Source organism: Harpia harpyja, chromosome Z, assembly GCF_026419915.1.
Source record: "Harpia harpyja isolate bHarHar1 chromosome Z, bHarHar1 primary haplotype, whole genome shotgun sequence".
Lineage (NCBI taxonomy): Eukaryota > Metazoa > Chordata > Aves > Accipitriformes > Accipitridae > Harpia > Harpia harpyja.
Window position 1 is genome coordinate 15,780,919 of NC_068969.1, and position 500,445 is coordinate 16,281,363.

Here is a 500,445-nt window from a genome sequence, read left to right on the forward strand (position 1 = left end):
GGAAGGCTATGGTTGGCTTTTAGCTTAAATTAAAATAGAAAAGAAATTAGAAAATCAGTACAGCATAAGAAGAGCTTGTTGGCATTGCCTTTTAAGGGTAATGGTAAAATAATCTATGAAAGTGATGCTTAGAGTACAGACAATGTGAATTTCAACTTAGTTTGGGTAAATATAGAACTCTATGATAGCAATTTTTGAGGAACCACCTCATCTTGCAATTCTTTTCTGTGAGTGCCAGGAAAGGAAATCTCAAAAGTAGAAACCTAATATTTTAATCTGATTACTGTCAGAGAGCAGATGATTCAAATCATGACAAAGCCTAAGCAATGGAAATGGAAGGGGGTGGGGGGGTGGAATTTTAAGAAAAGTGTAGAGCAGACAATGCTTCAGTCTGATGGCATCAGAAGAAAGCTCCTGGTTTCTCAGAAGTGCAGGCAAATTTGATTTTTGCTCTTCTGAAGAAAACAGCTGGGACTGAGGAGCAGGGAGAGATTTGTGGATAGTAAGGCAGCACCTTCTGCTGTCATGGGAAGAGCAGGGAGGATGGTGCTGCTCCCTCGCCCCACGTCCTGCCTGCCCTGGCCTCTCCTGTGGCATCAGAAGGATCTGTCAGTACGGCTCTGGGGTAAGCAAAATAGAGTGATGTCCCACAGCCAAGCCCTGGCAATTTTGACACTAATGACTGTCTGCCACTCTAGGTACCTGCTTTTTTTTGCCCAAGCTCAATCTGGATGACTCTGTGGGCACCACTGGATACTACAGTAAAACAGAGGCAACTGAAAAGCTAGAGCTGTGGACAAAAATAGATGGCCAAAGATCGAAGACACAAAAGAAAATTCAGGTCTTTGAGAGGGGAAGCAGTAGTCTCTGAACAGGAACTTAGCAAGTCAGACAGACACATTTGGAAAGCAGTGGAAGAGATGCAAGTACAAAAACAGACACCAGAATACAAATCCAGTGTGAGATAATTCTGCATCACATCAAGGTGTAAGAACATAGACAAATACAGAATAATGTACTCAGTAGAGGCATTTGGGGGAGAATTATAGAAATTATCAAGGGATGCTGAGGCTAGTCTAAAGAAAAACATTAAAACAAAGAAAGCTGCTTTCATACAGCTGCAGTTCCAGCACTGACTTCCAGTAGGCACACTTTGATCAATCATGTGAGAATCATTGTCATGGTTTAACCCAGCCAGCAACTAAGCACCACGCAGCCGCTTGCTCACTCCCCCACAGTGGGATGGGGGAGAGAGTCGGAAGAGTAAAGCTGAGAAAACTCGTAGCTTGAGATAAAGGCAGTTTAATAGGTAAAGCAAAAGACACACACACAAGCAAAGCAGAACAAGGAATTCATTCACCACTTCCCATGGGCAGGCAGGTGTTCATCCATCTCCAGGAAAGCAGGGCTCCATCACACATAACGGTGAACTTGGGAACACAAACACCATGGTTCTGAATGTCCCCCCTTCCTTCTTCTTCCCCCAGCTTTACATGCTGAGCATGACACCATATGGTCTGGAATATCCCTTGGGTCAGTTGGGATCAGCTGTCCCGGCTGTGTCCCCTCCCAACTCCTTGTGCACCCCCAGCCTCCTCGCTGGTGGGGTGGTGAGAGAAGCAGAAAAGTCCTTGACTCTGGGTGAGCACTGCTCAGCAGTAACAAAAACATCCCTGAATTATCAACACTTTTCAGCACAAATCCAAAGCATAGCCCCATATTAGCTGCTATGAGGAAAATTAACTCTGTCCCAGCCAAAGCCAGCACAATCAATTAAAAATTATAATTAAATGGGGGAAGGTTCAGGATTGCCCAGATGTCAAAGTAACAGAGCAGAGACAGGAGTAAACTGTAAAATGCCTACATCTCTCATAAGCAAAGGAAGTTCTCACTGATATCAAGGGCAGTGGCTTGCACATATCTAAGGGCAGAATATGCCCAGGAGTCATCCTCTGAGACTGTCAGCTAAGCACCTTTCAAAAGCATTAAATACACATGCTGAGACGTATCCCTAGCTGCATGAAGCCACTTAGCAAGAACCAAGTGACAAACCTTGGGAATGCTTTGCAAGATCAAAATCTAGGCTATTGCGCCTACATTTTTTTCCCATTTGGAGATGAATCCAAGAGTGAAAATCACTTCCAAAATACTTAAATAGGGAGAGCTGAATTCTCAGGTCCATGTTCATAACAAGTAGTTCCCTGAGCAGCCTGAAACAACATTGCCTGTTTTTCTGTGGATTACACTCAGATTGCCTCTGTGTAGTTCCCAATATCTAGTAAGGTGTGAAATGTGACTGAAGTTTTTTCCCCTTAGCAGAAGCATTAGGATCAACTCTCCTCTCATTGACTACTACTGTGTATGAAAGCTGTAAGAATTAGAGACCTCCATCCCTGTGCCCATCCCCACAATTGCATGACCCCAAGAAACCAGTCTGAAACATTGCTTGAGCATGTTATCAAGCATCACAGTCCTGTCTGCTGGCCTACGGCTTTCCAGTGGACTTTTTTCAGTGATCCTATGTAAAGCCATCACATGTCCAGAGCTGCTGATATTTTAAGAGTTAAAGCACTAAATGTTTAAAAATCAAATTTTCAGTGTGATGACATAGGAATCATTCTAGGATACCAAGAAAAAGATACTAATTCAGAGAAATCTGCCATCTCACTACAGAATCTACAGGGCTGTTTCTTCTTTTTGCTTTTTGATATGTCCATCTCTTTCTCTCTATTTTCTTTTTCTAAGTCTTTTCATTGATTTCTTTTTCATTTTATGCACAAACTGAACACAGTTAATCAGTAGATACAAAATGCGTCCTGCAACATTGCCAGTAGCCTAACATAAGGGGATTCAATTGCTGAATTGTCCTAAGATTAGGCCTAAGCCACAGTATAAGCTTCATTGATCCAAGCTCAGTGAGATATCCATTCAATAATATGTGTTTTAGCAAGGTTTTCCACTTGTAAAGACTTCCTGCAAATTAGGGTTCATCCAATATGTGCTATAAACACGGTGGATCAAATATTGCATCAGTTTAAAAAACCATCTCACTCCTTAGGAAAGAAACAGTGTAACTGGGTGTATTGTGTAAGCAGACACACATGTAATGAAGTTAGCTATCAAGTGGGCCATAGCTGTTGAGCTGCATGTTTAATAGACACTGTGCTTCCTGACAAGCTGCCTCTAAAAAGCCAAGGGATGAAAGAACAGATGACGTGCTAGTGTTCATAAAACCATAGGTTCAGTAAAGCTGCTGTTGTTACCAGCTGAGAAGTTCTTAGATATAAGCACTTGCAGTGGAGAGGTTACAAAAAGGTGCCCAGCTCTGGTCATCATGCAGTCCCATCCCTGTAGTATCTGAAAGTCTCACAGTGCAGTATGTCCGCTCACGCTGCCCTGCAGTGGGGCAATGCTGCTGCCCCACTGTGAGGAGGGGAGCTCTGGTAGGCAGGAGCAAAGGACTGTTCCAGCCCTCACAGCCTTCTCTGTGATCCTGGCTGTCTCTCCTCTCAGCCTCGGTCCCCATCTGTTGAGAACAATATGAGATTTCAGTGGCAAACAGGGTGTAATACCACAAGAGAGAAATAACGTGGGATTCCAGATTGTGCTGGGGGAAAACAGGGTTCTGGGGCATCAAGCAGTGCTGCTAGCCAATATCACTGACAACTCTCTGTGAATACTAAGGGCCCACATAGCCTTCAGCATGGGGACTGGAGGATTAGTTTTGGTCTGGAGCAGATACAGGTGCCAATACATGATTAATTTGGAACAGACCACTGGTGGCGTTTTAAGTTAGGAATTGTTGAGTTCCTCCACACAGGGATCTCTCTGTCAGCAAGATAGGCAAAAACCCAAATGGCAGAGGTGTTCTAAATGCATCCGAGGGTTGTGTGGCTGCTTACAATGTCCATCACCCAGCACAAGGTATGCAATAACCTGGTTGTAATTAGACCTCAGATTCAAGCCATGACAAATTAAGTGGGCATGCTGATGCCAAAGAAGCTGAATGGTATATAGAGTTTCAAAATTAAATACCTCTACCAGGAAGATAACGATTTTATAGCACCTAAGGCTGCTTTTTCTTTAGAAGGTTTTCTTTAGAAGGTTTTCTTTCTTTGGATTTTGCCCAAATCACAACTCTTATTTGGTTCTAAATACCTAGATGTAGAAATTTTTTTCAGTCCTTCATCCTAAAATCTTAAATGCACAGCATGCAGACTTTGGCATCAGAAAGGACTGACAGCATAATGATTTTACAAATATGTGAGGCTTAAAATTACCACCACTATGGTCTTACTCACTGGATGCTGCTCTTGAGAATAAACTTGAGTACTGGTAAACATATTTCTGAATACAATCTCAGCTGGTACAAATACCTTATCATCTTTACACGCAGATTAAGAAAGCCCTTTATTATATAAATGTCCCCATTTTTTCCAATTGGGAACTGATAGCTTATGTATACTTAATTGTTGGTGTTGCTTGAGGAATGAGTCATCCTTATTTCCACTGAGAATTTCCCCGAACTACTTTAGTTCCATGTAGGGAGCTGTATTATTTTGCTTAATTATATAAAGATTTCAGATCACTAAGATTTTATATTATTAACACAAACGTCAAATGATTTAAGCAAGTTCCTAGAATACCTAAGTGGCAAAATCAAAGCAAGTGCCTTAGAGGAACTGCTTCTTAAGTTTTGAAAGGGTGGGCAAATGAAAAAAATGAGTCAGTCAAGTATTTTGCTCACAGGAAAACTAATAAACAGAAAGGCACGGATATCTTCCTTTGAAGGTGAAACCTCCTATGGCTAATGTTTCACCTTCTTTTATTTAGCCTAAAACCCCACCCTGCAAAAACATAAACAGATCTTTAAATTTATGAGCTTGAGAAGTCTACCCACATGAGCTTTTGCAGGATCAAGACCTGAGAGAATGATTTCTGTTCATAAAGCACTTTCAAAGTTTTATGTGCCAAATTTTGAGAACAATCTATTTTCACCCACCCACTCTGACCTTATTTGCTCAGCAGGCACTATTTCTAGAACTGCCAGAAACTTCCAATGTGGCCATACATTTTGCTGTCGACTCTTGAGGAGATAAGGCTAGTGTTTTCATATGCTTTATGCACTTAGTCAGCTGGTTGAATGGTTCCTCATAGACATGCTGGGTATGGGATTTTTCAGTGAATGCAGATTCAGGGAGGCCCTGCATAGGTCTGTTTATGCCATGATTACAGTCCTGGGGCAAACTTCCTTTGAAAGCGAAGCATGACTTGCACAGAGTCAAAATAGCAAAAAATGGCCTTAGATAATCTTTAGTAGAGCAGAAACAGATAAAGAGCTCAGTTAAGAGGGAGTCTGGTTCCTCCTCCCTGTCATCTCTCCAGGAGAACCAGCTGGCTTTTGTCACAGCAAAAATCAATCATACTGTTCCCTGCTCCCATCTAGTCACTGTGTGTGAAATAAACCCTTTTTCTAGGGTTTAAGTGGGATGCTAGGGGGAAACCGTAGTTTGCTTCAGCCTATAGATAATACACAAGGTAATAAGCTAGTGCCAGATCTGGATTTAAGGAAAAGATCCTAAATATGTGTTTGCCCAAAACTTCCTCTTTTTCTAGGAGTTCCAAGTGTGTGAGACAAGACACTGGCTTCACACCTGCTTAAGCTCTACTAAAAGAATTGAAAGGTATCAGTTGCGTTTTACTATTCAATATCTTTGAGTTTCATACCAGAAATGTTTCTTAAATATTACCTTACACTTCATGATTGAAATGAATAAGAGGTGAGTAACTCCATAAATGGTAACGGAGCTTACAGGAATGTACCTTCCTCCATGATTTTTTTCTTCTCTTCCTCTCCTGAAATATCCACTCACTGCACAAACTGGTAGATGAATGGACAGCTTTGTTGAATAAGACTCACAGTATCTGGTTGGAAATTTAGACTAGCGGCTAGTTATTAAAGATAATAGCTTGTCTGAGCTTCTTAAGAAAAGAAAAACTTCCTAAAAACCAACTCTGATAAGCATAATAGTCTCCCTCACCTTTTACAGCCAGGGCCCCTAGGTTGTCTTCTGTAGTAATTACACTTTCAATAGGTTTATTTACTCTTTCTAAAATTCTCAGAGATTTCAACTGTTGCTTTGGTTATTCCCTGATGAACAGCCTGCAGAATCATTTCAATCCATCCGAAATCCTCCATGGACATTACCCAAGCCTGTGGTAAAATGAAACATCACACTAATAAGTAATAACATTCAGCTCTTGAAGTTTCCTTTATGTGTATCATCTCAGATGCCAAATGAAAACTGAAGTTTGAGCATGCAGTCTGTGGGATTATTCCTGCAAGTAGTCACTGTAGGACTCAGCACATTTCTGGGACATACTGGCAATTGCCATGACATATCTATGATACATAATATTTTGGAAATATCCTTTGTAGGCCCTGATGTAGTCACTGGACACAGTATGGAAAGGGATATCTTCTGAGAATTCACTGAATCCTTTTGTTGCTGAAGCAGAGTTTAGGAAATACAGGGAGTGCTGCATGGGGCACAGCACATAGCATGACTACAGCATATATCACAGCAGGTTCCCATTTTACAGATGAATCCCAGTTGTAACTGAAATTTTATAAGGCTCAGGCAGATCCTCTGGGGTGGCCACCCATCCAAATTCATACTTTGACAGCCTGGATACTCCAAGGGGACCCAGTTAGCCCAGTTTCAGTTAGCTGAAATAATTGCAAGAAAACACAAAACATTGCTAACTGAATCAAACCATTCATATGTTACAAGTAAAATTATGTCCCATTGGTTTATCTTACAGAAAGTGGGAGAATCTGGGCTACAGTTAAAAGCTGAAAAAAGCAGCACAGAGGATTAGACAGGCTCAGTTTCAAATTCCTGGCTATCTAATTCACCAGCCCCAATTAATTTAAATATTTTAAAAACTGATTTTAAAGTACTATCAAATATTTATAGACTGTAATTACAAATGACAGTGAAAAGCAGAGTTGGTTAGTTCAGACAAAAGTATCAACAGACTGAACTGGGGAGCAAACACCTCCTCTGCAGTTGTATAGCTTTCTAAAATATTTGTATTGAAAACCCAAGAGCCTTTCCCTTGTAACTCCTGGGAACAGACTTTTTCCCAGGTGTATCCTACTATAGGGATTGGGCATTACTTTAATATGTAAGTAGCTCACCAGATGGTGCTGTGCTAGAAATCTAAATATGGTTACAATCTCTCTGCAGGGCATGACAAAATAAGAGGTTCTAGGAGGACTTGGAGCTATCGCCTTCTGCCAGTCTAATCACTAAGACAGCTTGTGGTTCTCATGTGCATGCTTAGCCATCAGCACTAAGCTATTGTCACAGGGCTGACAGCAGAGACAAAATGGGTAGCGATTGCTGGCCTGATGTCACAGTGCGCTTCTCTGAGCCTCAGCATGGATAGGATTGGAAGGATCTTTCTTAGTTAAGGTGAAGATACATCAGGGAAGAAAAGGAAGGCAATATTGTTCTCTTTGTCCCTCAGCTGTGGAATACAGATATTTTTAAACAGAGAGTTAATATGTAGGAATCACTGCTTACACCTTGTCTAAAGAGAATCTACATCCCTCTTGGTGTAATTGAGCAAGAAAAATACGGTGTAGGCGCTCTCTTTCATGTCTTGCTGGATGGGACTTACAAAATCATGGTGGCTTAGTGTCCTGGCTATGGATAGGATAGAGTTAATTTTCTTTCTAGTAGCTGGTATAGCGTTATGTTTTGGATTTAGTATGAGAAGAATGTTGATAACACACTGATGTTTTCTGTCGTTGCTAAGTAGTGTTTAGACTAAGTCAAGGATTTTTCAGCTTCTCATGCCCAGCCAGCAAGAAGGCTGGAGGGGCACAAGAAGTTGGCACAGGACACAGCCAGGACAGCTGACCCAAACTGGCCAAAGGGATATTCCATACCATGTGATGTCATGCCCAGTATATAAACTGGGGGGAGTTGGCCACGGGCGGGTGCGGATCACTGCTCGGGGATCAGCTGGGCATTGGTCAGTGAGTGGTGAGCAATTGCATTGTGCATCACTTGTTTTGTATATTCCAATTCTTTTATTATTAGTATTTTCCATTTATTATTATTATCATCATAATCATTATCAGAATTATTATCATTATTGTCATTATTATTTTCTTCCTTTCTGTCCTATTAAACTGTCTTTATCTGAACCCACGAGTTTTAATTTTTCTCAGTTCTCTCCCCCATCCCACTAGGTCAAGCAGGCGGCTGCGTGGTGCTTAGTTGCTGGCTGAGGTTAAACCACGACACTTAGAAGTAAACATCAACACCATGAGTTTTCAAAATGAAAAAGCGTCATTCAGAAAAGCTGAGATCAAACCCCAAACATCACCAGATACCTCTGGTAACTCATTTGTGAAATGGACATCTGCTGCTGTTGCATGAAGTTGAGGTAGTGCTACTGAGAATCTGCTGGAGGGCCAACAATTCAAAACTGTGTGCCGAAAGCTCGTACCATAAAGGTGGGAGCGGTGGACAAAGTCTGATTAGCAACAGGTAGCTGTCCAAATATTGCATGATAGGCACCATCACAAGAACATGGAAAAGAGGAATGTCTTTAGTGGAGATATAAATAATGCAGACAGGCACAAACACATAGGCTGTGTGAGCTGAGATAGACTGCCTTTCAGGGCAAAATAGAAGTTATTTGCAAAAGGGCAGAGGACTATGGATTATAAACTAAGTGTTGAAAAGCTGGTACTCCATAAATAAGGTGAGAGTAGTTTATCTGCAAGAGGATTCAAAGACCAAAGAGAATTTCACATGCTTAGACGAATGTATTCCTGAAATTCTGCAACTCATCTGTGGCTTCCCTCAGTGTGCAAATGGAAAACAGAGACTTGATTTATTTATCAATAAATCCACAGCATAATTGAACATACAGAAAAAAGTAGTGCCTGAGGATAGTTGAAGCAATATTAAACTACCCCCCAATGTTTGCTGAATCTGCCACTTTTGTCCCTTCAAATTGCACTGTGGTAGGACACCACTGTGTGGGGAATGGGTTCTCTCAGTGCGGGGGAGGAATCTGCTTAAGACACTCTCTTGCTTTCCTCTGTTGCTACCTTTACATAGCCTCTGAGCTCCTTTCTGGGGATCGTCTGTCTCGAACCATAGACTGTGTGGTCCTGGAGAAGAACATGGAAATGCTGGCCATGATGTTCAGAGAGACCCCTTTGTGTGCTCCTTTCAGCTCCAACCAAGTTCTTGCTCATGCATCTCACAGATTCCCTTCCTGGATGCTCCCTGGACTCTCTGCAAAAGCAGAGACAAGAAAAAATGGAACAAGAGCTTCCCAGCTATTCTAGGAGATAAAGATACAGGGAAGGCTCTTAGAGGGTGGGTAGCAGAATAGATATTGCTTATTCCCCAATTCTGCCTTCCCCACCTTCAGCATCTGTGCTCCTTCTTTGTCTAAGTCCTACACCTCTGTTAAAACACAGCTGAATATGGAATCATCAGTCCGCATGAAGATACTGACTTGTTTTACTTACCTCTGATCTTTGAAATGCTAGGATCCACATTTTCAAGTTTCTTTGGGGTTTTTTTTGTTTGTTTTTAATTAAAATTGGGGTGTATATGCAACTACAAAACTATGCAACTACAGCATTTCAGGAGCTGAGGAAGGTAGGGCTGGCAAGGAGCTTAAAGGATGTTTGGTGTTAAGTCCACCTCTGCTGAGGTATGTGGATCAAGTATACCCAACAACGTTGACAGCTGTTTTATCTCATCTGTTCTTTAAAACCCCAAGTAATGGAGATTCTACAGACACTCTAGCAGCCTGTTCCAGTGCTTACCTAGGTTTATAGTTAGAAAGATAACCTAAATCTTCTTTGTTGGAAATTAAAGCAATTTTTCCTGCCCTAACCTCAGTGAGTAATGGATTACTGTCTTCTTTCAGTAGCTTCTTACACATTGGAAGTCTGGTATCATACTCCCCTCAGTTGTGTAAATGAAACAAACTCGGTTTCTCCAAACTTTTCCCATAGCTTATGTGTTTATAGATTTCTATTTATTCCTGTTCCTGTCCAGTGGGACTGAACCTTTTATTTAAAAATATGGTACTTAAGCCAGATTCAGTGTAAACTGGTAAGCCTCCAATAGTTCTGAGCACAGCAGAGTAATGATCTTTGGCATGTTACAAGCAGTGCTACTGTTAGTACATTTTACAAGATTTGCTTTCTTACAAGTGCATCTCACTTCTCATTTACTGTGGATGTTATCACCTTCAGATCTTCCAGGCTTCTGCCTTTTTGGTATGTGGAGTTTTGGCTTCTCCTGCCTATATGCAGTTGTTTTTATTTCACTTGAATGAATGTGACCTTGCTCAATTGGGATCATTTCCCTGGTTTACCAAGACCACTAGTTCTAATTGTGGTGCTATAGTATTTCCAGTCCCTATCAAAACGGTGTCATTCACAAATGTTATAATCTCTAATTTATTCTTTCCACTTATAGCTTGTCTAAATTTAGGCTGAGAAATCCATGGTTTCTTGAGAGTTCCTCTTTCCATTTTCTTGAAAGCAGATACTGTATTTGCCCTCTTCCTGTTTTCTGGGACTTGACCTATCCTCAACAGGTTCTGAGAGATGGTAACTAATAATTATTAAATTGCACTGGTTAATTCTTTAGCTGCATAGGGGAACAGGTCTTGCTGTCTAGAATATATGCAACCTAGCTAAATCTTCTCTAATTCTTTCTCCATTCTAGTTCATACTCCATCACCCTGTTAGAACAAATTGTGGTAAGGATCAAGTTACAATTAACCTTTTTTGAGGTAAGAACCTTAGATAGCATTTCAAGAGTGAGCAAAATTGCTACTGCATCCTCTTGGCTCCCTTCCCCCTCCAAAGAAAATCCCACAAAGCTTGTGAAAGGAAGAATTAGCAAAAAGTAGAGTGAGAGAATAGCAAAAGCTGTTATGGCAACTTGAACTCTTCCTTATTTATCTCTTTGTGTTGTCTGCTAGAGTTCCCTCTTTGTTCTAATTAATTGGCAAACTACTGCTAAAGTCATTCATTTCTCAAAACTTATTTATTTTGCCTCACAACGTTTATTTGCACAGCACTACTGTTGTGTACAAAGATTACTCTTTAATGGAGTTCAGAACACCCTTTCACAGCATGCATTTCTCTTCAGTCCAAAGAATACAATACACTATATATGTGAGTCTCTGACTTAAATTAATCTTATTTAGTATTACCCTGCTTGATTACTCTTTATGTGCTTTCTTAAAATCATGTGATTTTTACTCATTATTTTGACCATTTTAATTACTTGTTTTCACAATATATTTACAAGGATATTCCACAGCTCTTTTCAAAACAGTTTGTATTACCTAACTGAGATAGATTTATTTTTACAAGAACGAATTTAAAAGAACACAGTCTTCTTAGATCTCAGGTGTATATTTAAGTAAAAGTGACTCAAAACCAGTAACTCCACACTGAACTCTTTAAAATTTGGGACACTGGAGAAAATGTTGGCACTGTTTCAGCATATCTGGATGTGAACATACCCCATGTGAAGGTCTGTTTTAAAGGCTATCTTGGCTGCAGACATGCAAAGCACAGCAGGAGGACACATCTGCAAGAGGGTGTATGTTTCTGGATATCAAATAAAGCTGTCTATTGGCAGTGGTGATCTGAACCTCTGCCCAGGTTTGATCTTCAGTGCTAGTTTACAGACACAACAGGAAAAAAACCTACATGTGAAAGAAAGGGCTTTAAGATGAGCAAGAATCACCTGCAGTAAGGCTGAAATCTCTGACCTTGGCAGAGGTGGAGGACATCAATACTGAGCCACTCAGATCTGGTGCAGCCAGTCTTGGGAACTCATGGAGGCAGCACCCAGACCCATCTGTCTTGGTCAGGGTGAAATAACAATGAAGATGGCCCCATGCTGGCTTAAGCAGACTGTAGAGCCTCCAGCAGATCCTGGCATTCATACAAGCAGTCGAAGGCAGCTGCTATGCTATCAATACTCAAACTAGCTGGAATAAGCTTTGGTAACGTGTCTGCTCACAGGGCAGGCCCATTTCAAGATAGCAGTCTCAGGCTAGGTCTGTACTGCAGCCCACACAGCCACATACCGTAAGCACTGACCTGGCAAACTGCAACAGTGCAAAGCCCAGCACAGGCTGCAGACTCCACTTGAGAAGCTGCCCCAGCCCTTCAGCAGTTGCTTTGACCTCCAACTGTGCTGATAACAGCACCAACACCAAGGAGTCTGAAGGGAGTGCGGGTGCTGGGAATGTTCTATGGACTCTTGCCAGCCAAGGGGAATGCACCTTCTACACTCTGACTGTGCTGGTTGTTTCCCTGAGGACAGTGAAATGGGCCAGGGCAGAGGAATGCCTGCAAAGAACAGTCACAAGCGGGAAGAAAGATGGAGCTGTTTTGTATCTTATCACTGTTATTTAAGTGACCAGTCAAGCCAAAGTCTGTAAGTGATAGACAGGAATAACACCTACCTGATCTGAAAACGGGACCCTCAGTGACTTTCACATATACTGCAGATAAGCAGTATCTTGCTTGCTCATAGATGCACGTATTAACACTGCTATTACTGCGAGTGACTAAGAGGGCAGCTGCCCCTATCTGCACATCCAACAGATGCACAGATGCTACTGGTACCTCTGCTTGGTAGATAAAGCCAGCCAGTAATATCAGCAGACGCCAAGCTAGCTTTATCTAACTAGCATGGATACTCGTGACGTGTGAGGGGCATGCAGGTCTCAGGAGCTGCCCTCACAGATACTGGCAGTAACACTGTCAAATGCTCAGTTAAGGGTGGAGATGGCTGCTGCCAAACATTTTAAATACAGAAAGAAAGCCAAGTTATTTATCTCATTTTATTTACAGTAATAGGGGACTGTTGAACAGCATGTAAGTGAGCTACAATAAAATCAATAGAGAATATTAAAAGCAGAAATAAAGATCAGCCAAAGTGAGGAAACCCTAACTTGAATGAAAGGATCTAACAGGAGGGCAAACCGAACAGCTCGGGAAAAGCAACCCACCAAAACAAAAGGGGACAATTCCCGGGTTTGATTAGATAAATCCTGAGCCTTTCACTGAAACAAGCTGCCCTTGACATGATGGTTTCTCTGAAGCCTTTAAAGGCAATATTGCTCAGCAAGTACTTGAAAAAGTTTCATAATCAAGGACCTGAAAATGCATAAACTCCACTTGGTCTGATCTCAGGTGAATATAATTCCAGAAGCTGATTCACCTACACTGTGACTGCAGGATTGGAAGCCAAAGAGAGCATCTAACAAGTCAGCCTGTCCCTTCTGAAGTCAACATGAGTTTTGCCATTGGCTTTAAAATAGTGGCAGAAATTCTCACCCCATGTAGAGGGATGTTGGATTTCTGAGTATAGACTAATGCTCTCCTTTCAGATGTAAGCAACAGATGGCTGGTACTCTAAGTTAGCATGACCGAAAGGTTTCTCTGTGGTAAAGATGTGCCGGAGGTAATAGGCAAACGGGCAAAGCTCAAGTCTGACTAGAAAAGCTGTTATCTGGATCACTGACCCGGGTTAGTCCAGTTTGTGAACAATTTATATAATAATGTACCAAGAAATCTGGTTTTAAAAAGCCAAAAATGTGTTTCCTGTCAGGCTGATTTCTGTCTGGTTTAACTGGACTGTAAATGAGCGATCAAAGATAGCTACCCATTAGTGGAGGTTACGGCAAAAGCCACCACTATACTTTGCTGAATATCCTCTCAGCAATTGCCTGATCTCCTCAGGTTGTTTGTAAGGAAGGGCTGCGTTAAACCAGCTACCTCAGCTCTGCAGTATTTCAGACTGCTGTCATTGCAACAATGGCTTAGAGACGTCACCTGGCTTCTTTCTAACCAAAGACTGTATAAAATAGGGAGGACAAGATGGAAACTTGTAAGCAGGTTGAAATCTTTAACCTGAAACTTTAAAAAATTATATTTGATCCAAAACAATTATTTTGTGTGAAAATCAGACCCCTTAAAAGTTTCTGAACTTTTCTCAAAGTTAGAAATTTTGAATTATCATTGTTCAGTGGTGACTGGTTTTTAACTGTCCTTTCCTTCATCTTTCCTTCTTAAAATGAATGATCTGAGGGTTCCATTCTTTACTTTTCAATTTTGCTGTTTCTCTATTATTAATTTTTCTTGTTCTGCTGCTTTTCAAAACTTTTATGTCTCTGATAAAGAACAGAAAGAAATTTTACAAAGAACTCTGTTGGTCTCTTGGCTGGTAACCGGAGGGTTCCAAAAACTTTTCAGCTGCACATTCCAGTTCCACTGATCCCAAATAATTGTCCAGGTAATTGAATTGGAAGTAGTTCACATTCCTATTCATAACTGCTAGGCCCAAAGAAAATAGCGAGTAATAAAAAAGAACTGCGGTCATTGCTCATACTGAGAGTGGCCTGTGCAGTAGAGAAAGAGAGGTAGGAGGGGGAAAGGTCCAATGGGGAAAAATGAAGTGTCAGCTTCAAAGAGTTTCTATTAAGACTGTAAATTAATATTTGCATAAAAGAGAGAAAGTTTTAAAATATGAACACGCACGCACACTTGTGCATTTAAAGGGGATGCTTATTCCCTATCATAGTTCAGCTAAAAATTTGATGCCACAGAAACCAGTAATTATCCCAGCCTTGCATATTGTAAACCTGGTCACTGTCATTCTTCCTTTGCCTCCACATGCCTCAATGCCACATTTTCTACAATTGTGGGGAGATTGCCTTGGCTCTCTTTCAGCTGGCTCAGCTAATGCAATTCACAGGCCTTCAAATGTAAGCTTGTAAACTATTTAGTTCTTTTTCTCTATAACAGCTTGTCTATTAACAGCTCATTCAATGGAGGAGGGAGAAGAAGCTAGTGAGACCTCTTTTGGTATTGTTCAGCAGTGACCCTGGCTTTCTCAGATTGGTAGCCAATACTCACTAAACAGTGTTTGTCAGTACATGTTGTTTTGCTGGATAATAGTATATTGTACTAGCAGCGGTCTGTATTAGTAGCCCGTAACAATGAGCTGGCAAAGTAAGTCTCCTGTGTGGCATGGTAAGGTCGTAAGAATGATGTATAAAAATCCAGGAGAAAGCTCATTTAGGATGGTCTGATGCAGTGCTAGAAAACCTGTGCCATCTTGAGAGATCTTTGTCAGCACTTCCCTTTGTGCATTGTTCAGGACCCTCATCACTGCTCTGTCCTCTGTGTTGAGATGGACTTGGGGAATGAGGATGGTTCACCCCTCAAGATATGCTGCATGTTTTTCAGGCCATATGTCCACTGCTCATGGCCTGTACTTCACGAAAGGCGTGTTTTGTCAAGATACCAGGCTCGTTAAATCCCAGGACAGGTGTACCCAGAGACTGCCCACACGGTGGACCATGACCATTATTCCTGTAGCTATAGGTAGAAGGCTATGCTCTACATTACAATGAAAAATGTGATACTGAAATTGCTGAATCCCGCTCCAGTACTGTTGTTCCATTTTTGCTGTGCTGAGGTAAGGTGTTGCCATGCCATGCAATGAACATGCCCCATCCTCTGCTTTCCTAAATGATTAAATAAAATCTGCAGTATTTTATTACCTGATGGCTGAGATTTCTTGGACTTTTCTTAGTGTTCTATATGGAAATACCAGGCAAGTTAGTGGCTTAAACATTGTTTAATAAAGAGAATCGGGCTTGACACCTATTTCCCCACCAACAAAATCCTATCCCCCTCACTCATAAGCAATTCATTTATAGAAGCATCATGGTTTAGGCTTTGCTTTTTGCCCTGCCAAGTGTTGCAGATCTTACGTTTTCTCTCAGACAAACCGACAAAGCTGCAGTACAGAGAAATCAGGTTTCAAAGCGAGTGATTTATGAAACATGAACTTTTCCGTGCATGCAGAGAGACTCCCCCGTGTGGTACGACTGCTTTGGCCGATGCCACTGATGGCGGCTCAACTAGCAGGGCTGCCGGAGCTGGGCAGGCTGACATGTCGGCAGTTAACATAATTAAATGTAGCCCAGTGAAGACTCCCATGTTCAGAAGTGGCCATCAGTTTGCAATTAATGTTGACCGCTAGAGAATAATGTTGTTCTGTTGTGTTTCTGCTGTAGAAAAAAAAGTGTAATATTTTACTAACTGTGATGCTTTGGGAAGAATTATGAAGTCTCATATTTCTTTACCATGAATTAGTCTTACAACTTTATTCTCGGTTTCCTTTTTCCCCAACAATGTGTCTTAAGATGATACCTTTAATAGATGCTAAAATCTATTTGGGCATCATTAGTTATTTTAAAACCTGGAATTATAAGTTCATGTTGATTAACAGAACAGTTCAAGGTTCTAAACACATTTTAATTGTACTCCTCTTTAGGTCATTTATGATAAACATTCCCCTTTTTGGCTCAGTTCTGAAAACCTCGTTTTCAGTCCGGAATGGAATGCTTTTACCCAATACTCCCATAAAAACCTGTTAATTAAAATTTCTTCTACTATATATTGTATATCTTAAATATATTTTCTTGGACATGGGCCAGAGGAAGCAATTGTGTTCTTCCAAATTAAAGGGCTTGACTCTGCCCTATATTATACTGGCTCAAATCTACCTGTCAGCTGGATGAAGAGACGTTAGATTTACACCAGCATAGACGAAGGGAGGATTTGGCCCGAAGTGTTTATTGTTCTCTGGAACTTGGCATCCTCTTCTCCCATTCTCCTCCTGAAATCAACATAAAACAGATGCTGAAATTCTAAAATGTTTTAAACCCTTCAATACCGTAGCTGTGAGCACAGTGCATTGGAACCACCAGACCTTGATGGCACAAAGATATGCATCATGAACCTGAAATCTGGGTAGAAAAGATAAGGGCACAGTCTTGCAACACTTCCAAAGTAGCAAAACACTGTAGAAAGTAACAACTGCATTTTTGTGGTATTTGGTCACATCCCTCCCTGCATTGGCAAAACTTTGACTTGGATCCAAGTAGGTGTAGTTCCAAGAAAGTGAATGCCCAGTCATTTACGTCAGTGGAGTTGTGCTCAGCTACAGTGGATCTATATTTGATGACAATTGAAAAGATGAATGAAAATCATTTCACTTGCATTAGGGATGTAAGCTGGCAGGGGTTTGGATTACTGCTTGTTCAACTTTTTGGGCAGCATCTTTACGCTTCCAAGAAACCCTTTTTAGACCAGGCATCAAGAGGAGACAGGATGAACTCCAGCAAGAAACTGCAGACAAATAGCTCATGCTCATGACGCTGATCTTTGGCTGGAGAGTAAGGGAATGGAAAGAGAAACTAGAGGAAACAAAGGATACTTTGTGGGTGTGCTGTACTGCCAAATCTCAGAGGCCTAGATGTGGTGTTGTTGCTTAGCTATTTCCACCAGTGCTTACGGGTATGTATTAATCTGACTAGCACTGATGTCTGTGGGGTCACTGTGGGTATCTGATTTTATCCCTTTCTTTGGAAGGTTTATTAATATTAACGCTTCTTCATTTAATTGGGTCACTGGCTATGGAATCCCTTTTTAATGGAATCATATTAGCTAATGTACTGCCTGTCCACACTCAAATCCAGAGTGCTTCACACAAGCCCATATCTGAGTAACTGATAATGTTATAAGAAAAAAATACCCCAACAACAGAAACACAGATCTGTGAAACCAGAAAGGAATGGCAAAGACAGAACTATGCTGCAATCTGCAACCTGCATTTCTCTGTTGCAACACACGGGGCCCAAAATAAAGTAAGAAAGAGCTACTCGTCCCTGTAACATACAAATCTTATTTCTTTCTTGGTTCTGTCAAGGCCTTCCCACCCCACACCCACCAGGGGCTGCATTAATTCTGGAATGTAATTATTCACATCTGTACAAGATGTTGTAAGATATTACCAACTAAAAAAGGTAGCCAGAACGTACAAGTTTGCACATCATCTTATACCTGCACTCAGAAAGAGTGTATCTCCAAAAGAATAAGGGTTTGGCAAATGTTGCTCTTTAACTTTCTCTTCTTTCCTTAAACAGATTTGGAGACTGGTTCTACCATTTATAGAACAGATTTTTTTTTCCTTGAAGTGCTCTTCTGGGATTGGCTAGGAAAGTGTTTTTTGCAGTCTGCTTGATTGGTTTTCATTGTGGAGCAATTTCAGAGGCCTGGCTTTTGGACACCATTTGCAATGGGTTTATATTAGAAGGTCATGTCTTGTTACAGAGCCATTATTGCCTCTCCCCCTTGGGACCATTGCACACCTGTGACTTTACCCTTCACAAGCTGGTTCTGACACATCTTTTTGACATCCATGCAGGAAGGCCTGAGCATGTTGCACTAACTCCTTTGACAGAAAGCAGCAGTGAAATGGAAGAAGGGGAAAGGAACAGCAGAAATTCCACCTTCAATAAATTTATTCGTTCTCACCGATTTACTTACAGGGGAAAAGATGGAGTCTGATGTTTTGGTTGTAACGCATGAGGCCTTTAAAACAGCAGATATCCCATTGTGATACTGGCTTTCTGTAGTCCTCTGGAAGACAAGGGGTCTGGAAGTTGAGGTTATCAGAGACAAGAAGATTGCTCATATTAACTGTGTCTATAATATGTCTAGGTCCAGCACACCACACCCATGCTGTTCCTTACAGCAGCTTATATTCAGCCTGAGTTCATGCTGCCTGCACACCCTGCTTGTCCTTGAGTCAACTTTACTGTGTAGAAAAAACCTGACAGTTGCAGTTATCTCACTGGCAAGCTGCATGATAGCCTTAAAAACACTGAGGCTGGATAGAGCCTTCCCACTCAAAAGGATTTTTGCTTTTCTGCAACTGATGTTCCCAAGACTCACATTGAACTCAAATATTATTGAAACCTATAAACAATTTTTTCACCAACAATGAAAGTTCATAAGTCTGTTGTCTCATTAGTTTCTGCCTTAAATTCTGCAAAGAGAGTAATATTCCTGGTGAGCTACTTACATGGTAACAGACAAGCAGGACAAGTAAGCTGGGTCTTCCATGCTCATCCCTCAGCTCCAGTCATTAACATGCTTGCTCTGCTCACTGCTACACTGATAACAGATTTTTTTCTTCTTTTCTTTTAACAAGAGAGGATTTGTGAATTAAACACACACTTACAGCCCTAGCAAGGTCATACCACAGGACTCTGAACTACAGTTGCTTTTGAAAGAAAGAAACTCATTGCTGATCAGTCTGACCTTCCACCGCGCTGGTTACTAACACACACTTCTACAGAACGCAGTCATTTTGAGGCCATTTCGGGAGACAAAAGAGCTGTATGGCTTCAAGATTAAGATGAAGCTTTCAAGTAGGTATTTCAGCATGTGACCAAGTGTCTGTTCTGAATGATTTAGCCTAAGGGTACCCTAAGGTGGAGGTTCCTTTTATAGACCACAAGAAAATAAATGTATTGGTCTTCCAAAAGAACCTCATGCAAAACCCTGTGGGACACTGTCCAGCCAGGACATCTTGGAGTATCACTCAAGTAAGCGCTCAGCCGCCCTCATTCATATAATGCTGGTAGTGCTACAGATGTGCAGCCTAAGAATACTTGCAGTAATATCTGACCTACAGCCTATGTCTTTACCTAGAGTTTGCATCACCCATCAACATTTTTCATACATTTTGCTTTACCTGCCTCTCTGGGTTAATCTATTTTTATGTCTTCATAAATCAAACAACACAGCTCATTGCTATGATCATATTGAAATAAAGCCCTCTTTTTTTATCACAGCTACTTTGCTTGCCCTCCACCTCTGTTTCTCAGCAGGTTCTCAGATGCCTGGTTAAGACTTCCAGAGCCTCACAGCATACTCTGAGAAGAATGCATCTGTCCTGAGGCTACGAGAAAGTAAGTCTGCCATAATATAATTTATGAAACTCCAAGTTCAGCATCCTTTTCTTCCTTTCTATGCAAAGCTAGAGAGGAACTAGGGCTACTGAATTAACCTGGAAGTTTATACCTCACATCACTTATAATCTGAACTGTAGCTGCTTCTCAGTACTTCATGCTGATTTATTCTTTCAGGGCTAGATCCTCACCTGGTATTTTCCCCACAGGTTAACCACTCCAGTGAGGCTGGCTGGATGTAAATCAGTGAAAACTCATCCCTTCCTTTCTGAACACAAAAAAGTGTAACTTTCTATATCCGATTTTTTTCTTTTATTTTTATTTCCCCAATCCTTTATATAGTCATTATAGATGTTAAGAAGCCTGTTTTGGAAATGATTAATGCTATTAATATTTTTCTAATTCAATAAGCACTCTCATCTTTGAACTCCTTGCAATATTTTTCTGCTTTCTTCAGCTTTCCACTAATTCAAACATATGACAAATATGAGTCTTCGTTTCAGTTTTCTATTATTTCTCATGTCTGATCAAATAAATTAACAGACTTTCATTTCTTTCCCAGGAGTGATGCCCATATGTTGGTGAAGGCAGCATAAAAATATTACCTGTTCAAACAGGAGGAAAAAAAAAAGATGAAAGTTTTCTTTTATTCACTGTTCTATGCAAACCAGAGAAGCTGATCCTATTCCTTTCACCCTGACAGCGCCCACTATGTTCAATATGTAAATATTGCAAGACTTGCAGACCACCCATCAATCTGGTTTAACTGCACTGTATTATATATCATGTCCCTTTACAATCTCTTCCTACAGTAGCAGTTATTTTAATCACCCCACAGTACTTCAGTCATTGGGAAAGAATCGGCAGTCCTATCTAATGTACACGCTCCCCAGTCACATGGCACCGGTCCGGCAGAGCAGCATGCTGCTAATGCAGTTTTCTCTGTTTGGATAGTTCAAGATACATCTCCAGGCCAATTTGTACCTGTGTATTGTTGGTAGACAGCGTGCCGCAGGCAAAGAGATACTGCAGGAAATGGATTCTCATTTAACCGTGTTTAATTTTGTTCTCTGGATCTCCATCATGTATCTTTCCATTTCTCTGCCCACCCAAATTGCTAATGTGAAACAAAGCTACTTCCGCCACTACAGCTCCTAAACTGATGTGTGACGATGCAATGATTGATTTGCCACTCCAGGAAAAGTGGGTCATTGTACATGTACCACAGCATGCTGAACCAAGCCGTCCGTGCCGACATTGGGGTTTTACAGATTTGTTTTTAAAAGTTCAGACCTGAGGGGACTACTGTGAATATCCAGCCTGAACACTTCTGGTTTTTGATGGGAGCACTGCTGTTCTAAAATCTTCCTTAGCAGCTTATAGAGGTCTGAAGTAATTTGTGCTCCTTAGGAGACAGTATTCTGCTTATGTATTTTATATCTTACTTGCATGTTTGCTCCGAGGATGGAAAATGTAGAATTCCTCCAATTCCAAGGTATGGGGGCAGTTTCAGATGTGTCATTTTCCAGGATAGGAAACCCTAAACTAACATAAAAATGTATTTTAAATATAAAATGGTGTAATTAAGAGCTTTTGCAAAGGATTTTGAATCAGTGAGAAAAACACTGATGCAAACTGCTCTTTGAAAAAAAATCCATTTATTCTTCTTTTGTGAGATTGCAATAGTTTTTAATAACTTTTCTCATGTAATTAGACATGTTCAAACTCACTTTAAGATTGCCTTTTACGGTGCCAGGGAGCCATCATTTGAAGAGGTAAGTCTCAATACTGGAGGAGAACCTGCCTACCTATCTGTTGCATTAGGTCAGTAAAGTTAGGAATCAGTTGCTGAAAGGGGAATACATTGCAGGTTTTTCTTGAGCAGTCCAATAAGTAACTGAGCCCAGATGTCACTGCAGAATCCAAAAGGTCAAGGCAGGTGGGGATTTGTTTTTTGGTTTTCATAGGAACGAAAAGTTCAGGGAAATTTAGCTCTTAAAATTTTATCTTTGTTTTTATGAGACTTGAGACTGACCTCCAAACCCCACCTGTTTTGGGAAATGACTTAATGAACAATAAGTTGGATAAGAACTTTCTTCAGGGCCTATAAATTTTTTGCTTTGTTTTAGATAAACCCTTATGCAAGCGCCTTCTCCACTCTTTGCATGCCCCAAAGGGTCGTGCCCTCAAGGGCAGAGAACATCTAATCAGGTCCTTAAATCCTTACACTGGTAAAAACACTATTGGGATACACAGTTTCGCCCAGTAAGGACTGCACTTTTAACTTCCCACTGTAATTTTTGGCAGGCACAACCTGGGATGTGGAGAGAAAGTCAAAGGAAAGCCTATGAATGCCTCCTAATTAGGGGCCCTTTGGCTGCAGTGTAATCCACTGATTTGGCACCCTGTGCTGTGTGGGGTAAACCTGGATGGACACAAAGCCACAGCCTGTTCCAGAAAAGTCAGAGTGCAGCAGTGGTAAGTACCCAAGCCCTGAGGGCTCTGCTCTAGTGATCCCTAAGCTGAGGCAGGGGGAGAGAAAATCACTGCCATTCCACTGAATAAATATGACTTCTGAATTTTCCTACTCTCTTCCTCCTCCTGCCACCCATCTCCTCTCCTCTGGAAACACCACAGATGTGGAAGGTTTGCAGGTAAGCAAAGACAAGATGGTCACAGCAAATGACAGAGCCAGACCCCAGCACAGCATGCACTGATAAACCCCTGCCAAACCCTTTACCTTCTGAAACAGAATCCCTGTAATGGAAATAATTACTAAAGAAACAGACAAAAACTACTCCTGAATGAAATTTAAGCTTCAGCAGACCACAGCACCGCCAGGAAATGCCAAGTACAAGCAACCATCCCTTCATCCTGAATTCACACCATTTTCTGTTTCTGTTTCCTGTGCAAAGTTATCAATCACTCAGAAACTGCTGCGGGGGGGGTGGGGGTGGGGGGTGGGGGAGGCTGTGGATCAAGATTTGGATGCAGAGTGCCTTGGGACAGTCTTCACCTGACTCTGCAAAAATATCAGTCAACTATCTCATTTTGAGGGGGCTTTCTGGAAATATGTAGTATAATGCACAATACTGGGGGAAAAATCAGCAGTTTTGTGGGGGACCTCTGACAATACCCAGAATGATGCATATTATTTGGGGAGAAAAAACCTATGCGATTTGGGGGGGGGGCAGAGGGGGGCTCTGGCAATACCCAGTGTGGTATTGGGGGGCAAAAAAGCTGTACGATTTTGTGGGGGACCTCTAGCAATACCCAGAATGATGCACAGTACTGGGGGAGGAAAAAAGCTGTATGGCTGTGGTGAGCATTTCTGGCAATACCCAGCACAGCATTAAGCTGTATGATTTTGTGGGGGACCTCTGGCAATACGCAGTGTGATACACAGCGCTGAAGGGGACAGAGGAGAACTATATGATTTCGGGGGGGGGGGGCAGACACCCCAGGTAATACACAGAATGATGCACACGACTGGGGGGGACACGGACACCCAACACCAAGCCCCGACCCCCTGCAGCATGCACGGAGGGCGGCAAAACGACACAAGTAACTTCAAACAGATACCGCTTGGATAAGAGCGCAAAATGCGAAATTACAAACGGCAAATTACCTCGGCTCAATTACACACTTTCTCCCACACCCGCCGCTGCCGGCAGCGTGTGTCGTGTGTCGTCGTCCCCCCCCCCCAACAACATACACTCCGCAGGCAAAGGGGCGGGCGCCGCCTCTCCGCGGAGAGTACGCCGGGCGCGGAGAGTACGCGGGGCGCGGTGGGGCGCAGGGCAGCGGTGCAGGGCGCGTGCACAACGAGCGGGGTCCGTCGTCCCCCCCCCACCTCCGCGGCGCGCGGGCGCGCGCTCCCGCCCCACCGCCGCGGCCGCTTTAAGGGCGGCGGGGGCGCGCCGCCGGGGCGCCCGGCGCGCCGCCGCTTCGCCTCGCCTCGCCGCCGCGCCGCGCTCCCTCCTCTCCCTCTCCCTCGCCCCGCTTTAAAGTCTCCGCCAGGATCCGGGCTTCGCCCGCCACTTCCTGTACGGCAGGATGGAGCGCGCCGGGGCCCCGGCTGACCGCCGTCCGCCCGCCCGTGCGCGGAGGCGGCTCTAAGCGCCCCGTCCGCGGCATGCCGCGCTCCCCGCCGCCGCTGCCCGCCTGAGCCGCGCCGCCCCGCGCCCCGTGCCGCGCCGCGCCGTGCCGTGCCGCGCGGGGGGTCCCCGCGCCGCGCCGGCGCGCCGTCTCTGTCCTCCCCCTGCCCCACGGCTGTGGGATTTTTTTTTTTTGCCCCCCCCCCCCCCCCCCCGTTGAGGAGGCGAGGAGGAGCCCCCCGCTTTCTCCCGCAGGAAGAGGGGTGCGGGGAGAAACTTATTTTCAACAAGTTTGCTTCCCCCCCCCCCTTTTTTTTTTTACCCCCCCCGTGCGTTAATTATTTTAGCCCCTCTCCCCTTTCGATGTGCGGCTTTGGACATGCGGAGGCTACTGCAACCGTGTTGGTGGATCTTTTTCTTGAAAATCACCAGCTCCGTGCTCCATGATGTGGTGTGCTTCCCCGGTGAGTGAGCAAGGCGGTTGGGAGGGTTCCCGGTGCCTTCGCCACACGTGTCCGCGACCCCCGTGGGGTGCCGGCGGGGCACGCCGCGAGTGCGGAGGATGCGCCAGGGACCGCGGGGGCCCCTTTGCCCGGGTGGCCCCGACGTTGGCTTTCCCCCGGCTCCGCAGCACCCTCCCGGCTGCGGGAAGCGCTGCCCGCGAGTGGGGCCGTGCGCGGTGCGTGCGCTGGGCTCCGCGCTCCCGGCGCCGTACACCCTCTCTCCGGTGCATTGCAGCCCCCGACGGCGTGGGGCGGGCGGAGGGGGTCCTTCTGCGGTGCCCCTCTTTCGCGGGGCTGCTTGGGGGCTCCCTTTGTGCTGCGGGACCGCCGCCCCGAAAGGGAGCGTGACTCTCCGCTCCCATCCCTTGTCGCAACCCTCGTCCTCCGCCAAAAACTTAGTTGGGCGCGGGTCTCTGCTCTGCCCTCCCCACCCCACTCGTGTCCGCGGTGGGTGTCTCGCCGTGCCGGCACGCTGACCTTGGCAGGGCGGGGGGGGGGGGGCGCGGGGCTGCGCGCCCGCTCTGCACCCGGGGCTGGCTCTGTGCAACACCCCCCCCCCCCACCCCACGTACGTGGGAGAGGGGTTACGCGGGCGGGGAGCACCCAGCGCCCACCGTGCTCCCCCCCCCCCCTTCGCACCCCATGGCTTGTATCTATGCATCGCTCCTCGCCCCCCACCGAAATACAGGGGCCGCGTATAACGGTGGTCCCTCGCCGCGCCCCGCGGTCGGACCCCGTGTCCCCCCCGTCCCGTCGTGTCCCCCCCGGGGAGCGCCCCCGGCCCGGGGGAACTTGCAGCGCCCGCGCGGGGCTCCGGCTCCCGCCGCCTCCGCCGTGCCCCCGGCCGGCCGCCAGGGGCGCTGTCGCCCTGCCGGCGCCCCCGCGGGGCCGCGCGCAGCCCCCCCCCCCCGCCCCGCGCCCCTCCTGCTGGCAGCCCCTCTGAGGCAGCTCTGAAGCACAGCGGGCTCGGGGGGGGGCTATGTTGTCGTGCCCTCCGCCTCATCTGCGGCTGAAAGGATCTTCCTGAAAACTGCTTAGGTACCCCCACTCCCCCCGCACGCCCCCAAAGTGGTTTATTTATTTAGTTTTTCCTGGGCTTCCCCCTTCCTGGCAGTGATGGGGCGGGGGGGGGGGGGGGGTCCGCGGTGGGGTGTGACCTAGGTGGGGTGGGTGTGATGTGAGGGGCCTTGGGCAGGGCGAGCCCCACCTTCCCCCCCCGCCCCCCCCGTGAGGCTCACACCCCGCGACTCCCCCGGTCCTTTCTGTGGGCTCCTGATGCAGCCCGAGTCGTTGGCTGCACCCAGGTGCGCAAGTGTGAAAAGAAAGAATTAAATTCTGGAAGCTTTGTAGGAACTTCCACTTCTCTTTCTTTTTTTTTTTTTTCTTTTTTTTCCTAAAATACACTTTCTTTCTAACCCCAAACATGGAGATAAGCAGATAGACCCGTCATATCCCAGTCCTTCCAGCAGTTTCTCACATGGTAAAATGATTTGAAGCAAAAAGAAAGTAAGTTGGAGAGAGGGTTAATACCTCTGCAGCTCTTGAAGAAACATTTATCTTCTTTGTATTGATTTCTTCTCAATTTCAGCCCTCAGAGTGAAGCCTTTCTCTCTGGTTCTGATATATATTGTACAGTAATTACATCTGGAAGGCAGGCTCCAGGAATGCTTCAGGAAAACAAGCTATGATGTAGGTTTAATATGACAGTATTGTACGACTTGCTGATTTAGATCAGTGATGTTTGAACCAGATAATATTTGCATTATGGTTTGAATATAAAGATGAATGCAAGCAGAGAGTGGTAGGTCTATGGACATTTGCTGTGTCTAGGTAAACTCTTTAACGCTAGAAGCCATCAAACAGCTGTGTAATACTTCAAAATGTTTCAGGGCTGTTCACTGCTAAAGGTTTGCTTGGAAAGCAAACTATTTTCTAGAAGGGCTTTTATGCGTTTGGTTTTCGTGCAGAGCTACTGTGTCAGACCTCAGTGACTTGCTTACTCTTTTATGCTTTCTTCTGAAAAGCCGTAATATCTGGGGTGTGGATGTGTGTGTGCGTGCGTGCGTGCAAGGGGGTGGTAAGTGAAACCTCGTGATAAACGGGGACGCTCCAGACTCTGATCCGGTACATCAGAGATGCCCGAGGCAGGAAAGCTGCGGGGAGGATCTCGGTGGACTGTAACAGGACATTGGTGCCGACAATATCCAATGGCAAATCATCGGAATTTGTGTTGGCGGGGAATCCCGGCCAGATATTAACCATTTAGTATCTACCACAACTGTTTCAGTACCTTTTCATAGCATTTTCTAGAGAGAGCATTAGAGAATTAAGGTATTTGTTATTTTGTGTGTTAATTTACAAACACCTTCCTTCCTTCCACTTCGTATCTATCTCTCTTTAGATGAAAGAGAGGTCACTATTTATTTTCTCCCCTGCAAATCACTTCACTTTGTGAAGAGACATAAAGGCTATTTTTTTCTTTGTTCAGCAATGATAAATGAACCATGTAGAAAATAAGTCTTTGCAGTGTTCCTTTGTTAGGAGGATTGTAATAGGTTTTCACTGTTTAAGTTGGTGTTTTTGTTGCTGTTCCTTTGGTTGCAATAAGAGGAAAGAGTCATTCTTGTATAAAAAAAATATGTGGGTAAGGTTTTGCTCTTTCTGAAGTGTTAAGTTTAGTGCATCTCTCTGTGGGCTTGTCACTGGCAATTGCATTGCTTAATAAATCAAACTAAGACAAGGTAAGAGAGGTTGTTTCCATGGGGTCTGTTTGCTCATTAATCTAAATTCACAGTACCAAAAATCAGTAAGACACAAATATGAACATTACTGTGATATTCTTACTATGTAGTTTCTCAGTGCTTTGCCAAGAGAGGTTAAATATTTTTTGTAAAGGAAAAAGTACACATTTGTGCAGTTCTTAGCTGTTGCTGTGACAATCCTGTCATCTAAGGAGTTACAATAGTTAGCATTTTCTTAGGCTGGATGCGTAAATGAAAGTCATTTTCTTAAATCTAGATTAGCTCTTTGGTAATGGATCAAATTGTTGCTGACCTGGTAACTGCCTGTAAATTGGTTTTGGATTTTGAGTCTTCATAGTTCTGAGTTGAGAGTTAATTTTGCATGTAACTGTCTTCTGCTTGGAGGAAAAAATATATTAGGAACTTCTCCCTATGAACTAGTCAAATGCTACTTCAGATATTTTTAAAGGTACAGAGAAGACTGGCTTTGTTTATTAAAAGATTTTACAGAGCAAGGTGGGTTGTGCACGTAGAGAAATACAGAACGTACAGGAGAGGGCCCTCCAAGACTTTATTTAGTCCTGTGGCTTTTATGAAGATGACACTTCTTACATTTTAATTACCCCTTATTTTCAGTGCCTTTTTAAAATACGCTTTATGTTACGGTAAGTTGCTAATGGAGTCCTTGCAGATAAAGAATGTCAAGTGAGCCCTTCCCAGGCTGTAAGAGCTGAGCTTGCTGGTACGCTTCTGTGGGAAAACTCAAGGGAGAGCTTTGCTATCTGTTAGCAGGTTTACAGGAGCTGGTTTGTGGTTAACAGAGCCTGGACACAGCTTTCAAAAAGTCTTCAAGTAGTCACAGGAGCTGTCGGCACTAGCAGCCAGAGTAAGAGGCTTCCTAAGTTGAGGAGGGAGGAACAGGCATCATGGAAGGAAGGGATTTCAGTGTCTTCAAAAAAGATAGGAACACAATTTGAGGGTTACTGGAATTCCCTCAGTCATATTGGGGTGTTTGCAATGTCTACAAAGCCTCTGTTCAGGCTGGGGACGTTGCTCTGCTTGGAAGAGCGAGAAGGATTTTTGCCTGTGTGTATGAGTTAGGGTTTCTATTACTGCACTCTCATCCCCTATCTCCTCTCCTTTTTGTCTAGGAAATGGGGATGAAAGGGGTTTTGATCCTGTTCAGAAAATGGATGTCTTGGTCAGAGCAGCGAGGAACTTCTGTGAGTCTAGCACAGAGATGTCATGTCATTCACCTGTCCCTCCAGCATCCCCGCTGGGAACCTCTGCGGAACAAATAGGTCCTGCTTGGTACCATAAAAATCACAGAAAAACACCTATTGATTTCAGTAGGGTGATGGTTTTCTCCCAGTTTCTGGGTTTTTGCAGGGACAAGCGTTGTCTGAAGTTATGTACATGGACTCGGTTAAAGCTGTACTGTTACGAAGTTGTGCAAGTTTAATAGTTGGGGTTTGTTTCCAGTTACAGAAAAGACAGATAACAATGAGGACTCTATCCATCTCATGATCAGTGCTTAAGGACTAACGTAGAGTTTTCTGAAATAAGATGTTATTAACATTGACTCTAATTCCAGTGTTCAAGTTTCATGGTTAAATTAAAGAAATTACTTCAAACTATTAATCTCAACTGTTCTTGGAAAAAATGCTAATCATTTGGTTGCTGCTTTTTAGCAGCCAAATGAACATGTGACATGATGTGCTCTGAAGCCTAAGGGTATAGTAATAACACTGTACTTTAGCTAATATATAACTTTAATCTGAGAAATTATGAAAAAATGAGACTAATTTCTGTTTGCCTAAGTTACTGTGCTTCCATTTTTAAAGATCAGAGATGCTCCTGTGTGTTGACAATTGTAATTATTTATATTTACATGCCATGCTACTTAAAGTTTAATTCAAAACCAACAATTTTTAAGTATTTTAGGAAGTGGAATCTCATCAGACAAATGTTCTTAAAAGATGCAGAGTCATCTGAGGATGCAGATATGCACCAAACAGGTTAATTTGTGGTTTTGTATATCCCTCCTGGGGACTGCTTGCTGCTTTAGGTGCCTAAACGTATTTACAGATTTTCCCTTCTTCATGAGGTAAACTCCTGTCAGTGTTTCGTCCAAGTGAAAATTGTGGACCTGCATCTTCTTGCACCAGGTTGACAGGAATGTGACTTCATTGATTGCCAGAGTTACTCCCAGGAAGAATTGGCCTGTATCAGCTTTGTAGAGACATGCAGGGGTTGGAAGGAAAGCAGAGAAGTAAGATGTAAATTAATGCACACTTTCATACTAAGCAGAGGAACCTGGGGTGTGGCCAACTGGAAATGCTCAACTAGAGAATAACTTCTGATGGAAGCAACTAGCTTTTACATTTGTGTGTCAGTAAACCTTTAGAGGGGGAAAAAAAAAACCCCACAGAAAAATGATCCTTGGTTGCTGTTAATTTTTCCATTACTCAGTATCTCGTGGTAGTGCTGATGATTGTTATCCATGTAGGTTACAGATACCCGTCCACGTTACTTGCCCTGGGGCAAGTCAAACTGGTTTCTTTCTTTTAATGCTGCTAACACATGGTACAGATCTCCAAAGTGATCTTGCCCCACTTCAGTGAGGACAGGTGTACTCTTGGATGAATCAGGGCTACGTTGGTCATGTCTTCAAACGCTTGCCTTTCAATGTACAGTCGTCTTGTTGAGGCACAGCTGCCAGGACACAGGGGATTCCTGGTTTATGCCTTGAGCTGTCACATATTTGTAGCCTAAGCAGAGGCTCTTCCCACCCAGAAAGTGAACAGATGAATGAGGGTGTAAATTGCAAGCACAGCAGTGAAGATACTGCAATACTGCATGGGTTGGGTATTCTTGTTTCATTGTTCTTTTTCTCTGATTGCTAGCAGTATTAATGGGAAGCTGAAGGAAGCAGTGGTGGGGAATAAACTCCCGATCTGACTGGAGGAGGAGGAAGGACAGAGGGCAGTAAGGAAACCAAGTTTGTGCAATCACTGTAAGATACCTTTTTATTACACTGAATGGGCTCACCTTATGGCAATTTGAATTAGTCTTCAAGTGAACTATGGTTAAAGTAAAATCAGTTAGTGCATGGCCTTTTTTTTTTTTTTTTTAATGTGGTTTTATTATGCATCTCTAAGTTTGCTTGGGAGTTGAAGTACTAGCGTTCTTAATTATCAAGTCATTTGAATAACAATGAACCGTTTTCTAGAACTTAAAACTTGACCGCATCGTGCACCTGCCAGCAGTACTGACACATAAAATCTCAATTGATGTGGGTGTTGCAGTTTTTCTATGCATACATGCTGCAGTGATGCCTGAATGTGTTTATCCTGTGCCAGTGCTAGCTTTGAGGGACTTTGCATTCATAGCATGGAGGCCTTTCTAAAGAAAATCTAGGTGTTTTGAGACTTGGACGCTTAGCTTAGGAAAGCTGCTTTGAAAAATCCTTTTCTCTGCTTGCAGATATGTAATGAACGAGACCTCGAGCCCTGAAGAGCTGCATTGGTATTTAGGAGCAAAATGTGGGATGTTATTTGGTCTTGTGGCAGCTGTTCTGTTCTCTTTTTTTGAAATAAAATGTGCCTGTCTCCCTGACAGAGTGCTGTTAAAGTTCTTCTGTTGGGAGTTGGTTTATTCTGCTGACAGTAAAGGAAAGCTATCTGGTAACTCCTCGCAGGCAAAGCGGACAGTTGTTCAGTTTTCCCACACTTCACTCTTTCCATCTTCTGTCCTTGCAGGAGGCTTGTAAGAGACATATAAATTGCTATAGTACTTGCTTTAATCAAAGCAGTGCCTTGCCCTTTCCTTACTCCTATAAAAGCACCTACAATTTGGATTATTGTTTTTTAGAAGTCTGAAGTCTTAGACTTGGAGTTCTTGGTCAGTTAGGCTGGTTGAAAAGCAGCGTTAGTAGTCCCAGAGTGGAAGAGGACTTCACTGTAACAAGTAGTGAGCACTGAATAAGCAGAATATGAAGGTAGAATCACTTGTGCCAATGCACTGGATAAGCCGTTTTTCTACTGCAGAGGTAAATAGAAACAGTTCTGTCCTGACCCTTGCTGATCCTAAACAGAAGCAAGTTATTTTCTTTGGGCCTCATTCCATTTCTTTAAAACAAGGATGTCAGTGAAGTAACCCCTGCACCACTGAGGACCAGTGCTTGCCTTTGTGTCAATTTGGTGTGCTTAGAAATGCTCTCCTATTAAATTGCTCTCCCTTTTTTTTTTTTTTTTTCCCCCCTCCCCTCTCCCCTTCTGGATTTTAAAATAACTCATTTTATATCTTAGGAGGTAATGAAGTTAGTGGTACACATGTCAAAATAAATAAGTCTTGGCTAAGAGTTTCTTAGAGCAAGTTTAGTGATTTTTTTTTTTTTGATGGATGTATATTTATATAAGCCTCAGTTTAGTGGGCCTTAGCATGAGACTGTTGTGTCCATTTGTCTGTCCCCTACCCCCACCCCCTGGAAACTCCAAGTTGAGGCAATAAAGGTTCCTAGTAGCTTTCAAGTAATTAAGTACAGATCTACATTGCTGTCACAAGTGAGTTTACGGATTAAATTTTCGATAGACTTCCATTGGTATTTAGATTCCTATGGTGCCTTCAGACTTTTGGAGATTATGGTATAGATTTACCGCAGTCAAAGTAGAAATGAGGGTTTGCGCAGCAATGATGGCCTCTTAAACATTGCATCCATTTAGTAGGTAGGCAAAGAGAACCAGTCGAACGTTTCTTCTTGGCCTCCATACTACTTATAACTAGTTTACTTATTATTCTTATAGTGCAGTAGCTTGTGTATTTTGTATTTAAATCCATGTTTAAAATACAACTAAAATTTGCCTGTTGACAGCAGTTGCATCATATTTTAATTGGTGAGAATTGCTAATGGAGTGTTCAGGTTCTAAAATTAGTTGTTTATTTTTCCTTTCTTCTCTGCCCAAGGGTTTTGCATCAGATTATATGGCTTCTGTATAACTGCTTGTGTTCCAAAGCAACACCTTTGTGCAGTTTTAGCTATTTAAGTAAGTGTTAAAAGTATGGGCTCAGTGACAGCAGTTTCAGAAACTGACTTTTTAAATTGTTTCTTACTACATTGTTTATGCATTGTAAAGTGCTTCTCTTTTGTTTACTGTGAATTAATTCATTGTTATCTTTGTAAACCTGGGGCGCAAAATGTGCAAGTTTATAATGTTTTATCTTGGTATAATGGCAAGTCCTCAGCTGCTGCAAATTGTCATAGCACGACTGATGCTACTGTTTTTGTGGCAGCTTTCATCAGGTGAGGATTTGCGCCATAACCCTCATCACGACATTATTCTGAAAAACGACTATGCATTTTCTTTTCAATATTTCCATAGGCTGGCTTTGTGTCAAAGGTGCACAGTTTTGATACCATGTTTATTTATGCTTCTTGGAGGGTTTTTCTTTTACTGTGTGGTGAAATGCAAAACTACCTCTTTGTATGATTTTGCTTGCTGCGAAGTAGAGGTGTCCAGTCCTTCCATTAAAATTCTGGCTTTTTGGAGGACACTTGTTGTGTGTATCAGTCCTTGGAATTCTTCTGTTGCATTGTACCTACTTTTTTGACTAAAGCTGTGGCTGTTGCAAAGGTATTTATGACATTTTCTGTCAACAGCTTTCGGATGTTTTTTAAAAATTATTTGTTTGATGCTCATTTTGAAGAGATACTCAGTTTCTTTTCCTTGAATAAAGTAGTTACCAAAATAAATAAGCCACCAAAAAGTGGTTGTTTGAATTATTCACTGTAGCTGTGAAGCTCGAACTACAAATATACAGTGACCTAACAACTGTCTTGTATCTGTTTCACTTTTCTCCACTAGTTTAGAGTATTCTGGTATTTCGTTACTGTGAAAGTACTTAAAAATTACAATAAAACCGTGTCACAATGTCCGGATTAACTCAGTGACCCGAACTCCACAAGCCCATTAGCTATCAGATTTTTATCCAGTCCTTGAATAATTTTTGTAGCAATCTTTTTTGCCTTTTCTCCAATTTTTTTCAAATTATTTTTAGAAAGGTGCACATGAGAACCGAACACTAGTCTTATATGATATATGCGCGATGCTATTGCACTTTCTGTTTGTCCAAGGATTTTCAGTGGCCTATTTTTCTGCCACAGCAAGAAAGTTCATGTTGATTGTTTGCCTAGTATGACTTCTAGATGGTTATTGGAGTGAGTGCTGAACAAAATAGTCTGCTGTTCAGTGGATGTGGCCTGGATCACTAAAATCCTTAGGGGTTTTAACTTTATTAAAATAAACTCTTTGAATGTATCTCCTTTTTTTTTATGCGACTTGAATACTGCTATAATGGCAATTTTAGCAATAGAAAGAAAGGCAGGCCTCTTTGACTGAAGTCCTCTGTACTCTTAGTGTCTTAGATGCGTGATTTGTTCTGGTTTTGTTTGTTTCCTTTTGTGGCCCAACAGTTTTTAAGGGAGTAGCAGTCAGTGCATCCCATAGTAGTCCAGGTGCCTGTTGTAGAGTTATCTAAAATTGGTATCTTAGGTTTTGACTTCTGCTAAGCATTGTAAACTGAAAGCTTCACACAGCTCCAGAACATGACTGTGACCTTGTGGTCCCAGTTACCACCGTTGTGTGATAACACTGATGTGACTAACACTTGAGCTTCATCAGAAACTTGGAGTGGGGATTACGGTTTGGATGTAACCCCAAGAAGGCAATAGATTTCTTAGGAATGTGGTTTTTTTCCCCATCCATTCCCTCACCCCGTTACTATTACTCATGCTGCTGGTTTTGGTAGAAAGCGCTTCTTGTAGTGTCCTCATTTTCTTCTGCTACTGCATGCAGGTGGGAGGACTGGTTATTGAGCTAGTTGCAAGAATTTAGAAGATTTGCTCTGTTACTGTGGCCCTGTTTCCATTAGGGTGGCCTCCCTTGGATGTTTTTAGCTTTCCACCTTGGTTGTGTTTGTCTTGGGCAAACTTGCACCGTGCATCAAATGAGGAAAAACAATCCCTTCTCCCCCAGCTAATATTATCCTGTCTGGGAAGAGGCTGGTGTCTGTGAAGGTAGATGAGCAGGTGGAGGAGATCCTTATGACTAAAGTAGAGAGGGAGTTCAATCTTCCAAATATGAGAGCCTTCACCAAAAATCACTGAGAAGACCTCATCCATACCTTTCGATTAATATTGGATCAGGTTCTTGGCATGCTGAAAGGATCATAAACTTAATCGTGCTTGATCGATATTGATACTTCTCGTGTGCTTCAGGAGGACAGAGTGTAGTATGAGCCAGGCAGGCCCTGGCAGTGCATGCTGCCCGAAGAGCAGAAGGGAGTGACCAGGCAGTCTGCCAGGAAGGTTTTAACTAGCCTTTAAAGTGATGGACTAGATGGCCATCACCAAAAGTCCCTTCCAGCATTCTTCTGTGCTGCACATACTCTTACTGCGCACCCTAAGCCCCTGGTTGCCCCTGCTCTGTGTCGGTGCTGGCCTTGGATTCTGGAGGAGGAAAGCATATCACAGCTGCTGCAGCCTAGGGGAGACTCATGGTCAAAAAGCCTCTGCTGTGCACTGAAGGGGAGCGTGATGCCCAATGTTATTACTTGCTAGAGCGTGAAGCCTGCAAGTAATGGTAATACAAATGTATTTCAATTTGTAACCTGGCCTTCTGTATCAAGATTGGACTACTTCTATTCTGTTGCACATGTGCATCACTTGGGGAAACATGCTGATAGTACTTAACATTTAATTGCTTCTCTTGATTTTATTTGTAAATTAGAATCTAGAGGATCTGTAAGAAAAAAAACCACAGTAGAGCTTAATTGGACAACATTTTAGAGTAACTAAAAAAAAAGAGACATGTAGCTTTCCAGTTTTTGGAGCTGAGACAAATGCAAACTTACTTATTGATCCATATATATGATATCATATTTTAACTACTGTCTAAACCGGAGGTCGTGTCTATACTAGATTGCTTAAGAATCTGTCTATCTTATCACATCTTGTACTCATTTATAGTTGTTTCCATTTCTGGCTTTGTTGGAGAGACAGCTAGTGTTTCAACCTAAATTAAAATCAATAAGAAGCAATTTCGTTTGTTTTTTAACTACTAGAGCAGGCTTTTTTTTTTTTTTAGTAAACCTCTGTACATTCAACTAAGTCACTTGGTTCTTTCCATCAAGATGATTGCCAGACCTCATTAATTCCTAATTTTTGCATATGTAGGAATGGGTTTATTTTCTAGTGTACCTAACAAAATGTCAAATATGATTTAAAAATAAACATGTATTTTAAATCATCACTGAAAAATAAATGCAGTAAAGAATACTTGGCAGTTAGAAGTAGTTTAAAAACATCTTGAGGGGAAGCATATGCTTGGGGCCTGTGGTGAATGCCATTGACTCAGGAGTCCTGCACTGGCAGGGTAGCACAGGCTTCCCCTGGTACATTTGGGCAATGTTCTGCAGGGATGACTTGAGTGGAAAAAGCAGAGTCTGGGTCTCTGTACCTTCAGTCCTTGGCTTGGATATTTCTGCATCACACCAATTCACGTAAGCAGCTGTTGTCATGTTGTCAGCTGGCTTTTACCACACAGCCAGCAGATTGCCAGCAATAACAATTAACCTGGGTCAAATTCAGCATGGAATTCAGGCTGAAGCAATGTTGCTACTTCCTAGATAAGGCAACGGTGAACCATAATATAATATTAGAGTAAATATCTGAAGGTAATGCTCTGATGAAGTGTCCAAAATACGATGTGTTGCTGCTCTGGTGAGTTGATCACAGGGTGCAGGAAATCATCCTCTTTAGTTTGCAGTACAGGCTGCCCAAATGGAGAGAGTTGGACATGTGACTGCGTAAGGGTTGCCCTCTGTGTTCATGAAGTTTACGAAGGCTCAGTTTTCACTGGCAAGGCTTCCTGTCACTGATGTAGGTATCCAGTTGGAAGAAACAGTTTGTGTCTTAAGAAACAGCATTTCCAGAAAGGGTAGACCAGCTGCTGTGGTGGAGAACCTGGCTTTTGCCTGGAAGCTTTTGGTAAGGTGTTTGTTCCACCTCTTCTGGGTGAAGTGAAGTTCAGCATCTAGCAATGTTAGGCCAGTGTCTATATGAGCATTTATATTCTTCTGCATCTTGTTTTAAATTGTGCAAGGTGAAACTTGAGTCCCTGGAAAAATGAATGCCAATATTTTTATCAGGTGGCTCTTTGGGTTGCTGTGATCTTGCCCAATGCTTCTCATAATTTCAGAAATTTTTAAGAATTCCTGGATTTCTTCATTCAAATACAAGAACATTTTGGATGGTCTAAATCTCATTTCCTGTTTAACTTTCCTTTCAAGTTCCTGAGTATTATAAGCTAGCTACCTGTTACTTTTAATCTCTTGGGTTCAGTTTTCTCTCTCTCGCCTTTTTCTTTTGCTTCTACTTGATTTGATTCAGATATGTTCATGAATCAAGGAAGAGGGCAAACCAAGGGCAAAAAGAGGCAGATCTGGCTACCCTGGTAATCAAGGCAAGAGTCTGTTCCCTTAAGTAAACTGCTAAAGCAGTGTTTTGTAGGAACAAAAATAATTAGTAACTAGATGACACTGATGAAGAGCATATTTCCTTCATCCTTGAAGGCAACTTAAGAGTTGTGTGTGAATTTGTTGTATTTGATATCAAAACAGCAAACCATTTCTGTTTAACTGATCACTTAAAACCACACAGGAATTTTATGTTTATGTGCCAAGAAGCCAGCTGTGCTTAAAAATATATGAGCAGACCTGGTACACAGTGATCCAGGAATATAACGTAAAAGTGACTTGTCCGCACACTAGTGACGCTTATCATAAGTGAATCCCAAGCCATAGTTCAATGCAAGGAGTAATACATTACAGCACAAACAGATTCTCTGTCAAAAAGGTAATTAATACCTCATGTCAAACACTGTCTGCATGTATTGCTTTGTCTATTTCATGTTATTAAGCAGTGTGAGCTTTTCTCTTTCAACAATTAGCTTTCAAGGTGAAAACCAACTTAGGAAGAAAATTAACTTTTTTTCCTTTTTTCATTGGATCTGAGGAGTCTTATAGTTTTGCAGTAGTCTTGATTACACCTTCACGCTTTACAGTTTTGATTGCTATCTTGATCAATGACTCTTCATGTCTGCAGTTTGAGATTGCATTCCCCTATTTGCTTCTGTATTTGGGAGACATCATCAGGCATTTTGGGTGCAGACTGTGTCTGCAGAGCCAGATGAGGCTTGTAAAATGCACGCTGTCAACTGGTAACAACTCTAGCTTGTCTCATTTGTACTCTATTAGTAACAAATTCACTTGCTAAATAATTCTGTTCTGATCTTCAGTTTTTAATTTACCTGACAGTTGTGCTTTCTGTTGAACTGAGACTGTGAGCACCCACTGTAATAAAGCAGTGCTCTCTTTCTTTGCAAAACCAGATGTTTCTAAACTACATATGCTGAGTATGAGACAGGGCGTGCAGTTTGTGTTGCTTTTTTGCTTCTATTTGTGAAATAGAGGCCATCCTGGAGTTTGCTATATTTGGTTGTATTCCTTGGAAATAATGGTGAAGCACATGGGTCTTACTGAGAGTATTCTTTGTTGATGAGCTGGAAATAAAATACATCATTTTGGTGAACACCACTTCTGTTCTCACTGACTGTCTGGGCCATACGATACTGAGCAAAATAAAGGATCAAAGCCAGTAGCACTGTTCTGTCTGTCCTGGAAAGCTGATGAATTGTTCAGTGCTTCCCTTGGTGCCTTTCGGTGACTTCTGCTGTGATCGATACAAGCAGCATCAACAAAAATTGAACCCTTCTGCTAGCTCTCATGCTTACAAGTAAAGTGGAGAAAGCTTGATTTGTTTTGCTGCTTGAGCCCTTGCTGTCCTCACACACATGCTATATGACAGACCTGCTTACCTATTTGCATTTTATTATGTTACTCTGCTGTTCTACCTTCCAGTATGACACTTCAGTAGTGCCAAGCTGGTTGTGAAGGAGCCAATGCTGTGGTTTTATGTATATACGTGTGTATATATAAAGAAAAAAAAAAGTTTCAGACATCTTTCAGCTGAACTGTAAGGATAATACATTGTTAGAGTGTCTTTAATATTTGCAGCCTCTCTCAAAAAGAGCTTAGGCTGAAGGAACGTATGTTATTCAGAACTATCAATACCTTTAGAAAGCTGCTTTGCCATTCCTTTGCTCTTTCGTCTTTACTGTCTTCCACTAATGAATTGTTCTGATGGTCACTGTCCTTTGTGGTTATTCTGGTAGTCTTTGCCATGTCAGTTACTGAGCTGTCCTCCTTGCTGCAAAACCAAAATCCAGCAAGAGCTGCAGTGCTGCCTTCCTGAGCACTGTGTTGTCTTTGCTGTAGGCGTTTGCCTCTCATCTGCACGAACGCTCCCATTTGGACTGGGGCCTCCTTTCTTTGCGCCATCCCTCTCTGATGTAGCTGGGCCCTTATGCTTATGCAGTGTTTGCTATCCAGGCCTTATGTGGGCTTCAAGCAGGAATCGCCAGTGCCTGAATGCATAAGCTGAGGCTAGCTGTGTTGTTCATCCCCTTGTTGCTGAGCAGTTGGAGCAGTATTCTGGACATCGGGACCTGATGTCTCTGGTATTTTGTATCTCACCCTTACTGGTAAGGAGGATGCTCTGATGCTCTAGGATCAGTCTTCTCTCTATGGTCTGTTGAACACTTCTGAGGTGCTATTTTGCATTCAAGTTGTTATGTGTTACTATATATATATTTATGTATGAATACTACTGCTTTTAAAACCTGGCATAATAATAATTAAGCTTAGAATTATATACCTGAATAGGTTTCTTTCATTAGTAAAGCAGTTAGTAGGTGGATTAGAATGAATATTCACCAGATGTTGTCGTAGTAGAGTAGAACTGACTTCACTTTGGGGATTTATAATGTGTGTCTGATTCCATGCTTATAGACAAAATTGCAAAATGAGATTTTTTAGAAGAGTAGTTTTGTCCAAAGAACAGATGAGGCTACTTTATAGGGTAGGAAACTTCTTTGGTAGGTGATACTGAAGTCAGATGGCCTTGTGATTCCTTCAGCTGAAGTGTGTTCAGCTAATGCTTTTTTGTCAACTTTGTAGCCAGAGTTGTATGTATGCATATAAAAACTGATAGCGCCTGTTAATTTTGCACCACGGTTGAAGTGGTATGGAGAAAGGCTATATTGTATAGTAGCAGGTTATTAGTTATACAAGACTATTTATTGGTTTTGGTCTGGAAAAAATCCTCCCTGTTCAGTTCGGTGGAGTTTTCCACCTTGAGTGTGATGGTGCAACCTCAGATGAAATCTGACTAGTGAGTGATTTATTGCAATGTTGACAAGAAGAAACTATCTACTGCAGGATACATTGATAGAGGACAGTGATACTTCATTGCAGTTTCTTCCCTGAAAAGTTACAGTGGCATTGATATTTTATTGTTTACATGTTGCTTTATCAGTTTGGGCAGTTTGTGTCATGGAGGGGGAATGTGTGGAGATTGCTTGTTTTAAAACACTAATGCCTGTAGACACATTTTTTTTAAATGAGTAAAACCAGTGAAGAAGCAAACTATCTGTACAATCATGTTCGCAGTCAGATTGCTCTCTTTTCCTGTCTATGCTATGTTTTACCAACTATATATTTTCTTTAGTGTTTCAAGAAAAAGACTGAAAAAGCCATAGAAACTGTGGCAACAGAGTCTGTGTAAAATACATATTGGTGTTCTAAAAATCAGTTTAATTTTGGCACGTATTTTAACATAAACTTCAGCTATATTTTTCTTTACCACATCTTGCCCAGTTCTGCTGTTTTCCATTCCATGCCAGGAGCGTTTGTGAAGCCCAGAATTCTCACTGTGCAGCACGTGAGAATTCTGCAAGTGACAATTATATGGAAATTGCACGGTATAATATACCAGATCATAGGTGACTTGCCCAAGGCGTAAAATAATGGAGGAGATCTGATGACAATTTTGAGGAAAAAAACCCCAACTGATTCTGGGGGACCGTGTATTGTAGAACCTTAAACTTGATCGTTTCTAGTATCCTGGTTTGAACCTTACTTTGAAGAACCGTAGGCCTTTAAGAGCTATGGGGTGTATTGCCCCGAAAGATCTCAATGTTTCCTGATGTTCCAGTATCCCTGAGAAGGGCACCAATGGACTGGGCCGTAGCTATTTTTGAAATGACGAAGCTGGACAAACATGCTAAAAATACCTTCTTAAGTTGGCTTGTGTGTAACGAGCCCTTCTTAGATGACAGTCTGCATTTTCATCACTTCCAGGATGTTGAACCAGGTTGAATTGCTCTAGCTTTTGTTACTAGAGTTGGATCCGACAGCTACAGAAAAGCTGAATCTGATACCCTGTCTTCCTTGCAATGAATGCCAGTGTGACTGGCAAACTGAACTCCTTTGTTCTCCTTAGACCAAAGTCACTCCTGATTGAGAAGCATTTAAATTTAATTAGACTTGAACAGTTTGGACCATGTTCATTACAGTATACCCATACACACAGTCTGTCCTGGCTCTTATGTTCTGTATTTTGTGTGATGCTTAAAACGTTGCAGTGAAAGGAGACACTAAGGAAGGCATCCAGTTGTTTCCTTGCGTTCAGTGACATGGGTTGTTTTGGTCAGAGAAGCATTGTGAGATTCCCCGTTGCATTCTCCCAGCTGTGCAAGTGTGGCTTGAGGATTCTGGTTTGGTTAATGTGGGAGCTTGGGTAACTGAAGATGTATGTTTGGATGAGAAGCTCTGAGGAGGTGGCTGTGCTTTCTCCCTCCTAGACTCTGGCTCAGCAGGGTGCTTTCAAGACTTGCTGTGTGAGGATAAGCAGTTGCATGCCCAGACATATGCAATCAAGGCTGACTGAACCAGCTTGCTGAAGCCAGGATGGCTTCTCTCACCGTTGTGGCAAAGGAGAAGGTGAGCTCCTGTGCTGCAGTTTGTTGGGCTCAGCTGAATTTAGGTATCAAATGGCAAGGCTTTCTCCAGCTTTAATGCCTGTGGAGACAAAGAGCGAGAGAGCAGTCAGGGTACTGTGGAGCTCTTTGCATCTTGGGAGAGAGGAGCACCTTTCTGGTGGGGAATTCAGGATCTTGGTGCATTGCCATGCCATCAGTGAAGTTAGGCTGCCAGACATGCAAGTATCAGCCTAGCTGATTTCTCTCCTTGGGAATGAAGACAAGGAGAAGTGTGTGTTGCACAACAAAAGATTGATCTGAGTGGATCCGAGATGCTTGTGAGGACTCTGTGGTATCTGTGTGGGCACTGTTTATTAGGCTAGGAGACACCTTTAAGGGTCCTAATGTCTGACAGTGCTGAGTATGAGTACCTTGAAGATGAGGAAGAGATGGTGTATATTCCCCAGAGAAATTGTTTTTGCCTTTAATGGCTTGAATTCCTTTTGGATGCACCTGCCTATCAGACCACCCTACACTTCAGAAGAAAGAAGCCTTTCCTCAGTGTTATCTGAGTTCCTCTGACCTGGAGGATGTTACAGCTACACCTTCACCCTTTGAGCTTCTGTAAGGCTGGCCTCAGGATAAATCTGGTTTGCTCTTGAGCTTCATAATCATGAAGTCAGCATTGATACTGAGCTGGTAGAATTTTTCAAAGAGGACAAATAGCAGTCGTCTTTCCATTTCTCTTTAATCAGATAGCTCTTTTCTGAGAGAGGCTAGGAGCTGGTAAACTGATGTGCAGTGGCTGAGAGATCAAAAATGATACATCCACTAATTACCAAATAGTTTCTGAAAAAGCAGGTTTTTTGGTGTGTAAAATAAATTGTCTCTGGGTGATGGCATTGGTATGCTGTTGATCATGCAACAGCCATCTTTGCAAGCCTGAGTTTTCATTTAAAAAGGCATCACTGTCTGTTAAATATTTGGGCATTCATACTCCCCCTGGGTTGATCAACTATTTGAAATGAATTATCTCACAGTGCTGTCACAATTAAAGAGTGGCATGCTTAGGTGAAAAGGTTTGTCTGTTTCATAGATTGGAGAGATATGCTCAGTGAAAATGAACATCCTCCCAAGGTTAAGTTATCTATTTAAAGCTCCTCCAATTACAATGTTGGATAGAAGAAATTTTTTTTTTTTAATATGGATAAGAGTTAGCAGAGGACAAATGACATAATTGGAGGGGGAGACAGAGACTTCATACGTGCTTGCTTCTAAAAGAGTGAGAGGGATAAGGAGAAGACAATGCCAGGGAACTGCCTTCAGACATCTTAGTCCTTTCTGGTTGCCTTAATCTCAAGCAGTCTTTGCAGGTTGGGAAAGAAATTAAAAAAAAAAAAAAAAAAAAAGACAGTATTTGTGTAAAAGCTTCCCATGACTTCTCCCAGGTGTGTTATGTGGGTCTTGATGCCATCTGGCCTTTTTGTAAGAAAAAGTAAAAAAAGCAACCCTCATATTGCGATGTATAAGTAGTCTACTTTTTGCTCTCGTATAGCACAGAAGAACATATTAGCTGTGTGTTGAATTGACGTTCCTTTGTGCACAAGTTATAGCAACTTAAATGAAAATTACTTTCATAGCAAGAGAATGCACTGTTTAAATTAGATAAGGAGATTATGACAGAAAAAGATCATTGAATAAAGGGTTTTTTAAACTAGCCAGTGAAATAAATGTATGACTTCAAACTTTGTCTTGCCAGAATTTATTAATAAAACACAATGAGGTTTTTGGAATACAATGAAGACCTCTTCCTTTGAAGGTTACAGTGTAATTTGTGTAATTGTGTTTGTGTAATTTGACTTCAAGATATGTCCTTGTAATTTGGTAAACTGCAGATCTTGCTCTGATCTATTGCATTTTTCTTGCGCCTCGTATTGACGCATCTAATTGCCTCATAAGTATATACTCAGTTTAAAGCCATTGCACTGCCCTCTAGACCTTGAGAAATTCACCTTGCGGTCTGTAATGATAATCTCTGTATGGATCTTATCTGTGAAGCAGCTGGCCACCTTTGCTTGCTTCCTTACCAAGTATTACACAGCTAATTGCTGTTCTGAATAACCTCATTTTGCTATCATACAGCTGAAGAAAACTTACTGTATGATGCTTTAATTTTTCCCAGCTGCAGGATGCCCTCTTTTGGCAGGGAAGCCAGAACACAGCAGTCTCAGGCATCCTCTTGTCAGGAGCTGGCTGATCCTCACTGAGAAAATCCTCTAGCTTTGTATGTGTACGGCACTGTTTCAGCTGGTCCTTTACCGAAAGGGTGTTTCCTGCTGGAATGGGGCAGAAGAGTAGCTTTGGGCAAGGCAGTGATCAGTGTTGGTAAGCTGTGTATGTAATTATGAATATATTATTCTAAGGACACTCTCTTATTCAATGGGTTTTAAACTCTTGAGTTTTCTCAGTACAAAATGGGTGCTGAAACAGCTGGACAGACTTGGAAAAAAGTTACCATTTTAGTGCTACTTTGCTGCTGAACTCCTTTGAAATCAACAGAAAATGTGGGCAAACCATTTGTCTTCTAAGGCATTAATACTAAGTGATGAGTTTGTTCACCTGGAGAACCTGAGATGAGACTGTTCTTGACTGAAGCAGGTGGAAATTTTAAATCTGGGATGAAAGCTCAAAACACTGCAGAGGGAGGTAAAACCAAATTGGGTAAGAGGTGCCTATGGGGGGGTTGAGGGCAGAGAGTCATGTTGAGGAGTCGAGTCATTGGAATTCTAGGTTGGACAAAGCTGATTTAAAGGTGGGTTTTTACTGTGTTGCAGTAATTTCTCCATTGGCTTTACACAGCAGGGCCTGAAGAAATGGCTGTTGTTAAAACGATTGGAAATGTAAAGTATCTTTAAATCTTAAAATTGCACAGATTTTTAAAAAAAAAATATTTAGGAAAGATACCTCTTCACATATGTATTGATTCTTAAATGAATGTGTGAGACTTGAAAAGAAATTGCACCATTTACAATTTATTTCTACATCCTTGGATTGAAATATTATGTATAGAGTTCAATCCAGAAGACGTTGGGTGAAGTTATACAAGCTTCATAAAAATAAACCTACACATGACTTTGCGTAAAGGGGGGGAAAAAAAATCAAAGGACTAACAAATTTGCATAGATAACATTTGAATTGTTAATTCATATAGCACTTCATTGCAAGGATGTCATTTTTAATTAAGAATAAAATGTGGTAGATATTTTAAATGAGAAATGATTATAATTGCAGATGGAAATTGAGGTAATGAGAACTAGTTTAATTGTTAAAATTTAACATTTTTTTTTGTTTTTTTGTTTAGAAGCTTGTAGTCTGTGGACACTGACATTTGTTTTGTAGATGTGTATATTTAAACATATAATGATTAAGGCATGAAATGCTGGCAGCAAACACAGTTTGTCTGAGTTGTATCAGTTACTTGAAAGGGTCTGTTTGTATGGATGGACTTTTGAGCATCTTTGGTAGACAGACTTTGCTGTTTGCAGGATTGGTGTGAAATTGTGGTGTAAAAACTCTGTTCCCAAAATGTCCTTTTTAAACCATATTTGTCTTTTGCTGTGGGTTTCACAGATGGTGGAGATACTTCACTGGAGAAAAATAAGGCGCTTTTTGTACCAACCGACTGTTGCCTTTAAAGTTCTCCATTGATGAATATGACAATACTGTATTGACCTGAATTAAACTCTGCAAGATTTTTTGATCTGTTGTGCTCTGTCTGTGGTTAACCGATGTGGCCCTTCAGGAAGCTGTGGGCAGCTCTTCATACAGCTGAGCAGATCCATGCTTGCGGAGGAGGGAAGGAGAAACTGGGGTGGGCAGCTCCTATCACCAAAACCCCTGTGGTATGTCTGGGAGGGTTCCTATAGCTCCGCAGCGCAGCACGTCCAGCAAAGGTCTGCTAGGGAAGAAGATGGTAATACTGGAGGGAAAGAAACTCCAGGTCTGTGCAGAAGCAGCCCTGCTATTTTGCTGTGCCCCGATGGTATTTTGGACACAGCCTGTTCTGAGCAGCGTTGGATGCTGTCTCTCTTGGAGAAGGTCCCTTTGGCCCTTTGTAAAGCACCAGAGTATAGGCACCTATGGGGGCTGTGTATGGGGTTTGAGGGTGGGGAGCTGTGGGGTGGCACATAACTTCTCAGTATGCACTTTATTATTTTGTCTTGTTAAAAATTTGTCAAGGTCTCTTAAGATTTACAACCTTGTGTTTAGGGAAATGCAGCATGAAAACCTACAAAACAACCCTTTCCTAGTCGAATAGCTTTGACATGTGAGGTAAAAATATTTATGTAGAATTCTTAGAAACAGAGGGTACTTCTGCCACTTGAAAGCTTGATAAACCTATTTACCAAGCTTAGAGCTTTGCATCCAGAAAGGATTTTGAAATGAACAAAATTATTGTTGCCACTTATGTTAAGAAGCATGTATGAAGTCTCTGTCATCTCTGGCTGCAGAGGGACTTGGAGAGAACTACAATTAGCACTAATTGGAGTTGTGTCTGAATCTTCTGTGTGTTGGTGTGAGAATGGACCCTTGAAGTGATTGGCAGGAACTACCTGTCTGCTCTAATTCCCTAAAGAGCTGCTCTGTTGCATTGCAGCACATCAAAAATGAAATGAGTGTTTACCAGAAGCAACCAACTAGCATGCCCAAATTATCTGTGCAGCACGGATGCTGAAATTTAATGCAAGCTACGCAGTGTGGTGCGTACTCATAGATGTAATAAAGATGTACTACAATTTTTCTCTGAGAAGTCTAGAGTTTTGATTCCTGCAGATTTCATTGCTTTGTGATGCTCCACGGAATGGGTGGAAAAGAAGGTTTGGCATACCAAGGAGTTGTGTAACTTTTTCAATATGTGTGGGGTTTTTTTTCGTTTTGTTTTGGGGTTTTGTCTTGTTGCTTGGAAAACAGCACTTCAGCTGAAATCTAGCTTGTTACCCATGTTGGTCATGGGAAAAAATTTTGCCAAAGTAGATAAAAACTATATATGCAGAAAGGCACATCTCTGCTTGGTTTTGTTGCCCCTGGGTAAATAAAATAGAAACCTAAGTAGTAAACTAATATTCAGTGAAATGATAAAAGAATTTACCTGAATGACAACGTAGTGGTTTTTTTTCCTCTGAAGTACACAACCAGAGATATGAAGTATGGTAATGTCACTAGGGTAACATACAGCTGATAGCAGTGCATTCATTTGCATTTCTTCCCTTACCTTGTGTTTCTTTTTTTCCCTGAAGCACATGTGTTGGGAATTGAAAATGCAGTTTGCCTATTATACACTGGCAGTAATCTTTCAATTTTTTTTTTATGTAAAAAATGAGGCCACAAACAAGAGCAGCCACTGATGTATGGGGCTATTGATGGGAATTGATTTTGCAAAGGGAAAATGGGATTTGGTTGTAGTCTGAAATGATAATGATGTAGCCCAAATGGATTTGTAATGGTCATTCATTCATTTTTTTCCTGCGATTTTGTGGTTTGACAAAACATATTTATGCAGGTGACTATGAAAGTAGCATAGGTTCACTCTGAGTGGGAGTTAATAGCTAATGGCAAATAATAAGTATGCAAAGTCTGAGCTTGAGCCTGTTCCTACAGACTTCATTAGGTGAAGGAAGGGATGCTGTGATTTGTTTTCCTAAGAGGGGAAAAAATGGTCGGGGTAGTGCTGCTTTGTGAGATTTTAGAAATAATAAAAAGAAAATGTACCTTGACATGAATTGTTTAAAATGTATGGATTTGTAGTTTCAACCTAGTGAGTGCTTTACACAGCACAACAAATGTACGAGACACTTTGCAGAGTGTCTAGATAAACAAAGACTTTGCCCTGAAGAGTTTCCAGTCTAACTATGATCAAACTAATGTGCATTACATGGAGGTGCTGTGTTAGATACTTGTGGTCCTGTAAGCTGCAGCTGTACCTGTGTGACAATCCCCCCCAGCCTGTAGTCTGAATTTGTAATTTGGGCTGCCAGGGGACTGCAGAATTTTCTCTACATCCTGGGTGCAGTTTTCTGTGCTTTATGGTAACTTTCACGTTGGTCTGATTTCAGTGGACCCCTCTCTTCTCTCCTGTGAAAGTGAGGGGGGAATGACATGCCAGCGTTCATATGGCCAGAACAAACTGGTGGTGACAGGATAATGATAATTTAATGGTGTGGATGGATTTTTGGCTTTGTTTTCCTCTTGTTTCTATTTTTTTTTCCTTCTTTTTTTGGACCAGTGAACGTCATACTTGTAAACTGCCTTCCATTTTAACTGGAGTATAGTCCTTGTTAAATGCCATATAATTTAAAAGTATGAATAGAAGTAATTATGGAGTATAGGAAAAGTGCTTTTGGTTTTATAAATATATTCCTTATTATAAATTTTTCCATTTCAAATCAATACAGCCAGTGGTTCAGATGCAAAGGCTGAAACATGTGCCCATGTCAAGGAATCTGCTCTCAAGCTGTAGAAGATTAAAAGGGAGCGTGTGGGGAAAACCGGTGCTGATTTACCTGTAGTTAATACTGCCCCTGTTTTCCTCTTGCCACTGATTAAAGCCTGAGCTTTCTGAAAAAGAGCTTGGCTTAATGCTCTGAAGCCAAGCTGTGATGCAATCCTTGTGGGGCCTTCCTGGGGGAGAGCAGGCAGCAAGAGGATCGCTGGTGAGCTGCAGGAAACTGCCTATTGTGAGCAGACTCTCTTAAGTATTTCCTGCAATGTAACTTCAGCTATTTTGGCTACAAGCCTTACTGCTTTTGTACTTTTTTTTTTGTAAGCATTCCATGAATGGTCCTGTTGCAGAAAGGCTGTGAGCATCATAAGTCTGTTTATTTTAATTGGCTTTGCTAGCCTCATAAGCTAAAGGCAGACCGAGCCAGGCGGCTCGGAGGGCTGCGGGTGGGGTTTCGTTTGTTTAAATATCAGCATTTGGAAAGTGTCGGTTTGTTTTATAACCGAGCGAGACTAATGTGTGCTGGGTTAGTCTGGCGTCCCGTTTGTGTGAACCGTTTGGGGCAGAGACTGTTTCCCTGTCTGTACAGTGTTCAACACACTGCAGGCCTCCTTCAGAACTTTGGAGTGCTGCAGCAGTATAAATAGCATTAAAGGACGGTACTTTTCTCTGTCTCCTTCCTTAGTGAAGGATGGCAGTTTCCTCTCCTAGGCCATTGTTTTGGTCCGTTTTGCAAAACGATAAAGAAAAAGCTGCAAATACCAAGATGTGCCTGTCACTCTTTAATAGTCACCTTTGAATCCAGGAAACCTCTGCTGGGTCTGATCTTTTAAGAGTGCTTAAAGGATAAGTGCTGAAAGAATCGAAGAATTTTGTTTTGACTATGAAATTGCTAAACATTTCCCGTCTGAATTTTCAAATGTTGAAGTAAAACAAGATTTGCCAGTGACTACTTTAAAAAAACTATTGTACCTTTTTAATCTCTTGTATTGGTCCTAATGGAGTATATTTTCTGTGAGAGTTTTAATCTTATTTTTTGTCTGTTTAGGACTGGCTGCTAAACAAGCAGATTCCTTCTCATTATGTAGTAATTCACTTTTGTGAAGCAGTGGTCTAGAAGTATCTGGACTGTCATGTAATTTGCACTTTTAACGAACATAATCTTGGGGGCAAGTGGACCCCTAAAAAATTATTTTGCAGTTTCACCCCAGTGCAGTTAGTGTTGTGAAAGGTCAGATGCCAGCAGTTGTAAAGCTTAGCTAACACAGGCTTTGTGGGTGTCTCTTCAGGAGTAGCATAGTTGCAGGCGTTGATGGAAGCTATGGTGAGAGTTCACTGATAACACAAGCCTACAGATAGCCTATGTGACATTTTGACTTTGTGCTCAAGGCACAGCCAAATAAAGGTGGATGGAACCATTATGTTGTTGACTGTTGGAGCAGAAGCTCTTAGCTAATGTAGGAGATACTCATACTTCATGATATTAAGTTTCATACTCTGTGCGTGCCCAGCTAGGTGTGTTATGTGGCAACCATCAGTACCTTTGGTTTAATGCTGTGTTCCTTTACATTGGCTCAACAGCTCATTTTCACCTCTTGGCTCTAACGCAGGAACATACTTAAACATGAACTTAACTCTTGAATTCTTTAAGTGTGTTATTGAATTGAAGCCAGAATGGTGAAAGTGAGAAGTTCCTCACTGAACATATAGATTATTGTTAATTTTTTTTTACAAAAACTCTAAGTAACTTCTTTCTGAAGCCCTGTAGGTAACTGTACTGCTTGGTGTTTCCATTCTCTTTTGGCAAAATGAATATTTGTTGCTCTAATAATTGCTGCATGTGCACCTCAAATGCCCTTTCACGCACTGCAAAGGGAAGAAAATTGATGTGCCATTACAACCAAATTTGCTTGGAGAGAACTCTTGTGAAGTCTCTGTTTTTTTTCTGAGGTGGGTTGTCTTCTGTCTCCTGCAATTCAGTAGAGGTTCACACTGCTACAGCTCTATTATGAAGTGTTTTGGTGATACTGTATTAATAAGATGGAATTGTCAAGTGTAACCCAGTAATGTTCAGGTTGATCAGTGAAAGTATTTTTATAGTGTATCTATGTATGTGCAGACATTTTTTCTGAATACTTTTATTCAATGGCTCAGGGTTCAGTTGTTTTACTGGAAGTAGCAAGTATTTTTTGTCTTTTCCTTACTTAGCACCCGCATAAAACATTATGCTCATGAAACATTTATGGTAGCAATCCATTAACAGGAAGACGAAGGTTTTCCTCTAAAGAGAATCGCCAAAATGTCTTGCTGAAATGAAACCTGTTCTCCAGCTGGTTTGTATGCATTATTGCTGCCTCTTACTGAAAGTTTAAAAGGTCTGTGTGATGTAATGCAATGATACCTTTGTGTGCAAAGCTGCTTGGAAGCAATCTGAGTCAACAGGAAAGCAATATCTTCTTAAAGCTTGTGACTTATATTAGTTTTGTGATCTCAGGTATGAAGGAGATAAAAAGGGCAAGGGTTTACTGTAGATTCTCTTGAAGGCATGTAGAGTTCCTGAAGTAGTAATAAATGGCAGATTAAAATTGATCTCAGTGAGACTTCCAATGTTAACCAGTGTTATAGAAGTAAATGACTTGAGCTTTTTGGCCGCTTCATCAAACGGATCATGTTGTATTGTGCTGTCAAGAAACTGCTTTACCTGAAAATTTCAGCTATGGAAAGAGCCTTTCCGGAGTATCTCTAGAATAGTGAGCTTAAAACTATAATGAATGATTGAATGACTATTTGTGTGTATATACACACACATCATTTTAATGGAAGAGGTAATGTTCTTGAAGACAAGACTAAGGATTCAGAGGAGCATTAAAAGCAGAAATATTATTTCTAAGTGAAGGGGAGATGAGAATTTATTATTAAAATGTTAAAATAATAATTAATACTGCTAGGAAATGGTAGAAGAAAAACTGTCTGGTTCAGCTGGTATAGATGAGCAGTTTTAAAACCACAATATGCCATGAATCACTTCCTCAAAGTGACAGGATTGCTTGGTGTGTTACGAGTGATGATTCTGTTGGCTTGGGTGCTTTTCAGTGGAGGAAAGGGAGAAATGTTCTTTTACAGTGGAGGGCAACTGCTTTCGCAACTGCTAGATGAACATGGCGATAGGCCTAACATAAGCAGCTGTTTGAATACAGAGCCCGCACACAGAGCCTTGATCAAATTTAGCATCAGCCAAAATAAGCACATTTTGGCTGAAGTCAGTGGAGTTGTGCCTATTTTCACTACTTAAGAAACTGACAGGTGGTTTGCTTTTGATGTTCAGGTATGAACTGTACAAAGTGTCTGGTGCTGTATGGGGGGGGGGGGGGGCGATGTTATTGGTGTTCTCTACTGCTGAAATACCACTTAATTGCGCCATGTGCTTCCATGAACCCATACACACTAAAATAGTTACCTGGAGACAGGAGGCTTTTAAGAAATAAACATGAAGGATTTTTATAAACAGTTTTTTCAGTTTGTTTTGTTTTTAATTTCTTATGGATGTGTGGACCATAGGAGATGGTCTAATAGCCATGCCTGGCACTATTATTGCCTCGAGGTCTGTTTCCAGCACTTCTATCCTTCACAGGAACGCTCAAAGGTTTAATCTTCTTGTCCTGGCAATTGCTCAGGGAGCCCTGAATGAAAGTTTTCTATAAAAAGTATGATGTACTAAGTAGGTTATGTGTTTTGCTAGGCTCTATAGTTTCCAGAGGAAAGAATCACAATTTTGTGAGTTCCCAAGCTTTTAAAATATCCAAAATCTGATAGAGAAGTGATTGGTTTTCTAGCGAAGGCTAGAACTTAGTGTATTATCTTCCATGGACAAATAAAGCTATTCTATTTTTTGTTCTGCCACACTAGTGTTAAATTCATGAAATGCAAATCTGAAGCGTACGTATTGTGCATATTTGCCTTAACCCTGGAAAGGAATAGAAGTTTGTTACTAAGCACAGAACAATTTTTCAAGGTCTCAGTTTACATTCCTTTTGCTTACTAATGAACTATGGAAATTGCTTACTAATGAGCTATAGAAATGGAGATTCTGCCTGCTCCCAGGTATGAAAGTGTTCTCTACACAGCAAGTAAAATGACTTGTTATAGCTCATGGAGAATACGGCTGTTCAGCGTATTGCTTTTATGTTCTGTGGGGCCAAAGCTTCACCAGCTCGCAACTTTGCTATTGCTGCCTGCAGTTTTCTTCTAATAGTTCTGAAAATAAAAGTTTGTTTGTCATCAATGCATAAATCTGCATCACTCTAGTAAGTAGATTCTTGCATATAGAAATAATAAGCTAAGAGATACTGAATCAGAACTGAACTTGAGTGATTTAGGTTTGCTTGGAAATGCTGCATTTCGAAACATTGAGTGCCGTATATTGATCCTTGTGTGCTGTATGGTGCTCGAGAACAGCAGAGGTACTCTAATGTCCAAGTTTCTTTTTTTTAGTGCTTGATCACAAAAACTAGGGAGACAGGGTCTGTGAAATCTGTAGAAGGAGGTAGAATGCAGGCATTCCAGCCATTTGCAAATCTGGTGGAGATACAGAAGACCTTTCAAAAGAAATTAGGTAAGAGCACCTCCGGTTCTGTATATGAATTTCAAGTCTCGTGAGCTTGAAGCCAGAAGTTTATGTGCAAATAAAATGTTAACCCAAGTTAGAGATGTTGAGTGTGTGTTTGTAGACACACATGCATATACTAATATGCAAAGACTTTAGAAGGGTTGTTATTTCTATACTTAAAAAGTCCTGAAGAATTTACTGATTGGGAAGAAAATAAATGTAAACAGAAATAGCTGGAAACCATTTGAAATGCTTTGTTATACACCCTTCAAAACAAAATGTCCTTTTCAGAGAAACAATAATTTAGGTTTTCAAAATAAAAGTCCTGGTTAGAGGAACTAGAAAGTATAAATAATAAAGGGAAACTTACAGGTAAAAGATATAAACAAGGCAGTAGCAGTAAAAGCAGCTGATGAAGGAAGGTAAGCGTCAATGAAGAATTACTGGTCAATTGATTTATGTTTAATGAGAAGAAATATTTTGAATGAAGTGAGACAAACCAAATATGAAATGTTATGAATGAGGATGGTAAATTTGCCAATATCCACTCGTCTATATCATATTAAATGAATGTCTCTTTTGTAGTAAGAGGGGAACCAGGTGCTATGTTTCCATACTGCAAGAATAATAATGTAACTTTTCTCCAGTAAGTAAAGAGAATGTTAAACAATCACTGTTAACGATAAACACTTTTGGATAGCAGTTTACACCCACAAAATATTAAAGACTTCCAGTACATTTTAGGACACTTAGAAGCATGAGGAGATTAGAGAACAACCGTTATTTTCAGGTGGCTAAAATATGGACGAACCAGGGACAGTGTGTTGGCCTGAGATCCATTCCAGGCAAAATAAGGAAAAGCGCATGTGGGAAGCAATGAGTAGTGTGAATAAAAAACAGTAACATAATTCATGCTGACCATCACTGTTTTATGGGAGCCAGTCAGGCTTTCTGCAGTGGAGCTTCAAGTTTGACTAAAACGCAGTGATATGATATATTTTGATTTCTGTAAGACAGTTGATTTAGTTCCGCGTGACAGCTTAACTTGAAAAAGAGGGTGGGGTGGAAGGGGAGCAATATCTAAAACTGGGCAAATTCAGTTTTGAAATAAAGCAAAAACGCTTAGTCCGTGTATCCCCACTGGGTTGTGACCGAGTTTGGGTGCTGGCCCAACAGCACTCTGTTGTAGTATTCCTGTGATAGTAGCATCACATTCTTTCTCTAGAAAAGGCAATTAACAGATGCTTTTTTTCCCCTTACATGAGTAGAAAGAGCTAGTGCAACAGGAAGCTATGTCCGATGCGAATACCATTGGTTTGTTTGTTTTGCCAGTGTAATACTGTCAAAGCTTTATTGAATGAGCTGACTCCAAGCTGTTGATATAGTTCAGACCTTGGCAGCTCTCTAATCTCCTTGAAGCTTTAGTGTTTGATTGCATTAGTTTGCCCTGCAAATAGTCAACTGTGTAAGTTATCTCAAAGTGAGAATATATCTAAAGCCTGTATTTATAATGGACAAGGTTCACAGGAGTGCAGAGACCTTGTAAAACACACATGAGCTCTTTTTTGAATATGCAGTGAAATATTGAGTTCTGCTTCCTGAAACCTGTCAAACGGCGTGGTTACAAGAATCCTTTGGACATTTAGCTTTAATTATTTAATGGTATGTGAAATCACTGTCTGCCTGTTGTTGGCAGGTCACTGCTTAGTTTCATGTTGATATTACATGGTGGTGCCCTACCTGCTGTATGTATGTAAAACAACATTTTTTTTTTGTCATTATTGGAGGGGAGAGAGTGATGAGATAGATATATGAAGTGATTTTTTTTTTTTAATTATTATTAGATGGTTGAATTTTGTTGTGATTTTCATGTTTTGTCATCTGTATCTGACAAGCATTCCTTTGCAGGTTTTGGTAGGGTAGCGAGTTTGGGGAAACTAATGCATGTAGTCTGTTCCTCACTGATAAACTGTTTGCTTTCAAATACACGATAGCCCAGGTACAACACGACTACTGCAGTTGAGGCTCTGTAAATAGTTTCATTCTAAATGGCCCCTTCTAGGGCATTATATCTTCTTTTGGGTGCCAATGTGCTTAGCGCAGAATAACATTGCTGAGAGTTTGAGTAAAATTATATTGGCTGCTTTTTGAGATTATAGAAAAAGAGAGTGTATGTCTTAACAAGTGCAAACTTTTTTCCACCCTTTTTTCATGAATATGTAAACTTCTTAATGGGTTGGGGGTTTTTTTGTTTTTGTTTTTTAAAAAAAAAAAAGCTTCTTTGCAGGGGAGAGGAAATGATAGGAAGGACTCTTTTCTACTTCATGGGAAAGTATTCAAGCAAGGGTGTTTGTCCTCCTTTTCCTACCCAGAGTTTCTTTTGTGGGGGTTGTTTTTTTTAACTGTTGTCATTCTGGAGGTAGTGGGTAAACACTGCACATTTGGAAGCTTTCTGTTCTTGAACCAGTGACAGGTAACAGCGGTCTATGAAAGGAGAGCTTAATGGGTGCATTATTTTCTGCTTATGCCTTCTTAGGACTATCAGGAAACAAGAAAACAATTAAAAGCAACCACCCAAAACCCTGTGGATGTTGACTGTCCAGGTGCCTTGATTACCCTGTATCTGATCAACACAGACTCCAGTAGTTATTACTGCAAATTTATTGTTTTGTGTCTTGAAGGAGAGGAGTGGATGGACGGTCTTTCTGTAGTGTCTGTCAGCCTATAGTTCTGTGCAGTTTTTGCTGGAGGCTTTGCTGCTCTGACTAGGGCTGGCTATTCAGTCTTAGCTCTGTGTGGAGTCTTCCATGCTGTGTTGGCACAAGTATTCTCCATGTCAGGACAGTGATCAGATTTTGGGAGGAAACACCAAAACCTCTAGAAATGCATTGTTTTCCAGATGGATCTGTTTCTATCTGGTGCATTGCACAGCTGTTCAAACTGCTGTGCTAAAACAGTGGGGGAATTAACTACTGGAAAGGCGTGGGAGGATGTCTGCTTCCAAAAGTCTAAATGTAGCGTGCTGTTAAATTTCTGTGGTTGTTTCTCATTCAGCTGTAGTAGGTTGTAAAAGCTGCTGATCAATAGTACAAGCAGGTGATTAGCAGTTTGAGTTCTGAACACTTCTTTTAATTTGGTTGATGCAGTGTGCTGAAAATTGAAGGATGCAGTAAATGGCTAGTGGTAGAATGAATGAGGGAAGGAAAGCAGAATTTGGGGTGTTTTTGTGAACCAAAGGTAATGCCAAGGGCTTGTAAGTTGTCAAATCAGAACTTGTTGCATGTTTTAGAACCGAAAGAAAATCAGTTGGTTACTTGGGATTGTTGGATTTGCCAAGGTACTCGATGTGCCATTGAAGGAAATATTCAGTGTTTGAAGAGAGTGGTTCACTGCATCGGATTGTTTTCCATTGATGACATTTTCATCAAACACTGAGGATTTAAGTTCTTCCTTCATGCCTCCTGATAGTGCCTTTAGAAATTTCTTCTTTTCAAGCAATATGTAAGTATGTCAAAATTCAGCTGATAAGGTCATAAACTAATTGAAAAGAAGCAGAAACATGAGGTCTGTCAAGAATGATCTTTCTAAAATGGAGCACAACTTGAAACAGCATTGGAGTGCTGTGCTGGAATATTTTGTTTATACAGGTATAAAACTCGTAGGTAGTTTAGGGTGTGGTGGTGTGTTCTTCAGTGCTCCCATTCCACTTGAGCATTGACTGTGGCATGAATCTTTTGAAAATATATCATTTGATAATTCATCTAAAGGCTTACAGTATCATGCAAATATAGCAGGCTAAAAAGTCCCTTTTGTCCAAATTGCTTTAATGTCACCACTTGGACATTTCAATCTGCAGCCTTAAAATAGCTTTCAAATATAGCTTTCTGAATGGAATATATAAATAAATGCAGTCTTCCTTTCCCAGAGAGGCAGGAAGGGTGTGTATGAGTTTAACTATTTCATAATTCTTTCTCAGATGAGTTTCTAACACAAAACAATGCTTCCCCCCACCCCCCTGCCCTGTACCAGCTTTGAAAGAAACACTTATTTCTTGATGGAACATGTGGTTGTATCCTGATGTGATTAAAGACTTACTTCAAAATTCATGTTTTCCCCCCAAGCAAGTAGAAGTTTAAATTAACGCTGAAAGTTTGAAATGGCAGGTATAGAAATGCAGAAAGCCCTCAGGAGAGTTGTTATATGTATTAACCTAGTTCAGAATTGCAGTCCTTGCCTTACCTCTAAGAGACCCTTCAGTCAGCAGCTTGTGAGGCATACATGCAGGCCCTTACACTGCATGACTTCTTTCTCATTGCATTTTCAATACTTAAGTCTGTGGAAGTAAATTGGCTTTGGAACATGTGAATTTCCACTGCTGAAAAATAAACTGAGCAAACATGAAACCTTCATTTTAGTTTTGCAACCCCAATTTATCTGGTAACTTTCTCCTTTCTTCCTTTCTTTTTTCTTCCTGAATGTTCAAGGTTTGTTATTACAGACAATTTAAATTCCTTTCCCTTCTAATAATCTCTTGCTTGCACATACAAGATAAGTCACATATATGGTTTTGCTGGATTACTAAATTGACAAAGGACCAGAATAAACAGCAATGTGTTGCGAGTAGAATTAGCTGATGCTTAACCTCCTCTTTAATTTATTCAGGTTCTATAATTCTGCTTGGCTTTAGTAAAAGCAGCCCAGTTGCTTGCTTCAGATCATTCTGTGGCATGCAAACCGATTACACTAACCTATCAAGATGAATGCTGGGTGTAACCGGGAGAGCCTAGAGCCAGAATATTTGCAGGATTTTTTGGCAGGCGTCCAGGAAGAACCTCCTCAGTAATCTGTAAATGTGTAATCCTTTTAATGCATCAACTTTGTTAGAACACATTAGTGTCAAATGTTAAGTGTAATATTTTAGTCAGTGAAGCTTATTGTTGAAACAAAATTAAACTGGAAATGTAATGTGGTGATTGTGGGGGAAAAAAACCCCGTGAAATCTTTTGGAGATGAATCTGGATTGGCTTCATTAGGTGTTCTCCATCGGCCTCCAAATGCTGGTGGCATTACATTTGCATGTGCCTGGCTTGAAGGTGTTTGACCTTGAACCTAATGGTGGCCACAGGAGACCTCATCTGGTTTGAACTAACAGAAGATGAGCCTATGTGTTGCCATCTAAGTTATTGTATTGTATTTTCTTGTTAATCTATTAATCCATATTTGCAGTGTATCCTGATATATTTTTTAGTGGAAATTTAACTAGTTTATGGAGGTGCTTGGTTGCTAAAGGCTTCAGTTAAAGGAATGTCTCTTTCCAGTGGGGTGCAAGGAAGCTTGTGGGATTCAAACTGTCACGAAACTTCTGAACTGCATGGTTTAAGCTTTGTGTGTTTTTGGAAATGGGAAAAAATGGTTCTTCTTGGTCTGCAGACCTTTCCTTCCTCTGTAATTTTAAACCCATTTCCTCCTCTTTTCTCCATGAACAATCCAAAGTGCAGAACTTTTTTTTTTCTTTTTTTTTTTTTTCCTAGTTACGGGGCGGGGGTGGGGAAAGCCTGTGGTAAGCATCAGGGCAAGACTGGTGCAGAGCACCTGGGTAATCATTGTTCTGTGCTTCTGTTGTACTCATTTCTTTCTGCCTGTCATGGTTTAACCCCAGCCAGCAACTAAACACCACGCAGCCGCTCACTCACTCCCCCCCACCCAGTGGGATGGGGGAGAAAATCGGGAAAAGAAGCAAAACCCGTGGGTTGAGATAAGAACGGTTTAATAGAACAGAAAAGAAGAAACTAATAATGATAATGATAACACTAATAAAATGACAACAGCAATAATGAAAGGATTGGAATGTACAAATGATGCGCAGTGCAATTGCTCACCACCCGCCGACCGACACCCCGCCAGTCCCCGAGCGGCGAATCCCTGCCCCCACTTCCCCGTTCCTATACTAGATGGGACGTCCCATGGTATGGAATACACCGTTGGCCAGTTTGGGTCAGGTGCCCTGGCTGTGTCCTGTGCCAACTTCTTGTGCCCCTCCAGCTTTCTCACTGGCTGGGCATGAGAAGCTGAAAAATCCTTGACATTAGTCTAAACCCTACTGAGCAACAACTGAAAACATCAGTGTTATCAACATTCTTCGCTCTGAACTCAAAACATAGCACTGTACCAGCTACTAGGAAGACAGTTAACTCTATCCCAGCTGAAACCAGGACACTGCCCCTTCATTGATTTACTTGATAGTACCCAACCTGTATTTGGGCTGGATTATTGGCAGGTTTCCTAAGCTTTCTATAGGTTGAGGATAACTGTTCCCACCATGACATCCTTGCAGCTTTTAGTGTCTCCCTGGTGAGTTAGGCAGTTAGTGTACTGACAGGTATTAGATGGGCACAGAATCTTTAAAATCAGAAGGAATTAATATAAATCAAAGCTTGCTTGGATTTAAGCAGCATGTTGGATTGAGCCTCTTTATCCTTAATGCTACATCCCCCAGCTATGGCCAGACTGTAAATCTGCAGCTTGCTCCAACTGCTTTATGCAGATACTGAAACATCCCAACCTTTTCTCTTAAATTTATCAGTGCCTTGACATTAAATATTTCAAGTGGGTTTTGTTGAACAGAGCGTAGCTTTTCTTGTGTGTTCTTAAAGGTTACTTCTTGTTGGAATGAAATCGAAGGTTGGGAGTTCTTAGCAGATGTTATGATTAAATCTGACTGGTTGTAGGCTCCTTCCTCCCTCAGCTCCCAAATGTAACATTTGGGATGATGAATAGCAGAATTTATAAGTGATGTTGGTAGCTCTAATTGTTCGGGGTTTTGTGTATGTGTGTGCGCGCATGAATAAACTCTTTTCTGTGAGCAAAAGCTGTGCTGCAAAACTGACGGTTCTTATCTGGCTTGTAACTGTATTTAATATGTCAGTAAGTCCCCTTCATATGGGAGCATCCTGATAATTGTGAATGAATGGTTTGATACATGACTTCAGTAGCCTCAGCTGAAGATAAATCACATAAAGGACTTGATGTGTGTTAAGTCTCTTCTATATGTCTGGTGGACAAATTTTATGTGCTTACACATTTCAGATAGATTTTGTTCTTTTTAAGTGCAGGAACTAGATGTTACTAAATCTTACCTCCAAAACAGTTCTTCTTTCTTTTTCTTCTTACAGTGAAATTGCCCGCTATCAGGCTAGTGTTGACCCAGTCGTCTAATACGTGCATTTTTTTGCCTCCGGCTCTTCAGCCTTCAATTTGTAAAAGCATTGTTAAATTGAGCTCACGCTGTTCATTCAGTTTCTCTCATTGTGCAGTTTGTCAGTTCTGTGCTCGCTGCCCTTGTGTAAGGACCTTTCTCAGCTCACCCCAAGGGAGGCTGTATGTTTTCCACAGATGCATTTTGGGGATCGTGTTGGGATAGTGTAGCAGTGAAAGGCCAGGCAGAGGAGTCTCTCTCAATCAGTGCACCAGAATTCAGAGTGCTGTTGTGGAGCACCTTGAGTACAAAGCCCTTGTTTTTCACAGAGGCTTGTTGTTCAGTAGCTGAATAGCAGCTCTTCTGCCAGCAGCAGAGGGATGCACCTTTAGCATCTGAGCTGACAGAGAAACTGCCTTACCAGAGTTAGCCTCCTGCATGAGCGGGCTAAAATAAACCACGCACAGTATTTAGAACATTTCTGTTGGCTACTAATTACTTAATATCTTTTCTTCAGTGTTGTTATTCCCCAATAAAAACACTGTAGTGGATTCAAACAGTTGCTTTTTCCAGAGCAAAGAGTGCTACCTGGGAACTGAGCAAAGTCCCTTCCCACTTGACTTTTTCTTTCCCCACTCAAACAGTATCAGTATCATGCCAGCACTGGGACAAAGGCAATGGAAGTGGATTGTTGTGATAGTGCTGGTATGGAGGAGTCTGCATTTAACACACTCTGGATGTTAAACTAGGATTTAGCTACTGGAAATGTGAATACTGGAGATGTACTGAGGAAGAATAACTGAGAACAGCCCAAGAGCCCAGCTGTTTCCTCAGCTTGCTGCTTACAATATTTCAGGTTTCTGCTAGATGATTAACAGTTAAGAAGTGGGTATCTGAGGAGCTGACTTACTGTTTCTTTGCACCGTATTTCCTAGATGTTTCATGAAAGCCTGAGTAGTCCACCAACTGCTAAAAATTTCATCATCTCCCATATATATAAATATGTCTAAAGTCTGCAGGATATTGTGGAAAAATACGTTTTTTTTCCTTCTCTGATGTAATATTATAACTTTAGGTTTTAGTGGCAGTGCTGTGTAATGAAAATGAAATCAATGCCCTCTGTCTGAGCCCTAGAAATAAACATTATTAATGTACTTAAAAACAAGACTTCATGCACTTACGCATGTGTGTATAAAAGCTTATACATTCAGCTCAGATTAAACTGGGCTCATCTCCCAAGGAAAGCCCAGAACTTCCAAATCCAAATTCTCAAAATTGAGTCAGATTCTATCCTGTGCATTCATAACATCTAAGCATATATAGGTTTATTTGCCTTGGCTATTTTCTGCTTTTTTTAGTTCTTAGACTTTTAAGATTTGTTTTCAATGATAATTGCACCTCTTTATGTGATATGAGATCCTACCAGTATTACCCATGTGAGTGTAGTGTTCTGAGTGATACAAAGCAATCACAGAAGATAGTGAGCAAAGTGTTTCTTCCTTCATGAGGTCCCTGACCTTCTCCTGCCATACACGTCAGGGAGGTGAGCAGGGCAACAAGTATAATTATTGTACCTCATCACATTTTTTACTGGTTTTGTTTTATGTAGAACCAGCCGAGCTGTTTGCAGCTGCTGCAGTGGGTTTCTAGTGCCAGCAGAGATTTCTTGGGTGATCTCTGTGGAGCAGAAACCTTTAGTTATGTTATAAATACAATTCTATACCCTTGCAATGGAAGGAATGATTTGGGGCAAAAGTCTATTATTTCTAGACCAGCTTCATTTAAAGTTACTAGTTCACCTTTGAACTGCTGTTCATTGTCTGGTGGCTTTACAAAGGAGCAGCTAAGGCTTATTGAAACTTAAAAATCAATTAAAGAAAAAAATCCTGCATCTCTATATATCCATTTGTGACCTCAAAGTGGAGAAGGCACATGGATGCCAGATTGATTCCGTTTTCATCTTGGATAAATATTGATAGTGAAGTATGTTTTACAAAGATTTGCTGAAATTCCTAGAAATAATATCTACCTACAAGAGATTGTTAGTGCCCTGACCTAGCTGAAGATGAAGTATATTAAAATATAATTATCATAGAAAAAAAAATTAACTGCCTGAGTGCAGTGGCTTCCAATGTCAGCTCTTTGTCTGGAGAAGCACTGAGAAGGCTGCTAATGCAACTTAAATACTGCTGCTGATATGGTTCTGGGTCTGACAGTCCGAACTGAGTAGGATGTTTTCAGTTGTCAGAATGACAGTAGACTCAACATTTCATTGTCTCTGTTTATACAGCAACAGTCTATATTTAGTAATCTTGGATCCTATCTAACAAGCAATACTGTTTAAAAGGGGGAAAAAAAAAGGGGGGGGGGGGGAAGCTCTTGTGTTTGACAAATCTGACAAGCCATAGTCTACTAGTACCTTAGTGAACGCTAGGAAGAGGCAGGTACAGCTGGAGCAGGGTCAGACCTGGTAATCGGTGTACTGTTTCAGGTAGAGATGAAATAGCACACAAAAGACCCTGAATTATAAAGCAGGATTCCCAGCTAGGATTGATCATACTGTTACTTTTACTTATCACTCAAGTATTTGTCTAGCTTCTAATTGTAATGATTCTAGGGAAGTAATATATTACTTTTAGTCATAAAGCATTTATTAGATGGAAAATATAATATAAAAGGGAGGTTTTGTTATTGCATTCAATGAATCCAGGGTTTCATTTGTTTCTTGGTGCTTTGTTAAAAAGCTGTAAAGAAAAGAGAATAGTCTCTACTGATAGACATGAATCTCTCTTGTACTGCTGCACATGCAGCCTCAAAGCAACCTGCCATTTTAGTGAGACAAAACCATTTGATTCTTGGTAAAAGTATGGCCAGAACCCTTCTATGTTAATGCTTCAGTGGGTGCTGTATAAAATGGTTCTGTTCTTTAGGATGCAAAGGACATGTGCTTCTGGGAACATCTGGCTGGCCATTTAGAAGATGCCAGTGATCTAAGAGTTTGAATGAGATGTCCTTTTGGGTAAATCTGTACTCATTATTTCTTTAATATTAATAGAATGAGACAATGCATGAAATCCTGGCTCCAGCAAACTGGATGGCAGAACTCCCACTGATTTTAATATGCCTGGGCTTTTTCCTTCTGTGTCTTGGTTGCTATGACTTTTTTTCCTCCTATCAATGTTGCAATGAACTGTTCAAGGAAAGGAGAAGAGCAAGCAAACTCCACGTAATTTAAACTGTCACTCAGCAATCGTCCTGCGTAGCAGCTGAAGGAATGTGACACTCTGGTGGTCATATGCCTTGACGGTGAACTCGGACCCATAGAGACCTCTCCAAGAGTACACTTAATCAGTGTTCCTCCAGAGAGTTTCGTCATTCTCGCTTGCCTCTTGCTTATGCCACTGTAAATTAGAAGTTGTTCTGCTGAAGTTGAAGTAACTAAATCAGCATTAAGTGAGAAGAGAATGAGACTTCTGCCTCTTGATTTTAAACAAAAATAACAAAACCTTGGGTTTTTTTAACACAGTTCTTTGCAAAATAACAGGTCTGGTAATTTGCAACTGAGAATAGACATTTACCTGTTAAACTGAATGACAGGCATAACTTTACCTCCCTCAGACTATGAAGTATTGTCAAAATGGAAGGTCAAAGACAAGTGACATTTACTGACATGGGGTTTTGGGGGTTGGTTTGGGGTTTTTTTTTGTTGTTGCTCTGCACTTCCTGGTGAAACTGCTCAAAAAAATCTGGGTTCAGTCAGGACAGGGTCATTTTCATGAAGAGACCTTTTTCGTGAGCGTTTTTACTCCACCGGTGGCCTCGTTAAACACCCTGCAAGTGGATGTCGACTTGCCATCTCCTTTAGACCTCACCTTCCTTACTTCTGGGGAACCTAAAAAGAGTTTTCCAATATGTGGCAATAGAGAGTACACAGGGGCTGTATTAATGACAAAATACGCTCAGTGTTTGGGTTTTTTTTTTTCTGGTGGCCACATGTGAAGTATCTGGCCACACTTGAGAATTACTGCTGTGGATACAAAGCTGAATAGTTTGAGGTCTTCGGTTTCATCTGTTGTGCCATTGAGTTAATGTACTCTTGGCTAGACCTGCTGGGCTTTCTACTGTTGTGCGATTTTTGGACGTGCTTATTGCTGCAAGTAAATGTAAGCTGGCTGGGGGGGGGGGGGGGGAATCTTATATTAACTTAGCACTGTTGAAAATAATGCAAGGTGCAAGGATAATTTGACCTCTAATTTCCCTTGGAGCATAAATTCAGGAACCTGTACTGTCTGCTGCTTTGCTCTTTGTGTTTGTTTAGGAACTTTGCACATCTAAGCTCCTAATCTTTGCTGTAAACTCTATTAAAATACCAGTACAAACGTTTTTAAAACTCATTCACATATTAGCAGTGATTCAGCAGCCTAAAGTTTCTTTTTGTGTGTGTGAGAGGAACATGGTGGCAGTCACTCAATGGTAACACTTACTCTAATGATGCAGATAAATAGTGCTTGCTCTTCTCTCTGTATATACATTTATATTTCTTCCCTGCTGTGCACAATTTTAGCGCCTGATTTATCAACCTCAATTACAGGGGTAGAGCTTGATCTCTTTTCCTACATCACTTCTATATGCAGCCAGATGGGTGCATTGGCTGCCATGTTTTTTAAAAACCAAAAACACTCAGCAGCCCATCTGGAATCTCGGTTGGTGTTGGCTAAAGCCAGCATCGAGCAGAGATTCCAGATAAGTGCCAGCAGCAACACATTTCTCACTTTAAAAAAAAAAAAAAAATAAAAAAAGTAATTTTCTTTTAGTTCTTGAGTTGAAACTTAAGATGGAATCAAAAACTATGTTAGTTCCAAAAATACAAAAGCATTGCAATGTTAATACAGATGCTTTCTGAAACATTCAGGGACTTTTCTGCAAACGTGCTGAGAATCCTGCAGCTACTTAAAGAGCCTGTGGTTATGCTGCACTTGAAAACTGGATTGCAGTACATGCAGGCATTTATTTACACTGTAGCTCCAATGTAGCTAGCGCATGTACCACTAAGCATGAACTTTGGTAGTACAGGCTTCCACATGGAATACATTAGCCCAGTGGGGAATCTGATTACAGCTTTGGGTAGCTTTCCCAAAGTAAAAATTATTATTTTCAAGTGAGGTGGAGTGTGTTTGAAAAAACTGACCTTCCCGCTTAGCTATATAAGTAGTTGTTCAATGTGGAGCTAGAAATCTCTTTCTGCTCCCCAAGTTACTGATAGCATATGCACAAGTTTTTAAGTTGTTATAATAAGCAGTGTGTGCATGGGAAGTGAGAATGTAGGGGAGAAACAAAAACAAAAAATGCCTCCCCATTATCTTGCATTTAAAGTAGATATCATATGTATATCTTGGACTCTGCCTGTGTGGATAAAAAAAAAAAAAACCATGCCTAGATTTTTGAATTTTTTTAAAGGAATACTGTATGATTATAGTTAATTGCTGCAAAAAGACATGTGGCAATAGTAGGAAACACTCCAGGATCCAGCTTTGAATTTTTTTCTGCAGGTTTTACTCTTATTTTTTAATGTGAGGTAAAATGGGAAGCTTTATTTTGTGACGCAGTGGAGCAAAACTGACCCATTTGAGAAGGAACTCTGTCGAGCAGTAGAGGGAATGCAAGGAAATTCTGCCCCCTCCAAAGTGTAATTGCTGCTGTAATTAGTGTTGTTACCGTAATTCTGCTTTTAGATCTCAACAGAGTAACCCAGTGTGATTTTGGGGGGAAAGAGATAGTAGAGCAATTTAGATTAGTAAATAGCTGTATTAATATGAATTCAGATTCTTAGTATAGTTCTACCTTTAAAGAAAAACCCAAACAAGAATGATGGTTTTCTTTCCTCCTTAAAACTTGATGCCTAATTCTAAGTTGTTCCAGCTTTATATCCAATTTTTCAACAAGGAGTTTAAATCTGTGAATATGTATGCTCTGAGTACGTTGCAAAGCCTTATTATCATGTGCATGGGATTTTTAAGTTGTTTCCATTTTCATCCATGATGAAGTATTCAGAGACTGTATGCTAACACAAGAGCCATAATAAAGTTAGCTTTATTTACATGCAAGTTACAGGGTATAAAATTCAAGTTAATTCATACTGTTTTGCTGCATTAACTTCTCTCCATCCACTTTAGGATGCGAGAGTATTTTTGTTTCTTTAGACTGGAAATTTACTTCTGTCTTTCAGGTGGTAGAGAATAGATGGAACTGGAGACAAACACTTTGCTTCATCTGTGCCTATGGAACAATGCTGAAACCAGTGCTATACACCTCTGATTATGTTAACAATTTGGAATTTTTTTTGAGCAAAGGCTTCCAGTATCAACTCTGAATTCTCCCCAGGCTGTCCTCTTACTTACTTTTCATCGGAAATGCAATGAAATTGCAATAGGTGAAATCCAATAGCAAATACTGTGTAACTTGGTTCTGTAGACTAGACTGCTGTATTTAGTGGAGTGGCTGGTGGAAGTGAACTGAGGAAGCCCTGCTCTGTTATAGGACTCATTGGCCTCATACCAGGAAGCAGTGGGTGTCCTTGGCAGGTCAAGGAATATGCCTCTCGAGTGCTTTCTCACCTACGTTCTTTCTCTTTTTCCTTTCCCATGTCTGTGTAACGAGGGCACAACACTTAATGAGTACTTAAGGGAGGCATTGGTTAAGGGCGGAGGGGCTCGATTTTTGTATGGAAAGGGGGATTTGATACATGGGAAGTTTAGATGTTGTGGACAGACTTGGGTCTTGCTGTCTTCAGTCACTCCTTTTGAAAGTGCTGTGTTTTGTCAGACTGATGGGAGGCATGATACTGAAAAGTTCTGGTGTCCTGTGATCTGTGAAATAGGCTGGGCTGGTGGGTCAATTTGTAGTACAAGTGGTTGCTGCCTGGTTATTGCAAACAAAGTAAAGCTCAGAGGATTATGGGCTGAGCTTTTGAAACCTGTCTGGCTTGCTACCAAAAGGGTGCCACTGACATTAGATGGTTCCTTAGCCACAGAAAGTTTTATTGTAATCTTCAGTATTATAGTTTAAAACAGTACTACAAAATGCAAAAGTCTGATATCTGTTTACAGTTTAAGTACTCTGTTTTATTTAATGTTCTTTGCAGTCTGTCCGTTTAAAGTGGTATTTGTGTCTTGTACAGCAGTGGAGAAAGACATTTGAAATTAGAGTGACATAACTATGAAACACAGAATCATAGAATTGTTTAGGTTGGGGAAGACCTTTAAGATCATCAAGTCCAACCGTTAACTGAACACTGCCCAGTCCACCACTAAACCCTGTCCCCAAGCACGACAATTACACATCTTTTAAATACCTCCAGGGATGGGGAGTCAACCACTTCCCTGGGCAGCCTGTTCCAGTGCTTGACAACCCTGTTCGTGAAGAAATTTTTCCTAATATCCAATCTAAACCTCCCCTGCTGCAACTTGAGGTGATTTCCTCTTGTCCTATCACTTGTTACTTGGGACAAGAGACCGACTCCCACCTCGCTATAATCTCCTTTCAGGTAGTTATAGAGAGCGATAAGGCCTCCCTTTAGCCTCCTTTTCTCCAGACTAAACAACCCCAGTTCCCTCAGCCGCTGTTTGTAAGACTTGTGCTCTAGACCCTTCACCAGCTTCATTGCCCTTCTGTGGACATGCTCCAGCACCTCAATGTCTTTCTTGCAGTGAGGGGCCCAAAACTGAACACAGTGGTCAAGGTGCAGCCTCACCAGTGCTGAGTACGAGGGGAACAATCACTTCCCTGCTCCTGCTGGCCACATTATTTCTGATACAAGCCAGGATGCTGTTGGCCGCCTTGGCCACCTGGGCACACTGCTGGCTCATATTCAGCCGGCTGTTGACCAACACCCCCAGGTCCTTTTGGATGAGGCAGCTTTCCAGCCACTCTTCCCCAAGCCTGTAGTGTTGCATGGGGTTGTTGTGGCCCAAGTGTAGGACCTGGCACTTGGCCTTGTTGAACCTCATACAACTGGCCTTGGCCCATCGATCCAGCCTGTCCAGATCCTTCTGTAGAGTCTTCCTACACTCAGGCAGATTCAACACTCCTGCCCAACTTGGTGTTGTCTGCACACTTACTGAGGGTGCACTCAATCCCCTTGTCCAAATCATTGACAAAGATATTAAACAGAACTGGCCCCAATACTGAGCCCTGGGGAACACCACTTGTGACTGACTGCCAACTGGATTTAACTCCATTCACCACAACCCTCTGGGCTTGTCCATCCAGCCAGTTTTTTACCCAGCAAAGAGTATACCCGTCTAAGCCATGAGCAGACAGTTCCTCCAGGAGAATGCTGGGAGAAATGGTATCAAAGGCTTTACTAAAGTCTAGGTAGACAACATACACAGCCTCTCCCTCATCCACTAAGAGGGTCACCTTGTTACAGAAGGAGATCAGGTTAGTCAAGCAGGTCCTGCCTTTCATAAACCCACGCTGACTGGGCCTGATCACCTGGTTGTCCTGTACGTGCCACGTGATGGCAATCAAGATGATCTGCTCCATAACCTTCCCCGGCACTGAGGTCAGACTGACAGGCCTGTAGTTCCTCGGATCCTCCTTCCAGACCTTCTTGTAGATGGGTGTCACATTTGCTAACTTGCAGTCAACTGTGACCTCCCCAGTTAGCCAGGACTGCTGGTAAATGACAGAAAGTGGCTTGGTGAGTACTTCTGCCAGCTCCCTCAGTACCCTTGGGTGGATCCCATCTGGCCCCAGAGACTTGTGTGTGTCTAAGTGGTGTAGCAGGTCACTAACCACTTCCCCTTGGATTGTGGGGGCTTCATTCTGCTCCCTGTCCCTGTCTTCCAGCTCAGGGTGCTGGGTACCTGGAGAACAACTGGTCTTACTATTAAAGACTTGAGGCAAAGAAGACATTAAGTACCTCAGCCTTTTCCTCATCCTTTGTCACTATGTTTCCCCCTGCATCCAATAAAGGATGGAGAGTCTCCTTAGCCCTCCTTTTGTTGCTAATCTATTTATAGAAACATTTTTTATTGTCTTTTATGGCTGTAGCCAGATAAGGTTCTACTTGGGCTTTGGCCTATCTAACTTTCTCCCTGCATAACCTCATGACATCCTTGTAGTCCTCCTGAGTTGCCTGCCCCTTCTTCCAAAGGTCATAAACTCTCCTTTTTTTCCTGAGTTCCAGCCAAAGCTCTCTGTTTAGCCAGGCCAGTGGTCTTCCCCGCCAACTCATCTTTTGGCACAAGGGAACTGGCTGGGGCTGCAGGAGCACAAATAGGGCCAGAATCTTCTGACTTCTGTTTTGAATTTTCCAGGTTGTGTTTCTTTAAAACTGGAATGACTTTGAGCAGCCAGAAAATGCTAAAGCTTTAGCATAATGATGTGTGGGTGTGGTGCCAGGAACTGTTATTTCCCTTGAGAATATTTGTCATCCTTTGAATAAGATCAGAAATAGATTTGAGCACTCGCTACTATGAGTTTTTCTTCTTGGTATTTATTTTATTCTTTTGTTAGATGCTGTTCACCTTATTGTTTCCTCCTCCTCCCAATACCTCTTACCCCTTCTGCATGTTTAGTCTCCAGCTTGTCCTGTCTGCCTTGTGGGTTATGACCTGTCTTGGCCAGGAACCTGTGAATTCCTGGAAGGGAAGTGGTGTCGTTTGTTCTTCCTGCACCTTGCGCACCAGGGCTCTGAGCTTGTGAGTGCACTCCGAGGCACTGCTCCAATGCATTGCTCCAATGCAATGGTAAATACTCCTGCCTACTCTTCTGGTGTATTTCTCATCTAAAGATGATTCTAGCTTAAAAGAAAACCAAACAAAAGAAAGTGCCTACCCAGAAACAGTTCCATACACTGAAAGTAGGATATACCCCCCTGCCACCATCCTTGTTGAACACTGATCAAGCCAGTTCAGTTGAGAAGCGTCCTGAAGAATGATGCTGTAGTTAATGCTGACTCTCAGCTGGGAGTCTGTGTTGTAACCTCTGAAACCTTCTCATCACCTGGACTTTCTTAGGTGGTGTTGCCAGAAGGGGAATTTGGCTCCCAACTTCTTTTGGCTGGAAGGAAAAAGGAGAGGGGCTGCTCTTAAATTTATTTTAACCCGTTCTGGAAAGCTAGTCTTAAACCATGTGTACCCTGTTTATCAGTAGTCTGGGCACAATTCTGCTGCATAAGCATAGATAGGCATATAGTACCTTCCAAAATGCTGTAGGGTATTTGAGACGACGCCTCAGGGTCAGCAAATCTGACACAGGACCTATGGGATATCCAGGTCCTTCTGAAGCAGCCTCTAGAGCCCTGGTGAGTTATCTGAGAGCATCTTGGATGGCATGTGAATGAGAAACTGTATAGTTTCATGTGTCTTCTGCCCACATTAGACATGCAGTTCCTGGATTGTGTGCTGATGGAGAGAGGAAATATCTTCATCTGTCTATTAGAATGAACATGGGACAGCTTGGGTACCACGTAAGCAAAATTGGATCTCATCATCCATAGCTCATTTTTATTAACTTTGATACCAATATCAGCATTTCATAAATGAGAACAGCATCTTATATCAAGCCAGCTTTCTTTTCTGCTGCTCAGTTGATGGGATCTGGGTGGCAACGGGCCACTAACTAAAGGCATAATTTTTGTTAGTACTCCAGCTTTATTTTTTCTTATTCAGGAAGTACTGTCAATATATACATGTTTTTACTGGCCCTTTCTGTTTACACTGGTGCTTGTTTCTCGCCCATGGCAGGTTGCTCTAAGGACTTTCTCAAGTATCTGTACTTTCAGTGTCTCTTGCAACTTTTTTTTTTGTTTATTTGCTTTTTATTACAGGGAAAGAATATTCTTTGTGCTTTATTTCTGGCAGGATTGTTAAAATGGGGCTGTGAGCTTAATTTTTTGCTGGTAGGGAGCTTCTTGCTCTCCACCAAAGTAGAATTCCTTGTTCTTATATATATATATCTCGTTGGTTTTTTTTCAGTGTCCCCAAGGAATTTAGAATATGCAGCAGTTAATCATGTCCTATTTTTCTATGCAATTGCAACTTCACAACTTGTCGATTTTTTGTGCATGTAGACTCCCAATACACTTTTGTGTCGGTATTTGGAGAGAGGAAGTGTGTGTGTGTTTGTATTTGGCACTAGGAATTTACAAGACCTGTAATAGGCTATTTTGCATATCTGGAATTGAATTGATTCCTTGCATTAGTATGATTCTTAGCCTGTAGAAAACCTGGAGTGCTAGTGACAACTGCTGTCCTGTGTGGACAGGATAATGTACCTTTGTTTAGAGTTGTTCTCTGTTGTCTGCTCAATAAATTCGTAGATGGAAGAACAGTTCTAAACTGTGTTTGTTTAATTGTAAAAACTTGCAACAATCGATAGACATGCTTTAGCACAGAAGTCAGATCTGCAGTACACAGCAGATGTAGCCATCTCCCAAGTAGCATAAGGATGCCTAATAAATAAGCTCATATCCCTGAGAAAATTATGCTGTGTTTTGAGGGGATACATATTATCTCCTTTTATCGGCTTCTGAGCTGCTGTTGTCATGCTCTCTACATGGGATTAGTAATAGTGGGATTAGTAATAACATACTATAACTAGGCAAAGGGAAGGGAGACAACACATTATAAAGCTGCATAGTGCCTCCGGGAGAAAGGGTGTTTTGAGTATTTAGAGGTCAGCTGTTTATGCTATGTTTGGTGTGGGGATTTTTTTGAGGGCAGAGAGGACAGCTGTAGTTGTATGTTCTGTTGCTGTTGACAGTACTAGGCATCTAATTTTGCTGGTTAAATGTGTTGTAATAAAAATCATAATAGGCTTTTTTTTTTTTTTTTGAATGGCCATGTGTTTGGTCCTTGACACTTTTCCCTTCTGTAGGATGCTGCCATTTTCAGTTGCTACTTTCCCCAATGATTTTGGGAGGGAAGGGGTTGTTCCTTAAGGCTTTGCTCTTGGCCCCTTTGCTCTTCACCTTGATCTTCAGGTAATTTCTTCAATCCATAGCTGAATCAATGATAGCTGAGGCTATCATATCTCTGTGCAGATGATTTGTAAAAGTGTCCCTCTGTCCTCTGCTAAGCTTCTGCTTTTCAATCTTGCGTATTGGCTTGTCTCTGTAAAATGCCTTACAAATGTCTTCGTGGAGCAAATAGTGTTATAGGAGCCTCAATATCTCCTTTGGCTCAGGACCGCACCAGGCAGGTTATTCTGAATTTCCTCCATTTCTCCAGGGTATTTTCTTGTTCAAGCATTTCTCTGCTAACCTGTTCTGATTAATATATATTAAGTAAATCTGTCTTCTCAGTCATACTCATTACTCCTGTTGGTCCAGCTGTGAAACACTTTTACTAACCTACTTGTCCATGAAATTCCCTTCTTAGAAATCCCCTGTAAACTTCTCATCCAGTTATTGTATCTGATGGATACTTTTTGTCACTCTTGAAAGCTATACGTAACTGTGACCCTCTCCATTTAGCTTCACTTGCCAGGCTTTTCAAGGTCTCCTGTCACTTCTGCTCTGCTGCTTGCTTGTCAGATGCTTCACAATCCATCTTTGTGCCACCTTCTCTGTACCTCCCTATATGTTAATTTGTGACGTCCCTGCATTTGTCTGCACAGGTCCCCATCCTGTCTGCTTTGTAAGTCCCTCTTGAAGACCTGTGTGTACCATGCTGCTCAGTGAACCGAGCTGACAGATGTACAAATTGCTGACTGTTCCCTGAATCAAGGTTCAGAAAAGTGTTTGGAAAATGCCTCACATCTATATTTGCTGGCAGCACCCACAAAGCAATAATACTTGAAGTGGAAATCAGTCTGACTTCTTGGTACAACTTCTCCACTTGTAACTCCTGGCATGGATGGCTGAATCATCTTCGTCTAAACAGACAGTACTGTGAACAGATGGTAAATAATTTACGAAAAGTGAAGCTATGAGCAGGCCTAAGATTGAACTTCGTGTCATATCTTTCTTAGTGTCATAGATGTAGACTTGCAGCTCTGAATCACAGCAGACTATACTCCATTTATAAGATGAATTTTAAATCATTTAAAAGTAAATGAGACAAAGCTGAATTTCTTGAATTAAGCTAATAACAGGCAATGATCCCCCAGAACAAAGGGCTGTGAAGGGACTGAAAAGCATTGCCAGAAATTCATCTTCTGCCTCTACCCAGAAGCCCTGGTCCAAAGTAATGCCAAAGCCACTTGTCATTTTCACTTCAGCTGTTCCACTGACACATTCAAACGCAGCACGAGATGCTGTGTCAGAAAGTTTCTTGATGTTTGAAGAAACAGCATTAACTCTGAATTCGGGAAGGTACTGCAGGAAGAATAAATTCAATATTTTAGAAGAGGCCATACTGCTAACCGTGTGCTTTAGGAATGTTTACCAACAGTGCTACCTCTGTAAACTTGGGTTGACTTTGATAATGGTCCCCACTGTCCAAGATCACAGCATCTGCTAGCATTCAAGAGAGAAATGCAAGGGTCTGCAGCCCCTGGGTAAGTTACAAACCTGTTCCTGGTTGTAATAAGAGACTGAAGGTACTAAATGATGTTATTCCACAGTTTATTATAGTTACCCTTGTAGGCGTGTTTAGGTTTTTTGTTGGTTCCCCCCACACACACTAGTTTACAGAACCGTGATTCTCTCTAAAGTGTTTTTAGGGGAAACACAGAGTATTAGTACTCATTGATGTCATACTCCAATATGTAGAGCACTATATTATCTTTCAGTCCTCATGTGATTGCTTTGAAAGCAGAACCAAGATAAAAATGAAGGGATGCTTTGACAGTCAGCAACACATGTTTACAAATAACCAATTGAAGGCTGCATTATCTCAGTGCTGTATTTTCAACATGCAAAACTGGTACTAGCTCTTGCAGGGAGAACGTGATCTGGGATAGCATAACAGATCTTGGAGAAAAATAAAGGGAAACAAAGAGGTACAGTATGTTTTCTCCTGTCTTTTTGATCAGTCAAGTCTGTCCAGATGTTTTGCATCTCCCACAGCAGTTAAGGTATTGGCTGGGAATAGCTGCCCAGTTGCTCCCTGCAGCAGCTGTCTGTCACAGGCTGTGTTGGCTGAGGACTGCCTGATCCGTTTTCATGTAAAAATGAGTGTATCTTTGCTGAAGTCAGCAGGCTTAATATTGACTTTTCTGGCTTGAAGTAGTCACAGTTCTTTTGAATAATTCTCTCTTCTAGAAGAGACCATTATTGACCTTTGGAGGATTCTGCCACTGCTTTTCTCCCAATATAGACACTTTTTCCAACTAAGATCTCATTTTTGGCAATGCCTATGGATCTGTTGACAAGACTTAGTGGAACCATTGCTTAACTAGTGGCTTGTAGCACAGCCTGCCCAGACTAGCCATGCTGTGCATCAATACCTGCAGTTGCCCTAAGTAATTGCAGTTTTGCTGACCTTTGGGTATGTGTACAATAGGGACTGTGTAACCCCTTGACCAAGTGCTTTCTTATTTACAGAGCCAGAACACTCCAGAGAAAAAATAGTTGGTAATGTTTGCTGGAAGAAAACTTACTCCAAATGGTATCTGACATACTACAGTCAGTGTTTAGCTCTAAGATGTAATACAGAAGGGAGTTTAATGGTGATTGATATGGGAAAAGTCTTAGATTCAGTTGTTGATTATACACTAGTTTTTTTTTTTTTTTTTAAGATTCATTCTAAAGTATTCTTTGAACTTGCACCCTTTAATCAAAAAAGTGAGTGGTAAGGCTGTTCTGCAGTAGTAAGTAACAACAGTATTCCTCATTAGTCATGAAGACAGATTTCAGTCAAACTGATGACTAGAAATTTTGTTTGGAATATCAAAGTAGTGATAATGTAGAAGTTTTATCACAGTAATGGGTGATTTCTTTTTTTTCTCTTTAGTCAGCCTTGTCGCTAATGGTACAACTTAGATGATGGTTCCTGCACAACGAGAAAAAGGGCATAATTCTGCCAAATGAGAAGTTACATGATTCATTACAAGGACCCTTAATTTGCCTTATTAATTTTTTAGGAGTAATTTGTGAAATCTATTAAGCATGGTAGTCTTGCTGGAAACATAGTGTGATCTCAAAATTGCAAAAATCCTCAGAATTATTTTTGAGATGAGTGCTATCCTGTGCTAAAAATATGTTGCACTACTGCAATCATTTCGTAGCTGGATTCACTCCATCACACAAGCTTTTTATCTGAAATTGCTATAAGCCATAACATAAAGCTTTTTACTTGCACACATCTAATTGAGGGAATATTTATTTGGTGCATATTAAATTCAACTGGCCTACTTCTGAAGGAATATTTATTACTTTAAATTTCAGTACTTTGAAGAGAGAAGTTTTAGAACAACTCTTATTCATATGACAAATATAATTAGAAACTTGTATTTTAGTTCCCGTAATATTTGAAAGGGAGTAGTGTAGTGTTTGACAGATAGGTATAGTAAATCATGATTTGTTGACAAAATTAAACTGTAAATGAAAATTTAACTTTTATTGGGCACATTTTGAAACAGTTTACAGGATACGCATGGAATTTCACAGACAAATCTGATGTGTTATAGCTTAGAGCTTATAATGCAGCAAAGTCTACTCTGGCTTTTACAGCTTTATCATGCATTGTGGATACATTGTTCCCTACTGTTGGCTTGGGGAAGCAGTGTGGCTAACAATCCCGACCTCTTCTTATAAACTCTTGGATTTTTTTATGCATATAGAGCAATGTCAAGAACCAAACTGCTAACAACCAAAGCTATGTCTCAGATACTTACTGAATACAGTCTGACCTCTTAGCTCTCACTATGGCCATAAAGCTGTGTGTATTGGGTTTGCGTGGCAAGGTTTTGGTAGCGGGGGCGGGGGGGTTTACAGGGGTGGCTTCTGTGAGAAGCTGCTAGAAGCTTCCCCCATGTCCAATGGAGCCAATCCCAGCTGGTTCCAAGACGGACCCACCACTGGCCAAGGCCGAGCACATCAGCAACGGTGGTAGTGCCTCCGGGATAACATATTTTAAAAGGGGAAAAATGTTGCGGTGGGCACAGAAACTGCAGCCAGAGAGAAGAGTGAGAACATGTAAGAGAAACAACCCTGCAGACCTCCAGGTCAGTGAAGAAGGAAGGGGAGGAGGTGCTCCAGGTGCCAGAGCAGAGATTCACCTGCAGCCCGTGAGGAAGACCATGGCGAGGCAGGCTGTCCCCAGCAGCCCAGGGAGGTCCACGGTGGAGCAGATATCCACCTGCAGCCCGGGGAGGACCCCACGCCAGAGCAGGGGGATGCCCGAAGGAGGCTGTGACCCCATGGGAAGCCTGTGCTGGAGCAGGCTCCTTGCAGGACCTGTGGACCCGAGGAGACAGGAGCCCACGCTGGAGCAGGTTTTCTGGCTGGACTTGTGACCCTGTGGGGGACCCACGCTGGAGCAGTGTGCTCCTGGAGAGACACGGAAGGGACCTACATTGGAGCTGTTTGTGAAGAACTGCAGCCCGTGGGAAGGACCCACATTGGAGAAGTTCATGGAGGACTGTCTCCTGTGGGAGGGACCCCACACTGGAGCAGGGGAAGAGTGTGACGAGTCCTGCCCCTGAAGAGGATGAAGCGGCAGAGATAACGTGTGATGGACTGACCATAAACCCCATTCCCCGTCCCCCTGCGCTGCTGCGGGGGGGTTAGGTAGAGAATCCGGCAGTGAAGCTGTGCCTGGGAAGAAGGGATGGGTGGAGGGAAGGTGTTTTGAGATTTGGTTTTATTTCTCATTACCCTACTCTGGTTGATTGGCAATAAATTAAGTTAATATTCCCCAAGTTGAGTCTATTTTGCCTGTGACGGTAATTGGTGAGTGATCTCTCCCGTCCTTATCTCGACCCACAAGCCCTTTGTTAGATTTTCTCTCCCTTGTCCAGCTGAGGCGGGTGGAGTGATAGAACGGCTTTGGTGGGCACCTGGCGTCCAGCCAGGGTCAACCCACCACACTGTGCTTGTGATTTTTTGAGTAGATCCTGTAGCACAACATCCATCTCCTTCCACTGGGGACTTACCAGCTTACTGCAATCACAACTGCTTGTCTCCTCCTCATAAAGCCCTCTGAAGCAGTACTGTGTGTGTATTTTGAGAGGAAGCCATCTTCCAGTAAACTGTGCTCTCTTGCTGATGATAAAGATCAAACTTATGTGCTAGAAATCAGCAGTAATGAACAGCAATTATTGGGCTGAGGCAGTTGTGCAGCACATGTTTAAAAATAGGTGAGAAGTAATTCATTGATCGTTATGTAAAACGGCAGAAAGTTTGATGTTGCACATCTTATGCATCTGCGTAGTTGTGTTGTAGTGATCTATTTGTGCCTTAGATAGAGTTATGCTTAGGAATTACGCTGCTTGCTCTATGATTACAGCTCCCCTCCCTCCCCTCCTAAAAAAGAGCTTTTATCCTGAAGTGTACTAAATCCCAGACAGTGTACTCAGGATGTTACACATTCATGGCAGGATGGGCCTGGATGAAGGTTTGGTGCAGCTCATGTGAGGAGTTGTGTTTCAGATAGATCACTTGTTAATATTTTCCCTAATTTATTTATTTATTTTGCTTGTGATGTCCCTAAAATTGGCTGAAGTCTAAAATACATTCTTTGATTCTCCTGGAGTTCCTAAAGAAAAAATTTTTTCATTTTTCTGGAGAGAGCTCAGGCTTCAGTGCGAACGCTGGAAGGATTCTACTTTATCTAGGCAGGTATAGGCATATGTGTGCAACTATGTGTTTTTTCAAGAAGACTGTCTGTACTTTGCATTTCTGTGAGGTGTGCATAATGTCTGAGGTGTTGTGTAAAGTCCAAGCAAGTTACAGATACACGGTATCAGCTAACAATGTGAAATTGGATGTTACTCTTTGAGTCTGCCCAGGTGCAGCTGAGAAAATAGCAATACTCTCAGCTCCTTTTGTTCAAAATTATATGAAAGCTACTTCATGTTATTTAAAAGTACAAAAGCAAAGACAAATCTTGACCCACTTATGAACTAACAGAGGCCAAGGAAAAGAAGACATTGAGACAGTATCTGCTTAGACCATCAAAAGTCTGACCTTCTGTCAGAGTTCTGGAGTATCTGGTAGAGGCACACCTCATGCTCTGAATGCCTCCTGAATTATTAAGAGGTCATTAATATATGTTGGAAGTATTTGAGACTGATTTTAAATATAAATGCAACAATTCAAAATGTAATGGGAAATAGGACGTGAAGCCAAAGTGAAGGTCATAGTATATGAAAGGCAGTTTGGGGAAGAAGAGGTGCAACAAAAACACTAAGAAAACTGGGTGTGTGTGACAGTCTGTAGTAGTTTTTGTGCCAGGCTGGTTAGACTTTTTGTTCCCAGGATTTCTTGCATATTGTTTTTCCTCTGGCTTGGTATTCTTAAATTGCACAGTGTAGTAGTGCAGCTTATAGGCTACCAAAGCATAGATTCCCATCTTGTGACATACCATCAAGAATAATTTTCTGAAATGGTAAAAAACATATGCGTAGGGAAATAACCTATCACAAAGTAACTGTGGAAAGTGAATGCCATACAACATGTTCTGCACCTTTAACTGCCGAATCGTAGCAGAAATCGATCTGCTGGTGAAATGGATAATCCAATCACAAATTCAAAGTGCCATTGGTTTTTGGCTGTCTATCATAATGTCATGGTTGAATTCAACCTCAGAGTATTATGGAAAAGGAGCAGTAATATGGCTTGGTGATCTCTGCAGGTAGAGAGAATAACTGAAGTTAGCCAGAGAAATGCTAGTGAATCAGCCTAAGCTGATGAGTAAGTGAATCAAGAATCACTCTCTAAATGTTGCTAATATCAGTATTAGATTTTTGGTACAGGTTTTTACATCGTTTGCCAGAACAGGGGATGGATATCTCTTCTCTGAGTAAATGTTGGCCATTAGCTAGATGGGAAGCAAACATAGGAACAGTAGACCTACTGTGTAAGTATAGAAATAACATCTGGTTGCCAGGCTTAAGCAAAAAACCCCACTGATATTCCTGGGAAAGTTAGAAACTTAAGATGCTGAATGCATGGAGTTCACTGACCTTGTACTTTAACTACTTACTATCTTTAGCCCTATCAGTAGTTACAACCTACTGCCCTCCAGGTGCTTATTTTTCCAAGTAAGAAATTGTCCTCAGCTCTTGTTGCATCCTGTCTGTTAAGGAACCTTGTTTTCCCTTTGTTGGAACATGACCAGCTTTTTGTACGACTGGGTCCTTAGAGTTAACTGTGAAATCAAATGTTTCATTAAAAAATATATATATAGTGAAAACACTTCTCTTGATTCCAAAAAAACATCTGCCACTGCTAGAGACAGTATGGGACTTAAAAAATGTGAATGTGTTCTGGGAGCATCATGAAACGTAATGTGATTGGGGATATGAAGTCATGCAAGTGGGAACTGTTGATTATTCTGCTAACAGTGGCTTGTTGGGTTTGGGTTTTTTTTTGGGGGGGGGGTTAGGAGGGTTTTTTTGGTTGGTTGGTTGGTTTTTTTGTTTTTTTTAACGTAGTGCCACTTACACAGAAGTTTCTACTAAGTAACAGAAGGTATTTGAGGTGAAGGGAACGTTAGAATGGATGTTATACCAATTCTATAACACATTATGATTTTAACTTTTTTTTTTTGTTCAATTTACTCACTAGCAGATCTGCTCAGGCCATGGTTCAGACAGCCCGTTGAGAAAATTGGGAGATTAAAAAAAAACCTCAGTACAATGGCTTGCTTCTCATGGAATGGCTCTGTTCCTCAAAATTACTTCAGTCAGGGACTGAGAGTATGTTTGCAGGCAGATGTGAATTCATGCTCTGCTTTAAACAGATGTGGCTACATTCCAAGCTCTAACAGGTAGTTCTGATCATGTGGTTAACACAGTGGATTATGGGCCGAAGTGAGTAAATCCAGTTTGGCCAACGTGGCTGCACAGACTCTGGTCCAGGCAAGCTTGTGTCTGCCTGCAAAAGGCTATGTGGACAACCTGTTGGGAAGAGTAGATTTCCCTGCTGCTGCTTCATTTCGCTTTCTGAGAATTACTGCCTGTACTGAGCATTGCATGTCAAAACCCAGCGACAACACGGCAGGTCTCTTCCCAGGACTGCACACTTGTTTGCACAAAGAGAAAAAGAGCTCGGAAGGCTGCGTACTGGTACCTCTTAAGGTTCAGAGGCAGTCTGCACTAGTAACAAGCAGGTTGTGAGATCTTGACTCTCCTAGGAGTATATGGTACTCCAGAAATCTTGCTGTTTTCAGTGGGATTATTTGTGATGTAAGGTAGCATGTAACACAAGTAAGGGACATCACAATCTGTCTCTCTAAATTAGCAATCTGTTACAAAGATCAAATTAAAATTAAGGTCAGATTTCCATTCTCCCATGCACGTATTTGGCTGACATGCAAGTCAACCAGAGTTCTGTGTGCGACTCAAGATGGAATTTGGCCCTAAATTAATTTCATTAGTAAAACTGAAACTCAAACATGGTGTGAATGAGACATCTGTTAGTCTGCTGATTCATGTCTAAAGAGAAATGTCATAAGGATTTTTAGAATGCAATGCTGCATATGAGGCAGCTGCACTGACGTTGCAGATCAGTCTGTTTCAAATGAAGTCTTAAACAATAAACCCTTCTGTGATTCTTTTTGTTGTGAATCTGTGTCTTTGAAAATGCAGAGAAATTAATGTGTAACAGTGAAAATGAGATAGGAATGTAATGAAAGAAGCATGGAAGCTTCCTGCTAGTGCTGACCCATCAAGCTTAGGTAAATTGTCACTGTCCTCGTAACTTAACTCCCCTTAAATCCTCTTGGTGCTTTCCTTCCCCGCCCCTCCCACCAAGAGTAGGACTTTAGTTAGGTGTGGCAGCACACAATAGTAACAAAATCATGTACCTGGGAAATACTAGCTTTAAACCACAGTCTGTTACGCTCTTGTCTGAGCTGGCATTTCATCTGCCTTTTCCGTTTAATTTCATTGGATGTATCTTGCATTGGTGCTTTTTTCTTGTTGGAAATGTATTTGCTCCTATTGAATACTCACATAATCACAAACCTTCGCTAATGGTGACAAAATGTTATTTATTTATGTTTATTTGTTTTCTATTGGTTTTTATAGCATCTGTTTCCCTTGGCATGTGAGCTTCCCTGCTACTAAACCCGGGATTTCAGGAACATGAGCTGAAACTGCAGTGCAATTGCACTTAAAACTCCCTTTAATTTTTCTTTTGGTGGGAGCCTGGGTATGCAGGGATGGCAGGGTAGGTAGCATGCCTCTTCCAGTGAGGATAAGCACTAGGAACACTAGAGTGTCAGAGCAATAACAATCCTGGTTTTATGCAAATTTCCCAGGAATAAGAGAGGCATATTGCAGATGACACATTAACAGGCTTGTCTTTAAATAGAATGTTTTTTCAAAGTCTTCCTTGGGGCACCAGTGACTGTTCAATGCAACATTAATGGATGCATTCTCCTGATAGAATAACAAGAATTTGGAGAGATAGTAAACTTGTCTCCTGCCAGATTTTGCATACCTTTTGTTTTTCCTCTAAATATGTACCTGGACTGAGGGCTTGCTGTCTCACAGCAAGGGAAAATCCACCCTCATGTCTGCAGTGCCAGTGACCTCTTTTAGAAGAAAGTCTTCTACTGTGTAATTTTGAGAGGTTGTGAGTAACCAGAGCAGTAAGTGCAGCTGCTCACGGTAATCTGAATACAGGAGATGTACGCTCCAGGAGCTGGAGTGCTGTGGGGATGTGGAGTGTCTTCTGAACATGGCTCTGGTGATGGAAAGATAATAAAGAGCCTGTACATTAATGCAGTTCCTAGTACCCACAGGTACTGTCCGTTGGATAAGTCCTGCTTCATCATGCAGAAGCCTCATAGCTGCCTGAGAGTTCATGGGGCAGTGAACAGCTGTACCACAAGTGGTGACAGAAATGAAAAGTGAATGCAAAATATAATCCGGCCTTACTTTGAAGAGTGAACTGTATTTCCTTTCCTCCTGGGCCCCAAAGGAAGTTGCCCTCCTTCCCCATACGATTTGGTAAGTCAAATAATTTAGCTCTGTTTTTCAAAATATTTTACTACTTGACTAGTCATCTTTCTTGTCCTCTTTGTCCTTGCTCTCTTTTTGTGTTGTCAAAATCAGGAGCTTTGAAGGATGTCTTTTCTTATTCAAAAGGGCACTGCAAATCAGTTTGGGCACTAAAACTCACCCTTTCGCTCATCTCTTATTCCTTCTGCGTTGTCATTGCAGCACCCCGTTATAAGTATGGTCTCTGATCAGATTGTGGAAAGGCTCTATAGAATAGCATTTTAGCATCAGCAGATTTCACTGGCTGTAATGATGTGGCACAACTTCCATCTGGGTTATGCATGATTTCCAGGTCTCTTTATGTCAGAGGAACAAGAAATGCTTTGTATTTTGACAGGTGTCTGTTGTTTGTTTTTTTAATTTACTTATTGGGATGAAGTCATCAACTTGGCTGGATGAAGGTGGCACCTCCATAGAAAACCTAGATTGCTACAATAGTGTTCCAGGGACATGGAGTATTTCAAGCCTACCAAATGTGTCTTCTGCTCTTCCAGGTCAGGTCTTTTGTTAGTTACTTTCCACTGAAGCTGTTCCACTCTGCTTAATTTAAAATACTTATTTTAACAAAACCTGGAACTTGAGTTCTTTCGTCTTCTCCTTTTTCTGCCCCTGGCAAATTCTCCAAGTACCAGGCAATTGAGCCTTGTTCTGATCCAATGAATATTTAAATATTTTATACAAATATTTGCTATATATTAATTGAGAACAAGTAAGCAAACAAGAATAACTCCATATGCTGATGCTTACTATAGTTTACTGGTAGTGGGGAAACAGGATGACACTAGAGCTCTAGCACATGCTTTTGGAAATACTTGTTAGGCAGAATGAGTAGCTTTGATGTGATGATCTGCCCTTAGAATATTCTGTAGCACAACAGTTTAAGGGCATTAAGTGAGTAGGAGATCCAGATCTGCCAGAAAGGAGGCTTAAACCTGCTATTCTCCTGGTGAATGTTATAATTGCTTATTTAAATTTAAGTTCATGCACAGTTTTTGTTCCTTAAAACTGCTTTTTTTTGTCTTTTTAATTCTTGGAGGGAGGAAGAGTGACTTTAGTACTGAAAAGGACCGTTTTGGACCTTATCAGCTTATGCTACAGGAGTCACCTGTACTTCTATGGCCTTCCTTACTTCTACATAAGCTTGGAAGAACAAGGAAGTGCTGACACAAAACCCCCTAAGATTGAAATGCTCCAATATACTCCAAGCACTTCTTTTTAAGAACATGAAAATTAGAATGCACCATATATGATAATTTACATTATATTGCTTAATTCATGACTTGGCATATCAAATATGCTGGAAGAACTTGTACAGAGTCAAATGCCATTATAGCCATTAATTTCTTTGCCATAACCCCTTTCTTTCTGAAGTAGTAAGAGGGAAATAAAAGAAACTAGATTGAAAAGGAGTGGCTAATCTTTTTCTATTGTTTTATATTCTTAGCTGATACAAAAGGAATAATTAATTAATGTTACTGCTTTATGTTCCAGTATGTAGGTGTGTTTAAATGTCAGTTTCTTGTCAAGCAACCACTCCTGGCTAGTACTGAACTGTTAACTTAAAGAGTGAACAAAAAAACTTCTGAGGAAAAAGTAACGGAGTAAAGTTCTCATTTGTGTGGGATTTTGTTTTATTCGGTTCTTTTATAAAACCCCAAGATATCTCATGAGAGAGAGCGCATGGCAGAGCACACTGCAATAGGCCACGGGGCTTTTTGTCTTGGAGAATATCTTGGTTATATAAGAAAATTGTTTGGTTTTGTTGCCAATCATAATTATTCTTCATTGGATGATAGGGTAGAGTCTTCTATTTTTCACTCTAGTTTTGGACTTTCAGGATTGAAACCTGTTATCTTACTGTCTATTAATTATTCCTGTTAATGGTGATGAATATAGACGTTTCTCAGCAAATAAGCATGTACCTCCATGAACGAGCAAGTCTGGCAATCATCTTGCTAGCAATGCTGCAGGAAGCAATAAAACATACCGGTAAGCATATTACTCTTTCTGCATACCCTTGAATTGAAATCAGTGGTTCAGACTCATCAGTCACTGAAAGAAGGTGCTGATACAATGTGTATATCTTCTCTTAAATCAAAAAGACTTGAAGAAAACTTTTTCTTCTGAACACCATCTATTTACCTCGGCTGAAACTAACAGTAATACTGAATTGTTTTGCCAAGGTGGGGGTAGGAAACAATGGACACAACAAAAACCCTTCCCAAAACAAATCTTTAATTCAGTAGAATTGGTTAAGCTGGAAGAGACATCAGAGCTGGCAAGTTTTGAAACATTGTCTTTTGAAGCTTAACTAAGCATTTTGTTTTAAAGCTAACTGTTCCCCAATCCCAGGTTAAACCTTGCCTTCAGCCAAACCCAGAATTCCAATAACACACTTGTACAGAGCTGAAGCAGCTGCTGTGGTAAAGGAGTGGACTTTGTCCTTTTTTTTTTTTTTTTTGTCCTCTGAGCATCCTCCAGAAAAGTAACCCAGAACATTCATCGTGTCTTACCACTTTAGCTCACCCATTAAGAACCAAAGCTACCCAATAAGTAGTCAATTGTGTGTTGATAAACCATGGTAGTTCTTCAGAGAATAATCAGCAGGGCTCCCCCATGGAAGCAGGAAGCATTGGATTTCTGTTCTCAGCTCTTTTTCTGGATCCTTGCTAGAGTTGCTTGCCCTTAATGAGTTTATTAAAGGGAGCTTAGTCAAGAACTTTTGAGCATCTGTAAAGGTGGAGCTACTTACATTCAGGTGGTAGAGCTTCTTCATTTGAATAAAAAATAATGAAAAACTGTTGATTTTTTTTAAATTAGATTAACAAAAGTCTGAAGAATTTTTAGGTTAATGCTTGTAGGAAAACTTGTTTGGCATAGAGTACTAGTAAGTGTTAAGAACAGTTCACTGAAGGCTGCTTTTGAATGCCTTTACCGCTCTTATACAACAGATGAGAGTATTACAAAACAGTTTTGCGGTATTATATTAATATTCAGCATTCCATATATGATGTAATCTCACAAATCAATTGATAAAATGGCTCTGCAAATAAGAAAGCTTAACTTTCTCATCTCTGGTAAAAGCTTTGAAGCTGTTGGCTCAAATCCATGTCAATGTGGGAATTGGGCTATGAAGGTCTAGTGATACAGAGCAAGAATGGGATATTTCACACTGCAGTTCAGTTTTGTCCTGGTTTTTTATTAACATTTGATAGTCTTGTGTATCAGAAACAGCCTTCTAGAGCCATCAGTGAGTTCTGATGCTCCCAGGTTTGCTTCATTGGTTTTTCAATTCATGCCTTACTATTTTGAGAGATCTCCGTCGGACAGCAGAACGCATATGTTTTTGTGCATTGTTTTGATGCTTTGGAGGTTCGTATGCTTAAACTAATGGGAAAGCTAGTTGCCAGGAAGCTCGGATCATGGGGAAGGTGAGGATTCAGCTTTGCTCAGGATCTTGCCTGCTGCCCAAACTTGGTGCTTTAGACCAAAGGCTTTGCACGTCTTGTGGCACAGCCAGCTCGGAGTGCAGGGCTGCTTCCAGTTGCTAATTTGTCCCTGAGCCAGCAGCTTCAGCGGGTTTGCACCGCTGGTTGCTAGTGCTCTGTGCTGCTAGTTAGAATTAGCCCAGAAAACCATGACGCTGAGGGGGCTTTTTGAAAGGAATTTAAACATAATTTTGAGTTTGACTAAGCCAAGCGTTCGCTGGAGCAAATTACATAGCATACGCTCAGCAGATAGTCTTTGTACAGCTTATGGCTGATCCTCTCGCCAAACTGGGGGAAGAAAGCAGCAGCGCCTTTGTACAGCGGAAGAGCATAGTTTATTACCCAGTAGGTGCAATTTAAAAAGATCTGAGGCAGAGATGACAGATGTGAGGAGAACTTATGTCCAAGTAGGGTCAGTTATATTTAGATGCCCTGGTATATTTGTGTTTTGAAATGGCTTTTTGAGAAATAGCAGTCTTAAAAGGAAGACCAAAGCCTAGCCAAACAACATGCTGTTTGATTTTACATCAAACCTTTAAGACAAGATAATATTCACTCCAGGGAGAAAGAATGGCTGAATAAACATGTAGAAACTTAAAGGTATTGAGGTTTTGAGTAATGAGTGTGCAGTGTCCAGTGATGTCTACTGAAATTTTACGGAACAGCTCTGTAAATTTAGTCAGACTGGAATTTAACCTGCACTGTAATTATGGAGCTGGGGTTTTTGCAGAGGCAGTCACCTCTGACAGGTTTGTACCAAAGTTTGTTGAGCCTGGTTTGGGTTTTTTTGTTGGTTGTCTTTTTAGTGACCCATGACACTGCCCTTTCTAATTCATCAGCTGTTGAATCTTAGCCACCAGCCAATATTGCCAAATGTTTTTAGCAAGTCCCTACCTTCTCCCCTGCTTTGGTGACTTAAATTGAGCTCTTATATAACTGCACGATGTGGTCTTCTGTTCCTACACCCTTCTGGCATCCTTGCCTATTACGTTTCTTTTTAAAGTAGAGTAATAGCTCCTTGGGAGGGTACCCGAGTGTCTCTGCAGCCATGCAAAACCGAGCCTGGTGGGTTTCTGGTCATGGGCAGAGCCTGCGAGCTTTGATTTTTAAGAATGTGTTTTATTCACGAATGAATTAACTAGTAGGAAAAAAACTGATGGAACAAAAACAGGTGGCAAAGTATTAGGAAAATACTACTAGGAGAGAAAACAGATGATCCTTCTGTGTTTTTCCTTGCCAGTTTAGTATTTCAGTATAGACAGTTTTGGGTTTTTTCCCCATAATGAGGAATTCTTGGAAGTTGTATAATGAAGTGTTAGTTTTTAATGGTGGTTTTTTGGTTTTTTTTCATTTTAATGTAGGGTTAGCCTGTTTGTGGGGTTTTTGGTTTTTTTTTTCTTTTTTTTTTTTTTCTCTCTCCCCTTTTTAATTCATATGTGACCTAAGTTAAGCTGCGTGGAACTCTCAAATTTAAAGAACCTTCCCCTCCCCTCTCACCACTGTGGATATCCTCATTTGCTGTCTTAGGTCTCTGCCTCAGTAAAAGCTATTACTATTGGTTTTGCTTCCTTCCTTTTGTCCATCCGATCGGTACTCCCACGGCTGCCTCTCTGCCATTTTTAGAAAAGCCCTGGTGTGCAAGCAGCCAGTTCTGTGTAGCACTAAGTGAAGCTTTTCATCTTTACTAGTATAAGCTACCAGTAGGGATTCGACACATTTCTATTCTCCCTGCACACCCTTACGTCCAACTAATTTTCTGCTGGTTCTGTGTTCAGTTTTATTTGCCACGTGTTGCTGCTGCTGCTGCTTCTTTCTAAGTCATGAAGACAAGTTTGGGCCACCCTTGGTACCAAAATTGTTGCATGTTCTCCTGGGAAGTCCTCGCTGTGGTGTTTATGATGCTACAGAGTGCTTTCCCATGTGTTAGTGCAGAAGGATTCATCGTAGATGAACAGGACAGAGGGATGTGCAGGAAGCTGTTCCAGGGTTTAATGAGTTACTATGGTGTGACTCCTTTGTATTGGTTGTGCCAATTCTTGTGATATTTAATCCGAAACCTACAGTACTGCTTCCCTGAAAGCCCTAGTTCCTGGAGAAATGGGATTATAAGACACTTGTCTGGGTTTTTTGTATTTGTGTGCAAGTTGTTTGCCTTTTAGTAGAAATAGATCCCTTGGTCCTTAGAGCTTTAGAGAAAAGCTTAAAAAATGTCACCCAGTAAGGTTCAAAACTTGAAAGGGAAATTAAAAAAATAATGTATTATTTCTGTATAAAAACACACAAGAAGAAAAAATCCTCTTGTGACTGTTTTAAGCTGTGTTTGTGAAAGGTCTGGGCTGTAGTGTACACTGGGAGGCAAGCGTGGAGCAGACCCTGCAGATTTGTATCTTCTTGTATTGCTTTACCCCTTTTCCAAAAAGAAAAAGGAGGGGGGATAAATAATAAAGAAACCTTTGAGGTGAAGTGTTGTCGAGGGGGGTATTGTGTACATCTTAAAAAAAACCCATTCCTCTGCAGACAGCTGCTGCTCTTCTTTTTAAGTAGCTCTAAAATCATGAGCTAGATAGTGAGGAGGGTGGAATCTTTGCCGGCTTCTAGCTCCGAAATGAATATTTAGTCATGTAGAAAGGGTTTATGAAAGCAGATTCCCTTTTCAAAGATGATTGTCACAGTAGCTTAAATTGTCTGCCAAGCATCATAATAGAGTTTTACTACTGTAGGAAAACAAAAGCAAAAGATAAGCTTAACTCACTGAAACAAAAAGAGAACAAAGGGGTAAGAATAGCAAAGAGTCTCACTAATGACAACAGAGCACAGTGATTTCCATGCAAGTAACAACTTGAAAGGGGCTCCTAAAATAAGGTTAATAGCTGAACAGATTCAGAGGTGTTTCCCTTCTGCAACAGGGCTCAGATGCTGTGGTAACCAAGCATGGGGGAATGCGTTAGGGGGCTCTGAGCACAAGCCCCTGCTGTTCTCCAAGGAGGGGCTCTGAAGGCAGCATCTGGGGCCACAAGGCCATCCAACAGTCTTGTTGGGCAGAGAAAGAAAGAGATTCCTAAGTGGGAGGAATCACTAAGTGATGCAGACATGGCCCAAACCAATTTTTGACCACTTCATTTCTTGCCATCTTTGCTACTCTGCTGGAAAATGGATCAATTGGCTAATCTTGCTCTTTCCTTGTTTTCAGTAGGTACTAAAGGCATGGCTTAGGCCAAAAGATGACACAAGAGAGGGCGTCTAGGTAAAGCGATGGTATTAGAAACTATTTTCCTTTCAAGAAGGAAGGAGATGTTTGCCTTTGAAATAAGCAGTTAGGAGGCACGAGCACTGTCAGGAAACCAGAGCTCACTACTAGTCTTAAAATGTCACATATAGTTTCTGTCTAGCCCTTGCAGTCTCTAAGGCTTCCTGTTTTGTTTTCATTTCTTAAATTGTTTATAAATACTCATTATTGTATAGGAAATGAATGAGAGAATATCAACCAGGTGAATAGTTCCTAGGACTGTAAGACATACTGTCTGTTGGGACATAGCAAGCTATCTCAATTTCCAGAAATTCAGCCATGATCCTGCATACACTTAGACATTTAGGCTTCCTGTAGTAAATATTTGTGTGTCTAGACTTGAACATAGGACATGCATCTGCATGTTACAGTATTATGCTGAAGTATGGAAAGACTTGCCAGGACCTCACTGCAGTGCTCCATGAAACATCCTGTGAGCTCCACTTTCCCTATAAAAATGGGGAAGAATATATTTTGCAAAGCCTTAGAAGTAGCTTGACCACACTACTTTTCCTCTTTAAATGTTGTATTTGTGGTGGGTTTGCTTGTTGCTTTATTTTTAATTTTGCAAACTACATATAGAAAGAAATGACAAGCAGGATGGCAAATGTGTGACTGAGGCTCATGCCAAGCTTTTTTGCCTGCACTGCCCCTTGGAGTCAGTGGTGATGCTGTAGGTAGGGGGATTGGATGGTTGAACCTCATGTTTAGACTTGTATAATTAATTAATCACTTGTATAATTAATTAATCTCTTTCCTTGAAAAGGTATCCCCAACATATACTCCAGAGCAGTGATAGTAAGCCTGCTTATACTGCCCTTCTCCATTGGCTGCGTGAAGGACAGAGGTAAAAGGGGTGATGAGGTGGTACCTCCATACAGTGAGGCAGCAGGGTGAGCTGGAGTGCCTGTGTGCCCCAGGCTGCTTGTGGGAGACTTCTGTGAGCTGCCTTACTTTGGCCATTTGTCTTTCACCTAAATTTTCAGTGTTACTTCATAACCAATTTATATCTGTACTACAGTCATCGTGGCTTGCTAGCACAGATGTACAGAATGTCAAGCCAATCTAATTTTTTCTACAGTAGGATTCCTTTGTGGATAAAGGAGAAGCAGCTTTTACACATCTTGATTTCAGTGTCTTGCTGTGGAACTACTGGTGGGTGTTAGATGCAAACTTGGCTAGGTAATAGTAATGAGAGTTTACTTAACCGGTGTTTTATTTTCAGAAACGTATGGGATAACGTACTGAGTATGGCTTGGAAAAGGTCTGTCCTGGCACCAGTTCTGTTCAGGATTTCTGTTTTCGTAATGATTTGGATGACGCAGAAGGCAGTGTACTTATTAAGCTTGCAGATGACGTGAAGCTGGGATGGGCTATAAATACATCACATAAATAATCTTCAATGAATCGCATCCAAGTTTTTTTAAGACAAATGTAGGAACAGTCACTTGGATTTGTGCAGAAGGCTTGCAAAAAAAGATCTGGAGCTGTGGTGTGTCACAAGCTGAACGTGAGTCAGCAATGCCATTGCTGTGAGAACACTTTTCACAGAAATCAAAACTCCTTGCTTTGAGAAACACAGCAGTCATGTTGGCTGTGCTGCCTGCAGGTCACCTGTTGTCATCCTTCTGCTTCTGCTGTTCCTGAGACCTGTGTTAAGTTCTTGTGGCTGGCTTGGGGCACTGAGCTTCAAGGGAAAAGGTGAGTTGAGTTGACTTGACTTGAGGCTGCTTGTCCTAAAGGTTGCCAGGAGGTGCGATAATAGGCTTAAAGAGAGAAGTCTGTTCTCTGTATTCCTGGTGCAAGAAGCTTAAATTTCATCATGTGTCAGGTACAAGGAAAAGCCAGATAGTAAGGCTGGGAAGATTTGCGGTAGATAGTTTGAGAGGCCATGGGGTCTGTTTGACAGCCTTTAACAACAGGCAGGTGAGGTGTGTTAGGTTTATGGTAAGCTTGGTGCCTTTCAACTGTTCGCTGTGAACTACAGTTGATGTTACAGGCCTGCTGAATCACTGCCTTTCTATAATAAAAGCCACCCATTAACAGTGCTTGGTGTGTCACATGCCTCCTAGACAAGCACTCACTAAGCCTACTCCCTTGGGAGCTCAAGGAGCGATGCTGTGAACGGTGGGCAAACTGAAATGAGGGAGTACATGTTTTATTTATCTACATCCTTACTTTTGTCCAATCTCAATGCAAACAGTTGTGTTGAAAGACTTTATAAAATCCATGTGTCAGCTTCTGCTGTTGCGTGTATCCGAGGTCATCACGGTGAGTGTACCTACATGCTGGAGCACTGAGAAGGGTGTGCTTGTGTCTGTGCTGTTTCTGTGAGGGCCGGCTCTTGTCTTGGGAACTTGCCATGGCTGGGGTTGGTGCTATGAAGTAATGGGAGGGAACTCTTGTCTGCTCCAAGAAAGCATGCCAAGGGGAAACACAGGAGTCAGTAACCTACTTGCCTGATTTGCTGCCTCTCTGATACGGTGGCAGTGCATGTTCACTTCTACCGCTGCCTCCTCTTCAGTTGTGTTGGCATCACTTTAGGCACTACGTGAGGTTTATAGGCACACATGGTGTCCTGAGTCAATGAAGTGAGCTAAACTAGACTTAACCATTAAAGAAAACTGTTATTTTGCTGAAGGCTTTTTTTGCCTTAAGTGTGGTTCCCCACTTGAACCCACAGACAGCTGTACCAGACCAAGTGGGGTTTTTGAGCAGGGAGAGGAATGAATGGAATGGGAGGGCTTGGAGGATGCCTAAACTTCTACTTGTGCCGGAAAAAGCATGCCTCGCTACAGCCCAAAGGCTCCTGCACCCAGAGCAAACAGCTCAAATACAACAGCTTTGGAAGCTGTTGACTTCAGGTGTGCCACACAGGCTGTGTGTAGCATGCAGGTATATTGTCTGTCAAGAAGCAAACATGTAATTTGTATTCTGTTGCCTATGAAAGCATTAAATTACATGCTGTTATAGTTTTGAAGGAAGATATTTAAAGCCATCTAAACTTTAATAGAAACAAGATTTCAATTATTCTTGTAATGATAAGGATGAAAGTTTTCTAGTTTATCTAGAAAAAGCCCTGTTCTTTAATGAACCTCAGTAATTAGAAATGCACTAGTCTATAACTGAATTTCTAATGAATAATCTATAGATTTAGCATCTTATTTCCCCTTGTCCTTTATAAAAAGTTCTCAGTAAGCTACATATTTCCCACTGTGCACTGATAGAGCACGCTACTGTCTTGCCATATGGTTGCCTTCCTCTAGCAATTAATGGGTTTGTATGCAAAGGCCCTTGAATCTTTGGGGACTATATATTTGCTTGTGGTCTTGTCAGAACATGCAGCTTTTCGATAGGCAATTTCTCACGTTTATGTCCACTGAATAACAAGTTGCCCAAAAGACAGCATAGTAACATAATAGTGCAGAACTTAGAGCAATTTGGTTTATACAACTTAAAAATAAATTAGAGTGGATATATCTTTTCAAGCTTCTTGGGTCATTTTCCAGAACTAGTTTTTATGGCTGGATGCATGTTTCATGGATGCATGTAATCAGTTTCTTGGCAAATGTATTTACAAGGACATTATTTACAGTCATTTCCCCCCTGCATTATTTAAAAATTAATATGACCCCAAATAAGTAAACTTGAAGGACTTGACTAACATTGATAGAGGTGTAGTAAGAGAAGGAGGAGAAAGATTATGGAAACAATAGTCAAAGGCCTCTCTTTAAAGGGAAAAAGCGATTAAATAGCAGTGTATTGATGTTGCTAAGCAGTGCACCTTTACCCCATTTACACAAGCACTGAAGCATTTGAAGAGTATTTTAGATAATTTCCACACAGGTTATTCTTCAGAGATGAAAACTGTAGATACCTTTTTGGAACAAATTTTGTCTGAATTATCTCTTCTTTGTGCTGATGGAGCCTACTTGCATGACATTTGAAAGTGGCTATGCATGATTTCCCCTTCCTCGTAGCTCTCATTATGCATCATGGCAGAAGCAGCTTGAACTGAGAGACCCACATGTTCATAGGTTTGAGCTGCTCTGTGTTGCAGCATCACCTCTGTGGTGTCTGTGCCACTGCAGTACCCGTTTTACTGGGATTTTACTTTTTGAAGGAGTATCCAGGGAGTGACTGACGGGTGAATCTGACCTAGGCTCAGTGAGAAAAGTGTTGTGTTCTTGTGCCTATGGAGCATGAGCTGCTCTTGAGGAAGGAGGAGTTTCAAGGGTGAAAATATGGCTCAATTGCTTTAATGGAAATCGAAGAATCTGGGCCAGTTCCTGGGTTTTGGGCAACTTTGAACAAGCCTCTTGCTTTAGAATTATTCAGACTGTAAACTTGGGGAAGGTGGAGCATGTCCCCTTCTGTATATACTACAGTATCTAGTAAAAAAAGGACCTTTTTCTGCATGTCTCTGAGATAATATTAAGGAAATGTTCTTGGGCGGAGTTTAGTCCTGCCAAAAGAAACGGGGTGTGAAAAAGATACATTGCATCTTCTGCACAGAAATCTTAACAGCTTTGGGGACGTAGCAGGTTAACAAAGCTGATGCTCTGAGGAAGTCAGTAGGTATTTAGTGCAGCACTATTACGGTGACTTGAGGGCTTGGTTACCTGCCGAGGAATTCAGGAGGTTGTTCAAACCTTATTTTCTTTCAGTATATCAGGAAGGGGAGGCAGAGAGAGGATGATGGCAACTAATCCTCTTGTGATGCTGGAGATGATGATTTTACTGAGTCTGTTAAGTTTCTGTGGGTTTGCCTGGAAACTGGCTTAGGGCAAGGGATTACAGAGCTTGTAACAAATATCAGATGCAGAGTTGCAATGGACTGCCACTGGGTCCTCGCCTTAGCTTCTTCTAAGGTCATGTCAGCACATCTGCTTTATGTGCATACCTTGATTCCAGGATACTTCCTAAGCATCTTGGGAAAAAGTACTCCCCACACCTTCAGCTTAACTCTGAAAGGTCAGTATCTGTATTTTTTTCTCTTCTTCCCTCCCGCCCCAGTCCATTTTACCCTGGAATGGAAATATGTCACCCTCAACTATGCCCTGTGAACATCACATAGTTTTGAGCAGATACAAAGGATGCCAGGTTCATTTCTGTCTACAAATCTGTTGAATCTACATCAGAAAAATTGGCCAGGGGTTTTAATACAGAAAATGCAGCTGTCACTCTGTTATTGCTGTTAAAGATGCTTATATGATCTGACAGTGTTAATGAGTGGGTAACATCAGCTAAGTCTAAAAAGCTATTGCACAGGAAGAATCCCTTAAATGTCATGGCCATGGACACATTTTGCCTTTTTAGCTACCCTGATGAGGAAAGAAACTTATTTATTGTGAAGTAACCCAAACAAATTTGGAACAATTGATCAGGTTGTGTCCCTTTCCCATTGGATTAAGTGTCTTTAGGTAAAATGAACAGTGACCTTACCTGGACTGGAAGTAACTGGAATGCTGTGGTGCTCCAAGAAAGGTTGATATGTTTATAAATATATCTAGTACAGGAATATAAAACAGCAAAGGAGTGAATAGGAGCTGTACTAATAAATTTGGGGCTTTTCTGTTTGGCATGTGAGTAGGTGGGGAGGTGTCGGCCCCCCTTCTATAGTGGTTAATTACATTTCCCACATGACATTTCTCTCTCCTTGACATATCCCATCATTCGCATCAGTGATGATTGTCACCAGCCCCCCCGGCATCTCCTGTGCTTGTTTGAAAGATGAAGCCATTTGTTTAGGGAAAAAAGTCCCAGTGTTTTTTTTTTTTTTTCCACTGTCCTAATTTTCTTGCCAACTTAGTTGAGATACTCTGTGAGGTTTTTATTCTCATAAACAAGCTTATTCTCCAGACAGGCTTTTCCCAGATGTCCCAGCCCTATTAGATACCTTGGTTTCCATGTGTTTGTTACCTGCAAGAGGAGTGTGTTTGACATGGTATTTTCCTAACTAGAAAAACATATTTATATTCCATACTTAGTACACAGAACAGCTGTATTCTATTGAGTTTGAGCTGGTGAAGCTTTTTTCAAGTAGGCATTCTCTACATGTCTAAGTGTCCAAACAGAAATATTCTGTGTACGTAATGTATTAAAAAATGACACCAGCTTCTTGTCTTCTGGAGGACAAGAAGGCTTTTATCATTTTAAAGGCCTCTCAAGGAAATAAAACAATACAATTGTACTGGTTTATTTATGTTGCTGCTGTTGTACCAGTATCCCATTTAAATGGTTTTATTCCAGAATAAGAATCCGCATGGAGGTAACAGCAGTCCTAGTAGCTGTTCCAACAGAAGTGAATCCAGTGCAGCTTCCTGGGAAGATGCTGACCTTTTGGTCTGGTACAGGGTAGCCCTTCTGCTTAGTCCTCCTCCGTGTGAAGTCTTGTAGGAATGGGATCAATACTGTGACTTACAGGAGAGTGCTGCCTACTTTCTGTGACTTCAACGTGAACATTGCTGAAAGCTGCCCAGATAAAGAGTCTCTGACTTTGTTTTTATTAATGAAAATAATTTTCCCTATGATGTTGCCAAACTATGTTGAAAAGTTGTTTCACCTTTGCTTAGGCACTGCTGTGCCGGCAGATGTCCAGCTTCTGCCTCTCTAATCACCTTTTAAACTCTTCCCCAATAACTGACTCCCACCTTATTAAATATTCCAGGAGATTTGAAGCTTCATGATGTTTTTACCTCCAGCTCAGGACTGAAACCTGGCCAAGCATTGGAAAATTAGATTTAGATCTGGGAAAAGGCTAATAGCGGGGATCCCTGTGCTCCTTATGACAATGCATTCAATTTTTATGTGTGAGCTGAAAAAGGGGACAGGAAGTGATGCAGAATTATTTAGGCTGAGATTGAGAAGCAGTGGAAGGAGTGTCAGGGAGACTTGGGAGAGAGGACAGTGGGGTGGTGGGTACAGTATGGTTCACTTGGCGGAGGAGGAATTAGACCTACGGCTGAACCTGGCTGACTTCTGAATTAGCAGTAGTTTCCTGGGGACAGGAGACTTAGGCATTAAAGTGAGCTGCTCAGTGCGACATGGTGGTGAATGCTTGATGGCAATTATTGATTCAGGTCTCAGAAACTGGCGTATATATTGGATTTCAGAGGTGATGTGTTGGGCTGTCGGAGAGGAGCAGACAGTTTCGGCTCTCCCCCTGACAAGTGGATTCAGTCATAAGACCGGCAATTGCAAGGCATTAAGCTTGAATGGATCTAACTGCCTGGGGCAATTAGGGTGGTGCTCTGCTGGAGAGTTTGTTTGTCTGAGTAGGGAAAAACTCTTCTGAGGTGAAAAAAAGCAAAACAAAGCAGAACTTGAAACCATTCAAGTCTTTGTCCTTTGCCAAAGGCACTGCTGAAAAGTACAGTAAAGGAAGATGAGGGAATGTCATATATGTATGTGTATATATATGTATATGTATGTATAAAATATATGAAAATATATAAATATATTTATGTGGGGGATAGCAGAGGGGAATTTGAAAAGGTTGCTACTTTTGGAAGCTGGTAACAGATCCCATCTCTTGGGTAGGTAAACTGGTATCAGGCAAGCTTCCAGCATATCACTGAAGAACATGCTCTTGAAAAAGTCTGTCAACCTTCTCTTGTACTTAAGTCTAAGATACATGAGATGTTGCATATCCATCTTAATCTTTTTTATTCTTAGTTAAACAGAAATGTTCCAAGAGTGCTTTAACTCTGACCTTGGGCTCAGGTTCCCAAAGGATCTGTGCAGCTAGTCAAAACCACGTTGGGCCTACATGGTCGTAAGTGGCTGATACTATATCAGGGCAGTATACTTTGAACATGTTCTAAAAATGAGTTACAGTTAACCTGGAACTTTGCAAGCAGGTACCAGGATAGCAGCATTGTCCCTGGCTGTAATATATCGGTGGCCTCAAGGACTCAAGATTTAGTTAATGAAAAAGTCTGATGCTGCCCTCCCCTGTTTCCTCAACTGGCATTGAATGCAAAATTCTCCAAGATTTTTGAAAAGAAGACTGCAAAGTCTGGTAGATGCAAAGGTAGAGGGGCTGGAGGTATGAAAGGAACTCGCAGCTGCCCTTGCAATCTATGACATTTTACATAATAAGAAGGCACAGCAGTGAAATACCATTCAGCTGTAATGCAATAAACTTTAACTGAGGTATAACAATGGTTTGGGGAATTCTACTCTTATTGGTATAAATCTGTAGATTCAGTGGGATTATTCTGATTCAAAATTGTGCAGTCTAGAAAAGCTATGGTCCTCTATTTCTTTAGAGCTCTGCTTATCAGAGCACTTAGGATGAAATCACATCCTTGTTGAAGTCAATGGCAAAGCTCCCACTTATTTTGATGGTGTCAGATTTCATCCGTTGCAAATTGCTGAACAGTATAGAATTCAGTCAGATGTAATCAAAATATAAATGCAAATTGATATAATCTCATAATGTAGCAAATACAGGGGGAGTATCTTGCTAGTGGTGGTGTCAAAGACACATCTGTGCATAATTTTAATGCACCTATGCTATGATGAACAGATTTAGATACTATGTCATTATGATCACAGGGGAGATCCATTTGCACTGTCATTGACTGATTGCTTCAGCTTCTTCCTTGTTCTTTCATAGTAAGAAATCTCGAGATTATGACGGACAAGGCAGAAAAAATAATCTAGCTGTTTGTGCTGTGGTTTCAGGTGGTGGTGACCTTCTCTCCACCGCTTAGATGTGAGGTGCACTACTGAATGGTGAGAGGCAGTGGAGTTTCATTCTTTGAGAAACTGAGAGAGGGGAGAAGAAGTACCTATCCATTATCAGGGAGTTACTGCAATGCTAAAATTACTGAGTGCTGATTAAGTACTGGCTGCTTCAGAGCCTTGTGTAGATCTTCTCAAATCAGTGTTATATTGGATAGTGTTTTGAGGTAATTTCTTAAAATACAGGAAATACTTCCCAGAAGCTTTTGAAAACTCATTCTGATTTTCACAACGCTTTCCAGAGAAAAAATTCTCAGGACAGTGAGAGTGCTGATGATGGGATTTAGGTGATTTACTTGGTACATTCAGTCCATTCACTGATTAGACTGTTCTTGAACCTTTAAGATAATCATAAGTTAAAAACCAGAACTTCTATTTTAAAACTCAGCCTTTAAAAACATTGAGAGGGAAGACTACCTCTTCCAAGTTATCTGAGTCAGCCTGGGAACCTTTGTTATCGAACGTGATTCATTTTAGGGAATGCAGCTTGTGAATCAGAATGGGGCTAGGGTGTTGAAGAGGGGGAAGAGTATCCTAATTTATCTTCCAAGCAATTTTAACTTGAAAGCTAGTTCTTTCCTCTCCTTCCCTGCTAATATAATGGGACATAGCAGTGGATGAAAAGTGTGAATAAGCTAGTTGGCAGAGTTGGAGACAAGTTGGACAGTGATGAGAGAGTTTTGGAAATGGTTGTGTGGAGTTGCATAACTGTCAAGTATTGTAAGAAAATGGGATCAGCATGTTTCTTCGGTGTGAACCAGTATGGGTTATGAGGAGGAGCACAGGTGGAGTTTGCAGGCAGTTCTCGATAAAATGAGCTATATATTTGTGGTCTGTTATTTAGGAAGCTTTGATTAACAGCTCTCCGTGAGGTTTCGGAGTCTCTTCAGCATTTCTGTCACCAAGTATTGTAGGAATGAGGAGGATGTTCCTGCTGTTAGGGCAGCCATAAAAGCATAGGTAAGGTAAGTGTTTCTGGCAGCATGGTGAGTCTCCTCACCTAGGGTTTTGAATTAAGATTTCTCCATGAATGTGTACTGCAGTCAAAGGAGAAAAGTCTGTAAGATTTTTGAGAAAGAGCTAATACATCATGCTGATCCCTGTTACAGTGTGACATGAGATTCCTTTTATGCTGTATCACTGTGACTAGAGGTGTTCCCTTCCTTTGTAGTGGTGGTTGGAAGCTAACTGGGAAATACGAGCTTATGTCTCATTTCTGTAATGTAAATCCTAAGTGCTACTGTGGGGCTTTTAATAGTTAACTGCTTCGATGTCAACATATTAACCTGCAGGGTGTCCCCTAGGTATTGTAATTTATCCTAATAATAAATTTAAAAATATTTCATAGGAGTGTACCTACACCAGCAGGATGGAGAGTAGGGAGGAGGAGGAGGAAAAAGCAGGCAGTGGGTTTTTGCCTAGGCTTGTAATAAAATTTGTATAATTGAGTATGTACTAAATGAGAGCAGCCTCTAATGAGAGTAGATGAGCAGAATGACAATTGAGGCTATGCACTTCAAGTTTAAAACCAGGAACGAGGGCAGTAAACATACCTGGTATTAGGTGGCCAGATAAGAGAAAGTTTAAGACTTAATAAAAATGAGCAATGTTCTTTCTTCAGGAACACAAAAAAGAATGGTCTCAGTTCCTGTAGCATTGTATCATGTCCTTTCTTTGTCCTTAATCAGCTGCAGCAGAGGCTTGGAGTCCAATACATATTGACTTAGAGCATATGCTGAAGTCTGAACTACTTGGGTTTCAAAAATTCAGTTGTCAGGAGCAGCATACAAATCTGGGTTAAGCTATCTGTTCTTTTAAAGTTGCTTCTGCAGTGTAGTCACACTTTTAATTCTAACATATTAAACTTCGAGGTGTTTAAAAATCCATGCATCCCTACCACTGAGCAGCTTGTTAGAAGAGCAAGCGTATAACTTATTACAGAGCTCTGATTGCCTTTAGGATGGCATTGCCTACATTCATTAATCTCAGTAACATTATATACAGATAATATATTGATAAAATGTTAATGACCTAACTTAATGCCAATAAAAGCAGGAAATGAGGGTGTAGGAGTTCAAAGTGCAGCACTCTAGCCTTCAGTCTTTCTGGTTGGTTTATTTGTTTGCTTATTGATTTATTTTTTTTTAAACAACACCCCCACCCCCCCCCATTGCACCAGACTACGCAAAAGCACACATTGTGCCCAGATTCTAAACTAGCTATTCACACATCAGAGGATGAGAAATGTCCTCAGACTGGCCAGTGCACAAATGTTTTGATATTCTGATCTCCTTTGCCAATTTGTGCTGTTCTTTGGGCACCTTCTGTGCACATTGCTTGTTGCACCACTGCTTCAGCCAACAGTCAGTGCCTGCCCTGCCCCTGTTGGCAATCAGCAATTGAGTTGTCTCGTAGCGTGCCAATCACTTTTTTATTCAAAAGGCAGCTGGTAGCTTAACATGTTTTCCACTGGGAGTAAGAGCACACCAAGTCGAATGGTCTTATTTGGACCCTCTCAGAATATCTATACTTATGATCAGTAAAAACAACAGCAAACACTTTTAAATTGCCGCAGAGCCAAACTTCGCTGCTGGTACCTATACAGCGCTGTGAAACCCGATGGATTTCTATGGCCAGAACTCAGAGAAAAATGCAGCCTGGTAAGGTATTAAGGCTTCCAAGTATTTCAATTAAAACTTAAATCTGAACTCTGCAACACATGAAATGGACGGAGGAGAAACAGAGCAAAAAAATCAATATAAAAAATAGTTCATGCTAATGGCATTTAACAGTCCTGCCCTGTGGTGTGTCCTCATTCGGGGAGGAGGCAAGTGTATTGGCTATTGAAATATTACATAAAGTGTGAAATGAAGAATGTGTGCTGGAGGGCATCAATATAAATCTTGTAATATATTTTAAAATTTTCTTCTCCTAATTAAACCAAACGAAGCTTATGGTGATCCTCATGGGATTTTTCTTGAGAAGAGGGGAAAAATGAACTGAATCTAGATGCTGTATACTGAAGGTTAATTCTAATAAATCAGAAAGCAAAGATCTTCTAATAGGAAAGTATTTTCTGCACTCACCCAATTAAATGTTAGAAGCTGGATAATGGAATAATTGTAGTTAGTCAATTGCTACAAAGTCATAATAGCTTGAGTACAACTAAGACTCCGAGGCAGTAAAATGCTGGTGGTAAAATAATAAAACCATTATTTCAATAATAATCTCAAGTTAATTAGAATAAGACAGTGCAGCGTATTTTTAGTGCTAGACAAAAACAATTAGCATAGTACTTAGTAACAACAATATCCTTATTATCTGAAAGACAAAATAGGATTAATACAGCAGTAAAGCATTGAAACCATATGTCAACAAAAGAACACACAGGAGAAATAATTTTGTCAGTAGCTCAAGCCCCAGCACAAGTGATGGAAACTTCCACCTCCAAGGAAAGGAAAACTTGGTTGTAGCAGATGTATGGTTGAGTTTCTTAATATTAATGTGGTCTTTTCCCTGTGCCAAATGTTTATTTGTGTGGATTCATTCTTCACAAAATGTCTTGAGTCTGTTCTGATTATTCCTCCCTCTTTTTTTTTTTTTTTTTTTTTCTTTCTTGGCAAGATTGGGGGATGATATATCCCCACATGCCTGCCTGAGTACAAAATAGCTAAAAGTTGAGGCTGAAGGGATTATTTAAATTATGGTCTGACCTCCTGCAAAGCACAGACCTGAGAATTCTGCCCCGTTACTCCCGTATTATCAGGCTGACATTTGAAGCAGATATGTGTTGTAGATGCTTCAAGTTTCAGGACTGCTTTACAGCATGCGGCAGTCAGTATTCTGACCCCATCACTTCTTAATGATAGGGCGAAAAACTGCAGTATATTTTGTTGCAGTTGCCCTGATAGAGATCTGGAAGGCTGAGGATACATTTAGCATTCGAACCAAGCCTCATCCTACAGCTACAGCAAGCTTTCCATGGGGACGTGTGAACACGGTCTTTTTACTTGCAGAGAACAGTCAAGAACAAAATGTTGATTTTTGTTCTAAAAATCTTTATAGTTGTTTTCAAGATGATCCACTGAATGTTATGGCATTTTCACTTTGGTGCTTTTGTCCCCTGTGGGCTCGCAGGTAGTTGTTACATTTTCAGGGTTTGAGGTGGAGCAAACAATCTCCTGCTCACCCTTACCTGCACTGTTACTCATGCGGAAAATGAGGTACTCCTTCTCCATGAGGGAAAACAGTGACTAGCAGTAGTTTTTGTATTAGTTCAAGCCCTCCAGGCTTCCCTGTCTCACTGCCTCTGGCTTGCATTTAGTTTCAGGCTAATCTCAGATCAAGAGGCTGGTCAGCCTGTCTTCTCACCATCCTTTTGAAATTTTAGGAAGGATCCAAGGTGTGTGCTTAATTATGTCCAGGCCCTATTCTTGCAGGATAGGAGAACTGGCAATGCACTTTCTTCTTTGTTTTTGTGCTGAAATCTGTTACTTGGTTATTCTGGAATAGCACAGGGGAGAGGCTTTCTGCTTGTGCTGCCTGACCGTGCACTCAGCAAAGGCAACAGTGAAGGTCCTGTTGGCACAAAGGGGTTGAAGGTGCACTTGGCTTTCCTGCTGGGACACCCAACAAATGCTAATCAACACTGTTCGTTACCAAATGTTGTAATTCAGCCATCTCATAGTAAAGGCTGTCAGCTGGGTGGCCTGGGCTGAGTCAGAAATGGTGCCCTAAATGGGAAAAGCCTTCAAGAACTGTGGTGTAGAGAAGGGATGGGGAAGCAGCATAGGGAAGCTGAGAACATGTAGATCTTGTAACGTGCAAGCTGCTGCTCATCGTGGTGTAAATCAGGAGTGTTGGATGTTTGTGGGCTAGCTACAATTCTTTTGAAAATTAGCTCTTCCTTGAAAATCTTGGTCTATTTGCTTTCTGTATATGTTTTACAGAGAAATACACATGCTTGCATTCTGGCAGATTTGCTCATTAATATTGGTAAAAGGCAGGCAGTGGTTTTGGAGAAACTTGGCTGTTCAGAGAAATACCAAGCATTCCTGCATAGCTACCGATATCTGGATTATAATATCTGCCACGTTGCAATAATATTTTGCAATTTAAGCACGAAGACATAAATTCAGGAACTGCAGCATAGTCAATAAACTAAAAAATTGCTTGGTGTGGATAATTATGGCACTGATCTTGCATTACATTTTAACCTACATGAGACCCTGCTGACTTGACAATGTTAGTTACTTCCTTTTCTTGTAATGCATGTTACACTTCTTTGGTCTACATACTGGCCAAAAAAAAAGGGCCATGGATCTGTTCCACTATGTCTATTCCTATTTTACAGTACAGCTATTTGATAACCACTAACTAGTTTGTATTCTGAAAAATCTAGGAGATGCACTGTAGGAGGAAATGCTCTAAAAGCATAACTTCAGTTTATTAGAAAGGGATCTTAGCATTTTACTCCTTTTTATTATCATTTATGATTTTGCTGTCAGTTGTGCGTTCCTCTTGGGTTCTATCAGTGGGAGTAATGGCTGACATTTGGTTGGGGAGCGTGGGGTAGTGGAGAAGGTTAGGAAACTTCCCCATTCTCTGTCATGACAGTTTCCTATTTAATTTAGATAAAATAAGAATCCTAATGAGATGTGTCCTATGATTAATTTGTAGCATTTTGCCTCCTGTTAATTATAACCTACTGTCTGGGGAATTGGTAAGAGAGAGCAAAGTCTTGCATACAATCAAGCATTTGAAAGAATCAAAATACATAAGCTAATTCCCACAAACCTATCTTCAAGAGAGAGGCATCTCCCAAAGGCCCTTTACACGATGGGAAAGCTCTTATTTTCAGCAACATCCTAATGTCTGTGTGTTGCTTGAGATTTTCATGATGCTGTCAGCTGCTGCAGACATATGGCTCCAATTGATTTGTCCTGACAATAACAGTTACCAGCACTCATTTCTCCGCACTCAGAATGAGGCACATCTGTTATAAATTTGTTGACCGTCAAGGACCAGTAAAGACCTATCTGGAAAACATCCTTTTTTTTGTCTTGTACTTCACCCACCCTCGCCACCCCCTCTTAAGCATGGTTCTGGCCTGCTGTCCAAGACTGTGGCTATTTAAAGGTCATTTACATGGTATGGTGTATATCATGGGCATTGATTTTTTTTTTTTTTCTTTTTTTTTAAATCAAGAACATATTGCTGTGACTAAATAATTCCTGAGCACACTTGTTAATTTTATTCTGGGAATTCTCAGTTGTTCAGAAGGGGGTTGGGGGGCTGCTTTGGTTTCTACTTGGAGACAATAATTCTGTCCCTTAGTCCTATTTCAGGCTATAGGTGATTATTTAATGTGTACTTTTGCCCTTAAATGGCTAACAGAGGTTTATTTTGTTTGAGTCTGGGCTAGAAGATTCCTGCAAACTATAGTGGGACCTTATAGAATGAAAAAAAGGCATCATCTTTTACAGTATGGCAAATATATATAGAAATGCTTCTCCTGCTTATAGGCAAGAGTTACACAAGCACATGCAGCATAAAGTTATCCCTCTGCTGCCCAAACCCGCTTTGTTTCATGTACATCTTCGCTCAGTTTCTTCTGCGGTTGAATACCTGGATGCGCTTTCTGAACTAGTGCAGTCTTTGAACTTCTGTCATCACCCTGTGTTTAACTTTTGAAGGACAAATCAGTACAACTGCCTGGATGGAATATTCCACTGGCATTCAGGTCTGATCCTGCATTTTAATCCTGATTTGGCTGATAGCCATCAGATGATACTGAGTAATGATTTCTCTTCACTGCACCTCTGTTTTTCTAATGCTGACCACCTTTGCAAACTGCTATGGTATCTAACGTTGTACAGGACTATGTAAGAGCAGTTTTATCTAGCTGTGATAGAAGATCTCCGTGACCTGGTGGGAGCAAGGGAATGAGACTTTCCACTTTGTGGGAGGTGTGAGCTGTGTGGAATAGGGCGATGCTTAATCATTTCAGCAGAAGTGTGGGCCAGGTCTTGGGAGTGCTGCATGGGACTGCTTTTTGGGTTCTGCTTTGCTTACCAAGCAGTAGAGTAAAACAAACTCCATGGCCTTCTGCTACTTGTTCCCAGTCTGTAAGCTTCAATGTGTTCCCATTGCTCTTGTCCACCAGAGTCAGAAAATGCAAATACCTAACAGATACGGGAAGTTTACCTCTGTTGACACTGCAGGCAAGACATGCCTGCCTTGAGGTGGAAGAGGGAGTAGGATGGACAGGCACTGCAGGCATTTTGCTTCTCCTTTGACTGGCTTGACTCATTTGAGGATGACTTCTGTTCCCTTGCTCTGCACTTCACTTGGCATAAGGATGGCTATAATAATACAGAGCAATAGACTCTACCTGTTATCCTCTACTTCAGCAGGAGGAACATGCATCTTGGCTTAGGACCTTTGCCCTTAGACTTGCAAAGATGCAAGTTTGGGCTTTCTGGTATCTGTGAGGCTTAATGAAGTTTAGTTTTGCATTTTCTTTGAGTTTGCATAAAAATGGTAAAGTTTCGTGCTTCTCATTCAACAGCTGAAGCTGGGATTCATAACACTGCAAGGGAAATATTAATTTAAAAGAAAAATCCTTTTCCTCCACTTTAAATTAAATTTAAAATGAAGGAAGACATCTCTATTCCTCCCATGGTAGTCTTTCTTTTGTTTTTAATACAATGTATTATAACATCATAAATAGAATTGTAATCTTATTAAAAGACATGCAGCAAGTGCTACTTTATTAGAAACTTTTTTAAAAGAATAATTTGCCAAGGTGAAATATTAATGCAGCTGGCTGGAAATTGTGGATTTTTACTAGGGCATAGTCATTTTTTTAAAAAGCAAATTAGATACATTTTAAACAGGTCAAATTTCTGGTAGCGCCAAGCTTTTACTAGCATATTCTGGCACCACTATATATTTTTAATTTTTTTTTTTTAAAAAGCTCTTTAAAATTTATTCAAATGTAAATAAAAAAAATTTAAAAAGATTATTTTCTGCCTCCTTTCTCCCCCCGTAATTGTAAACTGCACTGTTTTTAAGTGTGGAGTAGGAACAAAATTGCCTTAAAAAGTCTCAATTTGACTGTCACTTGACTTTTATATAGTACAAATAAACTTACACCAACCCAAGGCCCTTGCCTGTGAATGATACCTTCTCACTTATCTAATTCTAAGGGGCATGAATGAAGAGTGTGCTGAATATCTTACCTGTGTTAGACCTCAGTGGCAATTAAGAACTTGCAGCTCCTTCAAGGATTTCTTTCCTTCTGACTTGACATATTCCTTACTGTGACTGAGAAGCACCTTCTTCTTTTTTCCTTTCCTTACCCATACAGAAAATAACGAACAGTTATTGATTACATGTTGCTTAATGGGCTCTAATAAATTTACACTTACAATAAAATTTTCAAATTAAGTGTTTCCAGATTAATCAGGGCTTGGTTCATTTGCAGTTAACACCGCTCTGCTGCAGTGGAGTGGCTAAAAATTGCAAAAGCAGCCTCCTGCTCTGTGTCTTTTTTTTTTTTGTTACTATAGTATTTAGACTTACATGAGTGGGTTACTGATAAGAAAGTAATCAGCGCCATCACAAATTCATGAAGGGTACTCAGCAATAACTTTGGCAGACCCTGGCCCTAAATGGAATACCAGTCTATGCGACATTTCTGTCACTATTTGATTTGTCCTGTGTTTGGGCTCTCTCCTCTTTGCCCTGTCTTCAATCTGCTCTGGCAGCGCTTCTCTGCAGTCTTCGCTTCATGTTGCCCACCCTTCTGCTCCAGCTACCTGGGGCCAGAAGAGGCTGTTGTGTTCCTGTCCCAAAACATTTTATTTTTTTGACTGTTGTGAGCAACGCTTTTGTCCTGCTGACCTGCCAGACCTCTGACCTGGATGTGTTCTTCAAGGCAGACCTTTCTCAGCATAGCTGTGCTGTGTCTGAGCATTTCAGGTTCTTTCTCCACAGCATCTCTAAGAGGTAGTTCTCCATCCACCGAGCTACACACCTCCCCAGGGTTTTGTCCCTGAGCAGTTTGAATGCTCTTCGCTGGTCTTGTGTCTATTTAGAAAGCTGCCGGGAAGACTGGTTTTCAAGCCTGTCTGTTTGAGTCTGGGACCTTTTCCTCTATTGCACCAACCTCCTTCACATTCCCTGTGCCTCAGTCTTGTCCCACACGTCCTGATTCCAGCTGAGGCTGACTCTGGCCTGTTGCTGCTGTTCAGTTTTGAAGCCTCAGCCTCTGTGCCCCTTTTCTGTGCATTCTGTGGTTATTGGGGGTGCAAGTGAGGATTGTTTGCTGGGATTTCTGTGGGTGTTGGGTGGTTGTGTTTTGGACTTTCAAAATCCTGGCAAGTCCTAGTATCCATCTTAATAGGATAACGGGTAGAGCCAGCTCTGCCGGAAGCTAAGCTTCTTGCAGTTTCTTGGAATTTCAGCAGATCTGCTTAAACTAACTTCTTATCTCATGTTTGTATCTTTTAGTTCCTTTCAGAGCAGTGCAGTAATGAGGGATATACTCCATGTGGGCAAAGATGGTCTTTGTATACGCTGTGTTAACATGGATAATATCAATTGCCAAATGTGCTCTACATCAGTCTTTATCTTCCTGCAGGTTTAAGTCTAATCACATACAGTAGATGATATTTTACTAATAACGGTTAACTTTTTTATAGCTATTTAAAGTCCTGTGTTCAAATCGGATTTGGTTGTCAGTTAGCAAGTAGCTTGAGTATATAGATGCCTCTTTGTAATACATCAGTTTGTTCATCAGAGAAAACTACAATGTCAAGAGTTCTCTTCCCACCCCTCCCTGAAATTTTGATGCATGTTTTTTGAAGAAGTCATGAAAGGATTTAAATCCAAAGCTGAAAAGCCTGACTGGAACTGATTGCTTTGAGCTTCTTGTTTACAAAATGCGAATTGGGGGTTAAAAAAAGAAAGACAACACGAGCTTTTCTTATGAATAGTCTTACTTTTGATTTCTCTAGCAAAGACTGTGGTGTATATGGAGAATGTAAAAAAAAATAACAATAAAAGCATATTTAATGGTGAACAACTTTTTTGAGAAAAAGTAATTTTTGATAGTCTGTGCAGTATTGAGAGAAGCTCTTTATAGTAGTAAGATGCAGCTTTGCAGATCCCTGTCATGGATAGGACAAATGCTGTCACAGAACAAGCACTGATATGCTGTCAATGTTTAATGCATTTGTTATTTAAAAAGTCATTTCCTTATTATAATGTATTTTTAAGTTGTTTAGAGCAAGAGAGAATATCTGTTGTGATTATTAATATCTCCTTTTTGTGGACAAACTAGAACATAGAATATTGCCATGAAGAAATCCTTTTAAGCATTGCATGAAAGGAGGAATCTGTTTTTTAAGACTGACACCGGCTATACGGGAGATGGAATATTGTTACAGTTCACAGTGAAAGCATAAAAGAGGAGGCATAAAATATGGAAATAGCAACTGTGAAACACATGCATACGCTTTGGAATTAACTCGCCTGGGGGGAGTTATTTTCTTGAGTAATTAAACTTTCTGTGGGTATTGAGGACCATTCTGGGGCTTTCTGAGTCAAGTGGGGACTAAGTACAAAGCTGTATTGTAATTAAATAGCCAAGCCAATCTTCTTGGGAAGTGAGAAACCTGCAGCGGTCAACAACCTTGCTTTCTGCAGGTGGGCTGAAGTCTTCATGAGGATTCTTATGATCCTTAAGAAAACAATTACGTTTGTCAGGCTGCAAGCTGTACACTAGACCCATCTTCCATGGCACAGTGCTTTTGTTGTGTAGTAATTTAAGTGCTTGTAATAATTGTAGGATTAGTAACACTGGAAACTGGGGAATGTTGCCGAGTGGTTGAGACTGGAATAGGAAGAGCGTGAGCTTCTGTGCCCGAGCCTTCCTAAAAAGAGGTGCTCTGGGGGAAGTGAAAGCTTGGGCATTGAGTGTGCAGCTCTCCAGCTTTCTTCTACCCTTGACTTCTCTCTTGTTGGCCGGGCAATGTGGGACCTGTGCAAATTGGTCGGGAAGGCTGTATGCCTCTCTGCTGATGATCACTTATGTGCTGTGGTCTCTATCTTCAGCCAGAGCTGATCTGCAGCGGCACTCAAGCAAACCATGTGCTGCTGCCAGCACTTTTGTGCACTGAGGGTCTCCTCTCAAACCTGGCCCTTGCTTAAAAAGGTGGTGTGCGTTTGAGCTCCCACTGTGCCCGCCACAAGGTGAAAGCATCCCTTTGTTCCTTACGGAGCTCTTCATCTCCTCCTCTTTCACTCTTGTGCTGTGAGAGCACTTCTTGCCTGAAGATCAACACTTCTGGGTGCTCTAAAATCTAACTCTTTATGAGGCTTGTTATGAAAATTGATGTATGAAACAAGAAGGTAGAGAGTGGAGTGGAGTGTTTGAGACTTGAGAGGATATGAGCATGAGTGCACCAGGCAAGGCCAGACAGGGCTCAGCAGCCTGTGGCTGGGCTGTCCAGGCCAGCACAGCGTAGGGCACAAGGTTGGTGCTAAAGATGCTTTGATTCATTCCACATGTCGCGTGTCATCCCCTGTTGTCCCTCCCTGCCCCGCCCCAGGTCTTAGATTTTTGGTTGAAAACAGGTTTTTTTGGTTTGTTTTTTTTTTTTCTTTTTTTTGAGTAATGGGCCTCAAACAGCATGTGGCACTGCAGTGACAGTCTTGCCAAAGACTGTCTAAAACTGAGTTATTGCTTCCAGTATCTCTGTGCATGTGCCCCAGGATAGCAATTGCCTTTTTCTGCAGTGGTATTGCAGCGTGAACTTTCATCTAATTCATTATCCACCCTAATGCTCAAGTCTTTCTGCATTACTGCTTTCTAAACAGCAGTCTCTCACTTCATTCCTGCACTGATTATTATTTCTCCCCAACTGCATTGCCTTACATCTATCTTCAGTGGAATGTCTCACTTGCATCAGTCCATTTCGCTGAGCTTGCCAGACAGCTGAATATTTTTGAGGCATTCTTGCTTGCTTCCTGCTCTTGGTATAGCATCATTTACATTTACTGAGTGTGGTGTTAGCTTTGTCCTCCAGATGGTTAAATTGGTTGTATAGGAAAGAACAGTGACCCCTTGCCTTTTCAGACTGTGCTGCATATCATCACCGTATGATTACAAACTGGGTACCATTGCTGACAATTTTTATCTATTTACTTCATCTGAGCTCTATTACTGCTTTTTTCTTCTTGCTGCCAAAGGCCTTAGTGCTCTAGCTCTTAGTAGTATGAGGTTTTATGTCAAGATCTTTATTGCATTCTCTGGAGACAAATGACCAAGGAACGAAGTATCATTTGGACCCTAAACAGCACCAGACCCTCCTGCTGGGAAATTTCCAGAAAAATTCTTGCCTGGATGAAGAACTAATGCTGAACTGCAAAGCAAAGATGGAAGTTTAATTCATTTTACAGATCAGCTCTGTAGTATTTATAGCGCCTTTTCCCTTTGAACAATGCAACTTACTTGGAAGGAAAGGAAAAAGTTTTCAAAATGGTAGATCATGTTTTTGGGGCATATATCCCTGACTAACAACTTGTTCGGTCAGCACAAAAAAATCTCTGTTTATCTTGGTTTCCACTTTAGATTTATATTTTAGGAAATAAATGTGGATGAAACTCTTTGCTACAAAATCTGTATGTAATGCAAACTGTCAGCATAAAAAAAGATGAGCCCCCCCCCCCCCCCCCCCCGTTTTGTAGATCATAAGCCAAATTAAATACATTTTTACACAAATAAAAATGAATGCTGGTTTGCTTGGTTCTACTCAGCTTTTAAGTTTGATCCTAAAATAATTTTTTTTGGATCTGGATGGAATTGCTGTCACATGCTGGAGGCATTAAATCTGGCTACCTGAGCGCTACTGATCTGTTTCAGTGCAGAGTGATACAAATCTCAAGTTATTTCTGCTTGATCTGGGGGAGCGTGCTGGTTTATGCCCTTCCATCTTTCCTCCAGGAGATTGTGCAGCTATAGATGGCGAGACCTGACTGCAAACTGAGAGGAAGATATCTCACAGTAGGACTAGAGCATTTCTCCTTTCTTTTCTTAAATAGTTCTTTATTGAGTTCTTTCTACCTTCTGCATTAATTTGAGAGCCTGAACCAAATAACCAGGAAGAGATTGATGTGGCCGCACTTTATTTCCCACAGTCAATAAATTGTTAAATGGGCCAAAGGACACGGGTTAAAAAAATCATTTTGTATAAAGAATGAGGGATTTTTATTAGCTGACAGAGCCCCTGTCTCTGAAGACTTTATAATGGGGCAAGTTTGATCTCATGCCATGCAGCGGGAGCAGCTCTGTTGGCTTCATAAAGTGCCTTGCCGTTCTCCATCTGAATGAAATGAGCACTGTGGCCTGCATTTTCTGCTGAATGAATGCTGGGCTTGCTGCTTCTTTGGTGTTGGAGGCAGGTGAGTTTGAAGGGATGCCATGGAGTGAGGACTCCATGCAGCGTCAATGCTGAACTCTTCTCCAGAAGAGATCTGGCATGCTCTTAACGCAAGAACAGAGTCTCCCTCTGGGGACTCTGCATAAGTTTACCAGAGAAGGCCCTGGTTTGTACATATATGCTTGTCTTTACTGATACAACGCAAAGGTGGCTTTAATGGGGTGATGACATGAGTAAATGAAATTGTAGGCTACCTACAAGGAAGCATGAATGCGTCTGGCAAGATGGCAGCCTGGGTGGACAGAAGTCATGCACAGAGCAGGTCTGCATCACAAGGTCCTTGCTATGGTTATTTGGATGAATCTAGTAAATATTTTTTTTTTTACCAAGATACTTCTTGTTATGTAATTTGGGGGAACCTGTTTTGAAAATGTAGTAAGGCTGTACTATGGCAAATCCTGGCAGTGGATATAAGCAAATTATTTCCAGAGCAGAGAGGTGAAACTGGTGATTTTGCATGAGTTTGTGTGTTTTTGTGAGTATTACTGGGTTTAATGAAATGAAAATGGTATGATTCTGCATTAAATAAGGAATTGAAGGTACAAAATACTCCACTAAGGTCATATTTATTTGCTATTCTGAGGCTGCTCTTCTAATGCTGTGCATGCTGCAGCACCTGATTATGTGAGAATGAGAGTGAGACAGGTGGTTCCAGCCATGGTTTTCTGTTGTAAAACCCTTGAGGTTTAGGTACTTGTAATAAGGCAAGAAGTGAAATAAAGCCCCCTTTTGCCATTTTTAATTCATTGTACAAGCAAGTCTCCATTATACATGCATGGTTTATACATTTCCCAGATAAACCATGCCATGAATGAAGAGACCAAGATGGCCCCTTCTCAGTGTGTCTGTGCTGATGGATTCAAGTCCCTTCTGCGCAAATACGCTGTGCTGCCTCTGGATTCCAGCTAGTTCCAAGCTTGACTTGAAGCTTGGCCTTGGGGAAATAGGGCAAAGACATTGGAGCTGGTTGTGTGAACAGCCATTTTGCACTGATACCTGGGTTTTCATTGCCTTGGTTCACTCTGAACAGGCTACCCTAGATATCAGAGAATTGAGTATATCTGTTTATCTGCTGTGATTCAGTGAGCACTGGCTGAGAGAGCATCAGCTTTCCTGTGGAGGTCAGCCTTGCTTATGAACCTCTGCTCTGAAGTTTTATTTCTGTGTTTGCATCAGGCATTGTTATGAATAAAATTCAGAGGTGATGTGACCCTTGTGAAGTACAGCATGGAGAGGTGATGAACCAAGGATGAGGATTCCTCCTTTTAAGAAATGCAGATAATGATGGTTAACAGAAGTCTGAGGGACTGTGAAGAATGCACAGACGAAGAGTTTTCAAGGTTACAGAGTTTTCAGGTGCTCCCAATTATTTTTCTGTCTGACTACTCAAATCAGAAATGTCTGAAAGGAGTCTGATTTTTAGGATGTAATGTGCATTAGTCTTTTTTAAGGTACCTCAACTTAGATGCCTAGAATACCAGTCTGTTTGAAAACTTCATCTTAAAGGTAGATGGAGTGTATTTCTGCATGCAGGGAAGTGTCAGGGAAGAGTTCAGTGGGATAAAGGTTTTACTCTGGGTTTGGATCAAACATGGCTGGTTTTGATGTGTTTGCAGTTCTCAGTGATGGGGGATGAGTGTTTCTGAAGCTGGGGTCCTCAAACTTCGTTTCTGTGGCTATCGTCATTGCACGCTGTTTGCAACGTGACACAAACAGCAGCCCCTCCATCCTGGAGGAGGAGTGCAGTTGTCTGGGCTATTTTTTTCTGCTCAGCATTTCTCCATTTTCTCAGGGGAAAAGATAACAGACTGGGTTTTTTTAATGATATGTTGCTCACACACGGGTAGATTTGAGCTCATGTACCACAATCTGAGAACACTTAGTCTAAGGGTATTCCCCACATTATCTGGCAGAAGCTGTGCTGTGGGGCATTGTCCTCCTGGAAGGTGTGATGTTGCAGTTGGTTTAATTTGTGTGTTTTTATCTTGGGATGGAAATTGTTGGCACTGTTGGTTATCTGGCTGACTTTGCTTATTCCTAGCAGAAGTGCTGCAGGTGATGCCAGTTGACATCAGTGGTCCAAATTCACCAGCTATGTTGTATCTTGCACAGCTGATGCCAACAGAGCATAAGCCATGATAATCACCCAGCAGCATCTGTCTCTTCTTGGCCTCCCAAGGTTCTCTTTCTGAGTCCCCTTAATGGGGCATCATTAATGCAACTTGAAGTTGCCTAACTGTCTTGCTAATGAGCTTTGCTCATCTTGCTTATAAAGCCAGGCAGGCTGAGAGAAGGATCCCTGGGAACTTGTGACAGAGGAGAGTGGTTTGCTTTTCCTTGGGAGGACATCTGCTCTGCTGGAGAGTGGCTGATAGCACTGGGCATTGTGGTACACTTGTGTGTCCTTGTTCTGATTTGGCATGAGGCTTTCCCTGAAGTAGGAAATGTTCCTGTTACCCTTAAGCTCCATCCCTTGTAACGTAAGGAAAAGACTGCACTGAAAATCTGTTTTCTGTTGCTTGTCTACATCAGCTTTAACGCTCTGGGACTTGCATTGTGTTGATACACTGGAGTAATATGAAATTGCATTACACTTGACTTGCTGGCCTTGAACTCAACAGGTTACTAAGGGTTAATGCACCTAGTGACTGGTGTATTCATGTTTGGGATAAGGGCTTGTAATTCTGCTAGTTAATTTAATCCCCACAGTTTGACAGCATGTTCCCTGGACTATTTTTCATCTTCAAATTGCAGTCTGCTGGTTAGTTCCTGTAAAGGCCTGCTGTGCTCTGCATTTATGTTCTTGTTCTTAGGATTTGTGCTGTTACCACATCATCCATCAGACACGTGAACAACGGAGAACGAATAGTGTGAAAAGTCCCCATGTCATTCTTAGGAATAGACCTGTGGATTGTGCTCATACAGGAACTAAGGGGCTGCCTGGGTGATTGCCATCTGGGAAAGGGATATACGTCTCTTAACAGACGCCCGGATGCTACATCTGCCGTTCCACTTAGTCGCAAGAAACTTGTGATTTGTAACTCCCATATTTCGTTAATGGAAAGCTGTGAAAATTGCATGTGCGCTTATAGGAGAATAGATTTTGTCTTTTATCTGATAATCAGAAGAAATCTCTGCAGCATAATCAAAGGAAGAAGTCTCATTCAGAATAAATTTTGTTGATGCTGTCTGACCACCATATGTTGTTTTAACTTTCATCCTTCTTTGGCAAGATATAAAATAATCTGCAAAATATGGGAATCCATGGCTGAAGAGTCCGTTTAAAAGTAATGCACTATCAAAATGGATTAGCTGTGCCTGAAATAATTCTAGATTTATTTGGTGTCAAAGGGTGGTAAGATATTTAAGACAAATAGCCTAGTTTTGTTTATGAAGTTGTCTGTGAAAGAGCCTAGAGAGATGAATTTAACCATTATTTATTGTAATTGTACAAAAATATTTTAATTGTTTAATATTATAAATTTATTTCCTATCAGTTTGGTTTTTTCTCCTCTCTTTTTCCCTTCTGGCCCATTTGACAACATTTATTCTAAGAAATTGCCCGGAAGCCTAAACTCTTTTCAGCAGAGCGTGTGTTAACAGTGCATAGCATTGCAGTGTCTTCAGCTTACCTGCTTCTCTTTAGCACAGTCCAATTAAAAATACAGTAAACACACCTAGATAAAGATGCTGCTTTTTTCGGTGAGGCTTGCTTGAAGCTTTAGGCTTGTAGATGGCTAAGTGTCTTGGTTCACTGATCTCTTAAACTCCATTTAAGAGATGATACAAAAGCCCTTCAGGTAATGTTTCTGTGCCCCCTCCCCCTTTTAAAATGTGGTGTTGTGCAGTCTTCAAGAAAATAATGGTTTCCTTGGTTTTGAAAAGTTTCTTTTCTACAGGCATTGTTTTGATACAGAACTAATTGCTAGCATTCCTTATGATTTAGTGCTTTTTTGCTACACACTAACAAGATTTTATTTTTAACCCCCCTGCTTTAAGTGTTTTCATAGTGTGACACTACTCCAGATTCTAATAGTCAAGTCTCTTGTCTCTAAAGGCTGGCTTGTTTTCCAGCAGTAGCACCAGGTTGAACTATATCTGTTAAGAATTGTGTCCACATATAGGGACTAGGACTAAAACTGATTTAACTGCTTGTACAGTCCACAGTGGTAAGTCACAGAATGATCATGAGCTGGGCAATGTGTGTACCTTTGACTTTGTACCGTTTTAATCAGAACAGCTGAAAACAGATTTGTGTGCAACCCTCGTTTTCAAAGAAGGCTTAAAAGAATCCGAGTTTGGCACACAATCTAGTTAATCTACCATCATAACTAATGATTTCACCATTCAGACATAAAGTATCGACCTTAAAGGATTTTTCTTACATAGCTGATGGCTTGATACCTTTTAAACACTAATGCCGAGGGTATAATCTCTCTGAATAGTGTAATAGCTTTATATTTAAGGTAGATTGGGGATAAAATTTTGTGTTTTCATGTGAACTATGAATACCAGTAAGGTATTCAGGCAGGAATTACCTTATCGTACCTTTGAGGGCACTTATCAAATAATTTTTATTGGAAAGTTAATACATTGAGACAGAGTGAATGGAAAGCTGATCAGAATGCTAAGGCATATCCCAGCATTGCATTGCTTTTGCTGTCCGCAGATATGAGGCATGGGTTGATTCATTTAGCACATCATCTAAAATCATGTAGCGTTCAGTACCGATTAAAATTATATGAAATTGCGTGTAAGAGATTTCTCCATGTTAGCTTTGAAGGATCCTCTATTCCTTGCAGAAGTAGTTGTGATAGGCACAGCACAACTCCACTGACTGCAGGTGTTACGCTTCATAGGCACCAATACTGCACCAGCAGCCAGAGCAGTTGCTCAGGATTTAATTTCACGCTTGTGTATCTGAATGTAAGGTTGGTCCCCTTCTCTTTTAATCGTGTATCTGCAAGTCTCAGACCATATATTATGGTGTTCATTAGTCCTCTGCCATCAGCACTGGCATGATGTATCAAATGAAACCTTGCAGGGCAAGGGCTTCTGCTGTCCCTTCTTTTCTTCTCTGCCTCCTGCTCTGTGTGTGCCTGTATTCAATCCCACCCCTCTATTTTGGCTGCTCCATTTTGAGCCTTCCTGGAGCATGTTCCTGCCTCTCCTATTGTCTGGATTTCCACTTCCCCCACTTTTCCAGGGTTCCCAGAAGAGAGGAGCCTCCCCGTATTTGCTCCGTGCCGGACCAGCCCGTCTAATTGCTGGCTTTTCTCCAGCATCCAATTCAGCAGGAGTGGAGCAGGAAACCACTTGGCTGCTCTCTGTTCTTGAACTGTTAACTGTCTCCCAGCTGAAAAAGACTTGTGGAAACCTGTAGCGATTGGTATTAATACAACAACTTTCTTAAATATTTTCTCCAAAACTTCTTTGGGCATTAGAAACACGGGCAGATGTCAGTTGAGTTTGAGTCACGTATTTGCATGTATAGCTTCTGAAACCATGGAATTGGAGCATTTCACAAAAATGAATAAATGTACTCTAATGGCTGCAGCTAAACAAAATGTTTTAGCTGTATATATTTTCAGATATAAGAAGCAGATTCAGCAACACTGAAATAGATGCCTGTTAAATTTTCATTGGTGGTGTCAAGTTGTTTTGGTTGGAAGGTACGTGCCCAGCCCACCCCAAAATCTAGAAAAAGTAACGATTCTGCCTGAAACATAAGATCGTTTTGGTATATGAAGCACTTTCTTCTTTGAAATAACTTGACTTGAATGCTTTGGTTCTTCCAAACTTTTATCTGAAAAGCAACTGTATGCTCTGTTCTGTACCTTCCACCTCTTCAGTAGGAGAGAGTCCATTGACCCCAGTTGACAGCACAGAACAAAAGCACCATGAGATTGAGTCTGTGGTTTCCTGATGACTTTACCAGTATGAGATACTGCCAACAATAGCTATTTGTTCCCACAGTGTTTTCTTGGAGTGTTTGTGTGGCCCCATGCAGAAATTGGCCATACAGTGAACGGGCTGGGGAACTGTGCCAGTTTGATAGAGACAGACCATTACCTTTCCAGTTCACAGCGTGGCCAAAGATCTTGACCTATCATCCTTTTCCCAGAGTTTCCGCAGCTATCCAGTAAAAGTGTATCTTCTCTAAACTGCTAATGACTACTGAACTACTGCATGTTTGTAAGGGGACTATTGACATTAATGTTGGGCTGCCTAACAGTGATGTAGGATTTTATTTAGAACAGGATGTTCCAATTTGTTTCTTTTTCAGTCCTACAGAAGATATTTAGCAGTATAACCAGCAAGTTCCTCCCCACAGTTCTCTTGACAAATACTTGAACTCCCCTCTTGGTTAGTAACATCCGTTTTGGTGGAAATAAATCTGCGTACAGCATGGCTTTTCACCATTTATAAGTATAAATAAATGTACAAATCCATTAAGTGACTATGCAGAAAACTAAAACTGCATATTTTCACAAGAATGTCAGGTTTTTAATTGCATAAATAAGATCCTGACTAAAGCAAATGTTCAATTTCACATTAAAGTTAGGCATTCATAAAGGCTTGGATTTGCATAATTTAATTTTCTGTGCAGAGGATACTGAAAATCAATGGTATGATTCATAGCCATACCATGGTTGCCATGTGGCTTTTTGACGGTTCCAGCTAGGAGTACAAAGGGGTTTACAACTTCAGATGTTTTGCACTGAGTCGGAGCCTTTTTACCTTCAACAAATATAGGTTATTTAGACATAGTTTCTTTCTTCTGATGGTAAGGCACACAGAAGGCCTTACTAAGCAGATACCTGCAGGAGTACCTTACTCCTTGGAGGAGGCAGGGTGAAATCTTCCTTCTGCTTGCAAGAATCAATTTTTCTGGGTGACAAAACCCCCGCAACTATTTGCCTCCTCTATGTAGAGGATGCTTGGAAGAAAACTGCTTTTGTCTTTCATTTCGTAATAAGGAGGGGCTTCAGGTGTATTTCTCAGCACATGTGCTAAGTGAATAATCAGGCCATTTTTTTCTGATAACCTTTCTGGCCATCCATCTAGGTTGTTTCTATGTTCTCTTCTTTGGGATTTTCATGGTCTCTGATCTTTGCTCAGTTTTTTTGGTTGTTTTGTTTGGGGGTTTTGGGGGGTTTGGGTTTTTTTTTTTTGTTTGGTTTGGTTTTTTTCCCCAAGAGGGTTTGGGTCTCCACATCCCTTACCTGTTCTTTCCTGTTGAAATGACTGCCTGTTGCCTCCCAACCAGGTAGACCTATTAGGGTAAATCAGAGAAGGAAAATAAGGTATGTGATACAGTGTTGCCTACAAATCCTGGTAGCATGGTGTGTTCCAGGGTTTCTAGTTCACAGCCTGGAGTGAAATAGCATTTAGAAATTTGCCAAGAAATCTGCAAAACTCATTCAAATTGGGGGCTCATAATAAATTCCACAATTAGTACCTTTGCTCGCACAAGAAAAAATTTGGCAGGGCCAAACCTGTAATGCCTTTCCTGAGATAGCATGACTTTTCCTACCCCTTCAGGATTCCAAATTCTACAGAAATCCATGATCCACGTTGCAGAGTGAAGGTTGTCTATAGAGCTGTTTAGCATACCTGGATAGGCCTTGGGCATAGCATGCTCTCTGCTACTGTGGTACAAAGGGGGTGTCACCCAGAAGCTTTTCTAAAGGGAAAGGAAGCCAAATTCTGACTTACTGGTGCTTAATGTTCAATAAAGTCCTGTTACAAGCTTTGTTTCAGCCCAGCTGTAACTGGCCTGGGAACAGAAGGGAATGCAGCGCTTGGTGACTGCATACGGGTAGCAGTGCTTTACATGGTTTGATGAAGTTTTAATTTGAATTATTCAGCTGGTTTCTTACTGATCAAATAAGTGGTTTGGGTTCAGTAGGACTTAAAATTCCATGGAGCCAGTTGGTGCATACTTGGTCTTTACATTCTGTGTCTGTGGAGCTAAAGGGTCTTTGTTTGCATTTATTATAGCACAAAAGTTTTTGGCTGTGGTGCTCTGAGAAGGGTAGTTGACTTATCACTGACATTTGTGAATTCACACACCTCCAGTTTGGTTTGGTCAGATACATAGAAACAATAAGCAAAATTTGCACATAAAACCCCTAAACAACCCATGTCCTTGTGGAAGCTATGCATTGCTTTACAAGAAAAAAAAAAATGCTGTTTGAGGTATAAAAGAAAAATCCTGAGATGCAACGTAGGATGCATTCTGTTCTGTTTTGGTTGATGAATTTAATTCCTTCTAGCTTGTGAAGTTTTACAAAGATTTTTTTCATTACTGGCCTCTCCCTTTCATGTCATAAGGCATTGGTATTGCACGCTGAGTATTTTGTCTGACATACGCAACCTTCCTCTGGCTAGAAGGCAGTGCTACGTGTCTGCCTTGCTTGAGTGAATCATATGAGGTGATGTTACTTGAGTCTTGCTTGTGTTGAGACTGTTACCCAATGCACTGTGGGCTCAGGTCTGCAGGCTGTACATGGAAGAGATTCATTCGGTCCTGAGTGAAACTGTCCTACATGGGATTTTCAGAGGTGGTTTAAAATAGGTGCAATTGTGATAACCTGGATAACACTGGACTGGCATGTTCCACGCGCTTGCATCTGTATTCTTTTAAGTAAGTATCTTGATAATTTTTGTGTTGAATTACAATTAGTAGTTTTGTAGTCACTAGCAAAGTAAGCTGTCTTTTGGGTCTAGACAGAGAACGTTTGGTTATATGTCATGGCTCATACTTGTTTGCTTGTGTATATCAGAATTTCCTTATGGAAATTACTGGAGTTACGCAGGCATGTGCCAGATCAGAATAATGTCATCAGTGAGTCCTGGCTTCTGTGAATCATCTTTTGGATGGTGGGTTTTCATGGGTGAAGAACATGCTTGTTAAATTTTTTTTTTTTTTTTAAGCGATGCCAAGTTTGTAGTCTCTGCTCAGCAATGATTTAAGCTTCACAGTGTAAACTCCAGGGAGTAAACACCACTATCCTAATGATTCTTGCTTCTTCTCTTCCCAGCTCTGACTGAAGGTTATGTTGGCTCTCTGCATGAAAACAGACATGGTAGTTCTGTGCAGATACGGAGGCGAAAGGCTTCAGGGGATCCTTACTGGGCATACTCGGGTGAGTTGACGACTTTGAAGGACTGGAACATGAAAGACCTCCAACACCAAATTGTTTACTTGCTTTTTGTTACTACTATGCTCAGAAGTAGTTTAAATTAGTTGTACATTGTATTCTCTTCTGCTGACTTCCTTGCAAACTCCCTCTGCACACATTCTCTCCTTTCTTGCATTCCTGCCATTTACCTGCAGGATTTGCCTTATTACTCTGCTCCTTCTCTCAGTCTTCTTTTAGTTTTTTAACACACCCTTAAAAAGGCATACTTCTACAAACATTTCTTTACTCTCCCTGTTCAAGCCCAAGCTCACCATTTGCTTACCCTGTCGAGCCTTCTAGGAATACTGTAAGCATCCATGTATACATCCAGATAAAAAAACAAACCCTAGAAATTTTACAATTATTTCTTTCTGTGCATGTGGTAGTGTACAATGACGACAAATGAGACCTGTCAGTGCAGCATCACACCAGGTTGTGTGATGCTGGGAAGGTAGGATATTGGGAGGGTATTTTATTTTGTCCCACTGCGCTTATAAGTCTTACAGAAAACCTGATGTGTCTGCACAGTTCTGAAATGCCACAAATCAAAATATACTTCAGAATTATGTCTTTGACGTATGGTTTGATGGTTGGTTCAGGTCTAGAAAATTGCAGATCTGTATTTGAATTTGTTTAAAAACCTAACAACTTGAAATCATGTTAACAGCTATGTTGACTCTATGGAAAAATGTCTAATATCTAAAAAGTTTTATAATGAACTTGTGCGTGCTTTTTTGGAAGATCTGAGATGCATTTCAAACATTTGGTGCTCGTCCAAGACGAATGTTGTGCAGGCCTAGTTTTAGCTAAAGGAAAAATGTTACTTTCTAAGAAGTCTGAATACTGATACCAGATAAACAGGCAAATGTTAATTCTTTGACTGCCAACTCCTCTCTTTTATACAGACCATAAATTTCATTGGAAATGAATGATTATAGGTAAGCTTAGAGTTTTTTCCATTAATACACAAAGTACCACGTCAGAAGTTTTCTCTGTTAGATCTCAAAATACAAGCTATCTCATTTGCAAATGAGGTCATGCAAGTAAAATAAATCTAAACATTTTAGTAATGTAGGACAAACGATCATTCTTCTTTAAACTTTGAGATTATCAGATGGACAAATATTGCCACAAGATATATTTCCATATTGCAGCTTAAAATAACTTTTTTAGTTTTTAACCCCCCAAACTTACGAAGAGTAGAAATAAGCAAATAAAGGAAAAAATTATATGTTGGAATGAATGGCCTGTTCCTATGTGCTGTCTTGTGTAAAATATTACAAGTTAAGTGCCACTTGGCAGGTTTATTTTGTTTCTGTTACTGAAAAATATATTTGGAATATTCATTGCAGATGGTTAAATGAAAATGTTTTAAAAAAGGTAAAACACTAGTGGAATTATTCTGTTGTCATATGTGTCAAAACTCTTTGCTTGAGTTACTGGACTTTTTTTTTTTTTTTTTTTTAACCTGTCCTGGTTTAAAAAAAAAGGGGGGGGGCATGAGGGGGAAGGACACCACCCGCCACCCCCCAAAAAACCCATCCCAAAACCCAACCAAACCCAGAAAATCCCCAAACAAACAAAGCAACAAAAAATCACAAACCCACCACACACCAGTTTATGCATAGACAGTTTTCCTAATTCTATTTTTGTGATGGTGGTGTTCTTCCTTTATGAGTAATATCACTTGTTCACCCCTCCAAAAAAGCTTTTACCACCCACGAATCCTTTTAGATTTATGTCAAAATAAAATGTATGGTCCTGATGTGTAATTATACCTTACCTTTTGGGGCCTTGCATCCTTTTGTCTGTTGATAAATCTCCTGCTTTTATGAGGAAAATAGCCAATCTGTTTTCAGAGAACAGATAGTGACTTCTCAGGTGTCAATCACATACCATCCTACCTGATTAGTGCTATCTAATTAGAACCTTTTTGTCACTATTGCTGATAAAAGGAGTAAATTAGGAGATGGAAAAGGTGGGAATGATATATTTACAAGCACTTGTCAAGAAACCAGAAGAGAGGATATAATATCGTTTTCTCAGGATGCTTTGTCAGGCTACTGTTTGAACAGTGACTTGAAATGCCATTCCAGGAGTATGTGGATTGGGACTAAGTGTTCCAGCTGCAAAAACGTGGGTCTTCGCCAAAGGTTTAGTGACACGAAATACAGGTGTGAGCAAACGACCGAGGTACTGCGTGCCCTGGCTGGACGTGTTGCGCGTATACTGCATCTGAGCAAGCCCATCCTGGATGTGGATGGAGATCCGCTGTCCTCCTGACCCACGTTGCGGTCTCTACCTGTGAGGAGGAGCGACTCTGCCCTGCCGAACCAGCCCCACATCGAGTGCCTGGGAGCAGGAGGAGCAGGGCGAATGCTGAGTTGCAGACAATGATTTGGGTTGTGTCTGAGAGGGGAAAATGCAAAAGCATGTAGAGACTTGGGAAAGACATGGTTATTTCTAAAGCAATTTTCCAGGGTTGATGCTATGTCCTGCAGGAGTCCCAGTATTGCCAGCATCTCCCTGAGAAAGGGAGGAAGTTAAGATGAGCAGTTAGGTGGGGAAAGTTAGCAATTGGGTGTTTCTACAGGCTGCTGCTTTGTCATGGCTTTTTATATGTAGGAGTTTCTCTCTCTTTCCTCCCCTCATTCGGTTCCTTCCAGCTCCGTGCAGGATTTTCAGGCAGTTCAGCCTCTCTTATCTGATGTCTTTTGTCCATATTTGCTCACCGAGGGGACCGGAGGTAATGAAAATGCCCAGCTTCTGTGTTTAGGTTGAAGATGGGAATAAATGGTGGGTGGCAGAGCCCAGATGCCAGACAGATGTTTGTTTCTAGCTGAGCACAGTGAGGAGGATGATCATGTTACCTGTTTCTTTCTCCTTGCTTCCTCATTCCCCAGAATATTTCCCAGGAACCCTGAGCAGGGCTTGGCTAAGCAGTTTATGTACTGACAACGTTTGTCCCGCTGCTAGGGTTTTGGACATGACTAGGAAGTTTACATCAAATGAGCCTACAGAGGGTGGAAACTTTACTCTGCAGTAAGCAATTAGCCTGTGTCAGTGGTTTCCAAGCTCTTTTACAGACATTATCCGGTAGGCTGCTTCCCTTCCCTATCCTCAAATGGTTAGGCCAGCTCCCCTACGGTTAGTTGTACAACATCTGCTGGGCCAGCCCCAGCAATTATGGGCAGGGAAGAAAGTTATGCTAGACTGTGCGCTGGTGAATCTGAAGTTTATTCTAAGGGAATTTGCCAACTAGAGTAAAAAAGGTGAGGACAACTTCTGCCAGCCATCAGTGGACAGCCAGCTGTTGAACCCCGATATTGACCAGAGCACCCATGTCTCTGCTGGGCCTACATTAGGCTTTGTATTGATTTCAGTTGAGCTGTACTGATTTATAGCAGCAGAGGCCTCTCTATGTTTATGGCTGTGCCTGCCTGCTTGCAGAGCTTTTGTATTTTGGGGCTTAAGTGTTCTGTAATAAATCCTGAGGTGGGGGTGGAGAGCTCTGAAAGCAGCCAGCCAGTTGTGGTTTTCCTCCCTGGGGGCAGAAAAAGGGCACAGGCGTTTTGCAGAAAGCCCTCAAGTCTTTATCTTCCACAGGATGCATCTGTCCTATACTGTGCTTTTAGAGTAATTCCTCTGTACCCTGTAGCAAACCCTTCTGCTGCTCCATGCTCTTGTGGAGGGTGAACTGTCCAGGAGCTGGTTTAAACTCTGGAGATCTGGAATTTTCCTGGTTTTATGAGCGATCTATAGCATTACCATGTCCTGCCTGGTAATATTGCTCCTCTCAGGCACAAGAGTTTAGAGATGATAAACTTGAATTATTGATCAGGAGTCAGACAGCCCTCGGGTCTGTAACATTTATGTAAGGCACCTACGCACCTAAATGTCCCTGCGACAGGACCCTGTGGACGTCCATGCCCTGTGCTCGTACTGCATGTGCCCTGGACAAAGCCGCGGAGCCTGTACCACAGAGCTCTCGCTTCACTGATTGTAAAGGAAAGGATTTTTAAGCCTTATGAAATAAGCCTGTTGTCTACAGGCACAATTCGGACTATAACATTTATTCCAGTTCAGAAATAAAACTTGCAAAAATAAAGACTAGATAATTAAATGAAGAAGGCCCATTTTAAATGGGTTCTGTCAACAAGACAGAAGGAAACACAATCAGCCTTTCAGAAGAAACTTCGTTAAGTCTATGCTAGCAGCTCTTTAAACCAAATTCAGAAGTGAGCAAACACTGAAAACAGAAGACTAACTTGTCTTTAAATAGGAACTGCAAAACTGAACAGAGACTGTGATCTCCTAGATGTTCTTTTTAGGATTTTTCAGGAAGCTCAAACTACATTTCTAGGGAGATTTCTCCGTGCGTGTGTATTTGTGTATGTTTTGGCAAAGTATTTATTCCATGATCGTGTCTTACGGTTTGCCAAAGACTTCCTAAACTGCGACTGGCCACATTATTTGCAGTGTAACAGGAATGTGGAATAGGCACAGCACAGTCAAGGCAAGAAGTAGGTGTGGATCCTGAATGTATGTGCTTCAGTGCAGTCTTTTCTTTCCATAATAATCTTTTCTCTTAGGCTAATGACTGAACGGTCAAGTTTGAAATGATTTTCAGCACATCCTTATAATTGCCACAGAACTCAGTATGTTAATAATACCCATAATAGTGACAGATAGTAGTTCAGGTGCCTTGTCATCAGTGTGGAAATATTTTGGTAAATATATAAGCTGCTTTTAAAAAAAAAAAAACAAACAAATAAAACTTGAAAAGAAATCCTACAGAAATATGCAACTGAAACGTCTACCAGATCCAGGGCTTTCTGACTGGCCCTCCCTTGTGTAATGTATGCTACTTCACAAAGCATAATATTCCAGACATTTAAAGATGCCTCTCAGTGTCAAGTGTTGCATTTGTGGGTGCTGAGAACATTTTGTTGGTGACCTGAGCAGACCCTGTTTTGCCTTGCAGTAGCCCCAAAAATGGGTAGTGAGAGGGTAGGGGCTTTAGGAGGAGATTATGGTATGAGATGCTGATGCAGATGCTTATATCTGAAGTGATAGTAGCTCTGAAGGGCCTATACCTACCCATATCTGTTTTTCTGAAAAACTACTATGTAAAGTTAATGTGGCAATCATTGCATGAGACTGTGGAAAACCAGCAGTAGCTGTGGGGAAACATTGCTCCTTACTCTGTTAACTCAAATTGGGGAAAATCCTCTTGGAGTCTTCAGATGTGCTGTCTAATTATTCCCAGTATTAACAGGTGTGATCAATGGGTATGGAATGGGAGGCTGTGCTGTCCTGGGGCAGGATGTGGTAGGCGATGGTGCTTTTGTCACTGGAGTTTCCCAGTTGAGCCGTGGTGCTGGCACTGGCAGGGCTGGTGTACCCTGCTCTTTTGACGGCTGTTCTGCTGATCAGCCTTGGTGTTGCAAGCTGACTAATTCAAGGAATACTCTCTTTTAAGTAATCAAAACCACTTGGGCATCTCAGAGAACAAAAAAGCAGACACTGGCCAAGGATGTATACGTGTTCTTTTTACTTGTTTATTTAGCTGTGGCTTTGTAAAGAGAACCCTATGTAGAAAATGCATACAGTTGTTTTTTCTCTTTAATCTTATGGTGTATTCAAGGCACCCCTTTTCTCTTTGTACCTTTGATATCTCATTTTCTGTGTGAAATTATTAGCACTACTTATTTCGTTCTTTATGCATGCCCTTACTGATGTTTTTTCTGCCTAAAATGTTGGATCCTTTCTCTCTGAGATTCTGTGCAACTACCATGAACATTAGTAGGAGTTAATAGGAGAAAAATAGGCTTCACAAGAGTAGGGATGACCCTGTGAGTGGGGAAAAGTGTCCATTAAGAATAGGAACCGTGGCCGTGCTGTCATGCTAGTGGACACTATCAGTGTGTGAATGCTTTGTCCTACAACACTTAGGCAGTTACTGCTGTCCTTTAAGATGCTATTATTTAAGATATAACTAGTGGTGAATATAAGAATTGAGTGTTCTTCTCAAAAGCAATTGCTGGCATTAAAACAGGAAAGATCAGTAAAGGTTATTTCCTGAAAGAATAGCAAATGGTGTTAACTGTCATGAAATGTAACTTGGTGATGTCCTTTGTAAATGTGTGAATTTTTCTCTCTTTGCTTAGATTGTTCTCATTAAATAAGCTGCTAATGTGAATTGGACAGGAAATAATCAGCACATAGTAAGGAAAGCATCAAGACTTATTGAACTGAGAGGTAACTAATGGCCTATTTGCCATGGTCAGTATTTCACTCTTTCGGTCCCTCAGAATAATAAATCTTGATATTGACCAAAACTCTGGCATACCTCATGCACAGTTATCGTTCCGCTGTAATCACCTCTGCTAAATGCAGGTTGGTCAAAATGAGCAGGTTCCGGTGCTCTCCCTTCCTCACCCTTTTAAGCAGACTTTCTAAAGAGGAACTAAGCTGAGAGAACTAGGAAAAATATTCCTATTAATATCTGATCTGATCAGTAAACTAAGCTTTGAATATTTTAATCTGCATTCATCAGAGGTGAATGGTAGTCTTCACTGAACCCTGCTGAAACCAGCTGTGATGCATTCGTTTCTATGTGCAATCTTATTAGAGTAACAGTTGTTCCAGAAATCAATGCTACGCTTTTTCATAAGAGAAACATGGAAAACCATAGCTTGAGAGTTTGCTGTTACAGTCTAAGCATGAACCCTGATTTTTAATGTGCACAGCTAACGCAAGTGGTATACTGCTTTGTGTTTCCTCAAATAAAAGGGAAATACCATCTGTATATTTTGATTGTTTGTATTCTGACGGTACTGGGTCATGAGTCTTCATGTCCATGAGCTAGGCACTGTACAAATGTGCACTAGACACGTACTTGTCTGCAGAATCTGTATCAAAATGTGTGCTTACTGGGTGGAGAATGCTTTTTATCTTGCTTTAGCTATTCCGCATTGTGAAGTAACAAATAAAAAATACTATCTTTTCTTTTTATGAGGATGAAGAAATAAGTTTTCGAGTTCCTATCCCTGAGAACAGGATATATCTTCCTAACCATAAGCTAGCGTGAATAAGGAATTCACAATCACATGTTTGTGTTGAGTATTTAACATTAGCAGTCCTCTAAGGAGAGCCACAATTGCCAGAAGCAGTCCAAGTAGTCTGTATCATTTTTACTAAGCCATTTTGCTGGGGAACACAGCTCTGATTGAGAGTCTTGTCATTTACTTTGTTTGTCTATTGGCAAGTTTCTAAATAATCTGCTAAGAAAACCTCAGATAGTAATTTAGTTTCTACTTAGACACAGACACGATTTCCTTATTGAATACCATTAATACTGTTTACTTCTTCTTGCCACCTTTTCTTGTGTGCCACGCTTACAGTTTATTCCAAGTACTGTCATAGTCAATCCTGGTATCCAGTCTATAATGAAATGGTTGACTGAATTTTTAAGCGTTGGACACGTTTATGGTGAATTGCCTTTCTTCTTTTTTTTGGCAAGGTTCTTTCTGGAAGTTGATTGTTTTTCATGACTTAAATACATTAAAGCAAAGCTCTGATTTTTGAATGCACTGAATTTTTTTTTTTTTTTACTCTTTTTGAGTAGATAGACCGTTGGCAGATGAACAGCTTTCAGAAGCTTAAATATAAGAGGTGCAAAGAACCAGACGTTCCCTCAACTTTTATTCTTTCATGAAGCTTTTCCCTACCACAGCACAAACATATGAAATAACTACAAAAAACATAAAATAACTACAACATATGCTAGATGAAATCTTCAGAGCTTCAGATACAGTTGTTCCAATACTACATCAACAGTATTTTTACTTTGCACTGCTGCAAGCACAGCTCTGACTATCTATGTTGAAATGAGGAAGCACAAAGAGCTGCTTTTGCTGGGGAGGGGGGACCTCTCACTTCTTTAAACGTACTGTGGTTTTTGTTGCATTTTCTTTCAGTGTGAACACTGGGACATTTGTAGAAAACCTCTGGAATGACAACAACCAGTGCACTGTTTCATAAAACTGAAAGTGTGCTGAAGTGCAGCAAAAAGTTGTCAATTTAGCTGATTTCTAGGCATTGAAATAGGCAACAGTATACAATATTTCAAGCTCTTTAGACATAAAAATATGTGGAACGCCTATATTTTAAGCATACAAAAGAAAGATGGAGTATTTGGGTAGCAGCTGTGATACAAGCTCAGCAAATGGACTGGAGGATACACAGAAGGTTGGAGTCTGTGGCCTTGAGGTTCTTGAACGATTGCAGTAATACATTGAACTTCCAGTCTTGATTTCATATGTAACTGAACACATATAGGAGAAAAACAATGGGGAAAAAAGTATGTGAACAGCAAGGATACTGCAGTGAGAAACAAAGCAAGCAGGGAAGCTCTGAATAGCCTTGTAGTGTGGAGTTAGAAAAAAAAAAAAGTAGCTTGGCACAAACATTATTGCAATAGTCCAAGCATGAAATAATCAAGGAATGAATCAGAATTCTAGTCGCAGGATATAAGCGGAGTCTTTGTATGAAAGGGCTGAGCAAGGCCAGTCCTGCAGTAGATGTAGAATTATTTCTATTATTTTTGCGATGTTAGATGGCTGCTTTGTGTCATTCCAGTCGCTCTTCAGAAGATAATCTTCTTTTCAGTATCTCTGCCCCAGGAATTGCCCCATCTCTCCCCTTTCCCAGAAAGCGTCTCCATCTTGCAGAACGTGGCGTCGAAGACTTGCAGTTTTTAATCAGTACGATCCTTGAAAAAGCAGCCCCTGCCTGCAAGAGGAATGCATCTGCCTGGCTGGGTTCCTTTGCAAAGGGAAGGGTGAGCAGAAGCAGTGCTGCGGTGGACTGCTGGCAGGGCATTGCCACCCAGCACCTTCTCAGCTGCCGGTGGGGCAGTGTCTGCCGTAGGTGGGTAGAGGTGCTATGGGTTGTTTCTGTGCTGAATGTCATATGCCTATTACAGAAAGGTAGAATTAAAGAGTCTCTCATCTATGTACATTCTGAGGTGTCCTTTGGTACTGCAGTGTGAGTGCTTAGCCATTGAGGGTGTCCGAATTCTTGTAATATCTCTGAGGTAGATGTGTTTACATGGTGGGAACTGAAGGACAGGGTGGTTTAAGTAACTTCTTTGATACATCCCATACGGCATACAGCAGAGTTGGAAATTCAGCCCGAGTCTCAGTGCTGTGCACGGTTCCTTAGGCCACATATCCAACCTTATCAAATGCTAACTGAAGAGATCTTGGTTGCCTTGGAGACTGCCTCTTCTTGGGGGAGACCATGTCAGTAGCACAGGTGTTGTGAAGCTCCTGAGCTAACAGGAGGCCTTCCTGGAGGTGATCCAGTTATGGAGTTTAATTCTTCCTTCAGCAGCAGACTGAACTTCTTCCTGTGCTGGCTGCTTTGTTGAAGCTCTCAGTCTGTTTGGTGCTCTCGGTTTTTCCAGTGGGGTTGGGACAATGTTGGGCCTGAGTAAGAAGGCATTCTTTTCCTATTCAATACACTGAACATTTGGCTCTAAAGTACAAAGTTTTTTATTAAAGACTGCGTGTGCCCAAAGAGTTGGATGGGCACACTTTTAACCATCAAATTAAATAAATATGAAATCCTGCAATGGAGTGCAGAGCTGTGCATATAAATTACATCTTTAAACAGCACTTGAATGATTTTCTGGAAATGTTTTTAACTCTCCTCTGAACTCTTAAGGGTCATCTCTGTAGCCTTCCTATCTGAGGGAGGCTATTGGCACTGGAATGATTTGTTAAAGAGGTATGTTGTTCTGTGATATAAAGGTAATGTCAAGCCTTACTGAGAACCTGAGTATCAAGCTTCTGTTTTTGTAGAGCTGGGAAAGCGAGTGGGTTTAATTCAGTTGAACCCTGAATGAATGTTTCCTAAGTATGTGTTCCCACCCACTCACATCTCTTAACACTGCCCAGTTGTGAGGTGAGTGGGACTGTTGATAATGTTTTTGGGACAGTTAGTGAGATGACTGATTTAATTTGTGAAGAATTAGGAGCCCTATGTCCCTGTTGCAGACATATGAAGATTGCAACTTGAGCTGACATAGAAAAGACTGGTGGGCATTGCTGACTCACGGAGTCCTTTACGGTTGAACCCTCAGTAGGGTGAGATGCCTTTGAGACATGCTTTAAAAATGCTTAAGTGGACTGCCTTGACCAGCAAGCAACTCTTCCACTAAAGGAGTCTTTGCTGCCATGAGTATTAGGCCTTTGTCTTTCTCCATCTCAAAGAAAATCCTGCCTATTGTCTTCCAAACAGTACTGCTGAGTTTAACCTAAGCCAGTCTGTTCTACCTGTGGCTGAAGTAAACTCTCCCCTACATTTCTCTTTGAATGCAGTCTTACTTCATGCATGTTTGCTCCACGCTGCTATAGGATTACAGCCTTGCAGGCATGTACGCAGATACACATCTATCCTAGCATAGCTGCTATAAGGTAAGGTCATGTTGTGACCACAGCTGTAAAGACCAGGAGGGCACAGAGAGTCTGGGTGCCATGTCTCAGATTACCCAAGTGTGGCTGAGCAGAGGGCTGAACTGAGGTCTCTGAAGCTGGCCTGTACTCTTTTTTTTTTTTTTTTTTTTTTTTTTTTTTCTGTAATTAGAGCATTCAGGCCAACATCTAAGTTGTCCACATGCCAGAGAGCTCAGGAGGAGCTGTTTCACGTGGGGTTCTTAATTTCCGACTCACTTCTGAGACTTACTCAACTGTCTTGCTGTATAAATTTCCTCAGAAACGAACAAAAGAGGAAACCTCCCTGCAATTGAATGCCAAAAGGTGATGAGTACTGGCATGTGGACTGTAGTTTCTGTTGCTTTTCCTATGTGGTGTAGTGAAACAACTATCTCTTGTCTCCTTCCCAACTCGCCTGTAATATACTCACAGCTAGAGCTGAGGTGACGAAGGTCCCTTAAATGCTCATCACGTGCTTTTGCACCGTGCTGGATCAGGACCTCACAGGACTCCTTTACTGTATTTCACATCATCTGGTTCTTGGGCACTGGGGTCAATCCCACGTGCTAAGCTCCTGTACGAACAAACCGGTAAGTGGACGCACTCAGAATGAAGAATTGAATGTTATGTGATTTGCTTTGCATTTGTGTGAATATATTTCTCAAGTACAAAAATAAGATTTACCCTGAGGTAATGACGGCAGTGAAGTCACGGAGAGTTTAGATCACGTTCAGTTATACACGCTGTCTTTTGCTCCCGAGGTGTGGTGGTGTGTCTCAGGCTGCTGGGCTCAGGCTGCTGCTGAAGCCTTCTGGCCCCTTGGGGTATGAAAAGCCATTTTACATGCCAGATGCTAGTCTGCTCCTAACCAGAGGTGACATGAACTTTTCAGATAGATTCCAACTTGGAAGCTTCTGTGGCACTTCAGATCATGTTTTTAATTTATATTTCTGTCGCTGGAGACTTGAAATTGAGACACTTATCTGCATGATATGGTATTATCATATGCTGATCTCTGAGGAAGGGGATTTGCTATGTGAAGATAAGTTTGCAGAGAGAATTGGATGTGACTTTTGTAAAGAAGGATTCGGTGTATGTAGTTCAGTTACTGTTTATATTGCACAAGAGCTCCCCAGATGTCTGCAGGACTTAATTGCTCTCAGTGCAAACACAGAAAAGTTACCTCTACCTTAAATTTGTACAAGCCATCTGAGAGATGGCTTGGTGTTAAATGCATGAATAGCTGAAGCAGGGTGTAATGAGGTGAGGACTACGAGCTGGAGAAGGTTCTAAGAGCTCCCCCTCTCTCTGCTGTTAAAAAAAAAAGGAACTGTGTAGCTCTATGAGCAACTAAGTGCTTCATATTCCTGTGAAGAGTCTCCAATGCCTAAGAAGTTTTGAGCTTCTTTCATGGCCTTCAGTAGTGCTCCCTGCCACTGTTCCTGTGTTGACGCTTACACTTCACAAAACCGGTGGCTATGCTGTATCATCTGTAAGATCACCCACTTAACTCAGATTTGGTCAGTTAGCCAGCATGTTCAAAAGTGGTGGTGGAGGGGAGGGGAATTCGTAGACCAGATGCAATAGAAGGCCCAAGTGCATAAGCCTGTTTCCTTAGGAAACCAGGCTAATCCATTTTGGGCCCCTATTCAAAATTGCAAGTTCTCATGAGTAGCTTGTCAGACAACATGCCAGTTAAGTCCCGCTTCTGTGAGGGAGTCCCTGCAATTTCAGCAGATGGGTTCTTAAGACTGGAGAACGTCTGGGTAGTTCAAGTGATCAAAATACTAGTCACAATTCTGTCCTGTTGTGCTAAGTGAAGTATAACTGTTCAGGGAAAACAGTCCAAGTCCCTGCAACCTTTCTGTTTGAGGCCATCCATGGTCTTGATCATATGTGCCAGTGAAGGAGGTCTGCACAGAAGCCCTTGGAAGAGTGCATGGTAGACAACCATCTGTTTGGCATTAACAGAAGATCTTTAAATTAGGGAAGGTGGTTGTGGTGTGGTGCCTGGACAGGTCATTCAACATTGCATCTTATGATTTCTGTATGAATTGGAGTGCAGAGTATGGTAAACATTTTCAGCTTTTTTCCCCAAAGTACTATTGGAAACTGTACTAAAAAGTAACTGCTGGGAAAGTAGTTTTGCTGAGTTGTGCTATTTTTGAAAATGCATAATACTCCATAGGCTTTTAAGTGATACTGGGCATATTTAACATTCTTTGATGTTAATTTCCTGGCATATGGACATCTCGACTTATTAAAATAAATAAGTACTTTCAAATTTAATGAAATGATGGAGGAAATGGCCTTTTTTCACATTCACGTCCGCTTCGCTGGATAATTTAATGTTTTAAAATGTAAGTTCATATTAAAGTTTAAAATTCAAGTATTGGTTTTTTAAATTCTGTAATAAAAAGGTTTTGCTGTAGGAGAGATGTATGAATTAGTGAGCATGATAACACAATTAACAAAGGCTAGCTGGTGATTTCTTCTGTACAAAATGCTAGCTGTAAATCTTCCCGCTAGGACCTACAGCGACGGTCTGGTGGTAGTATCTTCTGGTACTAGTAACTGTTCTTTCCTGGGGCATTACTCTGTAGCCTGTCAGACTTGCCAATTGCTTGTATCCCAGAGTGAAGGGTACGTCTGTGGAAAAGGTCTCGTACATCGTTCACCTCTTCTTTTTTTCCCCGCATTACTGTCTCTTGGAGCTTACACTGTAAGCTCCTTGGGGCAGAGACGGTCATTTGTGTTGGCTAGCAACAAGATCTTTATATCTTCTTTTATACTAGATTTGTATGTTTGCTTCCAAGGTCTTTGCATCTAGTGGGAAGGATTTATTTATAGCCTTAGGTGTTACTGTGTTATTAGTAAGTATAGAAAATGCACTTTGGTCCTCTCTTCTGTGCTGAGGGAGGGTAAGAATTCCCTGGAGGATAAGTAATGCTCAATTTAATTGACTGTATATAAATATTTGAGTCCTAAATATTTAATAGAAATCATTGTGTTTGAATGTAGGGATGTGCAGATGATGGAAGTTTGCTCTGTGTCTTGCATTTCTTGAGAGACTGCTTATGTGGTATGTTGAAGCCAAGGATGGCTTTATTTCATTTCAAGGCAGACTAGAAACTGAAGAACTTATTTTCAGGGAGAAAAATGGCAAGGGACCTGAATGAAAAACCTACTCAGCTGAAGCAGAGGTGACAAAGTTCACTGTGATTATATTGATTTTAAATTACTGTGTAGAGCTGGGACTAGCCTATGTCTAGTCCTGCTCATGATGAGAAGAAGAAAGGAAGAAGGCATGAATACACCTCTCTCTTCTGCTTCCAAATATTTTGTTACCAGTATGATAACCAAGAGCAGTCTCATTCTCCTGATGTTCCTGATGTGTAAAGGCGAGGGCGTTCTGGCATCCTCAGTGGAGCTGAAAGGGGATAAGAGGCACAGTGAGACTGAAATGTGGGTTGTTTTTCTTTTTCCCTCAGCAGCCTTCCCCCGCGCACTGGCTGCCTGAACCTGAGAAGCATGCAGTGCCCTGTTCAGTGTGTAACAGATGCCTCCAGTCTGTGTGTGCCCCCAGCTCTACAAGAGATGACATTAATAGGAAACAGAGCATGTCTGAGTTTGATGCATTTTTGGTGAAAAGTACTACAACTGCCTATACCACAAATTATAACTAAGCTAGAATTAATAGCAATTAACAGCACCAGTATTCATTTACTAGAAGTTTTACAGAAAAGTCATTACTGTTTAACTTTATGTAGTTTGCATTTGTTTCACTGTCAATGAGAAAATTATTCAGTCAGTAAGAGTTAATGTTTTATTTTAGACCAGTCTTATCTATTTTAGTATCTAGTGTGCCTTTTGGGAACGAGAACTAAGAGCAAATAAAGCTAATTGTGATAGAAATTTGATACGTTATTGTAATGAAACTCTTAGTTGCCGCATGACTGAAAAAGCACAGAAAAATGTCTTGTACCTGCACTAAATCCAGCAAAGTTGTGACGGGAGATGTTGTGTCTCCTTGTTTGGTGTGATGGAGAGAATGCCTGAGGCACTTGGGTAGGGAAGATGACTATTTCTGTTTCTTCCCCATGGTTTTTCAGCGATCTGACATAGTGTGCATGCCTGGGCCTATACCAGGCAGAGATGCAGCCTCCAAGTGAGACTTTATTACTACAGTCCTAGATGATTAATTCTGTACCAAATTGTATGGGCCTGATTAACCCAGAACACAGCAATAATGCTGTTTTAAAGATCTTTAGTGCATCCATTACTTCTGTTTCCAGTGTGGTGCTTCACAAGGAAAATATTTGTTTCTTACCATCAAATCTTCAGGTACCGTCTGGGCCATAAAAATCACACTGAGTGCACAGTGGCTTGTGCATTTGTTATGTTTAACTTTGACTTCATTGAGGGAATGTCTAAGATACCCTTACTTGTTGTAGCACTTGTGTAAGGCCAGAGATCATTGGCTCACCCCCCATTGTAAGGGGGGAAAGAAAGCCATTATCTGTCTTGAGCCATCCAGAAGACTGAGAAAGCTGAGACTAGAATTGAAATCAGGGTTTGTAGATGTGCTTCATCCCTCTAAAGACGCAGGCTGCTTCTGTATGTGGTAGTGCACTTGTCTGACCACCCAGGGCGGCAGGTACTTCGTGTATTTTCTCATCAGTGAGGCTCTAGCTAGCTGGAGCAGGAACCGTTACTCTCGCAGCGCAGTATTTATTGAAGCTGCAGAGCAGGCAGGAGGATGCTACCTGCCTGTTAGTATTGGATCTGTGGAATTGGGAAGAGTTGGGGTGGTTCTGCAGGCAGGCCAGGACTGCTTTTGCATTTGCAACTCTTAGCTTTTTTTATAAGATGTTGCAATAGCTTTGGGGTGTGTTTGTTGGGTTGTTTTGGTTTTAATTTTAAGCTCCAAAATACTTTGTAGCTCCCTTGTAGAAGTGCAGGTTAGAATAATCTATCCCTATTTTGAAAATCACTGACCTTTTAATATCTTTATCTAAAAGCATTTTTTGGGCACTGCTTGGCTCTTCGAAACACTGTTTGTTAAATCACTCTTGAGGTTTTGCATAGTTCAGGTCTTTAAAGAATAAAATTAAACCCCCCAATTTTCCTATTGTCCCTGCAGAAGCCTTGTACCCTTATCAATATCCTCAGGCTTGTCTGGGGAAAGCAAATATACCCCTTCATGCCAATGGCTCTATACGGGCACAGTCTTGTATTGTTTCTGTAGGATCATGGCTTCTGTGACCCCTTGCAGTGGAGTGTTTGCATGAATAAATCAATAGGATAATGTGCTGCTGGCTGAACTTACCCATACTGGGAGAGCAGTGTTGGTGTGAAGCAGGGAGCACCCATTCAGACACTTCCACTTGTGGAAAGAAGCATTTTTGCCAAGTCTGGAAGAAGAAAAAACGGGTGTGGGAATCCTTTCTCCGAACAACATGTGCTGTCCAAGCGTCACCTGCGTAGCCCATCAGAAGGCTCCTGTCCTAATCGGAGGTTTCGTGTCCGGCGGAGAGGCAGGTCAGACTTTTCTGGGCCTCCTGGGCCTTGTTGGTGTATTTTGAGATGAGGGTGCTTAGCAGAATCAGCTGAGGTGACCTCTGTTTCCCAGCACATCGCAGTTCGGCTTTCTGCTTCTTTCAGCCTAGGTCAGGCTTCAGGTAGAGGTGATAGGCTTGGGTCTCATTATCTGTTCTCATCAATCCTCAATTTCCTTGCCTCCACACATCTTTCTTCCTTGAATATCTGTAACAAGGCAGAGATCTCCAGCCAGTTACACTGTTCAGTCTTTCCTGCAAACACTTTTTTGAATAATTGTGCCCTTTCTCCCCAAGACTCACTTTCGCAAAAGGATATATTGCTGACTTTTTAGACACTACATCCCATTATCTTGATGCAAAGACATTGTCTCCCTAAATGAAGGGAAAATTATTTTTAATCAATGAAAATATAAATGCCATTCCTGTATGGTTTTAAACCTAAAGTACTGGAAACAATCTGACAGTGTCCTGCCAGCCAGTGCCTCTGAGAGGTGTTTCTCAAGCGAGCTATGTTCCTGGAGGCTGACAGGGAAAGCTTACTTCTTAAAACAAAATTAGTTCCAAAAAGTCAGGTTTTGGCTCCCTGGAAGCCTATATTTTTTGCAGCCACCTGTCCTGACTGCTTCCTGGTGTGATTTAAACCTGTGTAGTCTGCCAATGTATGCTGATAGAGATTGTTTTACGGTAGGCTGGGCTGTGGGACCGTGTCAAGATGTGCTCGAGGAGTAGTTGACTCCCTCTGCTATGTGGAGGTGGGCAAAAACCCAAGACCCTGAGTTGAAACTCCGCGTGGTTCGTATGAAACTGTTAGACTGTAGACTTAAATGGCACATAGATTGAATTGTCAGAAACTGGGTCCAACTTCACTTATAAGAAGGACAGATAAAGGAAGAAGCATCTCCCACAGGCAACTTCTATGAGCAGAATTTTATTACATACAGACCTCCAGGACAATCAGACAGGGATTTTGATTTATGAGATAATGGTTACCTTTAAAATACTGAAGGAGGATTTGGGAGAAGGTTACTGATAGATTAATTAGTGTTGATAGAACTGACACAGGTATAATGTAACTTTGCCACGGTGGATGGAAGGCACCAGATAGACAGCCGGTGAAAGGATGTTTGTTTAGTGTTGTGCTCACCTTATCTCGTTTCTTGTTGTACAGGTGATTCGTGAACAAACCTGTATGAATGTGAAATGGGTTTTCTGTGTTTAATGCTCTAGTAAAGAACTAAATATTGAAGTTTTTATATAGGAAATGCATTATAAATTAATTTAAATGAAGTTCCTTCTTTGGTAATCAGTTTCTCTCCTAATATTCATTGATCCCTATTGTTTTTTTTACTGAATATGGATATTGAAGCAAAGCAAATTGATGGAAGAGAGGAATATGTATTCCACAGCACTAAAATAGATTGAGAGTTTTGTCTTCAGTGGCTTAAGAAGGTGCTTTCAAGACCTTACAGTTTGAATAAATTCTGCAGACTTAAAGATTTTTTGCTTGTTTAATCCAAAATGATACCAGTATCTCCTACAGAAACTGATAATACAGAGAAAGTGTAGGACTTCATTTTCAGGGAGATGAATTTGGATGAATAAATGCTGCTAGAAGGGAGAATTTAGGAGAAATCTTAATAGAAATCTCCAATTAGTTGAATGGCTGGTTATCTGTGACAAGACATAATATTTACTAGACACTGGAAGCTGCATGAGTACTTGCAAAGAAAAAGGTAAAATAAGATTAAAGTTTGTGTACTGTGTGTTGTAAAACGTGGGCAATCTTTGCAAGGCTTTATGGCTTAAATAAGTTTTTGAGAAAATATTGGAAGAAAGGTATTAGTGGAGCATAATATTATGAAAATGATAACACTTGGGTACCTTGTTAAAAATCTTTGTCCAACAGCCATTTTATTACACTTGGCTCTAATTTGATAAGCAAGGCCGGCAGAAATGGAATCTGTTTTTTTTTTTTAGTAAAGGCAGCTCTATGAAAATAAGGAGGAAGAAAATATATCCCTTTCAGTGCATAAATAAAAACAAATTGAAACAAACTGAAAGCTACATGGTAAATGGTATCAAGTGTGACCCCTAAGCACCTTTCATCAGATACTTAAAGTTTAAAAAAAAAAAAAGAAGAAGAAAAAAAAGAAATCCCACAGGAAATAATTTTATAAAAATTACAAATTCTATTTTTTAGTTCCAGAGATGGCTTGAATCTTGTGTTGATTAGTCATAGGTGTGAGGATCAGATGAAGTGGCACTAGCTCATTTGTAATTGCAGAGGGAATTTTATAATGTAATATGGCCTAAAATGTAAAAAAAAAAACAAGATAGCTCTTGAAACCTAGTGCTATATGTGAAATATGGTTCTTTATCCATCACTGCTAGTTTTCCAGGTAATCTGCAAAACATCTGTCAGTCCTCAAGCAGTAACATTTCCTCCTGCTCGTATTGTAGTGCAAGGTTAATTTGGGGTTTCATCATGTCTTCTGAAGCCAGTTAGTATCAGATAGAAGCACATACCTGGGTGTAGCATGTACCCCTGCTTTTGCATCTTGGGTTTTGTTTTTCAAGAGGAGGTGGAGACCTGTGGTGACTTATATTCTACAGTCTTGATGATAATATTTTCACCTGATGAAAATAGAGGACATCCAGACTTTTGAAGTACTCTGGCATGGCTGGGAACTGAAGCAGCAAAGGAGTGTTTAACACAAGTAAATGAAATGCTGTAAGGCTAGAGGCACGAGATAAAGGGCTACTGGAACAAAACTGGGGGATGGAAGTAAACCAGAGCTGCATCTTCTTTTACTGTATTTGGCTTGTTTCACTACTAAATTGTGCGTGTCCCTACTTCACATAGCAGTTGGGAAGTAAGTGTCCGGGGGGTGGTCCTCCAAAGGCCTCAAGTGCATGCTGTCTTTATCAGTGCATCTGCTGTACAACCCCAGAGAGGGAGGGGAAAGGGATGACATTTTTTTTTTTTTTTTTCCTTGTCTGAAAGTCAGAGAGGAAAATAAGAGGCTGTTGACTTGGTGGCCAATGACTAATCATCACCTGGTGCTCCCACAAGAGCTGAACAGGGGATTAGCATTCCCTGTGCTCCCCCTGCTACTCCTGCCCTCAATCTGAATTTTTTTCAAACCCTATTTGAAATGAAAATGCAACAGTCTGGCATGAATGAACACTGATATAGATCTGTCTAAGCTTCTTTCTCACTTCAAACTCAGTGATAGTTAAGACAGGATTATAAAGAAGCAAGAAAATTCAGCTCAGAAGTCTTGAAATCAAAGTAGTTCAGTAAAACTAAGGTATTCTCAAACCTTTGTGCCAATTAACACTGGGCTGTGACAGCAGAGTCTTTCACCTCATAAAAATTCTAACTTGTGCTTATTCCGGTGGGTGGATTTAAGTAGGGGGAACCTATAAGACTTCCTTTTGATTAGCTTTCCCCAGGCATTACGTCAGATCAAGCAATGCTTGACAGTTAGATTTTTATCACTTCAAAGAAGAAAATATTTAGCATGATACAGAGATTAGATGCCCGTGCTGATGCTGTTAACTGTGCTGAGGACACCTTTTTTTTCAGCCAAATACGTGTCTCGGGAGGTGTTTCTTGCTACAGAAGAGAAGCATTTAAATTTAGAAAAATTTCTACAGATTTTGGTTCAAATCCTACATACATGGAATAAATTTGTGAGCTCAAATTTTGCAGTCACTTAAGCAATCATGAAATTTAATTCTTATCAATAATTCTGTAAAACTATTAATGTGAATGCGTATATGTTTTTAATAATGTCAGGGCACTGGCATCTAACTGTGCATGAAATAAATAAGAATACTGTTGTAATCCTCTTCAAGCTTGTTTAAAAATTATTGATTCAACCCTACTAACATCATTACCAATACAGTAGATGTTTTTACAGTGGAGCTTTTCCATTTTAAAATTCAATTAAACATGGCATGATGTAATTAATTTTTTTATTGTATTCCTTCCAGGGAGAGAAATAATTGGCTGCTTTTACAAAATGTAGTTGCTTTAAAGAAAAAAACAAAATCAAATTACAATATTTTCCAACTACCTAGGATCCTCTGAGAGTAATGATGCTACAATATACAGGCTTCACTCCATGCACAGCTGAAATTTGGTCAGCCAACTCCACAGTGAAATGAAACAACCATTTAACAACACTTAAGAACAGCACAAAACAGATCAGTATGTGAAGTGAAGAGTATTAAACTTCTCTAAAAGTTTTAGGGGGACAGAATGTCATTACTGAAATTGAAATTGTCAGGCTCCTGGGATTAATATCCCTGTACTTAGAAAAATTGCTGTAATGTCAATGACCACAAGTAGTCACGACCTCGGTTCTATTTGGAGAGCTTTTAAAGGTCTCCTACTGACCTTAAAAACCCAATTTCCAACGTTTTAGATAAGCCCATTATTGCAAGGATAGGAACACAGAAGGATCCATACTGGAGCAACGATTAGGTGCCTTAGTTCAAGGTTACATCTGCAGCCGTGGTCAGTGGTTTGTGCTTGTGCATTTTTTATTAAATAAAAGTAATGCTACCTGATTACAGGCTTCAAATTGCCTCTGTATGCCGCTACTTTGTGCAGCGTTAAGGCTGCCAGTGGAGTCAGAGTTTGCAGAGAGAAGGAGCTGTTGCCATGGGAATTTTGAAAGCTGTCGTTGTTTCACCGTTTGCTAGCAATTGTGGAGAAACGTGACTCACTGGAACAAATTCTTCCTGGGGTGTAACTCTGCTTGGCCATGCTGAGATGCCTAGCAGATGTGGAGACCAGGATAGCTGAAGAGGTGGACAAGAAGGGGGAGGCTTGCTTTTCCCCTGCCCAAATCACTAACAGAGTTCGCAAGTAACTGGGCTGATTTGGAAATTCAGGACTACTAGGGTTTCCAGGGCTTGTGCTTCTCCAGCAGTCTCCAGGAGGAGCTTTTCAAAGGAGTTCTCTATTCCTATGGAAAATGGTTGTGAAAATGAAAAACTCTTTTGTAAAGGTCAGCTTGAGCTGTGTGCTGAATTGACATTTATGCCTTTCAGAAGTTTCTCCGAGTTGTTGCTTTGTTATGCGTGATGGAGAAACTTATTTACAGGGCACTAAGTAATTCTGTTTTATTGTTTTGTTTACTTGTCTTTTTTTTGGTTATAGCACCTGTTTGATACCTCTCTGGGCAATACTGTTATAGCCAGCTGCTCTTGTGGTTCAAACCCAGATTTTCCTGGCAAAATTCTCCTTCAGTCTGACACTTCACAAGCTTTTCCCAAGCCAGAGATGAATGAATACTCTTCGAAAGTCTGCTAAGATTCTTTAGCCTGCTATTTTCTATGCTGTCTAAGAATTTAATCCAATAACCATTTCTAGCGGCCGTGTCAAGCTTTTGGATCAGACCCAAAGCATGCCAAAAAAAAAAAAAAAAAAGTTTAGATGTTTATGAGAAACATCCTTCCTTGGCAGCAGAATGTTGCAGATAAGTTTGGGTCTATCCCCCTAATTTCTGTGTGCCCCTGTGCTCAGAAGAGGTAGAAAGAGAATACTACTTTTTTTTCCCTTGCCTGTCACCTCTAATCTCCTAAGAAAGTAATGGTTTGACTTCATATTGTTCCTTCCTCTGTGCTCCCACTTCTTTCGTTTCCCAATTTGCTCAATGGCATTGAATGCATAATGTAGTGACGCATGGAGGTGACTCCCCAGTTATTTTTATTTAAACCCTGAAAACCTCTTACAAATCTTTATGAGCCTATGTCATCAGACTGCAAATGGACATCATCACAAGGCTGTTTGCTAGCTGGCTCTTGTCCCATTTTGTGTGACTTTGTGGCCTGATGGAAGTTTTGGGCTTGCTGTCAACACATCCTACATCTGAATACAGAAACCAAAAGAAATCTGAATCTGTATTTCCTCATTCTGCTGCCTCTTTCTTGATCTACAGAGTATTTTGGGGCAATGAAATAAAGCAGGTGAAGAGCCTTATCTTACAATAATCCGTGAGAAAAGGTAGAGCTCTGCTTGTGGAAACATCTGCTGGGATATCCACCTTCATACCACACGCATGTTGGTGAAGAAATCAGTGCCCGATCCGCTAATTTTATTCATGTACTTCTTACTTGCCCATTTACTTTCCCCCAAGCAAAGGATGACTTCTTCATTGAGGGCTGTTTTTCCTCAGTTATCAGAGCACAAAATAAAGCAGCTGTTTATACCAATTTCTTTTGTACTGTAAGGATCATTTAGTATGCAGGAGACCAAAAACTTCACATGCACCACAAGAAATCATGTGAGTCTAATGATGCCATTTAACAGACAGTGTTTTTCTTGGCATAAATTAAGACCCTTTAGAAAAAGGTTATAAAAATTGGAAGAAGCTGTGTTGTTTGAAGAAGATGCTGAAAAAAGAGAGGAGTGGATTGAGGAAGACAGTTTTGTAGTTTTAAGAGCTGATAAATCTTCAGCTGAGCAAGAAATTTATGTTGCCGTACACTGAAGTTCAAGAATAGCTATTGTTTTCTGAGCTGAGATGAAGTTCCTGTGCTTATGGAAGGGCATTAAGTAGAAGAGTTTATTTTTTAGCCTAGATTCCTGTAGTTCTAGGGCATTGACTTTTGACTCTTGAGAGAAGACGTTGCAGAGGAGACAATGTCTCAACTAAAAGAGCTTTTCAGAAAGCAGTTAGGAAGAATTCATGTTTCTAATATAGACATGCAAAATACATGCTAAACAGGTTGATTAAAATGGCCACCCACCTAAACCTGACAACTAGAGCTCTGTTGTGCCCAGAGCCTGAATTCTTAAAGGGAAATCCCTCTCTTGAGTTCATGTACTCTATTATTAAAGTAGACTTACATTTCCTATTGGTTTTGGTTCCCTTTTTCACTGGGCTGTCTAGGATTTCATAACGTTTCCCATTGCTATCGTATATGGTACCTTCCTTACAAGGCAATCCTGAAAATCTTTTTTTCTTCTGCTGTTATTCAGAACAAAGTTAGACTGATTGACTGAGTTGTTTATAATAGTAACATCCTAGAATCCCATTGCCTATCTTTCTTCTATCAATTAGCTCTCTGTTAACCAGGGGGTGCTATTACTTTCAGTATGTCTTCAGAACTTGTAAAAAGATAATTGTTAACCTAGATGCCAATAGGACTTTAGTGAAGACTTGTTTAGAGCTCAAAGGTTTCAGCAGTAATCGATTTGATAAAATAATGGCTTCTGTTCCCATGTGGATATATTTGTCTTTTCAGACACTGTTTGTTGAATGGAGGGAAATGGTCACTGGATCTATGGCCCTTAGTAGAAGGCTGCTGAAAGCAGTTGTGGCTTGTTCCCTGTAACTTGCACCTTTGAGTCCTTTTGCTTCTGGAAGTGAAACAGAAGCAAAAATTTTGTGTGATTCTGTCAGTACTGTTCTGATGCTTGTCAGAGGGTTTTATGCCACACCTTCCTACCCAAGCCCTTGCATTTTGCATACTTTTTTTTTTTTTTTAATAGGCTTTCAGTGTTTAAACTTTTGATGGATGTAGGTGCTGGCTGGTTTAAGCATGTTTAAAAACCTGGCAAAAAAATCTCTCTAATTGATATCTAAATGTTCATGCGAATCTCCTGCATAGCCTTTTAGGGATGTCTGCATACTGCTGTGGCAGCCTGCTGTTATTAAACAATTAGCTTCAGTGGCCTGCACAGGTAGGAGGGCTTGAGAAGCCAAGGGGATGTGTAGCTGTATTTAAGTGCTATATTGGCAGATCCCCCTGTATTAAGTGGTGATGCTGCTGCTCCTTTTTAACTCTTACGTTGCTGACGACTGAGTTGAATGCTTCCCTGCCACTTGTTTGCAAGCAGTTGGTGTTGTTCTGAGGGAGCTCTTACAATGGTTTGGCTTTTTCTTTTTAAATTCATGCATTGTAGTTCAGAAAGATAAAATAGCCACTTCTAGTTAAATGCCAGAAGAGTGTATTGGTTTCTGTAGGAAATAACTCCTCTGCCAAAATTTTAATTTTTCCTAGGGGAAAAGTGAGAACGTTGAGACACATTACCAGGTTGGGAGGAAGAAGGCTTTTCTCAGCTCCCTGATCCTCCCTCTGTTTGCCAGTAATGTGCTGGGAAAAAGTTCCGTTTAACCTTTTCCCTTTGCCCTCTTTTTAATCTAGTTTGTTCTTTGGTTTGGGACTCGCTCCTGAGCACAGGGCATATCCGCACATTAGAGATTTTTCGGTGAGGAGTACGGAATGGTAATGGAGCCCAGATTTCTGCCTTTGGCAGAACAGCTGAGCTTTCTTTTCTGATCCACAATCAGATGTGGGGTAGCAAGAACAGGAACCAATCACACACCTGACACTTCTCTCTGCTTGACTACTGAGGGTCAAACTGTGACCACAGGCTCAAGAGTCCTTCCAGATTTTTAATAGCACAAACATACTCTTACAAATTCTACTAATATATCATAGTTTGTTTTGACCTAAACATTGTCAGGAAAACTTACCATCATAGTGTCGATTTCTGTGATGTGATAGAGAAGAGTTTAATAGTTTGAAAATGAATGAATTTAAAATTGGATAGTTGAAGGTCAGAACCCTATAGTGATAACTCAGCTAATGTAATATTCATACCTTGGTCTAAAGTAGTGCTGTATATCAATATGTTGTCCCTGTCTGCCATGAGTATATAGGGTAGAAATGCGTGTGTGCACTGACAGATATCTAAGGGATGTATAGGAAAATTCAGGAGTGAGGCACCTGAAAGAATTCATAGGCCATGAACCATTATTCTCTTCTGACTAAAGCAAACTATATTCCTTAAGCATTAACCACTGCCAATACTTGCCACAGTAGAATTGTCTGGACCATCCTTCAGCTGATTCTGTGCACCAGAGTAATGCCTTATTTTTTTAAAAAGCACTGAACTAGGAGGGGGGGAAAATACCTGATTTGTTTCTAGTGGGCTTAGTTCTCAAATCAAAAATGTGTCCTAAGGATTGAAAATTATTGCTGCCTCATCCATAAATACAGATGGACCAAATCAGACATGATGCGTGAGAGATGGATACGCTAACACCAAATCCTAGCCTAATACAGGTCAGCGTTCAATCTATTCCAGGTCTGAGAAGCAAAAATTCGTGCATGGATGTTTTATAAGTCACAGGTCTGGTTTGTGCTGGCAAGGATTTCTTGGACACTAGTTCATTGGCTGCTATCTCTCCCTGTCTTCTCTGAGCTATGTTGCCTGGCTAGGGAAGTTTTCAAGTGACAGTGTTCAAATTCTGGATTATCCTTTGTCATCCTAAAAGAAAAGATGTGATAAATTCCATGAATTGTTATCCATCAGTTAAATGAAAATTGTCTGCCCCCTTGGTTTTAAGAAAGGAGCATGCCTTGCCCTAAAGAGCTCTAAGATGAGACAGTAGGACAGGGTCAGTTTGGATCCCATGATTACCAGATAAAGGATGAGGAGGGACTGCCATTGTATTTGCAAACATTTACTTGGGGAAAAACATACCAAACTTAGCATTTATCTACAAACTCCAGTGAATTGCTTACCAAGTAGATTTAGCACCTGAATTAACGATAAACACTCAACCTGTAGCTGGCTAGATGAACCTTCTGTATGCGTTTATACTATCCTGCTCCAAAAAGAGCAGTCCTTTACTCTGTATCACAAGCAAAGGCCTGAACTGTAGAGTTGAAATCTTTTGAGAGAGGAGCTGTAGTGGTTAGCGGAGTTGGATGTGGTGTGATCAGGATTTGGTATCCCCTTCTTGGTATGCTTCTAAACATTCAGGGCAAAACTTGAACTTATGTTGAGGGTCTTTTTGTTGGTGTTTTGTTTTGGGGGTTTTTTGGTTGTTCTTGTTTTTTAAATATTTGGGAATTTGGCACTGAACTTGGGAGGTCTTGAGGTTCCTTTAAAATTCCATCTCTATGTACCATTCCCATAGATACATTGCAAACCACATTAATGTGGTCATTGCCAGGCTAGAAACATGACACCTCTGCTATCTTGGCAAAAAAGGGTAGTCTGTAAGAGCTAATCCACTGCCTGAATAGGAGACGGTTTATTTTTTCTGGCTTTCAAAAGAGCACCTTTTACAAGAACATATGGCAGAGGATCTTCTGCAAAGGAGGAGAAGCATTTATATGCAAAATGAGAGCTGAGAAAAAGAAAATCTTCAAACCTGTTAGACAAACCAATTTATAAATACAAGTGTTCTTCCTCTGTTCCTGTTACCAGATTTCTCAAGAGTCAAGAAAATTAATCAAAAGTAAGCTTCCTTAAGAGGATATCTAAATAGATATTGATTTTTTTTTTAATGCACTTTGTATTTTGCACAGTTTTGTAGTTTATAAGCCGTTTTAACTCATGAAATAGGGGCAAGCTCATTGTGATATTTGACAGGTGGTTGCAATAATGATCAAATGCCTGTCACTTGTAATTGTGCAGCAGTAAGGGGAGGGGGAGTTTTTATGCTTTCATGCCATTACTGAGACTAGTATGGAATTGCATTATTTGTATGAATATGTTGAAAAAAATTATTTGTATGTCCTATATTTTGTGTACAACTAGAGGAAGATGGTGTTTTATTTTCAAATAGGATATAGTCAGCTACTTTAAAAACAGCATTTGAAATTATTATCATCTCTGGGGGTTTATCTTCTGGATTTATATAAACAGACCTCTGTCTCTTAAGCTGTTTTCTTATACAGCAAAGACAGAATTCAAATAAAAAACAAGAACAACAGATTTGTTAAAATGTCCTTTTCAGATTCTGGTGACCAGTAGAGAAGGAAGAAATGAGAAGCTTCGCCCCAGGCTCCCTGGTTTGCCAGCTTAGCCTGTGCATCACATACATGCTTTTGCTCCAAGCCATGGGAAGGCTGTGTACATGATTTTGGGCAGACTGATGTTTTGGTTGCCCTGGTGGAGGCTCAGACGTAAGGGGTCGTCATCTTACTGTTTGTTCATTTGGTCTTAAATGGTTAACAGATGTCTGTCCAGGGCTTAGGCAAGTTGCATAAATAACTAAACATGTGAGGTTCATCATACCGATGGCATAGAGGAAAGGTGGGCCTCAGTAGGTGGTAGATGTATGCCCTGTGACAACAGGAGATGCTAATTCCAGCCCAACAGGGAAAAGTTCACTGAAAGTAAGAAACCCTTAGAATAAGGAAACTCCACTTACTGTGAGGAATGAGAATTCAAGGTCCAGCCCCCAGTGGGATCTGTCTGATGTGGCCATGTTGGATAGAGGTCAATAGTGTCCTCTCTTTGACTTCTCCATTCTCACTTTGTCTGTAAACAAAACTAATGTGTAATCACAGCACAGGGAGAAAACTGATGTGCAGTCAGGAGCCGAGCCTTTGGTGTGACCAGCCTGGTGGCACTCTCCCAGTGCCTCTCTGGTGGTCCAGTGGTGGAGATTTATTGTCTTGGTGGTAGCAGATCATGTCCCGCCCATCATGCCAATCTTCACATCCCAGACACCAGTCTAATCCCTGTAGCGGGGGCTGAGTGTACCACCTCTGTAAATGGGCTGTCTGTACCTGCTGGGGCAGCTGTGAACTCCTGCAGGCTGACATTGTGTATGAGACATTAAAAACAAGTATGGCTGATGGTTTTTGTCTGTGTCATCAACACAGGAAAAAATAAACAAACAACCCAAAAAGCAATCTTGTGAATTTCTTGTTGGCAGTTTCAATAGGGAGAGTGTAGCAAAGTGGTAATAATACTTTAAGTTCCTAATGGATTTTTTTAAAAGGGGTTGGGTTTGGGGGTTTTTTTGTTTGGTTGGTTTTTGTTGTGTTTTTTTTAACCGCAAGCTGAAGAGTCACTGCTGTAAATGTATTTGAGAGCCATAAGATATAACAGATAATTTTCTTTCACATAAAGCTTTAATGTTTTCTTTTTCTTTAAGTAAATTATACTTTGCTGAGCTGTATTTAAGTGTGGCCATTTCTCTCTGGTAAGAACACTACGAAGGTGTTAATTACAATGAGCAAACTAGTTATTAATGGTATTTTTACATTCTTGTCATCTATTGGTGGCTAGAGGAGAATGGGGGGAAGGAATGCTTCATTTGTAATACAGGTGCCTTTCTACCAGCAGAAAAAGGAGAGCAAGAACAGGGAGGATTTAAAACTTTTCTGTAAGGGTTAAAGGAGCTGGCATTCATGCATGGATGGCTGGTTGATAGAAGTTCTGAAGAGTTGCCTTTACTGCCTTTCACTTAAGCGATCCGTGAACTAAAGTGTCCCCAAGTAGGATATGACACAACAACCTGTGACTTGCTCATTAAAGGCTCGTATTAAGGCCTGTCTGGGAACTCTCTAATGCCAGATCACTGAGACCATGGACCGGAACAGCGCCTTTAGAGCTCCTATGATCCTTAATGGTAATGCCTCAATATCTGGCTCATGGGCAGAATATACAGCATTGCTGTCCTGTGGGACTGTTAAAGACTGTTCTCGGAGACCCCTTAAGATGAAGATGATTGATACAATGGGCTTAAAGTGGTTACTGTTCTTTGTGCCAGTAATCTTCATCAGGTGGCCGTACAGCCATGAGTCGATAGACATTATTGTAGCATAGTAGTGCTATATACATAATTATAATCTCCTGACAGTGAAGTATAGCTAGCCTGGGAGGTCTCTGAAAGACTTATCTGTATGTTTATTTTATCTTGCTGCTACATAAAACCTTGATGTGTCTGTATCTTGAGTGCTCTGTGCAGTTCTGGTCTTTGCACCTCAAGAAAGGTGTAGCACAAAGAAGGGTAACTAAAAGAAGCAGACCTGTGAACAAGAGCTAATGGGAATTGTCAGAGATTCACCTTTTACCACTCCTGATCCAACATACTTTCGTACACTTCCTAAATAGCTCCTTCAGTTGCTACTGCTGGAGAGATAACAGTGGGCTGGCTGGGCATCGCTCTGACCCACCAGGACATCTCTTCTGCCTGTACAGCCCATTAAAGAGTGTCGTGCTGGAACCCAGTCACAGTAAAATTTGACCAAAGCCAAATGAGAAGAAACAGCAGGGAGTAACTTATGTTTGAACATTAGGCTGCTTTGATCATCTATTTCATCTCAGTATTTTTGAAGATACAGTTGTATGGTCAGCAAATGTGTCTGGTAATGTCATTTCATGCTGATAGAGCATAGAATACAGGCTGATTTTACTGATAGGCCTTTTTCTGTGAAGAGATGTGACACAACTTGGGTACAATCAGTTATTCAGCTCAGAACAAAGATATATGGCACTGTCTTAATAGAAAAAGATTTTGTGTACACGTGTGTTTTAAGGAATTCTGTTGTATTACAGAGAGATTAAATGTGAGTAGAGTAGAGAGAGTGTTTTGGGGGGTTTTGAAAGGAGTTATTTGGGGTTTGGGGGGGTGTTTTTTACAGGATAACAGCATCAATTTGTAGCATTTATGTGTTAGCAGGAGCAAGGACAATCATTTACATGCAAGTGTAAAACTGCATTCGTATCATATCTGTGCTGTTGGTGTACGTAATACTGGCCTGTGTATGTATAAGGAAAAACTCTCCAAATTGCTTCATATTCAACAACTCTTGAAGGCCACAGTTAGGCGCTAGTAGTGAAGTAATAGCTAAGGTAAAAGCTGTTGTTGCAAAGTGAGTAGTGGGATTCTTGAACCTGGCTTGGACAGTCCTGAGCATTGCCATGGACTGGGTGAACCCCTGACGGAATAAGCTGTGTTTGGCACAGTGGTAGACACAGGCAGTGATGCCATTTAGGCTAAAGCCCTAAAAGGATATGGACATGTCTGTAAACTGTGAGGGCTGATGCTCATCCTGGCAGAAAGTTTGATAGATGTAAAGTAATTTGGGGATTTGAAATATGTATCAAAAGGGATTTGAAGGCTGTGGTCCTTAGTCTTGATTTCCTGGTTTGAATGAGAAACATAATGAAGATGTATGTTGTACTTCGGTATTAGATGAAATCGTGTTGGTTCAGGATCAGTGTTAGCCATTTGCTTCTCTTCAGCTCCTCCCCTGCCAGTCCCTCAGAGTTTTCTGATGTTTTCTCAGCATACTGTATTTTCTTCCCACTTTGAGCTTTTTCTGGTTTGGGTCTGTCTGTATGGGTTAGGCGTGTGTATTGTTTATTCCTGTGCTGCTGTTATTGCATGGTCATTGTTTTTGATCCCTCTTATTTTCTTAAAGATAGTTATTGCTTCAATAGTTATTGTTTGGTTTTAGTTAGTTAGGGGTTGTTTAGCTCTAGCTCTTCCTCAGAGACTGTGGGTCAAACCTTTAGCTGGGTAAAATCAATGTAATCAATAGAGCACTGCTGATACACATCAGCACAGATGAGCCCTTGTGTAACATCAGCTCAGCAGAATCCTACTCGAATCTTTGCTTTATTTCCCAGTTCAGCTTTTGGAAGGCATTTATGGTCACAAAACACTTGTTTTCTTTCTGCAAACCCTGTGGTTTTCAAAGGATAGAGCAAACAGAACTCAATTAAGAATGATAGCTTCCCATTAGGCATGTCAGAAATGTACCCTTTTTTTCTGTACAAATAAATTGAAGCTTGGAATATTTTAGAGGAAGAATTGTGATCTTTTCCCCGATGACTGAATATATTAGTTCACAAGTCCCATATTCCAGGCGTTAGCCATTTGCCGTTTCATGACAGTCTTTCAAACAACAATAGTAACTGTTTATGTGGAGTATAATTAGGAAAATATCTGATGCCTTTTTGCCTTTGCCTTGGCAATAAATCCCACATACATGTGTGGGAACAAGGAGAGCCAGCAGTACTTGGCCAGCCAATTTCTCAGAACATCAACCAGCAAATGTTCCTTCTGCAATTGGTGTTCCACCGACCACAATTTAAAACCACTGTTTTAAATACCTGACCCAGCTACCACTAAAGAGGCAGCAAGAAAGCTACCGGTGGAGCCCTGCAGTGGTGACTTTCAGTCTCCTTCTCTAACCTTTATATATGCTGCCTCTGTGTGTCGGAAGACAGTAATACATCTTCCTAAAATAGATGGCTGCAGGATGTGCTGGTAAATTGGTTGACTGACAACATGAGCAAAATCATCAAGAGATACATGGTAGCAAGCAGTATCGTGCACCCTATCCTGGAGCATCTGCACGGGCAGTTAGGACTGGCAATTTTCAATGAATTTGAGAGATGTATCTTCTTTTTTAAATGTCCATTGTCTGCAAAGGAAGCTGTTAGGGTGGAAAGGGAGGATCTTTCAAAATATGACAGTAATTACGATTTGTTCTTGATGAAAAGCCTCTTCACTAATGGGTGGATACCCTGCATGGTTCCTATGTGTAGCACACCCACTACCTGTCCCCATTTCAAATAGGAAAGGCTTAAAACAAAGAAGGGAAGAGCACTGATTACCAGGAAATTGCAACACAAAATGAAGGGACAGCAGAAGAGAGTTATGTTACAAACAGGCCTCTCTTTCTGACCTGAGCTGCAATGACTTACGGGTCACAACGCAGAATCGAGTCCTCCATCCACAGATGCTGCTGGGGTAGACTGGAGGGGAGTTTAGCAGGTTTGTTCTGGTGGAGGTCATATGCCAGATGAGGTGAACTTTGCATGAAAGAAGCAAAAAAAGCCAAGTTTGACAGATGTGAAAGATGGAGACAACATCATATGAAATATTTGTTTTGCCTCAGTAAACTCTGAGTTTCCCCCCTTGCAGTATCCTCCAAAGTCCTTCCAAGAAGCAGGGCCATTATTTTCCCAAAATACTTGTGTGTTTTTGAGCACCTCTTGATACGCTTTTCACATGCAGATGGAAATCAGAGCAGGAAAGTTGCATCTCCTTTACATGACCTCCCCTTCTGTCTCAAACTGGCCTGTTGTCAAGTTTCCACAACATTTTTTAGAAATCCTGCATTTTCTCTTGTTTTTTTTCATGACCAGTAGTCAAGGCTATGTTGTCACCAGTGAAGGAGCATGGTTACACCACTTACTTGATAGCTTAAGAAATAAGCATATGTAAATGATTTAGGATTTATAAAAAGCAGCCCATTCTAATGCATAGCTGTACAAAACTCAATGCAACATTTTCTTGAATGTTTATAAAAGTGTTGTATTCGTTGGAGGCTGCTGTAGCCCTTTCCCAGCTGGTCCCTGAAATCTAAATCCTTTGTGTATTTCAGCAACTAATGTGTAAATAAGAATTAGGTGTTTAAATACCTTCATGGATGTAAGCCTGGTGTTCCTCCTGTTTTGGAACATTTTTCTTTTTCTTGGTTCAACTCTTACCTTTGGTTTTAAGTGGTGCCACACATTAAAGACATTTTTCAGCTTCAGAGAAACCATGTCTTTCAATCTGAAAAACAGTATCCGAGCTTGTATCTCAGACCGATCTTTGAAGATACCCTTGATTTAATTCATCAATACCTTTAAGGAAATAGAAAGGAGACTGGTCTCAGTAAATTCCAGGGAAAAAAAATATCATTACCTAGCCATACACACATAGGAAAATTTCAGAACACTCAGGGTGATTAATGGTATAATGTATAATACTTGGCAATTAGCATAGATGTGAGGGCCTGATTTTAAGTGTTCTTATGTCACAATTTTTAGGCGCAAAAAAAAAAGGAATAAAAATTCTATTATTTTTTAAAAAATCTTAAAGAGAAATAGATTTGTTTACATATTTTAAAATACTCTTTAGAGCTCTTTTTAGTGCCTGAGTGCGCATTACAGACCTGCCAAGGTTCTTCCTGCAGTTACACATTCACTTGTTAATGACTTTGTCTTAATCGATACTTTCTCAAATGGAGAAGCTCAGATATTCCAAGAGTCACCTTAAAAGACCTCTGGCAGATAAATAATTAAATGACTCGCTGGCTGCCTTCCTGTGTGCAAAGGACTTCTGGTAGAAACCTAATTGTTTGATTTCAAAAATCAAAACCTGCCAACCTCTTGAAAAAAGGCAGTTTTAGCTGTTTGAAGAATCTCATTGCTTATAACAGGTCATTGTAGTGATGGGCTTTTGAGTGAAAGAAGAGATACTTTTAAATATTATAGCTTACAGCAGAGAAGTGGAATGGAGGGGAGAAATGTTGAAAACTAGTACATAAAATCTCATCTTGTCAGGTTGCTAACAAGGAGCTTGGTCCTGGAATTGCTCAAGTGTTTGTACAACTTTGCTAGTGTGAGTTGTATTGACTGCATCGTGCATGTGCATACCTGTTTGAAAGATGAGACACGTGAAATCTGAATCTTTTTCCTTTATTGCCCTGACATTAACTTCTGTGGTAACAGGGGAGTCTGAGTGTTGGGGCTAACTGTCTCTCTCCTGTATGTCCTTCTGACCAGTGGATCCTCTGCTCTGACTATTTTGAACTTGCCAGAGATAGCTTGGACGTGGTGATAGGTTGTGTGTTAAGCTTCACAAATGTGCATATTAATTTGGTAATGAAACAAGTTAGTATTTGTCACTGTTCCTTATTAGATTGATGTATTGTCTATCTAGACAGGAGGCTGCATCTTTTGGAGGCAGTGCTTGAGGATGACAGCTGCCAGCACCGAGAAGGGATGGAAACTGGGGTCTCAAACTCCTTATCTTCAGGAAGAAATGTTTGCCAGAACTGGTCTGTTAGTAGCGTTTCCACATTTGGTATGTCCTGTAGTTTGTAAATCATTGCAGGCTTTAGTAGATAAGCTTAGTCACCCCAGAGAGTAGATTGGGAATTTAATTATGTTACGTATATTGGTTTGAATATTAAGGTGGACTGTCAGATCATTTGGAAAATGTGGTGGCTGGTTCCTCGAGGAAGCAAGATGTGCAAGTCCAGATTATTAGATTTTAGGCAAGACCTGACACAACATTTGATTTGAGAATTATGTGAATACGGTTTCCTGCTGCTTTGAGACTGTTCTGAATGCCAAAGGGCTCTGCTGTCACAGTCTGGATTTCAGGTACCTGTGTAAGCTGGTGGGATGTCTTAACTGTGTGTAACTCATATGGGTGATGGTCAGATCTTCAGCACCATGCTGGTAACCTCTTTCCCATGAATGGTGCTTGTAGGGAGTCAGGTAATCAGCCTTGCTAGGTTGAAAATAAGCCATGTTTAGGATTCACTGGCAATGGTGGCAAAGTGTTGCGTTGCTGTGGAGTGCAGTGGGATCAGCACAGCTAGGCTTAGCACAGAATCTTGTTGAATGGGGGTGGTTCAGTGGATATTAGTAAGTATGCGTTAGAGAGCAGAGCTGAGGTTCTTTGCTCCCTTTGTGTGGATTAGTTTTTAATTTTGGTTACCTGTTTTTAGCTTCTTCATTCGTGTGTGTGTATCGTGTAAAGTCGTAGAAACACTGTCTTTGCTTTACATTGAAGATCAAAATAAAAGTGTCTCAGATTCCTCAAGGAATTAAAATAATAATTTAGCATAATATCTGGAAATAAAAGAATTGACAATCAGTTAAGGAAAAAAAAAGTAATACCTGAGAGTGAATAAAGGATTATATCACTGAGAGTTTTGAGGGTAAATGGAGTTGATGAGCAAATTCTTCTAAAGTTCATCAGCATCCTAGGACTGGGAAGAATTCAACTCTTGTACTTTTTGTATTTTTGAATCATGGTTCATGTATTATAAGGCAGTGTGTGGTCCTCTTCCCTCTGACCTATCCTCTTTCCTATCCACCTCATAAAAGGGATGTGAGGTTGCTTTCTCTGTTCAGCTGCCAAGTACCAAGTTTCTCAGATAAACTGTAATTTTATTTAACTAGTCTAGGCCTTGATGTGTTTAGTTCCCTGCAGTTATCAGATGAGTATCTTGGTTATATCAGCTCAATATGTAATTTGATATTTATAAACTTAAGGAGGTTGGAGAAACCTGAAGTCCAGCCATGCTCAGTATCTTCTGCAAAGCTCTCTGTTCAATTATTTCCATCGTTACCAAGAAAGCAGTTGCATCAGACCTTTCCTTCCTCCCTAGCCAAGAAGATTCTACTTTAGATAGAGCTGAGACTTGAAAAGGGAGAAATGCTTTTGAAGTCTCCTGTCCACTTGTCTGCAGCAGTTTTATTCTGTGGAAAAGCTCCCAGATCCTACAGTGATGAGCTGCAGTAGCAAAGCTCGTGACAGGGGTAGGTAAATAAATGTTACTTTATTCTGCTGCTTTTAACAAAGAGGAATGGCATTTAATGTTTAAATCACAAAGGTTCACTTTGTATGAGCTTGGTCTTGAATCCTGCCGTCTATGTTATGCAGAAGTGTAGTTGCTGTTCAGTGAGAACACTCCTGTGGGTACAAGTTGCATTCGATGCACCCTCTAAAGCTTCCCAGAGCAGTACTTTGGTTCAAAATTCAGCAAATAATGCTCAAAAGATCCCCCAGAACATGCCTTAGGGAACTTCATACTTAAAGCTGATGTCAGGTTTGTTTCACACCCTTTGAATCTGACATTTGATCCTCATGAGCATATTTGTCACTTGGTGACTGCTTGTCATTTCCTGTAGGAGCAAATATTCTCTGCCAGGACATGGCTGAAGCACGAGACTTTGTCCCATTCCCCTCTCTGATGACCCTGCAGATGAGTATTTTTCCCTAAACCCTGCAGTTCTGTCTTCAAAAGATGCTCACTTTGAGGCTGCAGTGTAGTCCGGTGCAATTAGTGCTTCGTCTTCTAGCGGACCTGTAGTAGCAGAGGCACGGGTGTGAGCCCTCACTCTGCTTCCTTAAGTGACCTTCACTGCTGCTTTAGGACTAGGTATCTTATGTTCTCCTCTTCTGAAACATTTTATAGGTAGCACAGGATTCTCCTGCCCTGTCCTTAGCTCGTCTGTTCCCTTAGGTGCTCATGGAAGTAGAGGGATCTTTGCAGACCTGATAATCCCATAATAAAGGTGAAAGATGCCTGAAAACTTTCCCTCCTCCTTCTGGTATCTTGCCCATCTCTCCAGTGAGGCTGAAAGTATTCAGATTCTGGCAGTTCTTTCAGCCCTAATCCTTGAAAAGACCAATCTATCAGGAGACTGGTATTAAAAATTGCACTATTGAGAGGAAGGAAAAAAAAATAATCCTCTGATTTTTCTTTTGAGTTTTTCTCTAATTCTTTTTGGGTGGTATTTCTTTAGCTTTTCTGTGAAACCTGAAAGAATTGACTTTTATTTCCTCCACCTCATTTTCTGGCTGGAAGTTGATAAGATCCTCCCATAACCACAAGATCCCAGAAGTTGGCCTATATACGTGAATTGCATTTCCAAAATGTGGTACGAAATACCTTCTGTCAGTTTTGTTTGACTCTTCACAAGCTTGAAGAGGAGTTACTGAAGTCCTCATCTCTTCTAGGGTGGTCAGCTCATAGCCATGACCGCTGTCTGTCATGCGTTTGGGCAAATGGTGGCCCTCAGACCCCATCGCATTGGGAAGCTCCACTACGCAATACTCTTGGTGGACTCTTCCATGGATGCATCCCCAGGAGGGAGAGTGTCGGTGTTTTGTGAGCCGAGGGCCAGGGTGAGCTGGCAGTCTGCTCTACTTCTCCCTCCATAGCTGTGAGGGGTCTGGGTGGACCTGCTCTTGTTGCATGTGCTCTGCAGGTTAAGATCATCTGCCTTTGTCCAGTGATGTTCTCATAAAAATAGTCAGAGAAGCATAATTTGTAGCGTGGAAGGAGAGCTTAGGTCTAGCAGGCTCCGGTTATGTGGTTTTTCTGGTGGTTGCCCCCCTCATGGTACGTTCAGGGCATTTTGCCTCTTCCTAAGCAGATTTTCCTCTTTCTTTGGAAGCCTTCCAGGAAAAAATGCAAATAGAGCAGTGTGATGGAACGCATGGTAACACTGATTAGTTTTATTCTGGAAATGCCATACACACAATCTCGGCTAATCATGCTATATATATGTATTTTTAAAAAATTACACTGCTTGCCTGTAAGGAGAAGGGGTTCTTCCTTTAGCAAATTAATTTTTAATTCCTTATTCTTACTGAAAAAGGTGGCATACAGTCACAGATTTAATTAAAGGTATAGCAGGCTTTGTCAATCAAGGGAGGCAGAATTATACTCTGGCTACCTTCCAAAATGGCAGAGGCTTAAAATGAAAAACAAAAAGCCTTCCCCAAACTGTGTTAACACACCTTGACCATTATTACAGCTCATATTTGTTTGTTTGTTTGTGTTTTTTTCTTGTGCCAATAAGAGAATAGCATTATACTGAAAATAAGATCTAACAGTTTCTAGTCACCACTGGCTTGGAGCTTTAGATCTTTCTCTGCTGCTCTGTGTAGCTTTAATTAAGCATTACGTCAATCTTGGAGGGGGAAAGCCTTTCATAAAGTAATAAGTAGGGAACAGTATTATAATATTTCTTTAATTTCAGTAGAGATTTTATTTGTTGTCAGGGCAAGAGGTGCATAAAAATAATGGCAAGTCTGCAAGGAAGTATGTATCTTGTTGCTATGATAATGGCGCTTTGTTTACCTGACCTTCCAATTAGTCAAATGTGGATTCTTGTTTGTATCCTGATTACCTGATCTCTGTGGGTTGGCTGGTTCAGGTAGAGATGCAGTTTAAAAAAAGAAAAGCAACCCCCTCAAAGCTGATTTCCTACACCCCCACCCCCCCAGCTTGTAAAAGCAAATAAGATTTCAGCATGATATTAATGAATAGTAACAGAGAGTCAGTGTAATTGGTACCTTCCTAGTTGTGATTAGGATTCAGAGGAGTTACTTAACAACCACTGTTTTTTAAATATGAATTCTGATTAATAAGAGACCTTTTTCTCTCATCTACTGTGTCTGTTACTAACACACTTTGTAGTTGCAGTACTTTGAAATTAGATATTTCTTTTTATGCACTATTATGTCTTGAACTGTAATAATCTCAGTAGGAAGTTTTGAGCAGTACATGTCAATGTGACCCTTGATTTTTAATGTTTTTATTATTTGCATTTATTTATTTGCCTTTGCCTTTATGATTGTGGATTACACTGGTACTGTTTAAAGCTGCTGCCTCTTGTTGTAAGAGATACTGAGATAGAGGTTCTTGGTTACCTCTGGCAATTAACATGCTTTCCAGAGTGTTATGTAGACACATGGATGCTATAAGTGATTTCATTGTGCCCAGTGAGTCATTATATATAAATTGCTAATGTCACAAAAGTAACTTAGGAAATAAACTTTATTGTGGGGGTTTTTTTTGGTTGTTTGTTTTAGTTTTATGGAGGTCATGTAGCTCAGGAAAAGTGTTGGAGCTTTGACAGCAGTCCTGGACATGTGCGATGCATTAATCCCAAGCTAACTGCCATATTCACTGCTCTCCTTGCTGTTACAGTTTGGTGCATGTCAGTCTTCATTAACTGACTATTTTAGGAATCTCCAGCCATTCCCAGGCTGCAGCTAATTAAGAGTATTCTAGTAGTAGGAGTGCAGCAGGTCAGATGCTATTTTATGAAGTGCAGTTGTGTCCAGCAACCCTCCAGCTGCTGCTCAAATGTGTTGTGCTGTTCTGGAAATCCGCATGAAGTGAGGGGAATGAAAGACTCTGTCAGTGCATTTCATCTGCTGTTTTATTCCTGGGACACCATGGTGTGTTGGACAGAGCAAGGAGTGCCGACAGATTTGGCTGTTCATCAGATTTGTTGGTGGTCTGGAGGGCCAGAACCGTTTCTGTGTCTTGGGTTTTTAGAATCAGGTTTGTGGGTGTTTGAGAAAAAGTGCAGCATGGAAAATGGATGTTTCAGGGGTTTGCATCAATATAGTAAAATTTGCTGTAAAAAGAGCGAAGCGGCAGATTTTTCATACCTTTTGAACTTGCTAACAGGTTTTCATATAAATTTTAAAATTTCCCCACTGATGTCAGCAACAGATATTTCAGAACTTACTAGGTCAGTTACAAGCAAGAAGCACTTACTTAATAATAAAGTATTAATATTTATGAGAATTGCATATTTATTCAGGGATCTCAAATCATATTACAGATTAAATGAATTACTGCATACACCACAGGCTGAGGTACAGAGAAGTTAAATCAAATGCAAGTCATCCAGGCTTGGAGCCGGTGAGGTTCTTTAGGGAGTGCGATAATTTTATCCACATCCTGAGCGTTTGCAAGCGCTTTGTGGAATCGGGTTTAGTGAGTCATTGGCAAGGCTGGGAATTGAGCATTGCAGACCTGTCTCCCAGGCCTGTGCTTTAACCAGTAGACCATACTTCTGCACCTTACTTCAGCTTCTTTCAGTGCTAATTTGAACTTTGAGTTACCCCAAGCAGAAAGTCAATTTGCCATTGTCAGACCTCCCTATTCTACATCTCTAGTTGATCAAACAGCAAATTCCACTGCAGATGTAACCATGTTCCATTAGGGAGTTTTTATTTCTAAAAAGGACTGGAAATGAAAGACTTACCCAAATCATGTAGAGATGACTCAAATAGCAAACTTTAAATCTTCAGGCTTTTTAAAAAAAAAAAAAAAAAAAAAGAAATCTGTGAACAAACTCCCAAAGGAGTATCAAGAGACTTGGACTGAAAGGAAAGTGTGGGAGCCATTCAGACTACCATTAAAAGCTGGTGGTATGCCAGCTCGTGGTCAGGCACTGTTCTTCACAGTGTAATTTATTTTATTCCTAAAACAAACCACCCCCACCAATGGCAAACAAAAAAGCTTCTTTCTTCCAGATTTTGATTGTTGAATGAAAGGATTTCGGAATAAGCAAACCTAACCCACTTAAATGTCATGGCATGCACCTTCGTTGGAGAAAATCGTTTTCTGTTTTTGGATGGCCCAGGATTTTTTTGTGTCTCTGTTAGCTTTTCCACTATACCCTTGTGTTGTTGTAACTGTGCCATTCAGATCAGAGTAATAGCCCAGAACCTAATTCCAGTGTATTATCTGTGCCTCACCTGGGCATTCTGGCCCTGGCTTTTGAAGTGGGTAAATTGACTAATCCTCAACAGTGTGAATAAACAGTATTTGTCGTGATCATAAATCCCTTTGAAATAAGGGGGCTGCTCATACACTTACAGTCAAAGCACATACTTAGAAGGATTTCTCTGAATTGGGGGCCAGAGGAATCAGTCCTCTCAGCTTTGCCCATCTTGTGAACTAAAAACTGAGTTAACAGAATAAATTTAATTTAATTAGGATTCATGTTTAACAGTTTATTTTAAAGCAGAGCATGACTGAGATGTTCAAGCTCTTGAACATACAGATTTGTAAAACAAGTGCAAAAGCTTGGAAACTTTGCAAGACTTGAGTATGTAGAAATTGGGTATGAAATTAGTATTTTGGAGTCTATAAACGTGCCTCTGGCTGTATTGCCCAGCAATATCCTGAAAGGCAATTGATCCGAAGTTTTCTAGAACAGTGTTGTTTTGATCCAGAGAACCATCAAACTTTGTACGGATGTTTCAGCTCCCCTGTTTTAGCAAAGATTTGAAAACTAAGCGAATACACTCAATAAATAAGGGTTTGTGCAGAAGTATGTCTACAGTTCCTTTGAAAGAAAGACGCCTCTTAGGAGGAATTTTAAGCGAGGTACAGATTAAAGTAATTTCAAATTCTGAATAAGAAGTGTGTCGCTTTCTATGCATGGTGTTGGCATTGTTTTCATCCTTCATACACGTGTAATTTACTCCCACATAGAAGCCATTTATGCTGCTCTTTGCCCTTTGGGAGTGGTTTAAAATGATCTTAATGTAAATGAGAGCTCTACCCCAAGGTCCACACTTTGTCAGCCTGCTCCCTGCATCTTACTGCCTGAGGCTTACTGCAATCAATGTGATTGCAAAGTGTGTATCAGGGCTGCAGTTCTGACCCCTAAAACTGTACCTCTTAAGAGTTTTCCAAAAAGAAACTCTCAGAACAGCATCTCATTACTTCTGCAAATAATTTTTTTTTAAGCAAATGAAAGGAGGATCCTTTGTAGTGTCCAGGAAATCTTCCCATGGACCAACCAGGCAAGAAATATAAATCAGGTGTTTACAAGAAAGGAGGTAGTTCAGGTGAGAGATCCTGAAAGGTATTCTACATTGTATGAGTGCCGTTAGAGCTAGTGGTCTAGAGATTCATTACTCTTACATTATGTGGAAGAGTATTTTCCAAACCTTGTAAGTTTTTTTGGTTTGGTTTGGTTTAACTTGCCTGTAGCTTTCAGGTGTCAAAGAGATTTGATGGCCTTTTTTGGAGTTCTCAAATCTGCTGACAGGTAAAACTTTCTGGCTGACCTGCCGCATGAAAGATAATTTAGCTCTTGCACTTGTTGCTTTTCCCCTGATATTTTTACAGCTTGGTTTAAGAAAAGGAGAGGGGGGGAAGCATTTCTAGAACAAGAAATAATTTGTGCTTTTACTGCAGTAATACGTATGTCCTAGAAAATGCCATGTTTTGGCTTTACTTAACAGTGCACGCGGAGCTGGGTTTCTCAGCTGAGGATCTGAACTAGGCTGAGCAACATCCTTCTATAAGTGCCTGGATCAGTGAGGCAGTTGGATCTTGTTGTCTGGAAAAACAAAGCTTCCTGAAGTGTAGTTCTTATTGAAGGAATCAGAGTTTCAACTGGCAAATTTTCAATGTACCTCCCCCCCCCCCCCCCCCCGCGCCTACAGGATGGCAGGGTTGGTTTTGGGTAGAAGCTAATGAGATTGTGACGGTGACCCCTCCCATGTCCAATCACTGGAGCCACTCTTGGCTTCTTCACTTTTGCCAGTACGATTTGACCCTTGAAAAAGGATGGCTGCATTGGCAACAGCTTCAGTTGTAGCTGGATCCAGCCTTTTCCTTCTGACTTTCAGTTTATCTGACCAGATGCTCTACAGTAAGGGCCACATGCTTCTTACTGACAAGCAAATAAATATATTGGGGCTAAGGTGTCAGGTAAGAGGTACCAACCCACTGCGATAACTAGGTGGTTTTTGCCTTTTGACTCTGCTGCAGGCATTGTAGGCAGTGAGCTGTGAAAAGTGTCGAGAGAATCGGAGCTGTTGCCCGGCCTGTGTAGCTGCAACAGCTTCTGTTGCTGATGCAGCTGTCCCTTTTTGCAGGACAATTCTTACTGGAAATGGACACTCAGACTCCTGAAGTTCTGGTGCTTTAAAGTTGGGTGCTGTGATACCTTCCTTCTCGGCAGTAAGGCCAGGCTTTGGAGGTTGAATATGGAGCTGGAAGTCTCCATATTTTGGGCAAATGTTCCTGTTCCTTTGAACCTCCTCTTACAGCACCATTTGCAGAGAGGTGCAGGAGGGAACCTAGGAGAAAAATTTCTTTAAAGCCTTTCCATCAGTTACACATGAAAAACATGTGCTTTGCTTTAAAAAAAAAAAAAAAAAAAAAAAAAAAAAGACTTATGAGAATAAGCCAGTTGTATACACTTCTGTGCATATACACACTAATGCAGGGATGCTATATGCATACAGTATATCTAACATGTATAAACTGTATATAGATATAAAACATTATATGTAGCTATCAAAATTTTGTAACTGAACATTGTTTTTCAAGTTTTTGTACCATTTCCAAGAAAACTAGAAAAATATATACCTAACAAAGTAAGCAGCTCTAGCTTTCTTTGTGTTAGGATTTTTTTTTTTATAGAGCTTGCTTTGCCTTTAGCTGTAAAGCCTAAAATTTAAATTGCTGCAGGCTTCCTTGATTTCCACGGTTGGAATAAATGCTCTGTATCGTTTTGCTATTCATGTCATTACTCCCAGTAATCACCACACTCATCCTAGCACACTGTGTGGTATGCTCAGTTGAATATCTCTGACTTTCAGGAGGCTTCGTTGCTGGCTGTTGTTTGTTTCTGAAGCTGCACAATGACATACTCTATTGGGCTAATTTGATAGCTTGCACTCCAGTTGCTGTGAGTTACGACCTGTGTTTTCTGTTTGCCATGTAAATGAAGAATTGAAATTTACAGGGAATCATTTGCTTCTCTGGTCTCTTCATCTGAATTTACAGATTGCGATTAATGGTACAAGTTTGGTGAAAGTTCAAAACTTTCACCCTTTTCTCCTCCCTCCCCATCTCTGTAAAAGTTAATTGCTACTGCTGCATATTCAGCAGAGACCTGGGATGGAAATGCAGGAGAGTTAATTTCCCGCTGAATATTGGAGCACGTTGCTGGTTGGACTGTCTTCCTGTGATCAGATTCATGCACTCAAGCGTTCATGTCCTTGCATTCACGCGGTGACCAGTTAATTTCCCTTGCACGCGTGTGGCTGGAGGTGCTCCTCATGAGCAGGGCGAATCGTCCTCGTCCGAAAACAAACAAGTGCAGGAGTGGAAGCCAGCAGAGACTGCAAGATTATACTTAATGCTGCTTTAAGTACAAGTGGTATTGTGAGATCAAACACGTGCGACTAGGTATGTTGTGAGAGAAAACAATTTGATCCCAAACACTTCTAAAATCCTTCCAAATTTTTAATATGGTTTGAAAAAAGTTAGATGCCCATCTACCCTGTACTCCTGCATTGCCACAAAAGGCTCAAATTGTGGCATAGATAGCAGAAGCCCAGCAAAGTGGGGTGTTCAGGGGGTCGGTACAGCTAGCAGATTTGTAAATGAAATTGATGTAATTACAGGGGACTTTCCCTCTTTGTGCCCCCAGAGGCAGCAGGCACTGCAGACACTTCTTACTTAATGCTGGGCAAAGGTAGATAAGTAGAAAATATGTTTTAGTATATTAACTTTCTGTGGCACTGATTACTTCACAAAAAGGTCTCGCATAAACCCTTTATTTTACTAGAACACTTAGGAAGTACAATGTTTCTCAGTGTGATGAGACATCTTAGGCTATGGCTTTTGCAGTTGCTCATATTGTGAGAGTTAAGACGATCCGTCCGTTCTCAGTGTCAGAATGACTCTCTGCGCCTGCTGTGCGTACCAGGTTTGAACTAATATTAAAGGCTTTCATACTCCTAAGAAATGATGTTTTATTTAGAAGATTGACCAGCAAGTGAAAACTGTGCTGGTATAACCTGCCCTTCTGGTCGTGGTGGCAGGGAAAGAAAACCTTGTTGTGGAGGTGGTTTGCTTGCTTGATATGATTTTTAAAGCAACCACTGAGAACTGACATCTTAGGAGTTTCCTGACCAGAGGCTGGCTTACTAATTACTGTTTCTATTACGATCCTGAGATCCACATCATGACTGATGAGGGAAGTGAAAATAAAGGCAAATATGCCACTTGTATCCTGTTTATTTTGTAGTAGATGAGACAAATGACTTTGTGCCCTGCTTACTATAACCAAACAAATGGTTTTAAAAATATATATGTGTGTAGATACATACATACACACACACACACACATTTATACTTAGGTTTATGAGTTTAATCCATAGAGGTATGAGGGTCTTCATCAAGGAAGCCAATTTTAAATAATTATATTTAAAGAGTAATACAGGGGAAGTTGTGCGCAGCTATGGAGCAGAAAGCCTCAGTGTGTTTTGTAGCTCTGTAATAGCTATTATTTATCACAAATGTGCCGTCTGTTTGTTCACACTGAGTAATGAATGACCTTTCTGTTTCCACAGCTAGACCTGTGCAGATTTCAGCTGATGGGGGTGTAGTGCAGTAGCTATTTATCATGCTTCACTTACACTGATCACTGGTTTAAGCTGCACCACCAGGGAAATATCTTGGACTTATGTTATGGTTCAAAAAAGGAGCTTTTATGGGGTTAACAGCTAAGAAAAGCAGCTATTTTCTGTCCCTGGCTGCTATAATTCAAAATTGACTTTGCTGGAATTTGAATCAAATTACTGCCAATATTGTCATAAGCAAATTTATCAGCCAAGGGCTTGTTTACTGTGCCTTAGCAATGCAGAGCCTGTTTTGTTGTCTTTTTTTTTTTTATTGGTGATTCCTTTGTAAAGCTTCAATTTCTTACATTGATAAATGGGATAGAATATATGAATGACAACGAGGTAGCTCAGAAGAGGTAATGCATATACTTTTTAGCACAGAAAAGGTATGTGAAGAAGTTACATTTTTAGCTCCTCATACTCTCCAGAAATGAATAATGTAAAGAACAAAAAAGATTGTATTTGGGAGGGCAGGGGAGAGGTTAGGATGGGGTGGGAGTGTGAAGTAACTGAACTGTTCTTAGAACAATCAAGGTCTCCTATTTTGTTCTTGCAGATTGCACCAATTAGTTATGTTTAACTGATGCAATGCCTGGATGTCAGAAGTTGGTCTTTTCCCCTATGGCATGTTAAAAAGCAAAATGCGTTATTAATGCTTGAGGTGGGACCTCTGGAACTGTGGTATAAAGCGTTAAATGACATTAATTTAGACAATAATACTATCATCACACTGTTTTACAAGCCAATAACCCAGCTCTTGTTCCCCCTAGTAGTTTATCTCAAGGAGAGAAGTGGATTATTGCCTTGTAAAACAGGCACAATGGTGTTGGTGCCGTTATGCTGCTATTATTACAAATGTTTCAGCAATACTAAACAAGAGAGGTAGCTGAACAAAAGTAGAGAGAGATGGAAGACTGCAACAGAGCAGCATTCACCCTGTGTCATGTAAGTGAACTGAAAACTACAGAAAACATTTCACGTGTGTAAAGATGTGGACAGGAATGTCTTCTCCGCTGTAAGATCATGACCCAGGAGGCACTCACGCTTCTTTCAACACAGACCATTGGATTGGAAAGATTACCGAGAGAATTTTGGTCTCGAGGCCATGCTTGCAGTTGCAGCAGCATGCATGGTCCAGGCTGAATTTGTGCAGAATTAGAGCAGATACTGAGGTAATTTTTTACTACCAGTCTGTTGCCAAAGCTGTATCACCCAGCTTGTTCCTGGAAAGCTTTCGTTGTTCTAAATAACATTTACAGGCTTGGATCAGCAAATTCCAGATTCTGCAGGGTGTTTCTGAAGGACACCATGAGGCTGAGACCAGCAAATTCAGCACTTCAGGTGACACAGGGAGGCTTGGTTTTGGAGATGAAAAAGAAAGCTGGTAGGCTCTTACCCTCGGACCTTGTGCTGGGACTCGGGGAGCTGGGTGGGTGCTGCTGTGGCTCCTGCAGCTGAAGGGATGAGGTGCATGGTAAATTCTTCAAAGGGAGGAATTCACTTTTCAAGGTACAAACCACTTTCCTGTTGTCTGGCAGACGAGCAGTATGTGGTTTGGCACAAAATAACTTGTAGCAGTGCTTTTCGCATATGAAATTAATGGTCTCTCTTCTCATTTGATCTTGAACTCCTTTTCAGTAAAAGCTTTTCGATAAAAACCTTTGCAGTATTCAGTAAGGTAAGTGGTAAGACAGCAGCATTCGATTATCTAACCTTCCCTGTTATTTGGAACACGGTCATGTCCCCTGACATTAGTTAATTACTCTGAAAATTACCTCGGTTATCCAAAACCTCAACTCTCCACACACATCCTGTGTCTCTGTGACATTCAGATACCCAAGGTTGTTCTGTATTAGCATAAATATCTGACCATCTCCCAGGAACTAAACAGACAGATTTTGGCGCTCATTACATCTATGTGTATTTCTGCCAACCTCAACAAGTCTCCTGCTTTATATTCATTGGTTTAAACTGGTGATTTTTGTATTATACTTATGGCCTCTCTGTGCTACATATTGCAGAAAACCATAGTATTATACTGTCTTCGCCTGAATTTTGTACCATCTACTAGAGCCCTTTTTCCTTCATTTGTCAAAAAAAAAAAAAAAAATCATCTTTTTCTTTGACCACATGTAAAGTTAAATTGTATTGCTGCTAGTATGCAAAAACATCCAGCAGAGCTTGTTCAGGAAAGAGAAACTTAGAAGTATTTGGTATTCTAAGTGTATTTTTAAATGTTTTACTTTTAAATGTTTCACTTTTTCTTTTAGTAACTGTTATTTGGAAGTAGTTTTTGCCTGTTTTTCAGTAAAAACATTGGGTAATGTTACTAGTGTCTATTTTCAACATTTTATGTGTTTGTGTATTCAAAAACACTGTAAAAAAGTTAAATGACATTACGAGTTGATGTCTAGGAAGTCCTTCTCTTACCACACCATTCCGTCTACCTCTGAGTCAGAAGAAATGGGGAATTAAAAAGGAGCAGGGGTATTTTCTATTACTAGGTTTTGTCTCAGAAGAGTTGTGCATGTTGCATTTACCCAAATGTTACTCAGGTTATGTGAGGTAGTTTCCACGAAGCAAAATACTCTGTATGTTTTTTAGGTTTAATCATAAATTACGCAAGAGAAGGTAACATGCAAGATTTGTGGGAGAACACAAAGCATCATATTGATATATCTGGGGTTGTGAGGGGACGGAGAGATGATTTGGAGAGATAAAGATTAAATATGTATTTTCAAACCTCAGTATGATTTGAGTGAATGTTTTCTTTCTTTCCTCATAAGTGATTGTAACACAAAAAATACTTATTTTCTAGAGGGGAGTCATGCTGCTGGTGGTTTGGCTTATTGGGATGTTTTGGTTTTATTTATTCTGTTCCCTGCTCACACTCAAACCACTTGGAGTTAGAGGTGCCTCTTATTGTGAAGGTCACACCCTATGTGTGCAATTAGGCTTTGAATAAATGTATCTTGATTGTTAAATGCATCTTGATTGTTATTTTTCTCTTACTGGAATAAATAATGAACTGGTAATCTATAAATCTGTTGACTTAGCAGCATTTAATAAGTGTTTCATGTGGATGAACTGGGTTGTCTTAAAAGTTATGCTTAAATATGTAACTCTGGAAGTGGTTTTGTTTCAAATGAATGAGAGAAAGTGGGGCTGCCATGTCCCTGCTCGTTTTGATTCTTTGTAATGTCTCAGTAAAAGAGCTGAATCCTCTGGAAAGACATACGTGTTGAAAGCAGGGCAAGCATCTAATTAGGTTCAGAAATGCACTTTGACATTCTTCATCATAGTTATTTTAAAAATTGTTTGAAATCGAGGGAGCTTGTAAATAAGGGAATGTGCTGATACTTGTATTGTAATTTGGGAAGCAGGGTGGTGTTACCATCCTTGTCAGAATACAGAGAATGTATGTACCACTGGATCTCCAGAAAATTGTTCCCTGCCAATGTGCTGCTCACTGCTGTGTACCTCTGTCTCCTTTCTCACAGCCAGGTTTGAAGAGCATGGAAACCACAGCTCTTGCTGTTCAAGCTTGTGGGCTATTGCACAGATATCCTCCCTAAATGTGGAGATGGAGATGAAGGTGTGGTTGGTTGTCCCTTCTGCTCTCCTGGAGACCATCAGTGGTGTCCCAGAGCTGGTAAAAGGCAGTAGAACTGGTCCTTGGCCGCTCTGTAGTGCGTGGGCTTTGACTGGCAGCAATAGTGCATATTTGTATTAACAAGCCAAGTCACGAACCAGAGTACTGAGGCCTGGGCTTCTGTCCCATCTTGCCATTTCTTCCTACATACAGCTGAGGGACAGTGCGATAACATCTTAAACCTTGCAGAACGATAACAGTCAGAGCACAGCTCTGATTTTTTGCATTGTGGTGATTGATAGCAAGGATGTTTTAATCCCTGCCTGCTGCAGAGCAAAGAACCTTCTCCTTGGTCATTCCTGAGCTGACCTCATAAGTTCAGTTATTCATTGCTGAACAGTAGGACAGTGGACATTAAACGTGTCATGTTTTCTGCTATTCCCACTTGGTCTGTACAGTGAAAGGTGAGAAGGTGGTAGGGATTAGAAGTTATTTCACGGAGCCATCAGAATAGATGAGAAACAAAGTCAATTCTTGCTGTGGTTCTCTGTGGGAAATATTAGCTATAAGCAGCTTAATCTTGGTCATAAGCACCATAGAATGGGGTCTGTTACCATAGTAGAACCAGAAAGGATGCCCTTACCAAAAGCAATGAAAAAACCAGTACCTTTTTTTGTATCTGAGAGCAATGGGACAAAGCTGCCGTGTAAGAATTCAAGTAACAAAATATGATGGTTTCTACCACCTGGCAAAAACACCGTGGAAAAAAGGTACTCTTTCAAGATAAGTGATGTATTAAGTTTTGGGTTTCTGTTTTTTCCCCAAAAGCAACTACAATTTTTTGAAACTCTTTATCTTTCTGGGTAGGTGGTATCTATTAATATCTTAATTGGGGTGAGTTTTTAATGCTGACCAGCAATGTTGTTGTTAGCTAAAACATGCGTGACTGAGTAAGTAAGGTCCAGGAAGACGAGTTATATTCCCTTAGCCTCCGTGCTTTGCTTTACATTGACTTCAGGACACCCACACACAAGCTTGCAGATGAGAAGCCATTAGATGGGCTAATGGGGCATTGAACTAACCTGAGGCAATGTATGTAGGGAACTGCTTCTCTCTTAACATCTTATTAGAACTCTCTCAAGTATAACAGGAGGCTAGAGGTAATTAAGCTAAAAATGCAAATAAACATGGTGTGATCATTTTTATGCCAAGTGACCAGCTAAAAATAAGTATCTGGTTGGCATACGTCGTTTCCATGGAGCAGGGTAAATACAAGCTTGCTGCTTGTGGCAGGGTCATGGTCTCCTGCTGTGGCCCAGCTTGAAAGGTGAAGATTCACAATATTTATCCTTTCAGCAAGTGTCTGGGGTCCTGTTACAGGAAAGAGAAAAAGATGGACGATTTGGTAGGTTGTTCAAGTAGTCTCCTCACGTTGGGCCACTAGCTTACCTGCAGCAGAAGGGGGACAGCCGTTACCAGCGCTGGCTCTGTGGGGACAGTAAAAATGAATTGATGGCTCTACTCCAGCTCTTAATAGAGCAACTTGCGCTAATTGTGCCTTTTTGTAGACTATAGAGGATAAATGTTTGGCAGAATGCAGAGGATTAACTATTCTTCTGCCACTGGAAGTCAGTGACTGAGGAGAGCATGAGATGGGTGGAGGAAAGACTGCCACGCAACAGCTTGTGTTCCAAGCTCAGCACCAGTTGAGAGTGAAATCAACCCATCAGTTTTCACAAGCAACATAGCATTTTCTTTAAAGGCTTTTCTCATGGCCCCTGGTCCTCTGTACACCAGTGGAAGCTTTGCCACTGCCATCCATGGATCTGGAATTCAAGGTCTTTCATTTTAGTCATCAAACAGCTATTGATGGAGCTGAATGATGCTTACCTTGTGAGCTCCTTTTGACGGTGGTTTCATGTACTGCACACGTTCACGAGACCCGTGCCTTCTCATTGGGTCTCTAAGGATTACAGTGCAAAGCTAATGGTGTGCTAGTTTCTTACTGCCTCAGTTTTGAAGTGGAGCAGTCTTCCTGGTAGCTCAGACCTTTCCTAAGCATTTGAAAGATCTGTGCAACTTTTCTTGAACGTAAGGTTTTTCTCAAGTATGCAAACTTGTGATTTGGGCAAGTTGTGTTTACGTTAATTTTTATTCTCTCAGAAGGTTTTTCATTCAGCAACTGTCTAGCACAAGTTCACAGTAGAAATTTGCTTGATGCCGAGTGCCCTTTCCTCCTGTTGGCTTTAAAACGACTTATGGATACTAAGCTTCTTGCAGGATCATGCACCATCATTTATTTTACACAACAGTCTGTTTTACGTAATAAGATTTACAACATCAAAGACAGCAAGAATGTTCTTTTTAAGAAAGAGAGTGTGAACCCTTTACACGCTTGGAAAAAACATTCATGTCCTGTATGTATTTTTCACATGCTGGAATGCCTGCTATTTAACAGCATCTAGGGATTTAAACGAAAGCTGACAACAGAAATATCCCAGACATACCTCTTTTGTAAATACCTTTAACTTCTTTCAGCTGCCTGTCTTCTGGCTTTGCTTTGTCACAATAAAAGCCAAAATGTTAGAACTACTTTGTTTACAGGATTTCCAGAATACTCCAAATCATTTCTGTGCGTGGTGGAAACCCAATAAAGATGTATGAGAGCACTGTCAAAAATGCGCTGAGGAGAAGATACCTGGCATTGTGTTTTTTCCCTTTCAGTGAAGCAGTTGCATTCCTGTTGACTCAAATTCAGGCAGGACCTGGCCGTTTCCTTTACAGCTTTTGCCTAAGGAAGGAGCTGTGGAGTACAAACCATGTTTCATTAATCTCATGGGTCCTGCCGAAAGGGCAGGGGCACCCCAGAGAAGTATTTGGAGAGCAAGGTGGGGACATGTGCTGTGCATTGCCCTAGTGAACAAAGACCTTTTCCAATCCATTTGTTAGATAATGTTTTCTTGCATAGCAATGCAGGGTATGTTGAAACTATACAAAGAAGATGAGTAAGATGTTTACAGGTGAAGTGATTAAATACACATAGTATTAGATCCTTGTCTTGTTCCCAGAAAGAAGACAGTGACGTACAAAGGGTAGAAGAGGGGGACTTGTAACTTCTGTGGACCAGGAGGTCAGGAAGGGCCACTACACAACGCAGGGATTTTTATAGGTTGTTTAAAGAGTTTTTTAGTGAGTAGAATACATACTAGGAGTAATGGGTTGAAGTTAGGTGCAGAAGTCTGACCGGTTGATTAAAACAAATAATTTTCAATATATTGCTCTCTGAAAATTTTAGACTCCCCATTCACTGGAGTCCTTTAAAGTCCTTTGCTGTTTCAGTGTCCTCTGTCATGCTTCTCATAACCTTGTGAAATGGGCTGGCTCTGCAACCTGAACAGACTTTCTGGCAGCTGCGGTATCTCAGAATTGTGCATTTTGGGATTTCATAGCAAAAAGAGATCCATGGCAAGAAAGTTCTTTACTTTTTTTTTTTTTTCCCTTAACGTTAAGACCATTTCTGTGCAAGAAACCACTTATTCTTGCTATGTTGCACATAGTTGTAGGGTTAACTAATTTTATTAAGATCAAGAATGTGCTTTTAAATATACTCCGGAGAAAAATTTTGCTGTGGCAGGAAATGAAGGAGATGAACTAATCGGTTGTCTTTGTCACCGGTTTTACGATTCAGTTTTATGGTGCTGTGTCTTTATGAAATCATATGAAATGTATGAGATTGTCCTTGTTTGCAAGACTCTCTTTAAATGTTTTGGAATTCTTATTTGCAAGCCATGTTTCAGCTATAAATACATCAGCAGATTAGAATTTCATTGCTGCACTTTTTCATAACTGCTTCGAGAACAATCTTCCTGCAAATGGAGTAATCCCTTTGCTTTGCAGTCTCTAGGTCAAAACTGGAAGAATGTTTGCAGGGACCTGACTGCCTTTTTTAGCTGGCTCCTATAGAATAACAGACAGACAGTATTGGAACAGCTCGTGACATATGTTTGGCAGCAAAAGTACCCCTGATTTCAAGTTCCATATTATACTTCTCAGCTATGGCTGGCCCTCTTCCTGGGCACTCGTTAGCTTTTCTTTTAGCCATTTTACACCCTACAGAGGTAGTCTCCTTCTGCTGAGATTTTCCTGTTATTTTTTTGTTGCAGAAGTCCCGATCTCTCCTATGTAGTTGTATAAATGCTTTGGGATTTCCTTTGGGTGAAAAGGTGGCTGGCAGAAAACGTGTCCATTTTTTCTTAATGAAGAGGGAAGTGTGCACTGGGGAGAACAGTTCAGGAGAAATCTGGAGTGCATCATGAGTCTTATCTTGTACCATGTAGCCCTCACGTCTCGGACATCTATATACATGGACTGATTCTTTTGTGCTTGAGCAGCAGACTTCTCTAGGACCATATGTGTGGTGGCCAGTTTTCAGACTTTGGGTCATCTTTCATTCCTGGCTGCAGCATCCTATGTTTGTGAAGAGCAGCATCAGAATGATGAAAACCACCTACAGCATTTAAAACAAGAGAACGAATAGCAACAAGAGAAACCTCAGAATGCAGAGAGGTGACTGGCTGGGGTAATTTAAAATAAAAAATGGCTCTTGTCTAGCAGCTCCTTTATAACACATAGTTACTGTCCAGAATATCTCAGGAAATCATTTTGTATTCTGCTAGTGTAAACCTAGATAGCAGTTTTATCTTTAAAGATTAGGAGTTATTTGGGAAAGTTTCATTTCATTGTTGTAATACGTTCCTGCTGCTTTGTCATCTAACTGTGCTATATATTAAACTAATTACTTTAGTGAAGCTGAGTTAAACAAATATTAGTCAGACAGCGTATTTAAGTCTACTTATGGCATCAAGATAAAAATCCAGTCATCCCATGTTATTAGCGCTTCCCTTCTCTTCCCTTGACTCCCCCCAGAAAGGTTTAAGATTTTTGGTTGGTTGTATTCTTTGAAGAATATGAAGGTTTTGCACTTCAGACAAGCCCATTTCCTTTTTTAATGGGAAAAGCTCCAAGCATTTCTTTTCAAACAGAACTAGAAAAATTATTTTTGCAGACTTCTGTTGAACAGTTTTGGACAACACCCTATAACAGGAAACCATGGCTTCTAAATTTCTTCAAGATGAAAATAGATAACGTTCCTGTTTTAAATTTCTAGCCATAATTAATGATTTGAGATTATGATAGTAATTTATAAGTTGTTTTACCTTTTACCCTTCTTATATGAATGAAATTAGCCCATTGTCTAACTTCAAGTTTGTTATTGAACATACGGTATTTGAACTTGCAAATTTTTTTGTTACAAAGAACAGCTAAGACAACCAACTCCTTATGTAAAAACAACATTCCTAAGATATGTGTTTGGGAGTAGACCTAGTGCTTAGTCAGTGTTGAGAATAATGGGTTTAAGCACAGGTTAGAAAGAAGGCAAGATCTTCAGTTAGAGATGATAGTATGGGCCCTTAAGGAAAGTGATGGAATTAAAGGAACAAATATTTACAGTCGTGTTGCACAAAAACATTTTGAACCTTCTCCTGAATCTTTTTATTTTGTGTCTGCTGATGAGTGTAAGTTATAAAAATATTTCAGGAATGCAAACTAAACATAACCACAACTTAACAAACTAAATATAACCACAACGTTACAAAATATCAAAGCATTTTTGTACATGGAACCATGCAGTGTGGTCTGAGAAAGGATATAAATGCCTGTCTAATTTCTAAAATCTTTAGTTTGTATCTGAGGAGTAATAAGTACTGAGCACATGTAATGCACAGATACACGCGGACATCCAAGTGGTATTGCACGGGCAGAGAACCTCATATTCCTTCTTGCTGTTCTGCGTGTTGAGGACCGTGGGTAACTAGACAGGGACCAAGACTGAAACTTCCATCTTTGCTCAATAGGATGACAAATAATTTTGTGACACCTTTTTTCTTAGCCCATACAGTAGAATAACATGATTCAGCACTTGAGCCAAATTCCTAGTATCTGCCCAGTTTGGACTAGCAATTTTAGTCAAAGTGAATGCCCTTGATGATGAAGTGTGAGGTCAAGATTGCAGGACGTGCAGTGAATGATTTGAAGATAAAAGTGCTATTATTGAAAATCTTCAGGATTGCAGAGTTAGGAGAAATTGTACTGTTTTATTAAAAAGAGACTGTTAGCTATATCAAACGGGCCCAAGACAGCCAGAAACTTCTTACTAAAAACCAGTTCTGGGGGAAGTGGAATGTAATTTTTTGAACTTTGTCTCCAGTGAGTTCTTGGTTCGTCGTATTCCATGGAAGACTCATCAAGGAGAGTTCCTGCTTTCTGTTAGTTTAAAAAAGAAAAGAAAAGAAACACCCCCAAGCACTAAAATGTATTATATGGTGTTTAGATAAGCATGTTTTAAAAAATAGCATATCATTTTTTTGCTGGTTTCTGGACGTCCAGAACCTTATGCTAACCTCATTTTCCTTTTCTTTTCTTCTTCTCTTGTTTATTTGAACCATGAGTACAAAGCAGAAAATAGCTTTCCGGCAGTAAATGCTCTCTGGCATTGGAAAGTATTTGATGGTTAAGTTAAGAATGAAAAATATGGGGTTGGAATATGTGGTGGTTGAGCTGCTGTGCTGGCCAAGCTCCTTCCCGGATGGCCAGACATGTGTCTTGCTGCCATAGGTCCATACTATGGCACTTTTGCAGAAGGGGGAAGAAAAGACTATTTATAAATGGGGAAGGGAAAGACTTTGAAACAGAGGAACTGTTTTTACTTTGGTTTTTAGATGCTTTCTGAAGTCGTCATTCATTTCTTGCCTTCTAAAAGACAACACCAGTGAATAAAGGAGTAATACCCTACAGATTACCTGACACTTGCACTTCCTTCTGCAGAGATCATTGCTGTACCAGAGTTTTCCTCTTGCATGTTTGTAGAGCATCTAGTCCACGGAAGCCCAGTGCTAATGGAGGCATATAGGCCACAGTATATTAATAATATTAATGCCATGCTACCACATCTATGTTATGTTTTCTGTACTGTGGAATGACCCTCTTAGCCAGATAAGTGACTTAAGTGCCTGCTTTCCTCTTTCCATTCCCTGCCAAAGTATGAGTCGTTTCACTGCTCACTAGCTCAGGAAGAGGGCTTTGAACATGAATTTCTTTTGCAATTGCCACAGTGGGACAGCGCTCGCGTACTAGCGTAATTTGCATTGCTGTCTGAGGACACTTCCATGGTTTAAGCACTTCAGGAGCCACCAAAGCAATTTATGCACTGGGCAGCCAAACGCATTCTTTCCTGCACCCTGCTGCGTAGCAGATCTCCCAGCAAAACAGAAATCCTGTGGATTGCCCCACCTTCCTCCCACAATCTTCTCCCCAGCTACACTTGTTTATGAAATCAGCTTTCAAGCCAGAGACGTCTGCAGAAGTGACCTTTGTTGCTGAAGGAATCTCCGTCTCCTGCTGCTCCTGTCGCTGAGGTTAGCAGCGCTCTGTGCTGCACCTGCAGCAGCTGGGTAGCGCGGTGCCGTGGGGCGCAAAGTGAGCGGGGAGGGATTCGGTTCCCTCTCTGTTGTGATTAATTTAGTGTGTGTTGGAGCTATAAAATGGTGATGGTGATGATCTTGCACTCCCGTACAGGCAGCCTGACCAAGAGTACGTCCCACGGAACAAACTCGTACTTAATTGCAAGTGTCAACTTAGAAAAACACTTCTGTTTATTTGTTACTAAATACATAGTTTAATTGCCATGGTAAACGGCTTATGTGTTCTGGTAGTAAAGTGCAGCATATTTTTAAACTGAAGCTGACTTTTGTGAATAATACCCTTCCTACAGCCTCTTTGCAGTGCTGTGGCTGAGCAGCTGGAGAAAAAAGAACGTGCTGTTTCCCGTAAATAACTGCTGTGCCAACAGGAGTGCTACTAAGAACCAAGATACAGTGGGGCAAATGATAGTATGGGTGCTTATACGTTGATTTTTTTGTTTGATAGGAGGAAAGCAATGATGGCGTTAGAAGATACAGCAAAAGGAAAATAAATATAAAGGTAGCAATTGGTTTACATGGGAATAGTGTCGTTTTATCACATGGATATTTGATATTTTATAACAATAGATGCTAAGCTAGTACTTAAAGCACGTACAGCATGATTTATATTCAGGGCCCTCGTGACTGGTACTGTTTTAGGAAGAAAAGGCATATGGTTTTAATATGTTAAAATTTGTCTTCAGCAGCAGAATCGTTTTTAAATACTATTGCCTTTCCCTCTCTGTACGCTTCTCCCATTTCTCGTTTCCCAAATTCCACGAGATCCAGCCATCTGGCTTTCTCATTATCTGGCCCATTGTATATTGTTAGTCTACCTTTCTCTAAAGAAGGAGAGACAAAGAAATTCCATATTTAATTTTGCGTAGTTACTCATTCCCTATTTGGTGTCAGATTTTAGTTTAATTTGTATTTCTTTACGTGTTTCTTGGTCCTTCCTGGTTGTACTCTGTGTTAGCGCCTGCTGATGCCTGCTAGCTCAGTGTGGAGGAAACAGTGGCTGCATGGGGTGTTTTTTTTTGCTTACTGGCTAAATGTTGTTGTTTTTTTTAACCCTTCGTGCAGCGGGGAGACATAGGCTTTTTCTGTGGCTTGAGCACAGGTTCAACAGCTGCAGCCTGTAGAGTGGCCAGCCTTGGGGTAGGTCTTTATGTGTTCGTTTTCAGGAGCTGTGGTCCCAGAAACTCTCCAGACTGAGAGGTTTCCTTGTGCCTCCCCTCTGCAGGGACAAGGCAATGACAGCAATTGCCCATGCTGAAGGCTGCGTTAACCTCCTTTAGTCCCCTGGAGTACAGGGAAAAGGAGAGCGACGGCTGCTGCAGTATAAACCCCTCGGAGCAGAGGGTGTTGTGTGAAGGTGGTCAGGAGGACGTGGGATGCGTTGAGCCCCTCCGGGTGCACTGGGAGGAGTGATATGGCACAGCAGGGTGATCCAGGTAACGAGGGCTTGTAAAGAAATCCAGAAGTCTCCTCTGCGTTATTCCACCTGAATGTCTTGAAAATTCAGGTACTACTTAGAGGCTGCTTAGAAGGACTAAGTGGGTCGGGTTGGACGAGAGCATTACGGCATGTAGTAGGGGCAGAGGCATTTCTGTCTCCGCGTGTGTGGGCTCTGTTCCACGTGAACTGGAAAGGCCTCTATGGCCTCGAGGAAGTACAGGAGTCAAGGACTGGGAGAAGTTAGCAAAATCCATTGACATTAATCCAAATTAACCTTTGAACACCTCACATTTTCTGAATGCAGTTTTTTAAATGGCAGCAGACAGCGGTAAATGATCTTGTTTAATATCTCTGGGCTTCAGTGAATGTGAAACATTAGTATGAAATCTCCTTATTGTTATAATAAATATCTGGTTTAGCCTGATAAGAGGTGAGATGGTTCATAAAATGCTGGATGAGTAAGCCTAAAGAATCTGTTTAATTGAATCTTCTTTCTTACAACGTCAGAGTAGTCGAAAATAGAGGTCTGGGGAATTGTGGTAAAATGCTGCTTTGGCATTTTCTCATTGGCAGGCTGGGCTGGTGATGATCCTGCTTCGGGTCCCCATGAAACCAATTGTAGGGAAGTCACTCTTAACAGCAAACGAGGCATTTTCATATAAACCTTGACTGTATGAAAATGTGCGTGTGTGGGTTGGGAGGCACAAAGCTTAATTTCATAGGTCAAGTAAGGAAGCGAGGTTGAATTTAACCATAGTGTTTAAAGTAGCAGGAAATGTGTTTCTTAATGTCACTATTTTTCCTTTTCTTTTAGAAACTCTATGTGTTATATTGCATAGGGAACACTTAATAGTTGTGTCTCTGAGTCCCTGTTTACTGATGTGACCTTTTATATAGCTCTCAAATGTAGTGGGTTTTTTTTCCTCATGTAAAATGAAGCTTAAATTTAAATTTCCTGTACTGCTCACATTGGCATGGCTTGGTCTTACACAAGCTGAACAAGTGTCCCTGCCTCGAGTGAGTAATCTGCTGGAGCTAGTTATATGAGAAAATGCTCTAAGAAAGGTTAGTACATGCTACTTTAAAACATCCATATTGCATATATAAGACCTTTGTTTTAGGCAACAAGAAAAGAAGATAGAAGCACAAAAAAAGTGATTAGCTATCACGTCATTTATAAAACCTAAGCACTTCAAAGCAAGTTAACGAGTAGTTAAAGGGATCATAAATCTTATGCCTAGGTAGTAAATACCTACATTATACTTGCCAAATACAAAGAAGTGCTTATTTCTTCACACGTAGGTCTGAGCTCTGACCTATAGATTTCTGAGACTTATTAGAAGTTACTTCTTATTTTGTGTCATGATCTTACTGTTTCCTGCCATGCTGCAGCCTTCTCATCATCTGGGAAGAATCATGTCAAGTTGTCAAACAGACTAATTGGTTTAATATTTTGCAATTCTTTCACTTGAAAACTGATTCTTAGCCAGTGATAAAATCACTTTTGTTTTAAATGTTAGTGTCTCTGGCGGATAGAAGTATTAGATACTTTGATAGGATTTTGAGAATAGCCCATGGGTTTTGGACGTTTAATTCCCATTAATTTCTGAGAGGTTCTTTGCTTCCCTCAGGACACTTTGAAAATCTCAGCCTTTGTAAACCTTCTGATAATGTCTGGTTTTAAAATCTTTCCAGTTGCAACTTAATGGCAAATCTGTTTCTCACCCAGTTTCTACAACTATAAAAGGAACTTAGGACTTCTCCTTGGAGTATTGGGCAAGGGAGGCAGCCAAAGCAAGCACAAATAGGATCACAGTGACAACCTCGCTGAGATCTGATGCCTCTTTGGGAGGGAGCTCTGTTTGCTTTTGCAGCACTGTGGGCAGAGTGCACATCCTCTCCTCGAAATGAACTGCTTCCTACTGGGACTGAGAGGAGGGAGAGGGCTTGCAGGTACAGAAGTAACCAAGTGCCCGTGAACCAGCAAGGACCGCTGGGGCTCCCACTGGTGTGCTGCACCTTCACGTCTCCCCTTGCAGGGACCCATGGAGAAATTCCTGGTAGCGTTGCTAAAATATGGTGGTGGAAGGACTGGGGTAGATCTCATCTCCTTTTAACTTGTTATATTTTATATCTCAGAGCACAAGCCTATAATAGAAGGACGCTCAGCTGGAAGGCTGCATTTCTGAAGAGATCAGAGAAAGGCTGCTATTAGCTGCAAAGCCTTTCTTGTGGTTTTGTTCCGAAACATACAGCTTGAGGAGCTTAGTAAATTCTGGGTTAAAACTAGTAAGTGAATTCAGAGGCAGACGATATGGCCTGCGAAATCTGGGCTGATGACTGTGAGAAAGCAGAATGTGTAAAACAATGGGGCTGGAAGCAGGCTGGGAATGCGTGGAGCCAGCTGCGCAGCCTTAGGCTAGCCTGAGAGTTGTGATACATGTGATGAAAGCAGCCTGGTCCAGTAGGGAAATTCTGCCTGAAAACTTCACTTCTGCCCTGAAATCATCAGCCTTCATCTCTGTATTGCCGACATTTCTTGGCTCGACAATTTGACTTGTCAGTAGCAAAAGACAACGTGAGAAAAAACATTTTGCAATTCATGTTGTTCCTTTGCATTCGTTCAAAATGGCTGCTGGGCAAGGGAGGGAAAGTCTTTTTCCAAAGTTTTAAGAAAGGGAAACACAGCAGAGTGGCCCTGGGTCATGCTGTGTAGTCTGGCTGTGTGAAGCCTTAGCAGTAATCCTCCAGGAGTTACTCTGGAATGCCTGCAGCTCCTGAATGGTTTCCTGAACGGGCCTTTTGCTCGTCGCAAGGAAGGGTGGGGAGACAAAAGTGACCTTGGAAGTGATCTTGTCAAACCAGGGGTTGCAAAAAAATGCATCGCTGTTGATCAGAGACACCACTGTAAAAATAAAGGGCATCCAGTATGCCATCTTAATTTTTCTGACTTGCGTTTGATGTTAGTAAAGTCTTGTCCTTTGTCTTCAAAAGCACTGGAGAGATGTGCAACATAAAAGGAACGATCATGGGGCCACCAAAGAGTCCCGTCTTTGTTGTTGTTTATACCAAAGTATTATGTTATGCTATTGGCAAAGTAATTTTCAGCTCCAAGTGAGACAAGATCAGTCACAGTGGTTTTCACAAGATTGATGTGAAGAGCTAGAGTGGTGCTAATTAATCAGAGATGGGGAGAGCGTGTGCCTGCATACTCAATTAGTGTAACATTTCCTAAATTGGAAAGGAGCTCTGCCGTACAGTAATACTACAGCAAAGCCTGAAGGGTGCAGAGATACAATTCATAATGAACTACCTTAACTCATTACTTGAACACTTGCACCCCAAGACGCTATTGAATGGTGAGCCCAGAGTGATTTTCTATTGTAGGTACTGCAGTGCTTGGAATCGCCAAAAATGCTCAAAAGGTATCGTTTCCTTTTAGTTAGAAGATGTTATATAACTAGGTTCCTTAATTATATTTTTACTTAAACAGAAAGAGGAATGGGTGTTCGTTACAGTAAATCATCTTTGACATAAACAGCACTTAGTTACAGCTGCTTTTCACTGTTCTTTGAAATCCAGTCTCTTTTAAGAAAAACTGCAGGTTATGATGGCTGCTACAACACTATAAATAATAATAAAATGGTAGTTCCAGCTTTGTTCCAATACTGCACATGGAAGCTTAAAAATGAAAACTGATCTCCAACCTAAAAAAAGGCATGGATGGTAGGAGAGAATACTTTTTGTGCTTGACACCTAAATTAATTTCATTCTTAAACTCTAGTATTTGTTCTTGTTTGTTCTTATGTTACAGCAAAGATACTTTTTTTTGCCTATAGGTAGAATAACCTGTAAGCCATTGTGATCCGAAGTAGCAGAAGATTTTTGTTAAGTCTTTGAAAATAAAGTGATTTAGTGGTATAGCAGCTTTAATTTTATCCAGATTTGTAGTTTACATCAGGCACAGCTGTTGAGTAAACCTGCAGAATGAATTAGAAATGGATTAATGAAGCTCTAAGACAAATACATTAGAATATTTTAAACAGCTCTCAAGGAAACAGTTTTATTTAATTTTAGTCATGTAATGGCTTTATACTCTGAGCAAAATAAAGTAAAACAATAGACTCAAATTCTAAATTGACAGCCAACGTATAATTTTTTCCACAGGCTTTTGAAGTATGCAAACCCATATAATTATTTTCTGACTAGTGAAATTGGTTCATATGGTTTATGAGGGAAAGAAGCCCTCCCTAACAAATATGGGCTGTGGCAGCTGGCCCGATACCTGCTATGCCACTCCAATGGCTATAAAACCAGAGATAACGGTCCAATTTCATTTGTAGTTATGCTGCTATAAATCTGGAGTAAGTTCATTGGTCTGATTCCAGCATTAGAAACCTAAGTTACTTTTCCTCTCCCAATCTCTGTCCTTTCAAGCCATGTTCTATGGAATACAGTGTGGATGAAACGTGTCTAGTATCTTTTATATCTTAAGTCAGAAATAGGTCACTGATGTTTGATTCTCCAAGGGAAAAATACTCAGTTCAGCAGCCAGACAAGGGGAGAGGAGGGATGATAGCTTCTGACAGACTTACTCAACTTAAGAAATCCTCAAGCTGATTGTGTGCCTTATTCAAGTTTCTGCCTTGTTTCTGCTGAAACAGTCCTTGAAAACACAGATTTCTGATACTCCTAGGTTTGCTGGAGGAACCTGGGAACTAGATGCTGTCTTAGCCTTTGAGGTATTGTCGTCATCCTCTGAGCATGTGTTACTCCTGTAGCATGGGTAACACAACAGGAGCTGCCTAGCAAATTTAAGAAAGTGCCAGCAGGTTTTGTCTTAATCATACTGCTGTAGTTAAACTGCTGCAAATCTCATATAATTCAGAATATCCTCCTTTTTGCAGTTTAGCTGAAGTGTTACTACCCGAGAATTTAATTTGGCAGGAGGAAGATTGTACCTGTATGGAATGAGTGGTGGACTCCCACTGACAGACGCACTCTTGCTGGGTTGCTCTGTAGCTGCTTGCTTGAAGTATGACTGTTGAAGCTGGCTAGAGATGGATTTATTCTTTGTTTTGCTTATTTGTGGTGTGCGCTTGCTTTACAATTGAACCTATTCCTGTAAGAAGTTCAGAGGATTCAGGAATGCTTAACAAAAGCGCAGGTACTTGGGCATCTGGATAGAACAGTGTTTGTAAGAAATAATTATCCTTGCCTCACACTCAAGACATACAAGGTACGCTCTTCACCTAACCAAACATAGGTCAAAAAACTGAGCTTAGCTCACTCTTGAGAGATTTGAAAAGCCTGCGCATGTAGTTAAATTCTAGTGCAGTGGAACAAATCCTATAGTTGACTTCTAGGGTAGATTGTTATTCTAAAAATGCTACTGAAATTAGAGAGCATACATAGGAGTTTGTCTTAGCCCATTCTTTCTTGCATTGTTTGGAATTTCATATCCTTTGGCCACTGAGAATGGCTGATCTACCCCAGAGTTACCTGCTCTACACTGTGCAGAATCACCTGGAGCAGCATATATATTTATTTTTTTCTCACTGCAATGACTTGACTGTGCTTTAAAGTCTGTGTGAGTAAAAATAAATAAAATTCAAGTCAATAAAATATAATTAATAGCATCCCTGTTACAGGTACAAGATGATACTGCTCTACCTCAGTCATGCAGTTGTACAGCAGAAAATGCTTTAGACAAAAACATGGTCTTTCACAATCCAGAATGTATTTTTCCCACTTTTGTGTGACTTCATGGTTTAGTCAGAAAAAGCTCCCATTTTTTCTCAAAGACTGTAATTTGTCTGTCTTTGTTCCTACTTTGTTGAGTCCTATAATCAATCCCAATTATCTCCACAGCTCTGCATCTGATTTCAAAGGATGATATCATGCCATACCTAAAACCATTGGCGTTACCAATTAAATAAAATATTGCAGAGTGGGTTAACATATTAGCAACCTTTGTTCAGAATATTTTTGCAAAGATAATCTGAGTTATTAACTAGATGAACAAGGACACAAGTTTTGTCATTAAATGCAGCTGACTGAAAATTGAGTTAAGTCTTCTAATTATATGGACAAACAGCCCTGGAAGCTGTTTCTGTTCAAGCCATTGTTCTCTGATCAAAAGGAGTTTGTGATAGAGTTGTCTTTTTTTATGAGATGGGAAATGTGGGTTGTATGAAATGTTCTACCTTAACATCATCTGTTACGCATTGATGTTTTCAAACTTCTCAGAATGAAACATGATCCTATAGTAGGCTATAATGATAGGGGTTTGGGGTTTTTTTGCTTTATATGGAAATCACGTATTTCTTGCCTTCTTGTCGCTGACTTAATTTTAGCCTTGATGTTAGCTGGGCCATTCTGATGTTTTCAGTGAATTGTGTGACATGGGGTGATGTTTTAGCCCCCTTTCCAAAAGAGCAGACAATAACTTTCCATGAACGCAGCTCTTCAGAGAGGAAATGCTGCAGGCCTTTTAATCTGTGAGAGAGGGAGTGAAAACTAGCACTCAAGCTGAAGTCTCACAAATACAAAAGATACACAGTCATGGACCATTGGTCTGAGCATTTCTCATGTTCCCAAGTTCTTATGTCATCTCTCCAGGAGCAGCTGTGTCGGGTTCTGCATGCACTTTTTGCTGATGGATGCACCGAAGGAAGACTGTGTGCCAACAGTACCGTGTACTTGGCATGGAAGAACTGGGGAACAGTTTGCAAAGTTACCTCAGCTAATTCAATGCAGAACAGAGCTGGGTATCTCTTCCCAGCTCTTTTCAGTCTTAGGGAGCAAGCTCCTGTTTAGGACCATTTGTTTGTGAAGTCCTTGAACTAATAAGCCTCCTTATTAACCGGTAGCTCTGGGTTATCTAATCTGGACACACGAGCTGGCTGCCTGGTGGGACTGCTTAGGTCCTGACCCAACGGTAGCATCTGGGATTTTGTCTGTTTGCCAGCTGGTGAGAAGCTTGACTGAAAGGCAAAAATTAAAATCTAAAGAGCCTTAATGGAAGGGCCAAGCAGATGGAGATCAGCGTGGAGACTGGTAAACGGGACAGTAAGACATAAGACGCAACTTGTACTGTTGCCTTCAGGCTGCATCTGCTGCTGGAAATAAAACTTGGTGTTGTCATTATTTTAACTTACCAAATATATATGAGCTGACAAAAAGCAATTCTCATGTCTCTAAGCATTTTCATGATAATGCATCTTACGTTTCTGCATTAGGACACAACCCTATTGCTGCAACTTCACCTCATGATGCAGACACTGAACACATGAAGCAATTGTGTGTATTCGCACCCATATTCAACATCATGCATTTGCTGTTAATCATCGATAAATTGTATGCCAGGCCAGCTGTACAGTTTAATTTCTGCCCTCTGTCTGTTTGCAAATAACATGACTATGCATATTGAGTCATATTCCAGATACTTTATTGACAGTAACTTTTTATAACCTTATACCCATGGCTATGTTTAAGTGGTTTATCATTGGCTGTATATCTACGAAATAAATGAAACACAGTTATTTATAACGAAATGACTCTAAGTAAAGCTGTGAAGTGATTATGGTACTTTTAATAAGCAAAGGATAGGGAAACCAGTATGGTTTCTGTTTTTTGCAAGTGAGTTAGTATAATTATGTGTTTTAGTGACCAAAATAAAAAACAAATAGCAAAGCATGTTTTTATTCTATTAATAAACTCGGCTAAAATGCTGATTCTTCAAATGCATCCTACTAGGTAGGAAAGGATAAGGTTAACAATAAGATAGCAGCCTTTCATCACCTCTGTAGTTTGAAAGCCTTGTTGATTTTAACTTTTTTGATGGGTTTCCTTTTTATGTTTTGCTTTGTTAGGGTTTTTAGGTTTTTTTTTTTTTAAGTTTTTGGAATAGAAAAGTGAAGATTATGTTGAGAAGGTACCACGCAGCTGTAACCATGCAAGTATAGTCCTGTTTTGAACTGAGTAAAAGTTTCTAAATGGAATGCTTCAAGTTACACGTTATTCCCGTTCGTTCCTTGTAGTACAAAGTACAAATCACGTATATAACACTTTAAACTTTCAACTTTAGGAGCTGTGATTTGAAAATATTTTGCCCGTCTGTTTAAATGAATATTTTTGCTCATGCTTTTTAATTTGGAAAAGTATGATAGAGGAGCGTTTAACATGGGTCAAGTATGTCAAGTATGATGCTTTAGTGCCCTGTATAAAGGTGTGTTTCAAGGGAGGCATACTTGCTAGTAGGTATAAAGTCCCTTCCTGCACTGGGACCTTGACCTCGAGTCTCGTCTCTGCTCCCTCTCCTGGTTCTCACATGGGTAAAATGGATTATTGCTTATCTCTGTGAAGTCCTCTGAGCTTGTCGGGGGAAAGTGGTGGACATTTTATGAGTGAAGTATGTAAGGATAAGATGCATGGGAAGTGGTATAGTGTCCACTGAAATTGATGGATGTCTTTCCTTTTAAACAGAGGTTGAATCAGGAGCTAAGACAGACACACAGCAGTCCTTGGGTAGGAGTTCTGCACGGTACAGCATGTGTGTGTGCATGTATACTGATGACCTAATTGTGAATGTGTTAAAAAAAAATAATTGGCTTTTTATATGAGCTGTGGTTTACAAAAAGTTTCTAATGATTAAGTTTTTATAACATAAATTCTCTTCTGCTTTTGATTAGTGTCTGGGTGTAAAGACTTTTATTTTATATGTCCTTTTATAATTTTATATAGGAATGGTCAAAACCTGAAGGGATTCTGCACTGTTTGTATATTAAATCAGTCCTGATGCTCTTGATCTTATCAGTAATTAAAAACAAAGTTAACTTGGTACTTGACTGAGATGTAAGGATGTTGGTAATTCAATGTTTCCCTCTCTAGAACAGTAAAGTTTTGGAGGTTTGGTTTACGTCAGCATTTCACAGTCATTCCAAGAAGTTGAATCTTATATCCTTGGGGGTTTTTTTAAAGTTTTTTTTTTTTTTCTTTGGCTAAACTGATTTTGACTCGAGCATACAGGTGGCAAGATCCACATAGGTCTGACTATGTTTACTCTGTGCTATGTAGTAAGCTGTGTAACTTTTTTTCAAGCTTTTTTGGGGGGGGAGGGTAGCATCCTGAAGTAGATGGTTGCAAGTGGTTGTGTAGTGAACTCTACAGAACTGTGTTGTTGCATAAGGGACTGGATGCCAATATCTTCCTATTCATATAAATTCTAGGGATACTGGAAGTATTGTATAGTCTGAGTCCCTGTGTAGGATAGGCATAAAAGCCTATCCAATACTTTCAAAGCCAAGAAGTCCTTGCTGGTGTTTGTCCTTTGCATAAACACAGTTTTTATCTACCGACTGACTTTTCAATAGCTTGGTTAATTGCCCTTGCTGCTAGGTTAAGCTGATTTCTGCCCCAGCCACTCTGACTAGGTTAAAACTAGATGTCTTCTAGGAGCTCTTAGAGCCCACCGGTCAGCTATTGCTCAAGGAGCCTGTATGGCTGACAAATTAATTTCTGCCCTATTGAAATTAAAAACAAATAAATAATTGCTACAGGGTGACGGTGCATCGTAATATAAGTAATAAATTCATGGTAAATTATATTTATACTGAAACAGGGAGGCACCATGTATCTTTGGTGATTTATACACACAATCTGCCAAGTTACTGAGCTAATATTAATTTGTGGGAGGCATCAACCTTGGTCTGCAAGATAATTTAGCTTATTCCTTGTACGATTCCAATGCATTCACATGAAGCTGTGGAAACAATAAAAATATTAATAAAGGACTTAAAAATTTGAATGCTTGTGGGAAAGGAAAAGCCCCATACATCCCTGAATAAATCTTGTTCCTTACGTGCCGATTTATTTCTTAATTCTCATTCTATTCTAGTATATTTTCTATAGTTTTCTAGCCTGTGTTCATCACCATGGTATTTGAATACTTTCAGGTAGTCCATTAAGTAGCATGTTCATCAGATCATTATACCCTGTCACTGAGGAGAGGATTAAATAGTGATATTGTATCTATTAATCTGGGAAACTGTGCTTCAATTACAGCACTGGAAAATGGATGAAGAGATGAGTTTTATTGGCGTGTGGCTTTGATAGAATATGGGTATTTTACTTAATTTGGTATTTTTTCTAATGTATTTGTCTTTTTAAAAAAATAAAATTATTTGAAAATCCACAAACTGATAGAGGAGAATTACCTATCTCTTACTAGGTAATTATCAAATGACATATAATAGTCGTATAAAGAAAAGAATGTTAGAACCTGTCTGTCTATCCAAGGAGAAAAAATAAAAAATTATTATTTAAAAACTACCATGCAAGTAAGCAGTCAGTCTCCAAGGAAGAGGTGGGGAATAGAAAAATTACTAAAATATATTTAGATAAGAGTACATCTCCTGTAAAGGAAAACAAACCAGTAAATTCCATTTCCTGGTCATTAAAAAGGAAAAAATTCCATCTGCCAACACCTGAGATAGGAGAGGACACAAATGAACATCAACTGAAGTTATAATAAAATATTCCCATGCAGCATTCACACTTCACTGCAAGTATGCGCACAGGGACATACAAGACTACGTAGTTAGATTATATTAGCTTGCTGGAGCTAGGTGGAAAAATTCAGAAGTTATGTAAAGGTTTTCAACCACAGATATTGCGTCCCAGCAGGAGAAAAAACTGTTGGGAATGGTGACATGTAAGAGTTCTATAAATTTGTAATTAACCAAATTCATTCCTTTTTTGAAATCTCTTGACTAAATAATTGAGAGGAAAGTTTTCCAGAGTGGTGGTGTTCTGCAATCTTTGCCTTTTTTAAATGTAACAAAGTTTTTATGAAACTAACCTGTTAAAATACTTGTCTTCATCAAGTTACACATTTTTCATTTATCTTTATTTGTAAAGCAATCATTTAAAACCTTGGAGGGGAGAAACTAGCAAAACTTGTATATTCAGCTGAGACAGCTTTGTGGCCAGAGTTTTCCAGGTGGTATTAATAAGATCATGATTATAACAGCAGCCAAAGGGACTGAAATGTGTATTCTGAGAAGGCTGTTGGCAGAGCAGAAAGGGCATTGACAGTGGCTCTGCACCCACTTGGACACAGCTCTTGCAGAATTGAAAAGGTACAGGTTTAAAGTAGGAGATTGTCCCACAATGTAGTAAGCTTAATGCTGCTTCGGTAATTAGCGATTCCCTTGTAATGGAGCCCGAGACTGGAATGGGAAACGGTATCACACTCAGGGTCGTACTACTTGGGTTCAGTTGTCCCTGCTCTGTTCCCAGTACCTTGTGTCGTCAGAAATATGGGAACCAGGGGGTTAGCAGGAGGTGATGTGAGGGAAAGCAAAAGTAAATGTGAAATGTCCTTTGGGTTAACATACCAGTGTAGGGAAAATGCAGAGCGCGCTGCCTGAATGCTTCTCAGTGTGAATATTTCTCATAAATGGATTGAAGTGTAGTGGGTGCGTAATATGTGCGTGCTTCGCAATAGAAAGAAAACTATATAAAGAACAGAGCAAAGCAAGCTTAGAAAATGCATTCATTCAGTGTATTGCTGCACTATCTGTTCTTGCCACTTGTAATTTGTTTATCTTCTGTTTTTACTGAAACAATTAGCTCACCCCCACTATTCTCTCCAGAAGTGTTGGTGATGAGCAGTTAATTATGAAATGATTTTATCACAGTTCCTTAAATGCAGTTTGTTGATTGACCAATGACAACATACTAATAATTACCTGTAACTCTTTTTGATTTATCTTGTTTTACAGTAAGCTACATCTAATAATAGCAACCTTGCTTTGCCTCCAACCCTCTAGAGACTTGCTTAAGTAATAATTACTTGCAGATGCAGCTCATTTGTGCCCTGATTCACACCCATTCAGCCCCAGTAAGGTCAGGCCTTTCACATTTGTGTTTTCCATCTTTAAGCAAAACAATATGTTGATAGAGAACGGAATATGAAAAACAAATACTGCAGGATTTGTGTATAAAGGCTGCCCATGGGGACAGGGGCTTTGCCTCAACTTCTGGAGAGGCTTCCTCAAGGGATCTCTGCTGGCTCAAGGTAATAGGGACTGCCTTCCTTCTGCTAGGTGATCAGTTTTGGCTGAAAACTTGAAAAATTGCTTTTGACTATTTCACAACCTGAAGCGCAGATCAGGTGGCTCAATGTCTCCGGCTGATGCTACTGTCCACCTGTCTGTCCTTCCAAAAATCTTTGTATCTGCTGGCAAGGCTTCTGAATGTGATGGGACAGGAAAAGCGGGGTTAAGAGTTGAATACATTGCAGTTTGACAAGATTCATGAAAACAGAAGCCGGGATAGAGAAACACAGCTCTGTTAATGCCTCTCCCAGAAAAGAATGGTGCTGCAGTGACCGTGCTTTCATTAGGCATCAGCGAATTCCCTGGGGAAACAGCTGTTGCGAATGCCTTGACTCTGGGACGGAGGGAACCTTAAATCAGATTACACACACTATTAGACACTGGGGAAGCTAACCACAAGACACAAAATCCATTGCAAATCCAAGTTCCATTAGTTTTGCTACCCAGCTTCCCGTTGTGCGTGCAAGGGTCTGTTCCTATGAGATGCTGAACGCCTTTAGCTGAAGTAGAGTCTGATCATTGCTGTTCACTTGCCTTTAGCCCGTCCTGGCTCTTATTGGGATTTAAAGGGTTTTATGTTGCATAATCGAACCTCTTCTGAGTAGGCATTAGTGGAGAGCACATGGGAAATCATTCTATGACAGGTTTTAGTCATGAAATTTCAAAAGTGCTTTTGCCTGCGTGTGCCAAGTAAGGAAAGCTCCATATATTTGCATGCATTGTCTTTGGGTAGCAATGAAAAAGATAACTGACCACTTGGTTTTCTGGGAAAGAAAGGGGCATTATCAGAGAAGATACTGGAAAAGTTAATTAGAATACTAAATGAGCAAATATTTTACTGTCATTACTTCAGCTTTCCTAGGAAAAGAGATAATTTAACATTAATTGCCTATCAGAGAAATGGTGGAGGATTGTGACAAATGAGTATGTGGGATACAGGATGAACATTCAGATACAGGAGAAATAGGGCAAAACAAATAATATTAATAATAATAATTTGTGAATGTAGATGGGTCGGAAATAGTTGAAAAATGTTTTAAAAATTTAATTAATCTTGTATGTGTGTGCGTGTGCATGCAATTTTTTTATTGGATTAGCAGGGACATCTTTCAGAATTATGAAATACAAGCTGTATTCTTCAATACTGAGAGCTCTTATAATTGCCAGAAGTACAGTAAATGTCCCTATCATTCTCTGGGTTTAATCTCAGCATAATTAGCTCCTTGCACAATAGAGTGTTTAATTTGAATGGCTGCCAAGGCTCATTAAGTTAGAGAAGTAGTTCCTGAGATCTCTGTTGTTAAAATTGGGACTCTTATATGAGAGAATTTTGACTGGAGGTGTCACAGGGTTCTTTCTGATATTCCGGTATTAATTTTAGGCAGGAAACTAAATATTTCAAGAGCTGCTGATGCATCTTTCTACCAGATGCTAGAAGTTGGACTTCACACCTTGCTCAGAAATGTATCTGCAATCTAGCAGATCTTTCAGAGCAAACTGGGACAAAAACAGTGTGCAAGTAGTACTGCCTTGAGCAGTGAAAGAGAATATTTTTCTAAGGAGGGGTGTGTATCCATTTTTGCTGGTGATAGTTGCAAAATAATTACTCATTTTTAAGTTGGAGAATAGGAACCCTTACAGTGACTATTATTGTGATTTATTTGTAATAATGAAATCCTTTCATCAAATATCTTCACTCATATTAAACATCAGTTTAATATGAATTCTTGACTCTGATTATCTCTGTTCTGCTTCTCTGAGTTGTTTTCCTACTGCAGAAGACTATTTCCGATGCGTGTAGCTGGCAGTGGGACTACAGTGCTGACTGAAAGTAATTGGGTTCCTTGTGTTACGTGGCAATTACCTGTGACTCATTCATATTGTCACCTAAATTAAAGCAATGCTAGACTGCATCACCTTGATGGATCTCATATTTCTGTTTTTTCAGATTGGAATACTAATAGCGCTACCTCATGTCACTTCTAGACTGTTTGAAACTAGATGTCAAAGGCTGTACCAAAAACGTTTGAAAAATATCAAAAGCCAGCCAGTGTGTTTGCAGAGTTTGAGGCTGATTCTGTGCAGAATCGCATGATTCTTTACGCCTTTGGGACCTTGTCTGTGTTGCCTGTTGCTTAAGGTGTAAGATAGCTAAGCAAATACAAGCTGATGTGAAGCAAAAAAGCCCCTCAGAAAACAACTGACACGTCTACAGACCCTGTTCTTTTTCTCTGAGTTTGGATGTTTTGTTCCTCTCTGAAGCCTCATCTTTTTTGGTTTATAGAGCAAGCGGTGCCTGTTCCTTTGCCACGTGCTTTGTGATGGTCTCGGGACAATAGAAATTATATGATAAAAAAAACAGTGAAGAATCAGACCCCTCAAGAAAAGAAACTTACGGTGTTCATTGCTGACAGTGCTGAAGTCTGAAATTTGAGAAAGCTGTACCAGATGTCTTTACATATACATCTTGTACTTCTTCGTACTGACTTGTGTTTCCTATGTCTTGAGATTTCACAGCTCTAGCCCAAGACTAATGAACATGGTTTCCATTTAAATTGCCTGAAACACACGGGAGGGTTACTGTTGGGGTCCATCATGGTTTATGCATATGTGAAATAAATAAAAATGTTTCTGTGGATCACATTTCTTCAGATGTGGCACATTATCTGCATGAGATTCTCAAATGCTTCTCCATGGTAGTTAGTATGCCCATGTGGAAAAATCCCGTCTGATCTCTTTTTGAGACAGTCTGGGAGAATTGTACAGGCATCAACTTAAAAAACCTCAGTTCTGTTCCTGACGCTCTGGTTTGAAGGAGGAAGAGCTGCGTCATCGCTGTTTCTATTCTCCCTATGATCCCTCTACTGTACTTTTTTAAATATGACTTGCTGGCTCGGTGAGGCAAGAACTGTCTCTTCTTCTGTTTGCACAGGACACAATGGGACCCTGGGCTCAGCTGGGCCTCTAACTTCTACCAGAATATCAACATAATTAGTACTAGCTTCAGACTGCAGAAGGATGTGGAGGATGAATTATTTGTTTATTTAAGAAAAGCCTAAAGAGCTTAGATGGCAAAATTTGCATGAATTATACATTGCCTCAGAGTGGCTCGTTACATTTTCTGCTTATTCCAGTGCAGGTGATGGAGCTGTGGATATCACTATTTTTAGTGTGAGATCCTATTGCACCACAATTAACTGTGTCTCAGCTTCATCTTTAGAAAAATACTAAAACGGCCATAGAGGTCAAACTAGAGGTCTGTTTAGCCCAGTATTTTGTGTCTTTTGGTAACTCAGTAAGATGGGCTACTGATTAGGGAAGAGCGTAAGAAGGCGGTGATGCGTCTGCAGCCTGCCTTGCCATCGCTTGCCACAGCGATGGTCTGTGGTTGAGGGGCTTCTTCAGCCAGAGCTTGTATCTGCATAATTGTTTTTAAGAGCCCTTGACTGGATTTTCTCCCAAGCACTTGTCTAATTGACTTTTTGCACCATTTTAATATTTCTGGCCTCTGCAGCGTCCTGTGGCAATGTGTGCGTTAGGCAAAAGGAAGAAGCACTTTTTTATTGTAAACCTGCTGCCTCGTAATTCCACCCGATGCTCTGGAGCTCTTGTGTTGGCACAAAGGGTGAACAGTAGCTCTGTGTTCATCTTCTCCATGCAATTTCTGATTTTTAAAGACTGCTAGTATATTCCTCTCTTTCCACCCTCAATCATGTCTTTTTGAGGCCCAGCCTTTTTTTTTTTTTCCTTTTGGAAACAGAAGCCATTGCATCCCAGTGCTCATCCTTCATGCCTTTCCCATTAACTCTTTTCTATCCTTTTTGAGAGGAGCGAGCAGAACTGCTCCCAGAGTTCAGGACATGGGTTTGTAAGATGGTTGCGATGGTGTTTCGCTCCTCTCCAGTTCGTTCATAGTAATTCTTTGGGTTCTGTTTGCCTTCAGGCTGCTGTGGAGCATGGAGGTGACACATAGAGAACTGCCGGCCTAAGTGATTACTCTGAAGTCTTCCCTGAATATTAACAGCTACTTTCAAGTCCATCATTGTATATATAATTAGGGTTGATTCTGCATTGATTGTCATTGAATTTCATCTGCTATTTATTGTGCAGTGTTGCAAGATCCTTGTAGAACTCTTTGCAGTCATTTTTGATGCAAGGCAGGTGGCGAGATATACTGATCACCAGACTTGTTTATTTTTAAATTATCCACAGATTACTTTTAAACTCCTTTTCCCAGTTAAATTAAGATTTGAGCATCTGTCTTGAGTGGGGATCCCTTCAGCGTCAACTTCCTTCCGTGGAAAAACCTGTCCATTTGTTACCACTGTTTGTTTCCTATTTTTAAACAGGGTTGCATCAACTTAACATGCCATGTGAGCATATATTTATTTTGATACCCTAGATGGGGCGGCAATAATGTATGCTTATTTTAGGTGAAAGTAGGTTGTATTGTTGCAAATTAAGTTAAGTGGGAACATGTTTAAGATCATTCGCCTTCATACTTTCCCCACCAGGATTTGTACCAGTTGAATGCAAATGGATTAGAATTTAATTTGATACCATAGTATGTGAGAAACCTTTACAGAGATGAGCATATGTGGAGCTGACAGTAACATTTAATTCCAAAATGTGCAAAAAAAAAAATTCAATAAAATTTATTTTTAAATAAATTGGGGCCTTAAGGCAGCTGTTTAATATATAAAGTTACTGCTCTGAATTTATATTCTCTAGATCTGAGTCACTGAATTCAGCTAAATATTTCACCATTTAATAAAACCCTACCATATATTATTTTTTAAGGATCTCAGAAGCTGTCATTTAGAGATCTCTTTCTCTTCATCAGATAATTAAGAGCAATGAACTGCAGCAGCCAATTTTAAAGTCAGGACAATGCTGGTCATTCTATATTGTTATTTTAAAAACAAAACCAAATAAAAATGACCAATGACACATGGATACTTAGAATCTTCAGCCCTCCCTGCTTACAGGCTCTGATTAAGCCAGTGAAAGCAGATTGGTTCTAAAAAGGTTGGGGAGGGAAATGAAAGTTCCTCAGAGAAATCACAGAAGAAAATTGCAAAGTTAGAAGTCTCTGTGAGTTGAGGAGCTGTGAAGAAGATACGGCTTTCATCCTAAGTGGGTGTTTAAAACCAAGTATCATCTTGCAGTTTGTAGAAATGTAAAACTGAGTTTCCTTACCTTGGTCCTGCTCAGTACGCGTAGTTCACTTAGCAGTCCTTAGAAGAAGTGATGTCCAAGGCTGAGGGGCAAAGAGCGTATGAATGCAAGAAGTGATTGTCTCGTCGCACTTTCCACCTCCAGTGGACATCCTGGCAAGGAAGGCCCATTTAAGTGGGGAAGGAAATACTTTTGTAGTAGCTTGCATTTAGACATATTTTTAATGACCACCTGAAAGTTGTTGTAAAACATGAAAAGGTAAATGTAGTTCCAGGAGGAAATCAATGAAGGTGGGTTTGCAGGCCTTTTGCTTCACACGTCAAGCGTGGGAACAGCTGTGGAAACAGCTCCTTGCGGGGAACATGTAGGTCTGGCTGCCTGCAGGCAAGTAAAAAATTGCGGGATCATGTGATAAATTGTACTTGTGCCACAAATGTCATTATATTATATTGCAATAGAGCTTATTTGGGGTTATAGTATTTTATGTTTGACGTTTTTCACGTTTAGGTACAAGAAGCTGCCTGCAGCATTGCAGAGGTGTGAAGATCCCAAGGTGTAGGCAGAGCTGTTCTTACCAGCACAATTTTTTTTTAATGTATTTTATGCTCTTTTTGGATTTTTGTAGAGAGAAGACAGAGTTTAATGTGACCAAGGGATTCTAGCAGCAAAACAGAAGTGGGATGAGGTTTGCGACTACTGATAGTCTACAAGGCGAATCTTGTCTTTGCCTTTTGCTAGAACTGTTCTTCAAACCATGCTGCGGCTGTTCTTCCATTAGCCCAGTGAGACAACTGCAAAATATAATATTGATTAGACATAAAAGGGAGAGCATGGCCCGTAGTCCTGCAGTTCTGGGTAGACGAATCCTGCCGTTCCTAGTGCTAATGGCTAAATTATGACCTCAGCCCTGTCAGCCTGAATCTGGCCCTGCTGGAATCAATAATGCAGTTGGAACTGAGCTATATTTTGCCTTTCATCTCCATTAGGTCTGGGGGTTGACAGTAGAGAGTAGGAATTGGCGGTTTGCCTCGGACTACAGAGATGGCCAAAAGTATGAAAATACAATCTTGTTGTTCGCTCAAACAAATGTCTGCCACAGGCTACTGAATCTTATCACGCTTGTTTTGCTTGTGAAATATTGTTTGAACTGCAGTGATTACTCAGCCACTCTTTTATTTCCATTCATATTTTATCTATATCCTTCCCAGAGGAGGAGGGGAGTTATTTTATGCTCAATTACGTGTAAATAAGTGATTGCCTGTTTGGTTGGGTTTTTTTTTCTTTTTTTAATTTTCTGGGCTTTTTTTGAGTTTTCTTTATTTACATGCCTGCTTTTGGTCTGTGCTAGAAAACTGATCTATGGAGGGACTGGCCTCTTTAAATAAGTGAAAGCTTGATCAAAGCACCAATCGATACATGGACGCAGTTCCTGGGTGCTAAGTAAACTAATGAAGTGCTGTACTTACCCTGCCAATAAAAGGTGAAATATGGTTCCTATTTTCCTAATATTACTCTTGGAGCTTTGCAGCTGGAACTAAACTGCCACTTTTCTTGTAAATTGAGTTGTAAAGTTCTTGTGCCAAAATGACAAGGAGTTGCTTGAGAAGTTGGATGAATGCAAGCCTTCCTTTGGCCAAATTACTGGGAGCCCAAGTTTAAGTGTATTGTGAGGGTGAAGAATGTATCTGTTGTGTTTGCTGGGTAATGTGGACTGTGTTGGCCATGAGCCACTGAACTCCGAAAGGGATTACGTAGGGTTGAGATTTATACAGGAATTTGAGTCTGCAGAGAGGTTGACAGAGAAGGTACAGCAGAAATTGGAGACCTCTTCGCTGCTCTTTTCTGACACTTTTTAATCATTTTGTTTCCAGCAAAGAGATTGTGAATTCTTAAGGTTGCAGTCTTAGACAAACATGGAAAGCAGCCACAGACTGCTTGGATATAGATGAGTCCTGTAACAACTAATATGGTATTAAATACAAAGCCTTTTTATCTTCTTACTGATTATCCCAGATAGTATTAAAATGGAAAAAAAAACCCCAACATTTACAAATTCCTTTAACTTTTTATGCTCTGCCTAGTTATTCCCGAATTCTTCACAGTAATTTTTTTTTGTTGTTGTTCGGTATCTGGAAGTCCAGAAGATGACCCCCTCTTGCTCCTGTCTAGATTTAGTGGATAAACATGTTCATCTCTTTCACTAGAATTAGTTCACTTATATAAAGATTTTGATCCTTGTTTTTTGCAACCTCTCACTTCTGTATAGTCAAGTGACTGTACAGGGATGTTAGCTTTGATTTTTAATATAAAAGTAGTTTCCTGGCCTTCCAATTAGAAATATAACTGCAGTGCACTTTTAAATTATGTCCTTTGATAATCTTACGGTAATATTCCTTCTTATTTTAGCTTTGATGAAGAGTCTGTATAGTTCTATGGGCATTAGATTATTGCTGTAGGTAGTGGTGGCAATTTAACAGTAATGCTCAAACATTTAAAAATGTTCATTTCTGCTGTTGAGAGTTTTTGGAGAAGTAATTGAAGGCTAACAAAAATGGCTTTCATATTTTTTTGCATTACTAACAAAAGCTGGTACATATATATATTTATATATATTCAAAATATTTCATACTCCTAATGCTACGGCTTTTCTTGCTGCACAGCTCATGGCAGATCCTTTGGGCTGTTGTGGGCTCTGCATTCCCTGCAGCGTAGCAATCCTTTCAGCGGCTTTTGCGGGAGGTGATTACTTTGTGCATTCCCTGGCTGGCACATGGTAATGGTGGAATGTGGCTGTTGTTTCTTGTGAAATCACTGGGGGATTAGGTGATTGGAGTAAGTTTTGGAAATTGCAGTGTACTGTGTTTTTTGTCAAGCAGCAAGGAGCTATCAATAGAATTGCTGTGTATGGAGAGGAGGTTAGTAACAATATTATCTCCACTTTTTAAAAAAAAAGATGATTAATGTTATTATCAATGAAGTCAATTTTTACCTCCATTCTTCATATGCATCCGTGGGCTTAAGACAGATGAAAGTTAAATCTGTCCAATGTAAGGTCTTGGGCATATCAGAGTTTCAAATAGCCAACTACAGTAACTGGAGCTGATTGCATTTTGATTGAGTGTTACCATAAAAGCAGAAAATGATGGACACATCTTTTTTTCCTAAGGTAATGTAGATTTAGATAGCCTTTCTAGGTTCCTCTTTCTCTCCGTTGGCTTGGGAAGAAGCCTAGATGACTGATGGGTTGTTTCTCTTGCGTAACTTGGGTGAGGCTGGACCCCAATTTGCTATCTGTGAAACGAGTCTGAGGCAATACAGTTGCATTTGGCTGTGGGGCACACTCACTGCTTGGGCTCTAGAAAAGCGTAGATGTGGTCTCTCTCGGTGAGCAGCTCCCCACTGAACAGAACAGAGTAACTGCTGCCTAATTACTACAGCACTAATGTGACTGCAGATAGCTGGCAGTTCGACATGGAAAATGCTATATTTGTGTGAAGTATTTGTTGTAATTTTTTTTCTTGAACATTTTTATCCCTTAAATCTAAACATGTCTCGTGTCTATATATGTATTTGTTTCAAAAAGGCTATTGCATATGTTGATGTGATGGAGAAATGTTGTACTATACCGTCTTCTGAGACCAGCATGTGTGTTCTGGGTAACAGCAAGCCCAAGTCATGAGTCTTTGATAAAAGTCACCTTGTTTGAGACATGTGACAATAGGGTTGAACAGAGTGGTAGAAGAGAGACCCTAGGGAATGGTTCTGTCCTGGTGGGCGTGTGCACCAAATGGCATAGCAAATCTTTTTCTTAAACTACTATAAGACATTGCAGTGTTGAAATACACATTTGCGTTTTAAAAGTTATTTTTTAAGGCATTGCATTTTCCTGACCTTTTTGTGAAACTTTACTCTGTGCAAGCAGGTGTTGGAAAGAGAAGTGTTTTGTGTAGTTATCTATCTGTTATCACTGTAATTATGAATGGAGAATTCAGCCCAATTAAAAAGAAAGGGAATAACATGGCTGTGATTGTAACATATGTCACCACTTAATTTGTGTACTTAGGTGTTTAGTTTCCTGCTTGCTGAGTATGTTTCCAAAATGTGTCTTTATTATTAAAGAAAACTACAAAAAGTTATCCTGTGCTATTTAAGTTACTGGGATGTGCTGCTACTTAAACGATGTCAATCAAAATTTAGTACAATGTTTTTGTCCAATTGTTTTTAGCTGTTTTACCTAAGGTAGCACAATTTACTTTTGTCCAATGCAAAAGCAGAAGTCATAACTTTATTCAAAAACTACAAAATAGATAACATTGCTTTTATGTTAAAATTTCTCTGTTTTGTTCATAGAAACATTATAGGACTTAGTTTTAAAGTTCTTAATGTGTTAAATGGCCTTATGGGTTAATGCTGGTTAATAACTGAACAGAAGGTGTAGGAGGGTAATTAAAAGTCAAATTTTATGTGTTCAAAAACTATGTTACCAGTTTCCTGACAAAGGAATGTAACAGATGTTTTTAATTCAGACTTTTATCTTGATAGGTGACACATCATTATCAACAACTATTGATTAAGAGCATTTAATACCCTAGGGACATGATATTGTAGAGGTGAAGAAGCCTTCACTGGAACATGCTTACATCTCTGTGTGTTTAAAATTTAAAAGCTGTTATCTGAGTTATTAGGACACTTTTTTTTCTTTCTTTTTTCTTCTTATCTTTTTTTTCTCCGCAGAAAAAGTATATGTATTCATTTGCATGAAATACCAGAACTGGAAAATGTTACATAAAGTCAGCTGATCTTGGCAAGTTTGGTAAAATTGAATGTCCCATTTAATTTTCCATGCTATCTCCAAGTCTTTTATGTTTGCAAGTTATCATGAACTTGGAAAATAATCAAAAGCTTGTTTTATATTTTATTCCTTTTTGTTGTCATGGTTTAACCCCAGCTGGCAACTAAGCACCACGCAGCCGCTCACCTACTCCCCCTCGGTGGGATGGCGGAGAGAATCGGAAGAGTAAAATTGAGAAAACTTGTGGATTGAGATAAAGACAGTTTAATAGGTAAAGCAAAAGCCATGTGTGCAAGCAAAGCAGAACAAGGAATTCATTCACCGCTTCCCATCAGCAGGCAGGTGTTCATCCATCTCCAGGAAAGCAGGGCTCCATCCCACATAACGGTGACTTGGGAAGACAAACAAAATCGCTCCCAACGTCCCCCCCTTCCTCCTTCTTCCCCCAGCTTTACATGCTGAGCATGACGCCATATGGTCTGGAATATCCCTTGGGTCAGTTGGGGTCAGCTGTCCCGGCTGTGTCCCCTCCCAGCTTCTTGTGCCCCCCCCAGCCTCTTTCTGGTGGGGTGAGAAGCAGAAAAGTCCTTGGCTCTGGGTAAGCACTGCTCAGCACTAACAAAAACATCCCTGTATTATCAACACTGTTTACAGCACAAATCCAAAGCATAGCCCCAAAAACTAGCTGCTATGAAGAAAATTAAGTCTATCCCAGCCAAAATCAGCACATTTGTAGATGATAAATTCAAGGTATTTTCTATGGCTTTTTCTTGCTTTCAGATGCATGGATGTGAGTCATCACATATTTTCTTAATTTTGATAGGGTGCAAATAAATAATGATCAGTAGCTAATTTTATAAACTGAACCACAGTGCACGACCTTGCGTTTTCTCAATGAAAGCCTTAAGCCTAGAAAATGCAGAATGTATTTCAGGAGCTGACTTCACTTTGGTAAAGGGTTAGCATGTTGCCTTGTTGACAGAAAATCACACACAGCAATTTGTTGCAATTTAAGTTCTGGACTCTGTGACACTTTCAGTTCTTTCTAATGGCAGGTCCATAATGGGTGTTGGGATATACAGCAAGGTAGAGGGGATAGCCAAACAGTGCTTTGTGAGAAATACTGTAGCTTGGGGAATTCATTAAGTTGGTTTTGATCATTATCAGTTATTGAAGGAAAAAAAAGTGCATTTTATTTTAAAGGCTTCTTTTTTAAAACATGCTTTATAAAATTACTGCTTTTTATGAAGCATTGGTTTGCTATTATGCTGAACTCCTTATGTCTCAGTTATGCGGTTTTGCTTATATAAGGCATTTAAGAAAGCAATATATGACTTGGTTGCTGCCTATAAATTCAAATAAATCCTCAACTGAACTATTTAGGGGCAATAGACACAGACTTTTGGGGGAAGCGGGACTTCATTACATACCTGAATGCATTTAGATACATTCAAACAATGCTAAAAGTTTTGTTTAAACTGACAAATGCTGGAATATCTCTGAGTCAAGGCAGCAATTAGGGCAAATAGACTGTGCAGATAGAGATGTGAATCCCTGCAGATTCAGATAAAATCCAGTTTTATGACCCCATATTCTGGTATACAACTTTCTGACCTCATGCAGATGCAAAATGATGCTGGAAGATGAGTTCTGGCACTAGTTCCCACCCCCACTGGATATGGGACGTGGGAAACTTCAAATATAGCCTGCGAAAAGCCAGGCAAGCACTGAGCTCTGCCTGGGGATGGGCGCGTGCGGGTGACATGCCGTGAGACATCTCTGATGTGCTGCTTGTCTCTGGCTGCAAAGGCGCTTTCTCAGGCAGGGACCGTTCTGAACAGCATCGGACCCAGGGGGTGGGAATGGTTTTATGCAATGGATGCAAGTTCTTTGTTGGGGTGACTTTGCTGGGGTAAGTAATGGAAGGTAATTAGCTCTACAGTGATGAGAGAGGGAAGTGGAAGGAATTGCCCAAACTATTGGTGGCTTTTCTCTCCTTTTTCGTTTGATGCTGGAGTACGGAGTGCCTTACATGCTTATCTACCGAAGAAATCAGGGGGGAAAAAAAATCACAGTAATAACAGTATTGAATTATTTGCGGGTGTGGTTTAAGAAGCTGGCAGGAAATACTTTTCCTGAAGGGCAAGAGCTGATGAGCAGTGAGGAGATATTTCTTTTTTCACTTGCCTAACTTGCCTAGAATTTCTAACCCCTTATAACCTTTGAGGTTGCCTTTCATAACACCACCTCTCTCTTCAGACTGCAGACTTTCAAGTAAAATGGTAAAATCCATGTTTCAGTTGTTAAGAGCAAAGTGTACATGCAGATGTGTAGTACATTCTCGCATAGTTCATGCAGCTGTCTGAATCTGTAGTATATGAATGTGGGTACTTGTGCCTCTCTCACGTGTGACAGTAATTCAGCATCCAAACTGAAGTGAGCACTCTCCACCCTGTAGCCCTAACGCCTTATAGCAGCTCTGACTACCGCAACAAAAGGGCGCTGTGGATAGCTGTTTCTCATTCATAAAGAGCCATCGTGCTATAAAAGCAAATGTTAAATTCATAGTTTTCTTCTTCTGATGTCTAGAGGCATCAACCTGATCTTCATATCCTGCTAGAATAACGCTAACTTCCCAATTTAGGAGAGTGTATCCTGCCCAGGCTTTTCACGATAGCAGGGTTTGTTGCTAATTCCCTGCCCGTAGCCCTTGTGAAATGCAGTGCAGGTTTGCTGAGGGAGTGTGCAGGCATCGTTGTGGTTGGAGTGGACCGACTGACTCTAGACTCTGCCCAGGCTCCCCACTTGAAAAGCTGTTGGCCAGCTGTGTCTACTTATTTGTGCCTTGGTTGCCAAGTTATTCCATTGAGGCTGACTGGGTGATTGGCATGCCAGATTCACCCAGAAAAAACCCAGATCTTTCATCTTGACCTAAGGGGCCGCCAGAGTCCCTAATCAAAGGAAATTGCTTCTGCCTTAGTGGAGAGGAAAGTAAAAGCTTTTGGGTCTAGCATCATCTCACAGCAAGGATTCTTCAGAAATCCTGCTTCAGCATCCCTTAATTGTGCCTTTAAACTTTCCTCCTGAAGTGCTTATCTGGAAGAGTTAAATTAATCACCAGGTCCCGATGTCCTAGCTGTTTTCCTGTTGTTTTTCTTGTGCTGTGAGGTGATTAGCTGACTGGACAAGCTTGGCATCTTGAAATCTGAAACTGTCTCTTGGTATTTTTTTATTGCTTTGAAATGTTGGTTAACATTTAGTACGTAGTATTAAATATTACTATACCCTGGGTGTTCTAAAAATTGATAAACCCATTAAGAGAAATGCAGGGCAGGTGAGCCTTCAAATAATGGTTTCTCAGAAACATTAAATATATTTTATATGTATTGGAGACTGGTTTTTCACACGGTAAAACTGACTGAGAATGATTTGGTTGACATACCTGTTTAACTGCAAGTCTTCGTTAGCAATACATCTTCATGTAAGTTTAAGTTAAAAATTATTTCAGATTTGAATTAAGTGGGTTTTAACTGACCCAAAGGGCAAACCTTCAGTCGAAATGTTTGTACAAGAAATACACATCTTCCTCTCTTTCCATAATTGAGAAACTAAAGAAAGTAACAGTTGGAAATACAATTCTGAAATTTTCCTTTTGTATATCTTTTTGTTCATTTTGTTCCCGTCTGTTACACTGAAATTCTATGCAACAAGTGGTAAATTAGCTGGCTCCACTAAATATTATTTCTTCCTAAAAATATTGAATAAGCTTCTTTCATAGTTAAATATGAATGTTAAGAACTTGGCTATGAAATATTTACCCACTATTAAGAGCATTATACTAACATCTTTGTGTTTTTTTTAAAAAGTTGTTTTTCATCTCAAACTTGCGTTCGTTTTTGAAGAGGTGAGCTGAATATCCAATTAGCTTCAGTGATGTGAAGTTAATGTCTTGTTTCTTAGAGGTGAAATATTTTTGGAAGGTTCTACTTACACCAGATTGCATTAATATACATTACAATTATCTTATTTACTAATAGTTACTGAAGTGCTGGATTATGTACGTGGTCTTGAATAATTGAGGAATCAAAGGGATGTGCCATTGTTGTATTCTTTCAGGAAAGGCACATAAATTTTATACATGTTTCCGTATGTCTTTTTTTGACAGATCAAAGTAAGTCTGAGATCCCAGTAATGCAAATAATATCTTTCAGCCTTGCCTGAATCAGAGTAGTTTTTCAGCTCTACCAGCTCCTACATTGCTCATCTTTCGACACTGAGTTGATTTCCCAGAATCTAAACATCTGTCAGAAAAATCCAAGTGTGGAAGGAAGGACTTCAGTAATGCAGTCTGTGTGAATCTCGTCCCACAGTTCGTTCATTCACGTGACCCTTCCCGTTGCTTTTCAATGCGGGTCCATGCATTGAAGGTCCATGTAAGGCAGTGGTCGCTGTTCTTTTATTCATAAATAAAATTTGGAGCTTTTCAGTTACTGAGAAGGCAGCAGTCTGTAGCAAGGGGCATGGCACCATAGGATGAAACAGCTACCTTCCTCTCCCTTTCCCGTCTCGCATTTTGTGACATATTCTGAAGACTGAAAGGTCGTAACTACTTTTAGACCAATCTTTCAAAGCACTGGGGAAAATGTGAGCCAAGGAAGGGAGCTCTTTAAGCTGAATATTGTACTAGTAATCCTTTTAATTATTTAGCATAGGAAGTCCAGTTTTAGTGCTCGTGAAATGCAAGCTAGTAAAAAATAAAGATTTATAAATTTTTATTTTTTTATACATTTCTTGGATGTGATTTTTGAGTTACTAAAGCATCAGTATTAATTTCTGTGTTCCCCATAAGTGCATAGACATACATTTATGCAGACAATCAGAACTACATGGGATATCAACCATGCTATTTATCCTACAGAGAGATGGCCCTTTTCTGCCTTGTCTTTTTTACTAACACAGTTCAGCAATGAGCCCTAAGCATTGATCAGATAGAGCAAATAGGAATCAATTATGTTTTATGAGGTTAAATGGACCATAATGAAAAGTCTGTTGATACAGCACATATTTATTATAATTAATCTACCTAAAAATGAATGATACTGATATAAAAATAATGTTAGCAATATCAGTGTGACCTGAATACTAAACTCCTTTTGAGGTCATACCATTGTATCTGCTCATCTTAGGCAGGGAGGGAATAGTTGTATGGTGTATTTATAAGGCCTGATTAGGATTTTTGTATTAATGTGGTTATTCGTCAGAGAACTCAGCAGGAACTGCCCCAAATTTTTGTAGCAAGGGTTTTGTGAATTCTACAACATTTCTGTCCACAAGATAATATGCAAAGAAAGCTCATCAGGAAATGTGCCAGATAATTTCATTGCTCTGGTAAGAGATGCTCATTCTGTAAGAGTTCCGATGCTTTGAATCTGTTTCTTTTTTCATCCAGCAGCACCAAGTAACTTTACGGTTCCAGGTTTCTTGGGTAGCGGTAGCTTAATTTTAAATTATCTTTAGCTATTCTCCCTTTCACTCTTTGCAATCAGATTAATAGGCGATAGGAGCCTCTGGGAATAAGACACGTGTTTGCCAAATTCCAGGTTCTTCCTGACCTGTAAGTCACACTAATGGCCACCAGGAACCGTGCACTTAGCAGAAGAGCAAACTAATTTCATTTCATATGCTGTAAAAATGCAAACCAAGCATAGCTATAACGATAATAATGCAAAGTGTAACAGTAATATTGTATTACACTAACCCTTTGACCCAGTGGCATTTAAATCTTAAATATTTATGTATTAATGTTCTTCGAGAGGTTTCCTTCAGTATTGGAAAGTGATGTGTTCAGGGGAGGAATTTGGGGATGTTTTCATCTTAAGTGACTAGAAGCATTTACTGCAGAATTTCATGCTGCTCCTAACTACCTACCAACTAGTGATTTTATTTAAATGTTGTTGCTGCTGCACTACTGAGAAAATAAATGTTTAATTTTGTGGTTTTTTTTTTTAAAAAACAATATTTGTCTGTAAAGCAAAGTGATACTTTATAGATTTTTTTTCTTGCTTCCATTTTTTAATTAAAATTTAATTACAGATTCACATTCCAGAGTTTTTCATCTTTTAGCATTAGTTTTTCCTTATTAAACTGTAATCACAAATTTCACGTAAGGACAAAACAATTGCCCTTTAATTTCAGATTACAGATTTTTGTCATGATGATTGACTTGAATATGCTAAAAACCAGTGAGATTTGTAGACACTTTGATGTTTGTATTTTCTCTTAGAATGGTGCATAAAACAATAAAGACAATTTTCATTCTTTTGTTCATATCCTTAACATTAAATCAAGACTAGAAGTTTTAAAGACAAATAAACATTTGTAGTAATTCTTTTTTTCTATTTAACAAATCATCGTAGATCTGTAAAGTTCTGAATCATTACAAAGTTGGCAGAGTATACAGTCAGAATGACTTCTGCATTGCAGAACATAATGGAGATTCTTAAGCAAAATGCATAAAGATGTGGGAGTCTGACATTGATCTGATTTTTCTTAGAATTATGTTTAGCTAAGCTCTCGGTCACTTTATCATTTGTTCAATAAACACTGTTCATTAGCATTGGTTTTTCAGTTACTCTACCTCTGTATACTGTTACAGTTTATCTTGGTTAAATTTTTCGTAGTATCTGCATAATCATCTTGATAAAAGATATCCTTAGCACATTTGTTCCCCACCAGTATGTAACAAAAGGGCTTCTTGGGAGTTCAGGGCACGAATGCACAAGGAAACTCCCAGGTAAAGTCATCTGCTTTATGGTTTTATTATATTTACAGCCCTTACAGTAACCATAAGGCGTGTTTAGGAAGCAGCGAAGGAGGACCTGTTTGCTTCGCACTTGGCCTTTGAAAACATTGTAAGCACTGGCAGCTGATGTTTTCCAAGTTCACGCCCTCACTCAGCTTTTATTAGCGTGTGTCCCTGCCTGAGATTTACTTTGGGTGGACTACTGTCTGACCTGTTGCTGCCTGTATGCTCTTCTGTTTTATGGCCTGTTCCCTAAAGCAAGTCTTCGGTTCTGCCATAGCTAGTTTGGGCAAATACTGCAGAGTAATCGCCCGCTTGACGCGCTGCTCATGTTTTGCTAGATGCTTTTGCTGGTGCCTGGTGAACACGCTTTCTTTTGGAGACTTAGCAAATGAATAAACAAATGAAAAACCCTTGTAGCATACAGGGAAGAGGACTGAGTGGAAGGGCCCGGTGCAGCTTCTAGCCAACAGCTCTGTGTTATTACCTGCTGAATGTGTGGTTGGAATGGAACCTGTTATGTGCAAAAAATTGACTCTCCTATAAATAGTCTGATAATAAGCAGACTCTTAAGAGGTAGCTTATTCATATATGTAATAAGTTAATCTTGTTAGTGTAAGTTTTATCTAGCTTCATAATTATGGAATTCGGTAATTTCCTCCTGGATGCTCCTCTTTCTCCTGTTCTGTGCGTGGTCTGCAATAACTTTCCCTGGGCTTGAGGGAGAGCTGGAAGATACTGAACAGTCATAGCCTCTTTCTGTACAAATCAGAGCTGCAAAAGTCTGTAGGGGGAGTTCAGGACTCTAGTCCTGAAGTGGGCTGTGCCCTGTCACCTTTTAATGACATGCAAGATAAGTAATGAATTTTTTGTGGTATAGAGGTGTCTAGTCCTTATGGCTGAATTCATGGTGGTACATTGCGACTGTCCTGGGATGCTGTGTGCAGAGAGCCCCTGTGGTGCTCCTCCAGAGGAAGGGGCTCAGCCTGACACAGGGCAGGGAGGTTTGGTGCCTTCCCTTCTGTTTGGGCTGCAGTGCTTTCAAACCCCAATCTTTGACTTTTTTTTTTTTTTTTTTTTTTTTTTTAAGTAAAAAGCAGCAATGAAATTTTATTGAAAGCATTAGCTTTCTTTGCACTACTGCAGTGGAAAATAACTACCAAGAAGATCAGACCGAGCAGCCAGGCCATGATTCTCAATTGCAATGCCTGGCTTTTCATCTTCATTTTAAAAAGCTAGATTGATCCGTTAAAATGTATATTTTAATTTTATCAAGAGTGCTAGTCGCAATTAAAGAGCCATTGAAGGTCAGTAGTAAAAGGCTTGGAAGGGTGGGAGCCTATACCCGAGAACGTCAAGATTATAGCTTCCTGCAGTAAAACTGTGGACATTTGAAATGAGTGTAAATAAAAACTTATTCTTGGTGGACCTTTTTCAGGCTGGGATGTTCAATTCCTCCCTGGGGAACTCATTATCTCTTGAGTGTGCTCATCTTTACATGGGCTTCTTTTTGACATTGGGGATGTATCTTGGGCCGTTCGCAGCTGCCTTGCAGTGCTCAGCCAGCGTGTGAAGGATTGTATGTATGGTGTGCTGTACACAGTTTTGGCAGCATCTTTTCCTATTCCTGCTAATCTGATAGGAACCTGTGGCTGTGACTCTCTTCAGAAGGCGGTGAAGAGTGAGCTTCCAGCTGGGAGCTATAATAACTGTTGTCGGGAGCATCCCAGCAGAGGGAAGATAGATGAATTTTGTTTGTTTTGTATCTTTATTTCTGTGGGGAGGGGCAAGCAGTGAAAGCCTTTTTTAATCTCATTATTTCCTGCTTTAATTTTTCCCCAGCATTCGAAACGAGCAAACAGAAATGAGTAAGAGATGGCTGGCTGCCCTCAGGGGTGTTGTGGTCACGTCCCTCTTCAGGATACTGCAGCTATAGAGGAGCTTTGTTTGGGAAGATAATTGGTATTTTCGGTTGTGGTTACATCTACAGCAGTGAGGACCTATAATATCTGTTCAATCCCTGTGCTGTCCCACGCAGCTTGTTCCTTGGAGAAGAGGCTTTTGTGTGATAAACAGCAATAATATCGATCTGCAGATAATCTACCCCCCCCAAAGAAAAAAAAAAGTAGAGCAGCAGTAGCAGTGTGTTATCCACATTTCTTTTAAAAGACAAAACAATGGTCTTGAACAAACACAGCAGAAAAGGAGAGGCTGCTTCTGCTTGGTTTTTGTTGCCCTCAGCGTTTCCAAAGAGCGAGAGAATTTCTTGATGATTGGTTTGAGAACCTGGAGAATTGTGTTGAAATCCTGATTAACGCACAAGTTTTCAAGCCTAGTTCTAGTGCTTTCAGTGTGAAAGGAATAGGCATTTGCAAGAGAAAGAATCATTGTTTAAATAGCAATGTGAAATATCTTATTTGTCTTATCATTTTCACTGCCTTCATGATTAAGGTGAATGCTTGAAGCTTGCAGTCTTCGTTCCACAGTGCACTCTGAGCTTTATATGAAAAATGAACAGCTGAGGCATTCTTTCCTTTTCAAATTCTGGTGATGGAAGAAGTGGTCTTAATTCTATGGTTGATTTTAGGTAAAAGGAAATTAATTTTCCAGCAAGAAAACCGAACCTACTGGGAACCCATTAGAAAGTGCATAGGATGACACTGTCACAATTCTGATTTAGCATTACATACCATAACATCTGCATCGAAGGGAACAATAGAGCAAATCTTAGGCAATGACATTGAACTGCAGCCAATTCTGTTTGCATTTACTGCCCCTAGCTGAATAGCAAAAAATAATTGCAGCCAATTCCTGAATTAATGTTCCTGTGCCTCTGTGGATTAGAAAATATGTGGGAAAATAAAATACAGTAAACTGCTCATCTACTGGAGTTAATTCTAATAAATCCAGAAGCCAAGAAGCAAAGTCAAGTTAGGGCAGAAATTTTTAATAAATACTTCTGTTCAATAAAACAGATGATGTATTCATATTAGATGTTGGTGATTAACTACATACCATCACACTGACAAGTAGGCATGATATTGGACAGAAGGTATTAAAATCCATCATTTTTATACCAGTAGGGACAGATAACTTGTATCCAAGAGTTCTTGCAGAGCTGAGGAGTTGATTTCCACTAAGGATGAGTGCTGCTAAATTGTTTTGAAGGAGATGCATACCCAGCTAAGAGGCACAATGTAAGACTACTCTTTCCTGTTCCGAGGCTCTTGTCTCTCCAGCTCTGTGGGATTGGAGGTCCAGTGTTTCAGGTTCAGAGTTCAGTGACCAGAAATTAGGTGTAAAACTCCATACTTTGTAAGTGCAACGATGTAGGCATTGTTGTATGAGTCTGGACTTTAATTGCAACTAACCTCAAGTCCTGTAAAACTCTCAAGTCTCAGGGGAATTCAGGATGGTCTCCTGTGGTGGTTTTGCAGGAGAATGATAGTGTTGTTTTAAATCTGGGGATATGATTCATGGATTGCTTGTTTTTTTCTTTTCTTTCCATTTTGTGAATCATTGCTATAATCTGAAATTGTAAATCAGGAGAACCCTATAGTTTACTTTTTCTTCCTTGCTTACAGAACAACAGAATTTTAATACATTTTACAGTGAAACTATATGCCAAAACCCACTTTACACATAATTACTAAAAATAATTGTCTTTTGAACTGTGCGTTAGGCACAGGACTAAGCAATAGCACAGGAGTCCTTCATTTGCATTTATAATTCGAGTTGCTGTAATTGCACCAGAATAAAATCTAAGGCTTTAAATGTCTGTCGCTTCCTGTCCCTTAAATCTTGGTGAATAAATGTGACATTCTTACCCTGACGGCGAAGGTACAGGCTCAGTTGGTTAAATATTTTAAAGCTTGTGGTTAGATCAATATTTCACAGCCCTGTGTAGTGCACATAGGATGTCACAGGTGCTTAGTCTCTTTGAAAGCCAGCAATTAGAGTGATACAGACTTTAAAGGTGTGTTCAGAAAAATCATCTTCTAATCAGGTGTGCTGGCTGACAGTGGTTGTGTTCTAGGTCAAAGCATTAGTTAATGCTTAGTGGGCACGCTGCAGCTGTTGAAACAATATGAATTTGGGTGGTGGAGGCATGCCAAGTAAGACTTGCATCTCCTTATTATGCTTCAGGAACTGTAGCTTTCAACAAGCCTCCTGCCCTGCAGTGGCTCAGATCATTGCATTGCTATGTCATGCTGAATGATTCGCAGCATTTAGCACTTAAATTGGCTCATTGCAGACAATCCAATTAGAATAAAGTCTATTATCATTTTGGAACCTTGGGATGAAATAGTGTTTAAGCGATGAGCGTGCCGTACAGCCGCCTGCGCTTCCTGTAGCTTCCCCCTAGTCTTGCAGGTCTCGTGTGCTGTGCTGAAATGGTGCCTGGTGCTTACAGGGGGAGGCTCTCGCTCAGCCCTTGCTTGCAAGTTGCGTTTTCATCTGAAGATGTATGGGAAACCCACAGTCTCGAGAGAGACCTGAGGTGCTTCATCTTCTTGTCTGTTCATACGTAAAACTTTAAGCATTTTTCTTTTTGTCGAGGCAGACACATGAAAATAGCTGGTGCTGTGATGTGAGCGCTAGGGCTGGTGAAATTTGGTGTGGTTCTGCTGGCTTGGGCTAAGCTGGGCTGTTTCCCATCCCGGGCTTAGGAAGCCACACATTCTGCTGTGACTTTTGCTGTTGACCTTTTGCTCAGACTTTGAAAGTCAACAGGGGCCAGGTTTGAAAGAGATGCGGTAAGGTGTGTAGAGGAATTCACAGACCGCCTGAATGATTTAGGCATTTAAATCCCATGGACTAGTTGGAAACAGTGCCTGAGCTACAGAGGTGCACTTGAAATCCCAACTAGATGTGTGTCTGTACCGTTGGGCATCTGTGCTGGGCCTTTAGCTTCTCTCTGCTTTAGGACACGGGTTTTTTGGTTGTATTTATTGGTGACAAATTGGGTACGAGTGGTTTTTACCCCTCCTTCCCCAGCTTGTACCCAGCCATGTGCATTCCTCTTGTGCCAATTCTTGAGCTATGCAATGAACTGATTTGGGAACTGTCCCAGGTTAAAAATAACTCTTTTCTTCATTAGACTTTGGCAGATGACGTAGCTAACGCATTCAGATATTTTTGCTCATATTCAGTAGAAAAACTGTAATGAGGTACATAGAAAACCATATATGAGCAAACACCTATGTTGGAAGTGTTGTATGTAAGCTAAAACACTGACGAGACAATAATACATAAATATTACATTATACTAATATTGATTCCTAATGCTTAGATAAGTCTCTTGGCACTCAGGATGCTTTAGCAAGAGGAGATAAGGGCCAAATCCATTAGCTCTGGTGAGATTTGGATCTGCTTACCTTTGGATTTCATGAAGTCAGGCGCTTGCATCCTGAGCAGCCGTTGTGCTGGGTTAAATACTGCTGTGCAGAGCAGGGGGAGCAGGGACATGAGAAGCTCGTAACAAACAGAGAAGGGAGTTCGTCAGTGAGAGCATTTTTCAAGCAGGGAGATCAGATGTGTGTTCTGTATATCGTTCATCTTGTTGAAAGGCTTTGCTTTACGTACCTTAGATCTGACTGTGTATCTAAACATACATGCACATAATAACATTTTCTCAGCCCTGAAAAATGTAGACTGGGATAGATTTTTGTGGTGCTTTGTATTTAAGTATTTGCCTTATTCCTCAGTGACATTAAAGGAATTGTCCACTGAATAACAGTAAGCACATTAATCTTCCTATCCAAGAAGGTATTTCATGCACAGTGTTTGGCATGCAATAGCTGCGTATTACCGAAACCACTTTGATAATAAAATCCTTTTTCTATTTAAAAAAAAAAAGGAAAGCCAAGTGTAAGTATTTATTGCGTGACACTTATACACTGCGACATATTGAAAAGTAGTATTTTAATACACTAATTAAAAAGATGCCAAGTCTACATGTTAGAGTACCCCTGGATCTTGTAATTTAAGCAGCTCAAGATTTGTGGATGGAGATAGCTGTTTAGTATGGACAAACTAATTTTGCTGCAGAAGTTAGGCTAGTTTCCTTGCCCAGTGTCATGGTATATGTGGTACATGAGATGAAGTGCTTTAGCTTTTAAGCCTTAAACACCTAAGTGTAGCTGAAACATGCCTCCTATTCTCTGTTGGTCCATCAGTTGGAGTGTTCCATTACATGCAAAAGCTTTTTTGTTCAGCAGGAAGATTTTGAAATATTACCTTAGAGTCACAGTTTGATGGTGCACCTGAGCCAATTCAAGCTTGTGCCACTGCTGGAAAGCACACTTCTGTCCTCTGCCCCAGCCACGAGCTGCTGCCGCTCCCTGGGCTCTGGTGGCTCCACTCATCTGACCCCCTTGTCGTCTCTTTAGGAAGAATTCACCTTAGGAAAAAAAGAAGGGAATAGTTTCAGGCCCCTGTGGGATCAGCCCAGCAGCCAGAGCAATGGAGAGGGTGGTAGGTACATAGGAGAGGAGGGTCTGGTCCTTTTAGCAGCAGTCCCTGGGTAGGATGGCTCAGCCGTATGGTTGGGTCTCACCCTTAGGTACTGCTGCCCATACTGTCTCGGTATTTTGTTACGGCTGGTATTTTGTGACTGTGCTAGGAACCCCGTGGAGTTGAAAGAAAGTGGAGTTTTGATGGTGTAAATACCTGCTTTGCGTCTGAGTCAGAATAATGCTTGGAGAGGATTGGGTAGGACCAAGGAATAGTGTTTCTGTAGCACAGCCTTTTCTTCTCTACTGCTGTAGGAAAGGTGGTAAAAGGATTGCCAGATTGAATGAACGCTGGTTTGAAAATGAACTTAGCACCTGCTGCTTTCTTCCCTGCTCATCAGCGTGCTGGCCAAGCGGAGTCTTGCTTGATGCGGTACTGGTTACATCATGTGTATGCTGGGGGATGCATGAGTCTTCTGCTGAGGTGGTATTTTGCAGTTGCTTTTAATACACCTGTTGGTGAGAACTGGGGAAAACACTACATGTCTTCTGGGTATACGTTGCTGTAAAATGCAGGAAACAAGTGAGGTTTATGTCGATGAAAAAGCCTCTTTGTTTATTCAACGGTGATTAGCTTCAGAGCAGTGATTGGGTTTTGTTTTTAATTTGTACGTTCGGAGTCTCTCATAGAATAGCCAATTAAAGAAAACACACATAACGAACACTTACTTTTAACTGTCCTAAAAATAGAAGTTTAGATTGGAAGTCTTATCTCAACTTTAACTACACAGTAGCATAAGCTATAATAATGTGGTAATAGCTGGAGTTGACGCAGCAGGTAATGAATCTTCAGTTGGATATGAACTTTATTATCCAATGTATGGTTTCAGCTTGAGTCTGTCTCTTGTTGTCACAAGAGTAGCATTTGCATAATTAAATAAATGATCCTAAAACTGTCTGCTCCTGTGTGGCTGTGAAATACAACGCTTCTTTCTGTCAGTGCTCAAGCTCATACTCATGGATTATTGGAAAATGCATCACAGAAAATTAACATCAAACCTTTGGTCTTTATGAAATATACAGTAAGCAGAGGACTTACTGAACCAACAGCCTGGGTTTTGTTTCTCATCTCAGTTAATTGATCTTACCAGCAATTCTTCATTGAAGAGAAGAATTGAAAAGGGTATTTTGAGGGCCTTTTCACACTGGCTAAAATTAAAAAAAACAAACAGGCAATAGTAAGGAAGGCTGAAGGCATTAGGTATTCTTGAAAGGTGGGGGGAGATAAGCTCGTGTTCCTGGTTTTTATTTACTTTCAGTATTTCATGAAGCAGATTACGCTAAGACTCATTGCAGTGTGTTAACATCAAAAGGCATTTCAAGGGTGTAGTTTCCACTCTCTTCCTGTGTGTTTTTTTCTATTATTTATTTTCATCCTGTGTCTGTTGTTGCTAAGGGCTACGTTTTCTGTTTTTAATTGAAAAATTGTGCAACCCGTGCACTGGTGCATTCCCATTGCCATGCCCCTGGAGAACGTTGGGCTGCCATAGCTGTGCTCCAGAAGTGTTAGGTCTTCAGCTCAGGATATACACCTATAATCATTTTAGTTCTGGAAGTCACCAGTTCAGTCCCTTGTTTTGGCCAAAATAGTGTTAGAAGCAAAAGAGCATGATAGCATTGTTTATTTTTCCAGTTTCTTTTTTGTTGTAAGGGTGACTGTGTGCAGTTGCAACAAGGTGTAATCCCAGGGCCTTCACCTTTAGCACATGCTCCTTGCTTGGGAGGTCCTTGGGTCTGTCTCCTACAGCTGGTGGAGAGAGCTGTGCTCAGGAGCTTTAATTGCTAATGAAGCTGGCAAAGCACAGGGCATGGTGACTAAGAGCACACGTATTACGAAGAAGAGAGAGGCTACGTGACCCAGAACATCTTTATGATATAATGGTAGACTTCACCACTTTGAGATGCCTCTAAGGCTGGGAAGGAGACCAGGATTAAATTTTGTACCTCACTTTGAGGTACAAAATGAATAAATGAATTCATGCTGAATTTTACAAATGAGTTTTCCTGATGGCTATACACAAGCATTCAGGGCATTGAACACAGGAAAATAAATAGCCAGTGAAGGAATGTCAGTGGCATTGATATTCTCCTTCTGTCTTCATCCAGCATCCACTAAAGCCCCTGGGAGAAGATCAACAGGACGTGTATCGGGGGCTTGTGTCACTTGTGAGTTGTTACACAGGCATTGGCACTTCTCAGGGAGAAAAAAAGAGAAAGAAACACTGCTAAAATGCCATATGTTTCCAAGCTTTGTGTTTCCGTAAAGGTGTCAAATGTACCATGATATTTTCCAGACATAATAGAATGTCATAGTTGTACCAAAAATCTGTGATTGATTGCCACTATAATGAAAGCCGGTGTACATTGATGTACACATTTTAAACTATTTTTGCCTTTATGCTTTTCTTGTTTAACCTGACATTTCTGATTACTGTATCTAGGTGCCTAAATATGTCAAATGTTTATAGTGTGTAAAGAGCTTTTTTCTTTTTTTTTTTTTTTTTAAATAGCACCGAACCTTTTTGAACCTCCAGTTTCTTGAAGGTTTTTCTCCATTGTTGGACATGATGTTCTGTTAAAAAAAGAATATAAAATACTGCTAATATGGCTTGTGAAAGGAGGACAAATGATTTATAACAGTAGTCCAATCCTCTTTTTTAATGCATTGACTGAATTCAGCTTGTTCATCCTAAATTTATTTCCCAAGACATAGAGCAAACATTTAGTTGAAAAGTGAATAGCTTATTCCATTTCCATATGTTTTTAATTGTCCAGTTCCTCTGAGAAAAGACCATTAACTGAACCAAATTACAGTTTGGATGTGAATTTTTCAGCATGGATCTCTGCCCAAAAGGTGATAAATTAGATGCTAAACTGTCTTTGATAGTGACCTGAGAGATTAACAGAAAACTATTTTGAAAACAGAAGGAAAGATTTGTTAGCCAGTCAGTGACTGTCAGGTTTGGGCATCGTGAATTCCTGCAGTGCTTGCCTTATTTGAAGCGAATGACGATAAATAGGAAAATTTGAAGCAAAGTTAACCCTTTGGCATCCCCATAAATCTTGGAATTAAATTTGAGCAGCAGTAATGTTGAAATTGTAAGGAAACTAGAAACCTTCTGTGGACTACTGTTTGCTGTTTTAGATTTTTGGTAGCTTTGATTGGTGCAGGAGCATGCAGAGGGCTGGTGGGAATCCATAAAGAGTACGATAGCTGTAATCCTGGGGGGGCTTCAAGTTACAAATAAAGCAATAAGAAAATACAACTGAACAATTAAATCTCAAGTCCTCTGTGGCTTTGGTTCTTGTGTTTTGATTTTATGCAACAACACAAGTAATAGAGAGGTATGTTTTTCCTCTGCCACTTTTAACAGCCCTCAAGTTAAATGAGAAGAGTTTAGAGTGTTTTGTGCAGCTGCGTTTGATACATTAAATGCACAGACATGCTGGCTGTATTGACCTGAAAAAGGAGAAGATACGCATTCCTGTAATTTTAGCTGCTTTGTGGTCATTAGGAAAATGTCATCATTTTCATGCTTACATCTGCTATTTGATAATGACCTTTGGTGAACGCTCCCAGTACCTCTCAGCCTGTTAATGCGTGCTGCTGTGTAATGCGGTGTTTTACTGCAGCGTGGCCCAGGCACGGTCCATCATCTTGTTGTTGGTGGAGTCTTGATGTAGTCAGTGTAGGACTCTAATTCCTACTTCTCCTAACCATGCTTTAAGAGGTGCTTGCTTAAAAGGTATCTGTAGCTGGATCTTGCTTCCAGGATGAAACTGGGAAGAAACTCATTTTTGAAGGACACTTGTTCTCCTCTGTTAAACATTTTCCCCTTTAGAGAAAATGTCTCCTCCTTCAAGGGATTTGAAGAGAGCCTGGGCACGACGTTGGAGTGGATAATCTTTGCAGCTGCCTTTTTCAGCAAACCTCTGGGGAGAGGGGGGTGAAGCAAGCGTCTGGGAAGCCAGAAGACAGGATGTTTCTTCAGACAAGTTGAGAAATAATCAGGGGCTATGGGAGGCTTCTCGGGAAGAGAATGAAAAGGAACAGATGGATTCGGGAGATTACCCAGCGGGATTTAGTGACCACGTCAACATGTAGGGTGAGGGGAGGATATTCAGTTTTAAGAAGTGCTCTGATTGATTTTATTTTAAGGCAGCCCTAAAACTAGTGACAAGGCTAGTGCTGTGTGGTACTTGGGTGCTGCCAATAGTTTACAAGGTTTTGACTAGGTCAGTCTCAAATAAATGTGAAAGTAGTAAAGAGAGGGGAGGTGCTGGCAAGGAAATAGTACCTCTTACTTTTAAGAAAAACATTGGACTTGAAATTATCGTGGGGCAGCTGGGAACTCACATTTGTTGAATTAAAGAAGAATTATCTTTTGTTTCCATTGGGAGATCATGGGGATTCAAGGCTTGCCACTTTCTTCCAAGTCCCCTTTTTCTGGGCTTACGTTGTTAAAATCCCTGTCTTTGTATTTCAGTGTCTCGGTCAGGTGTGAGAGCAGCAGGGCTGGGGCAGTGCTCCTCTCAACAGACAGGTTAATTGAAGTCCAATGCCAGCTTATCTGCTGAAATGAAGCAAAGAGATCACAGTTTTCTGATACCTGAACAGGGCAAAATTTTAATACTTTTCTGTGTGAGGCACTTCTTGTAATGCATGTTTTTGTTCTTTTTTTCTTAAGAGAAATAGTTAAATCTGCTTCTGGAACAGAAGGATGATAAAAAGCACCAACTAGCCAGATTATTTCTGGTTTCCCAAGAAGCATTGAAAACACTGAATTTTAAGATAGATTTTTTTATTATTTTTTTAAATAAGTTTAAGCTGTAATATAGAGCCGTACCTATCAAACATTGAACAGCACTATTTTGGGGCTGTCAGCAAAGCCATGAAGGACATGGGGAGACGCATTTATCCCCTGCTCTCTTTCTGATGACCCTATTCAGTATAGTTGTGGGATTCCTACATTTTTTTCCTACCTATTTTTAGACATGGTTATTCTTTTGTTTCTTGTTGCTTGGCAAAGCCACTTGAATGAAGAAAATCTCTGCAGAAAAATGATTATAATTACATAGAAGCAAGTGCCTACGGGGTGATGCTGAGAAATGACTTGAAATGCTTGCAAAATAGTTTGAATTGATTGTCTGGATTGGTAAGTTACTCTCAAAGCATAATGAAGAGCAAATGTAAATAAGAGAGGAAACACTATTCTCAGAAGACAGGTAGCACTGATGTCCATTCTGCTCAAAATGGACTGTAAAAGGCTCTTTGTATAAATCATGCTCCCTTCAGCTTTGTGAAAGCTTTCAGTGGAGCTTTTGAATCTTAAACGGGCAAAGCAGTCATATCGGATGTAGACGACTTTCTTTCTCCTCCATAGGGCATATAACAGTAACCAGATGTAGTAGCAGAGGCTGAGCAGACAGCTGTAATCCCCACTGCCTGTGTCACCGCTGTTGATCCATTTTATTATGTAGCTCATTCTTGTACTTTTTGCACTTCTAACGACCCATCTTCTATGTTGCTGAATGTCATATTTAATCTGCAAGAGCCTCCTTTTGGGTTTTCTGCATGTATTTCCACTTTCGGCTTTGATGAGAATGTCACACAATAGATAGAACTCATAAAGCGTGAATTACAGCTCCTCTCGAGACTACAGCTGGATTTAGTGCTGAATGTGTTTATCAGGTTGGCTTTTGTAGCGGTATCGGCCAAAATTTTGTGCAGCTGTAATGTAGGAACAATGAAATGTTTAGATTTGAGGCTGAAATCCCATCTTGACACTAGACATTCTTGCCTTGCAAGTCTCCATTTGTAGCTGGATTTTTTAAAAATTTCAACAGATAGCATTTTCTGTATAATAATTGATTTGGGACAAATCTGTTCGGTCATATGGCTGACAACTATGTATGGAATTGACTTTTGTAGCTCTAGTGGCTTTAAAGGAGTGAGCGTTCCTCTTCCAAACTTCCTTATGTATTTAATAGCAGTTCCTCTACCCATTGCAATTACCAATTAAACACGTTTTTTCATCTTCACAAACTGCTGGTCTTGCGAAGAAGCTTTCAGGCAGTGTAATGAAAGAAAAAGGAATCCTTGATCTTAATTTTAAGGAAGAACAGATTCTTTGCAGCAAGTACTTAATGATAACCTGGAGGACACTACCATTTCATCCTATTTGCTATCCCATGTTGGTTTCCTGTTTAAATCAAGATTAATTTTGATGCGATGCCTGTTACAGTGTTCTGTTTCTTTCTCTAGACAGTTAAGTTTATGTGAACTGCTTATCTATGTCCTTATAGGTACTGTTAGTTTCTCACGTTGTAGATTTGACTGGATTTTTATGGCAGATTTGGAAACAACTATGAGTTTCACTGGAAGTGTCACCAGAATTCTTATTTTGCAAATATTGAGAAGACACGAGCACCACTCTGGTGCACAGATTGTGGAAACTTTGATTTGGACTGGAATGTTTGGGACAAACTAAACCTTCCTGCTTCAGTTTTGCGTTATAATTTTCTTATGCTTTTGTAATTGACATATAATTTTGACCTGAAATGTTGATACACCTTGATTTGAAATGTTAACATCAACTGATTCTACTTGTGGGGAAAGGGAAAAGCTTTATTCCACTCCAGCCTCCCCTTGACTGCTTCCAGTCAAGATATCTGCCAAATTCATCTCAAATTGTACACCCTTAGCCCCCAGACATGATGGCTGGGCAGAAGTGCAGAAGGCAGCTGTTTGCAGCTGTACAGAGCCTGTCCTGGCAGTGCTGCGGAGACCAGCCTGGCTTCCCATCATCTCTAGGGACAAGTCATGGTACTGATACTGATCTGTGGTGGTCTTTGTAGTTTGGGGCCTGGCTGGAGAGGCTGTTTCTGGGGCCAAGAGCTGTCAGGACAGAGGAGATCAACAAGGGGCCCGTTTGTTATATGTCAGGAGGAGGGTCCGTTCACTCAAGCAGCCTTAGCTTGGAATTACCTTCCCCTGGTGACTTGTCAGTAGGTATCTGCTGGCATTCGGGAGACTGTGGCAGGCTCATCTATCACCTGTGCTTTTGCTCACTGGGCTGATTGCAGAGATTGTGTTAAACTTAATCTAGGGTGGGAAGTCCATTTTCCCTGACATTAGTCCATAAGCCATATATATTCTTGTACACAGGCCTACAGATCACGTGGGATGATGCATTAACAAAACCCTAAACAGATGGCTTGCCTTAAACTTAATGAACACTTTTTATATACATGGAGGATGTAGCCACAGACCTCTTTCAATATAGTCAGCTTCTGCTTTTTTTTCCATAAAGCCTACATCACTTGATGCATTTCTCACACCTGCTCTGGGATGGTACATTCAGAAGTATGTAGCCCAAAAATACATTCACTCAAAGCATGCCTCTGTCCTGCTTTAGTGCTTCCCCCTCTGATTCCTGCAGTTGTGAGGACTGACTTGCTGACCCCTCCATGTGTGGATGTCAGCTTCATCAGAGAGACAGATCTCTAGCAGCAGCCCAGGAGCCAGGGTGCTATCAGCTGGGGAGACTCAACCTGTGGTCACATCTGCTGGCACTGCCCCTCCTGGGATCCAGCCACCCAGGAGGGCTGGAGAAAGGCTGCAAAGGTTTCCCATATCTTGTCTTGTTGGAGAAAACTCGGCGGTGTTGAATTCCTGCCTCTGTAGAAACGATGGTGGCAGCAGAGGAGGTGGTGACAGTATTTTGTAGGGAGAGACAGAACAGGTTGACTGCAGCTCATAGGGGCAGAGCATGCCAGGGAAAAGGGACGAGTTACCGTAATGTATTTGTATATTGAGGAATTGCCTTAATATGTAAGCTGTCTGCCATGTTGCTGACTTTGCTTCAGAAGCTTCTCATTTCACTGGCTGCTTTGTAAATGCATAAAACAGGAATGTTTGCAAACCAAGTGCTTGCAGTTTGTGCAGATCCATATCACACATTAAGCATTCGCCAGGACCACTGACACATGGCTCTCCAAGCAGCCAGCTGGCCACTGCCATATATAAAAGTTTTGGCAAAATTGTAGAAACAGATTTCACTCGGGAGAAAAAGATGCGCTGGCTTGAATGTGTCTGATGAACAGGGTAGAGTCACAGAAACAAAACCCAGCATTCCTGTCCCCATCTCTCCCTCCTCTCCTGCATCTTGAGCACTTTTTGAAAGGTGATATAGTTGCTTTAGTAACTCCTCCAAGCATATAAATACATACGTGTACAAACTTGGAGTGTATCTGCTTGCTAGCACTAAGGCTATGAGGTTTTTTGAAGGTCTGAGCCTTACTACTACATGATGTGTGCACCCTTTTGGTCTCATAAGACCTTAAAAGTATGTCAGAAATGACCTTCAATGAGAAAAAACCTAGCTCTCAAAGGGACTGCTGGTGTGAATTTTTGTGGATGTTTTATGTGAGCCTTTGAACCTCTGAAATATGAAGTGCTGTCCTGACATATTTTACCATGTGCTTTTCTTCTGCTGTGAACCTGGCTGTGGTGGAGGTAGCTGTTGTTCATACCAGTATGTACTGGTATTGCTGGCATGAGCAGTTATTACTTGGAAAATTGAGAGCCAAAAATAGATATCGCTTGTGTCTGGATGGGCATTTCTCTCCCTTTTCTACCAACATGTGCAAACACAAGCTGCATTGCTGTCAGGTAACCTTTTTTCTTTGGACCATGGAGAGAGAATTCATCTCAGAAGCTTCTCAGGGAGATTTCCTCATGGCATTTATGTTGTGAAAAAGGGCCTTATCTCCCATCTTTAAAGCCAAACTTGACGGTATTGTGGCACCTATGTGAGACTGAAAAATATAAGCACTAATATAAGTAAGATTATCATCTTTGGGGAATAAGCAGGAAGAGAAGATTGGAAAGCTCACATGATAACGCAGCTCCCAAAGGAATGACAAACAGTGAACGTCACCTCCTTGGCTCCTTCTCTGGGGCAGATGTATTTGGGGGTAAAGTAGGGAGGCAGAAGCAGCACTGGGTGTGTTGTGTTTGACCCTGTGTAACTTGAAGAGCAAAGAAGAATCCCCTTAGGGTCACAGATTCATTCCACGTGAGCATCAGCATCCTCCCCCATTCTTGGTGGTGCCTCTTCCTCACCAAAACAAACATCATCCCATCAGACCTCTCTTCTGGAATTATCCGTCATCTTCTGCATGCTAGTGTCACGTTTTCAGGTGCTCCTTCCCAGCTATAAAAGGTTCCGTTCCTGCCACAGTGTTCTGGCTCTCTTCCTAGTTGTCTACCAGCTATGCAGGCTGCCATTGCTGCTCCTGCACCTCAGACTTTTTTGCTCTTTTCCCTTTCGCGAGGAGGACAACAACATCATAGCTGCCCCAAGAGCAACACTGCTCTTGCAGCCTCTCACTGTATGGGGGAATCTTAAATAGGAGTCTTCAGCCAGGCTGGAGACCTTGGCTTGACCGCTGGTGGGAAGCTTGGTTGTGTTCTGCTGGGCCGGCTGTGATGGCAAACTGCCACATGAAGTACCTGGGCTTAAAATGTCAAGGAAATTTATTCAGTTTCAATTAATCTGTGAAAATACCTTAGGAGCTTATGTCAGAATCAGAAACTGATGTTGTAAAAGGATTTCACATGATGAGACTCTCGATGCAATAGAATGTCAGAAATCTTCCCTATTACTAGGGAATGTAGATGCCTCTGTGAAATTGGAAGGGCAGGAGACATGTACAGGTTTTGTGTCATTGCAGGAGCAAATGTCCAGGGACTGGGAGGAGGGAGAAATGGGGCCACTTTTTCTGACCGTACCCAGATGTCAGATGAGCTCTGCTAGGTCATTTAACTGCCCTCTGAGTATATTTCTGAGAATTCAGAGTCCTGATTTGGGTGTAACAGTGTTTAGGATTGTTTAAGAACAGGAAGCTTTACTGGGAGTGGGGTCAGTTTCATCTTGTTTCCCCAACAGTGTGTTAATATTTTCCTCTAGTTAATATTTAAATAGCCTGGTGACTATTTCTAAGGAAATGAGATTAAACTATTGGTGATGTTGCTGAGGAACAGCAGTGCACCAAAATAACTTCTTTTAGGTTGTTTTTTACTGGAAACCATGGTTTAAGTTTCAGCAGAAAGCCAACATACAGGGAACTTTGCAGCTAGTGGCAGTTTTGCAATCGTTAATTACTGTAGATCTGGTATATCTGTTTGTTGCTTGATACCCCCATCTGCTATGGAGTTGCCATAGTAGAAACCTGTATGGTTTTGGCACTGGAACTCATGTATTGGGATGAGGGGGGAAGGCTCTGGCTCTCGTGTAACTGGTAGGAGAAGGCTGCGGTCCGGTCGATGGGAAGGAAGAGTGCCACCCACAAGGACAGGACCGTGTCAGCTGTGTCCTCAGAGTGCAGCAAAGGTGTGCTCTCCTACTCCGCTTTCCCTCCATAATCCTTGACTTTAAAGGATGTTTTCCCTATGATTTTTTTTTCCTTTTTTTGAACATTAAGGCTGTTTAAAATGAATCCGTTGTGATCCATGTAGCAAAGTTGCGCGAGTTCCTCATAATGCCTGTTGGGTTGTTTCTTTGAATGAATATCCTTAATCTTTTATCTGGTTATGTCTTTTGACTAAATTTTTACAGCTGGGATTAGCTCTTCTCTGGGTAGCTGTGTCAGTAGTTAATTTCTTGAGACAATGACCAAATAGAAAAATAAGGGAGAGGAGGTGGGAGATGGGAAATGTATTGGATTGATACTAAAAGAAGAATACTGTTTATTCATGCTGAAATGTAAAACAAACCAATAACTTTCTAGCAGAACAAAATATTCCTTTAAAGGGTGTTCTTAATCCTTTTCCAAAATGTAGCTCCACTGCAAAAATAAGTATTTCTTCAAAACAAAAAATAAAACATTTAAGGCTGGTCAAAGTGAGCATGTTAGCTTTTCAAATTTTTTTTTTTTTTTTTAGCTGAAAATAATCAGTAGATTAGACTGGTTTGAATAGGATTTGTTGGAGTCCAGTTCAAACTGGCCTTTTTAAGCAAATAAACTCTGTATGTGAACAAACCCCACAGACTAACTTGTGTACATCCTTGGCAAATCCTGCTACTTTTGTCGTCTTCTGAGATAAAGTAACATTTAAAAAGGAAGAAAGAAGTTCCAAGTGAGCAGTATACAGTGTGGGATAGAGGTATATTCAGCAATCCCATGTTTCTACTTGCATTTCAGGTGGAGGTGGCTTTGGTAGCAGGGTGGAAATAGTCTAGTTAAAGGGAACCATCTGTTCCCCTATTAGAAGGAGGGTTGCAAGAAATGCCTGAAATAAGTCGTCAGTCACTGTCTGCCAGTGGCCTAACGGAGGCAGTGGACAGCGATGAGATCCAGCCATGGCAAAGAAGCCCCGCAGAATTTGTTGGCATTATCTTCCACTTCTGAATCTGCCTGTTCACACCGAGGTTAGGGAATAACAGCACCGTGTTGAGGAAAGGCTCGTGTAGGGGAGGAAATTGTTCTATTAATTGCCATTGAGGTTTTAAAAAACTTGTATCACCTTGATCCAGGAAACTGAGTGGTATTCAATAATCTTAGACTATGCCCTGGAGAGATGTCTCCAAGAACAGAAGCCAGGAATAATTAAATTTATGGATGAGTTTTTTTCTTTCTTTTTGGTTATGCTACAAGCACAGTAAAAGTTTTATAGGGTTCGTAGACCTGACTGGCACATACCTTTCTTCAAACCTGAAGGACCACTATATATTACAAGTGCTGGGCAGTGATCAGTTGTACAATAACAGCAGTTATGAAAGGCGTAAGACCCGAAAGATGCACTAATGAGAAAGCACATTTGCATCTTAAATGTGAATTACGCTCCTGCAGCCTGAGTGCTGGTGAAGGGGAATTTTTTTCTATTCGGTATCATGTCTGCATCATGTCAGACAGTGGAATTGAAGACTGAGGCTAAGACCTTCAGTGAAAGACTGCTGAAAAACTGGTTTTGAGGGTGTTTTGAGTGTTGTGGGATTGCACAGTGAGTTGAGTGGATTGTGGTCAGGCCATGTTCAGTACCCAGTTTAAGTATTTGGCAATGCTTTCACAAGCTGACTTTCCAAGAAATCCCTTCACTGTAGATACTTGAAGGTATGAACCTTCATCCCTCATCATTTAACAGAGCTGTCCAGGTGGCTAGATCCCAGCGCTCAGTGTGTACAAATAGTGAAAACCCTTTCAATAGGACTTGCACCTCTTCTGAACAATATGCATATGGAATGACATTGGTTGAATTTCAGGAAATTTCTTCCAAGACATCAAGTTATGTGCGAGGAGTAGCCCAACCCCTGGGAATGGCACACTAACTAATGTAATAGTCAAGTTGTCAATACTGTCTTGTGCTGAAATGTTTATTTGCAACTTTAATAGAAGATTCTTACCAGAAAGATAATATTTAAGAATTGAAATGCTATGAAAATGTTTTTGTAATTGTCAAGACAAGGATTTGATTTGTTGCAAGCAAACTATTTTGTAAAACATGTTAAAAAAAGATTTGGAAAACCTTAGCTAGCAGGTTGTTTAAACCTTATCTTATTCCATACCAGGAGGGACAGTTTCACAGACATCTTGTTGGTGGTGTTTTGTTTTGATTTGTTTGTTTTAATTGAAATGCTACATTCTGCCTCTTTTTTTTCCTTGCTGAAAAATATTAAACTGAATGATAAGAATAACACCCAAGCTGCTCATTTCACAAAACTCTGTGGCTGAAAAAGATTCTGAAAAGTGAGCTTATTTCTATTCATGGATAATACCAATTTTCCTTTGGTATTTGAATATAAAATCTGAAAGAAGCTTAGGCTTGCTTTCAGCATATTGCTGTCTTCTGGGCAGCAAACTGTTATCAGGATAGGTATTTCCTTGTTAGATCTTGTGGTCTTGTGTGTACTGCGCAGTCCTTAGCAAAATGAGGAGTTAGCAGAAAGTTATGTGCTGCCTCTACCAGCTGCTATCACTTTCACTTTTCTGCTTCTTTTCTTTTGTTTTTTCCTTTTTGTTTTTCTTTAATATTTGGGTTTTAAAACTTCAACCAAGGAAATACTTAATGGGTAGTTCCGAACATACTGAGATTTCTCCCGGCTGCTAGCTGTGGAGTGTGTATGGGACAGACTTCCATGTATCATCTCTCCCCAGTTTTGTCCTTCATGGATTTCGCTGTTGAACTGCGCATCGTCTTCACTTTGCTGGTGAACTATTTCTTGTAAAGCTATTCACTTAGATTAACAGGCCAACTCATCCTGATGTTCACAGGTGATATTTTGCAGATTTTACGGCAGTTGAAGATGGGTTGGCTGCTAAAAAGGTAGATGTAGAGTGGCTTTCTGTGTCGCTCTACTTTTCATCTATTTCGAGAAGCACTGTTAATACGGATAGCATACAAGAAATACATATGTGAATACTAACAGGCCGGATGGATATCTAAGATTTAAACAATTTTCTAAACATGTGCTAGGAAAGAAAGTGAAAACACCAAATTTGCTTGGATCCTTCACAGAGCTGTTAAGAAAACACTTTATCTCTGAAACTGAGAATTAAATGGGTTTGCTGTCTTCTTAGCCCTATTTGGCTTATGTGATATACAGATGGGTATAGATGTAAAATAGGCCTATATAATGCATGCATACATGCACAATAGATACACATACACATAAACGTTTACAATGTGCATTAAACTTCTGATTGATTTAGGCTTCAGAGAGAAGCCTGGGATATGGATTTTTCAGTGCTTTTCACAGTAGTATTTCTCCTTTTGTGTGGAAGCAAATAGCCACTGTAAAAGCAGACTCCACTGGAATAATTAAAAGCAATTAGGTCAGTATGTTTATAAGTAGTCTAACAAAGTGTCTACTGAAAAATAATCAGTGAAATCATGGTAGTCCTGCAGGGGAACCTGTAAAGAGAATGAATACACAGGGGAGCACCAGTCAGCGAGCTGTGCAGTCCTCTAGTGCTTAACAAATCAGCTGACAAAGGGAGCTCTGAAAAGAAAATCAATTTAGGTGAAAAGAATGCATTTATCAGAGTTTGATTAAATGATGCAAATATATCACAGGGAAAACAAAGGTTTTCACACAGCTCTTTAAAAGTTGTGGTCGTCATAAGGACAGTTGTGCGTGCTGGTGTCTGTGTTACGGATGCTCTGCGATACTGGACATGCACAGATGTATACCTGCCATAACCTGTCCCAGGTCTGGGTTTGTGGACCCTCAAGGATCCATGGGGTTTTTATAAGGGGACCGTGAATGGTATCTAAGAAAAGAAAACTGATTATCAATGGGCTTAAATCCATAATTACTGGGATCTGCACCCCCCGGTAGGTGTTTTGCAGTATACAAATCAAAAAGGTTGAAAACCCCGGGCCTTACAGCATTTGCAGCAGTAGGAAAATTAGTAGCTGCAGGAATTAGGCACATAGCCCATATAAGAGCTCCTGTGTATATTTACATCCTTTCTTCAGTACCTCATTAGTCTTCAAAAGTGCGGGTTTTTTTTTTTAAACCTGGTTCTCATGAGTTTTGTGACCCCAAGAGTTTGTTGTTGTAGCAAGGAAATGATGCTCTTTTTTGTTTTATGAGAAGTAAATGTTAAATAAATTGAATTTTAATGTTTACTATGGTCCCAAAGGAAGATAAAACCATTAGCTAATGACCATAATGATGAACAGATTTTATTTAAATTTGGAATAATATTTGATCTGCTATGCTATTAATGGTGATTCTGTTAAAAAATCTCTATAAATATAAAGGAGTAAGTGTGATTGATGCACGCAATATAAAGTTGAAAGCAGTATAAAGAATCTGTTTGGACTGGAATTTATTTATATGCAAGTTTGGATGCTGAATATAGCTAGAAAAGCTTCCTACTTTGTAAAAACAGTATTGCAAATTACCCTGCAGTACCTATTCTTTTGGAATATTCTTCCCTTAAGTTTACCTGAGCAATAGAAAGGGATTAGTAATTATCACAGAATGATCTTCCAGGAATTAAAATTCATAGTTCTGCACATCAGAGCTTTGATTATTTATTTTTTTTATTGGAGGGATTGCAAAAGCTACATTAAAAATATTTTAATGATGTTTAATGTGTATAATATTTATGCATTTCCATATATCGTCACAGAGGAAATGGCAGCATTTCTTTTTTCTTGAACATTGTTTTCAATTGATAAAAATATGTGCGAGGTTTAAAAAAAGAAAAACCAAGTACCTGTGTGGTGTCAGTTACCAAAAGCTGCTCAGAGACATATTGTTCGCATGAGTTCCAGACTTTCAAAAAACGTATTTATGTATTTCCATGTAGGGCAAAGCCTTGGGGCCACATCTGTGGGGTTATTCTGGTTACACTTGCTGAAGAAAAACAGAGTGCTGTAGATCTGGGCTTGGTGCTCCAGCATTTGGAAGACCCTGCCCAAGTCCCTTGGGTTCAGAATGCCAGAACTCTGCTAATCTCATCTGCTCGCACCGAACAAAGATTTTCAAAAGACCCTCTGTGCTGCTAAAATCTCATTTAAGTCTTTGGTGTGGTGCTTGGGGCTTTATGCAGTCATCACTGTTGTAGGCTTCCCCTGTGCTGTTGAGGGAGCGAGAACAAGGAACCTGGGTCGTAGGGGCCTTTCAGGGTCCCAGTTAACATCTGGACTTGCACATGGAAGGAAATTGCAAGCCCGTAGAGGCCCTGGAGAGCAGATGGAGCATGTTTCCCATAGTTAAATGGGTATCATTATCTTGAAATACAATCAAATTAAATAAAAACTGGCCTAAAAGTCTTTTATTGTTTCTAACCTTGGCTGTTCTGCCAATATTTGTAAAGAAAAAAAAAAAAGATTTATGAGAGAATGAGGTGATATGTATTTTACCAAATTGGTTGTACCTCATCTTGGTTCTACTGATCCCAGCCAAATACTGATTATAAATCCAAAGACATTTTCCTTTTATCTTTTTTAGCATTAGTAAACTTGGATGCTGTTTGGTACAGGAGTGGATAGGGGCATGCTTTTTAAGCTTTATGTCCTTGTAACATCTGTGAAGGAAGCTTCCAGCTTCTAATGAAGAGTGCTGCAGGCCTGAAAGAGATTGAGTTTGTAGCGCTCACGGAAATCTTTGCAAGTGTGCAGAGGAAGGCGGACCTATGCCTTTCTTGTTAAGTGCAGCCCCTTGCCTACTCCGAAGCACTAGGTTATTCATGACTGGAAGACATGTTGTGCCAGGTGAATCTGGCATAAAAGCCCCGTTAGCATGGGAACGATGGACCCCTTCATCCTGAGCTTTGGTGGAGCTGCTCTTGGGAGCATTTCAGGGTGAAGCCTTTCCTGGCTCAGCACTTGCATGCAGATTTAATTTGTGTATCAATTAAGCAGGTACCTTTTAAGTGACTCTTCAAATACCCCTGTAAAGAATTACTGACTGCTTGTAGGGGTTGAAAATGTTGCAGTTGCTGATATCCTCTAGAATGTCACCAAAATGTCCTAGAACATCAGCTCTCCCCCAGGAGCTGGTGAACCGCAGCAGGGATCCCTGCGTGATCCTCTGAGCTGTGTCAGATAAGCAGCCACATGAGCAGAGATACCGCTTTTCTGTAAATGTTTGCATGCGTAACCTGGCAAAGAAAGCTCAGGACGTTCAGCTATAAGGACTCGCGTGTTAAAACCGAATTAAAATATTGTCAGACAGATTAGAATGGAAAAACACACAGCCAGATCTCTAATGTCTTCTTTTTACTGTGCACATTGAATAGTAATTATTTTATGAAGATAGTGCATGGTAAATATTTATAAATAAAACAGGCAAACAGTGAGACCGCAGTGAATAAATAACTATAAATGTATCGAAGTCCTGTTTCAGAATAAACTACAGTTACATTCCTTGCTATAATCAATACTTCTTTTTTCCTTTCACAGAGAGTTATACAGTTGTTAGTGTTCAGTTCCAATAGGATGACACTGGATGGGTTTTGGCTAAGTTTTGGTTTAATATCAAAGTAGTATTTTTGTTCCATGCATAAAAACAAATAATCTTTAAATATAGATCTTTTTTGGTATAGTAATTACTGCTTCTTCACCAACTATAAGAGCAATTAAGCCCCAACTAATGAGCAGTTTTCTGCATTATAGTTATTCTGCTCTATCTTAATAACACTTATCTCATTAAATAGCTTTCTTCCTTTGGAAAAGAAATGTCTAAATTCATTACACGTTTTACAGCTACTGGTCAGAAGAGCTTAATTCTTTTATCTTTTAAGGCAATTCTAGTTTCTTTCTTTTCTCAGGTGCATCTGGTTCTGTTTACATTTTTTACCTATTTTAATTTGGCTTCTCCAGCCAGCTTAGAATATAAACTTGCTTTACCTGCAGGGCTAGGGCAGGGGCTTTCATCTGAAACAATGGGACTTAACACCGGGCAAGGGAGGCATTCTGCTCTCAGAGCGGGTACCTGTAAAGTGTGAATTTCATTCTTTGCCTTTTTATCTAACAAATTTAGAGCGCTGGCTTTTTAGAAAGTTGTGCTTTTGGCAGCCTTCCCCCCCCCCCCCCCCCCCAACATACCTTCTAATAATTTAAACCACCATATTTTGAAACATCTGAAAGCAGTAGCTACCAAACTAGTAAGGGGCCCTGCATTGTGTGGTTCAGTGGGGAGCTGCTCGGAATGGAAATGGCCCAAAGGGGTAAGGCAGCACTGCCAGGTCTGGTAGTTTTATTGTTAGTCTCACAGTATCTGGTGTTTTTCTTAAAGCCGCAGCTGCTGGAGTCTTCTAATGAAAGGAAAATTCATCAGTTTCCATGTAAAAATGCAGCAGTGGTTATGCTTGAAAGTCTGTCTCAAGTATTTCTTTCTGAGTGGGGAAAAAAAAAAGTCATATGAAAGACCCCCCGTACACTCTGGTCATATTTTTGTAATCAAATATCATTATTTGGAGACTGAAATGCATGGTGGGACTGGCCATACCATAAATCGAGAGGCAAGGTCTCCAATGAGGCCCGTTCTTCTTCCTGATGTAGCACTGGCTGCACCCCCTGTGCAAGAGTGTGACTTGTGGGCAATGGGAAAAGCCTCTGCAGATGTACTTTCAACACAGGATAATTTTTTTTTTAGTAGTATTTTTTTAGTTTAAGGAGCACACACATCTCCTAAAATGGGTGGAGAAAAAGTAATCCTGATGCTTTATTGAACCATGTTGCCACAGTTGTACTCAGTGCTAAATCAAGGTACAGATATGAAAGAAATTGCAGTAAATGCTATGGTTATTTATTTTTCCTTTTTACAATGCTTGACAGTTTAGAACCCGAATTTGTAGAAGCGTTATTAAATAAACTCTGACTGTGGCGTATTTGCTTTAGGACCATGTTTAGCAAAGCACTTAAGTAAACGTGTAATGTGAAGGCCATGAATAATATAATATCTGTGCAATGAATAGAGCACATAAGTGAGCACTCAGTGTCCAAGATATGGGGAGCCCTTGAACTGGAACTATACACAATTAAAGTTAAACATTTGCTGAAAAGACATTGGATTATTCCGCTATTTAAAGTAAAGCATGTGCTTAAGTACTTTGCTGAATCAGAGCCTATAAAAAGAAATGTTCACAAAAACATGTGAATGCTGAAAATGGAAACTAATCACTAGCTAACTGATATTGTGTCGCAAATGCAAGCGAACTAAAGCTGGGTACGAGACCGTTGTCAGCTGAGTTAGTGCCATGCATCTTACAGCAAAGCTCCAGACTGTGAGCTTTGCTCTTGAGTGTTTGTGCTGGCTGCCCTGGGTGAGTAAAACTGGAGTCTCTTCTAGGGCGATAAATCCACTGCTTAGTTTGCAAGTCATCATACCAGGAGCATTATGCTACATGATGTGCATACTATAAAATGCAAGGCTTCTCTGAACCACTTAATCAAGGCATAAACTGGAGCTGTGAGGTAAACTCTAGAGGCTGAGTGTGAGTAAAGAAGATCAATAAGATGTGTCTCAGTAACTACTAAATTAATAAACTTCTATTACTGATTTATTAGCTTCTCTGTGTTAGTGGAGTTATAAGTGGTTACATCCAGAATTTACTTCAGAATAAGCCCTGCTTGCTTTTTTGCTGCTGTGAAAACCTGACAAGACCAGTGAGACCAGAAGGTATATTACGTGCGTAAAAGTCAGCTAGCATCAGTCGCTGGTAGTTAGAGAGACATAAAAAAAATTGGTGCAGCCACTCTCACAAAATTTTACTATTTGCATGAGCCTCCGTCCCTCAGAAAATGATCCTCTCCACCCAAAGGGCGGTGCACCGGATTGTGTTTCTGAGAGCAGGCGCCGGCACAGGACACATCGCAACCAAAGAAGAAACAGGGGTGCTGTATGTGCTTCTAAAATATTCATTAAAAAAAGATCTGGGAAAGACCTAAATAAACCCAATTTTACCAAAAAACCCCTACCTCTTTTCTTGCTAGATAGTATGAAGTATATAGGTGTCACCTAGAATAAAGGCATCCTGGAGTAAACAGAAGTCTGTGGGTTTTCACCCTTTTGCTTACAAAGGCAACAGAAGTAGCTCTGAGACGAGCACTGAATGGTGGTTGGCTTTTGGGCACCTGTATGGATCATGTGTATTAGCCCAGTTCTTGGTATTGATGGTTTTGGTTTCTTTTGTTATTTCCCCTGGCATTAGATTCTGTTTGGTATTTGTCAACAAACTAAGGTACACTGGAGTACTGCCAGGATCAGGAGCTCAAAAGTAATGAGATCGACTAAAACAAATCAGGGGAGATTGAAAAAAGATAGTAATTTTAAGGTTCTTGTTTGCCTTCTGGCTCCTGGACCTTTCTTCTTTTGTGTTTTCAAATTTTCTCTGAAGCCGTGGAGCCTGGAAACTTTCTAGTTTAAAAAGCTGGACATAATTCATTCTCATGAGACCAAGACTGCAGTCCCTCAAGTTCACCAACTATGGTTTTAATAAAGGCATTAAATTACCCAAGACATGCTCTATAATCAGGAAGGTTGTGTTTAATTACTTATTTTGGTCCATGTTCCCAAACACTGCTTCTGCAATTACCTTATACTACTCAGAATACTCTTAACTCATTCCTATAGGTTTTTACTGGCAAGAAATTCCAGTCATGGATTTAAATCTATTTTGTATTTTATTCTGATCAAAACAAAACCAGAAAGTCAGTCTGCTCCTCAAAAAGCTCTTGGCTTCAATGTAAGATAATAGATAACACAGGAATACAGACAAGTGCAATGGTGCAGCGGGACAGCATTGCGTAGCGTAGGAGGAAGGGATATCGCCCCCACAGTAAGGTTAACTGGCATCCGGATTTTTATGGGTGAAACTATTGAGGGTTGACCTAAAGGAAAAAAGAACTTTTGTGAATATTTGTAAGTGGTACTTAGTCTGGATCTGTTCATCTGTTTCCCCCCTCTGTTGCCTTTTGGCTGCTGCAAGTCCATTGGCAAGTTCCATCAGAGCCAAAAGAAGAAATCTAGGCTTTTGGAGGCTATCTGTGATTTAGGAGGGACAAGATTCCTTTACTCATCTTTGATCCAAGGAACATCCTCTAACTAAGGTAGTGGAGGGCTCTGCTTAGATCTGTGCAGTGTTTTCACTGTATTTCCAGCCTGGCTGACTTCCTCACTGGACGATAGTTCTGGGCAGTGTACGACCTTCCCCCAGGAAGAAAGTCGTCCAGCCCCAACTGCATTTACTAATCAAGACTCTCTGCAAATGTATGGATAAGTCCCTTGAGAAGTGTGCATCTGCATAAAGGGGAAATACTGTCTCCTGAAGACCTCTTGCAATCTGCCTCTAGAAGGCAAATAAAGACTGGGCTGGAAACCTGAGAAGCTGGCATTAGAAGCAAGCTGCAGATTGAAACTTGGAGAGCAATTAAACGCTGAAACAATCTTCAAAAAATAAAACAAAAGAAAAACAAAAAACCTCATGCAGTGAACTTCTCAAGTCTTGATTTCTTCAACGCTGAATACCTTTCTGAATGAGGTGAAAACTGTTTTTAAGGCTCTGTAGAGAGGTAACTTTATGAAGTGTAATGACTCATACTCATCATGTCAGTATGTGTTATCCAACTGTTTCTTCTGGCATGAAAATCTGTTACTTTTTACTGATACTGTAAGAGTGGAAAACCAAACAAAACCTGAGATTCCTTCCCCTGGAACACAGCAAGTTTCAACAGCCTGTTGGAGATATAACAAGGTTTTCCTTGATGTAGTGAACTGTTTACAGACCTGAGTAACTGTCAAGGATGCTGGTGGTTATTAAGTGAAGTAGTTTATTTTTGATGAAAATTAGAAATAACAAAAACTGGTTTCTATTCTGTGCATTAATTTGCCTGTCAAGCAAATGGAAATACTGTTTAAGGAACATCTAGTTTGTAAATTAATAAGGATTTCAGGCCTGGAGTAGAGAATCTGTGTTAACTATGCAGCCAAGGCAAAGACTGCTCTGTTGGAGGTGGAGTGTGTGGTTCTGCATAACAGGTGAACTGAAAATTATGGGTATGACAGGAGCTATATTTAAATGAGCCGAGTTGAAAGCAGTGCAAGAATAGAGGAAAACGATATACACAAATCATGGTGAATTCTGTCCTCTGCAGATCTATTTCTTTTGTCACAAGCAAAAATTGCTGTGGTGGAACACGAGGAACTAAGTTCTGTGACCGAATGAGTCAAAAAAACAGTCTGAATTTGGCAAAGGCACATGCCTTGTGGCATGTGAAGGGGAAAGGAACAAATGCCTTCTGGACGAAACTGAGCAAAAGAAAAGTTTCATTTTCCAGGACTTCAGAAGGATTTTTCCTTGTGTAGAAGGAAACTTCAAGATCACAATTTCCAGTGTCTTAAGTCAATGCAGTCATAGAACGTTTAAGCAGGATTTTGTCATGAAAGGTCAAAGTTGGGATAAATAATACTGTGAATGGGTCTTTATCCTAGCCAAGTTCCCGCTTTTTTTCCCAAGTATTTTTACGTACATTTTGGAGTTTCATCTGCTTTTGGTTTAAAGGAAGGACCAAGACAGTGTAGAGCAAGTGACGTTGTTTTGTACCACATCAGCCAGACTACACCAACGTGGCAAGAAGATCACATGCCTCCCAGTCTCTGGTACCGAGAAAATATTAAGGTAATTAAAGTCATAGTTTAGAGTGTGTTCAGATTAGAGGAGCACCCCACAAAGGTTGTAGTGTCTTTATATTCTGAAGGGAAAGTCCTGGTGTTACAAAGTCAGTGTCAGTCCCGTCACTTCAGGCAAAGACAGCCTTTCATGTTTGAACTCACCAGTCTGCCCTGGGGTCAGCCAGGTATCCCTGCACTGCTTCTGCGCTGAGAAAGTCACCATCTATTTGTACCGTAACCTTTCATGCTACAGATAGATAAGTACAGGAGTAACTTTACTCCAGTTTTACCTCTTGACATTACTGAGATGACTTGCGTGTTTCAAGTCATGTTCCTGGGTGGAGTCTTTCAGGTGGGGTGTATAATCAATTGCATGTTTTTATTTAGGGAGTTAACAGTGTTATCAAACTCTAAGCTTAAAAGCACTCTATGCTTAAAATAGCAAATTACCTTTTTTTATTTGTTATAAAAGTTGAAATGCACTGTTCTTCTGTACTTCCAGACACCAGTAATCCTAGTAATGCTGCACTGAAGTGAATCTCCTCTTTGCTTTGGGTTTTTTTTCCCCTTTTTTCTTCTATACCATATAGATCTTGTGCCTGTCCTTGTTACGTCAGACTTTCACAAGGGCCACTCAGGTTGACCTCCGTGCTCATCCTTTCAGTGAACATCTTTACTGCTTGCAAGTTTTTCCCCCTACAGAAACTTCCTACATATTGAGCAAAGGTGATAAAAATGATGTATTTTTTTCTTACCACTTGGGAAGCTCCCGTTGGTATGGGCAGTATGGTGCATGTTAGCGTTGTATCAGAAACAGCCGCATTTTTTCCTAAGTAGTGCTTTGTTATGAAGTTCATTTGACTGAAAATATTTTGCATGCTTAACTACCTGCTGGTGAATTTTTCTATGCCAAGTAATGTGTCAGGAGCTAGCGGAGCATAGTAAGTTAATTACTTGTGTGCATACTGTGAAGGAAAAGCAAACAGCAAGGCACCAGTGATACGAAGAATGAGACTTCATTTCAGTCGCCAGAGATTGTGTTGTTAATGAATCCGCTCAATCAGCAGGGAATTGGTAATGTAGATAAGACCAGGTATGGCTGTGTACTGATACGAAGATTAGTCCCTCAACCAAAACATTGTTTTTAGTGAGGGTTTGCTAATATTAAATAGTTTTTCAAAAGCACCGGTGAGATAGAATAACAGCCTGAATAATTATGGCTGTCTTGAAAAGACATGATGATGATGATCTTCTAATGTGCTCTGCAGACACCATATAAATCCAATATCTTACAGATTTTGCCGTTAAGCGATAAACTCCAGATTCCATTTTATGGTATATGTCACCATGGGCTGCCCAAACACTGCTGTGACTAAACACCACAGGGAAGCATGTTCAAAGTGGGCTGCTGCCTTCCTCGCATCGGGCCAAGAGGGGAGGCGAGTGCTGTGTGAAATCACCTGCCTTGCTCCCGAGCATCCTTGGTGGCAATGCGTGAAGATGCTCCCATCCGAGGGAGCGGGCAACTGTGGGAGCTGCAGGCAGGGTGGTGAAGGGACAGGTGATGCTCTTACCTTGCCCTGGGGAAAATTCATCCCAGTGACAAGCTGTGGCCCGAAGCATGCAAGCTGCATTCTGGGCTGACCGTCCCTAAACGAAATGTTCATGCAGTGCTGGAGGAAAGAACATTTATTCCAGCTTTTTTTTTTTTTTTCTTCTTTTTATTTAACTCAGTGTTTGAATGTGCACCACTGGTACTGTGGGAGTGAAATCTCCTGCAATGCTCACCCCGACTCCATCCATCACAGCAGTCGCTTTGCTGCCAGCTCTCTGCAGCAGCTGTTTTTTCCCCACAGCAGCTGCTCAGCCGTTTGCGTGCAGGTTACCTGCCGCAGGGCAGCGCCGGCGGGAGGAAAGAGGCTCTGCCTGTCCTGGCCGGGCAAGACTGCGGGGCCAAGGGACAGCGGGGCAGGAGGGGGGCTGCTGCCAGTGCTCTCCTCCAACACTAACACACTGCTGCCTAAAACTCATCCAGGCAAGAGGGATGCGATGGAATAAGATCCACCCTAGGAATATTAGGTCCTTTTCATGACTTTGGTTTGTTGGGGTTTGGTTGGTTTGGGGGGCTTATTTTGTAGTGGTTTGTTTGTTTTTTTTTTTTTTTTTTAAACTCTAGACTTTCCTAATTGGAAAACTAAAGCTGGTTTTGAATAGTTTAAGCCGTTGAGTGTAACATACTGGAAATGGCAGATATGGAACAAAAATGAGAAAAACGGTTATAAGTGTTCTCTGTTAGCTACAGAAGCAGCGCTGTCTGCTAGAGTACCTTAGGCTGGACGCTATGGCTGCTTATTGTCTTCCTATTTATTCCTACCAATGCTCTTAAATTAATGGTAGAAACATAGACTGAATGTTAATGGAAGTTGAGGCCAAGGTTCATGATGTGTCGTTAAGTAAAAGCTGGCAATCTCCCAGAAACTCTCCTGGGAGCTATTTTACTGGTGCATATTAGTGAAAGGGACAGCTGGATCGAGAAGGCTGTTGTAACAGGGATGCCATTAACAACTTAGTCGGGCAAAAGTTGATTTTCACCTAAAATGGAAATATCATAGCAAAGCCAGTGTTTGTCAAGGTTCAATGACTGATTTTGGGGACTGCAGTGTTGTCTGTGATATAATTAAACAATAAGGTCCTAGTATGGTGGCTGTCTTCTGGTCAGGTTAGGATCAACAAGAGGTATTGGAAAGCTGAAGGTGACATGTTTCAGCAACAGATAATTTTATCTTCCTGATTTTATTTTTTAAGCCACCCTCTGCTTCGGACACTTCTGTGTTTTGTAAATTTTAAACCTGAGCCAAAGCAACAAGTGAAAATCCTTTTTGTAGCAGGTTTCTTTTGAAATCATGAGTGCTTTCACTCCACCAGTGCCTCTGGATAAGCTTTATTGATATCAGCCCTCCCTCCCTTTATTCCCTTTCTATATTGCTCTGTGCTCTCTGTGGGTGTTTTATTAACCTGCATCCTGCAAAAATTCAATAAAAATATACAATTTTTTCCTTTCTTTCCTCCTCCTCCTCTTTTTTTTCATGCTGTCTTTCAGAGACAGAGCTCTGGGGAAGGCTCCTTTGGTTAGTTATGAGGAACAGATGGGAATCAAGAAAAGGTACTTTCTGTTCCTGTACCCACCTAAATTGGAGGTAATTAAGTTACAGTGAGGCATCATTTACGTTAGCAGTTTCTTTGGTGAGATCAAGGCTATTAAGGGTGCATGTGAGAAGTAGTAGGATTGAAGTCTGTGGTGCTTTGAGAAATAACTGGAACTGTGTTTTTCCTAAATGTGTTTGCAGGCAGCCTGGCACCCAGGTCCGTAGTAGGACAGTTGAGTCTTGCACACTTACTGCGCTTTTTATCTCTGCGGCTCTCCTCAAGTTTTGAGCAATCCTTGCAGATGCTCTGATGAGACAGGTGAACTTCTGCCTTTATAAAGGAAGGGAGTGAAATGGAGCGTGTAGCTCCTGGTGGTAGGAAGGAGACAGAGAAGCAAGATGGGAATTTGAGATTTCCTGACTTAAATGTCACAGCTTATTACTGTCACTGTCATTCAGCGTTCATCTCTGAGCCGCTGGGCAGGTTCAGCGGCACGGGAGCTTTGATACTTCAGCAGGGTCTCAGTCAAACCCTCAAACAAGCCAAGATCTCTGGTTTAAAGACAAAACGCCCCCATAAAAAGGGTTCTTTAGCCCACCATGTCTGTTCTTGCAGGTTTTCAGCTTGCCTCGCTCATCCTGCAGCCTGAGGTCTCTCTACCACAGTTGCGGCTCAGCAGCCCCTCCCGGGCTGCTGCCCGGTTTCAGGTTGGGCTGGGTCCTACGGGGACCATCACCCGCAACCCGGTGGTAAGGTCACAGGCACAGAGCAGCAAGCTGTCTGCTCGCCCTCCTCGCTTTTGCCTGAGCTGGGTGTTGGCAAGGGATGCTGTAATTAGCACCAAGCCAAATTCAGATCCTCTTCCTTTCTCTTCTTTCAACAAAGTCTTCTTGAAGCCCCCCAGGGCTCCATCTGCATCTAACAACTCTTGGGTGGGAAAGTTTCCTGCCCAGTTTCTTCCTCTTGTTTCCTCTGTTTTATTTTCTCAGAGCTTTATTCACGCTGTGCTTTCTCCTTGGAGTAGCCCAGATGGAACCACGGTTTACATCAGCATTATATGTGCTTGTGCTCCTTCTTTGTCTGTTTAATTCCATGAAACACCAGATTCATTTCTTCTTTTATCTTTGCTCTTTGGAGGAATTGGCGTTTCTTTGCTCTTCTGTCCCGTGGGAAGGTTGATCGCCTTTCTGTTGTGCTAGTGGGTTATGCAGCTCAGGGAGATGGCTTTGGAGAAGAAAGCATGAAGCAAAGTTGTTATAAAATATGGAAGGTTAGCCCAGGAGGGCTCCATGTTTTCAGATTTGGGGTGCTTCGTGTTGGGTTGCTTGCAACTGTGTCTTACGTTGTTCAGCTGTAAGCTTTTCAAGGCAGGAGCTCTTTGCTGTTCTGTACATGGAAGAACGGACCCCTTCTTCCTTCTGCAGTATTTGGGCACTACAGCAATATAAGTATTTCTGCTGTCAAGGTCCATCATTATACAGCCATTACCCTGTAAAGGAAAAAAGGATAGTGAGAGAGAGAGAGAGACCCTTCCACAGAGAAAGTTGTCCTGGACATGACCTGTCTGAGGCACTCGTGCCCTGTCCGAGGCACCCATTACTGAAATGTGTGTCTTCCAGCAACGCAAAGTGCTGTCGTTGAGCTACTGCATTGATTCATAATACATCTTCATTCAGTAATTTCCATTAGGATTTATACTTTTTAAAATTATATTTAGGAAAAAAATCTATTTTTATGTCTGTCCCTAGCCTTCGTGGAGCTTTGCTCAACTATTATAGGAATAGAAGAAGGTTAATTTACAATGTCTTCACATAAATTAATCTCCTGTTTTCTCCTTATATTGTAAGTTATCACCTCGTTTATTATATGCAGCTCGGGGTGAGCAGTTCTAAAAAGGCCTCAGACAGTTATGAAATGAATGGTGTGAGATGTCAGATACATTTATTAAAAATGCAGAAAATTATAAAAAACAGAGGATGGAGATGTGTATTGTCTCAGTCACTTGCCACCAGCAGGCACCTTCGATACTACAATTTATCCTCCCACTCAGTGAGTTCTGCATAGTAATTTCATTGATATTGTTGTGCTCTCTGCTCAATATAAATATTTTTGAAATATTAGAGTTACAAAACTCAACAGCTCATTAGTTGTATCTATCAAGAGTTTATTGTGTGAGACACCCCTTGAAAACCCCCGAACTATTTTGCCAGCACAGCTAAACTTAGTACCATTTTTACTTTTCTGTGGTGGTAAATTATTCAGCTCACAAATGCTAAAACTTGAAATGTTTATGGAAAAAGCTTGTTTTAGTAATTACAGTTACTCCACTTTGTTGGGAGCTTCCTGCAACATTTGTCTTAAGGTCCTGGTGTTTCCTGATGTGGGATATTTATCATACATTTGTGCCGCTGGCAGGTTGATAGGTACAGTGGGAGCTTCATACAAGATTCATGGCAGCTTCATACTTTTTTGAGGAACAAAATTAGGATGCAGAAAGTATGTATATGTATGAGGGAGATAGAGACATACATATATAAAAAAACCCAAATGTGTTTGTGACTATGTAATACAGATGTTCACATACATACTAAGGAATGCAAAGGTTTTGAAAACATATACATAAAAAATTTTGCCAAAGATAATTGAAGGTTAGAAGGTTTAATTAAAGAACCCAGCAATAATTGTAGCATCTGTAGATATGAAAATTAAGGAGAACATGCACCTCACTCTGTCTTCAGGTTTAAAAGCTGCAGACATTATAGGATAGTTTATATTTAGGAGCATGGTTTAAAGCCTTTCTTTCTCTCTTTGTATCTGCCACATTTTGGCAGTGAGACAGTATCGCTGACAAAATCAGTTTTGAAGATTAGCTTTGCTTTTACAGCCTCATGGCTGGGCATTTCTGTAGGTGTGGTGGCATTGGTGCAGAAAGGAGTTGTTGGTGCTTCTGATGTTGCTGCTAGCAGTTGCTCAAAGGTTATCTAAATCCAAACCCTTTTTGTTCCGTCTTCCTGTGTTTGTGTTTGTTCCAACAACTGCCGGTTAAGATATCCCTTATCAGAGATTGTTCTTCAGGGAAATTTTCTTTCAGCTTCTTTCAGTTCTCCAAAAAACTGTCTTTGGCCGTTTATGACTCTCACATGTCTTACGCACACTTTTCTGTACGGAGCTTGCAGACTGGATAATGCTTAGACCTGTTTGGGGCTCAGCAAGCTCTTCAGGATCTTGCTCTTGGTATTCAGTCTCATTTTTCAAGCAGTAATTGGAATTTTCTGCAAGCATGAGTGTCTCACGTTAAATAGAGTGATGGCAGAGAATAATAAAATGAAAAGCCCTTTTCCCTCAGGGTAGGAAATCTTGAGATCTTTGTTCAAAACAGCACTGTGAACTCTAACTATGGGTTCTCCTTCTCCATCTCTTTGATTTTGGTATGCCATCATTTTAGACAGTATAATTTCAGCAACTTTTCCTCCTAATATAATGATTCAACAACTTGATTGCTTTCTCTGCTATGGGAAGGCCCCTGAAAGATGCCACTGTTTTTTATCAAGGCTTTCAGGGATTTTTATGCCCTTACCCCTGCAGCCTCATGCTAAATCACTCAGCAAGAGATACGTCATTCAAATAATTCTTTTCTGCCTTACATCTAAATGCAGTCTTTAGGCTTCATCCTATGGGGTTCACTTTATTTCTTCTTTGTAGGAGGCAACTGGAGGTGAGAGGAGAGGGTGAAGGGAGGCTGATTTTTCAGCTGATTTGGGTCTGCAGTACGTGCCTTGCCTCCTGTCATAACTCACATGGCATAAGCACCTTCCTTTGGTGCCTTCCTGGACTTACTGATAAGTTGCTTTTAAATGGCAAAAAGTGATGGTGAAGGTGTAGTTTATGGCATCGAGTAACAGTTTCAGTCTTTTTGTCCCAGGTAATAGAGAGGACCCTCACACTGAGATTTCTGAAGGATCTTAAAATGCATTCAGTTCCATAGTGAATTTCACTGATATTTGATTGTTTTAAATGATTTTTTCCTGTTTGAAAATTTAGCATGCTATTGAAGTTCATTGCTTCGCAGCTGAGCAAGGACACCACTTTCTTGCTCTTTCTCAGTGTGAAAAAAGGAATGTTTTTTGTTTACTGGTGGTGACATTTCTTTTCAGTGTTTCTTGAGATTTGGCTTGTGATGGAGCAGTTCAAGTATGACAGGGACTCAGAGGCAGAGATTCACAGCTTCAGTGTTCTCAGCTAAATGCTGAGATGGTTGGGCAGGTCATAGCTGCCAGTCTGTGCTAAGTAAAGCATCCCTATTTATCCAGAGTCTGTAAAACTTGCAGAGGTTCTTACCTGCTGTGGTCCTTTAAGTTACCCATCCAGAGCTGTGCAAGCAAAGGTTGGGAGGTTTTTGTGTGAAGAGGAAATGCTATTTCATTCCATCCATCCTTAAAAACTGGTTGGATTTTGCCTTAAGAGAAGCCTGGAATTTTCCCTTTTATACCCACTGGCGCTGAATGGCACAATACTGTAACATATCTGAAATAGCGAAACACTTTTGGAAATTCCGTGTCAGAGGCTGTCCCCATTGACTTTCAAGTGAGACTGGCTTTTAAGCACTTGAATCCTCTCTCATTTTGTTTCTTGTGCTTTAAGCAGCAAGGCAGCTTGTGTTTGATGCTAGAGGCAACCAGCTTGGTTGGCATCACTAACATACTCAGCCAAATACCACTGCCATCCAAGAAGATACTGAACCACTGCTTAGCAGGACTTTTTCCCTATTTTGGATGATCCTTCCAACCCAGCAAGAAAAGAGCCTTTGCTACTTTACAGGAGCGATGGGCATGCTGCCTCTAGTATAGATCAGGTCTTTGTATGAAGATAGGTTCTGTTGGTGTTACAAAACTGACTGTGCAAGTGAGCAGCAAGAGCCATCTGCATGTGGGGCGGTGAGGCCAAAGTAGGGCTAGAAAGGGGTGAGGGATATAAGCCTTTTTGCAGTGCCCTTTTTCTTACGGCTCTGTAAATATCTGCCTTGCACATAATCCTGGACAAATGATCTCCCATATTAAGATGGTGGGATAGGATGTCCCCACGAAGTGACCAAGTTAATTTGCTTTAATTGCAGAAGGTGAGGGGTTTTGGTTCCTTTGCAGTCATTACTACGATTTTCGTTCAAAAAGTTAAGAGGCATCAGAGACAAAGATTTGTCTGAGATAATTTTGTTAAAAAAAACAACAAGAACAAATAATAAAAAACCTCCAAAATTAAACCCCCTAAACTAGTTCGTTGCATGCCAGGCCTGGGATTTAAAGTCAGATTTTTGTGAAAATGTTAAAAACAAGTGAAATTAAAAAAACCCAACTGTCAGTATTTCTACCTTTTTCCCAACTTGTAAATGAATGATCAAAATCACATTACTTAAAAAATGCTCATGTCTGTTAAACTGTATCTGGATGTTGAGTAAAGGCATATGTGTTACACACCAGTCTGTATCAGAGTAGCTGATCCATTTATTGGAAAATGATTTAAAATCAAGGAAATGCCAGTGGTTTTAATAAGAGATGTTTTAAACAAAAGATTGTGGAAGAAAAATAAACATATATGATTTTTTTTTTAAGTGAAAGTTTTTATACAAGCTTTAATTAGATTTTGGCAGAATACATTATTTTAATGGGTTTTCATTAATGAAATTGCTCATTGTTTTGGCTGTACAGTAAAATGAAGAAAAAAGTAATCTTGAATTCTCTTTAAAGAGCAGCCTGTGTATTAAAAAAACTATTAAAGATACTGCAGTCATTGACAGAAAGATTTTGCATGAGAAAAGAATGCAGAATACATCTAGGAAGCATCAAGTAACTTCAGACGAGGATGGGTGATAACATCTCTGGCGTTACATCTTGTTTGAAATGTCACGTGTAAGAAGCCGCGGTGTTGCTGGGGTGTCTGACCCCAGCTCTGCTTTCGTGCCTTGGAAGCCAGCAGCCCTTTTGCCCCCGATTTCAGCAGAGATAAGGTCAAGTCCCCAGAGACCCGGCTGCAATCCAAAATGAGCTTGCGGGGTTGCCAGCCCCGGGAGATGGATGGGCTCTGCAGCTCCCTGAGCTGCAAGTGGATGTGGGGCAGGATTTCGGTGGAGCTGGAGTTACTGAGGCCGCGGTGGAGAGGTGCTCTGTCTTTTGTACCAGTCCAAGCCGGGGAACAGAGCAAGTGTCTGTGTAGCTCTGCGTGGTGGGACTGGGCGAGAAAACGCCCTGCGGCAGCTGGGAGAGGGTGGCCTCGTCCCTGCAGTGCTCAGGGGATCGCTGCGGCCAAATTCCCTTTCCTCACTGCTTTCCTTAGCGCCCAGCCCCATCCCATCAGTCAGGCGTTCTCCAGTTGCCATGTCATCTTGCTGCCATGCATTTGGTTGACCTGGGCTGTGAATAACCGCCCTCCTTCCCCAGCGTGTGCGCTTACTTGTTGGACCCGAGTGCATGATTTCCTGAGGCAGGACACTGACTTCAGTATCTGAAGATGCCAAATGTTATCAGTCCGTTCTGGTTTTGTGCTGCTTTTGCATCAAATACTCCAGCTCCAGGATGGGGCTATCTGATGCTTACCTTTGCTTGCATCTTCAGTGGAAATGTGTATTATTTATTAACACAGGTGAGGGCTCTTAGCTTGTTTGTTTTTGAAAACCGAATTATTTGTCAGCCCTTAAAAGGCCAATTCAGATTCATTCCAAATTTTATTTGATTAAAGCCACAATGTTTACTGTTGGAAAAATGAAATACAAATAGCTTTAAGTTACTCTGTTTCAGATGGGTAAATGTCACACACAGAATGAAGGGATTTTTTTTTACTAGGTTTAAGTGTAACGGAGTCTTTATTTAGTGTCATGTTTTTATTTAAAAGCATTTATTTAAAGTTCTAAAAAACAAAGAATTCAATAAAGCAAGACAGGTGTAACTGCAAATGATTAATGATATAATTCTCGGTACTTTATTAAGTGTCTAACGCTGAAGAGATTTATACAGTGCGGAATGGCAATTGTGCTTTGATGGAAGGAATAGGTAATCAATACCTGCAAGCTTAGAAAAAGTGTTCTATTTCCTCCTCTAATGATATAGGGTTTTTTGCAAGGCAAGGATGTCTGGAGCATGAGACACTTGGAAGAAGAATTAATTTGAAATCTGTAGTGGAAGATCAGTTTCAATTAAAACTGCACTTGAATGTCCATGGAAAAACAGGCAGTTAGGCCTAAGCCTTCTGATGGCTACCAGTGAATAAATGAATCCCACTGCACTGTTCTTGATTACATTTTATAGGTTGTTGAGCTTATTTTTTCTGGGTAGGGGATAGAATTTATTTACTTTGGTCTCAAGCTCAAAAATAAAAATTTTCTCCTCACGCCCCTAGCCCGCCTTTGCGTTTTCAGGCTAATTGTTAAAGCTGGGATGGCCCCAATCCTGCGCTGCTGGGAATGGAGATGTTGGGGTCGTGGCCTCTATTTCTGTCTAGAAATGCTGCCATAATGGCATAGGTCATATTGCATGTAATAATTTGCATATCAAAAACTTCTGAAAGAAATTAATGGAAAACCTAGCCGTTTATAAAATCCTGTGCTGATTTTAACTAGCAGGTCTTGAACCTCTAAATCAGAGCTTAGCCTTATGACTGTAATTTAGGATGTCAGGACTCTGAGTCACAGCACCAGCACTAAGTTGGGGTTTTGAATTGCTGAGAGAGTTTCATTGCATTAGATTTTTCTTTAATAATTCAGCACCAGTACGGAAACATTTTATGCATGAAAACTAATACTATCGCCGGAAGAGAGCAGATACTGCTAGGCTTTTTTTTTTTTTAAATTATAGATTTAGAAGCAAGTGAAGCTACTGCATTTATAGAAAGAGCTGTATTGCTCTTAAATTAATCCAAACAAGTTAAATTAATTTTTTAAAAAAAGCAGACTTGATTAGTGTTTTTTAAAATGATACAAAGCTATACAAGCCTTTAAAGGTCTGTGAAAAACTACATTTCAGTGAGAGTCAGTCCCAGTACCTAAGTCACTTGAGGTTTTAATTCAACATGGTGGTTTGTTTGTTTGTTTACCCTTATGGTTTATTTTATCCATTTTGACAAGACCGTTTTCAGTGCAAATTGGTTGAGAGCTGGCTATACTTTAAAAAAAAGACTTTGTGACAAGATGCATGGAAGGAACCCTACAGCCCCTGTTAAAATAAATCCACCTACTCCAAAAAAAAAAAACAACCCCTCCCCATTGACACCAAAATACTTAAAAAAGAAAAATTTCAGTGCACAGCTCCTTTTGAATGCACAGCTGAAACCACTGCGATAGCCTCTGTGAGCAGAGTGCTTTTGAAAGGCTCACCCCATGTTTATAACAAAGCCAAAAAACGAGAGCTGGCAGGTTTGATGATTATGTGTAGTACTAAACATTTTAAAGCAAATTCCCAAATTTCATGGAGTAAATGCAAGGTTATATGAAAAGTAAATCTGAATTGCCAATTAATTCACTGCAAACCAATTACTAAGAGCATCCTGATTCAGAAAAAATATCTGTGTTTGAGGGAACACATTTGGTTTTCCCCATATAGGTTTTTTAATAATTCTATTCTCCTTTGTTGTGGTACAGTGGGAAATTAACTGGAATTGGCTTTCACTGACAATACAAGTTGAACCATGGGGTAAACGAAACTGATTTTTAACCTGGGCAGATGATGTAAATGATTTTTAAAGGATGTTGCTATTTTGCCTAATTGTAGTTGAAAGTAAAACACTTTCTTGTTGTTTTGGTTACGATACAGCATTTGTGTGTGATGAGTATAGCACAAAATCTTGCTATTGATTAAGTGTCCTGCATTAGCAGGAAGAATGCGTTTTGCAACTACACAGATTAAAACCCAGGGGCCAAAGAAACTGGCCTTCACAACTGCCGGGTTTGGATGGCACTAATTGAATTTACATACTCTTCTCAGATGCAAGGGTAATAAATGCATACTGGTGCATCATTTACTGCTGTCTGCCTATCGAACAGACATGCTGACTGTGTAGTTCAGAGGTACGATACAGGTATGACATCAGGAGTCTCAGGAGAGCAGAGTTCAACTCTGGGTTGTAACTTGGTTTTGGTAGATGAGCTTGGGCAAATTGTTTCCCTTCTCAGGCCATCAATTTCCCTGTCTTTACATGAGAATAATGTTGCTGATCCCTGCTGTAAAGCATTTCAAGAACTGTGAGCGAAAAGCACTTTACAAGAACTCTGTGCTGTTATTTCAGGAGCTTAAACTGCTGTTTGCATTCACAGGAAGATAGAATCATAGAATCATTTCGGTTGGAAAAGACCTTCAAGATCATCAAGTCCAGCCATTAACCATGCCCCCTAAACCATGCCCTAATCTCTTAGTCTCTGTTAATACAATTTAAGAGTTGGAGAGGGAGGTTGTAAGAAAAATTGAAATTCACTGGAGATCCTCCTGCATGTGCTGCTGAGGGTCGCAGGTTAGAGCTGGTGGGGATGACAAGGTCTTTGCCTGAAACCTTTTATTTTCACGTATTATTTTTATTGACTCTTCATGCTGGAGAACCTTGCAGAATGGGCAGGGTGAGTTAGGGCTGTGGCAGACAACCTCTGGCAGATTTAGTGGTGGTTTGCGATACTACCTTTTGCAGCCCCACTGCCACACCATAAGACACTGCTGTTTTTCTTCTCCCAGCAGCAGTGCTTGTGCAATCTTGTCACGAAATTTAGTTAAACAATTTGGGGGTTGAGGACTCATTAATACACCAAAAAGTAATCTGAAGCTGGTGAAAGCTCCAGAACAGGAGCAGGACGCGCTCTTTCTCCTGTGCCTTGTGGGTTGGGTGGACAGCTGCGATAACACTGAGTATCTTAAACTACTAAAAAATACTTTCAAGCATTTTGCTAAGCCTGTGAGGACCCTGATGTGCTGGGGCGAGAAGCTGCTGGTGCCATTTCTCTTCACAGCTGTAGCATGCTCATCTCTTACCGACCTTGAACAGTGGCTAGTGATGTGCTCACAAAATACAGAAGCTTATATTGCTTTCTAGAACTTAAACTACTCCCTGCAATTTTTTTAAATAAATAAAAAAAGAGAGTAGAGGGGTGTGGAGAGGAGGAGAGGTGACAGTATTTGGCTCTGTGTCTGCTTTTGGCTAGCTGTCATGTAATACGGATGGCTCTGATGCGCCCAGGTACAGCCACATATGCAAGACACTGCCCATCAGTCCTTGGAGCTTCTCATTTACTGCTAATGTTTGACTTGACTTGTTTTGAGAGAGTAGTTTACATCAGGTGAGAACAGACTGTGGAGCAGCAAAAGAAAGTTATGGTATTTTTTTGACAGGTCATTGTCCTCTTTACTTCATCCACCCAGAGTAATTTATTTTTTTCCCTTTGTTGTCTTCTTTAAATTTAATAGTATATATGTAGCTTAATACTTTCTTTTTATCTTTTCTGGCTTCAAAACCTCTAAAAGAAATGAGATCGTTAATAAAGATCCTATTATCTAAGCAGAGTATTGCACAAACACAAGTTAATGGGTAGCTGTTACATTATTTGTTTCATGAAAAGGTAAACTGTATAGTAATATATTAAGGTTGAAGCTTTAGGAAAGTTCCTGTAACACCATGCTAATTGATAACATATGCACAAGGGGAACTTGGGAATTGCAGATAGTTTTATAGAATAGTAATTAAAAAAAAAAGGCCATTGTTCATTACTGCTAGAGGCAAAGTTGGAGTACTGCGCAAAGCTAATGGATTTCAATCTCCTCATAAGTTTACAAGTCTTAACCTCTTTCAAATGTGAGAAGTGTAACTGTGGTGGAGTTACCTGGGGAGCTTAAGTGCTTCATCCTCTTAAGAGTTATCCAGAAGTATTGAGCCACTGGAATGTTAATTGGCATTGGTATTTTTTAACAGGTACCTATGGTCCCGAGCACTGGGTTACTTCCAGCGAGAAGTGCGGAGGGTCTCACCAGTCTCCCATAGACATCGTAGACCATCAGGCCCGTGTTGGAGATGAGTATCAAGAACTGCAGCTTGATGGTTTTGACAATGAATCTTCAAACAAGACTTGGATGAAAAACACAGGAAAAACGGGTATGTTCTTTTCTGTTTGTATCCATAGTCTGCCTGCAGTCAATTAAAAATTCAAGCCATGTTCCACCCTCCTCCTTTTCCATTGTTCTGTTGTTTGGGTTTTGCTGCCCCCCTTTTTTTTTTTTTTTTTTTTTTAAATATAATTTTCCAGCAGCAGCCACCTATCTCTGCCTCTGCATTCTGTGCAAAGCTAGTTCTGCAGATTGATTTTAAGGGGTTTTTTTAAGGTTTTCTTTTTTTTTTTTTTTTAGGTTCTCAATATAAAATAATTCTCTTGGTAGTCAGTTGTTCCTCAGCATAAAAGGCTGTATAAGAGTTTCAAGGTGTAACCTTGAATTATCAGCTTTGGGAGACTGTAACATCTAATCCAAAAGAATGCTGAGATGCAAGGCTCGGGGGAAGGAAAGGGGAAGTCTTAGAAATTGGAAGGTTTTAGAGAAGAAAGAGCAATAACTGCTCAGAGTAGTGGGGGCTTATTAATGTGTTTCTGATATGATTATAGCACTGTGTTCTTCACTTAACTGAATCCTCTTCTGCTCTGTCTGTTCTGGCTTTTAGAGAAAAGAACAGTCAGAGCACTGCTTATTTTTACCAAAACAGTTCACCGAAAGGTCAAGGTTGATTTATATGCAAAGCTGCATGCATTTGATTACTCTTTAATTCTAAAAATGTAAAAAGCAGAAATTATAAGGCCACCCTCTTCATTTGGCAAGGTCAAATATTTTTAGGGAATTGGATTAAACCACTAATTAATTCAATTTTATTTATTGGAAGTATTTTTTTATCTTTATTAACACTCGACGTGCATCTCTATAGTGCTTTATGTAACGTGTCTCTAGTCAGAGGTCTGCTAGCAAAACCCAGGGCATGTACCTGCTCCAGGAGTTTGCAGCACAGCTGTGCATGCAGCGTGACCTCAGATACACCCATTGCTTCCAGGGGACTTTGGATCTGAGCCACAACCTGGAGTCCAGCAAACGCTTCAGATCCAGTTCCAGCAATTCAGGATCTTAGCAGGAGTTGAGAGTTATTGCCCCTCAGATGAAATGGAGTGACAGGCTGTGATCCTGTTTTCTTTCACCGCAAAGCAAATCCAGTTAACATAAACCACCACCAAGCATAGCTTGGGTTTTTGCTGCATTACTGAGGGTTTTTTTCCAGCTTCACTAAGAAATGCTCCTCTTTGCTTTGAAAGCCTGACTTTGTTGCCCTTTGTAGCAACACGAGGTTCAGGCAAGGTTGAATGCTATGGAAATTTGGTGTTTAATTAATCCATTCATGTTATGCACCCTGCCCTTTTGGTCACAGAGGGGTGTTTGTAGTAACCAGCAATAAATGTAATTAGAAACACCACAAAAAAGTGATACACTATTCTTCTAAGAAAGATGCTAATGCTATACTATATGTGTAATAGGAATGTATTGCTGCACATAAAATAGGAAACCATGTTGAACTGAAACGTGCCAGCAAATTTTCCAGTCTCCATGCAGTTGGCAATGAAAGCTGTATCTTCAGTCTTCTCTGCTGGGTGATTTTAGCACTGCTGCTATATTTGATTTCCTCACCCATTGGGGTATGGATTTTTGCTGACAAGTTATTGCTTCGCAGAGCAACAGTAACTGTCACTTTTCTTGGTAACTTACGGCCTTTTACTGGTAACGTGAAGACTCTTTTTGCCTTGCTGTCATCCCTGATTTCTTCTGCTGAGCTCTTAACTCCTCCCTTATTTTATCAAGTCCCATTCCTTTTCTTGGTTTTCTGACCTTTTGAAGAAACTTGCCTGGGATTAGTTTTTAAGGTGGTAAGTGGTAGAGCAGCAAACCAAGTAGGATGTTTTGGCTTGTGGGTAGAACATAGAGGCAGGCTGTGCCATAAATTGCGATGCATTTTGGCAGCAGAGTCTTGGAGCAGATGGCCGCATGAGACCTTCATATTGCAGACTGACAGAGACAGTAAACTAAATATCTGTTTAAGCAATGGTGATGGATGTGGAGGGCATTTCTCAGCAATTAATGACTGGTTAAAAGAGACAGGAGTCCGAGGGAAAGCCAAAGGCCCTTACCCTTGACGCTCATTAACTGGCAGGAAATGTGTTACTTGGGTTATTGTTATTGCTATTGGACCTAATAATTTTTTTTAGGATAGAACAATTAGTTATTTTTATGCTCTGAAATGTTAAAAGGTAAAGAGATTATTGCTCTTTAGATTTGTTGTGCTCTTTCTTGTTTTCCCCCCCATATAAGGTAAAGGACACACAATGTACAGAAAACAGTGTTTCATTCAGAAAATGGAAATGGATCCATTAAGCCCCTGTCTTGACTAGAAATGCCTTTGTGCACGATTACACTGGCAGAGGCACTAATGTGGGTTCGATTTCATCACCATAGTAGCTGGTTCCCAAGTGGTAAAGATCACTTGGAGAGTATAAGCACATTTCATAGTTGTATTTGCATTAGCTGTTTTCATTTGTGCCACCTTGTAATCAAGCATTAGCTGGTGTCAGCCGGGCCTGAGGCTGACGAGGCTTCTTCGAGTCCGACCTGCCCCGTGGGAAGAGCGCACGTGGGAGCATCCTTGCCAGCATTACACAGACATTGCCACTTTACACCTTTTTAGGTCACTGAGAACTTCTAAAAACTCATTCGACTTAGAGAAACCTACTAAAATTTCTGCCAGAGATGTGTTTTTGTTAAGTACTTTTCCTACGTGATGTGCATCACTCTGGCTGGTCATGACCATCAGAGCCTCTCTGCTAAGGCAGGGGAAGAGCTGCTTTGTATCCAGGTTTATTTTTGCTCTCACAAGGGTGATAGGGATACAGCTCCAGCCCTGACCCTGCAAATGGCATCACACAATTGTGATCCTGGTGGCTGTGCACCACCTCCTTTGGTTTTGTAATCTCAATTACATAGTATTTTCAGTTAGTGGGCTTTGGGGGTTGATTCCTTGCTGTGCACTCTACAGAAATCATTGTGTAAAAGCAGTGGCTCCCAAAGCCCGGTAAGGTGATGTTTGGTTATTCCAGTCCTGAATACTAGAGATTACATGGAAGGGAGGGAAGACCCCAAATCACTGGCAATAAGAGGATGCTGCTAAGATAGGAAGGTGATGGGAACATGTGTCGTACAGCTCAGCAGTGTAAGATATACTGTAAAATTAACAATTAGATGAACATTTCAGGTTGTACATCCTCCTAATTATCCTTTTAATTATTCATCTAAAACAAGTAAAATGACCCCTGACAGAGCCATAAATGATTTAGGAACTATCAAATATTTATTAGATGCAACTGAATCCCCACAGAGGTTTTTAACAGATGCACACGAATCTGCTTTCCTGTATTCCTCATCTCCTACAATTTTATCTATGGAATTTATAACCAACTGAGTGAGATTTTCAGTATTTAAAATACTGCTGAGCTTATTGGGAATCTTTTAAGGGAGGAAGAGAGCAGTGGTGCTTTCGGTCACCCGTGTTTCACAGATCTGGTGTAAGAAGACAGTGACCACCAGCAGTACCCTGGCTGACGCAGGCAGTATCCTCTAGCCAGTCCTGCACCTCCCGTCTTCCTGCACAAACACTTGGATGCAAAGGGAGTGCCGAAGGAACCAGAAATCACGGAAGGAAATACCCCCGGGATGTCGCTGGCACAATTTAGAAACATCTGAACGTCTCGTGCAAGTTAACACTTAGATGGTTTTAACATAAACAATTTAAAGTTGAGATGTGTCTGAATTGTACAATTGCACCTGAGATGAGGCTGCTGTAGCGAACTGCGTGTACTCACGGGAGGGCAGCCCTGGTGCGGCCAAAAGCCTAGCCTTCAGCGAAGCCTGCTACTGATTCACCAACAGAGGAATAACTTTTATTTCGCAACTAGTTTTTTTTTGTTTTTTTCAGCAGTGAATAAAATCCTCCCTCTTACATAATAAAATTGGATTTGTATTACTATTCCCATTGCGATGACACAGTTGGCTTGAGAACACAGAGAAATCCTTGTGGGTTATGCTATTCCCATTAAAAAAAAAAATCAAAAAAACCAACCCAAAAACTTTAATCATAGGATTCTGGGCACAGCAAGCAGTGGTCTGCAATGGCTTTTACAAGAACAAAATTCTAATTTTAGTTCTGTTTTTAAGCAACAGTTTTGTAAGGGATGAGCAGAAAGGATTTTGTAGGGAGTAATTTTTAGGAATCGTGCATATTAAAAATGGGAGATGCTAGAAAGGCAGGTGATCTTGTAGTGAGAGCAGCAGACAGGAATTCTTTGAAAGCTGGATTCAGCTCTTGGTTGGACCATAGACCTCCCCTGTAACATGTACCAGCTTCCACCATATGATTTTGCCCTCTATTTGGACCTACAGCTTTTATTGTTACATAAAATACAAAGGCTTTTGGAAATGAAAAGGAAATACAAAGAAGATCCTTTTGACCCTTATTGAATCACATAATAATAATGTCAGAGTTACTGTAATAAAACCCAGTTCTTATGGAGGACGTCTCATGAGTGGGTCTCAGAAATGTTATTGTTACTCTCCCCATTTTATAGAAAGGAGGAGCGGGAAGGCTAAGGAAAGTACCTGCCATGTCCAGCAGTAGAGGTGGGACAGGGCACAGGGGTTCCCCTCCCACCCCCCAACAAAATAGAGGAAATCCCACAAACAGAGGATCCCTTCTTTTCCTAACTTGTGATCTACAGACCTTCAGTAGTTTGTAAGGCCAAGGAACGTGATCAGCCATTAGTCTCTGGAACCACATTAAACAAATTTTGATGGAGTTTGCCATTTAAATTCTAATCAAAGTCCAATAAGGAGGGCAAAAAGTCCTTGAGAAATTTGGACGGGATTTTCTATAGTCTGTGTAACTTCATCACTTCCATAATTAGCCAGCATTACTTGTAGACTTTTTTTTTTTACACCAATCCCTGTAAAGAGGAAAATGATGACCCGACATTTTACTTGCATTAGAAAAAGTATTCTAATATAATGAGCAAAACCTGTAAATGCTTCAGAAAAACCGTGCTAAGAATGTCTTTCTCCTTGTTCTGTGTGTGCAGTTGCTATCCTGCTGAAGGACGATTATTTTGTCAGTGGTGCCGGGTTGCCGGGCAGATTCAAGGCAGAGAAAGTGGAGTTTCACTGGGGTCAAAGCAACGGATCAGCTGGCTCTGAGCACAGTATCAATGGCAAGAGGTTCCCCGTTGAGGTGAGTGGAAAGACATGCGCTTATGTTCTCGAAAAAAATGAAGTCAGAATGTATTGCTGTAGTTTGAGACGACTGTGAAATAGGGCAATGTTTCCTTCAGTGAACATATCACTTTCAAGGCCCTTCTGGCCCTCGCAGCACTCTATCTATCATCTCTTATGTGCTTTTGCAATGTCAGCTCTGAGCTCTGCTTTGCTAGCATTGCCAGCTTTCATGTCCCATGGGTTAGGTTGCAAACAGCCACGTTTCTCCCATAAGCTTTTCATGTGTGGGAAGATCTCCTTGCGAATATCCACAAAGTGACCTCGTTGTCCTCCAAATCTTTCCTTTCCCCTGATGCTTACAAACAAATAGCAGCGGTGTGGGAGCCGTCGTGCTGAGACCGCTGTCTTTCATCAGTATAGCTTCCTTGCACACGTACGGCCCTTTCTCTACCTGTATTCAGCTGCGGTCCCTTGCCTTGTACTAACGGGACGTCTACATAGATCTGTGCAAACAGCCATGCGTTTGCTCTGCCTGTGCAGGAGCCAGCTGGACCCGAGCCAGCCCCGGTCTGACAGCCGCCCAGCTTTCGTAGCAGAGCACTGTGCCGCAGCGGGAGCAAGGTATCGGCTTGGGCACGGCACCCTGCAAACGCGGCCGTGTTCAGAGCACGGGGCTGGGCGACTGTCTGCAGCTGACCGTGAGGATGGCCTTGAGATGGCAGCGAGGGTCCCGGCGCCGTGGGCTGCTGTGGAGCCTGGGGTGCGGTTGGGTCTTGGCTTGTCGCTGATAGTCCTAGGTCGCTCTGTCATCAGTGCAATGTTTTCCCTGTCAATAGAGTTTGTTGATGCTTTTTACCCTATATTCAAGGTCTTGCATGGTGAGATAAAACAGATGTTATCTGGACTTACCTTTGCCTGTCGGTAAGCCGATAAGCACTTTCAGAGCATGGCATGTGGACCTGAACAGTTTGCGGGGAGTTGCGCTTGCCCGGAAAGTTCACGTTTGGGCAGAAATGGGTGTCTTGTGAGCTGGGTCTTGCAAGAACTTGATTCAGCCCCCAGCTTGCCATAACTTGTCACATGTGGCTTTAGCCAAGTCACATTTTTCAGGAGGTGGGAAGGGGCTTCCAAAGCACAAAGGGAGGTTGTAATAGACTCTGGTGCATGACTAAAACCTCCGATTTTCACCTCCCTGCTCCAACTGCCCCATAACACAAGAATTGGAAGCCATTTTTTGTCTCCCAATTCTGAACCTGTACGTTGGATGTTCTGTGAGGTAGAGATTTTTATCTTCTTTTTAACAAGCTTTTTCAACAGTTTCTGGCATGATGTATAGCTGTGATTTCTAACAATGGGCCACCCCTGAACAACATGGAGCAAAGGCCCAAACATTGTCATGCTGCCGTGTCTGCCTCAGTTGGCAATACTGGTATTTGTAAATCTATTTCTGCGTAGTGGAAGGAGCACTCAGGAAGTCTACAGAGCCAGTCAACTCCTCTGTTGAAATTTCAGGGAGTGGAGATGGTAAAGGAGCCCGGGCCTTCTTGTTTGTGTCAGAAATAGTATTTCCACTTCACAAACACTTTTTTATGATGCTAAGCTTGATGCTTATGATGCTGGCTTGATGAATGGAAGCTATTTTGCTTTGGAAAAAAGCAAATTCCTAAAAAATAATTTTTCTTTGGTTTAAATAGTCTTCATTTTCTTTTCAATTGGTTGGAATATTAATTTTTTCTACTTTAAAATTGGAAAAAAAAAAAAAAGGAAGGAGACTGCCTTTCAGAATTTAGGTTACTTGTTTATGACTGCCATGCAAAATAAATTGCTCTATCAGATAGGTTTAGTGTTAATCCTAATAATGAAAATGTAATTTCCCAAGTAACTTGTATTCACTGCAATGACATGAACGTCTGTTCTCTGGCCTTCCTAGGTATGATGGCATTAGCAGAATTCCCACAGCCTTTTCTTTACTATTTTGTAAAGGACGAGCAGTTTCCAAACCAAACCTTTCCCTGTTATGATGCTATCTATTTCCTACCCAAGAATTCCAAATTTCAATCATGTACTGAAAAGGATTTTCATGGGTGGATTTTGAAGGGTCCAGTAGGTCTAAGGTGATGAAACTGAGTCCTTTTTCCCAATACATGCAAAACCAGTCCTCACAGTTGGGATTAGACCTCTCAAATAGTAACTGTACATGCATGCATGGTGGAGCTTTTAATTTGTAATGCTAATTGTAGTTCAGCTTGCAACTGTCTGATGCAACCCTAATTGCCTGGTGCTGGGAGGTCTGTGCCAGAAATACTGTACTTCATTTGAGAAGTGGCATTTCTAGGAAGGCTCTGGAAAGGAAAACCCAAACTCCTATCCTACAGAAAGGAAAGCCCAAATCATTCTGATTATTCTGAGCCCATGGATGTAGGTAAAGCTTTTAAGGAGCGTACAGGTATAGGCATTCCAGGTCTGCGGCAGTTACAGTGGCGATACAGCTGAAAGGAAACATTTTCTGAGTCTAATTGTGCAACCAGATGTGGACTATGCAAAACCCATTAGTTCCAAAGCACATCCCAAGGGAATGCAGATAGATCAGCTTCATCCATAGACTCTGCTCTGTGCGCATGAAGTTTAGATGTTTTTTCCTCTGGGAAACAAAGTGCTTGTTGGTAGTCTTTTTTTCTTGAAGAGGATGCAGAAACTAATTAGAAATGTCAGATATAATACAAAGCATTATTGTTTGACCATGTTGTTTGGTTTTTATTATTACAACTAATGTGTCAGATGGTGAGGCTGTCTACGTTAATTGGTTTCCTTCATTGAAGCCCATCTGGATCATATTTTTTTGTGATTTATATGTTAAATTAGTTTGTAAGATATATGAGAACATCCTTTTGTTTCCTGCTTTAAAGGCATGTTGGATCAAAGGCGTATTATCTTGCAGTATTTTTATGCATATGTAGCATATTGTGATTCCTTTTCAAACCATGGCATATGTAATGGTATTCTTTCATTATGTGGTCTTGATTTCTTATTTATTGATTAGATTTTCCTTGGTGATACTTGAGCCTTAGGAAGCAATTATGAGCTTGGCTGTCTCTGAAGTAGCATTAATGAATGGAGATGTCCACGTGCTTCAAACTTTCATCCACAGCCAGGTTCCAGTTTGATACCAGGCCTGGTCAGCACTGGCCTGAAGTTTCTTTTTCCCTCCTTTTTGCCATTTTAGCACCATCATTTGGGTGAGGCCAGGAACTAGCGCTGTGCTGCTGAAGATTAAAGTGATACCATTAGCATATTGCTGTGCAAGTGGAGCGCGAATCCTAATAAGTATGTGGGCTCTGTGCCAGCTTAGAAAAAGTCTCTCCTTTTTTCTTCAAGTTAAGAAAAGTTTTTAACATTGCATTCTCTAAATTTTAATGAATTGCTGACTCCTTTGTATTTTGTTATTGTTTTTCTCCACTATAATTATTCAGGTTTTTCTTCTTCTTTCTGAAGTCGAAACGATATAAATGAACATGCAAACCCTAGAAACCATTTAAATGGTGAAGTGACAAAATTAAAGAAGATGAGCTTCCCTTAGGCCAGGAGAGAACCCAGGTTCCCCTCATTAGAGCCAAGAGGAGTAATTGCAGCACTTTAATCTCCAGTGTCACTGCACCGGCTAGCAACCCTGCCTGCGCAGAGCTTGCGGCGGGCAGGGCATGCTGTGCGGGCTGCCTGCTAGGAGGGAAACCCAGCACTTAATATTTCATAGGCAAGCGAACAGCTGATGTGGCAGTGCTGTGCTGGCAGAGTTCGGTACCACCGTCCCAGCGTAACTCTGATTTTTGAGCTGCTTCGTACTCATTTTTATGCAAAATGCTGATTATTTCTGTGAAGAGCAGAAATCAGAAGAGTGATTTTAATCATGGCTGTGTTAATTTGATGTGAGCTTTGGCTGTTTATGAGCTTTCTCTTTAATGGTGCTAATTGTCAGTTATAATATGAACATCATTATACAGTAATATACAGTAATTTATTTAGTAAATGAGAATCTTATTCCAAGGACCATACTGCAATATGCCATAGAGACCTCATCCCTTTAATCTTACATGAACAAACTTGCACTGTTTAGGCCAAATTGGTAATAGGAACATCAACTGGGCTTCTGAAATAGCAATATGATTTCGTACCCACAAGTACCAGCATGCGTGGGTTTGGAGATCTTGAGTTTTTCTCTATTTAAAAAAAAAAAAAAAACAAACCAAAAACCCAACAAAACCCCACAAACCATTCCAGCAGAAAATGAAGAGCTAACACCCTTTCATGGCGATTAACGAGCTTTTGCATTATATTGATAGATTCATTTTACTAAATTATTATTACAAAACAATCATTTGCATTCACAATTCTTGCTCTTATTTAAGTGTGTTTCTTAGAACACTTTCCAGGTTCTAATGGTGTCTTTGTTCTTGCTACTTCTTTGATTTTCTTCCTTTTCCCTTTGAATATACATACTAGCTTCAGCGTGGTCTAGTTCTACAGCTAGTTGCTCTAATTTGAATGCTCAGATCTCCTTGCCAAAGTTTATCACTGTGTGCCATCCTACTACTCATTATATTGCTTAAATTCTGATGTTTTATATTATCACAGGCAGAAGACAATCATGTCATTAATGTGGAAGAAATGTGTGGTATTCAGTGCACAAAAACCTTTACTACAGGGAATAAACTGAGACTAGTTAATGTTTTTTTTGTTTTATCCTGAATATCAAGTTTTCCTATTCACACCTGGAGTCATCTACAGTATATGTCCAGCCTTTTGTCCACCTGTGGATGGCAGGGGTTATTTACTTTTTAATGTTAGAATCGGAGCTTTCTCTGTTCTTTAGTTTTACTCTTGGTGCATTTGTAAGTCTGTTTAGATTTGTGCATGCTTTTTGATGTTAAGATGAACATATCACAGTATGTTTTCTTGATATACAGGAGAGAACGAACACCTTGTGTTGCTGTGTTGTAGCTGGGTTTGTTATTTCTGGCATCCAGCATATATGGTAATTGTAATTTTGCAAAGATCTCTGGCATTGACTTCAAGCACAAGTAAAGACTAATTGTGAAACAGGGAGCCAGTGTTGGTTTTATTTCCTTTTATTTCATTTACTAGTTGCTCTTCAACTTTCCTTGCCTCCATCTGGCAAGATGTAGCAAAGCAGAAGTCAATAGATGATGGAGGGACCTAAAGAGGACCACTGGGAATATATCACAGTGAGAGACTTTGACTGTCTGAAGTAATTTTACTGTAATATTCTCTCCAAGGACCAAATCCACACTTACAGGGTGATACTTCGAGCTCCTAGTGACTTTGATGGGAGATGTGCTGGTGAAACTCTGAGTAAGGATTTGGCTCCATACTCATGCTGTCTGTGCTGTAGAGTGTCCAGGGAATTTAGCATGCACTGCTTATTCTATCTACATCTCTTACAGCACCCCTGACTTAATCATTCAGACAAGGAGATGGCTTGGGGATTTTCACATTTAATTATTTCCCCCCCCCCTTTTTTTTTTCCAAACTGATTCTTAGCATGGTTTTTTCAGTCTGTTTTCTTGCAGTCTTCTGTCTCCCCTTTCCCCACAGTCTGCAGGGGTCCAGATAGCCGTAAAATACTCTAAAAATACAAGGTGCTAAAAAGCCAAAACTGCTGCTCTGTCTTATCTCCAGTGAAGTAAGATTTTACTCCAGGAGTCTCCAGACTTTACTCCTCTTTGCTCTTCACTGCTTTTAAAACTTGTTCACATTTCCTCATCATCAGGATATTGGTGTGTCATAATTTTAAAACATAGAATGGATGGATATTTCAAGCACATGGCTGAGTTTCCATCATGTTGCACTGTAAAGACCGTGAGCAGTGCAAGTTAAACATCATCTTATAACTCTCTGGTTTACCATTTTATTTTCCTTAGTGTAGCTGATACACTGTTTCCTCACAGTTGTCTTTAGTGCCTCCCATATACTGACAGGAGAATCAGTTGAGACTTTAATTAATGACTTTATTGCAGTCAAGGTTCCATTTTAGTGCAGAATGCTTCATCTTGTAGTAGTGAAATATTTAGTCTCCATCTGGCTGATCTTTTCTGTGAATGCCCCGTGATAATTAAGAAGAAACATGAGAGGATGGTCTGAAATTAAAATATGTTTAGTGGAGGGGTTAGTGTATCTTGGGACTGTTCTTGTAGAGACCCAGACAAAATTTAGGGACGTAACAGCAGTTTGGTTTTATGGCAGCATCTTCTCGCTGCCTGCCAGGCCCCAGTAATTTCTAGAGTGAGTTGCAAATGTTACAACACATCCAGAGTTTTATTTTGAAATAACTATCCAGTAACACGAACCAGATATAACTCTTTTTATGTTGGCTGGGAATGTCCTGCTTTCCCCGAAGGATTTCCACTGTCATGTTGAAAAGGTCGGAGGCAGTAGCACTACACTGCAATTACGGTATGTTAATGATGAGCTAAGAGTTGTACATTCCTCTTAACATAAAGCCCTTATTTTCTACATGATTAATTGGAATCTGGAAAGACTGACAAGGAAAAGGAGGATCAGATGGGGTGAAAATAAGAGATAAGAGGCTGACAGCCAGCTCTTGTTGTAAAGGAGAGTTATTTTGAATAGGAGAAAAAAATCAATACAAAGGTTGGAGAATTTGACAGAGTTATAAGAGCTACTTTAATGAAAGGTAGCAGATTCAATAGGATTGTTACTTGAAATGTGGGATTGTCTGAGTTAGAAAAATGTGACTGTCTCTCCCCAGCTGTAAAGGTGAGCTTACGTGCTGAGCTTACTGGGTACTTAGGCCGCTGGATTTACTGGTATTCACTCTGGGCACTCAATGTGGCAAGAAAAGGGAAAAAATGTATGGGAGCTTGCTAAATTCTGTTCTTCTAGAACAGTTACTTGATTATGGGAGGAGAAGGAAGAGGACAGCAGGTGATAGCTATTTCTGCTGCTTCACCATGTTAGGTAGCTACCATGTTAGATTATCTGGCAGGCTTCTGTAAGGTAAAGTGTTTCCTTATGAGAAGGTAACTTCATTTGGCCCTGGCTGTAAGGAGCGAGCTAGGACTTTGATAGACTCAAAGGGACATTTAGCAGGAGCTCTTCTCTGACATATCCATGTCAGCCTCCTTCCCCCAGCAGTGATGGTGAGAGGTGAGTGCAGGTAGGGAGGCTGGGTGTGGAGGCTTTGTAACCCAGGTTGGAGCTGAGGCGAGGAGTCAACTGAACCTTAGCATCCCTGCAAGCAAGTACCTCTTGGACAGAAGCACCGCTTCATTTAGTATGGCTAGGTACGGGGGCTTCAGTAATGCTGTGAAAAGAAATTTGCTCCTGCAGCTATTAGAGGGCTATTTCATTTCTCTCAGTGGAAATGGCCACCTCAGTCTTAAACAGGAAGCCAAGTTTTCCAAAATCGCTCATAGCTTTTTAAGTTTGGGAGCTTAGACACAGGAAGGCAATTTTTTCAGAGCCAAATGCACAGCCATGAAGTGCGTGAGGTGAAGAGAGGTGAGCTGCAGGTCAGTTAAGTGTCCCTGGGCTGCGGGCTCTAAGCATGTGTACACGTGCACCAAGTGCGCAGGTCGGCTGTGCACAAGGGTCCTGGGACATTGGTTAAAAACACGTGAAGTTTGATAAGGGCTCAGCACTGCCTCTTTCCGTCAGGCAAGTCTAACAGTCCTGGGGCTTTGGGACGTCTTTCCCTGGAGATGTATGACCCTTCGTAGTTATTCCAATAGGCCCTCTGGAAATAACAAAGAAAGATAACATTTGGCAAAAAAATAAAGAAACATTGCACAAATGTGTTAAGAAGTGATAATGTTTCCTTGGCACACAAAAAATCAAAACAAAACCTTAATGTGGTTAATGGGCTTCTTGGTAGCTTGTTGCCCAGTAGTTCCCATGGAAGTCATTTCACTGGGTCCCAAACAGTGGGAATAGATTTCACCAATGTTAATCATGATTTAAGGCAGCAAGCAGGAAATTATTTAAATTGTCTATTATACTGGTGCTTTACTGATTGCATTTTTGTTTTTTTGGTTTGTTTTTCTTTTTTCCTGAAGGATTCTAAACAGTTGCTGTAATTTCATGCCAAGAGAATAAATTACGTCAGCCATGTTTTTCGCAGTTAGAAAACTCAGTACATTTATTCAGGTTTTACTTTTTTTTTTTCTGTTTTATCACATGTTAAAGAACTGTTTTATAAGGGATGATGACCAAAAGCTTGTATAAACCAGAAAGGAAGATGCATCTTGCTGTCTGGTTATTCGTGTGTCCAAAAAGGTTTTCACTAAAATGGGTTTTATAATGCGGGTCACCGAAAGGCTTTTTAATTCTAGGAGGAGACAGGCTGTGAAATGCATTCACTGTGGACTGTTCTGATCAGTACTATCATATTTACATTGTTGCCCTCCCACCTGAATCCCTCTGCTGTCTCTTACACAGAGTTTAAAAGCTTTTGGGGACAAAGAGCGTCTCTCTGCTGGGTTTGTGCAGCACCTGCCCCAGTGGAATTCCTGCTCTGGGATACAGCAGTGCTGCTGCTGCTATAACCCCAGGCTTTGCAGGAATGAATTGCTTTGTTTTTTCTATGATAAAGCTTCACATGATGTAAGAGATCAGGCAGCAGTATGAGTGTAGTCCCTGTTATTTCCCCAGTTCACAGGCACTGTATTTCCAGACAGGATGGGAAGGTAAACTAAAGTTGAAAAAGGATCTAAAACACAGCAAGAGTTTACTGTCTGGTAGAAATGAAATAACAATCAAGTGGTTGAAAATGAGGAAAAAAAGGTATGTGTTTGCTCATGCTTTGAGACACACAGCACTCATCTTTCTGTAAATAAAAAACAATTTGGGGAAAATAGTCGTATCCCTGAATACGTGTGTCCTCCTACTCCCTATTTTTCTACCCAGCTCAATAAGCAAAATTCTGTATTCTCTAATTAGTTGGGCTTTTCAGCACATGCCTCAAAAGGCTAATAATGTCCTTTTCTATCACCATCCCATCTAGGCTGGCTGTCCTCAGAGGGGGGCTTTCCTTTATCCTCTGGCTTCAGAGAGGAGGCAAAGCGGGCTCATATTTCCAGGAAATCGCAGCCCCTTCTGCTTCCTGCCTGCAGCTGCCTCCAGCGCGCTCACTGCCTGGGCAGGAAAGCCTTTGTTATTGTATCCCTCAAAGAGGGCTTGGGTATCGCTGTCCATTGACCATTCAGGAGGGTTTTTTTTATAAAACGTAGCTCCTGATCTACACGCATGTAAGAAATACAAATTTTGGCTTCCTACCAGAATTAGAAATAGCATTACCGGGTGGGAAAGAGCTTTTCCCCCTGCAGTGGGGTAACAGTTTGTTAATAGTTTGTTCAAGCACAGAAAATGGCACCTGGTCTGCCAAAAGAGCATTAGTTTCTCCAGAGGGAACTGTTAATTGTCTAGGAAAAGAAGATTGAAAGTGTCTCCCTAATAAGTTAAGGATGAATCATTCTTCTCTGGGACTGGGGGCAAATCTGATTTTTGAACAGACTCTCAGACACCAAATAAAGAATGGAGAGACAACCTTGCTCACCCCGGGTGGTGAATGTAACTTGAGAATTAAAAACATGCGTTAGCACAAGATCTATCACACATTTGTTATGGAAGGGAGAGAGATCTTTGGGATTTGATCATGCCAGGGATGGATTACATTTCTTGAATTTTGTCATTTTTGTCTTTATAGAGCTTTTAACTACATGCTGTGTTTTGAAGTTCATGCCTGCAACACCGCTTGTGTTTGCTCTTTACCTTAACCAGCTTGCTGTAAGGGTGATTTTAGTTGATTTTTATTCCTACATCAAGGCCTTCCATTCCTTCAGGGTGGTGGTGCCTACAACTAAGATAACAAATTCAGTGCTCAATGCCTGCATGCAGCGCTCAAGGGTTTTCAAAGAGTAGCAGATTTAACTTTTTAGAATGCAAAACTACCCACAGATGAGTAGCCAAAATTACAAAATTCATTTGAAAAGAAGGGGAAACCTTTTTTCTTTAGTTTCTCATCACCCTTGGTTAGGCAGGAAATTCTGTTCTCCTTTCTCTGAGGTCTAGATCCTCTTAGGGCAGCCTTGAGGAGAAGGTGGCTTGCTGAGAGTTGAGTGACACATTTAATCTTGTGGAGGCACATACCAGGCAGGACCATAATATCCCTTAAGAAAAAGAAATGTCATTACATTCAGTTCAAAATAGGAGATTGGAGATAACGGGAAGGTTTTAAAAAAGATTCATTTGAAATTCTTTGCTTGAGAGGTCTCATTCTGTTTGGGAGGCAGGAATGTGAGCGCTCACTTAATGAGCTGCATTCAAAAGATGAAATTTCAAGAGAGTAAAAGTAAAACCCATTATTTCCTGAACATAGAGTCACCTGTCCTCCAATCCATAGTTGTGTCTTTCTCCTCAACCTCATCTAATATTCCCCTTGCTCCCCATTTAAGTAGGAAAAATTTTAGGGGCCTTTGCCTCCAGGAAATACCCAAAGTAGATACCTTCAATCATATCAGTCACTGATCTTAAACCACATGCTGTTTGCTAAGTAATGCTGAAAGCTTCATGCTGTTGTTGCTGGCATACCATTTATGAAAGGCCTGTTAGCCCTCCCACTGAACCATATGGTGATTTATCAGATCGTTTAGTAGTAGCAAGACCAAGACCCAACTTGGTCAAAACTAAAAATGGATATTCCTTATGTTGTCTCTGATAAAATGTTCCTGTTCCTATTCCCTTTGTAGTATAGGGGATGTGCGTGCTGAGCTGCGTGCCCCCTTCCCAGGCATAGCCTGTAAGGGAGTTGCTGTATTTCCAGGGTACAGGATTACAATCTTACAAGTTCGTCTTTCACGAAACTGAAAACAGCAATTTCTGGATGCTTGCAGCTCAAACAGCTGTTGTGTTGGTCCATTTTAAAGAAAAGAAATATGAAATATATATGAAACACATGAAAGCTCAAGTGCGGGGCTCAGCTCTGAGGACTCTGAAGGTGAGACCATGTAAGAGGAAATGAATGTTTTCTGTAGAAGAAAAGCAAGCTCTCATTTGAAAGAAAGCTTCCTAGGAAACCATTTTGGCCTGCTTAACACTTGAGGTAGCAAAACATCCACATGTGATCTCTGACATAATATTGCTGCATTATTAGCAGAGTTAGTTCAGATGTTTTTCCATCATGATCAAGTAAGGTAGAAGTGGAAAACATTTTGGTAAGTCTGCAAGGAATAATTTGGCAGCAATCAGAATTTGGAACTGGAAAAGGGCAGTAGGAGAGAAATAATTAGCAAGGATAATTTTCAGGCCTTGACAACCTGGCATGTCTTTTTAGCAGTGAATGGATTCACCTGACACCCAGAGATAGCCATCTGATAATAGCACTCATAAGATCAATACATCGATACTTTATCCTTGAAACAGTATTTAAAGTCTGTTCTTAGGTTCATTTCTTTACTTCTGTAAAGTTATAGCAATCTGGGATTTGAGATAATGCATTCATTGCAGTCTTATCAGCCGTTCTTCATTTACTGTATTTTAATGCATCTACCGTGATTGCTGAAGAAGGATGCTCAGGGAGATTAATCTGCTTATGCTTTAAAAAGAAAGGATGCTCAAAAGATTAAAATGGGGCCTCATACAGAACAGGTTTGAGAGTTTGGATTGCTTACAATGGCAGGGTGTTTTGTGCAAGAGGTATTTCAAATGTAAAGCTTCTGTGGTGCTGGCTCTGCAGACCTCATGGCAAGGAGAGGAGGGGGAGCTGGGCACAGCTGAGATTTTGCTTTTGTAGATTGAGATTCTGCCGAGGCTCTCACACTGCTAATAATGCCAAAATGTCGCTGGGTTAAACCTAATGCTGCTTCTTTCTGTTAATGTATCTTGCTGGTCCACATCTCTTCACATTGTGGGGAATTATTTGTGGGATCGTGATGCTCACCTCAGGACACAGAAATAGCGTGTGCATGCTTGAAATAATGTTCATGCAGATAAGTGCCCTGTATGTAAGTATGGTGAGAGATTCAGATCTGTTTCCTCTGTACAGACTCACCAGATTCCCCCAAATGCATGCGTTTTGAAAGAATTTAAATGGGACTGGAAATTTTATTTTTAATGAGCGCTGCTGTGAAGGACAGGAGACATACAGCAGGGCAGTATTGTTTCCACGATTGCACCACGTGTATGTTCTGTTTCTTGCAAGGGAGAAGCTCATGTTGAAAAAGACCTATTTATCTAACACCACTACCAACAAAGAAATCCTATTTCTGATAAAGACCGGAAAGATCAGTGGCTGCCCTCTGAGCGCCCGGGAGGAATTATTTGTACCTTCGTCTCTTGGTGTTGATGGGTGCTTTACTGCGGCAGCCTGAGGGGCCAGTGCCATCCCCACCGTGCCACCGGCAGCCTCGCCAGCGGGTGGAAAGTTCAGCACTTTTAAAACTGGTGGGTTTTGTTCGGTTTAAGCAGATTATGGCGTGAAAGATGGAAGAGGAGATCAGAACTGGCAGGAAGCTGTGATTTGAATAGGACCTTCAATTTGACACATGTTATGTCCTTAAGAGAGGAGTCGGCACCTGGTTTTTGTTGACAGGTGTGGCGACGGCCTTGAGGGATGATGGGCACTTCAGTGAATAGCTAAATTGATTTGATAATCAGTAAGTGAATTTGCTAAGAGCAGGTACTACGTGCCTTCTTTGGGGCTTGGTTAACCTAGTGACAGCTTGTTTTAAATGTACTAGGAGGCTTTAGTTTATTTTTCCTTCTCCTTTCCCGGCGAGAGCTCTACACAGAGTTACTGCCAAATAAAAGAAGCCGTTTCTCCTCTTCGGCTGTAAAACTAACCTGAAGACAACCAGACTTCACTTTTACAAAGGAGCTGCTGTCCCAGGTTAAACTCTCTCAATTTTTTCCAGATATGCCCAGAGAGCGGTGATCGTCATCGTCGGGTCTCTAATGTTTATGTCCCCTCGATGGGGCTATAGTATTTCATCACTGTTGCCCTCTCTAGGTGGAGAGCGTCGGTGTCGCAGGCAGCCTTTGACTCACTAGGAGCCTTTTATAACAGCCTTGCTCTGGTTTCCAGCTGCTCTTTCCCAGCTGGTCCTGTAACCCATGGACTTTCCCTCCCCTTGGAGCCCAGAGCGGAGGTTTTTCCTTTGCCCGGTGGCCCAGAAGACCGGCGCTGCAGCCCAAGCCCTGAGGCGGCAGGGCGGGAAAGGCGGGCAGGCGCCGCGGCCTGGGCTGGCAGGCGGCTGGGGCGGGAGGTGATTTCCCTCAGGTGCGTTCCTGTGTAACCTTTAGGCCGTTCCTGTGTAACCTTTAGGCTGTCCCTGTGTAACCTTCAGGCCATTCGTGCAGCTCCTGGTTGGATTTGCAGTTACCTCTCCAGTAGCTCTGCTATTTACTGTGGAAACTTGACACAGGGCAAGTCTGTCAAATTAAAACGCACTGCCTCCAGCATCACGCATACTTATTATGCTGGTTTATGTGGAGTTATTCAGAAGGGGGATTTTGCCTCAGACATTTCTGAAAGGTGATACAATTTGTAAAAGTTTAATACGTATTTATTTTCTGGTTCCCCAGCAATGTCTGTAATGTTTGCTTGGGTTCAGATTAGAAACATTTGCGTTCTAGGTAACTCACTTGCCCAACTATTACAAATAAGAGATTTTTTTTTTCTTATGTGCATTCATAATTGTCCTCTCTTCTTAAGACATAAATTGAAATTGTGTCCTTCATACCGTGATGCTCAAATGATTTCCTTTTCAACAAAGAGTACATAATAAAGGTTAAAAATGATTTTTGCAATCCATGCATTTAAGTATACATTACTATCTGTTTTAAGGATGGATAATCAATGTAAAAAATGATACTTCTGTGTATTCCTAATAGGTCACTGTGTAAATATCCATAATGGAATCGATCTCTTAGGTTATGGCAACCATTAGTACAGAAAGGGCTTTCACAATTAATGTATCAGACATTTGCCTTTCATACTTACACGCAAAATGATTATTTATTGATTATTTTCAATCTAGGCTAATGATGTTGAAGAGGGTTCGGTATCTCAATTTAAAGTACTTAGCATGCGGTTCAAACAGAAATATCATATCCCTTTCGAGAAGTTGTGACTAATATCTGATAAGTGATTTTGCTCCACATTGTCTCTCATTTATATATGCATACATATATATTATATATAAATTAAGGATGTTTGTGTACCTAGAAAGTCTTGGTGATTCATTCAGTGTCAGCCTGGGGTGGTAAGTTTTACTGTTTCTATAGTTTTGTGTTTCTGTACAGCACTAGGATATTGCTATAACCAAACACTCAGGGGTTCACCCTCCTCAAAGCATGTGTGACTCTCATTGGGGTTAATGGGAGTCATGCATTTGCCACAACAGGGAGGAGGATTTTCTTGCTGAATGTATTTTTTTTTTTTTTTTAAACTGCAAATGTTTCCACAAGTTGACTAATGGATTCAGTTGTTTCCGTTAGAAATAGCTACATGAACTTGGGCATTATTATCGCAGGTGACCAGCTGAGGGAGCAGGAGCAGAGATGCGGCTTCTGAAAGCAAGCCGATTCCCCCATATCTGCCAAGCACCTTTTCTTACAGAGCTCTGCTGAATGCGGGAGGCCAGCATGCAGGAGAGGAGGGCAGCATTGTGCCCACCAAGGCTGGCACCGCTGCATATGCCAAATTCTGAAATGTGTAGCCCAAACAGAAACCCCCTGGGGGTCTTCAGGGTCTCCACTGACAGAGGGGCAAGTAAGACAATTGAGCATGGTTGCTTAGTGCTGCAAGGTGAAGATACAACATTTACTTACGCTGATGCTGTTTGGGTAGTGATTTACCACCACGCTATGAAACTGCATTGAGCTAATGGGGGTGAAAGGCTGGCCAGGCTCGACGGTTGCGCCCCTGGGTGTAAGTATATAATGGTAGCTGGGGTTAGGCCATGATTGAAAGAGCACTTAGCTGTGGAAGTGTAATTGCAAGGAAGGAAAACTATTGCATTTCATCCCAGTTCAGCAGAAAAGGTTCCCAAGCTTGTCAGCTGAACTGGTTTTCTTTAGTGATCAGCTTTTGGGTCAGGAAAAATTATTATATTTTTACTGTTACCTACTGTTTTATCTTTAACAAACTAATTGCTGCCTGGAGCTGTTTAACACTGTATGAGCATGAAAAGCACGTATAAAACCAAACTGTATGCTAAGAGACTTGCATGATTATCATAAAACATTTTGCATTTGTAGAACTTTCCAATTGAATATCATAGAGCTCTTTGGTAATACTAATGAGCAGTGGGAAAAACTTAAAGTGTGTAAGTGACTTAGGATCCTGTGTCCCATTTGCAAAGTGATTTGGCACGTGGCTCTGAATACTTTCAGATCAATACATGGTGGCTTCCTCAGTTCCTGAAAGTCAAGCCCACAAGCATCACCACAACTGTTAGTCCAGAAAGAGCTTGATCTCAACTTCTGGCACTGTGTCCCCCTTTGGTACGCATTTGTGTTCATAGCCTAGTGCTCTTGTGCAAAGAAGTATCTAAAAAGAGAAAGATCTCTCCCAGGCAGCCTATCCCACCACAGTCCAAAGGGACAAAGGATGGGTGAGATGAGACAAGGACAGAATCTGGTTTTTATTAGAAGTGGAGGACGTTTTCTTCCTCTGATATGCAACTCCAAAGAAACTGAGATCCAGAAAGTAACTCCATTTCAATTCAAAAGGGAGTTAAGCTGACATGTTTACCTCCGCTCGATCGTATATACAAGCAGGAGGTGGGGTGCTCTGTGACAGCTTCGTGAAATGGTGACCTTGGCAGTGGAGGAGTGGGTATGGTGCAAATTCGCCAGTCCTTTCAGAGACAGAGCTGGCATTTGAAGGCTCCTGGCACGTGCTGCTGCAACTGCTGCATATAAGCTCTGAGCCTATAAGACTGACATCTGCTTTTGAATAAAACTCTCTATACTGGAAGCTGACTTCAACCCTCTACGCTGCTTTAAATTCGTATTCTCCTTGGAAAAAAATCATCTAGTATTTCAGTGCAGGTTTGAACTTTTTTTTATTTGCGAGTCTCCTAAACATTTTCCTGCTGAAGTGTAGGCCCTTTTTCGGTGAGTTTAAGCCTACTGACAGTAGACCGACTTTTCTTAATTATCTTCTCCAGACCCCTTTAAATTAGTTCCCCAGGGGTCTGTGAACCTCATATTGAAAATGACAGCTTTAATATTTCTTTACTAAATACTTACAGAGAGTTGTCCAGGTATGCTGACTCACATAACATTGCTAATTCCCACTGAAAAACAAAATATTCTGATTTTAAGCGGTAATATATCTGAGGTGATGGGGCACAGTATGGAGGAAGAGGAGAATGGCCATCAAATGTGACCATGGCTTTGTACATACTGAAAACAGGAGAGTGTGGGAGGCAAAAAAATCATTTGAAACCATTGAACTCATGCATAAATGCATAGCTTTCAAATAGCTAATTTTTTAATGTCATAAAAGAAAACTGGCTAGGGCTGGTTCCTTTTTTATAGCCCTGTCATAAACTCTGAAAAATGAGGTTTATAATTTATGGTCTAAAACCACCTTAACTATTGCAATACAAACAGCATCACTGTACTGCAGTTTATTTCTAAAATGCCTCCGGTGACAATATTGCAGTGCCATAATTAACTAATACCAAGATCCTGTTTGTGGTGCTTTGTGCTGCTTTCTCCAGAAATATGCAGTTAGTACAAATCCTCAAAGCTCAGAAGATGGTGGTGCTTCAGAATAATCTCACATCACCATGTCTGTTAAGACAATCACCAGTACTGTTTCTGTGGCTCACAGAATCTGCCCAATCACTTGTTGGATTTATAAGGAGGGGGTTATATCTTTTCTCTATATATATGTGTGTGTGTGTGTGCACGTCTGTGTATGTAAAAAAAGTACAGAGGAGAACAGTGTGCATGCTGTCTCCTAATTACTTTGTTTTCTGATATCTCAGCAACATTGATCTTTCAAAATGATCTCTTGCTGGTGGCATCAGTTTTATGTTGGAAAATATTCCTGCAATTCTGGCAATGATAAACTAATTACAGACTATACATTTTTAATGATTTAATCTCTTGTCATATTCCTAGAGAGAAGTGATCCTGATTCCAAACAAATCTCCCATGCATGACCAAACACTCATCATGAAATGTATGGTTTTCATTAAACCCTGTTGTTAATACAGGCTTAGGATTGTTTTGTTAAAATGGGGAGAGGTTGGGGAGTAAAAGCATGCTGAAAGATTACTGTAATAATGCTGCAGTAAGCGTTCTGAATCACACAGAGCTCCCAGCAACATTCCACTGACATGTGCCTCCCATTACGGAGGGCTCTTGACAAGCCATATGTAACACCAGAGCCACATGTGTCAAAAGGGTTTTCGACGGGTGGCAATTAGACAGATGTATTCATGTTCCTTATTCTGTGCTAGAAATCCAGGTTTGTGTCACCTACCCCATCTATGTTAGTCTTTAGGTTTAATAATAATGATGATTAGGCAAGCGGTGGGTCAAAAAACCAGCTTCAAGTGATGTCCCTTTTTTTTATATGCTGAGATTTCTGCTCTGTGAACTTCGGTTGCACGAGTGCAGTTTATACCCTCGCTGCCACCCCTGTCTCATTGCTGTGTGCCTTGGCGGGGGTCTGCTTTTTAATCTTGCATAAAGACTAAAGCAACGTGCCTTGGCCTCTGACTGGAGTCTGAGGGTGGTGCTGCAATGGGGAAACATAAAATGATCATCTCCTTTGCATTTACTGGAAGGGACTGGATCTGTAATCTTCATCGGTAGCAGCTCCTATAATTGTGCATCAGATCCAGAAATGGAAGAGGGACTTGATTCTCTTGAGAGTGCAGATGTAAGAGGTGTTGGAAAGATGACAGGGAAAAACAATTGTTAGAAATTTCTTTTACCTAGGGGAGAAATTTCAAGTAATTTCAGCACACTGTAAACATTCCTGCCATTTTCCTTGCTTTCAGGTGCCTTTGCCCCTTTCCCAGAAAGCTGTTTTGTTGGTTTTAATGCCTCCAATCTTCAGAAAGTCTGAAGATAAGAACAGCATTTAGAGGAGACATTTAAAGCAAATCTTAGTATATCTGGACTGACTGTGTGCATGCTGATACACTCGTAAGAATTTGAGTCAGATGCATGCGCGTTCACATAGCTAATAAAAATCAGGGCCTATAATTGCTTAACCTAGAGAAGTGAGTATGTGGAGGGTGAATTAAGGTTCCTGTGAACTTCTTGTGGTTTTCCTGGCACAGTGAGGATGAAACTATTATTATGAACTAGAACTCCAATTTTATTAATGTTCTGAAGTATGGAAGGAAGCAACAAATCTGATTTAAGTGAAGACATTTGTCTTGGCAGTGTGATTTACTCCAGGGTTGTAAATTTGACATGATGGAGACTAAAATGTACTGAAACTTAAATTTCTCCCATATCTCACTCAAAGTCAAATGATTTAAATAGCAGTATATGAGAAATGACATGTATCCTTGGATGCAAATATATTTTTGGTGCTTAAGATTTTAATTTCACGACTGAGGAAATTTATCAATTTGAGGACTAAATTTTTAAGAAAACAAGGGTCAGAGTTTCAGGGCATGGTGTGGGGATGCAGCTATAACGAGTGCGTCACCATATGCTGCAGTGAAGGTTTCCTGCATGGTAGTCTCCTATCTAGGGTCCAGTAATGATAAAACAGGTATTATCAAAGGTGAAATCTGCTTTGCTGACACAGATCCTGATAATGCTTCTGTCCTGCAGTGCTCACCACACTCCTCTCTGGCACTGTGCCTCCTGTGTCTCCTGCACTTTAAAAATCTGTTCAGGACAAAACATTGAAACATGTTAAAAGTACAAAAGTGTTAACAAACCAAAACAGAGCTGGGGCGGGGGACTGAGTTATCATTGCAGGCAGAAGGCCCCCAACACGATGTAACACTGAGCATCCTGCCTGCTTTCGATTTGGGGGAGAATTTGTTGCTGTTTTTTTGTCCTTTTAGGACAAGCTCAGGTAGGTGGACCAAACCAAGGTCCCTAACTTTGGGACTTGCACCTTCCCAAGGGTCACCGAGCCCTTGGGATCATTTGCCCTATGAAGGGGTCCTCTCCTTCCACTGAGGATTAAGGGAATTTATGGGAACTTAACTCCTTGCTTTCACACATGTTGAAGGTGCCTGAAGCTAATTTTCAGGCTTCGACTTTTTGGTAATCAGCAGGGAGACTTTTTTTTTCTGGTGAACGTGAATTTAACCCAATGGCTATATGGTTGATTTGGCATAGCTCTAATTCTCCTACTCATTTCCTGAGTAGTGTCTTTAAAAAATCCCCATATTCTGGAAGTAAAAATCAGAGTTTGAGTTTAATTTTTTTTTTTATTATTTCTTAAGATAAACCAGTAACTTTTACAGCCTTGCTCTGTGATTCCATGAAATGGGATTAATTTCTTAGCAGCACTGGACCTGCTCTGTCAATTCAGTAAAAGTAATGTGGACAATATCAGTCTATTACTTTTAAATTAACTCAGCGCATATGACTCTTCCTAATACACTGCCACCTTGTGAAAAACAGGGTTGCGTTTTATTGATTCATGCGATAGATGAGAATATTAAGTGTTTCCTGGCAAACAGCACCCCAAACAACATGAGGCTTTTAGGCATGCCCGGACTGGGGAACTAATTATGCTGAGACAGAAGAGGTTATTTTATTCATATGTTGTAAAATGGAAAAAATATTAAAGTAACTTTATAGCTTAAAAAAAACCACACCACCTCTCCTCCATCCCCCCACAGCCTGGCTAATACATTTTGTCTTGCCATATTTTAAGCTGGTTTCTGCAAATGCAGATTTTAAGGAGGTCATTGGGGAGTGAATAAGAAAGAAACCAAAGCAGGGAAAAGCTCAAGCCAGTGGAAATACAAGGAAATGAGAAGTGGCCCTTGTAACATAACACACCTGATACTTCAGTGCATGTAGTAGCCCTGTTTCCCACAAAGGGAGAGGGATGAACAGGTATTGCCCCTTCGGAGATCAAAACTTTACACAGAAGTTGCTTGTTAAAATTTCACTCAGTGAAAAATGAAGTCTGAAAAAGCTGGTGTGATGATCCTTTGAGGACATTTTAGAGTAATTGTAACAATAATGCATTAAAATGTCACTAGGGGAAATGATTAATTGGAATTGCCTTCATTTTTCTCCTCCATTTGCTTGCATTCCTGTCCGTAGTTCCTCATATAAAAAATAAAAATAGTAACATCCAGTCCTAGGACTATATATGAAGTCTTTTATTACTGCAAAGTGACATATGTGAAACCTTGCTACTGACATTCATGGACTTATATGCCTACTACTTCAATTGCTTTGTTAATGTTTTGGCTTTCAGCATAAAAGCTAAAACACTGAAAACCACTGAAAAATTCTGACCATAGCAGTGACATTTATCATTCTGTAACAGAAAGTGTGGTAAGTTGTTTCCTGGCTGTTGGTTTGCTCTTTCCAAGGCAGGGAACCTAATTTTCAGCTATTTTTCTCTCAACTCTTGTCCTCATTTAACAAGGACTAATCCAAGCCAGCACACTGTACAAAACAAAGATCAGCGGTAGAGGTGACTTTTGTTCTTGAGGCTCTAAAACACAAGCAAAGTGGGAGTAAATGGCAGACAGATGTAATAGGAGCAAGAGAAATAGGGAGCAAGAAGTTTATTTTCATGAACTCTTGCCCATGCTTGCTGGTTAACTCCTCCAGATGATGAGCTTTAAAATAGGCTGCTGGGCCAGTATCCGAAACCTAACCTTGTGTGGGTGCATCTTCCCTTTGTGCATTTTCCTTTATAAAATCTATATGGCATTCAGGATTGAAAACTCATCCCAGTATTTAAAAAAATATGTGGTTCTGTATTTCATCAGAAGAACCAGAGGAGAGGAAAAAAAGAAAGCAACATCACAAATAAGTAAAATAAGTAATCTGCTTGTTGCTTTAGGCATGTTTCTGCTCATTTTAGTTTGTTGTCATTCAGTTTGATTCACTGAACTGATTCAATTTTAATGGTTCACTTATGCATGCAACTACCTGGAAAAAAAGATAAAAAAATGCCCCTAAAGCAAATCTTATTGAGATTTTGGTCAAAAAAGGATCATAAATAAGCAGAAGTAAGAGCAAAAGCTAAAACAATATGGCACACATCAAGTAAAAAGAAAGTACAATATGTGAACTGAAGAGCAGAAAACAAACATGAGCTACAAAATAGAAGTTAAAAAATAGTACCTAAGGTAAAAAATCAAATTCAATATGTTTTACAATTACACAGGGGAATGAGTTTCTTCAACCTTTAGAGTCTTTCTTTATTCGGTTAATTTAAAGACAAGGCTGGAAGAGTATCTCTTCCAAGGCACCAGCAGTTTCTTAGGGCCCGTGCTGAACGCCGGCAAATTTAGCAAGGGGGAAAATTGCATATACTAAGAATATAACATGATGAATATGTTGTGTCACATACATACCATCTGTGAGTTATTCTGATAGACAGAACAGCTTGTCTGCCAAATCCTAAAGCATGGCTTTGATTAGTGCATATGTTGTAAAATAATCATCTTGGGGACTTTGGGTGAATTAAAGTATGACCTTGAACTTGTACTTTAAAGGTTGTGCCATCTAGGTCTGGGAGGGTGACTCCCTACTTCTGTAATGAGGTCTTTCTGTAATGAGTGCTATAGAACAGAAGTTTTCACAAATGAGGCTGCTGGCAGTTACCAAGGAGAGGAGAACAACATCAGGACATAACTCCTAGAGAACAGGGATGGTGGAGCTTTGTTTCCTGTGGACTTCATAATGGTTGTAAAACAAGATGTGTTGTATCCAGTGCTTGATACTGGGGGAGAGTAATGAGGAGGGGAGTTTTGGACTTGCCAGGGTTGCAGCCACTCAGGGAGAGGTGTCCCGTGCACAGTAGTTTGTTAATCGTCTTTGCACAGCTCTGTAAATCATCTGCTTTTGTGGTAGTCACAATCTTCGCTACTTCTTGGCCCCGTTGCAGGCACTTACACAACGGGAGGATGATCAGCATCACAGATTTGGTCCTTGCTATTCTGGTTTTTAGTACTGTTGGAAGTTAATTTCATATGTTATCATTTACTTAAAGTTGTTAAATATTAGCCTGAGTTTAAAAAAAAAACCCTCATTTTTGTGCTATAACATGATTCAGCTGCGATGGCTGCTGCAGTAAATGTCTTATAAAAGAGGTCCCTTCCTGAGCTATAGTGCCCATAAATATTAGCTTTATTTTTATAAGTAGTTGCTTTTTCAGCAGCAGAGTAGCTGTAACCATAAAAATGCTTAATAAGAAATGCATTCTCAGTCACTGTTTATATGGTTAAACATTTAAAAATAACATTTTGCATTTCCTGAATAGCCCTTAACATTAAATGTAAGTTCTAAGCAATTGTTTTTCTCTGGTTTGAGGTTTTTCTGCAAAATGACTCCTGAGCATGGAAGGCTTTCTTTTTTTTTTTTTTTTTTTTTTGAACTGCTGAGCAGCTATGGGTGTTGAAGATTTAGATTTTGAGAATGAAGAAACTTAAAAGAAGCTCCACACACATCCTCTCTCAGCAAGCTGTTTTAATACAGACATTGCCAAATGGAATTGAGGCAGTTTCAAAACATGAACTTGCTGTTTCTAATTGGTACCTGTTCTGAGTCACCCTAACTCACTGTTGTGGTTTGGAAATCACATTTTCTTGTCTTTCCTCCTTTCCCATGTTGCATGAAAATAATAGAGAGAATTAATTAATTCAGGCTGCCTTTTGCTAACTACATGGAGTGACATGTGAAAGGTTCAGGTGTTCAGGTGCCTTTCTCCATGGGCTTCAATGGGAGCAAGCAACCAAAAATCCTGGCGTGTCAAATCCCTGTTGCCTTTCTTAGTCCTTCCATGGGTAGAGAATCTCAGCACCTTTTTGATGCTCTTTGATAGGTATAAAAAGCTGCCAGCTTTGCTTGTGACTTTCTGGAAGCAGAGCAGAATCCTGTTAAATGATTTGTGACTCATCTAGTAGCACTTCTCCGTATTCAAAGTTTAAGAGCTACCCAAGCCTGGAGAAACCTTTTAAGCGTAGCAGACTTCAGAGTAGGTAAGGGCAGACTTAGTATACTAACTCTACCATTTGAGTCCAGTCTGAGGGTATCTTGTGCTTTGCTGTATGAAAAGGAAACAATCTGAATCCTCTACAAAAATTATATCCTACCCTGTTCTGAAAGTGCGATCACTTGTAAGCTTTTGCAGAGAGAGAAGAAAATCTATTTTTTCAAGTTTCACTCTGTGTGTTGGAATTGTTTATTTTGGAGTCTGCATTAAAAGAGAAAAAAAAATGGTCATCAGCTAGGAACTTATCACTTGATAACCAGAAGGCATAGTGAAACTGCAAAACTAATTTCCATTGTCTGTTTGATTTGATCCTATAAAAATCGTGACAATGAACACAAGGAAGCGTAATATATTCTTTCATTATGCTTCCATATTTATTTTGTATAATAGGCAGAAAAAAATAAGTATGTCTCTAGCAGTTTCCCTCTTTAAGAATATTATTGTTCATTTAAATATATATATACACTTAAAGTTATGGACAGATAGTATATTTTCACTTCAGAGGGTTTTGTTTCATACATTCATGTTTTAAATCAACACTATTTTCATCAGAGGTTGTGATCTTTCCTGAATAAGAACTTTAAAGAAAAACTTTACTTTTAGTGGCTTGCACAAATGTCTAAGTTTCCTTCAGGCACACAGGGAAAGTCAGTAGCTGTCCTGAATAAGAGATGTGATCAGAACAAAATCATTTGTGATGTGCTATTAGGTTTCATTTGCAGAACACCCGGAAGATCACCACATAGAAGCTGTGGTTGCTTATGTTCTCCATGGTGAATTTTATAGCATCAAATCAAATAGCGTAAATGACTTTCTTGATTTCACTGCTTTCATCTTGTCCCCATCCGTCTGTCCCCGTCCCCTCCCCTGTGTTTTTTGTGTAGGGTGCAGTAATTGCCACAAATTCTGCAGAGAATTTGCAATCAGACATATTTTCTGTTACAACAAGGGGGCCCACCTTGAGTGCCTTTGGCAGCAATAGATCTTGGCAGCAAGTCCTTACGGGAAAAGTTGTTCCTGAAGCAGGAGACCAACTCTTAAAATGAATAAGCAGTAAGTGCAGATGCAAAGTATTAGGGTCATACACCATAATCAAATATGAAAAATGCTACAGCTTTATCTCCAAATGTCTTTTAGATGCTGCCTTGGCCACAGCATGGTGTAAATGAAAAAAGAAGAAAAGGTTTTACATATTCCAGTTGGGACAGCATGGGAAATGTGAATTTCCATAGATAGATCAAGGTGTTAAAGTTACAGCAGAGACCAGTTCTGTGGAAGACCATGTGTTAGGAGAAAGTGTTCTAGTCCAGAATCAAAAAAACTTTCTAAAACTATGTCTTAAAATATGCACTCAACTCCAGAACAGCAGATGCTCTCCACTCCAGATGCAGTGTATTGGAAGAAGTCTGCATTTTTTTAGCTGCTGCTAAAATAATGTGTATTGCATTTCAGATTGGAGACACTTTGCAGTTCAGGAAGAAGTTCCCCAGATGGAAGGATGTGAATTATTTATGCAATGTTTATCTCAGGGTTTACTTCCAATCACAACTAATTAAGGCTATTTCATTTCATTAAAACCAACGTTTTCACATTGGGGAAATCATCTATCTAAGGAAAACGTTATAGTATCCTCTACTTAAAAGCTTGGAAGCTTCCATCAATCATATAATCTCACATTCTTCTGAACACTTACAAGATGGGAAAGTAAAGACATTTTTCTGTATTAGGTCTTGCCAAACTGAATTATAATTAATTGGAATTTAACAAATTAAGATATTCATTATTTTCTTCCTACTTAGTAGGAAACAATGGGGTGCAGAAGTGGTGCCCTGTCACCTCAGTCTTGCAGTCCCTGGACAAGCCTCAACTGTTTTTTAGCTGTATACGTAGAGCAGAAAAAGAGCCTTTGCTCCCACTGAATTGTCTAAAGACTTTTTGGCATGAGCAAAGACTGAGATCAAGCCTCACAGAATGTATTGTGAAATAAAATTGGCTGCTTGATATGTAAGTCTGCATTTAAAGCGGCTGTGTTTGCATGGCAGCAAGGCATCTACTGTAATTCCTGTCTTTGTTCCTCTCCTGCTGCCAGCATCTGAGTGTGACTTGTGCAAAGTGCACCATTAGGTATCTGTGATAGCCAAGGCATTAAACTGAAAGGGTCGTCTTATTATTAATTTTAGAACTCTTTTCCAGTTGAGATACTGCCAGGCCTCACTGAGGTTTCGGCAGATCAGATTAGATGATCTTGTGTATAGACCTGCTCTAAATGAATAGCATCAGTCTTGGGGGAGAGGTGAAGGGAGAAAGCAAGCCCATTACTGTCACTTGACAACTTCATTTCAGTTCTTGCCCCCAATAATTATAACTCCTAAAAAAGCTAGATTTTGGAATCTGAGGAGTTAAGGTCTGGTCAAACAAATCACTGCCTGTCACTGCTTTTTTAAAAGCCTAGACTGACAAATATACTAGGAAAACACAGGCAAAAATAACCAAAATAACAGGTATACAGCTTTATCTTGGTCTGTGATGGGTTTAAAATTACAGAATATGCTGTAGCTAACTTTCCTGGTGGTTCTTTGTGAGGTCTGGATTAACAGTATTGTGGTAAGAATGTTAAAATATCGATTTGTTCTCATGGCGGGCAGGATTGTCTCCATCCTCTCTGGGGATAGGCATTAACAAAGGCCTTCAGAAGTTGTTCAAAACTAGTTTGCAAACAGCTAAAATTTCTCAGAGTATTATAAGTAGACTGTAGTGGTCTGACAATCAGTTATTGTGATTTCACGCATTTAAGGGGAAATAAACATTGTTTTTCACAGCACCCTGCTGAAAAAGAATCTATTGTTTCCCTAAGCTTGTGGGTGTATGTGTGTGTTTATTTATGTGGAAGCTCTGAATCTTTTAAAATCATATGCATATAACTACTATTTCTTGGTGAGGTACGACAAAATTCTGCATGTGATAAAGAGGATCTAACAGTGGGTAAAATTTCTTAATATCACAAATTTAGTAAAATGCCTGACATTATTACTGTTGAGGGAAGCTCATCCTTATTTATGCCTTGCTGCTGTTAACATGGAAAAGAGCAAGATGATAGTGATTACAAACTCAGATTTGTATGTGACTGTAATCAGGTTGTGATATGGAAGGAAGGAGGAGGAAATCTCACCTAAGTCGGCTCCAGTAGTTTGTTATGTTATGCATTAGGTCTTCTTTAAACCATCTTCCCCCAGAAATGCTGGCATGTCTAGTTAGGCCAGAGAAAATCCAACTAATTCTTGCCTCTTTTTTAAGATTCTTTTATCTAAGCTGAAAATACCGTACAGAAGTCCTGTGGTTTGCTAGCTTCTGCGGTTGTAGCGTCTTTTGAACCCGGCTCCACGTCTGTCAGGCTGGATCCTGACGAACACCAAGCAAAGAGGCTGCCCCAGGTCTGAGTAGTTTACAAACGGGTGGCTTCAGACTGAGCCTCCTGCAATGAGCCCACACTCTCACTGACTGTTGATTTCATTCTCAGCATCCAAATTCTAAGATTTAATCCCTGTCTAGCATAGCACTGTTTCAACTTGTTTTATCTTTGTGGAGGTAAAAAAGGAATATCTAAGTGATACAATTAAGACAGTGTACCTAAACCTATCGATTGTGCTGCGTTACTTTGCTTGTAACTTATTGCATTCATCTGGCACTTGTCAGGTTGCACTGGTCAAATGCTTTACATTCTGAAAAGGTAATTTAATAGAGGCAGGACTCAGTACATGTGTCCATGAACACTCTTGCATTTGTCTAGAAGATTAAATTTGATATCGCATAGTATAACCAGCATGATTTTTTTGGTGTGGAGGCTATTAGATGTTCAAAAGCTGGTAACGCTACAGATGGGAATGTGGCTTTCTGAGGAATGACCTCTAGTTGCAGAAATACCAGGTCTGAAACCTCACAGGGTGGGTCCAGACATCAGAATAATAAAGTCACTGTATTAAGGATGTAGTCTTCCTGCATATCCTCTCTTACTGAACCATCATTAACTGAAATCATAAGATAGCATTCAAAGGAGACTATATCTGTACATACTTACATCTGAATACACCGGAGCTTTGTTCCAGCAGGTCTCAGCACAACAGCCCTAGAAGCCTCTTCCATGTGAGGCTCTGAAAATTACCTTATGCATTTATTAAATCTCAGTTTATTTCAGGATGGGGAGACACAAGGATTTGCTGCTTCTGTTTCTCCTGATGACTTACTGACCCACAGAAACTGATGCTAGGTATAATATAGCTGTTTGGAGGGAAACCCTTCACAGGTCAAGGTGAAAGCCACATTTAGGTCCAGGACACATGATTACATCATGCAGTGAGAGAGTGCTCTTGGGTGGCCATATCCCTCCAGTTCCATTCCTGTAGTGGCCACAGAAGAAGTGTTTGTGATTGAACCTCATACACAGACTATTTTTCCTATGTTTTTCAGACTTTCATTCTTTTCCACAACAGGGCTCAGGAGAACAGCCATGTGGCTTTATTTAGTATTCAGCCGGGCTTCAATTGTCAGTGAGACACTAATGGAAATTTATCACACGCTGAACCCAAAGTGGCATATATATATGTTAAAATGCTGTGTTTTATTGCATACCTAAAAATACTTCACTGTCCTTACTTTTTGAGCTTTTTTATGTAAAGTCCTCAATCATTGCTTAAAATCTGGCACTTCTGTATTAATCTTTCTCTTTTTTTTAATGTAACTTTTTCTAACGAGGAAGAAAGTTCAATGGAAATTTTTGATCACCAAGTTATCAGATCATTCATCTTATTTTCATTCGTCATTCAAAGGAGAATTAAGTACAGGAGCATTTCATGACGCACTGTCAAATGATGATGAAACTACTTGATGCTAGGGGTCAGATAGTCAGCTGCTACAAATTGGCAGTAAATTTAACTTCTGCTTTCTCCATATAAGGAGGTGGCCTCTTCTGTGTATTATTGATGGCTGCTTTTGAAATGAAGCTGGGACATTGAGTGAACTGGTGTGAAGGTAAACACAATCTGACATGGTTTGCTTTGGAGGGCTTGTCATCTCTAAAGAGTTCTGAATGCCCCTGAGAGGTAAAATGGTGTCAGGATGAGGAGACAAGTATTTTTATGCCTTTTGCTTCCATCTTTTTGCTCTTGACTGTGAAAAGGCAAACTTCTCTATGGCACGACATGCTGAATCACTCTATTCACAGACCTCTGGTGACCAGAGAATGCAAACTTCTTTCCCTATGCTCATTTAATTAGCAGTAAGTAATATGCAAGCAGCCGGAGTTTTAGGAAAAACATCTTTAGGGAACATGAATAAAGGCCAGCATTTTATATGAACAAGAAGTCTTCATTTTCCTGATATTCTAGAGCTTTGTGTGTTACAAAAAAAGCAGGTTCATCTGAAAACTCTCTCCCCAGTCATGCCTCGATTCACTGGTGTGAGTTTGGATTGAATACTCTTTCTGTTCCCTGTATTTTTATGCTCAGCAATTCTTCTGTGGAATGACAGAGGGGTGTTCTGGAGGGGCAGACCAATTATTCCTCGCCAGTTAATCCCTAAGGATTATGGCATTTTCAGGAGTTCCCACCCAGCTATCCCACCCAGTTATTCTTCCTCTGATATGTTTTGCTAAGACAGCTTTTCTTGTGAGTCTGAGTACTGATTTTGCTCGTAAGGGACCTTTGCTGATGTCTTGAAGAACAAATTTGCATACGCTGCCTTATTGGAGCAAGTAGGAGGGGCTACCACCTAATTTTCTAAGGAGTTGTCTTTGAAGTCCAGCTAACAGGTGAGAAAAAAATGGCCTATTCCTCATCCACACGAGGACTAAAATGGAGTGTACGGTATTTATCACCATCTTTGTTACATTTCTGAGAGATTTAATAGTCCCCAGAATTGTTCATTTCTTAAGAGCTATGTGCTATTAAACTGAGGCATTATTTAGCAATTGGTGCTGTCTCAAGAGGATAATTACTCAGAAGTATCTATTTGAAAATACATCTACTGCTAGTTGTATAAATGTCTACAGTGCCTGAAGTATTTAAATACTGAGAGGCTTTATGATTAAAGTTACCCTATTACAGTATTTAACAGAATGGTGGATTTCCATTAATATTGTGTGTGCTTAGATCCAAATGCTGGTATTTTCTCAGTGACTCATGAGAATCTGCACCTACTGATGTCAATCCCACTGAGTAAAAGAAAGTAGGTACGTTGTGTGACCTGGTACATCCCCGGGTGCAGAAATGAATGCAGTACGGCTCTCAAGTCAAAAAAGCCCTAGCTAGTTTGGAGGTAACACAACAGTGGCTGAAGCGGCTGCTGCCCATGCTAGGCATCATGATGAAGTGCTTTGTGAAGGAGGACAGGGAGACTCTTCAATATTTGATCCACACTTGTAAAACTAATTGGGTCTCTCTTTAACTTTGCCACTTAATTGCAAAGGAACTTGCATGGGTGTAAAGTCTTTGAGAATCCAAGTGAGCAGTCAGGTTTTCATGAAGTTGGTCAACGTGCTCTAAAGTTATTACAAGAGACTGACATGTCATATGCAGACACACACAAAGCAGGATCATATAAATCTCATTTTCTAATTTAACTCGGTTAAAAAGAAGACTCCAAGTTTGCACATATAGTAATGAAAATTAAATTAGTTATTGCCACTCAAGGAAGTGTTCCTGGTGTCCTTACACAGAGCTGTCTGAACATGTGAGCTCAGTGCTCAGCAGTAGCAAAAAGGCAAATAGGAAGATTAGAGCTTATTAGGAAATATGAGTACGGTCAACAGGAAAAATCTTTGTCCATGGTACATATGACTTGGGCAGTTGTGGTTGCCCAACCTCAAAAATGCTTTGTATGTCCCAAAAATGTGGAGAACCTTCAGTGATACGAAACACCTTCCACAAGACAAGCAGCTAAACAGTTGCTGTGACATCTCAGCTTGGAAAAGGTGACTCAGGGCACATGATTGCAAAGGTCCATGAAATCTCAAAGAAGTTAAATAGATGTTACTTGTTATGCTTCATGATATAACTAAAGGTCTGAGCCCAGAAAGACAGAAGGTGCACATTCAACAGAACGGAATACTTCTCATGCAGTGTATGAAGGTGCATGAATTGTGGAACCCCTTGTGAAATCTTCTAGCAGTCAGCAGTAAATACAGGTTGGAAAGAGGATTTAACAGAGTTTTGGACAAACCAGTCAAACGATGGTGCTTGTGCAGCTTCCAGCTCAGAAAGGCCTCTGAGGCTTGCTGGAAGCTGCAGGGGTGTAGCTAAGGGGACAGTTGCTGTTTGTCCGTGTAAACACACATGCCTTGGTTTTATTTTCTGTTAGTGCTTGGTACTTGAGACAGGATACAAAGCTAGGTGCACCTGTAGCGTGAACCAAGTGTTTTTATGAGGCCTCTCCAGAGCTACATTAATGCATTCTTGAGTATTATCAGACAACATCCATGGCAACGCTGCTCTAGACGAGATCAGTGTGTGGCATTGTTCAGAAACTCTACAGGAAGAGGGCAGGTTGAAATAATCTAAAAAACATCGATATACCTTCCGAGGTATGTGCTTAAATGAGAAGGGAATGGAGCTGGAAACTAGCAGATCAAAACTAGTGTTTTGTAAATCATTGGTGGACGTAATTAATGGATACACTCATGCCATCCATAGCCCTTGGCTGGCAGTCTGTGTAAAGGAAGCTCTTGAGAGTGAAAGGACCAGTTGATGTATTGATGAGGGGAAGGAGATAAAATGCAGTGCTTACAATTTCACAATCTCCTGGGATCTCGGGACCCTGTAATAACGACACACCAACCACCATGTGACTGGGTGTTCTGGGAAGGCAGTCATGATCCCGAATGTGTTTTGACCTGCTCAGAGCAGCACTGTGGGAAGCTACCAGAGCTGCCGCTGATTTCAGCTGAATCTTCAACAGCCGTTTGGCGTGAGAGATACGGAAGCTGTCTCTTCTTTGTTTGTCCTTTTCTTCCCCCATCCCAGTTCTTTTCCTTCCTATCTCTTTCTTCCTTCTGTTTAATATGAGCCTGGCACAGCGAGCGCAGATGCACTCCCTTTCACAGCGCTGCTGTGATCCCATGACCGGCGAGGCAGGGAAAAGCTGTGCCCTGTGCCACCTGACAGGAGTTACCAGGTGTTGGAGGGGCTGATAACAGCCACTTGCATTGCCTGTTTTCCACTGTAATGAAGTTGCAAGTATCAGTCACAGAAGCTGCATTATCTGTCTATGCACTTCTTTTCTTTTTGCTTTTGCGGTTTTTTTCTGCAGAAATTAGGACTGGACTCCAGAACTAGCTCTGGGCTATCTTACCTGTTTTTCTGAAGAAGAGTATGTGTCACCACATTTAATACCAACCAAAGATTGTCCTTGTAAGAAAAACCCATTTGCTGAAAGAGACAGGAATAAGGCATATGGTGAAGCTCAAAACTTAATTGTTTATATTTGAAATTCTTTATTTTCCTGTACTGTTCTTAACTTTTATCCTGTACCTTTAATAAAAGGTTATAAAGATGTTTAAATCATTAGTGTTGCCATGGAGCTGAGCAACCTGGGTCTGTGCTCTCAACTCGAACCAAGTTTGACTGTTCAGTATTACAGACAGGGTCATGTTAACACCTTAGCCTATGACTCTTTGTACACTTTTTTATTAACGTGAGTGAGCCAAGATGTTGGGTGCTTTTTCCCCTGGAGTCACAGGCTCTGCTGCTGGAGGGCAGAATGAGGCTCTGGGTCACTGGTGAATACTGTTACATGAACAGGGGAGTTCAACTCCCTCAAGATCAAGCAGATGACATTACAGCTCTTGGATTCAGGTCACATTCACCACCTTTTCTCTACAGCTATGAGAGCAAGATGCATGCTTTTATTAAGTGAATATGAGGATCATTGAGTAAACACAAGACTTTCTTATCTAGGGCTCTAATTACAAACCTCCAATATTTCTGTCATAAATTGACCTGGAAGACTTCTCTTAGTGAAGCATTAGCATTAAATGCTGACAGCCTTTGGAGCGTGTGTTTGACAGGGGATGCTGTGGAAGGAAACCAGGCACGCTGGATTAAAAAAGGAAGCTAGCTAGGGTGGAAGAGGAAAGCTAGGAAGAAACTGAAATAGGACATGAACCATCTATGAGAGACAACAGACCCTCACCCTCTGCAGTAAGCACTGCTGCTTCTGAGGTGTCGACACATGAGTTGGGAGGTGGTGCCTGGACCTAGTTTCAGAGAGAAGATACTGCGATATGAGTATGACTTCTAAAACATTCTGGGTCATGATTATTTTGTGCACCTGGTGAGAAGGACCCTGTTGTTCTTTTTCTGGAATGCCCCCAGTAACAAACACTAGCATATTAGTGACATTCACTAGTTGAGTGAGGAAATCATTATTTTCTTGAAACTGGACATTTTGGAATATCCTCTGGCTATGCACTCAGGTGGTTGCTTATGATCAAGACTGTATGGTTAGAGCACCATTTGCACCATGTCTTGTTACTATGTAGTAAGTTAACTTTAAAATTTTCTTTGAGATACCATTCTGGGTTTAATCGCCTTTCAATATTTGAATGCAGCATATGCTCACCTTTTTCTAAACCTTTATTACAATAATAGGAAAGTTTAAAATTTAATCAAGGCTTTAACTTTAATTCTGTTCCTTGAGCCCAGGTGTATTTTAAATAGGTGGTGGTATATTTGAACAATCTGTTTGGCAATACCTTGCTGACCACGACTGAGATTTATGCAAGTAGTTTTGTCTCAAATTTGTGATTCATAATATATCTTGTTATAAAAAGGTTAAATAAAAGAAATGTAACTTTTATAAAACATAGGCTGTAAACAGACTCTTAAATGAATCGGTGATTTCTAGGTTAATATTTGAATTTTTAACTTCAGTGCCACACTTCTAATATATTTCAAGTTTCTTGATCCAAAGCTTACTTTATATTCTGAAGGTGTGCAATTGTTTGCTGTAATCTCAAGAGAAGATAAGCATGACATCTGGTTCACACCTGTGGTTTTAGGGATAAGAGCATAGCTGCTTTATGTATTATTCAGGGCACTCTGTTGAAACTGCAAGGAATTTGACTCTTTGAGGCCCTTTGTCCCTAGGTTTTTATACTTGCTTAAAGTAAACATGAAATATAGGAGTCTTCTCTCAGAAGGTATTGAATAGACTATTTATTCCAACCTATGCCTGCTGCCAGAAGGGAAATTAGTTATGCAGGTTAATTATCAGATTTATGATAAAGACTTTACTTATGCAACTTCCATATTTCAAAAGTTCCATTGAGGCATTTCGTGCTGTGACAGAACAACGCCAGGAGAGGTGAATGTACTGGTAACACGTACAACGATGTGGTTTTGTATTGCAGGTGATACCCTCCCTGCCCACCGCAGCCCCAGCCCTGGCCCCAGGCAGCGTGCGGCATGCTGTCCGTGTTATATGACAGGGAGAGGCTGCATACTTTGCAACATTTCCAGTTTCCATTCATGGTTGCAGGCACAAACCAAGTGTCTGGGCTGGTGGAGACAGCAGTGGCATGAGCAAGAATTAATTTGGTCGAGCGCTTCTAGAGCCAAAAACACCCAGAGTCTGGAGAAAAGCCAGCAGCTGTCATACTAAAAACCAGAACTTACGTGGTGTCCATTACCCAGGTGAATTGTTCAAATGTGAGATGCTGAGGCAGAAGAGGTGCTTTCAGAAATACACGGGTGTAAGCCAGGGTGGAAATGTGACTCTCTGGCTTGAGACTCGTTTCTATTATTAAAATGCGGAGTAGAGGGAAGGGATGAAGCTGGCACAGAGCCTGGCTGCACAGGGACACAACTGTGCCTGCTTCCCACAAAGAGCGTATACTGAAAACTGTACTGAACCAAGCCTGTAAAATTTGGACTCAAATGCCTATCTGGTAGCACTGTTGCGTTCATCAGGAGTCCAAAGAAGTTCAACATGCTTTTCTTTCAACATAATGAGCCTTTAAAAAATTGGAAGCATTAAAGCTGAGAGGTTGTTTTATTCACGTTATATAAGGTGATGCCATGAGTGAGCAGCAGAGTCAGGTGCACCAGGGGAGTCTTGACATGGCATCTGCAGACAGGTACCAATGTGTGAGCGTGGAAGGGGGTGAGAGTTAGATTTGTGTTTCTGCTTCAGAGGTGTGGAAGAATAACTGACATTTAGCAAAGGACTATTACAGAATGTGTTTGCAAATGGGTTTGCAGATGTGACAGTGGACAAGGTTTTAACTTTAAAAGGCTACACAATTTCTAGCACTTTAACCTTTCCATCAGTTTTGCTGCTTACTTGAATATTTTGCTTCTTGCTGTGCTGAAGTCCAGTTCTTTTTGATTTGCTAGTGTTAATACAGAATCACGTCCTTAACAAGCTGGTGCCATTAAGGTGGTGTATTCAGCTACTCTGTGTGTGTCTGTACACAAAGTCGCTAAGACAAGAAGTTTACAAATTTCTTAACACTGCACTTCGGATGTGTGCAGACTTCACTTTGTACTCCGGTAAAACAGTCAGAGGATAAGGGCAAAGAAAGCTAGAAAATTAGAGACAGAATACAGAGATATTACGTGCAAGGTTTTCCAAGAGACCGGGGAATTTGGGTAGGCACCCCATGGTGGGGAAGGATTTCAGTTTAAGGTATTTCCTGAGTTTTAGAAAGGATATATATAGTGTACTCACTCATTGCATATTAAGCCCTTTTGAGAAACTTGAAGGGAAACACCCGTATTAAGCAGTTGCATTGGAAAAATCCCTCTTGTGTTCAAAGGGGATGTCTGTGGCAGAGCTAGTGCTGTCCCCACAGTGCAGGGCTGTCCCCCTTCCTCCAGTAATCTGCAAGTAGCTACTGAGACCTCTGATGCTGAGCACCCTGCTTGGTCTGTCTTTGGGATTATGATGCTGCCCTAGATAGATGCATAGTCTGCAAAATATGGGAAAGCCCATATTACTTTTACCCTCTGTTATGAAGCCCTCCAAGTAAGCTCTTCTCATGGACTGGTTCTGCTGTAATTGCCCATGTACTTCACAGTTCATAAATAAAAATAGCTCTGCAAGTGTACAGCCCGGAGGATTTCACATCCCCTCAGAGATAGGAATGGCCTTTCGCCCAGCAAAATGCTTTTGAAAACGTGCCCCATCTGCTGCACGGCTTTGAATCCAGAGATGCAACAAAACTATAAATATCTCAAAATTTGTTCTGAGGCATTCTGAAGATCATTAAACCTCCTGGAAGAACTCGCCTTCTCCCATTTAAAAAAAAAAAAAAAAACAACACAAAAACCCAAATAAACCACACAGGATGTTCTGAATTCCACAGTACAAAAAGAATAATTTGCACTAAGATGTGAGCTCTCAGAGGAATGAATACTTGTGCTAGTGCATCTTTAAAGTGAATGGTATATGAAATTGTATTAATCACACATGCTAGGAAAAGTGTGCTTTTGTAGGGTTTATTTTTAAAGTGCAGCTCCTTTCTTTTCCCTGAAGAGCGCTGAAGTGTTTTTTGCTAGGAAATCCCAGCAGTTCTCTCCATTCTGGCAGCACTTCTTGATGTTTAAGAAAGTAAAAGGATTCTTGAAACATGAGCTGAAGTATGGACAGTTTGAGTATTGTGAAGTTTAAAACTCTTTCTTCAGTAGTTTAGTTCTCCTTGTAGGAAGACCATGGGAAAGAGATGAAGACGACATCTGAAACAGTCACTTTTGGGTTGAGTTTAGAGCTATTCTGTTCATATAGTCAGTCCATCCGGCTTGTTTTTAGTTGCTGTGGCATTTGGTGCTTAGCCACTTCCTAAATTGCCTGTTTCGGTTTTTCACCCCCGCCAGCAGCTAAGTATTGCTTCTAATTTTTCTGTTTGGACAGTTTTAGAAAGCAAAGTTTGTCTCTCGCTGAAATGGGAGTCTCAGCATTGCATGTTCCCGCATGCATGCGCTTGCTATCTCATTTGGAATGTGCCACGATTAGACAAACCCACTGTGGGTGAGACTCAGAACTGCTCGGTAAATAAACCAAAAAGTCTCTGGCAGAGTCAGAGTCTGGTAGCGGAGCTAAAGACCAGTGAAAGACCCCAGCTGACCTCCAGGAGCCTGGGAAGACGCCTTTGGGTATGTGGATGCAGCACCCTGCAATAAGTGTCTGCACTGAACTCCTGCGACTTCAGCGCTATGTCAGATACGAGCTGTTTTGAAATTTGTACCAGTATTAAGAGGCAATGTCCTATCTCCATGAGGTACTTGTGTGCCTCTTCCTTATTGCAATATCAAGCAAATAAACAGCAACCCCAAAGTTTTTTTCTCCAACACCCCTCCAAATGGTATTTCATTTCACGTGTTTTTCAACTGCTTGTCATTCTTCCCATTTATTTCCAATCTTTCATATTTTTCTTCATAAAACATCCAGTTAAAGGAGGGATGGGCAATGACCATGGTTTACACATGAGGAAACGAGGCCCAGAAATAGGGAGTGATTTATGCAAGATAGCAGAAACTCTCTAGTAGTATGGGAAGATGAGCCTTTGCAATCCAAGGACTAGGAGGCTGCTGCTGCTTCTCAGGTTACCAAAAGACCTCATTCCTAAGACATACTCCTACTTCTACCCAAATCAAAATACTGAGCTCTTTGTCTCTCATTCGGTTTTATGGGCTTCTTAATCTTTTCAGGAGGGAAGGAACTTTGCATTTTCAAAGTTTTTTCTCATAGGCATGAAGGCAACAGCCACAGTGATTTTTAAATTGCAGTGAAGGGCCTCCTGGAATCACTTTATTCCAGATCCTGGGACTTTAAGTGAAATACCGTATGTCAGGAACTCTCTGATGGAGGGGTACGAATGAGCAATATTGTGTGGTGTGATCTTTTATCCTTTTTTTATTTTTACCTCCGCCTCTCCTTGGATCTCTTCCATCCCTTGGACATGTGGTTCACATCCTTTTTACGAGCTGACTGAGCACCCTATTGTACACTTACCACCCACGTTTCCAGAAAAAGAGCCTCCTAAATTTGTGAGTCTAACAAGATGCTGTGATGTATCTGGATACACAGGTATAATTAGCACAGGGTGAAGATATTTAAACATTTTTAGAAGATGAGAAAAGGAGGAAAGGTTCAAAAAAGCCTCCTGCTCATTATGCTTCAATTCTTGTTTACATCTTAGTGTTAAAGTGTTAGTATTATTATTTCCTGTGTTTGGAAGGAGATCAGATACAAAACAACACTTGTAACAAGGAAGAGGATCAGAAATGAGAGGCACTACATAGGGAGGTAATAACCACAGCTCTGTAATTCAGGGGTCTTGTGTGTTGTGAAAGAGAAGACTTACTGCTGATTTTTTGTTGGTTTTGAATGATTTATAACATTTTACTTGTGGCGGAGTGTTGCAATCTATGTTGTCATGGAAATTCTATTGAATTTATAGTTCCATTTATCCAAAACGATTTTCCAGACTTCATTTCATGGTGAATCATGTGGCTGTTACTCGGAGTACAAAGCAATTGCAAAAAAGTTTCATGTTATGGAAAGCATAAACACTGAAACCGTTATTTTCCTATTACGGAAATACAAATGAATGCAACATACAGCTTTTTAGCATCAAATATGCCTTCATTGTGTAATGACTCAGTGTATACACATGAGATGGATTTTCTTGTTTGGGATGGGAGTGGGCCTAAGGGGTATTTATTTCTGGCAGTAGAAATCAGGGAAGTTTCTGGCTTGCCAAGGTACTTCTCTCTTAACATTCAGGACTTTAACGCTCAAGATACTGAGTGATATGGCCATCATCCAACAAGGCACTGAAGCCCAGGGCAATCCTACGAGCATTGTGTTGCCTCGCTGTTTCTACTGGGCTGCTACCAGACTACTCACAGGTTTAAACGCCATTCGGAGTTAGGGGCGGAAAGTGCAACAACTACCAACTTTCAGGTTGAAAACAACTATGAAATCACTTAGTCTCGACTTATAACATAGATACACCTACTGCGTTGTTTGTAGACAACAAAGCAATAATTAATGCTTACTATTAAAAAAGATTAAAGGGAAATTTACCATGCTTCTAAGGCATGTGAATGTCTAAATTGAGTTAAATTCTGTTGTTTCACTTGTATGATCTTTGCTCTTCCTGTTGTTTCAACTCCTTTCATTTTTTTCAGCCTAGCATTGTATTCATTATCAAGCTGCAATTACATTAGGGCAAAGACCCTGTCTGACTCTTTGTTCTGCAATTTACCCAGCACACTTTTAGGCACTGTAAAATACTAAGTTATGACATTCAAAATACATCTCTGTACCTGCCTAACTATAGTTAAAAATTCACTGATGAATAATAGACTAAGCAGGAAAAACATGCCATTATCTGCTCCTGTTCAACTTTATCTTTTCAAAAGAATGCAGTATACTCTATGTTATTACATCAAGCTCTAGTAGGAGAACTGGAAAACATCACGATTTGCTCTTCCCCCCCACCTTTTCTAAGCAGATTTTGAATATGTTATAAATGGTAAGTTTCATGGGTTTTTTAAAGATCATATAATGAGAAGTCAAACATCAGATTTTATTGCCCCAGTGTACATCTCACACTCCAGTAAACACACAGACTGCAGGACAGTTATTCTGAATTTTCAGTGCTGCGGTGAAGATTACATTATGTGTGTAAAAAATTTTTATTCCAGCCAAATGGATCACATCATCCAGTTCACTAGAAATCTATGCACATATTTAAAGCAGAAGTAAGTTACATACAAGCTTTCAATTAAGAAAAATCATGTATGATTCATAATCTTAGCACAGAATTTGTTTTGTGTGAGAGGTTTTAAATCCAGTTGTAAAAGTGGCTGAGAATAATTTATTCTTATAATATAAGCAGTAAAGGTACTAATTAAGAATTAGTATATTCAGTGATTAACTCCATCGTTTAAAGCAAACATTTCAAAATTTTTGTTTCGCCACTCTGCAAAGTGAGTGGCGAAATCTACCTGTGATGCCTGTGTGTTTTGCTCTTCTGAAAATAGTCTCCAAAGCAGTACGTAATAAACCACATAGCTGTTGCCTCTGTGTCTTGCTGCCTGATTCATCAAAAAATTGGCTGGCCTATAAACACCCCACCCCTTTTTTTTTTTAAGCTTTAAATTGCATGGTAGTCTTTGGATTGCTGGAAGGAAATGAGCGGAAAGCTAATTCTGATGATCTTTTTCCCTTCTACCAGAATTCCTGATACTATTGAATATTCTGTACTCCACATCTGTGACAGTACAATGAGCCTTTGTTCATTTTTTAATCTAAAGAGAAATCTGCTGTAGGAGGTTGCACAGGGTGATAGCAGCCCAATTTAAAAGTCTCAATTATTTATTTTTAAAATACTTGGCATCTGTCTATGGAAAATTTACTTGCTTGGTTTCCAGTCTCTTAGAATTGCTTTGAACTCGCTCACATCTTCTGGGATCTATCAAATGCTCATTGTGGCTTTTCTCTCATAAGTGCTGAATGAGTTTAGCCATGATTGTATTGGATGTAAACTTTCTGTCTTTGTAGTGGGATAATAAGAGCAAAAAGATGTCATGCACAGGAATGGTGATTTCTGTCTGGATGCGGTCTTGCCAAGCAGAGGAGGAGCATCTGAGCAGAGAGCTGGAGCCTTTTATTTGTGGATGGGTGGTGGGGAGAAGTCATTCATTTGAAGCAGGCTCAGTTTTTGCAAGCCAGTGGCATTTCATAAAGAGGGTTTAGTCATTCAGAGGCAATTGTAGTTAATAAGATCAGAACTGATCTCTGGTGGGCAGTATTTCTCAGTAATACACATGCACATTTTGGACAGCCTGTCCTCCCAAGATCAGTGTGCTGTCAGCCCAGTTTTGAGTCAAAATCTTTTAAGCGCAGAGCAGGGCCTGATATTTTGCCAGGTCTGGGGAACACCAGATTTCTGTAGAGGTTGGAAGAACGTGATTGCAGAAAGGTGTTTCTGCAGAGAGTAGATTGACCCCAAGGAGGAGGGGATTGCCTGCCCCAGGGCATGGCGGAGGGGTGTTGTAGCTGGTAGGAGCATGGAGGCAAAGATGCTCCAGGCTGGGGAATTAGTCAGGTGTTGGATGTATGTGGTGTATTCATTTGTGTAAGTGTTGTCAGCTGGAAAAAGGCCTGGAGTGCTTGGAAACTGTAATGGTTGGGCACTGGATCTTCCTGGAGAGAAGAGACTAGAAAACATTACATGGTTTTATAGGGTGACTGGCAATTATCTCCTGGGTTATGGCAGAGTGAGTGTTTTCTCTCTAATCCTCTGTTTTAAGGCACTTGTAACATTCTGAAGGTTTTCCCCTTCAGTGAGATTTTTTCAGGCTTAATCTGTGCTGTACAGCAAATCTCTCTCAAGTTTGAGTGAAAACAATTCTACTCTTTTAGAGTGTGAAGAATGTCAAAGCATGAAGTTTTTCCATTAAAAGCAAACTCTTGCCCTCTCCCTGCCTTGGTAAAGCTCTGTAGCTGCAGTAGTTGTTGGTAGCATTTTAGGATGGAGAGAGTCTTCCTGCAAGAAAAGTGCCTTTGCATCGCTAGGGATGGCTTGTTTCAGCTTAGCCTTATCAAAATACTGAAAATTTCAAGTTGCTTGGACACTACATGTTTTTTATAATAGGTCTTTACAAGGTACATGCAAGCATACTGCTGTGTTGCACATCTGAGACTAAGGAAGTCTGTGTAAGCCTTTCCCAGCCTTGTTAGTTGTAATGGGGCTAGATGTGGAAGACTTATAGATCTAGTATATTGTGCCACAGAGAACAGGACTCTTATGCCCTCCGGGACCTATACCACCGGGAAGGCTATTTGGAGCACTATCAGCAGGGATGTGTGGAACAGAGCATTCTGACTGCAGACAGTTAGTGTCATGCTATAGAAACTACAAAGGGTATTTCAGGCTTTCCCATTGCTAAGGGATTCAGAGCCTTTAAAAAAGTATTTTTATTATTTTATTTTGGAAAATAGAAGCCATTGTGAAATCACATGCAAAAATGTACAAGAAAATGATGGTTTATGGTGCTGAAATCAGGCAGTGCCACAATTCAGATTGGATGTACAAGCTTAGATGATGCTCCTTTCTGCATTTCAGAAATAGCATATTATAATAAGATCCAAATTTTCTTTAGCTTAAATGCCCCTTTGTTGCATTCTGTACTACTGCTTTGTATGTACCAGCCAGAGACAGTAGAAGTCATTTATATGCAAAATGCACCATATATTGTATATACTAATTATATAATAAAGAGTAATAATGAACATTTTCTAGCATGTTTAGGTCACTTAAGTATGTGGTGAAATTAATTTTATTGTTAACTGTCTTATTCCCGATTTGTATATAAAGCATATTATGCCATCCATAGAAAATACTAAATTAAATATCTACTGATAAATGCATTCAATATTACGTATATTATGTATAAAAGAACAAAAAACGTTAGATACGTTCACATTTTATTGTAAATTGGGGAAAACAGGTGAGACTGTATTATGGAAGAGAACAATATGTGATCACATAATTAGAAAATTGTGATAATACTAATGCTCAGTGGTGTCCAGGTGTGGTTTTATAAGCAGCCTGAACCATGCAGCTTTGAGGATGTAACTTTACCATCTTCTTAACATTGTTTTTGCAGTGTATGCGTGTGTAAATTATATAATAGCAATTCCTGGGAGATTCTACTCCTAAAATGTTCCTTCTAGCTGTATGAACGCATAAGGAAGCTACTGTATGACAGATGACGATAATTTTTCATACAAGACAGTTCCCTTTGACTTGATGGATGCAGAGAGAGGAACCACGCTCTCTGGAAAAACACCAGGGAGCAGTGGTAAAATGTTTCAATGTGTACGGTAATCAAGGCAGAGTGTGGTTCTTGATTAGTCTGTGAAACTGCACTGCTGAGACGAGGGATCTGAATTAAGCACTTTTTTACCAAAGCCCTTTGCACTGCTATCCAAAAGTGTATTGTAAAAATTAATTTCCTTAAAATGCCGTGAGCAAAATTGATCCAAAATGATTTTGGCATATGCTGAACTCACTCAGTGATACTTTTCTTCATAAACTCCTATGAGGACTATATAGCGAAGTGTTTTATATAAGGTATACCTAATTTTAGACTTTATTTTAAAGGGGAGTAAAATGTAATTTGTGAGTGTTTTGTGAGCTTTTGTCTGTGCTGGCTAAATTGAAGTTTAAGCAATTCTACCTGAAACAAACTGTTTCTAATTTCTAAATCAATGAATGGCTGTACCTCGGTCTACATTTGTTGGAAGGATGAGTTGTCAGAACCTGGAGGCACCACCAACTTTGTGAGGTATCACCAGCATCTCTTCGTGTGCTGTGAATACACTGGGAATAAGAAGGCCAAAATAGGGGAAGAAAATTGCTTTCAAATTTTATGAAGCTCGAGTGAGTGCCAGACAATTTTTTCTTTTTTTTATGAGTCATTTGGAGTGTGGTCTTATTTTATCCTCCTGCTGAAAAAAGTACCGCTACCTCTGAAGAGACTGATCTTCATCTTGGCCTTTTCTCTATAAGGTGATGTTTTAGTGGATGTATAGGTACTTTACCAATATTATACATTACAGCTAATGTGTACAGTCAGAAGCCTGGGAATCAGTAAATATGAGTAGGAACATACCTGAGCAAGATAAAAGGGTATCATCTCATCTGGCAATATACAAAATTTCAGAATATGGGAAAAATACTTGCATTTGTGAAAACAGTAGGATTTGTCATGCAGCACAATCTTGGAAAAACCCAAACAGCCCCAAACAAATCACTGGTGCCAGCAGAGCATTTGCTTGCAGGCAGACTTGCAGACAGGAGCAATGGTCAGACAGCAGTGTGTCGGGAGGCATGGACAGTCTCAGCTAGACTTTACATCTCCATTTAACTATGTACTATGTGGCTATTTCTTATCACCTAGTAATGCTGTGAAAAGCCTGAATAGGTCAGATAATGGGTGATGGGCAGCAGAGAAGCAGGAGTGAATGTGCAGGTTCAGGCAAGAGGCCAGGGGCTGAGAAGCCTGATGGGTCCATTCCTGTCTCATAGCCAGGAACAGATTTTTTTGCTGGAGTCAATGTGCACGAGTGAGCGTATGCGTTGGCCAACCATCCTGCAGTAATGTTGCCCCCACGCATGTGCCAGCACTGGTTTGGATTGTGAAATCTGTCGCGGAAGATCCCTGAACAGCCCCAAGAGCAACCGCTGCAAAGTCCAGTTCTTGTGTTTGGCTGTTACCGTCAGGCACATGTTTTTACTTTGTAACATGTAGAGCGCACATACAACAAATGTTACCAATACTGAATTTATTCTGTGAAAATGTACATACCTGCATGGTGTCATGTTGAGAAGGGAGCATTGCATGTTTTGGATGTAAACCTGATCCTTTGGAGCAAATCATGGCTGATGCAGATGGACTAGCACTAGGGGCTTCTTTGGGAATGGAGGGGTTGAACAACTGCTGGAGAAGCAGCAGTGTGTTAGGATGGCTGGCAGAAGTGGGAGCTCAGCTAATGTGGTAAATGGAACAAGAGCCATCCAGGAAATTAAGAGCAGTAGCGCCCACGGGCCTGTGAGTTGCCCTTATGCATGGCATGTGTGTGTAGTGAAGTGGAATTGTTCAACAGTGGAGTGTATGAAGGAAGCTATTTCTCGGTCCTCCTGTATTTGTGTAACTCAGACATTTGCTATTTTGGGGTAATCATTGTTCTTGCCTGCTTTCGCTTTGGATTTGCCTAATTATTAATATTTATCATCCTAAAATACCATCAAAATGTCTGGTTTTGTCTCATACTTTTTGCTGAGTAGTAACGCGTTGGAAATAAAAGTCATGAAATTTAACTGAAGTCAGAGAAGTCTGACCCTAACTGATAGTCCTGAATATCAGAGGCTCATAAAAATGCATTGCTACAGAGACAGACTTTTATCTTACAAATTGCTTTAGGAGTAAAGGAATAACTCTAAATGTTGAAATTCTTTTCAAAAATTCTCTATGGTTTTTGAGATAAATATGTTTAGCACATTTAACAGAGCAGGAGCTGAGCCTGCAATGAGCAAAGAAATGAAGAGATCCTAGCAGAAAGCACAAAGTTTACCATCTAAACAGACTGACCATACTGTTTATCCTTGGGTTTGGTATTAAAATGCATTGCATTGACTCTGTTCCCTGGTTACTGTCCCAGTAGGGCAGTCATGCTATTAATCAAGATGCTAGTTAAACAATATTGTTCAGCAGAATTCCTTTATCTGAGGTTCATAGCACTGGGTTTACATATGACGTGTATGCATTACCTCATTTGAAAGCTATATGAATCAACACTAATGCGATTTTGTTGTTGTTTTTAATTTTTACAGATGCAGATTTACTTCTACAATCCTGATGACTTTGACAGTTTTGGAACAGCAGTTCTAGAAAACAGGGTAGTAGGAGCCATGGCCGTGTTTTTTCAAGTAAGTTTAAACAAGGGCTATATCCATAAACCAAAGCATTCACCAAGTACTATTTAATTCATTGAATTGTTTCAAGCTTAATGGATGCATCTGTTTTCTTGTTCCCACCTGTCTAAGTGAAAGATATTTTATATTGTCTATGTGTGATTTAAAATGTAAATAAGTATATTTAAAAACGTAATGAAAAATTTTGCATGAATTGTTCTGATTTTATAGCTACTTTACAGATGCAGATTGGAGAACACATTTATCACGAAACTTCCTTCGCTACTGAAGCACATTGCTGTGGTCCCTGGAATACTAACAAATGAACATGAACTGGTTCTGTTTAGAGAAAACTTAAAATTCAAACATAGCTTGAGAGAAAATTAATCAATAAGTTTCATCAATCTTATCTGTAGCAGCTTCTTCTAAATTGTCATAGTAACAAGTTCTTAAACAGACCAAGTTTCCGAATGAGTGAATTTGTGCATCCCCTTTTTTAAAATGCATCCTCAAGAGCGTGACTGCTCAGTTAGCTCATTTGTTGGTTCGACACGCTCGAGAACTGGCGTGGGGTAGAGACTGCTGCTCACGATGGCTGGCAGGTCAAGCCACATGGCAGTGGTGCTCAGCAATGTGGGCTTTTTGTCACGTTGCTTCAGAAACGGAGTTTTTCCTTTCTGACTCGAGGGTGAATTGAATGGAGGGCTGTGGAGAGCAGCTCCATAACACCAGGCTGTCACAGGCAGAGAAGCAGCTAATGAAGATTTGAAATATCTCAAGGTGTTGCTTTTTCAAAAGGGAGGAGAGAGGGAAGAGCAAGAGAAAATGCTGGTCCTCTGTGAGGTTTCACACTAGTTTTTACTGTGGAAGAAAATGATCTTACTGTTATCTTTATGAAGCTGGATAAAAAAGAATAGGCAAGTACCCATATGTAAATACCTCCCTTTTTCTTATGATGTTCAAGTGACAAGCCTAACTCTCCTGCTCAAATTAAGTAAGGTTGTCTTTTTCCATGTCACTGATTTTGATCAAATGCTTTGATAAGGAGAAAAGGACAGATCCTTGTATTGCATAAATTGCTGTAACTCTGCTGACATCAGGCTAGTGGAAGTAGGCATGTTGAATTCATCACTGTTGAATTCTGAGCACTTCTGTGGTGTTTCATGTTAGGGTAAAGTTGATGGAGCTGCGATAATTTACAGTGGCATAGCAGGATGATTCCCCAGACTGCTTAATCTTGATGTGCTGTGGGAAGCATTGGGCAAATTGAATTTGGCCTTACAAGACAGAAGTTTAGAAACAGAACAACCAAAGGCACTGTAACTTGATTTATACCACAGTGAAGAGCTGCACATTATGTGCATGTGCCGTGTCAGAAGGAGCATGTGTTATGCCATGGTGTGCAATACATGTTGTGGCATCGTCTGTCTGGAATTGATTTAATTGCTAAATTACCCTGATGTGCTTCACATAAGCCATGAGAAGCACTGCCCCATGTTGCAGTATTTTCTAGTCTGTATGTGACATTTATTCCATAAACCCTGTTTTTAGAGGATCTTAAAATTGTAGTGGGACTGTGTTTTGTATTCCCCACCTGCAAAGCCAGGTGCTGCACTTACTGCAAGTCCCACTTTGCACGATTCCAAGGGACCATTAAACTCACTAAAAATAACCTAAAATAGTCTGTAATGCTGTTAAAAAACCCATCTTTGATTGTAAGAGACCTCAGGCTCTTTAAGACCACAATCGAGTGTCACGGTCCCCTCAGGGAAGCAGAAATCTATACTTTTCATCATTTCTAGCCCTGCAGGCCACAGGACATTAGGCTGTAAAGTCTGGATGATGGTGCAGCTGGGCTCCTCTGCTCCAGGAGCCATGAAATCTGAAGCCATTACTAATAAACAGTCTCTGATCTCTTCCAGAGAGTGGGGGTAAGGTAGTTCTTTGGCAAAGTGACCCAGGGACAACCTGTTTTGCAGCTGCAAGGAAATGGTTTTCTTTTTTTTTGATATTTTTTTTCTTTGCCTTTGGGTTGAAATGATAAATCAGCGGCATGCTGTTAAACTTCTGAGCGTATCAGGTCTTCCTTCTGGGTGGCTCTGCTCCGAGGCAGAAAGCTGCCAAGGAAGATTTGTAAAGCCCGAAGTCCCTATTCTGGAAGGGCATGTGCTAAATTCTGGCCTGTAGAAGTAACCTCTAAGGACTTCAGTGTGGCAAGCTCTATTTTGGCCATTATGAGAGTTTTCTAGAGTTTGTCCCATAGAGCTTGAGCTTTGGTACATAGGGTTATTAATTGATGGTGATAAGCCTTTGCAGATCTGTACTGTGTTTGACCAAGGCGCCGTTTTAGTTCCCTAAGCTGTGTATGGTGTGCTGGAGCTGGTGAACCATGACTTGGAAAACAGTTTTGTTCAGAAATACTTGCTGTTCCTTTAGCCTTGCTCCCCAGGGCACCATTTGGATAAGCTTACCATGGCTAGTATTTCATGCAACTGATTTAAAAGCTGTCTTTTAAAACTTAGTAACTTTTGAATGAAATGGCCCCAAGATGTCCATGGCCACATTTTGATTGGCAGCTTTGACTATTCAAGTACCAATTTTGTAGCATGCTATTTTCCAGAGCTGTTGTCCCATCTCTAACTCATTTATCTAGAACACAGCTTTAAAAAATTGTAGCAATACAGGTCATACTGTTTTTTACAAATACGTTAGAAAACTGAATTGTGCGTGCTTTTCTGTGTAAATATTTTAACACAGAAATTATTACTTGGATTTTTGCTAATGTGTTAATGCTGTGTTGGAATGAATGTGTACTGCACTGAGTGAGTTTATAGTCTGGCAGGTGTTTTTTGTTTGACTGATGTTCACAAATGTTCCTTTGAAAATCAGGTTCTCCAGTGAGTGAATATTATACTGAACTATATAATTATTGGTGAAACATTAAATAATTAAGAACCCTCTTTCCTCCTTTTAAATAATTTAACTTGGACTATATAAGAATTTTCCTTATTGAATTCACTGTTTCAGGGGCAATTTCCAGGTAAAGTACATTGGTTCTGAACTTGGATAATTGAAGCACTTGGAACTTTGCTGTAATTGCTAATTAAATCTATGCTTTTCTCATTGCTTTCATTGTAAACTCTGTTGATAAATTCTGTTTGCATGCTGCAGGTCAGTTGACCTGACAAATAAAAAAAAATTACTAGTTAAAATCAGGAAATAATTCTTGCATATACAAACTGCTATAATTGCTCATCTCTGTATTTCATTGTGGATAGACACTTAGAGGGTCTCGCATAAAATAGCACTGTGGGGACTCTATAACAGGTATTCTCAATTTGCAAATGAGATGAGCTGGCCTGAAATCTCTAACTGGGCTCTGAAAGCTGTTTTTTGCTTTGGAGTACAAGTTGTACAGTGAACAGGTATGTTGAGGAAAAGGGTCCCATGATACTTGGTCCCTTTTCTGACCGTAGCATCACTTCAGGCATCATGCTGGGGACTATTGTACATACTGGGGAGTGCAGCAAATAACAAAGCGACAGATGATTTGGTTCTGCTGAAAACTGCTGCAGACTTTTGTTCTGTAGCTGTGTATTTGGGGCAGAATGAGGTGCTTCACTGTGCAAAAACCAAACAGCAAACAAACAAAACCTTGCATCATGCTGTGATGTTTCCTTCAAGATCCTCTCTCATCCTCACTGAGGCTCAGTGAGTTTAATAGAGGAGCAAAGTGACTTAGGAACCTCTGATCTTTTTAGTTCAAATTATTTTAAAAGCTATTCACCTGGAATGAGCTGAAAAGGGGACAAGGGAACTCCAGCCTGCTGGTGTCAGGTATAATGGTTATTAAAGCCCATTGAGGGTGGGGGAATCAGTGGGAAAACCGGCTTTTTTTCTTAAAGTGGGAATGTCTGTGGAAAAAAGTCGGTATGTTTCAAGAGGGAGAGGGGATCAGAGTATTAAGCAGCAGTGTAAGTCAAAAAGCTCTTGGATTTTTGTTGTTAAAGAGAACTCACTTGTTATTTTAGCAAAAATCCAAATCTGGAGACAAATGAGATAATGCCAATGATGTCTCGTTGCCTCCTGACAAGTTTTTCAGGAGAAAAAATAGGACCATTTTTGCCAGTATTGGAGTTACTTGGTGTTTCTCAAAGTGAAACTAGCGCTAGTGAAAGATGTTTAACTTCACATATCCATTACCTCCCACCAACAGTATCCTCCTGGTCTGCAGTAAAGGCTTCTGGATTTGCAGAAACGGTAACACTGCAGTGACGGGACCCGTCTGCAGGGGTTCACTGTTTTGTGGACCTCTTAAAAGTTGCCTGTGGCTGCGCATTGAGACCCACCGATCTGCTGAAACACGGAGGAGGTCCCAGGCCAGCAGGGCACTTGAGTCTCGATTTAAATGATCCTAACTTGGAACAGTTGGTGCACGTGCTTAATTTCAGCCCGCATAAGGTTCAACTTGTGCTTAATGATATTCTGGCTCCGGGCCTTGGTTAATTGTCAGGCTGAGCCGGTTTTGAAGCAAGCCAGGAGTGGAAGGGAAGGCCCAGATCTCTCACTGGTTCCTGAGTCATCTGTTCATATATATACTTGTAATACATATTTACAAGTTGCATTTAAAATGAGTAGTTACTTGGATTAAATGCATTCAGACATGTTGCATGGCTCTGTTTTAACCATCTAACAATATAATTCATTGCACACTTCACTACTTGCTTTATTAAAGCCAAACTTAAATGTGTTCAAAACAAACGTATTGCTTTTGCATTTGAAATATTCATCTTTTGGGCCTGCGGTAGATTCATTACAGCAGAGAATACTTCATTCCTTGATTACTGCTGTGAAAAGACACAATACCGATTCCCTAAGCACGCATCAAATATTCGATAGCTCAGAAATTCAGGAGGAGGTGATGGAATTCTTGTTCCTACAGGGAGGGCATATAAATCTATTTTATTATTTGCAAAGAAAACCATCAGTGATTAGTTACTGTATCTCAGGTACTCAGACAAATCATCTCTAAAGAAGTTAAAGTAAAAATGAATTTTAAAATAACTTTAAGCAATGCTTTCATCATTCAAATTATCTTTGTAATGATGAGTGATGTTGATACCTCGATCGCTCAAGAGCTTTAGCAGTGCAGGACTAGATTTTTAAAGGTAATTATGTACCTGGCAGCAAATACGCAACTAATGGTATTTTCAAAAGTATGTGAGAGAAAAATCAAGGGTTCTACAGCTCTTTTTCTGGGATGCCATTCTTAATTCTCTTTTCCAACACTTAACATTTTTTTAAGGTTGTTGGAAAAAAAAACAACTGTGGAGAACTTTTAACTTTTAGGTCTATGTGTGTGTTACTTGTGTGTAAATGTCTTTATATTTACTAATAACTCATGTATGCAGAGATTTGTTCTTCATGAAAGCAGATAATAATTGTGGCCTTGCTTTTTGTAAGATTTTTTGGTAGTAGCTCTTGGTGTGCTTCCTGAAGGTGATCAACAGCTCACTTTTCACAGTGACCTAAATGAGCTAAACACAGAACAAATCAGTGGAACGCCATCAAAGCCATTGAATATTTGGCACAAATATGCTTTTTTTTAATGTATATTTCTCAAATAACAGAATTCAGCTTTTAACTTCCCTAGAAGCCTTTTTTCCACCTTCTTCCCTTTCATTAACTGTTCCCTGTGTTTTCTGTCATAACCAAATAAATTCAGTGAATAAGTTCTTTAAATGAAGTAGCTATTGCGAAAACCATATCTGGTAGGAAACCAGGTTCCCATGTCCCCATCTCGATTCCTGGCAATTCTCTAATTCCACCTCTCCATTACTACAATGCTTTTTAAAGGTCTGAGGAAAACTAGCTTAATTTTGAAAATGAGAATGGAGAGGGAGGTGTGCACTTTTCCTGAAACATTATATCCACCTACACGAAGCATAATCAGTGCTTCAGTGTTTAGGCAATATCTTAAAGGTGATTTGCAGTAGTTCAAATAACATGTAACATCATTAAGATGCAGGACATCATCCAGAGTCATTGAGAGGCTTTTCATTTATTTTAATAGACTTCAGATACATGTAAAGACCTTAAAATTAAATTACAGTATTAATTCTTTTAATGGTTACATTAGAGCCCATGGTGTTTTATTAATAGTAGCTTATGAATAATAAAACTATTGTTATTGATTAGCAGTATTATTTAGTAATTAGTATAGGTATTTTTTTATCTTCATAACATGAAAATGTGTGCAGGCTAAAGCTACATATTCAACGCCTTTGGAAAGTATAATTTACATTTGTCAAAGTGTATGCGTATTCACCAGTAACTCTCCATGCAATAGAAGACAAGCAAAACAATTTTAACTGTGTTCTTACTCACTGAAGTCCAGTTTCCTAGCATTTTGAAATTGTTGCAGCTATTTAAAACTATTAGTTGGTACTAATAAAAGCAGTACTAGGGCCTTTAAATAGTTGAAGAATAATAGAGATATAAAGTAGCTACTCTGACACATAAAGGATGAGCAAATCAGAATAGGTAGATACGTTAAGTAGAGTCCTGAGAGTACCCTTTTCTGAAAAACAACATGTACAATACATGTAACAATGTATAGTAATATGAAACATCTCTGGAGCAGAAGAGGATTCTCCTGATTTTCCAGTAAATAAATGGAGATAAAATTATCAAAAGACAAAAGTGATCTTGAGTCATGGAGAATTTAAATACAAACTGATGAGAGCTTCTTAAACTCTGTTAGATTTGGGTTGAGTTCAGTATGTGAATGGCACTGAATGGCCTCCAAAGGTGGTCTCTGTAGCCAAAAGATGCAAGTTTGGGTGCCTAACAAGTATTCATGCTAATCAAAAAACTTGCACTGAAACCCTTTTGACTGGAACCTGAGTTTGGGTAGAAGACAAAAATTCATGGAAAGTGTCTGTTTCTAAAAAATACATTCTACCTTTCCATTAAAGAAAACAAAAAGAATTTTTTAAACTAAGCCCAAAATTCAGATTTTTATTCCAACTTCTGTTGAAAGTTTCTTTGGGAATATGAATATTTTTGAATATTTTATGTAAAAGAAGAAAGAAAGGGGAGAACAGATGGGGAATAGCTCTGTGAGTAAAAAAAAAAAAAAATATATATATATATAGTTTTAATTTTGGTGCTTAACGATGAGGCTTTAACTTTATTCTGATCCATACCTTTGTCCAGATTTGTCATGTTTCAGATGTTGTTTAAAAGTAAAATTGCTGCTTACAGCAGAGATTTTTTTAAAAACAAAGGTTTCTGTAATAAGGTTCTTCATCCTTTGTTTTAGTACATAAATGGGTAGGCTGACTCTCGAGAGTACTAAGGAAACAATTCCTAATGAAGTCTTGAGTTTAATAGAGAGGCTTCCAAAGGTTTTTAGCTGTGGAGTGAGATGCTGTTGTGAGACGGCCAGAGCTGCATCCCTTTCTTGAAGATCATTGCTTGAAGCAGAGCAGAAAAGCAGGTAAGGAAGTGGCAGACTGCTGGGGTGTGAGCCCTGGGACTTCACCGAGCAAAAGCCACGAGTGCTTTGTGGAGCACAGGGGTCGGGGCTGTGAGCCCAGTGCTGCTAGGCTTAAGGAACAAGGACTTTGTTAGTGAGCTGAATTGCATTGAAGAAACACTGGCCCTTTTACCTGTGGATTTTTTTTTTCCCATGTGGGTTTTTTTTTCCAGCATTGAGTAGTCTTCAGTACTACAAATTTTCTGTCCATTGACAACAGCACTGATACACACCTTTGCTGCTGGGGTTGCTGTGCAGAGCCTGGGCTCCTGGTAATCCCTCATTTCAAATCCCATACAAGCATGAGCAAAGTTTCTCGTGATTTGCAGGGTACCGAGGGTTTGGGCTTTCTCATTCACGTGGTTGTACGTTTGTCATGGCTTATCCATGAGAAGGAGCCCACGTGGCTAAATCTAGGACTGCTAAGAGCAGAGGTGTTCACACAGCAGCCTGAACATCCTGAGCAAGCGTGCTTGGAGGAATGAGGTACAAAAGCGTGAGCGAAAGGGGGGCTGGATTTGGAGGCAGACACACTGACAGGGCGGCTGAAACAGATCGTTCTTGGAAGCAAACACATCGTTCTGCTTCTGCTTGCCTGTGTTCTGCCAAGAGGCATTTGCAGTCTCTAGATCATGATGGCTGCAACCTGCTGTGTTGAAACTTTTCTATCCACAGGCTGACTGTGCAGCGTAGAAAGATAATCTACCTTATGCGCACTTATCTTCTTCAGTGCCCAAGCAATCATCTTCCTTTCCCTTCTTCTCTTCAACTCTATGAACTTGTTCATGGTAGTTTCCAATACGGCAGAAGAGCAGGAAGCGAGATTTTTTTTGTCAGATGACCTCCAAAATGCAATACTTTCAATTAAAGCCTTTTTGTTAGGTTGAGTTTTAAAGAATATGGGCTGTACAGAAAGCGGTGTCATGCAGTTATTTTTACAGTACAGAATGAAATACCAGAATGCACAGAGAGTCTTTGACTTTTGTTTTGTTTTTAATCTCAGATATATCTAGAGAAATGCAACTTCCAAAGTGTTTGAAAAAACTCAAATTGAAGGTAAAAATTAGATGATTTTTTTTTCCCCCAAATGCACTGCAAATGCTTTCTTAACTGCGAAGTCTGAGATCGTAACTTGTGGTGTCGATTCTCTGGTTTGGATGCAGTAGCAAGGAGAGTGGCTAACAATGGTGATGGGTTATCGAGTGACTTTTGCTTTTTGTGATAAATCACGGTCCATTGCTCCGATTTATTTAATGGAAGCATCGCAATTATTGATGCTAGGAAGGAACTGTAAACTTTCTTGCTGTTGAGAGGACTTGGACTCCAAAGTTGTGCGACGCTACAAATTTGAAAAATACTCTCTGCATATTTTATGAGGTCTCTCCTCAATATCTTGAGCTATCTGTCATAACCATTAATGAGAGCTGGTTCTGTGCATTGCATGGGGAATAGATCTCTGTGCTCTTCTAGTTTAATGTTCATTTGAATGTCAGGATCACTATCTTCCAGTTTACAGCATTGTAAATGTTTTTGACTTGCAGCTTTTTTGCTTTCCCAATGCTTCTTAATTGATTGATGTATTACGATTAATCCCAAGTGGGATGCCATTATTAACTTGCTTCATTAAATTACATACCAATTTGTTAGCCTTAATTCTCATAATTGTCCCCTTATATTTTAGTGGTTTTGTTTGAATAACTTGCCCTAAGAACTTGATCAGCATGCATTTGTGTATTCTTTTGCCTCCCTTTCCTTCCTCTCACCCTTGATGTTCAAAAGTGGAGTCAGTTTAGGAATATTTATAGTGTCTAATGTCAGCATCTTAAACACAGTAATTTACTTCTCTGTGATTTAAAAGTATCCTGTCTTAAAAAAAATGAATAATCACTGTTGTAGCCATACCATAAAAATCTTTAAATTGATAGAAAAATATCTTGTGGAGTTTTCATTACCAGACTCCTGAAAATGACACTTAGATGTCTAATATGTAAAAATTACAGTCGTCAGTCTATAATCTCACTCCCTCTGTGGTTCAGGAAGATTGATACTCAGGAAGTCTGTTGATTATAACCATCAGACTAAAAAACAAATTAGTTCCCTAACTACAGTAATGCTTTTTGCATTTTACTCTGGTGTGCTTTGTTGATGCATCACTTTGTCATTTTATCAAACATCACAAAGCAGACCAAGAGCTGGATGCCATGAGAGCTGGGTCAAAGTGGAGGGACCCCCAGCCTTCACGCAGGCTCTCATCATTCACCCGTTGTCTGCTTTAGGGGAAGGGACAACAGCTCCTTGTAGAGTCTCTCTTTGTGTCTTTGAGCATTGAGAAGCCATTGAACATGGCTTGTTTTCTTTGCTGCAAATACCTTTTCTCCTTTCAGCGCTAGCAACGATTGCTTCACCCCCTTCCTTCTTACAAGTTCCAAATCTGGTGCATTTTGACTTGACCTTTTTTGTTTAAGAAAAAGAGAGATAGAGAAACTGGAAATAAAGCATCTATTTTTTGCTATCCAAGTCTTTGGAGAGTTTTGCTAGAATTGGTCTTAGTTACAGAATCAAAGGAGATGTAAAGCTGTATGTTCATCTCCTCTCCATTCTCTTCTCTCCCAAACGCAGCAGCTGCCTCTGACAAGTCCCTGTTTTCTCCCCATTGTTAAACATCCAGCCTGGATTCCAGGAAGACAATTTTTTATGCCTGTCTGCCTACCTCTTTTTTTAAATTTAATTCAATTTCTTGTTCTGCAAAAAACATCCTCTGTAGCCATCCAGGACTCGTACCCCATTTGTCTCTCAGAGGACTAGTCAAGTATATTACATGTGGTTTACATTAATGGGACGTAGATAGAGAAATCTAACATTTCAAGCAGGAAACTCCAGCTCTCCAGTCTGCATGTTGCCCAGTTCTGCAGCTTTTTGCACACTATTTGTGTACTCCTTAGAAAAATTACACTTGTTTTCATCCTCTGTATCTTCCATGAAACTGTAGAGTCTTCATATGTCTCTGGTTACCAGTTAGTGTTATGGCACATTTTAAGTGAAGGTGAGCACAGGATCTATTCATAAATGATTGCCTAGTTTAACTTTGTGCCATAAAAGAGAGATTGGTTGTAAAGTCTGAATATATAAAATAGATGGGTAAAATTGGGGCTTCCTTTGCCTTTAGATCTTCTGGCTCAGATGAAAAAGTTATTCTTATTAAATTTAAGCTGTTCTGCCTGAAGAATTATTACTGTAGTTCTCGGATATAACAGTGCCAAGTTTCTCCTAGTAGTGGCAATAATAAACAATGCAAGCTTCAGACAGAATTTCCTGGGTAGCATACCAAATGTTCTAGAAAACCTTCTTGGACAGCAGCTAATACATTTTTAATACAAATAAAACATAATTCTTTAGTCTCATTTCAGTTTGATCCCTAAGGTAGAAAAAGTATACCGAGTATGCATAATTTATGTATTTGTTTGAAGTATTTACCCAGATACTCCATTCACAAAGTCTCTTTTTGTTAATAGGCTGCTGTGAGATGTGAGAATCACTTAGGGCTCGCGTTGTACAAATAAATGTAATGTGTCATTTTTGTACAATCAGTGAGGTGGTTAGGTAGTCATCCTAATTCTGCTTTCGTCTGCGCTGCCCACCCCATCCATCCTTAGCCAAGTCGCAGAACAGGTCCAACTGAAACGTCAGTATGTTTTTCCCAGATCGTGTGTGATGTGAAAGCGTGGAAGCATGCAAGGGAGGGAAGAGGAGCGGTTGGGAGCAGAGTGCTGTGCATCCGTTATGGGGACAGCAAGGATGTGTGTTAGGTTGGCATGTCCATGTAAGCACTACCCCATTTATTACCAATGATATGTGTGGTTTCCTGTATAATTCCTAAGCATTACACATGATGCAGAGCAAGCATGCAGGAAAATATCCCTCAGTAATTTAATTATAATCTGTCCTAAACTACTGTAAATCCAGTGTTACAGGTTACTGCCGGAGGGTTGAGTTGTTGCTGGTTTTTGTCATCCATAGTTTCTGTGCTGCAGGACAAGTGTGGGAGAGATGATTATCGAGGGTTTTCTGAGCCAGTGGTTTTCTTTCCAGGGGTCAAAGAAAGGCAATGAAAGTAAATCAGAGTCTAGTCCGGTCCCTTTCTTTATGTCTTTGTACAGAGGTAGACATTTGTGTGTATGGCTGATGGCTTAACTGATAATGCTGATGGCATATCACCCCCAAAATAATTCTGCAGCCGAGATGGCGGCTTGCCCAGAGCAATCCTTGTATCTGATGTTTTACCTCCTGTGAATCTAAATCAGAAATCTTCAAGTTCATAGGGTGGAGATGGGGGTGTGTAAACCTGGGAACCCTTTTACAGCATAATTTTAGTAGCTTTCAGACGTATCTTCTACAGCTGATATTCACTAAAAAGCACACTAATCCGACTGAGGTGATGAGTCTGAAATGAGCTAAATGGTCCCAGTTTGAGTAATATTAAACCTCCCTTTGTTTTAAGTTCAGGTGTGCTTGTATCAGAGTTCCCAGAACAAAACCTGCAAAGAAGCTGGGATGTACTTTTACGCACGTTAAGCTGTACTGGAGATAGATGAGAGTCAAGAATGCCAATCACCATCTTATTCTATGCTGAAAATTGAAATATGTGTTAAATAAAGATTGCTTAAATCTGTTCACAGCACTCTTGAACAGTGAGTTTTCAGAGGCTTGCAAGATGGAGCAGGATTTTTCCTGTGAGCTTACGGTGTTTGCAACTGTTTCACAGCTCTGGGAGCACTGAGAAGCCAAAGAAAAGCTGCCTGGCTGATACCGTCAGAAAAGTATTTAGTTGCTGATTGTAACTGTACCATTTCTGCGCATCAAAAATGCATTGTAATGTAGTCATTACCAAGAGTAAAGAGACTTTCTGAAAGAAGGTATTGGTTTTGCAACATCTGTACTGTATCAAATGAAGCCGAACTGGAGATTTGGCAAACTGTTCTTTATGAGTAAAGTAAAATGATGTACCACATTAGAAAGTAGCCTGGTTATTAGAAAGCTCAGTCTTGCTCCTGATAAAATGGATTTTTTCAGCATAAAATTCATTTTTACTTGCTGCAAGAATATTGCTAAAAGAGATTAACTTTGGATCTCAGTGTATTTTATAGTGTGTCTCGTTATTTTAAGGCTGTAAATATATTAACTGATCTGTAAGCTTCACTTAAGTTACTGCTTTCTGGGTTTTTGAAGAAATAGGATCATGTTATGCAAGAATCAGGATTATTGAATTAAATCACCCCTTTTGATATTTATTTTCCCCTAGGATCATGCTACCAGATCAATATTTAAAAACAGCTATATGGGTAAGCGTTGATTAGAAAGCAAAGCTCCATGACCCTAACAGCTAAGCTAGTAATTTTTTTGTGTGTATTTTATCTGTGGTTCGTATGGCATTATGCACATGCCTGTGTATGGGAAGCAGTCAACATAAAATTATTTTCTTACTCCTTCCTCCCCCCTGCCTACCTTGCCACCTGGCAAACCTCCTTTGTCGTATCTAGATCCTATAAAAACATCTAACATAATTTGAAATGCTCCTGTGTGAAACATGATTAGACTACATCCATCACTTTTCCAAGATTTTTTTTTTTTATGCATTTTGTATTTTAAACTGCTAAAACCACGTGCTTTTATATCCTGCTGCATTTCGTGGAAGACATGAGCAGACAGATAGTTCCACATCTTGGGTGAACCAGTCTTGTTAGGTACTCTCCCAAAGTGCATACCAGTCAAATTAAGCCTTAGGTTAACGTTTTGGAATGCTCTCCTCTTGCCAACTCATTACCAGTGATATGGCTAAGCAAACTGTTGCCTTCTGCTATTCCAGATATCTACAGAGATTTATTATATTTCAGCTAATAAGCTTACCTTCTCTAATAGCATGCGGCCCACCCTGCCTTATGGCTAGATTTGTCTCTTCTCATAACTTGGGCAGAGAATTAAAGGCCAGAAGTAAAGCTCACTTTTAAGCCTGTCTAGGTAGAGCTGTTTGGTAGTCCCTGTGTTGTGGATGGAAACACCCGTCCTTTTTGAGTCTGAACTCGCTCGTTATCTAGACTTGTTCTGCACTACCCCTCAGGTGGATACCGATACCTCTCTGTGGACAGATGGCGGTGGGAGAGGGGGGTGATGCCCAGGCAGGTGGCACCACCTCGGTGTGCTGCAGGGCCATATGGGCACTCGGGTTTTAGAGAAACTTGGTCTGTGCATGCAGTACAGCTGGCTGCTACCACACCTGTCTAATAGAGTTGCTGAAAGGCTATATAAATTCATGCTGAGCTATGGAGATTATCTCTGTCAGCTGTTCTTGTGTCAGAAGCAATTTTTTTTAATGCTGCTTTTATGTCTTAAGTGCCCAGCCTATGCCTACCTTTTAGGAAGTATCTTCTTTCTTCCTTCATTACCGCTTGCATTGCATCTGAGGCATATAACTAGTGTCTTACCCCTAAAAAGAGAAGATTTTTTAGTGCCTTCCTTGTCATGCCATATATTAAAATGTTTGCTGCCCCCCTTAAATCTGAGTGTACACAGAGCTGCAAATGCAGGTGCGTCCTACCAGTGTGTTGGGGTTACAGGCCAGTCTGCAGAGAACATGGGATGCTACGGCATCAAGCTTTCAAGCACTGGTGCTTGCTGCCATTAGCTCTGGAAAACCTGTCATCCTCACAGCAGCCGTCAGTGCAGTGCTCCTTGTATGCATGTTATAGCTTGGCTGGAATTCAAAGTGTGTTGGGTCTCGGGCATTTTGGGGAGAATTGCCTGTGCAACCTGGCAGTGAACATGTCCTTCTGTGCCAACCCTCTGAGGACTGCCCTTACAGAGCATTGGCTTTTTAGGTCACTCCACACCAGCTCAAGCTGTTGGCAGGGAAAAGCCTAATGCAGGTTGTGGTGTCAGTCGCAGGTGGCCATATGAGGGTGGTGACATCGAAGGACCATGCAGCCTGCCAGGTTTTGAGAAGAGAGATAAGAAACTCTTCTAGAGGTGGATACCAAAACTGGGGTCATGGCAAAGCATGTGCCAGGAGCCTGGATGGTCCAGCTGATGGGCCACAGCGTTGGTGATAGGATCATAACCAGCATACGTGATCTGTGGACACCTAGGAGTTAAAGCGCTGGGGTGTGAAAAGAAGTTAAAAAAAAAAAGGAAGTAAACACCTCAAATGAATAGGCAGGTACTCTGACAAGCAGATTCGGAGAGTGTATGAGAGGAGAGGAGATGGAAGACTCTTCCTGAGAGCATTCCTGTGTACACCCACCTGCAGGAAGCATCTTCACTGCTCTGGGTCAGACTAGACTTGTTCAAAGAGCACCTTTTGTTCTAACCATGTTTTAAGTTTTGTTTTAAATCATATTCAATTGCATTTTATTTCTTCTCTTGTACCTTTCCCTGAGTTTTTGAGATTCTGGCAATTTTGAAGTTATATCCTGAGTAGGAGGAGAGCTTCCTGACCAGAGACAGAGCTTGAAAACCTCCTCCATAGATGGGTCATGCTCCACAGGAGCACCGGAAAGCTGTAAGAAGCCCGTGGAGCGGAGGCATGAAGGCTAGAGCATCCTGAGGAGTTCTCTGGCTTTAAGACTATCACCTACTCACAGTGATTGAATAGCATTCACTTTGCCACTGCTGAAATGTAGAACATCCTGAAACAAGCGTACATGTCATGTTAGTTTTTGTATTTCTTTGTATTTCAAGAGGAAGAAACTGCTGCCACAAACTGAATGTTTCCCAGGCTTTTAATGCACTTGTGTTCTAAGTGCTTTTTTTCTGCACAATAATTTCCCCATTTCTTCTAAACACAAGCCTTGATACTTGTTGAAATGTTTTTTTAAGGAACGGAGTGAGTTGTTGGGTCATTCTAACCAAGTGAAAAATAAACAGCTTGACGTATGATCCTCCCTGTTGTGTGTAGTGTTACACCAGGTGAAATGGGGGGGGGGGTTGAGCTGTACTTTTGTTGCTGCAGGAACTTGAGTAGCCTACTAAGAGCTGAGAAGAAAATTGCAGGCCACATCCTGCCACTCTTAATTCAGTGGCTTGAAGGAGATTGAGATGAGGACTGCCTCATCTCACCTGCTTCTCAGAGCTCTACTACTGTGACTGCCCTGCTGCTGGTACCCACCCTGGCTCAAGGATGTGGCTTTTGGTGCACCTGCCCTTCATGCCCACTAGCTCTGGAGTCCTTGGCAGTCCTGCAGCTGGTGTCCTTGGCACCCTGTCTGCTGGCATCCAAGTTTCCCCTGGACAAACCCACTCGCCACCCCCAGTAGCCGAGGCTACTTCTTTTTCCTGTCTCCAGGAAGAACATCCAGGTGGGGATGGAAGGGCACAAGGACTTCCTTGGTGATGCAGGAGGCAGGGGGTGGAGAGGAGGAGGTGGCAGAGTGGTGCAAGGGTGCGCAAGGGGGTACGTGGAATGGGTTGGGAAGAGAGGATGCTGTAGCGTTGGAGGAGACAGAAACAGCTCACTGGGTGGGAAAAGAGAGCGAGGAGGATGTGGCAGGTGGGCGATGGAAGAGGGAGGCAACTCAGAAATGAGAGAGGAGGCAGAAGTGAGGAAACTCTGAGGATTAGCTGGTGCTTTCTGCCTTAGGTACCACGAGCACTGAACTGTGCAAGTTTGTGGCATTTTGCAAAGCTGCATACATCTGCAAGAACTTAAATGACACTGAAAGTTTACAAAAGATAAGTAAAAATGGAAGAACTTGCTTGAAAGAGAATTACAAATAAAAAATGTATCATAGTTGACAGACTTGTCCTCTTGTGCCAGAGAGCTATTAATGAACACCACTGGTCTAACGTTGGGTTCTTGTACCACAAAGATGCCTGGAAGCCTGAGAGCCCTCCCAGCCCGTGGTTGCTACGTTAGACATGGGGAATTTGCTGTAGCAAAAATTCCTGCAGCAGTTTCAGTAAATCGGTTCACACCAACCTCCTTAAAAATGAGGTAAAAGGAATGGCAAGTAAACTACATAGGAGTTTGAGGTTTTAAAGCAGGAGATTAAAAAAATCTGCCCTACAACAACTTGTTTTCACTGGATTTCTAATTTAATTGTGAACTGAGGTGTGGTTGTCATTAGGGAAGTGGCTGTGTAACTTAATTGACATTTCTGCATCCTTTGTGTTTGTGACTCATAGATGCTGGCTTGAGTCATCTTGTACTGGCGGGCTGGAGGGAGCTGCTACTGTTGTGGGGAAGTGAGCCGAGGGCAATGCTGGGAGAGAAAAAAAGAGGACTTTTCATGTAGAATGAATGAAATCTGTTGGGAAGCTGAGATGACTTCTTTTCTTCATTTTAAAGCGGTGATTATTGTGACCTTTTTCACCAAAACCCTTTGTGTTGGCTGGAAGAGAGGGAAAAGGCTGGAAATCTCTGCTGCATCCTAGGCAAGCTTAGCTGGAGCAATTAAATTACAAACCCCTGCAAAATGCTGGGGTTCCCGATGCCCATCTGAGCGGTTCCCTTCCACCCTTTGCATTTTGCCCAGCACATTTTCTTGTTTAGCCACCAGATTTCATTGTTTTATTTTCAAAAAAAAAAAAAGCTGAAGGTATTTTTTTCTCAATTGTACACGTTTGTACCAAATTCAAGCCAGGAGCAGAAGAAAATGAAAGCTAACTTCCATTCTTGGTTTCACAGTTTTGAGTTTAGCCTCTCCAAATGTGTGAAGCTGTATATCAAAGAGTGGGTGCTGTAGGATGATCTGGCTGTAGTGCTCGTTATATTTTTTTCATTACACCATTTCATTTTCCTCCATACTTAGGTCAAAATGGTTATTTTTACCTAAAAACTCCCATAAATTGCGCAGATTATGGAAACTCTAGAAGAGACCAAAATCCTTTTTTTTTCTTTTTTAAACTCAGATGGTGAGAACAGTTTATAACTGATGGCAGTTTTTATAAAATAGCCTCCATCCTGATAAAATGTTACCCCCTGGTGTGTCATTTTTCCAGCTGAACTGCTGGTAGGATTGAGAGATCTTGCACACTGCTGCTTAAATAAGTAGACTACATGCTCTATGAAGAAATCATATTATTTTCTCAAAGGAGAACAAGTAGGCTCAGTGCACCAAAATTGCTTTAAATAAACTTGCAGCTACTCTAGACTTTTTTGCGCAGCTGCAGATGGTACAGTCTATCAATCAAGCTTTCCCAGCTTTGAGAATCTGGCACTGAAGCTGTCTCTCCTCTGTGTTGCAATTACATTTTTGTCTTTCACAGAGCTTTGTATCTTAGATATTCTATTGCTACTAATCAGACTGTGCTTCTGGGCTGCAGGTATGTTCTGTTTTTCCTCAGATACATGCGTATTAAGATCTTTCAATAACTTGCTAATTGAATGTGCTGTTCACTTGCAGTAAATTAGCTGCATCATGCTTTCGAAGTGCAAGAATACATTGGGGAAACTAATGCCTACCTTATCAATGGAGTGAGTCAAAGTCTGGGCAAACGAGTGGCTTACAAAAAGAAAGGAAAATACATTGCTGGCTGTTCCTTACCATCCTGGTGGTTGCAAATCTTGTGATAGTGAATGGAGGTAATGCTACAGGGAGGGGAGGCTGCAAAGTCTTCCTCAACCCGGTGAGCTTATCAGTCAGCTGCCAGCATGTGTACAATGCACGATCAATGTTTCTATCCGCTAACAAAGAAACTCAGTGTGCACAAACACAACGTACTCTGAGCTGAGTTATTAAGTAGTACTTACCTCTACCTCTGAGTTTCATGCTCTTGCTTTTTTTGAGACAGTCTCTTGTATTAGCATGTTGCCTTGCAACGTGCTGCTGCAAATTCTGTTGTCTGTTCTTCTGAGGTAGCCTGTGCTGTCCCTTTGCTCTTTTTATGACACTGATATTTCAGCTAACCTTTGGCGTAAAAGTGACTATGCTTCTTGTATTTTTAAGCATCCCTACTGGACATAATGAAAGTGGAAGTTGCTGATCTAGGACTGTCGTGGTTTAACCCCAGCCAGCAACTAAACACCACGCAGCCGCTCGCTCACTCCCCCCCACCCAGTGGGATGGGGGAGAAAATCAGGAAAAGAAGCAAAACCCGTGGGTTGAGATAAGAACGGTTTAATAGAACAGAAAAGAAGAAACTAATAATGATAATGATAACACTAATAAAATGACAACAGCAATAATGAAAGGATTGGAATGTACAAATGATGCGCAGTGCAATTGCTCACCACCCGCCGACCGACACCCCGCCAGTCCCCGAGCGGCGAATCCCTGCCCCCACTTCCCTGTTCCTATACTGGATGGGACGTCACATGGTATGGAATACCCCGTTGGCCAGTTTGGGTCAGGTGCCCTGGCTGTGTCCTGTGCCAACTTCTTGTGCCCTCCAGCTTTCTCACTGGCTGGGCATGAGAAGCTGAAAAATCCTTGACATTAGTCTAAACACTACTGAGCAACAACTGAAAACATCAGTGTTATCAACATTCTTCACTCAAAACACAGCACTGTACCAGCTACTAGGAAGACAGTTAACTCTATCCCAGCTGAAACCAGGACAATGACATAGTTTGTCCCATCCTTGTCCCAGGATGTCTGTAACTAACTCGGGTCCAGAGGCAGCAGGTACAAAGCGACAGAGGGGATGAGCTAAGGCTGAGAGGAGCTGTGGTTGCAAGCAGTTGCCTTGCACTTAACCAAAGATGAGGGACAGCCAGAACACCTGACCCCAAAGTCAGTTCAATAGCTTTTAAAACCATTTTGGACTTTTAAAAAAAAAAAAAAAAAAAAAAAAGAGAAAGTGCAGCTTCCTCTTTGGCACTGCTAGTTAATATCTTACTGTAGATACCCTCTAAAGCTGTGATGAAATATGAAGTTAATACATCACTAGCAAGCTTTCAGTCAGAATGATGTATTATTCAAAGTGGAATTAGCTAGAAGGATCAATGCACACCCATTACTCTATTTAAAATAATCATTGGAAGACTCATTAACTTCTTTTTCCTTTCTTCAAACAACATAGTGAATGCGACATACAGGAACACCCTCTCCAACAGCATATGCACCTCTGTGACTTCAGTATATTTTCATTCGTAGCAGGATTATTAACACCTGAAGGCCAAAACCCAGATTTAACTCAACAGAATTTGCCTTCAAATCACTGAACCTGAAACCAGTTGCCATAGGCAAAGGTGAACTCAGCTCTAATGCACATTTTTAAAAAATCAAAGTTCAGTTCATGGCAGCATCTGTGTGAAGTAGTGCGTGTGCCAGCATAAGGTTCAGTGTCACATCTTGCCTGGGTACCTGTTATTCTCTCTGATTTTACACATGAGCAGCAACTTGAAGTATTAAGGGGGCTGTTTCCATTTCTTGTTTTCCCTTACAAATATATTCTGCAGGATACTTACTTTGGGCAGTCCATTCATTACACAGCAAATGCTTTCCATCTCCTAGCTCACCTCTGTCAGGCTGCAGGCTCTTGGCCAGATTTGTCCTTTTGCATCGACTCGTGCAGGAGATGTGCAATTATAGCATATATGGGGGAGATGGAAGAAAATATCATCTGTGGAGGAGCAGGAATATATCATTCTTGGATCATTTAGTGCTTGTGAAGGTGAAAAACTTAGAGGACCAAATCTAGCTTATCATTGTGTTGGGAGCTCTGTAGGCATTTTCTTGCCTTCACAGATAGCTCAGCGTGCTATAGTGTCAACCAGTATCCCTTCTCACCCGTCAATTCTCCTGAAAAGGTCCAAATAAATATTTTCTACTGTATTTCAAAGCAAAGCACATGTAAACTTTTCATATCTGTTCATCCACATTCTAGATCTGGCTGAAATCTTTCACTTCCTTTTATTCAGAAATGTTTAAGAAATGAGATATTTATCCACAACCAGATTTCACAATGTGGACTTCAAAAAGGAGACAAGAGAAGGGTGAGACAGTGGACTTTGTGCAGAGCAAAAGGGTGCATACCACAAAGCCAGGATGCATATCCTTTCTCAATGCTGCAAGGTTAAAGCATCATCATTCAGAAGGTTTAGGAGCAGGACCTACACAAGCTGTTAGCTAGCTCTGAAATAATTTGGCCCCAAAGACATGAATTTGAAGAGTTTCACAAGCAATATGCCAAGTACTTTCCATGAGAAAGGTATGTTTCTTTTGACTGTGATTATCTTGGATTCTTTGAAATCCCATTGCTGTGATGTTAAAATACATATTGTGTGGCATAATGTTCACATTAATGGGATTCTTCTCATTTCTGTTCTAAAACAGTGAAAATCAGGTCCTTTCCCCTTGAGACTGAGGACTGGCATCTGTCCAACACTACTGAGCTGATAAGAGAATAAATTGTTTAACCATGTTGATTGTCCTGAAACCCTACAGGACAATTTAATCTCTGCAACCTAGTTAATTTATAATAGTTTTCTTTTTCTTCTTAGTTGTTTGTACAGAGTGTTTGGAGACTTGAGTATTTGGCTGGTGAGCTGTAGATCTTAACTGCAAGCTGAACAGGAGCTGAAGGCGCGCGGTTGGGGGAATATTACCCCTGACTTTCACCGTTGTAATTGAAAGTAGAATTTGACACATTGGCATCTCTCTGTGTCAGCCATTGTCACTGGCTTCAGCTGCCACAGTTAAGTATGCAGTCATTCATCCTTGGCAGACACCGTCCTTTACAGCACAAGAGGATGGTCTTTGGATGTTAATGCCACAGCACTCTGGGAGCAGCTGGCTATATCGAATTCAAGGCATGCAGATTGTCTTGGCCATTTTACTTAGCAGATGGGTAAGGCTTGATAGATTGAAGATTTAGTTTCCAAGTCAAGGGCCAAATGTTGCAGTGGGAGAGAAAAGTAAATTATATCACTATTCGGAGGGGAAAGGCTCAGGTACTGTATCACAAAATTGTTGCCATTCATTTTCCTCTGACTTGCACAAAATGCATGTCATTTTGCCTTTCAATATAGCCGACTATGGCATTCTCCTTCGTTTTGAGATGCTTTGCAATACTGTCTGTGAGCCCATTTAATGAGCTTGAAAGCAGTTGCTGCAAATTTATGACAGTTTAGTAAGTCTAAATGCCAGGTTTTTTTTAAGGTGGAAATGAAAGAGAAATTTGTATTTCATATCACCCTGAATAGGTGGGTTTTCTTCTGTTCTTTTTTTCCCCACACCCTTTTCTTCAATAGAACAGATCTATTTAAACGTATTTTTAAAAAGAAAGTGTATTCCTTACTCCTGAGCTGTTCGAGCTATTAATATTCACGTACTTTTCACAAGGTGGCTGGTACCAGTGACCATTAGAGAGCTTTGTGGTGCTTCCCCCAGCCCTTCTCATGTCGGTGGGAAGATAACCTGGCTTTCGGAGAGGCTGCCCAGAGCAATGGGAAATGGGGGGAGTCTGGCCCTTTGGGCAGGGGTCTTGGAGGTGAGATCTAGTGTTGCTGTGTGGCCTCTCTAACTGCCTCAATGTGTTTTGGGGGATTCCCCTGGTTTTATTTGTTATTGTTCCTAGAATAAGCATTGTAAGCTCAAAATTTTCGCCTGAGACTTTTTTTTTTTCTGCTTTATAGAACTCTTTCCAGCAGAAAGGCAGGTCATGGATTCTTAAATGACTTTAGCATATGGTTTAAATTATATAGCATGTGGTATAAATTTTAACACTTTACAACTTTGCTGATTTTTGTAAAATCAGAGACTTCAGGAGGTTCCAAGTTTGTCCTGTAAAATAATCAGATGAACAGAGAGCTTCGGCTACTTAATGTACAATGAACGATGGAGAATGAGAACTAGCTGGGGTTTTTTAACTCATTAGAACATGCTGAGCTTAGTACTGCTGTAACACAGGGGCTTTCTACAGAGTAGTAGCTTGCCCAGTAAAGTCTATTTTTACATGCTGTGGCTTGGTGCCCGTACTAGCGTGATCAGCCTGGCTGTGGTGCTGTCTGTCCTTTCATCACACTCCTGCTCCGCTCCTTCGCTGGAACTTTCCTTGTTGGAGTATTAATAATTTTATCCTGAGAAGGTGCTTAGCTCCCTGGCCTGCCTCCTACCCTATCGACTCTGAGGGTAAGGCACTTTCCTCAGTAGGAACAGCACTTTCAAGCAAGGGGACAACAGGTTGTGCTGCTGAAAGGTGTTAACGCTGTTGTCAATAGAGTTCATGACTGATCAACCTTGTTGTTCGCTGAGGAATGAATCATTTCTCAGTCCCCACATTAGATGTGGGAGCTGTAAGTAAATGCAACCTGTCTAGGGTAATGATTTCCACCATGACTTCACTTGAAGAACATATCTGTTTTATGACTGCAGAATGGGGTCACTTGTGTATTACCTTTTCCTACATTGCGAAGGCTTGTTTCATTCATTGCATTAACATCAAGCCATTCATTCTACTCAGAATGGCATGTGCACCAGATATTGAAGTCACCCAAAGGCTATGATAAACAAAGAGATTTTGCTTCCTCATGTCATGTTCATCCCATATTTACCCTATGGTGAGAGGTCTGTTAGCACAGGAAACTGCTTAATGATATCTCTATGTTTATTTTTCCCTTGCGCTTAGCATGATAGTTACCTATTTATTTCTGCTGAAGCGGATTACAGGCATTTTTCAATTATAAATGATGCACACAAGCATTATTTATCCTGTTTACTGCAGACCTATAGAGTGTTCGTCAGTCTTGAGCAAAAGCATCTTGTTCAGGAAACAACATTTGTGGTAGTGGTACTGCGGGTATTTTAGGGCAATTTCAGGATGGTTTTTCGTCTGACCATTAATACTTGCTGTGCAGCAGCATAGCAGGTTTGTGTTTGCGCATGAAATTCCTGTGCTTGGGAGATTTTCATTTGTGACGTTTTTCCTCTGTTAGCCTCTTGAGGGAGGAGGGGGAAACTCATTGTTCTTCTCTCACAAAGAAAAGCTTTGTGCAGCTCTGGCAGGTGTGTGTTGGGTGAAGCCTAAGTGCTGAGACCCAGTTACAGCTGTATGGTCTTTCTCTAACTCTGCAGCCAAGGCATCCTGAGAAATGTGGCATATAAAGTCAATCTGAAGAATTCATTGCCGTTTTCCTTCAGGATATTTTCATAAGATAATAAAAAATACACTCCTGCAATACAGATTATATAACAGTGAAAGATAAAAACAGTTTGTAGAAGGATATAAGCTGAAGCTTCATGACATGGAATCATAAAGGAGGTCAGAAGGACACTTCTTATTCTAGAGATTTTTGTCCTTTTTTTCCCCTCTGCTTTTTTTGCCCTTCCTTTCCTTTAAGTATCAGCTGTTTCAGAGACAGGATTCTTGTATGGCTGAATCTCTGATCTCAGCCAGCATGGTAGCTCCAGGCCAGTTAAACCAGAGATGTGCAGCAATGGGGATAGAACTTGACATTTTGGGTTTCAGAAACTTTTTCTCTATGAACACAGGCAGAAAAAGGATACAGAGAAGTGCAAAAAAATAGAGAGGAAATTCAAGGTGGTTTTTTTTTTCTTAAGAACTTGAAGAAAAAAAGATGTAAGAAAAGGTTTGCTCTGAAGCCTGAACGATTCCACAAAATAAGAAAACTTTTGGGCAGTTTTCTAATGGTCTTGCTAAGATCCTGAAACTGTTGTAGTGAGGTGTGGGCGAACAGTGTGTGAGTATAAGGAAAAAGGGGAAAAGCATCTGGAAGGAAAATAAGACTATATCCCATACAGGTCTGAACTGACATCTCTGCAAGTGGTACTTGTTTGCATGTGATTTTTAAAGAAACATGAGATCCCACTCCCCATACCCTTGGAGAAAACATGATTACAGATGCATGGAGCATTTGCTTTCCAGCCCCCAAAGAAATAACGTGACTGTTGATTTCATGCTATTGAAGAACACAGCACATTTGCAGAATATGCTATCAAAAAGATTGCGTAGCTGGATCTATATAGGCATACCACCTCAGCAGATTAAAGGGGCGCTGCCAAGGCTGAGGTTCAGAATTGATCTACTTTGACAGAAAATCCCAAAAGGAAGAGTTTTAACCTTTAGGATTCTTTCCATCTATTTGCTTTCTTCAAACTGATTGCAGCTGTCACCAGAAATAAAAACAAAGCAAACAAAATAAAATGCTTTACAACTTATGGTTAGGCAGCAATAAATAAAACATTGTTCAAGTCCTGTGCAAGTTTTACTTACAGTCTTGTACTAAATTGCTGGTAGCGTTTTTAATGATTTTTTTTTTTTTAGTAGTAGTAGACATGGCTTGGAGAAACCCGAATAAATGGAAAAGATGCAGGAACATGTCTTGCAACAGCTCTGCATTTTTAGTGTTTACTGTTGGTTCTCCAGAAGCCAGACAGAACCTACAAAGTGGGTCCTTGGGTTCAGTGTACTGTGATTATTATTTATACAGAATCCGAAGCGTACAGAGCACCCCTTTGGGCATATGAAAGTTCATGCTTCAAAGAGCTTACAGCCTTCAGGGCTAATAATATTATTGCCAGTAACATCTAAGCTGTATATATTTCAAAGCTGCTGTTGCTACTTTCATAATTTTATTGCGTATCTTGCCCTACCTGATCGTTGCAAGTTCTGGAGTACCGTGACGAGAAAAGGATCTTCAATTTCCGTTTAAAACACCAAACCGAAACAAACCATTTTGTCTCTAGACAAGAGCACAAAAATGTGTCCTGAACACAACGGAGTAGTTCAAAGGCCAAATAAACAGAAAAAAGAAAGGTGGTTTGTTGTGGGTTTTTTCAGTGCAGTTGGCTAAGAAGATAATGAGATTTCTAAGATTCCTAATTAGTCATGGGGTAGAAGGACAAGAAGAGACATGTTTGTGCTTGTGAAACTTGGGCAGTGGATTCCAGTTTTCTCCCCAGGCCATTAAAATTTGTGATTTTTTTACAATAACACATTTTTTGGATATGCTGCGGTCAATAATGTCTTCTTCCTAAGAGTGCGCTCCAAGCTAGTTCTGCGCTTCACGCAACAGCGTGTTCCCTGCTGGGCACAAGGTCCTTTCTCAGGGATTTCTTCTTTTTTTCTCCACTCCTTTCCTCGTATGTTAACACATGGACATAAAGTGATTAAACTCTTAATTTTCCTCATGGCATTGAGATCACGGGCAGGCAGCAAAGTACAGAGGAGCTCTTTTGTGTTCAGTGTGTTTTCCCATTGGGAGCAGTTCATCCAAAATGATCAACACTGCTCAGGCTTCTGATACTGGCTGGTGGCAAAAAAAAAGAAAAATGTACCACGTGAATGAGGTACATGCCAGTATTTATTTCCCAAAAGTAAATTGGCAAGTATCTTAAATAGTGGAACATGTTCACAGAAATTGTGAGTTATTCCTTCAATACCTCTGAAGAGGCAAAAGGTTAAAAAAAAAATTGCATTATTGGTTGTAAATTCCTTGGCTGTGTTACAAGTAAGTGACTGAAGTGATGGGTTTAATTTGGAAGTTGTGGAGCTCGACAGGGTTAATCCTTCCTGCTGCCTTCCCCTCCTCTGTCTGGTGCTGGGTCTCCCCGTTGCAGAGGACACGGGTGACTGCTGTTTGACAGAAGAAATACTGTAGGATACCAGTTTTTGGTCTGGCAGTGTAGGCAATTACATTGTCAAAAATCAGAGATTTCTTCTCGATCCTCTCACAAAGCTTTTCTCCCCTCTCCCTTGTCCAAGTGACACTAAATTAAATAAATGTAAAAATATGAATAACAAAGAGATGCCAAGGCCCAACTCCGTTAGAGCTGAAAGGGGTCCAGCTTCACTGATTTCAGTGGCAGCACCAGATTTATTCCCGTATCAGTAAGAGATGAACTGGTCTGAGATAACTTCTGTTTATCACAGCAGTTTTCCTCTATGAAAGCAGAAGTAGATGGAGAAAAATCAGCTGTCTGTTTTTAGGTTTTGCTGGCTTGATAATATGGCTAATGTTCTAATGAATTCAGAGGACGCTTTCTTTTGATTTAACCTTCCTTACTTTATTTTATTATGCCCTGTATCTTTGGCATTTGGTGAAGAGCCATTGTAAATGTGAGAACTAAGCAGCTTGTTAGATAACATCTTTTTTTTTTCTTTAGAAGATTAAACTGAGACTGTTCTGCCTGGTGCCAGAATAGATGTAACCAATCCTGTATCCTTTGCATGTAGGTCAATCAGAGGGACAATCCAGCACTGGATCCCATTATCCATGGGTTGAAGGGCGTCGTACATCACGGTAAGTAGCAGCTTAAACTTTCTTCTTGCCAGGAAGGGGAGAAGGGCAGGAATATTGTCCTTAAGGGATCGGGTCACCCCTGGAAGGACACAGTGAGCCTGCACATTCCTCATTCACTGATGTTTAAGGGCATCACAGCCATTATTTGATTGGTAAAGATCAGAGTAATTTGTTACCTGAAAATGGTTTGGGGTTAACAGTAAACAATTTGTTTCTTTTCAGTCAGTGCTCTAGCATGCGTAAGTTATCAATCAAAACCTACTGCAATGTATCATTCATATTAGTACTTCGAAGGCAGCGTTGATGCCTCGCTCCTGCTATTTATCTTCTGTTTGCTCTAAAAATACTCCTCTCTGAAGTTTCTATTTGTTTATAAATTATTTGTCTTTCAAATTTAGGGAGCTGATAATGAAACAGAAAATTAACTATCTATGAAAATTAATTAAACTTTGCAGCAGATGAACATCTTTCTAATGCTGACATAAATACGATCATTCGGCTGTTCTGATGCATATAAACCTATTATCCTTGAACTTATAGCAGGTACTGAAATAAATATTAATATATTTTATACTTTTATAACCAGTTTTTACTTAGGAATTTTCCTGAAACCTTATCACAGGTAATGCATCATTAGCAATGACATCAAGATGCTCCAGTTCCCAAAGTACTCTTGTCAGGTTTTAATATGATGATTTGTAAAGTTTTAATAATCTCATTGTAATTCAAAAGGCATCTGCTGGAATGGTGCTTGGTACTATAATAAATCTCCATCCCATCTATAGTGCTGTGATAAAACATCTTTGCACCTTTTCCGAGTATTGTCTTTAGACATTAGCTAGTGCTGTAGAGCTTAACAAACATTTTTTTTCTCTTGACTGCAGACCTAAAACTAGTTGACAGTGTTAAATTAAAACAAATAGGATTTTGGATTAATTGCTCTACTTTCAGAGTCATTTAACATTGCAACTGGGAACACCAATAAATCCAAAGAAAGTGAAAAATAGGGGTTAAATGATAACATAAAGTCCTTCATTTAGAGAATTTTCCATAGGTTTTGCTGTTTATAAATTGCAGTGTTCTGCTGTGAAATAAAAACAACACACGGAGCTGAAAAACTGTGTTGTTTTCCACAAAAATAGATGTTGTTATCTAGCTCCCACTGGGTAACAAAACAGGCTAGCAAAAATAAAGTGAGGACGAGTTGGGCTGCAAGGATTTTTCAGTGGCTATGTAATTTGACACTGAAGTCAAGCTGCCATTTAACTGGACCAGGATCTCCTTTTAGCTTTGTTCTCTACCTGCCTTCTATTTCAAGACTCTCTACACACTGCAAGCACGACAGCGTTTTAGCCATCTCATCGTTTTAATTCTGCTCCCTCTCTTCCTCCTCGCTGCTGCAGCCGAAATAGCCACTAGTGGATAATCACACCGGTGTCTCCTAAGAGTATTATTCTATTCCCAAAAATAACTGTTTGGCTAGGATGTGACACGGTCCTGAGGTTATGATTCCTTGACCACATAATGATTAGTCCGTCTTGGTGCTGCCTACCCGCAGCAAGATCTGGGTGGATAAAAGGCGTTTATTTTTGTTTTGCTCACAATGCACAGAAGGCTGCTAGTGTTTCAAGTAAAGGAAATTGCTTGATATATTTCAATAGCTTGTTTCCTTTTCAAAACATTAAGGAAGAAAAAGAGGAAAATCTTGCTTTCCTTCCTGTTTCAAAGGCCCTGATTAAAGGCCTTTTCTAAGGTTCTTCTGGTGGCTAGAGTAAGGGAATTTCCTCCTACAAAGTAGTTGTTCAAAGAAATTGTTCTTTTTAACTTAAGTATTGATGGAATGCTTCAGTGAAGAATTCTCATCCAGTATCTCTCTTTTAATGTTATTATACAGAATAATAGTAAAGATGTGAGCTTTTATTCCAGACACTCTCATTTCTTTTCCCGATGAAAGTTACTTACATCTTACATGAGCACGTTTTTATGAATTTATCTGAAAAGCTTCTTCCTGCCTTCCATTTGGCTGCATTCAACTGGGACCCTAAGGCAACATGGACTTTTTGGCTGAAATACAGTGGAAAACTCTTGTGGTTTTTGGATAGAGTGGTTGGATCAAGCAGGCATCCAACAAAAGGAGCTGGAGAAAAGCAAAATTGAAACCTTAAGTTTCTTTGCATTTATTTCCATGCCCGTGTTGGTATTAGGTGGTCATCACAATACAGAGGCACATGCCTATAATGTAGAAATCAAGAATACATACGAATGTTGAAATAACTACCTTGCTTTTAAATTAGACCATGTTCGTATATCCTCTGCTGGCTGGAGAGACCACCAGCCCCTCAGCTTTGCTCCTCCCATGTGCCTCATCTCAACATGCCTATTTAAGTAAGATTTCCTTGGTTTTCTGTATCCCTCTCCCTCGAACTGGTAGAGCATCCTTCCTGAGTTGTGCTAGACAGTCACTCCTTCCTCATAGTCATTCAGTTTTCAAAGAGGAAATTACACACCCACACAAACACTCATCGTCATCCTCATTTCTTCATTTGCCTTCTGGTGGTACTAGAAGGCCTGGTCCTATATGGGGACTCCACTCTGCACCATGCTGTATAGGGCACCTGTGCTGGCCTGTCCCCGTAATGGTGACAGATCCAATGACCCTTAGATGTAGGGATGGTACTGATGAGTGGTGAGCTGGTTTTTAATTTTTCTTGCATAGCTTTTCATTTTTTCTGTGAAGTTCTTGTATTCTTACAGTGCCCTTCCATCGGTAAGTGAACAATTTAAGTGTCAGAAGGACTTTCTGTGGAAGAGAAAGCAATTTTTGCTTGAGATTTCATCAGGGATTTGAATTACTTACTAATTTGATGGAACATAAATAATTGTGCCCTTCACAGTGTCACCAGCTTAGTAACGATGATAGAGAAACGCACACATAAAAATCAATACTGGCTTAGTCGCTACTCAGAGTTCACTTTGTTTTCTCATCTCCAGGCATGATTTCGTAGAATCTTAATGCCACATTAAGCTTAATTTTACATGAGCAACCATATAAAGTTTCTTAGCTGGAAGGAAAACCGGTGGTGTACCAAATCGCCTAACAATGTTTGGATCAATGATAATGCTTGTGGGTTTGCCCCGCATCTTCCTGCCAAACTGTACGTTCCCATCACGTTGATGCTCCCCAACTCCCGCATCCGCCCTCGCAGAGCATTGTAAAGGCACACGAATGCCGAGGAGGCTCTTTTCAGAGCTGTCAGATGCCTGTTGCTGCTTTTAAAATTGCTTTCAGTTTTGTGCTCTGCCAAGGATTTGTCACACCTCCCGCCAGCAAGGTGCTTGCTATTCTCACTCCTGCTTTCCCTGCCGCGAAGTGGACGGCGAGCATGCGTCTGCCACGGAACCCACCAGGGACTGACAGCTGGGAGCGTGCAGCCCTCTTTCTGCAGAAGGGATGGAGTACAGGCAGGCGTGATACAAATTTTCTGATGCCAACTTGCCAGTGTCTTTCAGCTCTGACTGCTGGAGGTCTTTTTTAGCTCCTCTTCAAATGCTCTTCTCATCACAAAAGCTGATGGGAAAGGTCTCCAGCAATGCTGGTGCTGGTGGGATGATGCACGTCCTTAGCTGAAGTTGGATCATTAGGTAAAGTAATAAAGTCACTAGTGCCTGGCTGCACTTGCACCACACGTGGGCCAGTCATGGTGCTGCAAATCAGACTTTTCTGCTTCTGTTTTGCTGCCAGTGTCCTTGGCTGGGTGCCCAGCCCTGAGCCCCTCTCTGCTCCTTGTCCTTCCTCGCAGTGCTGAGGAGCAAGGGGCAGGAGACGGAGCTGCTCTTGTGCAAGGGCTGAGGAGGCTCCCGGGGCCTCAGAGAGCGTGGTTGTGCCCTTGTGGGAATAGGGAACGTGAAATACCAGGGTATGTCTTATACAGTCGATTTGCATTAAAATGGCTACTAAAGCTTTTGTCTGCCACACGCTTCAGCAAGATCTCAGAGGAGCACCTAGCAGGATGGAGCTACTGCACAGAAACATTGCTTTTTCCCACCTCTGCTGTCTTTGACTTGCCCTTTTTAGTACCATTTTGTATGTAAGCCTCTTAGAGATGCCTTTTCCTTGTTCTTACCAGCTGCCTGAAAGGCATTAAAATGAGTCTCCTTCCCTGATGTCAGTCCTGAGGGCAGTGCCTGGTGCTGGAGGCTGCGCAGCATTTGCCCTCTCCCAGCCTGGGCATGGGTGCTCTGCACAGTCCTGTTTTGCCATGCAGGCAAATGGTTGTCAGAGGAAGCAGCAGCTCACACTACCCCAGGCCCCTGGAAAATCCTTCAGGGTGATGGAAACCATGTTTTGTCACTCTGTCCTGTTCTTTGTGTCTGTCAGCAAGAATCTACACGGATCAGCAGAAAATTATTAGCAGAGCACAAATAAATTACCACAGCAGAAAAGCCTCTATTACTGTCACAAAAATGAGGCTCTTATTCCCTTCCTTGTCAAAAGTGAGCACTGAAAATCAAAGTGCAGCCAGATCAAAAGCTTAGGTACAAAGTGAATCGATGGCATCTGTTGCTTGTTTGAGAACATGGGGTGGGGTGAGGGGAAGAGAGGAACCTTTGTTTATTTAAAAGGGAGTTTGGAAAAAAAATCTTGCTTTTTTCTTCTGCCTTTGTATTATTAAAATGCCATAACTTAAGCTCAGCATGGAGCAGAGTGTGATCTTGGGTCTCCCTCAAGATGATTGAGAGGTGTTCAGGCAAGTTAGTGGTGACAACCAAAGTTTCAGGGGTTACTGGAGAGACCATACCAAAATACAGTGAAACAGAATTGCTTTAATAATGGAAAAGGATAGAGAATAAATATGTTGTGCATATCTCCAGTTGTCCTAGGCAAAAAGGCAGTGAATAACCTGTTAAAATAAATCAGCACTAAAAAGGAAGCAATCCAGACAGTGTTAGTTACCCTGTGGATCTATCACACCAGAAGGCATAATAACAAGAAAACACCATTAGCAGCATGACAGGCTTTTTCTTTTGTTTTTAACTTTAACCATAACACCACCTGACAAGCTGTTTGCTTTCTGCACCAAATATCCAAGGGTTGTAGAGAAGAAAGGCGAGGGAGAGGGGTGAGGGTGAGATGTGATACCATGGGACCTCATCTTTTAAAGTAAAACTTTGAAGAAACCAGCAGCTCAATTTGGAACAAGGAAGGCCATCAAAGGGAGAGCAGTGCATTGTGTTAAACTGAGAAGGAAATGTGGAGGAGCATTTCTTTTTCCTCGGGGATGATCTGGAGATATTCTTTTGTTTTCTGATCTGTTCTTGTGTTCACAGTCAGAGTAGCCATGTGAAAGGGGCCAGGACACGATTGCTGTGGAGCAAAGGGGAGGAGGAGGGAAGGGGAAAATGAAGATGAGAGCAGAGGTGATAAGTTCACACCTTTATATAGGGCAGCTCTGTGTATAGCTGCAGGGGTCCGTATCATTTAAACGAATAAACAATGGAAGTGTTGGAAATCTCTGGTCCTTCACCTGTCTGCTCTGCAGAAAGCAGTGCTGGTCATGGCTGAGTAAAGACCAGCGAGGTGACATAGAATTAATATATTGCACAGAAAAACTAATTCAAACTAACAAAAAGAAGATTGCAGTTGTTAAAGGTTAAGAATTAAGGTTGATGCTGAATGTGAACAAAGCACCTGCAGGAGGAAGGAGCTGGGTGCTTTGCTGGTGGGTTTTGAGGATGTTCGCTGAGAAGAGAAGGGTGGTGAAGTCTGAGAAAGTGCGGTTTTGCTGTGGCTCCACTGAAGCAGACGTGAATAGCCCATGCTGCTGTGGCCGCTTCTGCTTCACTTTGCCCTACCTCTGCAAGAGTCCAGCTTGCTCCAGGGATCCTCTTCACCTCTAAACTCCTTGTCATAGTTTCTTTTTCCTCCTATTGCCGGTGCCCATTCTGTATTTCTCAGTTTCCGTGTGCCTCCAGCCTTGTCTCCGCATGCACCTCTGCCTCAGATTAGGTTTTGCGAAACCCAGAGTAGTCTCATCCCAGTCTAGAATGGCAACGGCTGCTCTGCCAAGCTCTGCGTCAGCAGTGTTTAAGCATTAAAGGTTCAGAATTCTTTTTTACACTTTTAAAGAGTTAAGACCTCTCCTCCCCAGCTAAACCTTTTCCTCCTAAGCTGTTTTAAGAGAGGGAGTGAGAAAAATAAAGCCTGAGACCAACACCTGGCATGGAAATGTTCAACTTCAATGTTTTTGCATAGGAGACTTGCCTTTTTTTTCTTTCCTCCTGTTTTTCGTACCACTCACTGGTTGTCTCAGATTAAATTGGTCTGCAGGACTGTGTTATTATCTCATTCCCTTCCTCCCCACCATGCTGTGCTTTCTGTGTCCTTACATTTCCTTACATTGCTCAGCAAAGGCTCTGTTTTTTAAAAAACTAAATAAAAGTGAGAAAAATAATTGCACAATAAATGACAAGAATTACCTTGAGTACAGAGGACTGTCAGAAACTGCTTTTCATGCTGGATTTACACAGCAAGTACTCATCTGCTGATCTTTTCAGTTAAAGTAACATACAATATTTGTAATCTCATATTTAAAATCACCACTGTGAATCTGGTCTGTAGCTCTGGTGTGCAGCCTGCCTTATCTAGGGAGTTCTGGCTCAGTGGGTGTGCGGCATGGTGTCCTTTTGATTATTTTTGTGAGTTTGCTTTTTAAATGTTTGAATGCAGAAGCTTTAGAATGACTTGGCTCATTGTGAAAATGAAATTGGCAGGAACATTGTTTAACAAATTTGGGAGACTTTCAAAGCTCTTCATATTGGTATTGCAGATTTTAGTGATTCAAAGTGTAGCTGGGTAACGTTTCCACCTATCAGGAATTGCACATACGTTAATTTTGGAAATAAGCTCATTTTAAGATATTGTTTTCAATGCAGCCAAGTTCCTGTTTTCTTACAGAAAAGCATGATAAAAGTCCCAAAGCATTCCATGAGATATAAATGGACTTGGCATATAGTTATTTTCTTGTGATCTCCAATCCAAGTTCCTGTTAGATTTAAAAAGGGTTTTGATTACAGATAGTTGTATGCCATTTACCTGCATATCTCAAGAAGCCTCTTACTCTACAGTGATTTGGTTAAAATTCAGGTCTATCTTTATCCAGTGTTTTACAGAATATATTTTTAGCAAGTCAATCCTTGAACTCAAAATGTTCAACTGATGGCTCTTGCAATATAATATTTGTTGGCATCATTTTGTGAAAACTGCAGTAGTTGGTGGAGACATATTGGTATCTGGTTTAAGATCTGATTTTTTCCTCTGCTTAGAAAACTATTGTGCATAATTCAGTATTAGTTCACATCTAGTGGTGATGCCTTGACAAAGAAAGAGTGTAAATAGGTCAGCTTTTTTAAAGCATGCCTGCAATTGCTCTGCCTTTGAGTTGAGTTGTACAAAAAATGGCCCTTGGTCCCATGCAAAACAGTGGGGAGATTTACCAGCCCAAACAAAGAATATACTGGGTACGACTTTTCACATTGCTGTCATGGGAGAAGGAACAAGAGGTAGACATGAATGTTGTATCGGAAGGTCAAGTATGTCACCAGCTGGCTCTGTTAATTGTTTTGTTTGTGGATGTAAGAGTTAAAATACAATATTGTCCTTTTATGCTGTGGAACACCCAGTAGTTTAAATGTCACATTCATTGTCTTAATTGTCAACAATGAATCTGTGGTACTTGCTAATTTTTCCTTTGGAAATATTAGAGTGAACACTTTTTTACGAGCCTTGGTGCTGTAAACAAAGTATTGCTGTTTGTTGATAAAATTGGCTGTACTGCTTTAGTGAGGCATCTCAGTGGATGTTTCAGGTGCTGCTCTTTTCTGCATTGCCTGGGAGTGGTGGCCGCAGCAGCAAGTTTATTGTTGCTTTCCCAGAGGAATGCTCTCTAGTTCAAGGGCCTGTCGTTAGGGTCACCATCTCTGGGCCTCCAATTTCCTGGTGGTTTATTTTTCTGCTTGGGTGCCTGTCTGCGTTCGGGTGCTGAGATGGGAGTAGGACAAGGAGCAGCAGAAGGGACTGCTTCGGTGTGGGGCTCTGGTTTATGCGTAAGAACAAGTAGGTGGCTCATGGATCGGTTTTGTAGCATTGATTGCATTGGTTCACAACTATTTGCAGGTTTTCATTGGTGTGTTTTATGGCTTTTGTCTGCCAGTTATTTCCTAGTACCTGTCAGCAAATGCTGTCTTGCAGATCGTGTAGCTCCCAGCCTTGTCCGCTTTCTCCCTCCTAGAAACTCCTCACCCTGCTCAGTCTCTTCCCAGCCTTCTGGGCACAGTTCATACCCATCCCAAGCACTGAAGATGGGAAATAGGAGCTGGTCATAAAAGACAGTGAAGAAAGGTTTGATATTATTTCCAACCTTGTTCTTTCCCATTTAGTAGGAATTATATGCACATATATGTGTATGTATATGTATATAAAATATTTCTAACATATTCAGTGAATGCTGTTGCTTAGCTTGCAAATTATTTTCCTGACAGTTTTACCAACAACAATAACTGTTTTAAGGTTGAAATTTTAAAAGTGACATGACTTCAAAATCCTATTTTCAAAAATGTCTCAAGCTCTTAGGAACGTAACTTCATGGCGTTTACTGTTTCTGTATGCTCTTGAAGGATATGGGAGGTAGACTCCTGAATTTCTAAGTCCCTTTTTCTTTAAGCTTCATGTGAAGATCTGTTTGTGACTCTAGTTTCTAAAACTCTGCACCATACATCTAGATGGAAGTGATAGAAATGGATCATCTGTTTTCAAAAGTGTTAGGTTATTAAAGCATAATCAATTGATTATCATCTATTTTAGTAGTCATTTTAATCCAATTATATGTATTTTTTTAATTTTAATCTTTGGAATTCATTAATGAAAACTTACAGCATTGCTTGTAGCCATGAAAAATTAGATCGAGTACACCCTGCCCTACTTAAACTGTGTATTAGCAAAGCTACTTTTTCCTCAAGAAATATTCTTTTTCACAGCTGACTATGACTTTCCAAATGCTTAGGAAAAAAAATCTCCCTAATTGATAACCAAAATGTAATCATAGTCGGATACTTCCAGTTTGCATTCAAATAAGGTATTTCTCTGTCTAAATAAGCTTCCCTTGGTTGATTATTCATATTGTAGTTCAAAATGTTTAAAAATGAAAGACAGAGTTGGATGAAATGTAGACTACTTAATACAGTGTGTATTTAATATAAAAGTCATGCATTATTCATCTTTGCAATTTGAATAACTTTGAATTTAGCATCCCTGTTCTTCATCTTTTCCTTTGATGAACAATTAATTATTAAAATATAATATTGTCAGCATATGGCACAAAAATCCTTGAAAATGTAAAATGAGCTTCGTTCTCCTGCCATCCTTTGATAAAGGGATACTCCATATTCTCGTTTTCTCACTGAATGTTTATCCAGCATCTTAAGTGATTCCATCATTCTAAATAAAAGGTTATAAAAGTTAAAAATAGTTAAATTGTTAATTTTAACTGAAACATTCTTCCTTAAATACAAAGAAAGTGTGCCTTTACCTCCCATCTATTTCATATATAGTCATTGGCTGCTAACGCAAAAAGGATGTTTGCATGTTCAAATACTCTTTCAGATTCATAGCGGTCCACTGTGTGCTTGGCTTCCACATAGAGAGAGACAGTTTCTTAAATAGAAAACCCATGTCATTTCGCTGTGAAGATGTATGTGTGCTGCGTTTGGAAATCAAATCCTGTGACTGAGTTTGCAGTTTTTCTAACCAATTTTTCCTGTATAAAAATAAGCCAATCAAATTAAATACGACCTTTTGCTGTGATAATGACTTCTTGATTAGAATCTCTTTGAACTTTGGCCAATCATCTATATTTTACTATTTATTATCTAAGCACATTTTTTTTCCCAGAGGTATGCTATGAAGAGGAAAAAATGTGGTTTATTATTTGTTACCTTTTTGGAGATGCAGAAGTGGTTGATATCTGCTTGGATTAGAAGGAAAGAAATTGTTAATGAAGAGATTGCAGTATTCTGTCACAACGAACACTTTGACTTTAATAGAACTACTCATATTTTGGAACGCTAAAGGCTATGAAAAGATTGTACGCCTGTTGATATTGTGGGGAAGAACAGAAGATGTCTGAAGTGCATCGTCTATTTGCACCTTGCAGCAGCAGTGGAGGAAAAAATCCCCCTGATTATCAGACTGCTGCTCAGAGGTATAGGCAACTCTTGATTTGATCAAGACTTCTAGAAAACCGTGGGATGCTGTGGAAGTGAATTCTGTAGACTTCATCTTTTTTCTTTTCCTTCTGACTTTGGAAGATGTGTGTGTCAATCACCAGCCTACCTGCTTCTCTGCTCTGCTGCAGGGGGAGCGGGCTTGCTTAGCAGCTCTGATGAGACAGAAAGAGAAGAGTTCCTGCTACCCAAATGTGGACTCTTGTTTGAGGCACGAAGAATACAGAAAGTGAGGAATAGAGATGTATGGGAGAGCCTCCTGTGTCAGCATGCCCTGAGGCAGTGAACACCTTTGCACAGGCTGAGAGGGAGCTTTGGCCTGTGAGTCAACATAAATTGCGGAGGATAAATGCTCAGGAATGGCAGGGAAATTGTCTTGCCTGCAGCTGTTCCCTCCTTTCATTTATTTATTTTTCTTCACAGTGTTAAATATTACCAGCTTGTCACTGTTAGTTGAAGCTAAATGCTTTCAGTGCTTAGGTTTGCATTTCAGGCTGTCCAAGGAGCTTCTCAGAGGAAAGAGGTTGTCCCCAGACTGCTGGACCCTGGGAAGGAGTTTCTCAGGTTAGGGAGAAGAGGCAGCTGGTTTACCTCTGAAACGTATTTCTCGTGCTGTGCTGCCTGCACCTAGCAGCAGCCCCGGCAATGTCTGTGTGGCCGGGCACAGGCAGTCCCAAATGAGCACCGGCTGGACGCTGCTTCGAGCATCACGTTGAGCTTCAGAGGTGCCCTGCAGCCCTGCTCTGCAGCTCATCCCCTGGCAGCTCCCAGAGAAGTTTGGCTGAGCACCATGGCTCTGCCTCCACCATCTCAGCAACCTGCAGAGGGATTGACCCTGCTCCTCCATCCCTTTCCCTCACCGGTGGGATGGGATGGAGACACTACCCAATGCTCTTTGGTGGGGCAGGAGCAAGCAGGACCACTGGGGCCCGCCTGTGTCCCCGCTGGGTCTTGGGGAGCCCTCACGGCCGTCAAGCTGAAGAGCCATTTGTTGAGTGCTGAAACCACTGAATAGGGTGTTATTTCTATGCTAACATAAACCAGTGGAATAACAAGGGCATTTCACACCTGCACATGTTCAAAATAGGAGCGTGTGTGTTCAGTATAGGATTGACTAGCATTTTGGCTGCTCTTTTAATAATCAACACCTCAACTCTTACAGAGCCTTCCTGATAGGGTGTTCTCACCTTTCATTATATATATATATGATAAAATATGTTGTTGCCATTACACCTTGTTAGGCTGCCTATCAATGTGATGTCTGTTTTAAAGACATGTAAAAAAAAGTGTAATTCTGCTTGTCAATCTTCTCTGCAGAGAAGGAGACCTTTCTGGATCCCTTTGTGCTGAGGGACCTTCTGCCGACATCGCTGGGGAGTTATTACCGCTACGCAGGTTCTCTGACTACTCCTCCATGTAGCGAGATCGTGGAGTGGATCGTTTTTCGGAAGCCTGTTCCCATTTCTTATCATCAGGTGTGTTTATTTTGTTAGTAAAGTCCATCTCTTGATTTGCCCTCTTTAAGACAGTGTTTTCAAAACCCGCCGTTTTAATTTTGAGAACAAAAATGTTTCTGTTGACAAAAAAGGAAGTGTTGGTGATATTTTTTTTTCTCGTAAGTAAAATTGTTTCTGAACATGAGCCATCAGTCTTAAGAAGACAGTACAACATGAAACCCAGTTTCCTTTCAGTGATTTATTTGGTATTGTTTTTGTTAAGATTAAATTAAGCTATGGTGTAAATTTTTACATGGAATTCCTTTTTATTCTTTTTAATTGAAACTTTCCTTTCAAAGTAAAGTGAGTGATTTCAGTTCTGCTCAGATTTAGTAATTTGAACTAATTACATTAGAAAAGACATCTTTCCATTAATTCTCCATGCTTAACTGTTTTTATAACACAGTAAAGCTGCCATTATGTGCTCAGAGAGCTGGTGCACAAATCTTTAAAATTAGCACATAGCAACTTTTAATGCAAATAGACACGAAGCCTGTGATTTGTCCGGGGAAGAATGCTCTCGATAAAGTAATGGCTAGATGGAGTCAGATGTTTACCAGTTAAGTGTATTTTGATGTTGTAAGACTGTTGTCTTTAGAAAGCCATCCTGCTGAAGTTAGTCTTTCCTTTTATTCATCTGGCATAAGCCACTGAAAATAAACTTTTAAAATACACTAATTCTGTAAAGCATAAGTGAATAGTTCACTAGGTGATCGTGACTGAAAGATGCTGGTTCTCAAAGATTTCAAAAGGGTGGAAGGCGATCACCATGCCCCTGCTCCAGGCTTTTGTTCATGTTTTCTAGATCCTATTGCTTCTCCCATAGACTCTTTCATCTATTTTTGAAGGGCTGCGTTCAAAACTGGTTGCAGCACTTCAGCTGGGGCCTTCCCGAGGCTGAGGGACATGGCAGGAGTCATGTGTCTGGCCACCCCTGCTGGTGTTATTTTGCCTTTTTCACAAAAGCATGACGTTATTGCCTATGTTCAGCTCCTGGTCAGCAGGAACGCTTTCGCTAGAGGCTTTCCCCAGAGCGCTCTCTAGCAGTGCTGAGCACTTCATGTGTTCATGCAGCCCGCGGTTCTGGCTGAAGCGTGGGACTCCTTGCACATGGTCCCAGTTGAATCGGACCCTTTGTTTTTTTCAGGCTATTTCTCTGATTGTCAAGATCATTTTGAATTCTGTCCTTGCCTGCAGGATACTTGCAATCCCTTGTAGCTTTTCACTACATCAATAAGTTTACTGTTTATTATTTGGTGGCTGCGAGGCCTGGCCCACGCTCAGTTTTATACCCTGTAAACGCATCAGGTGGGTCATGACTTCTTTTTTCTTTTTCTTTTTTAACAAATGCAAATAAACTGATAAATACCAATTACGGCCATCACTATAATGGTATAGAGGTACTTTATCCTGGCATAGCTTCTTTCCTGTGCTGTACAATAGTGACTGTGCCAAGTCAAGCCTTTAAAATTTGGCGTTGTGCTGCTTTATGCGTGCATGTGTGGTTGAAGGGCTGGGAATTCTGTGTGTAGACAGACTTTCATTGATACTACAACACATGTGGAATAAATAATAGTATTCTTCCCCTTGGCAGCTCTAGATGGGTGTATTTTAAGAGCCTGCCACCCTGCCATTGCTATGATTATTATTTGTTCCTCTAACAGAAACAGTGCAACATAATCCATTGCCATAGTTCAACCTTCTTTATCACAAACCCCGTGAAGCAGCCTGTAATCCCAGAGGAGGAAAGTGATATTGTTTAAGCTTTGTTGCTGTTCCAATTAAATCCTTGCTTTTGTGCAAAATACCTTGCTGTAAAAAGGACAGTACTGAAGTGATCCATTTGTGGAGGCTTCTCTATTTTATTCTCAGTGCTCCATCATCGTCATCTTTCCCGATAATTAGACAACAAAACAAGACAAGCCGTGTCACCCTGCAGATGCATTGTAAAGCTAAGTGCATTCAATGACCCAAACCATGGCATTATCTCTTGTAATGCATACCTCAGAGTATCTCATTGTGCTTATAACAGTTTCAGTATTTTTAATTGCCATTTGTATATCAACCCTTAGAAAACTGTGCACATCAGGCTTTAATGGTTTGTAAGTACATGACTCGGAGTTTTAGATCAGGTTTCCCTGTATCTACAATAGTCTTACAACAGCTTTTCATTTCTTCTTCTGAACAGGAGCTCTTGTACTCCTTGAAGAGCATGAATGTAGCTCCTTGACTGCAGCTCTTATAATATTTTTTTTTTCTGGCAGCTATAGATAAATTAATTTCTCATTTGTGGTAGATAATATTTTAATAGTAAAAATGAAGTTGAAATGACTTATATATACTTCAACACATAAAAGGGGAAGGTTAAAAATCATATTTGAATTGGCAGTTGTTAAAATGCAATTATACCTCCCCAAGGTAGCATGGCAGAAGAAAATATTTTAAAAGTTCTCTCTGAAAGTTTAAAAATTCAATTAATGTCATGGATGTATAAGCCTAGAGACTTGACTTCAGAGAAGCAGTTGCTACCCAAGTTCTTGAGCTTTTATAAAGTAACCTTAAGCCCTGTTAGCTGGCTTCATCAAAACTGCTTCCAGTGCATGAAGTGCAAAAGATATGTAAATATTCACATGAGTTTTGGTCTGTGCTTTTATAGAAGGTCATAGCAGGATCATCTGTAGTTGGTTTTTTTTCTTAAGACAAAAGTGTAAGGTAATAGTCCCTTTACCCCCTTTTTAACCCATCTGTCAATGCTTCTGAGGGTCTCCTGCTAATAATTAGGAAGCTGTTTTCAAGATTTTTTCAAGGTGTTTCTCTGAAGAATCAGAGAGAGAATGCAGTTGAGAACCAGGGAATAAGGCATTCATCTAAGATGCAGAAAAAGTACAATCCAAATCCCACCATCAGTACCTGCAAGGCTGGAAGCGGTACCTGAGCTTCCTGCCAGCAACGGGAACTGGTCACTGGCTGTCACCCCTCCCTGCTGGTCACCTGCTGTCCCTCTGCCTCAGTTTCCCTGCTTATACAGTAAAAGTAGTTATGATTAAGGGGAAGCTACTGCTAAAAATGTACAAGCCTGAGTTGTGCTGTTATCTCAGAGGTGATTGCCTGTAGCGGGACTCAGTTCCCTTGTTTGTGTATTTTAGTGCAGAGCTGTCAAATTCAGGATTAGAGCTGTGAGGTCCATCCTTTCTCCCTCCCGCTATCCATGCACTGTTCCCACTGATAACGTTCTATACGTATCTCCATTAGCTGGTTCAACACACCACCCACTCCAGGGTGACTTACTTTTGAAATGAAATGTGTAAAAATTGACTCTTTCCTGGCCTGAGGGTCAGAGAAGTTTTACAGATTTCAGCCTAATAACTAGCATCGTCAAACCCAGCAGACTGGGCAAGCTGGACAGCAGCAGCAAAAGGGGGTTCAGACTACTGGTGTGAAGGGAAATTAAATAACGGTAGTGAGTGCCTCTTGATTCAGTGGATCAACTGAGGCTACAAAGATAATTTTTCCCAGTTGCAAGTTTCGGGACTCTCACACACTTCTCCATAGCTTTTAGAGTAGATGCACTTAATGAAAAGGGTGTAGCTTTCAAAGTGACCTGTCATTAAGCTACAAGTGTAATTCAAGTCCCTTTTTAAAGTCTTGGGCCAGATTCTGTACTCCCAAAATCCATACTATCAATATATGTAATTGATGTTGATGTAAACAATATCAGGACTGAATCCTTCTCAGCTCTGTCTTGCTCACTGTTTCCAGCAGCAACATAACTAATTCTAGTTCTTGACCGGAATGATAACAAGCTATTACTAGATGTTATACTGACCTTGATAGCTGTGAGAAAAACATTAGCTGAAAATATTTTCACCTTAGTTTGGTAGAAATTTCTTTCTAAGAAATAGTAAGATATGAAGTAACAGAAAAGTTTTCCAATTACATTTCTTCCTTACAGGTTAATACATTTTATTAAAAATAGCTCAGATCTGAATCCAACAAAAGAAACTTATTCCCAGAGGAGTATATGCTAACTGTGCCTAAATACATTCATTCTGTGTTATTTTTTTCTCACCCTGTAGTTAGCTATCAGAGGAAACAGTGGTTGGTAGGGAGGTCAAGACACTTGGAACTGGTAGTCCTGAGGTTGCTCCCTTCTGCTACTGACCTGCTCCTGGGCAAGCCAGCTCATGGGTTTTGGTGTCCATCCTGTAAAGGTGTGACAACTGCAGTGACCTCCCTGTGAAAGTGGTGCAAGAGCTGTCTGTGAAGCTTAGCCTGGCAGCTAAACTTCGTGCGGTATTCTGAGAGAAGGTAGCTTTGCCCTGTCCTGGAGAAGGCTCTTGAGGTGGAATGACCTGGAAGCGCTTTTTGACGCGATACTGCAAAACAAAACAGTGCCAGCTGTGAGGAGGGTTTGGCGTGGCTGTCACACATGAAATCCTTCCAGACAAGGGGTCTAAGGGCAAATGTTTCCTTGCCCATGACAGACATCCACAGGTTGCTAGAAGGCCTTCTCCCTTGTTGGGCAGGATAAGCACTGTACCGAGATAAGACGGTTGGCAGTGATTTCAGTGGACAGCCTGACTTCCCATGTGGTTTATCAGTCTTGGCATCAACATTTTGCTTCCTGCCATTTTACTTTCTTATCAGCCACCCGGATTTCACCACATTGTTTTTCTAATTAATGTCCTTTCTCTCCCCTGCCACGATGGCTGCCATCAGCTGGAGGCATTCTACTCCATATTCACCACTGAACAGCAAGACCACGTCAAGTCCGTGGAGTACCTGAGAAATAACTTCCGACCACAGCAAAGCCTGAACAACAGGAATGTGTCTAAGTCTGCCGTGAAGGATGCTTGGAGCCAAGATATGACAGACATCTTGGAAAATCCACTCGGCACAGAAGCTTCCAAAGGTAGATTACACTTATGAATTTTGCACTTTGACTAATAGGAGAATTTTTTTGGTCTACTTTGTCATCAAATGGTGTCAAGGATAGCCGTGAGCTACCAAAGAAGTAAAGAAGTAACGCAGGTTATGCAGGCATTCCTTGTTGCTGTGTGTCAATTAATTAACTAATACTGTGGGTGCCTGCAATTACCTGTGAAACTCACTGTCACAAGGTGCCATGGCGATAAAGCCCCAGAATATGTGAGTCTCAAACCGGCGATGTCCCTGTTTCTGCCAACTGGCTGTAGGGCCTTAGAGATGCCTGACAAAGGGGAAACATGAAAGGACAAGGTCAGAGGTAAAATTTTGGCCCCGTTAGCACTGACTCATTGGGTGTTTGAATAGGAATAGAGTGTCCAGATGTGGTTATGGGTTTCATTTTTATAGTAACAAGACTTCTGAAGAGCCGTTGACCTCTTAATTCAACGTTTGTATCAATCTGCTGGTAACAGTGACAGGGGGGAAAAAACCTCTTCCTTATAGGCAGGTGATTTTCTCATGTCTTGCTGAAGTGTTTCATGTGTCTTTTTGTAGAGCAGCTGGTGCTTGCTTCTGTCAGACACTGGATAATGAGCTGGATGGACGGGGGTGGGAGAGAGGTTGCAGTCATTACGTTGGCACAGACAGCCCTGGCTAGAGGAGCGCATCAAAAATTCTGAGAGAAGTGTATACTGGATAAAATAAGACTAGAAATAAATATCACTTACTACCTTTATTTGCCTTTATTTTATTGAATGGTGTTATTTATAGGTAGGAGGAATGACATGCACTTCCCAATCTTCAGTCTCGAGAAGTGCTTGGTGCTTAACCAGTTCTGGGTAGAGGTAAAGAAGAGAAGGGCAGTTTGCCAGAAGGAAACAGCTGAGCAGATTTACAAGCTTCCCTTTCGTACCTGGCATTTTCACCTGGCCAGGCACAGAGAGCGTAGTTTTTAGAGGATGTGAATCATGAAAACAGCTGCATTCAGCAACCTCACCCTCCCAAGAGAGTGCTGGAAGAGTGTATTTCTCAGGGCTCATTATTCTGTGAGCATGCTTATTTATTTATATATAATATACGCGTACACAAACCTCATGTACATTAAAGGCAGCCTTGGGATGGAGAATTTACATCAGAAGTGAGAAGGAGATCTTGGGAATGAAGTAACCCTGCTATGCTCTGGTGCTCTGGCCTGCAGTTTCCAATCAGTGTTTTAACAGCAACATGTGTCAATATTTATTTCTTCAGTTATGTCCTGTGTACATATTACCCAGAACAGTGATGAAAGTTAATAGGTTACGTTATGTTAAAAGTGACAAAACTGACTAGTTTTTATTTTGAGTGCAGCCATGGTACCTCTGGTACATGTGGTATAATATTCAAAGACATTTTACTGCTTTGGCCACATGCCTGCATGTTTCCTCGCCTCACTGGGTGGTTTTTAAGATTATAAAAATGCTTTAGGTGATTTTCAACCCCATAGTAAATAGCTGAAACCCACAATTTTGACAGAGCATTACAAACGCTAAGGTCTGTAGTTAATGGGCTGATCTTGAAGTTGGAAGTGTTGATACCGAAGGAGCACTTGAATAACTGGAAAGATTCGCATTGACTTTGATCTTTAAGAAGTCTAAGGCCCAGATGCAACCAAGTGCACATGGCTTAGTTAGCATGATGTGAGCCAGTCTACAGGAGCAAGGGAGCTGCATAACTGTTAGTCCACGTTTAGATAGCTTGGTGCCTGGGTGCTTGATACCTTAAATACTTGGGGACTGGTTTCCTAAGCAGGTTCTCTCTGGGTCCTCTCCCATCATGTCCAGGTGCTGTAATGCTCTGTACTCATGCCTGCCTGGGAATTTGAGCTTACGACATGCTCAGGAGAGACCCTCAGGTGGGGGGCATGCATTTCCCATGATCTGACAACATTCAGAGTGCCAGGGATGATCTGACAACATTCCCAGCATGGCAGGGATGATGCTAGAGTCAGTGAAATTTTTTTTTTTTTTTTTCCCCTTGAGCTTTTGCTATAGGAGGCTAATGGCTGGGCAGCCAGTCTTTTTGTACCGGCTCTGTCAACTTGTCACTTTTTGGGTTGTGTGCACACCAGGGGACACTGAAAATAGGTGCATTTTTTTCATGAACTTAAAAATAAATAGGTTGCTGCAGTGTTGCTAACACAAAATGGATTGTAGCGTATCCTCTAAAGGTTACAGGAATGAGTTATAGCTGTCCCAGAGATACAACAACGTGGATGTTTCTGGCCCCTTCTTTGACAAAGGTGAACAGTGATGATGTGCCTGGTCCACTGCACATTCTGAACTACTGACATATAAATAAAATGAGTTGAAGTCATAATACTTGAGTGAAAGCAAAACCTATTGTTTATTCAGCTAGTAAATACAGTACCTCTTTATATAGTGTCACTCATGCAAAAGTACTGAGGAGCCGAGTGCATGGAGCGCTTCTCAGCCAGACAGTGTAGCATACAAATATAAGCGTGTAGGGTTAGCATAACAAATTTATTTTATGCAGATTCTTCTGCACACCTCATGGTTGCATCTCAATGCTTTCCACATTGCATTAAGCAATGTGACCAATGGCTGTCACATGTTGGCTCTTGTCTACCCTCCCCATGCTTATATTTGTGTATTGTAGAGAAAGGCAAGGTCACAGAATTGTGTCTTTCATTTGCTGCAAGGTGATACGGTTTGTGATGGTCTTCAGCTCTGGAGGGGAAGTTTGGTTTTGTTTGTCGGTGTGAATTTTTGCAATTTGTTTCCTCTGTCACACTCTATTAAGTCTGTGGGCAGTATTGCTGATCTAGAAAACAGTGTAGCATTCGTTATGTAAGCCTTTCTTGTTTTGGAGGAAAATGTGCCCAGAAAAATTTACATAGTGTTCAGAATAATTTTCAGAATTCCCTGGTGAATAGGGAATTTCAGATCAGCACAAAGTGACGCAGCTCGCCAGTTGTCCATTGACAAACGTGCTATCCTGAACAGTTTGGCACCAAACACGAATGTCTTTTCTCCCAGCTATCAAAGCTATCTCAGGTCACAGAACCATGACCAGTAGCATAACCTGCAGGTACACCGGAGGAAAACTTACTTCTCACTTTATGCCAGTTTTCGTGAGTATTTCCGTAGCAAAGCCCTGTAAGTGGTGGCATTTGGTAAATACAGTGTCTTCTGGGAAAGGTTACTTTAGGTCAACCAAGACTGTCAGTGCATTTGGATCCAGTTTGTTAGCTAATATGAATGCTAACAGCCTTCTGTTTTGCAGTTACTCTCCTCTCCCTCCTCTTTTTTAATTTTAAAGAGACAATGAATGGAGGAGTGGTGTTTTCAATCATCAGAATACAAGATGGCGAAAATATTTTAGCTAATTTGAAACAGTGTAGAGGGCTAATTTTTCACTTGGGAGTGAAAACTCCAGTTTTTCTTTTGTGTTAGTATTTAGCAAGAAGAGTTTTCTTTGGTTCCATTATCTCATTCCTTCCTCCTGTTGGCAAAAGCTGATTTAAAACAGTTCTCTTGAGGACTGCTTGTACGCTTGGGATAAAAGCATATGCATAAGACCTTTGCTGAATCAGAGCCCATGAGCTGAGCTTAATTCTTCAGTTGAGCCTGGAGCTGTTTCAAGAAACCATACAGGTCATCTTTAAATATCTTATTTCTGAAATATACCATTCAGGATAAATACTGTTCAGCTATGTAATTGTAGCAATGGGTGGACTAATAATAAACCATCATACAACAGTATTTTTTTAAGAAGATGAAGCTTTCAGAGATTCAAGGTATGCAGTGGATCATGCTGTTAAATCATGCATATCATCAGGCCTGTAAAATTTAACAAGAGGGCTCACCGGTGTTACAGTACTGATTTATATGAAGTTTTGAAAAGTTCTCTGTACAGACATATTAAACCAGGAATGTATTTGTAAACTATTCATCAGTGACAGTGGCAGTGTTTGATTTTTGGCACGTGACCATCTCTGTTAAAATTGCCTCCTTTCTTCTCTGGCCTGTCCTCTGTGGCTCAGGACTATGGTGCTCTGTCACATCACATATTGTGCTCCTGCCTTTTCATGGGCTGCTTTCAAGCACCTGTGCTAGAGGGTTTGCTAATTATTTATCAGTTTAATAGTGTACATTGCTTTTCAGGGACAAATAGGCAGAATTCTTACATAAAAGTCCATCCAGTTCAAGGACCTGAGTCTGCGTGTTCCTTACTACTTTCACATGTTGTCCCATCAAGCAGAGACGTAGTTACAAAACATTACCTGCTTCAGTAAAGGTGTAGGCATGGAAACCAGAAGGAAAAGGTGTTTCATTTCCTTGTTTCAGGATGTACCCCGTGTGCAACAATATTTGCCTATTTTATTTTGCTGCTGATTAGGACCATCAAATGTTACTTCTTTCTCTTTATGTTTTTTAGTGCTGAAAAAAAAAAAACCTTTAACCTTTCTGTCTCATTAAATGTGCTGCAAGCCTTACAACACTTAAACGAGCATCCCATGTGAGGGGCTCTTGACATCAGAGTTTTCTTTCACAGATGCCTGATTACTTCCCCAAAGGTGTCTGATTATTCTTTGCTGGAGTCTCAGATGATGCTGTTGCCCATCAGTGGGAATTCGCCTTAGAGTACCATCTTTAATTATAATCCTAGACTAAGTTAAATAATGAGCAGTCATAAATTCACTCTAGTAAAACTTAGCTTTGGACTCTAAATTAACAGCTGGGACATTTCTCTTGTAGTGTACAGGCTATCATTTTCCTTACTGTTCTTTGTTGTGCCGTAGTGATACACAGTTTGGAAGTCCTTGTAACTTAATGCCACTAAAATATGGAGAGAAGATATTTGGATTTTCCCTCCTGTATGCTTTGCACTGGAGGCATGGCTCGAGCTATCGACCTGCAGTCAAAGGTACAGCACTGCTCAAGCAAAGCAGTTTAGTTCTTGGTGAATTCACTGTTTCATGGTTCCCGATACCAGAAATGAAGCTAAGGCCTCCTACGAAGGCACTGCCTCTTCTGCATGGAGTGTACCTCCACTGCAGCAACATCCAAAGTTCTAGAGATTCAGTGCAGTGACATCATCATTTTGAGGCAGATAGTTTAGAGCATTGGCGGCAGTGTTTCTGAATGAGAACAAGTTATTTGTCTCATTTATAGCCTCTGTTATTACTCTCAGTAATTTGTTTTTGCTTTCTAAACGCCCATGTTTTATGAGAACTCTCTCAAAACAACTTTGCAGTCTCTTCATGCCCTCAGGTTCTCTCTGGGAGGCCAAAAAGAGTGTTAGGCAAGAAAAGTTCTACTCTTGCAGAATGTCGTTTATATATTTTAGTCAAACCTAAATGACCACAAAATAGTCTATAGCAGTAAGTGTAATCTATCCAAAACAACAACATAGTAACTTGGGATTCCTAAAGCAACATGATAACTATTTATTTTCTTTAAATATCTTGGGGAAAATGAAAAAAAGCAAGAACCTTCTTTGGTTAATTTACGAAATGTTTACCATTACAGTTGATTGTTCTTGTCCTTTGGAAGAATCTTGGAAGATTTCTTTATAGATTAACAACTCCTTCCCAGTTTCCTTGGATAACTGGACTTTTCCTACTTTTCTTTTTGATTTCATTTTGTTCTAAAGATTATTCTTTCCCAATTCCATTCCCCTTTAATCAGGTCAGCACCCTACTACAGTGTGCTGGTGCAGATGAATCAATGTATCATTATTAGGATTTCTGTTGGTGTAGCAGGAGTGGCTAGGTGTGAAAGATTGCACTTGAGGGTGGTAACACCGTGCTGCTAATTGCTTGCCCTGCATCTTCGTTGCACTATAGACCTGCCCAGCTGCCGCTATGCCTCAGTGCTCCAGGTAAATGTACTCGCCTGTTGCTGCGAGAGTCTCTTTTGATGTGCACCTCGGCGACCTGCTGTAATCCCATTTTAGGCAGAAATCAGTGTGCTCCTTCTGCCTATCTCATCCCTTCTACCTCATCTGTGTTTTGCTCTGCGATGCTGGGTCCTCGTGTATGCAGTTGCCTTGGAGCATGTCATGCAAAAGCAGGAAAGGACAGGCTGCTGCCTTCTGGAGTCTCGGATCAGTCAGGTGGAAGGCAAAGCGTTTCAGGAAAAAAACTGACCCATTTTGATGGGGAATCAGGTACAAAAAGTTGTGCTACATATACCTCACATAGGCCTCATGCTTCCCCTCACAGTGGCTCTGTTCCACAGGGTTCTGTTTTCACCTGTAGTAATTTCCGTGTGGTTGTAATGTGAGCAGCACGTGTGTCTATGCCTGAATGTAGTTGACAGCTTACCGGTAGATTTATTAATAAACAGTAAGTAACTGCTTGCACTTGTTTAGAGGTTATAAAGGGCCCAAACCAAAAGAGCAAGAGGAATTGAGTGTGAAAGTTTAAGTATGGTTTGGGTTCACAGCTGCCACTAAAGCTGGAAGGAAGCTCGATGATTTATTCCATTTATACCTGCAGGGAATTCTTTTCTGCACTGCCTACCTACTGGTCCAGCTGTTTGGCCCACAGAAGTACTGATTTTAATTTCAGTCTTGACAGTACTTTAGACCATGAGTGCCTGCAGCTCATCCCTTGTGTTGGAAAAAGCCTCCAGAAGCTATGAAAGGGAAGCTGCTTTCCCAGTCTGATTTTGGGCATCCCTCAGGCACGTATTGAGATGCTCTACCAGCCCTGTTGGCTTGTTCTTCCCGTGCTCCCCAGTCCAAGCAACCCTCGCCAGGGCTTTGGAAAGGGTGGCTTAGCTAACGTGGCAAATATATGTCCTTCTGGCAGGAAATCCTCCTTTCTCCCCCTGTTGATGCAGCACGTGCCACTGAATGTGATGACACGTGTTGTATCAGACGCACTGTATAAATAAGGAGACAGGCGTACATCTTAAACACAAGTCACCCTCTGCATGTACGTGTGCATGTGTGCAATATAAACACAAAACCTGCAGGGCAAATCCTTGGCAGACATCAGTGTAGCCCAGCACGGCACCTGATGGTACAAGGCTGATCTGCGCCCGCTGAGGGTTCAGGCCACAGCTGTAGAAACAGTATTTGTGAATATATGAAATATTTGGGCTCAAACATAACGTAGTAAAACACACAGTCCATGCCTTTCAGTAAAATAGGGTCTGTTGCTGTGATGCCATGGAAACTCAAATGCTACAAAGAAAGCCATACAGGAATAAATCCAAATGCTGGTTGTGCATTCACCTCGGGAAACAGGTAGGCAGCAGAGGGGCAAAACCCAGCTTGCCCAGAGCCCCTCTGTCAAAAGTGCCCCATGTGCCGGTTTGTTTGTGAGGTTATTTCACAGGGCTCATAAAACAAGTGCAGGGTCTGTCGGTGTCCCTCATGCCTTAAGAAACAACCCTGTCTGTTTGAAGCATAGTGAAAGGTAAGAGCAGGGAAGATAAATAGTCTGTCTCCTAGCTACATTCTGCCTGTGGATTGAAGTAGATCAACACAAATATTTGTGTGTACGGCATGCTCTGGAGCCTGCAAATGCCTGCTGGCAAAGTGCAGGCAAAGGTAAAGGAAAAATGCGTGCTTCTCTTTAAAGCAATTATCCTTATATATTAATAATGTCATTTATAAGCACTCTGAGAAGTTAACAACGTACACTAAAGCAAAGCAAAAAAATTGCAAACGTTTAGTAAAAGGAGAAGGGGGAAAATGTTGTAAGTATGCCTCTTAGCACTTTTCTACGTATTAAAGCCTGTGTTGTCTCTGCGTATGATCCTCGTAGTCTATTTGTTATCCTTTGGGAGCGCAGCCCTCGCTGAACTCTGAGATTGAATCCAACAGCCCAAAGAATGCTGCTGTTTGTTATGGATCGGAGGCTCTTCCCAAGCACCTCCACTGAGTCACGCCAATGCAAGGTAGCTGAATCTGGCACTGCATCAATTACCTTACCATTACACTGTTGGCATGGCACTGAAAGCAAGTGTGAGTTTTCTCATGGCAGTATAACCCATACTTCTGCATTTCAGGGCTTATTTGAAGTTTTGAGGGTCTAATAATGAGAAGGAATATATATGTGTGTGTGTGTATATAGGTATATATATAGTTGAAAATATTTTTCTTCCTTTTTCTGTTGGTGGCATCGCTTTTGTCTTGTCTGCAGTCAGGCTCCTGGGGGCTGCAGGGCTGTGTGAACTTGGTGCAGTATTTTGCCAACAGCACAGGCATCGATTACAGTTTTCAGGCTTCTCTGGCATCAGCTGGGAAACTTGTGGCTGAGTTGGGTGTCATTACAGCAACAGCAAGAAGTGGTCCGTCTGTCCTGCAGGACTGGCCCTTCCAGCTCCTTCCCAGTGCTGGGGCAGAGGGGAAAGAAACACCTTCTCTCCCCCAAGAGCTCGGCCACCAACTTGTTTGCCCTTGTGGGGAAGAAAGGCATGAAACACCCATATTGACCTCTCAATTTCTCTCCCACTGAGCATGTGAGAAGAAATGCCCCATCTACCATCCTCTGTGCTCCTCCTCTGTAAGGGAGAAACACTGTTCCCTGCCACTCGTCCCATGCATATCCAGATCAGTGAGAAAAAAGAGAAGTGAAGCGCCTCTCACCTTACAACCAGGAGCTGCCTTCCAGAGCAAGACAAGACCCTTGTCCCAGTCTTTTAGCTACCTCTGAGCAGTCCCGAGCCAGTAACGGGCTATGGGCACATCCTGATGCCAATGTTTTCTCCCTCTGCATATGAATTGCCTTAGAAGATCCCTGCCCATCTCGCCGTGAGGGATTCAGGACTTCACTGGCACATTGCTTTTCTGTGCTGAAAATTATCAGGGTTTCGTCACACAACATGTATCCCAAGGTACCAAGGAGAGGAATGGCAGTTTTGCATTGCTGAGACATGCAGCAGGAGGGAGAGAGTGGGATTTTCCAAAAGAGGGCATAGCACAGCTAGAAATAACTGCCTTTAAAGTGGTGACATTTTTATGCATGGAAGAGCTAACTTAGAACATTTTTAGAGGTTTTTATAAATCCCTCTGAGCCCAGTGCCACCGGATTCATCATATGAGGCACCTGTTTTACAGGGAGAAGGTATACAAGCAATAACCAAATATACAGTTCTTGCACTCTCTCAAACTTTCCCTAAATAGCTCTTTTTATAACTGCAGGTAGCATATGCAAAAAGCGTGATGAAACCCAGAAAGTTTGGCTGGTTTTGCATTTCTGTCTTTGAAAGAGAAATGTAGGCTGCTTTTAAAAGAAAAGGAAAAAAAAGCTGTAATATTCTCTTACATGCCCTTTCTGCATTCATGGGTGTGTCTTAATATCAGTGGTTAATTTTTGCAAAACAGTAAGCCCCCTTTTTTTCTTTCAGCTCTCTGAAATAGAGCTGCCAGGAGCTTTTGGATTAAGCTTTAGCAGGCTTCAGTTAGGAAAGCCTCGTGGAGGTTACGTAGCCAAATACAACATACAAATCAAATTATGGGATAGATGAATGCAGAGTTGTTAAATTAATTTTGTTTGTTCCAGCCCATTGGAATGTTTTTAACATGAAGAAAATAATTCTCTGCTGTATGGCTGGTCTGGCCAGCGCTTAGGACTGTATTAGCATGCTACATTTGTCTGCGAGTGGCAAACAGGTTTTCTCCAGGCTTGAGCGAGCCCTGGAAGGCAAGGCTAGCCCAGATGCTGGCTTGCCCCCTGCCTTCCCCAGCGGGCCGATCTGCAGAGAAAAGACTGTGTCAATCTCCCAGACAGCCCGCACATGGCCAACAGCTGGAAACGCCGGCTGAGGCTGCTCCGTGTCAGGTCAGAGGGCTTCCTCCAGATGCACCCAAGCAACCCTCTAACTTCTGCAGGACTTTTCCATAAGGCAGGAGCCAGTGTGTTTGCCATGTTCCCAGTTCAGGTCATCCCCGACAGGAGGGTGAGGGGGGGTTCGCTCCGAGAGGTCCGAGGCATGCCATGCTCAGGACATCGCTGCCTGCCACGAGGTGTGCCCCAGGTACCGCAAACGTGCTTGCCTGTTGAGTGCCTCCGAGCTGTAGCCCTGTGGCCCCAGCGAGGTTTTTCTGCCTCCAGGAGTCCTGGCGCGGGTGGTCTGCTAGCCAGGACGCAGTGGCTTTGGTGTGCCACTAGAATTACGCAGGCCCAGTTGAGGTATGTCGCTGCTTAGTGTTGTACTACACCGCAGAAAGACATCCTGAAAGACCCCTCAATATTTTTATTATCCGTTAGGATCTGAATTTAAGAGACCGTTAGTCATGATTTTTCTAAAAATAGCTGAGATCTGCTATTTCAGTGTGAAATGGTACTGGTTGTTGGTTTCAGTTCTTTTTTTTTTTCTCAAGCAATCACGAATTCACAGGGTTTGGGTTTTTTTTGCTTATTTAGCCTGGTTAAAAAAAAAAAAAAAAGGTAAAAGTTTGTGTTTCTCTGTAGTGTGTCCTGATTCAATTCAGAGGAAGATGCAAACTTCTGCCTCCCTGTCCCAACCTCTTTCTGCATTTCTATTTGTCCTTCAGCTGCACATTTTGCAAAATCAGTAGAGGTTCTTTAGCATTTAAAAAAAGACAGACAAAAGCAAGGAGCCTGCAATTCTTTTAATCTTCTTTCAAAAATCCAGGGCACACAGAGTATTGAAAGGAAAATTAGATCTCTGGAAAATGCCAGTTGTTTTATAGATGGTCAAATCATTACACTTTTTTTCTTGCCTTTCAGACATTTGCTATGTTATTATGTATCACTTTAATTAAATCATCAAATTGAATTATTGGATCAAATGTTTTTTTATTCCACTGTGTCCTGAGCAGGTTTGGTTAAATTAATAAAACCATATGTTTCATTTTATAAAAAAGATTTCTTTTTTGCCCATTCATAAGCTGTTAAAAAAAAAAGTGGCTGAACAGGAGAGGTTGGTTATTACTTAATTACATCAGGTACTGCTATGCCTTGGAGTAATTGGAACAAAGTCATACTAAGTCCTGAAAATTTTGTAATATTTACTGTGAAATAGCGGTATTGTAAATTCAGTCTCCTTTTAGCTGGCTGTGAATGAGGTTTGTCCTCGTCAAAACTTGTCTCAGTGAAGTCAGTGGAGTCACTCAGCTGCTTAAAAGTGCTCATGACCTTCTTGGATCGGGGTGCAGGGTCAGGGAGGGTCTCCTGACTTTGAGCCTGTGAGTCTCCTATTTACCCTTGGGAAATGCCTGCTTCTCTCCTCTGACTGGCCTGAGCTATTCTGAATGGCATCAAAGCTGGCTGCAAAGAGTGGCATGGAATAGGGAACATGACAGTCCCCTTTTCCTAGGGTGGCTTGGGGTCGTTGTCTGAAAACCAGCTGGCTACCCATGGTTCAGAGGGGTATTGCAATTAAGGTAGATCTCTCTGTCTCTTGTGAAGGTTACCTCGTTGAATTATTTCTAAAACAATTTGATGCATGATTACTTTAAATATATAAATCTCTTCCTGTCCTCCTGGAGGAGGAGGACTGGATAAGACACTTAGGTCTGGGTAGTCCTTCACCCTGGGCTCCTATCTCTGATAGGATTTGATTAGGTGGAGAGATAAAGGCTGGCCTGGCATTTTGAAGCGTAATTCTGTGATGACAAAGGGCTTCAAAGGGGGCAGTTATGATTTATTGGTGCAGTTATCAATAAACAGTGATGTCAGTGAGAATTGATCTGACTATCTCAGCGGAAAGAGGTGAGAGCACGGAGAGGCATACCAAGGATCATGAAGCTCTGTAAATAGTGACAACAGCGACTACTTTCAGCTGTGCCCTCTCGGCTGGGTCCTGGCCACCTTCTTGCCATGCTCTGCGGCACCCTGGCTCTGTGGGCTCCCTGCAGAGACCAGGAGGGAGCAGGAGGGAAGGGGCCTGCAGGCAGCAGACCAAGGTGTTGCTTCTGGCTTTGTGGCATTGACGGCAGAATGCCGTTTCAGTCCCTTCAACTCAGTGTAAATAGAATCTCATATTTGTTTTGTCAATGATTTGAGGCACTGCAGGGTTTGTTTGCTTTGCTGGATCATCCCTCTGGGTTGAGCAGAAGGATCTACTGCAAAACCGCAAGATAGTCACCACTTGTGGCAAGCGCAAACACCGAAGATCTTTCCCGCCCAAGCGTATTTCTGCAATATGTGTTCTTTTGTTCAGGCTAGCTACACAATGTGAGTTATAACTGCATAAATGCAATTGACAGGTATTTTTCTATTGTACTGGTAATATTGGTGTTTACAGCATTTAATCATTGTTATTTAGGGACTGTAGCTATTTCAGTAATGTAACAGCAGAGCTACATGACCAACCTGCAAGTCCAGACATTAGGAATAGGCATTTCTCCCTTTCAGTGCTGCCAGGACTGTTTAGAAGTGAGATAATGGCCAAATATACACGCAGTCACATACCTGCAGAGTGCAAACAAGCTGAATGTGTTGCCTTTAAATGGAAAAGTCGTATTGGAAAAATAATTCTGCAAACAGTGTCAGCGCGATGGGCTGGGTGATGCTTTGACTTTCCCTGGCACAAGGGACCAGCTCCTTTGCCACGGCACATGTGTTTAGGTATCATTGCAAGTGATCTTTCTTGGTTCAGAGTTTATATTGGGAGAGAAAATGTGAGAATCTGTCCTGAATTGTCTATTTTAAACATGATTTTTAAAGCTGGGAAAAAATCTAAACTCTTTATATTTGGCAAGCGTATGATGTATTTTTTCGATAGCGTATGAGTGCCATCTAGTGTTCTTCATTAGTACCCTGACCTTTACATTTCAGTGGCTTGAAAAGTGTTTTCTTCAAGCGGCTGCGAGTGGGCTGTGCACACCCCACTCCTCCTGAAGTGTACGGGCTGGGTTTGCGCCTGGGCTCGGTCTTCCCTGGAGGAGTTTGGGTTTTGGTGTCTGCAGTCAGCAGAAGCCGTGGGTTTGCCCGCTGGTTAAGCTGGTCCCATGCTGACGTCCCCACCAACTTAAGCTTGAGTGAGAAGTAACTTGTGCCTCCCCGCTGAAGGCAGGGTTAGGAAGGCACGGCTTTCGGAGGCTGGCTGGAGGGTTCCCCTGCCTGGTATGAGAAGGAGACGGCCAAGGGCCATCAAGTGCCACTCTTCCCTGTGCTGGTGATACATCACTGGCGAAGAGTTAAAAATCCATGAAGGAAAACATATAGAAAGAGGAGTATAAAGTAACTTCTGCTTATGTGCAAAAATGTACTAGGTTAAGAGGAAAATACTGACTGACCCAATAGTGTCACATTTTCAGAGGTTCCAACTATTTCCAGGGCCTGCAGAGCACGCTGGAGTATTTACCCCCTTCATACGGCAGGAGACTGAGCCAGGGAAGCTGGGGCTCAGGTTGATTGGACTTTAATGTTCCAGTGCAGAGCTCTTAAGAGACCAAGTTAAAGTGTACATGCAAATGTCAGGACTGAAAATAAGTCGAGAACTAAGCAACCTGCCTGCAGAGAATGGATTCTCTCGCTCCCTTCACTCTGGAGAGCAGAAAGCAGCTGCAGGTGGTATTAAATCCCATTGGTCTCAGTGGATTGCAGTCTAAGCTATTACTGTAGGCAAGGGCATTAAAGAAAAAACCTGGCTCTTAGAGTGAGGCACAGTTCTTCCTGTTTGTTTTCTCTCGGTTATTTAGGAGAGCTTCAAATTTTTCCTTCTGTTGTTTAGCTTGCAGCACTCCGCCAGTCAACATGAAAGTGCAGCCTGTGAACAGGACAGCGTTACTTGTAACCTGGAACCAACCAGAAACCATCTACCACCCTCCGATCATGAACTACATGATCTCATATAGCTGGACTAAAAACGAAGATGAAAAGGAGAAGACTTTCACCAAGGACAGTGACAAGGACCTGGTAAAACCACAGCATCAACCCCAGACATATGTATCAAGCTATCCTTACATTGTTATTTTCTCAGTAGAAGAAAGTAGAGGAGGAAAGCAGTTGTTACCTTATAGGCAGACTAGTGTTTGACTCGCAATGAATTGCTATTAAAATGTTCACCATTAGTTGAACATTGCCTAACAGACTACCCAAAACACTGAAGTGTGAATTTATAGTTTATGTGAGTGCATAAAGGACTAAATCTGCAGACACATTTTCATATACTGTTGCTGAGAAGCAGCTGGCACGGGAAATAGTTAGGCTCTGAATACCTTTTGGCTTGTGCTCAGCTCACAGATTTTCACATTAAAAGTCCGATCCCCCAAAATCTGTTCCTGGGCTCAGGCTTTTCACTGTGTATAGCCCCTTGCAGTCTTTGGAGCAGTTTCTGGCAGTAAGTGCTGCCAGCAGTAGGAGTTGCATGGTCAGAGCTAGAAGATTTTTGCGGAGTGGCCCCGTACAAGCAGTGGGAGAAAAAGGGGGAAGAACAGGACAGTTCCAGCACAGATGGAAACACCGTTCTATCTCCTCCATTTAGGATTTGATCTGCTTGTCATTCTTGTCTAAGTGGAAGCAAGTATTGTACCGGTCTTTAACATTCTCTCCATATAAAATCAAAGTGACATATTCAGGTTTGAAAGGCCTCCATTTATGGTTAATCAAAGAAAGCCTCTAGAATAATGAAATCAGTAATTGTATATGCACATGAAAAATGCAGCAGCACAGAGTGTTATTCCTAATGACTGTTATCGTATTTTTTTTTCAAATACACAGTCCTCTGGGCCCATTCAATCAGTTCTACAATAATACTTCTCTTATTCCCTTAGATGAAGATTCTTTTACTTCATTTCCATTTATATTTTCAATTTCCCCACTAGACATTGTTATCTGGGTCACATTAGGGAGCGATGTGCCTCACAAAATCAGAAAGGAATCTATTGAAAGGCACCCAAGGTTATGATGTATTGTAACCTCTCTCTTGTCATAGCTTCACACTCTTAAGGGAGATTTTTTTTAATCAGGTATAAGGAGGAGAGCCTTAATCAGCAAAAATGAGGTGGGCACAGTGAAAGCATCCTGTTTTATGTAAAAGAAATAATTAAAAGTGCAGGGGATGTGATGGAGTGATAGCTTGGAAATAAATTGCAGTGAGACCCTGTGCTGTGCAGCAGAGCTTGGAGGTTAAGAAAGCAATGACAGCTTAGTCTATTTTAGGGGCAAGAGAAGAAGGAAGCTCTTTTTCAGAGGAAAATGCAATTTGCTTTCAGTGTTCTGGCAGAGGCAGTTGGGCTGTCCCGTTTTGAAACGGAGCTGGACAGTGTTTTGCTAAAGAGATCGCTGGTATTTCAAGTGACCCACACAGCTACTGCTACTGTCTGCTGTAAGACATGAACTGATGTGATTGTGGACTAAGGCAACACAAAAGAGTATCTGGAAGGCAGCAGGGCAGTGTCTCAGGTCTAAGAGTATGTGGGGACAGCCCAGCCCAGCCCAGGGTGCTGAGCCATCGTGTTACACAGGCCACCAGCATCAAATTGCTATAGCCAGTTTCTTGCAAAATATATAGTCAGTCTGAACATGTAGTGACTTTTCTGGGCTTATCCCATGTTTGGGACTTGGATCTCCACCTATAAAAAAATCTCATTTTAATTCCTGTAGGGTCAAATGATTTCAGGTTTAGTTTTTTCTGAGGAGCGTAGAGACTTTCAGGCATGAAGACTGTCATGAGAGTAGATGTGGGAGGTGTTCCTTTCTTTCTCACGGGCAGAGTCAGCAGAGTCTGGGTGCATCACTTTGGCCTTGCCCTCTCTCAGAGGACCAGTGGATATTTCTATGTAGAAATAAGTTTGTCTTACATGGCATAAGTCCTGTGTTAGCACAATGCTTTATATATTTCAAACTGATCGTGGACAGTACTGTGGGGGTAAAAAACTGAATAATATCTATTTTTTTTAAACAGAAGGCCATCATTAGCCATGTCTCACCTGACATCCTTTATCTGTTCAGAGTTCAAGCAGTTTGCCGAAATGAAATGCGTAGTGACTTTAGCCAGACTATGCTCTTTCAAGGTAAAAAAACCACATACACATTTTTACATTAAATGACTCTTTGTTTGTTTAACATTTTCTTTGCAGAGTGCAATATGGTGTGGAATGATTTCAGAAGATGTTTGAATGCATGTAGACAATGCTAATTTCGGATTGTGGCCAGTGACTTTATCAGAGTCCTGTTTCTAGTGATGGGGGTTTGCCTACCTCTCTGCTGGCAGGGTTCATCAGGTTTTAGGATAATTCAGAGCTTTTCTTGGTACTAGTTTTTTAAAACAAATTCATCAGAGACTGCTTATGCATCAGAGGCACAGCTATAGCAGAATGTGAGTCTGATCGGTGTCTGTTTTATGTAAAGAGGAAAGGAGATCAGTCCTACCTTGACAACCACATGTGGAGATGTTCAGGTTTTACCATGCACGCAACCTCAGTGATTTCCAAAACATACATATTTAAACGAAAGCAAAAGAACTGGATGCTAAGCTGTCATTTGTCATGGACTTCCTTTTAAGTTTATTGGAGAAATCTGGCAAAGCTGAGATTTGGTAGGAGAACTTGATGCTTTTTGGTTTTTTTAAGTGCTGAAGTTTTGCTCCTTCCTGGGAATTTTATTCCTACTTCTTTTATTAACTAGGGCAAAATTCACCTCTTCTGAGAGCACTCCCTCCCACTCCAGTTTACAGATCTATAAACCTCGGAATGGGTAATGGAAGAACAAAACAAGCAGAGAGTTAAAAATTTAAATCCTTAAGATGAAGCAAAGAGTTAAGTCACTTGGGTCTGATGCTGTATATGGAACAGAATAATAGAGGCATTTTTCAGTGTGCTTTTCAGAAAATGTGGAGGTTTTAATCCTACTCTGTTAGCACTTAGCATCTGAAGGATATCAAGCTGTGGACACAATTTAGTTCTGTTGCGGTATCATGCCACAGTTTTAGCAGCGTTGCAGAGAAAGCAGGGTTTGAACAGGAAATGTCCTATCCAAGCAACATCTCATGTGTAGCTCTCAGTTGCATAGTGTCTCAGCATAGTGTTTTGGACTTCACTTTAAGTGCCAGGCAGAAGTCAGAAACTTGTGTATTACTGATTATGGCCTCTTTCGGCAGATAATAGAATGGAGAAATTCTTTGAAATTTGACCATGATACCTATTTAATTAAAGTTAAGAGTAAATCATTATTGACAGTTTTTCCGGATACTCTTTGGGTACTCTAGCCCAATGTTCAAAGCAGTGGAAGTGATATACACATCTGCAACGGGAGCAGATGTTGTGTTTCCTTCCATGTCTCCCCAAAAAGGAGTTGTTCTTCTAATCTTTGGCGGGACTTAAGATCTAACCTAGAAAAAGAATCCACTTGAGCTTTCAAAACATACTTAGGAGGCTGATTATGTTGTAGTTGAGATAAATAGCAATAAATAATGATGATGTTATCATAAGGGCAGAAAAAACTATTATCATCAGCTGCTCTTGCTTCCTGTGTAACTCAGGACATTTCGTCCAGCTCCGGTTTGAAGGAGAGCATGCGTTTTCTGACAGTGCACTTAAACCGGCATTGCCAGGCCTGAGTAATTAAAGACAAAACAAATCTGTCTTTAGACAGAAGTAAAAAGTAAGGTGAGTAACACCAAACGAGCTGGGTTGCTTTTACTCCAAACTGACACCTGCATCCACGTTTTGTAGTAGCAATGTTCAGCAATCGTTTAGCAATTTTACCGATGCCTCCCTTCCCAGTCCGCTGACACGCTCTTGTTCTTTATTTCTCAGCTAACACTACTCGAATTTTCGAGGGGACCAGAATTGTGAAAACAGGAGTGGTAAGTCGTGGCCGTAAATCCCTGCGGAGCGCTGGGGGGGGGCCGGTAATGGGGGGCGACGTTCCCACCAGGTGGCAGCACGGGGTTGTACATCGGCGGCAGGACCCGGCCTTCCTCGGGGGGGGGTTGGTCAGAGCCGCCCCCAAAGGTTTTAACACATAGCTAAAATATTGGAAGGGGTTCGGTTTTCCAGCGGCATGCCCCGAGAGGCTTTGACAACTGGAGGATCGGGTGTTAAAAAATCTTCCCAAATTTGTATTCGACCCATTTAGAGCGGATTCGTAATCTTAATGACAACTGTGGAAATAGATTTAATTTCCTTTACTAACTGTATGACCAGAAATATATGCAACAGCAATAAGGCTTCACACACAGCATCTTTGCTCTTCCAGTGCTTTAAGGATACCTGCTATTGTGTGAATAAAGTCTTAACGTGCTCTTTGTTTTAATTTTAATTCAGGTGAGACTGTAGCAACTCACTGAAGCTGACTTTCGTATTCCAGAATCAGAAATGTTGATACATTTACAGTAAAACTGGAATACACTGTTTCAGTTTTGAAAGCACCTTATTAGGTTATTTAACATAAACTATCCATAACCTAAATTTCTTGGCATTCAGTATACTGAATTGTTCAGACAAATTTATGGACTGAATTCATACTATTGAATTTACTTTAAGTACATTGCTTCTGGTTTTATTCTGTTCCAGTTTGATGTACTCCCTAGTAAGCAAATAACATACAAAGCTTGAATTTGAATGATTAATGTTTGTTTAATGATGTATAGAGGTATTCTAGACATATAAAATCTGCTGTCAAATTTTAATACTCAGTCCAGCTTTGAGACTGTACATGCCAGTGAAAAGCAAATCTCACAGTGCCTTAGGGATTCACACTGGTAAGTATCCAGAAGTTTAGATGCTTATTTAAAGTTTTGGCTTGAAATCTCTGAAGCACAGGTTTTCTTCTGAGATCTCAGGTTCTCTATGATTGCAGCTGGTCAAAAATAACCAGAGAGAGCAGCCTTTCTTGGTTTGCTGCAGCATTTCAACTACAGGGCCTGACTGAAACTGGGAATTGCAGAGATGCAGAAATACTGTTAAGTTATAAATTTTAGTTCCAGAAATAAACATGTTACAGTTTTGTTCAATGTTCAGTAGCACCTATTTAACCCTTGTTTGTCCTTGTCTGATGCGTTCCTTTCCAGCTAATGCTCCTCTTGCTGATGAATTCAGTAACATGAGACATTTTTCAGTAAGTCAGAGAGGGAGCTCGGTCAGGTTGTCTGGGCAGAACTGCTGACCCTGGCTCTTCCACAGAATTACTCCTTGTCCTTAGCCAACTCACTTCAGTGTCTTTTTCCACATGTAATTCAGGAAGGGGAATGACTTGTCTAGTTTTTTAAGTATATACCAAGGTTTTTACTTCTGGTAGAGCATACCCATGTGTGCACAGAGACCCATGTGCGAGCATGCATGCACTGGGTTGATGTTAGAATAACACTGGCAGGGTGCAGAGGGTGCAAAGTCCATGGTTCATTCCCTGCTTCCTCTCAGCTCCCCGAAGGAAATGGACAGTGCCAGCCCTGGCTCTGGCTTGCTGGTGGAGACCAGGGAGAGCCCTGTGGATGGGGAAGGCTGAGTCCCCCGCTGGGTGCCACAGCCTCGTGGTCCTGGTAGAGGTTATGGTGACTTGCCAAAGGGCTTCTGATGCTCTCCAAGTCCTTCATGAGTGCCCAGCTGGCCATGCAGCAGGTCTTTTCTAACGAGAGCGATGCCTCACTGCAGCACCAGTCCTTAGGAGAATGATGCTGATGGGTAAATTAAGGAAATAAAAATAGTACCATTGGAGGCCCTCACAATGTGTGTGGGAAGAGCCAGAGTTCCCTGTCAGCGCAGACCCACCAGCCACGGATGCTCACGTTGGCAGCACAGCCCTTATTTTGGGATGGCCGTTACGTAACGCTGTATTTTTAAACTTCTATATTCTGAGGATTAAAGCGCTGTGAGTAATGCAGCTAAACTCCTTAAACTCCTTTACATCCTCCTCACCCCTGAGAGGAAACGTTACAAGTCACCAGTGACGTGGGTGGAGGAGGTCCCACTGTAAAATAAAGATAAGAATACAGAGGTTTTTGATGATAATGATTGTTTGGAAAGGGTGAATACAGGGAGGTTTCCTCCCTTTGTGGTTTGCCATGTAGCTCTGCGGCATGTCCCGTTCCTGACTCGGCCCTGCATCCAGGTGGTGTAAGTCTCTCTTTTTAAGAGAATAGCAACCAGAATGGCATGTGTGTGGAAAGGGAGGGAAAAGCAAAAGAAAAATGACCCCAGGTAGCTTGGGGCCCCTGCTGATGCTCTCTGCTGTGTTTTCTTCCCCTCTGCTGCCGGTGACCCCCTGAAGCCCACAGCATCTCCTGCCTCCTCAGCTGACATGGCTCCCATCAGCTCCGGCTCCTCCACCTGGACCTCCTCGGGGCTCCCCTTCTCCTTCGTGTCCATGGCCACAGGGATGGGGCCTTCCTCCAGCGGCAGCCAGGCCACCGTGGCCTCAGTGGTGACCAGCACCTTGCTGGCAGGGCTGGGCTTCAGCGGTGGTGGCATCTCCTCCTTCCCCAGCAGCGTGTGGCCCACCCGGCTCCCCGCGGCGGCCGCCCCCAGCAAGCAGGCGGGACGGTCAGTGGTGGCTGCCACCGAGGCCGCTGCTGCCGCCTCCCCAGGGCCAGAGCGGGACTCGGCGCTGACAAAGGACAGGGAGGGAGCCGAGGAGGGGGAGAAGGATGAAAAGAGTGAAAGCGAGGATGGGGAGCGGGAGCATGAGGAAGAGGAAGAAAAGGATGCCGAGAAGAAGGAGAAAAACAAGGCGACGGCGGCCACGGAGGCGCGCAATAGCACAGAGCCCAACATGGCCACGGCTTCCCCCAACCGGACTGCCGAGGAGGAAGGAAATAAAACCATATCGGGTGAAGAGCCAAACCAAAACGTTGCCCCCACGGCTGGAGGTCCCCAGGAGGAGAGCTTTGCCGAAGCAGACACGCAGCCCCAGCCGCTCCCTTCCACCCAAGTGCCACCAGCGTTCACCGACGAACTTTACCTGGGGAAGATCCCAAGACGACCAGAGACAACAAGAAAACCTCCTCCAAAGGAGGACAGGTTTCCAGAGGAATACCCCTCAGATAACAAATTCATCACCATTAACCCAGGTGAGTGGCCTCCGGGGAAACTGTTTTTACCAGCATGAGGCTGTTGGAAAATGACACAATCCAGATTCCTTACTGATTTCCAGTAGATAAAACATTTTTGTGGTGCCTGGCTTCATCCAATGGGCAGGTCCTCACAGCACCCAACCCACAAATTGTTATTGGGGGGAGTAGAGGGGAAGGATCATCCTTTTATGTTATTCGGACAGACTCATGGTCCTTGTAGCTTACTAGAAGAGAAAATTTGGAAAAATGTTAACCCCCAACATGCTGCATTAAGAATTTTGTTTTCAAAAAAAAAAAAAAAGAGGAGAATGCAGTGAACTATAGCTGTGAAATTAATTTGGAAGAGCGGTTGCTGTGCCGAGCTGGTGTTTCATGGGAAGGTTGCTATATATGTTGTAAGCTAATTTAGTTTATCTGCAGGATTCTCCCTGATTGGGCTTTGAGATAGTCTCCCAAATACAGGATCACCGCTTGTTTATTTCTCACCACAAACCCTACATGCTGTGATCTTCCAAGGCAAGGCACCTTTTGCGCTAGGGTTACCTTTTTTCCCAGGCAGTGTTCACATATTTTCCACGTTTGTCCTGATGAGAATTACCAATGCTCTTGTACACGCCAACTCTGGATGTATGTACCAACTCCACAGTACATACGCAGCAAATACGACCTTTTGGAAGCATGCCCAGGTGATCTGCATGTGCACCAAGCCCTGTGTGGTCAGGATTTGCTGCACAGGCCTATGCAGACAGGTATCTCATGGTGCTCCCAACTCGCTGTGCAGAAAGTCCAGTGCATATGCACTTGTTCCTGCTTGGGGAGCTCTAGACACTGGTGGGGAAAACGGATCTTATAACTGCAAGGAGCAAATGGAGTACATGTGTATGGATTTATTTGCAGAGTAAGGACTGAGATTTAGATACGGTGACAAGTTTATCTGAGTGATTATGTGTATTACCACAGCATTTATAAGATAGTGCACATTTTTTTGTTCAGGTTTTTTTTAGTGTTATTGTTTATTTTGCTAATCTATAGACTGTTTTGTAATTTCGTTTTTCCATCAAAGCTGTTCTAGAGTACGCGTACTGTGAAAAAACCTTACATATTTATTTTTCCCTACATTTGTAAGCACAAAAATGCAGACGTGCACTCAGTTATAGCTCAGAACAAATTTAAAAAACAAAGCTAAATCCAATCTTTAATAACATTTTTTACAGAAATGCTGACCTGACTCTAATGCTGTGAATCATAACTGTTCTGTAAGCGAACAGATTAACAATGCAGAAGCCAAGAAACCTTGGCACCAGGTTGTGCCTATGTTTTTAAAATACCCTGCTGTTTTTCTTACTCCTCAACTGGGAATCTTCTTCAAAGTCCAGCGCTCCCACTGAATATGATCTGAGGTGCCTGTCAGGCAGCTTTCAACATGCCACTTGCCCTAATCACCTTTTTATTAGGAAGGAGGGAACTTATCCTAGCCATGCTTTGCAATGTTGGGAGAAAGCATTCAGCACTATTTAGGTTCAAACCCCAGCAATTCAATCTGCCTGGGTAAACCTGCCTCTGAAATAGTTGTCTTTGGTTCTTCCTGCCTTCTGCTTCTCTGTTTCTCATGTGCCAGTTCCTTGGATGGCCCAAGGACAATGCCCCTTACATAAGACCTAGAAAGGGCCTCATGGGTTATTCTCAGCCTAATAAATTGGAGGAAAGATGGATAGTTGGTCATGTTTCTTAATTCATGACAAAGGGCTTGTTATTAGATTGGTTTTTATTCCGTGATGAAGTTAAGATGAAAAAGATGAAAATCAATGAGATGGGGAAGTATTGTTAATATTGCTAAGAAGTACTTGATGGTTATTGTAAATTGTATCCCCTTAGTCTGTAGTGATTTCTGTCTCTTTAGCATGCAGAGAACTATTACTGAAAGTGGTTCAATACAGCTTTGCCTCCTACTACACAGCCTCTTTTAAGAGCTCTGCTCACTTGCACGCTTGGAGGCTCGAAGTGACCCTGCCTGAAGACTGCACGCAAAGACAATCAGTCTTGAAAGGACTCTGCAAATTAGGTTTTCCATGCTTATATATGGAGGGAGGACAACTTACTAAGATCACTGTGTCTTACAAAAATGTCCTTCCATGTGTAGGAAATGACATCTGAAATAACCAGCACATGTTAGCTGGGGGAAAAGATAAGTGAAAGAGTTGCCTGTTTCACCCAAATTAACCTTAGTTAAATCTTAGTCAAACCTCTGGTGACATACGCGGGATGAGGAGAAGGAACTGTACCATATATTCAGCTTCCCAGACAAGCCTCTCCCAGGCCCCTCAGTGCACTGAAGAGGACACTCAGCAGCAAAAGGGCTGGGAATGGTTATTCAGAGATAAAGAAGGGCCCATTTGTGCCATTTTCCTTGGGGTAGAGGTTCATTCCCAGTCCTTGACCTCCAGGTGGAAGAAGTTAGGTTGGTCACAAACCTGGTGACTCCCTGTCCAGACATTGGGAAGGGTCAGTGTTTTTAAACTCTGAGAACATTTTAAGATGTTTCTTACTGGCTTTGGGACAGAGACTTCCAGTCTGAATCTCTTTGTACCAGATGTGAGGACCTCATCCTTCAAAGTCTCTTCAGGCAAGTCCTTCTTTGCATCTCCTGTCACCAAGCTTCTGCAGTGGATAGCTGAGGTCTACCGAACCTGGAACTTGCCCAAGTATTTTACTAGATGTGTCTAAGTAAGGCCTGGCTGGCCTGTTAGAAGTGCTACCCCTGTGAGAAGACTCTTGGGAATGCAGGAGAAGGAGCTTTCCTCCAGGCTGGATCTAGGTTATCGAAGACACATGCCAGCAAAACCCACAGCTGGTGAATTGAATCAATCAAACACTAGCACGAAGCCTAAGACTAGTTGCTTCATCTTAATTGTTTTCCACAGTAATATGGAAATTTGCAATTCATACAGACAGACCTGACGTAGCTCATGCAAGGAGTTGAGTTCAATGAAACTCCAGACATAAGCAAGACCTCTTCCTGTGAGAAAGGGCCTTAAAGGTTTTCCATAACAAGGTAAACCTGAAATCAAGACAATGACTCGCGAAGCCAAGAGGACATTGCCAGAAGTGTCTGAAAGCATTCCTGAGCATCAGGACAGTTAAAAGAGGGTGAAGGCCACTTCCAAAGTGAGCAGAAAGAACCCCTGCAGCTTACTGTGTCCCACAGAGGGCAGAAACTTTTTTGAATGCATCTTTCTTTTCTCCAGGAAAGCAGTTTTTAAAAAGCTGTCAAGGTTTCAAAAATGTTTTTGTGAGTAGAAAGTTTAATCATTTTAAAGAGTAGAAAATTGTTTCATAACAATGTACACTTGTAAAATTAATTATATAGCATCAAATTAGCAGTTGTAAGGAGATAACTGAATGGGGAAGTACTCACGAGTGTGGATGATTAGAGGAGAACAGGGAACACATGAGAAATTACAGGGAAAGTGCGAGGCCAATTAGTACAGCAAGGCTCATTTTCTTTTAGTGCTTATTTCACACGCACATACACACACACCTCTCCTGAGGCCATGTCATTATTTTCCAAATGGCATTGGCCTCTTCTTGTCTAGTGGTATCGGCCAATGCTAATGATTTTCTTCTGTCACTGAACGCTTGCCTGCGTTCTCCTCTTTCATTTTCCTCATCATCCTTTTCTCTGTTTTGGTGCCCACAGTAGACTAATTGTACCTTTGATCTGCAACTGTTACACATGCAGCTGCTCAGCATTGTCCATGACTCTGAAACCTGAAAATTAGAAAAACAGCAATTAGAATGATGCTCTACCAAAAAAAAAAAAAAAAGAGAGAGAGAAAAAAAAAAAAAAGAGCATGATTCAGTTTAATCAGGCTAGAGCAGGTATTATCCCACAGAATTTTGGTTTGTTGTGCTGGACAATTAAACAGATCCTTTGTATTTGACAGGAGATAACAACTGGGTTGTTGTGAGCAAAGCAATAGATGTCTGGTTGGTGCTTTTGCCTGAGTCATGAGCTGGGACTGAGAACAGAGACATGGGATTGGCCCTTGATCCCAACTTCGGCCAGGTCCTCCCATCCCTCCGCGCTCACCTGCTTCTGCCAAGTTCTTCCCACGAGAGGGCTTTGTAGAGAGATTGTGATGTGCAGGGTTAAATTTCAAGCCTGGTGTACGCTTTTAGCAGAGACTGAATTTTGGTTTAGAGCAGTCTTTGCCAGGTCTGAGGTTACAAAAGCCTTTTGGGGATAACCTCATTAAGATAATTAAACATCTGTGTAATTCCTTCTTTCTCCATACGTGGCAAGGATTATTAAGCTGTATTTTCATGTGGCACTTGAGCCATTTTGCATGGTAACTTACAGGAGCAAACAGCAGAATGGATTGAAAATGAAAGAATTGAATTATTTGATGTTTGCAAACAGTATGAATTTCAGATATCCGACATCAGGATTAAAAATGATTGGCGTCTGTTTACAAAACAACGAAAAGTCATGCTTAGTTGTGCACAGCCTGTTTTAAGTATGATTACTGCAGGAATGCCTTTAAAGAAATAGGGAGAAAATAGCTGCACAATGGCATGAGCTTGTATCAAAGGTAGTACTTTTTTTTAAAAACATGGGTTTGCCTTTTCATCATTTAATAATATGGCCAATACTATTTTCCAGAATTAATTGATACTTTTGTATAAGTCCATAATTTCATTTGCTCAAAGGAAAGATGAGCAGGTGAATTTCTTTTAAGAGACTGGATGGTCTGAGGCAGTTCAGCAGTGGGGGTTTTCTTTTGGCCTGCAGAAAACGCATGTTGTCGTAGTTAACGGTATGTGTAACGGTACAACAAACAGAACTTTGTCCTGGCAGTTTGTGCAATGGCAAGGGATGATAAAGGTAGATAAGTTATATATTACAGCTATGCTTGCTTATTATAGAAGGCAGTGTAACTTAAGGGAAATAAACATGTTTCTATTCTCAGGAACCAATTACGAAGAATACGCGGAAAAACAGTACATTTCACAAATTGTAGAATGCCCTTTTCTTGCCTTGACCTTTGTGCAAGAGTTGCGCTGCCAAAGCCTCCCTTGATGCCTAATGCCCTCTAATACTTTCTGTGCCAGGGCCTCATCCATCCAGGGCCTGGGTGGAACTGCTGAATGGGTGGTTCACAGGAGTTACGGATTTTTCCAGACGCAGGAGTGGATTTAGCAGTGCCAGGGCTTGTATTGTGTGGGACCTCCTGAAACAGATATGCTGTAATAATTTTTATTCCTTCCTACTGGGATGAATTCCAAGCCAGTAAAAGGCAAACTGAATTAATTCAACGAAGGCATATGCCACTGGAAACTGTTTACATTGCTTAGCAAAAATGGAGTTTCCTGGTCCATTTTTTAAGCTTCCCCCCCCCCTCCCGCAGTACAGCGTATGGTGGGCACCGTTACAAGGATATGCTGTTGACACTACCAAGGCTCAACATTCTAGCTTTGGAAAAGAGTGAAATGCTGACTTTTTTTTATTTTGTAAGATTTTGTTATATAGGAGAACAGGAAGCTATAAAGGCCCAGATCTGCCTTTTTTGGTGTGTATTTTCTTCAACTCCTTTTCCAAGTTATCCAGTGTGCTGCCTTTTCTTAGGCTCTTCTGCCATGACCCTCGAGACAGGTGCCAGCACTCCAGCTGCACTGCTGTATTCCGGCCCCAGCTGTCATTCTAGTACAATTTTTACTGGCATTGGTTTGTTTAAGCTCTCTCAACACTTTACTTAAGCAGTGGAAAACACCTAAGACTTTTTCTTCAAAGCCAGCACGGGAATGGTCTCTCTTTTTTCTGAAGCACATCACTGCTTGGGCATTCCCTACTGGAATTTCGGGGCCAGCTATCAGCATGCGGGAGTGGCATTTGCTATTCTGGCACTCAGCATACTGGATGCTTTCTTATCCTCAAATCTGTGGTGTAGGGAGTTGGCAGGGTCAGATAAATGTGTTCTCCACAGTAGACTGAGTAAGAGGAGCATCGTGAGCACTGCAGAATTTAATAGTGTGCATTGGGACTCTAGCCCATGCTGTGCTTACAATGGAATTTACTTTTCTTCCCATGCAAACAGAAACATATGTTTTTGTGTTGAAATATGTGGAGGTGAAACTAAACAGAATACTGTCCTTGGAGAGAAATGAAGCAACACCCTGATGGATGTAAGGTGGGGGGCTATTTGGCTCTCCTATGAAGTTTTATTACATTGCATGGTTTTTTGCTTTGTCCCCTTTACCATTCTGATTAGTAACACTTACCTCACAGGCTTAATTTTTTCATGCTGTTAATTGATTTGAAATGCACTGATAAAAACTGATGCCTCAGGGCTTATGATTTTTGCAAGTTTGGCAAATACAGAGAATAAGCCTTTGCTCTAATTTTGGGCTTGTTCTTTTCCTTATTCTTTGCTAGTCAAGGAAATTAAAGACCTATCTTAAAAATGGGATGTTGTATATTATTAGTATGCTGTGAAGATGAAAGCTCACCACGTCCTGGAGGTACAACGTTGTGTGCCTATTCTGCAAAGTGGCACCGTTGGTAACCTTGGTAGCCTTCCTTACTGAAGTTGGAGACAACTGGCTACTCATCTCTTTTGATCAGTTCTATACTCAGTGCACGTTCACTTCCCCCAAACATCCCTCTGATTAGCACCTCATTTAGGCTGCTTGCTAAAGGGCATTACCTCCATCAGCCTAGTTCTTAAAACTAGAAAGATTTCTTGCTGGGCTTGCAGCAGCCTGCAGCCTTGCTCTGTTTTCAGGAGTCAGGCAAAAGCATTTACAATTAACCTTTACTTCCATGTTAGTTGAATTTTACTCCTGCCTATGGAAGAGTATAATCTAAATGCTATTAAAATAGAGTATGACTTCATATTATGTGACATCTGGTGACTTCCAATTATCTGTGTTTTGCCTGCCTATGGTGAAAAGGCAATTATGTTCTTCTGGTAGGATTTGCAGCAGTTTCAGAAGATATAATATAATACTGAATGAGGGCAAGGAAGCACATTGGTAAGGAAAGACTCACGTAGGCTAAAAAGTAGAAGTCAAGTCCGTACGTTTCAATGCTCAATGAAATCTGAAGCTGTTTACCCTAATCCTTTCCAATTACGTCCTGTTGACAGGTATTGATCAACTACCGCCTGTTTTTTAGGAAACATGAGTAAGATACAGAATCAGCTTCTGTATTTTTCTTTTATCATTCTGTCTAAAACAATTTATTCGTCAAGTCTACATGAATTTGCACAAATTAGGTGTCTTTTGAAATACGTTGATACAGTGTCTATGTTCATTGGCTCCAGTACTTGCAGAACCTCTAGATATTCATCTGATATATGATACAGTAATTTTAACGAGGTGTCAAGTGAAAAGTGAAACGGAGTTACTCGGCCAGATCTCAGGATATTGACCAACTTTAACTTTGTTCAAAAGCTGTGGCATAATGATTTCTTCTGTCAGTTACAACATTCATTCATCCATCCATCTTGACAATCCATATGCTGAAAAGTGCTTTCGTATGCAGTAACTCACCAGATTGTGACAATTCTGCAAATGATGTGACATGACACCCAACATGTTGAGGATTTTTTATTTTAAGATAGTTACCAAGAAATTTATTTCTGAAGCAAAGTATTACACTGAGCTTTGCAAACAGGGCTGTCCTGTAGTGTTGAGAAACAGAGTGCATTTATCTGCAAACACTGATGACCAAGCAAAGCGTTTACTTTGTTACTGTGGTGAAATGACTCAGTGGAGTACTCCACATCTGATAATAGGTGCTTGCACGATAGAGTCCTAAATTGTCTATGAGACTGTAATTACAGGCAGTAGTAAAATCCAAGCCATATGTGGCAGTAAACACCATACTTTTGTGCTCTCATGTCTCAGACTAAAGACAAAAGGAGTCCCACCCTGCAGTTAGGTCTTTGCTCTGTTTACTCATACCATGTAAAATGGACAAGCTATTTGTTTTGCTTACACATTCTTCCATACAGTAATTCTCTTTCTATTTAGTAATTGGTTTTGTTATGTGTTTTAACACACAGCTGACAAGAACAGCTCCAGCATGGCCACGAGACCTTCTCCTGGTAAAATGGAATGGATCATCCCGCTTATTGTGGTCTCAGCACTGACCTTCGTGTGCCTCATTCTTCTCATTGCTGTGCTTGTCTACTGGAGGTGAGCCTGTTTCCTTTTGATTGGAAACTGATTATGATTTAAAATACATTTCAGGTGGTGTTTTTTAATGTGGTCTTGTGTTTTTTATTTTATTAGATGTTATGGTGATAGATGCATTAGATAACTCTCTGGATGCTAGAACAGCTCTGTTGGTTAACTATTCAGCTTCTTAAATATTGATTTTTGTGTCATGTAAATGAGCTTGGTAGAGCTCTAGCAATGGTTGAGCCCGCTGTAATGTCAACAACTATTTTCACAATTAGTCCCTCTAATATGGCTATAAAAAGGTATCTTTGTCTTGACCTTCAGGAAGGGTGGTCGTGGGAGAAAAGCCCAGTGAGACTGGACTTGGTTCCATGGGTGGCTTTGCCACAGACCACCTGTGTGATCTTGAGCAGTTCTTTTCTTCCTTTGACTGTACTTCAAGAAAGGGGGACAAGCTTGTTTCACGTTACATAGCAATGGTCTGAGTAGGAGTTCTTTAGCATTGGTGAAGTGTTCAGAAGTGCAGCCTGCAAGGTCTTGAAAGTAAAGATTGCCTTTTACAAAGAGATACTGTCCTTTACACCAATGGGCATTGGTTCAGTGGTGGAGACTACGATTAGCATCAACAAATCCATCTCCATTTGATTGAGAGTAAATTAAAACCTGCAGCACCTTCTTGTGCCAGAACCAGAACCCAAAACCACAAGACACCCTGGTAATGAGAATTAACCAGGGATTAGCCTCATAGAAGGTATTTAGGAATTATTTCAAAACCTGATTAGATGGGACACAGAAAAGTAGCTTTGATGAGAAATAGCAGTCCATTGATCATTATATTTGCAGAATCAGTTAAAAAAAACTACCAAGCTGTTTTTCAGTACACCCATTCTGCTGACAATTAATTGGCCAAATTGTTGAGGCTGGGAACATTTGAAAGAATATTAATGAATAGATTACAATAGTCTTGTGAAAATCATTTCTATTAACATTTGCAAGTAATTAACATCATTGCAGTAAGACAATGAATAGAATTGCAGTGGTATGTGCACAAAAGCTGAAATGGGAAAGGTTCTGAAGATCCCGTTGTAGTGTCCTGTCCTTCGATATTATTTTCTTCATTTGAAGGACTAAACTAAGTTGCATTCACACCAGGCAAGTCCTTGAAGAATATGGTATATTCTGAAGCACTGTAATGAGGGGTTAGTAATATTTATCTTGCGTTGATACAAAATGCTCTTCTCAGGAGGAAAGGTTTTGAAATAAAATGCTAACAGCTATTATCAAGAAGAATGTTGGTACCTCTCCCTGTTTGGAAAACATTTCCATTTCCTGCAATTTCACTAATGGATCGAGAGAAATCATTGCAAAATGAGTGTTTAATTTGCTCAAAGAGTAACAATACCATCCATGAGAAGATACTAAAGTTGTAAATACTGGCTTAGTGATGAATAGTTAGAGACTGATTTTTGATAAATATTAGCTTCTGTTATAGATCATAATATTACTCAAGTCTAAAATTAAGATATGTTAGTTAAAGTTAAATACTTTTTATCTTCTAAATTCCTAACCATCCACTTCATAAAATTTTTATTTGCTTCGTAGTAACAAAACCGCACATAAATCAAGGAAGATACATGAACAAAGACTTTAGCTGAAACCAAATTACTTGTTCAGTAATGTTTGTTATTTTGCATATGGACAGTAATTGTTTCTTATCTGCTCTCCATAATATGCATGAGTAGTTAACATTCATCAGTGGCTTTGGTAAAATAGGCATTGTCATTAATACCCTTGACAGCAGGGATCAATTTTTTTGTGTAAAATTGATATTAAAAAAAAGGTGGAGCTTAAAAATTAATATGGACCTGGAAAGTATGTCATGTAGCAGGCAAAGTTTTTTGATAAATATGAAGCAACAAATTGAGGAACAATAAACAAACTTGAGAGCACGTGTGTACTAGCTTCAAAATAATCTCCTGTGTCTACCTTCATAGTTATGAGGATTTTTTAACAAATACAGACTGTGTATAAAAAAAGTAAACGTGTGTTTTAGGATAAATCAACAAGCAACTAGAACACAAATCGTCCACAGTAACTTTTCACGTTCTGCAGACCACGTCACTGAAGTTGCAACACAGCATTTTGCGTGCCCTTTTCAGTGTGATTACTTTTCCTTAGGAAAAATAAAATGTTTTTCTCTGTGAGTGTTTTAAAGTGAGGAAAAAACAGATCCTCAGACACTGCGGAGTCTAATTTACAAGTTTGAAAGGAACAGTGATCTGGATTTTTAGGAAGAAATACTTAGCTTAAAATGTAATGGGCAACATATGGAATAATTTGCTAAATAACACCATCAAAGCAAATGGCGTGAAAATGAGTTTGAGACAGATTTTTCAGTACGGGAAACATGGTATTGAAGTGCACAGCAGAGAAACACTTGTTATGAAAGGATAACCCTCAAGGGGACAGGCGTGCTGGACCAAGGGGTCTTTTCTTGCACAGCAGTTCTTTGTTTTGTGTGAGAAAAAGCATTACAAAACAAAATTCAGAGAACTAGAAAATGCGGAAGAGACATAGTTACCCTTTGGCAATACATTCTGAGGGTAAAACAAATGATATTTTCACTTTTGTGTTTTTGAGCGTTTGTGGGATTAAATGATTTGAGACCAGAGGTGACATAAGTAGAACAATGAAGCAGAGAGAAGCCTTCTGCTTGTTTGCGTTGCGTCGATGCCCAATTATCCAGGGACCAAAATAAGGAGTTAGGGAAGTTGCTTGTGAAGGTTTGGCAAAACGTTTATCTCTGGCAAAGCGTTTATCTCTGGATCCTTTGTAACTCATTCCGTGATACAGCAATGAAATAAGTTTTGTGATGATGTCTTGTTGTAAGGAAGCTTCATTTTCTGTTCCCTTTATTTGAAAAGGAGAGTGATAGGAAGCAGTCATTGTTTGGTGAAGCTTTTCCTTTCTTTATCTATTGAGCTTCCATGCTGTGTTCATTAGAGACTTCTTGTAATTGAATATATTTGGAAATGATCTGTGCCATTTCTGAACGAGACTCCCTTATTTGCAGAGGTAATTTGCTGTTCTCAGTTCCTTTTCTATGTGGATCCTGGACAAATGGCAAAAGAATATGATTGATGTTGAAGAGAAAGGGTCACTTCCATCTTTTGAGCATGATGGCCATCTCAGTAACGAAAAGGGATGGGAACTTGCAGGCAAGCAGCAGCTCTGAATTACCTTTCTACTAAAGTTTCCTGAATTCAGTACTTTTAATGGCACCGCTGTGCAAAGAGGACTATGTGATTTTAAGTTGGTAGAGTGGAAAATAAACTAGGTCACTGTAATGAAGCTGCAAAAATTGCTCTGCCTTTTATCCCAGAACAATGAGAAGAACACCATCGTGGGATGACCAGAAGCCACGTGTCCACTGGGGCTGGTTGGCAGTTGGGCTTCCTGGGCAGGAGGGACAATGCTGGCCGTAGTTTAAGTTTGCTTCTGTGCATCTTTGATTCCTCTTGAGGAAAAGCTGGCCTGGATGCTCCTTGAGCTGGAGTAGGCACGATGAAGGGGACTGTTGCTCCCAGGACCTCTAGTGCTTGAAACTGATTTCTTTTAGCATCAAGTCAAGAATTTGAGTCTTAGCAGACAGAAAAGGTGAGGAGACCAGATCCTTGTTTTACTCAACATGTAGATTCACCATTCGCTTCTGCAGTGGCACAGTGGTATTTTTCTGCTTTCATTCCTTTTGTAATGGTTCCTGAAATTGTGTGCTATAGGGACAACCGCTGAGTATTTCTGAGAACTATTCGCTGGAATTTTAGGATCTTTCGCTGGAGCACTACTAGGTCATCTAGAGCCCATTAAAATGTGTGCATTGTGAGGTGCAGTTTCCCAAGCACGTGATTTTTGCATTTCTGGGCATTTGTTTTGCATCTGTGATTTTATACCCAGACTCAGTATCATGAGATCCTTCTGCAGTTCTTCAAGGTCAGTTTAAAATTTGATTTGGATTGTCTGCAGTCTTTGCCACTGTTATTCTCACAGCCTTTTCTACAAGCTCTGAGAATTGCAGAGTGTGTTTGGTAGTGACCTCCAAACTATTTAGGGATTGAGTGTGACTTCAGTTTTTTTGCAGCAAGGCGAGTTCCTATAGCATGCTGAGCCATAATACGGCTTGAAGCATGTCTTTTCTAGCACTTCCACTATATTCTGTTGCAAATTGAACAAGTCCTGAGTAGTGACACTTTAAGGGAAACCCATGGTCAGTGCCACTTTCTTTTTCACAGAGGTGCAGGAGGGTGACTAGAGTTGGGAAATCAACTAAAATACTTTGATGCACATTAAGTTCTGTCATTTTAGGAAAAAAAAAAAACATATTTTAGGAGTGACTGGTGACCTTCCACTGTTTGTTTTCCATTCTGATTTTTAATCTAAACACTACAATGCTATAGACTGTGGTTTCAAAGGGAAAAATAAGCAGAGAATATTAAGAAGCAATTAAGATTTTAGAGTTTAGCCAACAGCAACTTTTAAATGGGAACTAAATTATAGCCATTTCTCATTTTCAGCTAAGAGGAAGAAATTAATTCACAGCTATAGCTGGAGAGTTTTCTTTTTCTTTCTTTTGAACACATACCATAATTCACCTCTGAATTATTGCCACCATCAACATCGTGATCCCAAAGACAAAGCGGGAATATTGTATTGCATTTCTTATTAAATCAAGCTGTTTATACAGTGCTAATACGTTTACATTCAGGAGGGATTTTTGGAACAACACAGCTGCTGCCTTTCAAAGACCAAGCAAGCAAGCTTGGATTGCTTGTTTATAGTCATGTGTGTATATGAGACAGCTTGGGAAAAAGATGCCTTTAATTTTCCTTAGGCAAAACCCTATAGAATTTAGTAGACAGTAAGAGTTTTCTTAGGTTTTTGTTAAGCATCCTGTTGAATTGAACTGAATCCTTGGGATGGGTCCTGTGGCAGAGCCTCCTACTTCTCTGGCAGTGCCTTTCTGTGCAGAAGAAATGACATTGAGCACCAGGAGACATGGGTTCTTTTCCTGACCCAGTCATTGATTTTCTGTGTGACCTGGGGCCAAGTTACTTATGGTTTGACAGTATTGTTGTTGAACTCGGTGGCAAAGACCTCACTGGGAGCAAACTCAGGTGTTCGATATTTCAGCATCTGAGTTCTGTCACTGGTAAAATGGCACTGGAGAAGGTTGGTCAGCTGTATTTGTAAATCAGTTTGTAATATAGAAATGAAACCTGCATCATAAGACCAAGAACTGTTGTAGTTACTGTGTCTAATAACCATGCCTTGGAAAACTGCCTTTTGGTATTAAATTCTGGGGAACTTGCACAACTCCATAGCTAAGAGAGTGTTAAAACTTTATCGGGGGAAAAAAAAACTTCTGCCTGCAGCAGGTTGTAAAAAGTGCTGGAATTGTTATTTGAACCTATCTCTAGGTTTTATTTTATGAGTACACAATGTGTTGTTCATCTACTGTACTGATTGAAAAAGGAACATTGCAAATTTACAGACCATTGTAAAATTGCTTGCTTATAATGATAAAAGCTGCTTTCAGCTTACTCTAAAATATTCGTGATTCTGCTCATTTTCTCACTTGTGGAGGATGCTAGGTGGTAACACTTTCTGAGAGCCTGTGTGTTGATTTTAAGAATGCCTCGGGTGCAGTTGCATGAGTATTTATTTCAGCAGCAGCGGTTCAAGCAGCCTCCTCCGTTCCTGCCCTTGTTCTGCCCTCTGTGATACCAATGCAAATGTTTGTATAGCCATGTGAGGAGCTGGATTGAGAAATAATCCATGTTTAAAAAAAAAAAACAAAAAAACACAGAAGTGAGGGGCTTTCATGCCCTGATTTAAGCCAGATTAGCTCCTAGTCTGGTTCATGTAGTAACCAGAGTTGTACCAGCATAATTGAGGGACCAGCACGAGGCAGGAATGAGCAGGAGGGCCAGGGATGCTCGCGCTGTCACTGACACTGCCCCCAGTGATGCCTGAGGACCATGTCCAGGCACTTGTGCTTAGCTTGGGGATGGCAGTGCCCCAGAGTATAACTTGTGTCATCACAGGCAGTGAGGAGAATTAGCAGACAAGGGCAAGAGATTTCCTAAGCTGGGAGACAGGCAATGCCACAGGGAGACGAGGGGAAATGTGGAGGTGAGTGGCGTGCCTGAAATCTCTTGCAGCTTTTATCTCCTTTTTAATGACCAGATGTGCTCATACTGAACAGGGCATGCTTTCGTTTTCCTCTGGGAATGGCCACATCTAGTCTTGTATGATGGCAAAAAGCCTCAGAGGGATGGGGACGGAGCAGATCACTGCCTGGCAAGTGGGATGCAGCCCGGCTTAATTCTGAGCCCTCTGATCTCCCTGCCTCGACCCAAGCAATGCAGAAAAAGCACTTCAGCTTTTATTGCTGAAGATCCAGGTTGTATTTGATTTTGCCAGTGCTGGAGGTAAAGGTACTGAAATATTGGGCCCTTTTGTGTGCTGTATCTCAAAGCACTGCTCATTTTCATTAAAGAGGAGCAAGCCTGTGATCAGCTCCCTCTTATCCCACGTGGGAAACCGAGCTCATCCTTTGTGCCGACGGCAGGCGGCTTGCTTTCAAGCCTGAAGCTTAGGGCAGCTGCTGGTTGCTTGTTCTAGCTGTTGGTATCGTTCTTTGAGGGCCCGTCATTCTTCCATTACGAGGAAAATCAATATGAAAACTTCTCTGACAGCATCTGTGCTTTTTCATCCGGCAACGCGCAGCCTGGGGCGAGGCGGGAGAGCCCACAAGGAGATCCGCTAACGCCAAATTGTAGCGTGCCGCTGCTGTTCTTCCCGTTGTCGGCTCGTGGGCTTTTATCTTCTCCTCTTGCAGGGGACGGAAAAGGATCCAGCCCGGCCGTTCGCAAGTGTGGTGGGGCACCGGGTTTTTCTCTGTGGATGAAGGGCTGAGGTAGGTGAGCGCAGCTGTGCGCAGGGGAGGCCAGGATGCCGCACCACGCGCAGCCATTCCTTCGCAACTTCTTGCTCAATAACCATTTCCCAAATGGCTACTTTAGGGCCTTTCAGAAATCACAGGAGTTGTCAGTTGTTATAGTAACGGACCTCCTGCTGCTGAATTGGCCCTGAGATGCCCATTTGGGCTTTTGAACAGACTAACTCATGCTCATTAGACAAAAAAGAGAGAGAGACAGATTTGCAGATGGAAAGTTGCTTTTTAAGCATGCTGGATGATCTGTTAAGAGCTAGACTGTGGAAGGGGGCATGTTCTCTCATTATATGCCTGTTACTTTTACTCTTCTTTAATTAACACTGATTTTACTTTTTCTCGCAAACCCAGAATTCTGCAAGATTTCCATTTCCTCACTGGTGAGGAAGTTGGAGAGGAATTTGCCAAGCTTAAATGCAGATCAGTGGTGATTTCCAGAACTACCGGGATACCTACAAAGCTCAGAAAATAGTACTTTTAATCCTAATTATACAGCATCAGGAGCAACATCAAAAATCAGCAAGCACATTTTGACCTAGGAACGTCCCATTTCAAAGAAATAGCACAGTCTAGATTTTGCTTCAGGTTTAAACCTGAGCAGTCCCATTGGTGTTAACAGAGTGACTCCTGAATAACTGATATCAGCCAAATCAGACCTTGCCCTTGTAAATTTGAGTCCACATGACTGAAGAACCTGTATCACCTTAAATGGGTTCTCAAGACTGCAACTGCAATAACAAGTTGCTTCTTGCCAGGTATTTGAAGCCAGCTTCTTCCTGTGTCACGCATGTCCAGCCTTCATCTGAATTTCATGAAGCAATGTTCTCCTCTCAGCTGTCCTGTAAATGAAAAGCAAATCCAGATTTATAGCAGGCTGGTGTATTTCCAGGTGTAAATAAGAGAGGACTATGGTTGTTCTTGAGTGATAAACATTTTCTGTGAGCAAGTTGGTCAGACTAGATGGGTAGGCAGGGTTGTTAGCAGAGAGGGGAAGCAAGTGCTCTAGTACATGAAAGGGGTCTGCAAGGAATACGTGATCATCTGCACCCATTGTGCTGGTGACGAGGAGTCTTTGGCTTTAATTGCAGCAAGAGAGAAATTTAGGTTTAACATTAGAAAATGCTTCATGATAGGAAAGACAACAAAGCAGTGGTCTACCGAATTCCCATCATTTCTAGGTTCCAAAACAAGGTTAAGCAGCTATTCTTCAGGAGCACCACAGGAGTCATTGATCCTTCATGGGAGCTTCGAGGCCGGTTCTCCACAGCTCTGCGGTGCGAGCTTTGAAGCACACATGCAAGCGCAAGAAAAGAGGAGGAATGGTGTAGTGTGATAAATTGTCCTGTAAATCACAGACTGGAAGCCTGAAAAAGCATTCGGAAGACACAGTTTAAATGCATCGTGTCCAAAGTGAATAACATGAAGCTGATAAAAGAGCGCATCTAAGAACTGGGGGGAGGAGAGAGGGAGGGCTTTAGCTTTGGAGAGAGAGTGAAAGGAAGATACTAATGGGCAGGAAAGAAACTGCAAAGGCAGCTTGCAGAGGACAACTGTGTCAGGAGACCCACAGGTTGGTGGAAAAAAATCTGTTTGGAGTTTTGTTCCATCTGTTCTCCTGCAACAGGGAGCCTAAAAGTAGGAAAGAGTTAAGAGTACAACTATGATTTGAAGTTTAGAAACAAAACAGAGGAGAAGGGGTTGGTATAGCTGTGGTTTCTTGCCCCTGTTGTGTGTTATCTAAGGCACTATCCGTACTGCACGTGTCAATACTGCCCCGTTATCAGCAGTGAGTCCCAACATGAGGCCACCCCTGGTGCCAAGGGCAAAGACCCTGTGAGCAAGCACCCAGGGTGACTGAATCTAGACATCCCTGTAAAGGCTGTTACATGAAAGTATTTTCTTGCAAAGGAGATGGGGAATGGCGATTACTCGAAGAACCAAGATTTCACAGCTGTGAAACTACCTGTCCCAGCGCCAGTGCCTGCTGGATTGTGATTATTTTAAACAGTACCTTTAAATGAGAGCTCTTACTCTGAAGCTGTGCATGTTCCTCAGTTCCTGGGTTGTTCGTACCACGTGGGTCAGTTGTGTGAACATCTTTTCTGCAGGCACATTTATGGATGTGGCCATTGAACTCAGTGGGAGCCTGGATCTGCATCACCTTTATTTTAAAAGATAATGTCAAGCATGCAATCATAAGTCAAACAACAGGAGAATACATGCTTCAGTTGTGGAAGACTAACATTCAAAATATCGTGTTGGTGACCTTGAAAACTCCCCAACAAAAAAAGTATACTTTTTTTATTTTTAATTTGCTATATGATGTGTCCCATAAGAGCTGAGACATTTAGGCTATGCTTTGCCTGCAGGCCTGCACAGGCCATCCCTAAAGGGGATGAAGTTTATGCAAAAGTCTTGGCAGTGAGTTGGAAAACTGCTGTGGACACACTCCTCACTGCTCCTCACTGCTTTGTTTAGAGGTATAACAACATTTCCCCAACATTTCCAGAAATACCTTCTTCTGCAGAGAGAGCAAAGGGGAGCAGATGAGGGCAGCTGAGGTCAGGCAAGGAGGGATCTGCAGCGTGGCTGCAATTGATCTTTCTGTTTTGTTTCTGTGGAACTAATTAAATGGATTAATGGCAGACTTTTTTTTTTTTCTGGAAATGCCTTCCCCAGTGCTGCTGTAATGGTGAGGTCTTCAAAAAAAGAGCAAGACTTTATGTGCAGTAACTGCATTAAAGGTAGTAGTTTACAAGTCGTAAGTTTGAACGAGTATTTTTAAATATTCAAATGTTCTAGTTAAGCTCCATTAAGAACTGGTTTGTAGGCGCTGAGAAACAGTATGCCGCAAGGAGTATGGGTTTTCTGATACACACAGGGGCAGAGGATGCTTGGTACCACTGGCTTCTCCTTACTCATCTGTTAGGTCTTTTGTAAGCTGTTCTACAGGAAACTTGTACACAACTTTACAATTTTTTAACTCTGGCTTGTAATTCTATGATAGGTATTTTAAAAAAGAAACAAATTTCACAAATGCTTTTTGTGAAATTAAATCACTTTAAAAAAGAGACTATTTCTTAAGAAGATGGATGCATTCTTTTTCTGTTCCCCTTCTCAGCTCAAAGAAACAATTTATTAACCTGTTGTTTGATCTGTTGCTAGTTTATGTTCTCTATTGATCTGTTGCTAGTTTATATCTTTTCTATAATATTCTTAGTATGTAAGAGTATGTGTTAAAGTGTATACAGGTATCTCTGGAGTAGATTCACTCTCATAAATTGGTAGGTTCAGAGCTAGAGGAATGTCTCGGACAAACTGTGAATGAAATATCCTATAATACAAGTAGATGTACCCGGAGGGAACAGTATACCTCTGCTGTGAAACTGTGAATTAACCACAGCAACCAGATAAATTATATTTTCTCTCTCTCCTTGTAACCATAAAATATAGCTATTGAAGGGCCCTATGCTGTCCTAAGTCCCACAGCAGCGTTTGGACTAACATTAGCACTAGCTATTTCACAGCAGGATGTGGACTGAGTGTAAAATTATAGGGTAAGAATATTAAATCAATTCATCAATCTTAACTGCTTGGATAAATACTAGGAATCAGCAGACTAGTAAAACAATAACAAGCAGGGGTGGACTTAATTTTACTTCTCTTAAAACCTGTACAATTCAGGAAAAAACAACGCCTTGGAATGCACAACACATGTTGTGCTGCTATTACAAATGTTGCAAGTATGTGAATTCATTCAGTTTATTGTAGAACACTGAGTTTGTTTAAAAGAAAACATTTCCTCTATTGCTATGAGCAGCATGTATTTTACTCTACTGACTTACAGGTTAAAATCCATTTGAGTTCTAACTTTCAAGCTGAAACAGGCGTAGGTGGCATACCCAGTTCTTGATTGGTGGCTTGTTTCATGTTTTGGAAATCCTGTCTTTTCCAAAATAGAACAAAAAGATTTTGAAATATCCTGCAAAGTGACATTTATAAAGTAATAGAAATAAGCCCAATTTGAATTTTAAAAATATTGTTAATGTTTAAAAAAACAGAAATCAAAACATTTCTCAATAATGACAAATGTTCTATTCCCTGAAGGCTCAAATTTGGTGGTTGTTTTCCTTCTGATCAAATTATCAGTTAAAAGGATATATTTCTGCACAGTGATTCACTCTCTAAAACTGTTTTTTAACCGCCATGAGAAATTTTCCAGTGTAGCAGCACGAGATTATCTCATTCACCCTCCATGCCAAATACATTTTGAGCCATTACAGATTGAGGCATGTTCTGTCATGCCACAGGTTGGACTCAGGGCTACGATGCTGAATCCTTGTGGACGGGGGCTTCTCCAAGTCATGTATAAAGGGATGTCTTTCCTTCCGCACAGGCATGAGGCTGGTGATCCAGGTGCTCCTCAGCTGGAGCAAATCCCTCACTAGTAGTGGATGGAGATAGGAAATGGAGTTTACCCCTGCTGATGGATGTCTGGCATAAATGTGGGGTTCGAATGGGAGTAAGAGAATAGCCCTCTGCAAGGCAGGCAGAGGGAGTGCATCTCCTAAACCAGTCGCGGGAAATTACATTTGCCAACCTCACAGTTTATTAGGAGCCAAGTGGTTCTTCAGTGAAGAGGATTTTATGCTGTTAGAGAAGTGATCAAAGTAAACTCGCCTGCAAGCTTTCCAGATGCTTTCCAGGTTTTCTTAAGGTATTTATTTCCCCAAGGCGGTTCCACTAATGCTGAGAGGAGGAATGTGGAGGGATGGGCACTGCAAGGGCAGAAGATGCTGAACCAGGACTGGGGAGAGCCTCTTCTCCCACAGTGCCAGGCTGTGCTCCCCTGGCAGTGGTGGTACGGAGCAAGATTGCAGCAGTTGTACAGTGCTAGCAGTACTGAGGGCATGGAGGACTTCCAACCACATCACAACTCAAAATGATGATCATTTACTCTTCAGAATCTTGTAAGTTTCCTAAATTTGAGTGTTCGTTGGTAATAGCAAGTGGTATTACAGACATGAAGTTAAAGCTGTGAAGATGCAGTCCTTGTACCTGTCTTTTTTTTTTTTTTTTTTTTAATAAAAACCTAGGACACAAATGTACCAGTATGGTTAGTCTCTTCCCATTCATACAACTCCTTATTTTTGAAGCATTCGGGGTGCTATTTCAATCAGGGAGTAAATGGGTTTACTTTGCAGTTTGCTTTTCAGAGCCTGCAAATGCTGGTTTTGTGAGTTAAGGCTAAATCTAGGCTTCTTTATCCACATAACCAACATTTACACAACAGCAAAAAAAAGATTCTCCTGGCCCTGGTATCATTACAGGCTTTATATTCATTTGAATGAACTATTTTTCACCACTTTCCTCACGGTTATAGGTACAAACAAGCCTTTTAACCTAAAAGGGCTTTTCCTGCAATCTCGTTATTCTTCAGCAAGCTTTTCTGTAGGCTTTGCACAACAGAAGTTGTAGTCATGTTTTCTGCTAGTGCCTTGTCTCCCTACAACTATACACTTGTCCTGTGCCCTTGTTCTCTCTAATTTGGGGGAGCGGGAGGAAGAAGGGAGAGACGTTAAGAGCCTATCAAACATCAAGGACATTTACTTGGTTTACATCTGCCAGAGTTACTCTGAACATGCTTTGTGCTATTGAGGGGTGTATGCGCCTTATAGTTATCAACAAAAATTCCTTATTAGAGAAAAATCTAATAATAATTAATAATTAAGTAACACCATTTGCATGCACAAATCTCCATGGTTTGACTTGAGTGGTATTTAATACTGAATCTATCTAGGCAAACAATTGTATCTCTGTGGAGACCAATCCTAAAGAATAAAAAAATTGAAAAATTTTTAAAGTAATTTGACCAAAGAAAATATTGTCTTTTATACTGAGACTGTGGAAATAAAGTTTCTGCTTTCAAAAGGAAAATACAGTAATTAGGAAATTTGCAAATGGAAATTAGCCTGTGTTGGTCCTTGTCTTTATTTATGTCATTAAATGGAGTCTTTAATTAGCATATATATTATTCATGTTTCAATATAATCCATTTTATAAGTCCAAATTCAAATATAAAAATCAAAATGGGCTTGATGCACCCTATTGTTCACATGCAAAGCAGCTAACATAGATGTAAAGATATGAGGTGAATTGAAACATTCATATTTCATAAGGATTCAGTCTGCATTTTCTGAAATTATGGCTTGAACTCTTATTTCTAACTTTTTCTCATTTGCATACATATTAGTCCCTGTTTAAATTATGTGTTAATTCTATTCATTAGGCTTCGGTGAATGCTTCTAACTCTCCTGATAATCAAGCATAGGTCCCTGGAAAGCAAATTATGGACTTTCATGTTGCAAACCCCATTGTAAACGTGACATTTATCACTACGAAGCCAACTCATGTGGAGCACTTGGCTGCAGTCAGGAGGGCAGACCCCTTTTACTTATGCTTACAGTAATGATTGTCATCTGTGAATAAGGACCTGGCACTAGGTCCCTGATGTCTCTTCAGAAATGATTGGGCACTTCACAACCGCACCACCCTCTTGATGGTAAAAATGCCAGTTCAGCTCTTTGGGGGAGAAAGAGTAACTTGACCCGGGTCCTCACACAAACAGCTTCAAGAAAATGGGCGATCAAGAATCTTCTGTTCCACATAGTGTGGTGGTGGAGACGAGAATTTGGGGACCTACAAGGGCTCTGCAGCATTCTGGAGTGTATTTGGCTGTCACAGCAGGAGCCTGCAAGCTTGGCTTTGCTGCTGTCCAAAATGCATTTGTGCTTCAAAATCTCCAAAGCGGTGGTTCTGAAAGTAAAAGCACAAAGGTGACAACAGTGCAATAGGAGTCCTTTCTCTGGGTCTCTGAGCCAGATCCTGTAGCAAATGCGGGAACAATCTGCAGGAAGAAAAGGGGCAACGAAATAGTATTGGAGTTAGGTGTCTGCCATTGCATATTGATTTGCCAGGCTGTGACAATTCATCTTTTTAATTCTAGATATAAAAGCATTGTTATCCCAGTGGTAAACCCGAGGTGATAATTTCGCAAGGTTTTATGTTGATGGGGTGAGCCCTGAGTGGTGCCACACAGGGAGTTGCCATGTGTGCTCTGATTAATAAAAAAACTGATGGGAAGAAGGAAGATTCTTATGCCATCACTGTGAGGAAATGCTTGACATCTTTAAAGGCCCATAAGTTTAGTTTCCATCTGTTTTTTCTAGAGTCTGGGCCTTTTCAAAAGCAGTACTGATGTGCTTTAGGGAATTAATTTAGCTTTTTGTGGTAGCAGAAGGTTAGAGTTCAACATCACTGTTTTTGTTATCCATAGAGCTACATGGAACAAGTTCCCTGTTGTATAGTTTAAAGGAATAGGTGGAGACTACTAAAAAGAGACCTGTTGTCCCTGCAGCTTAGTTTTATTTGAGATGCACAGAATAAGAGAGCAGAAGAGAAGAAATCACAGTATTTGATACACATTCTCAGCAGCTGCTTCATCTCGCCATGTCTGAATGTGTAATCTCACTCTCAGGAGCGTGCTGCATGAGAAGCAGCTGGGCGCTTCTGAACATGCAAGAAATGCTCCCATTTCACTAGCATTTGTGATAATCCAAGCTGCAGGTAGGCCTACGGGGAAAAGAAAAGTCTGTGTTTTATTGAGTCTCTGAGATTTTGGTGGGTTGCAATGTTGTCTATAGGATTTGAGCTTGCACTTGGATGTCCTCTCTTTCCTTAGCAATGCTTCCTTGTACTGAAAGTGTGCAAGAGAATCCCCGAGCTTTATACCAGCTTTTTTGAAACACTTAAACAGTCTGCAGCCCTTTCCTCCTTCACTCCTTGGATGGCGGGTGTAAGGTCCTGTTGACTTCCACGCTGCCAAGCCAGGACAGGCTGTGCTAATTCCCTGTGTGCTGAGCACAAAAAAGGATGCTAAAGAAAAAGGGCTTTAAACCAACCCTAGCCCAGGGTTTAAGGTTATCCACAGGGGTTTTTTTGTTTGTTTGGTTGGTTTTTTTTAAGCCTGGAAATTAGACAGCTCAGCTCATGGGGGAATAAGGCAATGGATAAGCATTCCCCTTCCATGCCTCCTTCCAGCATCTTTTCTCCTCGGCACGCCAGACAGCAACTCCCCACCCCAGAGAGAGATGCATTGGCAACCTTGCTCCTCATTTTTTTCTGGTGACTGGATTAACTTTAACATTGTCATTGCTCTCTGCCAAGCATATTTTATTTACTCAGCTTTCTGCGAAGGAGTTAAATTCATATGGGTTGGATGTTTTCTGTTACAGCTCATGTTCTTTTTTGACCTTCTTGGCTTCACATATTTTCCCCTTTTAAAGTTACTAGCTGTATCTGAGATCTTAACATCAGTGGGCCACTTTGTGGAAATAAGTATTAATGAGATGGCTGCTGATAGCATCATATGGGCAGAAACAAATGCTTTTATAATAAATGGAATTTAATATTAATTGAGTGGTTTGGAGTTAAAGCAGGATATAAAGTGACAAGCTCATGGCACAGCAAACTGCCCTTTGCAGGAATCCAATTAGAAGAGTGCGCAGCAAATTCTAAGCAAACTTGCTATAATCACACGGGGGCAATACAAGAGCAGAGCATAATTTGGAGCCTGGGACCTGTCCCCTTGAATGTCTCATAATTTCCATGAATCAACATTTAGTTACTATGTGGTGCCAAGTTTGCATTCTTCAGCTCTTTCCTGGCAATGCTGTATCCTATTGCTCTAGTCAAACCGGAGGGAGACAGTATGTTTTGCAAGAAAAGGGCACATCAATTAAATGCACTGTGTTCTGCTACACGTCTGTCGCAGAAAAGTGACTCATTTGTTAGCCTGCTGAAATTACTTTGCATTGAAAATCTTGTGCTGATGTTACAGGGTTTTACCTGATCACTTGAAGCTGTTACCTTTGCCGTTTCCTCAATGAGAATGATCAAGAGTTGTTCCCTTTCCAGATTGCAGTGTTTCTTCATGACTTGGAAAAATAGATGATTTGCTGAGGTGTGTTGTAGATAAATAGTTAAATAATTAATAGTATAGTTAATAGTAGTTAAATAGTTAATAGATAAATAGTTAAATAGATAAATAATTAAATGCTGCCTGGAGTAACCAAGTGCAATTATTAAAGATATATCTCATGTCCTAAAGAGCGATGTAAAGTTTTCATTGGGTTTGAATTGTTCAAAAATAGTTTCTCTAAATATTATGTATCATTTTAATCTGGCGGGTGGAGTTGCAGAAGCTCCTATAGTGAGAGTTTGTCGCATTTCAGACAACCTGGGTATTGTGTGAAATTGGCTTAGAAAGCCTCTAAAAGGAGGGTGCAGGATGTAAAGTGAGGGTGTAGGAGTGATAAAGACCTAAGCATAGCATCTGGGAAGTTGGGGCAGTGATTTGAGGCTGATGGAGAAGCATGTGGGAAAAAAAAAACAACAAGGAGCAAGTCAATTTATCCATTCTGTCAAAATGGCTACAATCAGCCAGGAGGCAAATGAATAAACGGATCAACAAGTATTTCACACTTGTGTGTTCTCGACAGGAAATCACAGATCTGAAACCAAATGTCTGAAACAAAACTACCAGAAATAGTGGCAAAATACTCTGCTGTTTAGTCTGCATTTTAAACATTTTTAGCTCACAAAACTCCTTGAATTAAAATACTGGAATAAAACAGGAACTTGTTACTACAGTTCCCAGTTACGAGCAGCAATGAAAATAGTTGGAGGGGGTCTAACAGCAGGACCTCGGTCCCCACTGGAATCTCCCTTTGCCTGCATACCCGAACGCATCTTGTTGGCCATGGTGATTGCTACTGTCTTTTCCACTCCCAAGCTTACCGTCTAATTGCTGCACTAATGGCAGCAAAAGCACCGCCAAAGATCGCATCAGAAAGTGGAAATGAAATGCATAAATACAGTAGGTGGAAAATGAATCTGAATTGCTAGAGGTGTCAGGACTGAACAATTCACGTAGGAGCGGACATCTCCTACATTCCTCAAGGACAGCGAGTCTGCCTGTGCAGCCATGTCACTTCATGAGCCTCCAGAAAAGGAAACACTGAGCCAAGAGCTTGTGTTTAATTTACGTGTCTGCTTCTGAGCAAGTGCCTGATAGATCCAGGCATGTTTCTTCATACATTAAGAAGCGTTCATATGTTTTTGCTAAGATGCAAACTACAATTCTTGTGGGCTTTTTTCTTCTTTTCCCCAGTCCCACATTTATCAACACTGAAAGGTTGTAAAGAGCTTAATAAAAGGTAGATTAAGGCTTTGGAAATAATGCAAATAAGGAGCACGGCCTATAAATAGAAAATATATTAAACTGTATCTGGTGTTAAGGGATCTAATAATTAGCATAGGTTGACTGAATTTCTCCTGTTTCACTTATCTGCAATGAACTTTTATCTTGAATCAAAATGTTCTCCTCATGTGATTAGTTTTGTTATTAGCTGTTTCTACACACTGATTAAGACAATGGGAAAAGACAATAGTTTACTTGCCCGAGTGTATACTTACTGAAAAAGAGTTTGTCATGAGGATGAAAGCAGTTTCTAGTTTTCAGAATAATTTTGACTGATTTCTTAAAGGCAAAGTCTCTTCTACATCTGTTACTTTATGACTTTTCGGTTCTTGACTCTTCTGTATAATTTGGGGCCTGCTAATAAACTTGGTAATTTTTTCTGATGTGCCTCATACTTTGAGTCCCTTTTGTGTAATAAATATGTATTTCTGTGACACTAAAATTCAAGGAGCTTTGAATGGGTTATAGGCCTGAAACTTCAAATATGTCCTTTTCTTAATAAAAATTTTGAAAAGGGAACTCTTCCTCACTTCATTTCAAGCACTTTCAGGATCATTCTTCTAGTCTCCTCTGCCTCATGGTGTAGTGGATTCTACCTCTGTTACTTGCTTATAATATTTCTAGAATTTTTCTTATGGCTTATTTGGTCTGTGGAGATGGTAATTTAAAACATACATTGTTTTTATTTCCTGTGCTTCTTTATTATGCCTTAGTATGCTTAATACTGCTTACTACTTTCTGGTATTAAATAGATTTTTCTTAGAGTATTAATTATTTGGGATTTGTTTGATATTATTGCCATTGTTGATGCTATTTAATTTTTAGAAACATTCTCACAGAAAATACTGCACTGTTTAATGCAAATGCTACTGGAATGATCCTGCTGATGTGGAGACTTTTTATCCCGATGTATTAATTGATGTGGGTCTGTTGTGTTAAGGAAAGGAAGCCCAGTGGATATGTTCACACTACACTGATTGTCCGATTTAACCAGAACACCACTTCAGCGAATACAACTTGCTTCTCTGTGGTATAGCTCTATTAATGCAGAGCTATGCCCAAGGTACTTAGCCCAGCAGATAAGGAGTATTGGTGCACGCAGAGCTCACACTGACATGCCTGCATCTCTCCTGGCATCTGAGATAGGTCACTGGGGTCTGACTCGGGTATTTTTACAGAGCTAGTTAGAGGTGTATTCAGCATACTACAGCAGAATACACAACAGGGTATTTCTCAGTGGTTGGTTCAGTGGATGGTAGTTTATTGTCTCTGATATTTGTGTTTCCTTGTCACATTTGTTAACCTTTGAGTGCAAGGAACTCATTAAAGCAATTCCTCAGACACGCATACTCCAGGCTTCCCCAGAGCTCTCGAGTCACTACCAGATTAGTATCAGTGACAGCAAGAAGCAAATCTCCAAATGGGTTGATTGATAGCGAGATTAATGATCCTCAAGACTTCTGTCCAGGTTAATTATTTGGCTGCTTACAAATCTTTGCTTTCAGGGAGATGGGTGGGGAAGGAGGACCAGCTGGCTGCCACCCGGTCTGTCTGTATTAGCGTGATGAGGTGATGTACATAGCCCTGTCAGAGCACTAGCATTAAGTAGTGTATTTTCAGTGTTCTCATTATCTGCCAGGTACAAAGTAATTTGATTCTCTGCTCTTGGTGCCAGCTGCTCTTTTCTTTTCCTTTGTGCTGTGCTTCCAAAGGTAGCTTTTTGTGCCATTACTAATTGTGTTCTAAACAGAGTTAACAGAGAGACCATAAAAAATTGTAAGTAGCTATTTCTTTTTGAAATGGCCAGTGAAAAAAGCCTACCCTCCAAATATACAGTGATGGAAAGAGAAGGGAAATAATCACACTTTTAATATTTTATCCTGCCCCCAAATAAGCCAAACATGAAATATGTCCTGCAGTGTTGGGAAATCTTCCTAGTTCTCCCACACAACTTTAGTCTAGGTGCATGTGGACATGTCTGTTGAGAAAGAGGGAGTTTCCCATTGAGTATTTCATTATATCTAACAAACTGGTATTTCTGCCTGAAGATGGGCAGGGCCATCAAAACAGAGGAAAAAAAACGTGCCTAAACTTTTAGCACATTTTTATGCTATGCTTAGGTCCCAGGCCATGGCTTGGGATACCTAAAATAATTCTCAATTGAATGTCCTGAGGTCCCATTCGGAGGAAGGAAAGAATATTTTTGCACGGGAAAGAGCAGGGCTCTTCCATTTTGAGAGTAATTAAGTGGGAGTAATTAGCGACATTTAGGTGAATGTTCCAAAGAGAGACCCAGTTTCTGCTGTTCTTTCTTAGGTGGGATCATCTCTGTATTGGTTTTCTTATAACACAATTTCAATCCAGATTAATTACACTTTGCAGTTAAAAATACCTGTGTTTTAACTTCCCAGCGTGCCACCCTGTTTTTATACTTTCCTTTCCTGATATTCATCCGAAAGGGAATTCATGTCCTGAAATGATAATATCAAGTATGCCCAATTTTGAGTTCTTAGAGGTGCTACTAAAAGCTCCTCTCTAGTAAGAGGCAATCTTCATTGATTGCTGCAGTTCTTGTGATTACAGAACAACTCTTCACTTGGTTAAATTTAGCTTCCTTCTGTGAGAAAGTTTTAGGCTCCTTTTTAATATTACATGATGTTTAGGGCATTGGAAGTACACATTTTATAGGAACTGCCTAAGGTATTATTTGATTGGAAAAGGCATGTCTTTGTTTTCCTCTGTGATTTTCTAGTCTTTGTTATGAATGTTTCATTAAATAAATAGTTGGCTCAGGGAGAGGAAAATGAATATGTCAGGCTTCCCTTTGGTTTTTAAAACCATGCCTAATTTTTAAACCATTTTAAGATACCACCTATAGGTTTCTTTACCCCATTTTTGCCTGAAGACATTAAAGTTTTGAGTGGTAATGCATATAACCAGGGAGCTTGTTCTCTTGCAGTAGAAAATACTGATGAGTAAACCCATTCAGTCATCTGTAAAATTGCTGAGTATATCCAACACAGCTGTTGTGAGTATTGATTAAAGCAGGAGGGGAAGGTCTGCTGCTGCTAGCCCTGTCAGAGGTCACCAGGAGAGTAATTAGCCTACCAAGTGTTACAGGGCCAAGTGTCATCACAAATAAGGTTTCACCATTGCCTTCCCTGTTCTCCAGGGACACCAGGAAGAGGGGACAAGGAAGCGTGGAAAATGTTTGTGCTGAGTTAAACTAAGATTTATCCACTTACAATTTGCAATTAAAGAGCTTTCTAAGTGCATTTCTGCACTGGCCACCTGGGCACTTTCTGGTCGCACAGCTGATGAAGGGGGGAGGCCTTCAAAGCAGCTCATCTTGGTGTGTGTTGTCATTTCTTAACTGTTTAGTTATTTGAATACCCTTCTAAAAATTATTATTTCTTGTATAATACCATATGTGATGTAAATGGGTGTCTAGTCTCTGGTGCAGGATAGGATCTCAGAGGATCGGGAGAAGAAGATTTTTAATTTTGTGGAGAGCTGTGTAGTCAGCTGGCAAATTTAGGCCATAAATATTAAATTAGCTGTCTTTCTGTGTCTTCTGAAATCCCTAGTCTTATTTGCAGATTAGTTTTTCAGATGGACAATTTTACTAGTGCTGTGTTCTTCACCACAAATACTGTCTCAAAGTTTTGTCCACCTTCTTTTTTTTCCATCTGTCTTTTCCCAGTCTTTTTCCTGTCTTTACTTCTCTTTGATAGTGCAGAATGTGTGGTTGTAGATATGTGTGGTTGGACTGGTGATTAGTGTTTGGGTCTTTTTAGCTTTTGCGGGACTGTGTGGGTGTGCAACAACTCACTGATATGAAAAAACATTTCTCCTTGCCCAGAGGAAGCCCCCTGAAAGGGACAGTCTACTTTTCACCGTTCTGTCTAGGAAAGGATGCCAAGGACTTGGTACGTGGATAGGTTTCAGAAGTTCACAGCGTGCCATCTAGACCTCTCCAGTTATCATATCTGTGCAATGGTTAACACTGCTCAAGAAGATTACAGGCAGAAATTGCTTTGTGGGGAGAAGGCAAATCATCTTCGGGAGGGTTATGCAGGAGAATCAGCATTATTGTAGGGAAATTTTCCTCCTTTTCCAGCTTTCCTTTATTCTCTTGGTTTTTATGCATTCCTGCTTTGTATATCCTCCCATAGCTCAAGTACGGTCAGGCATCACTGCCTTACCACTCCAGTATAGCATAGGTTCTTTTATAACTTGGCTTTTGAATTCTGATCATTAAGTGTTAAGACTTGGGAAGGAAAATAATTGTAGAAAATTGGGGCAATATAAGCCATTTTCTGGCCAAAAAAGAGTAAATGCAGATGGCCCTCTGATACAATGAACGTAATATTACTGTTCCATGCTGGTCACTTATTCATATTCATAAGATCAGCTTTTTTCATGTGGTTTCTCTTCCCTTTTTCTTCTTAACGCTTGAGTCAGTTTTATTGCTCATAAAAATCAGTGACTGATGACCCCAGCTAGAGCAGTGCGGACTGCAGACAGCTGTTGTCCAGGCTCCCATCCACTGCTCTGCTGGTGACATGGTCGTGATTTGCAGCGCTTCTGTTGTTCCGTAGTCTGTGTCTCTTTTCTGAGGAGTCATTGCCAATTCTGACAGTGACAAATGCTTGCCAAGGAATAGTGAAGCTAGTTTAAAGTGCAGAGCCATGTGTTACTAGTACACTTGACTGCATACATACTCTGGTTTTGGTGCCAGCAGAAACCAATCTTAATTGTGTCTCCTGGAAAACATGCAAAACAGTTCAACAAGAATCTGAAGCATCTTTTCTTCTATTGAAAGTGAGAATGAATGTGCAGAGGTAGTGAAAGGGATCGTTTCCTGTCTTTGGATCCTTGTTTGGGAGTTACTTGCAGACCCCCCCCACCCGTGATGGAGGAGCATGGTGAATGAATGCCTGTATCCAGGTTGCATTTGATAAAGACTAAGCCATGTCCTGCGCAGCCTGGTTTAGAGGTCCGTTACAGCTCCCGATTTGACTCCTGTTTGATCTTGCCTGTTCTGCCCACCAGCTAAGGGCTGTGTGTGAAAGTAGGGTGGCTGCAGGGACTATTGGCCTCTTCCTTAATAAATGTACATTCTGCAGAGCTCCTGTCTGTGGGAGGCTGTTTCTGGAGGAAGGGTACCCAGAGGACAAGGTTTGCCCTGCTCTGACAGTAGTGAATAGGCCTCCAGGACCCTTTCAAGCCATCTGCCCCCAAATTAGTCATGCTTTAGGAGGTAATGACCCAAGAAGAGAGCAGTTGCAAGAAACCGGGAGCCTAGAGCTCCTAGATGCTATTACAGAAATAAAGTAGTATAAATCTGGCTAGCCTTGGAGAGGGAATACACACTGCTCCGGCCAACAGAAATGCCTGGAAGAAGGAGTAGATCCCCGGTGAACAAGGGAGCAATGAATGTGCCAGTCGCTTCAGCATGTGAGGCAGGACACGGCTCTTGCGTGTCCCCAGAAAGTGAAGCATTCCCCTTTGATTTTTCCTGTGTTCAGCCACTATCCTGGTAGTTTCAGCCAGCAGCTGTGAAGGCAATCACTTGCCCCTCCGCAATAAACCATTGCTCCTTCTCTCCCTGCCTCAGCTGCTCTGGAGAAGCACAGATCCCTCGCCTGTCATCACAGATCAGGGGATGCTGCCCACGCTAGACAGAGTACAGAGGAGTAAAGGCCAAACGCTGCCCTCAGAGCTATTCCCAGCACTCCCATTGACTGCAGCGCGCGCTGTGTGTTTGTATTGGAGGCAGTATTAACTAAACACTAAGGCGCTATCTTCTACGTGAAAATAAAATGCACCCATGCTTTCAAGCCATTATGTGATCTGGTTCTTCCTCTTGCTTTTAGATGAGTATAAAGGAGAAGCTGCTTGAGGTTTATTAACTAATAACCAAGGAAACCTGGTTTGAGTGTCAAAATATCACAAGGCATCTCTTCTTCTGCAGAAGCTAATCTGGTATTTTGCTCAGCAGAGACGGAACAAGCATTTAACCTAGCTAATCAGGACCATCTCTTGGCATATTTTTATCCTTTCAGCTTGATAATAAGGTGCTGCTGCTCTGGACTTTGCATCCTGTTAGTTTGCTTTAATAATTCACTGCCAGTATCTCTCTAAAAAGATTCTGGGCAGGGGGCTCTCCCTCACACCATCTTTGCATTCCAGACCCTGCCTCTGCTCCTTCTCCAGGGAGATGCTAATCTCGCAGTGTTTTACTCGCTGCATTTTGGTTCATATGTGACAACTGCGTGTCTGATCACCACAATCTTGCACAGTTATTGTACCCCAGGGAAAGGGAGCCAAAAAAACATATGGGGCTAGAGAAAACGGTGTGCTTCACTGCACACAGACGTATTTCAGAGACAACAGACTCTTTGGTATTTTGCAGAAAAGATGTGGGCTCTCTGAAATCTTCTGGAAGTAAAATCAAGGCTGTGATTTGCTTTTCCTCAGCCAGTGCTGCAGAAATGCAAGAATTATTCTAAAATTAGTGTTTCAGTTGTTAAGATTTCAACAACCATTTATGCCATTGACAAATCCCAATTGCTCATTCACTAAGGACTGCTTCTGTCAGAAAAAAAAAAATCTGGTTTTTTTCTGCTGACGGTGTTGGTTTCCTGAGCAAATGGGCATACAGGTGCAAACACCTGCACATGTATACACGCTGGGGTTAAAAGTTACAGGCTGAAGTGCTCATGTGAAAACAGTTGTAGACTTGCACCTTGTCTAGCCCTGCATCCGCTCCCACCTCTCTCCGTGGCTGCTTCTCCAGTGACTCGAAACAAGCAATTTTCTGCTCTCATCCTTTTCCTTTATCCAGCCCTCCCCATACATGCACACAGATTTACTGCAGCCTCTTGTAGCCTTAGCAACTGCTGCCACTTCAGGTTTGTGTACTGAGGGAAAGGTAGGGAAAATGCCAAGGGATAGAAAGGAGCATCCTAAACTGGGGGAGAAGGCAGACACTAAATTGTCTGAAATGCCTCTCAGTAGCCTTGATCCCAGCTATCAGTATTTATTACTACAAACTAGACATGAGTTTGCAAAAGGCTCTTCTTGGGCCCAGGCTGAAAAATGGACGTTATCCAAACTGGGGGCCTGGAGGCATCTGACTGGTGCCCTGAGATGCGTGCTCTCTCCTGGAGCTGCACAGGGAAGAGATGCAAGAGTAGGAAACAGACCCAGTAAGCAGAACTTGCTGGAAAATTCATCCAGCTACTTTGTGAAACCCATCATAAAAGGTCTTTCAAAGATCAATCCACTTTATCCTGCTCTCAAGTTCAAGCCTGCATAGTCCCATCAGTGCTGCCGTATGCTGTCACGGGGAGCCCCTGAGACATGGAGGGAGTCATCAGGACAGGGATGCGATGGCCTGTGCACAGCAAGCTCAGCTGTGGAGGCTAAACTTGGAATATTTATAGCAATTATGAGCAAGTGAAGAAAAAGACTCCGAGAGGCATGTCTTCACCTAATGTGCCAGTATCCAGTATTGTAATGAACATGCTGTGTTATGTATGTATATACACAAGACAAGAGTGTATTTAGTGTGATGTTTGTGACTTGAGAAAAACTTTAGTCAAATTCCATGGTGACTGCCTTTTGAAACAGCTACAGAAAGTCTTCCAGGAATAAAATACGGAATTGTTAGTGACACTAATGATTGTAGCAAACTTTACTATGTGAAGTGCTCATTTAATACATTGTTATTCCAACATTGTGCTCAGCAGAGATATGCTGGACTCGGATATTCAGCTGTCACCATCGTGGGCCTTACAATATTGCATATGTGATTATCCAACACAATTGCATGTTTTGAGACTATTAAGAAAAAACTGTCTTATGGCTGCATAAAAAAGCACAATGCCAGCCTATCAGAGCCTCTCAGAGTATAAAATAACAAATTGACAAAAAATAATGCTTTTCTTCAGTATCATCAGCTTAAAAAAATCCTGTAAATCCCTGCATAAAGGTCTGGTTTTTTTATCAAACACCTTCTTAAGGCCTTCATTACCAGGAGCAGCCGTTCAAGGATTTTTGTAGTATTGACTCAAGGGAAAGAGCCCCAAATACATCAAAATCAGGAACATTTTGCCTGTTTCATATTCATAGTTTCTTCTTTATGTGTGACTGATTTATTCTGCTGTGTGCCCCCAGGGTGTGCATTGTCCAAAATAAAGGCTGCCAAAAAAAAATGAGAACAGGGAGTAAGTAGGGTGGGGGGAGTTCAACCGATGTTTTTAAATGCTGTGAGACTATTGCACATCTTGCATCCTCATGTGTGAATTCACCTTATGGTGTTTCTTAACAAAAGCATACTCACTAAATAAGTAACTTCAGCACAATGCAAGACATCGTGCCTGAAAATAGAAAGCTGCTCCAAGACAATTACTCCATGCTGTGAAATCCGCTCTCTCCTGCTTCTGTATTGTCTTAAGTTGTACTTGTGCTGCCATAGCATGTGCTTGCATTATAAAGCACTGTGACTGTGCAGTAAAAAGTACAAGTGCACAGAAAGCAAGCACCCATGATTATTTTAGGTTCTAGTTTTGCCTAAGAGAGTGGTTTGATTTTCAGTGACTTTTTTGCTCTCTGGCACATATGGATGTTGAAAACAAAGGGAGCACAAATTACTTTGACAAAGTCAGCGAAGCCAGCTCTGCAGAGCGGGCTCTCTTTGGAGAGCACAATGCCCAAATTACAGAGAAGCAGACTGCAAGGCAGAAACTTAAAAGCCACTATGTGCAAATACGTTTCAGCAAGGGAAGCAGCAACTTGACAGAAGGCACACCTCACAAGGCGGCCTGCAAACTTTGCCCAGGTGTTGAGGAGCAGTTCATTAAGGGCTGCTATGAGAGGGATCTTTCTGCAGTGGGAAGCTATTGTTAAGCGCCCCGACAGATGAGAGCAGACCCTTCTCTTGCCACAATAGCTGCTCACACCAAGCAAGACTCATTAAATATTCAGTTCCAGCCTCAAGCAGCTCATTAAGTCAGCAATGAGCAGTGACGCTGGTGTTGGAAAACCCTGCCTCAGTTAACATCACCATGCAGAGTCTCCTCGGATCTCTTGATGTTATTCTGCTCAGTACCTTTTCTGTGATGACCAGCTTGTGCTCTCTGCTTTGCATTAAATACAGGTAAAAAAGAGTCAGGTGGATTTAAGTTCTCCTCTTCTTTATAGGCCTTTTCAGAGATGAGTCCTGGGGCCCAAGCTAAGTGGCTATTGCATTTTTCTGTAGCAGGAGGAGGATGGGATGAGGGTTGTATGGCTTTAGTATTAAAAAACAACCAAACAAAACCACGTAACATTTAAAGGATAACTGTCACAGCAGAACATCATGATGTGCAGCAGTTACAGATGCTGTATTACTGTCTCAGTTGTTACACAGGAGAAACTTTTACTGTAAATGTATTTCCCCTAGAAATGCTAGTGTCTTAGGTGGATTTTGGCTTGAACTGTATTCTGAATATGTTTCTTGTGTGCAGAGTTTCTTTCTGAATGATGTATTTGAAACCTGTTTTGCAACCACTAACTTTTGTGAGTATAATTTTGTATTCGGTAGTACTTAGCAATAATATACAGAGGCATTTATGATGGGTGGATGTCAGATGTCAATGAATTAGAGCACACCAGAATCCAGAATTAGGATTGTAATGGTAGAAAACGCAAGTATGTTTTCATGCAGTGATGTTTTAAAGCTGTAACAGCTGAAAGTATGGGCCAGAAATGGAGAAGCAGAACGTGTGCAAAAGTTTTCAGCTGTTTTTTCAGAGGGCAGCTTTTCACACCCTGCATCTATATTTTTTTTCTTTTTCCTTTAACAGAAAGTGTTTTCAGACTGCCCATTTCTATGTGGAGGACAGCAGTTCCCCCCGTGTGGTCCCCAATGAAAGTATTCCCATTATACCTATTCCAGGTAAGACGGGCTTAATCTCCTATGTTTGTGCTACTTGGAGTCTGTTTTAATTACATAAAGAAGAGAAGGTTATGCTTGTGATAAATCATGGGGTTTTGGTAGAAATTTGTTCGATCAGTGCTGCTTCATTTAATTTAAGGTGCTTTGCAATGGGGCTCTGAGTGTCAATGCTGTCTTTTTCCATAGGCACCGCTCCCACGTTGTTTTAATAGAAATTTCAGGATAACCTTTGTAAAATGTCAAAAACACGAGCAACACTTCTTAAAAACTCTAAGGCATTGCATCCAGGGTGAAACCAGCTGCTCCATCAGGGCAGGTTGTGGACGAGGGATGTGCAGCTCCACCGCTCTCTCGAGACCGGGGAACTTCCCCCCGCTTTCAGCGTGCGCGGAGGTGGTGTCTGCTGGGTCTCAGGGAGGAAAGCAAGACACAGGGATAAGCAAACAATCTCAAGTCCAAAGCCATCTGTTAATTTGGTATTAATCAAGTTACCAAAGGTCAAATTCTCCTCTCAGCTATACTGAGAGTGAAGCTGGAAGTGGAGTTTAGTGCTGTTCTCTCTTCATGAGGCATTTCCCCTGGGAATTACGAAGTGCAGGATCCAGCTCCCTTTAAGCTGTGATGACAGAGAGCAGCTTGGTGTTACAGTGGCCTTTGCAGCCGCTGCCTTGTTTGATGTTGGTCAGTGTCACAGGCAGAATTAAGATACCCAAAGTGTTGTATTGCCCTCAGTCTGTCAAATGCTTGCACATGTTGCTTCAAGGTGTTTTAAGTTTCCTTGTATTCTGTAATTTGTGTCATTGGTCTAGGATTCAATCTGCAGCTAATTAGGTTCATTTTGCCAAAACACATTCAAAGCTGTTTCTGAGACAGTGAAGAAACATGCTTTCTTGAAAAGTGAAAGAATCCAGTTATATTTTCCTTGATTTTATTCAGTAGACATGTGTGACTTCTTTCTAGAAAGACTCTTTCAAAGTACCCATGGGAACTAATATGAAAGGTTAGCTATTACATTCCTACAGAAAACGTTAGGCAGTTAGCCTTGCAGTCTGATGCTGTGCCACTGAAAAGAAAAGAAAAGAAAACATGCTATCATTTCCTCTCCTTTCTGTGGCAGACTAAGATGCATGTCCTGGCCACCTCACTTCCTTAGCAAGGAGCCATCCTTCCTCTCCTTCTCCTTTAGGGTAACAGGAGATGGGAGGTTTTAGTCTTAGACCCCCTGCGATGAGTTTTCACAAAAGAACCTAAATAGTGGAGAACTCTGTTCTTCCTACTCTGAAACCAGGAGGAGCACTTCCCTATTGGGGCTGGTTTTGGCAGTCAGTTTAGTGGTCCCACCATGCCTGCTCTCGTGTGATACCTCCTTAGAGCTTGTGAGGAAGGGGAGGGTGGGCTAAGCTGGACTCTGTGCAGAGCAGCGTCAAAACTTGGGAGATTATGAGCACAAGGCAGTGGGGGAAGAGAAGTTCTTCCCTCACAGAGAAGTCTCTTTGTCCAAAGTGTAGGGTTTTTTACTGTAATTGAGACAAATTTTTCTTAAAGAAACCAGCAGAAAGCTCCATCTTTTCATGCTGCCGTCTGTGTTGTTGAGATGGTGGTTCTTCCCTGTTTCAAGGGTATGTTTTGATGGTCAGTCCATTAAAGACTGGCTGTCATTCATATGAATTGTAATATAGGCTGAAGAAGTTCCATTAAAACTGTGCAGGTGGCAGGTACCATAAGGCCAGCACATGCACTAATGCTTGTCCAGCAGCCATTCTAGCATGTAACAACAAGTGACTGAGAACAGGAGAACATTGCCTTTTGGGGACATCTTCCCATGACTAGAGCAGCCGAGTTGTTGGACCACAGCAGCTTTGGGACTGACACGATGCTGCTGACTTTGGGACTGACACATGCTGCATCACTGCAGCGCACACTGTGGTCTGCTCAGGCTCTGTAATGCTAAGAAAGAGCTGCTGACCCCTGATAATGGGCACTGCAGATTAAGGCACCTGCTGAGCAAGTGCTGCAAGACACCTCGAGAAGCTTTGTAGTTAAAAATCTTCAAGACTGCTGATGAGCTCTAAGGCATGTGAAGAACTGGGCCTTAGACAGAGGTTTAGTCTAGTTGGATGCACAGGTGAATCCAGCCCTTGAATTCCCAATCTAATTACAAGCTTTTTGTGGATATAGTGGACATTCAGACACCTGCATACAGACATCCAAATGGAGGTGCCTTAATCTGAAGCCGAATCATACCTGGAAGGTCTTAAGAGAGAATGAACTGATGAACCTGAAGATCTTGGCCCTGACAATAAAACTATTCAGGCTACCAAAAGCCAAATCACCCTCTGGAAGTGCCTCTCTGTGTATGTTTGCCTATTACCTCTACAGGGAGTCTGTAATGAGGCTCAAAGTTAATAGAGATAAATTCCAGCTTTGTTGGCTTTTTCCAAAGGTGGGAGATACTGCCTGGAAAGATCTTGTGGCTCTCCTAAACATTTTCCTTCTTTGGAGATGTAGAAGAGGCCTGTTTTTCCCCATATACCTGTTGCTAAATGACAGTCTTCTCTGCTGTCAGCTGCTGCTCCCACATAGGCAGCCCACTGAAATGCTTTAAAAACATTAAATGATAAAATTCTCTTTTGAACTGACTGCAACTGATGAAATTATAAGTGTCTGAACTTTTCCTCTGGAAGCTGCCAGAGGGTGTGAGAAAGTCTTACTTGCTATGTTGATCCTAGAAGCAAAATAGAAGTGGCATTTTCACAAAAGCAAGTTTTTCGAAGTAACCTTGTTAGGTTGTGAAACCCTATCCTTACAAAAGAAATTTGAATAGATCCCCGTGGGACCACGCATCTACCTCCTACAATTCAGTGGACCAACTTCTACTCTCAGTTATGAGCAAGCAGCCACACTGATGGCAATTTAGGGCACTGTGTCTAAAGACGTTTAGTAGATTTGCCCACCTACAGCATGCCGTGAGCTGCCGGTGGGAGGAAGCTGAGCGGGTTTGGGTTGCCTGGTCCTGGCCCAGGTGTGGGGTGGCTCTGCCAGGTGTCTGGGAGCCAGGCACAGTGATGTCCTGACACAGCTGGAGAGGTTTCAGAAGCGGTGCTGGTGTCTCTGCATGCCACTGCTCTGCTCCGTGACGTGTCAGCACGCTCAGAGGTAGCTTTTGTGTTTATTTCTGTGCCGCATTCTGCTCTTCTTTAGGCGAACCCTCTGTTTTCTCAGGTCTATGAACTCTAAAATCAATCTGCCAGCTACCTGCAATAGGCACACAGTACAACTTTTCAGGTCCAACATCTAAAAAAATCTTCTTGTAAGGGAACGATTTTACCCATTTTGTATTTCACTTCCCATGGTGTATGTGCTTAATTATTGTGCATGAAGCCACATCACCCATAGGCGTGTGCTTATCTGTGCAAATTTGCTCTGAGACCCAAATCATTATCATTATTCATAATTATCTGCACTGCTTGATCTGGAGAAACACAGGACAAAGGAGATATCATTAACTGAGTCACCCACTGGATATTACAACTGAGGTATAAATCTAAACTCATATAAGCCTTGCGCCTGACAGTAATGCATCTGTAATCAACGACAGATTTCTGAAGCTCTCTTGCCATTCAGCCCAACAAAATTATTTCTCCATATCTTGTCTCTTTGCCTCCACACTCAGTTAATTTTCGCCACATCCATATCATCTTTGCCTAGATCTCTTCACTATAACATTTGGTCTTGGCAAGATCTCTTTCTCAGCAAACCAGCTCCTCTTTCTTGTTGGTTTGGGTTTTTTTCCATAGCTGGGTCAGTATCTGGTTAAAATGTTTCTGGACTTGATCCTTTTTGGTAGGGTTGGATAAGTAAGAATAAAAGCAGCATCATAGCTGCAGACCTGCAGCTGTGTTTTGCAGCACTGCAAAACAAAATGCATCCCTTAACGGTTTTCCTTTCTTCTTATCACAAGACCTGCATCACAACAGCAGCGCAGAAGTGCACCTCTGTGCAACTTAGATGATACCAAATAGCGGAACTAGCACAAATTCCACTTCTACCCTCCTCCTCTTCCTATCCTTTGTTTCAGAGCTTTCCTGCTCTTGGGTGGTGCATTGTTCTGGAGCTTGCTGGGGCTTTACTGGTTCCTTGCCCAGCCGATGGTCACAACAGATGCTGTGGCACTCCTGTCAGCAGCACTTGTTGTGAGATCAGTACAGAGATAGTTGAGGCTTGACCCTATGGCAAAACTCAAAGCTCTGCATAGTCTTGACCACAGTCCGGGGAAACATGGCTCATAAAGAACACAATGGCTGGCCAATACAGATGATTCATTTAGCATATTATTCCAGATGTCTTTCACCATTTTTAGTATAAGTAAAATGTCTCAGATGTGATGCCAGTTATTTCAGCTGTGTCTAGGCTGCAAGGCTCAGGAGCACTTCCCAGTGCTTGGATCGAGGTACACACAGTTTGAGGAGTAAAGGGCAGTAAATTATTTTTTTTAACTAGTATTGGAGTTTATGAATACTGTATTTAAAATAACCAGTGGCAGAATCTGATGGGGAAACACTCTCATGCTTCTTCAAGAATGACTCAGTGTGGGTGCATGAGCCCAGGAAATAGTGGAGTAGCCAAGTACGTTGCAGTGAAAAGGTGTCTTGACCACCTCATGCAGTCATGCAAGGGTGTGGAGGCCAATGCAGCCATGACCCTCCTTCATTTCCCTCTGTCTTCTCATGGTTACAAGAAGGACTCCCACGAAGAGTCCATCTTATTAACTCTTAGCTTCTCTTAAATCTCTGCATAATTTTGAAACCTTCTTCCTTATTCCTTCAACAACCATGGTTGCCTTCAACCTTTCCTGACGAACATCAGTGGTTAGACTTGGTGTGTTTTTCACAAGCTCAGTTTCTGCACTTCTGGTATCTTCTGCTAGCATCCACCCTGTGACAAACTGTTTCTATTAAGAGACTGTACCAAGACGTATCTTATTTGACAAGGAAACTGCAGGTTCCCAACAGAGGCTTGGTATCTTACTTCTGCTAAGATGTAGCTGTCTCGGGTTGGATCCCAAGAGCTAAAGAGCAGAGCACCAGGACACGTCTGTGGCCATTACAGCGACAGTGTACTACTAAGCGCACAGTGATCCTCTGTGCTAGAGACTGGCAAAGTACAAGGAAAAGCGCTAACTGCAGCTGAGGACTTATTTCTCAAGGGCATGAAGCTCTTCACTGAGCACAGAGGTAGTGCTCTTCAGCTGTTTAAGACCTTATTTCTGCTTTCTGCTCCCTGCGGATTTATGTTCCAGCACCATATTGTGAATTGTACCTATCTTCAGCTTCAATTAAATTCATGAATGCAATATTGCAAACACAGCCGTCCTCTGAAGCCAAGAAAACATCAAGGTATTTTAGGGAACATCCACCTTCCTTTTTCTCTGCTACAAACTGCTGCTCCTGCAGCACACTGAAGAATTTATGGTATGGTATCTAATCATGGTACTTGTAATGGAGGCTTCAGGAGTTGGCTAAATCACCCAAAATCATGTTTTCGTGGTGGCCATGTGAAATGCGGATAGATCCTTTTCTGAGAGCCGTCACACTGGGCTGCAGAGCTCTGGAGTTGAACGTCCATGTGCTTAAATGTAAGGCATGTATGTAATTGATGGCACGATTGGGACCTGAGGATGGAAATGTGTGAGATTAAAATTGTATTCCTTAGCAGGCAATACCAAATAAGATCATGTTTAATGTCTGTGCTAAGGGAAAATTCACATTATTTCATTCTCTTGGACTGAAATTGGTTTTTTGCTTAAAGGGAAGAAGTGTATTGCTATTACATTTATAATTAATGATAACCTAATCTAAGATTTGTACAAGCAGATTTAAACTGAGCTCTTATTTTGACACGTATAAAATTTTATCATTAACATCTTTATATTCCTGACTGACACATGGCTAATAGCATTGTAGTAGATTAAATCTTGAAGCAAGAGAGATGAATGTAGCTACAATATTACACAGGTGATTTTTCATATTCTGCTTTTTCATGTGTCTCCCCTTTATCAGAAACCTGCCCTTGTGTTCATTTGACTTGATTATAACAAATAGATAGCAATTATCTTGCTGGAAGGACTTCTGTGTTTTTCTTTCAACATGCCTGCCTATCCAGGACTTTCAAATGTATTCGTAGTGTTCTCCATGCCTTTTCACTTTGAAAGGCGTTTTTATTAAAAACAGTACGTGATAAACACATGATTAGAAAAATGTGAGCATTAATGAGGAATAGTGTCCCCAATAATCAACTCTTAGTAATTTATTATTTAACTTACTTTAATTTGTAATTTGTCTTAATTACTGAGGTCAGTGACTTCAGGAGGATGCCAGCCTTAAAGGGCTTCAGCAGGTAGTTTGATCTCCTAGAATGAAACCTACTGTATTGCCTTTTTTAGTGCTTATGCGGATATGATCTCCACAGAAAGCAGACACCTTCTCAATACTAAGGGTTTTTTAATTACTTTGTTTTATCATAAATTAATTGATACTCATGTTATACAAATAAAACTGTTCTTATATTTCTGGCCATTTTTTATACAGCAAACAATGTGATCAGTCAGAAAAATTAATTATTCCAAATTAAACAGAATGGCTTCAGTTGCGTTCTTATTTTAAATAGTTAAGCAAGGAAAGCCAATACACTGCAGAATTAAAGGCTCCGACTATATAAACGTGTATAATTCAAATGCATTAAGTCTAAAATGGTTTGAAGAAAGCTGGGCGCCACTCAAATTCAGTCAGTGCCAAAATTTGAGCTGCATGTGAAGTTTCTGACCCCTGTAAGTGTGTGCACTTCAGAGTATACACTCAATCTGTAGGTTCAGAGATTTTTGTCTAAGCTTGTCTGTAGAGGTGAACACCTGACTTTAGTGGAGTTGATAGGAGTTTTTCAATAACCTCTACTGGAGCAGTATTTTACCCAAGGGTATGCTATTAATCCTTGCAATATTCTTTATGATCAGCCACTTTTCTAGAGACAGACCAAATACAGAGGTACTTGGGCTTTGCATCCCCATTTAGTTCTGTGTGTTGTGTGCACTTTCATATTGCGTGGTACAGCTGCATAGATCCTGCTTAAATCTGGGCTACGAGTGCCCCATTGCTGGTCGTGGAAATTAATCTGTTGGAATGCACTCCACGTGGTTACTTGGTTACAGTGCTGCATGTGAAGGCAAGCTTTTGCTATAGCTCTGCAGCCTTCACCCTGATACGTATTGTAGCTTATGGAGGGGCTGTTAGACTCAGTTTTAAGTAATATGCATCCCAAATATTGATGCTAGGTATTCCAGCTGCTTGCGGAGTTTTTCCATCCCTCTTTGTAAAAAATAAAAATCCATGAACCCCACTGAATGTGGTTAACAATAAAATAAATATATTAAAAAAAAAAAATCCTGGGATTGCATTCAATGTTCTCTCCAGCAGTGGAGAATAAGAGAGTGGAAGATGAATCGACATCCCAGGGTCGAGTGCTGCTGGGAACAGAAAGGTGCTTGTTTGCTATGGATATGGGACATCATTTGTCAGATATGTTATTTTTCGGTGAGTTAAGAGCTCAAATCCAGTCCTACTATAAGCTTACTGGTAGATACTGCTTTCCAATCAGGAAAACTTTTTTGCAGAAGGTGAGACCTGTGAGGATACGCTATTGAGAGTGGACTCTCCAGGATTAATGTCATTAACAATGTCACTGGTTTCATGATTGTCATAAGCCAGGTTAGGTTTGTGCTACCTTCAGAAGGGGCAGTTTCCCTGTCACTTTACTGTTCCTCATGGTAATGAGTAGGGTCAACCTGTCTACCCCACTGACAACTAATCCTTCTTCCCCTTCCTTGCAAATCAATTAATCCTTTCTTACATTCATCAGCCCGATCAGCAGCCTGATTCAGTTCACTGCTCAGCCCTGCAGGCAGGGAGAAGGGAGTGGGAGAATCCCCCCATCCTTTGGCTGAAGCCAGCTGTGAAGAGCACACTGAGAATTGATGGAGGTGCTCCTGAGATGCAAGGGATGGCACAGGGTTGCTGAGCGGTGCAGTAAGTGGCTGCTGTCGGAGCAGATGGGCCAAGCCACGTGACAGCTATGGCACATGAATCCAGGTGGCTTTGCAAATGAGAGACTGAAGTGCAGTGACTAACAAACAAATGGAATAAGCTTTCACATTAAAAGTAAGGCATAAGATACATGGAGTATATTGGATTTAATAGACTGGGTAAGGTAATAGCTGAAAAACAGAAAGCATTTAGAAACGCAATGAAAGACATGGAAGAATTTTCTTACCAAGACTTCTTCATGTGTGTCAAATGTCTGGTCTTCAGAAACACCAAAACTCCAAAATAGACAAAGATAATATGAGGAAGCACTTTGATTTTGACCTGCTGGATTAATTCCTGACCCAAACCCATCTATTCCAATCCAATGCCCCTAAACTATCCAGTGAGCTTTCAGGCTATAAATGAATCAAAATGAATCTGAGATCTTATTATGTGGAAACGTTGTCTCTGGTATGATACCCCATTTTTCTTTTGAAATTGGCCCCTATTGCTTTAACATTACAAAGGCAGGTTATTAAGTGGGAGATAGAGGAAAATCCTTCTGGGTAGGATTGCTAATTGTCCAAACTTTAAAGGTAACCCTGTTCGAACTTCATTGCTTCTATACATTTCAGGCTTCTTTTGAAGGTGGCTGTCTTCTGAAGGAATGTATCGAGTATGCTGCATTGTCAATTGCCATTTCTTAAAAAATGAGGTGCAAGTAAAGGTTTTCCTCTACAATCTTTTTTTTAAGCAAACATGACTTTAATCTTGGCATTCTCCCTTTGTGGCAGGAAATGAGCTCCACTGTGCTCCCTTTCGGTTTTGTGGTTTTGATACTCCTCTCAGGCACTTGTCTTGGACCAGCAAGTGAAGATGGGAACTCCACTGAAGTGTTAAATATCTAGCATAATGATTAAACATATTCCCTACCTGTCAGCTTCAGTAGTGTCTGATTATAAAGAATATTATTGTAAGTTACATTATTAATAATAATGAATATATATACAATTATTTTAAGGTTCTGGAGACTTTTGCCCCTGTCCATCTAAGATTACTTCTTTCTCTGCATAACACAAAGGGTTAGTATGTTAGTATCGTGCCAGATTCAGCTCATATTTTGTAGACAAGTAAATCCAGCATCACTTTATTGACACTGATAAAACAGATGGCAAAACCAAGCTAGACAGAACTGTAATTATATCTGTGATGTTAGAGGTGAAGGTACGTTATTAAAACATTTCCCTCTTCTCTTTGAATAATGTGTAGGTCTTGCAAAATGTAAGCATCATACTGACAATATCAAATGTTGCTCTAGCTTTTGGATGGGTAAAAGTATATGGTGCAAAAGGGAATATGTGCAGAAGAACTATGAGAGCTCCTAATTAGCCATTATAGGATTCCATTAATCTCTTCAATCGACTAAAAGAATTATAGTCATTGAAGTCTATTTGTCTTAAGATGGAAAGAAGGCTTAACCAAAGCCTTTGGACTGACGATAGTACGAGGAAAAGCGTATTCTGTGCATCTAGCTACATCTTTTGGTTTTCTTCGAGAAGGTCACGGCCATCTTCAGATAACGTCAGAGCAGATATCATTCAAGAGTGCTGAGTATATTAGTACATATTTTACCGGAGGTCTGACAAGCCGCCCATGGCTAAGCACGCATATACCCCAGCTAAAGTAATTTGTGTTCCTGGGTGGGAGTTTGGAGTTGGAGGTCAGAATAGAAAAATACAGGCCCAAATCACTTTCACGCTTTTCTGTTTCATTGGTTGGTGTAATAGCCCATATCTTATGTACAGCTGCTTCCTTGTGGCTATCAGCAGAGGGCAAGGTGGGCGTACGGGGGGGAAGCAGCCGCGTCCTGCGCAGCTGCGGGCTGCCTGTCCCCTCTGGGCTGCGCGTGTCCCTCGAGGGGTGGCCTCTGCCTGGCTTCTGCGCAGAAGCTGCCAGGTCTTGCACGGTCAGCAGGACCGTGTTATCCCAGCAGTTTGAAAGCTGGAAATCCTAAGCGGTTTTTTGAGTTTCTAACGTTTGTGGTTGTGATTTTAATCTTCCTAATAGGAAACAATTACATTTGCTCCAAGAAGGTTTTCCTGAGTTTATGGGCAGCTTCAGCAGCATAAGCTCCCTCTCACCCAGTGAGCTCATACGTCAACAGTATTTCCTATTTAATTTATTTAATGTTTAATTGTTGCCCATGTTATCAAATAGGATAAGAAACTGAATTGGGTTAAGGCTTCTGGAGGGAATCAGAAGTGAAAATGCAGAAGAGGAGAAAGGGAGGAGAAACAATAAAGGACAGTGAACAACAGAGAGGTGAATTAGCAGTGGCTATAAAGGTGGAGACATACTGCCACAGTGCAGTGATGATGATAAAAAGAAGACTAACCATATTTTGCCATGGATCTCTGGTGCAGACCCATCCTTGAAATTGGTGGGAATTCAATGGACCAGAGAGCACGTTATCTCTAATGTATTTTTTGGCTCACAGATCACAATTAAAATTAAATTCTGCCTTCTGCAAAATTAAATTGGACACACTGGTCTGCTGCAATGAATCCTTGATCTCGGTTGGTCTCAGTTGAGCTAGACTACTCAAGAAAAAAACAAATGATAACTATGGAACTTTCCTTGTGAGAGTACATGAAATTGCTATCATAGCACAAGTTATTTTCAAGGAAATCTAGGATGTATGGGTTACTTTTCAGGAGAGGATAGATTGTTTTACAGGCTTTTGCTATTGACTGCTGTTCCTATAGATCATTCCATTCAAGTGTCTTGGCTGCAAAAATATTAATACAAATGTTGTTATGAGATGATGATGTTCTCAATATTACATAGAATAAATGTTATCACTTAAATATTTTTGAAGTGCCAGCTTTTCTGCATGCTGCAGCTTTTTGCTAAGCTGAGCATACACTTGTCAAATGTTTTGAATTCTGTATTATTCAGTAAATGAGCATGTGGTTAATTGAAATAGCATTACTATACTGGGAGGTGATCAGATTGCAAACGTATCTTTAACAATTGGCTCTTGTAAATAAAATAGAAGAGACCTGATTGAAATCTGAAAATGTCAATAGATGCAAAAAGCCACCTTAGAGCGTTACCTGTTAAATAAGAGTAGAGAAGTAATGACATGGTCAATATTAACTGCCATCAGCTGGAAAGAAATCAGATTGTCAGGGATCTATAAAATTCATGCCAAAGTAGAACCTCATTTACACATACAGATCTTCATACCCTTTGCTAAGAAAAGCATATGTGACAGCTTAGAGGTTTTAGCTGCCAAAGATCTTTCACTCTGAATACAGTAAATGTCACATCTATTTATTTATCGTTAAATTTTGCTAAGTATCTGTAGAAATATTTGGATTTTTTCTATCATAATGTAGATGTTTAAAAGGAAAAGAATCCAGATTATAATGCAGCTGTAGCACCAAACCATATGGCTGCTAAATGGGAGCAAAAATACACTACTGAATTACTGGGAGTAAACATAAACTGGATGCAATCTTCAGAAGAATATTAAATGGAATATATAAATACCAGAGTATTGCCATAAAATCATGCAATCAGACAATAGTAGCCATCAGGCAATAGATTATTTCACATGCCGAAAGTAATCACAGTTGTATAGCAATTTACGTTTTCTAAATACCAGACTGAAAATATTAACTAATGAATCTTGGCAAGCACAGTGTTTCCACCAACTGCAGTGGTGGTTATAACAACATCTAGGCCTTTTTTGAGAGAGAGAGAGAGAGAAATAAGGCAGCCATCCTACACCCCAGCTTTATTAGAATCTGTCCGGAGTCCCAGGTGCTCAAAACAGTCTTGTTTGTCTTTAATTCAATTCAAGCCTTTGTCTTCTTTCTTTTAAGAAAATGTCTGTGGGTGATTTATTGGTATATTGGGTGGAATTTGCACTGTGCTGAGCAAGAACAAATGGTCCGGTGGAATACATATTCAGTGTTATGAATAGTGTCTGGCATGAGAGAGAACTCAAATTAGCGTGGGTGTTGTGTTGCCTGTTCTTTTGCTCAGAGACAGTTTCATGGCAAGTCCATTTGGATTCTACATTGTGTAAAAAGGAAAAAGTTAATAACTTGCAGGAGAAAAGCCTGTGTGTCTGTTCAGCCCGGTAGAAACTTACTGGGGGCAATTGACAACTGTACTTTCCTATTTTGGGTCTCTTCTGTTGTTTTTTATAAAATGTGGAAGGAGAGGAGGCTTCTTCATCCTATCCACAGCTATCTTCAAACTGTGAACAAGAACTAAATGATCCTTGAACTTCAATTGGACTTTGTAAACTAGCATCCCAGGGAATAGACTTTCAGTATTCATAATTGTATGCTTAGAATTAGAAATGAGTTTATGAAGAGTTTACCTCAAAATTGGTCAGATTTATCAAGATTTCTTATTACTGCATGTTGAACTAGCTCTGCCTCTGGCAACTCAGATCTAAGTGATAGAGTGAAGACTTTCTCTCCTGAAGTTTTATATATGAGACAAATAGCAACTCTGAATATCTCTTTCTTTCTACAGATGATATGGAAGCAATTCCAGTCAAGCAGTTCGTTAAACACATCAGTGAGCTGTATTCTAATAACCAGCATGGGTTCTCAGAAGACTTTGAGGTACGATTTAATGATCCACCAATAAAATATTGTTTTCCTAAAGTTAATTGTGTATTAATAGTTAGGGACCATGTGACATCTGTGTGATGCTGCCATGTCAGGTAAATGCAGTGCTCAAATGTATCAGAAGAAATAGGGAAATACCAATTTGCCACCAGGTACGAGCAGTGTGGGACTGGACATTTACAGATGCTTTCTAACCACCTTTAAGGTGCCTTTAAGGGGTGACCCTCCTAGGTTTTTATTAAATTGGAAAAGCTGCCTGCAATTCCCCATGAACAACATGAAGATAAAAGCAGTTGTTTTCAACTCTGGGCTTTTCTTATAATCTGCAGATTATTTTACTCTTGTTGGCCCAGAATTTGCTCCTCTTAGTCACACCAAGAAGTCACATACCCCCTGAGTAGCCCAAAAGGAGTAAAATGGTGTTCACTATGAGTAAAAGTAGTAGAATTTGGTCTTTTATGAAAACCCAAACTATGGGTCAGTTCCTGGAGTCCTTGTTCATGCTCTGTTCAGCCAGGAAAGATTGCTGTTAAAGTTGTTGGTTATTTTGTTCCAGTAAAACAAGGAGAAAGGCTTCAGGATTTAGTTGGTGGTATTTACCTAATCTGACTATTTTAAAATTTGCATACCTGTTATGCATTTGTTACCTGTTTAGGACAGATTCTGACCTATAAATCTGGTATAAATTGAAGGTAATTCCAATGAAGTGAAGGTAGTTTTCCACCTCTGCGTTACCAAACCCATATTGTGCAAGCATGATAAACGTCACAGAGTATGAGGACGGGCTGCAGAGTCAGGCCTTAATACGCACAAATCAGTATTCTCTGGCTAGTTTTTAGGCATTTCTTTCGTTAAGTCTAATCACAGTCACTGCTGAACTTTTGGAAATACTGAGAAGCAGGAGGAGCCCCAGGAAATGATGCTGCATGTGCTGCTGGCTTCCCTACCAGCAAAAGGAGGTGTGTTTGTGCACTGCATGTGAATCAGAGAGGCAGTTCTGCTTACAAACAAGGCAATGAACCAAAATAGGTGGCCTAATATCTACGGCTTCTTTGCTTACTGCAGTAAAGACAAGACTGTATGCAGGAATTTTTTTTTTAATGGGATCATTTAAAACATTTATTGTTGCTGTTTGGTTACTGTCTATAAAGAGTGGCTGCTTTGTCTGATGCCCAAAAACCGTTGTGTAAGTTAGAAACATTTTGTATTCATGAGGAAGGCAAATGTGTAAGGTGTTAAAGTGATTTAGTTCAATTGACTGCTGGCTGGATGGCTGAGCAGGAATATTGAGGCATTTAACAATGTTGATGGTATTCAGGACAAACATTTATTCTCCAGAGAGTAGAATTTGATCAGGATGATCAAATGCGACTCACTCTTCTCAATTATTTATGAATTGCGACCCCAGCGCTATTCATCACAGCTGGGTTTTACACCATTTAATTATTCAAAATAATCAGCAACACATCTGTAAACTTGGTCTGGCTTTAAGCAGGCTTTGCTTCAGCTGTCGCAAAATCACTGCTATTAACAAATGTTGGACACCTTCTGCCCGTGTTTTAGCAAAGAAAAACACTGCTCTAATAGCCTTATTTTTCCCTTCTTCCTGGAGCTCCCTGCTGCGAGTGCCACGCTGTGGCAGCCAGTTGGAGAGATAGCTTTGGCCAATTAGTCCTGTTCTGGGGAGCACAGGGTCCCCTCTGAAGAGAAGTTGAACTCCCCCGACTGCACTGCGTGTGCCAAATTCTATTCTCCGTGCTGGCTTAAAATTTGGAGCGTCTGCTTTGAAGTGAGTATAGCTACTCCAGATGTATTTCTCCATAGCTGAGGTGTCAGCTTCCTAAAGAGTAAATGAAATCTCCTCCTAGAGTAAGGAGAAGGAATAGGAACAAGACAATCACTGTCTGGGATAAACCATCCGGCTCCCTTTCATTGCTTGTGTTCTGCCCTGCTGACGCCTCGTGGGCCTGATTTTCTTCCTTATGGTTCACAGCGATGGGACAGAGGAGTGAAACCTGGGATTTTTCACAGAGCCTGTAGGTAAAATGTTTCTCAAGTGCCTAAACTGACTCAGAGATCAGAATCCCAGTTTGGAAAGTGGCTGAGGAATAGAGGATCCTGAGGTTACATTTATACAGTAGCTATTGGAAGTGGCTAGCGGTGTAAATTCTCATGTCTGGTCAGATCCAGCTGTGGTGTATGTCCTGGAATTGTATCTGCCAGCTACATGTTTTATGGAGAAACAGTAGGATTCCAGCTGAAACAGAAAACCCAATGTTACAAGGCTGCTAGCCTTGGGTGGAAGGTACCACAGCCATATCATGCCTTCATGCCTGGGGAACTCCTGAAAAGAGGTATTGGGTTCTGCAGTCATATGAGCGTTTTACAAAAAAATCTGCTGCTTGCATCTAAAAAGAAGAGAGAAGAGGATGGCAAGGAGATGCTGAAAAACTGTGACCAATACTACAGCATAAATAAGTCTTCCCAAAGGTAGCCAGCACATGGGAATTTTTTAAAGGAAAAAAAAAAATCAAAAATCTCTTCAGAAATTTCTGTGGCAGGAGATTTATAGTGGAACCTGTGAAAGGAAAGACTAAGCTAGGCACACACACACTATGCACGATGTAGAAGGTAAACATTCTCCATTTGTTTGTTGCTAGTTTTTGGTGTAAGTCTCTTCCTGTGTTTTTGGCAGTGTGTCGTGGGTTGTATTGAGTTGGTTTTTACATGAAGATTCCTTTGAAAGCAAACTGTGTGAATAGTCCCTCTTCCTCTTAAAATGAGCTGTAATTACAGGTAAATATTTTGTGAAAGTACTTAGGAAGCATTTTATGTGCAGAGGAAAAAAGGACTTTGAACTCACAAATCTTTCCTTGGAAAGTACATCCAAAATGAATCCTTATTCCCTTTGGGTAATCATAGTGCAAGTAGCCAGCTTTATTGTCTGGTGATAGCTGGGCTTTCTTGTATATACAGAATTGTTAAGATTTCCTTTGAGTCCTATGAATTTTCAATTTTTTATATAAACTAGAAATATAGGGCCCAATGTAATACTGAACAACAAATAGCTTTTTAAAATAAAGTCCACGATCCTGCATTGCCAGTTCTGGTCTCTGATATAACTCTTTGATTTCTGCCTTGGAATTTGTTCAACCTAATACTGAAAAAAGTTCAAGGAGGTTTTTTGGCTTGCTCTCGGACGGCTCCAGCACCCTCTTGCTATAGCATACAGGTTGAGGCACCACATTTTTACAGGGCAGCACTGGGGCAGGGTTTGGTGGCAAGACTGAACAGAGACTGAGAGGCTTCCTGAGCCAGAGATTATATCTACTCCTTGTCTAGCCAGAGATTTTCTTGGCATCATTATGTTTAATAGTCTTTGATAGACCTTTCTTCCATAAATTTCTAATTGCCTCTTGAACCCTTCTAGACTTCTGGTGTCCAGAGCATCCCATGGCAATGAATTCTACAATTTGTTCCACAAGAACGGACTTCCTTTTGCTTTTAACTCATGCCTAATAACTTCTCTTGGTGCCTCCTAGTTTTTGCATTACAAAGTACATCCCTGTTCACTTAAATGCCTCACATGATTCTGTCTGCCTCCCTCATATTCCTCCTTAATCATCTGTTTTCAAATCTGAAGAAGTCTAAACTATTTAATTTGTTTGTTTGAGGAAGCCATTCTAGACTTATGATGACTTGTTCCCTCTGTACCTTTTTTTCTGTCTTTACCATATCCTTTTCAAGATGGGATGGCCAAAACTGTGCACAGTATTTAATGAGTGGGTTTACTGCAGAGTTCTGTGGGAGCGCAGTGATGTTTTCTGTTTGGTTTTCTATTACTTTCCTTCTTCCTAACATACTATTTGTTTTTTAACAACTACTGAGCACTCAGCTGACACCTCCAGAAAACTATCAGCTGTGACCCCAAGGTCTTGTCACTGAATGGCAATAGCAAATTGGGAACCTGTCAGTATGTATGTATAGTTAGGGTTGTTTTTCCCAAGTACATCACTTTGCATTTATCAACATTGAATTTCATTTGCCATTTTATCACTCAGGTACTCAGTATTGCGAGATTGTTCTGCTTCCCTTCACAAACAGCTTTTGTTCTAATTATCCTGAATAATTTTGTATCATAAACACACTTTGTCTCCTCTGCAGTCCATTTACGAATAGGTTAGGTCCCTGTAAAGTCCCACTGGTGAAGTCTGAACACTGACAATTCCTGGGCAGGTGAGTCCCACCTCTGACCTGTTGGTATACAGGGCGAGTTTTCCTTTTGCTCCAAGCCTGATCAGGTTTTTAAGTAATGTTTTCTGAGAGGTCTTTTCACAAACATTTTGGAAATCCAAATACTGTTCTTTTCCAGACTGTTCTTACCTGTAGACTTCTTCAGGGACCTCTCCACAGTGTGTTAGAGGCATTCACTAGCTCTGCTATTTATTACAGTGTCTAGCAGTTTGCCCCACAGAGAAGTCAGATTTAGTGGGCTGTAGTGCCTGAAATCCCTTCTGGATCTCATTTTAAAAACTGATGTCACATTTGTCATCTTCTATTCCCCTGATAGCCTGACTATATAGGGCATGTGCCCTCCAAATTCTTGTATCAAAAAGAGTGTGAAGTGCCACCTCCCACAGTAAACCTTTTCACTCCCTCCCCCTGGCCAGTTACTGGAATAACACAGTAAGTTTTTTGAGTAGTGGTGTCCTTTTGCTCTAAGAAAGGAACACTAAGGAAAGAAATCACCCTCCATCCCCAAAGCTAACTATGAATTTTTATAGTACAATGCAGTATTTGGATTTTTGAGATCAGACAGTTTTATTTCCTTCCTCCCTAATTCTGGAGTGGGTTGGTCAGTGCTGCTGCGGGAGCGATTAGAGTGGGTGAATGCAATCTCCGCAGACCTCTCCTGCCTGTGGCCGTGTGAGTGTAATGATTCATTGCCAATTTGGAGTCTGAACAGGCTCGCTGAACTTGGAGGCAGGCTGTCTAGCTCCCTCATCACATAAATTGAAAATATCTTTATACTCCAGTGGCACCTTCTTCTAAATGTCCTGAAATATAAGAAAATAACATAAATCTATATCTTCAGTGATGTGGCAGGGATTTGCTAACGTTATTCTCATGGTTGCTGCTGCTTGGGGCAGGGGTCAGTAGCTCTTTTTAACCGGTGACCTCAGAATGTTATTCTCTAGTGAAGGGCTGCATTGAAGACAGATAACGCTGCACTTTGCACATTTCTTGAGACACTAAAAACACTGTGTAGTTATACTGGCATCCCTTACAGATTAGACACAGCTTACACCAGACACATGCTTATAACTGCATCTACACCAAGGAATTTGGCAGTAGAAAGATGCCATTTCAAAAGCATGCTGCTAGCAGACATTACTGCGCTGGGAAATGTTTTATAACCCTGGCCCAAAACTGCCATAATTAGAGGTATTCTCAGCCTGTGCGTTGCTGTACTGCAACCAAAGGGAAGCAGCACTGTGAAGCTGGAGGAGGAAGGACTGCTCTAGAAGACGGTCTTCCTGGAGTTCTCGATTCTTATCTCACCGCTTGACCTACCCTAAGAAACTGGCATTGTGAATTAACAGATAAAGTTGAAGAGAAGCAATAAAAGAAGTTCAGATATCTGGGCTTTCTGTTACTCACCATAGTACTGCAGCCATACCGAAAGATTCTGCCTGGAAGCCCCGCTCAGAGGAGCTGTAGCCACACACGGGCAACGCAAGGTTTCAGTTGGACTCTCACACCTCCCTGCCTAATGAAGGGCAGGATACCGCAAGCAAACGGTCCTCCACCATCCCCTCCTTCCTCATTCATTTACAGGAATTTTTAGCTATCTATTCGTGATTCCCCCGCTGTTATTCCTGTGTTGAGTTCTTTTGGTTTGTTTATTTTCCCCTTCTTTCTAGGCTGTCCCCAGCTCACCTCTCTCTTGAGTGCCGTTGGAGAGTTTATACTAGTGCTAAATTATCGCAAAAATCTACACTATTCCTGTGGGATATCTTCAAATACTATCTGCTGTCTCTGTTGGTATGCCTTCTTCGTGTTTGCTGTGATAAAACAAGCAGCAAGAGCACTACCATAGAATTCTCTAATTTGGGATTAAAATAATAGATCAAAAATTATTTTAGGGGTGGATGAACTAGCTGCTTTCATGCTGAGAAATATCACAATAATATCAAAACATAGCTATGGATCTTCTCTAATTTAGTCCAGATTAGGATCCTTTCTTTGTTCATGATTCCTCCTCATTGCTATTCATAGGCTTTCACAGTTCAGCCCCTGCTAGGACATCAGACTGAAGTAATGGGAAACAACAGCAGCACTGCATAAGGCCAAATCAAGAGTCTGAGTTCCTGCTCAGTCACTGTGGCAAAAATTCTTGCTCAAAACCTTATATTGCCAGCAAGACGCTGGAGCAGTTTGATTTTACACTTAAATGGAAATTCTTTGAAGTTTAGAAGAAACTAATCTGTAACTTGTTTCAGAAAGGCAATGAAAATGGGTCGTTAAACCTGGGTGTATCAAATTCCAATTAGCATTAGCATGGACAATATAATTAAAAGGTAAATTAGCCATAATAGCATAGACTAGAACACTTTTTACAGTAACTAACGGTCAATTGAAACCATGTACTTTGGTTTCTTGGGTTGTCAATGATAAGTTGAAAGGACAGGATAAGAGCCTGTATCCATTCATCTTTGGACAGTAATGTGTTCTGCAAAGTTAAACGTGAGGAGCAGCAGTGTGCTAGCCAGCCGCCGTTAAAATCAGTGGAAGAGACTAAGCGGGATTAAGGAAAGCTGAAGAAAAGACTCTAGAGCTGAAAAGTTTGTGGATGCATTATGGATGTGGTGATACGGATGCTATCTGTCCTCCAACGTGCCCGTAGTGGTTTTGTGCTAATTGGAGAAGAGTTTGTTTAGGCTGCAGTGAGCAGCCTGGCATCAGACCTGACCTGGTGGCCTGCTGGCAAACTTAAGTTATAATAATAATATAATCATGGTGATGTTTTAAATGCAAATGAAAGACTTGGTAGCTGGTAAGATTTAGAAATCCCAGGGTGTTCATTGCATAAGCAATAGAAATGCTGGGAAAGTAAATATGTAATATACATAAATGCGGTAAAATGGCATAATTAGGATGGTGACTCTTTGGAACTTCCTCCAGGGTGATATTTATTAACACCGGGCTGTCCTCTTCTGCCAAAGGGTAAATAATACTCTGAACAGAGGCATAGATAACAGGCTGCAACTAGTCCTGTCTTCTTGCAGCATTTTGTGCATTGATGAAAGACAACCACTTTTGACTTTAATAACAAAGGAATGTTAACTTATGCCTTACTGTCTGGTGGGGTGAGCCTGTGGTTTAGTAATTTGCTGTTAGAATTTGGAGAGATGAACCTGGGAGGGTAAGACAGCGTGGATAACCACCCTCTGCTCTCAGCCTGATCTGTCCGTGCAGCACAGCCAAACTTTGTCAGTGGCAAACATGGAGCTGGAGGATGTCCTCAGGCCCCTTGTTGTTGGACAACCTCAGCATCCCAAAGCATTGGTTGTGTCCTGGACAGGGAGGGGGGGTGAAGTCAAAATGGCCTTTTATTGTTCTACATTGATTTTTAAAAAGACAAAAAGAGTTGAGGTGCATTGCAACAGGGAGCTTTTCTTTAGCAGTCTCCTTTTGCTGTGTTTTGCAGTGCGCAGATATAGGAATCCACCATTATAGCAGCTTTCCAGAGTATTAAAAATAATTTAGAATGTTATGTGTTGAAAAGCCATTTTCAGACGATCAGCTCTCATAGCGTCAGACCTTCTTTTCCACTGCTGTGTTTTTCACCGTTTTAGCTTAATCTTCCTCCTCTATTAACTTTATATTGGCCAGCTGGGAACATGTACAGTTGAGAAAACAGTCAGCATCAACATAAAAAGGTTAATTAAAATGATTAACCTCACCAGCAATTCCCTTATGGAAAAATCCTATAGAATTTAATAGAAAGTGATACATTTACTATGTAGTATTTAAACTGTCAGAGAAAATTCCTTAGCAGGGAGGTAATTCCCTATTAAATTCTATAAGTTTTTAGAGTATTCTCCACAGAACCTTATTGGATTCATCTGAATTAAATTCTACAGCATTTGGCATAAATGTTTCAATGCTAATAACTTCTAAAAAAGAATTTTGTAATGATGCAGGAGTGTAGAGTTTGACGTGAGGCTTTTCAGAAGCGAGGGATTATTTTTTAGGAATGACCTACAATGGTACAGCAGTGGTGTTATATGATTTCTAAATGCAAAAAAAGGTAAAACAAAATTACATTAAATCAACCTAACATGTAAGTAGTGCTGCTTTTCCAGTTATGACTTAGGCTGAACTGATCCTGCCCATTGTGTAATCAGAAGTCCCTTGCTTACTGGAGCTGACGGGCAGAATTAGGGGAAGCACACACTTTAATGTGTTTTTTATTTCTGTGATAGAAGTGGAACTATGAAAATTCTATTAGGGCCAGCTGAGAGTTTTGCTTGATTCTTCTTTGTCTTTGCTCAGCTCGTCTCCTTGAATGTAGTATGTTTCTCCCTATGGAGGGGGGGTTGAAAGAGAGAAGCAATTGTTATTTGGGAGTGTCATGCAGATATAAAAGCTATAAAACGTTCAAGGTTTTAGTATACCTTGCACTTTTAAAATGTAAATGCTGGGGAAGATATCAAAATTGCTATGCAAGTCCTTTGTGAAATGTCTGCATAATGCTGAACTCTGTTACATCTGCTGTTTGTATAGTATTTCTCTTGATAATTTTTCTCTGTCACTTAGCTTGTGATCTTTGTAGCAGCTGTGAGCTCCTAATGACTTTGCCTCTTAGGCAGGTTCTATACTGTTATTTTTAAAGCCTGAAGTACAAAGTAATTTGGCACTTCTCCATATATCCTTGGGGGAAATTGGTTCTGTTTGGTGCAATTTCTGGGACTCACAAAAGATTTGAATAAATATAGTGTCTTCCACAACTTTGTAAACTCCAAACATTGATATATTTTTCAGAAATGTGTTTTTAAAATAAGAGTATTTATGCTAGTGATAAAAAGGGATTTAGCTTTTTCAGGAAGCTTGTGGTTAGATAGACACAAGAAAATATATCTTGGAGGTGGTATCGCACATGAGTTTTAGTGATTCAGTTCGTGAGACAGTCTCTGAAGTGTGTAACTCTCTAGGACAGTCTGGCCAAGGGGAATAGAGAAAAAACCCTCCATTGCCCCATTTCAATAGCTCTGTATTCTGTTCTTGGACAGTGTAAGTAAGGGGTAGGTTAAGAACTAGAAAGATCAATGGGAATTAGGTATCTAACCTATAGCCTCAATTAGGCAGAAATCTGCATCTCTAGCTTCATGAACACCTTGGCAAGCCTGGCCTCTTTCTGCTTTGTAAATGTATCTACACGTGGATAGAACCTTTTATCTTTTTCACTATATCGTGGGCTGTTAATCAGTGTCCAAGCAGTGGTATTTAAAGCACTCGCTGTTATCTTCAGAGGTCTATTTTATTTATATTTTATAAAAGGCATCTCTCTGTAGAGAACTAACAAAAGGTCAGTGCCAAACTGAAATGTCAGAAACCCTGTTTTGAGAGGTTATAAGCAGGTAAGTTGTCCAGCGGTCAAAGGCTTCTGTTGAAGTGGGTTTTGTGCTTAGTTTCTTACACTGCACTGGCTGCTCTTGCCTTTGAGGGACTCTGTCTTCCCTTCCCAAGACGGGACAGAGTGGGGCATCACAAGAGATGCAGTCCAGAAGATGGATGGACTGCTGGTCAGAGGGGACAGTCAGCCCGCAGGGTGCCCAAAGTGCATCTGTCACCAAGTCTGTGGAGAGGAGCATGACTGCACACCAGGGAGCAGCTAACATGGCTTGATTTAAGCAGACCACATCATACAGGACACCACCAAAGGACTTTGTGTTCAATCCAGCAATTAAGATATCGATATTTTAAACATGGTTGCTGTAAGCTGTTGCAAAAGGAGATAAAGCTTAAATTTTTTGGACTGCCACATTTTCCATTCGAATAATTTTTATGCCTAGGAAGTGCAGCGCTGTACGGCTGACATGAACATCACTGCAGAGCATTCCAACCACCCCGACAACAAGCACAAGAACAGATACATCAACATCCTAGCCTGTAAGTAAGCACAATGAATCAGCCCGAAAAGGCACTCTCCTCTCACAGTGTGTCTGTGTGTGACTGGAAAAGGCAGATGGCTTCAAGTTACATTATTGTACAGTAATTAATAAACATGTGAAAGTGTGGCTGGGAGATCACTTCCCTACTAAAGGCAGTGGATGTTTTGACTTCTCTGGAGCCAGGATTTCACTCCAGCTTTTGTTTTAAAATATTTTGTAGTTTCTTGGTCCAAGTGTAGTTTTAGAAGAATCAGTTTGGTATGAAATTTTGTGGAGGAATAACTGGGATAAATGGATGATCAGAGCTCTTCTGCCCACTAACGTCTGAAAACTGGCCTAAGGGAAGTGCATGGTGGAGCAAAGAGTTTTATTGATGATCCCTGGGATTCCCTTATAATCCCAAAGGTGCTAAATCTTACAGAGTGAATCTGCTGTATTTCAAACTGCTTCAGCTGTGTGTACGACTTGGACAAACAGTGATCTTTGTAGCACAGTGCAGGCTTTGCCTGTATTCCTCTGAGAACTGCAAATCTGGACTCTGCTCTAGAATGCAGATTATTGCGGGTCTGAGATGGAAATGCTGTAACTTCTTCCATATTGTTCTCTGATGTGGAACGAATGGCAGATGCAGCAGTCACTGTGGTTTAGGAACAAAGATGGAGAGCCTCTGATAAAAAGTTCACAATGTTCATAAACATTGCAATAAATCTTGAATGTTTTTGAGGGTATAGGAAGGAAACGCATGTCTCTAACAGATTCTTAGAAGTAATCAAGGTGTCGGCTGAGGACCAATTCCCAGACCTGTAAAAGACTTGCTCTGTGGCCTGGGGCAAGGGGATTCATTGCGGTTGTCCCAGGTCTGATTTTAGACATAGATGTCTGGTCCCTCTAGGCACAGAGAGAGAAGTACCATTGGAGGAGAATTGGAGCAGGCACTCCAGTCCTCCAGATTGCCCCTGGAGGAACCTCTCTCTCCCCATTGGCGCTCAAGGAAGGCAACTGAAACCAGATTCTTCATGCTTAAATTTAGCCCACATGTCTCGACTCTGCATGTGTTGGAAGTGCCACCCAGCCCAATGCTGCTGCCTAGGAGCAGGAGGAGGACTGCGATTTTTTTCTGATTTAAGCCGAAGTCAAGCATTTGAGTGGAACAAAAAGAGGAGCTAAAGAGTGTGCCCTAAAGTCTGTCTGCTTGGTGTGATGAGGGTGGTGAAGGAGTGAGGACATTCACTCAGCTCCCAGAGCCAGTAGAGCTGTCTGAGCCCAGCACCGAGTGGAGGATAATGAGCTCAGACACTGAGCCAAGCAAAGGCAGCTTTACTGCCTGTGAGAGCTGAGCCAGTGTCTCGGCGTGGTGTTACACAGCCCTGTGGGGTGCCCTGGCTCTTTGAATCACACTGCACTGAGTGGTGTGGATGATCCTAGAGATCGTGCTCCTGAGGCTCTGGTGTCCTTTAAAGAGAAGCCGTCCCAGCACGAACCACGTACTTTAAGGGATGTGAAGCCTGAGGACCTGCTACCATGAGCAGATGACCAAGAACAGGTACTCCCACCTGCCCCTTGACTCCAATCCAAGGCCAGTTTCTTCCATGTATTAATAAGGGCAACTCCAATACCGAGGAAATGGGATGTTTACCTGCAGTTCTGCACTGTGTTTCCTTAATGCTTCTCTGCTCTGTTTTTTATCCTGCAGATGATCACAGCAGGGTGAAGCTAAGGCCTTTACCGGGAAAAGATTCTAAGCACAGTGACTACATTAATGCTAATTATGTCGATGTAAGTTGTTCGAATTGTTTTTTCTTCTCTAACTCTGAATCCTTCCACAAGGAGGAAGTATTGCCACTTGTGAGGTGGTTGTGTTTTCCAACTTCACCTGATATTTTTGCTACAAATTCCTCGCTATTCTGAATGAGAGAAGCACCTTTCTTTGTTACCTTTAAAATATTAATATGTCTGCCATGATATTGCTTTCATCTCACTTGGCATTATGGTTTTCTTTGAAGGGTTACAACAAAGCAAAAGCCTACATTGCTACCCAGGGACCTTTAAAGTCTACCTTTGAAGATTTCTGGAGGATGATTTGGGAACAAAATACTGGAATCATTGTCATGATCACAAACCTTGTTGAAAAAGGAAGAGTAAGAGATTTTCTAGTTTGTTAGCAGTTGGTTCTTACCACCTCCCCAAATCACGTGGGCAGATTTTGTTTTTAAATGGTTTGGGATGACATATATTGATGTATAATATATAACTAATGTAACAGAAGGATACATAGCTAGCCATGATTTTACTTTTTTAAAAAGCTCTAAACACAAATATAAAGAAGCAGCTCAAACCCTTAGCCAACCCACCCAACTCTGTCTTTGTTCAGAGAAAATGCGATCAGTACTGGCCGTCAGAGAACAGCGAGGAGTATGGCAACATAATCGTCACGCTGAAGAGCACAAACATTCATGCCTGCTACACGGTGCGCCGCTTCACAGTCAGGAACACAAAGATGAAAAAGGTGAGTAAAGCCTTCACTGTTCTCATCCAAATGCCTTCTGGCTTGTGTAGGATGCAAGGCACGCAGGAGCAAAACTCAGCGTTTGCATAGGCAACTTGAAGTAGCAGGTGGAAAAGAAATAAGTGAGCAAAGCCAGGATTACAAGGAACCTGGTAAAAGGTTTAGCCTGTATTTCTTTTTCTCAGGTTCGCTCCTGCTTTGGTGTCACAGTTACTGCTGTTATTACTTGTTCCCACATGTATTTTTCCGTGAACTCTGTCTCCACCTAGCAGGAGGCAGGGCTGCAGAAGAGTTCTTCTGTTAGCGTCCAGCACTTTTTCAGCCAAGCAAGCCAGTAGGATTGTCTTTCTATGCTCTTCCCTAATCTTTCTCTTCTTCCTGTGCACACCTTGCACACAGGGTCAGAAAGGAAACCCCAAAGGGCGGCAGAACGAGAGAACGGTTATTCAGTATCACTACACTCAGTGGCCTGACATGGGTGTGCCAGAGTACGCTCTGCCTGTGCTAACCTTCGTTAGGAGATCCTCCGCAGCCAGAACCCCGGACATGGGACCAGTGGTGGTGCACTGCAGGTATGATGGGTGTGATTAACTACTTCATGGCAAGCATACCTAGTGCACAGCATGCGCTCTTACATGCCAGCTAAGACAAACGCCGTAAGTTATTAACACAGACAGAGTGTGCCAGCCCCGTGGAGTGCAGGTAGACAGGAGCTTGCTTTGCCTACATCTTAAGACAGCTCCAATGCAAAAGCTTCCCAGCTGCATTAGCAAAACCCTGTGTCGTGATACTGAGCTGCCGAGCACTGCATTGATGTGGTTGTGCAGTTCCTTGTTCGAAGCCATTCAGTGCCTGGGCAGGGCAGGATTACCTCTGCTGGCAACCAGTCATGTGAACAGACGGACACCCGGGCATGCGATTGCCACTGAGCCCCACTCACATTCACCAGCACTCGCAGTCAACAGAGGATTTCCCTTAAATGAATTAAGGGATGCGGTCTTCATCACTGCGTGTGAGGGGGCTGTACAGCACCATAATGAAGAGGAGAGGATGATGGGGGTTAGAGGTCCTTCCTGAGCAGAAATTGAGAAGTTCTGAAGAGTTTCCCTCTCCACCCTCTCTGTTGGGCTCAGGACCGCCCTCCTCCCCTTCAAGGAGTCCTGCCTCCACAGGATTAGCCCCCTCTTACGCTTTTCTGTAGTGCTGGTACCGCTTGCATTTCCAGAGCAGGATTACAGTTCCAGTGTGAAGCTTAAGCCTTACCTCAAGACTGAAGCCAACCGGGGCAGCCCCACAGCCTGGAGCAACCTTGGTGGTCCGGGATAGCAGCAGTTTGGCATAGGGTGGATCTCTATATGGCTTCCTCTAGTCAACACCAGTAACAACAGCAGTGGCGACAGGACACCCAAGTGTCAGATCAGGAAATATATACCTGGTAAAATTCCCAGAAAACCAAAATATTTTGTTTAGAAACTTTCATGGTTGGGGCTAGCAGGGAAATGAAAGTAAGTCAACAGGAATATTTGCTTAGTTGTGTTCTGCTGTTGTGAACATTTACTTTGGTCTGGCTGTATTACATGGGTTTCTCTTATGTCTTCTGTAGTGCTGGTGTTGGCAGAACTGGTACTTACATTGTGATAGACGGTATGCTGCAACAGATAAAAGACAAAAGCACAGTTAATGTCCTGGGTTTCCTGAAACATATCAGGACACAGCGCAACTACCTCGTCCAGACAGAGGTAAAGATTGCAGTGGGGTTGAATTTAAAGCTATGTTCATTTTTATGTTATAATCAAAATGAAAATGGATTTTTCAGTTATATCTGTGTAAAAAATGAATATATCATCAGGCATTTTTTGCACCGGAATGTCTCTCTTTTTCAAGAGCAGAAACTTCAGATTTTGCTTTTGACTTCTTCAGAGTTATACGTGCTACACTTGTAAATGTTTATTCTGGATTTGGCAGTATTTACATGGGTGGCTGGTTTTGCACACTCTTTCCTTTAGTGTGCTCTACCCCTCAGTTAAAGCCAGCTGTTTAGTTTATTCCAAGCGCCTACGTGACATGCTGTTTGTTTTTCTAGGAGCAGTACATTTTTATTCACGATGCCTTGTTGGAAGCCATCCTTGGGAAGGAGACTGAAGTATCTGCAAACCAGCTGCATAGTTACGTTAACAGCATCCTCATACCTGGCATAGGAGGGAAGACACGACTAGAAAAACAGTTCAAGGTGAGGCTTATCACTGCCATCCAGAGGGACTTAATTTCCCTACTCTCTTTTGTATGGCCTGTCTTCACTCTCAGTTGTCATAGATAAGGAACCAAACCAGAACACTTGATTAGCACAGCACAGCATCTTGAGAAGTTCAGTCCTCAACACTTAGCTGCACTGCTGGAAATCAGTGCTAACACTCTTGAAGTCAGAGGTGAGGAGAGGGACATGGACACTGGTTTGGAGTGTGCTGCTGGTCTACCTGTTCCCAAGGGGGCTTGGATGTTCCTGAGTCTGTGGTTAGCTTGGCTGGAAGTCTTCCTCCAAACTGTGGCGCTCATGCATATATATAGAGGAAGACATGAAATGAGGTTCTTGGCACCACCTACTATTTCAGCACTATAAATAAAGAATTAAAAATGTTTTAAGACCAGGAAACATAATATGCCTTTGTCATTGCTAACAACTATGCTTGCTGCTTTTCCCTGCTATGTCATAGCTGCTTTCATCCTGGCCAAAGTAAATTTTTTTGCCCAGATCTCTTATTTGAAACCTAAGATTTTCTGATTGCATTTTATTTGAATGCATTTAAAAATATTTTGTGAGACTATGTATCATAAGAAGGTTATACATGACATCTGTTTTCACAGCTAAACTCACTCAGTTAATAACTACCTAAGGAACTGAAACTGTTAAACTATACCAGGTGCCAAGCTATTCAAAAAATGAACAGGCTTTTCTCTGAATTCACTTGTAGAAATCTCAGTACTTCTCCATCAGTCAAGACGTTCCAGATGCTTAATTACTAAATTAAAGAAACAAGCACAAGCGTGCGCATATGCACACAAAATGCAGCAGGAGGAAAAGATTTCTTATTAAAAAAAGTGTTGCACTTTTACAAACAATACTAAATTATATGTATGAAGATGTTTTCTGATGACTTGTGGCAAAATTTCAAAAACTTAAGTGCCATTTTCAGAAATTACTTTCTCTGCCAATGTTGCACAGGTATTTAGAAACCCCATAACTTCTAATGGGGCTTATGCCAGTACATAGATGAGTTGAGTGCTATCTTGTTTAGAGTGCATTTGAAACGGGGACGTGACCAGCAGCAATTATTAAATCTTTCTCTCGTTTCTGCTGCTACCACACAGCCGGCAGAAAATAACTTGTGCTCATGCCCTGGTACAGTAGTTTACATTCAACCATCTTAGAGTAAAATTACGCTGAATAATGAGTGGCTAGTGCAGGAGATGAAAAAGCCATCTTCATCCTCTTTGCTCTGGTAGAGTTTCCCCATACACTGGGGGAATATTCAAATACAAATCTGCCTCCCTGACTTTTCTTTGTGCCTCATAAGCAGCCCAGAGTGAACTTGGCAGACCAGAGAATGTAACCCACGGCCTCGGATCTCAGATGCCGGCGTGGAGGGTCCCCCAAAGGCCTGGCAGAAAAATATATTCTGCAGGAATGATCTGGCTTTTATTTTGGAAGAAAACATGAAAGTTTTGTTTTTGTTTTATTTTGGTAGCTCTTCTTCCTTGAGACCTGCTTTTGACTGAACATATCTGCAAGTCTTTGAATTATATTCTCAAAGATAACTAAACGTAGTGTTCTGTGAAAATAGATTTTGATGGCACTGCATTTTCAGGATGTTTCGAAGCTGAGAGCTGCAGAGATCTTTTTATCCATTAAACATGTTGTATGAAAAGGATGATATCCATTGGCATCTTGAGTATTTTAAACAAGTTTAACAATGCAGTTTATTCTTCTACTGATGCATCTTCGCAGGAGTTGGCAAAGAAACCTCCTCTCTTCATTTAGCACGCTGTGAGGACTGACTTACTACTTTATTCTCTTTCAGCTGGTTACACAGTGTAATGCAAAATACGTGGAATGCTTCAGCGCTCAGAAAGACTGCAACAAAGAGAAGAACAGGAACTCATCAGTCGTGCCGTGTAAGATCACATCTTCAGTTTGATTACTGCCTAGCATAACTTTTTGTACTGAATTCTCCCAGTGTTATGCATGAAAAGGCATAGCCACTAGGAAGTAGAAATGTAATCTTTTGTTCAGACCAAGATGTCTTGTCTTTCAGAATTACCCTGATGAAACTGAACAAAAGAAAATAGCTACAGTGTCAGCCAGATATACTGTCCATGTGAAATGTTAATTTGAAGTGCTTAAGAATTTGAATAATTAGGTAGGGGATAAATCTGTGGAATACCAAGAGAATGACTTCGATACTGCTCCCAGCTCAGGTGATACCTCCCGGTGTGATTGGCGCAAGTTGCTTTTAATTCAGCTACTACGCTCAATTTCTGCATGTGAGCTTTCCCCAGATTTGAGGGTACTTAGTGCCCAAGGCCGCAGTTTCACAGTCATTAACATGGAATCTACGCACTGTTGCCACGCAGTATGAATTTGCACCAGACCGAGCATGGGCACGCCATGCCCATCACGTTACCCAGAGTACAGGACATACAGGACAGGTGATAGCCAAGCTAGCACAAAGTAATAATGGCACAGATATGGTCCATCATGAAGTTTGTTAATAAAAAGGGAAGTCATCAGGATATATCTTAAAAACAAATGTGAACGGGGCAGAAATAGTCTATACGACTTTGCATTTCATGTCACGTAGCTGCAGTGATTTTGGTTTGGCACTAGAAGCCTGTCAGTTGGTTTGAGGATGTCGTTGAACCCAGCCCTCAAACACGGAGGAGTGTAGATCCGCTGAAGAACACGCACACACTTCTAGGTGATTACCCGTTAGGGAAGGGTTTTGTCTCTGGAGGTTCTCTCACCCTCCAACTGGGAGGAGTGAGTGATGGTAGTGCTACGGAGCGGTAGGGAAAACAAAATAAATCAGCTGGGTTTGTGTGCTGCTGGAGACAAATGGAACACTACAGTCAAGAATTACCTGAAATCCCCTGTTATCACTGCATATACTGTTATTTGGTAATTCAGCCTGCTGTGAAAATCTTTGCTATAGTAAAATTTGATTCCTGAAATTACTTTGTCCTTGTGGGAATATTGTGCAACATTCTCTTTTATATCCTGTGTTAGCAGGCAATGCTTTAACGCAGTTAAAGTGCTGGCCTGCTCCTGCGGGAGATGGGAGCTGCACACTGTTTGGTTTGTTAACGTCTGAGAAATTCTTACTTTCTGCATTCTGCCATGACCAGACTTTGATCTTTTTTTTTTTTTTTCCCCTCTCTGTGTTTTTTTAATCTTATAGCTGAGCGTGCTAGAGTGGGCTTGGCACCGCTGCCTGGAATGAAGGGAACAGATTACATTAATGCCTCTTATATCATGGTGAGGAAGCCAACACCTAATTACAAAGTAAAATCAATTCTAAGGTGCTAAATACCAGATGCCTATAATTGTCTTAATTCTGTATGTAATGGCTGTGGATTAACAGATGAGATTTTAACACCTTCCCCATAATGTAAAACTATTAACTGTGTTTTATTAAAGATTGTTGCCTAAAAAAATTAAATACAAGATGCATTTAGATGGAATGTGTATTTCCATGAGATACAGTCAAATAAATACTGGGATTTAGAGTAAATGAAAACAATGGGGACTCTGCAGAATGGAAATGGAGTGATAAAATTATAGTCTGTGTGAAAATATTGTGGAATAAAATGAAAAAGGGTCATTACGTGTCCCCAAAGATGAAATTAATGCTTTAAAAGTATTGAAGGCGGTAAGTAACTGTGTGGTTTGTTTTTCTGCAAAAGGGCTACTACAGGAGTAACGAGTTCATTATAACCCAACATCCGCTGCCACATACGACTAAAGATTTCTGGCGAATGATCTGGGATCACAATGCACAGATCATCGTCATGCTGCCGGACAACCAGAGCCTGGTGAGTTAAACGTGTCCCTCCCTGCGCGGTACCGCAGTCACTCAGCCCAGCGTAGGGTCACTCACTTACGTGCTATGGCTCTTGTCTGGTTGGAAGCAAAAGCCAATTTTTGAGCCACCGTCTCAACCTTTGCTGTAAACTTGTTACAAAAAGACAAGTTTTGAGATGTGGGGCCTGTGTTGTGCTCTCCCCATCTGCCCTCACCCCTGGGAAAGACATCCTGAGCTGGATGGACCACAGTGCTCACAGGCAGCCTGCCAGTGATGACGACCTCTGCGAAGCTCCTGAGGGCTGCCTGGCTGGCAGGACACGAGGCACTGGGGTTACTGGGTGCGCAGGGCCATGGGTAAGGACCCTGAGAGGAGCAGAAATAGGAAGCAGGGACAGTAGGATAGTTGCTTGTTTGCCTGGGGGCTTAAGACTCAGGCCGTGCAAGACTACGGCTGTGCAAGGTTACAAATGCTGTTTCTGGTGAAAGTAAAAAGCAAACGTGTATGTTAATTTAAGTGGAAATAATGAGACAGAGAGAGAGAGAGAGAATAAGGAGACACAGGTGAAGTGCTAATCACCACTTCCAGATTTACTAGCACGTCTCAAGAGGGCGCATTGAAAAGGATTAAGAACTAAACGGTTCATTTTTTCATGCATGCATCACTGGGGTGAATAGACGATTGTAGCTGAGAGTGGAAGAGAAACCACCTTCATTACCGCAGGAAAATAGCAGTCATGCAGGGCTACTGAAGAGGCAGCAGTCAATGTGCTTCCTGCGTGCGGTGCGATGAAAGGGATTGCAGGCACTGCAAGGCGAAGAGCATTCAGAGAAATCCGATCGAATCAGAAAGCACTAATGAAATGAAAGTGTGTCAGGTGGAAATGAAGAGGCTGATCTTGTCCTTATGAGTACATGAAAATGCTCTGCGGAACAATAGTCATTAAAGGGTAAAGGAGGAACGCTGGACTCGGCCCCGTCCCTTGCAAGGATGCCTGGTCCCTTCTTTCACCTTCACCGTTCCCAGGGTGGAGGTTGGCTAGCAGGGCAGTAGCATCCGTGCATTGGCTGTGTTTGGCGTGGGTTGTGTGGGCTGGCAAGGAAGGGTGGCAGGGGACCGAGACAGCATCAAGGTGCTGAATGTGTAATGCCAAAGGACAAGACGATAATGCAAGCTACCTGCTGCATGAGGACCTGTCTTATGGCAGGAGAGGTCACTTCCCCAGCGTTCAGCAACATTACACTGCTTGCTGGAGCCTCTGCTTATTGAGGGCAGAATTGTCAAGGCACTCGGAGGGCTTAGGACCCTAAGTCCCTTTTTCAGAATAAACATTTAAGGCCCAAATCACAACAGTATCTTGCATATCATGTACATCAAGGCTCCAGGCCCACAGAAATAAGCCTGGTTTTAGAGACACGCTCATGGCCACAGCAGGATGAAGTGGGTTCATAGCTCATGTTTTCTCAAGAGTAAAACACAGTTGTTCAGAGACGCAGGCGTGCAGTGCTGTGTATGCCACCAGAGTAGCTTCTGTGCTTACGCTGCAGGGACAGTAGACCCCTGAAGCCAGGAGGAGAAACAGGCTTTGCATGTATGTGGTGACAGAGCCTAATTTCCTTTCTCTGCAGTAAATTAGGAATTCACAGTTATTTTTTAAAGAATAGCTTTGACAGTATGTTATCTACATCCTGTCAGTTAGGCTACTTCAGCACTGAGCTTCTTCCACCATTCACAGTCTCACTGAGATTTTACAGTGTCCCTTGAGTAGAGGAGTTTTGCTGGAAAACTTGCATTAAGTTAAGCCAGTGGGTTTTTTAAGGCTAAGAATATTTGGGTTTCTTCCTTCCTCCTCACTCCTCCCCTCGCTCCTAAAAATTCAAGCCCTACATAAGTATCCATCAATCTTCTATCTAGACCCTATCCACAGACCTTGAGTTTTGGATTAGACCACAATAAACACAAATTAAATATAATAAGCAATTAATTTTTAAAGGTCAATGAGTTTTTTCTAAACAGATATCTGACTTTCATGCAAAACTGTGTAGGCAGGAGGTAATAAAGCCTGGGATACAATATAAAGGTTAAGTATGAGTGAGCTAAGATAACCATTTCCCTATGAAACCAATTAAAAAGCAGACATTACCTGTTTGGACACACAAAGGAAGGATCTGGCAGGCTTACTGCCTACTGTAATAGTAAATTTGTTTTAGACAGAAATGTTTTCTAAAGGTCAGCTCCTGATCATCTCTATTTATCAAACCAATTTTTTGATCCATTGGATTTTCAGTCACACGCAAGGTATTTGAAAGGCTGCAGTAGCGTGTTGTTTCATTCCTCCAGGCAGAAGATGAGTTTGTGTACTGGCCAAGTCGCGAGGAATCCATGAACTGTGAGGCCTTTACTGTGACCCTTATCAGCAAAGACAGACTGTGCCTCTCTAACGAAGAGCAAATTATCATCCATGACTTTATCCTTGAAGCTACCCAGGTAAAATAAACCTCCAAATGTGGGTCTTGGCTTTTCACCAAAATATTATTGATGTCATTTAAATATGGAAGAAGAAGAGTTCAGAAACAGTTTTGAAAAGGATCCACTTGTAAATGCATGTGCATGCGTGCTGCTCACAGGGGAAAGGTATTCTCGTTGGCTCCTTCTCCCTCTTACATCTGCTACTTCTAGGCAGATTCCTCTAGCTAGTGAGACGGTAGTATGTATTGTTTGTCTTATTTGAAAGTGACGACAGTGGTTTTTCATTTTGAAATCACACAAGTAGATTGAATTATTCTTTGTAAAGTACACCAAGGTTTATTGTCCTATTTGTGCTTATAAAAGTCAGCATTTATAGTTTAATTGTTTGGGGGGTCTTAATTAAGGGGTTTTATGTAAGCACATTTCTTTTGAGCTATAAACCTGCCTCTAGTTTGCTATGCAGATTTCAGCTGGATTTTGCTGTAAAACGTTAGTTTGCAAGCCCTTTTAAATTTGAATTCCTTCGTTGCTCTGCTCTAGTTTGACTTTTGAGCTGTAAGGGCTCTGAGAGAGGTTTATATGGACATAAGCCCTGAACTCAAACACAATATCTTTTGTCAATTGCACATTTTGTTCAAGTTGCGTTATTTCAGGGTGCTCGCTGTTAGAGAGATGCTAGAGCTGTGTCTGTCTTCTTCTTTCTATATAAACTGTTTGGAAGAAGACGGTATCTCTTCAGTTGGTAGTGAGGCTCTTCCCTTTTTCTACCTCGAGTGGACAAATGTGAAACTAAAGTAGCTAATGCCCAGGCTGGTTTTTCATTGCAGGATGACTACGTTCTGGAAGTCCGCCACTTTCAGTGTCCTAAATGGCCAAACCCAGATGCTCCCATAAGCAGTACCTTTGAACTTATCAATGTAATCAAGGAAGAGGCCTTAACAAGGGATGGCCCCACCATAGTTCATGATGAGTATGTCATCTCTTTTCTCCCATTTTTGTGCAGGTTGTACAAGGAGTTACTCAGCTACAGGACACTTGTTAGGACTGATGTCCATTCTTGCATGGAGCGGATGGGATTTAGTGGTCTAGGGAGCAGGATCAGAATATTTCAGCTTCCGGGGATGAGTTTTCAGTTGGCATCTGAGGCCAAATACATTTTGCTTAGTGTAGTTTTTATGTTGTTCATAATCTTAGGTGGACTCAGAAAGTGAGGCTGTGTTTTCTTTGTAAGCATTTTGGGTTCTTCTGCACCTGGAAGTATCCTAAACAAATCCTACAACCTGTTTCAGCACCCAGCAGAGCACTGGTTCAGATAAGGCTCTAAGTAGCCCAATATGGACTTATGGAAACCAGTTTCTGTCTAACAGCTCAGGTTTAATGTGCCATGTAAGATAGAGCAAGCTCAGCTCAGCTGTGTCTCAGGATGAGGAGTTGAAGTATCTTGTGACAAAGGGCCCAGGTTTTCTGAGAGCAGATTTATTTTTTCTCCTTCTGCTTCCCCCAAAACTCTCCAAGGGGGCCATATGGTGCCAGGTGGGAGGGAGGGAGCCCACTAACACAGGGCCAGCATGCCCCAACACTTGTCTCTTTTGTAGTGCAGTGGTGAGCATTGTCTTGCCAGCTATGCTTGAATGCCCAATTATAAAGGGTGCTAAATATTGCATTGCATATTATTGCTTTGCACACATTATGGAGCTGCAAAATACCATTACAGTGAAGCTGGAGCCTGAGTCTAACAGGATCTCTTTGGAGGGACTGTTTTCTGGCAGGCAGAGCGCTTTCTGGAGTCATTCTGTCTTTAAAATCCCAAGGAAGCCCAATTTCTGACACTGCTAAGTTGCCCTTAGAGTGAACACTGAGCCAGCATAAACGACTGCTGTACCTGGAACGCCCCCGTGCTCCAGTCCATTAGACCTTTTGTCATGGCTACAAAACTGAATTAGGGGGAAAGTCTTGGAAAACTTCACCTTCCATGCAAAAACGTTATTAGCATGCTCTGGTATTTCAGTGGTCAGATCAGCCTTTGTGCTGATGTGCGATCGCGTGCTGGCATCTGCCGTTGCTGAAAGAGCTTTTGCTTCACATTGGCATGTTGCTGTTGCAACAGGTTTTTCCCAACCGACTCCTGCAAATGGTGCCTTGGGCTGCAGCAAGTAGTTTTTCTCCCACCGTCTCCTGCCTTGCTAATACACAATGTAAGCTCTGTTGCCTTTTGCCAGCACTGATTAATTCCAGGCTATTTTTAATATTCATGCTTTGGGTAGTCTGAAGTGAGGTTTTGCTACTCTTGCAGTATTTAAGATTATGTTTTACAAAATTAGAACCGTTATTGATTTGGGCATTTCATGCTAGACCAAAAAAAAAAAAAAAAAATCAAAATCGCATTCCTAACAGTGCTGAGTCATTCTTTCTGTAAATTGCTTTTTTCGTTTATTTGTCATATTCAATGATTTTATTTTTATGCCTAATACATAACGTGGATTCTGCTTTTCATTGGAGCCTAAGCAAATGTAGCTGAAAATGAAAATTTCCCTTTACTACATGCAACAGCTATATCACATAATCCACTAATAATTACAACTGCAGATTAATTCCAAATATATGAATTTGCAGATACTAAATGCATGTGGTATTCAGGAAGTACATGGTGGGATGAACTTGATAACAACATTTCAAAGAAGTTCAGAAATTCCAACTTGAGACAGTTGTCAAGATTTTTAAATATAACTGCCCGTATGTAGGCAACTAGATAAAGATTTGCTGCATAATTTTCTGCGAGAAAAGCCTTCAGATTGTTGGGAGCTGAAGGTTATCAGCCCAAGTAAAAATGAGGCCATTAGACCCTCAGAGGCATTTAGTTGTGTAACGTCAGGTACACGCACTGGCCACTTTGTCCACTGTCCCTGTAGATGATCAGTCACAGCCATCTATGTAGTTCTGCAGAAGCCCTGCTTCTTCTTCTATAGACTTTTCATCAAATATAGCAGATCTATTGTGATCTGCTTTCTGTTTCCCATTTCTAGACAAATTGAGTTTGCAAAAATCGTATGAAATTAAGTCAGCATATGTCTTGATTTCCAAAGGAATGCTGTAAAAAATCCTAGTGGTAATCTTATGAAACCAGATGGCATTGCAGCACTTCCCAATTATTTAAGTTTTCGTGTACAGCTCTCCAAATGGTTTACAGAGCAAGTCAGCACCAATGTCCCCTTTTACAGGTGGGGACATTTAGACACAGACTTTCTCGAAGTCACAGAGCAGACCCATAGCACAGCCAGGACAGAATTTCCATCTCCTGAGTCCTGGGAGAGCAGAGGACGGTTGAGGCTCCTCAGAAGCACTTACGAGCCCCGGTTGCTTAGGGTCCTTTATGCCATGCCTTGCAACTGCACATATGATTCAAGTACACCCGCAGATTTAGCAGCAGTAAGATTCCTACCTGACCAGTATCTCAAGGACACACTGAGTCATGCTCCTGACGAATAACTGTTGCTCAGGTTCTTATTAAATGACAGCACAGCTCAACTCTTCAGAATCCATAATGTCCCTTGGGTGCCTAACTCAGGGATGTTGCCTTTTGCCGATGAATCAGACCTAAGGAAGACTTTGAGATGTGCCCCATTTACTTGTGAGCACCTCATATCCGTGTTAGTTTTCTATAATTGTCAGATGTGGAGGAAGAGGCAAAGTCTCATTTCTTTCCAATTGTTTATGTTTTGCTTGAGCTCCCACTAATGAATTTAAAATACACTCAGCTATAATGCAGATGCTTTAGGTACATGTGGCATGTGAGAACTGATTTCAGTGTAATAGTCTCCAGGTTGGGTATTTTTAAATGCCTCACGTTCTTTTGCTGATACAGTTCTTTGTATTGAATACTGCAGATGTCCTGAGATGACTGGTGTACCATCAAATTTCTTCTATAAATTAAAATTACTAAAAATTAGCCTGTATAAAACAAGCATTTAAGAGATACAAAGATGGACTAAAGTAATCAAATAAGACTATATCAACATTTTTACGGCTCTGTGTCAGTGCCCAGGTATGTTTCTGAGTAACTCATCATTTTGGTGTGGTTTTTCAGGTATGGAGCTGTGTCAGCGGGAACGCTATGTGCCCTTACCACTCTGTCCCAGCAGCTGGAGAATGAAAATGCTGTCGATGTTTTCCAGGTGGCAAAGATGATAAACCTTATGCGGCCTGGAGTATTTACAGACATTGTAAGTCTTTAAATGGAATATAAATGGATAGTTTACAAGGTTTTCATCCGAGACCGAAAGCATGAACTAAAACACACATTGTATATGTTATCAAGCCCTGCTGCATCTACTACCACGCAGAATTTGCGTTTGGGCTTTTTTTGTATAGTTGTCATTTTTTATAAACCTCAAACCCACACTGTAAGTCCCTGATTTGCAGTTCAGCTTATTTCTCATACAGTTAGGGGGCCACTGTACAGGCAGCCCTAGCAGAGAAGGACCTTTTTGGCTTGTCATCATCCCCCTGCCAGCCCTGTAAGTTAAGCTGTGCTATTGAAACCTGGCACATTGTGATCTGAAGGGGTGCAGCAAGGCACGTAGAGCTGCAGGGAGATAAAGCTTCAACAGAGGAGCCCTTCGCTCGGTGTGCGGCGAGAGCAGCACCCTTGCCTCAGTGTGCGTGACTCTGACGGTATGGGGGAACAACCTGGGGCTGAGCTGTGGGCTCAGATATTGTCCTGCCCTCCTGTAGTGTTTAATAATATATCAGGAATAATATATTCTACCCAAACCTGGAATTTTGAGTTGACAAGGTTAAAGTAGATTAACAGAGGTAATTGCTCTCTAAGTCTTTTTCTTTGCTATATGTATGCTTCTAGTAATGAAGATCCATGACCTTCCCTGGAAATGCCAAATTTAAGTGCTGCTCATTTATGTACACTTAAAGGATTGAAATAACTTGTCCTTTCTTTTCCAGGAACAGTACCAGTTTCTTTATAAGGCAATGCTAAGCTTGGTCAGTACTAAGGAAAATGGAAATGGTCCCATGACACTGGACAAAAATGGTGCTGTGATGGCCAGTGACGAATCTGATCCCGCAGAAAGCATGGAGTCTCTTGTCTAATTGGAAACCTGAAAAGGCACTTAATTTGTAGAACTTCTGAAGACTGAGTGAACTTTTTTGAGGCCTTTTTTGCCAGACTCTAGGTTATACAATAACCCAATTACTTTTTTACACTGATAAAAGTTTTGATATTTATTTTTTGCCATTTTATGTCTTAATGGTATCCTACTGAGCATTTGCACCTCTGTTTATTTCACACAGTGAAACGCAATTTTATCTAGTTTGCACTATATGATCAGTGTTACTGCCTATAATATTCTAATACAAGACAAGCCCTGATGTGACATTCCATGACAACAAACATACGCTTTTTCTGTTTTGTTTAAATGCAGTGAAGTTTTGCTAACTACAGTGACCCTCGAATCTTAAATCTTGAATGCTAGGCCAGATGGATTCTTTCTACAACAGATACTGTACCCCTCATACCATATTTATTATTTTAATGATCATGTCATGGTTTTGGTAATGGTATTCTGCATTCCAGTGGAGTGGATGAGCAGTGTTCATCCTTTCTTGACAAAACGTGGCAGGTGATTATTAGCTACAGCGAAGGTGTAATAGCCTTGTGGAGCTGAAACAATTATTTCTGTATTGTTTCAAATTGCTGTTTTGTACACTTACAAAGGCCTAAAACTTGCTTCACGTGGAATATATAAATTACATACAATATAATTATAAATTAGATGCAATTCATATGTGGGACGCAGTGATAGGTTTTGAATTTACAATTTCCAAGTTTCCCCATGTATTCAGAAAAATGTTGATTTTAGTTTTCAACCAGCCCTATGATGGGAAGGTATTTTGGTTTTATTCTCATCAGAGCCAATACAGTGAGAAATCTACTACAACCCCAAATCAGACCTGTTTTCAGATATATTGAAGGTAGCAATATTTTACATTACTAAGCTATTCAATATTTTAAACACATTAATTTCCTTACTATTTCTTCAATATGACCTCACACCTAATGGTATGTTACATGGTGACAGGCGTTTCTTAATTTCATAACTGTTAGATGCCATTTTTACAGGTGTGTAATTTTCATACTTTAGTGCTAAAACATAAAGTACTGATCCATATTTACTGGTGAAGCAAACTAATAAAAAAACTACCTATAAAGTTACATTCTCCCTCTTTTTTTTGCCAGACTAATTCTTTAGCACAAACTTAGCTTATTGTGTTTTCCCTCCCACACCAATAAAATGGTTTCCCCCAGATTATATAAATAATTGAATTATTGTTGGAGCATTTAAGTATACATGCTCACTGGCTCCCTTTGTATTTGGTCACAATTCAACAAGGTCCATCCCTATTTAACAAGAGAAGTAAGCACATACTTAATTCTCCTGAAAATTAAAGCTAATCGTGTCCTTCATAGCTCGGCTGAGTAGGGAGGGGTTATTGAATCTGCCTTGAAAAAGACGTATGTCATTTCATCCATCCTGACGTTTGGTATACAGTTAAAGGCACTATCCCTTATATATGGCATTAGTTTCTTTACTTTTAAATTTCAGCTGCACAAAACATGCATTGTAATTTTTCAGGACTTGTCAAAATGTTACAGCATATTTTTTCATTTAAACATAAACCTATTAATTTCTGCCAGTCCAGTCTTGCTGAAATATAGACATTTGGCAAGGTTCTGTGCATTTTCACACGCGAGGAAGCTGAAAGTGAACTGCTTAAAATAATATTGAGAGTAGGTATTTTGGTTCAGAACGTCACGAGATACAAACTGATACGGCCTTGCTGAGAGCAGAGGAGCTATGCAAACTGGTATGTGCTAACATCTAGCCTTTTATTTTTAATAAGGGAAAGATTTCCTAGTATGGATACACTTGATCAATTCAACACCAAAGTATTCAAGAATTCATCAGCAACCTTTTACACCGTCACCTTTTACTTCTCAGTTCGCTGAATCCCTCCATACAAGTGATCCAAATAACTGCTAATGCTGAACAGTGTAATATATCCATGGTTTCAGTAAGGAAATCCCATGTCCAGCAACAGCTAGTCCAAATAAAAAATGTGCAAAATGTTTCAAAGGATTGCTTTGTAGTTTGCATCCCCTTTGCACTGGGACAACCCAGCACCGAGGAGGGAGTCAGTTCATGTCTGGTAGGAGTTAAGACTGGCTCTCCCGTCACTACACCTCAGTAACGAGAATTGTTTAAGTAAGTTTTCAAGTACCGCTGACTGCAAGGGCTGGAAAGTTTTGCTGAGCGGTCTGCTGGCCTGTGTGCATCAGTGTTAGAGGCTGGGGAGCCCCCCCCCTTGCACCCCCAGTAGTGATCCCAGCCCCAGGCAATTCTGGCTGGTAGCACAAAGGGACTCTGATGAGTTGGATCAGTTCGATCTGAAGTATTTAAGTTCCTGGGGAACTGTAGGGAGAAGTTAAGAATTCAAACCCTGACAAGAGCTAAGTGACACAAAGATTACTGCAGGCATCAGGAGGATTGGATTTGTTCAGTACTTTCAGCTGATTACTTTTCATTTCACTGGCATGATGGAAGATAACTGTGGTTCGTGACACACTGCCTGGATATCCTTGGTTTAATCCCTTACCTTCTCACAAGTTTTAAAAATCAATGAAAGAAGGCTGTGGGGGTTGAACTTTGGTAGATGCTTTGGAAATCCATGCATTTGCATCGGCATTTTCCCACACCTGAAATACTTGCTTGGGGTTTAATCCATGGGGAAATAATTTACACTGATGGTCTATGAGTTCTCCATGGATTTTTTCTTAAGGGGGCTCAAGCTGTGTGTTAAGTGCTGTGCTGACAGTCAGATAGCCGATAGATGGTAGTGATGCATTAGGCTCGAAGTGGATGAAGCTAGGAATTGCTTGTGAAGGTCAGGATTAAGAGCGCGGAAGAGCCAGATCTATCCTACCGTAAGCAGCTGCAGTTCTGCTCTCTTACGTGGATTTGCAGCCTTTCCCTGGGACTGAGCGAGACTGGCAGAAGGAGCGAGTGTGTGTTCAGAGACGTGCACTCCTAGAGCTGCGCTCAGATGCTCTCATGGGAGTCTGGCCAAAGCCCCGCTCTGTGCATCGCAACCTTGCTTTTGCCACACCGATTCCCTTCCCACCCTGCTGTAACCACCTCTTGGCATTCGGTCGGGATGTCTTTCAAGCGTCAGAAGTTCCCAGACCATGTGCAGGCCTGCAAATTAAGAGAACCTGAGTATATCCCATCGCTGTAAAATGTGGTCCTCAGCACCAGCCCTGAGAAATAAGGAAATAAAGGACTGAAGTACACATGCATGTGTGTGTCTACATTTAGAAAATATTATTTCTCCATGTCTTGCATGTGTACTGTGCCCGCAGACCGTGTGAAAGACATAAAAGACTTCTGTGCGTTGAGCCTGTAAGAGCAGCCAAGCTTTCCAAGAGGGAATGCTTGGAAAGCTGCTGTGTCATCCTAACATCTAAAATGGGTGACAGTCTCAGCTGAACGCCCCATCCTACAACCAAACACTCGCTGTATGTGCACTTGGCATCGGTAGGCAGCTCTGGGAGAGCCAGTAGGATGGCTCAGGCGTGCAGGCTAAGCACCGATTCTTCTGCAGGACCAAGGTCTAAAGACAATTCATTTTAAACAGCATTTGTCCTTAGTATTTCACAGTGTCTGTTTCCAAATATTAATTTAGGAACAGGAAAAAGAAAAATCCGAAACCTTTAAACTACTTCTTGTGTATGACTGTTTCTGTACCGTGGGTCTGTTCTAGGTTAGTGGGATCATTTACAGGATCTGCAAAATTTCAGTTATTTTTCCAGATTCTGACTGCTTGAATTGCTTGAACCCAGAGTGATACATTGGAACATTAGGAGAAGAATCTTTATGACACAGCACAACTGCCTTCTTATTAATCTTTTTTTAAGCTGATATATTTTATTTAAAAGCTAAAAAATATAGATATTGATTCTACCAAAGATACATACTACTAATTCTCAGCAAAACAAAACCAACTTAATTAAAAAAAAAAAAATTAAAATGTAGTTGTCTTAAAGATTTAGCAGTCTTTCTCAAATTCATGTCTTTTGACATCAGATCTTGTGTTCTGAAGTTTATGTTCAAATGGTGCCAGTGAATTTTTATATGAAGGGAAAATGCCCATTTGTTAATCCACTGCATTGCTTTTCTTCTTTTTCTTCTTTTTTTTTTTCACAGATGTAATTCAACTCTTACTGTTACCCCTTTGCTCTTCTTCTCTTTGTTGCCATTCTAACAATGTGAACTACATTGGCTTTACTTATCAAAGGAGAAGAAATGCAAAAATAAGAAAGAGAAGGAACTGTAATGAAGAGATTTGGCCTCTACTTTGTCTTAGCTGTTAAACTGTTTTTAGTGTTTTTGTTAACTATTTGCAAAGGGAAGCATTTTCTACAGAGGATAATTAATTTCAAGAAAAATGTCTTGAGTTTTAAGAATAAACGTCTCCAAGAGAGGAGATAGTCAATTTTATACAATGTCACAACTCTCCAACATTTGGGGTAGTGACTTTTTTTGTTTTGTTAGAACATTTGAAACTAGCAAGCAGCCATTGTTTCTAAAGACCGAAGCATTCATGTGTACTCCTATTTTCTTTTCCTTCATTTTTAAAATAGCAAAGTCATTAAAACTGTAAATATTTTGTTGCTTGGATAAGCATCTTCTGGGAACTTTGTATCTATGGTATATAATCATAGAATTTTATATTTTCATATAAAGCTAATTTTTTTCTAGTTTCACCTCCTTCCTAGTACTGTGGTGGCTATGTGAATACATACCTTCTGTGTATCGAGGTAGTGAGACACCATCATCACACTCCAAAAAAGATTTCCACACATGTCATTTCTTTGGGGCAGTGATTGTGAAAGTTGGATTTTTTTTTTGGATTCCATTGTCAGTGTGTGCAATAGGAATTAGACTTAGCCAGTCACTGGATACGTTTGTCTCATTGATCCATTCAGAAAAAAAAAAAAAAATGTGGTGTTTGGTTTGGGGAGAGGGTGGGAGGGAGTATTTTGAGGGAGATTTTTTGTTCGTTTTGTTTTGGTTTTTGTTTGGGGTTTTTTTGTAACTTGAAGAATCTTCTTTTTGTTATGTTAAACTATATCAAATCATTCTATTATAGTGTTATTTAATATGTAAATTGTATTGCTATACATAAAATAAAGTATGGTTTTTGATGTATTTACAGACTTCTTCCTTATTTGCATCACATACACATACAGAACAGATGCACGAGTCAGTATTTCATTGTCCCAGGCGTGCAGGAAGAATGATGAGATGCAAGGCCTGCTTTAATTAGATCTCAAATTTCCCAGCAGTACTCAGCTGGGAGCTGTCTCTCAGTCACTTGACGGTGGAGATCACCATTCCTTTCTTAATTGTCTCCGACTACTAGAGAGCTGCTGGTAACCCCCTTCCAGAACGCTCCACCGCTGGTCCTCCCCAGACTGTTGTGACCCATCAAAATCCCTTTTGGAAGGGGGATTGTCTCCATTCGGAACGGGACGTCAGAGCCTGAGCTTCATTGCCAGCCCCTTTGAGTGTGCCCTTCTTTAGATCTAACTGGTTCATCAGCAGATATCTGCCTGGAGGAACAGGGGCTTCCACCAAGCCACTGTCACCTGAGTTATTGTGATAAGCTGCAGCTACTCACTGCTCAACTAACCCCAGAGCTGTGGTAGAAAAAGCAAATGTACTTATCCCCATCTCGGGCAGACTGGGAAGGAGGGAGGGAGGGAGAGACAGACGTTCCAAATCCTGGAGATAAAGCAGCAAATATTCCCCATGGAGCGCATTAGTAGTCATACCTCCCCGCTGCATCTGCGCCAAGAGCTGTCATTGCAATGGGCGCGTGTTAACGCCATCGATGCTCGGTGTTTCGCAACAAAACCTCGACAGCTCCGCACACCGCCTCCCCTGCTGATTCCGAGCGGAGTACCCGTGTTCCTTTTTTTGTTGTTCTTGTGGGAAAACCGCTTAGGTTTGTGGATACGTTCTCGTTCAGATCTGCTGCCAGCAGTGAGCCGTGGAGGCACACCTGCCAGCAGCATGGGCACGGCAGCTGCCTGCGCTGACGGAGCCTTCGGAAACAAGGCGGCACGCAGCCTCCAGAGCAGTGCCCGCGGCAGGATTATGTCACCGCCCTGCACCTGGACAAACATCATCAATAACTGAAATTGCTTGTTGACATAAAATAGCTGGTTAAAATCAATACGCTATACGTCTGCCGCCTTTTGTGTTGCTGCATTCTCACCTGTAATGTCCGCATTTTGTTGACCGGGAGAAAGAGGGAGCCTGGGACATGAGATGGGGACCGTGATTAGCGTGACACTGCAGTGCTAGTGGTCACAGCCTGCTGTCTCCTGCAAAGCCCCTGGCTTCATAGATGCTTCCTCCAGCCCTCGCTCCAGGGCACTGCCTCACGTTGCATCCCAGGAACAGCCCGACGCTAGCCCACAGGCAGGTTCCACCTGCCTCGCTGCCCAGGGAGCGAACGTGGGAGGGCAGGGAGCTGCTTCCCTGCCTGCCAGCCCTGCCCTGGGGGATGCTACAGCAGCAAGAAGAGCCCGGTGCTCTCTGCGTGTCTTTTTGAGGCCAGGAGCAGGCAGCTGGGGCTGGGCACCCAGGGCAGGCTCCTCTGCCCAGCTTGGCTGCCGTACCTCCACGGAGAAGACGGCAGCCCCTGCACGCACAGGTAGGTGGGTACGTAGCGCTTCGTAACAACAGTATGAGGAAGCTGCTTAAATACCGCTTGTCTGGGAAGTGGTCCTGAAAGATGGAGCTGATGGCAAGCTGAGCACGAGTCAACACCGCTTGCTGCAAGAAAAAGATGAACGCAAGCCTGGCAGGTCTAACCTGGGACTGGGTAAGGAAACTCTCCCAGCCTATTCACAGCAGATTTAAAACTCTCTCTTTTTGGGAGGGAGAACCACACAGGAAAAAACATAACCCCGGTGAAGACAGGCAAAAGGAGAGCACCAGGAATGGTCAGTGACCTGGAAGCCCTCTGAACAAAGACAGGATAAATGGGGACATTGCCTGGTGAAACACTGGAGAGAGATGGCCTGGGAGATGCAGGAGTGGAGGAGAGGCTGTGGGGCTTGTCTCCTGGTATTTAAAACACCACTCCTGAAGAAAGGATGTAGTATTCTTCCTACACCTTTGGTAGATAAGAAATAGAGCTTGAACAGCCACAAGGAAGGTAGGGGTTGGGCAGTGGGAACATCACCTGGACAGTGATGCAACAAAAAAAGATTTCTCTGTAGCAGCTACAGAAATCAGGACAACCCAAGGCAGCCCCTGAATGCCCCTGAAATGAAAAATTGCATTTTCATTAGATAGCAGCAGGTGAGGCCCCCACCCTGCTGCTAGGCAGATCATCATGTGCACATACAACAAATTGGGCAGAGCTCGCTGTAGGATTGTCCTGGTTTCGGCTGGGATAGAGTTAATTTTCTTCCTAGTAGATGGCACAGTGTCTTTTGGATTTAGAATGAGAATAAGGTTGATAACACAGTGATGTCTTCCGTTGTTGCTAAGTAGTGTTTCTACGAAGTCAAGGATTGTTCAGTTTCCCATGCTCTGCCAGCAAGGAAGTACAGAAGAAGCTGGGAGGGAGCATGGCCAGGACAGCTGACCTGAACTAGCCAAAGAGATATTCCATACCAGAGAACATCATGCTCAGTATATAAACTGCGGGGAGTCGGCCAGGAGGGGCAGATCGCTGCTTGGGCATCCGTCAGCGGGTGGTGAGCAATTTCATTGTGCATCACTTGTTTTTCTTGGGGTTTATTTCTCTTTTTGTTATCTTCCTTTTCATTACTACTATTATTTTTATATTACTGTTCTTATCTCAACCCACGAATTTTACTTTTTTTTTTTTCGATTCTCTCCCCTATCCCACTGCGGGGGGAGGAGTGAGCAAGTGGCTGCGTGGTGCTTAGTTGCTGGCTGGGGTTAAACCACGACAGGGATACAAGGGGGCTGTTCTTTAACTTACCCTTGCCTTGAGCCAAGCTCAGCAGCAGCTCCCTAAACTGCAAAGGCAGCGTTTGCTCTGGGAGTCCCTGGTCCTCCTGAGCTGTCTTGGTGAGCAACAAAGGCCGGAGTGGAGGACAGGAGAAAAGGCAAAGCCTTGGAGAAAGTACTTGGATTCTGTGCTTATGCTGGGGAAGAGTCCTGGCTGAGACCTATATCCAGTGGAAACACATAGTAAGTAGTTCATTAATAATTTTGCAACAAAGATATGATTTACCAGCACTTCCCACTAGTAACAATACACCTGAATTAATTGGTAGTATCAGGAGATCCCAACTTCTTCCGTAATAAATAGCTAATGAGTTTAGCCTTTAAGGCTTCCAGACGCTACTAGTAGTCATGCTAAGCAGGCACAACTAATAGCGGCATTTTTATTAAATGGATTCAAATGCCAGAAGGTGTACTTTCAAGACCTTTACAACATAAAAATAATTTTGATCAATGGTTTGATCCCAGTCCTATTACTTAGGCACTTCAAGCCCCACAAAGTGCTTCATGCATTGACTGTCACCCCCACCTGCTGGCAGCTGCCTTATTGATCACATGTGGTTTCTGTTTCCCCTTTGCTGCCAATCAATGTTTCTGATGTCTTTCTGACTTTGTAATGCTTTAAGAAGCAACATTTCACAAAGCAATCTTTCCTGACACTGTGTTCAATTAATCTGACAGTCACTGGGCTTGCTTTTCTTTTCTAAAGTTGTTATCTTCCTTACGTCTTGAAATCCTTGTTTAGGAGTTGATGCCTGCTTTGCTGGTGTTTTATGTTATGTTTTTGAATTTTGAAAAGATTCTGCATTTCAGTTCCGTGTCTCTTATGGGAGCGGTTTCCAATATTTCATATTTCACTGTCTTTGCATCCATGAGCCGTGCTTTCTGTATGGCTTGTAATTTCTGTCACTCTCAAACTCAAACTGTGTTGGTCGTATGTTCCATATCACAGGATATTCTTGCACAGTATCTAATCATAAATACTTTGTTCCTTTATCTAAGGAGCTGCTGAAAGAGAGAGTTTCTGAGTCAACATCAGAAGAAAGCCAGAAGGTATGTGTGTTTTGTCTTGGAAGGATAGCATTATTGGCTGGAAGCCCAAGGCTTGATAGAAGGGAATGTGGCACAACCCTCTACCAGCTGTTTTGCTGGTTTCTTATGATCTAAAACGATGCCCTGTCTGAAAGATGAGGGCCAGCAGGCTCTGATTGCACAGGCTCCTGTGTAATGTAGATGTTTTTCTGCACTGTTTAGGGTCTATGGGTCCCAGCTTTCTCTGGGTCCATTGGGCTGTAATGCCTGCAGCCAGGAGTAAGCAGAGCACTGAAGTTTTTCCTACACATGACTCTGGCCTAGGATGGGTTTGAGACAGCTGATGGCTACTTTTGGTACTGCTCCATAAAACATATTGCTGCTCTGGTCGTAGGTACCATATGTGTACAGAAGGTAACGTGCAGTCTTGTTAGCTAGTGTCACACTAGCCCTCACGAGCCAGACCTGGGGGGATGAGACACTGAGGCAACAGAGGGAACCTCCAGATAAAACCCAGACACTGTAAGAAATCTAATACAGCCTCTTGAAAAATATTTTCACATCCTAAGAGGGAAACTGTGACTTCTCAGCCACGCATCACCCAGACCCACAGTCCCTCCGTGCACCATGCATTGCCCAACTGCCTGCCCCATCTCCATGTGCTGTTACAGAGCGTGTGACAGCTCCAGCAACTACTTAGGTGGAAATAGCAGTAACATCTGACCAGCCCATTTTCTGTTGATTTACACTAACTTCACACTGGGTAATCAGTAGGCTCTGTGTAGGGCATAGATGAAGACTTGATAGTCTGCTAGACTAAGAAATCAGCATGCCCTACAGTCACTTGTGGTGGTCAGTATGTCCTCATCCATTGGTTGAGGTGCTTCCTTCACACAGACTTTTAGTGAGGCAGGAAATACGGGTGACAATGACAATCACCGTGAATTTTGTAGAATGAGATTTAAGGGAGGGAGAACGCTATTTCAAATAATATCCATTTGGCATATGGCACAGCAAGTTCTGTAGTTCAGCACCAGAGCTCTGAGATGCTGCATGCTCCTTCTTCCTGTGAGAGGAAGACTGCGATCCTCTTCGGTTCCTTGCTGAGAAGGAAAAGCAAGTGGAGAGCTGACAAGCTTGATTGCAGGACAAAATGAGATCTTTAGCATTCTCTCAGCCAATGCACAGGAGGAAAATTATGATCTCTTAAAGAAAGCCTGGCTGAATTCTCTCTGCAGAGAGGTTCCTAGCGCACAAGACAGATGGAATGGGGGTGTCCTGCATGTACTAGATAAATGAGCTATTTTCTGTAACAAGGTGCTTACCAGGTTTCATCAGCAGACGATCAAGAAGAATAGAAAACCATAGAAAAACAATAAATTGAGGCCTTCATTACATGCAGCCTGATGAGACCATCAGCACCACACAGCTTTGCCCTCCAGGAGTTTTTTCTAACAAACAGGCTCAAATCATTATCTTTAACGGTATTGGCTCAGCATCAGACCTGTTGGGCAAACTCTGAGTCCGATCATCAGATGAACATCCTGATTCTAAGTTGTAGTTTTAATTTAAAATATCATTTAATGTCATTTAAATTAAGTATCATTTCATTCATGACATTGTGAATTGACATTTGTAGAGAACATCAGGTTGCAGAACGTCCAGCATGTTCAATGCCATGGCTGTGACTGTGACCAGAACAAGCTGTTGGCTATTGTAGCTGTATAAAAATAGGTGACACAGAATAAAAGGGTTAAGCTATCTAACACTTTATTTAGCTAGGTATAGAAAGGGTATCACACTTTGCAACTAGCAAAGAATGTCCTTAGTTTTGCTTAATACTAGCCTTCAAGCTGAAAAATACAAAGGGGGAGGATCATAAAAACTCTTAGAAGTTAAGTAACTTAGGTTATGAAAGGCTCTGCCTTCTGAATTTTAGTGCTTTAAATAAGCTTCCTTATTACTTAAATCCAATTTTTCTAGATAGCCTCTTACTTTGAGCCTGTTAGACATATGTTATGCCTTTGCCTGAAAGTCTCCTAGTGACCTGTAAATTGATTGCAGCTTGTGAAATTGGCCTTAAGTATATATTTGCTTTTTCTTTTTCTATTTCCTTTTCTTTTTCTGAAATAAAAAGAATGTAGGTGGCTTGTCTACTATTAGGCTACAGATCCTGTATGCACTTCAGAAATGCTATTGACCTCCCAGCAATGATGTTGCTCCTGAAATCTGTAGCAGTAGGCTCTTGTATTACGAAGCTAAGATCACTGCATTTGTTGATGATGCCACTATATAACCAAAAAATTACATTCTTCTCAATCTTTGTTGTCATCACAAGTACATTTGCAATAGGCAGGGTTTTATTCATCTGGTAGGTTTACATATCTCATAATAGTCTACTGTGTAGTGTATTTGGAAAGAATGAAGCACACCACAAACTTACCTAATTGGTTTCATGCAGGATATCAGTATGAAGAGTTTTACAACATTTGTTTATCTCATCATTTGTGTTTACAATTTACATGTGTTAAAAAACATCCTGTATCTTTCTTGCACCATAACAACTCCACAACAGCAGAGTGCCATAGCCAGCTCTCATGTCATTGTTATCTTCACAACATTCACCCAGTGAACCGGGAGAACATTTCATGAGTGTGTTAGGAAGAATAACTGATTCAAGCGAACCTGGTCAGATGAGCAGAGACCTGTCAGAACACAGTTTTCTCTATTTGCCAAAATTCTCCTCCTAATTCCCCAGTTTGTCATGGGCGCCTAATCAGCCAGGGCTCAGCACCTTCCAGTCCCCAGCAAAGATCAATGACTCATCTCTGATTCATCAGCTTTAATAGTTTCTGAAACACATTGTTGTGCTGGTATCCACAGGAATCGGGAAGATTAAGTACATAACTGCCAAAAAAAAAAAATTAAGCTGGAGTTTGTCACATAAAAGGTATGACAAAAAGAAAAAGCTCCAAAATGACAAGCAAAAAGAACAGGGTGATTTAATATAAATGGTATAAAGCTGTTCAAATTACACTAAAGTTCACAAATAAGGGATATTAGTAGTCCCTTCCCACCCCCACTTTTTATGCCCTTATTTCTTTCAGATGATCCCTGGTTTTATGCTCCTGCCACTGCATGTAGCTGGGAGGAAGACCATGTTCCACAACATGATAAAGCTAATTTTGCAAATGATCACGAAGTCGCAGACATATGGCACAAAAAGTTGACCCAGTCCAATGCCCTCCTGGTAGCTTCCAGTTTGTTCAAAAATTTGTTTGGGGGCAGTTGTATCCCCACAGACTTTACACCAGATGAGGAAAGTCCATTCTCTCACACATGGCATAAACCCCACCACTTCGGGTGCTTTGAGCAGGTATTTGTTATTAACTGGCACTTAATCACAGCCTCAGCAATGAACAGCCCTGAGCAGGGTTGATGTCTTCCTGAGCACACAGACACCCCTGCCCAAATTTTCTGCCTGAATCATCTCTCACCCTCTTTTCTTTCTCAGAATACACAGTCGTCCCTTTCCAAAATAGAGAGCAAAGTCCCATTATGTTATTTCCTTCTTAGTAAGTCCAAAAGCGTGTCCCAAAAAGGTAATATTAACTTCTGCAATTGGATTCTTTGCCTTTGGAGCTCTTATTCCACATTCTGCCTGCAGTTATAGAGACTTGAATCTTTATTGATTTTCCTGTGCCACGTCTCAGCATCCTTCCTAGGCAGCATGATGCATTAACTTTCCATATAATGAATATTCCTGTTTGGTTCCGTACTCCGAAATACACCCATCTCTGAATGAGATTTCAACACTCTGCATTGCTGATACTCAGCTGCATGCCATAGCCCTTGTTTTTCATAGGCTGGGAACACCAAAAGAGCCTCTAGACCCAGAGGTCTTGCTTTTAACACAATCACTGTTGTATTGGGAGGGGAGGAGAGCCTTTATATTTTTTAGACTAGTTCCAACAATAAAGTCATTAAAGCTATTTTCCACCTTGTAAGATAGCTACCTGATGATGATATTGTTCCTGCCTTTTAAACTAATTTTATTTCAATATGGTACATTTGCAGTCATCATAATCCTATTGTTGCATGTTATTCACAGTATAATGACTGAAAATGCTGTTGCTTGCAGAAAGGGATTTGTTCTGGTTTTTATGGGTTCAGGTTTTTTCTGTTTAATTTTATCTACTGCTATAATATCAGAAGATAAGTCAATTGATTCACTAAAATTGTTCCTATCCATTCCTTATTTGACTTCAGTTTCCAGTGAAGGATACAAGGTACTTTTGTAAAGCAGTGTGAAGAAAGACCTACAGTTACTCCGCTAAAGGTAGGCTGCACCCACACAGCTAAATGCCTGTCCCAGCCATAGTGCAGAGCAGGTAGCATCCTTGCAGTTCGGCTTCTCATAGGAGATAAGAATATATAGAGAGCTGTAAAGCTATATAGTCAGCTCTTCCACACTGGGTTTGGAAAATTGTGGCACTAAATCCATAGCCTCCTAGGGTGGCACCTCCACAGCACTGGGGACATCTGTAGTCTTCCTGAGCTGAATGGCAGTCGACCTCCAGATAAAAGAATTCCAGATATTTTATTTTTACTGTTAACTTCTTGCTGGATTTTAAAAATTCATTTCAACTTGTGTAAAACGGATGATGACTGGTTTCAGACCATGTCATTACAAATATTCTAGCTTACATCCTTCTTTCCCAAAAACATTATTTTGAGTCCCAGACTTGAGGGAATTTAGAAGGTAATGAGCTTCAGGAGGGTGGAATTTAGCCTCCCTGCAATTGCGATTTTTGTGTTATGCACACAAACCCCGAAGTCTTTCTCAGATAGCCAAGGAAACCTGAGATTCAAGGTGGGTATAAGGTACTTAGTAACCAGGTTGGCACAGGAGGGCATTGCCCCATTTAGATACCCAGCTCTCCACCTACAGTTAGGGGATATGATTTGATTGATATGGAATAGTTGTTGGGGGGCCAGCCGATGGCATTTCTGTGTAACCCAACTTACCTGCACAGCTGTTCTATGCACTGCCATAACAAACTGTTTTTTTTCATGAAACCATTATTGCCTCTGCCCAGCTCAAAACCTGAGCTTCCTAACAATGCAACGGTAGAAGAAAAATAAATTTCTCTCTCACCTCGCACCTGAGTTCTAGCTGACATATTTCCTATTTACAGGATCTCGTCAAGCATAAGCAAGTGCTGAAAGACAAAATAGTATTTAAAAAAGTGATCTCATATTATATGCCCATTACTGCCATGTTTTGTATTAAACTTCCATGTATAATAGTTAGTAAGAATTAATAGATATTTTCACAAATAGGTCTCAATTGTTACAGGTGATTACAGAGTTCAGCGGGTTGATTATTACTGCAATACAGCATTATCTGCTGATGAGCTTGTAACCCATGTTACTCTTATCTGTTAGGTGCTCATATTATCTATTAATAATTTATAAACTAACCTCATTATATGGTTGTAGTATGGACTGTGACAGATTACAGCACAAACAGGCAGTACTCAAGCACTAAGAAGTTTCTCTGCGCAGCTAATCCCCGCTTCATTATGCATTCCTCATTTAGATTTTATCATACGCTGTTGATATTCTGGAGGGCTCCACTTCTTCCTAGGATGTGGTTATCAATAATGCGTGTACTGCATTTGCCCACATGGCAACTGATGCGTGTAACAGAAGCTTAGCTCTTGTCATTGTATCGGTATAGACAGATTTGGGAACAAGACCAAGAGTTTGCTAACAACCTTCAGACTCAGCAGAGCTCTACACAGGTTTGTGGGTCTGAGTGCAGCGGTGAGGCCACAGCGATGGCCATCTCTGCTCTCATCCCCATCTTTGAGCTGGTACCTTCAATCCTCCTTTCACAGGAGTTCTGTCTAGTGTCTGAAGATATAGCTTCACCAGTACACTAAACCGTGTTTCCCACCCATGTCAGCCATGCTCTTAATAGAGTTATTTCACTCAGATAGCCACAACATAAAGTACTAAACCTACAAGCAGAAGCACTTGCTGTAAAATGGCCGGAGAAGTTGCCAAAGAGGACTGGGAGTGGTTCTTTTCCTTATTTGTATGTACAGAAGATGGAAAGCTTGGGAAAAAAAGTGGTTTATGCTCAAGTCTTTCATTTTTCACAACAGTCACTTTCCAGGGCTATCTAAATAGCAAGCCAACATTTTTTTTACAAAATCCTCTCTACTTGAATGTTTTTTGCCAGTTCTCCCTCACAAGGTGGAATGCAAACACTGACAACCGTGTGCGCTCAGCTGCAGTATCTGACTTTGTGAAAATTAATAGCAAAGCTGGAAAGAGTAGGTTGTTCACAAAAAGAGTAGTGTAGTCATTCATGGTGCACACATGCTTGTTAAAATCCATTTTTCTGAATTCATGACAGCACACCTTTCCTCGGAGCCCCTTCAGGCAGGAGACGCTCTCAGGACATCGAGGAAGAGCAGCTGGTCTGGGCAGATTCTCAAGGCAAAAATCTGGGCTTTACTGAAGCCACTGGCAAAGTTCATTTTGACTTTAGCAGAGCCAAGATTTTACTGTCGCCTTATCACTAAATCTCTTGGCTTTCCAGCATTACTGCATATTTTCCTGAGCAATTTTAGGAACATCTATTTCAGTCTTCTGACAAAGATATTTATGATGAATAGTAATTGTTCTGTTGTAGTAGTATCCTGGGACCTTAGCTGTGGACCCATGTGCATCATCAGTACCAGTGTGTGGATGCATAATAAAGAGACAAGTTTGCTCTTTATTTTTGTATGGTGCTCTTTACCTTATCCTCAGACATTTACACAAAGGAGTTTAAACTGAGGAGTAAACACGAAGATGGGGATACGATCTCTGGTTCAGGATGTGCCTAGTCTACAGACTGTCAGAGCCTGGTAAGAATTAATGTCTGTTGTTCTTTATCACTTTCCCTGGATATTGTCCCTTCTTGGAAACAGGATACAATATGAATATTCCTACACTCTCAGTAATACAGATTTTTCTGCCTGTGTTATGTTGGGAAGATCTGCCTGGAACATCAGTGGTGGTGTGGCAAACAGATCTGAATCCTGCACCCTGACTGCAAAAGGATGGTTCTTTCTAAAGCACTTCTATGATGTGTGCCTTATTTTTCCATAACTACAAATGGGGTTTTGTAGAACATTTTGACAGTTTAAAAAGAATGATGCCGTTTCCACTGAGATTAATCTGATTTTCAGACATGTTTTTTGGCCTAGAAAGTAGCTAGTAACCTAACTGCCTTGTAAAAATTTTACTCAAAGTAAACAAATAATTTTCCCAAGCCACATTTATTGTAAATCTCAATCTTGTGGCTGTGAGATCTTTCATTGTCTCTCTTCCTCCTCACCCCCATATCATGCTGACTCATCTTCTAAAACTAATCCAATTGCTTTTCTATAAGCAAGTGAATGAAATCTAAACACAGACTACACCAGGAAGATGATGAGAAGGCAGGCATGCATTATCATAACTTCCCAACCTTCCAAGGGTTGTATTTCCTCATAGTCTTGCAAGCATATGCAATGAGGCCAAACAAACAAACAAAAACTCTCAATAAACTACAGGGGAAAGGAACCCCTCCTTTTTTCTCAGAACTTGCGTGGACTTTGCAAACACACGGTTCATTAGAAGATAATTCCTTATACAGGGTTACTTATCGGGCTGACACAGGAGCACTTAGGTTCTGCAGTAAAAGCACCTCAGCTTGGAAGAACAGGGCGGGGGTTCACAACAAGGCGGAGAGCCCAGCCTTAGATGGATATTTCCCTTCTGCTCTATTCGAAACACTAGCAATTAATGCTCTCTTAGTGAGAGGAGCAATTTCTGCCATAGCTGCTGGTTCAAGTGCACGGTGAGAGCTGCTCCTGACACTGCCACACAGCGTGGGGTCACACAGGCAGCTCTGCAGACTCCCACGGAAGAATAGGGACTGCCTGGCCAGAGGCTGTTCTAGTTGTGGTCCGAAGTACATCCTGCTATATATTGTATTGGTGGCTGTTAGCTTTTAAGGTTTCCCTTGGTTTGGGTATTAAGCAGAGCGCAAAAAAAGGATGAAGATCAAGAGCAATAAGGTGCTTTTATCACACACATAGACACTAGTGTGAGATGGTGTGGAATGGCAAAGTGGATCATCAGCTGCAGCTTCTGGTCAGCACAGGTAGTGGGTATTGGCATGGGTATCTGGTTTGGTATGCGTGCTCTTCTCCAGTCCTACCGCCCTACTGGCTAAGACTGAAGGCACATGGAAAAAAGCAGTTAGCGGAAGAGCCAAAAGCAATGGAGCAGAGCTGAAGTCCTTTAAAATGTCTCTTTAGTGATTCGCTTTGGTTCACTCTCATAGTGCATCTCTAAAAAGACTTGGTGACTGAATAGTTCCTGACTTGTATAATTCCAACTTTACTGCCCTAAGTTAACTGGCTCTTTATTTTTTTAAAAATACTCAGTTCCCTTTCAGAATGAATTCCCATAGTTTCTTTTCTTCATCTGGTCTCTGATTTTAAATGGATGTTACTCCTAATTCTATGCTATATCTATAGTGGGAGATGTCCCCCAGAAATGACTCCCCTAGTGTCCAAAAGTGCTTGATCAATAATATTCAGATTACATTGAAAATGATCCTTTACTGCCAGAGATTACATTTTTGGAAGGTACCTTCAGCACCTTGTGGTAATGTACCTTGCTACCTTCAGCGTGCTGTGTGGGATTTAGGCCATGCTTTCATGATCTTTCCTACACGTAACACCCACAGTCTCTCATACATGAACAGAGACTAATAACCATTTCTTCACTTGGCTATGCGTCTTCTAGTGCGGAGACAACAGTACCTTCTCAGAGTCTATAACAGTCTAAGACAATTCAAAGTATATAAAAGTTATGAACTACATTTTTCAAATAGAACTGGGGAAGCATAATTTTAATCAGCCCTGTTTCATTATTCCAGTTGGCACAATATGTAAAAAGGTATCACAAATTATTTTGAGAGATTAGCCAATTACAGAGACCCCTTTCCAGAGAGGAACTTTAGGGCATCTCACTAATGGCTTGATTTATACAGCAGTCCATATTTTAGCAACAGATCGCTCGATTGCTTATATAAACTGGTTTCATTTCACTTGCTTTAAATACAGAAAACCTGTAAGTACATAAGCAGCTCTATGAATAACAGAACCAAGGAGCCGGGTTTCCTATGGATTTGAGTCGATAGGAAAAAATTCTACATGGACCCTCTGACATCTAGCAAGTGGTAAGCTCTCCTTATAGCCCTTCTTTTTCTCTGAATAGCCATCTATTTTCACAAAACTTTTAGAACTGCAGTGTCTTTGGGACTAGTGACCTTGGTGTTGAATTTGGCTGCAATTGGTCAACTTTAAAAATTGCTGAAAAAAGAGACGTGAAGGATGTGTACATGCATGTGTGCACAGCTACGTACACACACCCCCCATGACTGCATAAGCCTCATTTAATTAGAAAAACATGCTCTTTATAAAACTGATATAAACTGCTGTAACCCTACAGCTTTTGCCAGTCATGTCCATTTTCAGAAACTGAAGAGCTAACCATCAATTGATATACTTCTGTGATATGGTTTAATGAAGAAAATAAATGATACCCCCTAAGGAAAGTAATCTTCTCGTTCCTTGGAATGTATTTATCTTCTCATATTTCTTACTGAACTTACTGCTTCATCTTTCCAAAGAAAATCTCCTTTACTACGTTATTGCTAAGCTGAAACATAAATGACAGAAAACCAAGCATTGACCCTTTTCACGTCAATGGTAGCACTGACATTTTTACCCAGTTATTTTAAAGCCTGGACTCTATAGTGCTGTCCATAACTCAGATCACAAATAGAGCCCTGTTCAGTAAAGGCAAAGATGGTCAATTGGGCAAGAAAATCTGAGAATGTTGTTAGAACTTGCTGTTGTTTTAATATTTTAAACTGACAGCATTTGAAAACCAACTTGAAAGCTAAAATTTAAATTCACCTGCCTTTCTGTGCCTTAGGCTATGAAATAGATTCAGACAAACAGCCAACTACAAACAATGTCATGTAGGACTTCGTAATATAAAGCTCATAGTGAGATCACAGCAAATAGAAGTTTACATTAGGAAGCCTACGCAGACACAAAGATCTTCACAACACGGAGGTATTTTGTTAAAAACATTCTCCTTCCAATGCCTGAATGATGTGGCAATACTCTCCACACCTACATAGCATTGGTGTCAACTGCAAGAAGGCTGGCTTCACAGGCAAAGCCAAGCAGACTGCATAAGTTCTGCATTACATGGTTTATTGCCTATTTTCCCTCTGCAACACTATTCATAGCCAGAGGCATAGAGCAGCAGGTGACTTGGAGCTTTAATTTCCAAGTTTTCTCTCAAAGACAACTAGCAGCTGATTACAATATTGATGCTGGTGGTGTGATTCTGGAATTTCACCAGCACTGCTCAGCAGAACATGGCTGCTACAAAAGATTTGCCATTGGAAAGGCTCTACAAGTCAGGCTTCCCTCTGAAGGTCATGCAGAAAGCCGTGTCTCAGACTCCCAGCCACAAACTGATGAAGGTCTGTGTTAAAATGAATCCATTTCTTGCTCTCCCTCCCCCTCTATTCTGTCTAGGAAGCTGTCCTAGAAGTTCACTTGTCTGATGCGTAAGCAATTCCCTCAAACTTCTCTGTTCAAGAGAAGGTTTATTCATTACATCCATTTGTCCTTCTGCTAGCTCTATCTTGTTGCTTAAAAAGCTTTTTTTCTCTGATGTTAACACTATTCATGTATTAGTAGAAAACAGATACTCTTCCTGCTTTTGTTTTGATAAATATGCCAAACAATTCAATCTCTTCTCACAAAACAACCTCACTCCACTATCTTGATCATCCTAAAAGCTATTTCTGTACCTTTTCATTTTTTTCAAACTCAGGTGACCAGAAATACACCATAACCATCACAGCTGGTCAAATGAGTAGAATGACCCATAACAGGCTTAAAAGGAGCTCAGCTGAACAATTCTCTCAAAAGGAGAGGGGTGAGGTAGTCCATCTTTTCCTCCACTTGCTGATTATGGGTAAACCTGAGAAGGGGGTTTAAATTGAAGGATAGACTATGTGCTGTGATTTGGGATTAGTGCAGATTACTTGTGTCCCTTGGAAGTATTCATTAGTTACACTTTTATATTACTTAGATAACCCTTGCCTCTCTCTGCTTCCCATTCATCCATACAAAGCAAATATGGTGCATTACTATTTATTCTTTATATAGTGTTATAAAGAAAAGTTGATTCATTTTATGACACAGAGCTTGAGATATTTAGATTCTGTTTGCTTTTCTTAGATTTGTGTGATCATGCTGCTTGCTTCTCTGCTTTTAGTATGGTTATTAATGTTCTAAAGGTTTTGTTACATTCTGTTTACATTCATTCATTCAAACTTTAAAACGCATCCTGAAGAGAATTGTTTATCAAAACAGTGTTTTGTGTTTCTAAAAAATGTAACTTCTCTCCTAAAAAAAAAATCCCAAAACTAACAACCAAATTTCATAGAAGCAAAACAGAGGAAAGAGATTAGGCAAAAAAAGATATCTTTTAAAATCTGTTATAAAAGCTACTTCTGAGGGTCTTCATTTCTGGTTACCTAACAAGATGCCATTAGACTTTTTTTTTTATTTAGCAGTGCTAAAGGGCACCGCTCAAAATTATTTAAATTGTAGTTCTGAGCACTCAGCTACTCTGAAAATCAGGCCCTATATGGGTCAAGTTGGTCATTTCCTCTGAATGAACACTTAAGAAAACATTGGCTTTAAGCTGGTTGGTTCAGACTATGAATCCACCCTGGCAGAGATGGGAACAGAACTCGGGTTTTCTGACTGACTGATCAAATGACTCGACTGTGCTATCACCAAGAAAGAGAGTTTAAAGAATGACTCTGAAAGGTTATTTTCACTGAATTGCTGAGTACATAAAGTGTGTTGAAAGAAAGGGTAAAACTTCTTGAAAGGGTTTAGAAATGGTTATATTTATAATCTGTTGTGGTAGGATTTTCAAGTCCAGTGTTCAGTGAAGCTAGACTGACAAATTTATTATAGTTATAAGGCTGAGAAACCTATTAGAAGAAATATAATAGAAGGTACATTTTTGTGAAGCTTTAATAGGAACTGAAACAATTCAACAAAAGACTAAATTTGGTAAGGGGGGAAAAGTCATTTATTAAATCTTTCTAAAAAGATTGACTGACCATTCTTTAAAAAGAGTGGGTTTTTTGTAAAAAATGAAAAGCTCAACCTTCATAACAACAATCTAGTAAAAGGGCCTAGCAGAAACTGGCTTCTTGTGCAAGTTCAGTTATTTTTATTGTCAATAAATGTTGGTGTTATGCAATAAGTGAAGCATTGTTGCCTCCCTAATTTCTCTCAGGGACTGAAGAAACTCATAAAAGCATTCAAAATCTAAACCGAAATAAAAAATAGAACACTCCTGCTCAGGTTTGTATGGCAAAAACCAGAGACAGAAACTATGGTCTGAGAATTCAGCTCATAAGGAAACTGTGCCAGAACTGTGAAGGTGGTGTTATTTCTTCTACCTCTGCTTACAGTAAAAGTCAAGCTATTAATATCAGGCATCTTGACAGTCACATAAATGCATATATTAAAATTCAAAGTACTTTTTGCTTCTGTAGATGTATCATCATTACAGAATAAGACAATTTTAATGTAAGACCAGATGGCAATAGCATTACTTAATTACAGTGGATAAAAGTTATAGGCTGACTTGTATACCCAGTGCAAACAGACTAAAACTGAAGATGGTGTCTATCATCGTCCCAGAGCAAGAGCGGACACAAAGTTAAATAGTCTAGTCTGTTCAAAGTGGTGTGGGAAAGTTGTTTAAATAACCAAGAGTACCTGCATGTGATTGGATTCACATGAACATTAGCAGGCACTGACTTGTTCCTCAGTAAACTTGCTACAGTTTCAAATAGGAATCTCAAATCAGGCCAAAGCTGACAGGCTTTCTGTCCGCATGGCAGGCAAGATCAGTCTTGAGGAACACCAGTGAACCTCCACTAGGGTGTGATAGACATAAGCTGTGGTTGGTTTTGAAGCAGATGATCAGACAGTGATCAGGTACATAATTATAGGTACTAATCTGAGGAAGCTAGTTTCTCAAAGCTCCCTATATAGCCTGTAGAGAAAGACACCTCTGGTCCTTCAGAGCAACTCCAAATGCTAAGCCTCATGCCCTACATCACTGTCAAGGAGAGCTTATCTCTCTGCAGTGATTAGGGAGGGAGCCGAGGAGAATCAGCCTTCTCATGTATAAATCATTTGATGTGACTATCTCACTTAAGAGTCCAAAGGTGTATTTCTGTCCCTCTTGTTCACATGCATCCTCTTGTTGCTCTCAGGAGGAGTATGTTCTCAGTGCGCAAAGGAAGAAAGATGTAGTCTACCTGGGTAAGTGAAGTGCTGCTTCTAAGATCAAAGCTAAGCATCCCCGTTTGACGTACTTCAAACAGGAACTGAGAATGGTGGTTCTCCAAGAGTTTGTTTTTATTGGGTTTCCTGTGTTCAGTTTAGGGAAAACAGACAACAGGAGTTGTTTGAAATAAAGCTGTAATTTACTATCCTAACACGCTGAGAAGCAATTAGATTCAAGCTAATTACCGTAAATAGTTTTTATAATTACTTGTAAAACATTCTACTACCTGTACTTCTGTTAAAGTCAGTTGAGGCCTGTAGATATTTATTTTTTTAAAAAAAGAAGGCTTAATGTTACTACTTAAGGGCCAAACTGTTTTCTTGAAATCTTCAAAAAGAAGTAGCTATGCCATAGAAACTACTGATGGAAAGCACCTGTTAGGGCATGTATCCCCTTGATGATACTGAATGGGCGTATCAGTAAACTGTCTCAAGTATTGTCTAGGCTAGTTTATATTTCACAGCTATATCTACTACTACCTGGAAAAAGACTGTTCCAGAACCTGAAAGGATCTTTCTCAAAAAAGAAGAGAAAAAAAAATCAAATAATTGGCAGCTGAATACTGATTTTCTTAGCTTTGTCCTATTTATCAGGTTTTTATCTCTACTTGAAGCATAAAGAAAATATTCTCTTCCTTATATTCTTCTACCACAACCATTATTTTTTTTCTTTGACGTTGGACAGAGTTTGGCCTGGCCTGATCCACGGTTTTATACCGCACTTTCACAGGCACGCAAACCGGTTGGAGTTCCACCACCTCTGTGCCCTCACGCTCACAGCTGTCAGTTCTTCCTCTTCCCACAGGTCTCCCAACTCTGGTTCTGAGCTTGACCCAACTGTCTTTAGTTTGGACAACTATTTTTGCCCTGGCTGATGGGTGCTCAGCCTATCCTGGTCTGTTGTTTGGGTTCTGGTTCACCTGAAACAGGTCTCCTGATGTCTGGGGGCAATTCCAACAAGCACGCAGACTGTTCACATTAGCTTGTCTAAGCATACGGTAACGCATTGGCAATTTTCTTTCAACAAAGCGTGACTTCCACAGGTGTACCAGTCTTTCCCACACTGAATACACACCTATTTAGCTGCCAAATAACAAAATGCGAATAAAGGAACGTGTTGTTGGGTTGTCCTACCATTTAGGAGCTTCATCTTGGCTCTAATCTTACTACCACAGAGAAGCCAACTATTTGTAACCCTGAACAGAGAATGGTATGGGACCTGCCAACAGTAAGGTCGAGAGCAAGTCCCTGCATATTGGAATGTGAGGGTAAAGAGGAACTAGAAGTCCATTTTTGCACTTTCTAGGTTTGATGCTTTATTAGCTTGCTCCTGTGCTGGGAGGACATTTCCCTGCACGCCTTTGCCTTTTTAGCTTGCCTGTAACTTAAAGCAGCTTTGCACAGGGCTTGTGCAGTTGACTGGAATGTTGCTGACCACTTCTGCAGCTGATAGGAAAAACTGCCAGAAGCCGAGGTGATGGCCACAAGCTGCTCTGAATGGGATTTCATGTCTCTTAGACTGTCCCATAGGCCTCGTATATTTTACCAATGGTATCACTTAAGAAATGTTTATGAACAGATAGACTTTGGACCTCCAGGTGGGTATTAAGCTACCATAGCAGTAGAGGTGTACCTCCAAAAGGTAAGTAAAGAAAGAAGAGGAAAGCAAAGCAATTAGAAAAAAACTAAAATATATGCAGTTTTTAAAAAAAGTTTTGAAGTGGTTTCGTATAAAAAAAATTCTTTTCTTTTTGTTTTCCCTTTGAAATACTCCTGTTTTAAAATCCCAATACATAAAACCATTCCATTTTTTAAAAACTGACATATGGCAAAAATTGGTACCAGTAAATAAAAGCACATAAAGCTAAATCGTGCCATTCTAAATGTTAGTAAAAATGACAAAATAAAATACTAGCTACATAAACTACGCACAGGTGTGTAGCATATTACAAGCAAAAAACATATCTTGCAATTATAAGCCTACAGTATTTATTTCACTTGTCTGTAATTACATTTTATACATGTTTGTTTAGTAATATCAATCCAAGACATCATTTTGAGGATATAATTAACTGCATGTTAGAACAGAATGTGTTTGACTGTTTTGGTGTGTTGCAAGATATGGAAGCCTTTGTTAGCTGTGTTTAAGTGCCACCTAGTGTTACAATGCACCAGTTTCGCTCAGAAACCCTTCTAAATTTTCAGAGTAAAACCAAATTGCAGGGTTAAGAAAAACCTAGGGTCACAATGCCCACGTTTCAGTGCTCACAGTAAGTCCTTAATCCATATTTAGGCACTCATTTAGTACACAATCTCATGCATAACACTTCTACTGCAGACTGTGACCAAGCAACAGAGAGACTACTCTGGTGTTGAAGTGTACACTCACTCATCTTAGCACAACTGGGCAGTAAATACAGATCTCAGGGTCTCACTTGCAGGTATCCAGTTTTTCAAATTTTTATACCAGTGACCCAACAGTAAATTCACATAAAGATAGAAGTATCTAATGAAGACACAGTATCTGGGGGAAAAAAGGCTTCTTATAAAAACTATTAAATGTTTGGGTTTTTTCTGTAAGAAAGATGCACAATATAACCAGAAACCAGGGCGGGGGGACCACACACGACACACATATAACAATAGAGCATGGTACAATTAGGTGCCAGTGCATTAAGATATGCAAGAGAATGCCTTTCCCCATGTAAGTGACTCCTATCTATAAAGCCCTGTTTCTGCAATAACCCTCACTGACTTCATGGTGGGCGCTTCGCGGATACAAGGAACCACCTATTCAAAACACGCTGCTATCGCGGATTTCTGGCTGTTACTAGCAGTCATCTTTTTTTTTTTTTTAATAAGTTTAAAGCTTATATTCTTGACAAATTTGGAACTGATCTAGGTTAGGTTGCTCTTCTAATGAAGAAAGAACATTAATACTGGAAAACTAAATGCAGAGTTTATAGCTCATTAGCTATGAACTTACAGAGTGTTTCATCCACTGTCACATAAAGCAGTCATTAAGAAATTATGGTTTCCATCCTGTCTCTGTTTCCGCAACACTGAACAATGGATAGGATCTGTAGCTTAACTAAAATGCTCTTTGCATTCTCTCCGCAAATGGCGTATATAATGGTTTATGTAAACCAAACTTCAATTTGTCTCTATTCTTTCTGAAATTCATTAAATGCTACGAGAAAGAAAGATCACCGCCATTACAGAGAACTGGTATAGCTCAAAGTAGAATATGCAAAACAGACTTTCTGTTAAATTTAGTGAGACCGTAACCATTAGCTTTTCACACCATTAGAAATGAGGACAGACTCCTATTTCTCTGTATCATTTATTGGAAAGTCTTGCCTTTAAATCAAAATGGTAAAAAAAATTAAAAATAAGATTTTAAGTACTATTTATCCTGACTGCTGCAATAAGTGGGGGTAAGTTGACAAGTCTATTAAAGCACTTTTATTTAATTATATGTCATGAAAAGAATTAATATGAGTTTGTTGCAGAAATATAAAATCAGAGAATGGAAAAAAAATTAGAAAACAGCTGAAGAACCACAAGAAGAAACTTTTCATCAGCAGTAAGAAAGGCTCATGACGAGACATCTTCAACCGTAGGATCAGAGAATGTTTAGAAAGAAAACAGGGAAGACAAGCTCTTTCAGAACAGTTTTTAGAAATCACCTGCAGCTGTAAACGTGCATAAATCTATCAGGCAACAATAAAAAAAAATTAAGAAAAATGAACTTTCAGCTGTATTTGGCCTAGAATTGTTTGGTTTATGTTTTCTGCGAAGGACAAAACATTCACAAAAAAAGTGGATTGTGCATTTTTAAAAGTACATTTTGATGAAAGTTTGACTATAAAGGACAAGAGTCAGCCTCAGTAACCCCTCAGCTTTGAGGCCTGGAAGAAGTTCAGCTCTCTGTTTTACAGAGGGCAAGATCACACCGCAGGGTTTGGTAAATGCATGTGGAGAAAGAACCTGGCTGGCATTCACAACGCACTTCCCGTGCCAAAAACGGAATGCTGTGCTTTGTGCAGTAAAGTAACGACTGGCTTCAAATGTAAGTCCACCTCACTAGAGAACATGAAGGCAAGGGGGTGAGCTGTCTCTGGAAGGAGCGATAACAGGCAATGCTAACCCTCAGCAACACCTCAACCTCACTCGGAGCGGGTTCATTCTTCCTCAGTGTCATTTGGGCTGCAAAGCCTAAAAAGTTTGTCCAAACTATTGCCAAGTCTGCCGTGCCTGTGCGTAGGGGAAGGGGGTGGCTCAGGCGATGGGTTTCACCGCGGACAGTGCCTGAAACGCGGCCGCTCCACCCGCCATTGCCCGCCACCGCCCCTCAGGCGTAACGGTCACTGCAGGAGACCGCCCTCCCGCCGCGGCCCGCCCGCCGGCAATGATTGGGCCCTGCCTCCTCTCGCTCCTCCAATCGCAGTGGCAAACGCGGATCTCGACCTCGCCTGATACCGCCTACCGAGGCGCGACGGGGCCAATCAGCGCCTGCGGCTAGGCTCCACCTTTCCGGCCGTCTCCATGGCAGCGGGAGGGGGGGGTAAAGGCGTCGCGGAGACCATGGTGGGTGGTTGCTTTCCTTTTCGAAGCCGGCAACGCTAAAGGTAAACTAGGTCTCCGTACTTATTTACTTTGTTTCCTGCCTTCTCCTCCCTCATTCCTACAGAATGGTGCATTCCGGCGGGCTCGTGGATCCTCATCCCCCCCCGCCCCCCGTTCCCAATGGTAGGGCTAAGGGCGGCTCCTGGGTGCCCCTTCGCGCGCGCCGGCGGCGGCGGCCGGCCCGCTCCCGCCTTTTCGAGGGGTGCCGGCCTGAGGGGGCAGCGCCCGCCCCCGCTGCCTCCTGCCGCCCCTCAGCGCCCCCCAAGGGCTTCTGACGAGACGGGGGTGAGCGTGGGGCTGCTGGGGGGGCCCTGCCTGCAGCGGCCCAGCCCGGCTCGCCTCACGCCTTGGCAGCCGCCCAGGGAAGCCGCGTGTGGGGCGCTTGCCCCGTGGTGCTACGGGCGGAGGGTGCTCGCACTGGGTGCTGCTTTATCGCCGCTGTTTGTAAGCTAGGCTCCCCTAAAGAAAAGAGGTGCGGGCGGCTGCGCTCGCCGTGCTTCAGTTTCTCCTGTTGCCTGGTGAGCAGAGGTCTCGCCTGGTCTCGCAGAGAGCATGAAGTTCTCTGGCTGAGGGAAAGAGCGCAGAGGGGACGTGCTCCTTATTAAACGAAGGGGAAGCGTTAGCAGTAGCCCAGTTGCATGGAAGTGTTTTTCAGAGCGTGGGGAAACATGCGTCCCTAGAAAATGGGCTCTGCTGAAGTTAAGAGTGCACACGTAAATAACTTGCTTCAAAGTTACATGTGAATCTCTTGAGAGACAGGAGGCCTATCCTGATGTTCTCATATTGATGAGATCTTTTTGTTCTCCCACCTTTCAACACTGTGAACATGTAATGGGTTCTTTTGTTTAATATTACTTAATGTGACAACGGTGCAGTCACCTCTGAGGGGAAAAAATATTAGACTGTAAAACACTTCCAGCCCTCTGAAAAGTGCTGTAAGATCTTGATTTGCATGCAGTGGGCAGTTGATTTCCTTCATATCTAAAAAAAAAAAAAAAAAAAAAAAAGGTAAGAAGTAAACAATTTAAGCTGTGTATTCCATCATGTACTGTGTTACAGTACTGGAGAGCTGAGCTCAAGAAATTTTCACTTAATTTTTCAAGCACTCAAAAATTAAACTGGTTTAGTAGCTTAAGTTACTTAGTTTAATTATGCCTGTACTTAAACATAGATTGCTGTGAACAGGGCACTGTATCTGTGAGAGGTAGTTATAAATGATGTTTACAAGTACAACTTTGTGTTCAGAGTAACATGACAAAAGCCAGAAATCACTAATGTGAACAGTAATACCCAAATTATGCAAGCATGTAGTTTGCGTGTGTGGTTGTAAGCAGCTGAAACTTGAGAAAACTTAATGCTAAATCTGAAACTTGAAAGTCAAATTTTAGTTCTTGTGAATGATTAGAATATAGTAAGATTTTCCCAAAACATACTGTGAACATTAGTAGTGTGCATGTATTCAAAGCACAATGTAACAATGTCTTGCGGCAGGTTTTGCATAGATAGCTGGTATATAAATACCATGTGTGCAACTTTTTAACATGGAATTGTTTAATACTGAAAAGTGTATGTTCATATATGTCTTTGGAAGACTTTAATTTCACTTGGTTTTCCTTTTGTAGAGTGATGAAACTGGGGCAAACAACTGAAAATGTCATCCTATTTGGCTCAGGAGGTTCACCTTGCCAGAAGACATGAAGAGATGTAAGTAATTGTTTCGGTGCTGTGGCCTGCCTCACAGCAGTTTGTGTTGTGGTCTTGCGAGACCTCCCTCACTGCACATGACCATCCTGTGAACAGTGAATCCGAGCTCTGTACAGAGCACATGTGGTATTTCAACAAGGGGTTGGTGTTCCAGGAGGTGGCACTCTTCCTTCATGAACTATTGGAATTCGCTTGCCGCTAAGGGTATTTAGGTTGATGAGGTTTTTCACTTCCAATGGTGGTCCTGGTTTAAGATCTCCATTGTTAACCATTGTCACCGTTAAATTCCTGTTTGGGGAAGGTAATTGGATTCTCTCACTCTACGCCTCAATTATAGAACTACTTCTTTGTTCCCCTGTAAACTCAGATTGTGAAGCAAATACAGTAATGATTCAGAAAAATCTGCTTTTCTTGTAACAACTAGTACTTGCCAATGAGCAAGAGTAGCACTGATCAAGTCACCCCAACCCACCCTGTCTTTCCTGTTCTGGGAGATGCAGTGCTTCTAAGCACCTTAGCTTATGAGGACTGCTGGTTGCAATGTTATAGCTTCATACAAGCACAGCAGGTGGTGTCTGCCTGTACCTTTTCCCTCCCCCAGCACACCCACCCTACAGCCGGCTTAATTAGCCCCATAGTTTTGAGAAAACTGGGTAAGGTAAAAAGGTTATTTTCTAGCTCCTGAGCAAAATGTTCTACCCACTTAGCAAAATGTTTTCCTTTGTAGACTGTCTCAGAGATCAGAGCTGCTACAGCAGATGGAGACTTATCTAGGAGACAAAAAGACTAAAAAGACATGGCAAACTCAAGCAGCTGATGCAGCTCATAAAAGGAATGCAGCACTTTTAAATGTAAGTTTCTGCAACTACCAGGAACCGCATTGAAATGTCATGGTTATGTAGCTTAGAGAATTAAAAAAAAGTGTTTGCTCTATAGTTATCATTTGAATTCTCCTATATACAGTTCCCTCTTCTGGAACTTGACCAAAAGTATTAAATGACAAGTCTTTATTATCTGATGGCATCACTACCTGTTTCCCATGCCCTTCTTGTATGAGCCTCGTGGTGGCAGCTGCTACTATCTTTTTTTTTTTTTTTTTTTTTAAAGTACATGTAGAGATTCAACACATGGTATTACATGTCTGCCTAAGAGAACTTAAGAGTCTGACAAGACTCACAGTACCTCTACACTTTGATTCAAGATACAGAGGTATATTTGGAAATAGGGGCTGACCAGCCTATAATGCTTTTAGCCCAGGGTAGGAACTATTCTCCTGCTGTGGTTGTGTGAAGTTGTGGAAAAAGTTCTCACTTTAATGTTTTTCTTTAAAGAGGTGTAGAGTGACTTCAGGAATCTTACTTGCAAGTCTATAAAAGCAGTGTTTGGTGTTTTTGGCTCTTCCTAGTGGTGGTACTGTTAATAATGTTAATAGCTGTTCTACATAGCTGTTGTCATATTTAGGTAAGATTTGTGTTTCCTAGGTAAATTCAGCAGACGTTTGAGAATGGGCAACTAAAAAGATCTAGGTTTGTTGGCAGGGACTGGAATGCTAAAACCTCTTCTGGAACCCCTAGCTTAGGCATCTGAGTTTGAAGAGATTGCACTTGACCACTGACACGAGCATGCATTTGAAAAATGTTTGTCTGTCATTCAGGGAACAGCAGAAAACTGTACCTCTTGTGCATTTTCTTTAAACTCTTACTTATTAAAGGGTCCATGTTGCCTGTATTGTGTTTATTGAAACAGTAAGTTTTACTCTAGAAAATTACAAGATTAATTAGCGTCACCAAAAATTTTTTGTTTCTTCATGCAGAGTCTGGTTAAGATTTAAAATGTTCACATTTCAGGTGGGTAAAATTCTATTGCAGGCCCTCTTTGTATTTAAATGGAAGTTGTATTTAGGGACTGGCAGACAAGGCAGAACAGTTAATCAGGGATGCCTTCTTAACTGTACTGTGACAAGGAAGATTTTTCAACTTGGACTCTGGTAAACTGGTGTATTCTGGGGTGGGGCAATCAAATCCCTCTGTATGGGGTATAGATAAGTTCACATGCTTCAGCTGGAGGCTGGGGAGAAGTGGATGGTTTGTTTATTTTTTTCTATAGTTCATACTCCATTGATTTAGTAATTTCAGCCATTATGACTCCCATTTTCAATATACATTTTATAATAGATTTTTATTTCATAAATATAGTTTTTTATAAATTATTTGTGTTTTATAAATGCAGTCTCATTTTATATATACAGGCAAACATAATAAATGCAGAATATATTTCTGCATGCTGAAAGCTTGTTGTATTGGAAATGTTAACAATAGCTCAGACATATACAGAGTGTAAATATTTTTGCAGTTAAACAGATATTTGCCATCTTCTGTCACATCCTCAAAATTGTTCCTTTCAAGTGTCAAAAATGTTGGTGTTTGTACGGAAAAAAAGCAAAAACATATGTATCAAAACAAATTCTGTTGCAGGATAAAGTAGCATAAATCAGTTTAAATCTATTAATTTTATACTAGTTTTAACAGGCATGCACTCCTGCAGATGCTTTCTGATAACAGAAGAAAACAGGAAAAAAAATCTATGCAGAATAATATATGAGAAGCTTGAAAACAAGACTGATTAATGTGCCAGCTTCAGAATATTGTTCCTGATACCAGGCACTGTACATTTCACAGTTACCATGTGGAGAGTTGTTGATTTGGCCTACTCAAAAATACATGGACATGATGAAGTGTTATTTTTTTATTTGCATTTCTGGTTTTCTGCATGTAAGCAAAATCAGTTGTTTTCAGTATGTGATCATAGCAAAAGACATTTTTCTTTCTCTGTGCTAGTTGATATTTATGCACAGAAAAGCATTTCAAAATTAATTTGTTTTCTAATCAGTAGGAAGCAAGGAAATAAACATTTTTTTAAATTGAAATTTTAACATTATAAGCACTTGTTCAGCATTTTAGCATAATTATCAGAGTATTTTCCTTGATGTCTTTAGAGGGAGACTGCAGATTAAGGAAATCTGTATCATTTGGTACTTATATAACATTGTCATAATAAAAGCAGAAACTAGACTAGCATTTATAATCTAATTTATGACATTTGTCAGTAATATTTCTTGTGTTTAGAAATGTATATTACTGTGCAGCAGCTTATCACATGAAATAGGAAATAAAAGAACATGCTGTATAGTAATTAGTGTTGGGAAGGTAATTTAGACTAAATTTCCTTTCCTTCACAGGCATGTAATTCTAGAATTATTTAAGTGGGATTCTGCCAGACTGATATCAATATAAGTGACAGCTGAATTTGGTCCCCTAAAAGTGATGCATGTGTCATGCACTCCATTTTACCTCTGGGGAAGGGTCTTGAATTGTTTTTGTTCCAGTCCTTGTGGTTTTAGGGGAAGCATTGTAAGATGCTCTCTTTTTTCAGTACTGTGGCATACTAGATTTGCTGTTTTTTCCAAAGAAGTTTATACTGCTGATGTATTTATTTTTATATTGATGACAGGGATTTCTTTTTCATACAAAGCTTACCAGTTGTATAGACACACAAGAAGTGCCATCTAATCTTTTGGTAGTTCCAGTTATTTTCTAAAGCATACTACACCTTCCAGCAAAAATTTCTTTCACTGTCTGTCATTAAATCAGTATTCTGAATGACAATAGACTGCACAACATACAAACTAGGGTGAGCAACAAAAAGACACATCCAATATCTAGGCTATGCCAAAGTGACCTTCTCTACTAAACATATATGCACAACTGCTGTCTCCTTTCTTGCCTGAAAGACACTCATTTCCTATCACCATAAACATTCCAATGACTTAGCCGGTTATATAAAGAAATAATGATCTTGACTGATACTCTTCCTTCCTGTGAAAATTTCCACAGGAATTAGGAAGAAGGAATCAGAAAGGAGGAAAATCCGGTGGAAGAATACGAAGTGAACATTACTGATGGATCCTTCTTTTCAGTATGGCGACAACTTCTCCAGACTTGGTCTGAGCCATACTGATAGGAGATGCATTCAGTGTATCTAAGTACATGCAACAGAGACATTCCTTCCTTAGGTTACTTAAGTCTGTGTTGTCCTCTGTTATTTTGACATTGTGACTTCAAATGGCTTCCATCTTTGCTCATATTCCCCCTTTATGTTTATCCCATGTTAGTCTTTTCTCACCTGAAAAGAGGCAGCCACGTGCTACTTCCGAGGATTTGGACAAATCTGAGACTTAGTTTGCTCTTTCTCAGACATCCTTTAGCTTTCTACAAGGGTATGCATTTTGCTGTACAAAAGGGAGAACAGTTCTGCTTGGATTAGGTTTGTAGTTATGTACAAGAGAATATAGTCATGCTGTAAAAGGAATTAATGAATAAAATAAGATCAACACTGTAAATTGAATGAACTGAGTGTATCTGTATCACTAAGTTGAACTTCAACTAACAGTAAGGCTGTTTTTTTGCTTTTGTTAATCATACTCTACTGAATTTGAGTCATATTTTTCAAATGAAACTTGAGTTGAGCACTGTTTACTTATTGATGTATTCAGATTGGCTATTATTCAATACGAGTAATCATGTTTGGTCTCTCTTGTGGATATGCTCCTCCAGAATCTCACTCTTCTTTTCAGCGGCAGTGGTGGTGAATATTTGGGAAGTCCCTTTGGGGAATTTCCTCTCTCATTTAGTTTTTCTGTTGTACTCTTCACACCCGCTCTCTGCTCCCAACTCTGCCATCTGCTATACTTTCTTTCCCCCTCCACTCTGTTCAGCTTTGGCTTCTTCACACCCCACTCCCACGTCCCTTTCTGTCTCTCTTCATCTGCCCACCACTCAATCTCTTCAATGTTTGGGTATGGAACTAAGCCCACAAGAATGGGTCAGAACTTTAAAGGGGGAGGGCGGTTACTTTGGGGGGGATGTTTTGATTTGTTTGTTGCTGCTGTTTTTTGGTTGTTTCTTTTTTAAAAAAATTATTTAGGCCTTTGTGAATCCAGCACACATCCACTGGACAAGCAGAAACCCAAATACTGATTTTTTTGTAAGAAAGCTATGTGAGGTGCATTGTCATCCAAGTTTGTCTGGTGAACAGCTTGCTGCAGCTCTACATTTTGGTGCACATGTTATGCATGCATATTAGCAAGTCATCTTTGTCTTGAGGAGTAAAGATCTTGCACATAATTTGCCTAGTTACTTTACAGTTACAGTAGCTAGAATACATACTTCAGTCTTCATGCAGCACAGAGAAAACCATTCTGTTCCCCTCTATTTTCTTAAGTTTTATAGAACAGAATTTATCTGTAATTTACCCTAGTGTTTGGGAAGAATAACGGTGTTTTACAGCAACAGTCTTATGTGGTCATGAAATCTATTCTTGTATCAAAAAGGTACAGCAAACATATTTAGAAACTGTAGGATGTTAGTCTTACAAGTTGGATTTCAGAATGACTAAACAGAAAGATTTGAACTTCAGTGTTATTATTTGAATGCTCTTTAGCTGTAATGGGTTTATTTAGTTAGTTTAAATGTCTTTATGTGAGTGTGCATTTTCCTTTTAAAATTGCCAGTGTTTGTTTTTAAAATATACTTTGCCTGTGTTTTAGGATATAGAAGCAGCAGAAAAAAAGCTGCAAGAAAGAGTGTATTTACTTCCACATCCTGATACTGTTAAGTTAGAAGTAAGTCCTCAAACTCTGTCTTTTCATTTGCTGTTTACCAAATATTTTGCTTTTTTTCCCCCTGAAGCATGTTCTTAAAGTGAAAATAATTGATTTTAAAATCCAGTGACTGGTATAGCCAAAGGCCTGTGTACTGTGTAGCAAGCTGAACCTAAATTCTGGGGCAAGGTCCCTAGATTCTGGAGCATTCTGGTGGAAAAATTTAGCAGCTTTCAGATCTATACAAACTTCTATTTAAAAATGAAGTCAAATATAAAAATGAATATTGTGAATATCAGAAGATTACTGTGTTTATTATGTCAGAGCTATTTAGTTTGTTTTATATGGTCATCCCGTTTTCAGTTTGCCACAGATTGCCATCTTTACGTTTCAGGGTCAGCAGTTTATCAGCATGAACAGAGAAATCTTCACTTCTCAGAGTTATTCTATGGTTGTACGGGAGCTTATGAAAAGTACTGCGACAGCAGGAACACTCCATTTTTACTTTTCCACCTGTAGTCCCTAAAACATTATTTAAAAATTTTGAACAGCAAGTTACTATGAGACCTAAATATTATCCTGATAGAACATAACAAGTTCAGTTCCCTAGTCTCAAGAGTGTTTTATCAGTATTATGCAGCGATGAATGAATGATGAGGGCAGAAACAGTCCTGGGAACAGGAATTGGAGCACAGCTCTCCCTGCTGCAAACTAAACATCTTAACCACAAGGCCACCGAGTCAGGTTCCCACCTGTGTTTCTTGCACCAGTGGTTTCTCAGTTCTTTGTTGTATGGTGGCTTAGTTTCCACAGGCATAGTAGCATGGAGTGTCCCGCACTAGTTGGTGCGCTATGGTGCTGTCAAAGGAGGGGAAAGGTATAGATTTTAGCACTGTCAGCCTGTGAAGAGAGGTGTATTGTACATTAGTTTCACACCTGCTGGGCAAGTGTTGTAATGCTTAGGCTATAACTTAAATGAGAGGCATCACTTCTTATTCTGGTTACTCTTAAAAGTTTTTGTCTGTCATTGCATTTTGTAAATAGCCTACTCTTATCACTGTTGCAGGGTGCACATCGAGTATGCCCATTCAGTGATTTTTATTTTTTTATTTTTTTAGAAATTTTTAGGCAAAAGGGTACATTTTTTCCTAGATACCTGTACATCTTGAATGATGCTAAGAAAGATGCCAAGCTACTAATATTGAACCTATTTTGACTGTGTTCAGAAGTAGTTTTAGACTCCTTGAGGACTTTCAAGGCACCGCTAGAGTTGTTTGGATCAGTTTTGGACTGCTTCTCCCTCTGTCCTGTGTTAGGTGTTAAGCTGCTGGCGATACGGAGACCGAAGTCCGCACAAATTGGACAATTGAGAACAATTGCTTATGGCTGCAGAGATGTCTACACTCTGCAGCAGTGGTTGAATTTTAGAGAGAAGAGAGTTACTATTTGAAGAAGATCCTATTTCAGCCTTTCTTTTAATTCTAGAGAAGAGTGCTATAAATAGTGAAAAAGAAAACTTTCTTTCATGGTACAAAATTCTTGTGTGTGCTTTGTTCCAAAACACTTCTGAGCATATTTCACTCAGCCATATATGTGTCTGTATTAATATACTTTGAAAGTTATGGCTATAATGGATCCCCAGCTTGCTAAGTCGGAGTAGTTTTGTGTGACAGCACATATGCTTGTCAAAAAAGATTCTTTGAGTAAATCTGTTGAAGAAAATATTTTTGTAAATCTGCAAGAGCCATAGTTATATCTGAGTTACATGTAAGGATCAAAATGATTAGCCAGGAATCTAATACTCTGCAGGGAGATGTTCAGTTTTGTGGTACGCTTCTTCTACATTATATACTTAAACAAGTAAAGAAAGAAAGGCTCGATACATGTGTACCATAAATGTTTTCTACTACAAAATTACTTTTTTTCAAATGAACATCAAGGTCTGAAAATACTTGCATTGATAGATGGATTAAAATGTTGCCTTAATACAGCTCTTTGATCACATTATTTTGTGGAAAAAAATGATACATGACACTTAACATTTTCTTCAAATTCCTACAAACAACAAAGTCATCCTTAGGATACCAACACAAAGATGATGAATGGTATGTCCATTCCACAGATAAAAAAAGTTAAATTTATTACTCAGATGCACAGGGTAATGCAGAGAAAGGGTTAGATAATCCACAGTGGTCTTCCTAGACCACAGGGTAAGTATACAGCTTTTTTTTTCTTTTTTTATTTGTGATCCAAATACTGGAGCCGATTACTTCATCAGTGATTTATCATGTCTAAAATTTTACTCAAATATTTTGAACTACATTACTGCAAACTTTTCTAGGGTAACCAATTTACATAGCACTTTTTGTTTATAACATTAAACATTTTTTTTTCCACTTCAAAATGAAATTCCACTAATGTACATACTTAAATATAGAAGCTGCTTTTGGAAAAGTTTGTTATCACGGAAAATATTTTATTAAAGGTACTGTGAGGGTCTAAACTAATCTGTTGCTTACCACAAGAGGGCACATTCAGTCACTTCACAGTTCATGCTGCAGAATGAAATCTTTCCAGGCTGGTATTTTGTATCATACAAGAGATTTGAAATTTCATGTGTAAGTACGTTGTTCTTTTCTGAATTGCTTCACTCATAAGGCAATATTTAACAATGCATTGCATATCTATATTGTTTTTAAATGGGCTGACACAGATTTTGAAATTAAGTTGATTTTTTCTTATATCTTTCTCAGACTCTCTATTGGGCATCAATAAAAGAATCTCTTCCCAAGTGGGAACAGTTTCTTTTAGGAAGAGCGGAAGTTCCTATTGGTTTTAAGAAAACGAAAACTACAAAACAGAACATAAACTACCCAGAAGAAGATTCACAAAAATAAACACTGTAGTTTGATTTTGTTTTGTAATTTATGGCTTCAGCAGACAAGATCATCCAGATCAGGCAACAGAATATCATGCCATTAAATTTCAATGTAAATTAACTATATTGGATAATTTGCTTCCATTGTTGCATTGCATACAACTCTTTATTCTATATTAGAGAAGCAATCCTCAAAGGGGCTTTTAGGATCAAAAGTGAGAAACACTGGTGTATAGAAACCCACAAAGGCAATTGCTTTTTCGGTATGAGAAGAGTTTTAGGTTATTTTTAATCCTCTGCATCTACATATAAGTGTGATAAGTAAAGACAGATTCATGCATTATCACTGCAGTCATCTGTGCTGTATGCCTCTGTGGATGAGGGAGAAAGGAGGAATTTACCGTGAAGAGGAAAGGCAGGTTGTTTGTATCAGACAGAGTAGCCTTGGTTTAGCACCAGGAATCTATCTGAAAACCATCATGAGAGCAGTTGTAGAAGGAACACCTTGAATTTCTGCATCTTATTTTCCTTGAGTTTTGTCATGGCCACTTTCACTGCTTCTACACCTCACTCCAGTAACCACTGCTTCTTTTCCCAACCTCCTGCTGCCTACTTTATATTTCCTGTCGAATGGGTGGGTAAAGACAAGAAAAAGTAAACAAATCTCTAGGGTTTTTTGCTACTTCTAGGCTGCTCTTAATGGTATTTTCTTTCTGTTAACATAATCTACAAGTGAGAACTTTTGCTTAGGCATGAAAAGTTTGAAAGAAGCAAACTGAAAGGTAGCTGGCAGTGGCTGTCTAAGAACCAAGCATATATAGAAGTTGAGATAATGTTTTCATTTTCAGCCATTGAACAGCTCCTCAGCTTCCTCCTACAGAGGTGAAGTATCAGTGAGTTTTGTTTGTACGGTGGGCTAACTCGGTATGAAAATTTCACTGCTCTAGTGCAGTGCTTTTTGAAACATCAGTTCAGTGGAAGATCCTTCCAGGTGTGTGACTTGCCCTGCAGAAATTTAATCCTTCCTAAGCAAAGGAAGCTTAGGAAAAAAAAAAAAAAAATTATTTTTTTTTTTTTAAATTAAGAACCTGGACTTGAGTCAATGTATTGTTAAAATTTAATCTCATATGCAACAACATACTTCCACCCCCATCCTGAAAGTAGGAGAAGAAAATTTTACCTCTGCAAGTGTTTGAGGATACGAAAATGTAATGATTACAAATTTTGCTAGGCTACTAGTGAACTGATCTATGCATCTCCATGCTACATAGAGATACGCCTAGTATCAAAAAAAATTTATATCTCTATGTAGCATGAAGAATCACTGACACAAACTCAAAACCTAAGCTGCGGTATAAAATTGTTGTATGTTTTCAATGGGAATATTAAGAGTTCATTTAAAACTTTTCCTATTGAAGCGTCCATTAAACTGATAAGTTTTTACAGAAACTGCCATCTTAGAAATATCCTGTTGAGTGGGTGTTGGTGTTTGTAACAATAACGTTGTTTTCATAATATGTGATGGCAGATTAGCACGCTTCTCTGCAGTGTTGTTAACAGTTGTAATTAAGGAATAAACAGTAAAGGGTGTCAGTCCGATGACAATTTCATCTATAGTGTCACAATACAAAATGTCACAAAATATTAGAACTGTTATATAACTACAAAAATATCAAATTAGGCTTTCATCTTACAAGCAAAGAGCTTAAAAAAAAAAAAAAAAACAAACCTGGCATAGAGACCACTGCAATTTTATACCTACTCAGTGTTCTGTCACAAAGACAACTTGGTAATATTTTCTTCTGTAAGATCACAATGTGGTTCTCAATCTCATTTAGCGGGAATGTGTATGGATCTTAGAATTGTAGAGCTCACATTTAAAAAGCAAATAATTGGAACCAGTTGAGCAGACAAGAAGGGAAAAGCTATTACACATGATGCCCAGAATGAAGGGACGGGTGAGCAGTTAGTTGCTAAGAAAGACTAGGATTCATCCTGGTCTTTGCATCCAAAGGGAAATCACTTAAACTAAAATCTGGGCCCCTAAGTACTTTATATGTGTGAATAATCTGGGTCTTTATCTCTTTGGACTCTGCCTAAACACTGGGACACAATGCAGATGCTCACTATCTCCTTGTCCCTTTTGATTTCCCGTGGAAAGAAAGTGAAGTGTGTGGACTACCAGGGCATGGCAGCTGGATGGGTGAGGATTTTGTAGCAGTGCTGTGAAAGGCACCTGCAAGCAGTGTTAGTGTACTTTTTGTGCTGCAGTTAACTGCTCAGATACTGTGTTTCTGATTATTTTGTTGTTGTTACTGGGCAAAGAGATTAATATTAAAATGAAATTATCTTCTTTTCGAAGAAGGAAATTACTTTTTTTTTTTCCCTGCAGCATAGCTTTAAAAGCAATAGGACAACTAGTGCATGGAAAACTATATAGGAACATGTCCAGAAAAGGAAAAAACGAAGAGAAACATTTAAAGCAGGAATGTGTATAGGTGACTGCTCTCAGAGACAAGGGCCTTCATGTTGGCCTGTGGTCTGATATGAATAAATGCACTTGCATATGAGACTGAAACAGCACAGCAGTAGGGGCAGGGAGGCACACAGCAGGGCTGTTAAGGTACAGGAGCGAGTGTTTCCTGATTTGGCACAGACCTTGGGACAAGCAGTGGCAGGGAACATAATTGTGTGGCGTCTCCTAGGTTGCCACTTGCCTTTCTATAGATACAAAATTGAGAAAGCAAATGTTAGTTAAACTGAAGTGTGTTTAAAAGAAAATTTAAAAAATCCCCAAAACTGATTGATACAGATACGGTTTAATATCGGCTTTAAACGAGATCTTGAATGGGTATTCTTCACCGAGTCAAGGCTGTTACTTCAAATATATTGATTCTATGTAGTTATACCCCATCTTATCCCAAGCTTTCATATATATATAAATATAAAATATATATTTTATATATATTACATTATATATATCTTATGTAATTTCCTACCCATCTTGGGTAATTCCCCCCCCTCCCAGAAGACAGCCCATTAGTCTGCATTCTTGACTTGCTCCTCACCCTTTTGTGCTAAAATTTATGTATACATAAACTGCAATGGTCCTAAGAGCCTGTTGCTTCTTGTCCTTTTCTGGTGGGTGGGGGAAGGCAATTGAGAGAAGAGCGGTAAGGAAAACCAAAGGTTTCGCCTGTTTGTAAGTTAATCTTTGAGTATCTTGCAAGAAGAAATAATTAATCATCCTTTTTTAGGTTTATGCACAGATGAGTAACCACAGTACTAACCCAGGAGCACAGCCTGTTCATCCATCTTGTCACCTCTACCATCACATTCCCGAGCTTTTTACTTTCTCAGTTATTCTGGCTGTGGGGGCAGTAGCAGAAGGCATGTTAGTTTTCCCTAGGATAAGAAATTTCTTACTCCGCAGAATCTTTCTCAAGCCTATTAATTTCATTTGAGAGTACATACAAAATAATAAGATGGTTTAGACACCTTATTTGACACTTACTATGGTATCCTCTTGACTGTATTTGTTCAGGGTCATGTTTTCAATAGAAGTTGGGAGCTAGATTTTAGGCTGAGCATATAGTTCTTCATTTCTGTCTTTTTCATTCACATAGAGCAGGTCAGTGATGTAGATGCTCAGTTTGAGCCTGTTGGTACTGAAAAATAAGAAAACCAAATTTTAAATGGAATGTACTTTTAGAGGTTACATCTGAAAGAAAACATTATTTACGCCATAATGGTAATTTTCATAATATTTTAATAATTGTGTTCAGATACAACTTGACCTTAAATATCACCCCAAATGCAAGCTGTTTTAACATATTTGTAATGCTAAGGTCTTCATTACTGTAATATTCTGTTTGCTCAAGGATTATAATCCATGAATAGAATATGTTACATTTGAAATAAAGCTTTGATCCTGTAGTCATGGCCTCTTGGATTTCAGTGTTATATTGCAGGTACGAGTTGGATGTAAATTGGTGCTTGCTGTAGCCAAGTGTGTGGACAGCGAGTACACCAGTGATAAATACTTTGCTTAGGTGTGGTGGTTTTTTACCTCAGTTTTCCTCTGACGTTGATCTGAAATATTAATCTGCTGAGTGAAGATTAGAATCTCGGAAGTTTACTGCTGCAAAATCCAAATGTAATGAATCCCAGATCGATTATTTGCACTCTTTCTATTGTTTCACAATAACTGTGTGCTAAATTACTTCAGATACATGGTTACTAGCAAGATAGGGATAGAAATACTTAAACTCTTGCAAAGGAGACAGGTGGGGGAAAAAAAACGGCTCTCTAGTGCGTCCTCCTGCTGTGTGAAGTTCTTTGTCTTTGCCATAAATAGGGTGAGTTAATTTGGGAACTTGCTACTCCTTTTAAACACAGCTGAAACAGCTCTTGAAAATGCACCGTGTTCGTAGCCTTCCAGTTGTATCTTTTTCATTCGAGTTACTTTGCATACGTTTGTTTTTAACGCATACGGATAGGAAGTATGCTCACTTCTTCCCATAAGTTTTATCACTAGTGATGATGATCTTAAAAATAAATGTGTGGTGTTCTTTCTCCTTACTCTCAGTCGTATCACCTACCAGAAAGCCCTAATAGGCAACAAAATAGTGTGAGACGGTATTTACATCACACTTTTGAAACAGATTCAAGCAGAGCCAGCTGCCGTAAGATTATTTTACAAATATATTGCAAATTAATAAAAGGAAAATTTTGCCGTCCTGTAGGTAAATTACAGTCTCCTTGACTAATTACATAGCTTGAAGCCGCAGCAAATTAGTACCTGCCTCACAGCGGTGTCGGGAAACGTAATTTTGGTTTCCAGACTTGCATTTCTTTACCCAGTTAGTTTGTATGTGTTCCCAATAGCTTCATTCACGGTGCTCTAACTGTTGCTCAATAAAAGCTTCCGGAGGATAATTTGCTTAAGCGAACCCCATGCCTGCAGCTTTGTTAAGCGCGATCTAACCTGCGCGCTGCCCCCACAGCTGGCCGCGGCTGCGCTCCCCTCCGCTCCCGGGCTTTGCGGAGCCTGCCCGGGGGCTTGGGCTGCGCCGAGCCGAGTGAAGAAAGCCCAAGCCAAGCGGCAGGGTGAAAGGGAGAAAGCGGGGGGGGGAGAGCATTTCTCTGTCGTTTCCTAGTGGGAAATGAGAGAGCCCTGGACGCGGGGAAGGTCTGATGGGAGGGCAGCCGGGCGGCGGTCCGTCGTTCCGGGGCTGCGCATCGTCAGGAACGGGGCGCTGAGAAAGGGAACGAGAGGCACCGTGTGCGTGTCCTCTCTCACTTAACGGCGCCGAGATTGCCAGGGAAGCTCTGGGCAGCGGGTTTGATTCCTTGGAAACGTTCGTAATAATAACCGTAACGGTGGAAAGCATATCCGTAAATCCGTGGGGGAAACGTTTGTGTACGTAAACGAAACCGTCGCATCCCCCCGTCATCTGTGAACGGTGTTTAGAGTGAGCTTAAACAACTGCAGCCGCTTTGCACTGTTTCTCGGTCGTTTCTTTTTATTAAGTTTCCGGGTACACTTGGCTTTTTCCTCTATAATCAGCTTTCTTTTGCTGGATTCATTCAGTGGTGCGATAATCCAATGTTGGTAATATCTCAATTCATTAACATAATGAATCAGAAGGAAGAGGCTGATTATAAATCAGAAAGCTTCTATTTATGTGAAATATCTTGGCAACTGGCAGCAGTGAGGAAGACAGTAGAAGGAGTATCAGACAGTTAGCGGGACTTTGGGAACGCGATGGCAGGAGGTCTCGGGTGCTCTCTGTGCGATTTAAACGCCTGAGCCCTTCGAAGGACGACCGTGCCCTTCGCGGCGAGGCAGCGGCGCTGATTTGGGGAGACAGTATTTGGCTCAGGCGGCCTCGGTCTTCCAGGGGGTTCAAAGCGCCCAACCCCGTTGTGTCTGGGCGAGGGTTTTGCTGCCGGACCGCCGCTGGCGGAGCAGCGCGGGGGGCTGGGGCTACCGACCCCCCCCAGCTGCCGGGGCAGTGCCTTCCTAACCACGGCTGTGGCCCCGTTTGTTTGCATCGTCGGCGGGCTAGGGCGGTCCGGAGGGGGCCGGGGGTGCTCCGAAAGGCTCGGCGAGGAGCCGGGAGAGGCGAAGCCGCGGTGCTGCCCTATGCCGCAGCGCTGCGGGTCCGGCGAGGTGCCCAGTCCCTGCCCCATCGGCTGGAAGTAGTCCTGCCCCCGGACCGGATCCCTTTTAAAGTTAGTCATCAGCCTGCGTCTTCTGCGAAGGCGGAAGACGGCAAAGATGCAAATATTTGTAGGAAGAGTCAATTTTGTGTTGTTTCGGGCTTATGAACTCAGAACTCTGGAAGCAGACCCTTCTTCTGCGCTCCGTGTCTGACAGAACTTTGTCCCCGCTGGGGACGACAAGGCTTTTCCGTGACTAAACACGCTCTTACAGGAGTCACTTTAAAGCAGATTTTACGGATTTTAAGAGCACCGGTGACTTTCAGCACCCACGCTGAAAGGCTGTTCGTGCTCCCTCAACCGAGGGGCAGGAGGGAGCAGAGGGGAGCCGCGGCTCTCGGTGACCCGGCCCGGAGGGTGTGTGTCCCTGCGGGCTGAGCCGCACGGCCCAACCATAGCCTCTACACCTGACAGGGAAAAGTAGCCTGCCCTAAAATGGAGAGCACAGAAGTCCAAATGCCCCTCCCTTTTTTTTAATTGAGGGCACGTGTTGGGCTCACCTTTCCGTAATTCAATCAATTAAGCAATTGCAAGAGATAAATGAGATAAATACGAATAACGTGAGCCTGTGGCTTTAGCCTAGGCAGGGTTAGAGGTGAGAGTGGGCCGGGAGGGGTTAAAAGGTGGGGAAGGGTTGCCTGGAAAGTCAGGGAGGCCAGCAGAAGTGAGCTGGTGAGAGCTTTTTCCCTTTTTTATGTGTCTTTACCAAGGACCCATGGGGATGGTGCCGGGTGTGCTGTGCCTGCAGGAGGGCAGCACCTGCGACAGCTGGGTTGCCCTGGAGAGTGGCAGGGCTGGTGGCTCAGGAGAAGGTGGGGAGGGTGGCAGCAAGGGGGGGGGTGTAGGAAGGCGAATGGTTTGGGGCAAAGCTGGCTATGGTGCGAGGTCCTCCCGTAGGAGTCCTCAGGAAGGAAGGGTGTGGGGTGAGCGTGGCACTAAGCAGCCCCCCTCCCAGCCCGGGGGGGGGGGGGGGGGGGTGCCCGTCCCCTCTGACAGCCCCAGGGCCTACCTGCCCCTCGCTGTCCCGTCCGCATGTGGCTGCTCCTGGGGGGGTCAAACGCGGCCGGGGAGCTGGCAGCCCTCGCCGTGGCCGCTGCTGGAGGGCACCGTGATGGGCTCTCCGTGCTGGCCGAAGGGCGATGCCCGTGCCGGGACCCACCGTGCCTTCCCCTTTGGCTGCGAGGGCGGCTGCCTCCGGCCCCGTCCTCTCTCTGTGGTGCTTGGGCACGGGTGGGAGTGCAGCCCCGGCTCTCTGGGGGGGGTGTCCGGGGTCCAAATCTGAAGGGGTGGAGGGGGCCTGAGGAGAGAGGCGGGGAAGGAAAAAGGTGTTAGGGAGTGGGTACAGGCTGCGCTGTCGGGGGTTGGGGAAGGGCCGCAGGGGCTGGGTGGTGAAAAAGGCGAGGGCCCGAAGGACAACGATGCCCCGAGCCTGGGAGGTGGCGGGGCCCGCGAAGCCCCTCTGTGCGGGGGGACCCCTCGTGGGCCACACGCGGGGGCGGTCTGGCACGTTCGAGGCCCGGCGGGCTCGCTTTAAAATAATGCAAATACTTCCGGAAAACGGCTTAAAGAGGGAGAAGGACAAGTCCTGCGGGCACCTGGGCGTCCGCGGGGACCCGGCGGGTTGGGAAAGGCATGTGTCAATTTAGCCGTAGTGTTGACTTAAGCGAAAGTGCTAAGCCATTCCTAAACCTAAGTCAATACAGACTTAAGCCAAAATTGTTATTAACGAGCTCTAATCTGATTTAAGAGCCTCCGAGCGAGCCGCGTCTACACGAGCGGAGCGGAGGTGCGTTGCCCTGCGCGGCGCTCCGCGGTGCCCGGTCTCCCGGGGGGGGGGGGCGGTCGGGCGAATGCAACCCCGGGGAGAAGCAAGGCGGGTTTCAGGGCGATGCTGCCTGCTGGGGAGGGCCAGGCCGCCGTGATTTGGGCTGACCGGTGATCTACCTCTCTGGATAACCTCTTATAACCCTACCCAGCTCGGCTGGTGTGGGGTCCCCTTTCTCGGGGGGGGGGGGGGGGCGCTGGCTGTGCAAACGCCTCCGGGCCGGGGGTGGCTGCAGCGGGGCTGCCGGGCCCCCTCGGCCGTGCCCGTCCCGGGGTGGTGCCGAGGTCCGGCAGCTCCGCTCGCTCGGGAGAGAGGGACATGCCAGTGATTTTTTTTTTTTTTTTTTTCCCCCATCCCAATGGGGCAGTTGAGCCCTCCACTCCACCCCCCAGTGGGGGCCTTTCTTTTCTTCCCCACCAGCTTTGAGCAGCCCTGTTTCAGATTGGCCTTTTTATGTTTGATATAAAGAATAGTTGTTGGCCAATTCCATCTTTTCATCGCTGCTCTCCAGGCCCGGGTCCAAGCGGCTTGTCAGATGCTCATTAACTCCCCCTTTGGCTCTTTCCAGTGTGTCTCCTAAGCTCATTGTGCCAAGAACTAGCGCTTCTTTCTCTTTACACGGCTCCCTTTCTCTGCTCCATCAGGGAGACAAATTACTTTCCAAAAGGGATCGCCAGGGATGGTTTAATGAGAATTTCTCTAGGGCTGGCCGTGGAAATCAATGTAGTTAACATTCGGTGCACTTAATTGGACTTTTCTCTTCTGCCTCCTTCAAAAAAACTCTGAAGCTATCCTGTTAATCTCTCATTTGTAATCAATTGTGTTGACTAAACAAAAGTCTAGGTCGTCCTTTCTTCCTGTCCCAGACAATCCTTTGTTGCCTCTAAATGCCTCATTCTTGAGTGCTCCTGGTCGTGTAGATGGGTCCGATTGTTGACAGTTCATTATTGCGCTTTTGTCCATTTAATCTCCCTCGCTGTGTTTTGCATGTGCATGCCTTAATGAGCTCCGTTGGCAATTAACATGTTTCTAGCAGCAAACTGGTTGCTCAGACGTTTGGAGAGCGGAGTGCAGGGAAAAGGGCAACGCAGCTGCCTTTAGGTTGTTCGCTTCCCGGTGCCCGGCGCGCTGCCGGGCCCCGCCGGGACGCACCTGGGTGCCGCCTGGTCCCGGCGTGGCTCCGGGCCGAGCCGAGCCGGGCCGAGGGGGGAAGCCCGGTGGCGCTGGCATGTCGCTCTCTGCGCAGAGGCACCTCTAACCCCCCCACACACCCCCACCCCCGAGGCACCGGCACCGCTCAATCTGTTGTGTGCGCGGCTGCGGCGCCGGGAGAGGGTTTTTTTTTTTTTTTTGTGCGGGTTTTGTGGTGTTATTGAGGCTTGCTGGCAAGAGTGCCGAAGTGTGAGCAGTCGTGGACAGCAGAAACATCTTGTGAGGGAGAAGATAATTGGAGTCTCTGGCGTGTGTGTGTGTCTGACAAGAGCCGCCCCTCCCCCGCGATCTGCGGCTTGTGTGTGCCGGGATCCGGGTGAGATCCCGGGGGGGGGGGGGGGCCGGCCGGCGGCGAGCGCGCTGCGGTGGCCCCTTCCCAGTGCCTCCGAGGTCGGGGGGGGGGGGCGGGGGGGAAGCCGGAGGGACACTCGGCCCGGGGTGGGCTGCCCGCCGCCCCCCCAGGAGGGGCGAGGTGACCAAACCCACCCAGCGGCGGCCGGCGCGGCCCTTCAGGGTGCCCCGAGGATGCCGCTCCCCCGCTCACAGACGGGTCTGTAAACAACGTCGCTTTTTATATATAAAAAAAAAGCGAAAAGAACGCGCTTCCCTAATTCCCTTCCCGGGAGCAGGTTTCGCACCGCTCTCGCCTATCAGGAGGGCTGGGGAAGCAGCCTGCGCGCTGTCTGTGCGGCCCGCAGCCGCGCCTGGCTCCCGCTTTCGGCACCCGGCTGGCAGCCTAGACCTCTTCCCAGCTCCCGAGGTGCGGAGGAAGCGCCGCTTCCCCCGGACCTGGCAGCGGGACCGGCTCCGCGGGCAGCGCTGGACACGCCGCTCGCCTCCGCGCCCCGCTCCCCTCCTCCGCGACCTCGTCCTGCCGTGGCCTTCCCCGGCAACAGTGTCCCTGGGGAAAGGGGGGGGGGGTGTCTGTCCCCTTCCCGCTGCCCCCGGCCCGTGGGCTGTCCTGCCCCGTCTGTGGCGGCGAGAGAGCCGGGCTCGGCTGGCGGTTTGCAGCCGCGACCCGCCTGCGAGGGGTTGAGCTACAGCCCCTTCGCTTGAGGGACGCTTCACCCCTCAAGGTTTCCCAGAGCGGTGACTTACGGCGACGGGGGTTGCTTTTTTTTTTTTTTTTAATTTCCTTTTAACCTGAAACTCTCCCAAAATCTTTTAACGAATTCTGGCACGATCTTTCCCCGCTGTCAGGGTCACTGGGCATCCTTTCCCGCTCCTCACCCGGCCCAAAGCATCCAAGACTTAAAAATGCAAACCACGAGAAACTCTGAAATCGCCCCCGTCTCTCCAGCGGGAGCACGGGGCCCGTGAGACCCCCGGCCCCAGCCCACCGCCCGCTCCTCGGGGAGCGCGGAGCATCGCAGCCGAATAATGAATCCAGAAAGCCGGAGCGAGGGGTCGCCTCCCGTTCCTGCGCTCGGCAGCGAGCTGTGCTCGTCCTCTCCTCCCACCATTTAACCACTCAATTAAGGGGAGAAAGGTGAATTCCCCATTACGCCGTCTCCAGGCATTTCGGTGCCTCGCTCGTTCCCCTCTTCATTGGCAAGCCCGGCCCGAGCAGCACGCACACGCACGGCCGGCTCAATCTCCTTTCTCCGCTAGAATAATATTGTTCCTAACGACGTGGCCGGAATAGACACTTGCATATTAAAAGTGAGGGAGGGGAGGAGATGAGAAGGGAATAGTTAGTGTAATCCAAGTGCTTGATTATCCATATTCTGATCAAAAAGAGTTTCTGAGGCCTGCTGGGAGTGATTAGATTAATGTAATGCGGTTTGAAGGGTCTGTGTTTTCTCTCTTAATTTGGGTCATTACTCGGAAAGCAAGCGTGAGATCATTTCATCTGCATGCAGGGATAGATAGTCATTCAGGAGCGGCTTAAACACGCTGTAATGAACCGACCCCGGAGAACGGCGCTGGGAAACTCCGAGCCGCCCTTCGCGCTGCCGGCCGGGGCCCCCGCACCGGCGTTGCCCCTTTCCCGGGGAGGGGGGGAAGGCAGCAGCCCTCTGAAGCCGCCCGGTTCCCTCCCGCCCTCGTTTTGTTTCCTCCGGGGCCCGCGGTGCTCGGTGGGGTCTGGAGCGGCAGGGCCCGGCTCCCGGGGCTCCCGCAAGCCGCGTTTACATGGGGGATAGCGGCGTTCAGCCCGGTCCCCCCCCTCGGACCGGGGCCGAGGTGGGAAATGAGACACCTGCGAAGGGCCGGTTTATTGTCCCATGATAGATATATATATAGAGATATATATATATTCCTCACTTATTCGAGCGTACATTTAAAATGGAGATTTACAGACAAGTATAAAGAGCGCTGTCCTGGCGGGGGGCGGCCAGCCCAGCCCCTCCTGGCCCGCTCCGGCGGCGCAACGCGCCGTTAAATAAGATTCCTCTTATATACAACTGCGGCTCGGGATCGCTTGCTACCGCCGGCTGAGCTCGCTGGGGAAAAGACAGAGAAGCAAAGGCTGGTTTGGATAAATAGTGCTGGCCTGGTGGAGCAGGTCCGAGTGGGGGGGGGGGTGCGCCGGACCCTTAGCTCTGCCCGCTGCGCCCAGGGTCCCGCGGCGGCGGCGGAGCGCTGGAGACGCTGTCGTGCAACTTTCGGACGTGCTTCTTTAAATCAAAGTTTCTGCAAAATCCTTTCCCGCAAGTGACGCACGTAAAGGGCTTCTTGTCGTTGTGGGTGTGCATGTGGAAAGTCAAGTTATAGATCTGGTGGAAGGCTTTGTTGCAAATGGTGCACTTGTACTGCTTCTCTCCGCTGTGGGTCAGCTTGTGGTTCTTGTAGTTGCCTGCGAGAGAGGAAAAAGGCAGAAAAGGGGGTTACCCGAGGGTGCCCGGGCCGCACGGTGCACAGGTAAGGCAGGGCGGGGGGGGGGGGGGGGGGGCATTAGGAAGGGTCTCCCCCCCGCGCCCCCGTCCGACTTGTCAAACTCGGTCCGCGTCACCGCGGAGCAGCGCGCAACTGGCACAGCACAAATGAGAGGCAGGGTCAGCCCGGTGACCCGCGGCAAATGGAGGGCTCTGGATTAGGACCAAGACCCGGCACCTCTCATTTAAAAAGCATTTAGGGAGAACCGTCAGCAGTGCCCGGCGATGCGGCCCGGCTTAGAGGGAAAGTAATTGGGAGCGGCGGCGGCTCTGCCCGCGCCCCTCTCTTCCCCCAGCCGGGCAGGGCTCGCGGCGTTTAATCCCCGCTAATGATGGGCGAGGGCCCCGCGGGGGCCCCCGGCCCGGCCCGGCTCACCTTTCTGGTGGAAGCCCTTGCCGCAGAACTCGCAGACGAAGGGCTTGTAGCCGGCGTGGATGCGGATGTGGGTGTTGAGCGTGGAGCTCCTGTTGAACGCCTTCCCGCACTGGTTGCACTTGTGGGGTTTCTCCTGCACCGGGGGGGCGAGAGGGCCCGTCAGGGGGACTGCGGGGAGAGCGGAGGGGGGGCCGCCGCCTCCCGCACCCCGGCTGCCCCCCACCTACCTGGGTGTGGATGATTTTGTGCCGGCACAGGGTGCTGGCCTGGCGGAAGCCCTTCCCGCAGACCTTGCACACGAACGGCCTGGCCCCCGTGTGCACCGGCATATGGCGGGTGAGGTTGTAGTGCGCGTTGAACACCTGCGGGGAAGCGCCGGGAAGGCGAGGTCAGGCACGGCACGGCACGGCCGCCGGCCGCCCCCCCCCCCCCCCCCGCCCGGCCCTGCCCGCCCCTCGCCGGCGCCCCCCTTACCTTGCCGCAGACCTCGCAGGTGAAGTTTTTGGGCTTGCCCTCCGCCGCCCCGCCGCCACCGCCGCCCCCCAGCTTGGCGTGGCCCTTGGGGGGGCCGCCGCGCTCCGCCGCCACTGCCGCCTCCTTCATCACCTGGTCCAGGTGTCCCGGCAGCCGCTCCTTGTGGGCGAAGGGCGGCGGCGGCGGCAGCTTCTCGGCCGCCAGCCCCGCCAGCTTGGCGTTCTCCAGCAGGAAAAGCTTCTGGTGGGCCGAGAGCCCCCCCGGCGGCGGGGCGCCCAGCAGGCCGGCGGGGAAGAGCTGTCCGTGCAGGATGTCGGCCGGGTGGTACGCGGCGTCCAGGTAGTTGAAGTAGTAGAGGGAGCGGGGGGCGGCCGGCACGGCCCCCGCTTGGTGGATGACCTGCGGCTTGATGAGCCGGCCGCTGGGCTGGCCCAGGGCGAGCTCTGCCTTGCAGCAGACGCCGCAGTTGGCTTTGCAGAGCCCCGCGCCGCCCCGCAGGCTGCTCTTCCACAGCTCCGAGTAGTTGAGGAGAGTCTTGGAGGGCACCTCGTAGCCCAGCGGCGGGATGGGGATCACGCAGGGCAGGGGCGAGCACAGGCTCAGCGGCTTCTTGCCCGGCTCCGGCTCCGGCCCCGGCCCGCCGTGCCTCTGCTCGAAGGCTGGCTTGGGCTCCGACGTCTTGGCCATGATCCGCTCGATGGAGAAGGCCAGGGTCTTGGAGGGGTTAGCGGCGGCGGCCCTGCCGTCGTGCCGGGGGCAGGAGGAAGGCATGACCGTCTCCAGCGACCCCGAGCTCGCCATGTCGCTCCGCCGTGCGGGAACTTGGTGTGAGCAGCGACTCGCTCCCGCTCTCGGCTCTGCATTCCAGAAAAGCCAGGAGACAAATCAATTTAATAAGCACCTTGTTCTCCCCCCACCTCACCCCCCCCCCACCGGCACCCCCTCCCTATTTACATTCAAATGAACATATCCAAGAACAATGGCACGTAGGGTACCAGATTACTGCTCATTAAGCGGAATACGCTAAAGTAACATGCAAGCTAGACCTTGTTAGTATTAAAAAAAAAAAAGAAAAAGAAAGAAAAACCTCCCCCAGCCCAATGCCACCCAGCCCAGCCCCACCGATGGCCGCGGTCCGGGAAATGCGGGGGCAGGGGCGGGGGGCACGGCGAGGGGCGGCAGGGCTCGCCTTGGGACCACTTACCTTTGCCCAGCGCCGGCGAGACTCATCCAAGCAGCGCGGTGTGGCCACAGTCACATTTTGATAGCAAACATCTTCCTGAGCGTCAGATCACGGTCTCGTACATTTAAAGCTGACATCACATGAAGTCACTTCGAGCAGAATGACATGGGGATGCCACCATGGATCTTCCCCGAGCCGAGGCGCCGGGCTGGAGCGCGGTGGGTTGGGGCAGAGAGAGGAAGAGGAGCCCCCCCCCCCTCCACGCACAATTTCCTTCCAGTTTAAGACGCACAAATCGCTCGTGTGCGAGCTGGGTTTTTTCCTCTCTCTCTCCCTTCTTAAAAAGCAACTTGCAAAGCAGAGGAATCGTTTTGCATGTGGCAAATTAGAAGGCAAGTGCGATTCACAAGTTGGGTGGAAAAGAGTGCTCCAGTTCTTGCTGGGGTTAGAAGAGCCACTCCGAGTGAGCGTGAGGATTTTTTTTTCTTCTTCTTCTTTTTTTTTTTTTTTAAGAAGGGGGAGAATGAATTTTTTTTTTTTCCTGAAGCAACTACCACGCAACCATGCTCGAGTTATTTTGGCAACCCATCTGCAATCAGCTCCGTTGCAACCGAGCTGGAAGATAATTAATAAATTGTCACTTATCTGCGAGCCTCCCCAGCATGTATAAATTAATAGCCAACCCATTAATTAGGACAGTGTATTAATGTTAATTAAACTAAGTTTAATTCCACCCCTCTCCCCTCTCACGGTAGCTGGTGATTAGCCTTAAATAAACGCGGAGGGAGTCGAGTCCAGGGCTGGGTTTTCGCTGCTTTTAAAAAAATAAATAAATAATAAAAAAAGGACCGGTGCGCTGCAAACGGGAGTTTTGCAGATTGCCACCCCCGAAAGGTGCCCGCTTCCCTCCGGGGGGGGGGGGGGGAGCAGCCGGGCGGCTCTCTCTTTCCCTTCTAGCCCTGGTCGTGCCCGCCCCCCCCCCGCTCCCAAAAATAGGCGACGCTACATTATAGCGCTTGGCTGCTGGGGTTTCTTCCCTTCCTCTCTCTAATTAAAACGACTTGATGCGGGAGGGGAGGATTTGCAGAAACCTCAGCTGCGAGGACGCGGTAATTGAGAGAGTCCCGCGTCCACCTGTTTTAGGGGGGCCCGGCTGCAGCGGCAGCACCTCCCCTGGCCCTGATTAGCCGCCCCGTCCCTCGCCGGGGCTATTCAGCCGAACCAATTTTCCCCCAGTGATTCAGGGCGTTCAATTCTCTTTCACTTGTAGCCACTATAGCGCTGCGTGGAACCTGGTTTTGTGTGTTTCTAAAATAAAGGGGAGGATTATCCGAGGGAGGGAGGAGGAGGGGGGGAGCGAAGGGTTTAGAATCAGCCTGGCCAGAGGTAAAGCAAGCAATGAAAAGGCCCCTATATATATTTTTTTTTCCGCCTCTCTAGCACGCCTAAGAAAGTTTGGAGGAATTCGGGGGGTTTTGTGCGGCGCTGACAAAGCCGCGCCTCCTCTCCCCGCCGGGGCAGCTCGCTGGCGGCTGTTTGCAGACAGGCTTTTTCACCTGCGAACCACAACACGCTCCAGAAACAAACTTTGAAAGCGGCGACCTCCCCGGGCTCCCGGCGGGCGGAGGGGAGCGCCCTGCCCCGGGGCTGCCCTCGGGGCTGGGGGGGGAAGCGGGTGTCTCTCCGCCTGCAGCATCAGGTGTTGGCATCCCCCCCAGCCCTGCCCGCTCCATCCTCCCTGCCTGGGTCTGATGGGTCAGCGCGCAAGGGAGGGAGGAAACCGTCCCGCTTTTGGAGGGAGAGGGTGGGACGGGACCGCGGAGAGCCCGGTGCACCGGCAGAAGCCGCGTCGTCCGGTGGTTGGGCTGCGGGAGAGCCCGGCCGAGCCCCGGGGAGCCGAGCGGAGGCGCGCTGCCCGCCCAGCCCGTGCCTCCGCCGGGCAGCGAGCAGCGGGCAGGCGACGGCTGGGCTCCGCTCGCTCCCGGGGCTCGCCGGCTTCAGCAAAGTATTTAATTAGCCTCCACAAACTTCTTTTCCTCGCCTGCAGATTATACTGAGTGGAGGGTTGGGAACTATTTTACACCTTGCCACTCACATGTTAATTAATCTCTATCTAACCCTAATTGCAGTTTATTCAAGCACCGCTCAACAGCTCACCCACACAATAAACACTGGGGCTGCTTTTATCCATATTACTCCCCGCTCACACGTTGAGTAATTAACTCCAGTACCAACTAATAGTGCAAACAAATATTTTCTGTAAACGAGATGATTTCGGGCAGGATAAAAGAGGGCTGCGGAGCCGGGTCCGGGAGCTCGCTGCCAGTTTCCCCGCGCCGCCCTCGTCCCTGCCGGGGTGTTTTCTGGGCCGGGTCTCTCCCTCCTTCCCTCCCCGGCCGAGGGGACGGGCTGCCGGCTCGCCGCTCCGAGCCCACTGCCCTGCTCGGGGCTGCGGGTCCCGCAGGCCTCGGGGCTCCCGGGGGCGAGGAGCGGCGGCGGCGGGGGGACCCCGTGCAGCAGCCCCGGGGTCGCCTCCTTCCCGCGGCCCGGAGGAGCCCCCCGCGGAGCCCGAGGCTGGGGTGCCGGTTCCCGGCCCGGGCCGTGTGCCGCGCCGCTGCCTCCCGGCCCGGCGAGGAGCCGGGGTACCGCACGCCTTGTGCATCAGTGCTTTGGGATCCCAGCTAAGAGCCGGGCGTCGGAGCTCAGTATTTTAATTGAAATCGCAGGTTTAGGCACAGCTGGAGGCTGTCTCTATCGATTCGACTTCTGCTGTTCCGGCAAGCATATTACAAATGACTGACTTTGAGACAGCTGCCCCCGCCACACCGCCCTGCCTTCGCCCCCTCTCTGCGCCGTGAACGGGGCTCGTGGGTTTGGGGGGGGGGGGGGGGGGTCCGAGGTGGCCCAGCCCGGCTTTGGGGGGCAGGAGCGCCTGCACGACCGGCGGGCTAAGGGGTCCCGGCTCGGCGCCGCTTTCTGCCTCCCCCGTGGAGGCTGTTCTCCCGTGGGGTTTTAATCCTTCACACACACACGCTTCCCCCCCGCCCCGACGTTTGGAGGGGAGAAATGGTTTGCGGATTTTTCCCTGGAAGGCGCACGCCGCAAAGCCGCTCGCAACGCAGACACGATCGCTCTTACGGTTATTTTTGCGCCGCTGTCCCCCCCAAGAAAAACGACTGGGGTGTCCGCCCGGCCGGGACGGCCCGGCCCCCCCCGGGGGGAACACGCCGGGCTCGCCCCGGAGCTCCTTTGACGCCTCTTTTCTTCAGCTGGTCCCGTACGCGCCCGGCAGCCCCAGCCCCAAACGCTCCCCGGCCGCTGACATCGAAAACTGGCGGGGGTTTCCCTTTCGCCCCCCGAGAACCAGACCCACTCGGGGAGGGACTCCTGGGGGTGCGTCCCGGGTGGGTCCCGGCCGGGCGGGGAGCGCAGGGCCCCCAGGCCCGGCCCGGCTCCCCGCGCCCGTCGGGCCACCCCCGCCCGGGTAGTCGGTGCTGAGCATTTATGGTCCACTGGAAGATAACTTAGGATCCTCCTGGTTATTTAACTTGGCAGCTGCTTAAACTCCGCAGTGGAAGCTGCCGAAAATTATTAGCATTATGCTTCGATCTCTCTGAAACGGTGGCTTTGATTTCCATGCCGCTTTGCTTTTTATATGTATTTTTTTTTAAACGCAGGTGGGTTTTTTTAATAGCAGAAGGTGATGGACGGCTGGGCGAGCCACCGGCCCAGGCAATGAGGACGGGGCTGCCTTTGTGAGCCGGGGGGGCAACTTCTGATGTGGCTTTGTAGCTTTGTGGCCTGTGCAAGGTACGGCAGAGGGGCCCAGGGTCGGGCTGGGAGGGGAGATGGGCTGCGGTGCTGCCCGGGCCTGGGCCCTGGCCCCACCACACTGGGTTTGGGTTTGGCTCGGTGCAAGGCAGCAATTATGCCCCCAGAACGCTGCTCAGGGATGGCCCTGAGGTGTTTGGCTGGAGTTCGGTTTGCAGTGGTCAGACAGATGCTTTTGGGACAAATTAGCAAGCAATGAATGGGGAAATCAGGAGAGCGAAGTTTGGGGCTAGGGTGAAGATGGGGTTGTTACCCATTTGACTGCTTCCTGTTACCCCTTTGAAACCATGGTACCTCATGTAACAGGAACAGTACCAACGCCTCAGCACCCACGGGCAGTCCCTCTCATCCTGCAGGGCCCTTAGGGTCAGTGGGGTGACCCTGCTGCCGTGTCACCCAACGGAGACTGCCACGACTGCGCATGGGGCACAGGCAGTGCGCAGCGAGGCCATCTTGGCTGGAGCAGAGGCATTGAGTACCTCCAGATTATTTTTTCAGCCCATTCACTGAGTTATGCACACATTACTGCGTATATGTAGGCAGAGAATTTGAATTTATTTAATATTTTTTAGATTTTTTTTTTTTTTTTTGCATAATAAAACACTACTGGGGAGCTAGGTTTTGGAGCACTGCACAGGTCCCAGAGCAAATGCGGTCAGTGGGAACTTGGAAGCACGCTGGCCCAGAGTCCTTGCGTGGCTGTGCTGGTTGACTTTGTCAGTGATGGCAGGGGTAACAATGACATTTTTAACCTGAGTCTAATTTTAAGAGCTGGTATCAGACCTGCTCCTAAAGCTGTTTGAAATGTAGCCCCGCTGCAGAGCAACCGGCACGGCACCGTGGCGGGAGCTGCACAGAGTGCCTCGATGGCAATCAAACTGGCTTATGTAATTCTAAAAATGGCAACTCCTTACTTGCCACATCTCTTTCTGTCTATGCGGAGAGTCCTGCAGAGCTGCCAAACAGAAGCAATTGAATGAACTCTTTTCTCGGCTCATTCCTCCTTCCGCAGCTCGGAGAAAGTGAGCCAGAGCCTATTCTAGTTTGCCTGTCAACAGGAATGGTAACTAACGGCTCGATCCCAGCCAGGCTTTATGCCCCAAAAACACTGCCTGCCTGTGAGGAGTGGAGAGAGACATCATGGGTGAAGTCTAGTTCCTGGTGTGAGACCAGTCTGGCCCAGGAGGCAGTCAAGGAGTTGGCAGAGTCCATATCATGTCCAAAGTCAACCTGGCTGGTAAGGCAAGCAAGAAATTGTTGAAGGGATGAGCTGCTGTTTTCCATCCTTATTGTCAGAAATAGTCATTCTTCACGTTGCAGTAATGGAGCAATGCTGCATTTCATTTCTGAATGCTGAAACTGAAAGATGTCCCTTCCTAATGTTTTGAAATGTTGTACTTTTTCGTTTTGAAAGAGTGGGAGCTTTTAATTTTTTCTGTTTTTGTGTTTTTTTCCCCTTATTTTCTATTTAGGAGAAAAGGTGGGAGGAAGTAGAGAAGGAGAATATAATGGGGGGATGGCCTTGTTCTCACTTTCCTACTGAAAACGTTTCAGAAAAAGGAGCAAAAAGCAGTGAAAATGGGTAGAAGCCCACTTCAGTTTTGTGTTCCTATTCCTTCCCTTTTTTGCTTCAAAAAAAGATGGCCAAAAAAATAAGTGGGACAAACCCCATGTGTTTTGAATTATTCTCCCCTTAATGAGATAGAAAAACATCTCATTTTCAAAATTACTTGCTTTTTCAATGAAAAAAAAAATCAAACAGAGTAAGAATCTTTCCAAAGCCAATCTTTCCACCATCTTTTTGCAACTCACTCCCTGCTCGGTGTTGACCAGCTTTTCTGGCTATGCCACACATGACGTTGTTCGAGATTTGTATTTGCCCTTGTTTGAACTGTTGCCGCAGATGTCCTCGTCCGCTGCAGAGCAGGACTCCATGGGCTGCGAGGTACCGAGGTGACAGCGGACGGCGGCATGTTACCTCCTTCCTCTGGGGCATGCGGGACTGGCCGGGCTGCAGCATCCCTGTCCCTGGTGGTGGTGGCGGCTGAGTTGGAGAGAGCCTAGCAGGACTCCCAGGTTGACTGGTGAAACTGCTGCTTTGCCACTTGGGCACAAGAAAAGTGCCGATTTTACGCCAGAAGACGTGATCTAGAAGAACCACTAAAAATCCCCCTCCAGCAATCAGAGCCCAAACTAAAAATCCAGACCTTGTTATTGCAGGAAAAAACTTCAATGCACGACCCAAATATTCCCTGAATGTTCAAGAACACCCACAAATTCTGTAAAAATAGCTGATAATTTATTTATTTGATTTAATTATGAGCCTAGCTTGTGATTTTGGGGTGGGGGTGGGGGTGGGGCTGGAGTTAGTGATGCTGAAAAACCAATTTAGAGAAAAGCCCAGGCGAGTCATCAGCTCTGGAGAGCAGGGGAGCTGCTTAGGCTCTTCCTCACGAAATGCAGAGCTTTGTGGAACCCACCGAGGGCTCTGAGACTTCTTGGGTGAGGAGGACCCCACCAGGGTAACCATTTCTCCCTGGGGAGCTATAGGCCTTTGGCCCCGCAGTCCATGGATGAGGCTGGTGTCCCACAGCCGTGGCCAGTACGTGTTGGGTGGACTGGCTCATCTCTTCCTGCTTACACACCTGGGTTGACCAAGGGTGCATCTGTCGTGGTGAGCATTAGCTGCCCCTCAGTGGGTTATCGTTTCCATCCCCATTGGGCTGTGCTCCTGGGTGACCCCCCAGCACCGGTGAACGTGGCTATGGGACGTGTTCTTGTCCCTTATGTGAGGGTCCCAGATGGGCTTGGAGGCTGCCGTGTGCTCTGCCTCTGATGCACATCACAAAACCAAACCTGCGATCTTTGCTGGTTTAACTGGATAGAAGAAAACCTTCCCTGTTATCAGAGTTCACCACCATGTTCACTTCAAGACTTTGAGCTTTCTCTCCTCCTTCCTCCCTTCCAGTGCGTGCTTCTCCTCTCCAGCTGACAGCCTGGGACAGCCCCCCGAGATCAGCTGCTGGTGGAGCGCTCTCTGCCGAAAGCAGTCCTAAACGGTGCGGCCTTTGTTCCCCCCAGCTGTCGTATCCTCCAGGATCTGCAACAAGTCCTTGTTTTACAGACCCCCATCTTGACAGTCCCCAATCTGATCTGACCACCTGGTTTGTTTTTGAATCGAGCACTTGAGTCATAACATTTCTGTTTATTTCAACAACTGTATTCCTTGCATAGGAAATGAGCCAAGATGGTCTAAGGCGGGGAGAGTGAAGCATGTCGTGGTTGTAATTGCTTTTGCTCTCCCAATATCAAATTTTACAGTATAATCAAAATCTTATTTTTGTACTACTGGACTCTGTTATTGACTTAATCTTCTTAAGTGCTCCTATTATTCCAGTGATTTCATCGTTGCATGTTGATTTTAATCTTTTGATCTCCATATTAGCTACTGCCTGCAACTAATTTGTTGCTCAGTGTTTTTCTTTGTTTTGACCTGTGAGGCATTTTCCTCATGGCACACAACTCTGCTGGCAGATTGCATATAATCTCTGCACTTTTTTTTCTCCCATATTTTGCATAGTTACAACAAATGCAGATTTACAACTTGAAATGGAATATGTATCTTTTAGAAAGGCTGAGGAAAATACCACTTCAGGTTTAGCTCAAGAGCCTAAACGTGCTTGAATAAAGGAAATACTGCTGAATACAGCTCACCGGAGAGAGGTGTCATGCCGGCTTTTTAGTCCAGCAAGTTCAGAATGGGTGGCAACTGGAATAATTGTAACATATTATATGCAGTCAGGGATCAAAGAGTTTCTGAAAGCATTGCTAGACCTAAGATGAAGAAGGCTGGTTTTTGTGAATGGCTTAAGGGACTCTCCTAGCTGGACTCAGCTTGACGCAGTGGTGGCTCTGTTGAATCGTGACACCACAGAGCAGGTTTCTGAACAAACATGGGTGATGGTGGCAATAGTGCAGGGTTGTGGACTTCACAAAAAAGTGCAGAGGTTGAACTACAGCTCAGCTGCGTTTTGGTTGGCCATTAGATAACTGCTTTTTCCCTTGCTAGTTGATGGTTTAACCTGTGCTGATTTATCAGGCGCTTTGTTTGCTTTAGCTTTTTCTTTTAAAGCTTAGAGAAGTAATTTTTGCCTTAGGTTTGCTGTGACTTTTTCAAAAAGAACACAGCCTGAACATTGACAAAATCATTTTTGCTTTGCTGCGTGCCTGTTTATGCTTCTGAACACCAATTGTCTTCTAACATTTTTGACGGTTTGGTCACTAGAGAGGCAGAAAAGCAATTTCTAAGATGCCTATGGGCCAGGAGACATGCATTACAGCAGAGGGGAAAGAATCTGTTAGTTGCTGAAATATAAAACAAATTGGATGAACAGCTGCTGACACTTGTCAGTCAAATAGTTGATAGCATTTTCAGTCTCCATGCCACATGCTTTAAGTAAGTCTGTCAAAAAAAGGATATTTTCGCTGGACTTCCCTGTAAATATGAGAGAAGTTTTGGCCTGATGTATCATTTAAAATTTTGCTGGCAGAAGAATGAAATTTTCCTCTTTCCCCAAAACTGATTGACATAACTGTACTGGCAGATTCTTCATCTAGGTGCAGTTGTACTGGCAGAAAGTCCTTTGACTGTTGGAGCTCATTCCATCGCAGCGATGGGTTGAAGTGAAACGAGCAGCAGACCTTTGCGTTCCTTGGCTGGGTTTGCCAGAGTGCTCCTGTCCATCAGCAAGCCCTTTTAGATGTTGCCCGAGGTGTAGCTTTGCCCTGCGGGAGCCTAAGTCCTGTCTGAAGTGTAGTCCATGGCCAGGAGGGCTTTAAACCCAGATTTATATTTTTCAGACAAAACCAAACCGTTTTGGATTCAACATTTCTGCAGAATTAACCCAAGGTGGCATTTCCCACTCCTGGTACCGTGGTGCAGCACCCATATAGGACACGGTCAGGCTGCCAGCACCCACATAACCATTTGCAGGGTTAAAGGCAGTGGGGATCAGGGTCCAACGTGCTCCTTTGCTCCACCACAGGCTGCAGGGTCTGGTGTGGGAGCTTAAATCCTGCTTTGCAGCATTGCTCGTACATGAGCTCTTCTTGCTGCTCACTGAAGTAGGTAACTTGAAGCTCATCATTTGGGTCCAAACTCCTTAAAAGATGTAAGCTGGCTAATGCTTCCTTGTTTTGAATGTGTGGTCAAGCCTGATATCCTCAGGGTTGTTATGGAGTCTCTGAGGTGCTTTATTGGGGTTTGAGGACATGCAAAAAACTGTCACAGGCTATAGGGTCACAGAATCATAGAATGGTTTGGGTTGGAAGGGACCTTATAGATCATCTAGTTCCAAACCCCCTGCCACGGGCAGGGACACCTTCCACTAGACCAGGTTGCTCAAAGCTCCATCCAACCTGGCCTTGAACTCTTCCAGGAATGGGGCATCCACAGCTTCTCTGGGCAACCTGTTCCAGTGCCTCACCACCCTCACAGTGAAGAATTTCTTCTTAATATCTAACCTAAATCTACCCTCTGTCCATTTAAAGCCATTGCCCCTTGTCCTACCACTACATGCCCTTGTAAAAAGTCCCTCTCCAGCTTTCTTGCAGGCCCCCTTCAGGTACTGGAAGGCTGCTATAAGGTCTTCCCAGAGCCTTCCCTTCTCCAGGCTGAACAACCCCAACTCTCTCAGCCTGTCTTCGTAGGAGAGGTGCTCCAGCCCTCTGACCATCTTCACGGGCCTCCTCTGGACCTGCTCAGGCAGGTCCATGTCTTTCTTTTGTTGGGGGCCCCAGAGCTGAACGCAGCACTCCAGGTCCTTGCTAATGACAGAGAAACTCAGACGAGGATGTCCGTCACTGCCGTTTCCGGGAGGGACCGATGTGTGTTAGTGATGCACAGCTAAGGATCATCTCCTGAAGGCTGCGCCCACACTCTTTCATTCAAAAAAACTGAGCAGGGCTCACTATTTTGAAAGGTGGCAGGTGGAAGTGGGCTGTGTTTTTACCCAATAAATATTTCATGTTAAAAAAAAAAACAGGGAGCCATTTCCAGAGCAGAATCAAGCTGTTTCTCCAGCTCTGCTCTGCCTGATTTGGAGCAGAGCTACAAATTTGGGTCTCCTCCAGTGTTCTTTGCTACCAGCCTGGTGACCACCCCAGGGAGGGCTTTCTCAGTGCCTCCTCTTGGAGCTGTTGCCCTTCATATAAATATCTGGGACAGCTGAGGGAGAGGATGAAGAGGGCACACATATGCATCAGTATGTGTATGGGTCTCAAGTGGACCTCAACCACCTAGAAAGAAGGGACCAGGTGGTGCTTGCAGTTTCTTCATTGCTTTATGTCTTGTGAGACTTGTTTTGTCAGTCAGGTCCTGTGAGGGCTTGAGGGTGTGATTGAAGGCTTCACGCATAATGATGTCAAGATACAGATGGTTTTTGTATGCGTCCCAGTGACAGACCTGCAGAGGCAGCTGAACTGGTTTTGGTGGACTCAGTATGACTTAAACACTCAACTGCTACCTCAGTTCCTCCGGGGATTTAGGACCAAGTAGTTGCACAGCTGGAGGGTGGGTAAGAAGGGGGAAGAGCTTCCTGTGTCAGAGACCACAAGGCCACGTTCCTGCCTAAGTCCTCAGAGATGGCTTTTCCTGGCAACGCTTCTCTGTACCAGCATCATGGAGCAAGACAAAAACCAAGAAGTGGTCTTCTGGGCTACAGTCAGGGTTCAAAACTTGGCCATCCTAGTACATCAGATGGCTTGTCAACATGTAAACGGTGCTAAATGTGCATGCCTACAACCCACTCCTAAAGTAAAGACCCTGCTAATGTCCTGGTTCCAAGGGGGGGGTGGTGGTGTATGCAGATCACCACGGGTAGGTGGGTGTTGAACGTGTAGGGTATGGCCATCCAGATGGGTCTGCAGAGCACCTCCAGAGCCAGGTGCTAAACTCTGCCACAGAGGGAAGGGACCCAAAAATCCAGCATTGCAGGTGAATATGCTCCAGGCTCCGTAACTATCCCAGCCCCATTTGGGACTCAACACCCCCTTCACTGGCTGTTCCCAGAGGTCCCCTCCTCCTCCTCCTCTATGTCCAGAGAGTGTCTCATGGCTTTGGGCACCAGAAGATGGTTCAGTTTAAAGGTTCCTTATATCAGGCATGTTCATCTAGGCAGGATGTTTTTCTAACATGTGCCCATCTTTTATTTGTGGGTGGTGAACATTTGTCCTCATTCCCCAGGATGGCGACAGGTTGCTGTGCTTGGGGGTGAAGAGCATCAGCTCTTCTTCTTCTCTCTCCAATGACCGAAACCTGGACTAGCAGGAGTAATTTTTGGTTTGAATTGGCTACTGGGAGGGAGTGACTGCAAAACCTCTTGGAAAACTCCCC

General features: G+C 41.5%; 3 protein-coding genes and 1 long non-coding RNA gene across 8 annotated transcripts; 2 read left to right on the forward strand and 2 right to left on the reverse strand.

Annotated features, from left to right (window-relative positions):
* Positions 1-16,074: 16,074 nt before the first annotated feature.
* LOC128137444 (uncharacterized) lies at positions 16,075-19,679 on the reverse strand. The gene is made up of 4 exons (XR_008233694.1): positions 19,026-19,679; positions 18,488-18,580; positions 16,663-16,775; positions 16,075-16,164 (listed from the first exon to the last, which is right to left on the reverse strand). It is a non-coding gene; the product is annotated as an uncharacterized LOC128137444 (long non-coding RNA).
* A 4,646-nt stretch (positions 19,680-24,325) lies between these two features.
* PTPRG (protein tyrosine phosphatase receptor type G) lies at positions 24,326-438,727 on the forward strand. Of its 2 annotated transcripts, XM_052776380.1 has the most exons (30): positions 24,326-24,478; positions 119,698-119,802; positions 248,637-248,816; positions 253,873-254,021; positions 298,624-298,719; positions 325,373-325,439; positions 337,035-337,192; positions 341,933-342,125; positions 355,801-355,985; positions 357,976-358,084; positions 359,828-359,877; positions 362,280-363,078; positions 371,148-371,280; positions 378,164-378,241; positions 398,453-398,544; positions 411,174-411,265; positions 421,351-421,447; positions 423,143-423,225; positions 423,453-423,587; positions 423,821-423,955; positions 424,355-424,527; positions 425,559-425,694; positions 426,039-426,185; positions 428,032-428,125; positions 429,409-429,485; positions 429,914-430,042; positions 432,373-432,519; positions 433,329-433,471; positions 436,586-436,721; positions 437,458-438,727. In XM_052776380.1, exons 1-30 carry the CDS (start codon positions 24,394-24,396, stop codon positions 437,602-437,604), a joined length of 4,350 nt encoding a protein of 1,449 aa, XP_052632340.1. In that variant the 5' UTR covers positions 24,326-24,393; the 3' UTR covers positions 437,605-438,727. The 2 variants fall into 2 exon arrangements, with proteins under 2 accessions (XP_052632340.1, XP_052632339.1); XM_052776379.1 differs by lacking the exon at positions 378,164-378,241.
* A 25,989-nt stretch (positions 438,728-464,716) lies between these two features.
* On the forward strand, positions 464,717-478,986 carry CZH3orf14 (chromosome Z C3orf14 homolog). 4 transcript variants are annotated; one of them, XM_052778699.1, is made up of 5 exons: positions 464,717-464,811; positions 466,432-466,513; positions 467,241-467,364; positions 472,119-472,193; positions 474,926-478,986. In XM_052778699.1, the coding sequence occupies exons 2-5, from the start codon at positions 466,461-466,463 to the stop codon at positions 475,067-475,069; spliced, it is 396 nt and encodes a 131-aa protein (XP_052634659.1). In that variant the 5' UTR covers positions 464,717-464,811; positions 466,432-466,460; the 3' UTR covers positions 475,070-478,986. The 4 variants fall into 4 exon arrangements, with proteins under 4 accessions (XP_052634659.1, XP_052634661.1, XP_052634660.1 ...); XM_052778701.1 differs by lacking the exon at positions 464,717-464,811 and adding an exon at positions 464,957-465,094; XM_052778700.1 differs by lacking the exon at positions 464,717-464,811 and adding an exon at positions 465,107-465,327.
* Positions 478,987-486,526: 7,540 nt separating this feature from the next.
* FEZF2 (FEZ family zinc finger 2) lies at positions 486,527-489,711 on the reverse strand. Its single transcript, XM_052778698.1, has 5 exons — positions 489,243-489,711; positions 488,039-488,895; positions 487,792-487,926; positions 487,565-487,697; positions 486,527-487,109 (listed from the first exon to the last, which is right to left on the reverse strand). Exons 2-5 carry the CDS (start codon positions 488,837-488,839, stop codon positions 486,850-486,852), a joined length of 1,329 nt encoding a protein of 442 aa, XP_052634658.1. The 5' UTR covers positions 488,840-488,895; positions 489,243-489,711; the 3' UTR covers positions 486,527-486,849.
* Between the last annotated feature and the right edge of the window lie 10,734 nt (positions 489,712-500,445).

Excerpts from the sequence above, each read along its gene's own strand:
- PTPRG (XM_052776380.1), top strand. The coding sequence starts at position 24,394 with ATGCGGAGGCTACTGCAACCGTGTTGGTGGATCTTTTTCTTGAAAATC. Across the intron at positions 342,126-355,800 it reads CGGCACAGAAGCTTCCAAAG|CTTGCAGCACTCCGCCAGTC; the intron begins GTAGATTACACT and ends TCTGTTGTTTAG. Across the intron at positions 426,186-428,031 it reads GACTAGAAAAACAGTTCAAG|CTGGTTACACAGTGTAATGC; the intron begins GTGAGGCTTATC and ends ATTCTCTTTCAG.
- CZH3orf14 (XM_052778699.1), top strand. The coding sequence starts at position 466,461 with ATGTCATCCTATTTGGCTCAGGAGGTTCACCTTGCCAGAAGACATGAA. Across the intron at positions 467,365-472,118 it reads GGAATGCAGCACTTTTAAAT|GATATAGAAGCAGCAGAAAA; the intron begins GTAAGTTTCTGC and ends CCTGTGTTTTAG. Across the intron at positions 472,194-474,925 it reads CTGATACTGTTAAGTTAGAA|ACTCTCTATTGGGCATCAAT; the intron begins GTAAGTCCTCAA and ends TATCTTTCTCAG.
- FEZF2 (XM_052778698.1), bottom strand. The coding sequence starts at position 488,839 with ATGGCGAGCTCGGGGTCGCTGGAGACGGTCATGCCTTCCTCCTGCCCC. Across the intron at positions 487,927-488,038 it reads CCTGCGAGGTCTGCGGCAAG|GTGTTCAACGCGCACTACAA; the intron begins GTAAGGGGGGCG and ends GCTTCCCCGCAG. Across the intron at positions 487,698-487,791 it reads ACAAAATCATCCACACCCAG|GAGAAACCCCACAAGTGCAA; the intron begins GTAGGTGGGGGG and ends CCCCCGGTGCAG.